Genomic DNA, 576,716 nt, shown 5'->3' with positions numbered 1-576,716 from the left:
AGAGGAGTGACCAGGAAAGATATAGGGGAGAGGACAGGCTCCTAACCCTTTCAGGAAACTTAACTATGGTACTGGGGTGTAGCTCAGTGGTTGAGCATTTGTCTCCATTACCCAAGGCCTTGGGTTCAAATCTCAACACTGGAAAAAAAAATGCACACAAGCAGGAAGTTTGACTGTGAAATAGATATAAAAGGATATGAAAATAAGACTTTTATAAAAAGAGATGGAGACAATAATATTTTCATGATTTTAAGGAACACCAGCAGCAGGGGTAAATGATTTAAGGGCAAGGGAGGGTAAATGTTAGAGAGAGGTCTCAGGAAGGTGGAAAGGCACAGGATTCCCTCCTTGATGGAGGAACTGGCTCAGTTCAGGAAAGAGACAAGCGCTCATTTCAATCAGAAAAATAAAATGCAGATGACAGTGAATTTTCAATTTGCAGGTGGGAAGTTGCGGGTGTTTCTGTCTGGTGGCTTCTAGTCCCTCTGTGAGGTCACCAGCAATGATGGGGAAAGGCTACAAAGGCAGGGGTGTTAGCACTAGAAGAAAGTTCAGAAGAGAAGGGCCCGTCTTGAGACAGGGGAGCCACTTGGGTCAGTGCCACAGAGAAGAGAACAGGAGGGCAGAGGAGGCACAAGGTCTGGTCAACTGTGGGTTATCCATGGCATCTGAAGTCTCTCGGAAAGTGATGGAGGATAGACCTTGTACTACAAAGATGCGTGGAATGAGCAGATGTGTGGGAAGTGAAGGCAGCCATTGTAAATAACTGGAGAGAATTCTGGAAGGAGAAAGCAGGGTGGAATGGTGCTAAAGGATGATTTGAACTTAATTCAAGATTAAAAAAAAAAAAAAAAAAGTGCAGCCAGGGTTGAAGACCCAGCAGGAGCCACCAGAGAGCCACATGGAGAATAATGGAACAGAGAAACCAGAGAGGCATAAAACTCAAAGTTAAGTGAAGGTAGCCCTGAAAATGTGGCAGGATCCTTCGCTTTTGTGTCAGGAAAGGATTTGGCGGGACTGGTACCCACAGACATAGGCTAAGGAGGACCGTTAATTTCTAGACAGATTATCCATGGGAAGGCAGGGGACACATGTTTTCCCTCTTTCCAAAACTTTTACTTCTCAGGCTACTAGGCATTTGATGCCCAGGCCACCCCTGGCAATCTGACCCATTGGTTGAATCAAAGCCAAGGACTAAGGATTTGGCAGTCTCCACCCTGGCTGGCCCTAACAGGCTGAGGGACTATTGTTGTTCCTGCCTCACTGTTTCTTTGTGGGAAAGAAGAATCACAGAAACTTGGGTCTGGAAGGGACCTCAGAAAACACGTGGTTCAAATCCCAGAGAATACCTGGAAGAAGTTCAGTCACCCTCACAGAGAATCTCCCACATGCTTACCTTCTCTCCCTGGCTATTTCTTTGTCACTTCCTTGTCAAACACTGTAGCATCTCTGTTGTCTATGGAAAGAAGTCCCAAGTCTGTAACTTTTGGCCTCACTGGATTCTGTAAGCTCCAGGCCCTACTTCTCCCCTAGAACTTTTCATCTGAGCTGATGTTTTCCCCTCAAATTGCAGCACCTAACCTGCTCAGTGAAAATCCTACCAACCTCAATGAAATCCCAATCAAAATCCTAGAAAAAAGTTTTTTTTTTTTCTTTTTGGTGGGAAAAGGGTAGAGGAAATAGAAATTGACAAATGGATCCTAAGATATATGTATAGGAAAGCAAAGAATCTAGAATAGGTAAAATGATATAGTAAAATAATAATAATTTCCTGATAAAAATTGAATATATATAAAGTCCAGAAATAGATTCACATTTATAGAGTCAACTAATTTTGGACAATGTTACCAATGAAGTTCAATAGGATAAGGATAAGCTTTTCAACAAATGGTGCTGAAATAACTGAATTTCCATATTTAAAAAATGAACATTGACTCTTTTATACTATAAAGATTCTAGAAGAAAAGATAAGAGAATAGCTTCATAATCATGGAGTAGGTAAAGATTTTTCCCCTAGGTTGCATAAAACAATAGCCATAAAAGAAAAAAAATCAATTAGATTTCATCAAAATGAAAATCTTCCGCACCATTAAGAAAATGAATAGGCAATCCATGATCTCGGAGAAAATATTTGCAAAACAAAGATGCTATCAATAAAATAGAAAGCAATCATACAACTAAATAATGAGAAAAGTAGCACATTAAAAGAAATGGGCAGACATTTCACCAGAGCCTGCTAAACATGAAAAGTGCTCAGTCTCACTAATCAGTAGGGGAATGCAAATTAAAACAATTATATACTCACTAGAATAGCTAAAATTTAAACAACTAATGACAACAAATGTTGATGAAGATATGGAGCAACTGGAAGGCTCACACACCATTTTGGAAGCCAGTCTGGCAGTTTCTTATAGTTGGGCATGCGCATGTTCTGTGATCCAGCAATTAAATGTCTAGAAATTCACACAAGAGAGAGAAAAACATGTCTTCAAATTCTTCTGATTTTGCCACTTAACTAGTTGAGTGTCTGTGTTACTCAGAGTTCTCCAGAGAAACAGAACCAATGGGACCTATATCTATAGGGAGGGAGGGAGGTAGATGATAGATGGACAGACATGAGGAATTGGTTCACATGATTAAGGAAACAGAGAAGCCCCAAGATCTACTGTTGGCAAGCTGAGACCCAGGAGAGCTGAGGTATAGTTCCAGTCTGGGTCTCAAAATGGGGGAAAACTGATGCGTCATCTAAAAGTTAGGCTGAGAGAGCAAATTCTCCCTGACTTAGCCCTTTGTTCAGGCCTTCAGTGGGTTGGTTGAGGTCTACCCACATTGGAGAGGGTCTGTCAGTTCAAATGCTAAATCTCATTTAGAAACACTTTCAAGGATACCCAGAACAATGTTTAACCAAGTATTTAGGTACCATAGTCCAGCCAAATTGTCACATAAATTGTCCATCACAAGTCCACCCTTTGTCAACTTAGCACAACAGGTGTTTCCCTAAACCATTCTTAATCTGCAAATAAAGATAGTAACAAGGTCATAATTCTGACTACCATGATTTACCTATCCTGCATACACCCCAAAGAAACACTAACCTCTTCCCCAGAAAAGGAACTACAGTCCTTGAGGGATATTTACTTTCTCCTTGATGTCTTGTATCTTTAATACGATGATGTAAAATTAACAATGATGTAAAATTAACAATGTATAAATACCATGATATAAAGTCAACACATCTAATGTTATGAGGAAATAAGAGATGGCAGAAAACAAATATATCTGCTTAGCACATAGATAGATTAATTTCTGTACCACCCCCTAATCTATTATTAACTGTCATCTGACTTATGGAACACCTAAAAATCTTAAATTGACTAAAAATATATATAATTTATGGTAACTTTGAAATAAATATTCATGGTTTTAGAGTTCTAGTCTTTTGAAAAAAGAATATATGAATGATTGATGATAATATTTATTAATATTATTAATGAAATCATTAATGGTATAATGATAATAAATTATGTAATAAGCTCTAGATTATGATGTCCAATTTATTTTAATGCACCTTAGTCAATTCCATTGAAATATTTGCAGAGGTGAAAACCTGGGTCAAAATGGGTTAATAACAAAGTAAGGAGGACAATTATGGCCCTCGTATCTGTAACTGGTCACATGGCTGTCCCTTCTCCCACTGCCCATTCTGTATTCCCTTTGCCTTCAGCAAGTGCCTCAGCTGTTCTTTACCTGGAGCATTGACTCAACCTTCATTTCTGAAGAGTCTGAGTCATTCATATTCTGGCTGCCTTGGGTTGTTGTAGTTTTCCATTGACCTTGATCACACGGCATTACCCAAAGCAATCTTCTGCATTCCATTCAACTCTTCCTTACCTCCTCTGTGGAGTAGTAATCCAGTTTCCCCTTGGTAGTCAGGATCAATCGCCCCAGCCAGCACCACACACACCCTCCTTTTTTGATACTGGGGATTTAACCCAGGGGCACTTACCACTGAGCTATATCTCCAGTCCTTTTATTTATTTATTTTAAAATTCTGAGACAGGGTCTCATTAAGTTGCTTAGGATTTCACTGTTGCTGAAGCTGGCCTTGAACTTGAAATCTTCCTCTCTCAGCCTCCTGACACCATTTCCCTTTTTGTATATTGATTCAGAGTATAAATAGGCCAGGTGGAAGTCTTGACTTGCAGTTCAATGGAATCATTGTTATATATAGATATAGATATATATATAGATATATGGATAGATATAAATATATTTATTTATTTGTTCTACTTAGTTATACATGACAGTAGAATGCATTTTGACACATCATACATAAATGGAGTATGACTTCTCATTCGTCTGGTTTTACATGATGTAGAGTTCCATAGGTCATGTAATCATATCTGCACATAGGGTAATAATATCCAAGTCATTCTACTTACATTCCTACCCCCATGCCCCCTCCCCTCCCTTTACTCCCCTCTGCATTGTTATGTCTTCTGATGGAAGTGGCTCCCACTGGAACTGAGACCTCTAGGCCAGTAGGGAAAAATGTGTATGAGAATAGGAAATAAAAATTAGGTCAGGGGTCACTAGGGCTATTAGTGTGTGGTACCACTCATATTTCTACTTCTTGATTTTTGGACTTATAAATCTCAGCTAGGGGAGATATAGTACTGTATACTGGAGCATGTACAGCTTTTTGGAGAGCTGTGTTTCAGATCTACAATGTATTGCCACCTGGCTGGTCCTGTAACTGACTTTTCAAAAGGCCATTCTAGTTGGGTGTGATAGGGTACACCTGTAAGCCTAGTGACTTGGGAAGCTGAAGCAGGAGAATCACAAGTTGAGGCCAGCCTTGGAAACTTAGCAAGACCCTGTCTCCAAATAAAAAATTAAAAGGGCCGGAGATGTAGCTCAGCGATAACGCTCCCCTGGATTTAATCTCTAGTACTGCACCACCACCACCACCGACAAAAGCCATTCCACTCTTCTGTAAAACCATTGGCTTCAGGATGGTGGGTATGTAAGTCAGCTATCCATTACTGCAACAAAATAGTCAAGGAAACGTATAGTTTATTAATTAATAAATTAATTAAAGAGAGAGAGAGAGAGAGGAGAGAAAGAGAGAAATTTTTTTTGCCGCAGTCTGGCTGGGCACAAATGCCGCAGTCTGGCTGGGCACACAATCACGAGCCACCACACAGCTTGTAGATTCAAACAGCAACTCTTTATTCCCGAACTCACACCAGCCGTCTACAATCACGTTCTGGGGAAATCCACGTTCTCTGCCCAAATCCACTCCCACTGGGCTTCTGTCTCCCAAAAAATACTGTCTGAATCCCGTGAGAACTCAAGGGGAACTCAGGCGGCAGGATTCGCCCTATTCCCAGCAGGAATAATCTTAAACCTGGAACGCCCTAAACCCGATTATCCTAAACCGGGAACACCCTAATCCCGGATCCGCCCTGGTCCTTGAGCAAGGTCACCTAACTGCAATGTCACTGCAAAATGTCCTATTTCCACGAGTCCTTCCACTAAGCAACATGGGGTACGCTGGCAAGGAAATTGTCATACCTACTTGGCTAATGGCTCCCAGCATTTTTTAATATTTATTTTTTTAGTTTTCGGCAGACACAACATCTTTTGTTTTTGTATGTGGTGTTGAGGATCGAACCCGGGCCGCACACATGCCAGACGAGCACGCTACCGCTTGAGCCACATCCCCAGCCCCTATAGTTTATTTTGGTTCACACTTTTGGCCCCCATTTCTTTGGGCCTGTGGCAAGGCAGCACCTCATGATGGGGAATGGATGGCAGAGCAAACTCTTCATGGTCAAGATGTGAAAAAGAAAACAGGAACCCACATTATCCTTCAAGGGCACCCCCCCCCCCAAAGTCCTAAAATATTCCACTAGGCCTACCCCTTAAAATTTCTACCACCTTCCAGTAGCACTGCTCTGGGGATCAAGCTTTTAATGCACGTGCCTTTGCGGGGCATTCTAGATCCAAAAGGTATCAATGGGGAACATGGGAAGATCCGTGAATTCCATGAGCATGGGTGCTTTGTCACATTTCTTTTGCTGTAAAATGAGGTCCTTGATTAAAAGCAATGCCATGGTGCTGGGGTTGTGGCTCAATGACAGAGCACTTGCCTAGCATGTCTGAAGCACTGGGTCTGATCCTCAGCACCACATACAAATAAATAAAATAAAGTAAAGGTATTGTGTCCATCTGCAACTAAAAAATAAAAATATTAAAAAAAAAAAAAAAGAAAAGCAATGCCATGTAGAGTACCCTGACCGTGGGCAATGCATTCTCTGAAGTCCCTGGGTGGTGTTTTGGGGAAAACTCACTGTGTTCAGGAAAGCTAAATCCATATCCCAAATAAGTGTTTATTCCAGGCAGAACTGCTCCATGATGGAAGGAGGCCAATGTAATCAACTTGCTACCAGGTAGCTGGCTGATCTCCCTTAGCAATGGTGCCAGATAGGGGGCTGTGTTGGTCTGTACCGCTGGCAGATGGAGAGCTCAGCAGTGGCCATAGCTAGGCTGGCCCTGGCGAATGGAAGCATATCCTGCTGAGCCTGTGCATCATCTCCAGCCTTGCTGCTATGGCCACTTCGTTCATCCGGTTGGTGATGGCTGGGAAAAGAGGCTGACTGGTATCCTCAGAACCAGTCAGTCATCCTAACCACTTACCTATTAAAATCCTCCTGTGGGGCTGGGGTTGTGGCTCAGTGGTAGAGTGCTTGCCTAGCATGCATGAGGCACTGGGTTCGATCCTCAGCACCACATAAAAATAAAATAAAGATACTGTGTCCCCCTAAAACTAAAAAATAAATATTAAAAAAAATCCTCCTGTGCTAAGGTCACCTGTTAGTGAGCATTCACATGGGACATATCTTTAAATCTTTGCCCACTCAGAGAGGCCTATCCACAGACCTTTTCCCCAAAGTTTCCTAGTCACCAATTTTCTAATCACATTCCTTCCGAGTTCCTGACCACCCAGCCAAGCCCTTGGCTATAGATCATAAATCGACACAAACAAGTGAACAACCAGGTACACTTCTGGAAGTTCTGTCACTGGCCCTCTATCAGTGCCCTCAGGGATGGCCCAGAAAGGGGCTGTAGTGCTGTAGCTGTCCACTTTCAGATGGTGCCTACGTAAACCAAGTCTTAATCTTCTTGTCAGCTGATCATAGGGACCTCCCCATGAGTCCATAGTTGCAAGCTGGAACACAGAAGGGAGTGTAGTAGGAGTCATGGCTATTGTCATTTGGGCCACTTCTTCATATAATTTACTTTTGCCTTTGGGACCTGTTCAGGCCAATCACACATGTGTCACTTCTATTTGATGATGACATAGTGCACACCCTACTTATAGCTCAATGGGTCAGAAAATACCTTGTTAATGATGGGCAGTTCAGGATCTGTAGTAATTTGGTGGCTCATGGTCAAGCCTGCAATTTCTACCAAGGCCCAGTTGTAGGCTACTGAGTCATTACTGCCATTTGCAGATGATGGTAGAGCCTTGCTCCAGAATCCTAAAGGTTCCCACTGTGTTCCGGCCATGGGGCCTGCCAGAGGCTCCAAACAGTATCCTGTCCGCTGCCACACTTCAAGCAGTTGTGGTTCTGCTGGGTCACAATTGGCAGAGCAGCTTGCTGCCTGCCAGCTGCTGCTCCGACCTGTTGCAGAGCCTTCTCTTGACCCGGGTTCCCCTGAAAACTAGCAACTTTTCAGGTCACTCAGGAAATGCTGCAAAGTTACACACCCAAATGAGGAACATGTTGCCTCCAAAGTTTCAAAAGGCCCACCAGGCATTGCGCCTCTTTTTCGATCACAGGAGGGGCCAGATGCAATAACTTATCGTTCATCTTAGAGGAGATATATTGACATGCCTTGTACCACAGTACCCTTAGAAATTTCACTGAATGAAACCACATCTATAATGAAACTACATCAGTAACGAAACTACATCTGGTACAGCAGCTGCAATTGGAATCGCCACCTGCTTAAGCTATGATAATCTACCGGCATTCCCCGAGATCCATCTGTCTTCTACACAAGCCAAACAGGTGCGTGGACTAGGGCTGTGATGGGAATGACCACCCTGTTTACCTTTTATTTTTTCCCCTATGTACTAGGAGTTGAACTCAGGGGCACTTTACCACTGAGCCATATCTCTAGTCTTTTTTAAAAAATTTAAAAATTTTTTACAGGGTCTCACTAAGTTGCTGAGGTTGGCTTTGAACTTGTGATCCTCCTGCCTCAGCTTCCCTAGGGTTACAGGCATGTGCCACAATAACCCTGAACTTTCTAGCTTTTGGAACCATTAGCTGAGTAAATCTCTTTTCCTTATAAATTACCCAGTCTGTGATATTCAGTTACATAACTGAAAATGAACGAAGACAATATCCCTCGCTCCACAGCTTACGGAACCAATGTGGGGATTCTGCCAGCTGCTGAGTGTCTGTCTTCCAATTCTGTGTTCCAGAACTGGGGAATGGATCACAGGATGGGTTTTAGGGTCTACTGGACCCACTGTGAGGTGGACCTGGGATAAAGATCTTGAGCTTTATTCACATTTATAGTACATAAAGTGATGATAAGTCTGGGAGTTTTTCAGGCTCTATCTAAAAGGGGGATGCTAGTGTCCATAGCATAACGAAAGAAAAAACAGCATTCAGCCCTGGGGAAAGAAGGTGGATTTAAGACAGCTGGAAAATACTTTGTGGTGAGTTTTTAGATTCCCTTCAAGTCAACTATGGTGACCCCACTTCACTTGCCAGGGAACGGCTTAAGAATGGGCCTGTACCCAATTCTGGCCAATGAGACGTGAAGGAGATTCTATAGGGGACTTCTGGGAAAAGCTTCCATGCTTCTAAGAAGCAGAAGCTGGAAGAAAATTCTTTCCTTCTTCTGGATGTTGCTGGACCTGTTGTAGACATCTTGTTACAACAGAGAAAGTGGCCCGAGGACAAAGACAACGTACTGATAGCAAAGCAGAGAAATGAGATGAAGACCTGAGATGAAGCTTCCCTCTCGCCCCCTGAAGGTTCCCTGGGATGAGCTCAGGGGCAGATTAAGAGTAGAAAAAGCATACACCTTTATTTAATGTACATGGGGGCATCACAGGACAGTGATTACCCAATAACCCAAATGAGATTCAGGTGCTTATCTGCCCATCTTTATAGGACAAGAGGAAATGGGGAAATGAATGGTTACAGAGGACAGATGGTGGTTGGTAAATGAGTTTCTAGAAGTTGAGTGGATCTAGGAGACAGACAATAGTTTGTGGACAGGCTAAGGGAAGGCGAGGAGTGCCACTACACTGTGAACAAAGGTTATCTTCTTATGCAGGTCAAGTTTCTCCCCATCCCAACCCCCTAGTCTGTCAGAGCTACTCTCAGAAGACCTGAAGAAATGTCTGCCTGGGTCTTGGTAACAACTTACAATTTCTTCTCTTCTTAAGTGGTTAATCTTTCCTGGTTATTTAATAAGATTCCTAGGAAGGGAGTTTTAAGACAACTATATTTCTTTTGAAAGTCAGAAAAGTGAAATTTGGGAGGGAAAACTTTTCCTGTACCTGCTACAGAGAAAAAAGAGGATCAAGGAATGGGGGAGGGAAGGGTCCATGAGACCTTGATTCTACAGAACTTTTTCCTGCAAACTTGGCAATACAGTGTTCTGAGCTTCAACAAAACCTGGTCTTTGAGGGCACCTTGAATCACTCACACCTACCTGGAACCTGTTGCTTCTGTACTTCCTACTTATGATAAGACATTTCCTGTATATTTGAACCTGGATTTTCTAATACTTGAGGCTAAAGCATCCTAATCAACAGAATCTAAAACTGGATTTCCTACATTAGCTGGTAGGAGCTTAGAGCTAGTAAGATTTGAGTATTAAGGAAGAGTAACTGGCGTCTTTAAGGTTGGAAAGGCAAAGACAATGGGTCATTCTCCTACACATGTTTTTCTTTCTTTCCTTCCTTTTCTTCCCTGGTACTAGGGATTGAACCCAGGAGCATTTTACCACTGAGCTATATTCCTAGACCTTTTTAATTTTGAAACAGGATCTCTGTTAAATTGCTTAGAGCCTTGCTAAATTGCTTGAACTTGCATCCTCCTGCCTCAGCCTTCCACAAGTGCCACTTCTCCCAATTATTTGTTTGTTTTTAAAAATCAGAGGAAATCTCATTCTGATCTTCCCAGTCCTGTTCAGTGGATAATTTATTAATCTCTCGCCTGGGGGCTCAACCTCTTCTCCAAAAGATTGTGCCTAACTGGGTAAAAATGTGGGTATTCTATCAATCAAGAGGTCACACTAAAATTTCCTCTGCTGCCCCACATCCTTATCAGCTTGGCAATTTTGCTGTTTCTGAGCCCAGGAACTTTGGTGTGGCTGGAAACTCAATGCCAAATATCTGAGTCTTCTGAGATCTGACTGTTACGGACAGTTCTCAAAATCACAACTGTTTTCTCTCTCTCTCTCTATGGTTCCAGTCTCTGAACACTCTACTTGTCCTTCGGGCCCTTTACTCTCTACCTCCTTTCCTTTTCTCCCTCTGACATCTGTACCATCTCTCAACAAGCCAGGGCTTTTACCAGGGACAGCCAGCACCTGCTTCCTGTCCTGAAAGAATTTCTAAGGCAAGACAAAACAAAAAGCCCATACCTGTTTGGAAAGAGAAGGCAATGGAAAAATACAGCAAACAATTTGTTATCTTAATTATCTTGTCCCAGGTATCTCAGAGGTGACAGGAGAACTCAGCCTCAGGAGAGGGCTGGTTCCATGCTGAGCCTCAGCCAACCAGCCAATAAGAGGGTGATGAAGGGAGAAGGCCACACTGAGGAAGTGTCTTGTTAACTTGGGAGACCTGCCCTACCGCCCAAGAGCCTTGAGACATGGCTGCCTCTTTCCTATCTCCTGTCTTAGGTGTCCTTAAAAATACATTTCCAATCCCATAGGCATTCTCTTGGTTCTCTCCCTTGTGCTCACACAGTGGGGAAGGGGGCTACTATATATCCTACCCTCACGAGGTAGAGAGGGATCAAATGAGGTGACATCTGTGACAGTCTGAATTCTTCAGCAGGAGGAAGGCCCTCCTAGTGTACACAGGGCTAGGGCAGACTGTTGTCCTCCCCAGCCTCTTTCTCTGGGGAGGCCACCTCCCCTTACAACACTGGGACTCACCTGCAGCCCATATCATGGCCCTCCAGGTGGCCCAGGGTCTCTGGGACTTCTGGGCTTGCCTCACAGGTAAACCAGAGCATAGATGTCCATGTAGCTTGGATTTCAATAGTGTCTTCCCACTCCAAAATGAAAAGACCTTTGAGGTTATTAGGGCCAACTTCCTAATCTGTAATCATACAGGTAAGATCCCTGAGGCTCAGAGAAGCAACGATACTTGGTACCCTGGTCCTGCCCCCTGATCCTGACTGTCTCCTCCAAGGATGCTTTTGAATGATCTACCTGCACTGCCTTCTTGCTGCCTCTGAGGCAGTATACCTGGCCCTTGCTGGCTGACTCTTGCTCTCTCCAGTCCTTTGGGCTGTGAGATGATTAACCCAAGGACAATGAAGGGCATGTTAGCCACTGGGTCTCTGATCCTGGGCTGGGCTCCTGCTCAGATTCATCATCTTTAGAGAATTTTTGAAAGGAATTTGGACTGTGAGTCACTCACAAGACAGCCCTGGGCATTTCCCACTTTACAGAGTTTCGCTTGCTTTTTTTTTAAGAGATGGGTGTCTCAGAGCTGGGACTATATAGCTCAGTGGCAGAGCACTTGCCTAGCATGTGTGAGGCACTGGGTTCAATCCGTAGCACCTCATAAAACAAACAAACAAACAAACAAAGGTATTCTGTCCATCTACAAAAAAAAAAAAAAAAGAACAAACAGGATCTTAAAAAAAAAAAAAAAAAAAAAGATGGGGTCTCTCTGTGTTGTCCAGGCTGGCTCTGAACTTCTGGGCTTGAACAACCCTCCTGTCTCAGCAGGGATCCTTCTACCTCATCCTCCCAAGCAGCTGGAACTACAAATGTATGGTACCACACTTGGCTAGCTGCAGGTATATTCTGAGCATGCTCTTTTGTGATTTTCTGACCTGAACCATTTCAGTTTAGAGTCACAAGGCAAACAGATCTGGGTTTTGTTTTCCCCCATTGTTTTGGTTGGCTCAAGAACTAATTAACCAATTATATATTCTGAGGCTACTTTAGAATCCTCAGCTATGTCCCTGGTCATAACCTGTGTGTAGCATTTTATAATTCAGAATATGTTATTTCACCGGCTCTATAAGAGTCTTTGGGTACTACAATACCCATTGCACAGGGATGGAAACTGAGTCAGTAAGGTTAGCTGACCTGCCAAGGTCCTGCCAGGGAAACAGAACAATAGGAAAAAACTGATTGGTCAACACCATAGTGCTTTTTCTCCCTACCCCTCACCTCCCCCCATGCTTTGGTGCTGGGGATTGAAACCCAGGCCTCATGGATGCTAAGCATGACCTCTACCACTGAGCTATACTCTCAGCCCCCAGCTCCCAGCCCCCACCAGTCTGATGCCTTTCTTTTTATTTTTTTATAAGGTTTAAAGTTTATCATGCTATCATATCCTGTTTGGGCAATTTGGTTACCATCTGTCTTTCCTGATTTCTGGGAGGGTCAGATACAAACTTAGTTTCAGTTTTGGGGATGGGGAACTTTACCATAAGTAACTCCATTTTGATTTTTAGTCTGGTCTTTTAGGGCTTAGTACAGGAACATAACCCAAAACAATGGCCTCCTGCAATTTTTATTTAACATTCCCCATTACCAAAGGTCCCGGAGAGGCTCTGGGGTCAAGTTTCAGGGTAATTGGGGGGACAGTAAAGCCCAGGCCAAGGACCTCTGGCAGGGGTGTGTGCCAATCCATTCCATTCCTTACCCAAGGTCAGTGACACTCAAACTTGGGTGGATGGAACTTCACCAGGGGAACTGTGAACTTTCCTATGCCTTTGCCCCCACCTAGACTTCAGGTTAGGACCAAAGACTGCATTTTTAACACACATTCTGAGGCAGCAGCCAACAGAGTGCACTGCAGGAACTGTCAATGAACTGTCTTGGATCTCTCTTGCTGTACAAATTTGGACAAAGTGCTCATCCTCTCTAAATTGGGCATAAGAGTACTTTATAGGGGAGTTGTGAGGATTAAATGAGAAGAAGGACTGTAAAGTACTTAGCATAATGTCTTACATATGGCAGCACTTGACAAATGTTAACTGTCATTGCTATTGTGATTATTTTAATCATGTCAGTATTCAGCCAGACTCCCTGGAACTGCTGCCTGCTTTAGTTTTTTAAAATTTTATTTTATTTTTTATAGTACTGGGGATTTAACCCACTGAGCTACGTCTCCAGCCCTTTTTATTTTTTATTTTGAGACAGGGTCTCGCTAAATTGCTGAGACTGGCCTCAATCTCATGATCCTCTAGCCTCTGCCTCCCCAGTTGCTGGAATTATAGGCAGGTACCACCATGCCCAGCTTGTAGCCTGCTTTAAATCTCTTCCTAGCCTGAGAGATCTTCTATTAGTCCTCTTCCTCAGCCATTGTCCTCCCAATCCCATCATATAGATTTCTTTTTGGGGGGCGGGGTTTTGTACTAAAATTTTAACCTAGGGGCACTTGCTTAACCACTGAGCCACATCCTCAGCCGTGTTTTGTTTTTATTTAGAGACAGGGTCTCACTGAGTTGCTTAGGGCCTCAATAAATTGCTGAGGCTGGCCTTGAACTCGAGATTCCCCCATCTCAGCCTCCTGAGCTACTGGGATTACAGGCATGCACCACCATGCCCGGCCATCAGATAAATTTCTTATCATTATTCCTGAGCATAGACTAAAATGCAAGGGCCACCCCCACTTTCTTGCCCAGCTGCAAACACACACACACACATACACACACACACACAGCTCACACAACCTGTGCTCTAGCTCTGCACATTGTCTCCTGCAAATCCTGGTTGTCAAGGTGTTGAGGTTGTTGACAGAAGTTGTCTTTTGATAGGCAATATTGTAGGTGGGTACTTTAAAAATTTTTCTTTCTTTGCTTGTCTGTATTTTCTGATTTGTTTGTCATGAGCATGTATTGCATTTGTACCAAGAAAAAATTATTTTTAATTTTTATAAAATCTAGTTGTTGCTATGTCTAGGAAACTTTCCCTGAAGGATTCTATCGCATTCTGAGTGATCATTTTAAACTTCACGCCCCCTCAGCATCTCTTTTCTCTGTGTTCTATGTTACATTTGCATTTGCTTATAAATTGCTCTGTAGATGCTCTTAAAGGGCTTGAGCATCCTTAAGCAGCCACCTTGAGGGTAGAAGCTGTAGTGTTTCTTTTGTAGAAATAGCTTGAATGTTTCTTAGGCACTTCTGCTTTCCACCCTCCTCTATGCACCATCAAACTGGGGTGGCTGTGGGAAGTCTAGCTTGATTAGAGCAGGACTTGGTTCTACCCAGCTGAATTTGCCATTGTTCACATTCTTAAATTCCTGACACTGGGCTGGCAGTGTAGCTCAGTGATAGAGTACTTACCTAGCATGAGCAAGGACCTAGGTTTGATCCTCACTCAGCACCATAATATATAGATAAAATCCTAACACTTAGGCTATCAGCAGAGTATAATCTTTGGAGACCGCGGCAGATACACGGGGCAGCTTTCAGTAGGAATTGGCCCTATCATGAGTCTTGGATGCCGTGTCTTAGCTTGGGCAGGAATTTAACCTAGATCTTACAAAATCTCCAGGTACTCTCTTTCTCTCTGATTTTCTTAATCCCTTTACAGCTCTGAGAGGCCTGGCAGAGGCTGAGTTAAGAATCATTCACTCTATTACAGCATTTAGGAGGCTGAGGCAGGAGGATCACTTGAGTCCAGGAGTTTGATACCAGTGTGGACAGCACAGTGAGACTCTGTCTCTGAAAAAACAAACCAAACATAAACAAACAAACAAACAAACCACAACAAAATAATTGCCAAAATCCATGTTCACTCATCTGGTGTATATTTAAACATCAAACATGATTAAAGGCAGATGTGATTGAGCACATGGCTTGAGATAAGCAGATCTGGGTTTAAACCCCAGCTCCCATCTTTAAATATGTAACAAGTTACTTAATCTAGGCTTGGTTTCCTCACCTGTAAAATGGGAATAGCAATTGTGTCTGCCTTTTAGGACCACTATGAGAATCATAGAAAATAATGCATATGAAGTGCTCTACGTTTGTATCCATCACTACTACTGGGATTTTTAAAAATAAATTTATTTATTTTAATTAGTTATATATGACAGCAGAATGCACTTTGATTCATTGTACATGATTGTAGCACAACTTTTCATTTCTCTGATTGTACACGGTGTAGCATTGTACCATATGTGCAGTTATACGTGTACCTAGGGTAATGATGTCCACCACATTCCACCATCTTTCCTGCCCCCATAGCTACTGGGATTTTTTGATGCTGTAGATTTAGAAAAAGAGAGAGAGACATTACCTCTGACTTGGGAGAGCTTTCTCAAAAGGAAGAAAGGTAGAGACTCATGTGACACAGACAAGTCTAAGGTAAGGTAGCATGCTCACAGGGGAGGATGAGGGACACACAGAACATGGACATGCTGGGAACTTCAGAACAGTCTAAGAAGTCTGCAGAAAGGAAGAACATCTTCAGTGAACCTGGAGGGATGGGTGCAGAGATGGAAAGATAGACAGGAGCTGGGTGCTGTGCAAAGGAGGGACGCAGGTGGGCTATGGGTTAGGCGCTGGCTGATGGGACTATAGAGAGAGCAGTATGGGATCGTGGTTAAGAGCTCAAATGCTTGAGTCAATGGGGTCTGCATTTGTGTCATTAACTAACTGTGTGATCTTGGGAATGCAAACCAGGCAGCTTATAAGCAACAGAATTTTACACTTCCTTTATAGTTCTGGAAGTTGGGAAGTCCACAATCAATGTGCTTGCTGGCTGCCTCAGATGTCCTGAGTCATAGATGGATCCTTCTTGCTATATCCTCACATGTTAGAGGGGGTAAGGGAACTTTCTGGGACCTCTTTTATAATCCTATGGGCTCTGTGCTCATGGACCTAGTCACCCCTGAAAATCCCCACCCCAAATTCACCTTGGGGGTTAAGGTTTCAGTGTATGAATTTTGGGAAGACAAAAACATTCAGAACACAGCAGTTACATATCCCCTCCCCCATGAACCAGAATTTTCTTATTTGTGTAATATAGCTAATGGTAGTTAATTCCTATTAGGATTTTTACGAGGTGTTAATTAAATAATGCTTACAAAGTACACTTTAAAAGTTCACTAAATACTAGCCAAAGTATCTTTTATTATTGTATCAAAATAATTATCATAGGGCCTGGGGTTGTGGCTCAGTGGTAGAACGCTCGCCTCACACGTGCAAGGCTCTGGGTTTGATCCTCAGCACCACATAAAAATAAATAAATAAAATAAAGGTATTGTGTCCAACTACAACTAAAAAATGAATATTAAAAAAATAATTATTATAGACTCATACTTTTTCCCCAAAAAGAATTCCATTGCAATATTCCCATATATTTTGATACCTGAATTCATATATATACATTATATGTAATAATAGTAGTTAACATTTAAATAGCAAATTCTATGTGCCAAGAATTGTTCTAAGTACTTAGTACATATGAAACTCATTTAATCCTCCCAATAATGCTGTGAAGTCTGCACTATTATTATCCTTATTTTATGGCAGTTGAAGTTGAGACACAGAGAAGTTAAGCAGCTTGTTCAAGGTCACACAGTTCTCTGCCCCCCCTTTTTAAGGAACTGGCTATTGAACCCTGGGGGCACTCTATCACTGGAGTACAGTTGGAGCTATATCTCCAGCTCTTTTTTATTTTTATAGATATATTATTTTTATAGATATATTATTTTTATATATTTTTATAGCTATATTATTTAAAACACACACACACACACACACACATATATATATATATATATATTAGTTGTAGTTGGACACAATACCTTTATTTTATTTATTTATTTTTATGTGGTGCTGAGGATTGAATCCTGTGCCTCACATGTGCCAGGCGAGCACTCTACTGCTGAGCCACAACCCCAGCCCTCTTTTTAATTTTTTGTTTTGAGACAGGATCTCAATAAGTTGCCCAGGCTGGCTTTGAACTTGTGATCTTCCTGTTTCAGCCACTCAAGTAGCTGGGACTACCAGTGTGCACTGCTGAGACAGAGCTATAATTGTTGATCCCAAGAAGTGTGGTTTGGAATCTATGCTCTTAACCACTTGACTGTTTGAACATGCTATGTTCAAAGACTCCGGAAAGAACAGAAGGGCAAAACTATGAAGTAAATGCTCATCTTACCCAAAGGGAGAGAGCAGCCAGGAGGAGTGATGAGAGGCAGTAAGACCATAGCTGCCTAAGGCAATGAGCTCATGGCTGTCTGGAGGTCCAGCTAGAGCCTGTGGGGCTTCTCCACATACCTGAGTTATCACTGAAGCCCAGTGTGGGCCATCAGAATCCCTGCTGCAGTCTTTGTAAAGTTATTTAATGCACTGAGTGTGTTGCTGTTCCTGCTTTGCTCCAGGTATCAGCCCAGTTAGTGTCCTTTGCCCAGTGGAAGGCTGGATGGCAATATGGTTGGCTGGGTGTAAACCCAGTGCAAAACTGACTGAAAAAATAGCACAGGGCGTACTGATGCAAGCTGGGTCATTGCCCCATTAGGTGATCACATTATTCATGGACTGAATACCTGTTTTTTGCCAAGTTCTCTTCTCTGTGCTGAATATTACACCAAAAATATGCTTATTCTTTCTGTCCTCCTGAGTACACTTTCAAAGTCCCTGGCAATTTTTCCACTTGGTCTTTCTGGCTTAAAATGGCTTATGCTTTAGTATAAACATTTAAAACATTGGTGCTATCAAGGTCCTAGGTAATGGCATCCTGAATACCAACTTGCAAATTTTCAGGAATTGTGCAAGCTGATTGTTAAACACAGCCACAATCCAAAAGTGGAATCATATAAATGAAGTATATTAAAAACAAAAGTAATAAACTCAAAATTCATTACTGTGCTGGGTATGCTAGGACACACCTGTAAATCCCAGCTACTCAGGAGGCCGAACCAGGAGGATAGCAGGTTCAAGAACAGCCTGGGCAACTTAGTGAGACCCAGTCTCAAAATTAAATTGGAAAAAAATAAAGAAGGACTGAGGATATAACTCAGTGGTAGCGTGTTTGCCCAGCGTGCCTGCCGCCCTGGTTTAATCCCCAGTACTGAAAAAACAAACAAGCAAACAACAACAACGACAAACCCGTCACTGCTTCATAACCAGTTTCCTATATGATGGGCTACTGCATGCCAATTCTGCATTTACTGACATGACTTTGGTAGCTTGAATTTAGCCAAGGTGGTAATATTTACACAACTGATATCAGCAAACACTACAAATCAGCTGTTTCCCCAAAGCCCATTGTTAAACATTTCCCAGAACATCACTGGCCCTAGAGATAATCAAATCTGGTCTTTTTTCATGCTGTGTTTCAGCAGAGGGTTTCCACTAAGAGTGCTTGGTTGCTGCCTGGAGGAGGAAGAGGAGTGAAAACAGGCTCTGGGCATATCCCAGCTGCTAAGCTAGGCAAGGCTGATGTCGTTTGTATATTTGTGTGTGTGTGTGTGGTTTGTGTATGTTTGGGAATTGAACCCAGGGTCTCATGCATGTTCAGCAAGTGCTCTATCACTGACCTGTGTCCCCAGCTCCTTCATCATGGTTTTTTTGATAAAGTCTCTCTAAGTAGCTGAGGCTGGTCTTAAACTTGGGATCCTTCTGCCTCAGCCTCCCTAGTACCTGGAAGAACAGGCATATGCCACCACATCAGCTGTTTGTATGTTTTTAATAGAAACTTACATGTAAGATTTTGAGTAAAATCTTTTCACAATTAAAAAAAATTGAAGTGAATGGTCTAATATGTTCCTTCTATTTTACTGTTTATGTAAAAGCAACTTTTAATATTCAGATCCACAGTGAAGTGACTTCCTCTGGGTCTACAGAGCCTAGTCTATGCCTCACCTAAGGCAGCCAATACGGTGGCACCCCACTATGGGGGACAGATTCCTGCAGGGGTTGTTCTGGGTCTGAGAGCCAGAGGCTCTCTTTGTTCCTAAGGGATCTGTGAGCCTCTCCAGAGCCACATGCACTGTGTCTCTTTGCCCTGTACAGAGTAGACTCCCACCAGGTCTGACAAGTATTTTCTCCCATAACAGAAACCCTTCCAGATGTGTTAGGACTGCTGGGTTTTCGGAACCCATCTTCCCTGACTGATTTGAAGTAAAGTTGGAAATCTGATTCTCATAAACAGGTTTTTAAACTTGTTCCTGATTTTCGGTTGGGGAAATCTGCTTAAAACCTTAGAGAAATAATCAAAACACAATAGCTATTTTATCATTTTTTTTTTTTTTTTAATTAAGTAGAGCCAGAAATGGATAGGAGAGCCTGCTGGAGGGCAAGAGGATGTATTGGTGATAGTATGTGGGAGGGTACATGGGAAGGGGCGGGGATAGCGGAAGGGTGGCAAAATGGAGAGAGAAGAGGATTTGGGAGTGAAAAAATAGAAACATTTAAAAGAATTATTTTTAGGGGTAAGAAAATTTAGCTCCAGGTGTCAAGGAGTATACAATTTCCTGAGACAAAATCTTGCCAATTGCTTCCCTGTAGCAGAACCTGATCTCTTACATTATTAGTCAGTTCTGCTTTGTTATGTAATCCCAATTATACAGCACTCAGCGAGGACATGAATGCATTGCTCAAACATTTTCATGGAACCTCTGATGAAGAATTCTGTATTAAATGTTGAATAAGTTTGTTAGGGCTGCACTAGCAAAACACCACAGACTGGATGACTTACACAACAGAAGTTTATTTGCTTACAGTATGGAGCCTGGAAGTGCAAGATCTTTTCTTCTGAGGCCTCTCTCTATGGTTTACAGCTTGCTGTCTTCTCCGTGAGTCCTCACATGGTCTATACACACTCATCTGGTGTTTCTATGTGTCCAAATTTCCTCTTTTGATAAGGACACCAGTCATATTAGATAGGGCCCACCCTAAAGTCTTCATATTAACTTAATCACTTCTTTAAAGATCTTGTTTCCAAATGTAGCTACATTCTGAAATGCTAGCTAGAATTTAGCACTTCAATCTATGAAATTTGAGGGGACAAAATTTGGCTCATGAAAAATGTTTAAGAACTGTTTTTCCAGCTGGGCTTGGTGGCACATGCTTATAATCCTGGCAGCTTGGGAGGCTCAAGCAGGAGGATCACAGGTTCAAAGCCAACCTCAGCAACTTGGTGAGGCTGTAAGCAACCTATTGAGATCCTGTCTCAAAATAAAAAAAATAAAAAGGGATGGGGATGTGGCTCAGTGGTTAAGTGCCCTTGGTTGGGTTCAATCCCTGGTACTAAATAAATAAATAAATTAAAAAAAACAACAACAAACAAACAAACAAAAAAAGAACCAAACTGTTTTTCCTACCCTGAATGAATATGACCCCAGTTGCATACTTGGCTATGAAAGGAACTCCCCCATTAACACTGAGAGGTTTTGTCATCTACACAAATTGACTACTATGCCTTGGGTTGAGATCTTATCAGGGAAAGCAGGGGAAATGCCTTTAAAAACATATCATGTTGGGGATGGAGCTATGGCTCAGTGGTAGAGCACTTGCCTAGCATGTGTGAGATACTGAGTTCGTTCATTCTCAGCACTGCATATAAATAAATAAATAGATAAATAAATAAAGATCCATCATCCACTAATAAATAAATTTTTTTTAAATCTCATGTTGAGTTAAATAATTTTAAAATTTCCATCTCACCTTCAAATTGCCTTTTCATCTTGTTTTTATTATTTTATTATTGTTATTTTTTGGTACCAGGGGTGGAACCCAGGAGTGTTTAACAACTGAGTCACATTTCTACCCCATTTTATATTTTATTTTGAGAAAGGGTCTCATTAAGTTGCTTCGGACCTTGCAAAGTAGCTGAGACTGGCCTCAAACTTGTGTTTCTCCTGCCTCAGCCTCCCAAGCGCACAAGTTTTCTCCACCATGCCCAGCTTTGTCTTGTTTTTACAGGAATGTATTTTAATAGGCCAGAAGTCCCCAAACAATTTTCAATATTAGCAGAAGTTACTAATGACGTGGAAACAGGTGCAAGGGTTGAGCTGAAAGTAGGAGAGATTGTTGGTCAAGGGCAAAATATTTCCATCTAAAAATGTGTCAAGTGCTTCCTGTGAGCTGTGTCACCATTCCTTCACTTGTTCCTGAATCCACTAGTATTTGTCAGTCATCTAAAGTAAACTGGGCAACTGCAGATACACAGCCGAGTGATATGATCATGGCCCTGCCTTTACAAGCTTACAGTTCAGCTGTGCTAATGTTAAAGAAAGTGACTCATAGAAACACAGTCCCTGTCCTACAAATGGAGAGGCTCCTAAAGCGGTCATGACCAGTAATTCTCTGGAAACCCAGAGTGGTGGTTTCCTTTAATCTCCAGGAAAAGACTTAAAGGAGTGCCAGATAAGACTCTGTATGAACTGCAGTCCAACTCCTTCCTGTCTCTCAACACATATGTGCAAATGAATCAGAAATACGAATTTTAGGTATTCCTTTAATGACCTGGGTGTGGAGATTAAATAAGAAAAAGCATTGTGTAGACCTTTCTTGTCCCCTGTCCCATTAATTATAAACCATCTGAGGCTAAGAACTAAAGTGTGGCATCTATAGCCCCAGGCATTCTTTGTTGGAAGTGGGCACTCAGCTCACTGATGTGATCTGAGTTTTCAAGAGGAAAGAGAAGGTTGGTTGGTTTGTTTGTTATTTTGGTACTGGGGATTGAACCCAGGAATGTTTTGCCATTTTGCCATTGAGCTACATCCCCAGCCCTTTTAATTTTTATTATTTTGAGAAAGGATCTCACTAAGTTGATTAGGGTCTTGCTAAATTGCAGAGGCTGGTCTTGAATCTGCAATCCTCCAGCCTCCGCCTTCTGAGTCAGGATTAAAGGTGTGCACCACTGCACCCGGCTCAAGAGGAAAGAGATGTTAAACAAAGTCACTACAATACAAAAGAAAAAAAAAAGTCATCACTCTCTTAAATTGTGAAAGAGGTGAGGCCTGAGTACCCCAGAAAGCAGCCTACGTGACTGGGGGCAGGTGGTACTCTTCTTTCTTTGAGGTCTGTGCTCCTCAAGTAACGAGCTGGAGACAATGGGCTGGTGGTGAGTTCCACTGGAAATTCCTATGACCCTTCCAAGGTGTGGACTCGAATAGCTTATAGCTGCAATGTAATTGCTCTCTTGTCTGCTCTCTATAAACAGTAACCCAGGGTGACCCAGACTGCCTCTCTGCCATGCTCAGAAGTTAAATGAACTCAATTCCACAGATATTTATTGCGTTGTTCAAGATAAGAGGGCTCTCAGATACCTTATATTATAAGGTGGAAGGTCCCAGAAATGTAGAGAGGGAACTTAGAAGAAGGTTGGCCTTTGAATATTGATTTATTTGTAAGATCTAAGCACAGGACTGTAAAACAAAGAATAAGTGGAGCCTAAACTGCAGGATAGGAATTTATAAGTTTAGAAAAGTGGAATGCTCATCATTCTATGCATGTGATCTTGTGGTTAATATAATCCAAACATGGGACTGTGTTCCCTCTGCCAGTGGTAGTTTTAGGTATAGGCGTTTGACTCACTGCTGGTCAATAAGTAATGAAAAGAACCAGTACAGAAAGCTGGGGGTGGAGAAAAAGAGGAAGACATCTGGAAAAGGCTAATTCTAATAAAAAGCTGCTCTGTCATTGTGATGGTTCAGATACTAGTCACCACTTGAACACTCTAAGCAAAGATGTATTCGGTTTAGGAAATTGGATGCTTAAAAGCTCATGGATGGGTGAGAGGAGCAGATCCTAGGCCATGCCTTAAGCAGAACCTGCAGAACACCACAGAAATGTCTGCCAGGCTGGCTGCTCTGTGTGTCACCATCAAGGAGCTGAGGGACTCAGGAAGCCACAGCAGCAAGAGTGGTTCCAGAACTACACCACCTTACCTACATCCAGGGGTCGGGAAGTTATCTCCAGGGCCAGACTGTGCCTCTTTGATCTCTGTGGGTGGAAATGAGAGCCCCAATTTCTGCTTCTCTGTACCCAAGAAGCTCGTGACTTTGCTAACAATGCTGCAAACGTCAGATGTCTCCATGCCCACGTGTGCCAGGAAACTGCAGACAAAATAGATTGCAGCCTTCTTTCACATCTCAAGAGAGTGCGCCGATGTGTATGACTCTATTAGTGCAGGACTCCTGCCCTTCTTCCATCCTGTCAGGCCCTTTTCCATGGGAGATGAGTGATGTATCTGATTGCCAAGTTTGGAAGAAGAAATTTGACGTGTACCAACAAATCTTCTTCTCTTCTCTTTCTTTGTGCTTTCTGCTCTGTACTTCCAGGGACAAGCTTTCCCCTGCAGGAGATAAAATATGGTTCTCCAGAGTTGCCTGTGACTAACTGGGTAAATTGACCTAGTAGTATTGGGTTCAGTATTAAGACGCTCACTCACCTACAGAAAAACCTTGTATCAAATTTATCAGAATTAAGGGCAATGTTATATATATATATATATATATATATATATATATATATATATATATATATAGTAGATGGACACAATTTATCTATTTATTTATTTTATGTGGTGCTGAGGATCAAACCCAGGGCCTCACCCATGTGAGGCAAGCACTTTTCCACCGAGCTACAACCCCAGCCCAAGGGCAATGTTTTCACTTCCATATACCAACACTCTTTTAAAAAAAATTTCTCCATGAATTAAGGCTAGAGAAATGGAATCAGGCTCCCCTGGTACTGGTTGACACCAGGCACTCCTTCTGTTTGTCACTATGGCTCATAGAACCGTCAGCAGCTTTTCACATCTACATCTGGGGAGATGCTCACAACAACCTGTTGACAAAGGCAGAACAGATATCATCAGCTCAGCAGCTAAAGCTGTAACCTTGGTGCTTCCAAACTTTTCCATATGATGATGCACATAGAAAATTGAAAAAAAAATGTATACATTGAAAATAGATAAATTGAAAAAATACAGACGCACATGGGTACATATCTCCTTATGAACAAGGTATAGAGCATCTGGCACCAGCCATGACAAGCCTAGAGGTTCTGGCAGCCCTGGGCCTTGCCTGGCTACTCTGAGCATTGAGATGGTAACTATCTCATCAGACCTGTAACCCGCTCCCTGCCCACCAGTTGGGAAGTTCTAGTAGTTCAAGGATATAAGGTCAATATATAGAAATTTGAACCCAGATCCTCTGAGTCTGAATCCAAACAATTTCAAGTCTGCAGTGGGGGAGGCATTTATTACCAGCCCACACTCAAATTTACTGAGTCAGTGGAGTTTCAAGGTGATGATTTCTTATTCCTGACTGATCTATTGAACCAGTCTCTATCTAGAAGGGCTGTCTGCCTCCGTCAAGTTTCCTCCTTTCTGAACCACAGCATATTTTTCTAGTTACATTCCTGTAAAGGGGAGATAGGAGAATCTGCTTTAAGTTCTCATGACCGGGTAGGTAGGCCTTTTTATTTTTGTCCTACAACCCACTATGGTGTGGGCAATACATATTATATAACAAATGTGCTGTCCCTGTGACCCTATCCATCCAAACCTTCCTTTCCTTTGCTACCAGAGTAGTAGATGGTCCATTGATTAATAATGTTGTTTAAAGGGGAATCATGAAAAATGATGGAAGCATACCTTAATCTTTTATTTTTTTATTATTTTTTTAATATTTATTTATTTAGTTAGTTTTTGGCGGACACAACATCTTTGTTGGTATGTGGTGCTGAGGATCGAACCCGGGCCGCACGCATGCCAGGCGAGCGCGATACTGCTTGAGCCACACCCCCAGCCCATTAACCTTTTATTTTTAACTCAAAGCATATGCAGGTATATTCAGGCACCATGAATCTTAGGATAGGATCAAGTGTTTTTCTTGGAGCAGGCATCTGTTAATTGGAGTTCTGCTTCATCTTTCTTGCCTTGCCCATACCCACAATTCATTTATTTTACAAATATTTATTGTGTTCTTTCTATGTGCTAGACATATTCTAGGTGTTAGACATATAGCAGTCTCTGCACTCATGGAGTTTACATTTTATTGTGATCTTCTACAAGTTTCAGTTTGGTTTTCTTTTTTTAAATTTAAAAAGAATTTTTTTTTTTTTTTAATATGGGTCTCACTGTATTGCCCAGGCTGGCCTTAAAACTCATGTCTTCCTGCCTTGTTCTCCCAAGGAGCTGAGATTATAGGTGTGCTCTCTTCTGCCTGGCTTTTAGTGCTGGTTTTCCTAAAGTAGAATGAGAACTTAAAGACTCAAGGCAACCCGAGTACAGAACTACTCTAAAAGGTTTATGATTTCCCCCTTAATTTTTCTGCATGTCTTTCCCACACCAATTCAACAGCAATTTTTTTTTTTTTTTTTTTTTTTTTTTTTGTGCTTGACTTTCTTTATGAAGCCTTTCCAACATTCATAGGAACAACAACTCTTGGTCTTTTTTTTTTTTTTTTCCCACTCAGATTTCATTGGTTTTCACAATAATCAAATTGCATCACCAGAATTGCAAGTACAGTGGGCAGATGTAGATTGGAAACAAATGGCACTGACCTCTGGTGAGCACTTAGCTCGATTTGTGGATCAGAAGTGCCTGAGAGTACCTCTACTTGTTAAGTATCCAGCGTGCCCTGGGCATTAGTGGGTTTTACAGGGGCGGCAGACAACATCTGCTACCCTCGTGATTGGTTAGATGGGGATTAGTGTCAGGAGCTTTTGCCTTACTGATGTGGCCATCTTCTCCAGACCAAATGCATCATGGACTTGGATGATGGCTTACTACACTCTTTATTTTTATTTGACTTCTGCCGCAGTCTGGCTGGGCACAATCAGGAGCCACTTGTCAAAAGAAACTAACTTTATTTTTAGAACAAAACACGCCAAACAAACAGCCTCTCAGGAAAAACCCCTCAGAGCCTCAACTGCCACCACCGGCTTTCCACACGCCTGTCTCTCCCCCCACAAGCTTCTCTCCACCTCCCACAATCCTCCTGCTCTTGAGGCCGATTGGCTGGGTCACGTGGGCAGAGCCAAAAAGTCCCCCAATGAGCAGCTCCGTGGTCTGAAAGGGCAGGGAAACAGTCCAATGAGCATCACCGCAGAGGAGCCAATCAGCTAGATGTTGCTGGGGCCGAGGAGCCAATCAGCTAGATGTTGCTGGGGCCGCTGTGAGCCAATCATCAGCCGGCAGCTGGATTGCTGGCAGCTGGAAGTTTGCTGGGGCCCCTTCGGCTGTGGCTCTCAACATCTCCCCCTCTCTGTTTAAACAACAAGCATGTGGCTTAGGGACCGTGCCTGTTAGGCAGTCCAATTCAACATATGGTCCTTACCCGTCATCGGATGAACTGACCTCTAGGCGTCAGCCTCCTGTCTTAGGTTGGTACCACTGCAATTGGATCATACCCGTCACTGACTACCGGTCCAGCATACAGCTATACTTGTGGATAGGCCTTTGCACCAGTGGGGGGGTGAGGTTCTTTGCCTCACCTCTGTTGGCCCCCAAATTTTAGACCATCACTAGTAGAGGAGGATGCAAAATGCCATGACATTAAGCCAATTGAGGGCTCCTTTGAAAAATTGTACCACCGGTGACATCATCAGCAAAAATACCCCAACACTACCACAAGTCGCTGCACCAACAGATAGTTCAAAATGCATACAGGTGAGCTCACAATGTGTCCAGGCAAGTTCTGCAAGCAGTTCAGTGATGGCTATTGTAGAAGCTGTAGATTGGTTTTATCTTTGACTTCACCAGCACTGGGATGAGGATAGGAATTCTGGCAATAATGGCTAAAGAAAAAATTATGTAACATTACAGAAGGCACTAAAAGAAAACAATTTTCTTAACAATTTACATTGTCTTCACCGGCACTGGGATGAAGATAGGAATTCTGGCAATAATGGCTAAAGAAAAAATTATGTAACATTACAGAAGGCACTAAAAGAAAACAATTTTCTTAACAATTTACATTATCTTTAAGAGAATTATTAAATATAATGAAAAGGAAAGGTGAAAGTAAACAAACAGATCTGTTAACCTTCTTTTTTGTTTACATATTAAAACAATCCTCAACAGTTGTTTACCCAATATAAATTAAACCATATAAATCACGTGAAAAAAAAATATTTGGATCCATTTTATCATGAGCGCTCATCATATATGATATATGGACATTCAAACATATAACACAAAACACAAGTGTGCACACATAACATAATACATACAACACATAACATTATAGTAAAGGCCTTATAACTTTTTACAGGTGAAATCTCCATTGCAATGTTTAAAAACTCTATAGTCAAAAAATAGAACTGATCAGCAAAACATTAACCTAGGTCTGTATGAGCTCAAAAAACAAAATAGAACTTCATGATATGGCAAAGGGCAATAATAAAATAGATATTGAAAAAAGCATCCTGGTTCTGTTGCAGATGTAAGAATAGCCAAACTGGAGTTTTGGATATCAGTTGTTATGGATTTGAGCCAAATCATCTTCTTTTTGGTCTGTAGAAATCGCTTTAGTTAATCTTTCTGGAATCCAAATCGGCTGCTGTTCTCCCTGTGGAAACACATAAACAGACCCCCGACTCCAGACAATCACTGGGTCAGGACTTTGGTTAATCTCTCTGGAATCCAAATCGGCTGCTGTTCTCCCTGTGGAAACACACAAACAGACCCCCGACTCCAGACAATTACTGGGTCAGGACCTTTCCATTGTCCTGTTAGAATATCCTTCCAAAGTACCTTGGGCTTATGTACATTTTTTGGACACACATGCCTTTCCGCAGCACTAAGTCCTGATGAATCCAAATTTAAAAAGTTTAGAGTAAAAAGGGTTATTTTAAGTTTATCTTTGGGGAATATATACCCCTTCCCAATTCCTTCTTTTTGCTTTAATAAGTACATTTTAATAGTTTGATGAGCTCTTTCAACTATGCCTTGTCCCTGTGGATTGTATGGGATTCCTGTTATATGAGTAATGCCAAATGTTGAGCAAAATTGTTTAAAAGAGGTAGAAGTATAACCAGGGGCATTATCTGTTTTTAACTGTTTTGGAACACCCACAGTGGCAAAATTTTGTAAGCAATGAGCTATAACATCTTTAGTTTTTTCTCCGGCATGAAGGGAGCCCATCAAAAATCCAGAAGAAGTATCAACTGTAACATGCAAATATTTTAATTTTCCAAATTCTGGCAAGTGTGTGACGTCCATCTGCCAAATATGGTTAGGTATCAATCCTCTAGGATTGACTCCAAGATTAACTTGTGGTAAAAAGGTCACACAATTTTGACATTGTTTTATTATTTGTCTAGCTTGTTCCTTAGTTATTTTAAAACGCTTTTGTAAAGTATTAGCATTGACATGGAACTTTTTATGAAAATTTATAGCTTCTTCTAGTGTAGAGAAAATATGTATGTCATGTGTAGTTTTATCTGCTAAATCATTGCCCAAACTAAGGGCTCCAGGCAATCCTGTATGTGCCCTGATATGTCCTATAAAGAATGGATCTTTTCTGTCCCAGATTAGACTTTGTATAGTGGAAAGCAAAGAGAAAACAGTAGAAGAAGGGGAAATCCTACCAGCATCTTCAAGAGATACTATAGCATTAACTACATACTGACTATCAGAAAATAAATTAAATACAGAATCTTTAAACATCACAAAAGCTTGTAAAACTGCATTAAGCTCTACCTTTTGAGCTGATTGTTTGGGTACTAAAAATGTAAAAGTTTGATCAGGGGTAACTACTGCTGCTGTACCATTATTTGACCCATCAGTGAATATATTTGGAGCATTCATGATAGGTGTTTTTCTTGTCATTTTTGGAAAAATTACAGGATGCAATGACCAAAAAGACAATAAAGGATTAGATGGTAAGTGGTTATCAAATGAAACATTAGATTTGCACATGATTATTGCCCAAGTATTTAACTCATTAGCTAACTCATCAATTTGATTCATAGTATATGGAGTAATAATTTTATTGGGAGAAATTCCAAACACTCCCTTTGCTGCTTTTATTCCTTTGAGTATTAATTGTCCTACAGCCTCAGGATACCTAGTAAGAATAGTGTTAGGAGAATAAGATAAATGTATCCATAATAATGGACCTTCTTGCCAAAATACTCCTGTAGGAATATTTTTTGTTGGTAGTACAATAAATAATAAAGGCAAACTTATATCAATTCTATCCAAATGCATATTTTCCATATATGTTTCAATGATTTTTAATGCCTTTCTTGCTTCAGGCGTTAACATTCGGGGTGAATTTGGATCTGATGGACCTTTTAGGATATCAAATAAAGGTCCCAACTCTCCTGTTGGTATACCTAAATAAGGCCTTATCCAATTTATGTCTCCTAATAACTTTTGAAAGTCATTAAGTGATTTGAGTTGATCTACTCGTATTTGAATTTTTGGTGGACGGACCATGGTTGAGGATAATAGAACTCCTAAATAATTAATTGGAAAATTTAATTGTACTTTATCTATTGCTATCTCTAGATTATAATTTTTTAATAAGTTTGTAAGTGTGGCATAACATTCTAGCAATGTGTTTTTATCTTTGTGTGCTAATAATACATCATCCATATAGTGAAATATTTGTAGTTCAGAATTTTGATTTCTAAGTGGCTGGATTGCTTTGTTAACATAAATTTGACACATAGTTGGGCTGTTAGCCATCCCTTGAGGGAGTACTTTCCATTCATATCTCTGATCAGGACCTTCATGATTCAGTGCCGGGATAGTAAATGCAAAACGTGGACTATCCTCAGGATGAATTGGAATTGAAAAAAAACAATCTTTAATATCTATAACTAAAACATACCAGGTTTTTGGCAAAGCAGACAACTGAGGAATCCCTGATTGAGCAGGTCCCATAATAACCATCTCATTATTAATGGCTCTTAAATCTTGCAATAATCTCCATTTACCAGATTTCTTTTTGATGACAAAAATGGGAGTATTATGGGGAGATACAGAAGGTTGTATATGTCCTTCTGCTAATTGTTGTTTGACCAGGTCATGGGCTGCTTGTATCTTTTCTTTAGTCAGGGGCCACTGAGGAACCCATACTGGTCTTTCTGATTTCCAAGTAATTTTTATTGTCTCAGTGGCCCTTTCTGAAAATCCAACCCATGTCTGTCTGTTCCTTGATCTATTTGTATTGGTGCTGCTATACCTTGTTCTTGTTTTTCTAATCTTTTTCCTTTCCTAAAACCTTGTCTAGTCATAATAGTGGGTGCATTTTGGTTGATGTTATTTGTTAATGTCAAACCTAATTGATCTAGGACATCTCGTCCCCATAAATTTACGGGAAGATGATCCAATACATATGGCTGTATAGTTCCTTCACATCCTTCAGGATCCTTCCAATCTAATACCATTGCACTTCTATGGGGATTAGTCGCCACTCCTAGGCCTCGAAGCGTTTGAGTGGCTTGTTGTAATGGCCAATGTTTTGGCCATTCTTGACGAGAGATGATGCTAAGGTCTGCACCTGTATCCAGTAGCCCATTAAATTCATGTCCTTGAATATTTAGTTTTAGCATGGGGCGAGAATCTAAATTTAAAGAAAGCATAGCCCAATCTACACCTGTGGAACCTAATCCCTTGGAACCTCTTTCTACAGTACGACTGGAAAATTTATCATGTAGGCTGGGTATTATTAGTAACTGTGCTATTCTATCTCCTGGTGAAATTACTGATATACCCTTTGGAGAACTGGCTATAATTTTTATTTCACCTACATAATCGGGATCAATTACCCCAGGACTTATCATAAGTCCTTTTAGAGTAGAAGAGCTGCGTCCCAATAATAAGCCTACTGTTCCTTTGGGAAGAGGTCCTTTCACCCCTGTGGGAATGATTTGAACTCCCATCTCTGGAGTTAGTACTGCTCTGGCGGAGGCGCAGATGTCCAACCCTGCGCTCCCTCTGGTTTGTCTGATGAGGGATCTGATGGACAATGTGTCCTGGGCACTACCCTGATGGGGTTGCTGGGTTCCTCCAGTGCTCCGTATATTTGTGGTTTTGGGCCCCGGAGCATCGGGCCCCCTTGTCCATTTTTTGGCAATGGAGCCTGATGCCTTTCTCCACGATATCGTGGATAAACACCTGGTCCTTGTTCATTTTTTGATAATGGAGTACCCTCTATGGTGGTTTGAGAACGGCATTCATTAGCCCAATGTCTCCCTCTACGGCATCGTGGGCAAATACCTGGTATTCTACTCCTTGGATACCTAGTTTTGTTAAACCCTCCTCCAATGGGGCAATTCCTTTTAAAATGTCCTGTTTGTTCACAATTGTAGCATGTTCTTGGCCTGGCATCTAAAGCCTGTTTTACTGCAGCTGCCACAATTTGCCCTTGTTCATTAATGTCTCTGGCATCTAAAGCCTGTTTTACTGCAGCTGCCACGACTTGCTCTTGTTCATTAATGTCTCTACATAATTTAATATATGTGTTTAAATCTTCATGTTTCCATGGTCTAATGATATCTCTGCACCAACGATTCGCTTGCTCATAAGCCAGGTGTTTTAGTAATGGCATTGCTTGTTCTGTATTCCCAAAAACTCTGGTAGCTGTTTGAATAAGCCTATCTACAAATTCAGCATAAGGTTCATTAGCTCCTTGTATTACCTTAGATAATTGACCTTGTAAACCTCCATGTCCTTGTAAAGTCTTCCATGCCTTAATTGCATCTGCAGCAATTTGTGCGTATACGCCAGGATCATATGCAATTTGATCGTATACGCCAGGATCATATGCAATTGAAGCTGCCAGACTTCTTTTTTCTTTTTTGGTACTAATGATTAAACCCAGAATTTCCCATATGCTAGGCAGCTGCTCTTCTTCTGGGCTACATCCCCAGACCTTTTTTTAAATTTTGAGGTAGGGTCTCCCAGTCCTCCTTCCTCAGCTTCTCAAATAGCCAGGATCGTAGGCAAGTGCCACCACATCTGGCTGTGCCTCTTTTTTCCTCCCAAGATTTAAAAATCTGGTGCATTATACATAAAAGTGGGATTCACTGTTGCATATTTGTGCTTGCACACTATGTAACAATATAATTTGGTATAATTTGGTCCATTTCATCCCTCAATACCTCCTGGCTGTGCCACTTTTTAATTGAAAGCTCAAGTCTTTACACTGAAGCTTTACAAACATCGAAGAGAAGGAGTTGTACCTTTGCCTAGTAAAGTTTTATTTTGCTTTTCATAAAATCCATAAAGGGGTAAATATGCCTCTGTGTTGCCTTTTAGATGATGTCACAGGAATGTCCTTTTTTCTGTAAACTTCTCTTATTTATCTCCTGCCCCAACTCCTTCCTCAAACATAACACTGCTGCCATTGGACAAAACTACCCCACAGGGCTGGGGGTATGGCTCAGAGGCAGAGTATTTGACTAGCATGTGTGAAGCCTGAGTTCCATCCCTACCACCACACAGACAAAAGTTGATGGACACAGTGGCTTATGCCTAGAATCCCATCTTCTACTCAGGAGTCTGAGGCAGGAGGATAGCAAGTTCAAGGCTAGTGTGGTCAACTTAGCAAGACCCTGTCTCCAAATAAAACTTAGGAAGGACTGGAGATATAGTTCAGAGGCAGGGCACTTGCCTGGTAGGCATGAGGCTCTGGGTTAGATCCCCAGCACTGCAGAATGAACACAAAATGCCATCTCAGCCCTTCTTATGCCTCATCAGTCCTGTCCTTCAGGCCTCAGCTGGGTACCACTGCATCTTCCTTAGCCCAGGCTTTGTGGGCTTTGCAGGGGCAAGGGGTAATTCTGGTTTATGGATGACAGTAAAAGAGGAAAAACAAGAGAACATTGTCATTTCATTGGAAGGCAAATGGAAGTCACCACCACAAAAAATGTGGATTTCTTCAGAAAACCACGCAGTCTTGTCTTCTTTACTTTTCTGGGGGGAAAATTCATATTTTTCTTATTATAATTTGGCCCTGATTTTCCCACCTTTCATTTCATAACAAAGGGCCTCCCCTACCCCCATTAGCTGAAAATGTCCCTGCCAGACTCATTCAGGACAAATGACACTGTGTTCCAACAGCATATGATGTCCAAGTTTCCCCCTGGGTGTTGAAGGTGGAGTTTAGTTCGTCCTCTATAATAAACTGCCTGCTCGGTGGGGTTGCCAGTTGTCCTTCCTTTTGTGATAAGAGGAGAACATCCGGGGCTGGGGATGTGGCTCAAGTGGTAGCGCGCTCGCCTGGCATGCGTGCGGCCCGGGTTCGAGCCTCAGCACCACATACAAAACAAAGATGTTGTATCCGCCAATAACTAAAAAATAAATATTAAAATTCTCTTTCTCTCTCCTCTCTCACTCTCTCTTAAAAAAAAAAAAAAAAAAAGAGGAGAACATCCCCACAACAGCACACTGCAAAGAGCAAGCAATGTGAGAAAGCAACAGGCGACAATAATGATCAGAAGTCAGTGTCCCATGGTGTTCCTAAGGTGATGATGAGATGACAGAGATTGTTTAATCCAACCAGGTTATGTTACAAGTAAGAAAGCTTATTTGTATTTGGATCAAATGACCTGCAGAAGACAGAGCTGCCCTGAGACACAGCTGAGGTGTCTCTGCTATTTAGTCACTTGCTGCCTCCACAACACCAGCTGTTCTCCCAAGTATGGTCCATAGGCCCTGCCATACTTTAAAGTGTTCCTGAAGTCAAAGCTGCTCTTATAATAATACTAATTTTTCTTTTTTTGTCTTTTTCACTGTGCTGACATTTGCACTGATTATGCAAAAGCAATGGTGGGTGAAACTCCTGGCACCTTAGCACATGATCAAGGTAGGAACACCCAGCTGTGCTAGTCATCACTGCTACACACTTGCAGGAGAAGCAAATGCCAGTTTCACTCAAGAATATCCTTGAGGAAGTAGTCAAAATTGTTAATCATATTAAATATTGACACATCCCAAAATAACTTACATAATAAAATGGGAAGTATGAATAAAGTACTTTTGTTGCATTCTGAAGTATGATAGTTATCATGGAAAAGCACAGAAAAACACTTAGGCTGTTATTTGAGTTGTGAGTTGAATGAACCACTTTTTATCATGGAACATCTTTTTTTTTTGCTTGAAAGAATGACAAAGAATGCTTTTTTTCAGACTGGGCATTTGGCAGACATTTTCTCAAAAATGAACAAAGGGAGCCTGTCACTTCAAGGAAAACAACTGTTGGTACTGTTGCCAATGATAAAATTTGAGCTTCTTAGTGAAAATTAGAGTTTTGGAAAACTTGTATGTACCACCATGGTGCTTGGCATTTTCCCAATACTTAAGGATTTTTCTAATGAGGTCGATGGTGATGTTAATGAATAGAATTTTTTCCAACTTGGCATAATGAAATGTGTCAACATTGGGAATACTCGCATAACTCAATAAACCGATATTTCCCATTGACCAATGCATTGTGTTACCAAATCATGCACTGGTAAAAGATCCAGTTTAAGTGCACAATGTGGCGGGTGGTACTGCTCAGTGGCAGAGTACTTGCCTAGCGTGCATGAGGTCCTGTGTTGGATCATCAGCACTGGGGGAAAAAAAAAAGTCATTGTAAATACAAAACAGAGCAATAGATCAATGATCAGATTATAAAATGTCCATTGACATGGCTTCAGATTCCATATTGCAACTAATATTTAAGACCCTTATTAAGTTTGGAACATTATGAAAAAAGAATATCCACAATTATCTCAAAAGGCTATTATTCATTCTTCCTTTTCCCAGCAACATATTTATGTAAAAGCAAGCTTTCTTCATATACTTACGCCAAAACAACATATTGCAATATATTGAGTGCAGAAACAGATATAAGAATCCATTACCTTCTACTAATGTAGACCATTTTAAAAGTTATATAAAAAATAGAAATATTTATGTTAACATGAAATGGGTTTTTATAATTGTTTTACAATTAATAAATTTCTACTAGTAGAAATAACCTCCATACATTTCAAGAGTATAAAGGGGTCCTGAGACTAAAACATTGGTGAACCACTGCAGTAACCAGTCTGCCCTCCAGAAAGTAGACTGGAAGGAAGAGACATGTCCTGCTACTTGACTCAGCTAACCCAATGCTGTTGTTTTATTTTTAAATCCAACCTGCCCTCTTCCTCCAAAACTGTTAAGAAGTAAAACTGTCAAAGAACTATAGCTTCCCCAAATCACAGGACCCCCAAATACAGAGAAGTGAATAAGGAGCTTCTCCAGGGTCTGCAAGGCTGGCCTGGGACACCTCCCCTCCAGGCAGCCCAGAAGAAGTGGCCAGTTTCCTTTTGTATCATTGTTCCCACACCCAATCACCCACTCTCCCCCACTAAGTCTCAACACCCATCTTGGAAACTATTGTTCTCTGGACCTCAAAAAGGGACTTTTAAAGCCTTGAGCTGACCCCCAACTCAGACCCCTTCTGGAATTTTGGTGCAGGGAAGGGCACTTTCATATTGTGCTGGAGACTCCCTCATCCCGCCCTGTTCTCAGGCTGAGTTAGGGCGGAGGTGAAAAGGGAAGGCCACTGTTTCTGGCCTGAAAAGGAAATGTAAATCTCTTGCAGACCACGTGCCAGAAGCTGCCAGAAGACCATTTCCCTGTTAGTAAACAGGGCCGCCTGGGCCATCTTTCTCTTCTTTAATAACCTGTGGGGCACCTATTGATTGCACATGCTGGTCCCTCATAAATTAGAACAGGGATGCCTTCCGGTTCTCTGGAGCTGCGTGGATGATGAAATTGGCTCACTAATACTTCATGCTCATGGAGCACAGTGTACTGCGCCACATAAACATGAAGAATATGTATCATCAGGCACTGAGAATAACGGGAAACAACCCTGGCGGCTGTGGAGGCTTCTGGGCATGCTGCAGACTTTAATTAGGCAGTTTCTTCCAGTCAGACCGGAGACTGACAGGAACGCACATTGCATGCCTCCTTCTGCAGCCTGCTCTGCTTTCAAACAGGAGGGAGCAGCAAGACCTGGTGGGTAAGAAATGGGCCAGCTCCTCTCTCTACCCCCTAGCCAGGAATGGGAGCCAGCAAGTAGAAGGGAATTCACGTCTCTGATGCTGTGATGGATAAAGCACTGAGTTAGGAATCAAAAGACATGCTCAAAACCCCCCACTTCAGTCATTTATAGTTGTGTGATCTTGGGCAAGTCCCTTAACCTCTCTGAATTAGCATCTCCTCTGAAAAGTGGAAAAAATAATAATATTGTTGTGATGGTGAAGGAAAATATGTCCTGCCTGATGTCCAGTATGCTCCCGGTAAACACTGAAACTGAATTCAAAATAGTTGAAAACATGGCAATAGATATAAGACAAACTGTTTTTTTTTTTCCTATCTCTGAAATCTGGCATAGGGAACTTTCCACCACTACCCCTAGCAACACCTTGCTCTTTAAGAAGTGAGGCTGTGGAGCTCACAGCTTGATAAGTTGGGAATGTGTCTCTTATCCTTTCCATCTTCCTGGGCCCCTCCTGACTTGGCCTCTGAATTTAAAATTGACTTCACAGGAGACATCCCTAAAGTGCACAGTAAACACTGAAAACCATGCCAGCATAGCTTACCATCCCACCAAAAAGAAATAAACAAAAACTTGGCACCTACACACGCAGGTTGGCAGAACCTTCAGAGTTTCTCTAACTTTAAGCAAGCCCTAGACAACTGTATGGTCCCAAAGTGTGTGGCACTGTCCTTGTAGTCAACTGTGGTTTCCTTTGTCACCATTACTAATTAAAATGGATAATGTCATGTAATAATGTTTTCCAACCTATATGCTGGACCTGAAAACGATATCTGTTGCTTTGGGATGAAGGTTGCGGTGGGTTAAATGGTAACACCCGCCTCCCCCCCCAAAAAAAAACAACAAAAAAACCAAAAACATAAGGTCACTCCTCAGAACTGTGAGTATAAACTAACTTGGAAAATGGGTGTTTACAGATGTAATTAAATGAAAGATCTTGAAAGAAGATCATTCTGGATTACTTGGGTGGGCCCCAAATCCAATGAAAAGTGTCCATGTGACAAGGAGAGAAGACAGAAAGAAGAAATCCACGTGAGGGTGGAGGCAGAGCTTGGAGTGATGCAGCCATAAGCCAAAGAACACGTGGGCTACATTTTGGAACTGTGAGAGAATAAATTTCTATTATTTTAAGCCACTCTGTGGTTTAGATATAGTTTACCCCCCAAAGGTTCATGTGCTAGAGGCTTGGTCCTCAGTGCACTGGTATTGAGGTGGTGGGGCCTTTAGAGAGGTCATTAGGTCGTGGGGACACCACCTTCAGAAAGATTAGATTGGTTACCATAATAGTGGGTTGTTGAAAAGTGAATTTGGCTTTCTTGCTTCTTCTCTCACCATGTGATCTCTGTTTCTCTTATGCACTGCTGCCATGTGATACATTCAGAAATCTATGCTGGTACAGAACCACACTCTTGGACCTCCAGAACTCTGAGGGAAAGAAACCTCTTTTCTTTATACAGTATCCAGCCTCAATATTTTGGTATAGCAACATATGATGACTAAGACAGCCACTGAGTCCATAGTCATTTGTTAGGGAGCTCTAGAAAACCACTACACTATGCTCCAGAGGATGGACCCAGGTGAGGTTCATTTTCTACAGGAGATGTTTTCTCTATTTATGGCAGGATTTGCCTGAGCAACAGCCTCAGGCAGCCCAATCTGCAACTCTCAAGAACTCCAAACATCCAGATGGGACTATGGCTGAGAATCTGCCCTGGAGAAAGTACCCTGAGATGTTTTCAGTATCCATCAGCAGACAAAGCACAAGAGAAATAGGCTGAATTTGGAAACTAAACAGAGATGGTTTTAAAACTCCACTCCACTACTGGCTCTGTGATATCAGACAAATTATTTGCACTCTCTGGCCTTCAAGTTCCTCATTTATAAAATGAGGCTAATCTTGTTTACCTTGGAGGCAAGGGCAGACCCAGCATTTTAAGATTGTGTAATCTGGGGGACCTTCTCCCCCAGCTCCCTGGGGAAAGAATGCAACTTGTAAATTCAAAATTAGGGCAGGCGTCTTGGAAGGGCCTTGTGCAAGTGAGGGGCCTCGAGGCTTAAACCCAGCTCACCTCTGTTCATCAGGTGCTCTGAGATTCTAGATAAAAACCTGGAGCCCTGGGCAGTGCCTGGGTCCTAACCTGAGATAAAATGAAAGCCTAATACTTATGTGTCCACTGAAAAGTCTGTAGATTTGAACACAACAAAATTTTTTCTACCCAAGAAAAATGTTGGGTAGAACATGACTCCTGGCAGATAGCTGTTTGATGTCCATTTCTCCTTTCTCTAGGTTAAAAGAAAACTGACATTTAGGGAATAGCCATGTGCTCAGCTAAAGTTTGTGTTCCACATTATTTCTTGCAGCTAGGTATGGCCAGGAGACTATTTTGGGTAAAGAAGTAGAAATGAAGAAGAGTAAGAGAATTCTTGGGTGCCTAACCACTGAGCTACATCCCCAACCTTTTTTATTTTGGGCAGGGTCTTGCTAAGTTGCTGAGGACCTTGCTGAGTTGCTGAGGCTGGCTTCGAACTTGCAATATTCCTACCTCAGCCTCTCGAGCTCCTGGGCTTACAGGCATGTGCTACCTACCGTGCCTGATGAGTAAAGAATTCTACAAAGTCTCCTTACCAAAAAGTGGATGGATGAAACTGTGTCTCCCTAAAGTTCATGTATTAGGTTCTAATTTCTAGTACCTCAGAATGTGGCCTTTTTGGAAATAGGGTTTTTTAAAAAAATTTTTATTTATTCTTGTTAGAAACACATGACAATAGAATATATTTTGATACATGTGGAGTATGATTTATTCTAATTAGGATCCCATTCTTGTGATTGCACATGATGTGGAGTCTCACTGGTTGTGTATTCATATATGAACATAGGAAAGTTTGTTCGATTCATTCTACTGTCTTTTCTATTCCCATCTCCACTCCCTTCTCTTCATTCTTCTTTGTCTAATCCACTGAACTTCTACCCTCCCCCCACCCCCATTATGTGTCATATTGGACAGAACATTGACCTTTGGTTTTTTGGGATTGGCCTATTTCACTTAGCATAATAGTCTCCAGATCCATCCCACAAAAGTCATAAAGTCATTCTTTTTATGGCTGAGTAATATTCTATTGTGTGTGTGTGTGTGTGTACATATATATATACACACACACACCATATTTTCTTTATCCATTCATCTGTTGAAGGGTACTTAGATTGGTTCCATAGATTAGTTACTGTGAATTGAGCTGCTACAAACATTGATGTGGCTACATCACTGTAGTATGCTGATTTTAAGTCCTTTGGGTATTTGCCAAAGAGTGGATAACTGAGTCAAACGGTGGTTCCATTCCAAGTTTTTGAGGAATCTCCATACTGCTTTCCAGAGGTGTTGTACCAATTTGTAGTCCCACCAGCAATGTGTGACTGTACCATTTCCCCTACATTTACTATTACTATCTTCTTGATAATTGCCGTTTTGACTGGAGTAAGATGGAATTAGAGAAATTTGCATTTCTCTAATTGCTATAAAGGTTGAACATTTTTTTCATATATTTGTTGATCATTCATAGGAAATCAGGTCTTTACAGATGTAAGTCGCTAAACTGAGGCCATTAGGATGGACCCTGATCCAATCTAAGCCTGAAAACAAAGGGAAATTTAGACAAGGACAAACACACTGGGAGAAGCCATGTGAAGATGAGACAGAGATCAGGGTGATGCTTCTACAAATCAGGAATCTAAAGATTGGCAGAAAATGAGAAGCTAGTAGAAGCTTGGAATAGGCATTTCCTCATGGGAACCAACCATTCCTACACACTGTGAGAACTGTGAGACAATAAATTTCTGTTATTTAAGCTTCTCAGTTTTGTGGTACTTTGTTAATATCAGCCCTGGCAAATGAATGCAGACAGTAATACTCTTCTTCATCACTTTTCCATCCAGCTGCCTCAAATGCAGGTAAGAGGGCTGATTCTCCATTAGCCATTTTCGACCTTATGGACTGTCTATTCCTTGGCTTATTTTTCTGAAAAATAAACTTGAAGCTTTTGTTGTTGTTATTGTTTTTTGAAACTGTAGCTGAGCATAATCTTAACTAATACACACATGGATTTAAATTGGTTAATCTCTGAGGAGAGGGCTGGGATTGGAGGCTCAGTGGTGGGAAATTTTAGCTTTATCTGTATTGTTTCTATTTTGATTCCAAAACTGTATCTGTGTATTCTTTTGTAATTAAAAATAAATTTATTTTATAATACATAAATTATCTGAGAAAAAAGAGGATGAGAATCCATAGATTCAAAAAGACCTAAGAAATACATCACCAACTGCAATGTATGGATCCCCATTTACCCCCCTGCCAAAAAAAAAAATCTTAAATTTATAAGACAATTGGGAAAATTCTAATAGTAATTGTATATTTGATAATATTAAGGAATTATTATAACCAAAAAAGGAATTATTGTTCATTTTATGTATGCTAACAATATTATGTAAAGTGTTTTTTATACTCTAAAGCATGTTTTTTAAGCCTCAGCACTATTGTTATTTTGAGACAAATAATTTTGCTGTGAGGAGCTATCCTATGCATTACAGGATATTGAGCAGGACTGACTTCTACCCACCAGGCGCCATAACCTCCTCCCTGCCCACCCCCAATGTTGTAACAACAACAACAACAAAAATGTCTGGAGACATTGCCAAATGCCCTCTGCAGGGCAAACTTGCCCTGAGCTGAGAACAACTCCTCTAAAGTTTAGGGATATTTACTGGAATATTTATGGGTAAAATGATTTGATATTTGGATTTTGCTCTGTAACAATCCCAGTAATGGGAATGGGAAAAACCTTCCATATTGAAAAATTTAAAATACATTTTAAAATGTCAAGGAGCTTGACATTTAGCTTTCCATCAATGTGGTGGACTCAAATATTCTGAAATATTGTCCCACTATAAAGCCTGAATATCCTGTATAAAATATAATAAATAATGGGTTGGGGTTGTAGCTCAGTGGCAGAGCACTTGCCTGAGTTCGATCCTCAGCACCACATAAAAATAAACAAATAAAGGCATTCTGTCCATTGACAACCACAAAAAATAAAAATATATATATAATAAATAATGATCTTCCTCGGTCCAAGATTTTATCTCACATCATCTTTGTGACCTGCATGACCAATCTGGGTCAGGTAAGCCCTTCCTCCCAGGTCACTAACTTGGCTCTGGGGCATCCCAGGCCAGGAGCTCCTGTTGGACCTACTTCTGTTACTTGGTAACTCCAACTCCTGCCTCCCTTCCCTGTCCCTGGGGACTCCTCCCTCTCCAGTCCCGAGGTCCCTCCAGTGCAGGGAGCTGTGCTTAGAGCCGGATTCACTGGGGCCTGTGGTTCCCCCGGCGCAGCCCATTCGCTTCCCGTTCACTGTTTACAGAAGCTCCCAGCCCTGGTAGAGCGCTCGGGCAGCCCATTTCCTTTAAAAACACACACCTGTATCCTTATTCCCCACCTGTGGCTTCTCTAGGCCATGTCAGGCTACTTCAAGCCTTCTCAGGACAGGGCTGGCTGCAGCTGGCTGCTGGGGGGGAGATGGGATCGCTGCTCTTGGGGCGCAGAGTGAGGGCTGGGGCGGGTTCTGAGGTCCTCCTCCGGGTCTGGGGCGCGGGGTGGGGGTGGGGCACAGGGCCTGGCGCATAGCGCAGCTGGACAGGCGGGAGGCCCCGCGTGGGTGGGCCAGGGCTGCAGACCTTGCACTGGGCAGGGCGCAGGCCTGAGTAAGAGCCGCCTGGTTATTTTTACACGGACACCTTTCCAACCACAACGACCTATTTCCGAAGGTGGGCGGTGGCCGCCTGGGTGGAAGGATCTTTGAGGTGAGGACGTGGTAAGAGGCCGCGCACCATCACTTCCTCTCCCTTTCTGAGTGTTCCAACACGCAGTCGCTAATCCTGGTTCTGCTCCAGTTTTCTGTCTCTTAAAGAAGAATGAGCGACCTGTTTACCCAGGAGACAGCCATGGCCACTGGTGAATTTCAAGTGATTTGAGACTCCTGGATGGACTTCTGTGAGGAGCTCCCCCCCCCCCAACCCAGAAACCAAAAACTGTAGGTTTATAACAGGGCTGAGGAGACAGAGAGCTCTGGGTTCAAATTCCAGATCCTCCATGTATTACTCGTGTGAAACAGTGGGCAAGTTAGCCTGCATGTCTGTCTGTGCTTCACTTTCCCCATATGTAAAATGGGAATAATTAAACCTTCATGAAGTTGCTGTATAAGTATTAAATCTTAGTAGGTAACATTTTAGGAGTGAATGGTACTGTTTGTGCCCATGAACATAGCACGTTTGTAATAATTGAAACTTTTTGAACTCTTGCTCTCAGAGATAAAGACCTTTTTCTTCATCAAGCAAGAGAGCTGACTGGCAAGGAGGCAGTAGTGGGGAGCCACTCCAGATTTTGGAGCAAGATCATCATTCAAATAGTCAAAGATAGGTACCACCTGACTAAAGAGTTTTGAGGGTGGGTTCACCCAATGTACTCCTAGCCTTTGATTGTGTACACTTGTTTTTGCTTACCAGAGTTCCCATCCTTATGCCAAATAGTCCTTTGGGAATGCTGTGGTGTGGATTTGGCTTGAGTGGGTCCCCCAAAGATGCATGTGTTGAAATTTAATCCCCACTGTGAGGTATAAAGAGGGTAGAAATTTAATCTGACTCTGGTGTTTAGAGGTAGGATCTTTGGGATTAGGATTCAATGAAGCCATTAGGCTGAACTCCTCATGATTGAATCCTGGTGGCTTTATAAGAAGAGAGACCAGAGGACACACACGTGAGCACATGCTCACTGTCTCTTGTGATGTGATGCTCTGCACACATGGGACTCTGCCAGCAAGAAGCCCTTCAACCTCCAGAACTGTGAGCTAAATAAAATAAATATCTTTTCCCTATAAGGTACCCATCCTCAGGTATTTCGTTATAACAAGCAAAATGGACTAATACAGGGAACCACTCATCTTCTCTCTCTTGCCATGTAGTTAAGGTAAGGTTGGCTTCTTCCCCTGCCTCCAGGCCAGGCTACCCACAGTGCTGGTGATTGGTTGAGGACAACCCCTTTGTCCAGAGTGGGTCAGTGAGAGTCAGCCTTGGATCTTTTGCTGACATAGGCATTCCTTTTCCACCGGAGTTGCAAAGCAAAGGGAATTAAAGTCAAAGCCAGTGCCAGCCATCTTTGCCACCTCGCGATAGTCTGCCTGAAAATAAAGACAACAGAGAAAAAGCAGATGCAGGAGCTGGAGACAAGTAGATTTGGGGTTGCCCTGGCTGAGCACCTGGAACCAGTCATTTCTAAAGAGGTAGAATTTTCACTTACAGGAGCTAACATATTACCTTTTTAAAGACAGTTTGATTTGGGTTTCTGTTAATGGCAACCAAAGGGGTTGTGACTAAAACCTCTATTTTTTATTTTGATGAAAAATTTGCCATTTTTACATTGTGGTATAAAAACAGAATCCTGACATGTTTGACAACACCCTTTGACAGTTCTATCTATTTCTGTCAACAGCATGCTGGGAAGCTGTGGGAACCCATCCCCTGTGACGGTCCTCCTCCTTTCTAAGGACCTTTTTTTCAGATCTATGTAAATGTATGCTAATGATCTGATGAAGGTAATGATCAGAACTGGGCTCCAAGATTATAGTAGCAATGAGTAGGATTAGAGTAGGGGGAGTGGAGTGGCAAGAAGACCACTCAGCAAGCCAAGTGAGAAGTAATAGGTGGAGCCTACAGAGATGGAGAGGGAAGACGCTGCAGGGGTGGGATGATCATGGTTTGGTGAAAGATTAGGGGGAAAAGGAGTAGAAATAAAGTGCTTTCATCTACATGGCCCTACAGGAGCTTATCTCCCCCCATCCCCCACTGTTTGGTCCCTTATCATCTTTTCCTGTGTCTAATCTGCCCAAATACATGGGTCTTTGCACTTGCTGTGCCCTCTGTTTGGGACACTCATACTCTAGAAGCTCCCTGAGAGCTCCTCACCTATTAGTACATCTCTCACCCTCAGCACTTCTTATACCTGATTGAGTTTTTTCTCTTTAGTACTTAACACCTAAACAACTATGTATAGATTTCAGTCTCTCCTGACTAGAAGGAGGGCAGTGACTTTTGTTCACTGCTGAGTCCCCAGCATCTAGGGCAGAACCTGCCACAAAATAGGTGCTCGATGAATATGAATCAATAAATCTTGAACAACAGGGACAATGAGGATACGTTGACAAGAGCAGAAATGCTGGGAGATGAGTGGTGCCCGGAGTTGTGGGGGGACTGACTGGATGGTGACTCCCTTTAGAGCCCATGAAATTTTAAGGTTAGATGTGGCAGGAACTAGAGGTGAGGGTCCAGGAGGGAATTAAGCAGCAAAGGCTGGTGGAAGCTGTGGAATTGGCAAAACTCCTGGGGAGATTGCAGAGCCTGGGGACAGAGCCCTAGAGGCCTAAGGTGACCAAAGTGTCCTGGTTTGCCCAGGACTTTTCTGGTTTTCAAATGGAAAGTGCAGCTTCTTGGGAATCCCCTGGGTCCAGGAATGCTGAGAATGTTGGCTAACCTATGAAGGTGGAAGGAGAGGAAGAGGATTGGTTGCCGAAGGCAGAGGCAAAGCAGCCTGAAGCTCCCCGGACAGAAAGTGGAAAGGGACAGCTCTAGGAAGGACAGGTCTCCCTCCTTCTTTTGCCCTAAGACCAGTTTGGTTCTGCCCGGAAAGTCTGACTCACCTCTTAGCCCCTTGCCCCACACCTCCCGGCAGGACTCAATAGCTTCCTGTTAAGCCACATGGCTGGTTCGGTTCCAGGACTTGGGCCCCAGCCCAGACTAAATAGAGAAAGTACGAATCCTTAAATTCTGGAGGAGTCTGGGGGCTTAAGTAGTGGCCCGGATAAAGGGTTCTCAGTCCATGATCATTTCCTGCTTGTCTCAATGTGGAGCTTAAGAGTACAAACAACTCTGCAGCCACTGTGGCTAAGGAAACAGGAAGCTGTCTCTCTCCTTGTAAATAACACTGGCCAAGATTAGTAGCACTTGCAAGTTGCCAGCTCTCACCCATGGACACTGAGTTGTGCTCACGACTAAATTTTAAGCAAGAGAAATTGTTACTGGGTGTGTAGAAAAAAACAAAAGAAAATGCTCAAGGGGAAATTTTCAAGCCTATTTTGAGTTTGGCAGTGGAGTGGCTCCTGAACCACGTGTTTCAAGCCTGGATTACTAGAAAGAGCAACGAAGACAATAACTTAGAATGTGTACATTTTAATTTTAATTTAAAAAACTTTTTTAAAATAATGACATGAACAAAAGTTCTTATCACTGAGTCTTGTTTCATATAAGTGAGTCGCAATATTTGATCTTTAGAAAACATGGTTACTGTCCTCAGAGAACTAACTTCATGGCTCACCTGTAGAGGCAAGACACACACCAAGTTTATGAAAAAAAAAATTTATTTATTAAGCAATACATAAGGAAGGAGAAATAAATGCTGAGTCCACTCTGGTTCTCACACTCCTTTCCAGCTCTCTAACCCACAACGTACACGTCTGCCTTCCTAATAAACATGAAGAAAAATGTCATAATTTCTCCAGGTTGGAAGGTGAGAGGGAGCATTACCAGCCACTGTACTTTACCATTAGATCTGTTCTGGTAGGAAGGGGTCAAGAATGTGGCAAGCCTGGGCTTTTATATGTTGCCTAGAAATTTGATTCAGTAGATATGTATAGACCACCTATTTAAGGCATAACCCTGCCTTAGGCCCTGCAGGGATCTAAAAGAAGGTCCTTGTCCTTAATCTCACAACAGTGATGAAACTGTGGTCCTACCACCAAACAAGGTCATGTATTGCTAAGTGCTGATGTTAATTATTAGCACAATGAGATTCTAGAAAGGGGAAACAGTACTTTAAGCAGACTTCATACTTCAGAGAGACTGAAGCCAGATTGACTGACAAGAAGGAAGGAAACGTGACAATTCCAGGAGTAGTAGAATGAATGAGTATGGCATTTGGAAAAGCAGTAGTAAGACTTTCTGCTGAGATCCCGCTTGAGAAGGTAGGGAAAATCTTTTATCTTAAAAGATATGGTTACTCCCATGGATATATATGGAAGACACAGTGAATCCCACCACCATGTGCATCCGTAAGAATGGGACTCTATCTAGAATAAGATACATTCCATGCTTGTATAATTGAATCAAAATGGATCCTGCTGTCATGTATAACTAAAAAAGAATCAATCAATTTTCTTAAAATGCAAAATATGGGTTGCTTTTAGTAGTATTAAAAGGATCCATGGTTCTTAAAAAGTTTAGGGGTTTGTTTGTTTTAGTACCAGGGATTGAATGCAGGGGCATTTAACCACTGAGCCACATCCCAAGCCCTTTTTTATTTTTTAATTTGAGACAAGGTCTCACTAAGTTGCTGACGGTGGCTTTGAATCCTCCTCCCTCAGCTTTCCAAGCCATTGTGATTACAAGCCAATGCACCTGGTGAGATCCACTCCAGGTGTGGATCAGAAAACCTGGCTCTGAAGATATTTAAGACCTGAGTCTTTCTGGAATATGAAGGCTCACTGTTGTAGGGAGAGGCATCTGCAACTAATTGATATGACTCTATGAATCCATTATGATAGGGAGCTTATGCTTTAAATCTCAGTGGCTTGATACAATAAACATTCATTTCTTGCTCAATCTACATGTTCAATGTGGATGAGGGTTGTTTGGCTCATAGGCTCTGTTTCATACAGTCTTAGAGACCCAGGCTGATCGAGGTTCCACCATCTTGAATTGTTACCATTCCATCATGTGGTTTCCAGGGGTTGCTATAGCAGGGGAAAGAAAACTATAAGATACTTATAAGAGCCAAGACTATGGGTGATTTACCTCGTTTCCATGAAGAATCAACTGACCAAAATCTAGTCATAAATGAAAGGAACTATACTATGAGATATATCACTTTCCTTTTTACCCTAAAAGAGGGAAAAATGAAATAGAATTTGGTAAACATATAACATTTCAATCATGATTTGTGAAACAAAGAATCTTACTATAATAATATCTACCACACTTGCTAATCCTTATAATAATCCTGTGAGGTATCTCCATTTTATAGATGTAGAAAGTGAAGCAAAGGAAAATTAAGTTACTGAATCGCTTTTTCAAGGTCCCACAGCTGGTAAGAGATATGACAGGGATTAAAACTCAGGTCGTTTGTCTCTGGAGTTCCTACTCTAAACCACTATGCTATACTTTCCGTGTCACAGACTTAGAATGGGAGTCACATTATGATCCCATGCATCCTACACTTCCTTCACTGAGATACAGAAAGCTTCTAGTGATGGCATTAAGTTTGACTTCACCAATCCACCTTGCCAATATTCATTCCCATAGCGTCAGTTGTATAAATATATCCACAATGCTCTTGACCTGCCTATCTTGGATTCCCATCTGTTCAAACGTACGTGGGTGAGAGGTTGATTGTGTGTAAGCTCTATGGGTAGATGCTGTTTCTAAATGCAACACATCTTGCATAGGCATCAGCACCCATCAGAAGCATTGTGCCCTCTATTTCTGTCCTTGGGTGAGGCATTCTGATTCCCCTGTCCTTAACTGCTCTCCAGTACAAGTTCTTCTCATTCTTTGGAACAGAAGTTAAGTGAACTGCATTTTTTTTCTCCTAAATCAATGTAATGGAGAAGATTATGTACAGAAAAGTGGTGGGGGAGATGTTGGCAGCTGGCCCTGAGCTTGGCTGAGTAATGGATGTACCAGGAATCCAAGTTATCTCAAGCTTCAGAATTATTCAAGTTTCTTTATGTAACCCGTGTGTCCAAGGTCAGCTTATGCTGGAACAACATAAGGGCTATGATTTCAATAATATCCAGTCTTGAAACCTAATATGAACAAGGATTTTGTATATTTTGTTCACAGTTGTATAGTTAAGTATTAAAATGGAATATAGTAGACATACCATAAATGTTTGTTGAGTGAATTTGTTGAATAAGTTCTGGTCCTCTTTGGAGACTACAGTGTCATGGCAGAGTACTGACTTTAGAATCAAATGGTTTTGGGAACCTTACAATCCATATGACTCCTTGTAAATTATTTGCCTTCTCAAATCACTTCCTTCCTCATTGGCAAAAGGAGGCTATTATTATCTGCCTCTTGGATTGTTAGCAGAACTAAACGATGTTCAAAGTCAACCACTCAGTATATTGCAGCTAGCTCTGGCTTTAGCCTCTATCAGAAAAATCCCCAGAGACTGAGTCATTCCTCAGAGTTCCCCTCAGACGTTTCTACAAGTCTTCAGGGCTGTCTCGGGTACATTCGCTGGCAGGTGTTCTTAGCTACCAAATCTAATACTTCTCTTGGATTTTTCACCATCCTCCTCCTCCTCTGCTCTCATTTCTTCTGGTCCTGTCTAATGCTGAGCTCTCTCCTACCATTTTGCAGTGCCCACTGGGTAACGTGCTAATATCTTGGCTAATGGTGCTGCTTCCTGTCTAAAGCCAGTGATGTCAATGCTGAGTCCACAGCAGTGAGGCCACTGCAGCTGCCACTCCCTGAGCTTAGATACTAGTTAGACATCCATCACTCCCCATCGAAGTGGCCTAGGATCCCTGTTCAGCTACCTCACTGAGCCTCCTCTGAGGAAAATCCACAGCATCCCTCAGCTGTTCCTTTGACATATGTCCCATGTGACTCTGTGCATTGAGGAATATTCACATACACTTTTCTCCAGAGTACTATTTGTACCTCCCCAATATTTCATAGAAATTTTGTATAGCTGTGTCTGCTTCAGCTCTCCACCACTCAAGGCCCCTTCCTGTCCCATGCAATTCAGATTTACTCACACTCACAGGGTATTGGGTGAGGAACAGTCAGAAAGGCATTCACTAGCCGGTACTCAAAACCACTCTTTCCCCCAGAAGTCAAGTTGCAACTTTTGTGTGCCAGTTTCAGGTTCTTCATATGGATGGTTCCTGACAGATTTTCCCACCAGTCCTCTACACAGACCAGACGTAGCTAAAACCAAGCAAAAGACGGCTTGCCTACAGCCCAGACCCTCATTCACTCTTAAAAGGAAAAAAATTAGCTATTCAGGAGGCTGAGGCAGGAGGATTGAAAGTTTGACGCCAGCCTGGACAACTTAGTGAGACCCTGTCTCAAAAGAAAAAATAAAAAAGGTCTGGGGATGTAGAACAGTGATGGAGCACTTGTATAGTATGCAGGAGGCCCTGGGTCCAAACCCCAGTGCTGCAAAATAAATAATGAATAAGTAAATAATAAAGAGTAGACAGTAAAAATTAAAAACATTAACTTTCTTAGGACTTTCAGAGCTGATAAGTACTGAGAATACAAAATTTAGATTTTTGATAAATGTTGGAAAAACAATGCTAATTTAAATGATTTAGTTAAAAGCAGAGGTGGAAAGTTCTAGCCTTTCAGAACAGATGGGAGAAAAGTTGCACAGAAGCCGGTACTGGAGCTATCTGCAGAGCAGACATCTGATATGCAAATGCTGATAAAGCTTGGAAAGTCAGAGGACCTGGAGGAGGCCCCTTTTGCGACCGTTTGATAAAATGACAAGCTCAGTCACAGAACTGGGCATGCGCTAGGAGTTTTATGTACCCTGTCTTTTCTTTAATCTTTACTGGAAAAAACCGCTTGCCTACACCCACTCCCTCCCCCACTCACCAGACAGCCTGGGAGGAGAAGAGCCTGTCTTTCAGAGCAAGTGTAACCCCAGGGTTCTTACAAAATACAAGGGGTCATTTTTGTAGTTGCAGTGCTGGGGACCCAACCAGGTGCCTTATGTAAGCCATTTACCACTGAGCCACCCTCTAGCCCTATAATGGGTAATTTTAAAGCTTTAGCAAAATCCTTCAATCTGTTCAGTACAATGTTTTCAATAGGGACTAGAGAGAGCTTTTAACTGCGTGCATTATCTTTTTTTTTTGGTGGTACTGTATTGAACCCAGGGCTTTGCTCCTGTTAGGCCAGCACTCTACCAATGAGCTACCTCCCTAGTCTATGATTGCATTGTCTTTTGCAACTATTAATTTATAGAAGGAATCTGTCTTTCTTCTAGACGTGGGGGCAGAGAAGGAGAAGAAAGGGAAGAAAAGAAAGACGAGGAGTTTGAGAGAGAGGTGGCAGAAGGAGCCAGAACTGGGGAAAATGCCAAGGGGCAGAAAGACTGAGAGAGATAATGTTCAAATTTAAGTATTCTTGATTGGATGCAAATCTGTCTATGCTTTATGCAAAGGCTTGGGTGAGTTTTTGTCAAAATTAAGGGCTGAGTTTTATGACTGAGTTGACGTGGCACAGGTCAGAGGCAGCTTGAGGGGGTGATGAGTCAGTATTCCAGAATTTGAATAATTCTGTGGAAGCAGGATCTCACAACCAGAGCTATCTTATGCTTTTCCAGAAAGTTTCAGACTTCCCCAGGAGGATATTATGCTGCCTGTACCGAGCGATGAGTGTTTGAGCACATTTTACCTAAAAATGAAGTACCAGAAAGACCCTCCAACTGACCCCTACTTATACATGCAACATGTACCATGGTATGTATAATTTTTGAATCAAGTCTGTCATTTTGCATCACATTCATAAACTTTTCCAATGTCATTAGGATCTCTTTGTTCCATTAAAAATTTTTGCACAATGTGGGTACATCTTAATTTTCTTAATTCTATAAAATTGAGCATTCTGGCTGTTTCCACCCTTGTCTTTGTTTGTTTTGTGATTTTTTTCCAATTATAACTTCCACTGTGATAAACATCTGTGCAATAAATTTTTACTGAGCAGCAGTTATCTATCCTCAAATAAAAGAAGGTAACTCAGACTTACTAGGAGTCACAAATGTTGTCTCTCCCAAGAGACTGAATGTACAGAGAATGGCCAGACCATATGTGAAAATTGAACTCTGACCCACAACCTCTGTAAGCAGTTAGCTCCCAAACTGTCAGGACTTGGTTAATAGTCATCAGCTTCGATAAATTTTGCCCCGCCTTCCAACTCAGGACCAACCAAAGAATGCCAAATGTGCTGTCCCAACCAATCATACAGGGTACCCTGCTTCTAGTTAGCCTGTCTCCAGCATCCCCATGGCAACAACCTCCAATCAGAATACTCCTGATGCTTTCTCCTTTTATTTTCACTATAAAGCTTTCCCACTTCTCTGTCCCTCTTTGAGCCTTTACCACAACAAGCAAGTGATGGAGGCTGACTCCCTTGCTATAGTATAGCAAGCTCTGCATGCATCCCCTCCACTTGTTCTCATTTGGGTGGTCTTCATTTATGTCCATCCTCCCAGCAAACTCATTTCAAGTTAACCTGTGGATGCTGAGTCCAAAGGAATTTCACTGACCAACTCTGTAGTAGAGCTTTTTCCACTGTGATCCCTTGGGAAAGACCTGGCTATTTCTAGCAAGACAACCAAGAGAGAAACACTGCCTTCACACACCATGCATACCCACCACACAGAAGGCCCAGGGCTTGATGTGTATTGGGCCACTTGATGCCTACATTTTAGCTGCAATCATAGAAGCAGAAAAACATAAAAAATGAATCAACTGGGGTTGAGGCTGTGGATCAGCGGTAGAGCGCTTGCCTAGCACTTGAGAGGCTCTGGGTTAGAGCCTCAGCACCATATTTAAAAAAAAAAAGAAGGTATTGTGTTCAACTACAACTATTTTTTTTTTTTTTTTTTTTTAATGAATCAACTGCTGAGTTCGAATTGCTCCAGTCCATCATCCTGCTGTGTTTCCAACCCGTGGTACTTTGCCCAACACCACCACAAGTACTGAAGTCACTTTTCAAAACATGGCCAAACTCTAGCAGGGCCAGTCAGGCATGAAAACTCACAGACACAACTGTCAAAGCAAAGAAATATGTGCCAGTAAATAGGAGTCTGGGCTCCAGCAACCACCTGGGTGACAGCCTGAAGGGTTAGCCTTTTGTGATCAGATTTAACTTCAGAGGGATTTGGCTAAAAGAGAGGACACCCCTGTAATCCCAGCTACTTAGGAGGCCAAGTCAGGGGAGTCACAAGTTCAATAACAGCCTGAGCAATTTAGCAAGACTTTGTCTCTGAGTAAACAAATAGATAAAAGGGCTGGGGATGTAGCTCAGTGGTAGAGTGCTTGCCTAGCATGTGCAAGGCCCTGGGTTCAATCCCTAGTAGAGAGAGAGGGAGAGAGGGGTGGGGGGAGAGAGGGGTGGGGGGGGAGAGAGGGGTGGGGGGGGGAGAGAGGGGTGGGGGGGGAGAGAGGGGTGGGGGGGGAGAGAGGGAGAGAGGGGTGGGGGGGGAGAGAGGGAGAGAGGGGTGGGGGGGGAGAGGGAGAGAGGGGTGGGGGGGGAGAGAGGGAGAGAGGGGTGGGGGGGGAGAGGGAAGAGAGGGAGAGAAAGAGAACAGAGAGAAAGAGAGGGGGAAGGAGAGAGAAGGGCCTGAGATAGAAGGGACCCAGGCGTGGAATTCATTCATACTGAAACCATGGTGGTTTTCTATACTGTTATTCCTGGGCAACCACAATTTGGGGACTGGGACTGTGGGTGACTGTGTCAATTCAATTCAAAAGCCTCTCAGCGAGCACTCACTCGTTATCAGTAAATGGACAAATGTTTCCTGACAACGTGCTGTGTGTCTAGCACTGAGGTTCCTTGATGGATTGAAAATGTCTCTGAAGTATTTGACTCCTTGGAGGACACATGGCAAAGAGGCCCACCTTTATCTCATTAGGGCTCCTTCTCCAGGGCTATTATCATTGTCAGTGTAGATACTTTCATACTGAACTCCCAAGGAAAATTCTGAAAAGTTGCTCTCGAGCCTAACAGTGGGAGAAGTTATGCCATCTAACATTTAAATAGGCCTTTAACATCTATTAAACACTATTTACATTATATACTTGGTTTAAAAATCTACATACCTTCTAAGTTGATATTATTATTATCCCTTTCTGAGGCTCAAAGAGTAACTAACTTAACCATTATGGGTAAGGAAGGTAGACAGGAAGAGCTCTTCCAACAAAATCTACAGTAGCTACTTAACTGGAGGGCTCAGGTTGTGGTAGAAATGATAGAATATTTGACTCTCACCAGAGCTAGAGATTTCCTGATACTATGGAGTAAGATGAGTTTGAGAACTTGCAAGGCTCACATGGAAGTAATTAATCTGAGTAATTAATCCTCAAGCCCCAGAAACGGAGTGCCTAAATTAAAAGAAATTTCTGGTGTTATTTGGTTTTTGTTTTGTTTTGTTTTGTTTGGGTGGGGGGATACTGGGGATTGAACTCTGGGGCACTTGACCACTGAGACACATCCACAGCCCTTTTTTGTGTTTTATTTAGAGACAGGGTCTCACTGAATTATTCAGCACCTTGCCATTGTTGAGGTTGGCTTTGAACTTGTGATCCTCTTGCCTCAGCCTCCTGAGCTGCTGGGATTACAGGCATGTGCCACAGGGCCCTGCTTTTTTGGTGTTTTAATGGAACAAAAAGCAAGAAATAAGCCAAACATGGTAGTGTAATACCAGCTACTCTGGAGGCTGAGGCAGTAGGATTGCAAGTTTGTCAACTTAGCAAGACCCTGTCTCTAAATTAAATAAAAAGGGCTAAGCGTGTAGTTTAGTGGTAGAGTGCCTAACCAGAGGCCCTGCTGGTGTGGGAGCAGGAAATACAAGGAATTAGCTGGTTCCTGGGACAGTCCCTCACATTCACTTGAACTGCTATGAGCTAATGAGCTGGTCATTTCCTGGATCTAAAGGAAAGGTTTAAGAAAAAAAGTGACATAGAAGGCCCCACTCCCAGTCATCAACCCAGCCAGCTGCAGAGTAGGGAAACAAATGAGCTTCTATAGATGGAATCCTTTGTTTGAATACAGTTAATTTTGGCTTTTCTTTGTTTAGAACTCAGCTTGGGCAGCTACTACTTAATGATTCCCTCAGGCAGTGAGTAGAAGCCCCTGAAAGAATGCCCATGTTGGGCAGGTGCGGTGGTGCATGCCTGTAATCCCAGCAGCTTCAGAGCTGAGGCAGGAGGATCAGGAGTTCAAAGCCAGCCTCTCAGCAATGGCAAGGCGCCCTTGAGAGTGAGACCCTGTTTTAAAACTCAGTGAGACCCTGTTTTAAAATAAAATACAAAATAGGGTTGGGGACGTGAAAATACAAGGAGTTAGCTGGTTCCTGGGACAGTCCCTCACATTTACTTGAACTGCAAGTAAGCTGATCATTTCCTGGATGTAAAGGAAAGGTTTAAGAAAAAAAGTGACAGAGAAGGTTCCCACTCCCAGTCATCAACCCAGCTGAAAAGAATGCCCATGTTGGGACAGGAGGAGACCACTTATTAGAAAGACTATGAATCTAGAGGAATCAATGATGAATCAAGTGACCAAGGGTAAGGAGCCTGTGGATCTAGGAGAGGAAGGACATTTTCCTGTAAGGAGTTTCCCTTTCTTATCCTTTTTTCCAGGCTGCATTTAAGGTAGCAAGAACGACTGATTCAAGAAGCTGAGGCAGGAGAATTGCAAGTTTGAGGCCAACTTCAGCAACTTAGTGAGACCTGTCTCACTAAGGGCTGGGGATATAGCTCAGTGGCAAAGTGTTCCTGGGTTCAATCCCTGGTACCAAAACAAACAAACAAAATAACTGATAATAAATCCTATCCACCAGCTCCAGTAAGAATGAACCAAGTAGCAGTGACATGTGCCAGAGACCTTGGGGCACTGGTCAAGTATGCAGGCACCCAGGGAGGGACAGGCTTGTTTTGCTGTCCCCAACCCCCATGCCACTTAAGTGTCACTAACTGAGTGCCTCCAAGAGGCTGGGAAGGAACTGGAAGTGTCTTCCAGTAACTACTTCTGCAACACTTCCTCCTTCCCAGCTCCTGGAACCTTCCACTGCTTCCCACAGCAGGGATCCCTATACACCTGATGGATTCTGCACATTCTCTCCTTACAAGTTGTCCAGGGCATGCTCCCCTCAGAGTGCTAAACACTCCTCCTGGCAATAAAAGACAACAAAGGGCTAGAAGTGGGGGTGCCCTTCCTCTGGTTTTCCTGTTCTCAGGTCCTATTCTTTAGCCGCTCCCCAGCTAGGTTGGGCCCCACAAGTGGCAGTTTCCTGCTGTGTGACTCTTGTGAAACCAGCCTCAGGGCCTGCAGCACGAGGGGAGGCAGCTACCAATGGCTCAGAGGGGAGTCATGGGCGGTTATTGTTTTAGAAAGTGCTTGGGAGAGGGCTGCACAGGAAGCTTGGGTTGGGACCTTTTAAATCTTTCTGAAGCGAACAGAAAACACATATGGGAAAAACAAACAAACTAACAAAAACAATAAACAGGTTTTTAAAAGAGTCCCAAAGTGAGTCTTGGGTTTGTAAAAGGCAAGACTTGGATATAGCTTCAGGGCAGACTATTGGTTGCTTAGTTCTGGGACAATCAATATAATGACCAAATTAATTATGCAAATATAGGAATATAATAATTGGGAGGAAAAATGTTTAGGTGGGAAAGTGAATTAGAGTCTAATATGGATTTTTGCTGTGTTTCCTGAGGAAAAACGGGTTTGTTGAGAAAGGATTTGGCCTGTGCCAGGCTGATACCCCATTGAACTGCCAGTATTCTTGTACAGCTCACTGTAGGTGAACGGCTTGCTTTTGCAAAGGCTTTGTGGGGACCCTGGGCACAAGCAATGCAGAGTTGGTGAGATTCTTTGTGGAGCCCAGTCCTCTGGATGATTCTGGGATCCCAGGAAAGGCTCTGTTGGCCAGGACATTGATATCCCTGTGATGGGCACCATTAGCAGTGAGGCCCCTTTTGAAAGGCGTTTTTTTTTTTTTTGGTACCAGGGATTGAATTCCAGACACTAACCCACTGAGCCACATCCCCAGCCCTATTTTGTATTTTATTTAGAGACAGGGTCTCACTGAGTTGCTTAGCACCTTGCCCTTGCTGAGGCTGGCTTTGAACTAGTGATCCTCCTGCCTCAGCCTGGGATTACAAGCATGTGCCACCATGCCCGGCTTGATTGGCTTTTTTAGTATTAGATGTCAGATCAGTCGGGGCAGGCAATGGCCAAAGGAGGCAGATTTAAAAGGGCCGCTGAACAGGCTTTATTGAGATATCACTCCCGGGCAGAACTCGATCAGACCCACAGAGGGGACAGGAGAAGGGTCTGAGGAGAAACCGCATGGAAGCTCGACCGGACTGGACTTTTATGGGGCTTACAGCAGGAAGGGAAGGGCTTGGGACAGGAAAGGGTGTTTCTAGGGTCTCTTGCCCCCTTGGAGTTGGTCAGGGGAGTTGGCTGAACTCCAGGATTGGCCAGGGGGTCCTGTTGATTGACAGGCGTTAGTCAGGAGATCTGGCTGATTGACAGGCATTTCCGCCGGCATCTGATTGATGTTCTTCTCAGGCGTGGGCTGCTTTGTTCTAAGTTGCCACTAAGTCGCCACCAAGTCACTGCCACCGACCTAACATTAAATATTCACTAAACTAGGCTCAGACTTTCTTATTCTAAATCTGTGGACCCCCTAAAAGTCAGTGAATAAAATTAGGAGACTGTATGTGCTTGGATTAAAAAAAACCTTGGGGCTGGAGTTGTGGCTCAGTGGTAGAGTCCTTGCCTGGCATATGTGAGGCCCTGGGTTCAATCCTCAGCACTGCATATAATATATAAAATAAAAGGTCCATTGACAACTAAAAAACGTGTGTGTGTGTGTGTGTATGCGTGTGTATATATATATATGTATATATTTATATATAACCTATATTCTTACTAATTTCTAAATGTAATTATCAGTTTCTTCTATAACTATATAGGCAATATTAGCAGAACTTGGGATTTTATTGCCAAAAGAAATCATAAACATTTCATATTATTTTACTGTTGCTGATGTTATTTTGAAATATTTTTTCACACAGATCATTGCTTCCAAATTATAGTACCTATTGGACTTGCTACTAGAACCTGATAGGATTGAACCAAACTTCTCCTTAGAGTCAGGTGATAGAATTATTTGCAGTTGGCTTACACTGAACCTCACAATCTGTGCCTTAGACCATCCTGAAGGGGGTGAGCTGCTGTTTGGGCACAGGTGAGAGTAACTAGGTAGTATTTCTAGCCAATTTACCTATCTTGAACACAAGTCATTTTGCAAGTGAAGATATCTAACTTTTACTATGCTAATTAACAAACCCTCTGGTGTTAATATGAAATGAAGATAATTGAAGTTCCTGGGGTAGCACTCTGATTCCATTTTTATTGCCTAGAGTTCTGCTTATGGTCTTTTAGGTTCTTTTTACTTCTGAGGAGTGCATGTAGTTTAGAGGACTCTGAGTGTCGATTAACAACTCCTAGGTTGTAGGTGACATATATATCATACTATCTATGCTGAAAAAATTTAAAGTAAATGGTTGAATACAACACAAATCAACACTGACCCAGAATTTTGGTAATAATTGTAGTTTATCTGGCACCCAGTGAATCCTTGTGCTTCTTTTGGATAGTTACATATCAAAATTCTCTCTGGATTTATAGTTAAAACCACAGGTATATTGGGCTCACATACTACTAAAACCCTTGGTCAAGGTTGAACTGTCAGAGCAGGCCTGGCAAACTCTCCAATGCCAGGTCTTTGGGTCTTTTGCAGGGATGCGGGGAACAGCTACTAGGGATTGAACACAGGGAAGCTTTAACACTGAGCTACATCTGCAGCCCTATGTATTTTTTGTTTTGAGACAGTGTCTAAGTTACTGGTGCTGGCATCAAACTTGTGATCCTCCTGCCTCAGCATCCCAAGTTGCCAGGATTACAGGCATATACCACTGCACCCAGCAATGCCAGATCATTTGAAAAAGGAGTTTTCTGAAGCAGGAGACCTCTGCTATATTCCTTGACCTCTTCCTTGAAAGAAGCCCATTATTTCAAGATCAGCAGGTAAGTTCTGAATGGCTGCCTTACTCTGCTCTTTGCTCTGTATTGCAAGTGTCCTATTCCCCAAGGTGCTAGTTCTAGCTAAATATAGCTAAGGTATTGAATCCAAGAGCAGAGGATGCCAATCTTCACAACCCTCGGTATCATTTTCAAGTGTAAAGAAGTTCAATGTCCTTTAGCAACTAGAGATACAGGATTCAAATTTTTTTCCCTTTTGAAATTGAACTACCTTTTGGCCAGAAAGGGTACAGTTATTTAAAACCTTAGCATTATTAATGCAGGAAGAGACTAGAGTGTTTGGTCCAACTTCCCCATTTATCAGATGAGGAAACAGAGGCTGAAAAAGAGAATTGTTTAATGGCCACACCACAGGGGTGCTGACTAGTCTGAAAGGATTTTCCTTAACATAAAAATGTGGTCCCTGCTAAGATGGGACAGTGGGAGATAGAGAAATTGAAACTTCAGACTAAACATGTACTCCACATACTAGCAATAACCATGTAGAAAATGCAATGAGAACATTGTCTCTTTGATAGGAGCAGCAAAAATGATAAAATTCTTTTTCCCATCATCCACAAAAATAAATTGTGGATTGATTAAAGGTCTAAAATTTTTAAAAAGCAATAAAGGACTTGAAGAAAAAAATAAGATATTATTTGTATGATTTGTGAGTAGGAATGAATGACTTTCCTAAGTAAGACATAAAACCCCAAATCATGAATGAAAAGATCCACAGATATTGCCGAATGAAAATTAAAAACCACTGTAAACAAAGGCCAGTGAAAAACAATAGATTAAGAGGACATTGACAACATTTATAATAAGGAAAGTGTTAATATTCACAATATATAAAACTATCAATAAGGAAATACAAAGAACAAAGATAAGTCAATAGAAAAATGGACAAAGGATACAAACTAGTCAATCACATAAGAAATACAATTTGCATCGACCATACGAACAAATGATTTTAGAAAAATAGATTTTGTTTTGTTTTGTTTTAGAGCTGTTGCCTAGGCTGGCCTCCAACTCCTGGGCTCAAGTAATCTATCTGCTGCTACTTATAAGTGCTGGGACTACAGGCATGTGCCACCACATCCAGCTAAAAATAGATAACCCCTGCCCCCAGTACTGGGAACTTAACCTAGGGGTGTTTAACCACTGAGATTCATCCCAGCCCTTTTTATATTTTATTTTGAGACAGGATTTCACTAATTTGCTCAGGCTGCCTGGAACTTGTGATCCTCCTGCCTCAGCCTCCAGAGTTTCTGGCATTATAGGCACCTGACCAAATGCGCGCGCACACACACACACATATATATATGATTCAGTAGGTACTCTCTGTTGTGGGGCAGGTTGCTCAGAAGACACACCAAGTCCCAGTTTTGTCCAAATTGAAGAGTCTTTATTTAGCTGGCCAGCAGGTGATTGCCTGCCCCCCCACCCCCCCACCCCCGCGCCACAGGACCTACATCCGGTTTGACTAGCTACAAGCCAGCAGGTATAGAAGCTGAATTGAGCCATTAGCAAAACAATGCAGTATGTTCTTAATCATATTTTCATTCTCATTCAGTTTTATCATGGGATTTTCCATAATCATAATCAAAAGAGAAATGGATCAAAGTGACCTTAATCAAGTATAAGTTAAAGAATGGCTACTAACATTTAATCAATTATTTCCTGATAAGGTACACTGCCCAAGAAAAATGGAGACTAAAGAGAACAATTTTACTTTGTATAAGGACTGCTATTTTGTGTTGCCAAGTATGCTATGTTAAGCAATTAGTAATGGGTACAGAGGCAGGGCTTTCCCATAGAAGAAACATTTCTTATATAATATGGAGTCTTAGGGTAAAATGGAGTCTGTATGATCATTGCCCATACAGCCTGGCCCCTAACACTCTGCCAGTGTACTACATTTCTATCCCTTTTTATTTTGGGACAGGGTCTCACTTAGTTGCTAAGGGTCTTGCTAAACTGCTTGTGCTGCCCAAACTTATAAGCCTTCTGCCTCAGCCTCCTAGGTCACTGGAGTTACACACATGTACCACCACACCTAGATAAAAACAAGACTTTTCTCAGAACTGGAGATTGAACCCAGCTACACTCTACCACTGAGCTATACCTCCAGCCCTTTTCATTTTTTATTTTGAGACAGAGTCTCACTGAGTTGCTCAGGCTGACCTCAAACTTGCAATCCTCCTGCCTCCATCTCCAGAATCTCTGAGATTATAGGCGTACAACACCACACTGGGTTTAAAAATAGATTTTAATTGTGGTTTTCAGACCACACTCAGCTTCAGAACCATCTAGACAAAGAAGATTAATTCATAGGCAAAAGGATAGTGTTCAGGGAAATACTTTCCAGAAAGTTGGAAAGGTACAAGCAGAGCTATATTGTTCATTGACACCTGGCCTTGTTAAGTTTGTTTCAAAAACAAGGGAACACTAGGCTGGTAAAACCCTCAGACAGAATATGGCTTCAATGTGTAAGACCTTATTAAAGAGCAACAAAACCCCTGAGTATAGTGAGGTTTAAGACATAGCAAGGCTTGAACTTCTCGCATCTGGTTTGATCCCTTGTGTACATGGTGTGCTCCACACCTAGGCCTGAAAACCAGGGGAAGCTGCATGGACATCTACCTTTGCTCTGTTTAGCCACCCACTGCTGGTAAGATTTTATATTGCCAGGTAATTAAATCCAGACCTTGATATTTTCTATATTGGGTGTGTCTCTGATTTCCATGTGTTCTCTTCCCGTCAATAGATAACCATCTGAAATGCTGCAGTGTTTTTCCTAATTTCACTAAGATGTGCAAATTAAAATGTGATACAACAAGCCTGTAGAGTATATACACTTTTGTCTAACTAATCAGAAAAAAAAAAATAAAATACCTGTGTATCTAGTGTTGGCAAGAGAAGGGGTTAAAGTACATTACAATAAACTATTGGTAAGGATTATTATTAAGGAAGCCATTTGGGGGAGCCAGTTTGGTAGGATCTCCTAAATACCAAATATGAGTTCCCTTTGACCTAACATTTATGATTCAGGAATATATGTGCAGGTATTTAAGCTACATGGATAAAGATTTTATGGTAGTCTTATTTCTATTGGAAATTGCAGGGCTGGGAACATAGCTCAGTGGTAGAACACCTGCTTAGTGTGCATGACACCCTGGGTTCAATTGCCAGTACCCGACTCTTCCCTCACAAAATCCATAAACTACCTAAGTGGATATTGATAAGAAAATAATGAAACAAACTAAAGCACATTCATGCTGTCTTACTTTTGTGTTCTCCTATAAGTAGCTTGTGACTAGGATTCAAGTCCATGTTTGGGAAGTATATATATAGGTAAATGGGGAAGTGACGCAAGGAATGGCAGACAGCCAGTAAAGGGTGTGCTATTAAGCTGTAAGCTAGAGTGACTAGAGTTTAACCTTTCAGGGAAACTCTGAGAACAGTTGCAAAACAGAGGCATCAGAATCATCCTAACCCAAGGGCCAGAGAGCTGGGTATTATAATCCCACACCTTTGAGTTATTGGTGAACAGCTGTCTCCCAGAGGTCCATTAATTCCCAAGTACTGCCAGCCACCCAGCCATGGGCAAATTGGCTTCAGTGGCTGGAGAGAGTCGTCGAACAAGATGAAGGGACTGGCCATCAGAAGTCAGGAAACGATGATTTCCAAGGGTATCTAAGCAGAACACTGGCAGTGTCTGCCACACATGCTAACAAATACAAAGAGACCAGTAAAAAGAATGAGGCATCTGTGATACAAGGTGAAACAAGGAACAAATGAATATTTATCAAATGTCTCCACTTTTGTAAATAAAACTATACATCAAATTGTCCATAGTGGTTACCTCTGAAGGGATCAGGATGAAAGTATATATTTTATGTATTTCCGAGTTGTGTTTTAAATCTTGTTGTAAAAGCTTTTAATTTTAAAAATTAAAAGCTGGGCTGAGGGTATAGGTCAGTGGGAGAGTGTGTGCTCTGAGTTCAATCCCTGGAATAATAAAAAAGAACAAGGAGGAGAAAAGGAGGAAGAGGAGAAAAAAGAAAACAAGAAAAAGGTAAGGAAACTGAAAATATGTTTGTTAACTCAGACATTCAAAATTTTTTTTTCTTTTTTTAAGATCAAGTTCTACTTAGAAACCTGCAAAAGTGACCAGGAAGTACTTTGCTAACTTATATGTACTAATCTCACTGATCTGGGTCACCTTCACAAATTCTTGGCACTGGTAAAAAGTTTGTTTGTTTCCCTTGAAACATCCATGCCGTTCCCAAAGCTTTTGAAGCTAAATGTTCATGCTTTTTGGAGGTTTCTAGAAATTGATCCATTTAAAAGGGGGTAAGGTTTAGAGCTTCAGAATACATGTGAAAATGCTTCAAAGAGTTAAAAGCACAGCTGGGTATGGTGGCACACATTTGTAATCCCAGAGACTTGAAAAGCTAAGGCAGAAGGATCACAAGTTGGAGGTCAGCCTGGGCAACTCAGGGAGACCCTGTCTCAAAATCAAAAGGGGTGGGTATGGGCCAGGGTTATGGCTCAGTGGTAGAGCACTTGCCTAGCATGTATGAGACCCTTTTTTCCATCCCCAGCGCCACAGAAAGAAAAAAACAAAAACAAAACAGTTAAAAGCACAGTATACATTACAGGCTGTGATTGTTTTTCATATGCATCCTGAATAGAGGTGAAGTATTCACTGACATATAGAAAGGGTTGTATATTCCCCAATTACTTTAAAGTGTTCAAATTCATCAGCAAAGTCTCCCTCTGAAGATGTGATAAAGTCTGCCATTTCAGGATCATCAGAGATTATAGATGTGACACCAGCTCTGAGTAACTGCCTAGAATTCCTGACAATATCAAGAGAGGGGAAAGTTTTCTTTTTATTACTTTTTTTTTTTTTTTTTGGTGGTGCTGGGGATTGAATCCAGTAGTGGTTTACCATTAAGCCACATCCCTGGTCCTTTTTATTTTTTGAGATAAGTCTTGCTAAGTTGCTGAAGTTTCACTTAGTTGTCCAGTCGGGCCTTGAGCTTGGTGATCTTCCTGTCTCAGCCTCCCAAGTTGCTGGAATTACAGGTGTGCACAACTGCACCTGGCAAAAGTTTGTTTTTGTTTTTTAAGTTCTTCATGTAGTTCATAAAACTGCCAAGTGCTTGATTAGCATTTTTTTTGTAGTCTACAGCCTGCTTTCTTCCAGAAAGTCCTGGTAGAACAGCAGGAATTATGAGGTTGAGAGACAGGGGTCTCGGTCCCAGCTCTACCATTTATTAGCTGGGTGATCTTGGGCAAGTCAGTTATTCAACAGACATTTATAGAAGGTTTTATCCTTGAGAATTACAAAAATGAAAGACACAGTTCCTGTCCTCAGTGAGTGCATAGAAAATTGAGTAGACAAAGATAGAAGTAAAGGACTACCTCTCCATGTGGTAAAGGCTAAGACAGTGTTCCCATGAGAGGAGAGAAGGCTCCAGGAAAGGGACTCAACTCAGAGTGCGGGGTGGTCAGGAAGTCTTCTAACCTCTCTGAGTTTCAGTTTCTCAGCTGTGAAGTTGACAGCTTTCATGTGTTTGTGAAGGAAACTAATATTTTGGAGCATACCTTGCTTCCAAATGAAACCCCTTCAATGACTTACACCTGTCTCTATTTGTAAGTGGGAAAGAAAGCCCAGCTGGCCCTGCTATCCGTCCCTCTGCTTCGGACTCTTGTGAGGTAAAGCCTGGCCCTCCCTGCTTCTGCCTCAGTCTTCCCCATCCCCTATACCCACACATGCACACTCTATGTATATACTTTCTTGGCTAACCATAAATTCCAGATGTCTGTGTGTGTGTGTGCGCGCGCGCGTGTATGTGTATGTGTGTGTTGCTGGAGATTGAACCTAGGCCCTTGCATATGATAGTCAAATTCTCTACCAACGAGATACATCCTCAGCTCTCCAGATGTACTTTCTATGTAAATGTGCTAAATTGAGAGAGATGAGATCTGCTGAATTGGCAGAGCAGGGAGCTGCTGAGCAAGGGGAGTCCAAACTCAACCAGGGCAAGACAAAGAACAAAGAGAAGAGAGAGCAGAAGGAAGTAGAGGTGTGCTGGCGGAGTGGGTAGGAAAGCAGGAGACAAATTGGACCAGTTCCTGCTACCACCCCAGGAGCCTGACTTGTGTTTGGATAGCTCTAGATGTTCTGGACTGTTGGACTCTTCACGAGGATGGAGGAAAGCCAGCAGCATTGTTTCTTTGTAGCAGCTAGTTAGTCTAACAAAAGCTCTGACTTCTTAGGGGACAGAATCAAAACAAAATTAAGAAGAGAACAGGAACTTACTGAATAACAAGGAAGAAGATACCATTGCTTACAAAGACATATGCTTTCCTTTGAGGGCATACCTACACTGCCTTTCTCACTCACCAACACTCACGGTCATTTTCCTGTTTCAGTGATCACGAGTCACTCTGTCCCCAAGGGCCTTACACAGGAACCACATTTAGTTCCCATCTCCGTGCTGGGCACTGAGAGGATTACAAAGTGGTGTACAACTCAGTTCTTGCCTTTAGTTTTATTCCACTAAACATTTATTGAGCATCCACTCTATGCCACACTCCATCCTAGGATTCAAAAAACAAGGAGACTACAATTTTTTTTTTTTTTAACCAGAGGAGCTGATAGTCTAGTCAGTTTGCTAATAAAATGTCTTCATGCTTAGAATATTCTATGCATTGATTTGAACAGACATTATTTTCGCTTGTGATTCTGTCAGTTCTCTGGCCTTGTTGGGAGAATAAATCCAGAGGATTTATTCTAGAGGCTTGGCAGTTCAGCTCTGAGCTCACAGTATTTGTGACTGAGAGGAAAAAAAATGGTCTGTTTCCCTATCTCTCCCCCACAGGTTTAACAATGCACCTGGCTGGATCAGGACGTTCACTTTGTTCTCCAAATGAGGTGTTACACACACTGAGTCATTTTTCTGGCTTTCTTAAAAGCTTGATTCAACCCTCCAATTTCTCACTTTCTCTTCCACCTGCCTTGTTTAATAATTAGGCTGTTTAATAAATGCTCTTGATGGGGAGGTGGGGGAGGAGGATGGTGATTGTCAGGACTTAACAAGTCTCTGGGGAATATAACAGCTTCCTCTGCCAGAATCTTCATCTTCTGGGTTGTTCCTTGGGCATTTTGCTGAATGAAAAGGTCAGGAATTTTCCTGTTTCAGCATCCAGCCTTGACTGACCATGGGTCATTCTGTCCCCAAGGGCCCTACCAAGGAATCCCAAGTTTAGTTCCTGTCTCTGCCTTCATGTTGTTTCTGCTCCTGATTTACCTTTCAATTTCCTTACTTGAAGCTTTTAATATTAGCAGTTGACCACTGCTTTTCAAGTATCCACTGGGTTTGTAAGTTAGAAAGCAGATTAGACTGGGTAGAAGGAAAAAAAACCCAGGCCAGCTTGTGACAGTGTAAAAAAAAATCAGAAGATCTCATTTGCCGCAGTCTGGCTGGGCACAAATCACGAGCCACTGAAGCAGGAACAAACTTTATTTCTGAACTCCACCAGCACACTCCACACACGCTCCTGGGAACTCACCCGAATGCCACGGGGCTACTCCAGGAACCAGCAACTGGAAATATCCCTCCTCCGGCACTTCCCCAACCAATGGGAACTCTCCGGGAATCCCCATGAGAGCTCAAGTGGAACTCAATGGGAACTCAGCCAGAACTCAAAAGTCATCATCTTAATGGCTCGCTAGCCTCACCTCTCAACCACTACTTCTGGCAAAAATGCCATGCGTCATCCCGACTCGGTTGTGGCCCTCAACACTCATTGGTGGGGCACATGCCCCAGAAAAGTACTGAAGGGCATGGACTTTAGGAAAAGTAATGAGTACCTACCTATGGATGAAAAGAGGGGCAACATACACAGAGACATATATACACACAGAGGAGAAAGAGACTGAACTTCAGTTTGATAGGCTACGTAGCTCTACTATTAACTAGCTGTATGGTCTGGGCACATCCTTTATCCTTTCTAGCTTAAGGTTTTTTATTTATAATATGAAAATAATGCCTATCCTGCATAGTCATTGTGAGAACAAGTGATTAAAATGTCAAGTTATTTGCATGCAATAGGGACTCAATAAGTGGTACCAAGTTTGGGTGCAGGGGCATGTATGTGTCTGTGGTACCAGCCACTTGGGAGGCTAAGGCAGGAGAATATTTGGGTCCAGGAGTTTGAGTCAAAAAGAAAAAAAAAGCAAGAAGTGATACCTGTCATCATCATCATCATCATCATTATTATTATCGTCATTATTGGTCGCAGGGATTGAACCCAGCAGTGCTTAACCACTGAGTCACATCCTCAGCCCTCTTTATGTTTTGAGATACAGTCTAAGTTGCTTAGGGCATTGCTAAATTGCCGAGGCCAGCTTTGAACTCACAATCCTCCTCCTCAAGTTTCCAGAGCCACTGGGATTATGGGTGTGTGCCATCATGCCTAGAATATCATTATTATTCGAGTGTCTTGTGTGTGTACTAGTTATTTAGCTAAGTTTGTATATGTGAAGAAGGTGTGATGTGACATATAGGGTTGTCGAATGAATGGTCCCAAGAGCTCTTTTTGCCTGGCCATAGGTTAACTTCCCCTTTCCCAAGAAGGAGGGGTGGCAGTACCCAACCTAAACTTCCTTTTTTAATCCCATATATTTTTTTTTATTGGTGCATCATAGTTGTGGGATTTGTTGTTACATATTCATACATGCAAATAATATAGCAGTATAATTTGGCTAATATCATTCCCTAATATTTTCCCTTCTAACCTCAGCTTCCTATGGGATCAGGACACCTGCAGGTGTCCTACTGTACCCCCAAATGACTCCCCTTTCTGTAGGATCCAGGGAGAACAAGGGATCTGCACATCTGCCCCTTATTCAAGTTTCACCTGCACCCGTGATGCTATTAGTTCTGAATATTTTGCCAGAGTAAAAAGGCAGCCTCTCTTTAGAAAACTATTATGATCCTGTATGATAAGTACTATGAGATATTTATTTCACAGGGTCCTACAGTGACTCAGAGGTGAGATAGGCGATTTTCTTTGGGAGAAGGTGATACTTGAACTAAACTTTGAAGGGAAACTTGCCAGGCAGATGCAGGGGTGCTCTTGGGGAGAGACAGTCCAGTTAAAGGGAATAGCATGTGTAAAGTAGGGAAGCATGAGAGGAATTGTAAGGATTCTGTTTGCTTAGAGAGTTGCCTGTGTAGTGATGTGAAAAGAGGTGAGGCTGGGAAGGTAGACAAAACTTTAAGGTCTGGGTTGAAAAGTTGGGATTTATTTTGGAGGTAATTAAAAGTCACCAAAACACCTTGAGACAGATCTGCATTTTAAGAAGATCATTTTGCAAACTCTTTGAGTATGGTTTTGGATGATTGAGGATGGAAGCACTTGCAATGATCCAGGTTAGAGGAGGTGGTTGTGTGAATTAGGGTGGTAAAATGGAAGATTTAAGAGAATTTTAGATATAATATGGTAGGACTAGAAGAAATTTTAATAATCTGTAGATCTTTCTTTTATACCTTGGAAAACAGATTACACAACTTCTGGCAAGTTGAATCTCTTTGCACCAAAAACCTCTCTCTCTCTCTCTCTCTCTTTTCCCCATAAGGAAATTCCCAGATGGTTAAGAAGACCTGGAAAGTTTTTCAGGGCTCAGTTCTCTAGGTGTGGTAGTCTTGGTCTTTGGGGAAGTATAAGGGTAAGGAGGGGAAGTGGTGGGGGATTTCTAATTAAGAGTAGAAAAAGGAAGGAAGGGGATTGTGGGAGTCTCTTTTCTCTACTTGATGGTCTCTCAAAGCACCCTACATTTTAGAGGGATGTGGGGTTTATTTGCAGAACCACAACCTCTAGTGTATTGGTTTATTTGTAAAAGAATCAACAAACAGTTTTATTTATTGGCAAATAAAACATACCCAACTTATTAATGTTAGTGAATACCTGGGAGTGAGTCTATAATGTATACCAAGGGCATAAATTCGATTTGATGAAATGAATGTGGGTTACCAGCAAAGTTTAATTGGTCACTGGGAGTGCTATCTAGCTCTAACAATTTAGCATCATTTCTCTAGACTTTCACTTGAGATGTGGGTATGAAATAATCCTGTGCTATAAGTATTTTTGGTAGCATTTAACAGAGGGAAGCTGAAGCCCAGAGAGACCTTTACATTATGCCTATTGGCACAAAGTAAGTAAGCAGTGCTGAAATTCAGAACTCAAAATGCCTGATTCACATTCCCTTCTGTTACCCCTATACCTCGTCACCTCCACAGTAGTTGGGAGAGGACTTGCCATCATTTCTACTTTATCCCTGACTCTTGCAAATCCATGGTTAGGTGGTCAGTGGGGTGGATGTAGATTATATCTAATCCTTAGTTCTTTTGGTTCTCTGACTCAAACATGGACTGGACCACCCATAGATGAGTTTGAGTTGTCTTCAGAAGTAAAAGATGCCCTGTTCAATGACACAACTGTTATGCTAGCCTCAGTATCACAGGGTTTGTACGGAACCTTTTAGCAACACACTAACTACCTGTCTTCCTTTAAGTGTGGTAAGAGAAAGAACAGCTAACACTGATGAGCATTCTTCTTACTTGTACCTTAAAATTATGTTTTAATTATAAAATATTATGTAGTATTACAAGTATATATAAAAAAACAAAAAATAATGTTTAGGTCTAGTGTTGTAGCTCAGTGGTAGAATATATATGCTTGTATGTGCTGGATTCAATTCTCAGCATCTAAAAAAAATAATAATATTCATTCTAAAATTGTATATATACGTGTGTGTTGTGTGTGTATAAATATTTGAATGTGTGTGTGTATATATATATATATATATATATATATATATATATATATATATATTGTATACAAATGATGCTAAATTTAAATAATTATAGTTACCCAGGGGCTGGAGATATAGTACAGTGGTTGAATGCTTGCCTAGTGTGCATGAGGCCCTGGGTTTAATCCCCAACACTGCAAAAACCAATCAAACAAAGCCATCTGTATACATACATAGTTGCACACATATTTCTTTTGCACAAATGGACTCACATTGTACAAACTATCCTGCAATATGCTTTTTCTTTCAGTTAGAAATAAATGAATATTTCTTTATAAGACCAAATTTTTGGCTTTCCCTGACAGATTCTGGAGAGCTTCAATACCTCTACTATTTCCTGATGGCTCATGATAATTACACATTTTGATAAGGTTTGTGTGCAACTGGATTAAATAAGATCATGTAACTAACAATACTTTACAAACTGTAGGGTGCTATACTAATGTCAGCTATCAAAATATCTTACATGAAGCCAGGAGCAATGGCTCACACCTGTAATCCCAGTTATTTAGGAGGCTGAGGAATGAGGATCACAAGTTCAAGGCCAGCTTGGGCAATTTAGCAAGACTCTGGCTCAAAATAAAATAAAAAGGGCTGAAGATGTAGCTCAGTGGAATAGCACTTGTCTAGCATGTGTAAGGCACTTGGTTCAATCACTAGTACTGCAAAATTGAAGAAATAAAATAAGCTGATAGCTAGCTGGACACGGTGGCACACACCTGTAATCCCAGCTACTTAGGAAGTTGAGGCAAGAAGGTCACTTGAGCTTTGGAGTTTAAGACCAGCATGGGCAACACAGACCTGGACACACACATGCACAAGGCACTGGGTTCAATTCCCAGCATTGTTAAAAAAACAAAACAAGGAGCTGGGGTTGTGGCTCAGCAATAGAGCACTTGTCTAGCACGTGCAAGGCCCTGGGTTTGATCCTCAGCACTACATAAAAATAAATAAATGAAATAAAGATATTGTGTCCAATTACAGCTAAAAAGTAAATATAAAAAAACAACTTTTGTAACATCAAGAGTACATTTGTACAGAAGTAGGTTGATTGCTTCTCTTAAAGGTTTTGTGAGATAGTAGGGGGATATATCTGCACTTTAGATGGGGAGATGGGAAGATAAAACACCGAGGTTGAGTTCGTCTTCTCTGTTGTCAAATGCCACAACAGAAGAAGCCTTCATAGATCAGCCCTGGTCTCTGAGTGCCTCAGGCTGCTTTTTGCAGCCTCAATTCCCCAAACTATCTGGTAACTAATCTGAGGAGCTTTTCTACCCACATCAGTCTCACCCAACTATAAGACTCTAACCACAGTGGGAGCAATATTCCTCCCAACATCACCTGGGAGTCCAGAGTATGAGAGCATCCCTCTACCAAATCAGGAGGTTTGACTTGGAGAACATGGATGCGAATGTAGCATTTTCTTAGCTCCTTAAAACACCCCTCAATTTAACATTTTACTTCTCTCTGATTTCAGCTGACAGCTGGAGAAAAACCAAATTGGTGGTTGGCTGGTTGGGCTTTTTTCTTTTTTAAAACCTAACAACAAGCCCAGCTTAGAACTATTCGACCATTCTTCACTTTCCAATACCGTGTGTCTGTAGATAAACAGGCATATATATTACCTACTTTTGTTTACTTCTTCCCAAATAGAAGTCCATTAATTTCCCAATATATTTTACAGAATGATTTGACTCTTGCCAGTGCTGGGAGGATATATTAATTCTTACTCTTGAAATGTTTAAGTTAGAAAATAATGGGAAATAGGAGAAATAGAAGGACCAAGATGACTCATTTGTCTCAGATGTTCACCCTAAAGTACTTCAGAAATGCCAGCAGTGAATTAAACCCAGAATTCTAGAAGAATGACCTAAATCTCAATTCACCAGGGAGACTCTTTAGTCTCTTAGCAAAAAATTGTGCTTTATGTCTAGAATGGGGGACCTTGAGGATGGCTTGAGTCAAGTGGCATGAACTTAACTCCAGTTTGGGGACAAAGAATCAATATTATCTCTTTATGTGCAGAAACCTTTTTAGAAAACGACAGAGAGAAGCTATAGTCTTGTATAGATACTGACATGTTGTGATACATTGGCGCTGAATAGGAGAGCTGGCTTGGAAAAAGTGGTAGACCAAACCTGCACCTCTGTTTTACCTCAGGTGATCCTTCTGCCTTAGTTTTCCCCAGGCACAAATGAAGTGGCCCACCAAGATCTATAACTGGTTTTTCTATAAGGTTATCTGAAGGTCGAGGATTTTAGCTTGCAATGGATGGTAAAGCCTAGGGTTGTGATTGAAGCAAAAATCAGGGAGAAGATAAGACTCAGAGCAAGAAACCAAAACCTTCTGTGTTGAAAGCAAGAATTCCTATTTAACTAGCTATGTCAGGGAAGCAACTAATCTTAACAGAATAATTGACATTATTGATAATGTTGATTACCACCTTGGATGACATCCAGAAGTGACTTTCTATTTTATGCATTTATTGTTCAAGTTGTAAATTTGATCTTGGAATTAACAGATGGTAAGGTCATGGGTAGCTTAAAAAGGGAGATTACTTACTTTATGTATAATGAAGCATTTAACTGAATCAAGATTGTGATGAAAGAGAGAAGGAAGAGATAGAGAGATTGAGTTGAACTGGTTAGACTCAAATGGTTCCTAAATGCTCCTAAATACCAACTCTAGGTCATGTGTTCAGTAATCTCATCTGACTCTCAAAAGCTAAGAATTTTCCTTTTTGTGGCCTTCAGGCTGTGACAACCCCACTCTTCCTGGAGCAGGGCATGTCATAGTCTGCAGGGCAGAAGGTTGCTGTGAATTGTTTGGTATTGATGGCAAAAGGGAAGACCTGGTTTATGTTTCAAAATGACCTTCTGTAGATGCAATGTTCCTGCATTTGTGCTAAGTGCCTTAGACCCATGTGATCCTCGGAACAGTCTTTGGAACTAAACACGGATGGATAATTTGTTTACCCACGAAGAACTGAAAGCTCAGAGAGTGGGTACATTGTTCAAAGATTCCAGTTATAAGTGGTACAGAAAGAATTGAACCTAGGATAAGCTAATTTGAAACTTTCATTTTAAATTCCAACTGTGATCTCACATCTTGGCCAACAACTGACTCTTTAGAGAGTTGGTTAAAAATAATTTTGATAAAAACTCACCCCAGGAGACCCAAATACAGTTGTTCTGGGTCATCTGTACTTTGAACAGTCTCTGTAGGTAATTCAAAAACACACCAAAGTTTGACAGCCAGCTCTGCCACTTATTTGTTGTGTGGTTTTGGACAAATTTCTTCCAGCACCTCAATTGCCTTATTTGTTAGATGGGGGACAATAACAATTTCAACACCATTCAAGTGCTGTGGGAATTAAATGAATTTAAAATGAAAACACTCGAAAGATTACTTGGCATGTCCTAACTGCTCAGTAATTGTTAAAGATTATTACTTTCCTGCTTCTTAGTAGCAGCTTACAAAATGTTTTATACCAGTGCTGTTTACTGGATATAATACCAAAAAGGGTAATTGCTTGCATTTACGTAGATTTTTTAAAATATAATTTGTATCTGAGAGAGCAGAAACACTTTCCTCCAAATCTAGGTTTATGTCTAATTTGGATCTCATGGTCTCCTGTGGTCCTTAGCTACTCAGAGGACATTTTCTACAGGCAATTTGAAATTAATTTGGATGTAATAATGATGGCAGATAAAAGAGAAAGAGATTAACGGGTCTTCATTTTTTATTTTTGTGGTACTGGGGATGGAACCCAGAGCTTTGTGCATACTAGGAAAGAGCTCTACCACTGAGCTATGTAGCCAGTCTTGGAGAGCTTTAAACAATGCCCAAGTCTCACACCAGATTAACTAATATCAGAAATATATGTATATACATATATGTTTGTGCATGTATGTAACAATCAGGCACAATCCCATATATATTATGCACACTATATATATAGTATACATATACATTTGTGTGTATTATATATATATATAGTGTATATGCTTCCTAAATCACTGGGATTACAGATGTGTGCCACTGTGCCCAGCTAGCTGCTATCAGTTTGTTTTATTTCTTTATTTTTGCAGTACTAGGGATTGAACTTAGGCTTTGCATATGCTAAGCAAGCACTCTACCACTGCGCTCTATCCTCAGCCCTTTTCTAAAATTTTATTTTGAGATAAGATCTCCCTATGTTGTCCAGGATGACCTCGAATTTGTGATTGTCCTGGCTCAGCTTTTCCAGTAGTTGGGATTATAGGCATGGGCCACCATGTCCAGCTAGGGTTTTTTTGTTTTGTTTTGTTAATATCCAGGTGACTCCAATGTGTAGCCATTTGGCCCCACCCCAGCCCAGCTTTACTAAGTAGAAACTCTGGAGATAATCTGTGTCTGACAAGCTTACCACAAATCTCAGGACTGTGGGTTTGAACTAGTCCACTATCCTCATAGTGCCCAGGCTGCTGTTTTTCTGTTTTTGCTTGTCTGCTCAGTGGGTGTGACTTGAAGGCAAGAGAGTGGAGTATGGTGGCTGGGGTTGTGGCTCAGTGGCAGAGCACTTGCCTAGTGTGCATGAGGCACTGGGTTTGATCCCCAGCACCACATTAAAAAACTAAATAAGCAAAATAAAGGTGTTGTGTCCATCTACAACACACACACACACACACAAACACACACACACATATATATATATATATATAATATTATGAGAGAGAGAAGTAATGCTTACTTAGATTTAGTCCTTTAAGAAGGTACAAGCAGATGGGTACTGTGTATCAAATTGCTGTTTATTCTAGCCAGACTTGCACCAGACAGGGAAAATGAAAGTCCTTCAGCCTAAATGCCTGTTTCTCAAGGGGCAGATGATCTGATTAAGAAGACCTCCATTCTCCCAGAGTGGAGAACATGTCAGTACAGTATTTATCTAAAATACCCCTTTTCTTCAGTCCTAACCCTGCCCTGGAAACTTCACAGAAGTGAATAATATGTAAACAAGTCCCAGACCAACCCATCTGCTTTTCATTTCCTACTGTGGAAGGCTAGAACATGCTAGAACGAGTCTTGTGCTTAAGGTAAATCTTGTTCTCTGTCCTGTCAGGGTGCTTGCTCTGTGTCCTCAGCCCACCTCAGCTCCCAACTCCTGCACACTTGTTTCACACAGTGCTCTCCGTTGTTCCTGTGGTTGGCCTTTAGGTCTTAGGGCACAATCAATGATGTCTTTTTAAGTACTGTCTTCAGTCTCTCACCTGTCCCTTCTCTGGCAGGTGTAATACTATCCACATTTGAAAGTGGCCTGGTTCCCTGGAGTCTGGTAAATGGCCTTGCTGCTAGGATGTGTGAGGGAGCTGCTCTCCTGTGGCACAGATGCCTCTCTTGGGACCTCTACATCGTGTTTTCCAGGTTGGGTCTGGGAGGGTTGGGACCTGAATTAAGTCTGAGTTTCCTTCCTAAATTTCAGCAATGACTTTACACCACCTTAGCTATCCTTGTCTTTGTTCTGCTTCTATTTAGCATCTGTTTAGTGACCTTTGCCACCAATTAAAGAGAGTGAGGCCAACTCAGTTGTAAAGAACTGCTGAATTGTAAACAATGTGGAAAGACCAGTTCTAGGGGAAATTGTGGGGCAGCAAAGGTGCCCCTGTGTTCTCCTTTAAGTGCCAGGGAGATACTGCCCTTTTCTTGCTCAGAGACTTAAATTGGTCCCTCTTCTGGAACAGAAACCAAACACCACACCCATCGCAAAATATACCATCCTGTCCCACACTTCAGCTTCTCAGGGGCTGCCAAGAATAGGTAGGTAAGATGACAACAGCTGTTACTGCCCTAATGCATCTTCCTTCCTTCTAAATGTCAACAAAAACTTGAACACTGTCTTCATACAGAGAACTGTGCTTCAAGACTCAGCTGTGGCCTTTAAGAAGTTTAAGTTCCTGTTGAGAGTCAGGATGTGTGTGGGCAAAGATAACAGCCCAAGACCACCCCAGATGAACCAGGCGGATGACAAAAGTTAAAGGAGTACACAACTATTTAAAACCTCCACTGAGCACCTATTACATGCTATGTTTTGCATTCAGTACTGAAGCTAACCCAGCAAGCAAGAGATAAAGCCCCTGGCTACATACGTTTTATATCCTAACGACACAAAAGAGAGTGTAAATAAATAAATATATAATACATCACTGTCACAGGTGCTTTGAAGGAAAGTAAAATAGATTAGCTTTTTTTTTTTTTTTTTTTTTTTTTTTAAGCAGAGCAATGATATGATGAGACTTTCATCTTGGGAGGATTCTTCCATATGAGGACAGACCCTCGTGGTGCAGAAGGAGAAACCCGAGGCCAGGGAGAAAGTTGCTCTGATAATCCAGTAAGAAATGAAGCTGGCCTAATCCCAAGCATGGGTGTAAAACTAGTGAAAAGAGGTTGTATTGTGAGTGTATTCTGAAGGTGGAGTAGACCAGATAAATATATGGAGTTGAGGTTTTTGATATAAAGAAGGACATTAAGAATGACTTCAAAGTTATTGGCTCGAACTCAAGGTTTTAAGTTCTTAAGAGTGGCTACTTTGGGTTAAGATAATCAAAGGCTTAATGAAAGATCTAATGAATGCACTTTGAAAACAGGTGGGATTTTGTAGTTTGTAAAAACTCTCAGTAGTTTATTCTGAAAGCATTCTGTCTTCTTGGACCCCAGTCACTCACCCTAATCCCACTTTATTGTTAAGTTTTATCAGCCTCTATCACAGGGGTCCTGGGGCTGAGGACTTACACAACCCAAGGGAGCTTGAGTCGTTTGACTAATCATGGAAAGTCTGTGTTCTGGCCAGTAATTGGTTGAAAAATGGGCTGGTTTGGGAATAGGTGTGTACTCTGGTTTTGGACAATTTGGAACATAGGTGAGAACTCTGCAGGAGAGACTTCTGGTTGAAACTTCACACAATCAGTTCTCAGTGCACACTCTCTGGTTTGTTCCTGGGAAAATCTCTAAATCTTTAAAATTAAACAAGATACTCTGGACTCCAGATGTTATGGTGCAAGGATATAGTACTTGAACTTCCTGTTCCATCTTCCAAACAAAGGGGAAACTGGGAACAACAGCAGGGGTGTGAAGGGTGGCAGGCAGGAAAGGTGGAAAAATCAAGGTTCCTTGAGGACACCAGTGGGCACTGAGTTCACCAACCCTGTAGCTTCAGTTTCTGGACTTCTTAGATGAGGTTATTTTATTTATTTATTTATTCAGTCCCCTAAACTGGGCATAATGGCATGCACCTGTAATCCTAGCTTCCTAGTAGGCTGAGGCAGGAGAATTGCTTGAACCAAGGAATCAAAAAAACCAGCCTTGGGCAACATAGAGACCCAATCTCCAAAAAAAAAAAAAAGAAAAAAAAAGAGAAGAAAGTATAAGAAAAAATACCCCTTTATCATTAAGTGCTCCTGAGTTAATGAGTAATTTGTACTTGAAGTAGGAAGTATATCATTTTAGATAAACAACAAAGACTATGTGGGAAGATAGAGCAAAAGCAAATACTTTGAAGCAAGACTTTCTTTGAGATTACAAGTAATCTCAAAGCATAGCTGGGATTGATAGATGGAATCATTTGATGGTTGTTCATAACCTCATTCAATAAATAAACTTGTTGAGTCCCTACATTGCACCAGCTACTATTATAAGAGCTGGTAAACTGCAAAGAACATTGTGGGCAGGGTCCCTTTTATGCAGTTTATTACCTTGTGCAGGATTGGTGATCTGTGCATGTGCCTCGTATTGGACAGACAGGCAGAGGAGTACGGTCCAGGAAGACCTTGTTCAGTGAGGCATGTCAGGGTGAAACTGGGCTTTTGAACTTGCTTCCTGCTTCTGCTGTGCTTCAGGTTAATTCTCTGAAAAATTTATTAGGTCAAAGGGCATGAGCATTTTTAGTACTCTTACTTTCCTCATTAGTTAAGATCAACTTATAATACAACCTACAATGAATACAGGTGACTATGTTGGTCACTCTAGATTTGGGAGTTTGCATTTTAATTTGAAGGGATTTAATTTAGTAAAAGAATTATTTAATGAACTCTATTTAGTTAATTTAGTGAAAGAAACGGCATACTTCTTTTAATCTACATTTCTTTGCTAACTAGTAAAATTGAATATTTTTTCACGTGTTTACTATAGATTGTTTTGTGAGTTTTATTTCACAGTAGTTTGTTCAATGCTCAGCTGAAGTCTTCATAAGATTCTAGTCAACTTGTCTTCTTGAGATAGCAACAATATTAATCTGTTTTCATCATGTGTGTTTGTAACTATATCTTCCAGCATGTTGTTTGTCCTTAATATTTGGTGTTTTATTACCTCTAAAATTTCTTTTAAAAAAGTTTAATGTAGTCAAGTGCTTTCAGTGTTTTCTATGTAGTAATACAATTATTCTAAGTAGATAGTTACTTTCTTATTAATGCATTAATAAATATTTAATTCTATTTACTTTTGGACTTCATAGTTTTAGGTGAATTTAATATTCAAATAAAATGGAATTAATTTTAATGTGTATTATAAGAGCCTAAATTTTTCCCTTCCTTTCCAAACTGCTGATCAGTCTCTCCATTCAGACTAATCTTTATCTTATTATATAGTGGCATCTTCAGCATATACTAAAATTCTTATGAAAATGAGATATTATATATATGCATATATAAAATATATATAATATATACGTATATATTATTACAAGAGATAAAACCCAAGGTTGCTCCACTACTGAGCTACATCCCCATCCTTTTATTTTTTTATTTTGAGAGAAAGATCTCACTAAATTGCCAAAACTGCCCTCAAATTTGTGATCCTCCTACCTCAAACTCCTGAGTAGCTGGGATTAAGGCCACCTGGCTTGGCGTATGTTATATTTCTGATCTTTCTGTTAAACTTCAAAGATCTGTCTGTTCTGACATCAAGACTTCAATATTTGGGTTTTGTTGTTTTATAGATTCTTACTGTTGATAGATCTTATTTACTTCTTTACTATTCCACCTTCCCTTCCCAACACATTTTCTTATCTGTTTAGAATTTTTCTTTCCCTCCTTCTTTTTGACTTGCTTAAAAGTTCTTTTGGGATTTTTACCAAGATTCTGTTAACAATTGAAGATGTCCTAAATTGTAGGAAATAGATATTTAGATATTCCATCCAAGCACTTCTATTTTTTCCATTCATTCACATCTTTTCAGACATGAAAGTTTTTATAGTTTCCATTATAAAAAAATGTATGCACATACGTATGCTTGTTTGCATACATACAAAATCTCTAGACTGCGTGCCACGGAAGTAGACTCTGAGATGGAGAGCTGTCTGTGGAAGGTTTTTATAGAAAACACACCTGTGTAATAAGCAGTTGCAACTGAGACCTTAGCTGATTCTAGGGTGGGAGGTGGTGGTGAGAATTAGGGGAGATGCTCCAGTATTAGAATAGGACTTTGAGGTTTGGCAATTTACAATTTAAGTACAATCTTCAAGTAGTCAAGGATGCTCAAGTCATCCTGTCTCTCAAATTTTTTCTCCTTAGATGAGCCCCAGAGTCAGGCAGATTATCAGAGAGTGCCTGGGAAGCATGGAATCAGACAAGAATGAGCTGATCTCAAGAAATGTCATTCAGCTAAGGCAGGTTACAGCCTCCCAAGGTTGGAAGTGTACATGGGAGTCTGCTTACCAATAGGTTTCTGCGATGTTTGGGTGGCACTGGCAAAATTACTTGGCCAACTGACTCTCCTGTATGTACTAGGTCTTTTTCCAACTAGAGTTCAAGTTTCAGCATGACTGTTGCATTCTTTTCTTGCTTCTCTAAAATTTCTCTGAGCATCTGCACTGCAATACTGCCTTTTCTTTATCTCTTCAGTCACAAATTTACAATCTCTAGATTTACCTCCATACACATAGTTAATCACATTTATAGTGTGGGAGTTTTACTCATTTAATTTTGAGATCAACTTTATTTTCAGTTTCTTGGGAGGCAACTTACTGTGATTTTTTAAGGATTACCAACAGCTTCTAAAAATCACCATTCAGTATGATGTTCCACATTAAGTACTCTTTATTATATAGAGAAGACTCATTCTATCTCAGTTAACATTATAAATGCATGAATGTTAAGTATTAAATATCCTTTATGAATTTATGAAAAAAATATAATGATGTTTCCATATTAATATCTTGTGATATTCTCAAGTTAAGATAGTCTTTTATTATTGGCATTAACCTCTTGTTAAAGGCTTAATCCCCAGCCCATGTCACTATTAGGAATTTGTAGAACCTTTATAGTGGGGCCCAGTGGCAGGAAGTTAGGTCATTAGGGTGGCCCTTGAAGGAGATAGTAAGGTCCTACTCTCCCTTTTTCTCTCTCTGGCCACCTGGCTACAATGAGGTGAATGGCCTCCTTTCATCACCTGATAAAAACAGATGTACTGTGCTGATTCAGGCCCAAAGCAACTGGGCCAATCAGTCATGGATGGAAACCTCCAAAACTTGTGAGCCAAAATGAACTCTTACTCTCTTTAAGTTGGTTATCTCAGGTATTTTGTTACAGTAATAGAAAGTATACTAAGGCATCCCTACTTCTATTACTGAATCATTTGAATAGCTAATATATGTACATGACATGAAATGCAGAAGGTATAAAGAGATATACAGTTAAAATCAATCTCTCTTCTTCCCCTAACTTCCATCCACTGAATTCCTCTCCTTAAGGCAAATGATGATATCAGTTTGTTGTATATAACTTCATACATGGTTTATGTATTTTCAAATATCCTTCCCACTGTGCATGCTTACTCTCTCTCTCTCACACACAACCCCCCGCCTGCCATATAGTAGCATATCATTCTGTAATATTCTGTGTATTTCTTTTTTAAATTAACTGTTTGATATATTTCTATAATAATACATATAGAAATATTTTATTCTTTTCAATGGCTGCATATAATTTCAATATGAATGTGATAATTTCTTAACCAGTCCCTTACTGATGAACAACTAGGTAGTTTTTAGGCAATTTGCTCTTATGAGCAATGTTTTAACTACATCCTTATGCATGTATTTTGTATACACAGGAATATATCTGTGGGATAAATGCCTACAGGTAGAGTTACTGGAATCAAGTGCATTTTTAGTTTTGAAAATTATTGCCAAAAAGTCTTCCGTAGATCTGTACCATTTATAATTCTGTCAGTAACAAATTAATGTTCTGTTTCTCCTTGATGATACTGTGTATTATCAAGTTTTTGATCTTTATCAATCTGGAGTTGAAAATGGCATCTCATTATAGTTTTAAAATGCATTTATCTTTAAGAGTGAGGTTGAATTTTTCATGTTTAACTGCTATTCATATCCCTTCTCGAAGCTGAAGCTTGTAGTATAGTACAAGCTTCTGGCCTTTACATCCTAATTTCTGCCCTGCAGAACCCAGGCACAGCTTTTGCATCTGTTTAGGTTATTTTTTATTACTAATTACATAAAACACTGATTTGGCTGACTTTTATAGTAAGGAAAATCTATTAGCTTACATGACATCATGTCCTGGGGTACAGTAGCTCTGGGATTGGTTCATTTAGCTACTTGACTAAGTCATTGAGGTCTCTGGTCTCCCTATCTTTCTGATTTGCCAGGGTCTGGCTAGATTACCTTATGATCACAAGATGGTTGCATCATAGCCAAGTATCTCATTGACATAATAAAACATTCAATAGAAAAAAAGTCAGTTTCTTTTTCTTTCTTTTCTTGTGGTACCTGGGATTTAACCCAGGGCCTCTCACATGCTAAGCAAGCACTCTACCACTGAACTATATCCCCAACCCTTTTTAAAATTTTATTTTGAGATAGGATCTTGATAAATTGCCCAGTCTGACCTTGAACTTGTGATTTTCCTGCCTCAGCCTCCCAAGTCTCTGGAATTACAGATGTGTGCCTCTGTACCCAGCAAACTTACATTATTTCTTATTCTGAGTCTCTGTTTAAGAACAAGGAAACTATCCCATAGGCTACTTTTAGAAGATCTCTTCTCAAACTTCATTGGCCAGACCTGGGTCTTTTTTGACAATTCTGGAACCAGGAACCAGCAAGATGCTGTAGCCATCATGATTAGTTCATGTTAATCAGAACCTCCTCCTAAATTATACAGAGCAGTAGTGAACACTCCTTCTCCATGACTCTCCTCCACCACCAAATAACTGGGGCACTGCAAGCCAGGAACATGGGATTAATTGTAGGGTAACAATCTCCTCTGGCTGCCACAGCTTGGCACATGCTGTTTCTTTTGTCTGAAATAGCTCCTCTCCATTTATTCTTCCATCCAACTACTTTTCTTTCAAGTATAGCCTCAAGGCAGCTCCAAGGGAACCTTCTTTACCTCCCTTAGGTTGAGGAAACATCTCCTCTGGACTTCCTGGTGGCCTGTGCCACGCCCATCACACTGAATAGTAAGTCTGGCTTAACTTCTCAGGCTCTTGTACACCCCAGCCCCTTGAGGGCAGGGACTAGGTCTCTGTGTCTGTGTCTCTAGCCCCTAGGACATTGCCCTTTCATTGCACAAAGCAGACATTTGACTCATACTTGTTGAATGAAATTTAATTTCTTTTATTTTAGAATTTCAAGTCTAGATTCATAAGAAAGATTAACTTATAGTTTTTTTTTTGTGTGTGTGTGTGTGTGTGTGTGAATGATTTGTTTGTTGGGATTTGGAATTAGGATGATCTTTTCTACACAAAGCAAACTGGAGATTTTCCAAAACAAATTGTTTAAATAGATTATTGGTTCCTTAAAAGTCCAGAAGTTCAACAAGTGTTTCCTGAACACATGCTATGTGTTTGGCACCATACCTGTTGGCACTTTGTAGAAAAGTGGTACGAGAACTTGTCTCCAAATGCAGAATTTCTGCTTTAAGGCAGCATTTTTTCCATCACAGGTAATAGAATCAATTTTGTGGATCAAAAACACCATTAAAAGGAAAAGAAAAAGAATGCAATGGAATAGAATAAAATGTCCATTACTCTTAGGAAAGTTCTTGGTCCAGTTACATATGTGTGTGAGTGTGTGTGTGTATATATATACATGTATATATACATATATATGAATGATATTTTTTTACTATAAATGTGTTTTTTTACTGTGGGTCACAGTAAAAAATAAAAAAAAAAGTAAAAAGCCATTGCTCTAAATAGCAGTATTTACTTTTTTTCTACTCCTAATATTTGGGCTTTTTTTCTACTCCTAATATCTGGGCTCCCTAAGAATAGGGCAAGACAGGGATTTGAGATTCTGTCTCCCACACCTCCCTGGCCACCTCCCAACCTTGGATTTGTTAGCCTAGCACAGACTTAAGAGTCCAAGGTCAGAAGTCCAGTACTCAGCTCCTGGACTCACAGACTCAGCAGCTATGGGCAAGTCACCGGACCACTCACAGCATCTGCTTTTCTCTTCTGGATTGGAGAGAACAATGGTATTTTACAAAGTGATGAAGAGCATTGGTTGAAATATGTGAAAATATTAAGTTGTTTAGTAAACTCCCTTCAGGTCCTCAAAGGAGAAAAGGCAAACTTTGTGTGTGAGTTGAACCATAAATTTTGAGGACATCATGTTAAATGAGACAAGTCAGGCACAGAAAGACAAATACCGCATAATCTCACTCATCTGTGAAATCCGAGAAAACTTGATCTCATAAAAGTTGAGAGTAGAATAGTGGTTACCTGAGCCTGGGGAAAGTAGGGTGGAGAAGGGGAGGGGGAAAGATTGATCTGTGATAAGTTGGGGTTTGACAGGGAAATAAGTTCTGGTGTTCCATTGCACAGTGGGGTGACTATACATGGTGGCAAAGCACTGTATATTTCAGATAAGCCAGGAGATAAATGTTTGAGGAGATGCATACTTTTATCTTTATGTGTCAAAGAATCACAGGGTACCCCATACAGTTGTATAATTTTTATGTGTTAAATTAAAAAATATATGTTCCCCAGAGAGGAAGGAAGGAATGACCTCAAGGAATGGTCACCCAGAGAGTTAAAAGGAGTCTCTAACACCAATGGACTGAAGACATTTAATCAAATGGTGGGGTCAACAGGGGAAGGTCAGGGCTGCTCTATTTTTCTAATGAGCAGTTAATTTTTATTTCTTGTTTTTGTTCATTTTGCAGTATCGAGGATTGAATTCATGGCCTCCCAATTGCTAGGCAAATGCTCTACCACTAAGCTACACCCCAGCCTCCTTTTAAAAAAAATTACTTATTTATTTGAATTTGTTATATATGATGGCAGAATGCAATTCAATTCATATCACACATATAGAGCACAATTTTTCATGTCTCTGGTTGTATACAAAGTATATTCACACCATTCATGTCTTCATATATGTATTTAGGATAATGCTGACCATCTCATTCCACTGTCTTTCCTACCCCCATGCTCTCTCCCTTCCTCTCCCTCCCCTTTGCCCTACCTAAAGTTCCTCCATTCCTCCCATGCTTCCCACCCCCATCCCCATTTTGAGTCAGCATCCTCATATCAGAGAAAACATTCAGCATTTGGTTTTTTGGGATTGGCTTACTTCATTTAGCATAATATTATCCAACTCCATCCATTTACCTGCAAATGCCATAATTTTATTCTCTTTTAATGCTGAGTAATATTCCACACACATACCACATTTTCCCTCTCCATTCATCTACTGAACGGCATCTGGGTTGGTTCCACAATTTAGCTATTGTAGATTGTGCTGCTATAACATTGATGTGGCTGTTTCCCTATAGTAAGCTGTTTTTTAAGTCCTTTGGATATAAACTGAGGAGTGGGATAGCTGGGTCAAATGGTGGTTCCAATAGAAATTTTCCAAGGAATCTCCACATTGCTCTCCATATTGGCTGCACCAATTTGCAGGCCCACCCCCTTTTTATTTTTAATCACTTGAGATAGGGTCTCATTAAGTTGCTTGAGGCTGGTCTCCGACTTGTGATCGTCCTGCTTCAGCCTCCTGAATACATGGGACAGGTGTGCATCACTGTACACAGCAAATTTTATTTCTTCATGACACTATTGAGAGGAGTATGGAGGTGCTGATGTGCACACTGCTGAGTCAGATGAAGGGAGAAGTTGTTGACAGAGTTGCCTTTCAGTGAACTTTGTAGGAGGCACCAGGCAGTGAACTCTGTCCTCACTTTGCCCCTTGCAGAGGGTGTGTGGAGGGATCACCTGGCTGGGAGATAACTCAGGTTGTAAGGTAGGGTTGAGGAGTAGGGTAGGGCAGGATGGGGGCTCAAAGCAGCAGAGCCCATTGGGTTGGCACGACTGGCTATCGTGAGGGTCACCCTTCACACTTCTGAGACTCTATCCTCAGTGATTGTCTCTGAGCAACTGCTACAGTGGAGAAGTTGGGCACTGGCTGGCTGGCTGCTCATTTTCCCCAGCTGGAAGCCTCCTGCCTCCCTGGAAATGCTGAAGCCTTTGTAGCCTGGGTTCTCCTGCTCTCAGCTGTATTAATATACATGAACCTCCTTAAATAAAAGGTCATTGTTAGTTGTTTGTTGTTATTCCCGACTTACTGAGACTGGGAGAAAGACTCTGTAGGATCTCCTCCTCCCCGTCCCCACCCCAACACACACACACACACACACACACACACACACCCTGTCCCCCTTAGCACAAGATGAGGAAGATGGGAAGCTTGCTTGCCTTGGTCAACAGCCAGACAGACCAGTGGAGGTTGGTACCCACCCAGGTTGGGATTTGTCCCTAACTATCCTTAGGGGATGCAGAGTAAGTAGAAAAGAGGGAAGTTCAAGAGCACTAGGTACAGACTGGGGATCCAAGAACTCAGTGGTTCTTTGGTGGGTTGGTTTTCTCCAGTGCCTCCATCCTGAAGGAGTCCCATCCAGGATCTCGGCACTTCATTCCCGATTCTCTTCAACTCTGCCTTGGCCCAAAGGCCCTGGGGTTCAGTGGCATGCTTGGTGGAAGGAGGTGGCAAAACAGGCTCAATTGCCTGGATGGGGAGGGAGAAAGCCTCAGTGGGCTGACCTGGTGTGTCCACTTGCCAACATCTGTCTCCAGTTGTGCTTTCCTGAAGGTCACCAGTGACCTTTTAGTCACCAAGGCCAGCAACTTTTCCTCAGGCCCCATCTTCCAACTAACCAGCCTTTCTGTCTTAAATGCTCACCCTAGTTAGCTAGTTCTACTGCTATATCAACAGCAGCTCATTCTCTGGTTCCTTTTCTTTTTTTCTGCTTCCTGAATTTATGTCTTTCCTAAGCCTCTGTCTTTAACCCTTTTCTTTCTTTATCTCCCTTTCTATGGGAAAAACTTTTAGACTTCCTTTGCCACCAAATAAGTAGTAGTTTGTTTAAAAAAAAAAAAAAGGCAGAAAGAATTTTATAGTCCAGCATGGTAATCCCAGTGACTCCGGAGGCTAAGGCAGGAGGATTACAAGTTCAACGCCAGCCTCAGCAATTTAGCAAGGCCCTAAGCAATGAGACCCTGTCTCAAAATTAAAAAAAAAAATAAAAAGGGATGGGGATGGAGCTGGATTCAAATTACAATACTACACATATACTAAAAAAGACATTTACAGTCTAAGGTGGAGACGTCAGAGGTCTGGGAGGGAGCTGAACCAGGACTGGAGAGGCTCCTGGGAAGGTGAGCAAAGTTGGCTGAGGCACTGGTTCTGCTTTCTATATATACCTGCTGACATCCCTCTTTCTGGACATTTCTATTTTTTCCTTCCTCTCCTTTCCTGGCCCACCACCTTTTCTGAGGCCTTCGTGATCTTTTCAGTGATATCTTTTTCTTTTCTTTCAATATTTTTTTTTTAGCTATAGATGAACACAATACCTTTATTTTATTTATCTGTTTAGTTTTATGTGGTGCTGAGAATCGAACCCAATGCCTCACACATGCTAGGCAAGCACTCTACCACTGAGCCACATCCCCAGCCCTCTTTAATGATTTCTGTACTGCCAGCTATTATTTTATTTCACCAGTTATTTCACCACCATTTGAGTTTTCACCAGTTATTCTACCATTCACTTTGACTTTACCTCTCACGATAAAAGGAATCCGAGGCCAGGAGTATGTCCCCATTCGGAGCCCATATTCTACAGCCTACTTCCTGGGCCTGGTTCTTCTCCAGGTACTCTCCTGAAGAGCAACCATATCATCATGGTACTTTTAGAACTGAAAGGTGTCCCAGGTACCAAGGGATAGTTGGTTGGTGGGGACGAATGAGGTGAGGTGGGAATTGGATTGAAGATGGAGCGTGGACATGTCCATGTGAGTGCATTCAAGGGCCCTTGTCATGTGGGACAGTGCTTATGTTGAGAATAGAAGTAAGGGTGGGCAGGGGCCAGATCTCTCTAATCCACTATTTCCAGAAAGAACTCTGAGAAGTTCAAAAATTCTAAAATTGAACCTGGTCTTCCAGGTTGTTATAAAGGTATATTTGTCAGTAAAGAGAGATGGAAATATTTTATTTAACAGTTTGATATTTCAGTTTATAACTTTTAGACACATGGTAAATGGCCCTCTATTTGTATTCATGCCTGAGGCCCCAAAGATTGTAAGGGCAAATCTGTATTTCACTAGTGGCCTAATTTTGCAGGGGTGTGGGAGGATGCTGGGGATCAAAGTCAGGATTTTTCATACTAGGCAACACTCTACCACTGAGCTATACCCTCAGTTCCTCCTCAATATATTTTTAAAAAATATTTTTTAAACCAATTTCTGATTATGTCATCAAATGACTCAAAGATTTTTTTTTCTTTCTTTTTTTTTTTGGTGTGTGTGTGTATGTGTGGTGCTGGGGATTGAACCCAGGGCCTATGTACATGCGAGGTAGGGCACTCTACTAGCTGAGCTATATCCCCAGCCATACCTCAAAGCTTTTGATGATAACTACTTTATTGGGAAGTAAGTGACTTGTTACTCTAGATGAAGCTGCAGTCAAGTGGAACCTGATTTTCATCAGAAAAAGAGTCAGACCAGGTGAGAGTAGGCAAGAGAGCATCTGGAAGCTCAGAACTCACTAGGGAAGCAGAGGGCAGAGCCAGGGCAGCCTGAGAACCAGTAATGGGAACCACAAGAAGTAAGAGATGGCAAAAGTTCATACAGCAAGTGTCAGAGAGGCAAAGGCAAGTGACTAAGAAGTGACTATACTGAAGTTGCTGAGGAGGGTAGGGCATACATTAAGACCTGATTCCTGTGGTCACTTTTGTGTCCCTGTTCCAGATTTTCCTCTTGTCCTAACCTCAAGCTATGGGGTGGGAGTGGGCCACAGGTGGTTCAGTACTTAGCAATAGCTTCTAAGGAACAACTCAGGAAAATAATGAGCATAGAGTGTGTATAATCAATGTCATTGTTTTTTTCCTATGCTGGAATCAAAACCGGTGCCTCACATATACTAGCCAAATTCTGAACCACTGAGCCATATCCCCAGCTCTGAAAAAAAAAAATTTTTTTTTTTTGACCCAGTAGCCCTGAATATTTTTAAAGGAATCAGATTTAGGGAACAAGCCATTTAGACCAAAAGAAAGGATAAGTGGGTAGGACTGGAAGTAGGGAGAGGTGGACTAGGGCAAGATGAAGTTCCACGGCCTTCTCTAAACTTTCGAGATTGAGCCAGGTGCTCATACTGGGAAAGAAGATGCAGAACTGAATCCTGCATTAGACATCTATGCAACACAGCTCCAGCCGCCAAAGCACTATAACTTGAGATGTTCTCATTCCAGATGTGGAAGGATCAAGAGCTTTACAGAGGACCTCTTGTTGAGCTTGAGAGACAAATAGGTAACTTTTAAAATAGGGAATGTGGAGTGATGTATAATGTAGGAAAAGCCTTGAATATAAAAATAAGGGCTGGGGATATAGCTCAGTTGGTAGAGTGCTTGCCTCTCATGCACAAGGCCCTGGGTTTGATTCCCCAGCACCACCCTCCCCACCCAAAAAAAAAACAAAACATATAGAATTTGTTTAGGGTTGGGGTTGTGGCTCAGTGGTAGCGTGCTCGCCTACCATGCATGAGGCACAGGGTTCAATCCTCAGTACCACATAAAAATAAAGACAATAAAGTCCATCAAGATTTTTTAGTTGTTGATAGACCTTTATTTTATTTATTTACATGTGGTGCTGAGAATTGAATCCAGTGCCTCACACATGCCAGGCAAGTGCTCTGCCACTGAGCCACAGCCCCAGCCCTAAAAAAATATTAAAAAATAAAAATAAAACAATTTTAAAAGAAAGAAAGAAAGAAAAAAAAAAAAAAAGAAATCGCATGCACAGCTTTCCTGGACTTCAAAACTAGACATTAAGAAGAAACTCCAAAATCCATACTACAGGCTATTCTTTTATGGAAAACTGCTTTATCTCACACTTAGTGAGGTGGATTGTGATGGAGGAAGGGGCACTGCTGTCTTGGATGGCTGCCTCAGTAGTTCACTAGGACCTCAGTAGTTCACTTGGGCAGTGCCTCTTTAAATCACAGCATGCATCGGAACAACTTGGTAGTAGTGCTTGTTCAAAATGCAGAATTTACAAGGAGTTTTATCTTACTTATCCAAAATAATCTCTTAAAGGCAATTATAGGAAGGATCTTACTTTTAAAAAAACAAAAATTATATATTTTAAATTCTTTAAAAAGCTACTTCAGCAGTATTACTAAGGAAAAATCAACTCCTACTTGCAGAAACTTAGGAGAGGGCAAAAGGAAGCAAATTTTCTTCACCTAAGCTTAGAAGTAATATAAGGAGCAAAATATTCTATAGTTTACATCAGTTGGGTAACCTGGCTGAAAAAAAAAAAAAACATAACCTTTAAATTGGAGTCATTTGAGAGGAGTATAATAAAGGCGGTATTTACAAAGCATGGGCTAGGCTTGAACAAAGCAAAAGCCGGAAAGTTCAGGGGCCATTGACATCACTAGGCCTGAAAGGGCATGGGAGTAGGACCAATGAAGGGGACCTAAAAAGCAAGCAGAGGGAGAGGGTTATGTGTCAAGAAGAAGCCAGAGGAAAAAAAAAAATCATTGATTTCTTGACTGACACCTTTCAAATCTTGGAGGTCAAAGGGAGCCAGTCCAGTGATGCAGACCACATGACTCAGCCTCTCTGGGCAGAGAGCAGGGTAGAGAAGGTGGAGAATGGAGAAAATCCAAGATCCATCTGAGATAGCTAAGAGACAAAGAGTGGCTCTGCATATCTTAACAAGCACGAAGAAAACAGTAAAACGACTTTCTTTTCTATCTCTCATATGTAAACTTGCAGTATGTTTCTAAGAAACATAACATCATTAACTGTTACCATCTTGTATGGTAGGGGTGAGGAGGGACAACTGCATGCCCCACCCCAGACTTACAAAATCAGGTCACATTCCAGAAGGAGCCCAGAAATCTGAATTTTAAACAAGCTTTCCAAATGAGGCACATTCAACTTTTAAAACCACTGAGATACAAAATGAAAGGCTGAACAGTAGTAGTGATGTTATTAAATGGTCAGGTTATCTATGTTGTGAAAGTAGCTTTAAAAAATATGTGTGTGTACGTGGACAAAGACAGGCAGGGAGAACAGACAAATGAAAGTGATTGATTAGTAAGGGTGTTCAGAGTTTTAAAACTTTTGTTTTTTTGCTATGATAATATTTATATAAGAGCTTATTGAACAAGAAGTCTTTTTAGGAGCACTTGAATCAAATGACACATTACAATCATCACAAAGGTCTGACCCTGAGGGGTCCTTTGAACTTGACCACAGTATCTGCTTTCTTGGTCTCTGTCAGATGGTGTAGAATCCTGAGTCTTCCAAACCAGCTTAGTCTTGAAGCAAACGGCCCAAAGGAACTTCTGTAGCCTGAAAAAGGAAAGTGAGCCCCTGACCTGGCTTCACAAGACTTCCCAAGTCTTTTAGGTGCCAGCCTTCACAAAGCTCACCTTGTGTCTGCTCCTGGTATGAATGCTGAGATGTCTGGGCTCTGGCTGAGGAGGCCCCTCCTCTTGGTTTTCTTGTTAGCATTTTCCAGAAAGTGAAAACTACCTGTCCAAGATAACCTTAAACTGAAATAGAAATAACTCTCAGGCTAGAAATGCCAAGGTTGTACTAGAAGTTTCCAAAGCAGCACAACTCTTAGCTCTATGGCTGTGTCCCCACAGAGGTCCTAGTCTTTCTTCTTGAACTGTTCTGCTGGGGACCAGGGCAGGGTTAATCTGCAGGACTCCTGACTGGTTTTTCTGGTGGAGGCCAGTGAATTGCTTGCAAAGAGAAAGTTCTGGCTAGTAGGCCTCAGGGGTAGAGAGAGAGGCCTTCTCTAACCCTAGGAGTCAGGAAGTGCTCATTATAATACATAAAGGGACCCCCAGTGTTTTCTGGGCTGACTCAGAGAAGGACTATTTATTTCTCAGCCATGGCTTTCTGAATTGGCAAGCTGTTTGGAGCCAAGCAGGGAAAAGCAGATCCAGACAATCATGTGATGGAATTACACCTGCTGAGATAAAGAACAGTGTGGCTCCCCAAGTAAACATTCTTGCAGACTCTGCATTGCAAACTCTGGCTCAAGAGGTACTGGGCTAATTTGTCTTTGTCAACTAAAGGCAAATAAATGCAGGAGGGCAGAGCCTGGCAGCTTCTCCAGCTGCCTGATGATTTGAGGATCATTCTAACTATTTCTATCTCCCCCACCCCATACCTAAATAATAGGTATGTGTTCACTCTACTTACCAAGGAGCAAGGAAACACACAACTCTTTATTTTTCCAAATCAAGTGAAATCATGCTCTGGACTCTACCTGTGCCTGACCGGTGGGATCCCTGATATTGTTACTGAAGTTTCCTCTTCCCTGCTGTTGGGCAGTTCTAGAATTCAGGCCTACTTGGTAATGGAGATATAGGGCAGGGGTCTGAGTTAGTCAATAAAATCATTATTAATATTGCTTCTTTGTTATGCGATGCAGTTATTAGACTAAAAAATTCCCCCTCATGGTACCTACTTTGCCTGCATACTCTGGGGGCCCTTGCTCTTGTCTATGTTTTCAAGGTCATAGAGTTAGAGATTGTCCCTGAGGCATTAGTCGCGTGCTGAGTGGATGATGGTGGTGGAAGAAGTTTGAGGAGACTTTGGACCTTCCCCCTATAATCTGCATCAGCATCCTCATTCTTTGCTAAATATTTTCTCATTTTCATATATACAGCCATGTAAACAGCTTAGAGCATCCTCTTCTCCTCCTAGCCTTCAACCACATTGCTGCTCAAGACCCTCCTACAGAGACATGCCAGTGGCCTGACTGCCAGGCACCAATGGCTCCCCTAGGATCCTGTGTGGAAAAGGCCCAAGTCTCCACTATTTGAGGATGTCCTTGAATGTCCTCCCAGACTTAAAAAAAAAAAAAAACTTAACTCTCTCTCACCCAAGAAACCCCAGCTTCTTTCCTCACATCCTCATTCTATCCTCTGAAGCACCTGTAGCTTATTTCCTTCTTGGGCTTGACCCCTGAATTATAGAGAAGCCATTAGCTGCCAGTAACTCCCACACCAGATAAAATGAGGGACAAATACCACTGAACACCAAGCCTTGGCTCACTGTGGTGTGAGGAGGGTAGTGAAGGGGAACTCACTCCCCCTCCCCTTTTTCTTTTTTTCTGACAGTAGAAAGGATAATAAGCCCTATTGAATTATCATTTGTCACCAGAGAGTCACTTCTTTGGGTGAAACATTGCTGCTACAAAGGATCCCATATTAGGATGTCCTTTTGGGAGAGCTACAAGTATGGTTAACATCTTACTGTGAACAGGTTCATCTGGTACTTCCTGATGTGGCAGGAGGGAGAACATGGATGGGGTTGGAGAAGCCCAGCTCTTCACCACTTTTACATAGTCAAAGCCAGCTGCTAGCATTGTGGTTGAGTCTACCAAGTGAGGCTGACCAGGAAGGCTTCCTTCCTTATGTGGAAGATGAGCACGCTAGTTTTCTGTAGTTTGTTAGGGTGGCTAGTAAGTAGCAGAGTGGGGTGATTAGATCAGATATCAAGCCACCTGGGAGTTATTGCTGTTTTATAAGAAACAAAGACTCAAAGGTCAAATTTAGAAAGAGCAGGTCATATATTTGGCAAAGGCACTGTAAGGGTGGCCTTAGCCTAAGCAACTCCATTTTAAAGAAATCTGCAGTCCCACCAGGCACCAGCCTACAGAGCCCTCCAGTATGCCATTAGGCATAGCCTGATAAAGACAACTCACTCTCCAAAATCCTGATAAAACTCAGAATGAAGTCATTGTCATTTGGTTTCGTCCTGATAAGAATCAGAGGTGTGAGATCAGGGTGGAAACCACCAAATCGCATATCCTGACCTTAGAATGAAAAACATCACTAATAAACCCAGTAACAGCTGATAGGGACTGAAATGGTGAGCAGAAGCACCAAAATTTAGTGTAAATGATGGAGCAAATGAGCAGACATTCAGCCAGCCAACACTGATGCCCACATGCCAGAGAGCCTTATGAGGACCTGGACTGACATCCCAATTTTTCTCATCATCTGCCTGATCCTCTGCATCATCCTCCCAGCTCTCAAACTCTACAGTCACATCTTGACCCTGGTGAGAACGGTGACTTCTCCTTATGACCCTCTCCTTAACCGGCCATCAGCTCAGGAGAAGACTCCATCAGTTCCTGACTTGATCACTGAGGTCTGAGTGAATGTGCATCTGCTGGACTTAAGGCCTAAGACTTGAGACTCTAGATCTGGCACTTGAGCTTAGCATGCAGAGGGAATGTCTGTCATGATTAAGTGTGTTTGCAGTGCTTAGGATTAACTTAGAATTGTTTGCTATGAATTGATTATGTCTATTGCAGTGCCCAGCATTAAAGATTGTCATTTTCTTGATTAAGAACTTATAGAGTTGGGGCTGGGGTTGTGGCTCAGTGGTAGAGCACACACCTAGAATGAGTGAGGCACTGAGTTCGATCCACAGTACCATATAAAGATAAATAAATAAAGATATTGTGTCAATCTACAACTAAAACATATTTTTAAAAAGAAAATAACCTCTGGAGTGAAATTGTATTGAGTGATTTGAGTGAATAAAGCATTGAAAAGGGCATTAGTGCGTGGAAATTCTTCATTTCTCCCCTCAACTGCAGATGTCATACTTTTGCCTATCACCACAGGCACTAAGGATGTGACAGTGACACCCTTTGGTGCCAGTGGGGTAGAAGTTGGAAGCATCATTAAATTGACATGGTTGGGGACAAGTACTGCAACAAAGTTCTCCCTAGGAGAGCTAAGAACCATTAGGCAGATTTGGGGTTTCCTCTGGATCAACATTCTCTTCCAACTCTGGTTGAAATAATGAGTATTTACTTACTACCTATGTGGCTTATGTTTGTGCCTCAATGTTCTCTTCTCTAAAATGGGGATATTAACATATCTACTCAATAGGAACGTCACGGGGATCTGTTAAAAGGGTGCTTGGCACAGAGCAAATGGTATATAAATGTTAACTACTATATTTATTGTTGTTGCTGTCAAAAGGAGCCAGGTGATGACCACAGAGACAGGAGCCTCAGGCAAGCCTCTGGAGCTGAAACTAGAAAGAATTACAGCATTTGCACGGTTTCCCAGATTGCCTAAGGCTGCACATGAGATAATAGCTACAAAACACTCTGTGCTTCCCCGGGAGGGGCAAAATATCCAGCTTCATCTCTAGAATACAAATGATAGAAACAATATATTACTCTGGGCACTGAGCCTATGTAGACCCTGCTCCTAGGTGGTTGACACACCCCTAATAGCCATGATTTGAGGGGTCTATACTCATCTCCTATGCCTCCAACTTCTGTACTTCCAGATTTGAAGTTGTGTAGTCCTGGAAAAGTTACTTCATCATCTGTAAAAGCGAAGGTAGTGACAGTCCCATCTTTATACAACATTTGAGAATCAAATGAAATAGTGTTTGTAATGGTTGGACAAAGAGTCTGGGATCCTCTGAACACTCGGGAACCAGTGATGATGGTGGTTTTTACTCAATTTTTTTTTTTTTTTTTTTTTTTTTGCAGAGCTAGGATTGAACATACCAAGCAAGCGCTCTACAACCGAACAGGCCTGAGTACTCAATATAATGTTTCATAATAAAAATAATGAAATATATAAAAACTTTCAAAAACTAATACAATGAACACCTTTATATACATAATTCAGGTTAAAAAATTGTTTTATCTATGGCTTTGTCAATTTTTCTTTTGCTGTTATTAGTGGTGTGTGTGTGTGCTGTTGTTTTACCATTGTGTAAATGCATATATTTTCTCCTTAATAATTTGAAAGTAAGCTGCAAGTATCACGACATTTCACACCTAAATACTTCAGCATGTAGCTTCTCTTAAATAATCATAATACCATTACCACATCTAAAATACCTGACAATGGTTTTTTAATATTATTTAATATTGAGTCCATATTTAAATTTCTTTAGTTGCTCCCCAAATGTCTTTTATTTCTGTTTTTTCCAATTAGGAACCAATCATAGTTCATGCATGTACTGTGTTTCTGTCTCTTTAAAGGCTTTAAATCTAGAATAATTTCCCTGTCTTTGTCTGTTTCCTATTGCTATAATAGGATATCTGTGACTGGAAGATTTATAAAGCAAAATGGTTTATTTGGCTTACAGTTTGGGAGGCTGAGAAGTCCAAGAGCATCATGCCAGCCCCTCCTTGCTTCTGGTGAGGCCTTGGTGCTGCATCCTAACAGGGTGAAAATGCAGAGGGCCAGTGAGAGTGTGTGGATAAAGCAAAACAGGAGGTATGGCCTTGCTTTATAGTGACTCATTCTTCCCACCATGAATCCAGTCCTGGGAGAACCATATTAATTCCTCTTTAACAACCTAACTGCCTCTTCAAAGTCCCTACCACCTCTCAACTCTGTTACATTGGGAATCAAATTCCAACACTAACTTCAAAGGGGACAAACCATATCCACACTGTAACACTTCCCATCCTTTTAGGGGCACTGACCTCTGAAGCAACAAGGCCTTCTGTCTTCTAGAGTTTCACTTTCTGGATTTGACTTGTGATGGTGTTTTCAGTGAAGTTTTGAAGAAGGATAAAAAAACCCTGGAACTTGAGCTGGAGCCCCTGGGCTGTCCCAAGGCACAGACCTACTGCCTAGAGGGTGTGAGGGAGGAAGGAAACTCAAAAAGAAGGTTCGCTCCTTTTTTTTGATGTTGTTGTTGTTGTTTATTGTAGTAAAAAATAAATAAATAAATAAACATATACATATATAAAACATAAGAGTTATCATTTTAACCATTCTTCTTCTTCCCCCCCCCCCCTTTGGTACTGGGGATTGAACTCAGGGGCACTCAACCACTGAGCCACACCCCCAGCCCTATTTTGTATTTTATTTAGAGACAGGGTCTCACTGAGTTGCTTAGTGCTTCACCTTTGCTGAGGCTGGCTTTGAACTTGTGGTCTTCCTGCCTCAGCCTCCCGAGCCACTGAGATTACAGGCATGTGCCACCTCGCCTGGCTTTAACCATTCTTGACTGTGTATAGTTCAATGGCTTTAGGTACATTTATAGTGTGACCATCAGCATCATCCTTCTACAGAAATTTTCATCTTTCCAAGCCGAAACACTGAACCTGTTCAACACTAACTTCCCATTTTCCCTTCCCCTTAGTGCCTGGCAACCACCATTCTACTTTCTGTCTTTATGAATTTTCCTCCTCTAAGAATATCATGTAAGGAATTATCCATTACTTTGTCCTTTTCTGATGGCTTCATTCATTAACAGAATGTTTTTGAGATTCATCCATGTGGTTGCATGGTCAGCATTTCCTGCATTTTAAGGCTGAATAATATTCCATTATATGTATAGAATATACCTTATTTATAATACGTTCATCTGTTGGTGGACACTTGGGCTGCTTCCACCTTTGGGCTATTGTGAATAATGCTACTATGAACATAGGTGTACAATTATCTGATTACATCCCTGCAAGGCACACTAATTTTTACATTTTGTTCTGGGATTAGAATTCATGCAGCCTTTAATAACAGGTAATTTTAGAAATAATGTTTTTAATCTGGTTTTCTTCCCATTATTCTCTCCCTTTTACCAAAAGTCTAATAAAACTACTCCTTTAATCTTGACATCATCTGGAGCATACAGTCATCTATACCAAAAAGAGAAACTTGGGCACTTCTCAGAGTAAGCGTTTCTGCACTGTTAATGTGGTAAGTATATTGATTATAATATCAAAATGTGAGAAGCTGAAAGATCCAAGCTTTTAAAGTCAATAAATGCCAGTGATGCCATTTTAAATCAAACTGAAGGGATTTTTTAACCTACTAGGCTCCCATACTTCAGAGGACAGATATTAAATGCATTTATTCTGATATTCTAAGTTAACATGTGTGGTTTATATCTAGCAACCCAAAAAGTATGAGACGAAGCAAGCAAAGTAGAACAAGTTCTGAAATAATATAGCTCTACTGATAACCATGTGACTTAGGGCAAAGCCCCAGATTTATTGTGTTTTAGTTTTTATTTCTGTCAAATGGGAGGAGGCTTCTTGTCCTCAAGTGCTGTGGTTCTCTGAGCTAAATGCTACTTTTTTTTGCAAGCATAAATAACAGGGTGTGGAAATGAGAAAGCCCTAAAGTTGAGCGAGCTTCTTCATAAATCAATTGGGTAAACTTGGGCAGATCCTTAATTTTATGAGACCATATTTTTTTCAAAAATTTCCCTGCAAAATGGGGATGATAAACATTGCAAAGCAGTGGTAAAGATTATAAATAAGAAATATGATGGAAGGGCTTTGAGACCTTTAAGGTGAAGTAGGGTCACATGAGAGTAATGACATGAAGGATTTTAAATTGTAAAGAGCTCCACAAATGTAAGGGATTACCCTAGACCTTACATTGACACCTACAGGACTAAATTGCTATATAGTCCGAAGTAGGGATACTAATGTTATTGACTCATACTAACTGAATTTTTTACATTAAAAATGAATTATAGTCTGGTACAGTGGTGTATGCCTATGATCCCAGCAACTCAGGAGACTAGACTGAGGCAGGAGGATTGCAAGTTTGTGGCCAGCCTCAGAAACTTAGCAAGGCCCTCAGCAACTTAGTGAGACTGTCTCAAAGCAAAAAATAAAAAGGGGTGGGGATGTAGCCCAGTAGTATAGCACCATTAGGTTCAATTATCAGCATCAAAAAAAAAAATAAATAAATTATAAATCCTGTTCCCTTCTCCCCAAGAATCCGCTCTCTATTGGCCCTTGGTATTTCCTTAAATTGTTTTGTATGTTGTGATGGGCCCTTCCCCATTCCAATTTTGTAAACTTTCAACAGCTGTTTGAAATGCTTTTCTTATTTCACTCCAGAACTTGTTGCAGCATATCTTGTTTCAACAACCCTTTAGCCTGCCAATGGAGCTTTGGTTTTGCCAGTTGCAATGACTCTAAAGCTCTTTGTCAGTTCTTTTTAGTCTTGGAACACTTGATCAGCCAGTTGGGTTACATGTTACTTTAACCACTGAAGAGCAGATTCCCAGGCTTTGCCATGTTATACAATCTAAAATTTAATTAAGATTATTTTAGCAAGTGTTCCTTGCCAGAGCTTCAAATAGTCCCTGTCAACATTTGTTCACTCTTCTATTTACAATCAATACAACACTTTCTTCTAAGGAACTCACTGTGTTTCCAGTTCAAAGAGGGACTCTGTTTGAGGAAAAGAGCACAGGAATAGATGAGTTCAGAATTGTACCAATGGCCCCATGGATTACACTGCCTTGGGGTTAAGGATGGCTTGCTCTGCTGAATCATTAGTATATGTAAGAATCACATGGAGTTCATAATAAGTGCAGGTTTCTGGGCCCTGACCTAGATATTCCCTGATTAAGAAGTTCTTGAGTGTGTCGTCCAGGTCAGGACATACTACCTTGGCATTATTAAACTATTTAAGTTTAAGGAGTTGGAGAAATGACATACACAGGAAAGACTTTTATGACTCTCCCCAGAAGCAGATCATAAGACCTTCACGTGAGATGTGCCCTCCCTATGACTGGAGGAAGGAGCATCTGACCTCTGATGATGAAGGGACAAAGAGAGGAGCCTGAATGGTGTGTCCCCTACTCCACTCCACATAGCTCAAACACTTTTGTCCTATCACATGTCTCCACCACTCTTCATTCTTCATGATAAAACACTCAAGATTAACTTCTTTAGGTCTTTATTTTTTTGCGAAAGCTGTCATATCATATAAAATTACATTAAATAAATTTGTCTGGGCTGGGGATATAGCTCAGTGGCAGAGCACTTGCCTAACATACACATAAGACTTGGGTTCAATCCCCAGTGCTGTGAAAAAAAAAATCAAAATAAATTTGTATGCTTTTGTTAATCTGTCTTTTGTTACAGAAGCCCCAGATAACAACTCAGAGGGGTAAAGAAGAAAAAGATATTTTTTCTTCCCCTGAAGTGGATATAAATTTTTTAGCATGTTCCTCCGGTGATTCTAATGCAGGGATTCCACGGTTTTAGAAACCTAGTAAACAAAGAACTGATTTTCCCATTATTTTAAGCAAGATGGCTTTGGACAAGCCACCTACCCTGTGCTTCAGTGTCTACATTTATAAATGTCTTTGAAAATAGCAACTGCCCTCCCAACCTCACAGGTTTGAAATAGAAGTAAAATGATAACAGATCCAAACTATTTTGAAAGGTAAAGAGCTCATGCCAATGCATATCCCAGCTGGCAGCCCACCTTCCCAAGACTTGCAGGTGTTTACTTGAGGAAGGGCAGGCTTACCAACCTGCTTTTGGTCTGTTTCCTCCAGACAGGTTCATCTGGGTTTATTCCTTCCCAATCGAGTGCTCCGAGACCACACACATTTCTGTCTGACATTGTGCCAAAACAAAATCAGGAATGACCTTCCTAATAGGCTACATCTCCTTGAAATCTAGGTACATCTGCATCATTAATGATCCCATTAACTTCATGTTCCACAATATCACATCATTCCTGGGCCACATCTGATTGCACTTGCATCTTCCCTGCGAACCAAGGCATACCCCTGAGGGTTTGCTGTGCAAACCACTCCTCATGCTTTGGCTTTGTTTCCTGCTATTGTGTATACCTTTTTGAAGTTTAGAGTCATCAACTTCACATTAATTGTTTCTCCCTCCCTCTATTCTAATCCCTTTGGCAAGAACCTATTCCAAGGCAGTCTACCCATTTTGGCCACTTTCACCATGAAACAAAATAATGAGAGTACTATTTCCTGGAGCAAATAGACCAAAAGCAGGTCACATTGCCTTTGTCTTTTAGATATATTGAGCAGACTTCCTGTAAGGCCCTCAACTGCTTGTGGCTTCATTAAACATTCTGCTGTTTCTGATGAGTATGTGAGTAATTGCAGTTGCATTGCTCCCCAAGAGAAAAGAGGACATGATTCCTGTCCTAAGGCCTCACAAAGTCTTCCTGCTCTCTCTCTCTCTCTCTCTCTCTCTCTCTCTCTCTCTGTGTGTGTGGTTCTCTCTCTCTCTTTCACTTTTATTCATTCAAAAATAATAATGATATTGATGATTTTTTTTATTGTGATGCTGGGGATCCAAGCCAGGGCTTTGTTTACACTAAGCAAGCACTCTACCACTGTGTTGTGCCTCCTCCCCTGCAACCCAACAAATAATTATTGATCACTTCATATGTGCCAAATACTAGAGAAAGAATTTCTACCCCCATGGAGTTCATGTTCTAATAGGAAAGACAGTAAATAAGTAAACAAGAAAATTTAAGGTTACAGTAAATTTTATGAAGAAAATGGAAAACACTATAGTGTTTTGTAGAGTGAGGCAGAGAAATTGCTATTCTATTATTATTATTTTTTTTTAGTTTTCGGTGGACACAACATCTTTGTTTGTATGTGGTGCTGAGAATCGAACCCGGGCCGCATGCATGCCAGGTGAGCGCGCTACCACTCGAGCCACATCCCCAGCCCTGTGAAATTGCTATTCTAGACTAGGTATTCAGGAAAGGAAGTGATATCTGAACTGACACCCAAGGATTCAGCCTTGGAAAGATTGGACATTGGAAAGCTGTTAACACAAGCTTTTCCTCATGGTTTCTGTGTTTTTTTGCACAGAAAAGGAAACCATACCCTTATGCTCTTATCACATGACATTATTCTATGTTATTGCCAGGATATATATACCAAAGTCCATTAGAATGAGTCTCCAGAAAGTACAAGGGGAAGGCCTGAATAATTAATATATGAGGAGGGTAGGAAAGTGGCATCTCATTAAGCAAATGACTTCTTATCTTTTCTTTTTTTTTTTAAAAAAAAGACCTTTGGGGCTGGGGTTGTAGCTCAGCGGTAGAGTGCTCACCTAGCACGTGCGAGGGCCTGGGTTTGATCCTCAGCACCACAAAAAAAAAATAAATAAAATAAAGGTATTGTGTTTAACTGCAACTAAAAATAAATAAATAAAGAGCCTCATGGGTGATAAAGCCCCAGTAGGATAAGATCTGCATTACTTCATACCCATCAATCATACAGGAATGCCTTATGAGGTCTAACCAGGCAAGAGACAGAGTGGGGCTGGGAAGGGTTTGGAATCTGGAGGGGTCCTCCCAGTGCTGAGCAAACCACCTTCCATTTGTTACTCTGGGTCCCACTTGGAAGAATTGAAACGGGAGAAATGAATGGAAAGGAAAATCCTAGAAAGCTTTGTGGACTAATTCAGTGAATTTTTAGAATAATAAAGTATCCCAAATAAATCATGAGGTCCTCAGGAGAGTCAGTTTCCTAGAATTATAATCTAAGAAGGTAATCCAGGAACTGAGAAAAAATCAGACATACATTCCAATCTTTAGCAATGTAAATCTCTAAAAGAACTCTACAGGGCATCATCAGAGTCTTCACTTGAAGGACACTTCTTAAATTCCCCATAATCTGCATCCAATGGAGTTTTACCACCAAATTTTCCAAATTGTCCCCAATACCCAGGACATATATTTATTATTTTTCTTTGTTCACTCTCTCCCTTCCTCCCACCTTCTAATCCCAGTTTTTCTTTCTCTCCCAACTCTTTCTCATCAAAGCTTGCAAACTCATTTGGAAAAGAAATTATCCTTAGAACACTGCTGTTTGGTGACAATATACTGTAAGCTGCGTATGTAATTTTAGGTTTTCTTGTAGCCACGTATTTAAAAGTAAAATGAAATTAATTTTAATAATATATTTGATCCAATAGTCTCCAAATACTATTATTTTAACTGTTGATTGATCTAAACTTACAAGCTAAAAAAGTAGAAAGGAGTTTATTTGGTGTTTTAGGAGTTGGAGTTCAGGAGGCACAAGTTCAGATAGTTTTGAATTAGTGTTCTGAAGAAGGCAAGGAAGCTTGGAGACCTGTACTAAGCAAACAATGTTGATTTATTCAAGGGAGAAAAATTTGTTTGTGGGAAACTGTTATAGTTGAGAACAGGTGCTGTATGCCATGGACTATGGGATCAATAGGAGATAAAGAAAAGAATGTATATAGTGAAAATATCCATTAAACAAGAGTCTAGTAACCTCTTGATATGCATCAAAAGTTGCTGGGCACAGTATAATTATTCTAGATGCCTGAACTTAATAACCAAAGTTCACATGTCTAGAAAGCTGTTGGAATTGGGCGGTAAGTACTGCTTCCTAATAGCTTCCTGATTTCATTTTGAAAAGTTCTTTTGATGCTTTCAGAATGATTTTTTTTTTTAATTTTTAGCTGTTGATGGATTTTTATTTTTTATTTATTTATATGTGGTGCTGAGAATTGCCTCACACATGCTAGGCAAGTGCTCTACCCTTGAGCCACAACCCTGATTTTCCTTTTATTTTCACACATTAATGAAAATTTATTGAGATATTTTATATTTTTCATACTATATCTTTGAAATCTAGCATGTATTTTACATGTATAGCACATCTTACAATAAACTAAGAACATTTCAAGTGCCTAATAGTCCCATGTAGCTAGTGGTTAACATTTGGACAGTGAAGCCTCATAGGGTAGGTAAATGGCAAGGGAGGAGGAAAGGCAGTGTGGGGACGTAGTCTGATTCATGAAGTTTTCACAAGTTAGTGTAATGGTGAAATGATAAGAATAAGGACAATGTGCTGAGTTTTTCTTCGAGGCAAATGTATTCAATTTTATATTTTGAGATTATATCTGCCAAAGTGAAATGGTCCTCGTAGAAATAATCATTTTATGAAATGATAATAATAATTGATGGTAGTCTTATTCTTCTGAATGCCTTCTTTTAATGTGGCTAAATAAAAAGATCATAACTACAGTGCTTCTCCCACTAAAAAAAAAGTTTTACTGGACCATGAAATCCAAATGACAGGAAGCCACTGCTTTATAGTACACAGAGTCTACATTAGCCTATTTAATCACCACAGCTATATGATATATTGAATTTTTTGTTATGAACTTGTAGGGGAGGGAAAAAAAATTTTTTTTTTCACTGCCATCCTAGGTTCTCCAGTTTGAGCCCTGGAAATTAAATTGACAAAAGATGAGATGGACTCACAAGAGGAAAGCAAACAGCGTTTATTAACATGTGCACTGTGTACACATGGGGCGAAACTCCAGGATGAGTAATTCAAAGGGCGTGGTTGGAACTTAAGCTTATATAGCATCTGAACAAAGAAGGATATGTAGAGGAGTGACAAGACAAAGGAAAAGGAGCTATAGTCTTTAAGGGGCAACAAACTGTGGGAAGGTTAATATGTGAGGGGAACTAATATAAGGGTTGTTTTGGTAAGATTTGTTATATAGATTCCTCTTAGTGCCAGCTCTAAACTTGAGACAGTAAGAGTCTAACCCTTTTAGGCAAATGGCAGGGTGAAGAGAGAGATCTGTGGGCTACTTCTCAGTTGTCTTCAGCTCAAAATGGTCCTTATGACCAAAGTGGTATGTGTGAGATAGCATGTTCTGATCTCCTACCAGCAATCGCACTTTCGGAAAGGTTGCGAGTACAGTATACAGAACTTTTCCCAAAAAAACTATTTAGAGTGAGTAGTTTTGATCTGATGTCCTATCACACCCAAAATTTTAGTGTGTATTTCCTGCATTAAGGATACAACCTTGGGGCTGGGGTTGTGGCTTAGCGGCAGAGCGCTTGCCTCTCACATGTGAGGCACTGGGTTCGATCATCAGCACCACATAAAAATGAATAAACAAAATAAAGATATTGTGTCCATGTGTAGCTAAAAAATATTTTTTAAAAAATTATACAACCTACAAAAAACATAAAATAACTATTAAAAATTTAGGAAATTAACCCTGATGCATACTCTCATCCAATACTTCGATCCCACTCAAGTTTTGACACTTGTTTTAATAATGTCTTTAGCCTCCTTCCTTTGGACTAGAAGAATTGCTCCGTCTTTTTGACTTACATGAAAAATTATTTTAAAAATTACAGATCAATGACTTCCCAGTTAGTATTTAGTGGAGAGTTATTGAAACTGCAAATATCCTATTCCTCATCATCATTTTAACTTATGTATTTTGATCTCCAATTGGTGGTTGGTTTTGTCAGTAGGTGTCCCTTCAAACTGCCTCCCAAGTATTTACAGGCTCATTTTATCCCTTTTCTGTCCCACTCCAGTAAACAGTCATTTCTCCAAGGAGCTCTGATGGACAATTTTAGGAGTCAAATTCTGGGTGCTAGGTGTACTCATTACTATTAATACATTTCTACTTCCATTTTCTCTTGGTTGGCAGAGTTAAGGAATATATGTGTGTATGAACAAATAAACATACACTCACATATTTATTAATTTTTCTATTTATATTTTCTATATTGGAAATTGTGAATTCACAGTGATATTTCCAATTCTAACTGAGCATCAAGGAGTACATATTAGTTTTTTCTCTTTCTGTATGTGTATCCCTTCTGGGGAATGGAAGCCTGGCCTATTGTTTGCTTTTTTTTTTTTTTGTGGTGCTGGAGATTGAACCCAGGGCCTTGTGCATGCAAGGTGGGGGGGGGGGACTTTTTTCACTGCCCTCCTAGGTTCTCCAGTTTAAGCCCTGGAAATTAAACTGACAAAAGACGGAATCACAAGAAGAAAGCAAACAGGGTTTATTAACATGTGCACTATGTACACATGGGGCCGAAACTCCAGGAGGAGTAATTCAAAGGGAGTGGTTGGAACTTAGGCTTATGAAGCATCTACCAACTGAGCTATACTTCCAGCCCCCCCGCCTATTATATATAATTTATTTATACATTTGATCATTCCCCCATATGTATCCAAACTTCTGTTTCCACTACTGCCTCCTTCCATGCACAAATTCTTTTCTTTTCCCACTTGAGTTCTGAGCCTTATACTATGTACTTCTCCACATGGGACTTTTCTGTTTTCTAATCCTTAAAATAAATTTTAATTTCTATAATCATGTTTTCTATTTCTTTTTTTAGAAGTAACTTACTTCTTCCTTTCACTTTTTTTTTTTTTTTTTTTTTTGTGGAGCCGGGGATTGAACCCAGGGCCTTGTGCATGCTAGATAAGCACTCTACCAACTGAGCTACATCCCCAGCTCTTCTTTTACTTTTTAATAGATTGCTGTTCTTGTTTCGTGAAACAATTCTTTTCTTATTTTTATAATGGTAATAATTCTAGTTTGTTCAGTTCTCTTCTGCTTCCATTATTATTTCTGGTTCTTCTAAATTCCTTTATACTGTTAGTTTTGGCCTTTGTCTTTCTTGTTGAAGGCTTTTCTTACATTCCTGGTGGTACTTAGCCTTGTGTTCCTGCATAAGAATGAGGCACTAACTAGAATATGGGGTGGAGGATAGAGATGCCAGATAAAATATAGATAACAGGTTAAATGTGAATTTCAGATAAATAATAAATAACTTTTTACTATAAGTATATCCCAAATATTGCATGGAACATTACTTATACAAAGTAATTATCCCTTGTTTATCCAAATTTAAAATTTATACAGGCATTCTTTGCTTTTCTTTGTTAAATTTGGTTACCCTAGGAGGGATGTTAATCAAATAGTGATTTCCTTAAGGGTAATTTTATGAGCCCCCAGTTTTTCTCAGACTTAATTTTCTCAGAGATAAATCCTTGAATTTTCCCCTTGGGGCTATAAACCCAGCTACTAATGTGCCACAAGCCAATGGTGGGAAGGGAGCAATGAACAGACTATCTCTAATGTCACTGTCCACCTCTCCCAGCTGTGCCAAGTTCCCCTCCTGGACATAATTCTGGAGGAGGGAAGGAGCAGCTGACTGGCAGGGAGAGCTGGAGAGGGAAACCAGAAGTGATTTAAATAGGTTTTATACAAACTTTCAACCAGTCCTTCTGTTTCAAGCCTGCCCAGCCATCGTCCCTTTAGAAGAACAAGTTGTACCCTGTATCTGAATCTGTGATTCTGAGACTGATTGATTTTTTTTCTAAGTTTAAGTTTTCCACTTTCTCTGAATATTTATTTCTCTCATTTACCATGTCTTTGTCTACTTTTCTTTTCATTTTTGTGGGTTTGTGTCATTTGAAAATTCCTTTACTAAATTTATCTTGTGAGTATAATGATAAATATGAGCATTCAATCTTCCATGTTTAACCGGACAACAAGGTTTTTTTCTGTTTATTTTATTGACTAATGTACCCAGAGGAGAAATAATCTCTAATGTATTACATATTCTAGTATGCTGGGAAGGAGTTGTTTGGATTATACCCAGAATTTTCCCCTAATTTTCTTTTCCTCTACTACCAGTGAAAGACTCTTATATGAATTCTTTGACCTTCAGACTTGGTATTTTGGCACCATCAGCTCCCCAAGGAGGACCGGTCTACAGCACCTATAAATCTTTACTGTTAACCATGTGAATTTTAAATCTAACCATTCCCTGAATGTCTGTGACTTAGAGCAATCAATTTAGATAAGGGCAGGGTTTATTGTTTTTTATGGCCTTATAATAAGTACTGTTTGCTCATGATAATTGGTTTACAAAAGCTCTTAAGTCACTAATAAATAAGTAGCTGGAGTCATTTGTTAAGTGGAGGGTGAAGAGTCCCAAGTCCAGAGAATCCTGGTCCTCACCTAGTTCCTCAGACATACCCTCTGAGAAGACCAACCCTAGGAAATTTCAAAGGTAGTCTTAAAAAATATTAGTTTTGCCAATTTATCATGTTGTAATTGAACTACACATTGGTGTGGAGATTAGCCCAGTGGTAGAGTCGTAGAGTGCTTTCCTAGCATGTGCAAGGCCCTGGGTTCAATCTCCAGTACCTGCCTCTCCCACAAAAAAAAAAAAAAAAAAAAAGAACTGCATGCTACATGTGGCAAATATTGTAGGCAGTAAAATTCAGGCTGATCATCTCCATAGTCAAGGAATGGAAATGAGTAGCAACAGGAAGTAGCACTGTCAGCTCTCCCTACACTTGGCCCCATTTTACAGATAATAAAATACTTGTAGCAAGTAAGTAGTGTCATTGGTATTCAAACTCATAGTTGTTGGACATTGTCTCTTAGAGAGTTAGACCCTCTTTGAATTAAAAGTCTTCAAGGGGTTGGGGATGTGACTCAAGCGGTAGCACGCTTGCCTGGTATGCGCAGGGCACTGGATTTGATCCTCAGCACCACATAAAATAAAATAAAGATGTTGTGTCCACTGAAAACTGAAAAATAAATATTAAATCTCTCTCTCTCTCTCTCTCTCTCTAGGAGGAAAAAAAAAAAAAAAGAATCTTCAGGGCATGGTAGTGCATGCCTGTAAACCCAGCTACTCAGGAAGCTAAGTCGGGAGAATCACTTGAGCCTAGGAGTTTAAGACCAGTTTGGACAACATTGTAAGACCCCTGTGTCAATCAATCAATCAAATAAACAACAACAATAAAAAAAATTTGAAAGGACTGTATTGGTTCTGGAAAGCATACAGTAAAACTAAAAAACTTTTTGCAGAAGGAAATTTCCAACTCTATTTTCAAAACATGATTTTCTACATTATTTCTCTAGCAGATATTATAGGATAGCAGGGCTGGGAAGACAGTTGTTTTGATGAAATGATAGACCAATCTACCATATTGTGAACTTGATGTTAGTATCAGCCATCAAAATCAAGAATATGTGGTGGTGATAGAGGCAAGAACTGGAAATCTCTCTTGGTTAGGTCACAGTTAAAGAGCACTGATTTGTATACATGTATTGCTGGGAATTGAACCCAAGGCCTCGTGCATGCTAGGCAAGAGCTACACTCTGAGCTAATTCCCATTTGCACAGGTTTTCCTTCATAACGGACAAATTCATCTTCAGGAAAATCAAGAGACCTCTTCCCCTAATAACAACAACAAACCCCCCCCCAAAAAAAACCCTCCAAGCTCAATGGAACTCAGACCTGAGCCTGGAGGTGACTCTCTATCACCTCTAGGTGGGGAGAGATTGGAGAGAGAGAGGAGTTCCTATGAAAACTTTCATGTGAAGAGAAAAAGATGGATACCTATGTATATCACTCTCAGGTAGCCAGAAGAGTCTGGAAATATAAGATTTTTATGTTCATTTTAATTGTTTTGATGTCTTAACCTAATAATAAATTGTCAGTAAATCACTTTTATGCAATAATAAAAGGTGCATAAAATGTTACTGCTTCTTCCTATTCAGGACCCCCTCCTCAGCTTGGAGTGTTATTGAGAAACATTTCATTCAGGTAAGTTGGCAGTTTATCAGAGCATAGAGGACACCCTGACAATTACCCTCCATGCTGTAGCAGACAATATAAAAATCCTCTAGGTCCAAATTCCCTCTGACTCCCAAGAGCATATCTTGAAGAAGGAGCAGCTTTGGCGTCCCAAAGAATTTTTTTTACCTGATTATTTGGTTAAAAAAGAAAGAAAGCCCATATTCCTATTCTTAGAGGTTAAGGGTCTGTGAGTGGAGAGATATAAGTGATTAATAAAAGCGATAAATGGTCATTCTGTGTTAAACCCAAGATGTATGGATTTTTACTTTGTTGTTGGTGGCAGTTAGATGGGGTCTTGCTCTTTGCTCAGCCTGGTCTCAAACTCTTGGTCTCATGTGATCTTCTTGTCTCCTGAGTAGCTATACTATAGATGTGTTCCACTAAAGCTGTGTATAGATGTGTATAGATGTGTTCCACTAAAGCTGCAAGGATTTTTAGATTGGGTTTATATAATAACATTCTTGAATTCCTTCTAGTTATCAGTGAAGTCATAGTGACCATAGAAAGCCACCATCCATGGAAAAACAGTCATTCCAGATTTCTTCCATGTGACTCCAGCATGCCTTGCTGATGTTTGATTTCTAATCCCTTGGTTTAAGAGGACAGGAGGAACTCCTTTACAAATTACCACATAGAGTACTAATTGTCGATACTGATTTTGTAAAAAGCAAGTCTTTTCTGAGTCTGTTGCAAATTCCCAAGAGATTTGAATCTATCCTAGTCTGCTCTTCCTACCAAGAAGTGCATGGCATCAAAAGGAGCAGTTGTAAAATTAAACAATGATGAGGTGATGCAACTTCAAAGTGGTTGGAAATTCTTGATATAATAGGTAGTAAAGTCGCAGAGTAAAAGCAGTGACTTGACTTCATGATGACTAATATGACAACCTCAGCACTTCACTTGGTTGCTGTTGCCGAAGGAGGAGGGAGCAGGAAGGCAGGGAGATGAGGGGCGGAGGAGAGCTGCCTCAGTTGTGACAGTTCTACTAGACCATAAATTTAGCTAATTATTAGTATCAGCTGTTACTTGTTATTTAATTCCGTAGTGCTGCTCTGTAATTCTACAACTCTTAAGTTGGCAAAGCAAAAGCATTTTGTAATGGAGATAGCGGTATGAATGATTCTATATAAATTGAAGCTTACATTTCTTGTTATAGGTTTGGAGTCACCCTATCAAGCTGGTATGACCATGAATAAAGAAGATGAGCTGCTAAGGAAGAGGTTGAGGGACAGCCGGTGTTTGTTTTAAGCCAATTTTCTATAATCCCTGTCACTAGAAACAGAGGGCCAGTGGATAAAGCATGAAATCTGTGTTTAAAGCCAAAGGTGTGGGTTCTATTGCTGATTTTGTCATCATTTTGACCTTTTAGGAAAGAGATGAAATGAAAATGTTTGCCTTGTATCTTTCTGTCCAGGATGTAATAGACCAAAACATAAGAGAAAAATGTAGGCTTCCCTAAAGTAACACATTAAGTAAACGTCAGGTGGTATCACCCCAAAGGTCTTCTAGCCATAATAATTTCACTTGAAATCTATTTATTTAGGAAACAGAAGACAGAAAGCCCTGGAGCTTCAAACTGATACTCCTTTAATGCACCTATGTTAAAATATTTCCAGGACTGTAGGCAAAATAAGTCCACTGGAAGATTAAGAAAACATCTGTGTCTACAAATTGAGCTTCCTTATAGTGTCAAGATGTATCTTCAACTATTTCATGTAAAGACGTATAAGGTGGACACGGTGGTACACTTCTATAATCTCAGTGACTTGGGAGCTGAGGTAGGAGGATCACAAGTTTGAGGCCAGCCTCAACAATTTAGTGAGGCCCCAATTTAGCGAAGCAACTTAGTGAGACCCTATCTCAAAATAAAAAAATAAAAAGGACGAAGGTTGTAGCTCAGTGGTTCAATACTCAGTCGCCCCCAAAAATTGTGAAAAAATTATAAAACTTTATAAGGAAGATTTAAAAAATAAAAATAATGTGGAAACATGAGAAAGCAACATGACATAGGCAAAATTCAGACACTTAATAGATAAGCTAGTGAACATCAGCTACTATGTGTGTCAGGTACTGTGTGGAGCTGAGTCTGTAGGGATGAGTGAGAATCTAATCTCCAAATTATTTAAAAATTACATGCTATTCTGATCACGTCAAATCTGGTGTGTGTGTGTGTGTGTGTGTGTTTTTAAAGTAGGTGTCTTAGCTTGTTTGTGCTGCTATAACAAAATACCACAGATTGGGTAATGTATAAACAATAGAAGTTTATTTCTCACAGTTCTGGAGGCTAGGGCATCCAAGTTCAAGATGTTAGCATTTGGTATCTGGTGAGGGCCTTCTTGCTGTGTTCTCATGTTCAGAAGAGGTGAATAATAGGTCCTCACATGGAGAAAGCAGGAAGGACAAAAAGGGCCTAAACTAGTTCCCTTCAGTCCTTTTATAAGGCACTAATCCATTCATGAAGGTGGAGCTCTTATGACTTAATCACTTCTCCAAAAGTTCCACCTCTTAATATGGTCACAATAGGAATTAAGTTTTAATATAAATTTTGAAAAGGACACATTCAAACCGTAGTGGTAGTCTAGACATAAATAATAAATGGGATAGAAATAAAATAGGGTAGTCAGGCATGGCTCAGCCAGCATTCCTTGGCAAGGGTCCCAATAATGCCTTTGGCAACAATTTATAGGGGTTCAGTATTGAAACTGGAGAGCAAAGCAGGGGTGCTACCCTGATTTTATCCTAGCCTTCTACAACCTTGTCAGCAAGAAGGCTTAACCCCTGGGGTCTCCTGAAGCTCATTCAGCCTCTTGGTCAGGTTTCCTATCCTTCTTTGCAGCTATTCCTGCACCCCAACTTGGTTTACTGGGATGTCAGTGAAGGAAACCCATGGCAGCTCTTTCTGAATTTATTGATCCCAATTTTGTAAAATGTTTCCTAGTGAAAAAGGACAGCTATTGTCACAAGTTTTTCATGTAGAAGTTCCCATTTGTCATCTGGAAAACTGGAAGCCATTGAGCTTACTGGCCTGCTCACCAGTATAGTATAGATGATAATGGAGGGTCTAGCAATGTGGGATGGCTTGATCCTCAGCTGACATCCACTGAGTCCACACAACTGCCCAGGCATTATAGAAAGAGGTCACACAGTTCTAGATAGATATGCAATCCAAAGTTGCATTCTTTTTTTTTCTTAATATTTTACTTTTTAGTTGTAGTTGGACACAATACCTTTGTTTATTTTTATGTGATGCAGAGGGTCGAACCCAGGGTCTCTCATGTGCTAGGCGAGCGCTCTACCACTGAGCCACAACCCCAGCCCCACAAAGTTGCATTCTTCACATCTTAAATTTTAAGGAGGAACTTTAAAATATGCAGGCTAAATCTACTTCCTAAATATTTATTGATTGCCATTAACTTGGACCATTAAGCACTATCTTTTTGAAGCCCCATCTCCCCTTGCCCTCACTAATGGAGCATTCTCAATAATAAGCTTTTTCAGTTTCTTAAATGATCTTCCACAGTTCTTCCCTTTAAACTAAACTAAGGAAATATTATCATAACTGAAATATTTTCCTATTCAGCTAGAAATGAGCATTTAACTTAAAACAAATTGCAGGCCAAACTTTAAAGGGTCATTAATTTGTAATGGTACCAGAGGAACAAGGTGACTAAATGGCTGAAATTGGGCAGAATAGGCCTGATTTTCGCTTCTTATCTTCTCTGACAACATTTGTCCTTGAAAAACACATTTAATCACTGAATGCAGAAAATTAGAAGAACTTTAGCAGGATACCCTGCACATGGAAAATTCTTTTTGAATCTACTTTTCCCTCTACCTTCTCTGCTCCAGCAGTCATTCATGCCTTCCATCTCTTTATGAGAATAATGGCTTGAACCCCTTCACCTTTTCTCAACTTAAATCCTATCTCTTTGGCATTAGAATGCATTTTGACATATTGAACACAAGTGGAGCCCAACTTCTCATTCCTCTGGTTGTATATGGTGCAGAGTCACTCCAGTATGGGGCCTGCTTTTCTAATAACCCCAGATGTGCAATTTCATCCTCTCTTTTAATGTTTCCTGATTCTTCTTAAACAACTAGTGCACTCAGCTTAAAGCCCCATGAAACTTTCTTTCAACCTTTTTCCTCATAAATTATGGTTTTCTCCTACCAATTGTACTAAATGTCTTGAATCTATGCTTCTTCCCTCTACTTCCTTCTCCTAACATTGACTTCTTGCCTATTGCAATCTGACTTCTGTAGCTGCTAAATCTGCGTTCCCAGAGATCAGTAATTACCCCCGTGCACCAAATCCAGTGGCCTCCTCACATTCCTCTTCCACTTGTCTGTAGCGTGTGATATGCTTGTCCACTCCCTTGCTAAAATTCTCCTTATTGCCTTTTTCTTTACCTGCAGGCTTTACCCCTCTGCTGTTCATCACCTCCCTTGTCCATCCTTTTAAATGCTGGTGCCCTCCATTCTTAGCTGCTTCTGATTGCTCTGAATTTTCCTCACTGGATGCATCTAAGAATCACATAGGGAGCTCTTTAAAAATACAAACCCAGGCTGAGCCAGGTGGTGCATCTCTGTAATCCCAGCAATTACAGAATCGCTGAGATTCTGAGGCTGAGACAGGAGTATTGTAAATTCAAAGCCAGCCTCAGTAGCTTAGCAAGGCCCTAAGCAACTTAGTGAGATTCTGTCTCGAAATAAAAAATAAAAATGGCTGGGGATGTAGCTCAGTGGTAACGTGCCCCTGGACCAAAACAGAACAACAACAACAACAACAAAATCCAGATTAAATTCCATTAAATCTGATTAGATACATACCAATTAAATCTGATTTCTAGCCCCACTTAGAAATCAGATGTAACCCATCTGGGTTTGGATCCTGGCATCTATTTTGTTAATTGCTCCTCAGGTGATTTTTGAGTCCCACTAGGATTGAGAACCACAACTCGGGATTATCTGCTTTTATCTTCAGTTTTTACCTCATTCTTGATATATAGATCCAAATCTTCTGTTCTTTGCTGAGCATCTCAGCTTGAGTACTTCATAATACCTCACTGTCTATGTGGGGTATAAAATCACACTCATCATGTTCCCAATTCTGAGAATCTCTCTGTTTATAAGGCCACCATTTTCCCATGTTCCCATATTGGAGACCTGGAAGTCATCCTTAAACATCCCTTGTGCTTTGTCCTCAATTCATTTACTTGCCATATCCTATAGCTTTTGTTGCTGACCTGTGTCAGATACATTCTCCTTACCACCAATCAATGTCCTATAATAGGACTTATTAAAACAACTTCTTTCCTGGCCTCCCGGCCTCTGCTCTCTTTCCTCTTCATTCCATTTTCCATGTGCTCATAGAGAGATCTTTGTGGAACACAGATCTGATGACACCCACTCAATCACTATCAAAGGCTTTCTCTTACCCAAGAATAGAGTCCAAATTACTTGGTGAGGCCATATAATTTGACTCCAGTCCTCTAAAATGATTCTCCTCTATCACAGATTCCTATCCATATAATGTTCCTCAGAATGCAACTCTCTAATTGTGCTATTCTCCAAGCAAGCATTCCTTCTTGTCTTTGCTTATGCTATTATCTCTAGGATTGATTCTGCTCAGATAGCTTAAATGGAATAATTACAGAGATATGCTCCTGGTAAAGGGAAAACACAAGAGTGGTTGGTGTATCTAGAGACTAGCAAAGTGAGAGCACTTACTTTCCCTAGGCCCAGAGGGCCAAGAGGATGACAATTTTCAAAGCTCAGTGAGAGCTGAACCACAGGAAAAGGGAGCCGTCAAGGTAGGATGAGCTGTTCATAGAGAGGATTATAGCCACTGCCAGAACCACAGGGAGGAAAACAAGATGGGTCAGTGAAAAAATAACCTCTCTCTCTTCTCCTGCCCTCTCTTCTCCAATGTCTTTATTTGGCCAAACTCAATCAGAAGCTTAACCACCAGGGATGGTCAGGTGAGGCAGTTTTTTGGTTACAAAGCAGACAGAGAGAGAATGAATGGGTGAGGGAGGGCGAAATTAAGTGAAGGATAACCACAGAATCTTCTTTTATGTATAGTAAAGGCCCTTTTATTCTTTAGGACACAGTTCAAATGTCACCTTTCATGTGAAGTCTTCTTCTGTTTTTCTGTCCCAAGACTCAGTTATTTATTTATTTATTTTTAATTATGTTATAGCTATCTGGTTTTGCTTATAGAGATTTTTTTATTTCAAGAAATTATTATCCAGAATAAGCAGCATGCTCATTTTTTAGTTGTAGATGGACACAATTTCTTCCTTCTTTCCTTCCTTCCTTCCTTCCTTCCTTCCTTCCTTTCTTTCTTTCACTGAGGATCAAACCCAGGGCTCATATGTGCAAGGCAAACATTCTACCTCTGAGCTACAGCCTCAGCCCCCTGGACTCAGTTATTATTTCATGCCTCTATACCCCTTTAGCCATTGTTATGTCTTCATTTTTGCATCTATCGTCCTGACTTATGACACAATTGTTTATGTAGCTGTATCCATCTCTTGCATCACATTTTGTGCTTCTGAAGGAAATGGATAGTGCTTCATTTAGTGCAGTGTCTTGCAGGTAACAGGCACTCATAACTTGGTGGAATTTAATTGCATTCTCATATTATCACCTTCTCCGCCTTTGTCGAGGAGATTCATACATACTTGTAAACCAGAGACCTTACTTTTTTTTTTTTTCTTATTTAATGTTCCTGCTTTTCATAGTAGTTTCTTTTTGGTCCTGCTTCTGCTTCTTGCTTTTTTATTTTCCTTCTCCTTACCTACATTTCTTAGGTTAGATTCTTTTTTCTTCAAAAATAATTTATTTGCTTTTGATCACAAAACAGAGGGAAGGAAAAGGGGCAGTGCTGTTCCCCTTGGTCACATTTTCCAGTCTTTCCACCTCTAAAACTTGGCCCACTTCAGAAGGTGCTCTCCCATTCTGTCAGCTACAGAGTATAGGATGGCCACATGGTTAAGACAGCTGGATGCCCCTGTAGTCAGGGAGATCCCCCTTTAGTGTCCCAGTTCATTTTTTTTGAATACTGCAAGTAACTGGTGGTTCTATCAGTTTTTTTTTTTTTTTTTTTTTTTATTAATGAATAAGCAGGTCATAAATTCTGACCTTACAACTCTTAGAAACCTTCCAGAAAGATCTTCTGAAACAGGAGCAGAGACCAAGGCTTAGGCCCTTTTCTGCCTCAGCTTTCCAGGTCCCAGGCTGCCTGTGGCACCCAGAGAGCTGCCCTGGGTCCCCCATATCCCAGGGTGGTGATGGAAGAAGGGCAAACCAGGCCACACATGAGGCATAAATAGTCTTTATTGGGCTCACACCAGGAGTCCATGGGTCCTGAGGACCTCTGTGAACTTGTTAGTTTTCTTCTCCACATTCTTTTATGCCTGTTTTCATAGCCTCATAAGCTGTTTTTAATTCCAGTAATGGATCTTAGCGTTCTCCTTTCTCTTCTCCTCCTCTCACTGCCTGGTACTTCCAGCCGACCTCATGAGCCAGGCACCCCAGGTAGGCAAACTTTCTTGTTGGCTTCAGTTGCACAACCTTCAGGGCAGCAGGAACCACCATCCGCTTTTTCTTGTGGTAGGGTGGTGGAATTCCATCAAACACTTTGAGGCGGTCCAGGGCAGCCTGGCCTTGCTCGGTCTTGTGGTGTTGTAGGCAAGGCACTGAAGATAGCAGGAAACAGTTTTATTTGGCTGCAGCCAGGTTCAGAGGGTACAGCCTTTGCTGTAATCAATCAATCCCCTGAACCCTGAGTTCAGGGAGTTTCAGAGTTTTATACCCAGTGTGTAAGGGGAGGGGCTCAGAAGTTCACAGTCTGCAGAAGTTCACAGAAAAGCAGCTTTTGCTTTCACTGTTCTGGGCAAGTTAACCCTTCAAGGACAACACCTGAGAAGGGGAGAGCTTCTTCTCCCCTTTCTTTCCTCCCCCTGCCCGCTGTTACCATGGGCCCATTTGTAACTTATCTTAAAAATGTAGACATCCCTGTGAAGCCTCGCTCAAGGCCAGAGGCCTTGTTTGCACATTTCTTCAAAGTACTATACTGGATACGTTTGTGAAAAACCAGTGTCCAGCACCTGGAGTGCTGGTATCTTCTCGGCCAGTGGCCAAGTAAACAGGGTGACACGAAAATAGGAAGTTTATGTACAATGGACTCTTTTGCTGACAGTCCTAAAATTAGCCATGGTGAAGAGGGCTTTTCTGTGGAGAAAGGGGGTGCCACTTCAGTGGGGCAGCATGCCTTAAGTGGTACAGGCCACAGGATGGGTTGGTATTCATCCTCTTGCAGAGGGAGGCCAGGTACTTCAGCTTGTTTCTGTAGAAATTTCCAGAAATGTTGATGTCCTCACAGCGCACAACCAATCACCTTGTGGCCCAGTTTTACCTGTTTGGCCACATGGCCAACAGGTGGCCCAGGAGATGGCCTCAACCATCCAGTACCAGGACCTGCCCCTCCGCCTTCTTCAGCAGCTGCCTGGGACGGTTAGATTCTTAACTGCAGCTCCCCAACAAATTTTGGAGGAATACTGCTCTCTCTGATCCCGGCAAAGGGCTAAAATTTTCTTGCTTTTTTCTATAATCTATAAAAATAGTTTTTCTTTAACTTATGCATGAAGAAAGCTTAAAAATGAAGCCACAGACCCAATTTTTCATTTTTCTTTGGACTTTAAACTCTTCTGAATAGAAGTTATGCTTGGCTTAATATGTTTTGCATATAGAAAAGTCTTGTCTGCTGTTCCTATTCTTTATAAACACCAATAGCAAATGCAGCTAACATTTTTGCTATGCAAACATTATTCTATATTGCTGGTTTGGATGCACATTTGAGATTTTTATATGAAAAGGACTATTTTTAAACCCAATGAAAAGTATCATTTTTTACATATGTGGTGTTGATAATAATGGAAATAATGGGAAAGATTATAATTCCATAGCAGTTCTGAGTTTTCAGCTCAAATATTGTGTTTTTCATCTTAAGAACTTGGATCTTTTAAAAAAATATATGTATCTTTTCCTAATATGCTCATGCTTTTCTCTACTTTCTTGCACATATGGAACATAATTATAATTATTCTTTTAATGTATTTGCCTGCTAATTTTATCACCTGTGGCATATCTAGGTTTGTTTCTAACACTTATGTTTTTCTTCATTATGGGATATATTTTCCTGCTTTCATGTATTCCTGATAATTTGTTATTGTATTCTTACTAAAATTTCACATTTTTTTTTACTTCCTTTAAATATTTTTGAGTTATGTTCTGGGGCACATTTCAAGCTACTTAAAAACAGTTTGATCTTTTCGAGTCTTGCATTTAAACTTTGATAGGCAGAAGCAGAGCAACCTTAGGGCCCACTTGGTCTCATGAAGCAATAGCTTTCTGAATATGAAACTCAATGCTCACTATATCAGAGAGTTTCCATTCACGCTGTTGGGAATGTAAACTTTCCATTCCTCTGTTTGCACTAGTAATTGCTCCTTTCAGGTGTCTCCTTCCTGGCTCAGGTAGTTCTCTCACAGGAGTGCTGAACTGACCAATACTCTGCTGAAGACTCAGCCGAAGGCCCTGGGACTCTCCACTACTCTCTCTCAGTGCAGGTTTTTACCTCCCTGGTAACCTAACCTATGAATTCAAGCTGCCTCAACCTTCCTGAATTCTGAACTCTGTTCTTACAACTCAGGAGACTTCCAGGCTTTGTTGGCTTCAATTTTGGGGGGCAATTATAGATTCACCTTGTTTCTCTTCTTTCAGAGATCACTGTCCCATGTAGCATGTTGTCCAACATCTGAAAACTGTTTATATATTTTGTCTTGTTTTCAATTCAGAGTAAATTGGGTCCCTGTTATTCCATCATGGCCACAGGTTAAAGATGAATTTTGATTTTCAAATGGGGAAAGGGGAGGTAGGTATGTTGAACCAATTTTGTGTCAGAAAATAAGCCAGAGGATGATCATGGCTCACTCATTTATCTTCTTAGTTTTATTTTCTTCATTTATAAAAGGAAGAGGTTGATCTAGTGCATTATAAAGTTTTTCTCTGCTTCTTTGGCTGGGGATGTAGCTCTCTAGCATTGGGCCAGGGCAAGTTCTTTGCCTCATAAATTGTTTGATTCCATAATTCAGTACATGCATCTTTCCAAAGGCAATTGATAGTCTCCAAAGTGACAGATGAGAGTCAGTGTGAAGGAACTCCAATATTACCTAGTAGAACAAATTTGGAAGAGAAGATTTTTATTCAAAGAAGGAATTTTTAGTTACAAACTTGGGAGGGATAATACAAATCCTATAGGACACACATGTAAGGTGACCAAAAAAATGAAGGTGAGAGAATGTATAGGAGTGTATTCTTAGTTTCATTATTGTTTATAGTGCCTATGCACAGTGTAGTGAACATGGCAAGTGTCCAATAGGTATCTGTTGAACATCTCAGTAGTACATGAAGCCATTTTCATAACAGGGAAAACTAACTGGAAAAGCTTCCACTATAACAGTAGTAAAAGTCCATCAATATCAGGATAGGTTAATGGTATATTTAAGTAATATAATGCAATATAGCAGTCAAAAATACTGAAACAGAGTGGTATAAAATAATGTTAATAAAGATACACTGTTAATTGAAAAGGCAAGATCATTATGTAAAATTGTATTATTTTTTATTGATATATTTTAAAGTAAAAAAGATTTTAAAAGAATTGAAAAAGCAATATGTATTATATATATTATGCACACACACACATACACACACACACACACTTACATATATGTAAAGGTAAAACATAGTACAAATTTGAATAGTCAAAGATTATATCAAGAAGGATATACAATTGGTGACACTTGTGCCTCAGGGGTGGAGAACTGGGGAGAGAGTATGAAAGGAAGACTCACTTTTCCCTTTATGCCCTTTGAAGTTTTTTGTCATGTGCCTGTCACCTAGTTTTTTTTTAATGCTACTGTATATGTTGTTATTATTATTATTATTATTAAATTAAGTAATTGAACTTTTCAAAAAGGGTAGATTTCCACAAATCTATCTGGGAAACCTGCACCTATAGATAATGTGTTTGAAGGAGCTAAACCACATCTAGTCTTTCTACTATTATCCCAGGAAAATACAGGGTACTTTCATGGCTATAATTAGTTTATTATTCTTAATGAAAAGAATTGTCAAGCTACTTACCCACGTGACTGGCATCTGGAGCATAATGTTTGCTTGCATTCCTTACTGGAATATGGGTGCCATGAGAAAAAAGAATAAGGTCATTTGTTTCTAATGACCCTATATATATTCTATGGTGTTTAATCTTTATAATCTAACCCACCATCTTTCTGGCTTTCAGAGGAAATAACAAGAAAGCACAGGGTACAGGAGCTGGAAAGTGAGATTGTGTGATTCATAAGATGTTAATATGTGGACAGTTTGCTACTTTAACTTGCTACAGGTAATGGGTAAATGTGTATGAAAAAGTGAAATAACCACAATGTGAGGACAATAATGTTTTTTTGTTTCAGGGAGAGTTACTCCTCCAGCAAGTTATCTTAAAAAAATAACTTCTAGATATAACCCGTGTTCTTACATACATACTTCGGGTAAAACCCAGCCAAGTATTCCCTGGAAGATAGGGAGAGATATTTGGAAACATGTGCAAGGCCAAAATTATAAAATCCATGGCTCATTATGCAAGTTGGAAAAAGTGCTAGGATCTGCTATTATACATGCCCAAGGCATTTTCTTCTGATGCTTTTATCTGCTTTAAAATGTCTAGTGCTGTTGTTGGTTTTGAATTCCTGAAATGTCAATGTAGCAAGTAGATAGTCAGTGCCTGAAAGATGCTTCCAAGATCTAGCCAGCCAATGAAAGGATATGAAGAATAAGATATCTGACTTCAAGAGACTTATTTTGTCATATGAGAGGTTTATTGTGTAGAAACCACTATAACACATGAATAATAGGTAGGAAAACACTGCTGTTGGGGGGAGTCATTATTCAAAATGACAGTGTTTGGGGCAGATTATGTACTTGTAGGAAGAGTCCTTATTCTCCTCCCAATCTGAACCATAGATTAATACTTTAACAAGGGGTGGGGGTACTACCAGGGTTGTCACATTTAGTACATAAAAATGCAGGATACTTGTTATATTTGAGTTTCAGAAAACAACAAATAATTTTTTAGTATACGTATATTGCATGCAATATTGGGGACGTACTAAAAAATGATTCACTGTTTTATCTGAAAGCAAAATTTAATTGGGTGGATGCTATTTTATCTGGCAATCCCAAGAACTAAACAGAGTAGAGAGTAGACGACATAAATTGTCTTTCCCTCACCTTTTAGTTCCTTCATGATGTGTTGCTGCTGACATCCTCTAGACAAGCAGGATCCCATGCTGCAGAGCCAGAATGAAGAAACAGAATGCAGAAACAGGTCACAGAGGGAACTAACTTAAGTGAGACAAACCCTCGTTTTGCCCCTAAATAAATCAAACAGAGGTATCCTTATACAGGATGGAGGTTTTAACCAGAATATTAAAGGAAAGGGTGATTACAGAAGGATGGAGGGCTTGAAGGAATTCTGGGCTGTGGAATTTCTTGTTGCAAGTGAACATAGTTTCTGGAAATTAGGTTGCTATGAGATGGAGAATGTGGTTATGAGAAGACAAGGATAATGCATCGGTGGTTTTTCTACATCGGTAGATTTGTACTGCATAGGTGGATTTGTTCAGAGAATTATGGAGGATTTTGGAGACCATGTTAAAGGTTTTGTGTTTACTTCATGAATCGATGGGGCCCATCTGAAGGCTTCTGATCAGAAAATGGCATGATCAGAGCTTTGCCTCAGGAATATTGATCTGATAGCTCTTTAAGGAGGGATTACAAAGGAGAAAAGAAGTGAGAAGGGACTACAGTCAGGACCACTGTCAGTCAGTTTGGCATCTGTGTTTGGATTAGAAAAGGCACCTCCGCAGAGGGGTATGCAGCCCAGGGTACATGGTTTAGTGACTAAACCAGGGGCTGGATTTTAGCTCTCCATTATCCCCTTGGCCAGTATAATAGTTGGTTAATGAACACTGGTGACTTAATGCAATGAAGATTTGTTTCTTGCTCATGTAATAATCCAATGTCTATAGAGTGGTTCTCCTTCAAGGAAAACTTGGGATCCAGGTTTTCCACCTCTATCTTATAGTAGGACCATCTAGAATATGTAGTTTCCAAAGTCACTAAAGTAGAGGAAGAAAGAATTGGAGGTTCTCTCAGGGCCACTTGTGACCAGGCTTGAAAGTAACTCATATCACTTCTGCTCATCTCCCATTGGCCAGAGCCTGGCCTCAATTTGACTACAAAGGAAGATGGGAATAAAGAAGTATAGTAACTTGTGTTGTTCTGTGGCAAGACAGCACTGAAAGATAATTCTAATAGTTGGAAAAGACTGTAGAGGAAATGTGGTATACTTAATTCCATTTTCATTTCAACTATAAGAAAAGCAAAATATCCTTTCTCTTGTACAAAGCACTGTATAGATTTAATAAGCACCCATGTTTAACAGTTTGGAAAATTATGAATCATAAATCCAGGAGAGACCTCTACTCACTGAATTGTCCATGCTACTCTGTCAGAGCATGACTGACTCAAGCTGAAAATCATTTACATATATATATATATGTGTGTGTGTGTGTGTGTGTGTGTGTATGTGTGCGCATGCATGTATACATATACATACATATATACATACATACATATACTTGTTAGTTTCTTCTTTTTCTCCTTCTTCCTTTTTAAAAAATACTGTGGATTTAACCCAGGGGCACTTTACCACTGAGCTACTTCCTGCCTTTTTATTTTTTATTTTGAGATAGGGTCTCACAAATTTGCCAAGGCTGGCCTTGAACTTGTGATTCTCCTGCCTCAGCCTCCTGATTGCACCACTATGCCCAGTGTCAAACAGAGTTTAAATATTTCAGGTTTATCCCTACAGTGTTCATATGTCTTACACTTTCTAGGAAAATTCAGATTGTAAATTTAGATTTAATTTTGGACCACACCCCCACCTTGCATTTGGTGAAAAAAAAAATATGGTCACCACAATTATATAGACCTGGCAAGTGTAAGTTGTGGAAGAAAACTAATCAAGCACATTTTTGTCTTAGAGGCACATAAAATATTAAAAGTGAATAGATATTTTATTAGGCCCTTATTTTAAAAATGAAGAATATTCTTGTAAAAGAAAAGACAAAGTTAATTGGATTTCTCCTGTTAGAAATATATATATATATATATGTATATGTGTGTGTGTATATATATATATATATGTATATATATATGATTTCAGGTTTATCACTACAGTGTTCATATGCTATTTTAAAAATACTATTAAAAACTATTAAAATTTTCTTGGAAACCATGTGCAGGATCTAACAACATGTAAAGACTTATTTAGCAAAATATTTTCTGTTGCAATAAAATCTTCTTTCTTCATTCATTTATTCATTCACTCATGGATTCATTCAATACTATTCAATAAAGTATCTTCCATAGGCCAAACATATTCTAAACACTGGGGATTCAATGGTGAATTCTGACCATGATTCTTTGTTAAGATATTTTATCTTTTTGTAAATGAAATATACTAAAGTGTCTGTCTGCCCACCTCCATGCCCATTGCTGAAGAGGCAGCCACCAGTGCCTTGAAGTAGTTTGAAGTAGAAATAGTACCTGTCTCAAGATCAGAGGACCTATAATATGGCTCAGTAGAAAGAGATATGCAAACCCAACAAGATTTCCTTCTCTGCAGAATGTGAACTGAGAAACTATCAGAATTTGCAAGTAAAGATTATGTCTCTTACGATGAGGAAGATGAAATTATAAGGGGAGGAAGATGAAATTATAAGGGATCCAAAATTATGATCAAGAAGAAAGCAAAAGATAGAAGGTATGGAAGTGAGTTGGTGTGGAGAAAAGAGTGGAAGAGCAGAAATGACATGGAGAATGTGAGCCAGAGGGAGATGTGGAGGGGCAGGCCTCTAAATGCCTTGGTATCCAGTGGTGTTTTGGCTCCAAGGTAAATTTCAGTTTTTGTGTATCTTAAAAATCCTCCTTTCTTTGAAGTACATTGAGTAATTATTTGTTCCTTGTACTTTAAAGGGATCAAATAAGTTGTATGGTCTTTTCAGTCATTTGAAATAAGTGTAAAGATGAAGTATATTTTGTTTTTGTTATTAATTTTTTTTTTTTTGGTGTTAGGGTTTGAACCCACTACTTGTGCATGCTAAGCTTGCACCCAACCACTGAGTTACACTCCTCAACGCAAGGTACTTTTAAACTAAAGGATCAATCTTGAAATAAACACAAGTTATTCCCATTCGACCTCTATCTATGTAGGTTTGCAAGCCTACTTGTAAATCATGCCAGCACGATTTATAGGGAGTTGTTTTTGGAACCTTTACTCCTTGTTTTAAATATCAACAATTGTGTTATAGCATTACTGCAGAACTGAAATGACATTCAGCCTTTGGTCTAGAAAATCTTGTCAATCACTCATTTATTTTGCTTTCATAGATTGTATTTTCATGTTATTTTGACTTTAGATTTAGATCAGATAATAATAGTGTCCACAAAGTCTTGATTTAGCTTAGTGTTTTTGTAGAGCTTACACTGTGTGCTTACTGTGTCAGGTTGTTCTCATTTTATAGTCATAGCAACCGTACAAGGTGTTCCCATTTTACAGATATGAAAAAATGAGAGAGATATTTAAAGTTTCCTCCAAAGTCTCATAGTTATTAAGTGGTGGAGCCAACATTCAAATATAGTTAGAATCTACATTCTGAACCATGACTTTATATGGCTTTGTTCCCATGGAAACCATACAAGATCCTGACTAACCAAAAGTTGTGTTTCTTGTTCCTACTGGCAGTTATATTGCAAAGAAAATTAACTCATTCAACAAATATGCTGTGTAGTGGTGTTCAAGCCTATACAGGGTCTCTGCCCTCAAGAGGGCTTCTGCCCTTTTAGACTCCTATCAGTTTGGTTAGTCTTTCAGAATATAATTTTTCCTTGGGTGTGCTCTTAAAATTTAAGGCTAAAACATTGGCACTTTGGTGATTTTAATAAGGTTTATTTTTGTTGGATCAGGTATTTGTAGCATATTGACAGTGGTTAATTATTTTTATGTGGCTGGAATTTTTCCCTCTGACCCTCCATCAATCCCATCTTTCCCTTGTCCATATCTTTATTTTTGTTTTTAATTTTAAAGTATAGTAGTATAATTTGCGTCTGCTTCATTCCTTTCCAGATTCTTTTTTGATTTTTAAAAAATTTTTGTAGAGCACTAATGATCTAGCTTAACTCAGTATAATTTATCAACTTAAAATGGCATCGAATCAATTTTATCAGGATTAGGTTCACTGTAATGTTGACAGAAAAAACCCAAATGATGGTGGCTTAAATAAGACTTTTAGCTTATTATTTTTTTTTCATTTTAAGGAATTTTTGGAGGTGAGTAGCATAGGACTGGCATAGAGGCTTCACAAAGTTGTCAGGGATCCAGCTCCCTTTTACTCCCTGTTATCTTCAGGGTATGGTTATCCTCCTCATGGTTCAAGATGGCAGAAAGGGCTCTAGGCATCAGAAAATGTTCAGGAAGATAGGATGAAGAGAAGGGATAAGAAGAGTCTAACTTCTTCCTTTTAAGAAATTTTTAAATGTAAGTCCCACACAACATTTCTGGTTAGATCTCAGTAGCCAGAATGTAGTTATATGGCCACATTCACTAAAAAGGAGACTTTGGAAATGTAAGATTTTAGGTAAGTTGCAATAGGCTTAGTCAGAAATGGGGGTTTGTCATTAGAGAAGAATAAGAGAAGTCTCTGCTACATGTACCTTACATAAAGTTGGCATTTGGTAAAAATTTGTTCCTTCATTTTGTTAAAGTTGATGGTCACATTCTTAAATGGTATCCAGGCCATTAATGAAGATAATGAATCTAAGGACTTTCCCTCTTATTTCTTTTTCACTTTATGGTAACATAGCATATTATTTCATTAATTTCATTCAAAATAAACCCACCTGGAAGCAGCTTAGGCAAAATAGGGAATATATTGGGAGGACACATAGAAGAGACAAGCCTATACAGAAGGAAAGGCAGAAATTAAGCCACTTCCTTGAAAGTGAGAATTCCAGTGTAAAAAGCATGATCTGTCTTCTCTGCTTCCCTTTGTCCATTGAATTTATTCTCTCGATGTAGAATGATTTTTTTTTCACATGGGAAAAAAACTGTGTCCAATGATATCTCCCAGATTCTCCCCCGCCCCCGCCCGCCACATTTTACATTTCCCAGACTTTATATCTAGGTGAGGCCTGAGATGATTTTTCTTCCTAAGTCTAAAAATCCTGGAGGAATGCTTAATTGGATCATTTAAAAAAAAATCAGGTATCTTTCTCTTGACCAACTAGCTATGGCAAATGATTGCAATCACATGGCTCTTCTTGCTGCCATAATGATAGAATTGTGGGGCCAGCTCCTATTGAAAAGGTGGTATGGTAGTCAGCTTTTCATCACTATGACCAAAATACCCGACAAGAACAACTTTAAGGAGGAAAAGTTTATTTTGATTTGTTTCAGAAGTTCTGTCCATGATTGGCTGACTCCACTGCTCTGATCATGGTGGTCAGGAAGCAGAGAGGAGGGGTGGGGGAAGGGGACACAGGGAAGATGAATCCTTCCAGTATATGACCCCAGTGACTTACCTCCTCTAGCAATACGACACCTGCCTCCAGTTACCACCAATTAGTCTATTCAAACTAGTACAGATGAATCAGGTTACAGTTTTCATAATCTAACAATTTCACATCTGAATATTCTTACATTTTAAACACAGGAGCTTTGGGGGCAATCCCTCATATCCAAATCATAACAGGTGGTTGCTGGTCACATAATTAAATACGTGTTCACTACAATTATATGTAATGGAAAAACAGAGGTCAGAGGTCTGAATTAAATGAATAGTAAAGAAGAACAGGATCTATATTAATGCATAAAATGAGTTAGCTATGAATAAACATTATTTAGTAGGGCTGCAATGTATACAACATGTACTATGTGTCAGGTATTGTTCTGAGTCCTTTTTAATATTTTGAGTCCTTTATTCCTCACAACCCTATGAACTAGGGATTATTTAAAAAATTTTTTTAGTTGTTGATGGACCTTTATTTTTATTTATTTTATGCAGTGCTGAGTTTACTCCAGGACTACATTGGTTTTCAAATATATTGATTAGAATAGTCTGAGACTCTTCTGATTGTAGCATATGCTAATCTAACACAACCGAGATTGTAGGTCATACTGCTGTGAAAAATACTCCCACATTTCAGCAGCTTAAACAACAAAAATGTGTTACTTACTCTGACTACATGAGGGGGGTGGGTGGGTTGTTCCAAGTTGTCCTTGTTTGGGAACATAGGCCAAGAGAGGCTTTACCATCTTCAGCAATACTGGTCTTAAGGCTGGGGAAGAGTAAACACTGTAAGGACTTCTACTGGCAATTAAATGCTCTACCCGGAAGTGACACATACCACTTGGACCCACAACCTGCTACAGCCTAGTCCCTACCTGCAAAGGGGGAGGGTGTCTGGGGTGGGCATGGAAAAGTGTAGTCTTTTAATGCGTGGAAGGAGAGGGTAAGCAATGTAAGTGTTTACCATTCTGGGAATTCATCTACTGATTGACTCGGGTTAATTGAGTTGCCCTTCTTGTAGCTGGATTTTTGGGTGGTTATCCAGAAAAACAAGCAAATAAAAACAACAACAAGAAACTCTATTAATAAGAAAGAAATGGAAGTGGATGGTAAATAATAGATCAATAATGTGAAGTATATGCTGCCTTGATCCAAAGAAAAAGACCAGAATTTCAGCTGTGGAGGCAAGTCATACAGAGAGAAAGTGTGGCTAGTTTCATCAGCTTTTAAATCAATCACTTCATTTACTCTTCTGATGGGAAAGATTAGCTCTGGCTTTTTAATGAGTGAGTATAGAATTTCTATTTAAGGATATGGCTCAAAAATGACTTAAAACACTTACTGGATTTGAAAAGAGAGACTATTTTTCCACATTTAATTTTTGTAGTTATTGTCAATGGTATGTCAAGTTGGCTGAATTTATAGTTTTAGAACTGGCAACAACTACAAATTATCCAGTCCAACCCCCTTATTTTCAGATGATAAAACAGAGGTCCCCAATGGATAAAATCATTATTTCAAGGTTATACTTTCTTGCCTGTGCTAATAACTCTACTACCCTTTGTATGATTTTCTACAAAATAGAATACCATAAATGAAATGTAGTTAGAGCAATGATTATAAAATAAGAATAATTAAAAGTTATTGAGAATATTTGCAGTGCTGACATTGAGTTGGTATACAGTGGTAGAGATGGAAAAATTTCTAAACTCTTTACTAAGCAGCAGCTGCTGAGTCTCCTGAATGCCTCAATCCCTCTTGGGACCCAGTGGATTTCCCCACTATCATTAATAATAGGATCCACCTCAAAGGTTTGATTTGAGAATTAAATGATGGAGGTGAAGAGCTTAGCTTGGGGCCTTGTGCTCAGCAATGTTACACCTTGGCTATTATTTTTATTACAGTAATAATAAAATGGTAGTAAATTTCAAACTAATTTCTACATGAATGTTCACAACTTAGGAAATGTGATAGCATTTTAGTTCATTAACTTTGATCTAGCTAATCTCTCAATAAAATGGCCACTCATGTACTCACTTAAACTTTCAGTTTGATCTTTTCCATTGTCTAAGAGTTGACTCCTTGCCCCACATCCAAGTCTTAGTCATCTCTGACAGAAGACTAAGAATGGACCCAGGCTGACCCATAAAAGAAAGTGACAGACTGAGAAGATCCTTTTAGTTCTTGTGGAGAATGTTTTGTACAGCCTTTTGTCGAGCAGAACTTGTCTATAATTTTTGGAATAAGCAAAGATAGGCCCAAAGCCTAATTTGGTGGGGAAGGAATGGAGGAAAAGATTGAGTACTTCTTGCCTGAGCAAATATGAGAAACTGGGAGTGATGAGAGGCAGAGGTAAGCAGCTGGAGTGAGAAGAGAAAGAGAATGAGGAGGCCCAGCAGCAGATCTGGAGGCTGGAGAGTGTGAATAAATACCTTTGACAGAGACACTTTCTGATGATCAGTGATGTTTAGAATCTTTTAGGGGTGCTTTCTCAGAAACAACCTTGTTAGAGAAAAGCAGTTTCAGGACTTTTTCCTCTTTGAAGAGAGTAGAAATGTATTTTCTGTTTTTGCAGGGCTGGGGATGGAACACAGGGCCTTTCACTTGGCAGGCAAGCATTCTACCACTGCGCTACACTACCGAGCCCCAGAAATATACTTTTTCTAAGCTGGGATCTTTATTTGCACTAAAAGAGGCAGTGTAAGCACTCCTGTTATAAGTGATTGTCAGGAAATTCATTATCTGTCTGGAATGTGTAAAGAATTCTTCTCAAATGGCAGTTATTTAACTGATACTTCCAGTTTTGGGATGGCAGCTAAATCCTGGGCATCCCCTCAAATGGGCTTTGATAATAGTGTTCTGTTACAGGCTGAGAAACACTCAACAGAGATCAGAATTGCTGAAGAACTAGTTTCTGACTGTACTCCAGAGACATCAAAGTTGTTTGGTATTTTAATGTACAATATATCGTCTTATGAAAATGTGCTAAATCTTGGACAAACTTTTTTTTTCTTCTTCGTGTTTGCATTTTGATGGAAAGAAGGTGGGAAAGAGAAATTTTTAAATTCCTAGGTTTTTGGAAGGGAAAACTGAAGACCAGATTAAAAAACCTGGATATTTTAAGGCTAAGGTAAAGCTTTGAACTTGGAGATCTGAATGAATTACAGAACTTAACCTATAATGATATTAAATGAACCAGAAATATTTCTCTCTTAAAACAAAGTATGCCAGTTAAAATATTTTTTAGAATGCTGTGTTTAAACTAAACAGTAAATAACCACTCCACATCAGGCTTATCTAGGGAGGGGATGTAGTTGAGCGGTAGAACACATCTAGTATTAGCTTGTCTTAGGCCCTGGGTTCTGGGTTCAATTTCCAGCCTGTGTGTGTGTGTGTGTGCGCTCGCGCGCGCCCATCAACATTAAAATCTAGAGTGCGACTGATACGTTTTGCTTTTGACCCATGTAACAGGTGTAAGTCTAAAATTTGTTTATTTCTAACAACCAAAGTGTGTAACTCTTACAATTTTTTAAATTTATTTAGTCCAGGTGTCTCATGGGCGGGCACCATCCATGCATTTCCATGCATTTAATAACTGGTTATTGAATGATTTTGTTAAATGATGATACCCAAACTCCCTGGGCTAAGAACATAATTCTGGCTTTGCTAGAAAATGGCGGGGAGCGGGGGGGGGGGGGGGGGGGCGTGTGTGGAAAGTCTCACCCTGGCTATGTGACTCAATTTTCCTCTCAGTTTTCTCTTACAGGGAAATAACCATAAAATGACTGCAAAGCACTTGGCCCCTTTTGAAATCTGACAATAAACCAATGTCTAGAAAAGTCTCTGAAAGAAGAGCCTGAGCTGCTTGCGGGCAGGGATTTCCTTTTTTGAATCAACAGTATCTTATTTGTATCTCTGAAACACAGTTGTTGGTCTAGAAAAAAGTCTCGATACATAGTGAATTTATGAACGCTATTAGACAGATTGCATTCTTGGCAGGCCGCTGCTACTTAAATCTGTGAGCCTTTCAATACTTAGAATCTCAAAGGCGGCCGGTCTTTGCTCTATAGTGAATACCCATTCTATTTACTAAAAATAAATAAAAAATAAAAATAAAAAGGCAGGCCGAAAAGAATAATTCTTGGCCTCAGGGAACCATTTAGTCTTTCTAGCTAGCTTTGCCGGGGGTTTGGGTTCTGGGTCCCGAGGCTACGGGGAAGAGTTCAGGACGGGAAGCTCATTTTCCGGCCCTCTGATTGGCCGGCTCGCACTCCACTCACGAGGCTGTCGGCTCTGATTGGGTCCTGCGACACCCCTCGGCCTGAGACTACTTTGTGTGCCGGGGCGGCGCGCCCAGGTCCTCCCGCTCAGCTCGCGGTCAGGACTGGCCGGAGGTAGCTTTACGGCCCACTGCTCTGCTTCGCGGGCGCCAGGAATTTCCCGAGTCCGAGCGGGTAGGAAGCATCCTAAGGAAAAGTCTCTCCCTCCCTCCCGGTGCTGTTCTCTTCCCCGTACTCAATAAACTTCCGCTTCAGAGGGCTGCTGTGGCCGCGGGTCGGGAGAGGCCCGTCCCGCTGTGGCCCTCGTGGGGGGTCTTTCTCTTTGCGCAAATGTGGACACATAGCTCCCACAAGACAGGGCTGCGCTGGGCTGCGTGGGAGCGGTGCCCTTGTGGGATCGCGCTGCGAGCTGCGGCCGAACGGCCGGACTGGGCTGCAGGGACTGAGTAGTAGCAGGGACTGAGTAGTAGCAGCAACAACAGCAGCAGCGACCACCCCTAAAAGTAGGAAGGAACATGCTTCGAATCCCCATAGCGGCTCCACCTTCGGGCCGCGGAGGTCGTCCCCCCGCCCCCCCCCCCCCCCCCTTCAGGCGCTCTGAAGAAAACGGCGTTCCCTGAAGGTGGCTCTCCCTGGCAGAGGTGCGCTCGACTCGCGCCCCCTCTGCCTCCAGCCTTAAGGCGGTAGAGGGCGGCCTGCGCCTGTGTGCGAGCCGGACTCAGCGTCCGTGCGCAGCCTCTGCCTTGCTGGAACTCTTGCCGTCCCGCTGTGGCCCGAGGCTCTTAGTGGCGGTGGATGCTGCAGCTACGCTTTCCACGGGCTCAGCGAGAAAGGGGGCGGGGAGGAGTTCTGGCACATGCCAGGGTCGCCGTAGGAGGCAGCGGCCAGCGCATGCGCGCTCTCTCCCAGAAGCGTGGAACGCTGAGGGGCGCGCGCCCCCATCCGCGCGTGCCCGCCCGCGCCCCCATCCGCGCGTGCCCGCCCGCGCCCCCATCCGCGCGTGCCCGCCCGCGCCCCCATCCGCGCGTGCCCGCCCGCGCCCCCATCCGCGCGTGCCCGCCCGCGCCCCCATCCGCGCGTGCCCGCCCGCGCCCCCATCCGCGCGTGCCCGCCCGCGCCCCCATCCGCGCGTGCCCGCCCGCGCCCCCATCCGCGTGTGCCCGCCCGCGCTGGCCGAGGCTTCCCCGCCTGCGCTTGTTGTCGGAGCCGCTCCGGCGCGTGCGCGCGTTATCTCGGGCCGACCCTAGTGGCCGGGTTCCCTCGGTTCCAGGCCCCCGCCCCCCGCCGCCTTCTCTCGGCCCCCAGCCAACCGGTCCCCTCCCTCTCCTCGCGGAATGGGGCCGGTGCTACTTGGGGTCGCGCGCCCGGGACCCGGCTCGCGCTCGGTCTCGCGCTGTCAGCTACTGCCCGGCTCGCGCCGCCTCGCGCTCTCCCTCAGTCAGTGGCGCCGGAGGCTCCGTTAAGCGGCGACCGTGGTTCCTGTTTCCGTTTCTTCCTCTCCCTTCGGTCGGGAGTAGCATCCTCCACCCAGCCACCCCTCCCACTCCCCCATCGCTGGGCAGCTGCGGCTGAGGGTTGTGGCGGCGGCGGCGACGCGAAACGGCGGAGACCCTTGCTCCCGCCTCGGGTAAGGGGGCGTTAGGAGTCGGGCCCCGCGCGCCTCGGGTATTGGGCTGGGCGAGCGCGGGATCTGTGGAGGCTGTGGGGCTGTCTCTTCTCTTCTCCGGGCGACCCCTGGGCCTGTTGCTGCAACTGCTGCTGCTTATCCAGCGGCTCCCGGAAAAGTGGGGAGGGAGACCCCGGGAGCTCTGGCGGGTGTCCTGGCGCGGCCCGGGAGGCACGGGCAAGGGTTGAGGGGTAACCACCGCCAAGCCGGGACGCTGCGCTGTGGCAGCCACCGCGTCGCGCATCCTTGCTTAGGGCAGGGGCCGAAGCGGAGGAGAGGAGAAGGGATGGGGGCGGGGGTGGGAGGTGTCCCTCAGCTTTCCATATCTCCAGACTGCACCTACCCTTTGGGCAGCGCTTGGTGCCTGTAGTCACCGACTGTGGGAAGGAGGATGCCTCTGTGTTATGGGGTTTCTGGGAGGGCTTCTCAGGCTACAAATCATGGAGAAAACCCGCACAAAGATGCGCTGGCGGCAAGGGGCCGATGCAGGGCAGTTAACGGCGTGACTGCCTTAGTGCCTCCTTTTGATGTGCAAATGTGCTGGCGGCTTTTGAGTGCCTAAACTTGTTTGGAAAGGTTAAATGCGCTTATATTTATTAGTTCAAGGAGGTTTGTCCTGCCAGTGTGAGTAGGTTGTCGGATGCAGCACCTGTTCTCTTCATGGTGGGAATTGCAATCTTCCGAGACGCAACGTATTTAAGTTAAATGGCAATGTCAGGGTTAACGGGTTTACCTCTGATGAGCATTTAGCATTTTGGTGCATATTACCCTTTAGAATGAGGATACAAGCAGGGAGAAGTGGCGTGTTTTTCCTATCTGTGTTTAAATTAAGCTAACTCAAGAAGGTGGACCCAGGAAAGCCGGACTGCAGTAGATAACCCCAAATCTCAAGTCTTCTGTAAGAGTGTAATGCAAATTTTTTATTAAGAGTTAAACTTGTCACGAGTAACTGACTTGACTTTGGCTTATCTCTATAGAAACTGTAAGTGGGTTTCATTATAGATTTTTTTCATTTCTGGGGTTAAGTGAATTAAGTGCAAATTAATTTTTTTGATTAAATTGGAACATGTTTTATGCCCAGTTCTCTAAAAAAGGTGCACCATATAGAAAGTATTTTAGGGGAGAAATTATACACTGAAATGTGTAAGTTGTCTCTCTTCTTTAAACTTAAAACAACCTAAATCCCTAAGCCAATTGTAAGTTCCTGTTTGTTGCTATCCTTGTGAAGTATATTATAAAGTGTGTATAGAAAGTCTTAATTATAAATGTTGTGTTAGTTATAAAATGCTATTTATAAATAACTACAGTAGGAAGGACAAAGTAGAAAAACAAGCATTTGAAATTGTGATTTTTATAGGCTTTAATATGTAAAAATGTAGGGAGTTAGATGAATAGACTTGGAGGCATGGATTTTTCTTTTGCTGCTCTATAAATTGAGAATTCTGTTTGAATTGAGCAGAACAGCTGGTATGAAACTTGCATAGTTTGCAGAAAATATGCAAAAATGTGTCTTTGATCAAATAGTTAACATGAAGGGTGTCTTGTAGTTTACTAGGAGAATGATTCAAAATAGTTTTAATATGGTACTGTATAGATTGTATTTATGTTTGTGAATTTATCTAAAAAGTCACTTTAAGTTGTTTTCCTGCAGAAACAATCATTCTGATTGCATTTTGGAATGTTTTATTACAAATTCTAAACAATTAATTTTTAAGGAATAGGAATATCCTTAAAAGTATGAATTTTGAAATTTGCTAATGGTTTGAAAAACTTGTGTTCGTCGTTTGTTGTTTTAAATGTAGTTACATTAGTAGGTTGGTCTGGAGGGGGAGCTAGTGCCAAAGCAAAGTATCGCTTAATAGCTGTTTGAACTTTGAAAACACTAAAACCATATTTTTTGACCAGGAGAAACATAAATTTTTGATTAAAAAAGTAGGGGAATTAATGTGGGCATATATCTGCACTTAGTTATTTGTAGGGTGCACATGTTATAATTACAAAGTAATCATCTGAAATAATGAAAGGAAGTGTTTAAGTTTCTTGAATTTCTCACGTAAAATATCTGAAAATATGTCCTAGTGTGTGATAGTCTTTTCTCAACCTTCTTGTGCAGCACATTGAAAGGGAATATGTGTTCTTGACCCTTTGTGCAATTGTGTGTTAATTTTTTTCTTTCTAATATTTGTAGTCCTAAAAAGTGTTTCAAGCAGAGTCTTGTATAGGTGGAGATATTAATTTTATAGTAAGGTTGGTATTTTTCAAAAGTGGAAATACTTTAAAAAAGAAATGGAGGGCTGGGGTCATAGCGTAGTGATAGAGTACTTGCCTAGCATGTGTGAGGCACTGGGTTTGATTCTCAGCACCACATATAAATTAAAAAAAAAAAAAAAAGGTCCATTGACAACTAAAAAAAAAAAAAAAAAAAGAAAGAAAGAAAGCAGTATCCCCGTGTTACTTCTTAACCTTTATAATTGTTGTCTTCTATAATATAATGCAGGGGGTCTAGCTGATCTATTAAATTGAACTTGTATCTTTGATTTTGTGGTCTGTGTCCCTTATTTAGATTTCTGAACTGTCATCAGTTAGATATGTTGTTTTATTTCTGATCATTCACATGTCTTAAATTCAAGCCTAGAAACTGATAATGATGTGTAGATTAAATCATTAGCATATTCACTTTTCTGAGGACAAGAGTTGATTGTTATCTGTAAATTATGTAAAGAGAATCTCAATGATGATAAATAAAAAATAATTTTTAAAATTTATTTAATGGTTATTTTTGTTTTACTATCATCTGCAATTAGTAAATATCTTGGTTTAATTAAATGATAGATGCACCTGTTTCATTTTATAACACATACATAAGTATAGAAGAAAGTGTGTCATTCCATTTTATGAACATAAAAGTAAATATTTTTTAAAAGTAAGTTTTTCTTTTCCTTTTGTGTATGTGTGTGTGTGTGTGTGTGTGTGTGTGTGTGTGTGGAGGGGGGTACTGGGGATTGAACCAAGGCCCTTAAGGATATTTGGCAAGTGCTTTACCTCTGAATTATACCCCCTGCCCTTTTAATTTTACTTTGAGATAGGGTCTTGCTAAGTTGCCCAGATTGACCTCCATCTTGTGATCCTCCTGCCTTAGTCTCCTAAATAGCTGGAATTATAGGTGAGTGCCAAAGCACTGGGCTGGACTAATTTTTAAAGAGCCTTAAAAATATCTTCGGGGCTGGGGATGTGGCTCAAGCGGTAACTCGCTCGCCTGGCATGCACAGGGCGCTGGGTTCGATCTTCAGCACCACATAAAAATAAAATAAAGATGTTGTGTCCACCGAAAATTAAAAAAAAAAAAATATTAAAAAAATTCTCTTTTTAAAAAAAATCTTCAACAAAAGTGTATTTTTGGGGTGTGTGTGTGCATTTAAAAAATGTGTTAGAATTGATTAATATCAAGTCTCAACCTTCTTCTCTTTGCATTCTCTCTTGCCTAAATTTCCCCTCCTCCAACTACCCTTCCTTATCTCACAGTTTTCTTTTTGGAATGATTTAAAATCAAACCAATAAAGTTAACCTTATCACTCAACTTGTGGAGGTTTTTCTTCCTTGACTAAATAACTTTATATGAATCTCTAAAATATTTTGAACATATAACTTATATAAACTTTATATGATACTGTACATTTGTCTTTCAGTAAAAAAAGAGCAAATTAAATGTCTATGATATTATGCCATGGATGTCAATTACTTCTTGTATAACACTTCACAGAAAGCATAACTATAGGGTTAATTTTATTTAAGGTTTCTTTTAAGAAGTCTTTATTTGATAAAACCTAGTATCCTACTCATATTACTATTTAAAAACATTTCTCTGTGATAGTTTTGGTCATAAAAAGATGAAGGGTGGAGCTGGGGTTGTAGCTCAGTGGTAGAGTGCTTGCCTAGCATGGGTGAGGCACTGGGTTTGATCCTCAGCTCCACATATAAATAAATAAAAAATAAATAAAATAAAGATAATATCTCCATTTACAACTAAAAACCAAGAATTGTACTGGTTGGTAGCCAGCCTTGTTGGAGATAAGGGAGTTGTTCCTCCTCCCCCTCCTCCTCCTCCTCCTCCTCCTCCTCCCCTCCCCTCCCCTCCCCCTCCCCCTCCCCCTCTCCCCCCCCCCCCTTCCACTTTCTTCTATTTGTCACCCTTTCCTGGCAGTGGTAGGAAATATGAGAATTGACTTTGGGTTTTCCTTTTTTTCTTCTTTCTTTCTTAAAACATTAGTTCTTAATGTTATAATAGGTTTTTTTTTATAATGAATTTGTTTACTTTTGAGATAGTAGGCAAAAGATCAGAACATCATTTTTATACTTTGGTGGTACTAGAGATTGAACCCAGGGCCTTGCAGATGGTAGGCAAGTGCTCTCTACACAGCTGTTATTTCCAGTCTTTTAAATTTTATTTTTGAGACGGGGTCTTGCTTGCTAGTTTCTTGTGCTAGTCTTTTAACTTGCGATCTTCTTCCATCAGTCTCGCCAGCATCTGGGATTACAGGTGTGTGCACCATGTACTGCAAAGTTTTAATATTTTTTATTGAAAAATAAATTTGTAATTTATGGGACTAGTGGTGTATGTAGCCTAGTGATTAGAGCACATGCTTAGAATATAGGAGACCATAGATTCAATCCCCAGCACCAAAAACAAACAAACAAACAAACAAAGGGGTTGTGGAAGATGGTTTATGATTAAGGGTCATGGATCAGTCACATACTTATTCTACCTAATGTTTAATATAATCCCCTCTTCTACTTTCCTGGAGTGCATTCTCATGTCCCTTATTTTTATCTTCATCTATAGAGTTCCTGACTTCGAGGAATTGGTTTTTATAAAAACAAATTCTTCACCTGTTTTGTATGCCTCATTGCAATAATATCAAATACTATGTTCATTGAAGAGAGCTTTAAAAAAAATATTTTTAGCTGTAGATGGACACAATACTTTTTTAGTTTGTTTATTTAGCTTTTCTATGTGGTGCTGGGGATTGAACCCAGTGCCTCATGCATGCTAGGCAAGTGCTCTACCACTGAGCCACAACCCCAGCCCAAAGAAAACTTTTTTTTTTTTTTTTTGTATTAGGGATTGAACCCAGGGGTGCTCTGCCATTGAGCTTCATCCTCAGCCCTTTTTATTGTTTATTTTGAGATGAGGTCTCCTGCCAAGTTGCCTAGGGTGGCCTTGAATTTGTGATCCTCAGCCTCCTGAGTAGCTGGGATTTTAGGAGTGTGCCCAGCTAAGAGAACTCTTAAACTCTTAAACAGTGTTCCTCTACTTAAGGGAGTACTCTAAGTGGGTTTAAGCCAGCTATTGTGAAAAGTTCGCATGGAGTAAATGTATTTGATAATTAGAGCCCTAATTGTTTGATTCAGTTTTTCCAACATGTGGAGTTGTACTTGTACCTAAAGGAGAGGTAGAGATTTAGTAGAGATTCTGTTACAGTTTTTGTGCTTTGAGTTCTTTGAATAACTATTCAGTTATCAAATGTCAAAAAATTAATAATTTTGAGAAAACCTATTCAAAGTTAGAGCTAAGTCAGGGTAAACATTTTGCTTTCTTTTTCATAAGTTTTAGATTTTTCTCTTTTAAAAAATTTAGTGAAACTCTAGGGTTTAGGAAGGAGGTAATTGAAATTCTTGGCCAAAAGGCTTTTCTTTATGCTTGGTAAATTGAGCCTCAGCAGTGTTAGGAATGGATGTTTAGTGAGTAATCCTGATTGCCTCCTCTGACGTAATTAGAGACAATTAGGCCTTCATTAACTAAAACTCTTTCCCCCCCCCCCCAAAGGTTCAAATATTAGAAGTATCAGCTTGATAAATAGTGGTGTATGTAGCCTAGGGATTAGAGTTTGTCAGTTATGCTAGGATGAGAGATAATAGTTGCCCTTAAAAGAGATTCTATTAAGTGCTTAAATTATAATAGCACAGGATGTAATGAAAATGAAATCACCAAAGAAGTTTGTTTGGAACAGTTTTGTTAGACCAGATAAGAGTAACAGAATATATCCTCTATTCTGTAACTGTCTGCAGAGACTTGGAGCAATACAGATAGTTCCTAAAATAAAAAATAATGATAAATAAGTGTTTTAATAGGAATTATGTACAAATTTCCTCTGTATGTTTGTACAGTTTTTTTTTAAAGAGAGAGAGAGAGAGAGAGAGAGAGAGAGAAGAGAGAGAGAGAGAGAGAGAGAATTTTTTAATATTTATTCTTTTTTAGTTTTTCGGTGGACACACATCTTTGTTTGTATGTGGTGCTGAGGATCAAACCCCGGCTGCACGCATGCCAGGTGAGCGCACTACCACTTGGGCCACATCCCCAGCCCTATACTGTTCTTAATACTTTGTTTCCATTGCAAATGTAAGGCTGGAAAATAAGGTACCTAACTTTTGGAAATTCTAAAGGGAAAAGGATCTGAAGTTTGGAAGAATGCTGCTTTCTTTATGTTAGAGTGATATAGTACTTTTTATAGTTTCCTGAGAGCTGTAAGATCTTGAAGCTAAAATCAGAATTCCTTATTTGTTTAAGTGAAATTTTGTTTTCTTACTACTTTTACTAAGGTATAATTGGTAAATAAAAATATATAAATTTAAGGAGTACATGAAATGGTTACTACAATTAGTAATTATTACAGTGATTACTAGTCAAGCTAATTAACAGTCAAGCTAATTAACATGTTAATTAGCTCACAGTTAACCATTATATGTGTGTACTAAGAACATTTAAGATCTCCTCTTTTAGCAAATTTCAAGATTCATGACAGTATTACTAACTGTAGTCAGCCCGATATACATTAGATCTCCAGAATTTATTTATCCTGTATAAAACATCTTGCACTGAAATTTTTGTACCCTTTAAACCAGCATCTTCCCATTTTCCCCTGTCCCTAGTATCCACCATTCTGTTTTCTGCTTCTATGAGTTTGACTTTTTAAAATTTCACATAGAAGTGAGATCATATAGTATTTGTCTTTCTGTGCCTTGCTTATTTCACTAAATATAGTGTTCTCTGGTTTCATGCCAATGACAGTGTAGGGGAGGCAAAACTTTTCCTTTATCCTTTCAGGTTTTTCCCCCTAACCTGGGCCTGAGAATTAAATTAACATAAAATAGATCAACAAGAGAAAAGAATACAAACTTATTTAATACAAATTTTATATGACCCAGAAGCCTTCATAAAGAAATGAAAACCTAAAGAGTTGAATGCTTACATTCAGTAGAACAGTGGCTTGTGTCCCAGTGACTTGGGAAGTTGAGTATCATGAGTTTGAGTCCAGCCTCAGCAACTTAGTGAGACTCTGTCTCAAAATAAAAAGGGCTGGGAATGTAGTTCAGTGGTAAAGTGCCCTTGGGTTCAGTCCGGAGTATCCTCCTGTTCTCCCCAAAAAAGTAACTTGTAAAAAAGCAACCAAATTATATGAGGAGACTTAAATGATAAGAAATATTTTAATAAGGTTTGCACAAAATTCTCTCCATTTCAGCCTCTTCTCCTCAGTAAGAATGTTGATTCCGTTTAGTATCAGGAGGGTATCTTTCATGTGGGAATTTCATCTCCTGCTTTTAAGATATGGAAGTTTAGAATAATTCTCAGGTGCCTTTAACTCAAAATTATCAATATGCCAGAATGGCCTGTTATTTACTTTTTCAACAGGATTTCTTCCTTTTTTAAGGCTGGATAAGATTGCACTTTACATATGCTTACACATACATTTGACCTCCTGCAGCCCTGTATCCCACAGATTGATAGAGCCTGGGATGTAACTCAGTGGTAGAGCACTTGCCTAGTATGCACAGAGCCCTGGGTTTGTTCCCCATTACTGCCATGAGCAAACAAAACAGAAACAAAAAATCCCCACCAAAAATATTCAAGAGACTGAAGATTGTAAATATTTGGTGGGGGGGAACAACAACAAAAAAACCGTGCATCCATCCCGAAAATGTATAGGCTCTTTCTTGTTGTTATGACACAAGAAGTATGGTATAACAGCTATTTATTTAGCATTTGCATTGTGTTAAGCATTATAAATGATCTAGAGATCATCTAAAGTATACGGTAGGAAAAAAAGTATATGGTAGGATTGCATGGGTTATATGCAAATACTATGCCCTTTTATATAAGGTAATAGGGTATCTGTGCTTTTAGTTATTTGTAGGGGTAGTTATTTGTATGTATTCTAGAACCAATCCCCCACAGGTACTGAGGGGCCATACTATATTTTCTTTACTCATTGATGGACACACCTAGGTTGATTTCATATTTTATCTATTGTAAATAATACTTCAAAGAACATGGTGGTAAAAGATCTCTGACATACTGATTTCATTTTCTTTGAAGGTATACCCAGAAGTGGGATTATTAGAGCATATGATAGGTCTGTGTTTTATTTTGGAAGAATCTGCATAGTGTTTTTTTATAATGATTGTACCAGTTACCACCAACAGTGATAAAAGGGTTTTCTTTTGTGTACTTTCTTGTCAACACTTGCTGTCCTTTGTCTTTATGTGAGTAGTCACTACCAGGTGTAAAATGATATCTCATTGTGATTTTTTTTTGTTCTAATTAGTTATACATGACAGTAGAATGCACTTTAACACATCATACATAAATGGAGTATAACTTCTCGTTCTTCTGTTTGTATATGATGTAGAATCACATTGGTTGTATAGCCATATATGCCATGGGGTAATAATGTCCAATTAATTTTACTATCCTTCCTCCTACCATACCTGCTCCCCTCCCTTCACTTCCCTCTGCCTAATCCAAAATAACTCTATCCTTCCCTAGCACTGCTCCCATTATTTTGAATTAGCATCTACATTATCAGAGAAAACATTTCACCTTTGGTTTTTTGGGGTTGGCTCATTTCACTTAGCATGATATTCTCCAGTTTCATACATTTACCTCAAATGCCATAATTTCATTCTTCTTTTTTTAAAAATATTTTTTTAGTTGTAGATGGACACAATACTTTTATTTATTTATTTATTTTTATGTGGTGCTGAGGAATGAACCCAGTGCCTCACACATGTGAGGCAAGCGCTCTGCCACTGAGCCATAACCCCAGGCCAATTTCATTCTTATTTAAGGATGAATAATATTCCATTGTGTATATATACACCACTGTTTCTTTATCCATTCATCTGTTGAAGGACACCTAGCTTGGTTCCATAGTTTAGCTGTTGTGAGTTGAGCTGCTATAAACATTAATGTGGCTGCATCAATGTAGTATGCTGATTTTAAGTCCTTTGGATATAAACTGAGGAGTAGGATAGCTGGGTCAAATGGTGGTTCCATTAGAAATTTTCTGAGGAATCTCCATACTGCTTTCCATAGTGGTTACACCAATTTGCAGTTCTACCAGCAATGTATCATTGAGGGAATTTTGGTACCAGGGATTGAACTCGGGGTACTCAACCACTGAGCCACATCCTGGGCCCTATTTTGTATTTTACTTATTTGTATTTTATTCAGGGTCTCACTGAGTTGCTTAATGCCTCACTGTTGATAAGGCTGGCCCCAGATCTTCCTGGCTTGTTGTGATTTCGATTTACATTTCTATTATTATTAGCAATGATGAGCATTTATTCATATACTAGTTGGCTGTCTGTCAGTCTCTCTGTCTGTCTATCTATCTATCTTATATTATTTGGTGGTGCTGATGATCAAACCTAAGGCCTCATGCATGTTTAGACACGCACTCTACCAATGAGCCACATCCCTAGCTCTACATGTGTTTTTTTGAAAAATGTTTATTTAGGGCCTTTGCCTGCTTTTTAATTGGGTTATTTGTATTCTTGATATTGAGTTGTTTAAGTTCTTTAATTACTGAGTTCCTTCATAGTAATTTATTTATTTGCGAACAAAGAAAATTACATTTTTTGGGGGTTAATTAGGATTACAGTCTGGGAAAACAGAGTCAAGCAATCTTGAAAATGTATTCTCCCTTCTCAGTAATTTAAAAAAAGAAGTTTGTTGAAGTATAATTTATATACCATAAAATTCATAGCTCAAGTTTTAGTAAATTTATACAGTTGTGCAACAATGGTCCCACTCTGGTTTTAGAACACTTTTATCTTCCAAAAAATCTCCCTCTTGCCCATTTTAAAAAAAAATTTTTTATTGTTGGTTGTTCAAAACATTACATAGTACTTGACATATCATATTTCACACTTTGATTCAAGTAGGTTATGAACTCCCATTTTTACCCTGTATACAGATTGCAGAATCACATCGGTTACACATCCACTGATTTACATATTGCCATACTAGTGTCTGTTGTATTCTGCTGCCTTTCCTATCCTCTACTATCCCCCCTCCCCTCCCCTCCCATCTTCTCTCTCTACCCCATCTACTGTAATTCATTTCTCCCCCTTGTTTTTTTTTCCCTTTCCCCTCACTTCCTCTTGTATGTAATTTTGTATAACCATGAGTGTCTCCTTCCAATTCCATGCAGTTTCCCTTCTCTCTCCCTTTCCCTCCCACCTCTCATCCCTGTTTAATGTTAATCTTCTTCTCATGCTCTTCCTCCCTACTCTGTTTTTAGTTACTCTCCTTATATCAAAGAAGACATTTGGCATTTGTTTTTTAGGGATTGGCTAGCTTCACTTAGCATAATCTGCTCTAATGCCATCCATTTCCCTGCAAATTCTGTGATTTTGTCATTTTTTAATGCAGAGTAATACTCCATTGTGTATAAATGCCACATTTTTTTAAATCCATTCATCTGTTGAAGGGCATCTAGGTTGGTTCCACAGTCTTGCTATTGTGAATTGTGCTGCTATGAACATCGATGTAGCAGTGTCCCTGTAGTATGCTCTTTTTAGGTCTTTAGGGAATAGACCAAGAAGGAAAATAGCTGGGTCAAATGGTGGTTCCATTCCCAGCTTTCCAAGAAATCTCCATACTGCTTTCCAAATTGGCCACACCAATTTGCAGTCCCACCAGCAATGTACAAGTGTACTCTTTTCCCCACATCCTCACCAGCACTTGTTGTTGTTTGACTTCATAATGGCTGCCAATCTTACTGGAGTGAGATGGTATCTTAGGGTGGTTTTGATTTGCATTTCTCTGACTGCTAGAGATGGTGAGCATTTTTTCATGTACTTGTTGATTGATTGTATGTCCTCCTCTGAGAAGTGTCTGTTCAGGTCCTTGGCCCATTTGTTGATTGGGTTATTTGTTTTCTTATTGTTTAATTTTTTGAGTTCTTTTTATACTCTGGATATTAGGGCTCTATCTGAAGTGTGAGGAGTAAAGATTTGTTCCCATGATGTAGGCTCCCTATTTACCTCTCTTTTTGTTTCTTTTGCTGAGAAAAAACTTTTTAGTTTGAGTAAGTCCCATTTGTTGATTCTAGTTATTAACTCTTGTGCTATGGGTGTCCTATTGAGGAATTTGGAGCCCGACCCCACAGTATGTAGACCGTAGCCAACTTTTTCTTCTATCAGACGCCGTGTCTCTGATTTGATATCAAGCTCCTTGATCCATTTTGAGTTAACTTTTGTGCATTGTGAGAGAAAGGGATTCAGTTTCATTTTGTTGCATATGAATTTCCAGTTTTCCCAGCACCATTTGTTGAAGATGCTATCCTTCCTCCATTGCATGCTTTTAGCCCCTTTATCAAATATAAGATAGTTGTAATTTTGTGGATTGGTTTCTATGTCCTCTATTCTGTACCATTGGTCTACCTGCCTGTTTTGGTACCAGTACCATGCTGTTTTTGTTACTATTGCTCTGTAGTATAGTTTGAAGTCTGGTATCGCTATACCGCCTGATTCACACTTCCTGCTTAGAGTTGTTTTTGCTATTCTGGGTCTTTTATTTTTCCATATGAATTTCATGATTGCTTTCTCTATTTCTACAAGAAATGCCGTTGGGATTTTGATTGACATTGCATTAAACCTATAGAGAACTTTTGGTAATATCGCCATTTTGATGATGTTAGTTCTGCCTATCATGAATAGGGTATATTTTTCCATCTTCTAAGATCTTCTTCTATTTCTCTCTTTAGGGTTCTGTAGTTTTCATTGTATAAGTCTTTCACCTCTTTTGTTAGGTTAATTCCCAAGTATTTTATTTTTGTTGAGGATATTGTGAATGGAGTGGTTGTCCTCATTTCCATTTCAGAGGATTTGTCGCTGATATACAGGAATGCCTTTGATTTATGCGTGTTGATTTTATAGCCTGCCACTTTGCTGAATTCATTTATTAGCTCTAATAGTTTCTTTGTAGACCCTTTTGGGTCTGCTAGGTATAGAATCATGTCATCTGCAAATAGTGATAATTTAAGTTCTTCTTTTCCTATTTTTGTGCCTTTAATTTCTTTCGTCTGTCTAATTGCTCTGGCCAGTGTTTCGAGAACTATGTTGAACAGAAGTGGTGAGAGAGGGCATCCCTGTCTTGTTCCAGATTTTAGAGGGAATGCCTTCAGTTTTTCTCCATTCAGAATGATGCTAGCCTGAGGCTTGGCATAGATTGCTTTTACAGTATTGAGGTATGTTCCTGTTATCCCTAGTTTTTCTAGAGTTTTGAACATAAAGGGATGCTGTACTTTGTCGAATGCTTTTTCTGCATCTATCGAGATGATCATATGGTTCTTATTTTTAAGTCTATTGATGTGGTGAATAACATTTATTGATTTCTGTATATTGAACCGGCCTTGCATCCCAGGGATGAATCCTACTTGATCATGGTGCACAATTTTTTTGATATGTTTTTGTATCCGATTCGCCAGAATTTTATTGAGGATTTTTGCATCTAGGTTCATTAGAGATATTGGTCTGTAGTTTTCTTTCTTTGAAGTGTCTTTGTCTGGTTTAGGAATCAGGGTGATGTTGGCCTTGTAGAATGAATTTGGAAGTTCTCCCTCTTTTTCTATTTCCTGAAATAGCTTGAAAAGTATTGGTATTAGTTCTTATTTAAAGGTTTTGTAAAACTCTGCTGTATACCCATCCGGTCCTGGGCTTTTCTTAGTTGGTAGTCTTTTGATGGCTTCTTCTATTTCCTCAATTGATATTGGTCTGTTTAGGTTGTCTGTATCCTCCTGACTCAATCTGGGCAGATCATATGACTTAAGAAATTTATCGATGCCTTCACTATCTTCTATTTTATTGGAGTATAAGGATTCAAAATAATTTCTGATTATCTTCTGTATTTCTGAAGTGTCTGTTGTGATATTGACTTTTTCATCCCGTATGCTAGTAATTTGAGTTCTCTCTCTTCTTCTCTTCGTTAACATGGCTAAGGGTCTGTCGATTTTATTTATTTTTTGAAAGAACCAACTTTAAGTTTTGTCAATTTTTTCAATTGTTTCTTTTGTTTCGATTTCATTAATTTCAGCTCTGATTTTAATTATTTCTTGCCTTCTACGTCTTTTGCTGTTGTTTTGCTCTTCTTTTTCTAGGATTTTGAGATGAAGTGTGAGATCATTTATTTGTTGGTTTTTTTCTTTTTTTAAGGAATGAACTCCAAGCAATGAATTTTCCTCTTAGAACTGCTTTCATTGTGTCCCATAGATTCTGATATGTTGTGTCTGTGTTTTCATTTATCTCTAAGAATTTTTAAATTTCCTCCTTGATGTCTTCTATAACCCATTGATCATTCAGTAACTTATTGTTCATTCTCCAAGTGATGCACGATTTTTCCTTCCTTCTTTTATCGTTGATTTCCAGTTTCATTCCATTATGATCAGATAAGATGCATGGTATTATCTCTACTCCTTTATAATGTCTAAGAGTTGCCCTGTGACATAATATATGATCTATTTTTGAGAAGGATCCATGTGCTGCTGAGAAAAAAGTGTAACTGCTTGTTGTTGGGTGGTATATTCTATATATGTCAATTAAGTCTAGGTTATTAATTGTATTATTGAGTTCTATAGTTTCTTTATTCAACTTTTGTTTGGAAGATCTGTCCAGTGGTGAGAGAGGTGTGTTGAAGTCTCCCATAATTATTGTATGGTGGTCTATTAGACTCTTGAACTTGAGAAGAGTTTGATGAACATAGCTGCACCATTGTTTGGGGCATATATATTTATGATTGTTATGTCTTGTTGGTGTATGGTTCCCTTAAGCAGTATGTAGTGTCCCTCTTTATCCCTTTTGATTAACTTTGGCTTGAAATCTATTTTATTTGATATGAGTATGGACACTCCTGCTTGTTTCCGAAGTCCATATGAGTGATATGATTTTTCCCAACCTTTCACCTTCAGTCTATGTATGTCTTTTCCTATCAAATGCATCTCCTATAGGCAGCATATTGTTGGATATTGTTTTGTGATCCATTCTACTATTCTGTGTCTCTTAATTGGTGAGTTTAAGCCGTTAACATTTAGGGTTATTATTGAGATATGGATTGTTCTTCCAGTCATATTTGTTTATTTATGTTACTTAACATGGTTTGTTTTTCCTCTTTGATTATTTTTTCCCTTTACTGTACTACCTCCCTCTGTTGGTTTTCATTGTTATTTTCCATTTCCTCTTCCTGTAATGTTTTGCCGAGGATGTTTTGAAGAGATGGTTTTCTAGCTGCAAATTCTTTTAACTTTTGTTTATCGTGGAAGGTTTTAATTTCATCTTCCATCCTGAAGCTTAATTTCGCTGGATACACAATTCTTGGTTGGAACCCCTTTTCTTTCAGCATTTGAAATATGTTGTTCCAGGATCTTCTAGCTTACAGAGTCTGTGTTGAAAGATCAGCTGTTATCCTGGTTGGTTTACCCCTAAATGTAATCTGCTTCCTTTCTCTTGTAGCTTTTAAAATTCTCTCCTTATTCTGTATGTTGGGTATCTTCATTATAATGTGTCTAGGTGTGGATCTCTTATGATTTTGCACATTCGGCATCCTGTAGGCTTCTAGGATTTGGAATTCTGTCTCATTCTTCAAGTCTGGGAAGTTTTCTCGTATTATTTCGTTGAACGGATTGCTCATTCCTTTGGTTCGGACCTCTATACCTTCCTGTATTCCAATGACTCTTAAGTTTGGTCTCTTTATGTTATCCCATATTTCTTGGATGTTCTGCTCATGGTTTCTTAACAGTCTCGCTGAGCTGTCTATGTTCTTTTCAAGTTGAAATACTTTGTCTTCATTGTCATATGTTCTATCTTCTAAGTGTTCTACTCTGCTGGTAGTATTCTCATTTGAGTTTTTAATTTGGTTTATTGCTTCCTGCATTTCTAGGATTTCTGTTTGTTTGTTTTTTATAACCTCTATCTCCCTGTATAGTTGATCTTTTGCTTCTTGGATTTGATTTATGTAATTCATTGTTGAAATGATCTTTCATTGTCTGATTTTGCTGTCTAATGTCTTCCTTGAGACTCCAGATCATCTGAAGCATGTATATCCTGAATTCTTTATCTGACATTCCATCTGCTGCAGATATTACCTCTTCTAAATCTGAGTTGACCTGCATTGCTTGTGGTCCTTTCTTTCCTTGTCTTTTCATACTGCTCGCGTTTCTTCCTGCTTGGTGAAACTGTTGTGTTATTGAATTTTCCCCCTATATATTTATATTGCTCTTGTATAGTTGCAAAGTCTCCCTTGCAGGTGCGGGCGGCGGCTGTGCTCCTCTTCCAATTGGGGTGATCTGTCTATCATGCCAGCAGGCTGCTGGGCCCCTTCTCCGGATTGCGTGGTCTGCCTACCTTGCGGGCAACGGCTGGGCCCCTCCTCCGATAGGGGTGATCTGTCTACCACGCTGGCGGGCCGCTGGGCCTGTTCTCCAGGTTGCAGGTGTGCCTACCTTGCAGGCGCAGGCGGCGGCTGTGCCCCTCCTCCAATTGGGGTGATCTTTCAACTACGCCGGCGGGCCGCTGGGCCCCTTCTCCAGGACGTGCGGTCTGCCTACCTTTCGGGCAGCAACTGGGCCCTTCCTCCAATTGGGGTGATGTGTCTACCACGCTGGCGGGCTGCTGGGCCTGTTCTGCCGGTCCGTCACAGGTCTGCCTACCTTGCAGGCGCGGGCGGCAGCCCCCTCTTGCCCATTTGTAGTCAATCCCTGCTCTTATCTCCAGCTCTAGGCATCCACTGATGTCCTTTTTTTGTCTCTGTAGTTTTGCTATTTCTAGAAATTTGACATTAATGGATTATGTAGTTTTTTTTGTTCCTGCCTCATTTCATTTAGCATATATCTGTTTAATAATCTGAATGAATGGATAAAGTAGAAAGTCTTTAAACTTAGAATCCGGAGACTTGAATACTAGTGTCAGCTCTGCCACCAAACGAATGAACTTGTGCAAGCCACTTATCCACTTTGGGCCTGTGTTATTTGTCCATAAAATGAATTATTTTCTTATATTCCATTTTTCACAGCTAAGTGCATTATGGACCTTTTCCTAGAATGTACTTTAACTCTTTCCTTTAAGTATTTGTTCTTTTTCCCTCCTTCTGAATCCCAAAATGAGGCTTATGTCTACAATGGTCTTAATGTTTGCATCCTCCCATATTGAAATCTAATGGTATTAAGAGGTGGAGACTTTGGAAGGTGATTAGGTCAGTAGGTGGGGGGTGGCAGAGCCCTCAGGGAAGGACACGTTTGAGGCAACTTGTTCCCTTCTGACATGTGAGGTACTATGGTACCATCTATGAAGCAGAGTGAACCCTCACCAGATTCTGATGGAGCCTCGATCTTGGTCTTTGTGTCATCCAGAATTGTGAGCAGTACATTTCTGTTGTTTATAAATTATTCAGTCTAAGGTATTTTGTTATATCATTCTGAACAGATTAAGATATGGTCTAATAGACATTCAGCAATGAACAAATTTGGGATTGTCTGTAAGCATCCAAATGGGTGATTAAACATTTTGTTGGGTGTTTCTTAATTTATGTGCACAACTCAGAGTTAATCAAATGCTTAGTTAATAAAGATTTTTGAAGAAAATAAAGTCATAGTTGACTAATTCTCTGAGTTGGAGCTATAGAAGTGTTTTAAACTTGTTATGAAGGTGAGAGAAAAATTATTCTTCTTAGCTATTTTTTTTGTTTTGGTGGCAGGATGAGGGGCAGAGCAACTTTAGATTAAGTTTGTGCCAAGCTGGCCTCAAGGCAGTCAGGTGGGATTAGACTGTTTTTCAGAGAGTAATAGGAAATGGATGGAAAGATTGTCTTAGAGGTAAAGCCGACAGGTAACAAGCTAGGACAGCTGGGCACAGTGGCGCATGCCTGTAACTCAGCGGCTCTAGAGGCTGAGGCAGGAGGATTGCGAGGTCAGAGTCAGCCTCAGCAATGGCGTGGTGTTAAGCAACTCAGTGAGACCCTGAATAAAATACAAATAAATAAAATACAGAATAGGGTGGGGGGTGTGGCTCACTGGTCCAGTGCCCCTGAGTTCAATCCCTGGTAACCCCCCAAAACAACAACAATAACAAAACAACCACCACCAAAACCCAAAAACAACTACAATAACAAAACCCAAGCTAGGACAAAAATACTAATATAAGGGCTTAAAAAAATAAGGTATGTGTATTTGTACATGTGTGTATAAAAGACTAAAGACCTGACTGAATAGACCGATATCAGGTATATGCCAAAGGGGTAATGTCCACTTTCAGTACAGAATTAAAAAGAAAGGCACTGATTACAGCTAGCTAAATTTAAAGATCTGAATGTTGTCACTACTCAAATATTCAAATAATCTGACTCTTAGACAGCTTCAATTTTTTTGTATTACCTATAATAGTGGGAAGTATGGCTATAAAATGATTGAAATCTATTTTTATCCCACATTTTAGAATGTGTGAGTTGTATGCCACAGAGCAGATACTATGGAGAGGGGAAATAATCTATAAATATATTTTAATGATGGTATCATTACAGCAGCATAAGGAAATTTGTTTCATGTTTTATAGTCACATTTTCTGTTCAAAAGTAGTATTTCTAATATAGGGAAACCACTTTATGATAACCAGAACTATCCCCATTTCAAACCTATATTTAATGTATAAAGATTTGTCACTTTTGACAATATTGTAAAAATTGTGTTAAGAATTTAAAGCAATTCCAAAAGTTGAATCCCAGAGCTTTTAATGTAATGGCAGCATTCTAGTAGTAAGTGTAGAGCTTTTTATGGCAAAAATATTCTTTTGAATATATGATATGCCATACTTATTTTAACACATATAAAGTACCTAAATACAAATGTGTAATTGGAAAGATTCCAATGTGAATATAAGAAACTTTTTTCTAAAACTTCTAAGCCTTCAAATATTAAAGACCACCATCAATTATATTTTCTCAGGAAATTTTTATTTTTAGTCATAATAATAAATGGGCAACTGTCAGGTGAGAGAACTATTTCTAGGATTAAAATTCCCCTTCTTTATATAGTTCTTTCAAATACTTGTTAAGAAAATTGATATTAAGGATTTCTTGATACTATCTTCATATTTATACAGAAAATCAGAGCAAATCTAGAACCACATTAAAGCAACAAGAATGATTTTATCTAAAACCTTTGTTAAAGAATAAATGGGGTAATGTACAACAGAAGACACAGACCATCATTACCTTAGATGAGATACAGAGGCTGGCTTCAAAAGAATAAGTCAAAAGAATAAGAGAATTTGTGCTGCTCTACCAATTAAGTAAAAATGAAATGAACAATTAATTAGAAAATATGTTCTAATATACTTGCTTGTGTTGGTTGGCAGTTCTTTTTCATTTCCTATAAAGGCCATTTCAGAACCCCTTTTAGTGCCTGATTCTAATATACTGCTCTTGGATTTTGTGAGTTGTTCCAGTTAATCCATATAAGGAGATTAAGACCATCCAGTAGGAACTACTTAATTTTTGCTTTTTCTCTTTCTTTAATTTGTGTTAATTTCCCTTTCCTATTTGGTACCAAGGATGTGTCCTTTTTACCTCAGGACTACCTATTTTATTTATTCCACCTGCTACACAGTGTAGCTCCATTAATTATTTCTTCAATCCTTTTTATCTCACTCATCTTTAACAATATCTTTAATGGCCTAAAGGAAACCTTTCTTATTCTTTCTTCCCCCTTTTTATCCACCTTCTCCCTTTTTAAAAAATTGATTTTAAAAAAATAAATGACAGCGGAATGCATTACAATTCTTATTACACATACACAGCACAATTTTTCAGATCTGTGGCCATATGTAAAGTATGTTGACACCAATTCATGTCTTCATACATGTATTTTGGATAATAATCTCTATCATATTCCACCATACTTGCTAATCCCCTGCCCCTTCCCACCTCCTCCCTTTTTATTTTTTCTTTTGTATTGTCCAGCAACCCATGGGGCGGGGGGGTGGTGGAGAGTATGTCTGTTCTGTCAATTTTGTTATCTTCTTTTTCACTTTTTCTCTCTGTTGTTACCAGTGACTTTCTGAATCCCCAAATGGGAACTTTTGTAGTCTTCCTGCTTCGAATTTGACACTGTGAGCCCCTTGTCTTCCTCCATTCTGCTTAAAACTTTGTAGTCCTCCTGGCTTTCCTATAGATCCTGGTTGCTTCTTTTTTTCATGTACAGGCTCAACTTGTTTCTCAGGTATTTGCCGTATACTTGTTTCTCTAGCCCTTTTGCCTTGCAATGGTAACTGTTCCTTTGGCTTTAGTAAGAGAACTTACAGATAATTCCTCTACCATAATTTCTGGAATTTAAGTTTTCTCCTGGAGATTGCCACTTGATCGTCATGCCTCTAAACGCAACATGCCCCAATTTGAGCTAGCTTTCTTTTAAAATGCACTTGTTCTTTTGAATTTTCCTTTCTCTATTATTGGCTTATCCTTCCTATTATCTAAACTTGAATTAGTCATTGAATCCTTGTCAGATCTATTTAGTTGTTAAATTATGTATTTTTTTTTACTGCAGTGTTTGTCTATTTCATCTGTTCTTTTTATTTCATTTGTTACTCTAACAGTTCAGGTTCTTATCATCCTTAACATATGAATTAATAATTATAATTTGAAAATTGTTATGAAAGAAGAAGAGGAGGTAAAGGCACTTCTATTAGGGTGTGATGAGTGGGGATGGTTGTATTGAAAGGAGGTAACATTTAAGCTTAGCATAAAGAATAAATGAGGGCATTCTGGGCAGACAAACTGAGGAAAGAAAGCCTTTTTAGAAATGTATTATATGTTGTCAGCTTTATGAGTTTTTTGCCTTAATCCTACTGCAAGTATGTATTTTTCCTTTTGGCGTATGTTATTGCCTTCTTCAGGTATTTAATATCAGTGAATGAGCATATAAAGCAGAGCAACACCTAGTAATGTGTGTCTTTCTTTTTTTGGTACTGGAGATTGAACCCAGGGATGCTTAACTACTGAGCCACATCTCCAGCACCCCCTGCTCCCCTTCCTCTTTAATTTTTTAAAAAACTTGTAGTTATTTTAAAACAGGGTCTTGCTAAGTTGCTTAGGGCCTAAGTTGCTGAGACTGGTTTTGAACTTGCTATCATCCTGCCTCAGCCTCCCAGGTGTGTGCCATCAGCCAGACTCAGTAACATATGTTTTCATTACCTAGCTTTATTACCTAGTTAATCAATGGTAACATATAGGGTAGCGAAAAGTGAGCACTCCTGCATTGAATATTTGAAACCTGACTAAAATTTGCATTGAAAGCTATCTTGAAGATTCCTGACTACTTGGAATGTAAATAAATGGGCAGCTGTTATCAGTCTGTAGATTTGTGGTTTTATTTTTTTATTTCTACCTCTTCACATGTGTGATTATAGGGTTGGGTAATATATTTATATTAATAGCCACTAATCCTGAAAATAAACTAACTGAAAGCTGCACCAAGTAAAGAGATAACTTACTATTTTTGCTTCCTTAGATAAAAAAAATAAGAAGCATTAAAATAACAATTCAGAAATAGCTTAGATATAAAGATGATTTATTGACTGTGCAAGTAGGAAGAATAGTGGTAGTCTAGGAATTTAGATTATGCCTTCAGAGTACTGTATTTCCTGTCTTCATTTCTCTCTGTTGGTCTCATGTATAGTTAGAAAAGAGAAGCAGGGAAAGGAAAAGGATTTTGCATTTTTTTGGTGCTGAGCTATATCCTCAGCCCAAGCATTTTGCGTTTTATCTACACCGAGGCAGCTATGTTATCTCTAGAAGACAGACATTTCTAAATTTAATAGTCAAAACTCTTTCTTTTCTCCCCCCCCAAATTTAATATATTTTCTTTATTTGTCCATGCTTTTTTAAAAAAAATATTTTTCATTTTAAAGCTTATGTACAGTAAAATTCAATTTTGTGATGTGTAGTTCTGCAGGTTTTGGCAAATACACCACCTTAATCAAAACAGTTTCTGCTACTGACTTTTTAGTTAGCCTTTCCCCATACCTTCAACTCCCTGTTATACTGCTCCCAGGGCCATTTTGCTTTTTCAGATTATCAGGTGAATGGCATTATAGTTATATAAACATTTGGATCGGCCTCTTTTACTTAGAAATTGCATTTGAGGTTCATTCATGTTGTGGGTATCAATCCTTTGTTCCTTTTCATGCTGAGTAGTAATCCATAGTGTACCATGGTTTATTTATTCATCTGTTGAAAGACATTTGCTATTTCTGTTTTTGGGTAGTTTTGACTAAAGCTGCTATAAGCATTCATGTAAGGTTTTTGTGTGATTATAAGTTTTCATTTTACTTGAATAAATACCTAGGAATAGGGTTGCTGGATCATATGGCAAACATGTTTAATTTTGCAAGAAACTGCCAAATTGTTTTCCAAAGTGGCTCTACTATTTTTAAATTCCCACCAACAGTGTATGATAGTTCTAGTTGCTCCATATCCTTGCTAGTACTTGGTATAACCAGTTTTTTTTTTAAAATTTTTTATCTCTTATAATAGGTATAGTTGTATATCATTCACATTTTCTGAATGATCAATGAAATTAATTGAGTGTATTTTTATGTGCTTCAGAATACCCTTCTTTAATAATTTGAGAGTGCTTATCTTCTTTTTTGAATATTTTTTAAACAATAGTAAATGACTTTGACAAGGCTTTGTTTATTTTTCAAAAATAATTAATTAAAAAAATTTTTTTTCAGCAACATGTTTGATACCAGTTGTCTCTGGATGCTATAGCTTAAGAAACAATTTACTTAGTTACTTGTATATTTATTTATATAGTACTAGGTACAGGGGTCCTGTATCACTGAGTTATATTCCTGCCCCTTTTTAGTTTTTGAAACAGGTCTTGCTAAGTTGCTGAGTCTAGCCTTGAACTTGCAGTCCTCCTGCCTCAAGACTTCCAAGTTTCTGGGAATACAGGTGTGCACTACTGCGCCCAGCAAGAAGCAACTTTTATTTTGAGCAGGAAGAACGACAAACTGTTTTACTGCTGCTATATTACACAACTCCAGGGGCCCACCATTCATATTGGGGAAAAAAAAGTTTCCAGGGGTTGTGCAATGCAGTAGTCCTGGCTGTATATATATTTGCATTCATTTTCTAGGATTATTGATAATTAAACTCCTTGGGAATGTACTGTACTATCCAATGATGCATTTAACAAGTATTTTTTCATTTAAAATGAAATTTTGTTGAGGAGCTGATTCTAAAGAAATACTCTATAGGATCAGACTTGGGAGAAAGAGAGGCCTATTCCAGATATTCCGTTTCAGGGTAAAAATTATTTTACCCTGAGTGACTTTAGGCATCTCATGTAGCTGCTTTGAGCCATTTCTTTATCAGAAAAACAGGGTTGATAATATCTCCTATTTATAGATGAGGTAGAAATAATAATGCATGTAAAATACCTGATACAGAGTAGACCTCTTTAAGTTGCAGCTGCTTTCACTTCTATTTCTTGCCACTACTAGTGCTGATTACCCAACCAGCATATTAAACAAAAGTTTAGGTTTCCAGAAAGGCAGAGAACATATAATTTGAAAGAAAATTAAAACATTTACTATTTAATATTTCAAAAGCTTATTGAAATAGTAATCATGATAGTTATAATAAATCTTAGTTGTTATTTTGAATTTAATAGGGAGGAAGCTGGGGATTTGGCTCAGTAGTAGAGCATATGTGAGGTTCTGGGTTCAAACTTTAGCACTGCAAAAAAAAAAAAGATTATAGGCAGAAAGGGTAATACTATCATATTTTCTGACATTGGAACCTCTGAAGATCTTAATCTGGTTTTAGCAGTACCACTAGGACTGTCTCCATATCATGCTTGTGTTAAAGAAAGACTATGAAATATATAACCTGATGTTTAGGGTCTTAAAAATGCAATTTACTTGCTTGAGATGAAGGTACTTGCATGAACACTAGTTTGAATCATTAGGTCTTCCCAATAAAGTGAGACTATTTTAGGTCCTAGGGTTTTATAAGATTTTATAAGATTTTTTAAAACTTTATAATTTCTTCATGATTATTCTTCTTGTTATTATCCATAGTGATTATAGTAAAATCCTTGAAATAGGAAGGAGAACTGTGGAGAGTAGATTTGCTTTATGGGTGCAGGGAGAGAGGTTTTCCAAACAATGGAGCAGGTCTTAAGAGAAATTTAGGCTGAGATTCTGAATATGTGAAATAATTTAAAAGTGTTTACTGTAGAATTAGACACACTGTGTGTATAGCCCATCTACTTGGGATTGGCTTACTTCACTTAGCATGATTCTAAGATTAGACTATTCTCTTTTTTTTTTCTTTTGACACAATACCTTTATTTATTTATTTTTATGTGATCTGAGGATTGACTTCAGGGCCTCACATGTACTAGGTGAGTGCTCTACCACTGAGCCACAACCCCAGCCCTGGACTATTCTTAATGTATTGGGGGGCTGAGGTGGGAGGATTGTTTGAGTTCATGAGTTTGAGACTGGCCTGGGCAACATAATAAGACCCCATCTCAAAAACTGAAAAGAAAAGTCTTAACTGTAGAAGTGTTTATGTAGTAATAATGGTTTTGTTTCCTTGTTTGGTTTTTAACTACCTACCATGGTGTTTTCTGTGTATTAGATCCGTTGGTTTTTATACCTTTGTATAGTCAAGGTGTTTTATAACTTCCAGCCAAATTAGTTTTTTTTTCCCCCTCTCATATGGACTTTTGTAATAATATGGACAAAAAGTAAGAAATATAATTAAAGGTTATCTTTTTCCATTTCAAGTAAGTGATACATTAAGAATAGTCCAGGGATGGAGGTGTGGCTAGGGTGCTCGCCTAGCATGTGCGGGGTTCTGGGTTCGATTCTTACCATATAAAAATAAATAAAATAAAGGCATTATGTCCCAATTAGCCTTAAAATATCATGCTAAGTGAAATAAGCCAATCTCAAAGAACCAAAGGCTGAATGTGCTCTCTGATAAGTGGATACTGATCCATAATGGGAGATGGGGGCATGGGAAAAATGGAGGAACTTTGATTGAGCAAAGGGGAGGGAGAGGGGTGGGTATGATGGAGGGAAGATGGTGGAATGAGATGGACATCATTACCCTAGGTACTTGTATGACTGCACATATGGTGGGATGCTACATTGTATACAACTAGAGAAATGAAAAATTGAGCTGCAGTTATGTACAATGAATCAAATGCATTCTGCTGTCATCTACACCTAATTAGAATAAATAAATAAATTTTTTAAAAAAGAATAGTTCAGCCTTGGTAGGCATGTGGTGTAGACTTGTAATCTCATTGACTTTGAGAGGCCAAGGCAGGAGCATTGCAGTTTGAGGCTAGCCGTGGCAATTTAGTGAGACCCAGTCTCAAAGAATAAAAAGGACTGAGATATAGCTCTGTTGTGAAGTGTCTTTGGGTTCAATCCCTAGTTAAAAACTAAACAAAAAATCCCAAAACATAACAACAACAAAAAAGCCCAACATTTTTCAGTTTGACCTACCATGGCAGAGATGACAAGTTTTTTTTCCAAATTTCTATTGTCAACTTTTTTCAGGTTAACAAGACTTAGTATTTCCTAGGCACAGTTGTACTTGCTAGAAGACCAAGTTTCTGAGGTTCTGTTGCAGCTAGGTATAATCTTATTGATTAAATTCTGATCAATGATATGGAAGTGGAAGTATGTGGTACTTCCTAACATTGTGTTTAAAGGGAGCAATATACTCTTATTTAGCTTTTTCTCCACTTGCCAACTTAGATCATGAAGATGGGGCTATACTTTAGGGATGGTAGAATAGAGAGCTGGGAAGATCATGTATATTGATGGTATGGTAGAGTAGCCCAGAACTACTATTTTCAGTTTATGTTGGAGAAAAATAAACTTCTATTTTGTTTAAACCACAGTTTTATGAGTTTTTCTGTTGTGCATAGCTGAATGTACCCATACCTCCATTGTGAGGCAACTCCTCTTCTCCTTTCTGATCTGTTGTTGAACTCTTGGCATAATTTCACTTCTATGCTTCTAAATCCCTGAAGTCTCTTGGTCACTATATTTTCCACAATATTTATTCACCGGAACAGTATTGCAGTTAGAAGCTGCTTTACATGCTAGTTAATATTGCTGCTGAAATTTTAATTACTTAAACTTTAGACAGAAATATACAGGAGTGTGTAAATATACAGGTGATGTTAGTTACAGGGTACAAAGTTACAGAGCACAAAGTAGAGATTTTATATCCCAATGAAAAAGATTAATTCCTGATGAAAAAGGTTAATAATTAATGAATTAGTTCCTAATGAAAATGATTAGATTTGGATATCTGAAATTATTAATGAAAATTACCAGAATTATTAATTATTGGAGTTTTTGGAATTTGAAAATTTTGGAATCATTAAAAATTATTGGAATTACTGAGACAGATTTGTTCTCATAAAACTTAGAATAATTAACAGTTTCTGCAAAACATTTGATTTGTATTGCCTGTCTTTGATAAAAACCTTGTTTTCTAACCTTGTCAGTCAGTCATAGAAAATGAATTTTACCTCCTATTTATCCAAAAGCTGCTTTATGATGAGTTCTAACAGACGTTTATAAAAAAATAAAAGAGTAACAAGTATTGGTGAAGATGTGGAAAATAGGGAACACTTTACACTGTTGGTGGGAATATAAATTAGTACAACCATTATTGAAAACTATGAAAATTTCTCAAAAACTTAAAAATAGACCTGGGAATTTAGCTCATTGATAAGGTGTTTGGTGAGGCTGTGAGTTCAACCCCTAGCACTGCAAAAAACAAAACAAAAGACAAACAATAAAAACAAAACAAAAACAGAACTAATGTGTTTAGCAGTTATCCTTATGGTTGTATATCCAAGGAAAATGAAAGCAGTTAAAGAGGTATATTATCATATTATTCATAGTAGGTAAGTTTGGAATCAACCTAATTGCCTCCAACAGAATTGATAAAAGAAAATATGGTTTGTATACCCAATGGAATACCATTTAGCCTTAAAAAAGGAGGAAATCCTGTTATTTCCAAGAATATGGATGAACCTGGTGAATACTATGCTAAGTGAAATTGGCAAGGCACAAGAAGAAAAAATGTATGGACTCCAAAATGTGGACTCCAAAGTAAAATTCAGCAGAGAGTAGAATGGTTACCAGGGACTAAGGGTGGGGAAGAAAGGGGGTGATATTAGTTAAAGGGTACAAAGTTACAGAGCACAAAGTAGTGGATACTTGTATGAGTAAGTTCTGGAGATCTAAGTACAGTATGGTGACTGTAGTTAACAAACACACTTGAAAATTGGAGTAGATTTTATTTTTATTTTTTAAAATATTTTTATAACTTGTTGGTGGAGCTTTATTTTATTTATTTATATGTGGTGCTGAGGATCGATCCAGTGCCTCACACATGCTGGGTAAGTGCTCTGCCACTCAGCCCCAACCCCAGCCTGCAAGATAGATCTTAAATATTCTTACCGCAAAAAAAAAAATGATGGCTGGAGCTGGGGATGTGACTCAAGCAGTAATGCGCTCGCCTGGTACGTGCGGGGTGCTGGTTCAATCCTCAGCACCACATAAAAATAAAGATGTTGTGTCCACTGAAAACTGAAAAAATAAATATTAAAAAAATTCTCTCTCTCTCTTAAGAAAATGATGGCTTTATGAGATGATAAATATATGAGATGACAGATATGTTAATTAGATTGATTTAATCATTCCATGATATATGTGTGTAAGTAGATATCACATTGTACACTATAAATAGTTTTAAGCTGGGTATGGTAGCATGTATTTGTAGTCTCAACTACTCAGGAGGTTGGACAAGAGCATCTTCTAGAGCCTAGGAGTTCAAGGCCAGCCTGGCAAAAGGGTGAGACTTATTCTCTTATGCCCAGGTGTTTCTATGTGTATGTGATACCTATATATCTATATCTACACTCACACAATTTTTATTTTTTAATTTAAAAAGTTAGTTTTTTAGGGGGCTACCAGAGATTGAACTCAGAGGCACTCAACCACTGAGCCACATCCCCAGTCTTATTTTGTATTTTATTTAGAGACAGGGTCTCACTGAATTGCTTAAGCCTTCAATTATTTGCTGAGCCTAGCTTTAAACTCTTGATCCTCCTGCCTTGGCCTCCCAAGCTTCTGGGATTATAGGTGTACACCATTGTGCCCAGCCATTCAGGAGGCTAAGGCAGGAGGACAACAACTTTGAGGCCAACCTGGGTAACTCAGTGACACCATGACTCAAAATAAAATTTTTAAAAAGATAGGGTATGTCTGGGCTGGGGTAGTGGCTCAGTGGTAGAGCATTTGCCTCAGACATGTGGGGTACTGGGTTTGATCCTCAGCACCACATAAAAATAATTAAAGATATTGTGTCCATCTATAACTAAAAAAAGATTTTTTTTTTTTAAAGAAAGGAATGTAATTCAGTGGTATTATCCATTGAAATGTTTGCACAGAATAGTTGCAATTCCAATTCTTTTAATTTAGGTTTTTGGAGCCAGGCAAGGTGCCATGCACCTCAGAAAGCTGAGGCAGGAGGATTGCTTGAGCCCAGGAATTCAAGACCAATTTATGCAGATAGCAAGACCCCATCTAAAAAAAAAAAAAAAAAACAAAAAGGAAAAAGTAGGCCCAAATATTCATTACATCGGATTAGGCCCCAACTTTCTTAACAAGATTCCTAAAGCACAAGAAATAAAATAAAAATTAATAAATGGGATGGATTCAAACTAAAAAGCTTCTTTTCAGAAAAAAAATGACAACAACAACAAAAAACAATGAGGTGAAGAGAGAGCCTACATTTTGGGAGCAAATTTTTGCCACTTGCACGTCAGATAGAGCACTAATCTCCAGGATATTTAAAAAATTTTAAAAAACTTAACACCAAAAAAACCAAACAACCCAATCAATGAATGGGCTAAGGAGCTGTACAGACTTCTCAGAAGAAGCTATACAATTGATCAACAAATATATGAAAAAATGTTCAACATCTCTAGTAAGTAAAGACATGCAAATCAAAACTACTCTAAGATTTCATCTCATGCCAGTCAGAATGGCAGTTATCAATAATACAAACAACAATAAGTGTTGGGGAGCATGTGAGGGGAAAGGCACACTCATACATTGCTGGTGGGACTGAAAATTGGTGCAACCACTCTGGAAATCAGTATGGAGATTCCTTAGAAAACTTAGAATGGAACCACCATTTAACCCAGCTATCCCACTCCTTGGTTTATACACAAAGGACTTAAAATCAGCATACTATAGTGATGCAGCCACATCAATGTTTATAACAGCTTAATTCACAATAGCTAAACTGTGGAAGTAACCTAGATGCCCTTCAATAGACGAATAAAGAAACATTGTGTGTGATATATATATATATATACACAGTGGAATATTACTCAGCATTAAAAGAGAATAAAATCATGGCATTTGCAGGAAAGTGGATGGAGCTGGAGAATATCATGCTAAGCAAAGTAAGCCAATCCCAAAAAACCAAAGGCCGAATGTTCTCTCTGATAAGTGGATGCTGGGGATGGGGGCATGGGAATAATGGAGGAACTTTGGGCAAAGGCAGTGGGGAAGGAAGGGGGTATGGAAAGATGGTGGAATGAGATGGATATTATTACCCAAGGTACATGTATGATTGCACATATGGTGTGAAGCTGCATCACTGACAGAAAAATGAAAAGTTGTATTGCATTGTACAATGAATCAAAATGCATTCTGCTGTCACATATACCTAATTAAAATAAATAAATTAAAAAATTATGATTGCCACATGTCACAACATGGTTGAACCTGGAGGACATCATTCTACATAGAATGGCAGTTATCAGGGAGTGGTATACAAAGTATACAAAGTTTCATTGATGAAGAATAAGCTCTGGAATCCTTTATAGAGCATAGTGACAATAGTTAATAATATTGTGTGAAATTTGCCAGGAGTGCAGTTTTTAAATATTCTTTACACACACAAAATGATAGATAAAATAATAAATGTTAATTAGTTTGAGTTTATATTGATTAATTTCACAATGCATACATATTTGAAAACATGACACACTATACATATGCAATTTTTTTTGTCAATTATGACGTGCAAAACTTACTTTTTTATTTTAAACTAACAGTTGTGGCATTGCTGTAATGTAATCTAAAAATGAAATATGTATAATTTGTCAGCAAATTGATGCAGATTCATAATGATCACAGTTTTGGGCTGGTGTTAGGTTTTTAATTCTCCCTTGTAAATTTTTTAGATGAACGAGGATCATGTCTACATCAGGAAGGCAATTATTAATAAGTAGAAAATGTGGGAAAAAAAACCCAAAACAAAAGATTTTCTGTTCATCAGTCATTTCTCACACAAATTCTCAAAAGTTAAAATAAATCCAATAGAGGCAACATCAGACAATACTTATATTAAGTTTATTCCTCACAATTCTGAAGGCTGGGAAATAAAAATCAAGGCAACATTGTTTGGCAAGGAACTTTTGCTGCATATTAACATGGTATGAGGCAGGGTGACAGGGGAGGAACAACTATGTCAGAAAAGCAAAACAACAACAACAACAACAAAACCCTTTCATAAGAGCATTAATCCATTCATGAGGATTCAGCCCTCATGATCTAAACACCTCCCATTAGGTTTCATCTCTCAACACTTCTGATTTGGGGATTTAGTTTCAACAAGAATTTTTGAAGAGAACAGAAACTAACTATAGTACAGGTAACCAGTGATCTGACCTCCATCATTCTTTTTTTGGGGGGGGGTAGGGTAGGTACTGGGGATTGAACCAAGGGGCATTTAATCACTAAGCCACATTCCCAGTCCTTCTCAGTCCTTTTAATTTTGTTTTTTTTAGGCAGGACCTTGCTGAGTTGCTGAGCATCTGGTTAAATTGTTGAGGCTGGCCTTGAACTTATAATCCTCCTGCTTTAGCCTCCAGAGTCACTGGGATTACAGGCCTGTGGCACCACACGTGGCATCACTATGCTTCTGTTTCTGAGAATGCCATATAAATGGAAAAATGGAGCCAACCTAGGGCACTTCTTTCACAAAACATGAAGCCTTTTAGATTCATCCATGTATCAACAATTAATTCTTTTCTTTATTGAAAAGTATTCCATTTTATGATACACCATAGCTTATCTACTCATTCATTGACATTGTTTTTTTTTTCTTTCTGTTTTTGACAATTATGAACATGAGTTTCATTTCTCTTCAGTAAATACTGAGGAGTGGGATTGCTGGTCCGCATGGAATTTAAAAGGAACTGCCAAATCCCTTAAGCAATGTCTGAGCATTCCAGTTGTTCAGCCTCCTTGCCAGCTTGGATTAGGTTTATTTTGTTTTAGTATTCTATAGGTATGTAATGATATCTCATGATTTTAATTCATATTTCCTACTGGCTAATATGTTTATATACTTAACTTCAAAAGATCTATTACATTTAATTCTACTTGTCAAAGGACTATGTTTAATATTTTAGCACTCAGCCTACTGATGGAATAAAATGCTTTCATAAACTAAACTAGGCTTGATGTCTTTTTCAGAACCATTCACAACACTAGAGATTTCAAATTGGCCTCACAAGCAATAAGTGAAAGTTTATGCAAAGTTCTTCAATTCATTCAGCATAAAATGTACTAAAATAAATTTGATCTATTAAAGTTTTGTGGTAATTTAAAATTTAATTTATTGAGAAATTAAATAGCTTTCCCCCTCCACACACTGGGGATTGAATCCAGGGCCTTGTACTCACTATGCAAACTCTCTTACCACTGAGCTACATTCCCAGCCCTGAAAGCTTCTTTTCACAAATGTGCCTGTTTCCACAAGTATTTGTTGCTCAACATTTATTGAGTGCCTATTTTCTGTTAGGTACTATCTTAAACCTTAAGCCTATAAATGTTACCAAATCAAATGACCTTAACCTCAAGGAATTTATATTACTTCAGATTTTTAAAAATTAACTTCTTTTTGGACATAACTTTCCTATGTTCATATATGAATATGCGACTAGTGTAACTCCACACCATGTACAACCACAAGAAAAGTTATACTCCATGTATGTAAAATATGTTAAAATACACTCTGCTGTCATATATAGCTATAAGGAATAGAAATAATCATTTAAAAAGTAAAAAATCAATTAACTTCTTATTTTTTAAAATAGGCTTTAATGAAGAAATACAAATTGCTAACAATATATGAAAAAATGTTCATTCAACCTCACTAGCCATCGGGGAAATCCAAATCAAAACCATAATAAGATTTCATCTCACCTTAGAGTGGCTATTATCAAAAAATGAAAAAAATAACAAATACTGGTAAGGATGCAGAGAAAAGGGAATTCTTACACCCTGGTAGGAATGTAAATTAGTACAACCATTATGGAGAACATCATGAAAATTTCTCAAAAAACTACAATGCCTACCATATGATCCAATTATCCCACTTATAAGTACATATCCAAAGGAAATGAAATGACCATATCAAAAAGACACTTGCACACCCAAGTTTATTGCAGCACTATTTACAAAAGCCAAGATGGAATCAACCTAGGTATTCACTAAAAGATAAATGGATAAATACAATGTGGTATATATACACAATGGAATGCTATTCAGTCACAAAAAAGTGAAATCCTGTCATTTGCAGCCAAATGGGAGGAACCGGAGAACTTTATGTTAGCACACAGCCCATACACCCTCATGTGTGAAAGCTAAAAAAGTTGATCTCACAGTAGAAGAGATCAAAGTAGAAAGAGCAGAGTTGTAATTATTAGAGGCTAGGAAAGGCATAGAAGAAGAATAAGAAGGAAAAGAAGGAAAGTAGATAATGGGTACTAAAATAAGAGATAAAAGTTCAATTGAGCACAGTGGTGTGTGTCTGTTATCCCAGCTATTTAGGAGGATGAAGCAGGAGGATCATTTGAGCCCAAGAGTTCAAGACCAACTTAGGCAAAAGAGCGAGACCCCCTATCAAAAAATAAAAAGGAGTAAGTTTAAGTATTCTCGAACCCAATAGGGTGACTGCAGATTATAATATAACCTGTTACATATTTTATTAAGGACTAGAGCAAGGCATGGTTGTACACATATGTAATCCCAGTGGTTCAGGAGGCTGAGGCAAGAGGATGGTAAGTTCAAAGCCAGGCTCAGCAACTTGGTGAGGCCCTAGGGCTGCCTCAAAAAAAAAAAAAAAAAAAAAAGGATATTGAAGGCTCCAAACATACACACACACACACACACAGAAAAAAATGATAAGGAAATAGAAATGCTAATTATACTGATTTGAATAGCATATAATGTGTATGTGAATTAAATTATTATGTTAAATTCAAAAATTCAATAAGACTTTATTTTTTTAGAACTGTTTTAGATGTATAAAAAATTCTGAAGATTGTATAATATAGAGTTCCCATATACTTACCCCCACCCAGTTTTTCTAATCGCTAACATCTTACACAAGTATGGTATATTTGCTACACTTTGATAAATTACTATGTAGTTCTAAATGTAGAGGAGCTGGGGGATAGAAATATCGTTTGTAGTGTTGTTTTCATATAAAGGGAAAGTACATTGTAAATTCTGGAACAATTTGTTCATTCTTAGTGGCCTGCTTCTTTTTACATAGAAAAAAATATAATACTTCCCAGGTGGCAAGCATGAAATGCTTGGTATATTTACTAGCTTTACAGTAATCCAAGGATTATATATCTGAATCTGGGGTTAAACCATGAATTGTACATAATTTACTTTTTTTTGTGTAATTGAGACAGAATAGTGTTTTAGTTTTATTTATGCTACCATAATGAACTACCACAGACTGGATAATCTATAAGGAACAGAGATTTATGGAAATTTATTTCTTACAGTTCCGGAGAGAGTGAAGCCAAGATCAAAGTGCTGGCATTTGGTGTTTCATGAGGGCCTTCCTTGTGTATCCTCATATGGTGGAAGGGACAGAAGAGCAAAGAATAGGAGATAATGCAATGTTCCTGCAATATGGAGGAGCAGAAGAGAATGAACCCACTCCCGCAAGCACTTTCATAAGGGTCCTAATCCCATTCATGGGAGCTCTACCCTCATGACTTAATCAACTCTGTTCCACTTTTTTTTTTTTTTTGGTCGTGGGGACTGAACTCAGAGACACTTGACCACTGAGCCACATCCTCAGCTCTTTTTGTATTTTATTTAGGGACAGTCTTGCTGAATTGCTTAGTGCCTTGCTAAGTCACTGAGGCTGGCTGTGAACTGATGTTCCTCCTGCCTTGGTCTCCCAAGCTTCTGGGATTATGGGTGTTCACCACAGCACCCTGCAAGGCTCCACTTCTTTTTTTTAAATTTTTTTTTTTTTTTAGTTTTTGTAGTTGAACACAACACTTTTATTTTATTTATTTATTTATTTTTATGTGGTGCTGAGGATCGAACCCAGGGCCTCGCATGTACCAGGCTCTACCGCTGAGCCACAATCCCAGCCCGGCTCCACTTCTTAAAACCTCGTTGGCTATAATTTTTAATCAGTGTAACCTGGTAGATTGGAAAAAAAACTGGTTTTGGAGTCAGGTAGGAGTTCAAATTCTAGCCCCAGTATTTTGTTTACTGAGTTTGCTTCCTCAACTTCAAAATGCTGATGATAATTACAGGGTTGTTAAGAGTTATTCATAGCTATTCATCCTTTTAGTTGGTTCTTTACTAACTTGACATGCATAAGTGATCATTTTATTGAGCTACAGCATAGAATTAAGTTTTCAAAGTCATAATAGTAAATAGGTGTGATAATGTATGTCGATATCTCTTTGACCATGTTAAATGATGGCTGACTTGTTCTAATTTTTAACTTTATAATGTTCACAAAAGCATTTAAATACTATTAATACATTAATAAATAGCAAGAAAACAATGAATGACTATTCTTCAAATTGTAGTAATCTTTGCATTGGCAGGAGTTTTATGGAAATACTGGCTATATTTTTATTTCTTGTTATGAAATAAACATTCTTTAAAAAATTATTTATTTTTTAGTTGGACACAATATCTGTATTTATTTATTTATTTTTATGTGGTGCTGATGATCAAACCCAGGGCACATGCTAGGCGAGCTGTCTATGCTGAGCCACAACCCAAGCCCATGAAATAAACATTTTAAATGCATATATACTTCCAAGATTCACATGTGGTTTATCTATGGCCAATACTGACCTAACATGCTGTTTCAATGAAAATGAAGTCGATACCCTTAGAATGTATATGAATTTGATAATTGTTTTTAAATGAACCTGGAGATATGAATATAATTGAGCTGGTTTAATATGTTTGTAGACCAGTTTCAGGTTAATAAGCCTAAGAAAAATTAAACAAAAAGACGAAAACGGTTTGTGAGGAAGTTTTTCTCAGTTAACAAATGCTTCATTTAATAAATGGTATTAGAAGATAAATGTAAAATGCCCAGAGAAAATTTGTTGACAGGTATCATGTACTTACAATGTATAGCCATTTTTGTGAAAAATCAAGTTAGATTATTTACTCTTCCCTACCTGTCCTCTCTGGCTTCTCTTCTGTTTTATTTCCACTCACTCCTTCCCTGCTCCTCACCCCCTTCTTCTCCCTTTCCTTTTTTTCTTTTCCTTTTCTCTTTCTGCCCTTATCAATCTATTCTTTTCCCTCCCTTTCTTTCTACCAGTTGTTCCGGAGGTATTTTAACCTAGGAAGCATTTCAGACATTAAAAAGTACAGTAATTCATATAGCCGACTTTATTCACCACTGAAATTAAGCAGACAGTAACTTGTTTTGCAGGACTTCTTTGGTTCTTTTATACAGATACAAGCAGAAGAGCAGAAATTCTTGACTCTTATTCATTGCCCTATCTTCTGCTCTTTGAATAATGTCTGGCTTATAGTAGGTGCCCAACAAGTATTTATTTAAAATGATCAACAAAGGAAAACAAATAGAGCCAAACAGTAACAAAAAATATTAAGCATCAAGGCAGGAGTGTTTGAAAAAGAGTGAGAAATTTTTAATAAATCTTGAAAGCAGTCCATGGTCCTTGGTAACTTAGGCAGTCACCAAAGCATTAGTTTTTACCTTAGCACATACCACAGTTGAATGTTGGTATTTAAGGCACATGTTCTGGAGACAGATTGACTGAATTCAGATCCCGTTTTTCACTTAACTTTGTGTCATTGGGCAAATTATGTTCTTTCTGTTTCCTTTTCTGTAGAAATGAAACTAAATATTGTAAAAATTAAAATGTGTTAATTTATGTGAAAAAGGTACTTACAGCAACGCCTGGCTTATAATGAATGCTTAATAATTGTTGCTTTCTAGTATTATTACCATCAGATGACCCAGGCACTGTATGTTGACCACTTCTCATTGGTGGTCTCTTAATTTGGCAAAAGGTGACTTTTCTATTTTGTGCAGTGTCTGCTAGTATGAAGTGTCTACAAACTTTGTAACTGAGGATACAATCTTATTTTTTTCATGCTAGCAAAGATAGTACTTTAAATTTTCTCTTATTGCTTTTAAATTTATTGACTTTTTAAAAAGGGTGGTATTAATATAACCTCACTGGTAGGTAATAATCATAATACCATAATATTAAATCAGTGAAAATTAAGCAGTGTTTTTTTAAAGGCCAAAATATATTCTTATTGATATTTTATTTAAATAGCTTCTTATCCTGAAATCATGACAGATTTTGTTTACTGATGATAATTTCATGTAGATCTGAAAAGATGATCCCAACAGTTGCCAAGTACATAGTTTTGAATTATGGAATTATTAACTTATGCCTTTAATGTCAGCATAAGGAGGGAAAGAGATGATAGTTTTTTTCTTTTTTGAACTTGAAATGTATTCCATCCCATCCAAAACCATTGAGCATTTCTATGTTAATGATGTATCAGGAATAGAGACATTCACAATAAGTAGATATTTAGGGGTTCTAAACTTATTTCCATTATATTGGAAAAAAACCCAAGTTTGATTATTTATTGAGGAAAGATAATTCTTTAAGATAAATAGGAGTGTTTAGTTTTAGTTTTAAAAAATGTTTGTTTTACTTGTACTGAATTGCATGGGAGCTATGTGATGACATGGCAGTCAATTTTATTTCTTGTTCCTTATTCTAACAGATTAGAAGTTTTCTGGAAGATCAGTCTATTGCTCTAATAGTCTTAGTTCTCAAACTTATGTTCTTAAGATCCATTTTACATTCTTAAATTTACTGAGGGACTAGATTATAAAGAGCTTTTGTTTTTTTGAGTTGTTTATTTTATTAACATAATTATTAATCAATCACAAGAATCAAATTGTGTCATTTGCATGAAAGTGGGTGGAATTGGAGAGCATTATGTTAAGTGAAGTAAGCTAGTATCAGAAAGTCAAGGATTTTATGTTTTCTTTCATATGTGATAGACAGAAAAAAGGGGACCAAGGGAAAGACAGGGGGAATCTCATGAAAATAAAAGGGAGACCAGTAGAACTGAGAAAGAGGACCAGGGGGATGGAGGAGGGAAGGGAAAGGGGAGGAACTGAGGAATGAAGTTGACTAAATGATGTTATGTGCATGTATGAATATGTCACAATATACTACTACAATAAAAATAAGGGAAAATTGTCATTAATAATACATGTTTATGTAAGTAACTTTTTAAAAATAAAAAAAAACGAGTGGCATTGTTTTATTCTTTTGACATCTCTTTTAAGTAGATTTATATCTATTTCTCTATTCAATACCTTGCAGTGTTTTCAATGAACTATATAAAGAGAATCTGGCCTCATGTATATAGTTAGGGAAGGGAGAAGTATTTTAATTGCCTGTTAGATGATGGTAGGTATACTTTTTGGATATTATATTAAACTATCAAGTGAAAGTTTTTGAATTCTAAAATCTGAAACTTCATCAAATGAACATTTTTTACTTTTTTTTTTTTTTTTTAATTGTGCTTAACTAAAATAGTTTGGTGTCAATACCTCGGTTTGTATAAAAAAGTTTTACTCACCTTTGTTTTTTGCACTGTCCATACAAATATTAACTTTGTGAAAAAGGCAAATAATATCTTAGTGTTGCTATGAAAATAGTTTTGGTCTTTTGGATTCCTGAAAAGATTTTGGAGATCTCAGTAGATCTATGGACCATACTTTTTGCTCTGTAGGGCAGTTGGTGAACAGTTATTTGAAGGATAATTGTTTACTGATATGTATTTTGTTTTTAGACCTGAATTGTCCTGTTCAACTTTTCATTTTAGTTAAATTTCATAGAGGAGTCTAGGTAGTAGAAGTAGGTTCTTCAGAAGAACCATTCTCAAATATTATCTAACAGTCCCAAAGCCTTCAAAATGAAAAGAAAATAATTTTAGTGAGTCTTTGAATTTAGGTTTAGAAAAAGGGTAATTTCATTTGATGGGATTTTTTTAAAAAAAATCTGTTGGTGATTGGTAGAAAAGTTCCAAATATTGTCCTTATGCATGTGCCCGCCTCCTCTCCCCCATACTGGGCTTAGAACCCAGGCTCTTTTTATTTTGAGATAAGGTCTCACACTAAGTCGCTGAGGTTGTCCTCAAACTTTGGATCCTCCTGCCTCAGCCTCCCACGTTACTGAGATTGCAATCATGCACCTGGATATACTGTCCTTATCTTTAACTTGTGTCTCTGGAACACTTACATGTTGAAATTTTAAGACTGGAGGAATATAGGTTGAGAGGTTCCAAACCTTTATCTATCTCATCCTCATTAAAATTTGAGTGATTACTTTCTTTTATCTTACTTTTTCTCTTTTTTGAGGTCTAAAAGTTTAGTCAAAATAAGGATTCAGCTACTAGGAAGAGCTACTTGGTTTGTTTTCTCATGCAGATTGTCAGTGCTGGTGGTTCTTTATATGTAGGTTCAGTTATTTCAGATATTTATTGAGTGTGCCCTGTTGTGGCTGACACTGCCTGGCTCTGGGAATGAATCAGATAAAAGGCAGATATTGACAGACATGATTTCAGTTCCTGTTAATGTGTGCTGTCAAATTTTGAACTTTAGAGTTGAGCAGAATCTTCCCTCTCCTTCAGCTTGTCTTCGGTTAGGTTTTCTCCTTTGTTCCAGTCCCAAAATTATTATCCCAGTAACCTTTAAATTTTTTTTTTAAAGTTTTAGATTTTAAAAATAACTTCAGATTTGTAAAGAAAGTTCAAGAATAGTACAAAGAATTCTTTAGCTTTTATCTGATTCCCTAAATGTTAGTATTTTACCACATTTTCTTTATAATTTTATCTTTTTATTATATATGTATTATTTTTCTGAATTATTGGAAAGTTGGCAGACATGATTCTCTAAAACTTCAATGTTATTTTATGAAATGTAGGATATTCTGAAGTAACCAAAAGATGTTATCTATAAACATTATTCATTTAGTCTATATATTTGTTAAATCTTAGTCTATCTTTAGGTCTTATTTAAATTTTAGTAATTGATCATGTATAGCAAAAGAAAACTTTTTCCTAATTCAGGAATAAATTCAGAACTTTGAGTTGTTATTGGTTCTGTTTTGTTTCTTTTATTTGGAAAACTTTCTCTGCCTTTGCTTTATGACACCTTTTTGAAACATTGACCAGTTGTTTTGTGAAATGTTCTTTAGTTTGGATGTTTCCTTTTAAGTCGAATCAGGTTATGTATTTTTGGCAGGCATACCACAGTAGTGATGTTTTGTCCTTCTCAGGGTGTTATATCCTGAAACATATTATGTCCCATTATTGGTGATATTAACTTTGATCACCTGCCAGTTTTCATCCCTATAAAGGTACTATTTTTTCCTCCTTGTAATTAAGATGTATCTTAAGGGTCTGTAATCTTGAGACTGTAAATGTCTGGTTTCTCATCAGACTTTATTCACTACTTTTATATACTTTTGAAGAATTTTGATTGATTCAGTTACTAATATGATGGTAATTTTCCCCTTTATTTAGAAGGCATTCTTTTCTCTCTCACATACCCTCACATTCTTATTTTACCTTCTGCTACCAGATGACTGCCATTTATTTTAATTCTCAGATGATTCCACATTTGGCTCCTTGAGACTGACCTCCAGTTTTGCTTTTTCTTTGGAGTGAATAATTTATTAAGTTTTACTTTGATTATTGATTTAATTGGATTTAGGCCTACTGTTTATTATTTGATAATTGTTTATTCTCTATTTTGTAGCTTGTCTTTATTCCATTACTTCCTTTATTTGGTTTATTTCAATAATTTTTTGTTTTAATATATTTCCTGGCTGTTTATACCTCTTTGTGATATCTTCATTCAGTCTTTTAGGATTACAATATATATCCTTAACTGTTCAGTTCTCTTAGAGTTATTATTGTTTCATTTCTCATTAAATTTAGAAATTGTACAACCAGATAGGTCCATTTACTCCCTGCCTTTTGCTTCATGTTAATAGTTGTTCTGTATTTTATATTGATGTGTGCATCATTATAATTCCCACAAAACACTGTTACACTATTTGTTTCATATGGTCATATGTATTTTAAAGAAACTAAGAACAATTATTTACCCATATATTTATTGTTTCTGATGATTTTTTTTGTCTTACTGAAGACTTAGGTTTTGATCTAGTATTGTTTTTCTCCAACCTGAAGAACTTCCTTAGTAGTTCTTCTAAGTGGAGTCCTGCTGATAATAAATTCTCTTAGTTCTTTCATCTGCAGGTATTTTTGTTTTGCTTTTGCTTTTGCAGGTCATTTTAACGGTTCTTTTAGCAAGATGTTGTTCTGTTATTTTTATGAGAAGTCCTTGGTTTTGATTTGTATATAACATGTGTCTCTAGTTTCTTCAAGATACCCAAAAGAAATGTTATAAGTATATAAACATATATACTTATGTTTATACTTAGAGTTAGCAGAGGTTCTTGCCACTGTAAGTTTGTGTTTATTATCAGATCTAGGGAAATTTTTAGTTATTGTTTCTTCAAATAATTTTTACTTACCATTTGCATTCTACTGTTCTTCTGGGATATTAATGTTAGTGGTTTTATTTATTTAAAATTTTCAGGGCCCCGAGACTGTTTATTTTCTTTTTTCAACTATTTTGTTCTTCTGAATGGATAGTTTCTTTTAATCTATCCCTAGGTTCACTGACTTTTTCCTGTCATCTTCAATTTGTTTTAAGTCCATCTAGTTATGGTTTTTTAAAAATTTCAGATATTTTTTCTTATTACAGAATTTCTATTTGCCTCTTTTATGTTTTTTTTCCCCTATGAGTATGTATTTTCTCTTATTCATTGGTCATAATTATTTTAGCTGTTTTAAAATGCTTGTCTGCTGACAACATCTGGTCCACTAAGTCATTATCTATGGTTTGTTTATTTAATGTCATTTTCCTGGCCTTGGTATGTTAATGTAATTGATAACATGCTTTGTGGTTTGTATCTAGTGGATTCTTTTTATTTATTCAAAAAGAGCTTCTATCTTTGTGTTAGCAGATAATTAATTTGGTTGTATTATTGTAAACTCTGTATCTTAGAGGGAATTTCAACTCTCAGTTCAGTTGTTTTATCATTAGGTAGAGTCTCCAGCTTAGGTGTAGTTCCCTGCAGTTTGTTGGTCATTCAGTAGGCTTGCTACAGATTTGAGAAGAGTTAACATAGCATTTAAGATCTCCACATTTGGCCTCTTTCCTTTCTGTAATTTCCTCCCTCATTTTTCATAATTTGTGATTGCCTTGAGTACTTCTCTGGTTCTCTGGAAAATAAAACAGCAAATAAAAAACTGTGGTTTTTCTCTTAGAAATTTTAGCCTCTTTGTGTGTGGCTGCTGATTGTGGACTGACATGCTGTCTGCAATGTGTTTGGAAATTTACCACTTGTCATTCTCTCATTCTAAACATATATACTGTCATCCAGGATCTGCCTGCTTTTGTTCATGGCCCTGTCTTCAAGTAGTAGTAATTGTATGTATTTTATTGAATTGTTGTCTGCAGAAGGATTAGAATGGTTCAAGCTTTTTCTGCCATACTGTTTGTGGAACTACCCCCCCCCCCCCCCCCGCCTCTCCCCCCCAGATGCATAGTCTCTGATTTTTTTTTTTAAAGGAGAGGCCAAATTATTATTACTACTTTAAAATTTGATTACAACCAGTTTTGTTAGTGTTGAAATTAGAGGCATTTTAAATTTGACTAATGACTATATATCAAAACTCAGAATTAAGTTTGGCAAAAATGGGAATAGTTTTCTGGAAATTATAAATCAGAAGGCAGAAATTAGTTTATGGAAACATAGACAAAACTCATTTGTGATTGTGCCACAAATTTAATGATTGTGCCACAAATTTAAACTTCAGTAGTGCATTAGTATACAACATTAATGGCTTCACTTTGAGATTTTTTTTAATTGGTTCTTTTTAGTTATACATGACAAAAAATTCATTTTGACATAATTATAAAAGCATGAAATATATCTTGTTCTAATTCAGTCCCTAATTCCTCTCCCTCCCCCTCCCCCCTCCTGTTTTCCCTTTACTTACCTTACTGCCATAGTTATTTTTATTTTTTTGAGAGAGAGAGAGAGAGAGAGAGAGAGAGAGAGAGAGAGAGAAAATCTTTTTTGTAGATGGACACAACACAATGCCTTTATTTTTATGTGGTGCTGAGAATGGAACCTGGGTCGTGCCAGTGCTAGGCGAGCGCTCTACCACTGAGCCACAATCCCAGCCCCCATAGTTATTTTTAAAAATTAATTTCTTGTGGATGTACATGGTGATAAAATTCATTGTGATATGTTTATATATATATACATAGGAATGTTAAGTCAGATTAATTCCACATTTCTTTTCTCGTTCTCTCTTCTTTCCTTTCATTCCCTTTTGTCCACTCCACTGAACTTCGGTTCTTTTTAAAAAATTTTTACCTGCCCCCTCATTGTGGTTTGGCTTCTATATGCCAGAGTAAACATTTGACCTTCATACATGATGGAGTATTACTCAGCCATAAAGAAGAATGAATTTATGATATTTTCGGGTAAATGGATGGATCTGTGCTACATGAAATAAGCCAGTCATAAAAACTTTGAGATTTGACAGCTGTTTCTTGAAAAAAATCTTAGTACCTTGTGCAAATAAATTAGTCTTCCACGTGCCTTAGCGCACACTTAAAATTTCTCCACTGTATAAAAAGAAAACACCCACCATGTTGCCAGGTCAAAATACATACTTTATAACAAAACTATAATGTAACTTTCAAGTATGGACAATAGTATGCATTATTTATAAAATGTAAAATATAATATAAGCTGTTTGTATGTGACTTTTAAATTTCCATTTTTGTACCAGTTTTCTTTTAGAGTCCAGAGATTTGGGGAAAACTATGTTTTACAAACCTATTGAAATCTGAAATTTTAAGTTTGAACTTTTAGGAGCGTTTTTTAAATGAACTGCCTTCAGCTCCCTATTTTGGTTGGAATTTTCAACAGTGCTTCCCATACTGTGACTGAAAGAACACTAGGTGAAGATGGATCACTAAACTCTGCCACAGCATAAGTTTCCTTTTGGCTTAGTCAGTTAGAAATGCTGATCTCTTCAAATGCATATTTTAAACGTTCTCAGTATTTTGAAAAGTTTTTTTCTCCTACATCTGAATTCTATCAGACAAACAAAATCCTGCCAAAAGTTATTTGCATTCCTTTTTTGCAGAGGTGATCTTGGTTAGTGGCAAATGATATTTGCTTTTTTGTCCGTTGATCTTTGGTTGTTCACACAACTATATACCATGAACGAGCTGACCATGGGAAGAGCAGTTTTCTCTCTGATTTTCCCATATTTGATTTTAAAACCTCTTCAAAGAAGGAGAAACTAACGATTTTCCTGTCAACTTGGAAACTTTAGAAGCCCAACTAAGTATGTTGGATTCACGGCAAGCTGAACCCCAATTGGATTGGGCGTCCCACACTGGGTACCTCATATCTGGTCAAAAAGCCAAAGAAATCAAGTCCACCCTTCTCTGGCTACCCACAACCCAGCCCTGCCACCTCCATGAGCTCCAGAGCCTAAGTGACTTTTATTTACAGTCGTTTATGATAACTTTAATTTCATGTTTAAATTTGGCCAGGGAGCCTCTATGTCTTTGTGTCTTTACATATGTGTTTATCTTTTGGTATATATTCTTTTCTAGTCTTCAAACTTGCTTTCAGGCACAAAATGATCTCCTGGGCTCCCATTTTACACTTTCCCTGCCAAATACAGGAACCAAAATCTGGGTGCCAAGATAATTTTTTCAGGTGTATCAGTTGCTTCTAAAGACCTCTTGTTGGACAGAGCTAAGATATACTGTTTATTTAAAATGTAAATTTACATCTACATCCCAATTTAACACAGAGTTTATTTTGTCTTAACTTTTTAAAATTTTGTATTTCATGTTTTTTCTATCATAATAAAAGTCTTAGTTTCTAATAATATATTTACTTATTTCTTTTATCCAACAAGATGTGAAATGTTTTCTTTTTCAAATCACAATACCACTGTTCTCATAAAATTGAATGGATTTCAAGATTTAACAGTTCTCTTTCCCCTTAGAATATACCCTGTAGGGGCTGGGATTGTGGCTCAGAGGTAGAGCATTCGCCTAGCACATGCGAAGCCATGGGTTCGATCTCAGCACCACATAAAAAAAAATAAATAAAATAGAGGTATTGTGACCAACTACAACTAACAAATATTAAAAAAATAATACACCCTGTAGCCAGGGTGAAAGTTATTTTAAATAATTCTTTTCTGTGTGGTTATTTTAATCCAGTATAAATTTAGGTTTGTTTTCTTTTTATTGCTCTGGATTTAATTTATGCAAAACATTCACTTAGTGCAAATAGCAAAACTACCCCATAAGATATACTTATGAGTCTGTTTTTTCATCCCCATTTTCTCCCTCCTTATTCCTTTCCTTCTCACGCCTTTTAATGTAACTTTTTATTAGCTTTTAATTTTTTTTCCCGGTGTTTCCTTTTAGAAAACTAAAATATATCTAATTTGTTTTTTGTTAAAAGCTGGAATACCATATATTTTACCTTGTTCTTACTTTCTTTGTGTTTTTATGATAGAATATCTTCAAGAGTCCTCCACATCAGTGCATGGAAATCTTCTGACTCTTGTACAGCTGTATAATATCCCTTGTATTTATGTAAAAAAGTTTATTCAGTCAGGTTGTATTGGGATATTTCTTTCTTTTCTCTCTCTCTCTCTCTCTTTTTTTTTTTTTTTTGGTACCAGGGATTTAACTCAAGGGTATTTGACCACTGAGCCACATCCCCAGCCCTATTTTGTGATTTATTTAGAGACAGGGTCCCACTGAATTGCTTAGTGCCTTGCTTTTGCTGAGACTGGCTTTGAACTCTCAATCCTCCTGCCTCAGTCTCCTCAGTCTCTGGGGTTATAGGCAGGCACCACCACTCCTGGCATGTACTGGGGTATGTCTAATCTTTCCCATTCCAAATAATGTCTCAGGGAATAATGGTCTATATTTATTTGTAAAACTTTATCTTCAGGGTGGTCACAGGGTCAGGGAATTGTTGAGTCACAGCCTAAAATTACTGCTGTCCAGTAGAAATTGTGAGCCATATTTGGCTAATACATATTTTAAATTACACACGAAAAATTACGAAGTTTTAATTAAATTATATGTCCAGACATTATCACATGTATCCAAAATATCATTCCCAGTGTTCAACATGAATATGTAATCAAAATAAAATTTATCAATGTATTTTAATTTTATTTGGTATTATCACATCTTGAAAATCTGTGGCGTACTTTACACTTTTAATCCATTTGGGTTTGGACCAGCAACAACTCAGTGCTTAGTAGTGCTTATTTAACAACCACATATTTTTCTGACAGTTTATTTTCTGCCTTTGCTCCCCCCACCCCAGTATAAACCTTAAAATCCATTTTTATTGTTGGAATTATCAATTAAAAGTTATATTGTGTTAGCTTTACATCACAGTATTATGGTCAAATATTTGACAAGAACAACTTAGAGGAAAAGTTTATTTAGATCTCAGTTTCAGAAGTTCTGTTCATAGTGTGTAACTCCTTTTTTCTGGGCCATTGGGTAAGGCAGACATCATAGTGGAAGGCTCTTGCAGAGGAAAGTTAGCTCTTGGCAGCTGGAAAAGAGGGTGAGAGCCAGAGGGGCCAAGGACAAGGTATACACACACCCCCAGTGACTTCCTTCCTCTAAGCACATTCCACCTGCCTACAGTTACCTCCTAGTAGTTCATCCAAATTATTAATCCATCAAATGGATTAATCCTCTGATGAGGTTATAGCTCTATAATAGAATAATTTCACCTCTGAACATTGCTGTTAGGGGTAATTTTCATAAAACATGAGCTTTTATGGGGATATTTCTAGATTCAAACATTAACATATTTTTTGTGTTTTGATTTTGAGTCACTGCTAGGCTTTCCTGATTCCCAGGTTATTACTGAATTCATTCATATTTTCATCTAGGATTTACTTTTTTTTTTTGGGCGGTGGGCTCTCTTTTCATTTGGAAATTTTTCTTTCTTTTGGTAGATACGTTTTACAAAATATTTTTTTCATTGGAGATGGACACAATACCTTTATTTTTTGTTTATTTTTATGTGGTTCTGGGGATTGAACTCAGTGCCCTCATGCATGCTAGGCAGGTGCTTTACCACTGAGCTACAACACCAGCCCCTGTTTTTACAGATTTTGAGATTTCCATCTCATTCATTTAATAGAGCACTTTAAAAAAAAAATAGGAGAGCTTTTTCATTGTTGCTGGTTTTCTTACGTAGTTTTATTGCACTGTGATAAGAGGAATCAAGTTTGCATTGTTTCTACTCTATTGAGCTTATTGAGATTAATGGCCTCGTGGTCAATTTTTAAAAAAATTTTATTTTTAGGTTTTAGGTGGACACAATATCTTTATTTTACCTTTATGTGGTGCTGAGGATCAAACACAGTGCCTCGTGCATGCTAGGTGAGTATTCTACCACTGAGACACAACCACAGCCCTCATATGTTTAGTTTTTGTGAATAGTCCATGTATACTTGAAATGAGGTTGTTTTCTCTATCAGAGCACAAAGTTCAGTATAATAAATTTAGTATAAGATTATTGATTACATTTCTTAGGTCTTCTATTGCTTTACCTACTATTTTATTTCTATTAATTTCTCAATGCATCTCCTATAGATTTTTTCTTTATAAAGCTTGTGATTGTGCTATTCAATGAATTGAAAATATTTATAACTGATTTATTTTCCTTACTGTTAATTTGGGTTTTAGCATACTTTTGTCTTGGTATGTACTTTTTGGCCTGGATTTTAACTTGTCAGTTATTTAGATTATAATCAGTGCTTTCTTTTTGATTGTATTTGTCTGTTATACTTTCGCTCATTTCCTTTTTTCAAACATTTTCCAATTAACTTTGTTTCAGGTGTGTTTCCTTACATGTAACAGTTTCATATACCGATCTGAACATTTTTTTTCTTTTAATAGAAGAGTTAAGCTCTTTGCATTTATTATTGATAATTGATATGCTTGATCTTAATTATTATGTTTTCTATGTAAATTTTTTACTATGTGTCTCATTAAGTTGTTTTCATTGCTCTTATAATAAAAGTCTTTCTTTGGAATTTTTTTGACATTTTGCATGTTTATGTGAGAAAACTAGAGATTAATTAATATTTCATTAATTGTGACAAATGTATCATAATAATTCAAGATATGAACAGTGAAGGAGCCTAGGTGCAGGGTATATTATAGAAATTCTGTTTCTCAAGTTTTGTTTATGTAAAACTGTTCTACAAATTAAAAAAAAAATTTAATGTAGTGGGGCTGAAGGTGTCCTGAATCGGTGTTGGAAAAAAATTCATACGAATTTATCGCTTAACTTAGTAAATATAAGCTGTTTTTTTAAATTCAGTTTACAGTAAGGAAAGTGTAATCATTGTACATTTGATGTTGAAGATTTGTAGGCAAACATCTATTACAATGAAGCAATAGGCATTTTGGGGTAAAAAGGAATTTTTTAAACAAAAGATTAAAGAGAAACTTTATTTCTGGTACTGATTACTCAAATGATATTTTGTCCCGTGAAATTATTTAGAATGTTGTTGGTATGTTTAGTTGCAAATGGTAAAGGTTGATTTAAAGATAAGTTGAAAAATTTTAATGGTAGTTCAGGCTAAATCCCAGAATTTTGCACTGGAAGTTTTTTTTTTTTTTTTTTTTTAAAGAATTTATCCTAATTCCTTTATTACAGAAGAATAACTAGAAGTCTAGGGACATGATATGTCATATCAAAGATCATGTAGTAAATTGATATTTAAGAGATGGAAACTAAACCTAGAAACTAAACCTCTTCATTGTGGTATCAGGATTCTTTCCTTAAGGCAAAATGTGTTCTTGCAACTTAAGATGTAACCTAGATATTGTACCCCTTGTGTCCGTCTTAAATTATTGTAGCTAAGGCAATGTTACACATGTATATTGACATTTTTAAAAAGGCACAGAAACACAAATGTTTTCTTCAACATTATAGACATAATCATAAGACCCTGATCTGTTAATTCTTTTTATCTTGTCTGTATGCTAGTTTGAAAATTATAGCAAAAACAGAAAAATTAAAAGGAAAAAAAAGCCAATTATTAGGAATGATAGAATGGGTGGAAACCCTAAAAACTCCAGAATGACAACTTGATGTTTGGCGGGGAGTGGTGGTGGGGTGCTGGAATAACATGGGGTAGGAGTTGATGAAAGCTTCTAGGTGAGCGCCAGAACCTGTAGAATTAAAGAGAAAAGGAGGCTTTGGAGCAGTCAAACTCCTGCATATCATAAGGTTTGTTTGTTTTGTTTCATTCTTAGAGCATGCCACCACTTGCCAACTAAGATTTAGGATAATCATAGATGATAATGAAATAAAATTCATTTGACATGTGTAAGACATTTTAATTTTGCACAGTTCTCTGAACTATTATGCTACTCGATCCTTGCAATATTCTTGTGAGATAGGTAAGAGGATATTGGTGAGCAGAAAGTATTAAATACAGTGTTAAGAAAATGTGCTAGAAACCACTAAGGGATAACACAGCTTCTGCCCTCACAGTGTACCAGTCTTGTGGAGATTAAGTGGGAAAGCAGTGCCTTTAATTTTTTTTTTAAGTTGTAGAAAGACATAATACCTTTATTTTACTTATTTATTTATTTTTATGTGATGCTAATCATTGAACCCAGTGCCTCATACATGCTAGGCAATTGCTTTACCACTGAACTACAACTGCAGCTCTAGCAGTCAGTTTTAATGTATGACATGTTGAAAAAGATTTAGAAATTCAAATTATCCCATGGGAATTTTGAAGGAGTGATTGTTACAATTGACAGAATGTTGGATATTTTGCCTTTTGATTTCAGATAAACTGAAAGGATCCTATCTATAATAGATAATTGATACAATTTTCCTTTCTAGTTTTTTTGAATTCCTATTTTTATTTTAGGTAAATGGTGAAGGTTGATTTAAATCCAGCAAATTTAATGAATTTATGAATTAAGAATGTTAGAGGTCACTTAAATTGTTTTAGTGATTTTTGGCATAGGAGGCTAGCTTGAGAAGGAGGAAGAAAAAAATTGGAATTGATTTTGTAACGTCAACAGAACTTAAAATTCAGGACAGATTTACCTGGGTCAATATGAATTAATATTTATGAATTATCAGTTTATGTTGACAATGTAGAAAACCTTAGGAAAGGAGAGATTATAATATGTAAATTAGTTCCTAACTTCTTATTTTACTTTAACGCCAGGATAATTAAAGAAAATGTTTACTTATAAATAGGAGTTTGACAGTTTTACAATGATGAATTCATTTTTATTGAAGTAGTATTTGGACAAATGGACTTTTCAGGTTTCCTTTATCCCTAAAATTTAGTCTCTTCAGTTTTGTTTATCACAAAATGTTTTCTTTTTATTTATATTATCTGCCTTACCAATTTTTCTTTTCCAGTATAAAAAGAATGCAATTTTCTTTGATTCCCCAGAGTTACTGAGTACTAATGCTCTAGGGAAAAAAGGAAAGAGAAACAGAGCATTATCAGTATGCTTTTTTTGAGGCTTGCTATTTCCTTGTGTTTCCTTTCTTAATTGGTCCATAGTTAGAAGAGATGCCAAGGTGCTGTATTACTGACCCTCCTGCCATTTAATCCAAGCCAGAAACAGTATACTCCATACTATATTTAGGTTGACACATTTCTGGTAGTAAAATGATTCATAGTAAAATTATGCATAGCTTCCTGGGCTGTGTCCACACCTACTTCAGTCTGATAGTCTCCCCTATGTAATAATATCTCCCTGTGTGAAGTCTGGCTTTTGGGATAACTTGAATGATCTTAGGAACTTTGGTGTTACAAAACTCAGTGCTGAGTCATTCTTAGTTTTTTAAAATTTTTAATGTGTTTACAACCTTTACTCTTTTATGAGTAAATAACCTTTTATTAATAAAATATTTCTTTTCTCTTTTTCTTAAAAAGGACCAATTTTTGCCTCAGTTTCTTTTTGTCATCTGTTAAATATGTAATTTTCCCATAAGTAATTTTTTTCTCCATTTTATAGATATTTTTATATATGTTTGGTTTCCTTTTTAAAAATAGGTTGTATTATATCTTTGAAGATGAGAATCAATGGGTCATTGGTTTTTCTTTTCCCACCCAGGGTATGTTCAGTTTAGTTTATGATCTCCTTCCTTCTGCCCTTCCTCCCTTTCTTTCTTTTTTCCTTCCTTTTTGTTCTTTTTAGATAAACATGATAGTAGAATGTATTTGGGCATATTATTACACACATGGAGTATAACTTCCCAGACTTGTGGTTGTACATGATGTGGAGTTACCCTGGCCGTGTATTTATACATGAGCTTAGGAAAGTTATGTCCAGTTTGTTCTACTGTCTTTCCTATTCCCATTCCTCTTCCCTTCCCTTCATTCCCCTTTGTCTAAACCAGTGAACTTCTATCCACCCCACCATTGTGTATTAGTATCTGCATATCAGAGAAAACATTTGGCCTTTTTTTCCCCACAATCTTATTCCTGACAATGTGACTGACTCTTCAGCATCACAGAATGAAATAAAAACTTATTCCTAATCTCATTTTTTATAGTTTCTGTGAAAGTATTCTAAGGATTTTTCCTTCTTTATACTTCACCTATCAATAATTTAAGATATTTAGTCCGTTACGTTTCTCCTGAAGACTTATTGGTGTGCTTCTTTTCCTTTAGCAGGTTTACTTTTGATTAGTCTACAGGCAAATCTTGTAATATTGGATCTGAATTGTAGTGCTACTAATGATAAGCAAGTACAGCCTTTTATCTTAAATAAGTTCCTCTATTTAATTTGAGCAAATATGAAATCATATGCTGTACCCTTAGTCCTGGGTACATTTCGGTTATTTTTTTTTTTTCAGAGAAATTTTTCAGTTTTTATCTTTTCTAAAATGAGTTTTTCCTGTGTTCACTATTTTTTTTTTTTTTTGAAAAGTAGTAGGGATTTAACTCAGAGATGCTTTACTACTGATCTATACCATTGATAGTATCTAAGTAGGCCTTAAAAATCATTCTTTCCAGTCACTGGGATTGAGGGGTGTGCCTCCCTATGTTCACTTTTTATTATAGCTTCTTGCTAAGTGTTATTTATTCTTTGTACCCTGATGATATTTGCCTATTTCATATTCATGATTAATCTTACTCTACTATATATTATACACTTATTATATGCTTTTAGACTCTAGTGTGATAATAGTTTCTCTTTCACATGAACACTCTTGAAAACAGGAACTAGACATGATTGGCAAATAGGGAAAAAATTCTGTACAAAGTCATGGAACAGAGCAAGCACATAAACAGCACAATACATGATCAACATCCTCATTGGACAGGGGTCACATGATCACTGAGTGTCTTACTCTGATTAAATGTAGAAATTCTCTTTCTCAAAAGTCATTAGCCAGTATCTTTAAAGGCTTCCTCCAGCAACTCCATCTAAACCCCTAGACAGCTGCAACCTAGCAGCAACCCACTTGGGGCCCCTCCTTTATGGGAACTCCACTTTCTATTTCAAATATAAATTCAGGTTTTTTTTATCCTCTGTTGCCTGTGGGTCTCATTCTTCAGATCTGCGAGACAACCCAGACCTCACTGTATCTCACTGTCTCCCTCTTGGATCTAGTATCTATGGTTCTTTGCATCAGGAGGTTTACTCATATTAAGGTGAGTGGTATTAATTTAATACATCCAATTTTTAGAAAATTTCATTATTCAGTGCTGTTATGAAGTTAATTTAGGTCATAATCTTCCTTTAAACTAAGAAGTATTTTCCGGTCAAGATAGATTAACAGGGACTGGTACCCTTCCATCTGAAATACCTAAAGAACTAAACAAAATAATGAAAAAGCAGTCCTCAAGACATTTACCATTAAGCAAAAACAAACAAACAACTGCATTGATCCCTGGGGATGAGAAACAAATGAGGTAGATCTATCATTGCACTAGCTATTGCTTGAAGAAGGCCAGTAGAATCTAGGAGGAGTCTAGAGATCTCCTTGAATTAAAGAGATAGGGGAGCCAAGGCAGCTAGAATTAACAGGGTAGAGTACCAGAAAGGAGAGAGACACAAGAGACAGAACTTTGCAGGTCTTCAAAAGTCCCTTTGGGGAATTTAACTGAATATTGATCAGTATATATCTGTGAGGAAACTACTTGAGGCTGAGGAGGAACCACCCAAAAGTAATTGAGAGAATACAAAACTCAAGAGTTCACACAGGGCCAGGAATAGAGCCTGAATTCACCAGACAGAATAGAAAATTTTATACTTTACCAAGAGGTAGAGCATTTTCAACACTCTAGTTTTAATTTCTAGGTGTTCAGTTTGGATCTTTTTTTCTGTATCATTACCTGACATACTTAATCTTTCTTCTGGCTTCTAGAGCACATGGTATATGTATTTAATAACTTTTTTACTTAATAGCTTTTTATATTCTAGTCTCATATTTCTAGCAACTGTGTCATTTTTAGGTTGGTTTTGATTGATTGATATTTCCCTCACTGTAATACTGTTGGTCTTAAATTTTTTTAAATTTCCTTGATAATCAGTTAATGCAGGCACATAAAAGGAGATGTTGTAAATTTTACTTTGTCAAATGCTAGATATTTTTGTGTTTCTATAAATATTATTAAGAGTTTTTCTGGGATGTATTTAAGTTACTTGGAAAAGAAATTTTCCCCTTTTGGGTATTGTTTTTAATCTTTACTGAATTCTCTTTAACATGGCTAGGTAAAACTCTCATGTTTCAACTCAGATTCAGCCCTGAATTATTTATTTATTCATCCATTCATCTATCTATCTATCTATCTATCTATCTATCTATTTGATATGTTACTGGGGATCGAACCCAGTGCCTCATACGTGCCAGGCAAGTGCTTTACCACTGAGCCTCAACCCCAGGCCTGTGAGTTGTTCTTTTTTGTTTTTAGCTTCTAACAATTGTTTTTTTTGCTCAACTTCATAGAATTTTACCTTAAGTGTGTGTAGATTAGTATTAGGTTGAAGACTCCAGTAGACCTATGTGTAAGTGTCTGGAGATTGTTTTCTGCATAGCTCTTTTCTTTCTGGTGTTACTCTAGTATTTTCTGCCCACTCCCTCCTTCCCCCAACAAACTTCTATCTTTGTCTCCTTAAATTACTGAAAAGGCTATGGTCTACTTAGAATTTTCCTGCTGCCATAGTATCTAGAACATGTCTCTTGGCAGAAAGCCAAGGTATTCATAGGGCTTATCTGGTATGTTTTCTTCTTTCAAGGAACATAGATTTACACCAATTTTTGTTCAGGGTCTGGAAACTGTTCTATCATATATTTTGTCTAGTTTTTTACCAATTATTCCATAATGACTAAGAGTATAAATCTCACTGTTGAATTATTGTAGGAGGTTGGCAAGACTTTTAGGTGAAGTCACAGGAAAGAGTGAATCTTGGCTGATTTTAGACTTCTCCACATATTAGGAATTGTATGTTTATTGGCTTTGGGAGTTATTTTTCCTTTTCAGATAGATCTATCAGATGAGCTAATGTACATAATAAAGCAGTATACAAAAGTGCCAATTATTTTGTGTTTAGAGTAATTTAGTAAGTGTTCTTACTGAAAAACATATTTTTGATCCTTGGAACTTAAAATGAAAATAGTTGGATTACCATTGTGATAGAGCAGTTTTAAGTTGATGCTGGTGTTTCTGTTCATTCTAATTGCCTGAAATTGGTTTCAGTAGGCTTTGGTGGCATTGGAGAGAAACTACTTCTCATAATTAATAATGATGTCATTTTGGGAACAATCTGATGTTGTAACAAAACAGCAAAGCATTGAGAAGAAAGACCTACTTCTATAGTTATATATTATTCTTGGGTTTTTGTACTTAGTGACTTGCACATATTTGGAGAATATTTGATATATGAATCTTGATTAAGACTCTTCAACTTGTTAGTAAATCATATTCTTTATTGTGTGTTAAACATGGTACTATATGATGGAAAGACAGTAACAAAAGAAGTAGAAGCTAGGGATCCTAATCAGGAGACGCACAAGATGGCAAAATGTTCTAACAAAAGTTAATGGAGTACAAAATGGTTACATCAGCTTTCAGACAGGGCGGTACAGAGGGATGGATTTTGAGAAAATTAATGGATATGCTTTAATTGATAAAGAGAATAAGGGAGGAAGAGTATCTGCTGTAAAAAGAAGAAATGGTATTTTACAGCTGAGAATTATAAAATTGTTCTGTGGAAAGCAAGGAGGTGAAGTTGGCATGAGTGATAGTTTGTGAAGAAGATAGTAAGAAACTAAGTTGTAGAATTAATTGAGGTTTGAGGGAATCTAGATTTTTGAGTTGTAGTCTGAAAAGGGACATTTCTGGTTACCCTGTATGTTGGAAGCTAGACAAAATTAAACAATTTTGTGTTCACAAAGCAGATTATTTTTTGTTGCAACCTGTACGTTTCAAATTAATTAATTAATTAATTCTAATTAGGTATATATGACAGCAGAGTGCATTTTTATTGTACAAAAACGGAGCACAATTTTTCATTTCTCCGCTATACACGATGTAGCGTTGCCCCATATGTCAAGTTGTACAAGTCGTACATGAGATGGGTAATGATGCCCATCTCATTCCACCATCTTTCCTACCCCTATGTCCCCTCACCTCCCCACCCTCCCCTTTGCCCAAAGTTCTTCCATTCCCCCCCCCCCCCGCCCCCATTATGGATCAGCATCCACTTATCAGAGAGAACATCCGGCTTTTGTTTTTTTGGGATTGGCTTATTTTGCTTAGCATGATATTCTCCATCTCCATCCATTTTCCTGTGAATGCCATGATTTTATTCCCTTTTTTTAAAAAATGTTTTTTAGATGTTGATGGACCTTTACTTTGTTCATTTACTTATATGCAGTGCTGAGAATTGAACCTGATACCTCACACATGCTAGGCAAGTGCTCTACCATTGAGCCACAAACCCTCCGATTTTATTCTCTTTTAATGCCGAATAATAGTCCATACAGTTTCTTTATCCATTCATCTATTGAAGAGCATCTAGGTTGGTTCCACAGTTTAGCTATTGTGAATTGAGCTACTATAAACATTAATGTGGCTGTGTCACTATAATATGCTGATTTTAAGTCCTTTCTGTATAGACTGAAGGGTGGGATGCTGGGTCAAATGGTGGTTCCATTCCAAGTTTTCTGTAGTATAGTTTAAGGTCTAGTATAGTGATGGCACCTGATTCACTCTTCTTGCTAAGGATTGCTTTAACTATTCTGGGTCTCTTGTTTTTCCAGATGAATTTCATGACTACTTTTTCTATTTCTATGAGGAATGTCATTGGGATTTTGATTGGAATTGCATTAAATCTGTATAGTGGTTTTGGTTGTATGGTCATTTTGACAGTATTAATTCTGCCTATCCAAAAAGAGCGTGGGAGACATTTTTATCTTATAAGGGCTTCTTCAATTTTTTTCTTTAGTTTTCTGCAATTTTCATCGGAGAGTTCTTTTACCTCTTTTGTTAGATTGATTGCCCCATTTTTTTTTTTTTGAGGCTATTTTGAATGCGGTAGTTTTCCTAATTTTTTTTTTTTAGGAGATTCATCCCTGGTATATAGGAACACATCTGATTTATGGGTGTTAATTATATATCTTACTACTTACTATAATGATTTCATTTAGGAGTTCTAGAAGTTTCCTGGTAGAATATTTTGGGTCTTCTCATCTGCAAATAGGGATGAGTTTCTTTTTTTTTTCCTATTCATATCTCTTTAATTTCTTTCTACAAATTGCTCTATGTAGATAGAGTTCCAAGGACGATGTTGAATAGAACCGGTGAAAGAGGACATCCTTGTCTTGTTCCTGTTTTAGAAGGAATGCTTTCATTTTTTCTCCATTTAGAATCATGTTGACCTTGGGTTTAGCATTTATAGCTTCTGCATTGTTGAGGTATGTTATACTATCCCTAATTTTTCTAATGTTTTGAACACGAGGGGTGCTTTATTTTGTCAAATGTTTTTTTCTGCATCTATTGAGATAATCATATGATTCTTGTCTTGAAGTCTATTGATATGATGAATTATGTTTATTGATTTCTGGATGTTGAACCAACCTTGAATCCCTGGGATGAACCCCACATTATTGTGGTACATTGTCTTTTAAATATGTTTTGCATGTGATTTGCCAGAATTTTATGAGAATTTTTGCATTTATGTTCATCAGGGATATTGGTCTAAAGTTTTCTTTTTTTGTTGTGTCTTTGTCTGGTTTTGGTATCAGTGTGATAGTAGCTTCATAGAATAAGTTTGGAAGGGTTCTTCCTTTTCTATTTCATGGAATAATTTGAGGAGGATTGGTGTTAGTTCTTCTTTGAAGGTCTTATAGAACTCCACTGAGAATCCCTCTGGTCCTGTGCTTTTCTTACTTGGTAGACTTTTGATGGCATCTCTTATTTCATTGCTGGAAATTCATCAGTTTAAATTGTATATGTCCTCCTAATTCAGTTTGGGTAGGCCATATGTCTCTAGAAATTTTTAGATGTCTCTAAAATTTTTTATTTTATTGGAATATAATTTTTCAAAATCGTTTCTGATTATTATCTGGATTTCAGTAGTGTCCTTTGTGATATTTCCTTTTTCATCACAAATTTTACTGATTTGAGTTTTCTCTTTCATTAGGTTTTATCAATTTTATTTATTTTTTCAAAGAACCAAACTGATTTTAATTATTTTCTGTCTTCTGCTTTTGGTATTAATTTGTTCTTTTCTAGGGCTTTGAGATGCAATGTTAGGTTATTTATTTGGTAATTTTCTTTCTTTTTTCTTTTAAAATGAGCTCAATGCAATAAACTTTCCTTTTGGCACTGCCTTTGTAGTGTCCTAGATATTTTAATATGTTGTGTCGCTATTCTCATTTACTTCTACGTATTTTTAAATTTTGTCCCTTATTTCTTCTGCTATCTGTAGTCATTCATTCTACTATGATCTCTCATAGAATGCAAGGTATAATCTCTATTTTTTCGTATTTGCTGAGAGTTGTTTTGTGGTATAAGATATGGTCTAATTTAGAGAAGGATCAAGTGTATTTGATCATTGATGGATGAAATAATCTTTATATGTCTGTTATGTCTAAATTATTGGTTTGATTATTTAGTTCTATAATTGTTTTTTTATTTCTCTTAATCAGTTAGACATGATAGCAGAAAACATTTTGATTCATTATATACAAGTAGAGCACAACTTTTCATTTCTTTGGTTGTATACCTTGTAGAGTTACACCATATGTGCAGTCATACCTGTATTTTGGGTAGTGAGGTTTATCTCATTCCTCCATCTTTCCTACCCCATACCCCCTCATTCCCCCCACTAAAGGTCAGCATCAACTTATGAGAGAGAACATTCAGCCTTTGTTTTTTTCCGATTGGCTTACTTCACTTAGCATGATATTCTCCAACTCCATCCATTTACCTGCAAATGCCAGAATTTTATTCTGTTTTAGTGCTGAGTAATGTTCCATTGTGTATATATACCATAGTTTATTCATTCATCTATTGAAGGGCACCTAAGTTGCTTCTACAGTTTAGCAATTGTGAATTGTGCTGCTATAAACATTGAAGTGGCTGTGTAGTATGCTGTTTTTAAGTCTTTAGTGTATAGGTCAAGGAGTGGGATAGCTGGGTCAAATGGTGGTTCCATTCCAAGTTTTCTGAGGAATTTTCATACTGCTTTCCAGAGTGGTTGCACCAATTTGCAGTCCCACCAGCAATGTACAAGTGTACCTTTCCCCCCAAATCCTTATCAACACTTATTGTTGCTTGTATTATTGATAACTGTCATTCTGACAGGTATGAGATGAAATCTTAGTTTTGATTTGTATTTCTCTGTTTACTAGAGATGTTGAACATTTTTTCATATATTTGTTGATCAATTGTATAGCTTCTTCTGAGAAGTGTCTGTGCAGGTCATTAGTCCATTTGTTGATTGGGTTGCTTGGTTTTTTTTTGGTGTTAAGTTTTTTGAGTTCTTTCTATATCCTGGAGATTAGTGCTCTATCTACTATGTGTGTGGTAAAAATTTGCTCTCCAAATGTAGGCTCTCTCTTCACCTCATTGATTATTTTTTTTTTTTGCTGTGAAGAAGCCTTTTGGTTAGAATCCATCCCATTTATTGAGTCTTGATTTTATTTCTTGTGCTTTAGGAGTCTTGTGAAGGAAGTTGTAGCCTAATCCTACATGTTGAAGATTTGGGCCTATTTCTGTAGGCCCAAATTAGTAGGCCAAATTCTGTAGGCCCAAATAGTTGTCTGTAGTTAATTTTTTTTTTTTTTTAAGTTTAGATGGACACAATACCTTTTTTTAAAAAAATTTTACGTGGTGCTGAGGATCGAACCTAGTGCCTCACACATGCTAGGCAGGTCTTCTATCACTGAGCAACAATTCCAGGCCTTTAGTTTTTTTTGTTTGTTTGTTTTTGTTTGGAGGATCTATCCTTTGGTGAGTGAGGGTATTAAAGTCACCCAGTATTATTGTGTTGTGGTCTATTTGATTCTTGAAATTGAGAATGGTTGTATGGTGTATGTAGATGCTCCATTGTTTGGGGCATAAATATTTACGATTGTTATGTCTTGTTGATGTATAATTCCTTTAAGCAGTATGAAATGTCCTTCTTTGTCCCTTCTGATTAACTTTCACTTTAAGTCTGATATGAGGATAGAAACTGCTGCTTGTTTACATGACCCAGGTGAGTGATATGTTTTTCCTCATCCTTTAATCTTCTGTTTTTGGATGTCTTTGCCTGTGAGATGAGTGAGTCTCTTGGAGATAGCATCTTGTTTTTTAACCCAATCTGCCATCTATGTCTTTTGATTGATGAGTTTAGGCCATTTATGTTATTATTTAGATATGATTTGTATTCCCCGTCATTTTTGCTTATTTCTGTTTTTTAATTTATATCAGTTTCTTCTTTTATTAAAAAAATTTTTTAGTTGTAGTTGGACACAATACCTTTATTTATTTATTTTTATGCGGTGCTGAGGATTGAACCCAGAGTCTTGCACGTGCTAGGCAAGCGCTCTACCGCTGAGCCACATCCTGAGCCCCTGTATTAGTTTCTTCTTTGATTGACTGTTACTTCAATGTACTTCCTCCCTTTACTGGTTTTCAATTTTTTTTTTTTCATTTTATCTTCATGGAATATTTTGCGACAATGTTCTGTAGCTCAGGCTTTCTAGTAGTCAATTTTTTAAAAAGTTTTGTGTATCATGAAAGGTTTTTATTTCATTTTCAAATCTAAAGCTTAATTTTGCTGGGCATAATTAATTAATTCTTGCTTGAGATCCATTTTCTTTCAGAGTTTTGAATATTTTATTTTGAGACCTCCTAGCTTTGAAGACCTGGGTTGAGAAATCATCTGAAATTTGAATTAGTTTCACCCTAAATGTAATCTGACATTTTTCTCTGGCAGTCTTTAATATTCTATCCTTATTCTGTATGGTAGACATTTTCATAATAATGTACCTTGGTGTGGGTCTGTTGTAATTTTGTATATTTGATGTCCTGTAAGCCTCCTGTATTTGATTTTCCATTTCATATTTTTGGTGGGAAATTTTCTGATATTATTTCATTGTAAAGATTATGCATTTCTTTTGTTTGTGTCTCCACAACTTCATCTGTTCCAATAAATCTTAAATTGGATTTATTTATTTTTTTGTTATCCCATATTTCTTAGAAGTTCTGTTCACGTTAACACCTTCTCTTCATGGTCAGCTTTATTTTCACTATTATATATTTTGTCTTCATTGCCTGAAGTTTCTGTCTTCAAAGTGGTCTAGGCTTTTGATGATACTTTCCATTGAATTTTTAATTTGGTTTATTAATTCCTTCATTTTTGGGAATTTTGGCTTTACTTAAATTTTTTTTTTTTTTAATCAGAATCTATCTTTTTTTTGAAGTCTTCATTCACATCCTGGATTTTATCTCTGATTTCATTCCTTATACCATCGTGAACCAGTTTAACTATAAACCTCCTAAACTCCTTCTCTTACATTTCTTCCATTGTAGTGTCTTTGGATTGTATTATTGGCACATCTTGGTTTGTTTGGGTGATTAGTTTCTTTGTTTCTTCATGTTCTTTGTGTGTCTACTCATCTTGCAGTGTAAAGCTGAGGCATGCTGTAAGTCTATAGACTTAGAGTGTCCCTGAAGATTTCCAGTACCTTGCCTTTAATGGGGAGACAAATAATAACAGCAACCAGTGCAAACAATATACAGCTTTAAACCAAATAGATCCTACTACAATGTCTACAGTTTTGTCTCAATAAACAGAAATAATGTGTTCAGTTATTGCGTACAATAAAAACACGTAAGTTTGCTAAAGGGTTTACAAAGAGAGAATAGAAGTGTAGGATGTGATGTTTATGAGGAAGAAGAGGTGAAGAAGGAAGTAATTTATAGAGATAGTGAAAGAGGGAATAATAGAAGTTGTTTGTTAGCATGAGAAAAGAGAGAAAGAGAAGGGAAATATAGGTGAGAGAAAAAATACGTGAAATAAAAATTAAAAAATTAAAAATAGAAAAGAGTGTAAGAAAAAAAGGGGGCAGGGGTTGTGGCTCAGTGGTAGAGCAGTTGCCTGGCATGTATAAGGCACTTGGTTTGATCCTCAGCACTGTATATAAATAAATAAATAAAATAAAGGTATTGTGTCTATCTACAACTAAAAAAAAAATTAAAAAAGAGTATAAATAAAAGAATATAATACAAAACTGAAATATACTACTCAGACATTCCAGTCTTCAATAAACTAGTGCATGAAAAATAATTTGTTTCATAAATGCTAAAAATGTAAGAGGAAATAATGAAAGAAAATCTTGAAGAAAAATTGACCAGTTGTTTTTGTTGGAGTTCAAAAGTTTCTCAGCTTCCCATCTCAGCAGTTAAGTGAGGTTGTCTGGAATTTGAGGTTTGCTTTACCCTCAGGATTAGTAGGATTTCTAGGATGAGAAGGTTCATCCTTGAGATGGAAACTTCCTGGAGGTTGTGTGTGTGTAGGGGGTATGCTCCAGTCTCTTTGCTAAATGCCAGCTGATCTGGATATTTTAAATTGGTAAACCTCCAGGGCACAGCAATTGCCAGTCCTGCTGGATGACTGCACCTCAGGAATCTCCTTTGGGTTCCCACGGTGTGGTGTAGGAGCCTATTCTTAGCCCACTATGTTGCCTATGGACCCCATGATTCCTGGTCTCTGGTTCAGTCTCCAAACTCAATCTCTCCACCCTCTACTATTTCAAATTCCTGGTCAGGCACTTCTGTCCCAGGCAGTCTTGAGGGCTGGGCACTGGGACAGGTGAATCAGCAATGAAACTACCCTCTGGACTGAATGGGTCTGTGTGGCTAAGTGGTGAGTGGGGCTATTTGGGGCTGGGCCATGTTGGGGTCCCAGATGTTCTGTCCTGGGTGGATCAAGGCCAGGCGTCGGGACCTGTGGGGCTGGCATCGAAGTGATTGATCGGCCAGGTGAGGGGACAGAGAGGGTTAGGAGACTGGGGAGCTGGTGGCCTCTTTTGGGTGCCAGACTGATGCCAGACCTGGTGGGACCTGACGAGTGGTGGATGCTGGTCTGCGGAGTTGGGGAACCACGCTGGTGCCAGGACCTAGCGAGTGCCAGCGCTTGTCAGCCCCAGCAACCAGATAGTGCCAGATTATCTTGCTGGGCAAGCTGAGAGCAAAATGCCCTCACACCCTCTTCCAATCTTTGGACTCTGATCCACTGTAGCCAGCTCCGTCAGTTTCCACAAGCCTCACAACTCAGAGTGCTGGAGAGAGCCTGGCTCTATCTAGCCTTTCTAACCTGTGTTCCCTTGTGCGAAATGTTCCCATTTCTGACTTTGTACAAGTATGCTCAGCTTAGACAGGCCCACACCAATCTAGCTGCAAATTTATGCATCTTGGTTTCACGTTTCCTGCAGTTATAATAAAACTTCAGGAAGTTTTACTTCTTCCAATTTGTATACCTTTTATATCCTTTTCTTACTGCATTAGGTGGAACGTACCATATGATATTGAATTTGGGTGGTAGGAAGAGAAATCTTTGCCTTGTTTCTGTTATTGCGGGATTTCATTACTTAGTTTTTTACCATTAGGTATAATGTTTACTGTTGTAATTTTTGGGGTAGATATTCTTTATCAAGTTGAGAAAGTTCTTCTCTATTACTAATTTCCTAGTTTTTAATCAAGAATGGGTATTGAATTTTGTCAAATACATACAATGCATCTGTTGTTATGATAAGATTTTTTCTGTTTCTTGGATTACCTTAACTGTTTTTTTACATGCTGACTCTGTGTTGTATACTTGGAATAAATCTGGTTTGTAGTGTATTATTTGAGTTTCTACTAATTTTTGTGAACTAGTTGCATTTATGTTCATGAGAGAAAATTATCTTTAGTTATTGTACAATACTGTTGTCTAGGCTTAGTGTTAGGCTGGCCTCAGAGAATGCCTTAGAAAGTGTTCCCTCTGCTTCTGTTTTCTGAAACAAATGACAGAGAATTGGCTGTTTTTCCCCTCCTTTCTCTTAAATATTTGGTATAATTCATCAGTGAACCATCTGGTTATAGAGCTTTTTGTTTTGGAATATTACTTTTTCAATCCTTAATTGATAAAAGCCTGTTCTTCCTATATGTTTATTCTTATGTGACTTCTTATGTGAATTGGTCCATTTTCATCTCAATTATTCAGTTTTTGGGTATAAAACCAGCTTTTAATTTTTTTGATTTTCTTTATCTTCTTTTTTTCTATTTCACTGATTTCTGTTCAGACTTTTATTATTTGTTTTTTTGGGGGGGCTTACTTTGAATTTAGTTTGTTTTTCATGTTCTAGTTTCCTAAGGTAGAAAGAGATGATTTTTGTTGTCTTCTTTAGTACTGCATTTAAAGCTGTAAATTACCGTTTAAGTACTGTTTTGTTGCATCCCACAAATTTGGTTTTATTTTCATTTTAATATAATTAAAATATTATGTAATTTCTAACAATTTCTTTAATCACTGTGTTATTTCCAAATATTTTGGAAGTTTTTAGCTATCTTTTTATCCATTTACTAATTTCTACTTTAATTCCACTGTAGTCTGAGAGCATTTTTAGCATAGTATCTTTTTTTTTGGTGAGGGGGTAGTGCTGGGCAATGAACCCAGGGCTTCATGAATGCTAGCCATGTACTCTAACACTGAGCTCTACCCCTAGCCCTGAGGTCTTTTCTGAAGATGTGTTTTATGACTCAGAATGTGGTATATTTTGGTGAAATGTTCCTCATGAACTTGAGAAGAATGTTTATTCTGTTATGTTCCTATATGTTTATTCTTATGTGACTTCTTATGTGAATTGGTCCATTTTCATCTCAATATGCAAATGTCATATCCATTTAATTGATGGTGTTATCAATTCTACAATATCTTATAAATTTTCTACCTCTATTAATTATTATATTAGTGAATATGTGTATTTCTTATAGTTTTATTGGTTTGACCTTATGTATTTTTTAAATTTTAAGTTGTTATATGTGACAGCAGAATGCATTACAATTCATATTACACATATAGAGCACAATTTTTCATATCTCTGGTTATATACAAAATATATTCACACCATTCCTGTGTTCATACATGTACTTAAGGTAATGATGTCCATCTCATTCTACCATCTTTCCTACCCCCATGTCCCCTCCCTTCACCTCCCACTCCTTTGCCCTATCTAGAGTTTGTCTAATCCTCCCATGCTCCCCCTCTCAATCCCACTATGAATTAGCCTCCTTATATGACAGAAAATATTCAGCATTTGGTTTTTGGGATTGGCTAACTTCATGTAGCATGATATTCTACAACTCCATCCATTTACCTGAAAATGCCATTATTTTATTCTCTGTTATTGCTGAGTAATATTCCACTGTATGTATGTATGTATGTATATATATATATATATATATATATATATATATATATCACATTTTCTTTATCCATTCATCTTCTGAAGGGCATCTAGGTTGGTTCCACAGTTTAGCTATTGTGAATTGTGGTATAATACACATTGATGTTGCTGTGTCTCTGTAGTGTACTGTTTTTAAGTCCTTTGAGTGTAGACTGGGGAGTGGGATAGCTGGTTCAAAAGGTGGTTCCATTACCAGTTTTCCAAGGAATCTCCATACTGCTTTCCATATTGGCTGCAACATTTTGCAGTACCACTAGCCATGTATGAGTGTGCCTTTCCCCCCACATCCTCACCAACACTTATTCTTGTTTGTATTCATAACAGCTGCCATTCTGACTGGTGTGAGATGAAATCTTAGAGTAGTTTTGATTTGCATTTCTCTAATTGCTTGAGATGTTGAACATTTTTTCATATATTTGTTGATTGATTATATATAATCTTCTGTGAAGTGTCTGTTCAGTTCCTTGGCCCATTTATTGCTTGGCTTATTTATTTTGGGGGTGTTAAGTTTTTTGAGTCTTTCTATATCCTAGAGATTAGTGCTCTATCTGTGCAAATAGTAAAAATTTGCTCCCAAGCTTAGGCTCGCTATTCACCTCACTGATTGATTGTTTTGCTGAAAAGAAGCTTTTTAGTTTGAATTCACCCCATTTATTAATTCTTGATTTTAATTTTTTGCACAATGGAAGTCTTATTAAGGAAATAGGGGCCTAATCTGATATAATGGAGACTTGGGCCTACTTTTTCTTCTAATAGACATAGGTCTCTGGTTTAATTCCTAGGTCATTGATCCATTTTGAGTTTTGTGCATGGTGAGAGGTAGGGCTTTAATTTTATTTTGTTGCATATGGATTTCCAGGTTTCTCAGCACCATTTGTTGAAGAGGCTATCTTTTCTCCAATGCATGTTCTTGGCCCCTTTGCCTAATATACTATCATTGTAGTTTTGTGGGTTAGTCTCTGTGTCCTCTATTCTGTATCATTGATCTTCCAGTCTGTTTTGGTGCCATGCTGTTTTTGTTACTATTTCTCTGTAGTATAGTTTAAGGTCTGGTATAGTGATGCCACCTGCTTCACTCTTCCTGCTAAGGATTGCTTTAGCTATTCTGGGTCTCTTATTTTTCCAGATGACTACTTTTTCTATTTCTATGAGGATTGTCATTGGGATTTTGATTGAAATTGCATTAAATCTGTATAGTGGTTTTGGTAGTATGGTCATTTTGACAATATTAATTCTGCCTATCCAAGAGCAAGGTAGATCTTTCCATCTTCTAAGGTCTTTTTTAATTTCTTTCTTTAGCCTTCTGTAGTTTTCATTGTAGGAGGTCTTTCACCTTTTTTGTTACGTTGATTCCCAAGTTTTTTTTTTTTTTTTTTGAGGCTATTTAAATGGGATAGTTTTCCTTGTTTCCTTTCAGAGGATTTGTCACTAATATACAGAAATGTCTTTGATTTATGGGTGTTGATTTTATATCCTGCTACTTTGCTGAATTCATTTAGTAGTTCTAGAAGTTTTCTGGTGGAATTTTTTGGGTCTTCTAGGTATAGAATTATATCTTGGGCAAATAGTGCTAATTTGAGTTCTTCTTTTCCTATCTGTATCCCTTTAATTTCTTTCATCTGCTAATTGCTCTGGCCAGTGTTTCAAGAACTATGTTGAATAGAAGTGGTGAAAGAGGGCATTCTTGTCTTGTTCCAGTTTTTAGCGGGAATGCTTTCTATTTTTCTCCATTTAGAATGATTTTGGCCTGGGGCTTAGCATAGATAGCTTTTACAATGTTGAGATATGTTTCTGTTATCCCTAGTTTTTCTAGTGTTTCAAACATGAAGGAGTGTTGTATTTTTTCAAATGCTTTTTCTGCATCTATTGAGATGATCATATGGTTCTTTTTTTTTTTAAGTCTATTCATGTGATGAATTACATTTATTGAATTCCGTATGTTGAACCAACCTTACATCCCTGGGATGAACCCCACTTGATTGTGGTGCACTATCTTCTTGATATTTTTTGTATTTAATTTGTCAGAATTTTATTGAGAAATTTTGTATCTATGTTCATTAGAGATATTGGTCTGAAGTCTTCTTTCTTTGATGTGTCTTTGCCTGATTTTGGAATCAGGGTGATATCGGCCTCATAGAATGTGTTTGGAAATGCTTCTTCTTTTTCTATTTCCTGAAATAAATTGAAGAGTATTGGTATTAGTTATCCTTTAATGGTCTTGTCGAACTTGGCTGTGTATCCATCTGGTTCTGGGCTTTTCTTGGTTGGTAGGCTTCTGATAGTGTCTTTTATTTCATTGCTTGAAATTGATCTTTTTAAATTGTGTATATCATCTTGATTCAATTTGGGCAAATCATATGACTCTAAAAATTTGTTGATGCCTTCAATATTTCCTATTTTATTGGAGTAAAAGTTTTCAAAATAATTTCTAATTATCTTCTGTATTTCTGTAGTGTCTGTTGTGATATTTCCTTTTTCATCAAGTATATTAGTAATTTGAGTTTTCTCTCCTCTTCATTAGCATGGCTAAAGCTTTGTTAATTTTATTTATTTATTTCAAAGAACCAATTTTTTGCTTTGAGATTAATGTTAAATCATGTATTTGTTGACACTTTTCTTCTGTTAAGGATTGCACTCCATGCAATGAACTTTCTTCTTAGAACTGCTTTCATAGTGTCCCAGGGATTTCAGTATGTTGTATTTATCTTCTTATTTACCTCTCAGAATTTTTTAATCTCCTTCTTGATATCTTTTGCAACCCATTGTTCATTCAGTAACATTATTTTGTCTCCTAATGTTGGAGTATCTTTTATTTTTTATTTTACCATTGATTTCTAGTTTCATTCTTATGATTTGATAAAATGCAGGTAGTATCTCTATTTTTTTTTTATTTGCTAAGAGGTGCTTTGTGGCATAATATCTGGTCTTTTTTAGAGAAGAGAAGAAGTGCTGCTGAGAAGAAAGTATATTTGTTCACTAAAGGATGAAATATTCTGTGGATGTCAGTTAAACCTAAGTTATTGATTGTATTATATTGAGTTCTGTAGTTTCTTTGTTCAGCTTTTGTTTGGAAGATCTATCAAGTGGTGAAAGAGGTGTGTTAAAATCACTGAGAATTATTGTGGTCTATTTGACTCTTCAACTTGAGAAGAGTTTGTGATTAATGTAGATGGCCTATATTTGGGGGCATATGAATTTATTATTGTTATGTCTTGTTGATGAATTGTTTCCTTGAGCAGTATGAATTATCCTTCTTTATCCCTTTTGATTAACTTTAGCTTGATGTCTACTTTATTTGATATGAGGATGGAAACCCCTGCTTGCTTCCGCAGTCCATATTAGTAGTATGATTTTTCCCAACCCTTCACCTTCAGTCTGTGTATGTCTTTTCCTATGAGATGAGTCTTTTGGAGGCAGCATAGTTTTGGGTCTTTTTTTTTTTTAAGTCCCATCTGCCAGTCTGTGTCTTTTGAGTGGTGAGTTTACGCCTTTAACATTTACAGTTATTATTGAGACATGATTTGTATTCCCAGCCATATTTGTTTGTTTTTGATATTTAACTTGGGTTGGTTTCTCCTTTAGTGTAATACCTCCCTTTGCTGATTTTCATTTTTGGTTTTCAGTTCCTCTTCATGGAATATTTTGCCAAGGATGTTCTATAGTGCAGGCTTTCGAGTTGAAAATTCTTTTAACTTTTGTTTATCACGGAAAGTGTTTATTTCATCATCAAATCTAAAGCTTAATTTTGTTGGATATAAGAGTCTTTGTTGGCATCCATTTTCTTTCAGAGCTTGATATATGTTGTTCCAGGATCTTCTAGCTTTCAGGGAAAATCTGCACAAAATCTAATTGGTTTTCTCCTATGTGTAATCTTATTCCTTTCTCTTGTGGCTTTTATTATTCTCTTCTTATTCTGTATGTTAGGCATTTTCATTATAATGAATGGAGTGGATCTGTTGTGATTTTGTACATTTGGTATTCTGTACGCCTCCTGAATTTGGTTTTTCAATCCATTCTTCATGTTTGTAAAATTTTCTGATATTATTTTATTGAATAAATTGCTCATTCCAACTCTATTCCTTTCTCTATCCCAATAACTCTTAAATTTGGTCTTTTTATGTTATCCCATAGTTCTTGAGTGTTCTGCTCCTGTTTTTTTTTTTTTTTACCATTTTCATTGCGTGGTCTACATTTTTTCAAGATTATGTATTTTCTCTTCATTGTCTGAGGTCTTGTCTTTCAATTGGTCTAATCTGTTGGTGATGCTTTCAATTGAACTTTTCATTTGGTTTGTCGTTTCTTTCATTTCAAGGATTACTGTGTTTTTTTTTTTTTTAAATTTTCTTAGACCCTCTATTTCCCTATTAAAGTAATATTTTGCTTCCTGTATTTGTTTATGTAGCTCTTTGTCAAAACAGTCTTTTGCTGCCTGCATTTCCTCTGTTATATCATCCTTTAATTTGCAGAACATTTTAATTATGTACATACTACACTCCTTCTCTGTAATTTCTTCTGCTGTGTTCGCCATGGATTCTAATAATGTGGTGTCTTAATTTGTTTGGGGCACTTTCTTTCCTTGTCTTTTTATATTGCTTATGTGTCTTCCCTTCTAGCACTGTGGATCTGAGGCATTAAGTTTTTTATCCTATTGGCTTATAGTGCCCCTGTAGGGATCCAATACCTCTCCTTTGAGGTGAAGGACAATGTTAACCAATCCCAGTATAAACAATATACTCCCTAAAAACGAATGTTTGCTATTAAGCCATTTATAGTTTGGTCACAATGTACAGAAATTGTGAATTCAATTATTATCTACAGTATACTCAGTAGGTTTGTAAAAGGGTTTATAGTTTCTGATCACGGACAAAGAACTGGGGGTGAGGAGTAGGATGATATGCCGAGGAGCTAGGAGGTGAGGATATAGAGTTATTATATCTTAGAAAGTGTGAAAGTGAAATCTAAAGAGGAAGATTAGTAGGAGGAGAAGGGAGCGGAAGTAATTTTTGGGTAGAAAAGTAAGTGGAAAGACGGTAGAGTACATAAAACAAACCCACATATATATTAAGAAAAATAAAAAAAATGTTAAAATAGTAGAAAATGTTAGGGAGATACAAAAAGAAGAAGAAAAAAAAAAGAATATACAACACAACAGTAATATACTATTCAACTGTTCCAGTCCTCAAAATCTTAATTCATGCAGAGTACTTGGTTTCACATGTTGGGGATGTGAGAGTGGGACAATAGAGAGGAAAAGGAAAGAAGAATCATGAAGTAAGAAACAGGGATTGTTTTGGTTGGAGATCAGTATATTTTCTGCTTCTCTTCTTATCCAATAGGTGGGGTTGTCTATTGTTAGCTGGTATCTCTGCCCTCAGGATGGTGAAGGTATCTGGGGTGTCACTGTGTGGGGGTAGCGGCTGCAGGTTAAAAACTGGGTACCTGGCCAGTTGGAGTTCCAAACTGGGAGTTGCCACCACTGAAGATGGTGGTGAATGTGACCCAATGAGGCTCTTGCTTTCAGCGATGGGGTGTCAGGTTGGGTGGGTGGAGCTGGACTATGGCATTAGAGGATGAGTTTAGAGATGAGCTCTGTGGTGTCTAGTGTGTATCTGTTGGTTGACTTCAGAGCCTGTGTGAAGTTCTCTGGTGCAAGCAGGCTACTGCGTGTAGGGAACTATCTCCACTGCTGCAGAGTCCCAAGATGGGGGCTACAGTGGGAGCCACACGTTGTTAGGTGGGCATCCACACAGGAGTGGCGGCCAGAGTTCCTGAGTGTGCAAAGCTGCCAGGTGTCGGAGTGGCGTTTGTGATTTCTGCTCCGGTGGGTGGCCAGAAGTTCTGCACAGGTACTGATGGTCCCGCTTGGGTACCCAGTAGTCTTATGTGGGCGAGTAGTTGGGAGACCTACTCTTGTCGCTGAGGCCTAGAATCCTGGACAGGCACAGTGACCATGATTCCTCCACAGGAGCAGGAATATGGCTTGCATAGAAGCAGTATTCTCATTACTTTGAGTCCCAGGTCACAGAGCGACACAGATTACTGTCTCCCTCTGGCCCACCATCTTGGATCTGACCTTTTGTATTTTGACATTGTGTTGTAAGGAAAGTCATATCTTTTTGCAGAATTAACCCTAAGCAAAAATGTTGCTCAAGTTTGAGCATTTCTAATCTTAAAAATCCCAAACCTGAAATGCTTAAAAAATCAGACATTTCAAAGTGCACACATAATGCTACAAGTGAAAAAATCTACTTATGACCTCCTTTGACAGGTCATAGTCAAAACAGAGGGTTATAAACAGTATTGAATAAAATTACCTTTGAGCATTTTCTATGTATATGAAACAGATGAATTTTGTGTTTAGTCTTGGGTTCTCTCCCCAAGATACTTCATTGTGTGTGTGTGTGTGTGTGTGTGTGTGTATGTAAATATTCTGAAACCTGAAAAAAATTCCAAATCTGAAATGCCCTGGTCCTAGCAATCTTGGATAAGGGATACTCAATCATTTTATTATTTTTTAACAAATTCTTATGTTGGATCAGTTAAGAATAAGAAAGATAAAAACTTTTAATTTTATCTTATTCCTTCTTTATACTCTTTATATAATACAATTTTTTTGCTGCACATAATTTTCCTTATCTTAAAAGACCTACTTTTTTTAAAATTAGAGCTTTATGTTTATATACAATAATTGGGTTGATCCTGACAAACTCATTACATGCATAGAAATCGATTTCAGTTCTTGATAACCCATGTTCCTTCTTTTTTCCCCTCCCATCCATTTCCCTTCTTCCTCTAGTTTGCTTGGCTTCCTATTGCTCACTTATTAATTTGTATTCAGTTGGTTCCTTCTGAAATCTAATCATTCCCTTCCCCTTTCCTCTATTTTACTCTGACTTCTGCTTATGAGAGAAAACATTCTACCTTTGAGTTTTTGAGTTTGGCTAATTTCAGTTAGCTTGATATTCTCCATTTCTATCAATTTACAGGCAAGTACCACAATTTCATTCTTTTTAATGGCTGAGTAGAACTGCTTTGTATATATAAAAATAGTTTCTTAATCCACTCATCTATTGACTGGCATTTGGGTTGATTCTATAATTTGGTTGTTGTGAGTCGTGCTGCTATAAACATTGATGTTGCTGTGTTACTGTAGTATGCTGACCTCAGATCTTTTGGGAAAATATGAGTGGGATAGCTGGGTCATATGGTGGTTCCATCTCTAGTTTTTTGAGGAATCTTCAAAATGCTTTCCAGAGTGGTTGTACACTCCCACCAACAATGTACATATTCCTTTCTACCTAAAACTGTGCCAGTATTTATTGTTTTTTGTATTCTAGATCTTTGCCATTCTGACTGGAGTGAGATGAAATCTTAGTTTGATTTGCATTTCCCTGATTGCTAGAGATACTGAACATTTTTTTCATATATTTATTGACTTGTGTTTCTTCTACTGAGAAGTATCTGTTTAGTTCTTTTGCCCATTTATTGATTGGGTTATTATTATTATTTTTTTGGTGTGTATGTGTGTCAAGTTTTTTTAGTTCTTTATATATTATGGAAATTAATCCCCTATCTGAGGAGTTGCTGGCCAAGATTTTCTCCCATTCTGTAGATTGTCTCTTCACACTCTTCTTAATCTTATTTCCTTAGTTGTGCAGAAGCTTTTTAGTTTAATGGCATGTCACTTATTAATTGTTGGTTTTATTTCTTGTGCTTTGGTGATCTTGCTAAGGAAGTCACTGTTAGCACCTAGATGATGGAATGTTGATTTTTTGTTTTCTTCTAGCAGTTGAAGGTTTCTGAGCTAATTCCTAAGTCTTTGATCCATTTAGATTTGAGTTTTGTGCAGGGTCTACTTTCATTTTTCTACACTTAGCTGTCCAGGTTTCCCAGCACCATTTGTTAAAAAATGTTTTTTCTTTATGATATATTTTTGGCACCCATGTCAAGTATCAGACATCTATAGGTTTGTGCTTTTGTTTCTGTATTTCTATTCTATTCTATTTGTCTTCATGTCTATTTTGATGCTTATACGATGCTGTTTTTGATACTATAGCTGTAATATAATTCCAGATCAGGTATTGTAATGTTCCCTGCTTCACTCCTCTTTGGTTAGTAATGCTTTGGCTATTCTGGGTCTCTTATTTTTCCAAATGAATTTAAGAATTGTTTTTTTCTGATTCTGTGAAGAACAATATTGGTGTTTTGACGGGTATCGCATTGAATCTGTATATTCCTTTTGGTAGTTTGAGTATTTTGACACTGTTAATTCTGCATATCTAAGAACATGGGATGCCATTTCTAAGGTCTACTTCTACTTCAATTTCTTTCTTCAGTGTTCTATAATTTTCATTATAGAGGTCTTTTTCTCCCTTGATTATATTACCTCCCAAGTATTTTATTTATTCAATTTTTTGAGGTTATTTTGAATGGGATGGTTTTCCTGATTTTTTTTTTTCCCTTGACTGAATCACTGTTGGAATATAGGAAAGCTATTGATTTGTGGGTGTTGATCATTTATAAGTTCTAAAAATCTTCTGGTGGAGCTTTTTCTTTTTGGATCTTGTAGATATAGGATTATATTGTCAGCAAATAAATAATTTGACTTCTTTTCCTATTTGTATCCCTTTGATTTCCTTTTCTTGCTTGATTGCTGTGGCTAATGTTTTGAGGACTATGTAGAATAGAAGTGATGAGAGTCGGCAGCCTTGTCTTGTTCCTGATTTTAATGGAAATGCTTTTTTTTTTTTTCCATTTAATATGATGTTGGCTTTGGGTTAGTCATAAATGGCATTTATTTTATTATTTATTTATTTATTTATTTTGCATTACAATTCTTAATACACACATTATACCATAATTTATCATATCTCTGATTATATATAAGGTATATTGACACCAATAAATGGCATTTATAATTTTGAGGTAAGTTCCTTTGATTCCTAGCTTCTCTAGAATTTTCAACATGAAGGGTATTGGAAAGACTGGTGTTTTAGTTCTTATGTAAAGTTCTGGTAGAATTCAGCTGAGAATCTAGTGTGTCCAGGGCTTTTCTTTTATGGAAGGCTTTTAATTGATGTTTCAATTTCATTACTTGATATTTCTATTTAGGATTTCTATGTCTTCCTGGTTCCATGTGTCTAAAAATGTGTCTAGAAATTTGTTCAGGTCTTTCAGATTTTCCAGTTTATTGGTGTATAAATTTTAAAAATAGAAATCCTCTGGATTTCAGAGGGATCTGTGGTGTATCTACTTTTTTTTTTTTTAATCTCTGATCTTGTTGATTTGCTTCTTTTTACTCTTTTTTGGCTGGTTTCGCTAAAGGTTTGCAATTTTATTTACATTTTCAAAGAACCAATTCTTTCTTACTTTGATCCTGTGTATTGTTTTCTTATTTTCAATTTTATTGATTTGGACTCTAACCTTAATTATTTCCAGTTTATTAGGGTAGTTTCTTCTTCAGAAAAACTTAATATTTCTTGAAAAACAAGTCAACTGGATTTCATTTCCTTCAAGTTTTGTCTGTCTGAGCAAGTCTTTTATTTCTCATTTACTTCTAAAGGATAATTTTGAAGGGTACTCAAGTCTAGCTTGGTGTCCCCCCCCCGCCGTGACCACTTGAAATAGTCATACATTCTTTTTTGCTTCTATGATTTCTGAAGAGAAAGTTTAAAGTAATACTTGTCCTTTTCCAGGGGTGTTTTTTTGTTTTGTTTCATTTGTTTCTTGCCTCTTGGAAGATTTTCTCTTTATCTAATTTTTGGGAATTTTATATAATATACCTTTGTGTAACTATTTTGGTATTTATCTTCCTTGGTGTTCTCTGATCATCCTGGTTCCTTTTCTGTCACTGAAGACATTCTTAACTATTTGTTATAGTGTAGCATTTTCTTTTCATTTTTTTTTTTCTTAAGAGTTTCCATCTGTTTTTCCATATTGCCTGCTTTTCCCATCAGGGCTGTTAGTATATTTAATGCAGTTGTTTTAAATTTTTGTTGGTAATTCTGAGTCCTCTGGTCATAGCTGAGTTTGTTTTTGAGGCAGGGGTTCTTTCTCTTCCTCCTCTCCTCCTCTCTCCCTCTTCCCTCCCCTTCCCCTTTCTTCCTTACCCCTCTTCAGCCCTTTCTTTTTCTATTTTCTTCTTCATTGTGTTTTTTGGTCTTAACAATGTGTTGAACTATTCTGTTGATAAACAGACATGGTAAAAGACACTGAGGTAATAGTCCTTTAATATGAGGTTTTATGTTTATGTGGCTAAGAGCCAGTCTGTGTTTACTATTTGCTGTAGGTGTGATATCAGAGGCTAAAATTTCTTCTGATGTTCTTGTTATTGTTTGCTTTGTTGTCTTTGGATTTTTGTGGAGAGAGCTTAAAGTGGGGTCTGAAGTTTGTAGTTCTTTTAATTGTAATCTCCTGTTATTCTACAGGAGTTATATTGATGCAGTGATAAGAGGAGAAGGGTGAGGGGAAAAGTTCTGTAGTCCTGTTATTAGATCTCATTCTTGTGAGCCTGGGTTGGGTCTCTTTCCCAGTAACAAAGGATCAATGGGGCTGGAGCTGCCTGTTTTCCTTCATTTAGGTTGGTGAAACACTGTAAAACCCTAGAAGGTAGGTAGTAATCTAAAGCCCCAGTTGGTTAAGTTCTTTTAAAATAGTTTTCTTTTTGGAAATTCCCTAAGAAGGACACAGAGCTTTTGGTATATTTCAAAATGGTTCCTCTTTTCCTCCCCTGCTGCATGTAGAATGATATTTTTCTCTCAAAACTTGTGACAACCTGATAGAGCTCAAAAGTATGGGGATCCTTATAGGATTGGGGCCTCTCACAGTTTTTTATATCAAGCTAGTTTTACTGAGTTATTAGCAATTTGTCAACTGTAGTTTAAAGTATTCCTCTTGAGGCTGGCTCTAGGCAAGAGCCTCTGCTCCCTGCACACTGTGATTCCCTGTCTCTGTCTACCTAGGACTCCAGGTTTCAGGGCAGTGGTTTGCCCTCTGACCTCAATTCTGTAATTGCTCTATGAAGAGTTATTGATTTTCAGCGTTTTTCTTATTGTGAGGATGAGAATGATCAATTACAAGCTCTTTGTGTTTGGACCTGATTGAGAGTTGGTTTTTTCAAACCTGTTTTTGACAATTTTTAATGATAAAGACTTGCTATATAATATTCTTTGATATGGCAGTATGGTTTATTAGGAATTTTATTTTTTTCTGACATCAGATTTGCACATTTTGGGGCAATACATTCTAATATGCAAGAAAGATTAAAGAACTTTTTCAGAAGAAAGTGATCCATAGTTCTTTGTTCTTTTGTTTATAAATATAGTTTTGGAGCAGCAGACACCTTTTCCCCCCTATGTTTGAGAACCAAAGTTCCAGTTTTTTATTCTTAGACCATACCAAAAATAAAAACAAAAACAAAAACCAAAACAAACAAACAAACAAAAATTGCTTTTATAGTATGTCTGAGTGTGTAGGCTTATGACAGGTTTTACTAATTTTACTTCAGGTAACTACGCTGACGATGCTGAGCATGGTTATTAAATCCCTGTGTGATATTTAGATTTTTGGAATCAATTAATTATATTAGTCATTTATATTGTGTTGCTTAATTAGTGAATTGTCTATTAATTGTTTTTATGAAGAGAGAATAGGGTAATGTAATCCTAACATTTTCTGTGATGTGATAAAAAGAATTCATATCATTAATTTATTCCTTTAATATCTTGGTGGAAGTTGAAATAGAAAAAAAAGAGATTGATATAAATTAAATGTAAACCTTCACATTAAAAATCACTACATTATAGATAAAGAGCTTTTTATTGAAATAATTCTTCTTCTTCCCCCCCAAATTTAACATGACTGTAGTTGCCATGTTGATGTTAAGACTTCTAGATCTTTCTTATATGCAGATTTTTCTTTATAAAGGTGTGGTCATAATTTATTTTTAAATTGAATTCTTTTCTTTACTCAATTGGTAGTTTTTCCCTTTCTGCTACCTTGTATTTTTGACCATAATACTTTTTTTATTGCATGGTTGGTCAGATTGGCAGTTGGTCTTATTGTACTAAGGTAAGTGACATATATCCTAGTGTATTTAGCTTTTCCTTGTTCTTTGATTTTGCTTTTTCGTGTTTGTACCATATTCTTGACTGAAGTTCATAGGCCTCAGTCTGTTTCCCTCTATTTTTCTTCTCTTTTTTTTCTTTTTAAGGACATTTTATCCTACAGGGAAAATTAACTTTCCCCCCTAAATTTTGAAAAATGGAATTCTTTTTTTTTCCTTAAATGATTAGAAAACAATGCATTAGGATTTATATTGACCAAGTGATTCACACAGTTCTTTTCCTAAGTACTTTGTGACAACTGTCACCCTAAACTGTAAGGAAGTTCTACTTGATGTCTCTTTTCCCGGTTTCCGTAGTGTGTGAGATGACAGAGCTTTATGGAAAAACTCATTAATGAATTTAGTGTGTTCTGAAGGTAGTTTGAAGATGTTAATCTGGAATGTATGAAATGTTCTGAGCTGTGTGAAATTTATTCTTTCAGAGTGTGCAACTGAAGTTTGTACAACTCAGGAAAGTAACACACAGGAAGGGGAGTAATGAATCACGCATAAAATAGAAGGTTAGGAATGGGCTCAAAAAGAAGGGCATATTTGAATTCTTTGGTACACTGATGGATTTGGAAAGCAGAACTCTTAATAGAGGAATTTTCTGTCTGATATACTGAGTTCTTGAACTCTTACTCAAATAAGAAAGATCTGTGGTCTAAATACCTTATTTGAAACTAAGCTCTCTCATAAATCTGGCTCCTGCTCCCCTTACTGAGGCTTGAATCCAGGGGCATTCTTCCTCTGAGCTACACGCCCAATCTTTTAATTTTGTTTTGAAGCAGGGTGTTGCTAAGTTGCCTAGGATGGCCTCCAACTCAGTGCACTCCCGCCTCATTCTCCCTAGTAGCTGGAATTACGGGAGAGTTCCATTATGCCCCTGTGCCTTAATTCTTTATGCATAACCTGCAGCTCTGAGTTACATCAATAAATTTTCATTGCAAATTGTACACCAGGTGATTGAAGATACACAAAGTTACACAAAGCTTTAGGTTGCTTTAGGTTCTAAGTTGCTGACTTGAGGGAATTGAAGAACAAAAAGAAGATAAATCTTGTTTTTTTTGGTACTCGGGATTGAACTCAACCACTGAGCCACATACCCAGCCTTTTCTTTTTATAATTTATTTAGAGACAGGTCTTGCTAAGTTGCTTAGGGCCTCACTAAGTTGCTGAGGCTGGCTTTGAACTGGCAATCCTCCTGCCTCAGCTTCCCGAGCTGCAAGGATTATAGGTGTGTGCCACTGCACCTGGCACAAGAAGATAAATCTATTTAAAAATATTTATTACTATGCCACCAGTTAGTAATGACTTACAAAAGTTGAAACATTCTTAAGAATCCTAGGAAAGTTATACTTATGAGATAGTTTATTATATACATTTTGTATTTTAGGTTTTTAAAAAAGTCCTGCTTAGGGAAGGGGGTGACTTTAAAACAGTAACTTTGATTTTTTTGTGTACTAATAAGTTACTTGACAATTGTAGTTGGACACTGAGTTTTTAATTACCGAATTCTAGATTCTAAAGGACATTTTATATATCACTCAGTAAATAGAGTAGTAGTTTTCATGTGTTTAAAAATTCATAAAAACTGAATTTCTATAGTGATAGCATTATATGATGACATGTTACCTTAGAGATTATTAGTAGACCATCTCAGAGCTTTTCCTAATCACCCAGTCTAAAATAAGCATAGTTATATTATTTGTACAACACTATTATACCTTTATTTATATGTGTATGTATATATGTTTCTGTTTCTTATTTACTGTTTTCATTTATTTTATTGATTTGATTCAGTTTTAGAGGGAAGGAGTGCCAGGGTTCAGATTTGAGTGAGATATGAGTAGATTTTAGGTAATTCAATTTTGTAAAGACTATGCCAGGAAAGTATATTTGCATTATAAAGGAATATATCTCAACACTTAAGAATCAAGTATTAATTAGTTTTAAGACTTGATGGTTTTCATAATTGTAATCTAGTTAAGGAAATATATATTATGGTAATTGAGAATTCAAGAGATTTTTGATTTGGGGAAATTATAATATATTTGTAATAAAAGTTATAATTAAAAATTTAGAAGTACTATGAAATTTTATTTCATTTTAGAAATACCATGAAATACTATGAGGGCACCAAAACCTAAGAAGGCCAAAGGAAAATGTCTAAAGTAGAACTTTAGTTCATAATCTGGAGGAAAATGGGTATAAATTAAGTAATAAATAGGGTAGGTATTGCCAACGTAGGTCAAGCATTGGGTAAATATTGTTAGCTAAGATAAATGCTCTTGACCAGATGTTCAGTGGAAGAACTCAGATGCAATAATAAATACTACTTGGAGCCTACTGTTGAGTTAGCTTTGTTTCTTAGACACCTTGACCAACTGAGATCACCTTGACCAACTTAGTCAATGATTTTCCCCTACCTAAATACATAAGATAAAAAACAAATAAGAGGACTGAACTCCGAGCCCTTGAATTCGAAAGCCACAGTTCATGCAGCCTGCAGTAATTGCTATTTACTGCAACTGTCATCAGTTACTTTTAAAACTGTGGCTCTTGACTGTGCTGCATTAACTACAATAAACCCCCAAAGATCATATGTTCTGTTATAACATCAGCTAACCCTGGATTCAAAAGATCAAGGCTCTTGGTGCAAAAAAATAGTCAGACCTGAGAGGAACTTAACAATCCTCACTCAGGAAGAGAACCTCAAAAGGGGTCAGTGGCGCCTCTCTTGGCATTCCTCAGGGCATCTCGGGGTCATCATAAATTTCTTTCAGGTCATTTTGTGTTTGCCAGAAGCTGTGAAAGACGGTCATAACAGTTTAAAGATCTAATTAGTTTTTATTTATGGTTTTAAAAATGGGACATTTATATATTGTAAGTGGTATATCTATTTATTTTAAGTTACCATATATACAATTCTAAAGAGTTTACTTTTCCCCTTAAAGAAGTCTGTATTTCTTGTTGGGTGTGGTGGCACACGTGTGTAATCCCAGCAACTCAGGAGGCTGAGACAGGAGGAATGTGAGTTCAAAGCCAGCCTCAGCAACAGTGAGGTGCTAAGCGACTCAGTGAGACCCTGTCTCTAAATAAAAAATACAAAATAGGGCGAGGATGTGGTTGAGTGCCCCTGAGTTTAATTCCCGGTACCCCCCCCCCCCCCCCAAAAAAAAGGCTGTACTTCTCCATTATATACAGTTATGGTGATTTAGTCAAGGGATTAGAAAAGAGTTATCAAAAATTTTCTCTTTGGGGTCCATGAACACAAATCTTTCTTGTATTGGTGGCAATGAAAATTCATTATTTTGAGGGGTTGGGGTGGTGGCTCAGAGGTAGAGCGCTTGCCTACCATGCATGAGGCATTGGGTTCAATCCTCAGTACCACGTTACAAAAAAAAAAAAGATATTGTGTTCACATATAACTAAAAAATAAATATTAAAAAAGAAAATTCATTATTTGACATGAAGAAACTCTTAAGATTGCCCCCCCTTTTTTGTATCTTCATGGAATGAAAGGGATAAAATTGCCGTTTTACCAATGTATTCAAGAAAATGACTTATTTTTGACTTTCTTGTAGGCCTTTTTAAGATTTTTTTTAAACTGCTCAATACATTAAAAATTTGTGCACACTTAATGCATTAGTATGCCTCCAGGCTATATTAAATTAATTGTGCTTTTAATACAGAATATGACATCATATTAATAGTTTAATATCTGTCCCATAAAATAACCTTCCTGTGTTGGGGATGCAGCTCAGTGGTGGAATACTTGCCTTACATGCTCAAGGCTAGCACCACTAAATCAATAATCAGTGATTAAAATAATCTTTCTTAGGGAGGAGAAATATTGATCAGATTTGTAAAATAATAAATCATTAAACCTATTATTATATATGGCTGTTTTAATTAAAACAGAAAATATATTCATAAGTGATACTGTAAATATCAGATGATCCCTTTAAGAAGAATAAATATAAATTAAGGCTAAATAGTTGCTCATGTGGGTAGAATTGTTTGGTAAGTGTAGACTGTGAACTTTGTAAGGGGATTTTGTATGTTCTGCATAGTGTTTGGCAGGTAGGAAGTTACTCAGTAAATAATGAATGATAAATAACTGCTATCTTATTAATTTGGTGGTTTTAAAGAAGGTGGGGGAGCGCATGAATAGGAAACAGAAGTTGCTTTAGCTATTGATACTGGTTAAGGGAGCAGAAATCATAAAGATGGTAGCCATTTGGCACATATGGCTATACAAATTAAACAAAATAAAAAATTATTTGCTGTCACTAACAATATTTCAAGTGCTCTATGGTTATATATGGCTAATGGCTACCATATTTTAATTTTTTTGAAGAGGATAGGTTTTCCAATTCTTTTTTTTTTTTTGTACTAGGGAGTGAATCCAGGGGCATTTAACCACTGAGCCACATCCTACACCCTTTTTTTTTAAAAAAAAATTATTTAGATAGAGGGTCTCATTGAGTTACTTAGGGCCTTGCTAAGTTGCTGAGGCTGGCTTTGAACTTGCGACCCTCCTGCCTCAGACTCCCAGCTGCTGGGATTACAGGCATGCACCACCACCACCCCCAGCTAAGGGTAGGGATTTTTAATATGTCAATGACAACTATGGCAGAAGAGAGAGAAAACAGGCTGGTGCCTCCCCACTTCGCTCCCCCCCCCACTCCCCACCCCTCCAGAGACATGATATAGTTCACAAGGGCACATCCCCCCTTAAGTAACTACTCCTTCACCTGGTCCTGATTCCTATAGATTCTACCAAAGTTTTTGGTTTTGTTGTATGAATATCTATAAATATATACACATGTAAACAGTTTTATTTATTTTGTAATAAGTTTTTCTTTTGATAACAAAGAGAACATGAAATCTGTTAACTTACAAATATAAAATGAAAATTACCTTTAAGACTTTTTCTATAAATGTTTTAGAATATGAGGACTTTTAAAACGTCCTATTTAGCTTTTAATGTGTTTTGGTTAAACATGGTAATGTATTTGTTGTCATAGTAATAAGTTTACAAAAGTTGCTAAAGAGATGTTAGTTCCTTTCATACATGTGTTCGTTCTTTGGGGCATGGATGATATAAGAATTCCTGGAGGAGCTCTTAAGAAATACAGATACCTATGACATATGTGTTTATACATATATATATATAAATGCACACAAAGAATTTTATCTATTTTTTTGGTATCATTAATTCATTGAGATAGTATTGTTGGCTCAAAGGATTAAATTATTTTTATTTACTTGCAATATTTGATTCATAAAACAAGTCCTTTTCAGAAAAGTTGTACCAACTGCCACACTTACTTTTCCTCATGTTTTCTGTGACACTGGGTATTCTTGAGCTTTTAATGTTTCTCTGTTGATGAGAAAGATTCTTTAGTTTCTATTTCTTTGATTATGAGTAAGAGTCATCATTTTTCATAATTTATTTGTTTTCTGCATTTCTTTTCCCCTTCCTCCCTCCCTCCTTATTGTTTCTCTTTATTTAAAATTTAAAAATCATGATAAAGATGCATAACAGCTTATAATTTTATCTATTTTTAAGTGAATGTACAGTGCAGTAGTATTAAGTACATTTACATTTCTGTGCAATTGTCACCACCATTTATCTACAGAACTTTTTCATCATGCAGAACTAAAACTCTGTATCCATTAAATAATGACTTCCCCATTCTCTTCTCCCCTACTTCTAGCAAGAACTATTCTAATTTCAGTCTCTATGAGTTTTGTCTGTTCTAAGTACTTCATTACAGTAGAATTATCTTGTATTTATGTCTTTTTATGAGTGGCATATTTCACTTAACATAACGCTGATGCAAACATAGGTATACAAGCCGGGGTGTGGTGGCACATTCCTGTAATTCCAGCAACTCAGGAGACTGAGGCAGGAGGATTGGGAGGACAAATCCAACCTCAGCAACTTAGTGTGGCCCTGTCTCTAATAAAATATAAAAAATGGCTGTGTTGGTGGTTAAGAGTCCCTGGGTTTAATCCCCAGTAGTGCCCCAAACTATCACCACCACCATCACCACAGCCACCACCACCAACAAAAAACATAGGTATTCAAATATCTTTGCTTTCAGTTCTTTTGTAAAATTCCCAGGAGTACAATTGCTGGATTATGTGGTGATTCTCTTTTTAACTTTCTGAGGAAACATTGTATTGTCTACCAAATCGAAAACACTATTTTAAATTTCCACCATCATTACATAGGATTCTAATATTTCCACATCTGCACTAATACTTATCATTTTCTGTGATTTTGATATTAGACTTCTTAATTGATGTGAAGTTGTATCTTATTATGATTTTGATTTGCATTTCCATAATGATTGGTGATACTATCTTTTTACGTACTCATTGGCGATTTGTATAACTTTTAGGAAATATCTGTTAAAGTCCTTTGCCCGTTTTCCAATCAACTTATTGTTTGGTTGTTGAGTTTTAAGCATTCTCTCTGTAGTCTGGATATTAATCCCTGGACTCTTAAGTGATTATATATCTATAACATATACTTTTAGACTTTAATATAGTATATATTTGGGGGGACAGCTAAGAGTGTGTGGCTTTTTAAAAAAAAATTATTTTTTGCTGTGATTGGCATGTAAAACACTGTACATATTTGAAGTGTACAATTTGATTAATTATCTGTCAACCCATTGTCACAATTAAGATAGTGAACATACTTATTAGTACCTTAAAAATTTTTCATCCTGATCCTTTGTAATTTCTTTCCTCACTACTTTTGTCCTTTCATCCAGCCAGGCTCTGTCAGTAAAAGGTAGTATATTTTCTAAAGTTTTTAAAAATGGGATTTGTAATTCTTGAGGCAGGAGTTAGCTTTTTTCACTCTGCATAATATTTGAGATTCACCCATGTTGTTGCATGTATCATTACTTTTTATTGTTCAGTAACATTATCTTGTTTGATATAGCAGTCTGTGTCCAATTTGGAAATAAAGAATAATATGATATAGTAATTTAAACAAAGTTTAATATCAAGAATTATTAACTATGACAAAAGAGTAAGATACAAGGAAACTTTATGTGGTATTCCAGGTAGAATATCCAAGGACGCCAAATTTGGAAGGCATTCAGACCTTATTTGAGAAGATATAGTTCAGTTTGTTGAATGGTAGAGAAGTTTGTGCTTTGGGCAGTCTCAAGATAGTGTGACATTGCTAGGCATCTATACCAAGAAAGCTTAACAAATTTGGTGCTCAGTTAAAGGATGAATACTTAAAGAGATGCAGTTCATTGTATAGTATATGTTGAAGGGTGCATTCAAAGCTTAGGGATAATAAATGGATACATAGATACACCACAGTTTCTTTTTGATCTTGTCAGTTTTGGGTTCTGAATGTCTCCTTTATCTGAATGTCTATCTCATTCTAAAGGTTTGAAAATTTTTCTTTCATGATTTACCTAAAGAGATTGTCCATGCCATTAACCTGCACCTCATAATCTTCTTCAATTCCAATAATTCTTAAATTTGGTCTCTTAATGTTGTCCCAGAGTTCCTGTATGTTCTGGTCATGGTTACTTTTCTTTTATACTGTGTGAATGTTTAAGGTTGGGCTACTCTGTCTTCTGGCTTGGAGATTCTACCCTCAGCATGGTCTATTCTATTAGACTTTCAACTGAACATTTTATTTGATTTATTATGTCATTCATTTCCAAGATTTCTGTTTGGTTATCTTTCATGATCTCTATCTCCTTTTGAATTTTCCTTTCATATCCTGTGTTGTTATAATTATTATTTTAATTCTTTGATTTTTTAATTCACTTAATATGTTCAGAGTCGGTTGTTGATGAATTATGAACTTTAGGAGGAATTGTATTACCTTGTATTTTCATATTTGTGTTGAGTTTTATATATCTGTTGGGATGTATTGCTCTTCTACTTTTATGTGTGGATCTTTGTAGGGCATGGTCTTCTTTTATCAAGTGTCCTAGAGTGATCTAGATTGAGTTCCCCATGTATGTGTGGTATCCACAGGTTTTGTGTTAACTCTGTTGTTGCTGAAGCAGTGGATGTCTGTGAGTGGGACCTGAGGACCTTATTAAAAAATAAGCAAATACGTATATGTATCTATGTCCATTCCTACTTGGGGCTTGATTGTTAGTTTGGATTTTTGCCTCTTCTATTCTTTGTATTAAAGTCTAACCGAAGTTTCAGAGTCATCAGTTTGTGTATGGGACAGGGTGTGCTGTCTATTGGCTGATTTTAGTTCAGCAGTACAGTCCCTGCCCTGTGAACTTATAGTATCATAGTAGATTCAGAAAAGGGGCAGACAAACAATAGCAATCAATGCAACCAATATACAGCCTTAAAATAAATTTCCAGTGCCTACTACCACACTAATTACAATAAAAATAGGAACAGTAGCATCAGCAGTTGCCAACAACAAAACAGTAAACAACCATAAGCTAGGTCTGTTGTTGAAGAAATGGCAAGTGTCAATTGAGTCATCCATATCAGTAATAATTACAACAACATGAGTGGTAAGGATAGTAGTTACAGAAAACAACTAGTTCTAAAAGATGGTAAACATTCATTCATTAAGAGAAAATATAATGTGTTATGAAGATAGAAGGGAGTTTAAAATGTTCAAAATGTGAACAGAGAGAATGTAGAAGAGATGTAGCAAGTGATTGTTACCAAGAAGGGGAAAAAGGGGTTGGTGCTGTAGCTCAGTGGTAGAGCACTTGCCTAGCATGTGTGAGACACTGGGTTCAATCCTTAGCACCACATAAAAATAAACAAATATAAAGGCATTCTGTCCATCCACAACTACAAAAAAATTAAAAGAAAAAAAGGGGGTGTGAAAAAATAGAAAAAAGAAAAAGGGAAAAGAGAAATAACAAGAGAATTTGATTGTAAGTGGGAGAAGAAAGATGAGAAAGAGAAATGAACATAAGCAAAACGAAAATAAACAAACCCCAAACCCAGCCTTCAAAAAGCAAAGCCAGGAAAATAACATTAAAACATGCTAAAAACGAGTTAAAAAATAAGCAAATACATATATGTATATATGTCCATGAACCAGTTAGCACAGAAAGAATGTGCGTGTGCATGTGCACAAAAGGAAAATTATTTTAATGAGAAATGGAGCATTTGTCTCCACTTAGTTGTTCAAAACAGTTGATGAGAATGGATGGTCACTGCCTATGTCCTACTGTCCTTCTTGTGCTGTGGAGAGAGAGAGAGAGAGAGAGAGAGAGAGAGAGAGAAAACACAAACACGAGTGTGCACACATACTCTGTTTGCTTATTGAACTGTCAGTCAGAGTGGCCTAAAACTCAAGCTGTTTGGAATAGTTCTCAGCTCTCCTTCTCACCAGTATGAGGTAGGATGGAACGGGAGTTTTGTTGGAACAGACTAGATTGATACATTCCCTGGATGGTGCTTCAGAGTTCTGTGAGGGGAGTTGTGTTTGCTGGGGCTTAAGTCTAATAAGGCTTTCAGGGCCTTATTTGATGGTATGTGCTCTGGAGAGATTAGATCAACACACCCCTAGGTGTGAGATGCTAATCTCTGCTAGGAGTCTAGATCTTGAGAGTTTCCCAGGAATTCAGCTTATGGGGCAGTGAGCCAATCCTGCACAGACACACACTGCTGCCCATGAACATAGCCTTTGGAGTCCTGAATGTATTCACACCTGCCTGTTCAGATTCCTGACCCTCTTCAGCTTGTCCTGTGAACTGCCATACTCAAAGGGAAAATGAGTTGGACTCCCTTTCATTTTTCTGACTTGAATTCCCCTAAGTACAATTTTCTTTGTGACCATTTAACACATGTTCTGCTAGGTACACCCTAGGCCACACTTGAGGTGCTTGGCAGTACAGTGTGGCTTTATTTGCTATGATCTCTTGGGCTTCCATAGCAGCAGGTTGCCTTGTGGTCTTGTGAAGATGCCACCTTTCTTAGTTTTTCATCTGCCGGTTGAGAAATACAGAGCACTTTTTAAACACTAGTTTGCTATGCAGCCTCTGGATTAGCTAAATTCAAGTTACTTTTCTGATCTATTAGTTTTTCTGTGCCAAATCTCCATTGTGTTTCTATTCCTCCTCTCTGTGGTGAAACAGTCTTGCTTCCACTCCCGCAACTACCACCAGCTTGCTCAATGCATCATAATTTTCTGTGTCTCTAAGGCACTCTGTCCAATATTGAATTTTAGTGTAATCCCTTTTTCACCCATGTCACTGAGAAGCAGTACTTATGCTTTCTCCGATCTGCCATCTTGAATCACCTCTTCTGTTGTTTTCTTCTGGATGTTTTATGATTGTATGTTTAGTATTACAATGTGTTTCATTTTGTTGTTTTAATTTTTGAGATAAGATCTCAGTATGTTGCTTAAGCTGGCCTTGAACTTGAAATCCTCTGCTTCCAACTTTCTGAGTAGTTGGTACCTATAATGCATATTAGATTAATTTTTTTTATATGGAATGAAGATTGAATGGTGGTTCCTTTTTGGGGGTAGGTCATAGGTAGTATATTTCGATGTTCTTACAACATTTGTTGAAATGGCTGTTCTTTTGACTTTTGTCAGAAGTCAGTTGACCATACATATGTAAGTTTATTTGACTGTCTATTTTGTTCCATTTCATCTCTGAGCCTGTCTTGATGCCACAACCATACGATTACTGTGGCTTTTATGAAATCAGTTATGTTACCCATCCAATTTGTTCTTCTTTTTGATAATTATTTTTCAGTTGTGTTGGTTATCAAATTATTGCCCCTCAGCTCTAAATTGCACTCTTTTGTCTGCTGTATGAAAATGGATCAGGCCTTTTAAATATTACTCATTTGCCAACAGGCACAATGTTAACATTTGTCAATAGAGATTACTGGAAAGACACTGCAGAGAAGTTGTTCTTTTTTTTATTCTGTGTGCTTGCTTAGTGGACTCTTAGCAGAATACAATACTCACCTTCCTCAGTGTCAGCCTATATGATTTCCATGGTGTACAGCTTTTTCAGGTTGTACATCTTCACCCTAACTAGGCTCCTTCAGTGCTCAGAGGGCAGCCATACCCAGCAGCCCGGCACCCAGTGCTAACAGCTTCTCATGTACCTTCCATTAGGTAGGTTTTTAACAGTGTCTTAGTGGCACACTTCTGTGTCAACAGCTTTTACTTCTACCCTAGAGAATGGATTTCTTTTAAGTTGCTCATGGAAGGTTTCTGGAAAATTATGCTGTGCATCTTCAGAGGAGCTTTTCTACCTTTCAGGTAGGACTGTGTCTTCTCCAGCAAGATATAGATCTCATCTCTGCGATGGTTAATGGGTTGGGGAAACGTCTTCCTTTGAAGTTCTTAATCTTAGGAAGTATTGGCTTCTCATGTATTAGAGCCCTTTATATTTTTCGTTAGTTAATTGGTTGTTTCTCTAACTACTTGTTAAAGTTATGATTTTTTACACTAAACTTGCTTTTTATACAGTATCTCTCTCCTGATTGTCTTTGCATTTTCATATGAATTTTAGAATCATTTGTAAATATGTAATAAAGCCTACTGAGAGTTTGATTAGAATTTTTTTATTAGAATTATTGAACACACTTGACATCATAACAATGTATAGTCTTGACCCATGAATAAGATATCTCCACCTGAATAAGATGTTCAATATGTTACAGCAGTGTTCAATGAGTTTCAGATACCCAATAGTATCACTCCTCCCTCCTTCATTTCCTCTGAACCCCTCATCCCTTTCTTGTACTAATCTTTTGGTTTTCATTAGATCCCTCCCCTCTCTCCCACACCTTTCTTTTTCCTTTTCCTCTCTAGCTTCCACATAAGAGAAACTGCTTATGACCCTTGACCTTCTGAGTTTGACTTATTTTGCTTAATATAATGTTCTCTAGTTCCATTCATTTTCTTGCAAATGATTTTTTATTTCTTTATGGCTGAATAAAACTCCAGTGTAAATATACCATATTTTCTTATTCATTCATCTGTTGTTGTACACTTAAACTAGTTCCATAGTTGGTTATTGTGAATTGTGCTGCTATAAATATTGGTATGTATTTATGACTATAGTATGATGGCTTTCATTCTTTAGGATAGACACCAATAAGTGATATAGTTAGGTCATATGGTGGAGTCTTTTGAATAATCTCCATACTGATTTTCACAGCACTTGTACTAATTTGCAGTCCCACCAGTAGTATAAAAGTGTTCCTTTTTCTCCACATCCTCTCCACCATTTATTATTGTTTGCATTATTGATGATTGCTGTTTTGACTGGTGGGGGAAGCATTTCCCTAATTGCTAATGATGTTGAACATTTTTTCATATATTTGATGCTCATTTGCATTTCTTCTTTAGAGAAGTGTCTGTTTAGTACATTTGATCATTTATTAATTAGGTTATTTGGGTTCTTAGTGTCAAGTTTTTTGAGTTCTTTATATATTCTAGATATTAATCCTGTCCGAATAGTAGCTAGAAAAGATTTTTTGACATTCTGTCTGTTCTCTCTTTACATTCTTTTTTTTTTTAAAAATTACTTTTTAGTTTTAGTTCTTAATTGTTTCCTTTGTTCTTAATTGTTTCCTTTGTTGTGCAGAAGGTTTTTAATTTGATGCCATCCCATTTATTAACTCTTCATATTATTTCTTGAACTTAAAAGGGGTCCTAGTGAGAAAGTCATGGCCTATTCCTAAGTGTTGAATCTATGTTTTCTTCTAGGAGCTGCATAGTTTCTGGTCTAATTTTAAGGTCTTTAATCCATTTTGAGTTGATTTTTGCGCAGGTCAGAGGAAAGAGTCTAGTTTCATTCTTCTATGTAGGATTAATCACTTTTCCCAGCATCTTTGTTAAAAAGGCTGTCTTTCCTCTAGTATATGTTTTTGGCACCTTTGTTAAGGATTCGTTGATAATAGATGTGTGGGTCTGTCTTCTATTCTGTACCATATGCCAGTACTATGCAGTTTTTGTTTATAGAGCTCTGTGGTATAATTTGAAGTCAAGTATTGTGATGCCTCTGACATGACTTTTTTGGTTTAGGATAGATTTTTTATTATTTCAAATAAATTTTAGGACTGTGTTTTTTAATTTTGCAAAGAATGTCACTGGTATTTTGATGGGGATTACATTGAATCTGCTTGTTGCTTTTGGTAGTTATTGGTGAACATGGGAGGTCTTTCCATCTCCTTGTGTCTTCCTCAGTTTCTTTCTTCAATGTTCTATAGTTTTCATTGTAGAGGTCTTTCACCTCCTTGGTGTTTTTTTTTTTTTTTTTTTTAATAAGGCTATTGTGAGTGGAATTTTTTTTTTAAATATAATTTTTTTTTTTAATGTGGTGCTGAGAATTGAACCCAGTGCCTCATGCATGCTAGGCGAGCGCGCTACCACTTGAGCCACATCCCTACCCCCTGGAATTGTTTTCTTGATACATTTTTTTTTTCCCTCAGCAGATTCATTGTTGGTATATAGGAAAGCTATTGTTTTTTGTATGTTGATTTTGTAACCTACTTTGCTGAATTTATTCATTAGCTCTAGCAGTTTTTTGGTGGTGTTTTTTGGGATCTTCTAAATATATGATTAGATCATGTGCAAACAGTGATAATTTGACTTCTCCCTTTCCTATGTCTGTCTCTTTTAATGCCTTCTCTTGCCTAATTGCTTTGGCTAGAATATCCAGCACTGTATTAAATAGGAGTGGTGAGAATGGACATCCTTGTCTTGTTACCGATTTTAAAGGAAATCCTTTCAGTTTTCCCCCATTTACCATGAGGTTGACTTTGGATTTATCATGTATAGCTTTTATGATGTTAACGTAGGTTCCTTCTATCCCTGCTCTCTTCAGTATTTTTTTTTTGTTTGTCATAAATGGGTGCTGAATTTTGTCAAAGGCTTTCTGTGTGTCTATTGAGATGACTAAGTGATTTTTGTCTTTAATTCTATTTATGTGGTAAATTACTTTTATTGATTTGCATATGTTGAACCATCTTTGCATCTCTGGGATAAAACCAACTTAGTCATGATGGAAAATTTTATTAATATGTTGTTGTGCACAATTTGCTAATATTTTATTGAGAATTTTTGCATCTAAGTTCATCAGGAATATTGACCTGTGGTGCTCTTTCCTTGAGGTGTCCTTCTCAGGTTTTGGTATGAGTGTAATTCTGGCTTCATAGAATGAATGTGGAAGTGTTCCATTCCTTTTTATTTACTTTTTGGAATAATTTGAGGAGTGTTGGTATTCATTTTGGAAGTCAGATAGAGTTCAGCTGAGAATCCACCTGGTTCTATGCTTCCTTTTTTTGTTGGTAGACTTTTTAGTACTGCTTCTGTGATATTACATGTTATTGGTCTGTTTATATTTTCTGTGACTTCTTGATTCAATTTTGGCAAATTGTGTATGTCTAGAAATGTATCCATTACTTCTAGGTTTTCCAATGTATTAGAATATATGGGGCTGGGGTTGTAACTCAGTGGTAAAGCACTTGCCTCGCATGTGTGATGTGTTGGGTTCAATCCTCAGCACCACATAAAAACAAATAAAGATATTGCGTGTTTATCTACAACTAAAAAAATATTTAAAAAGTATATGTTTTCAAAACCAATGATTTGCCAGCTTTCTGTTATGTGTGTGATGATTTCTCCTTTTTTATCTCTAATTTTATTTATTTGGGTCTTATTTTCTTTTGGTTAGTTTGGCTCAGGACTTATTAATTTTGTTTATCTTTTCAAAAAACCAACTTTTGTTGATTCTTTTGTAACATTTTTTATTCTCAAGTTTATTGATTTTTATCTCTGATCTTAATTATTTCTTTCCTTTTACTGGTTTTGATATTGATCCTCTCTCCCCCAAAGGACCTTAGATGCATCACTAGGCTGTTTATTTGGTATCTTTCTGATTTTCTTATGTAGGCACTCATAGCTATAAACATTTCTCTTAGAGAACTGCCTTGTAGCGTTCCAGAGGTTCTGGTGTATTGTACTACTATCTTCATTTGATTCTAAGAATTTTAAAATTTCTCCCCTGATGTCTTTTAAATCCCACTTATTCAAAAGTGTATTTTCAGTTTCCATGCGTTTCTTAGTTTCTGTAGGGTTTTGTTGTGTTGATTTTTAATTTCATTTCATTATGATCTGATAAAATGCTAGGATATTTATTTATTTATTTATCTATCTATCTGTTTGGGTCTATAAACAAGTCAAGATGGCGCCTGGCATTTTGCCAGAGGGAGTGGTTTGTGAAGTGACGCCAGCGAACCATTAAGTGTGGAGATTCCTTATTGGTTGACTGGGGTATCTAGTTTATGTTAATTAAGATAAGCTGTGTGTAATGTATATATACCCCTCGTGTCCTACAATAAACTGCTCCCACTCCAGCTGTATCAGTCTACACAAGTTGCTTGTCACTCCCCCCCCCCCCCCCCCCCCCCGTTATTTTGCTGCAGCCGGACTGCAGCATCTATCCATCTTCCTTCCTTCCTTCCTTCCTTCCTTCCTTCCTTCCTTCCTTCCTTCCTTCCTTCCTTTCTTTCTTTCTGCTTAGAGTTGCTTTGTGGCCTAGAACATGGTATATTTTGGACACGGTTCCAGGGGCTGCTGAGAAAAAAGAGTATTCACCCATTTTTGAATGAAATATTCTATAGAAGTCTGTTAAATGCATTTGATTGATATTACCTTGCAGGTTCAAAGAGACTTTAGTGAGTTTATGTCTGGATGACCTGTCTAATGGTGAGAGAGATTTGTTGAACTTACCCAGTATTATTGTACTAGTGTTTATCTGAGGCTTCCATTTGAGTTGTGTCTTTTATGTAGTTAATTGCATGTGCTTTGGGGGCATATATATTTATTTCTGTTATATATTCTTGTTGGATTAATCCCTTTGCCAGTATGAAGTGACCTTTTGAAATTTTTTTCTGATTAATTTTGGTTTGAATTTTCCTTTGTTAGATGTGAGAGTAGCTACTCCTGCTTGTTTATGGGCTCCATTTGCATGGTTCATCAGTTTTCATCCTTTCACTTTCAGCCTGTGACTATCTGCCTGTAAGGTGATTCTCTTGCAAACAACATATAGTTGGGTCTTGTTTTTTAATCCATTCTTCAAGCATGTCTTTTTTTTAAAAAATGTTTTTTTATTTGTTCTTATTGGTTATACTGATAGTAGAATGTATTTTGACATTTACATATGGGGTATAACTTCTCATTCTTCTGGTTGTACATGATGTAGAATTACATCATTTGTAATCATATATGTACACAGGATAGTAATGTCCAGTTCATTCTACTATCTTTACTATTCCTATTCCCTTTACCTTACCTTTATTCCCCTTTGTCTAGTCCACAGTACTTCTATTCTTCCCTAACCCCCAATCCCTTATCATATCTTTCAGTTGATGAGTTGAAACTGTTTACATTCAATGTTATTATAGAGATGTTTATTAATTCCTGCCTTTTTGCTTTATTGATAATGTTTAATTTGGCCTTATTTTTCATTTGCTTAGCTATTTTTCAAATGAGACTTATTGTTTTGTGAACCGTGGTGGTGGTATTTTTTTTCTTCTCCCATCTGTATAGAGTACTTCTTTAAGTAAATTCTATTGGTGGCTTAATAATCATGAATTCTTTGGCTTTCTGCTTATCTTGGATGATTTTTTTTCTCTTCAATTTTTAAGGATAGTTTTGCTGGATATCACAATCTTGTTTAACAAGTGTTTTCTTTAGGACTTGGAGCATATCATTCCCTTCCATCCCAACGTATAGAGTTTGTGCTAAGAAATCAGAAGTGATTCTGATTGCCTTTCCTCTAAATATGACCTGAAATTTTTCTCTTGAGGCTTTTAAAATTCTATCCTTAGTATGTATTTTAGGCATTTTAATTGTAATGTGTTGTGGGAAGGTTCTTTTTTGATTTTTTCTATTTGGGTTTCTGAATGCTTCCTGTATGTGGATGTTCAGAATTATTATTTCCCAGAGAGGTTATAAATTCCATTAGCTTGCATTCCACAACTCTCCTCATTGCTTATTGTTTGGTCTCTTCTTGTTGTCTGAGAGTTCTTGTATATTCTGATCATGGTTACTTATTGTCTTTTCCTTAATACTGTTCAAGGCTGACCTCTTTGTCTTCTAGTTCTGAGGTTCTGTCTTCAGCATGGTCTACTCTTTTAGACTTGCAAATGAACATTTTATTTTATTTATTGTGTATTTCATTTCCAAGATTTTCTTTCTTTCTTTTTTTTAGTATCTCTGTCTCATTGAATTTCTCATTCATATCCTGAACTGACTTCCTTAATCCATTCAGTTGTTTTCTGTTTTCTCTGGGAATTCATCGATCATTTTTATGCTGATTGTTTTGAATTGTTCATATGGTATTTCTTCTACTGCAGTATTTTGTGGTTCAGGTACTTGTGTATTATGAACTTTAGGAGGTTTTATGTTACCTTGTTTTTTCATATTTTTTTAATTTTTGTGTTGTGTTTTTATAAATTTGTTCAAATGGATGTCTCTTCTACTCTTATGTATGAATCTCTGTAGGGCAGAGCCTTAACTTGCCAATGTGTCCTTGAGTCATCTAGATTGAGACCCCCCTCCCTCATAGGTGTGATGTCCACAGCCTTTATGTTAATTCTCTCTGTTTTTGCTATAGCAGTGGAGGTCTGTGAATGGGGCCTGGTTGTTTGTTTGGATTTTTGTTACTTCTATTCTTTGTACTAAAGCATATCTGTAGTTTAAGTATTGTTAATTTGTGTGTGGAGCAAGGTTCTCTGGCTTTTGGTTGAGTTTAGTTCAGCAGAAAAGTATCTACCCTGTGAACTTGTAGTGTTCCTGTAGGCTTCTAGCAGCTGACAGAACAGGGGGAAACACACAAGAGAAACATCTAATGCGAACAATATATAGCATTAAAATAACTGTTTTCTTCCATGACATCCACAGTGTTAATTGCCACAAAAAAAAACAGGAGTGGTGTGGTCAGAAGTTGCCAAAAGCAAAAACAATATGTAATATGTGATCATGAACTAGATCTGGCATTAAAGCAAACGCCAGTTGTCAACTATATCATCCACATCAGTAATGTTTATGAATGCATGAATGGTGGGGGAAGGAATTATATAAACCAATTAGTCCTAAGAGATGTTAAAAATACAGTTCATTAAGAGAAAAGAAAATATGATAGGAAGGTAGAAGAAACTTTATAATTTAAAAAAGTGAACAGAAAGAATGCAGAAGACATAAAGCAGGTGCTATTTATAAGGAAGAAGAAGAACAAACAGAAATAAAGTAAAAGTGGAGAGAAACAAAGAAAAAGAAATTGGATGTTTGCAGGAGGAAAAAAGATCAAGAGAAACAAACAGAAAACAAAACCAAAATAAGCCAACCCTGAGAATAAGGCAAGGAAAAATAACTATGGTTTTAAAAATGAGGAAAAAAGAAACAAATGTGTGTTTGTTTATATGTCCATGAACAATTTAGCACCGCAAGAACACCAAAAATAAAACAAGAAAACCAAAACAAAACAACTCTGAGAGAGAGGGGGGGTGGAGAGGGGGGGAGGAGGGAGGGAGGGGAGGGAGGGGGAGGGAACACGTGCAAGTGCACAAGACTGGGGGTTGTTAATCCCTTCCTCTGTGTGTGCATGTGTGTGTGTGTGTGTGTGTGTGTGTCTGTCTGTCTGTCTGTCTGTCTGTCTCTCTCTCTCTTTTTCTCTGAACTGCCGCTTAGAGTGGACCAAGACTTGTAAGGTAGGATGAAGTGGGAAGTACTATCAGTTGGAATTTTGTCTGAACAGACCAAATTGGAGTGGTGCAGAGTTCCATTGGAGGAGTGTTCCTGCTGGGGTGTAGGTCTAATCAGGCTTTGCAGGCTTTGTTGGGTAGTATCTGCTCTAGATAAAGTAGATCAGCCTACCCCTAGGGCCTGGAAAATGCCAATAGCTGCTAGTGGTTTGGATCTTAAAGCCTCTAAAGAATTCTACTTGTGGGGCAGGGGAGCCAACCCTGCACATACTCTGCTACCCAGGAACACACCCTTCCCAGGTTTAGTCCTTGATTGTATTTACACTGGCTGTTTAGATGCCTGTTCAGATTCCTGACCCGCTTCAGTTATTCACATAAGCTGCCAGACTCAAATGAGAAGTGATTTGGACTCCCCTTTTCTGACTCGATTCTACAATATAATTATTAGCATGTGGCCACCTCTCCTTGGCCTTGGTTCTCCCTATCTAGTTGGGAAGTATGGAGCACTTTTCAAACACCAGTTCATGGATGGTATAGCCTCTGGATCAGCTAAGTTCAGGCTGCTCCCCACTCTCCTTTCCTTGCCCTCACCTCCCTTTCCTCCACTTTTCCAGGGCACTTAACCACCAAGCCACATCCCCAGCCCTTTTTATTTTTTGAGACACGGTCTTCCTGAGTTGCTGAGGTTGTCTTTGAATTTGCAGTCCTCCTGCCTTAGCCCCCTCAAGTTGCATTTCTGATCTCAGGGTTTTTTTAAAAAAATTTTTTAATTTATGTGTTCTAATCAGTTATACAAGACAGAAGAATGCTCTTTGATTCATGTATACAAATAAAGCACAGTTTTTCACTTCTGTGTATAAGAAGTAGAATCATACATGTATTTGTGCAATCATACATGTATCTAGGGTAATGATGTCTGTCTCATTCCACCATCTTTTCTCCCCCCTCCTCTTCCTCCCCTTTGCCCAATCCAAAGTTCCTCAGGGCTTTTTGCAGTTGGGTTTCTCTCTGTGTTCTCTCTCCCCTCTGTGGTGACCCAGCACCTCTGCTGCAACAGACTAGCTCAGATTCTTTTGATGTACAATTTATTGAGAACCGATGTTCTTTCTCTTAATTTCTCTGGCTTCTTATGCTAATTCAATGGATGAGAAATAAGAAACTTGATTGTCTGGTATGCATACTAGTGGAGACTGATTATTGAATTGTGCTATGAAGAGTAAAAAAACTGAGGATTGTCCAGGGAACATATCCAAAAGAAATCTGTCAGTTTTTTAAATTGTAAAATTATGTTCAGCATATTTAAGCTTCATTGGTGAAAGTACAGGAAGAGATGGAAATGAGATGAATTACATGAAGAATATTTTAAAAGTATGAAGGCTTACTAAAAGATTGAAAAATTCAAATAAATAGACCTACCAAAACCGAGGGCTCTCAGAAGAATGCAGTTATTTCTTACAGACAATAGTTTGAGGTAGGGCAGTGTAACTGATGGCGTTAGTTGACAGGAAAGAGTTGATATGGGATAACAGAATTTAAATCTTGTATTTTTCACTTGATAACTGGGTAAACTTCTTAAATCATGTTTCTTATTTCTCATCCATAGAATTAGCATAAGATTAGCATTGGATTTTATAGATATACATGTAGTCCAAAGGTTATAATGAAGATAACTAGAATCAATTAATAAAAGTGCCCAGCAGTATAGTTAGATGCTTAATAAATGTTGTCTTTTGTCTTATTATTTTTAACAAACGACAAGTAGATCCAGGTGTGCGGTAGAACACTCTTGTAATCCCAGTTACTTGGGAGACTGAGGCAAGAGTATTTCAAGTTCAGTGACAGTCTGGACAACTTAATGAGATTCACTTTAAAATAAAAAGTAAACAGGATTGGGGATGTAACTCAGTGGTAGACAACCCTAGGTTCAATCCCCAATACAAAAATCAATAAAAATGAAATGACCAATGAAAGCTTTACTTGTATGTTGCATATTTCTCTAGTGATTATATGAACATAGAAACAATGTTCATAGTTACCTTGGACCCCATGAAGGAAACAAAAATGACACAAATTCTTATGTTGATCTCCTGGAATTTTTCATAGTTTAAAAGTAAATAAACCAAAGCACTATTAGTATAAGATTATATTAGAAAATGCTAGGCAAGAGAATGGTCCTAGGGTAAAGAATGGGGATTTTTTTTTTCTTAAATAGGGCTATGGCTGTGATGGTAGTGGGGATGGACCCTAGAGGAGTGGGGGAAGATTCTCAATTTTTCCAGAATCTTCACAGTAAAATTTTCTGTCATTAACTCTCAACACCCTCCCTCCTCCAACACCTGTTCCTGACTCTTAACTCTGCAAATAGAAGGGAGGGTTAGGGTTATTTTGGTCATGATTTTAAAGGTCATGATTTTAAATTCCTTATAGCTCTTAATTTTAGATGGCAATGTTGTCTTCTAAGTTCGAATTCCTTCGACTTAAAAGAACAAGAAATTAAATATTTTATGGTGCTTAAAGTTCTTAGTCTTTGTTTTCTATCTTCTTTGTACTATTTTAGATTCTGCTACATAGGTGCTCTGTAGTAAAGGAAAGGGTAATGTGTGATAATGAAAAGCTTCTGAGGAGACCTACGGCTGGAAGGGAGATTTGAATAGGGTTTTGCAGCAGCTATTTTAGTTGATGACACATCTTTAACAAATTGTAGTCGTTCTTTTTTTTTTTTTTTTCATTTTGTCTCATCTTTCTGATGATTCTAGTCTAAGTTAAATGAGATCATTTTTGATAGGTTTTGAGTTGGATCCTTGGATCCAACTCAAAACCTATCTGTGCTTTTCAGGGAGCTCAGCTTATTTCCAGGAGGATCAACTATTGTATCTTTTTAATGCAGTACTGACTATCTTCAGCTGCTGCTTAACACTGTACATTCATGAGTTTGGTAAATTGTGCTCCTTGTGGTTTCTTTGCCTGATGAGGTACGTCTTGACAACAGGTAAGCTAGTGACCTGTAAATATAATCTATGCTTTAAATTAAATTAAACGTATCCATTTTGAACACATAAATCTTAATACCTGCTAATTTGCTTCTTGCTTTGTGGCGTCTTGAACTTCTCTTACTTAGCTTTTAATTTAACTTTGGTCCATGTTGATTAGAATCTATTGGTCCATGTTGATTAGCGTCTGTGGAAGACATTGGCCTATTCGGATAATAGAAAAATACAAATATTTGGCCACCAGGTTTAAGATTATTGGAGTATTTTTTCCTACCTTACAGAGTGTGTTTCTATTCTTTCGTTATCAAGCTCACTGTAAACCTTGCATTTTAAAAACTAATTTGAACAAGAAAAAAACAAGATAGTATGTCTGCTGTTTCTACATAGATATACTGACCGTCACTATGGAAAATATATTTGATTTACTATAAGACTTTCAGGGTAATTGTGTCAGATGTAATGAATATTTTATTATCATCATGTATTATTAAGTATTTTTCCATAAATGATGAGAAAGTTATTTATGATTTTCTTTTTGTTCAGCAAAATAGCAAAAGAATTTCAATAACATTGCTTTCTCTTTTTGGTAGCCAGACGAAGGTAGAGAACGTTTATCTAAGAATAAGCAGTAAGCCACTGTTGACTTAAACCTCATTCTCCTACATTATAACCTTTTGGTAATATGAAGCAAAAATTTATTACTCCTAGCTTTCTTTAATTTGAGGGCAAGTATCATTTTTAAAATTCCATATCTTAAATCATGAGGAATCTGCAAGCCTTCTTTATCCTTTTTTATTTCTTTCCAAGGAAGTTTCTTCACTTACTTTTTACATATATAAATAAAAATATGCATTTGAGAAAAATCTTAGTCATTAAGGGCATTTTGAAAGTTACCAGATCAGTTATTTTATGAGTTCCATAGATTTGTGACTTTTAAAAATAATTTCCCTTTTGAATAAATAATTATCCACAAATTAACTAATATCCTGATTACATCTAAAATATAATGCAAAAACATGTCTTAAAATGTGTGTAAATTCCTTTTGCTGCATGTTATAGTGTTTTCGAGTAAATACACAATTAGAAAATAATTTGGAAATGATTTAGAAAAGGGATCCTATGTGTTGTTTATTGTTATGTGTATTTGTCATTTGGTTTAGTGACTTGTTTCATACTTATATAAAATAGATGGCATGGTAAGGGAGAAGAAACATAAAATATAGGTTTTTGCATAAATACCAAAGGAAGAAATCCAGTATATTTTTTTCTTGAAAAAACATAAAAACTCCTAACTCAGGAAGCTGAAAATATTTTTTTCCATTTATACAGCAATTCACACCTATTAGTTGCAGGACAAAACCAAAATAAATTAATTATACAGTAAAAAATAGCAATGAAGAAGTCTTACTGCCAAATTCTTTAGTTCATTAAAATCTACTTTTAATTATTATTATTTTTTTAAAAAATATAATTAGGCAGTTTCAAGAAAAGCTTCAGAACATCTGTAATTACAGCTGCACATTTAGTCAAAATAGGGGTTTTAGAAGGTTCTTTACTCCTCTTTCGCATCTTTTTCCCTCACCCCAAATAATCTAAATTTAGTTGTAAAAGGTTTAAGTTCAGGATTCCTGAAACTGGATGCCATATGTGTGACTGCATGCAGATGTGATGATTACATGTGACTTTTTATTAAAGTTCTCAGAAACTTTTAGTTCTCCTACTGTTCTATGCATAGTTATTTTTGTCGGCTTGTGTCTGCATTGGATTTTCTAGATATACATGTATTCCACACAGTTTAAGACCCAGGCATTTTCTAAAACTACTTTAGAGTATAATAGTTTTTAATCTAAATTTGAACTAAAGGTTGACATTATTTCAGATCGGAAATATCTGTGAAAGCCTGTATCTGTGGTTTTGAAAATATTTCTTCATAGTTTACTTTGATAGAAATTGCTTTTAGACTCATTTTAACACAAATTTGTCATATCTTTTAATTTTTTGAAACAAATACATTATAATACCCTAAAACTAAATACATATTTGTGGTAGCCCTCCTTCTTTATAGCTTTATGATCTAGGAAATGGATGGAATTCTTTTTTAAAAAAATTTTCTTAGTTGTCAATGGACCTTTATTTTATTTATATCTGGCGCTGAGAATCGAACTGAGTGCCTTACACATGCTATGCAAGCATTCTACCACTGAGTCACAACCCCATCCAAGAAATGGATGGAATTCTAAGGTCTGAGGTTTGTTTTTCAGTTCATGAGTCAGGAACTAAATGCAAGGGTTATGGGAAGACTGTGGCTAAAAGCAGGGTTTGGTGCCAGATTCCTCTTCCCAATAATTATCATCTCTTTTGCAGGTGGTTGTTATAATGAATATTGCTCATGAGATGTAATAGAATAACTTGGATTATAACCACAGTTGAGAATAACTTGGATTATAACCACAGTTATATAGTGTTATCTATGCAGAATCTGGTTCAAAAATTGTAGTGAATACCTATTCTAAACCTTTATGAAGACACTTTTTATGAGGTCCCAGACTTGATTACTTCTCATAATAAGGAAGCTTTTTTTATGTGATGCAAACTACTTTCTTATGGGATCTGGTGTTGGAGTTGTTTCATTTCAGCTCCAAATGACCTCCTTTTTCCCATTTGTTGTTATATATTCTTTACTTTTCTTTTTTTTTTTTTTGGAGGCGGGGAATGTGCTACAGACTAGCATAGGAAGGAACCTGTTGATGGGACAGCTAGGAAGAGAAAGAGAATGATAGGCAGTCCTAGGTAGTTGTCTAAATGCTTTTCTTATGTTATTCACAACCTATGGAATTGTTGTTTTGATATTAAATGTTAGTCAAATGAAATATTAATTTAGTGTTTAATGATAATAGCACTTGGCCTTTGTATATACTAGGAAACGGTGCTATAATAATGTATACAGTAGGAGGCAGAGTTACTGCTTGGCTATTTGATTCTAGTGGCCAGACCCTTAATAGTACCATGTATTGCCTCTTTGAAATAACCTGAAGTCCCCTTTTGGAAAAATTTATTACCTCCCTTTCTTTAAGTGTGATAGTGTTTAGAGACAAAAAGATTTTTGAGGCCAGTAACTTGGGTGAGATTTGCAGGTGGGTAGAGAAGGCTAAATATTATAGAATATATTCAGCGTTTTAAGGTTGGATGAAGATACCAGAAAGGAAGGAACCTAGAAACAAATAAGTAAATGTAATCTTTGCATGTCAGGGGGAAAGGGAATTGTGATCTGCCTGTAGTAATGACTAAGATTTTAATGTTGCTGTTTAAACATGAAAGCTTGAGAGGGGAATAGTAAAAGTTTATGATCATTAGTTGATAGATTGATCAGTTCTGTTGAACAGAAATATAGTGTGAAACACACATGTAGTTTTAAATTTTCTGGTAGCCATATTAAAAAAGTAAAATGAAATTCATTTTAATTATTTAAGCTAGTATAAAATATTATTTTAACAACTGCATTTCTCACATTTGGCTACTTTCTTTTTGGAGAATGTATTTAAATATCATTAGAATATAAAACTTTGAAGTTCTTATGTTCATTAGAAATTTCTGATTGAATCCCAAGTAGATGGCTTATTCTTCCTGTCTGTATTACAGATAGAGTAGAGGGGCACCTGGGGCTGAAAGGCATCTTTATCCTGGTATGTCTAGAGAATCTGCTCAGGAGAGGAACATATTTAATATTTTTATACTTAGTAAGAAGGAAAAGTGAAGAAAGATTTACTAAATATTAGGCTTCCTGCTCATGGGAACATTCAGACAAGGAGCAGTGGTAACAAGAGGTTAAGGGAATAATTCTACAAAATGGGCCAGTGTTCATGATTTCTCCTTTAAAAACCAATTTGCCTGCACTGCCTGGCTTGAGTCAACAGGATATGTTACATCCCTCAGCAAACAACCTGTTATCTGCAGGAGAGATGCAGGCCCTAAATGCTGATAAAAAGAACACAGGTCAAGAACTTTGTAATGTTTTGAACAACAACTAAAAAAAAAAAAAAAAAAAAGAACACAGGTTACCCTGAACGGGTAGGGGTGGGGGTCTTTTGTTATCCTTACACAGACCAGATCCCAGAACTCAGGGAGTTAAGGATAATTCCCTCTAACAATAAAATCGGTAAGAACAGGTTCCAATTAGAATTAATCAGCATGGGCCAAAATGACCTAGAGTTGTCTTACTCAGTGGGGACTTGAAAGTCCGATGTCATCTTGCTATCAGTCGGAAGTCAAGAGGTGGACCTGGGTGACATTCTCTGGAGACTTCCCGGAGACCGAATAAAACTAGGTAGGAGGGGCACACCATTTCTCTTCTCTCTGAGAGGACCCACTCTCTTATTTGAGAACTTCCTCTTTTTCCCCTTTCCTGTTTCTTCTAATAAACTCATGCCTGTTATTTTGAGTGAAATGTCTAAAATCTTTCTGACATGACTGCAAGAATCAGGGTTTGAAGAGGGGTGTCTCTGTAATTAACCTCAACATCACAGAAAGCCCCAGATCTATAACATTTTTATTTGAGCTTCTGAGGGTGATGGGGTTTGAACTCAGAAACTTGTGTTTGCTAGTTAAGTATTCTGCCACTGAGCTATATCTCTAGCCCATGGTTGTTTGTTATTTAGTTTTGAAGGACTTCAAGGGACTCCAGAAAATTTTTGTTATGTCAGTTTCCAGGCTGTGGTTTTATATAAGGAGCCCAGTGCTTTCCCCCTCTAGTACTGGGGATTGAACCCAGAGCCTTGCACATGTAAGGCAAGTGATCTACCATTGAGCTATATCCCCAGACCCCCATTTTTTTTTTTTTTTTTAGATAGATAGCCCTGAATGAAAAGTGCACAGTTGTTAAGTCTTTTTTTTTTTTTTTAGTTATTACAATATCTTTATGTGGTGCTGAGGATCGAACCCAGTGCCTCATGCATAAGTCTTGAAACATGGTGCTCGTTGGTTCAGCTACTCTGTGCTTCTGTCTGGAACTTTTTACAGTCTAAATAATGGAGGTACTTCTATATAGGTAATGAACAGATCAGAGGGAAGGCATCTCGCTTCAGTTCTTCTTGTTACTACTGCGTTTCTTGGGTAGTAACACTTCAGGGAAAAATCACCTCTCCATTTTGGATGGGATAGTAATAAAGATTTTATTTCTTTTAAGGATAGGGTAAACAAATGGGAGGTATGTATGTTTTTGACTGAGGCATGTTTGTATATTGCTTTGTATTAGTGTCATAGATATTTGGCTAGGAGACTAATTTAAAGCATTTAATTTTTCAAAATCTCCTTAGACAGTGATATGGGCCAAATCAGCGTTACATTGTGTGGAAGTACCAATTTGAAACAACAAATCCCACCATTATGTACACCCATAATGCACCAATAAAAAATATGGAAAAAGAATAAAAATAGATAAGTAAAATCTCTTTAGTGGGTTATCTGTAAATATGCAGGATTTATAAAACCAAACAACTGCAATATAATCTATATTACTTACTAAAAGATAGCAGGTTAAAATAGCAGAATAAAGTATACTTTTATTATGGTTAATTTTCATTTTCTGAATTTGGAGTGGTATGCTGAGGTTATCAGTACATAAATAGAATCTTTTTGCTCCAATTATGTTTTTATTGTTGTGAATGCAGTCTTGGCTTAAGTAGGGTAAGGGAGTTTTGTGGAAATCGATGATTATCATTTGGGGAATAGGTGGTGGGGACAGACAAGCTGAAATATAATTTGAATAAAGAAAATAACCACTTAGAAGGGATTTGAGATGAGGGGAAACAAAAATGTTTTGAGAAAAATTATATAGTATTTTAAAAATTAAGAGATTTTATACACAAAACTAGTAATCAGAAACATGATTGGAAATGGAGCTCTTTAAATTTTAGATTTATTATGTTTATATTTTGTGTGTGGATGAAACGTGTGTCTTCTTAGATATGGAGAACCAAGAGACTGAGTTTGTAATGTTTTTGAGTTAAACAACTTACCCTGAGTGCTTCTAATTAGATTCCTTTAACTTTTCATATTTTCTTTCATATTCCTTATGGAGTTATTACATGGATCTAATTTGTAATGTTAAAGTACTGCGTGAAACATTAAGCACTCTTAGCAATCTATCATAGTCTTATCCATGTCCTTTTTAAACTCCTAGTCATATAGAAATATTTGTTAGAGGATGGCTAGGCCAGGATTGACCTGGAGATGATCCAGAAAAATTCTTATGAAGACAGCTATGACTGTTGAATGGTTTTGTACCTGCTGTTTTTGCCCCTCCTGCTTTATAACCTGGTTTATAATAGGTTATAATAGAGTTTAGGCTCTGCTTTCCATAAATTGTCTTGAATTCTGTCTCTACCCCATGACTATCCTTGTGACTTTGAGCAAGTTATTCTGTTTCCTCAAGTTATTCTGTTTCCTCAACTACAAATTGGAAATAATAGCAGTTACCTCCTAGTGTTGTAATAAAAGTTAGATATAATAGAAGCTATTCTTATTGAGCATTTATGTATTACAGGCAGATACTGTTACATACTTTACATGCTGTATATTATTTTATTTTTTACTAATTTTTAAATTTGTTTTAATTAGTTATACATGACAGTAGAATTATGTGTAGAATAGAGTATGTACAAGTTCATGACCATTTGTAATGTATGTCCAGTAACTGGTTGTTACTTTTTCTGTTAGTTCTATACATATACCTTTATCAGAAGTTAAGGCTAACCTAAGAGATGGGAGTGCTCAGATTGAGAACATGCTATTTGTAAAGCCAAGTAGAAGAAAGGAGGAGGTGAATTTATGGTACTATAAGGGGAAAAAAAAAGTAACTACAGATAATTTACATAACTAGTATGAATAATTAAAAGATGATGGAAATTTTCAAGGAGTGTTGACTTGAGTCATTTTATTAGTCATATTAGTTAATGAAAGAGTCATATCAGTAATGCTCCACCTCTGTGTTTTTTGACTGTTGGCTTGCCCACGAAGAATACTCTTTTTTGGGTTTTATCTATAGTGACTTCCTGGGAAGTCTTATTCCTAGGAAGTAAAGCTGTGTTCTTTTCATGTTTCACCTGAACCTTAACCTTTTTAAGATTCTTCAGGTAATCTTACTCAAAATTGCTTCAGGTCATAATTTAAACTTATGTGTTTGGAAGACTACATTTCAGTGAGTCTTTTTGTTTGTATCTTTAGCCCACAAATCTCTTTGACTCTAGCATCTACTTTAGAAATTCTTAAGGATTAGTAACTCTATTTTTGTTATCTGTTATTCTCTTCATTTTCAAAAACTAGGCCACTAAGGCTTTGTTAATGAAGAAAAGTATTGAACATTTTTTTAAAAAGGAGCGGATTGGGCTGAATGAACTAAAATATCATAGTCGTGCTTTGGTTTAAATATAATATATAGTTTTCCATATTTTAAATTAAATCTTTCTGTCAGTACAATGATGTTATTTATATCTGGAACTTTGATTCTTCTATCATTCTATTTAGAATTCACATAAATTATTAAAATTTCTAGTAGGCTTCCTTCTGATAGCCTCTATCTGACCTCTTCTTTAAAAATCTTCCTCAACATTTATGGAAGTAACTTTTGGAGCTTATTGGAACTGGAATTCTTGCTCTTTGCAATGACAAGTGTAAAGAAAGTGAACATTTTTTTAGAAGTTGGGAGCAGTGGGGTACAGAAGAAGAGGAAAATCAGACTAAATTTATGTTATGCCTCTTTTATTGTGAAAAATAATCCTAGCCTTATGTACTTTACTTTTCTAAGTGTGGCAGTGGTGGTGGTAATAGTGTGGTAGGAGAAGTAGTTGTAGAGGAAGATTTAGAAGGCACAAGGGAGACTGTTTCTCCTAATATGGAATTTCCGTAACTTCCCAAATATAGTTAACAAAGTGGTTTTTAGAAAACTTTTTAGTCTTGTAAGATAGTCTCCCGTGTAGTATTGCTCTGTTTCTCACTCACTTCAAAATACTGATAAAGTTGGAGTTTTAAGTTACCTCCTGGATTACTGTCTTCTCTTTCATGTGCTTGTTTTACTTGTGGGTTACAGACCCAAAATCGTGTTGATGTGATTATATCACTATTAAAACTTCCTTGGTTTCTTCAAATCCAAAGCCTTTTGCCTTGTTCATGCGAGGCAAATGCTCTACCACTGAACTACATCTCCAGCCCTTGAATTTGTTTTTTAATGGAGAAAAGCACACTACTTTGTCTTTTACTCTTACAGAATTTGTATTACCAATAATTATACTTTTCTCTTGAATGATTTCAGGATGTTTTGGAGTAGTATTGGAAAATGGTATTATTTTGTGTTTATTTCTGAAACTTAAAACAGACTACCTGGATTTAAAACTCAGATTTGTTCCTTATTAGCTTTTTGATCTGGAGCAAGTTATTTATTAAATACCTAATTTTGCCTGATTGACCAAATAGGTATTATAAAATATCTTCTTTATTGACTTGTGTTGAGGATTAAATCAATTTTTAAAGAAAGAATAATGCTGATATATATAGTATGTGCTGAATAATCATTACTATTCATCCTCTGTTCTTAGTAAACTAACAGTTTTAAAGTAAAAATCTTTTGTATCTAAAACTAGAAAAATTCAGTTTAAAAAGTTACTTTAGGCTGGAGTTTAACTCTTCTCTTTTCCTACCCCCCCATTCATTTCAAATTATTATTGAACTTGAATGTGCCATAAGGATTACTTAGGGGTTTGGTTAATATATGTAGATTCTTTTTTAGTAGTTTTGCAGTAGTCCTGAGATGTTGCTTTTCTAACAAGCTTCCCAAGTAATCTGAAGGTTGCTAGTCTTCAGACCATACCTTGAGTAGCAAAGCTACTGAATGTTCCATTAAGTGATTCTCATTTCCTTTGTCAGTATGTAATACACTTGAGAATTTTAAAATTTTTATGAATATGATGAGCTGTGCCTCAGCCAAGATAAATCAGATCTCTGGCATAGAGATTCTGTGCTGCATTATCATCATTATCATCAACAACAACAACATTTTTTCTTTTTTGCAAAAATTTCCTAAGTAATTAATTCTCAGGTGCAGTTAGCATTAAGAGCCACCATGTTAGTCATTTCAAGGAGAGCCAGTAAACTAAGAAGCTCTGTTAAAATGGAGACATAAATGTCTTCTTTTACTTTGTCATCTTCTATGGTAAACCCATTTCCTTTAGAGAGATGAAATACAGTTGGTCAGAACTCTTAAACTGGAAGACAGCTAATGTGTTGGCCAGAGTTTTCCTTTCACTAAACTAGACTAAATGTCTAATTTTTAGACTCTTCAGGGTTCATGTTTTCTGTTTCCTTTTATCATTTGTGTAATCTTTTTTGTACTTTCACTGATTTCTTGACAGCTTGAAGTGTAGTAACCCAAACTAGATACAAAACTGCTTTAACAAAAGTGAATAATGTCAGAGACAGAATAATAAAGTTCCTTCCGTATCTGCACTTATATGATTTTTATTATTTAAAGTGAAAAGTTTTTGTATCAGAATTTTTACTGGCTCTTTGTTTTTGAGAGTTACTGTGTGTTTTCTATTATGATACTAGAGTTTCACTATATTGCTTTCTTAGATTGTGCTTCCTCTTCTTTATCAATTGTATTTCTTACATCCATTTCCATCTTGCATCTATTTGGGGGGAGAGGCAGTAAATATTTTCTTGTGGATTATCATGTTTTGGGTAAACAGTTTTCCAAAGTGATCAAGATCATTTTGAATTTTATTCCATCTACACAAGATGGATCAGTTAAGATCAGTCCAGGAAAAATATCCATATTAGACACTGCATTCAAGAAAATTTAGTAAAGGGAATGGATTATATGGGTCTTATAGGACTGACAAAAGCAAAAGGGGACAGACACAATAATTGCAGAAAGCAGCTACCATCCATACATAGGTGTCAGGAAATAAAGAGGTTGGAGTAGGGGCATATAGAGTTGGGATTCAAAATTTCTAGAAGGGTACTGCCTTCGCTGCTGCTATTTCTGAGGGATACTTCTGGGAATACAAATAAAAGATGGTAGTTTCAAGTAACTGCTACTGGAATGGAGGGCCTCACTCAGCTGAGACAATGATGGTTGACAAAAGCTTGTATTCTTTTTCTAGTGCCCTTAATATGAGGAAGATACTTGGCAAAGAGAAAACTAGCTTCAGAGTTCTATTTTCAGTAGAGGTAAATATTAGTCAAAGGGTAGATTTGGAGCTGCAAAACAGTAGCTGAATAATCAGCCCAAATAGCCTCCTTTTCTAGTTACATGTTGGCATATTCTAGTTAGTAGGACCCCAAATGTTCATAGTGCTAAGGATTTTGAAGGAATGGAGGTGCTGTTTTTTATTTTTTGGAGGTGCTATTATTTTAACCACAGCTATATATTGCTTAAGGATGAGTGTAGTTCTGAGAAATGCATTGTTAGGCAATTTCATCATTGTGTGAATATCATAGAGTATGCTTACACAAACTAAGATGACTGAGACTTCATTAGGCATTATAATTTCATGGGACTGTCATTGTATTGTGGTCCATCATTGACCAAAATGTGATTATGTAGCACATAACTGTCATTTATCTAATTAACATGATTTGGGAACATGAGATAGGACCACTTCTAAGATTACTGTGTCAGAGCTTTCTTGGGATCTGAGATTTAATCATTAGATACTAATTTTTTTGGTACTTGAGGTGTTCCTATTTCTCAAGAGCCTTTACTTAGAGTATAAACAATTATGATAGGAGTAATGATGCTATAAACTAGAGGTTAAGAATTGGCTGCATATTGGCTGAACAGTGACCTGGTGCTTTGAACAGAAGATTATAACTTTTCTTTCATTCTACTATTCTCCTTCCCATGGGAGCTTTTCAAATTTTAATGAGTATATAAATCACTGGGGAATCTATTTAAATGCTTAAATCTGATTCAGTATGTCCTCAGCAGGACCTGAGATTCTGCATTTCTAACAACTCTCAGAGAAGGCTGAAGTTACTGATTCCTAAACCAGACTTTTCTCCTTTCTCTGGTTTGAGAACCACTAACGTTTGGTTTGGATCCACTGTTGGACCTGCAGTTGGATGGTGGCTTAATATAAAATAGCTTTGTTAATAAGTTAATTTTTTCTCCTTTTATAAGTGGTGAGTAATCATAAAGTAAAATAATTTCTTCCAAACCTACCGATCTAGATCTATTCTGAGCCATCACCAAAGAGGCAGATTCCTCTGGATAGGTTGAGTTTTCTTTCACAATTTAATCCTGCCTTGAATGTAGAGGTATGCTTATCACTTGTCCTTTTCCTGAAAGATCTGAGGTTTTTCAGTAATCTTATGCATATTTAAGGGAAACTGACTAATGGGAGATAGGATGAAACAATTAGCAAATTGTCTCAGACAATTTGTCTTCATTAAAGCCATTATTGCTGTTAATTATTGATTTCTCTTAATGATAGGGTTGTCTGTGGATTTCAAAAAGTGTGTTTGGTTTTAATCTCATACTGATTGCTTTTTCCCACTTTTTGCAGTTTCAAGTACTCAAACTTGTCATAAAAATATGGGACATTGCCTTGAGCCAAATAAATGGCAGTCTTTCTAAATAGAACTTTGAATACAAACCAAATTTATAAAGTGTGCTAATTGTTCTTTACATCTAGGGTTTTATATTACCAAGGCATAACTGATCAGATGAGTAAAAAGTTATTCTTTTTTTTTTTTTTTAGCTGCCATCCTTCTAGATCCTCAATACCCTCTCCCGCTCCTGGATCTTTCATTTTTTCTTTACAGACCTGGATTTTCAAAGGCATGGATTCTTTGCTTTTGGCTGTTGATGATTATGTGAATATTACCCTTTAATTTTTAATTCAGACTACCCATAGAGAGATTACCTTTTAATCAGAGAGTTAAAATGAAAGTTAGGGATTCAGGGGATTCCTACAAAAGGGTGAAAAAAGTGCTCAATTTTAGGATCCCAAACAAAGCATTTTGATTGGCACGTGGAGACCCTTGCATGCACACAAACGTCCATATTTGAATATTTATAGAAGATAACCTGTCAGATTACAAATATTTTAATTTGTCAAGCTTGGCTGATTTCCTCAGTTGGATGTTAGTTGAATTCTGGATGAGGGACTGTAAATATGTTCTGGAGGGGAACATTCTTTTTTTGTCCTTGAAATTATTTGAATGTTCTTGACCCCCTCCCCCTTGCCTCCTTTTTTAAAGCTGTGGTTCCTTTCTGTCTTAGGCAAAATCCATGTTCTTTCTGAGGGAAAAATATTAATATAGGATAATAACTATAAAGACTCAATATTTTAAAACTACATCTCTTCACATTTAGCCATCAAGAATTTAAAAAATAATTCAAACTATTTCTTTAGTCTTTACTTTCAAAGAAGCTACCCTGGAGAAGCAGATTTGGGGATATATGTTTTGTTTGAATGGTTTCATGTGAGATATATTTCATGTTAACAACAAAGTAAATGTGTATTTTTAAAATAATTAACATTTTTCTTTTGTCTTGTTTTGAACAGCTAATAATTTTTGTGACCCAGATTTAAGCAATAATATATTCACCTGGATTACCGTGGTTTCATGAATGTCTTCTCTTCTTGGGAAAGGAAGGTAAGCCATTTTTCACAGTTAATATAAAATAGCTTTGTTAAATTTTTCTCCTTTTATAAATAAGGAACCCTATTCCTCAATATAGTCTACTTTTAGAGATGATATAATCATATGACAATTTCTGGAGCAGGTGTACATTCTATGCTCCATCTGTTAGACCATCTTGTCTCTTACATAGGCATGGTCACCTGAACAGTTTACTTTTACACATATAACTCTGATAAAACTAGATAGGTTAAGTTTTTTTTTTTTTTTCCTTTTGATGTTTTAAATTTTTATCTCTTGTGAGCTGACATAATTGAATCTGCTTTGTCAGTTATTACTGTAGTTAGAAACTATATCAAATACTAAGTCTCAGTTTTACTTAGATATTGACTTTGTTTTGGGGTTTCAAGAATGTAGGGTCTCATGTTTTATATTTTTGTAAATTCAGGGTGGAACTTTTACAATATTCTTTTCCATCTTACTCAGGCAGCCATTTTTGTTCCATTTGACTAACTTCTTTTGTTAAAATTTTTTTTCTAGATATTTATAAAATCTTTCACTTGTTATTGCTTTTTCCTATCCTTTTTCTGATCATCCAACCCATCTAACTCACTCTAATTCTTCATTATCTTCCTAGGAAAATTTATTTGTCTGAATGTAGCTATCCCATGGTTTAAAGTTTTGCCCAAGTTTCTAATTTTGTAGTGGTTCATTATCTGTACTGTTTAAAGGCTTTAGAGATGTCTGTTATTTGTATTGTATCGCAGATATAGAAATAATACTGAAGTAAAATTTATATATATGTATGTAAAGTGAAGATACTGCTAATATCCCCTAGGTCTGGTCATTCTGATAGTCTTACTAAGTTTGAGGATTATTTTATAATAGTGCTTTTAGATTTCTTAAGGTGAATTATGTAGTACATTTATTTACCTTAACTTATTAAACCAGCATTCTTTTAGTTAAGTAGATTAAAACTCAGTTAAATAAAGTTTAAACAAGTAATATAAAATATAAGAAGGTGTTTTTCAGTTTGATTTGAGGGAAAAAGTTGGCTGTATTTCTTGCTGTAAGAGCCAGCAAATAGCACTATACAGTGGATTAAGATTTTCTAAGTAAATTGTTTTCGATAAATGTTAATTTCATGGTGATAGCAAATGTTGGGGGCTGGCATCCAAGTGCCACATTTTGCATAAAAATTTAGCTTTCTCTCTCTTTATTCTTTTTTCTTCTAGAGGAAATCTCTAAAACTTAAATTTGTGTAGAAATATGATAATGCTATTTCAGGAATAAAATAACAGGCTTTATTTTTCTGAAAATTAAGCAATAAGGATGACCAATGAATTGTAGTACTTAATGATAGCTATTTTTTTTTTTTTAGGATAGTTTTTTTCTATATTCCCTATGGAAATTTAATATTTGGGTGTTCATTCAGGAAACAATTTAATTTATAATAACAACATGAGATCTAAATGATCCCCACAATATTTGATTGTCCATGTTTCATTGCTTCTGAAAGAGAGGAAGTGTATTTAATAATTTATACCATTTTTATTTTGTTTGTTTGTTTTGTTTTTTGGTGCTGGGTATCGAACCCAGGGCCTTGTGCATGCAAGGCAAGCACTCTACCAACTGAGCTATATCCTCAGCCCCGCCCCATTTTTATTTATAAAAACTAATTAATCATATTTTAGGTAATATATGTGCCATTGAGACATTCAGATTTCCAAATTTTTTCCTTCTCCCTCATAAGTGTTATATATTACTAATCAATTAGTAAAATGTGAAGGTGAGAAATGAAAATGTGGTTTCTGGTTCAGCCTGGAATAAGCTTAGAATTCATCACTTTGTCCTAACACATAAAAAGTTGAATAAACCGAAAAGTTAGTAGTTCTTACTTAACTTAAGAGAATGAAGTCATAGAGCAAACTGCTGCCCCCAAATTGGACAAAGACAAATACACAGAATTGCAACTTATTTGAATAGAAATCCAGGGGTAGAAACCACCATAGGAATCAATAGGGTTCTTGCCAGCGTAGACAAATCTGAATTGTAAGAATTATTGAGGCCCAGTGTGAACAAATTTGAGTATTAAAAACTCCAAAAGAACCAAGTCATAGGGATAATGACAAAAGTCATTTGTGACTTTCCCTTCAGGAGTTTGACCAGTTCCTACAGTGAATATTAAAGGGGGGTGGGGAGAAATCCCCTGATGCTTCTAACAACAGGAGAGGAAAAGTAATCATTTTGAAATATACCAGAGCATTCTGTTCTTCTTAACAAGGTTTGCTCTCAAGTACTACAAGTACTTTACTAGAGCCTTTTAGGGTTTTATCAGAACCTAACAGACCTGGGGAAGGGTGAAGAAAGGAAGTATTCAACTCCTGCTGACTCTAATCATCCTGCTCCACCTAAGGAGGTGGGAGTGGGGGTAGACTGAGAAGTACTTGCTGTCAGGGGCACAGGCTCACTAAAAAGACTGAGACCTAATCATAGGACTTATAATTTGAAACGTCCTCTGCAACCTCCCTATCACTACTGTTTCACTGCTTCTACTACAAGTAATTTACAAACTGCACATATATGGCAAAAATGAGCACTGGCCCATAAAACTAGGCCAAAATGAGGAATGTGACCCTGATACTGCAACAAGGGACAAAAGTAAGAATTAATCCTATATCTCCCAGGAAATCAGGTAAACAAGAGAGTGAAGTGAAATATTTAAGTGTTGAAAGGAGGAAAATACCAAATGAAAAAACCTGCTAAATACACAAACAAAAAAATATCAAACCCACACATACACGATCACAAATTCTTTATTGAGAATTAATTGTGATCCTGCATCTGGAACCTCACTGGTAGTACTCTTTTTATTCCTGCTCCTGTGATCCATTTTCAAATGGCAAATGTTTGTCCTTAGTGAACTCTCTGGCCCTAGAGGATGAATATCAAGAATGTGAACCTGGTACTGAGACAAAGGAGACAATTCCCTAAAGCCCTCATAGCTATAGTTCCTTTTACGCAGCACATCATGTCTAACTTCCAACGAAAACTTACAAAATTAGGAGACGTATTAAAAGGCAAAAGAGCAGTATAAAGAGAGCAAGCATCAGAATCAGACTGAGACATGGCAGAGATAAAATCATCATAAAGAATTTCTCTGAGATTTAGGCTGTGTCAGAAGAAATTTCACAAAACAAAGGAAAAAAAAAAGCCTAGTAAAAGGAGCAGAATATACAGTAACTAAGGGACAACAACCAAAGGTAGAACATACATGTATTGAGATTACCAGAAGGAAAAGAAAAAGAACAGAAGACATATTTGAAGCAACGATGACTTGAGATTTTCCCTAAGTTAATGTCAGATACTAAAACTGTTTCATACAACTCTTGGTTTCAGTAGAACAAAATTTGAAAACTACTATTAATTAATAATACATTCTGGCCTAGTTAATGTTTGATAACTATTGGCCTGAGCTCACTGTGTATTTCTACCTTAATTCTTTTGAGTGATCTTGAGGAAGAACAGAAGCAGATAAGAAAGGACAGGGGAGAATTTGTAAAGGAAGATGAACTTTTAAAATGGATTTAGAAGACTAATAGAAGATAAAATATGTTGTGTGATAAATTTCAGAGCTTTCTAAAGGAGAGGTTTGATTTTTTGGAAACAAGTATTACTTCTCTTTCTAAAGGAGAGGTTTGTTTGAAATGGTGATGTTTTCTATCTAAGACCACCGTTATCCTACTGTTCTTTCTTTTAGAGCTAGGTGGTGGGGAGCAGTACCATAAGCTTAAATTATTGAAATATAAGGTCACAGGATAGGATGGAGAGAATTTTAGTTTCTTTCTCTACACTTTAATTCCTATTCTTTGTTGCTTAAACTGATGTTTAAGTTATTTGCCTCTGATTTAAAAAGGGGTCTGATTCTTTGCAAAGCAGCTATTCTGGTGATAAAAATGCTTTCAGTATTAATTCATTAATACTGGATTAATACTGGGTTGACATCCATTTGTATGCTAAATGCTGCACCATTGTTATTGTTTGGCATTTATTAGCTAACCTCTATATTTTGCATTAATTGGCATTTATAAATGTCCTATATTTTGCTCTTGAGAGAATATCCTAAAAGGGAGTAATGGTGGGAAATAGCCTTTTCTCATATAGATGGCAGCCTGGAAGCATTGGAGTAAAGATCTTTGTTTAAGCATTTCCAGGTTATTTATTGAGTAGTTAAGATAGGAAATTATAATCTTATAAAATATGGAGGTTCTTAAAACATAGTCACGTAGACTCATGATAGTGACCCTACCAGGAATCATCAGCACAGATACAATTCTCTCAAGGAATTGGAAATCATTTTTATTAAAATTAGATCACTGAAATTGTTTTCTTCTCTGTAGAGTATAAACACGATAAATAAAACAAATCAAACCAACTTCCTCAGATCATAGTAAGTAAAGTTTGAGGACAAAAATCTAGAATTTCTATCTTTTCTTGGCTGCTAACTAGGTGTATAAATCTTAGTCAACTTTTAGTCACTTCTTTCCTCAGTTTTCTATCTTCAAAATGGAAATAATGCTTGCCTTACAAAGCAGTGATGATAATTACTTGAGGAAAGGTGTGCAAAAGTGTGTTGCATGCCTGATACATATTTGTCATGCAACAAGTATTACTTCTCTTTGTCTTTTCTTGTGGCATCATTAATGTCTGGTAGTTTTGAGATCAAATTATTTTATCTTTCTCAACCTCATTTTCCTTTAACATAAGATCAATGATGCCTGCTTTATAAACTTGTAGTTCAAGTTCAGTTCCTAGTATAGTCTAGGACATTTTGAATTTGAATGTTAAATTGGCTAAAATCTTATGTGAATGTTTGAGTTTTGCTAGATAGATCTTTTGGATACAAAAAATCACAATATCTGGTAGGAGGAATATAATAAGGGAAAATGAATTTCTAAGATATTTTTGTGGGAGATACAGTAGCTTATTGCATTTACCCTTAATGTAATTCATTGTGAAAATAGGAAATTATGGAGTTAAAGGACTGTTCACTTGGCATAACCACATCTAGAAGGAATTTGCATAGAGTGCTAAGTTTAGAATTCAGCCACTTGAGCATCTTTTTTGCTTTTATTTATTTATTTTTCTTAAGTGATTTGAGTTTATTGACATAAATGGTTTTGTGGGTGGATCTTGAAATTAATCAGTACTGAAAATTTTTTGTTTGGTAATTACGAGATAAAGGACTAATTAAACCAGTATTAAAGTTTAGTTGAGGAATTAGGGTCAGTACTCATAAGTGAATCACATTAAATGAGTTTTGAATTAAATCAAATATTATCGTTGAGTTTGTGTGTCAAATCAGTATAATTTCTTTGACATAGTCATAGGATTGAAATCAATGTATATATGGTTTGTTGTATTAAAGAGCTGCATTGATGAACTAGAGAGTTTGTATTTTTTAAAATATTTATTTTTTTAGGTGTAGATGGATACAATACAATGCCTTTATTTTTATGTGGTGCTGAGGATCGAACCCAGGTCCCGCCCGTGCTAGGCGAATGCTCTACCGCTGAGCCACAATTCCAGCCCCTAGAGAGTTTGTATTTTTAAGGATGTTGTATTTCGATGAATTTTAGTTTTCGGCGGACACAACATCTTTGTTTGTATGTGGTGCTGAGGATCGAACCCGGGCGGCACGCATGCCAGGCGAGCGCGCTACCGCTTGAGCCACATCCCCAGCCCTCGATGAATTTTAATTAGATTTACTTAAATGTGAATCACTTTCATGACATTCTTTAGTCTTCTTCAAGCATCATATTCTTTTAAAATTAATTAATTAATTTTATTTTATTCTTTTACATAAAGGAAGCACTGGTTGTATGTGATGTAGAGTCACACCATTTGTGCAATAATACCCATACATAGGGGTAATAATGTCCATCTCATTCCATTATCTGCCCCCTACCACCTCCCATCTCTTCCTTCCCCTCTGCTCAATCCAAAGTTCCTCTACACCCCATCCCCCATTATGGATTAGCATCCACTTATCAGAGAAAACATTCAGCCTCTGATTTTTTGGGGATTGGCTTACTTTGCTTACCATGATATTCTCCAACTCTGTCCATTTACCTGGAAATGCCATGATTTCATTCTTTAAGGCTGCGTGGTATTCCATTGTGTATATATCCATTCATCTATTGAAGGTCATCTCTGGGCTGTTTCCACAGTTTAGCTATTGTGAATTGAGCTGCATCACTGTAGCACAAGCATCATATTTTTACATGGCTCATGTTCCCTGTGCAAACTTCTACCTTAAGTCTGAACTCATCTCTTATCCCCACCCCTACCTTGAGCTGGATAATTATTTGGGCACATTTCTTATGTATGTAAACTGACTAAGTGTAAATGAGCTAAGAAGTGAAAGGATGAACTGTGTATTTGTCTAAAGGTTCTACTTTAGAACTTGGAATTTCCAAATGAAAGAAAACAGAGTAAATACTTCTAGAGGTTTCTTAGCAGATCTGTTTCGTAGTGATTTTTAAAGACCAAAATTTTAATTGGAATGAAAAGATTTCGGCATGTTTTGTTATTTCATTGGTGCCTTCCTTCTCCCTTTATATTTCCTGGAAAGAGGTGTGGGAGGGTAAGGGAAGGGGAAGGGGATTAGCAAGGATGGTGGAATATGATGGTCATCATTATACCAAGTACATATATGAAGACTTGAATTGGGAGTCAACATACCTTATATACAAACAGAGATATGAATAATTGTGATATATATGTATATTAATAATTGTAATGCAAAAAAGTACATGTATAATGGCATAAATTGATGTGAACATACTTTATATATAGAGATATGAAAAATTGTGCTCTATATGTGTAATAAGGATTGTAATGCATTCCACTGTTGTCATGTATTAAAAAAATAATAAAATCAATAAAAAAGAGAAAACAAATAAAGAACATAATATTCATTCAAAAACTATTTCCTGGAAAAGCAAAATAAATATTTGATGAACTCAAGTATAACTTTGCAGTTTAATTGGTCTTGTTAGGGTTTTTCTACGTGTGCCAGCTGGACCTTTTGCAGCTTAGTACTGGAATAGTAGCATGACAGTACTTCTACTTTTTCTTTCTCCAGTGAATGTTAGATCAAAGGAAAACACATAACCAGCTGTTAGATTCATATTTCCTTTGAATGATGTTTTGAAGCACAGAAGGAACTTCTTAAAACAAAGCTACACAGAGTTTCTGAGAAACACCGTCATGCTGTTTTTTTACCCCCTATATATTTTATCTCCGTGGCTTCCCATACATAGACTGAACTGAATGATGAAGGCTAATTAATGTGAAGGGTGGCCTGGTCCTAAAATGAAAATTTTTTCTCATGGCCACCTGAAAGGGGGGTGGGAGGGGGATAGGGTGAGAAAAGGAGGGAGGGAGAGAGGGAGGAGGAGATGGAGGAAGAAGGAGGAAGGGAGGGAAGGCGAGGAGAGAAGAGAGACAAGTCTTCACTCTCTGAATTCTGTGATTCTGTAAGCCTCTTGGTAACAGGGACCATAGTTTTATTTTTGTAGAGTTGGTGTCTTGCATATAATATAATTTTATCTTTTGAGTTTATAAATCTGTGAAAACAAATGAAAACAAAACTAATTTCAAAGTTGCAAAAGGAGGTAACTGCAGAAGTGAAGAAGCATGAAAGAACAGTGTTGGCCATCCATTCATTCAATACTTAAACAAAGGTCTACAATGTACCAGGTACTTCTCTAAGCAATGGAAGTAAAGCAATGATTAAAATGGACTCAGTCCCTATACTTATGGAATATAGATAGTCTAGAACAGTGAGTGGCATAAATACATGAATGACTATTTTGTGGAAAATGATTGGGATATGAAGTTTTTCTGTTAGGAAGTGAAGTTTGTCATATTCATTCTATTAGAAGAATTTTGTTAATGAAAAAAAGTGTTAACTGAGAAAAAAGTTAAATAATGGTAATCCATAAAATTTAGTACTGTAGCATCCTTAAAAATAATTTTATACACACACACACACACACACACACACACATTGGCTAAACAAAGGTTCTTTGCATAATGCCAAATTAAACAAAGAAGGTAGTAGCATAGGATGTATGAAATGATTTCTTTAAAATTATTTATATCAAAATGTCTCTCTATGGTGAAAAACGATAACAGTGAATGATTCTTTTAGCAGGGAAATTTGTTTGGGTGACATTTCCTTTATCCTTTATGCATTTTTATGATTGTTTGATTTTGCTTTTACCATGACCACGTGTCACTACTTAAAAATAATAAAGTTGCTCTAAAACATTTTGTATGAATAGATCTTTTTAGCTTAGTATCTGTAACATTAAGCATAATTATTGGTTGATGATCCATTTTCCTATGAGTAGAAAATGTATCTACATTAAAGAATTCTGAGTTTTCTTTCCCAAAACCAATCAGAGGAGAATACCTTTAACATTGAACATTTATCTATAATACTCGAAGGTGCTGTATAGTTTTAAAATGTGTGTAATGGTAGTAATTTTAATTTTGTTTCTGAGATACTTTGGGATATTCCTACAAAATTAAATGAGGAAAACTCAGTTTAAAAAATTAATTTTTTTTTTAGTTGTAGATGGACACAATACCTTTACTTTTATTTATTTGTATGTGGTGCTGAGGATCGAACCCAGTGGTGAGCACTCTACCACTGAGCCTAGAACCCCAGCTCCAGAGAACTCAATTTTTTTAAAGCTTTTTTTTTTAGTATTTAGATCCTTTATTTGAATTTGTAGTTCTTAATAGACACTAGCTTGAACTATATTTTTTAATATGAAGGTTGTTTTGATTCTGCTTATTATGACTAAACTGATTTTCTTAATAAGAAGAGAGAATACCTGCTTTGGGGGAGCCATGGTTATATCTAATCAGTAGTCATAGTTTTCATAGTATAATAGGGCATATTAAATTATTATACATGACTTCTTTTTTTAACTTCTTCCAATAATTTGCTGTTTTTATCAGGATAAATTAATGAACTAATCAAAACATTCCATTGTTCACAATTGCTTATAACAAACTCATTTTATTAGAAATGTTCTAGCAACATTGTTATCATCATCATCCCTCCAAAAGATAAAGTTGAGTTTAGTCACTGGGTTTCAAACCATACATGATTCAATTTTAAAATGGTCTCTGGGTCTTGAACGTTTTTATTTATTTTTTTAATATTTTAGTTGGACACAATAGCTTTTTATTTTGTTTATTGGTACTGAGGATCGAACCTAGGGCCTTGAACATGCTAGGCAAGTGCTCTACCCCTGAGCCACGACCCCAGCCCCCTGTTGAACTTTTTAAATGATATTATTATTATCATCCATCATCATCATCATCATCATCATCATTTTTAAATATTTATTTTTTAGTTTTTGGTGAACATAATATCTTTATTTTATATATATTTGGTGCTGAGGATCGAACCTAGTGCCTCATGCATAGTAGGTGAGCACTCTACCACTGAGCTACAACCCCAGCCCCAATTATTATTATTTTAAAAAAATTTTTTTAAGTTGCAGGTGGACACAGTACCTTTAATTTATTTTTACTTGGTGCTGAGGATTGAACCCAGTGCCTCACATGTGCTAGGCAAGCGCTCTACCACTGAGCCACAACCCCAGGCCCAAATGATATTATTTTAAAAAGAATAAAGTATAAAAATAAGGAGCACAGGCAGCCCCAGGAAGTCCCACCAATATCCGCAGAGCTGCTCAGTGGGTCTGGAGGCAGCCCATAGCCACAACGCTGTGTGCCACAGAGCTGCATCTCTGAACACATCGCCTAATACACCCCCCCCCCCCCATCACCTGACCTGATATTCCATTACTGAAAGTGGCCGCCTCCATCTTGGGAAACCTTCCTTGCCATTTTTATTTGAGCAACTCCTAGCTTGGAACACTGGCTGGGCAGGTACCAATAGTCCGCAACTCCCCACTCTCCCCCAGCAGGCGCCACAGTGACTGCCCAATAAAAAACAACTTTCCAAGACAGGTGCATAGCCCCCAGAGCGCAACCCACAACACCTCTGGAGAGAAAGGTTCCTGAGTAGGAAGTAGAAAGGGAGAGAGTGAGTAAGATACAGTTTAGAGACTAAATTAGAGACCAGGAACTGTGAGATCTATAGGTGATATAAGGAGATAAGACCAAGTGCCTATATCACACGAGTGGGCCCCAAAGGAGATCCTTGGGGTGCAGTCTCCTATCAGGGACCACCAGTTGGTGCCATATCCCACTTCCAAGTGCCCTGTACCCAAGATGAACCCTCCCACCTGGTAACCTTCACCATCCTGAGGGTGGAGATACCAGAAAACAACACCTATTGAATGAGAAGGGAAGCAGGAAAGATACTGATCTCCAACCAAAACAACCATTGTTTCTTCCTTCAAGATTTTTTCCTCCTTCTCTATTCTCCTGTCCTCACATCCCCATCATTTGTGAAACCATACTTTACATGAATTAGGATACTGAAGACTGGGATGTCTGAATAGTGTATTACAGTTGTGTTGTATATTCTTTTATCTACTATTTTTACATTTTTAATTTTTCTTAATATTTATGTGTGTTTGTTTTATGTACTCTATTGCCTTCCCACTTACTTGTCTCCTGAAAATCACTTTCTCTCTCTTTTCCTGCTACTAACCATCATCTTTAGATTCCTCTTTCACACTTCCTAAGATCTAATAACTCTATATTCTCACCTCCTACCCCTCAGTTCCTCATTCTACACCTCACCCCCTATTGTTTGTCTACCATCAGAAACTGTAAATCCTTTTGCAAACCATTTCTGTAAATGTCTTATTAGCAAGTATTTGGTTTAAGGTTGTATATTATTTGTATTGGGATCTGTTAATATTGTTCTTCCCCTCAAAGGAGAGGTATTGGAACCCTACAGGGGCACTATGAGCCTATAGGGTAAAAACAGTAACACCGTGGATCTGCAGTGTTAGAAGGGAAGACACACGAACAACATGAAAAAACAAGGGAAAAAGTGCCCCAAACAAACCAAGATACTACATTATTAGAATCCATGGCTACAAAACAGAAGAAATGACAGAGAAGGAGTTCAGGATGTACATAATTAAAATGTTCTGTGAATTAAAGGATGATATAAGAGGACAAATGCAAGCAGTAAAAGATCATTTCGATAAAGAGCTACATAAGCAAATACAGGAAGCAAAAGAACTTCAATAAAGAGATAGAGGTTCTGAAAAAAAACAACAACCAGAAATCCTTAAAATGAAAGAAGCAATAAAATAAATTAAAAGCTCAGTAGAAAGCAACACCAACAGATTAGACTGCTTGGAAGATGGGACCTGAGACAATGAAGACAAATATATAATATTGAAAAGAATGTTGACCACACAGTAAAGTTGATAAAAAACCATGAGCAAAACATTCAAGAAATATGGGATAACATAAAAAGACAATTTAAGAGTTATTGGGATAGAGGAAGGCAGAGAGTTCCAAACCAAACGAATGAACAATCTATTCAGTGAAATGATATCAGAAAATTTTCCAAACATGAAGAATGAATTGGAAAACCAACTATAAGATGCTTACAGGACGCCAGAATGTACAAAATCACAACAGATCCACTCCAAGGCACATTATCATGAAAATATCTAGCATACACAATAAGGAGAGAATCTTAAAAGCCATGAGAGAAAGGAATCAGATTTATATATAGGGGGAAATCAATTAAAATCTCTGCAGATTTTTCAACCCAGACCCTGAAAGGTAGAAGACCCAAAAAATTCCACCACAAAACTTCTAGAACTAGTAAATGAATTCAGCAAAGTGGCAGGTTATAAAATCAACACCCATAAATCAAAGGCATTTCTGTATATCAATGTCAAATCCTCTGAAAGAGAAAGGAGAAAAACTACCCGATTTACAATAGCCTCAAAAAAAAAAAAAAAAAAAAAACAAAACCTTGGGAATCAGCTTAACTAAAGAGATGAAAGACCTGCACAATGAAAACTACAGAACACTAAAGAAAGAAATTAAAGAAGACCTTAGAAGATGCAAAGAGCTCCCTTTTTCTTGGATAGGCAGAATTAATATTGTCAAAATGACCATACTACCAAAATCATTATATAGATTTAATATATATCCAATTAAGATCCCAATGACATTCCTCTAGAAATAGAAAAAGCAGTCTTGAAATTCATCTGGAAAAATAAGAGACACAGAATAGCTAAAGCAATGTATTCTCTCTTCTTATTAAGAAAATCAGCTTAGTCAAAAAAATAAGCAGAATCAAAATAAATCTTCAGATTAAAAAATATATTATAAAAATATAAAAAGTACATATTCAAACTAAGGTTCTAAATACTAAAAAAAAACCTAATGGTTTCAGATGTCTGATCTATAAGTGGGACACGAAAACGTGTATATAAATAAAAATGTAGTGAACCATTGCACTCATTTATTCATTTTTAGGTTTGTTTGCTGTATTTTAGGCATTGTTCCCAATGGATACCAGTGAGCAGCCAGAAATTATTGATCTGTTGACACTCATATTCTAGTGAATACTAAACAACTGAGTAATATTAAACAACTGAGTACATGCAATGGATAGGTTTTCTAGAGAAAAGTAATTACAGTAGGAAAAGTGATAGGGAATGTTGGAGTTGGAAGAATTTCATTTTTCTATAAAATGGTTAGGGAAGGTTTCATTGAGAAGTTGATAATCAAGGGATACCCTGAATTTGATGAGGGGACAGAGTTGTGGGATATTTGGGCATCTGAGTTTCTGGAAAGTTCAAAAGCCCTGTATTGAGCGCAGAATCACCATATTTAGAAACATAGGAAATGAATTGTTCAATTGTTTTATTTTCATTTTTCTGATATATTCTAAGATTCACTAAAGGGAGGGTGGATTATTTGTCTTGCTCATTGTTATATCCTTGGTACTTGGTATGGTACCAAACACTTGGTAGGCAATAGATAAATATGGGTGGTTAGGGAGAGTTTCAAATGAATTTTTTTCTTTAAAGTTAAAAATGTTTTTACTACTAGCTGGGGATGGTGCACACACCATAATTCCAGTGACTGGGGAGATTGAGTCAGGGTGATGGCAAGTTCAAGGCCTGGGCAATTCACTGAGACTCTGTATCAAATTAAAAAGGTGGAGGGAGGGGCTGAGGATATAGCTCCACAAGAAGTACCCCCTGGATTCAGTCTCCGCTACCAAAAACAAAATAACAACAAAAATTCAAAATACCTCCTGCTACTAAAATATATCTAGTGCAAAGGTCTTTATAGATTGTCTTGATTGACTCTCTTTGATGTTATGCATGAGAAAACATACATTTAGGTAGGAGGATTCTTCCAATTAATTACTGGTAGTGTTTTTAGGACAATAAAGATTTTTATCTCTTACTCTAATTTTACTCCATTGGTGGAGATCCACTGATTTCAGATGTCTGATCTACAAGTGGGAAGATACTTGCTTTGAAAAATCTCTCTGTAGTAGAATTTGGAAATCAGGCTCTGGAGTCAGCTCGCTATGTTGAAATTCCTGCTTGACATTTGCTAACTGTTTGGTTCCACACTCCACCCACCCCAACGTCACCTTTTAATGCCTTGGTTTTTATTTTCTGTAAGACATGTTGTATTCAGGCATGGCTGCTAGGGAGGCTGAAGTAGGAAGATCACCAGTTTTAGGTTAGCCATGGCAACTTAGTGAGATCCTGACTAAAAATTAAAAAATAAAAAGGGTGGGGATGTAGCTTGGTAGTAGAGTACAACCCCTGGCTTCAGTTCCTAGCAACCTTGCTCCCATACATAGATAATGTTTTAGTCAGCTTTTTCACTGCTGTGACTAAAAGACCTGACCAAAACAATTGTAGAGAAGGAAGAGTTTATTTGGGGCTCACAGTTTCAGAGGTCTCTGTCCATAGACAGCTGGCTCCATTTCTCTGGGCTTGAGGTGAGGCAGAACATCATGGCAGAAAGGTGAGCTCTGAGAATTCTTCAGCATCTGCTACCATATAATTGTTCTTTCCTAAAAATTGTTTTTGCTCAGGCTCATGGATTTTCATGCAGGAACACATGTAGATTGGCATTCAGGTAATTCAAGGGGATCATTTATTTAAAAAAAAAAAAAAGGTCTTGTGTAGCTCTTAGTTCATCTTGTGTAGCTCTTACTTCAGGGACTTCTCCCAAAATTTCTTGTTGCTTTGGACTTTTAAAATACTATAGTACCAAAAGTGCTTTCAAAAAGCAATCCCAGGTAATTTTAGGACTCACTTGTTTTGTCTTTTTTTTTTTTTTTTTTGTCTTTAAGGAATCAGTTTGAGCTTCTTATTGTCCAATGTCTGTTGTTTTATCCAGTTTTCTAGTTGTTTACACTTGGAGAGTATTTTTTTTTTTTTTTTTTTTGTGGTGTTGGGAATTGAAACCAGGGCCTTGTGCATGCAAGGCAAACAGTCTACCAACTGAACTATATCCCCAGCCCTGGAGAGTAATTTTGACCTGTTACTTCTTGTGTGACAGTAGAGTTCTCTTAATACTTTAAGCATGGGGAATAATATTCTTAACATGACATACATCCTGCCTATTTCAAATTAGGTTCAAGTATCATTATGTGTTAAAATTAATTTTTAAATGTCGTTTAAACAGCATTTCTGTTATTTTGACTGAGTTTTATCTAATATCAGTTACCTGTCACTGATGCATTTAAAGTTGGCATAACTCTAATTATTTACAATAACTGTTTTTTTAAAATCTGATTTTTTTTTTTTATACTTCTGTACCTCACTAAATATCTCCACCTGTGTTTTGGTTCCCACCCACCTGCCCTTCCTTCTTGCCTTCTTTCCTTTTTTCCTGAATTTGATAAAACAACAAAAAACTTAACTCTTACTTAGTATAGAAACTTTTTATCAGTGAAAAATATTGGTTTTTTATTCTATCTATTGAGATATAGTGAAATGATATTAGTTTAGTACTAATTATTATTATTTTTTTTAGAGAGAAAGAGAGAGAGGAGAGAGAGAGAGAGAATTTTTAATGTTTATTTATTTATTTTTTTTTAGTTTTCGGTGGACACAACATCTTTGTTTGTATGTGGTGCTGAGGATCGAACCCGGGCCGCACGCATGCCAGGCGAGCGTGCTACCGCTTGAGCCACATCCCCAGCCCACTAATTATTTCTTTAAAATCTCCTGCCCTTTCTCCTTCTTCTGTCCCTCCTGATTGAACTCAGGGATACACTACCACTGAGCTACACCCCCAGTCCTTTTTATTTTGAGACAGGGTCTTCTTGGTAGGTTGTTCAGGTTGTTGTTGAACTTGTGATCCTTCTGCCTCAGTGTCTTGAGTAGCTGGGATTACAAGTGTGTGCCATGCCTTCTTCTTTGGACCCTTATTGCAGGCATAATAATGAGCTTTAACAATTATTTTGTACTAATCCAAAAGAATATGATCCAAAAGAATATGGAAGCCAAATTTGTAGAATGGTGAAACAGAAAGTTAGAAGCTTGGGTCCCTATGGACACTGTGCAGCATTTTCACTTGTCTCCAGGCTTCTTTCATGAAAGAAAAAAAACCAATCTCAATATTATTTAAAGTGCTTCTATATTGACACAATCTATTATGTACTTGTAACCCTGTTCAGAGAGGAGTAAGAATAAATAATAATGCATTGTTGAAATTTAATCATGTACAGAGGAGTATATATATATGAAGGGAAAGAAAATATAAGGAAAGTTGAAGGAGAATAACAAATTAATTCATTAAATAACACGAATGAAAGTTTGTAGAACTACATTGACCATGCTGTGGACATTGGGAAATTATATTAGATTAATGAGAAATAGAAACTTATTCTAAATTTATTTTATAGGAAAAAATACTGAAGTTTAGTGATATGTACAACCATTTACACATTAAATTTTGTTGAATATTGTGGGTTGGTTAGGAAAGCTGGTGATATTGATAGGCTGCATAATTCATTCTTATCTTTAGAAGATAGATCAACAGTTTTTTATAGGTTATGCTCTTTGACTTGCTATACCATTGTTAAATGAAGTATTTATAACTATATTCTATCCACCCCACCCCCATAAAGTCCTTATTATTAATGACTTAATTTTATCTGCTCTCAAAATTTTGGACTGCTAAATCTTTTGAAAAATATTATCAAATATTGTATTAGACATTTCCTGTTGAAGAGTTTGTGGATTGTATATAAGTTTGTTTTTTTGCAACAAATTTATCTCTTCACATTAACTACTAAATGCAGTGTTAAAGAACTCTGTACCCCTTCAAGAGTTGGCTTAAATGCAGCTCTTTTTTCTGTCTTTATATCTTTTTCTGTCTCCCTTCTTCTCTTCCTTCCTTCTTTTCCTTCCTTCCTTGTGCTGAGTGAGGATTGAACTCAGGGCCTTGTGCATGCTAGGCAAGCACCCTATAGCTATGTTGTATCTCCAGACTTTTGGCTTGAAATTATATTTAGACCTATTGATTTCTGATCATCTACTTTTGGATTTTTTTTTTTGCACATAAAAATAAATGAATAGATGGGGATATAGCTCAGTTGGTAGAGTGCTTGCCTTGCATGCACAAGGACCTGGGTTCAATCCCCAGCACTACAAAAATAAATAAATAAACAAACAAGTAAATAAATAAAATTAATGAATATGAAAGTAATTTTGAATTCTAGTTCTAAGGCTTGATTTTTTTTTATTTTAGAATTTTGACTGTCAGTATTAAATAAATATTTGTATCCTTGGGTGGTATTCATCATTATTTTATTCAACAAACAATAATAATAATAAAGAGTTTGCTATATTTTAGGTGCTATCCTCTAAGTTCTTGCTTTACTGATAGATCTATCTTTTGGTATAGGAAGAAAATAAACCAATAAGTTTGATGAATATTAATAGCAAAGGGCAAGTACTTTAAAAAAAAAAAAAAGGATGTTGTAGCATTCTGGAAGGTTATTGTAGTCATTCGTCCATCAGTGTTCCAATGTTGTTCTGGAACCCACCCTCAGGAGTAATTCCTGATTAGTCTAAGCTAATAATAGTAATCCCCATTTCACTTGTTGGAGGTAGACTTTGCAAGGGACAGATGATTCAATCTTGGCTAATAAGATGTGCATGTCTTCTAGGGAGACTTTTGCCAGTAGTTTCTTTTTAAAATGAGACAGACTGGAAGAGATTATCAGTTGTTCTTTTGCACATAATTGCATGTGGCTGGAATTGAGGCAGGTGTCTTGCTAGCAAGAAGAAAGCTAGCCTGATGACAAAATAAAGGGGTCATAATAAAGGGGCACAAAAGAAAGACAAAAAGAGGTATTTTACTGTTTCATCAAACCATTGAGTTAAATAACTTTTTGTCAAATGAGAAATAAAAATTTTCTGCTTTTTAAGACCAGTTTGATTTCCGTTTTTTGCACCTGTTTTCTAATATGTCATATTGATAAATGGGACTGATGGAAAAAAAAGTGGTATTTAAGTAGAGATCTGAATTATAAAAATAAGCCAGATCATGATCAAAGGAGAAAGGTTGAAGGAACAGTGAAAACAAAGGTCCTGTGATGGATAAGAACTTGGCATAATCTAGAAACCTGCAGCAGGCTAGTATATTAATTATCAAGGGAAAGATAATAGTAACTAGAATTTATAAATTGCTTTATAGCATACAAGTTACGTTTTCTTATTATCATATGATCTTCACAATAATGTGAGTTTACATAATTGTCATTCTTATTGTATAGTTTGGTAAAGCACCCATATATTATAGCCCATGATTAAAGGCTTATTCTTTCTGCTATATTGTGGTGCCAATAAAGTATGTATTATATGTGTGCAAGCATATTTGTACACACAGCCAGAGAAAATGGTCAAGTATATGTCTCTCCTGGTTTTATTAAAAAAAACGATTTGGGGCAGTATTAATTTATTCAAGGCTGAAGGTACATATGGTAAGACCAGATTTCTAAGTCTGCTTGAATATTATAAATTAATTATGTTGATAAACACAGCCGGATGTGTTATCGTGTGTAATGGTTAAGGTGAATGAGATGCTCCTGATGGAAACCTCATTAATGTGATTATGTGTTTTTACTTCATTATTAGGAATATCATCAATTTCTAAAATATTGGCTGGTTTCCAAGAATTAATAAGTATTTCATACTCATATATTCAAGATGCCTGGCATTTTAAACTTTTATGTGCATATTCTGCGACCCTACTAATAATAAATGTGAAAGTGTGATAGACGACCCCGTAAGTAATGAATGAAAATTGAGTTTCATAATTTTGATAGGGACTGTAAGAAAATTTTCTTCTCCACTTTTCATCTTGCTTTCTTGGCTTCCTATATTTCAGTGCAATTGATTTCACCAAATGCTTTTATATAAAACAAAAGTTGATTTCACCAGCATTAAAGGGCCATTTTTGTTTTTGTTACTATTTTTACCTTACATTAATAAACAACTTTACAAACTACTGTTTTTCTTTATAGGTATATTGGGTAATAAGAAAGTTTAATAAATTCTGTAGCCATACTCAATTTTAAAATGAATCACAATCAAAGGAGAATGTATTTAAAAGATTCATTAAACTTATTTCATTTCTCTGTTAAAATTTTTCAGTTCGTTACATAGAATTGTTTCAAGAAGTAGTCAGTCTATGATAATGATTTTGGTTTTTATTCTTTCCAGTTTGTCGCAACATAGAGAATAATTATTATTTGAATGTTTGTGATCATTCCATTTATTCTGAAAAAAAAAAAGAATGGTAAGCAACTAAGAAGATTCAGCCGTTTCTCTGTTTGTTTTAAAATTATATTACTAGTTATTCCACTCTTTGAAGTGTATGAAAAATATAATTTTCACAATAACATTTGAATTGAAGTCAATCTGTAGAATAATAATGAAATTTTTTCATTAAAAGTAAGAATGTACTATGGTTATGATTTTGCTAGAAAAAAAGATCTGTTGTTGAAACTCAAAATGCAATTATATAATTTAGGCATTTAATGAATTTGCCACTTTTATTTATTTATTGACATTTTCAACTACATTCACAAAATGGGGGTAGTTTAAACTTTCTCTTAATATTTTTTCAACCTTATTGAAGTATAACTTACATCAGTAAAATGTACCCATATTTATCATACATTTAAATGATTTTGTCCAAATCTATACTTTCACGTAACTGTCATTTTCCTTTTTTATTTTTTTGGTATTGGGGATTGAACCCAGTGATGCTTTGCTACTGAGCCACATCCCCAGCTCTTTTTATTTCTTATTTTGAGAGAGGTCTCATGAAGTTGTTTAGGGCCTCACTAAGTTGCTGAGGCTGGCCTTGAATTTGTGATTGTCCTGCCTCAGCCTCCGGCCTCCAAGTTCCTGGGTTTATAGGCACTACTATGCCTGGCCACGTTTCCTTTTTTAAATTACTTTTTTGCTTGCTGGCAAGCATGAATATCATGTTAATTACTATATATTAGTTTTTCTGTTGTAGAACTTCACGTAAATTGAATCATACGGTGTATATTTTTTGTTGCTAGTATCTTTTTTCAAGTGTGTCTTGGAGATTTAGCTTTGTTGTGCATATCCATAGTTTGTTTTTACTGATAATAGTATTCCATTTTATGAATGTGCCATAAATTATCCATTCATTTGTTGAAGGCTGTTATAAATAAGGTGGCCATGTACATTCTTGTACAATTCTTTTATATACATATGTTTTAATTTCCTTTGTAAATATGTAAAAATAGACTTGTTGAATTATATGGTAATTATATATTTAACTTTGCAAGAAACTTTCAAGTTATTGTTTTTCTTTTTTCTGTTTTCTGGAAGAATTTGTGTACAACTGTAGTTATAGCTTCTATAGAAGTCACACATAAAGCCATATGGGTCAGGAGTTTTCTTTGTGGGAAGGTTTAGAAATCCACATTTAAATTCAGTTAATGAGGAGATGAATGACTTCCATTTACTTTTGTCACTTGAACAGTTTTCTATTCATAATGATATTTATTGTAAGGTGGCATCGTTGTGGTGAAGTTATGAAGCACTACAGAGTCTGAAACTAAGCTCTTGTTAATCGTGTAGTTGACCCTTCCAGCAGTTTTCTCACTGACCTCACTATGTGTAATTTTTATTTCTCTGTCTTCACCTTAACTTTTCCTCTGGAGTACCTTACTCTGTTCTTAAACCTTCCCAGAGAATTTCATAAAATTTCAGATGTTTTGGGGTATTTTTGTCTAGAAGTTCTATTTTTTTGTTATATGTAGTTTTTTCTGAACACACTGTTTTCTTTAAATCTTATTATATATTTTGTTAGTTGTTTTAGTTGTTTTCTGCTGTTATCATTTTTAGTGTTTTGGGAATTGTTTCAGCTGGGTTATGGATTAATTTTCCTCTCGATTGTCACTCTAATAAGAAAATATTTTTGGCAAGCTAATTCATAATTTTTCAACCATACCTCTATTGATAGGGAATTATGTGCTCCCCCACCACCCTCTGCCAGTTTGCATTCATTGCAAACCATGCTGTACCAAATAACCTTATGAATACATTTTGTTCATATGTTAAGACGTATCTTAGTATACATTCTTGCTAGTATTCTTTCTTGTTTGAGGGCACGAATATATAACTATTTTATATATAATACCATATTGCTCTTTGCATAAGGCACACATATTTATATTAATTAAATAAATGCTGACTTATTTTTAATGAATTAGACAACACCCCTTCAATGAACATGGTTCATAGAAGAGCAGGACAAACTTTTGGTCTGCCATTTGGTTTTACAGAAGATCGTCACATTACTCATTGTCTTTAATATTGAAGTGAAGTTGCATGAATATGTGACTATTGGTCATTTTCGTATTTGTTAGATTTAAGAATAGTCAATTTGGCAGTGTTATAAATTGTACTGCATCTATTCTTTTTTTAATATAATGATTGAACTATTTTTATATTTGGGAACTGGGGGTGGAGGGGAATGGGTAGGTAACAGTCAAAGGATCTAGTTTCTTTTAATCCTAGAAATCTACCTGACAGATAATCCCTATAATTAACAATACTGTTTTGTATAGTAAAAATTTGTAAAGAGGATAGAGCTTATAGAAAGTGTTATTATCAAAGATAACAATAATATCAATGATAATAATGAAAAATACAATAAGAGGGTAAGAGAATACTTTTGGAGATTGTGGATAGGTTGATGATATAGATTTTGGTGATGGGTTCTCAGGTGTATACTATCTCCAAACTCATTAGGTTATGCATATAAACTATATACAGCTTTTTTTTTTTTTTTTTTTAAAAAGGAATGTAATCCTTTTTGCTTAAAAGGAATGTAATCCTCTGTGCCCAGCTAATAGACTGTATTTTAACAAATCATACATACATGGAGTATAACTTCCCTTTCTTGTGTTTGTACATGATATGGAGTTACACTGGTTCATGTATTCATATATGAACATAGGAAAGTTATGTCTGATTAATTCTACTTTTTTTCCCATTCCTTTCCCCCCACTTTCCTGTCCAATCTGGTCAACCTCTACCCCCCCACCCCTAATCCCCCATTTTGAGTCAGTATCTGCATATCAGAGAGAAATTTAGCCTTTGGTTTTTGGGACTGGCTTATTTCACTTAGCATAATAGTTTCCAAGTTTCATCCATTTATTGGCAAATGCCATAATTTCTCTCTTCTCTGTGGTTGAGTAATATTCCATTGTGTATATGTACCACATTATCTTTATCCATTCATCTGTTGAAATGTACCTAAGTTGGTTCCATACCTTAGCTATTGTGAATTGAGCTGCTATAAATATTGATGTTGTCACATGACTACTGTATGCTGATTTTGTGTCCTTTGGATATATACCTAGAAGTGGGATAACTGGATCACATGGCGGCAGTTTCATTCTAGGTTTTCTGAGGAATCTCTATATACTGCATTCCAGAGTGGTTACCCCAATTTGCAGCCTCACCAGTAATGTATGAGTGTACCTTTCCCCCACATTCTCACCAACATTTATTGTTGCTTGTCTTTTTTTTTTAAATATTTCATTGATTTATTTTTTTTAAATACACAACAGCAGTGGAATGCATTACAATTCTTATTACACATATAGAGCATAATTTTCATATCTCTCTATATAAAGTATGTTCACACCATTCATGCCTTTTTACATGTACTTTGTTTTTTTTTTGCATTACAATTCTTAATACACATTTATACCACAATTTTCATATCTTTGTTTGTATATAAAGTATGTTGACACCCAATTCAAGTCTTCATAAATGTACTTTGTATAATGATGTCCATTACATTCCACCATCCTTGCTAATCCCCTGCCCCCTCCCTTTCCCTCCCACCCCTCTTCTCTATCTAGAATTCATCTAATCCTCCCATGTTTTCCACTTGTCTTCTTGATAATTGGCATTCTGACTTTAGTGAGATGAAATCTCAATGTAGTTTTGCTTTGTATTTCTCTAATTGTTAGTGATATTGAACATTTTTTATATATATTTGTTGACCCTTTGTAAAAATTTCTTGTTCTGTGAAATGTCTGTACTTTTTTGTTTTTTTTGGTGTTTTTTTGAGTTTTTTATATATCCTGGAGATTAATGCTCTGAGGTGCAGGTATCAAAAATTTTCTCCCACTCTGTAGGCTATGTATGTTCTTGATTGTTTCCTTTGCAGTGAAGAAGCTTTTTAGTTTGATACAATCCAATTGTTGATTCTTGATTTTACTTCTCTTACTTTAGGAGTTGGGCTGAGAAATTTGATTCGTAAGCTGACATGATGGATATTTGAGCCTACTTTTTCCTTTAGTAGGTATAGGGTCTCTGGTCTAATGCCTTAGGTCCTTGATCCACTTGGAATTGAATTTTTTGCAGGGTGTGAGATAGAAGTCTAATTTCATTTTATTACATATGGATTTCCAGTTTTCCCAGCACCACTTATTGAAGAGGATATACCATTTATTGAAGAGGCTATCTTTTCTTCAATGCATGTTTATGGCTCCTTTGTCTAGTAGGAGATAACTGTATTTATGTGGTTTGTCTCAGTATTTTTCATTCTGTACCATTGGTCTTCATGTCTTTTTTTTTCCCTTTTTTTGCGTGAATACTATGCCATTTTTGTTGCTGTAGCTCTGTAGTCTAATATAAGGCCTGTTATTGTGATGCCTCCTTGTTTTTCTTGCTGAGGATTGCTTTGGCTATTCTGGGTCTCTTGTTTTTCCAAATGAATTTCATGACTGCTTTTTCTGTGAAGAATGTCATCAGAACCTTAATAGGAATTGTATTAAGTCTGTATAGCTGTTTTGGTAGTATGGCCATTTGACAATAATATTTCTTCCTATCCAAGAACATGGGAGATTTTTTCATCTTTTAAGGTCTTCTTCAATTTCTTTCTTTAGTGTTCTATAACTTTCATTGTAGAGGTTTTTCACCTCTTTTTTAGATTGATTCCTAAGTTTCTTTTTTTTTTTTTGAGGCTATGTGAATGGGATAGTTTTCCTAATTTCTCTTTCAGTTGATTCATCACTGATATATAGAAATGCAGTTGATTTATGGATGTTAATCTTGTGTCCTGCTACTATGCTGAATTCATTTGTGAGTTCTAGAAGTTTTCTGCTGGAGTTTTTGCGTCTTCTAAATATAGAATCATGTTGTCAGCAAACAGAGATAGTTTGAGTTCTTTTCCTGTTTGTATCCCTTTAATTTATTTCTTCTGTCTGATTGTTCTAGTTAGGACAATGTTGAATAGAAGTGATGAAAGAGGGCATCCTTGTCTTGTTCTAGTTCTTGAAAGAATGCTTTCAGTTCTTCTCCATTTAGAATGATGTTGGCTTTAAGTTTTGCATATGTAGCTTTTACAGTGTTGAGGTATGTTCCTACTATACCCAGTTTTCTAGTATTTTGAATATGAAGTGTTGTATTTTGTCAAATGCTTTTTCTATATCTATTGAGATAATTATATGATTCTTGATTTTAAGTCTACTGATGTGATGTATTATGTTTATTGACTTCTGTATGTTGAACCTATGTTGAACTGTTTGCCCCTGAGATGAAGCCACTTGATACGTTGCACTCTTTTTTTAAAAATATTTTTAAGTTGTGAATGGACCTTTATTTTATTTATTTTTATGCAGTGCTGAGAATATAACCCAATGCCTTGCATATGCTGGGCAGATGCTCTACCACTAAGCCACTACGCCAGCCCCTGCACTGTCTTTTAAATATGTTTTTAATGCAATTTGCAAGTATTTTCTTTAGAATTTTTGCATCTGTGTTCATCAGGGATATTGGTCTGAAATTTTCGTTCCTTCATTTGTCTTTGTTTGGTTTTAGAATCTAGGTGATACTAGTTTTATAGAATGAGTTTGGAAGAGTTCCTTCCATTTCAATTTGATGGAATAATTTGAGGAGGATTGGTGTTAGTTCTCATTTGAAAGTCTGAAAGAACTTGCTGAGGATCCATCTTGGGATTTTCTTTCTTGTTAGGTTTTTGATGGCATCTTTAATTTCATTGCTTGATATTGATCTATTTAAAATTTCTATGTCCTCCAATTTGGGTAGATTTTATTTGCAGCATTTATAATGGCACCCACTAGACACATGTGCTGTTGAGCAAGTGTTATTTGCTTAATGTGACTGAGGAGATAAATTATTATTATTATTATTATATTTATTTTTTAGTTTTCGGTGGACACAACATCTTTATTTTATTTTTATGTGGTGCTGAGGATCGAACCCAGTGCCCCGCGCGTGCCAGATGAGCACGCTACTGCTTGAGCCACATCCCCAGCCCCTATTATTATTATTATTATTATTATTCCTCCTCCTCCTCCTTTTTGTTTTTTGGTACTGGGAATTGAACCCAGAGGTACTTAACCACTGAGCCACATCCTCAGCCTTTTTTTGTAATTTATTTAGAGACAAGGTCTTGTGAGTTGCTTAGGTCCTTGCTAAGTTGCTGGGGCTAGCTTTGAACTAGTGATCCTCCTGCCTCAGCTTCCCAAGCTACTGGGATTACAGGCATATGCCACCATGCGCGGCGATAAGTTCTTAATTTTAATTCTAACTTAAATAGTTGCATATGGTTAGTTGCTAGTGGTTTTTTATGCAGACAGTGTAACTCTAGGACTTAAAATATATATCTTTAAGTCATTAGTCTACCTTCAAAATAACGTATCAGTTTCTGTGTAATAAAACAATTTACTGTAGTACCTATTTCCTCCCTCCTGTCCTTTTATGTTTGTACTTTTATATATGTTGTAAGCCCATGTTGTAAGCCCAATGATACATGGTTGTCATGTTTTAATTATCTCTTTTAAAGTGATTAAATTAAGAGAAAATGTCTATGCTTTTTGGATTTTATCATTTCTGGTACTTTTTTTCTTTGTTTAGATCTATTTCTTTCTGTTGTCATACTCCTCCTTTTTAAAAGGCTTCATTTACCATTATTTATAGTGTTTTTTTTTTTTTTTTTGCTGACAGAACTTTATTTTTCAGCCTTTTTGTTTTCTGGGAAAATCTTAGTATTGCCCTCATTTTTGCAGTATGTTTTCACTGAGTATAGAATTCTGAGTCAACATTTTTCCTTCTTAGATATTTTAGGATGTTGTTCCACTGTCTTCTGACTAGCATTGTTTTTGACACGAAGTTATGTTCCCATTCTTTTTCCCTGTAATATTTTTTTTTCTTGTTACTGATATAGAGTTTTCTCTCTGTATCTTGTTTTTCAGCAGTTTTATGTACATTGAAAATTTATCCTGCTAGTAATTCTCTGCATTCCTTTGATCTATGGTTATATTTCACTTACTTTGGAAAATTCTTTGCTAACATCTTTAAAAATGTGTCTTCAGGCTCATTCTGTTTCCCCTTACCTTCTTGAACTCCATTTACACATGTTTTAGGTCAGTTATATTGTCCCACAACTTTCGAATTCCATATTCTGTTTGTTGGATCTTTTTTCTCCTCCTTGGGTTTCATGCAGAATAATATCTATTGATCTTTCCTCAAATTCTTTGTTTTCACCTTTAATTTTTTGATAATATTTTGAAGTTCTTTTTGTTTTTATGTTTATTTAGCATTTCTTCTCTGCTGAATTTCTCATTCATTTGTATTGCCCAAATGTTCCAAGAGTTTCTTTTAATATATTGATCATAATTATTCTAAATGTATTATCTTAATGTTCCAGCACATTCATTTGAGTCTGGTTCTGATGTTTGCCTTTGAGAGTGGTTTGCTTTTCTTGCTTTTAAAGAGAATCTCATGATTTTTTTGGTATAGTATAGAAATTGTACATTAAGGGCTACAAAGACTGAGTTGAATTGTATTTATGATCAGCATGGGAACCCTTTTTCTTTGAGAATGTGTCTACATAGATTGGGGCATGGGGTAGGGATATGTCAGTCTCTAATTGAGTTTGGTTTCTTGTTATTGTAGTAGTTAACTGCACTAAATCACATTTAAAATCACTGCAATAGTGAGCTGTTGCTGCATCATTCTTGTTGTGGAGCTAAGTGTGCTAATGTTTCTTCTTAGTGTTTACACTCTGTCCTTAGTCTTAGCAAGTCTTTGGATTTCTGCATTACAGGATGATCTCTTGCCACGTTCTTTGTAATAGTTAATGAACAATGTGCATTTTATATGGATTTTTGTTAATATTTTGTTATCTTTTTAAAAAATATTGTAATTTTATTTTGAAAGGCAGTTAATTTACTTTTGGATCATTTTGATTCTTTTTTGCATCTTATTTGAAACCCCCTAGAGGACTTTGCTAGCATAGCATTTATTCCTGGGCTGGAGTCAATAAACTTTGGTTTATGAGACAAATCTGGTCCACAGCATGTTTTTGTATAGTTCATGAACTAAGAATGGTCTTTACATTTTTTAAGGGTTATAAAGAAGCAGAAATAAAAATTAAGAATATATGACAAAGCCTTTTAAGGGTTATAAAGAAACAGAAATAAAAATTAAGAATATATGACAAAGCCTGTATATGTGCCATGTAGCCTAAGATGTTTGTTGTCTTGCTCATGCAGAAAACATTTTTTTGATTTCTGATTGCTTAACCCTAACTTCTATGATGTTTTATTTCTTAGGATTTTACTGAATTCTCCAGGCTTCCTATGTGGTGTTTTCACTATATTTGGTTGGAATTCTATTCTCTGAGAGACTGATAGATTTTAGTTATCCATGTTTAATTTTGTTTCCTGTGATAATTTTTCTGTTAGCAGCCTCAGGAGCTCTTACTCTGCATGTACTTCTTAGTATGCATACGTATCTTAGTATATAGCCAAAGACTCAAAGGATCTCCTTTACAAATTTTTGAAGGTTTTTCTCTGGACAGCTACATCCTCTTTAGTACACTGACGTGCAAATTCTACCCACCTTAAACTTTCTGAACTTGGATCTTTGTCTTCTCTTCTGAGGAAGATGGGTGTGCTTTGTTTGAGTTATGTCTTTTTATGTTGATGTTCAGTAAATGCTCCTAGGCAGCTGAAGTGATCAATATTAACTTTATTGTTAACATTCTTTCAGGCATTGCAATTGTGTCTGTCCATTGCTCCATATCTGAAAACAATTTTCCTAAAACAAAACAAAAAAACTCCCAAATAACCACCCCCCCTTTCATGATGCTGGGGATCAAACCTAGGGGCTTGCATGTGCTAGGCAAGTGCTTTATCAATGAGCCATATCCTCAGACCCTTTAAATATGTTAAAGTTTTCTAGTTTTTATGTGTGAGGCTATCTAATGCCAATTTTCCCATCATGGTTGGAGGTGGAACCCTGTTTAATAAATATTAAAACCAAAAATTCTGGTATTTTAATCTGTTTAATCTTTTTATTTTCTAGAATTTTTTTTTTTGGTTTTATAGTTTTTATTAAGGGTATTTGCAGGATATGTAGGACATATAATTAAGAATCACTTTTGTCCTGCATCTTGAATTTCATTTTTGTGTCCTAAGCTTTGTACAACTTGCTGAGAACAGAAAATAATACATTAATTGAAGACTGGCTCCTTAGCTTAGTATGGAAGGTAGACATAATATATTAATTATCTATTGCTACATAATAAATTGCCCTAAGATACAGTCTCAGAAGTTCAGTCAATGGTTGTCCAACTCTGTAGCTCTGGGCCTGTGGGGAGGCTGAACATCATGGCATAAGGGTGTAGTTGAGGAGCATTGCTCAGTTCTTGGCAGCCAAGAAGCAGAGAGAGAAAGAGGGAGTGCCCTTAGGGAATGTCTTGCCAACCCTTTTGAGCACTCCCACAGTGATCTACCTCCTCCAGCATGTTCCAGCTGTCTTAGTTACCAACCGGTTAGTCCATTGAAACTAGAGTGGAGGTGGACTGATCAGGTTACATTTCTCATAATTTAATCACTTTATCTCTGAATATTTTCTGCATTAAAGTAGAGCTTTTGTGGGATATCTCATCCAAACCATAACAGCTGGATCATTTGGCTGTGCTATATCATCTAGTTCAGTTCTTGCAAAAGCCTTCCATCAAAATGTGTACCAAAGTTGCTGTCATCTCAAAGTTTGATGGGTGATGGTTCAATTCCAGGATCACTCATGTGGTTGTTGGCAGAATTTAACAACCTTGTGAGGTACTTGTGGCCTTAGGACTGAAGATCTCAGTTCTTTATTGGTTATTGACTAGAGGCTGCCCTTATTTCCTTTCATGGGTCTTTCATTAGGACAGTTCACAGAATGGTAGCTTGTTGTATCAGAATGACCAAGTGGAATGAGCAAGCAGAGAATATTCGAGCAAACAAAACTTCTAATCTTTTATAACCTTATCAATTTTCTGTATCCAATTTAAGAAGCAAGTCACTAGGTCTAGCCCACACTCAAGAGGAGATAACACAAGGGCATGAATACTGGATATAGGGATCATTGGTGAGCTTTTCTTTTTTTCCACCCAGTACAAAGGATTCAACCCAGGGGTGCTTTTCCTTTGAGCTCCCCTTTATTTGAGATAGAGTCTTCCCAAGTTGACCTGGCTGGCTTCAAACTTGAAATCCTCCTGCCTTAGCCTCCTGAGTTGCTGGGACTATCAGCATGTGCCATGGTGCCAGCTGTTGGAAGCTATTTTAGAAGCTGCCCACAATCAAATATGGCATATTAATTATAATAAATAATTTAATTGGATCTATAAAATAATGTAACAGCATTAACATACACTGAATAATGATTTACTTTGTGTTGTGCTAAATGTTTCCCATAGATTATTTTATTTAAGCCTTTCCCAATGTTCTCTGGAAGAAATAGTGTGCATTATTGCTGTTTTACAAGTTAAAAAAATAGAAACTCAGTGAGGTTACCTAGCCATGATACAGTAGAACTGAGACTTAAGTACAAGCACTGTTGATTCTAGGACACATAATTTTAATCTCCACATTTTATCAGCATTAAAATAAAATTATCTTTTATTAATACTTCTTCTGAGCCAAGCATTTTAATAAATACTTTATGTATATGAACCTCATTTAAGCCTCACAGCAACTCCTTTAAAACTCCTGATCTTACCGATTCTGTACACCAGCTTCCAGATTTAAGAAGTACTTTAAAAAATTACATATATTTGTTGTTCCAGAGATATTAAGCAAAAATAATTTAGTTTCTCTAAATTGCAAAAGAAGTGAGCCATTTAAAAACCTTAGTACCTTTAAAAAGGGATATTACTAATTAAATAAATTTGCAGAAGGAAGCCTGACACCTTTCAATCCTTAATATTCTGTTAAAGAAGGGTACTAGGTGACTCTTAAACAGGCATAAATTCAACCCACCCTGATAAGAAATTCGGTAAATACAGCTACATGAATTTTTGCCAGAAATTACGTCATGATAAGATAATGTCTATATATGTAATATTGAAATATTTTTTACTAATAAATTTTAAATATTTTCACTAATAATTGCAGAAAGGAGTGGCTTTCATGTCTCTCAGACAATCTAAAATCACACTGTTGTCTTTGCATGTGAATATTCTAGAGGCAGAAAATAAGAAAAGAGAAATTATTTTAACATGGTTTACAGGTGAACCATTAGGTTGCTGATATTATAGCTTTTTAGATCAGTTCATTGGTCTGAAAATATATTGTAGATATATGTTGAAAATAAATTCTTAAATTTAGAAGTGTTTTTATTTTTTTAACCATTTTCCTTAATGATAGTACTTTCTCTGCAATCATATTTCTTACATGGGGCATAAATGCAGTTGATACTGATATACTAGGTATGTCATGTATGGCATTCTTCTCTCATTCACTTATTTATTCATTCAAAAGTATTCATTTGCCTACTTAGAGCCAAGTACTGTCCTGTGTGCTTAGGGTATGTCAGTGAACTAAACAAAAGTTATGGAGTTTCTATTTTAGAAAGCATGGTTCAAACAGTTAGTAAACATCATAGGTAAGTAAGCAGGCATGCACCATGGTTAGTCTGTAGGGAGAAAAATTCTATATCCGTGTCTTAAAATCATGCTAATGAAACTACATAGAAAACTACTCATTTTTAAGCTTGACTTGGTTTCCTTGACCCCATTTTAAAATATTGGCTAAGTAAAATCCTGGGAAACATTCCCTCCAAAAACTGAGTTAAAATGATGTCATTAATAAAGAAAATGGGGTTGGGAGGGAGAGCAAAGGAGGAAGATTACCTCTAGATAGGAAATAGGGGTGGGATGGAAAGGGAGGGAGAAGGGGAATAGAATGGAAGGTGAAAGGAGACCCTCATCATTATACAAAATACATGTATGAAGATGTGAATTTGGTGTCATCATACCTTATATATAATCAGAGATATGATAAATTATTGTATAATGGTGTATTAAGACTTATAATGCAAAATAAATTAAAAAAATAGAACAAAAAGAGCACACATAAAAAAAGTAATAAAAAAAGAATACAAATAATAATAAATATTAGGATGTGGGGGAAAGGTACATTCATACATTGTTGCTGGGACTGCTAATTAGTACAACCACTCTGGAAAGCAGCAGGTGCTTCCTTAAGACTAGCCACATCAACACAATATAACCCAACTGTCCCACTCCTTGATATTTATCCAAAAGAATTAAAATCAGCATACTATCAAAATATAGGCACATAAGTATTTTTAGTATGAAATTCACAATTATAGAATTTGCTGGTAAAGAGAACTGGAAAACATCTTGCTAAGTGAAATAAGAAGAAAATCAATAAAAACAGAAAATCAAGGGTTGGACCATATGGAAGCAAAAGAAGGGGAAAAAATGGGAGGAGGGAATTGGATATTATAAAGCTATAGGGAAGACCAGTGGAGTGGAAGGAGATGGAGAGGGAGGAGGGAAAGGAAAGGGGAGGAAATACAGGGAAATTTTGAAAAAAAAAAAAAGAAAATGACCATGTTTTGCTCCTACAATAATCTCTTGCTTTTTACAACTCATAATCTCATTATTGCTATATTGTGTAGTAAATTAATATCTTATATTTTTTCCCCCAGAACTGGAAATTAAACCAAGGGACATTCTACCACTGCGCAACATGACAGCCTTTTTTTTTTTTTTTTAAATTTTGAGACAGTCTCTCATTAAGTTGCTGAGGTTGACCTTGAACTTGGGATCATCATGCCTGAGCCTCCCAAATCACTGGAATTAGAGGCATACTTCACTGTGCCTAGTTTATCTTGGGTACTTTTGTTAGTGGTTTAATAAAATCTAAAGTACTTTGCATTACAAAATTTATGTTTCTGTAAATATTTGTTACTATTTAAGTTATATCATTTGCTAGCTTTGAATATTCATGATAATTTTTTGTTATAATTCCAAGTAAAATTTTCAACACATCTTATTTTTATCATAAATTATTCATTTTTTTTAGAATACTGTCTTTGTGGTTGTTTATAATAGTTGTCTTTCTGATTTTTTTTTTTGCTATGAAGGGAAAGATAAAATTTTAATATGTATCGTAATAGCTTGGGATTAAATGGGATATAGGTTCAGCATATGGTTTGATAGCATTTTTCAGTGTTGTCACAAAATATTAACTCAAATGTTAGTTCTTAACAGTTTTTGTTGACTTAATTAAATTCATTCCTTAGGTCAGAGTGGATTCATTTTTTAATTTTTTAATCAGGAAATGGAGTGTCTACATTGTTTCTACATAAAATTACAAGTATACCTCATGTTACAAGATCTTTTACCTGAAATGTGAAATAGACATGAATTATTCTTACGTTTTGATGAATAGATTGGGATACCTAAGATTAGAGGAATAGGGTTTTAAGAAGGATTTTTGAGAAAGGGACAGGAGTTGACAAAAAAGAGTATTATTGATAGATTTGAGAATATTATTAAAGCAATAGATATCAAATTTTCATTTGGGATACTACCTTTCGGTTTTCAAACAGTTCTCATTGAGTACAGTTCTTTTAATTTTATGTTTTAGTCAGTATACAACACTGAGATCATGGTAAATAGTGTAGAAATAAAATGGGAATAAAATAGTGTTTCTACTGAGTAGAATAGGGGAATAGGGAAAAATAGGGGTGGAGAAACAACTCATGAACTCATATGCTGTGTTGCAGGAGTTGTTTTTCCACACCTGCCACAGGCATCCTGTACCTCTTGCAGAAGGTACACTGGGTTAACCCCAGGTACCCTGTCAGCATCTGATGGACAAACCAGCAGTCTACCTACCCTGGCTGCACTCTTGAGCCAACTCCAGCTGGTTTCTTGCACAGGCACACTACAAGAACCTCCTGATGGATCTTTACTTTTCTGCTCATTAAGACTGATTACCACATGTACTCACACATCCCTTAACTATATAATTAGATACAATAACGTTGAGCAGGGTTTCACAAAGGGAGTTCCCAATTCCAAAGAACTTCATCTACTTTGAATCCTTGCTTTTGAATACTAATTTTCTTAAACAATATAAACCACAACCCACCTAGGTCTGTGCCACAGCTCAGGTCTTGAGCATGCACACATTTTCTTTAGTGTGTCTTTTGCTTTTTCAATAAACCTCTTCCTTTGCTACTGAAACTTGATATATCTTGAAATTGCTTTCCCAGAGAGGTCTAGAGCCTAAAGGATTCAAGTAGAAGTCTATGCTTCAAGAGACTTCCTTGGACCTCTTACTAGTGATACAATGACACTCATTTGAAGAGATTTTCTCCACTTTGAATACTTGGTTATTTATAAACATATGAAATTTGAGGTTTGGAAGTAGAAAAATAGTGGCCCTGTCAAAATTTTGAACCTTTTCTCTAACTTTTCTATTTAATATTTAATCTTTTGTAACTGTTTAATTAGTGCTCATGTGCTACTCAAATTCAATCTTATACACAGTAACTCCCCCCCCTCCCCCTTTTCAGGGGAACAAAGATCAAACCCAGGGACTCTACCACTGACCTATATCCCCAACTCCACAGAAACTATTAATTTTTTTTCTCTTTTACAAGAAACTCTGTGGCTGGACAAATGATTTATTTTCTATACTCCGGAGTTGTCAAATGGCTTTAAATTAAATTTTTGCTTACAAATTCTTTGGGAGAAACTAATTTTTGTTTCCAAAAGAATTCTAAAAGTAATGATGGACTGATGACAAATGAAACATGTAACTAAACCTGGGAAAGCATATGTATTTGTACTTTAAATGAATAGTAAAGATTTAACTGGATTAGATTTGTTGTGATTATTGGTATTTTTAATAAATTTCAGGAAAGTGTAATCTAGCCTGATCCATTTGAACTTTTGCTTGTAATGTGTGGAGTAGTTGCCAGCTGATTAATGGCCATGATAGCCTTTGCTTCTCTAATATGCATGCCAACTTTAGAATTTTTACTAAAAATGACAATTCAAACTGTCACCTACAGAATTAAGTGGTAAAATGGCAACTGAGCAGTGAGATGGAGGGGATGGAGTTGAGAATTTTAGGAATGAATTCACTCATACAGAGAACATGTTTTTCTTTGGAATAATGAACATATTAGTATGAAATATTTAATGGAAAATGTTTTGGTTTTGATTAGTCAAAGATACAATCTTTTACTTGCTATGTAAGCACTATTTAACAGCTGAAAGAAGGAAAAGTGATGGTGGTACTAGGAGGACTTTTAGGCATAGAGCTAATTAAACTGTTAACTAATAGAGCCCTAATATATGTGGTTGATTTAGCATGCAAATTTAAGCTTTTACTTTTTACTTGTTATTAGGTGGTTAGATTATCTTCCAGCCTGTTGACCAGCCAACACCCATGTGTTTCCTTTAACACCATTAATCTCAGTATCTGCCAAATTATACTTTCAGTAATATAAATACATTTCTTACTCTTTCCGCAGCATGTAGAGTCCATGAAGCACAGGACAGTAAAGCTTCCTACTCCTATCACCACAAGGATCTCTTTCAAAGATTCACCACAGGACTACCAGAGAGACTAATTTGAAGCATCATGTGTTGAAACAACAGAAGTCTTTTCACCTGTTCACTTACTAGAAACAGTTACAATGTTTTCAATTCTTTGAGCTCCAGGAAGCCAGGGAAGTGAGTTGAAAATCTGAAAATGCGGCCATGGACTGGTTCCTGGCGTTGGATTATGCTCATTCTTTTTGCCTGGGGAACCTTGCTATTTTATATAGGTGGTCACTTGGTTCGAGATAATGACCACCCTGATCACTCTAGCCGAGAACTATCCAAGATTCTGGCAAAGCTTGAACGCTTAAAACAGCAGAATGAAGACTTGAGGCGAATGGCTGAATCTCTCCGGTAGGTTATAAAATACTGAAGGAAGAACAATGAAATGTTGTACTTTGTTTTTAGATATAAGGCCTCATTCAGCTGTTGAAAATAGGCAATAATTTCTGTAAACTGATGTCTTTACAAAAATTTAACTGTCTTAATGTAGGGTATTTAAAAAAAAAGTTTTAGTTATAAATGGAAACAATACCTTATTTATTTTTATGTGGTGCTGAGGATCGAACCCAGTGCCTCATGCGTGCCAGGCAAGCACCCTACCACTGAGCCACAATCACAGCCCCATTATAGAGTATTTTTTATACTAATGATACCTGTTTATATTCAATATAGAGAATTCTCCATAGTGGCATATCATGTCTTGCATATGAATCTTATAGAAAAATTGGGCCATTTAATTTTAAAACATTTTATTTATGGTTATCTTTTGCATTGTGAAAATTTTGATAAATTGAACCCAAACTATATATGATTTAAATGAGTATATATTAAAATTCTTATCACATGGGCTATAACAAAGACATTATAACTTTTTAGAGTCTGAGTTAGTCTAACTATAACTTCTTAAAACAAAGAAACAAAAATTCACTATTGAATGAAACAGTTGGATCTGGAATGTGGAGAATGATCAACATTGCTGCTTCTAATGTGACATATATATTTGAAGGCATCAATTGTTTGAGAAACAGTTTCCTATTTTCATGGAAAAAAATAAAGTTTATATAGATGATCTATATTTTTTCAAAATAACTGAGTTTAAAGGTTATGTAACATTTTCTAATTCCTCCACTTTAAATATGAAGATAATCATGTATTATATGCTTGCTATCTCTCAATACTGTTAAGGCTAGAAATGAAGATTTGAGAATCTTTACATTAGAGGTGGTATTTGACTCTAAAGAGAAGTGAAGTATAGAGATAAAGAGCTGAATGTTATTTTCTTTTTGAGAAACATAAATAATGAGTGAAAAGTGGAAACATTTAATATTTTTAAAATTTTTATTTCTTTTTTACTAGTTCTTTTAGGTTATACATGGCAATAGAATTCATTTTGATGTAATTATAAAAGCATGGAATATAATTTGTTCTATTTCAGTCCCCGGTATGTCTCCTTCCCTACCCTCAAGCCACCTTCTGTTCCCTTCCCTCTATTGTACTGATCATTCTGCAATTATAGGTCTTTTTTTTTTTTTTCAATTAGTGTCTTGTGGATGTACATGATGGGTAAACTCATATATGTACATAGGAATGTTAGGCCAGATTCATTCCACTGTCTTTCCCTATCCCATTTTTCTCCCTTCCCTTCATTCCCTTTTGTCCACTCCACTGATCTTTCTTCTATTCTCCAGCCCTCTTATTTTGCATTAATTTCAGAATATTAGAGAAAATATCCAACCTTTGACTTTTAGGGACTGGCTTATTTCACTTACCATGATAGTCTCCAGTTGCCGCAGTCTGACTGGGCTAAATAACCGGGGGGGGGGGGGGGGGGTGATGAGCAACTTGTGAAGGTTGATACAGCGGGAGCCGCTTTATTGTCGGACAGCAGAGGTATTTATACCTAACTCATTATACACAGCCTGTTTCAATTAACATCATCCAGATACATTAATCAGCCATCTAGGAATCCTCATCATCTTAATTACACCCAGCTTAACTCAATTAACATAAACTAGATACAGCAGTCAGTCATTAAGGAATCTCCACATTTAATGGCTCGCTGGTGTTACTTCTCTAACCACTCCCTCTGGCAAAGTGCCAGGCGCCATCTTGACTTGTTTACGGACCCTAACATCCAGTTCCAGCCATTAACTGGCAAGTGCCATGGAGTCATTCTTCTTTATGGCTGAGTAATATTCTATTGTGTATTTATACCATATTTTCTTTATCCATTCATCTGTTGAAGGACACTTGAATTGGTTCCATAGCTTAACTATTGTGAAACTGTTTTGTGTGCTGCTGTAAACATTGAGATGGCTGTGTTACTGAAGTGTGATGGTTTTTAAATCCTTTTGATATACACCGAGGAGTGGTATAGCTTAGTCAGATGTTGGTTCCATTCCTGGTTTTTTGAGGAATCTCCATGTTGCTTTCTACAGTGGTTTCAACAATTTGCAGTCCCACCAATATGTATGAATGTACCCTTTTCCCCATATCCTCACCAACATTTATCGTTACTTGTATTCTTGGCAAAGTATTCTTGATATTTGTCATTCTGACTGTAGCGAAATGAAATCTTAGTGTTGTTTTAATTTGCACTTCTCTAATTGCTAAAGGTGTTGAACATTTTTTCAAATATTTTTGACTGTAGTTTTTCTTTTGAGAAGTGTCTGTTTAGTTCCTTTGCCTATTTATTGATTGGATTATATGGATTTTTTGGTGTTAAGTTTTTGAGTTCTTTGTAGTTCCTGGATGACAACTTCTTCGAGTTCAAGTACTTAATAAGTCTTGCTGTAATTTCATGTATAAATGTTTAGAAACACAGACTAAACAAAAGAGCACAATTTTATATATAGACACATAATTTCAGTAAATAACTGGTCATTTCCCCCTGATTAGACCGTTCCATAGACTTCCTTGGTGGGGCCATTTGAATGTCATCCAAAAGAGTTTCATTTTAGAGGGAGGGAATTAATGGAAGAGCTGTAGATCGATCAGCATTGGGATATTTTTCTCACTATTGTAATTCAACTAATATTTTAGACTCAATTTGATATATCATTCTTTTTCCTGTAAGAAAAATATGTTTATTAGCCAGAATATAGAGGATTAATTCAGATGTCTTTAATATTGGGTCATTTGTTTGAGATAAAGCATTTGGACTAGAGTTGGAAAGCAACCCGAAAGCCTTAAACTATGATTTTTTTAGATTTGGGACAATAATTTTAAAAGCAGTTATCTAATATGCCAAGTTTTTTTGATAGTGTTACAAATTTAGAAAGATAATTTTAAAATCTCTAATTTGAGGTATAAAAATATCCAAGTCCAATGTATGGGAAGTGCCTGTGTGTTGGGATTGGGGTGGGGGTGGGGGGAGCGCGGTCGCGCATGCTCGAGTGTGTGCAAAGTGCGCTTGTTTGACTTATTGATGAATACTTTCCATGCAGTAAAATTTGCTCCTTTTAGCATACAATTCTGAGTTTTGGCAAATATTCTCAGTTGTAATCACTACCACAATCAAGTTAAAAGGATAATTATACCTCCCCTCAGAATTCTGTTATTGTCCTTGTAATAAAGTCCCCACTAACCCACTCCCTAACTTTGGCACCTGATGTGTTTGTTGTCCTACATTTTTTCTGTTCTAGAAAGTCATATAAATAGAACCATGCTGTATATAACTTTTGAGTCTGGCATTTCTTATTTAGCATGATGTATTTGAGATACATCAATGTTATCCTAAAAATTGGTGATTCATTCTTATTTATTGCAGAGTTGTATTTTTATTCCTTTTTAATGCTGAGAAGTATTCCATTGTATACATATATCAGTTGTATTTTTTTAAAAATCCGTCAGTCAAGCACTTGTGAGCATTGAGTTATTTTTATTTTCTTGACATTTGTGAACAAAGCCACTATTAATCTTTGCTAAGTTTTTATTTCTCTTGGTTAAAGATGTAGGAGTGGGATTGCTGGGTCCTTTGTTAAATACATATTTGACTCCATAAGGAGATACCCAATGTTTTCTTGAGCACCTGTAACTTTTTGAAATTCCCACCAGTAAGGCTTGAGAGTTCCATTTCTTTTTGACCTTGGTGTAATACTTGTTACTGTCAGTTATTTTTATGTTAGCCTTTAAAAATATATATGTAGTATCATCCCATGGAGGTTTCAGTTTGCATTTCTATTTTGATGTTGAACATTTTTTCATGTTTGCATTTACCATTTATATATCTTTTTTATAATTTTTTCATATCTTTATTTTATTATTTTATTTTTATGTTGTGCTGAGGATTGAACCCAGTGCCTCATGCATGCTAGGCAAGTGCTCTACAACTGAGCCATGGCCTTAGCCCCACCCATTTATATATCTTTGATGAAATGTTTTTTGAATCTGTTGCCTCTTTTAAAAAATTGTTGTTTTATTATTGAGTTTAAAAAGCAGGTTTTTATATGTATCATACAAACTAATGTACAGACATGTATAAAATACAATATGATATAATATAGAAACAGTGGTTCTAGCTATGTATAGGGTCATTCATGTGACTGCAGTCATCTGGTGGCTCCACTGGCAGGGCAGGCCAAAATGACCTCAGTCACATGTTTGGCAATTTGTTGGGACCATCAGCTGGTTCCCTTCCATGTGTCCTTGTCAGCAATATAACCATATTTCTTCTTACATAGTACTGTTCAAGAGGGCAAGAGCAGGAATTGCAAGGTCCCTTGAGGTTTGGCATCAGTAATAGCACAGTGTCATTTCTACCATATCCTGTTGGTCATTCCAAGTTGAAAGGCCAACCCCATATTCAAAGAAATAGACTCCAATTCTTGGTTGGGGGAACTTCAGAAGAATTTGTAGCTACATATAACCTACCATTCTCACCTCCAAAAATAAGGTTGAGTAGATTTGATTATTTCAAATAATGGTGTTCTTAAACAAGCAGAGTTGAGTTTAGACTTGACTGATAGACGATAAGGAATGATAGTTGGTTTTCAGTAGAGGAATACTCAATGAAAATTGTAAGGAAGATTTATATTTTCAGATGCATTTGGAGATTTGCCTGACTGGAGTTAAGAAACTCTTACAATATTAATCTAGACATGAGATGAAACAAACTTAAACTAAAAATAATATTGAATCTTTTCGCTTTGGTATTTAGACTTCTATGTGCTTAAATTTGCCTTTCCTCAGATACCTCTTTCTTGCTTTTATTTTATTTTTACATTTAAAAAATTTGTTCTTTTTAGATATACAAGACAGTGTATTCTTGTGGTTGTATATGATATGGAGTTTCACTGGTGGCTTTCTTGCTTTTTAATTGCTAGCACATTAGGTACGCATGTGATGTTCTTTCTCTTTAAATCTTATAATCACTTTCTTCACCCTTTGGTGCATCATGTTCATCTTATCTCAGTCCTTAGTAATGATAAATTGCTTTCAGCTCATAGAATTTCTTTTTCTTGGGATTTGAATTGGCCACATTGCCTTTCAGAGTTGAAATTTGCTAGAAAGCACCCAGAAAATTATTGAAGTTTGTGCAGAAATTTCCTAAAATAATGAATCTCAAATTGGGTAGGTGTCAGATTTTTACATCATTATAAAATGTAAAGAATGCTTAATTGAAGAGTTTCCTCAACTTAAATCCTTGCTGTTCTAGTGGCATTTATTTTTGAGAACACAGCTTTGAAAGATTCAAATGCAACTTTGGGGTACATTAATAAGGGTTTTTTTGTTTGTTTGGTTGATTCAATGAAGTGGAAGACACTTGTTCTGGAATTTAGATGTCAGCTGTAAAACTGTATATTTATAAACCTCAAAGAATTACCTTTTTTTTCTTGAGCCACATATAACTTGCCTAGATGGATTATAGCCAAAGCATGAATTTTTCAGTGGAAAATTTGAACACTGAGTTAAGTAGGAAGGAATCTGAAATGGTTCTTCACAGGTCATATCTTGAGTCTCTTTAAGGAACTTGTATTGGAAAGTGGGAATGCCTTTGTTCTAGGTTGGAAGATTTGCTTCAGACCATCTCCTCTATAACTTCTCATCTCTCATGTAAGAAGTGTGCTTAGATTTCTAGAGCAAATGGTAAATTGGAATGTATAGAACACTTGTCATCTAGCTATAACTTACTATTTTATATAGCTTTTTTTTTTCAACCTTAACATTCTTATTCGTTTCTTTTGGGAAAATGTTGGTGGAATGTTTAAGAAAAGTGTATATTCTACTGTAGTTGGATCTGATCCTCTATGTCATTTAAGTCAGGTTAGTTAATTTTCTGAATTTGTACAGATTTAAAAATTTTAAAATTTTTGTTCTGTTAATCTAATGAGAGAGGCATGGTAAAGTCGTCATCAGTGGTTGTGGATCTATTTCCTTTCAGTTCTGTTGTCCTTTTTATATCTTCAGGTTATTTTTGTTTCATGAATCCAAATTCAGAACTATTTTATTTTCTGTGACTTGACCCTTTAATCATTATATCATTATATCCTAGGAATATTTTTATGTCTATAAAGTCTTATTTGGTATCAGTATCACTACACTAGCTTTTTTTTAGTGTTTGTATTATATATATATCTTTTAAATTTTAACTGTGTCCTTAACATTTAAATACAAATTTAAATATTTAAAGTATTTTTTGTGCAGTCTGGCTATCTCTATCTCATTTGATTATCTTATCCATCTAAATGTAACTATTGGGCTTAAATCATAAATTTCTTGTTTTCCCCATCTATTTTTTGTCCTTTGCTTCTTTCCTTTCTTTTGGATTGACCAATCTTTTTTTAAAATTTCCATTTTTTTCAATATAATTGCCAGTATAATTTTAGTTATACATACTTTCATTGGTTACCTTGGGTATTATAAAATACAATTTTTATTATAGTCTATCTTAAGTTAATATTTTTTTCATTGCTCTGGAAATGGTAAAAATCTTATAGTACTTAACCTTTTATACTTCATCCACTTTGGGTGGTTTTATTGTCAGATATATTAACTTAGTAAAAGTTATAGACTGAACATTGTGGTGTTATTTAATTTTTTAAAGCATTTTTTATAATTGATCATAAAGTTTTGCCTTTTTAATGTTTGTTCCTTGCTTTAGTTCAATTCTTCCATGTTGAATCATTTCCTTCAGCCTTTACTATTTTTTTATAGTGCAGGTTTTGAGAGTAATGAATTCTTACAGATTTTCTTAATTTTTTTAACCTTTCAGTTCTGAAAGCTGAGTGTAGAATTTAGATTGGCCATATTTTTTTAAATTAGCATTTTAACTATGTCCTACCATTGTTTCCTAGGTTATCTAGAATATCTTATTTTTCCATAGGGAAAATACTCCTTCCCTATTTGACAATATTTTAGTTGGGGTTTTTCAGTCAAGATTCCTCATCTTTATAGTCTTTGTTGAGAAGTCTGCAATTTTCAAAAGTATATTGGCTACATTTACATTTTTATTTTTGTCTTTGGTATTAAATTGTTGACTATGATATATCTAGGTATGACTTGATTTGTTTTTGTCCAACTTGAAATTTGCTGAACTTCTAAAATCTAGGTTTGTTAGTCAACTCTTTGCTGTTGTGATCAAAATACCCAACCAGAACATCTTCAAGGAGGAAAAGTTAATTTTGGCTCTTTCTTAGTCCATGATCAGCCAACTCCATTGCTCTGGGCTTCAGGTGAGACAGAACCTCACAATGGAAGGGTGTGGCAGAAGAACCCTGCTCAGCTCTTGAAAGCCAGGAATCAGAGAGAATGAGGAACCAGGAACAAAAAAAAATATAATCCCCCAGGGGCATGCCCAGAGTGACCTAAGTTTTTTAGTCACACTCCACCTGCTTCCAGTTACCATTCAGTTAGGCCATTCAAATTATTAATCCATCAAACATATGATTCCACTGATTAGGTAACAGCCCTCATAATCTGATTATCCCACCTCTGGACATTACTGCATTGTCTATCATATGATCTTTTGGGTAGGGATACCTCATATCCAAACCATAACCCTGGAATTTGATATTTTTTTTCTATCAGTTTTAGGAGATCCTTAGCCATTAGCTCTGCAGGTATGGCTTCTGAGCCATTCTTTTTCTTTTCCCCTTCCTGAACTGCAGATACATGTATTACTATACTTCTTTTTATAGTGTCACATCTATCTTTTATGTTGAAGTCTTTGGTAATATAATTTCTTTTTGCAGTTTATTTTGTGCATTTTCTGTTGAACTGTCTATATAACTAATTTTTTTTTCTAATTTCAATATCTGAGTCACCATTTGGTTTACTTTGACTTTTCTTTTGATTATTAGTCAAATTTTTCTGCCTCTTGGCACATCTATAGATTTTTATTTTTATGCCACATATTGTTTTGTTTTTGAAAGTACTGTGAAGACTAGAGGTTTTCTTGTGTTGAGATATATTGTCTCTGGGCTTATTATTTCTATCCAGTCCAATTAGGGATCAAACCTTGCCATACTGTGATTTTTGGAAAACCTAGCCCACTTCTGTTTAATTCCTGTTTCTCAGGCATAATTACCCTTAGAATTTTAATTGAGAATTTGGTGGGTTTTTCCTCAGTGAAGGAACTGCCCTTTAGAGATTTTTTTTTTTTTAGCATTGCTCTTTAGTTTCTTAACCCATAGAGCATCTAAATTTGACTAATATTGAAGAGAAGACTTAGTATGAGATTAAAATCTGTCATAAGTAGTCTTTGTCTTACAAATATCACAAGATAGGAGAAATTTCAGTCCATCTCAAAATTGTGCTGTAGCCTCCCTTGGAGCCCCAGAATCAGTAAGTATATCGTGGAGAAAACTGTGTATTTAGTAGTCCTGCAGTTTACATATTTTTTTTTACCATTCTTCTGTGGATATCTAAGCTCGAACCTCATATTGTACTTAGAATTAGCAAACGTCCCTCCAGTAAAAATGTGACTGGTTCTAGATTGCTTCTCTCTGGAATTTTAGTTAATCCTGGCCTTTAAAAGGATTATTTTGTAAGTTATCTTTTTAGGGACATCATTGTCCTTATTACAATGAGAATAGAATTTGTCATTCTATTCTACAATCTGCTTGTAACTAAATCTACTAGAAAATGGTTGGAGTTCATTTTTCCCAAGGTTGCTTTCATAAAAGAATCCCATTAGTTTCTGTGCCTAGATCCTGGAATTACCCTGGTTCCTACCCTTTTAGGATTTGGTTCTCAAGTTTTCCCATAGATTCCCTTTTAATCTTTTCTATCATTGTTTCTCCAGGTGGGTGGTAAAAGAAAGTGAGAATTTAAGAGGACTGGAAGTTTATAACAGAGTAATCTTCGTCAACTGATAATGAATTTATTAGGAAAAAGAGACCAAGCTGAGATTTAGACAGTTTGAGGTTGGTATGCTTGCTGAACCTACAGATAAAAAGTTGGAAAATAAAGTCTAAAACTCAGGAAGAAAGCCAAGGTGAGAAAGATGCCTTTGGGAATCATCCAGATAGAAATGATTGCCAGACATTGTGTGTAGCACACAGTAAAAATTCCTCCATTCACTCCAAGTGATCCATAGTTTGCCTAAACACAATGGTTTTGAAGAGAACAAAGTATGAAAGTAACATTAGCTACACTATTGAGCCACAACCCCAGCCCTATAGTTTTATTTCAGAGTTCAACTGGGAAGAATACAGTTCCAAACTCACCTGATTGTTGTCAGAATTCATTTGCTTGGGTCTTGTTGAATGGTGCCTTTAAATTTTTTGCTGTTTGGTAGAGACTACCCTCATTCATTTTTTCAGTGGAACTCGTCATAGGGCAGCTCATAGTGTAGTAGTTTACTTCATCAAAGGCAGCAAGGGAGAGAATCTGCTAGCAAGATGAAATTTCATTATTTTTTAACAATCATTGAAGTTACATCCCCTCACCTTGGCAATATTCTATTGATGTGAACAAATCACAGGTCCCACTCACACCTGGGGTAAGAATTTCTGAAGGGCTTGGTTGCCAGAAAATGGACATCAATGGGGGCATCTTATAGGCACCCACCACATGGTACATGCCTTTTTATATGCTTTATTGTTCTCAGAAGTAATAATAACATTTAACTTTTCATCATGTGTTAGCATTTTACATATACAAGAGTCCCCAGTATCTGCAGAGAATTGGTTCCAGGACCTTCCATGGATATCAAAATCCACCAATGCTCCAAGTTTCATATATAAAATGGTATAGTATTTGTATCTAACCTATACATATCCTGCTTTATACTTTAAATAATCCATAGATTACGTCTAATACCTAATATAATATACATGCTATATAAATAGCTGTTGTACTATGTTGCTTAAGGAATAATTCTCCTCCTGAAAACAAATGTGTACATGTTCAGTATAGATGTAGTTCTCTTTTAGGCATACTACATTTTCAATCTGACATTGTTTGAATCTGCAGGTTCAGATACCACAAGTCCACTATACTATCTTATTCAGGAATAAAATTAATTGTTCCATATGACAAGGCTGATAGGTGCTAAAACTGGTATAAGAGCTGAAGACTTTGGGAAGTATATACAGTAATAAAATATAATATCTTTTATTAAACACGAAAAGCTTTAAATAATGCTTCCTCTCTGTTTTTAAATGCTCTAGAGTAGAGGTGGGTGGCATTTTTTTATAGCAACAAGAATGCTTATCTGGTAATTTGATTATTACCATTATTTCAGTCTAAACATTCCAATACAGTGAACCTCATTTTTTCATGCCTCAGTCTCTTACTTTTCTTGGTTCTTAGTACAAAGATTGAAGGATAAATAATGATTGGATATTCTGAAAGATCTTTAGCTGGGATTTCAAACGTACATGTCTGCTTCTGGCTCCTAAAGTGGGTGGATTACAGATATGTACCCCAGCACCAATTCTTGGTCAGTAATTTAAATACCAAAATGTTTAGTATAACAGTTTTCAGACTTTACTGTTTTATCAGATCCACATTGAGGGCTTGTTAAAATGTAGATTGTTGAGCTCAATCCACCAAATTTATGATTTACTGGTTCTGGGGTGGGATCTGAGAATCTGGATTTCTAAGAAGTTCCTAGGTAAATGTTGATGCTACAGTTGAAGGACTACACTTTGAAAACCACTGCTTTTGGAGTTTCCATGGAAGTTATAGCAATTCTAGCATTGTTCTTCTTCCTTTCTTTATCAGAGTCTTATTTTTTTCTTTTTGATAAAGAACCTAAAGTAAAGTGTAAAATTATTACAGATGTGTGCAATTGTTTAAGACAGAGCCCAAGTATGTTCTCCTGTGAGAATCTTATCTTTATCCCATTCATCTCGTTTAGGCACCATTTCTCTGTGTTCACTCAGCACCTATGCTTTACTCCTGTCATTGTACTTCCACACTGTATTAGTTTTGTATATAGTTGCTATTGTGCTGAATCTTAAATCAGTACCTTTAACCATCTTATTCAGCTTTGTACTTTAGTGTTCAAAACCTGATACTTTGAATAAAATACAGGTGAAATGAATGGATGAATTCATGAATAAGCCCAGTTGTTTTGGGGACCATTTGAATCTGACTGTAAGTCATTCCTGTATTCCCAACTGATGACTGTCATCTTAGACATGCTGATTGTACCTTTGTATCTTTGATTTCACATATTACTTTTAGCGCAGTGAATGCTATGAGAATAAATTGGGCCTGGTGTGGGCGTTCTGGCCTGGGTGTTCTGGCCTGGATCTTGGCTCATGAGGTAGTCTCCCTGTTTATTTTGTTTTTTATTTTGAGACAGGGTCTCACTAAGTTGCTTAGGGCCTTGTTAAGTTGCTGAGGCTGGGGCTGCCTTTGAACTTGTGATCCTCCTGCCTTAGCCTCCCCAGCCACTGGGATTACAGGTGTGCACCATCATGCCTAGCCTCTAGTTTTTCTATGTTGATTTTTATTGTGCTACATTGCTAAATTTGTTTCTCAGTACTAAGAGACTTTTGGTAGACTCTTCAGGGTTTTCTAGGTGTAGAATCATATCTCTGCAAAACAAGGATAATTTGACTTTCTTCTTTCCTATTTGTGTTCCTTTTATCTGTTTATATTGCTTGATTGCTCTGGCTAAAGTTTCCATTACTTGAATAAGAGTGATGGGAGTGGATACCCTTGAATCTTTCCTGATTTATGAGCAAATGCTTTCAGTTTTCCCCATTCAGTTTGATAATGGCTGTGGGTTTGTTTTATATATTTTTTTAATTATGTTGAGGTATGTTCCCTCTATTCTGGATTATTTTTAAATTTTTAAAGTTTATATCATAAAAGAAGGTTAAATATTATCAAAGGCTTTTTCTGCATCTATTGATGATCATGAGATTTTCATCCTTGATTGTTTTCATGTGAATTAGACTTATTGGTTTGTATATGTAGAACTAGCTGGAAGAACACCAACTTGATCATGGTATATATGATCTTTTTAATGTGATAGTGAATTCAGTTTGCAAGTATTTTATTAAGGATTTTTACATCGATGTTCTTCAAGGATATTGGGCTGTAGCTTTTTTTTTGTTGTTTTGCTCTATCTTTATCAGGTTTTGGTAATAGGATAATACTGACTTTGTACAATGAGTTTGGAAGAGTTTTTTCTCTTTCTATTTTATGGAATCATTTGAGGAATATTGGTAATCCTTAAAAATTCTGATAAAATTCAGCTGTGAATCCATCTGGTTCTCAACTTCTTTGTTGGGAAATTTTATTATTGCTTCAGTCTCAGTGCTTGTTATTGATTTAGTTTGGTTTCTTTATATCCTCAGGTTCAATTTCGGTAGATTCATATTTGTCTAGAAATTGGTCCATTTCATCTAGATTTTCCAAATTTTGGTATATATTTTTTCAAAATATTCCCTATGATCAGATCATTTAGATTTCAGTAATATCTGTTGTTAATATTCCTTTTTTTCACTTATAATTTTATTTGAGTCTTCTCTCTCTTTTGATTAGTTTTCAGGTTTTTTTTTTTTTTTTTGTGTGTGTGTGTGTGTGTGTGTGGTGCTGGGGATTGAACCCAGGGCCTTATGCATTTGAGGCAAGCACTCTACCAACTGAGCTATATCCCCAGCTCCCCCCCCCCCCTTTTTTTTAAAACAATCAACTCCATGTCATTGATTCTTGTGTTGTTCTTTTGGTCTCTGTTTCTATTCTGATCTTCATTATTTCTTTTCTTCTAGTGATTTTGGGTTTTGTTTATTCTTGTTTAAGGTCAATAACTTGATGTTAATGATTAATAAAAGAACATAGAAGCTGTTTGTTCTTTCTAGCCCTGCCTTATTTTTTTATTTTTTGCAATGTTAAGGATTCAACTTGGGACCTCACACATGCTACGAAAGCATTTTACAACTGAGCTACATCTCCAGCCTCAGTCCCATTTTGATAATGGGCATCTCGTTTTTGTGATACAAATATTTAGGAAGACAGTGTTTACCTTTATTTCCTTTAAGCTTTTTGAATTACATCTGGATTAGGCATCTAAGAATCTTTGTTTAATTCTTAATATCAAACTTTGAATCTCCTTATTCAGAAGTTTAGAGAAAGTGACTTACTGTTTGTCACTGTTGCTATTTGCTTATTAAGGACGTTAAAAATGGGATAAAGATTAAAAGATGATAGATCAAATGGTAAGAGAGAGGAAGTAGAGACTATAAGTCAAAAGGATAAAGACATGTAGATTCAGAAGTCAAGTTCTTCTAATATTTTAATGTATCCTTTGTGCCACATTCTAGGTACTTTCACATATATTTCCTTTTAATTAATTAACAGGAATAACTTTTTTTTAAGATATGGTCTCCCTGTACTGTCCAGGCTGACTTGAACTCATGATTCTCCTGCCTTAACCTCCATGGAGCTGGGATTTCAGGCAAATTTCATCACATCCTAGGCCCTAGTCTAATTTATTTAACATCAAGTGAATTCTGTTTATCATTATTTTTTGGCATTTATTTATTTATTTCAGTATTTATCTCTAGTTTGTATATCTGGTTTATAAAATCTCATTCATTTATACATTCCTTCATTCAGGCTTTGTAGTCAGACAAATCCAAATTTATATTCCATCTCTACAATTTACTTATCAGCTCAGTGTGGCCTTTGAGTTGGTAATCCTCCTCGAGTTTTTAATTTATAAACCATAGAAATGAAACATCTTGGTCAGTTATTTATTTATTTATTTTCAAATTAAATAAACCCACCTTGCTGTAATGTGAGTTTATTTTGTAAGGAAACATGGATATTTGGAACCCAGGGGGCAGGGCAGGGGTCAGGTAGTAAAGAACTCATGATGATCTAGAAACAGAAATTGGACAGCTGGTGTAAACCCAGACCTTTAAAATCTCAAATTTCTCTCTCTTTGTTCTCTCTTTCTGTCTTTTTCTCTCTTTTTGTCCTTTTTAACTCCCTTTTTCTTCCTTATTGCCCATCCATCTGCTTTCATTGCTTCAGTGTGCACATGACTAAATATGGGTACCCTACCCCTCCTGAATTTTTCTAAACTCAGTTTGAATGATCATCTGAAACTAGCGAAAATCAGTTCATAATCTAGTAGATTATGAACTCCAGTAGAAAGAAAGTGGTCCAACTTGTATAAGATGTTAGCATGTTCAGTCAACTATGGGAGAAGGAGAGAGGGTCACAAACATGTCTGCCAAGGCACTTCTATAGCTGGTGGCATGGGTTGATGTTAAATTGGCCAATGGTTGTCCTCTTAATGTGTATCTTATGCTACTGTTATTATCACATTACATAACACATGAATTTGTGAGTTCCTGGTAGGCGGCCAACTACTTATATACTAGAAAATACCATGTTATCAGTACAAAGTGGATGATTCTCAAATACTGATTGCTTAACTTAATTAATCTGGACAAAGAACAGTATAACTCACATTTTATAATTGGCACACAAATATTAAGCAGTTTATCAGAGTGAAATAGGTTTAGATGTACAAGTAGACTATAGGTCTATCAATTTTCTTTCTCTTCAGTAAAATGCACTTATAAATTTCTAATACCACATAAGCCTATGCCAAGAAAATTACTATGACCTTTCCCTGATTTCTAAGCTTATAATTAAGGCATATATTAGACATTGCAAGTAGCCAGTAAGAAATATCAGTCAATCTTGATAGAGTTTGTAATGTGCTTATACTTAATACAATTTTAGGATGCCTATATAGATTCAGAATGCAGTACTAATATTAGAGACAGTATTGTCTTTAATATAAATTGAAGTGTGGCCATGGGAATTATACATTTTACTTATGTATGGCTAAAAATATCAATATACTACGTTCTGTAAAACTCTCTAATGTTATTGTTAAATATATATATGTATACACATATATTATGTATACATACATGCTTATGTGTATAAGATTAAAAACTTAAGTAATTATTTAAAATTATAAGCCCTATGATAGATAAAGGGTTAAAGACTTTCTGACTTGGCTTATTGCTAGGAAGTCTTCAGATGGAAAGAAAGATCAGTGCATGCAGTGAGAGGTGTAGTAATTGCTTTGTTCATGTTGTTCTTGTTTGCTTTATCTCAAAGTAGAATAGTAAACTCATTGAGCTAATTATTGTTCATTTTTAGGCATTGTTATTGATTTGTAGTCATTAAAAAGGTGTTGTGTGTTGATAATGTTGCGTATATTAATTGTACAAGTTTATTAATTGTACTACATAAACTGGTAGAGATCTAACTTTGATCTTTTGGCATTTGTAATAGCAGAGAATAAAACATGTAATACTAAACATGTAATACTAAAATTCCTTTAAGAGCTTTTGTGCTGTCTAAATAGATGAAATACACTATTTTTAAGAAGTAAATACTGTGTTATCCTGTTTGTTCAAAAATATCAAGAAGCCAGGTATGATGGTGCACACCTGTAATCCCAGTGGCTTGGGAGGCTGAGGCAGGAGGATTACAAGTTCCAGATTAGCTCCAGCAATTAATTTAGTGAGGCTCTAAGCAACTTAGTGAGACCTTGTCTCAAAATAAAAAAATTAAAAAAGGGCTTAGGGATGTGAACCAGTGGTAAAGCGGGGGTCCCTGGGTTAAATCCTTGGTTAATAAAAAAAGAGCAAATGGTTATTTTTTTTTAATAATATGGCAAATTTAAAAGGGATGTTGATGACTGCATTTATTAAAATAGTGTGTTATGGTTAAGTATTATGAAATGGTTTTCAGATTTTGCTATAGCAGGTCTAAAAGTGACAAAATTGTAGAACAAGGTAGAAATCATTTCATTAGCTTGTATGTTGCTGCTGATTGAATGTGCAATTAATCTAAGGAAAATTCCTGGATGGACTAAAGTCTAATCTGGAGAAAAGCATTCCATGGAAGAGCTATTATTTTATACAAGACTTAAAGAGCTTATGGGTAAGAAAAGAAAAAGTTTTACTTGTTATTAAAATAGAAGATAAGCAACAGCAACTTTTAAAACCCCAGAAAAGGAGATACTGGTTAATTTTTTAAAAAAATTTTTTAGTTGTTGATGGACACAAGAACTTTATTTTTATTTGTTTATCTTTATGTGGTGTGAGGATTAATCCCAGGGCAAGGCAAGCGCTCAGCACTGAGCTACAACCCCAGCCCCGATACTGGTTAATTATACAAAGTTTAGTTTTAGAAAATTATTTCTTCCTTTTTGGGGATAGATCATTAATCATAGATCTGATTTTGTTTTTGTTTCATTTGTTTTCTTTTTTCCACTTGGAAGGTATTTGGGTACCTGTTGAATGTTACATAACTTTAAAATATTTTAGACTGATATATTTTAAGTTAACTGAATTTTTGTGCATATTTAGGAAAAAGTTATTTACTACAAAATAAAATTTTTGTACATTAAGGAAAGTTATGCCTCCTAGAAGAAAAAAGGTGAAGCCCAGAAATTATATGACCTTAGTCAAATAGTTATTTTTATAATTAACCCAGTAGTCTTAATGAAAGGAAAGCGAGGAACTGGGAGACAGAAATGAAAGAGACCAGGCAGAGATATACATGAGAGTTCGTCAGAGCTGACAAATAAAGGCACATCTCTCCATAGATAGGGAAAGAATGCAGTTGGTGAAGGGTTGGGTTGTATGACAGGAGTAGTGAGCCTTTCTTAGAAAGGCCTTTGGGTGGGAAAGCAAAACTTTTTTTTAAGATGGCCCTCCAGATGCCAAGCAAGGACTTTACACCTAAGTCTTTAGAGTTTCTGTTTACTGATCTTTTGCTGTCTTTACAAGAAATAGCAGATAGAAATTAGTATGTTTCTTAGAAAATTTTTACTAAGGGAAACTTACTTATGTAGTACTTATGCTATTAATATTTTATGAATAAAATTATGTTTTCTAGGTAATATTTTGAGAATTTTACAAAATTAGGCATGAAAGATGGCAACACAGTCTGTGATATTCAGTGTACTGAATCTTGAGGATTGGACTGATAAAATAATGTTAAATGTAAATGTTCCTGGAGTTAGATTTTGCAGATATACAAGTATGTAGGATGTGTACATGCCTTATTTTATGAAAGGAAAGGTGCACCTGTATTTTTTGTGTGGTTAAACACTACTGGTTTGGGAGGAGGCTGTTGATCTAAATTAACGACAAATGTAAATTATATACCATCTCATGGTAAGTAAAGCCTTTTTGCTTTCAAATTCATTTAAAACAAAATAAGTTACAAACTATTTCCAAGAGAACCTGATGTCACTAATAAGATAGGGTAATTATTTAATACTACCATTAATTTGTATACCAATGGTTAGTGTATTTGTGTTCTGAAGAAAAAATGGTTTTATATTAAAACACTACTATCAATCATAACCCCGTCAAATATTTACACAATTTCCTTTTAAAATAAACATGCTTCTATAGTTTAAGAAAATTGGGTCTACCAAATTTTCTGGCTTTATTTCTAGTACTCCACCTTCCACCTTAATCTCGCCTTTTAAGTTTACTTCTGTAGTCCCATGTACCATATGCTCATCATATAATATCAGTTCATATTCCTGACTACAGCATGCTCTTTCGCAGTGCTGTTCCTTTATTCCTGCTCTTCCTTCTGTTCTAAATGTCTTTCGCTTCCTTCGTCACGCAGTAAACTCTTAATTTTTAGGATGGCAGGTGTGGCTACACTTTTTAAACACTTTAGCTTCACTGACATTATTTATCTATTCTTTTTTAAAAAATTTTTAAACTTTGTTTATTTATTTTTATGTGGTGCTGAGGATTCTTGTATAGTCTTAAAAACCCTCATTCCAAATGATAAATTTTATATACTGCAACTCATAATTTGTATATATCTTTTTGGCCAGGTCATAAACTCTTTGAGAATAGTAGCTGTTTCTTTTTCATGTTAATCCTTAAGTAACTGTCATGTAATTGGTAATTTTTAAAAGATGAATTGTGATTCTTAGGACTGCATATTATCATATTATCACATTTTTTTCTTCTTTCCCTTTTTCCTCTCTCCTTTTTTTTTTTTTTAGGGGGGGTCTCTCCTTTTTATTCTCTTCCGCTAGCTCTTTCTCCTTTTCAGTTTTGCTTCTTTCTTCAGCTTTATACAGGGGACAAACATTTTCAGAAGTATTTATTGAGGAAAAATATAAAATCCACTTATGGGTACTACTTTTTTGTTCTTATATATAATCTAGATGAATTTCTTTATGATGAAACCTTTAGATAAATAATCCTGATTTTTTTCAGGAATTCCCTTCCTTAAATAACAAAGCCTATTAATAGTATTATTTACCTATTTTAAATGCAGATAAAAGAAATAAAGGATAACAGGCTTGTATAAACTCAAAAATGCACATTTGGCTCACAGACTTACAATTATACAGAACTTTCCAGACCTTTGCTTTGATATTCATTCTGCTTATCATGACTCAAGAGATTCACATTCATTCACTTAGAGGGAAGATCTCTACTCTCATTTCTTTTCCTTCCTTATACAGTAATAAATTTAATGATTTTTGGCACAGTAAGAGATAACAGTTTTTTAAAAGGTGATACATAGACATGGTAAAGCATTCAAATACTTCAAAAGGGACATACAAGTGTCAAGGTATTTCCCATTATCAACCTAATCTCTCACTTCCTCCTCCCTGGGGTGACTGCATCTTGTGCATCTTTTCAGAGATACCCTCTTTATCTGTGGAGGAAAGAAACAAATCCATGACATACCATTGGATCATCCAATCTATTATAGTTATTTCCAGGTCATCCTGTCTTTGATATTTGAGAGGACTTCTTACTTCACTTTTTCCTTATAAGTCTATATATTTTTCTTGTACAAAAATAAGAATCATTAATTGACCATAAATTTGTGGGCAGAAAATTTAGTATTTTTTATAACCATATGAGTTCTAAGTTTTTGGGATTGGAAATGACTTTGCAATGAGTAGGTTTTCACTGATCATATCCATGAATTTGTAACAAGAGATAAAAAGGAGCTTATGCTTTTGCTGAAATCCTAACATCTTGTTGTACCTGCAAAATTGTTTTTAGGTGTGCATCATGGAGCCAAAGAAAAAATACCAGTGGAAAAATTCCTTGATCTCTCTCTTCCTCTTTTAACCAAACAAAAAAGGTTTCATGCCTGGATGACATCATGCCAGAACCCAGTGTGTCATTCATCCATTTCCTAAATGTTTATTAGTATCTGGAATACATTAGGGATATGGGAGAACTACAGTCCTTTTGTGAAGTGGGAACATATCACATAAAAAAGGCTAATACTCTCTTTGTTACTTTCAGATAAAGATTCTAAAACACAATCACATAATTTTAGGGTTTAATATTTCAGTGAAAATCCCACTTAAGCCATGTTTTTTCTCATCTCCTGGCATTTGTTAGAAATAGGTTTCATACTTAAGGCTGATATCATATGCCTGAAGACAAGGACAGTAATGTTCTTTCACCTTCTGGTACTCCATCTGCCTGGATAAAATTCTCCATGGGGAAGAAAGGTGGTGTTGTTGCTGAATTTTACACATTAGCCGTATTTTGGGAATTTTACACATTTGTCATTTAATTACAAGGGAAAAACAGAAACATTTCTGTATTTATTTGGGAAAATATTATATTTTTTAGGTTCTTGTATATTTTGTTTAACAATGCTGTGTGTATGGTGTGTGTGTGTGTGTGTGTGTGTGTGTGTATGTATGTGTTTAAAAATCTATAGTTATGGAGGAAAAAGAAAGTACATTGTTGACACTTCCATTAGGGGACAGCAGGTGAGAATGCTGAGAACTCAAGTTAATAGAATAATTCTATACAGTGGGCCCATTGTGCTGACCCCCACATGCTTTCTTTTCCAAGAAGCAATTTACCTGCAGCCCTGCCTGGCATAAATGGACAGGATATGCCACATTCCAGAGCAAACTACCTTTCAAAAGCAGGAGAAATGCAGGCTCCAAATAATGTTGATAAGAGGACTCAAGTTACCCTGAAGAGGGAGACTTTTGTGGCCAGATCCTAAGACTCTGGGAAATAAGGGGAGGTCTTCCTTACCATAAAATCTGTAAGAATGTATGGTTAAGAATCCAATTGATAGCATAAAAGAAATCAATATGCAAGATGGTACTGTGCAGATTATTAAAGATCATGTGACTCATTGTGCATTCACTTTTCAGAATTCTTTGCTATATGATTTGGATTAATTCTATATTATTCGGAATTTAAATGTTGAGTAAAAAAAATTTGGACCTAGAATAATTTTTTTTTTCTGTTAAACATTAAAACAAAGGTAGTCAACAAAGAATACAATTAAAATTTGGAATTTTAATTCCAATGGGTTAAAAAAAAAAAGAATCCAATTAGAACTGGTTAGCATGGGCCAAGGTGACCTAAAGTTGCTATGACAGTGGGGACTTGAAATTCTGATGTCATCTTGCTGTCAGTTAAAAGTCAAGAGGTAGACCTGGGCTAGACTCTCTGGAAGCTTGTCTGGGATCCCCAATATAACTGGAGTGTAGGAGAGGCACATTGTCCCTCTCTTCTCTGAGAGGACCCGCTCCCTCCCTTGAGAGTGTCCCCTTTCCTTTTTCTTATCCTTTCAATAAACTCATGCCTACTACTCTGAGTTACATGTCTAAAATCTTTCTGACTTGATCACAAGAGTGGAGTTTGAAAAGGGGGGGTCCTTTGTGCTGCCTCAGTTTCTCAGAAGGCCCAGCTCTGTAACACTTCAGAAACAAACAAAATTTTATACAAAAGGTCAATTGTTCTCTCCTGAGAATGGCTGTGTGAATACATTAAAGTTACTTAAATGAATGTAGAGCTAGTTTAAAATTTTTCTATTTTAACATGAAAAGAATTTACCCTTGGACTTGATATTAATGATAGATGGCTTTTTCTGGGCCAATTGTTAGTTATTATTTTCAATGAAAGAAAAAAAACCGTTGATATTCACTTCAGGTTTAGATTGAAGGTTTTTTTTCCTTTATATATATATGCTAGGCATGAGCTCTGCCACAACCCCAGGCCTAGACTGTAGTTTTTAAGAACATGAAAGGTGCATGAGATTCTTCTTCTGAGAGCTTGTAATACATTGTATCTTTGAACTTAAACTCCCTTGTTCTAACAACTATGTTACATTGCAGCCTGTACATACCCAAAAAATCCAGAAGGATTAACTTTCAATTGTTGATAATGCTTACCTCACTGGGATTTTGTATAACTTGATTATCATTGGCAAAGCAGCTTAATACTGTTAGATGAAAGGCAGTTAAGCTATTAAAGGTTAAATTGTGTTATGATTGTGATGTTGCAAACAGGTCATTTTTTTTCATTGGTAACATTAAGGGATACTGAAGAGAGTCTTTATTTTGGTCTTAAATCTCTCAGATAAGCTACACTATAATATCTCAGCTGAAAATTAGTTGTTTTCTTTAAGACTTATTCTAGCACATAAACTGTGAGAAGTATGCACTGTTAAAGCAGGCTTTTTGTGTATCTTTGTGTGAGTTGGTTATAACTAAAAAGGTCTAAAATGTATAGCAAGATGATGTTTTAAAAAAAAAAAAAAAAAAAAAAAAAACTGGGAATGAACAAAAGGTCATTGCTTCCAGATCTCACCTAGTTCTTCAGAAAGCTTCTATTTGCTTATTAACTGAGGAAATAATTATTAAGGCCTTTCTGCAATTTTGTACTTTTGCAACTTTTTAAAAAAAATTTTTTTACACTTTTTTTTTTTTTTTTGGAACCAGCTTCATTTTTAGAATAGTCATTGAATCCCTTTGGATGGCTTTCACTTTGTATTTTGTGCTATAGTTTTTTTCTGTTGGAAAGTAGTTCAGGAAAACATTGTAAGAATATGAATTGAAATAAAGTACACATTTGTAATTTATGGATAAAAGAATGGCAGCAATATTTATGGATTGAGGAAAAGCTGACCTATGACCTATTTTTTCCCTTCATTCAAGCAATGACATTTACAGGGGAATTGTGTTCTCTGTGAAATCTTTCTTAATTATCAAGGGCTTGGGAGAGACAGCACCTTTTGGTGAAAAGCAAACAAGGACTCTAGTGGAGGATGTGATATTGGGCTTGCATTTAAGGAATGTAATTCTTTCTGTCTCATAATTTCATTTTAAAATTAAAGGACATTTCATTTTAGAACTGGACAGTTTATCCTCTAGGATACAAATAATCCCTTTGGATTTTCTATCTATTGATTTATTGAAACTAAACCAGAGTGTATCCTCAGCATTGGGATTGATGCATTTCATGTATTTCTATCTTTTGTGGGAAACACTCTTTTTACTTATTGGAAAGCTACTGTTATTGAGGCATTCTTGAAAGCATCATTCATTTGGTAGATGTTTCTTGAGCACTTACCATATATCAGCACTTAAATGGCACCAAAGTTTGTTCATGGAGTTGAATTATACATGGTAGCTGATCTCCAAGTGGAAAATTATTACTTGTGGATATGCTTTGTTACTATGTGGGGGCAAGAGGCTAGGCATTACTGCTCATCATATTCCACAAATATTATGGGTTTAAATTGGCAGGAAAATAGGTTTATTCAAAGTCAACTATAAAGACAAGCAGAGAGACTTTGTCTCAAATCACCAATTCAGAGAACCCAAGAGCAAAGACAGTTTTATAAGAGGAGACAAATTGGGACAAAAGGCAAAAATATACATATGCAGATTTAGTTAGCCAGAGAACCTGCCAGTCTCAGCTTCTTTAGTGTTGTCTGCTCTTTACTGGTTTTGTTGGCATTCATGAAATATGCTCCATGGCTGAGATTTAATGTCTCAGATTTACTATTCAGAAGATCATTTTACTGGTTTTATGACTCTCAGCTACATTCATCTAAAGAGGATAGGCATCATGAAACACCAGTGTATTATATATTTAATTTAGAAGTATTACCTTAACCTGTTCCTATTTTTTTAGTATTCTTTAACATTAGATTGAGAATCAATGATTCAGAATTTGGATGGTCATTAGAATTATCTCTCTCTCTCTCTCTCTCAATATATATATAAAGTTGTAGTTGGACACAATACTTTATTTTAGTTATTTATTTTTATGTGGTGCTGAGGATTGAACCCAGCAGCGCCTCACACATACTAGGTGAGAGCCACAACTCCAGCCCCTCTAGTTTTGTTTTGAATTAGATTTCTGGATCACTTTAAAGGATTAAATGTTGTTTTTGTCAAGAAGAAAATCTGATTGCCCTCACTTGTTGTTGTCAACTGTTATTTAAGAGTATATCATTGATACTTTAAGGAATCTGATTCTCTAAATTGATTAGGGAGGAAAGCTCCCAAAATCCCAGTTCTTTCTTTTTATTTCTTAAACATTATTTCTCTCTACCTCTGTTGTTTTTGATAACTTTGTCTGGATTTGTTATGGAAGGTGGAGAGCAGGAAAAGATTCAGATTGTCTCTATCCAGGAAGCCATCACATTCCTTAGCCTCACCGGTGATTCTAGTAAGGAGCAAGAAGGTAATAGAAGTGGGGAACAAGTCTCAGATAGAAATGAAGATTCTGTTGGAAATTGGAGAAAAGGCCATCATACTTAGGAAGTAGTAAAGAACTTGCCTAAAGACTGTGGAAGTTGGAATTTAAAAGTGATAGACTAGTGGAAGAACTTTCTAAACAAAATGTAAAAGGAGTGTGTGAGTACTTTTTGCTCCTTTCATCATGATTTGACAGCGAAGGGAAGCAGAGAGGAGAGATTTGGGAAATTCAACCTGGCTGGGGAGGATTAGCGAAAAAGCTCCTTGGTGGAACAGCTCCTTATTATTTTTTTAAAAAATTGTTATTTATTTTTTAAAATTTTTATTGTTTTTTATTTTTTTTTGGGGGGGGGGCTGACCTTCTTACTTGAATACAATTACATGACAAGCAGCTACTAAGTGACACAGGGCTATTACCTTATACAGTATACATACACTGGACAAAGATTCATGACCCAGGTGGGACATAGCAGAACTGAGTGAGATTTCATCATGCTGCTTGGAATGGTGTGCTATTTAAAACTGACATATTGTTGTTCACATCTGGAACTTTTTTTTTTTTTTTTTTTTTTGAGATTTGATAATATAGTTATTTATAACAGTAGGTAGTATTATCCTAACTTGTGATGTGGATTATCGTAAAACATGGACTACACAGACATATAAATAAGCTCATAGACTGACAGTTGATATAGTGATTAAAAATGCAATACAAAGACATATTAATAGAATTATGTCATTTTGCAAAAACAAAAATAGAATCTATATAAATAGAAGAAATAGGTAAGAATATCCATTACATTCTTAATTATAAAATGTTTGAACATTGATAATTTTCATCTTATTCTTTACACTTTCCTGGAATTTTCCCAAATGCTTTATAATTAAAGTGAATTATTTTTTATATAAGGAAAATGAAGAGTTTTTAAAAAAAGATATAGCTCCTTATTAAGAGGAGTAGCACATTTGAAAGGGAACCAGGTTGCTTTGCATTAGGACACTGAGAAACAGGCCTGCAGGACATCTCAGAACTAATACAGGTGGTGGTGTAGGTTTTCATCACTGCTAGAGAAGTTACTACATTTTGTTAGTTTTCACCTGACATCTCCAAGTAGCATAATAAAAAACCAAATACACAAATATCAAACCTAAAAAATATCAACTATATAAGATGTTGATAATGTAAGGTATTCCTTTTTAAAAAAAAATCTTTAAAAATTTATCATTGTTTTTGCTATACATTATAGTCCTTTGTGTTTTCTAGGGAGGACCTATCTAAACACTTACTGTGATATGTAGAATTTTTTTTTTTTTTTAAGATCAGTGACTGAGTTTACCTCAGCAGTATAATACCAGGAAGCTGTTGTCACATTCCTTATGTTCTTTAGAAAAATAGTGGGAGGTAGGATATATTTCACAGTGTTTTGTGCTATTCCACAAAAGCACACAATAAAAATGTTAATAGGTAACATTTATTGAGCTCTTACTATTTTGGAGAATTTATTCCTCAAAATAAAATTGTAGTACTATTGTTATTTTCATCGTCTAGATGAGGAAATAGTGGCTGGGAAATGTTTAGTAACTTGCCCAAAGTCACACAGCTAATATATGTTAAAACTCTTATCAAGATCTCTCTTCCTCTAGCTCCTATAGTTTTAGGGCCAGAGATTTATAACTCAGTGGTAGAGTGCTTGCCTAGCATGTGCAAGGCTTTGGGTTTGATCCTTATTATTACTATTAATTTTTTTAATTTCTATATGACAGCAGAATGCATTACAATTCTTATTCCACATATAGAGCACAATTTTTTTTTAAATCTCTGTTGTATACAAAGTATATTCACACCAATTCATGTCTTTAAAATGTACTTTGGATAATAATGTCCATCACATTCCACCATCATTTCTAACCCCATGCTCCCTCCCATCCCCTCCCACCCCTCTGCCCTATTTAGAGTTTGTCTATTCCTTCCACGCTTCCCTTCCCTACCCCACTTGGGTTTGATCCTTAGTACTGAAAAAAAGAAAATAATTTCTATACTGGTGTTCTAGATAATGTGCTTTTCCAGCAATTTGAATGATTTTTTTCAGTGGTGATGATGGATTCTCTGACTTATCCACACTGTTAAGGATGATACATATCTCAGAGTGGCTTGATGTGAGTGGGATAAAGTCCAGGATAGCATAACACAATTTTTCTCTGGATGCCTAGGAATTCTGAACCCCTGTCTTAAAAAGACAGAATATTTGGCTCTAGCACCTGTCACCAGTATAGAAAACTAAATTAGGCTACCATTGGGTTAATTCATTCATCTCACAATGAATATTCTTAATGTGTTTTAATTTATTCTACTAACAGGAAGCAAGAATAATAAAAGTCTGGATTCCAGCTTTGACTATACACTAAGTAGATTTGGAATCTTAAAGTTGTTTTTGAATGAAATAATACATATTAAATGATAAACATAGGCCTTGAATATAATGGTAGTACTATACATGATAATAGTTATTATTTTCATCATTGACTCAAGAACAAACCAAAATAAGTAGAAGAAAAAGCACGTGATTTATAAACTTAAGCCCTTTGAAAACCAGTGGTTTTGTGTGATAAATATTCAGCCACATTAACATGTCATACCCTTAGATTTCCATGACTCTAATATTTTTAATCTATCAACTTGTTTTAAAGTGTTCTACTGTGAATATAAATGTACATAAATGTACATGTTGCAGCTTTTAGATGTGTCTGGGTATATATCTTGTATATATCCTTGTTTTGTGGAGAAAATAATATATGAATGCATCTATTTAAATCTAGACTAATTTAGCTTTGAGTACTTGCTTGCTTTTCTTCCTTTTCTTTTTTAATTAATCATTACTTGAATAATCTCAAAGCTTTATTATACTGCACACAACTAATAGCAACAGAAACAAGTCAGAACACTATTTTTTTAGAATAGTCCATGCAGAAACTGCACTCATCTGTTAATATAGGAAATGCAATGGTGATGAACTCATTAGGGAGAAATAAATATTGTATTATATTAGCTTTTATATGTTAAGAAGTGGTTGATTCTAGAGAGCTAGGAAACTTTTTCCATAAAATAAATTGAACCATGTAATTCATTGAATACTCTGATCTCAAATATGGATTTCTAAAGCTGCATTAAAATGAAAACAGGGATGAAAATAGAGATGGTCAATTTAAGTCAACAACATGGAAAGAATTTGAAGAGGATGAGATTAATATTTTCAAAGTCAAATTTTGCCAGAATCATAGGTGTTTTTCCTTTTTGATAGGGGGTTCCCTTCATTTCTTCAATTCAACTTACTTTATTTTCATCATTGAATTGTGGAGAAAAAATATTAGATTTCCATAGTAATACATTTACTATTCCAAAGATGGAAATATTATTTGAAGATATGTTTATTTAGAAGTTAAATAAAAATTTGCAAATATTTTAGTGGTTTCTGGAACAAAATTTGTAACAAACCACTTAATTTTTTTTTTTTTGCCTAGCTCAGTTTTCTAGCCTATCAGTGAGAAATAAGCAAAATCAGACTCAGTCATCAGCATAAAAGTAAAAATAAAAATTAAAAAAAAGTGGTGTCAGAATATAGTGTCTACTCTAGGATCAGGATATAAGTAAGATAATCATTTCTGTAAAAAGAAATTAAGAAGAGAGAGAAGAAAACAACCCAAATTATTTGCTAGTATTTGTTTTCCCTCTTCTTCTCCAAGTGCAGTTTTAGTAGTGGTTCAACTTTATTTCATCTTGACCTTAAAGCATTTCTCAAAAATTGAAGGTGTGCTTGAAAGGAAACAAATATTTCTTTTGGAAATTTAGTTTCTTTTTGATGTGCTTGAATATTTTTGACAGTATTCTAAATTCTTACTCATGCTAGGAAATGACTGGTTATGGATGATAAGCCACTTGACATACTGCCTGCATCATATAAAGGCCTTGTAACTGTATTGCAGGATGCTTATACTTAGAACTTTAGGGCCGGGTCCTGGACCAGACATTCAGAAATATTCTATGGTCTTCAAGATTTGCAGTAGTTTATTTTATCATGTCCTCTTAGTAAATAAACTGGTAATCTGCTGTAATATCCAATGCCCAGATATAAAAGTCTCACCAGAGATTCTTGAAGAAAATTAGCTTTTATTGTTGAGAAATATTGTAGTGTAGAAAACCCTATAGTGTTTAAAAGAAGAGTAACTTGATAACAGGGCCAGTATTTTCACCAAGTGTGCTAGTCAGCTTTGCATCACTGTGACCAAAAGACTCAACAAAAACAACTTAGAAGAGGAAATTTTTATTTTGACTCACCTTCTCAGAGGTTTAGTCCATGATGGGCCAACTATATAGTCTGAACCCAAAATCAGGCAGAATATCATGGCAGAATGATGTGGTAGAAGAAAGCTGTTCAGTTTATGACAGCCAGGAAGTAAAGTGAGAAAGAGTAAGGTGCCAGGGACAAAATATGAACCCTAGAAGCATGTCCCCTAGTGACCTACTTTCTCCAGCCACACTCCTCCTCCAGCCTATAATCACTACCTAGTTGATCCATTCAAGTGGATTAATCCACTGATTAGGTTATAACTCTTAGAATCTAATAATTTACCTCTGAACATTCTTGCATTGGCTCACACATGAGCTTCTGGGGAACCTCATATCCTAACCATACATTCTGTCCCTGGCCTCTAAAAACTCATGCCTGTTTCACAGTGAAAAACACATTCAGTCCATTTGCAAGAGTTCCCACAGTCTTAACAATTCCAGCTTGCCCCAAAATCCAAGTCCAAAAGTCTCACCTGAGGCTCAAGGCAAACTTGTAACCTATGGGTCACCAAGGGGACATGTTTCTGGGGTTCACATTTTGTCCCTGGCCCCTTACTCTTTCTCACTTTGCTTCCTGGCTGTCATGAACTGAACAGCTTTCTTTCACCACACCATTCTGCCATGATATTCTGCCTGATTTGGGGTTCTGAGTATATAGTTGACCCATCATGTACTGAATCTCTGAGATGGCGAGTCAAAATAAAATATCGCCCCTGCTCAGCGATAATCTATTTTAAAGTTGTATAGTCCCATAAATGTACTCAAACCCACGATGTAGCTCACCATGACTACCATTATATCCTGAGTTGATTACATTCTGTGGGGTACAAAGTACAGGAAAATAATTTTTATAAGAAGACAGCTTTCATTTAATTTTCTCAGAAACAGCTCTTGTAACAGTTTTTATAGAAGGCAGCAAGGTGGAGTCTTAGGCCTGTCTGTGACAGTTCTTGCTTTATAATTGTCCTGTCTCACTTATCAAAATCTTATATCTATAATCTGTATTTTTTAACTAATCTATAACCTATAACTTATACTCTTACTGATTTTATTGAGGAATTTTGAAAGTTTAGAGATACAGACTGAAAAAGCTTTAGAATGTTCTAAGTTGTGTTTAATAGGCCAAAACATACTTACTAAAGAGATTCTAAGTACTTTTCCCAGAGACAAGAGGAAAGCTACTGCTGAACCACAACCCCAGCCCCCATTTGTGATTTTTTCCATGCCTGTTTTGCCCCTGATATTATTCCATAAATATTTGAAGAAATAAAAAGAGAATATAGACATGCTCTTTTTATTGTCTGAGTTTTCTATCACTAAATTATTCCAAAAAAGAACATCCCTGTTATATGTTCTGTTGTTACCACAATAAATCCTAAAAGGGTGGACATTTTATTTTTAGATTGTTTTTCTAAAAACTAGCTATCTTAATTCTGAAAAATAAAGAGTCAAGTTTTTTAAAAACCATTTGTTTTAAAAACTGTATATCAGTACATACCTCGTTTGTGAATGTGCATATACATGTGTGTATATATATATGTGTGTGTTTGTGTGTGTGCTTATAATTGGATAATTGTGCTCCTAATTTTATGTACAAATGAGGGTTTTCATTCACATTTTGTAACTTCAGACACTCTGATTGGAGGATGGTTATTTTTAATGCCCCTGTTCAGAGTTAATACATACAATTTCACAGGTAATTATCATTCTCTGGTTTAACTATTACAATAGCCTCTTTACTAAACATCTATTCTGAAGTATCATAGGTAATTAAAAGTTAATTTGGCTCCCATGATACTTAAATGTTAGAAAAGCTCTAAGAAAATCATCATATTCTTCACATCAAAGGACTATGTTGACATTTGCATTTAAGTTCTGCTGACTAAATTTAAAAATCAAGTTCCCTTAAACAAATTTTGATGGTAAGAATTAGATGTCCCAGATTTTTTGATATTATAACCCATCATAACAGTAGCCTTCATGAAATTTATTGCTAGACACTATGGGTACTTTTATAGACATTTACTCATTTAATTAGACGTTGAGTTAAAAATCGGCCATATTTTTTACAACAGTTTAAAGCAATAGAAATTTATTCTCTAAACAGTTTTGGAGGCTAGACATCTGAAATGAGTTTCACTGAGTGTGAAGCTGTCAAGAGGACTGCATTTCCTAGGGAAGCTATAGGAAAGAATGCATTCTTTGAATTTCTCTATGTGTCTGTGTCTCTGGGAATTCAACCTAGAGGCACTCTACTGCTGAGCTGCATCCCCAGCCCTTTTTATTTTGAGACAGTTTCTCCCTAAATTGGTGAGGTAAACTTGTGACCCTCCTGCCTCAGCCTCCCAAGTTGCTGGGATTACAGGGGTGCGTGGCACCTGCCATTCATTGTATTCTTTGCTCATGGTCCTTTCTCTATCTTCAAAGCTAGCAGTCACATGATCTTTTTCTATTTTGTAGTAAAATTTTTCTGTACTTCATTCATATATGGACACTTGCCATTACTTTGTAGCCCCCATGAGGCAGTCTTCTGACTCAGGATCCTTAGTCATGTATTCAAAGTTTCTTATTCCATATAAGGTAACATTCACAGGTTTTAGAGATTAAGCTACAGATATCTTTTGGAGACCATTGTTTTTACTTGCTTATTTATGCCAAAATGGAGTACAAAATCTTGCCAAAAGATAAAAAGCAAAACATGTTAGAAATAGGCATGGTTTGTTTAAAAAAAAAAGTGGAGATAGGTTGATAAAAGATCTTGTAGTTGTTCTACCATGTTCCAACATTTTATATTATTGACCAGTATTTTTTGTTGTAGATTGGAAGCAAATAGGACATTAAACTTTAGTTTTTCCTAATATATTTCATCTTCTATCCTTGTCTTTCACTTCCTTATAAAACCAATGTTTTGGGGCTGGAGTTGAAAGTGAAAGACAAGAATAGAACAGTGCTTGCCTCACATGCATGAGGCCCTGGGTTCAATCCTCAGTATCACATAAAATAATTAAATAAAAATAAAGATATTGTGTTCATCTACAACCAAAAACAATAAAAAATTTTTTTAAAAAACCCCAATGTTTTGTAATCTAAATCTTGAATTCATGAATTGAAATATATATGTACATGGCCTGATACACAGATTATTTAGAATTACTTTGCATTTGATAGTTGAACATGACCATAGAGACACATTCAGATATATGCTTCCTTATTCTCTTAAAGCCTTTACTTCACTCTCCTTTGTTATTAACCACTTAGCCACTGATGATGGCACTCTAAATAATAGTATGAAAGTCTTTCCAAAATATCTCTGAAGTTTCTTAACTCCTCCAAGTTCACAGATCTATGAGCTAGATTATTATTTTCTGGTTTTGCTCATTATCATGCCACTTTTGTGGTTAATTGTACACCTTTGAAGAGAAATTTTCATTTGGTACCTTTTTGTGGTATGTTTAAAGACTTGCAGAGTTACCAGTAAACATGTTTCAGCATGTATTTTGTTACATAATTTAAAAGCTAAATGTTTACATTTTCTTTCCTGAACTATAGGATACCAGAAGGCCCCATTGATCAGGGACCAGCCACAGGAAGGGTACATATTTTAGAAGAGCAGCTTGTTAAAGCCAAAGAACAGATTGAAAATTATAAGAAACAAACCAGAAATGGTAAGTAATAAGTGATTCCCTCACTCAGTACATTGGCTTTAGTACAAATAATTGAAAATACCAAAATTTTATCAAAATCTTGGAAATTCTGATATTCCTTTTATTCTTTGACTGCAGGTCTAGGAAAAGATCATGAAATACTAAGAAGGAGAATTGAAAATGGAGCTAAAGAACTCTGGTTTTTTCTACAGAGTGAATTAAAGAAATTAAAAAATTTAGAAGGAAATGAACTCCAAAGACATGCAGATGAATTTCTTTCCGATTTAGGACATCATGAAAGGTACTTTTCTTCCTATACATATGATAGGGCTACAGTGCAGAGTGTAGTCTAAGAATAAGAGACTGCAATTTTTGTTAATTTCTCTCTTATTTTTTATTTATTTATTTATTTTTTTGGTTAATTTCTCTCTTAAATGGTAGAGCAGTAGAGTATGTGAGGTCTTAACGGACAGAAAATATTATTTAAAATGTATTTCTAGAAATATTTTTTTTTTCTTTTTGGCTACCAGGGATTGGACTCAGGGGTATTCAACCACTGAGCCACATCCCCAGCCCTTTTTAGTATTTTAGAGATAGGGTCTAACTGAGTTGCTTAGTGCCTCGCTGTTGCTAAGGCTGGGTTTGAACTCACGATCCTCCTGCTTCAGCCTCCTGAACTGTTAGGATTACAGATGTGCGCCACTGCACCCAGCTCTGGAAATCTTTATACCATAAAAACTCTGAAGGTAGTGGTATCAACCAACAATACAATAAAATCTTTCTATAAATGCCCTTCATGTATGATCAATATTTGAAGCTGACTGTGTATTTTTACACTGTAGTACGTTGCAGCTCATATTAAGACTACAGTTATGCTTCTCATTCAAACACTGAACTCTTTAAAATAGTCCCTTTTGTAGGTTTAGAGGATTTGGATAAAAAGGAGTATTCTGTTAGTTGCTCTTCCATGTCGTTAGTAAAAAGAGAAACTGAGATCTGCCCACTTAACGTTTGTTTCTACTATTTATGCATTTCTAAATAATGTGCAATATATCTTTTGTTTTCCATGGGAATTTGCTCACCAGAGGAACACTTCCATGTACATATTCACGTTCAGAATACCTATAATCTTTCAAAAAAAGAAAATATTTTGATGGTAGTATTTCATGCAGAGCAAAATGTATCTGAAAATCATTATAAATACAACAAAAACTATCCTTTGGCCTCTTATATTGAAAAGCCTATGTTCTCAGTAGGATTCTGATGGCAATTACTGTCTCATTAATGAACAATAAAAGAAAAATTGGTATATTAGCACAGCGTACCACTGAGAAGAGGAAAAGGATTACCCTGTACAAACAAAGGATTCATATATATTAACATCATCAACAGTATTATGATTTTGAAAAATTGCTATTTAAGTGAAAGTACAAATAAAATCTGTCAGCTTATTGGAATCATTTTAGCATTAATGATTCTTTAGAAATACGATAACATGGATTTCAAGGGTCATTGAATTATGAGGCCCCACACTATGCAGTCCCTGTGAAATTTTTAGCCCAGCTTGTCGTCATGCCATATTTAGACCATTAGACCAAATATTGACTAATTCTTAATATATCTCTATCCTACAGCAGATACTAGACACCAAGTGCCTGATAAATTGGGGTTGGTGATTATGTGGTTTGCTGAAGTTTTGTAGGAAAATACAGAATTGACGATTTGATATGGGTAGACTATGTGTATATAACAGGAAATTTTTAATATTGGCTACTGATGGAATGTTTAAATGACTTAATTAAATTACTTGAATTTGATTTTCAGGTCTCTTTAAAATTAAAATAATTTTTAAACCCCATTTTATAAATATAATTTGTACATGTACTTCATGATTTTGTACAAATGAAAAGTGAATATAATAAATGGGCCGATGAAAAAATTGATGTAAACCAATGCTATATTTTTTTTTGTTAGGTAATTCTGCTACAAATGTATTAGAATTCCTGACACTGACATTTAGTATATGTTAAATAGCATTTCAATGAAGACAATATGGAAAGTACAGGTGCCCTAATTAGTTTCTTTTGCTATCTTAAGCAGAAATTATAATGCATCTGAGACACAACTTCACAGAGTAGTAATTTAGCTTCAGAAATGAACAACACAACCAAATATTAGAGAAATAACCTTTAAAGTTATAAATGTACAAATAGAAAGTGTTTGTAATATATACCAAATGTGAAATATGAAAATATCTTTACAGTAGCTATTTTTAAGATCCTTAAGTAGAATTAAAATTAAAATACACTTATGTTTCCCTCTGGTGATTTTCAGTAACACAAAAATCCTCATGTTTATTTATTCATGTTTTATTAGTAGACTTTTTTTTTTTTTTAAGAACAGTGTTATATTTACAGACATTTGAGAAAATAGTGCCCATGTAGCCCACATTCAGTTTCCCTGTTTACTTACATCTTACATTAGTTATAGTACATTTTTTACCCACTTCATTTTTTTATTTTAATTTTTTTAGTTGTAAATGAACATAAAACCTTTATTTAGTATTTTTTATGTGGTGCTAGGGATTGAACCCAATGCCTCACACATGCTAGGCAAGCGCTTTAACACTGAGCCACAACATCAGCCCTACCCACTTTATTTTTATACTTGCCCAAATTATAGTTTATAAGGTGTCTCTGGACAAAAATTTTTATTTTCTGAAAAGTCAGAAGTTAAGTCTATTAGTTTTCTTATTTAGATTTCTCTATGAAGCACACAGAGACTTCACTGATAGGGGAAAATATGGGTTTTGATTTTTTTTTTTTTTTTGCCTTTACACATGTACTTTTTTTTTGCATTACAATTTTTATTACACATATATACCACATTTTTTCATATCTCTGTATATAAAGTATGTTGACACCCAAATCGAGTCTTCATACATGTACTTTGGATACTGATGTCCATCACATTCCACCACCCTCCCTAATCCCCTGCCCCCTCCCTTTCCATCCCACCCCTCTTCCCTATCTAGAATTCATCTAATCCTCCCATGCTCCCCCTCCCTACCCCACTATGAGTCATCCTTCTTATATCAGAGAAAACATTCGGCATTTTTTTTGGGGGGATTGGCTAACTTCACTTAGCATTATCTTCTCCCACGCCATCCATTTACCTGCAAATGCCATGATTTTATTCTCTTTTAATGCTGAGTATTGTGTATATATGCCACATTTGTGTATATATGCCACATTTTTTTTTTATCCATTCATCCACTGAAGGGCATCTAGGTTGGCTCTACAGTTTAGCTGTTGTGAATTGTGCTGCTATAAACATTGATGTGGCTGTGTCCCTGTAGTATGCTGTTTTTCAGTCCTTAGGAGAGGGATAGCTGGGTCAAATGGTGGTTCTATTCCCAGATTTCCAAGGAATCTCCATACTACTTTCCAAATTGGCTGCAGCAATTTGCAGTCCCACCAGCAATGTATGAGTGTACCTTTTTCCCCACATCCTCAGGAACACTTATTGTTATCTTCATAATAGCTGTCACTCTGACTGGAGTGAGATGATATCTTAGAGTAGTTTTAATTTGCATTTCTCTGATTGCTAGAGATGATGAGCATTTTTTTCATATATTTGTTGATTGATTGTATATCCTCTTCTGAGAAGTGTCTGTTCAGGTCCTTAGCCCATTTGTTGATTGGGTTATTTTTTTCGGTGCTTAGCTTTTTGTGTTCTTTATATACCCTAGAGATTAGTTCTATCTGATGTGTGAGGGGTAAATATTTGCTCCCAGGATGTAGGCTCTCTGTTCACCTCACAGATTGTTTCTTAGTTTGTCCATCCCATTTATTGATTCTTGGTTCTAATTCTTGCCCTATAAGAGTTTTATTAAGGAAGTTAGAGCCTAATCTCACATGATGAAGATTAGGGCCTACTTTTTCTTCTAATAGACGCAGAGTCTCTGGTTTAATTCCTAGTTCCTTGATCCATTTTGAGTTCAGTTTTGTGCGTGGTGAGTTTAATTTCATTTTGTTGCATATGGATTTCCAGTTTTCCCAGCAACATTTGTTGAAGATGCTATCTTTTCTCCAGTGCATGTTTTTGGTACCTTTGTCTAATATAAGATAATTATAATTTTGTGGGTTAGTCTCTGTGTCCTCTGTTCTGTACCATTGGTCTACCAGTCTGTTTTGGTGCCAATACCATACTGTTTTTGTTACTATTACTCTATAGTATATTTAAGATCTGATATAGTGATGCCATCTGCTTCACTCTTCCTGCTAAGGATTGTTTTAGCTATTCTGGGTCTCTTATTTTTCCAGATGAATTTCATGATTGCTTCTTCTAATTCTATCAGGAATGCCATTGGGATTTTGATCAGAATTGCATTAAATCTGTATAGTACTTTTGGTAGTATGGTCATTCTGATAATATTAATTCTGCCTATCCAAGAGCAAGGTAGATCTTTCCATCTTCTAAGGTCTTCTTTGATTTCTCTCTTTAGGGTTCTGTAGTTTTCATTTTATAGATCTTTCACCTCTTTCATTAAGTTGATTCCCAAGTATCTTTATTTTTTTTTTTTTTAGGTTATTGTGAATGGGGTAGTTTTCCTCATTTCCTTCTCAGAGGATTTGTCCTTGATATACAGAAATGCCTTTGATTTGTGGGTGTTGATTGTATGTCCTGCTACTTTGCTGAATTCATTTACTAGTTCTAAATGTTTTCTGGTGGAGTTTTTGGGGTCTTCTAGGTATAGAATCATATTGTCAGCAAATAGTGCTAATTTAAGTTCTTCTTTTCCTATGTGTATCCCTTTTATTTCTTTCATCCGTCTAATTGCTCTGGCCAGTGTTTCAAGAACTATGTTGAATAGAAGTGTTGAAAGGAGGGCATCCCTGTCTTGTTCCAGTTTTTAGAGGAAATGCCTTCAATTTTTCTTCTTTTAAAATGATGTTGGCCTGAGGCTTAGCATAGATAGCCTTTACAATGTTGAGATACATTCCTGTTATCCCTAGTTTTTCTAGTGTTTGACCATAAAGTGGTGCTGTATTTTGTCAAATATTTTTTCTGCATCTATTGAGATGATCATATGATTCTTATCTTTAAGTCTGTTGATGTGATGAATTACATTTATTGATTTCCATATGTTGAACCAATCTTGCATCCCTGGGATGAATTCCACTTGATCATGGTGCACAATCTTTTTGATATGTTTTTGTATTTGATTTGCCAGAATTTTATTGAGAATTTTTACATCTATATTCATCAGAGATATTGGTCTGAAGTTTTCTTTCTTTGAGATGTCTTTGCCTGGTTTGGGGATCAGGATGCTATTGGGCTCGTCAGAATGAGTTTGGAATTACTCCCTCTTTTTATATTTCCTGAAATAAATTGAAGAGTATTAGTTCTTCTTTAGAGGAGTTGTAGAACTCGGCTGTTTATCCATCCGGTCCTGGGCTTTACTTGGTTGATAAGCTTCTGATGGCATCTTCTAATTCCTCACTTGATATTGGTCTATTTAAATTGTGTATATCTTCCTGACTCAATCTGGGCAAATCGTATGACTTAAAAAATTTGTCGATGCCTTCAATGTCTTCTATTTTATTGGAGAATAAGTTTTCAAAATAATTTCTGATTATCCTCTGTATTTCTGTAGTGTCTGTTGTGATATTACCTTTTTCATCATGTATGCTAGTAATTTGAGTTCTCTCTCTCCTTCTCTTAGTTAGTGTGGCTAAGGGTCTATTTACTTTTTCAAAGAACCAACTTCTTGTTTTGCCAGTTTTTTCAATTGTTTCTATCTCATTGATTTCAGCTCTAGTTTTAATTATTTCTCGCCTTCTACTACTTTTGCTGATTTGTTCTTTTTTTTTTTTCCTTGTAGGGCTTTGAGATGTAGTGTGAGGTCATTTATTTGTTGAGTTTTTCTTCTTTTAAGGAATGAATTCCATGCAGTGAATTTTCCTCTTAGTACTGCTTTCATACTGTTCCAGAGATTTCAATATGTTGTATCTATGTTCTCATTTACCTCTAAGAATTTTTTAATCTCCTCCTTGATGTCTTCTGTGACCCATTGTCACAGTAGCATATTGTTTAATCTCTAGGTAATGGAGAAGTTTTTATTTTTTGTCATTCATTTCCAATTTCATTCCATTATGATCTGATAAAATGCATGATAGTATCTCTACTTTTTTGTGTTTGCTAAATCTATCCAGTGGTGAGAGAGGTATGTTAAAGTCACCCAAGATTATTGTGTTGTTAGTTTGACTCTTGAACTTGAAAAGAGTTTGTTTGATGAATATAGCTGCTCCATTGTTTGGTGCATATATATTTATGATTGTTATGTCTTGTTGGTTATGGCTCCCTTGAGCAATATGTAATGTCCATCTTTATCCCTTTTGATTAACTTTGGCTTGAAGTCTACTTTATATGATATAAGTATGGAAAACCCCTGCTTGCTTCCGCAGTTCATGTGAGTGGTATGATTTTTCCCAACCTTTCACCTTCAGTCTGTGTATGTCTTTTCCTATAAGATGAGTCTCCTGGAGGCAGCATATTGTTGGGTCTTCTTTTTAAATCCAATCTGCTAGCCTATGTCTTTTGATTGGTGAGTTTAAGCCATTTAGGGTTACTATTGAGACATGGTTTGTATTTCCAGCCATATTTGTTTATTTTTGTTATTTAACTGGAGTTGGTTTTCCTCTTTAATTAGTTTTTCCTTTAATGTACTACCTCCCTCTGCTGATGTCCATTGTTGTTTTTCATTTCCTCTTCATGAAATATTTTGCCAAGGCTGTTTTGTAATTCCAGTTTTCTTTTAACTTTTGTTTATTGTGGAAGGTTTTTGTTTCATCTTCAAATCTAAAGCTTAATTTTGCTGGATACAAGATTCTTGGTTGGCACCCATTATGTTGTTCCAGAATCTTCACGCTTTCAGGGTCTGTGTTGAAAAATCCGCCGTTATCCTAATTGGTTTTCCCTTTTATGTAATCTGATTTCTTTCTCTTGTGACTTTTAGAATTCTCTCCTTATTCTGTATGTTGGACTTTTCATTATAAAGTGCCTGGTGTAGATCTGTTGTGATTTTGTACATTTGGCATCCTGTAGGCTTCTTGAATTTGGATTTCTAATTCATTCTTCTTGCTTGGAAAGTTTTCTGATATTATTTCATATCTGATATTATTTCATATTGGTTTGGACCTCTGTGCGTGCCTTCCTCTATCCCAGTAACTCTTAAATTTGGTCTTTTTATGCTGTCCCATATTTCTTGGATGTTCTGCTCGTGGTTTCTTATCATTTTCACTATGAAGTCAATGTTCTTTTTAAGATAAAATACTTTATCTTCATTGTCTAAGTGGTCTGCTATGTTGGTGATGCTTTCATTCGAGTTTTTAAGTTGGTTATTCTTTCTTTCATTTCAAGGATTTCTGTTTGTTTTTTTATTTTTTAGTACCTCTGCTTCCCTGTTGAGTTGATCTTTTGCTTCTTCAATTTGTTTATGTAGCTCGTTGTCGAAGTGATCTTTCACTGCCTGTATTTGTTCTCATATATCCTCTTTGAGATCACAGAACATTTTAACCATGTATATCCTGAAATCTTTCTCTGTCATTTTTTCTTAGCTGCCAATGCTTCTAATGATGTGTTCTCTTGATTTGTTTTTGGTACTTTTTTTCCCTTGTCTTTTCATGTTGCTCATGTGTCTTCCTTTCCAGCTCTGTGTGTCTGGTGTGTTATTATTTTTACCCTATAGATTTGTAGTGCTCTTGTAGGGTTCCAAGATGATCCCTCTTTTGTGGGGAAGGACAATGTTAACAGATCCCAATATCAACAATACATCACCTATGAACAAATTTTTGTTATTAAGACATTTATAGTTTAGTCTCAATGTCCAGAAATGTTGGATTCAGTTATTATTTACAATATAATCAGTAGTTTCATAAAAAGGTTTACAGTTTCTAGCGGTGGGCAATGAACTGGGGGTCGGATGTAGGATGATATGCTGCTCAAATGGAGTTCTGATTTGATAGCCACACCCACCAAAATGTCCAGAGAGGTTTTCCAAGATGGAGTCGGACTGCTTCCAGTACCAGGGTGTCTGGTGAGGTCGGGGAGCTGGGTGATGGCCTTATGCTGTGGATGGGTAGCACCTGAGTGACCTGCATTCGAGCAGAGAGCAGTCTGGAGTTATGCAGAGGTGCAGATAGGTGATTTTGCTAATCCGCTTGAGAGCCCTGCGTGAGCTAGAACTTTGGGCTTTGGTTCTGGAGTCCAGAGTTCCACTCGAACACAGAGGCTCTGATTTCTGCGTGGGTGGTTGCACTCCTGGTGATTTCTGCAACAATCCGTGTATAGGGGTCCTCTCACACTCTCTGAGATGTTGCATTTCGTCTAGGTGAGAACTTGTGGAGAAGCTGCCTGTCTGCTTTCTTGGTTTCATGTCACAGAACAGCCAGAAACAGGTCTTCCTCTATTCCGCCATCTTGGATCCCCCGTTGGGTTTTGTTTTCTATAGAAGAGATTTCTTTCTTTGGACTGTTTTTATTTTTCCACCTTATCTAAAATATAACTAGAAAGTGAAAAGTGACTGAAGATACACTTTAGTGGTAGAAAACTTGCCTAGATCTTAGATTGTGTAAGGCCTAGTTTGATGCCCAGCGCCGCAAAAAAAAAAAAGGAAAAGGTAAATTTCTGGTTTATGCAATAAGATGGTTTTGTATACATACTCATTGTGTGAGGATTATCATCATTATGTGCTTTACTACACAGTTACCATTGGTTGTGTGATGACATTTAAGGTGTGCTCTCTTAGCATATTTGAAGTAAACAATATATTTGTATTAACTACAGTCATCATGCAGTATATTATATCCCAAGAACTTTTTATCTTACCACTGAAAACTGCAATTAGACAAGAAAGAGTAATAAAATGTATCTACATTAGAAGGGAAGAAGATATTAATCCCTATAAGATATATAGTTTGCAAATATCTTCTCCCATTCTGTAGGTGTTTTCATTTTGTTGATTGTTTGCTTTGCTGTACAACAATAACTTTTTTGTTTGTTTGATGTAGGCTCACTATTTATTTCTTCCCTAATTTCTCTGGCTAGGATTTCCCCTACGATGTTGTATCCAAGTGGTGAGAGTGAGCACCTTCTTTTGTTTCTGGTCTCAGAAGAAAACTTTTAGGCTTTTATTGTTGAGTATAATGTTAGCTGTGAGCTTGTCACATATTGCCTTTACTTTGAAGTACCTAACTTATTGAGGTACTGTCATGAAAGGATGTTGAATTTTTTCAAATGCTCTTTTTGTTATTATTTCACATTTATTGATTTGCATATGTTAAACCATCTTTTTCATCCTAGGGATAAGTCCCCTTTGAACATAATGTGTGATTCTTTTAATGTTATATGGAACTTGGTTACTTGGTATTTCACTGAGGACTTTTGCATCCATATACATGAGATATTGTCCTGTTTTTCTTATTTTATCCTTTGTTGGCTTTGCTGTAAGTAGAATGCTGACCTTTTAGAAATCATTTGGAAATATTTCTACCTCTTCAAATTTATGGAAGAATTTGAGAAGGATTTGCATTAATTTTTATTTAAATGAAATGGACTGAAACCCAGACAAATTGGCACATGAGTGTAATCCCAGTGGCTTGGGAGGCTGAGGCAGGAAGATCAAGAGTTCAAAGCCAGCTTCAGCAACTTAGGGAGGCCCGAAGCAACTCAGTGAGACCTTGTTTCTAAATAAAATACAAACAAAATTTAAAAAGGCTAGGTATATGGCTCAGTGGTTAAGCATCTGTGGGTTCAATCCTCAGTCCCTTACTCCCTCCATCCCTGCAAAAAAAGAAATGAACTGAAATTAAGGGCCCCTCTGAAATTGAGGACAACTTCCTTATGCCTCCTCCTGACATAGGGGGGATATCAAGGAAACTGGGAATGAAAAGTGTCTCTTCTTTGGCCCTTCTAGAACAGGATAATGAAATCTACACATATGTATTTTTTGTGTTTGGTTCCATTTTACCACATCTCTCTTTTAAAAGTTTTCCTCACCTAGGAGGCCCCATAGACAAAAATATTGAAAAAAAAAAAAAGATAAAACTTCTGAACAGGAATAAAAACAAAGAAACAAGAGCAATATTCAGAACCCCAGTGCAGTGGAGTGATAATCAGGATGAAGACATTCTACCTTTAACCCTTTGGGAGAAAGAAGACAAAGAACTCTTAAATTTTTATTTGGGCCAGGCACAATGGCACACGCCTTTAATTCCAGTGGCTTGGAAGGCGGAGGCAGGAGGATCGTCAGTTCAAAGCCAGCTATGGCAAAAACAAAGCACTAAGCAATTCAGTGAGACTCTGTCTCTAAATAAAATACAAGATAGGGCTGGGGATGTGGCTCAGTGGTTGAATACATGTGAATTAAATCCTCTGTACCCCCCACCCAAATTTATTTGAAAATTTTTTTTTAAATAGAAGAATGCCTGGCTTTATTTCCCAGCATCACTGCCATGATTTTTTTCTTGTATTTTTATTGAATTATAATTGTACACAATGATGGGATTCATTATAAATATTTTTACTTGCTCATGATATGACAGTATAATTTGGCCAATATTATTCCCCACTCTTTCCCTTTACTTTACGGGTCTTCCTTCAATTTTTATGAGGAAATTTTAATTCTTAGGGAAAAACAAATCATATATCTGGATATCCTTAGTCTCATGAAATCTAAGAAGGTCTCTTACTCCTGATAATTTTCAAGCCTTTTGAGAAGGCCAAATAAATTTTAGTGAACAGTCTTGAAAATGTGCTTTGGGACCACAGTATTAACATTATTCTGTTCCAAAACACGGCAGAAACAGATGCTAGAGATTTGTGAGAGCTGTATGTAGAAAGAAAATCTCAGTGAAGGAAGAAACTCATCTTTCTTTTCTGTTATCACTAACAATATAGTGAACATAGCAAGAGAAGAGCACCTATTCATGTTGGTGAAATTTGTTAATGAATCTTATAACCTGAGAGAGAACTTTGTGGGCTTCCTCCCTCATGCAGCTGATGTAAATATTTTGGCTGTGAAATTCCACACTAGCATAACTGAGGAATGGGGACTGTATGGAATGTTCATTGTATATATTGAATTTTCTTCCAAAATGAAAGTTGTTGTTTCTGGACTTTAAAAAGAAATATCCCCAAGCTATCTGCATATACACTTTGATCTTCCTGTGCCTTAAATATTGACTACAAAATTAGTGTCTGTGATGGGGATTTGGTTGTACTAGGGACAGTTGAGTAAACTTGTTCTTTTTTCCACAGATCATCTCAACTGCTTTTAGCATTTGACAGTAAAATTTCTGTTCTGTTTTAGAAAGGTGAAGAAATGGGTAAAGAACTGATGGAAATTTTCTGTTCTCAGTGGAAAGGCAGGCATGATACTTTTGAAATTTTAGTATACTTCCTACAAACACTTGTTTTATGTTTAGATGGTATAAATAGTTAGATGGAATGACTAGAGCTGGCTGAGAATTTGTACCTTCTAGTGCACTGACAGATTTTGATTTCATTGTATTCTCAAAAATGCTTTATCTTTTACAAGTGTCTTTGGGAAAAACCTCCAGGGGCGATCTCTGATGTCTTCTTAGCAGCTTCACTGTAGTGCTGCATTCACTCAGTGAAGTAATGGGAAATGTTGAAGTTTATCAGGAATTTTCTTTTGAGGAGATCACAAATTTAGCAACAAAACTTGATTTCCAAATGGAAAGTCCCTAGGAGATTCCATAGGGCTCATCAAGGTAAATTGGAATCTCAACTAATCTCTTAGGACTACCATTAAAAACATTTTTTTGTGTTCCAGTAGTGGAGTACATTATTCAGAAATTTAAAGGTACATTCTCAGGTGTGTCTCAGAGGTCTTACATGCTTATCTCTGGTACCCTCTGTCAGGGAAAAACTCAAATTCTATACATCAGAGGTATTAACATGTACAGAAGTGACTTACCCAATCCAGACATGCTCTCAGCTTAGTTTTTTTGTTAGAGAATCAAATGGAAATCAGAGGGAAAGATATAAAGTTTCCACCCATCATTTATGCAGCCCCCATCTGCCTGACTTCAGATTTTTTCCTAATGTATATGTATTACTGAAGGTTCCATGCATTTTTCCAGTGATGAAGATTGAGAATAAGCACTGTGAAAATGGACAAAAGCATCTCAATGCATACTTGAGGAACATTTTGACAAACCAATGTTCAAGTAACTTGGCTTTGCTTAACATAAATTTTGATATAAAATATGATCTGTATTTAATGGTAGACATATATCAAACTCTATACAACTAAATTAGAGTTCCCTATAGATAATTCAGAAGCCCTTAAAAATACCTAACAGTCTTTTAAAGTGGACTTTCTTTTATGTTTGATATTTGAAGAAAAGCCATAAGGTATATGTAGGTCACTTAATCACCGGATATCTTTGCCTATAGACCTTCCTTTGAATACATTATTCATTGACAGTCTGCCTATTTAGGTGGTCCCTCTTTGAACTGTCATGCTTTGAACGCCTATTTGTTCACTTCTGTGTGATCTCTGCTAGTGAAACTCTCAAATTGTTTTAGTTAAGTCAGTTTAGAAATAACATTTGTTATCATGATGGGTGCAATTGTCAGGTACTGAGTTAGGAATATTTTTCAGAAATAAATTTTGAGTAAGGACTATATTTATAAAATATTATATGACACCATGGACTTTTTTGTTGTTGTTCTAATTAGTTATACATGACAGCAAAATGCATTTTAATTCATTATATGCAAATGGAGCATAACTTTTCATTTCTCTAGTTGTATACGATGTAGAGTCGCAAACATATGTGCAGTCATACATGTACCTAGGGTAAGGATATTGATCTCATTTCACCATCTTTCCTGTCCCCATGTCCCCTCCCTTCCCCTACCTCTCCTTTGCCTAATCAAAGTTCCTTCATTCCCATCCCCATCCGCATTATGGATCAGTATCCACTTACCAAAGAGAACATTCGGCCTTTGGTTTTTTCAGATTCGCTTACTTCACTTAGCATGATATTCTTCAGCTCCGTCCATTTGCCTGCAAATGTCATAATTTTATTCTCTTTTAATGTTGAGTAATATTCCAGATACCACAGTTTCTTTGTCTATTCATCTGTTGAAGGGCATCTAGGTTAAACCACAGTTTAGCAATTGTGAATTGAGCTACTGTGAACATTGATGTAGCTGTGTCACTGTAGTATGCTGATTTTAATTCGTTTGGGTATAGAACAAGGAATAGGATAGCTGGATCAAAAAAGATTTCTAAAGAATCTCCATACTGCTTTCCATAGTAGTTACACCAATTTGCAGTGCCACCAGCAATGTATGAGTATACCTTTTTCCCTGCATCCTCACCAACACTTATTGTTATTTGTATTTTTGATAATTGCCATTCTGACTGGAGTGAGATGAAATTTTAGAGTAGTTTTGATTTGCATTTCTCTAATTACTAGAGAAGTTGAACCTTTTTTTCATGTATTTGTTGATAGATTATATATGTTCTTCTGAGAAGTGTCTGTTCAGTTCCTTAGTCCATTTATTGATTTTTTTTTTTTTTTTGGTGTTACAGTTTTTGAGTTCTTAATATATCCTAGAAATTAGTGCTTCATCTGATGTGTGTATAGTAAATAAGTTCTCCCTCTATGTGGGCTCTCTCTTCACATTATTGATTGTTTCTTTTGTTGAGAAGAATCTTTTTAGTTTGAATCCATCCCATTTATTAATTCCTGATTTTATTTTTGTGCTTTCGGCGTCTTTTTAAGGAAGTCAGGACCTAATCTGACATGATGAAGATTTGGGCCTACTTTTTCTTCTCTTAGGTGCAGGGTCTCTAGTCTAATTCCTAGGTCCTTGATCCACTTTGAGTTGAGTTTTGTGTATGGTAAGAGATACTGGTTTAATTTCATTTTGCTGCATATGGATTTCCAGTTTTCCCAGCATCATTTGTTGAAGAGGTTATCTTTTTGCCAGTGTATGTTTTTGGCACCTTTGTCTAGTATGCAATAACTTTATTCATGTGGGTTTTTCTCTGTGTCTTCTATTCTGAACCATTTATCTACATATCTATTTTGGTGCCAATTCCATACCTTTTTTTGTTAACTGAAGCTCTGTAGATAGTTTAAGGTCTGGTATTGTGATGCCTCCTGCTTCACTTTTCTTGCTAAGCATTGCTTTGGCTATTCTGGGTATCTTGTTTTTCCAAATGAATTTCATGATTGTTTTTTTCTATTTCTATGAGGAATGTTGTTGAGGTTTTAAAAAATTGGAATTGCATGAAATCTGTATACTGCTTTTGGTAGTATGGTCATTTTGATAATATTAATTCTTCCTATCCAAGAACATACCATGGACCTTTGACTAATAAAAGTTTTAAGTATGTTCTTATAAATGTGTAATGGACATTGAATTACCAGAGAGAGTAGCTTGTGAGCTCCCCAATCAAGGGATTCAGTGTAGATTTTTTTCTTTATTAAATGAACTTAAAAGAACAGGTTAAAGTTTGGATGAAAGCGCTTGCCACTGTTGTTCCACATCGGTTTTTTCTGTTGCATTTCTTTGTTGATCCTGCATTTTCATAAGCTTTTTAGCAGGTAAATTTTAAACATGTCTGCTTCATGGTTAAGCAGCCCATGGATACTGTTAAATGATTTGTTCTCTTTTTTTCATGAATATTTCTGCTGTCTCATCTTGATTTATGAGCAAAACCCAGAAAATCTACAAAAAATATTTTGTGATTTATCTAGAACTAATACAGAAAATATTGCTATTATTTTTGGTGAAGAAAATCAGTTTTGTATAGTTTATTTCAATCTAAATAAAATGTGAATTAAAAAAATAATTCAGCCTTGGTAGGTATATAGGATTTATACTTAAGTTTTTATCCATTACTTATGTTATTGACATACAATTGTTCATAGTAGTCTTATAATCCTTTGTATTTCTTTGGTATCCATCATAATGTCTCCTTTTGCACTTATCATTTTATTTGAAACCTTTCCTTTTTAATTTTTCCTTCGGATAATCTAGATAAAGATTTGTCAATTTTCTTAACCTTTTCAGACAACCAACTCTTAGTTTTATTTATCTTTTTCTATTCTTTTTCTAGTCTCTATTTCATTTATTTCTACTCAGTATTGTTTCCTTCCTCCTCCTATCTTTAGCTTTAGTCTATTTTTTTTCTGGTTCCTTGAGATTATTTTAGATCAAGATCTTTTCTGTTTTGCCCTTCCTTCCTTCCTTCCTCCCTCCCTCCCTTCCTATTTATCACTACAAAATTCTTTCCTAGCGCTGCTTTTGCTGCATGAGCTTTATTAGTTTGTTACAATTCCATTTTTTTTGTCTCAAGATACATTTTTATTTTCCTTTTATTTCTTTTATCTATTAATCAAGAGTGTTTACTTTGTTTTTGTGGTTAGAAATGATAACCTAATATGGGACTGGGAGTGTAGCTCATTGGTAGTGCACTTGCCTAGGATGTGGGGAGCCCTGGATTCAACCTCCATCCCTGAAAAAAAAAAAAAAGAAAATATATCTGTTGTGATTTTAATCTTATTAAATTTGTTAAGATTTATTCTGTGGCACAACATATAATCTGTCCTGGAGAATGTTTCATGTATGGTTGGAAAGGATCTGTTTTATGCTATTATTGGCTAAAACATTCTATAAGTTTGTCAGGTGCATTTGGTCCTCAGTGTTATTCAAGTCTACTGTTCCCTCATTGATTTTTCTATCTGGGTGATGTATGCATTATTGAAAATAGAATATTGAAACCCTGCTATTTTTGTATTGCTATCTATTTTTTCCTTTAGTTCTGTTAATATTTGCTTTATTTGGCTTCATGCTACTATTTGGGATGTATATGTATTTATAATTGTTATATCCTTTTTATGAATTTAACCTTTTTATTATGCAGTGTCCTTCTTTGTCTCTTGTGACAAATTTTGGCTAAATCTTTTTTGTCTGATGTAAATATAGTCATCCTTATCCCTGTTTGGTTATCGTCCCTTCACTTCCCCCTTTTTTTCATTCCTTCTTTTTTAGCTTGTGTGTGTCTTACAAGCTAAAAAGTGAATTTCTTATTTGCAACCCAGTGTTGGATCTTATCTGTTTAACCAAACTGGGTCTTTCGTTTGGAGAATTTAATCTGTTACACTTAATTATAGTTTATGATGAATTGTTGGGTGGGTAAGACTGCTCTCAGACTCCAGTTGAAATGGACTAGTGCTGAGTTACATAGCTGTATTGTGGAACTGCTTGGTGTAGGACCAAGATCTGCCGGGCTGATCCAGGGACACAGGATAGAAGTTTCTCTGGGCAGGACCAGAAAAAATTGCTCTTAGACCACAAGTCAAGTTACAGGACTGTTTCAGGGTTCATAGTTGAGTTCACAATTGGTGGACCTCTCACCCAGGGATCAGTGGTAAACAAGATATGAGTAAAGTCTTTTCTTTATTCCCCATGATGAGAGCATTGTTTTGGTTTTTGGAATATGGCTCCCATTGTTCATTACTCTAAATACCAGGGGACCAAATATTGTATGTTTAGATCTAGGATTCAAGTTCACTTAAGATTTTTAGCAAAACACTCTTTACCTGTTTAACCTATTACTTGGATGCTAATAACTAATAGAGCCAATCTTTGCCTTCTACCACAGTTGGGCAATCAACTGATAGTAATTAGTAATACTTCTTGTCTTTTAAAAGCTTTAATAGGATTTTTAAGAATTTAAAGGAGTTGATGATATAATAAATAATGGCAGAGTAGCATATTAATTAGTATTTGCTATACTGGTCTCAAAAATTAGTATCACTAGATTTTTAATTGATTCTATTCTAGTAATTGCATATGACCGTATTTCATAGTAACAGTCAAATTTACCACTGCTTTTGATACCATTGAAATGAATTGGCCTCAGCTTCCATCTTTGAAATAGTTAGAAAAATAAGTATTACACAGCAATTATTTCAGTCAGTATTTTATTATTTATTTAGCATTGTAGATTCAGCGCTTGAATTTATGGGGGTTTAGATTTGTATCTTAACCTCTATGTGTTTTTGTCATATCATATTTTCAGGTTACCACAGAGACCTATTTAACTTAATTGTTTCTTTTGTCATCTTCATGTTGCCAGACACCAGTTCATGAAATAGTTATCAGAGTTGCTTCTTTTTGCTTTTAAGTTATAGCAATTATTAAATTTCAGGAAGGCTCACAGAGCCAATGAACTATGTCTCAACTAAGTTGACTGAAACCTTTGGCAAAACAGTGTGGTGAAACAGCAATTTTATTTCCCTTGCCTAGTCTGAATTGTCTCATTATCAGTAATTTATAAGGCAACTTTGCTAAAGCTAAGGTTAGATGTGCTCCCAAATGGTGAATGATGCTTATAACTAATCATAGTGATTAGCCATTTGCAGATGTGCAAAAAAAACTATCATGAAGGATTATATAGCAAAGAAGAGGACTTTGAATCAGATAAGGAGCAAGCATTATCTAACTGATTATAGGGAAAGATTGATAGGTTAATAGTTTATAAATTTGTTAGATTTTGTAATCATAGATGTTGTGGCCCAGTGACTTAATTTTTCAATATCTTTGGAACGCAGATACTTTGAAAGGTCCAAGAATTTACATTTCCACTCTTAAAAAGTTAAGTTTTGTGAACCTTCACATCTTGTTTGTGTTTTATTTCTCTCTCTCTCTCTCTCTCATACACACACACACACACACACACACACACACACACACACGGGGCGGGGGAGATCTTAAGTTCTTTGAGATGATTTTTATTTTGTTTTTTAATTCTTTTTAGATATACATGATAGTAGAATGTATTTTGACATATTATATATACATGGGGTATGACTTCTCATTCTTGTGGTTGTACATGATATGGAGTTACACTGGTCATGTATTCATATATGGACATAAGTAATTTATGTCCAATTCATTCTACTGTCTTTCCTACTCCAATCTCTTCTCCCTTCCCTCATTCCCCTTTGTCTAATCCAGTGAACTTCCATTCTTCTCTCTCTACCCCCTTATTGTGTATTAGCACCCTCATATCAGAGAGAACATTTAGCCTTTGGTTTTGGGGGATTGGCTTATTTTACTTAGCATAATGGTCTCCATGGATGGTCTCCAGTTCCATCCATTTACCAGCAAATGCCATCATTTCATTCTTCTTTTTGGCTGAATAATATTCCATTGAGTGTGTGTGTGTGTGTGTGTGTATCCCTTTTTTATCCATTTGTCTGTTGAAGGGCATCTAGATAGGTTCCATAGCTTAGCTTTGTGAATTGTGCTGCTATAAATATTGATGTGGCTGTGTCACTCTAGTATGATGATTTTAAGTCCTTTGCATATATATATCAAGGAGTGGGATTCCTGGGTCAAATGGTGGTTCTATTCCAAGTTATCTGAGGAATGAGATATGATTTTATTGAGACTTTTATTAAACTGTAATGTGGATCCTCTTAAATTTGGGACTTTTTTCCTTGCATAATTGTCTTTCAACTAAGGAATCTAGGTATATTTTTCAAGTGGTACTAGACATTTGCATATGAAGTTGTATTTATCCTGTTTATTGCTTAGTCTTTATCAACTAGATGATGATTCTCTATCTTAAGAGAATACTTTTCTCAATAATAAAGTTTGTTTTAAAAGAAGAATCTCTCTAGGTGTAAAGCATGCCTTGTCTAGTAGCCTTGATTCTATTTTATCTGCCCTCACCACACATCTTGTGTGGGAGTGGTTTCCAAACTCAAGAATGGTTTTGGCATTAAAAATAATCACTTACTAAGTATTTCCTTCATGCCCATCACTTGATAAAGACCCTTTTATTCATTGCTTATTTATCCAGCACAATAACTCTATGACATAGCAATATTACAGTAGTCCCTTATATCCACTATTTTGCTTTCCACAATGAGTTACCCATTGGCAACTACCTTCTGAAAACATTAAATAGAAAATTCCAAAAATAAATAGTTCATGAGTTTTAAAAAATGTACATTCATTCTAGGTACCATGATGGAATCACATGCCATTCTCCCAAGATGTGAATCATCCCTTTGTCTAGCATATCCATGCTTTATATGCCACCCTCCTATTTGTCACTTTCTCGGTTATCAGATGGATGGTTGCAGTATTGCAGTGCTTGTGTTCATGTTACCCTTGTTGTGTTTATTAATAGCCCCAAAGTGCAAGATTAGTGATTCGTGATATTTGTTTTAGTCAGCTTTTTCACTGCTGTGATAAAAGACCCGACCAGGACAATTGTAGAGGAGGAAGAGTTTATTTGGAGGCTCACAGTTTCAGAGGTCTCAGTCCATAGACCTCTAGCTCTATTCCCATGGGTTTGAGATGAGGCAGAACATCAGGGCAGAAGAGTGTGGTGGAAAGAAGTGGCTTACATGATGATCAGGAGCAAGAGAGAGACTCCACTCACCAAATACAAAATATGTACCCCAAAGACACACCCCCAATGCCCACCTTCTCTAGCCATATCCTACCTGCCTTCAGATAACACTGAATCCCCATCAAGGGATTAGTTCACTGGTTGGATTAAGACTCTCATAACGCAATCATTTCTTCTCTAAACCTTCTTGCATTGTTCTCACACATGAGCTTTTGGGGATACCTCACATCCAAACCACAACAATATTAATCTCTTACTACAACAATATTAATCTCTTACTATGCCTAACTTGTAAACTTTATCACAGATATATATGTATGGGAGGGAACAGTACTACCTATAGTTTCAGGCATCCACTGGGGGTCTTTGAATAGTCTGCTATGGGTAAAAGGGACTACTGTATTTCTTCTATTATAACTAAGGTTATTCTTAGGCCTGGAGAAATTAGATAACTTATATAAGAGCTGTTTTACTCCAAAATTCTTTCTCTTAATTGCAAAATACTCTGAGGTTTATTTTTTTTCTTCTACACAAGGGGAGATAATTCTTGTAGCACAGCAATATGACGATTAAATGAAGGAAATATATAAATATATAAAATACTTCCCACAGTGCTTAATACATTATAGATTTGTAGGCTGTGGTTAGACCTACATAAGGACAATTTGTAAGTAAATATAAATAGAAAACTTTGAGACTCTCCAGGACTGGCAGAGATAAGGGGAAACTGGCTAAGTGCTCAGTAGGAAGAATTTTAAGGTCTAGAACCTATGTCCCAGCTAGGTCAGCTGTCAAATAGAGATATCCTAAAATTTCTTCTTGGAGATAACAAGGGAAACAGTAGGAGATTAACTCATCCCTATCTCCTGCTCATGTTTTTATCCTTTGCACTGCATATTTATCCCCAAAGAGCAAACCAAAGAAAAAGTAACCTTGGACAAAATTTTTCTTGCCCATGATCCAGATTTACCCATGGATTAGACTGTGTTATGTTAATTCCTTTACCTTGGAGTTTTTCTTGCTTGAATTATACCAATATTTTTTCAGCCAAAAAGAGGGGGGGGGGAAGGTATGACCATTATGTGAAGATTTTAAGAAGTTTTGTGTCAGTATTAAAAGTCATTTATCACTAAACTATCTTTGGTGCAAAAATTAAAATGCTTGGAATGGTGTGAATTTGCGATAGCACTGATCTTATGGTGAAATGTGGTACATCTCTGTGCTGGTCCTCAAGGGAACTTGTATCATTAACATTTGAATCAGATGTAAACAAAACTCCCCCTTGTGGTTCATTCCTCTGTGCCATAGTTGAGACAGAACCCACCTCCCCTGCCCACTAAAAAACGAAAGAATTTTGTAACTATTAAAATAGAAAAATAAATTACTAGAAAATACGAAGAACATAAGCATAATCTGCTTCTGAAATGAAGATTTTGATGCCTGTCATAATTGGCTTGTTCTCAAAGTCATAAATTCTGTTCTGTTTTCTGTCTTCAGATATCTGTACTCTATCCTCAGTCGACCAGCACTATTTTCTGGTACCTTGCTTGGGTTTGCATATCCTAAACCTTGATGTGGCTTCATACCAGGGCCTCAAATTTATTGCCTGGTAAATTTGAGGTATCTCTTGGTAGCTTCAGTCAAAAGTAAGACAACAAGATTACCAGTTTGGGGAACTTCTCTAAGAGATTAGGTTTCAGGGTGAAATCACTGAAAACCCAGGGCTTCTGCAAAATATTTTGGAGTCACCTATAATGGACCACAACTGAAACTTTATAATTTGATTATCCTCATGTCTTTGGCCAAAAAAATAAAGTTTGCAGGATAGTCCAGTCCAAAAAAAGTCAAAGGTCAAATGTTTTCCTTGATATGTGGAAGGGGAGAGGATTTAAAAAAAAAAAAAACAAGAAAGAGACAGAAAGGAAAAGAAGTAGAGAGTGAATTTCATCAAAATAGATTAAAAAATAGTAGAGTAGATGAATGGGATTGAGGAAGAAGAAGAAGGGATGGAAAAAAAGAGCAGTGGATGAATCTGACTGAACTTTCACACGTACATGCGTGGATGTGGCATGGTGGGTCCCACATCAGGGGTATCCACAGGACACTGATTAAAAATAAATATAAACTGTAAATAGATTGAAGAGAGATTTGGTGGATTGGAGGGCGGAAGTGCTGGGGACTGAATCAGAGCAGGTTCCATGCTTTTGTGATTATGTCAAGGTGTATCCTGATGTTGTATCATAACCAAAAAGAATTTTGTAAAAAAAAACAGTTTGCTGGATATTACTCAGATATTACTCAGGCAATGAAGAACTGGTTTGAATTTAAGGTTGTTTCCTGGACTTGTCTTCTTTATGCGGTCCCCAGTGGGGAGGCCAAGAAAAAAAACATATTTAAAAATCAAGTTTGCTTTTAGTGAACTGTGAAAGTAGAGTGTCTTGTATGAAGACCCAACTGCATTTCATAAAAATTATTTATTTATGATTAACATGTATTAATTTCAAATATTAATGGGGTTTATGTGATATTTCAATACATGCATGTAGCATATACTGATTAAATCCAGCCTCCCTTTGTCCATCCTGTCCCCACTTTCCCCGTCTCTCTCAATTGCTCGTCTATGTGTAATGTAAGTTGACTTTCCTTTTAACTTGCATGTATGAGAGAAAAATATGTGGCATCTATCTTTCTATATTTGTCTTATTTTACTTAATATAATATCCTCTAGTTCCACCCATTTTGCTATTAATGACATAATTTTATTTTTTGTGCCTGAATAGTATTTTATTGTGTATATATGCCTTTTTTTATCCATTAATCCATTCATGAGTTCTTAGATTGATTCCACATGTGTGTGTGTACACATGTGGTGTGAGTGTGCACACATGTTTTAATTTAATGTAAAGTCAAGCAGAACATGTTGAATTTCCTTGTTTCCTTCAACAGGCATTTTCTGATAGAGTAGTTATTTATCACTGTGTGCTATATCTTCAGAAATAATACTGCCATTTAAAGTTAAGACTTGCAACAAGTTTTGTGACCACTCCTATTTGATAGGTAGGGAAAATATTAATGACCATATTTGTGTATGATGAAATCTATGAAATATAAGGAACAAAGAGTGCGATGAGGGTGATGAGAAAGAGACTTATAAAACTGACAAAATATTTTAAATAAATTTTCAGCTGAATCCTGTAGCACTCTAAAGATTTCTCTTATGTTTCCATGATCTACTCACGACTTCCTGTGGGTGGTGTATTAGTGGTGTATTCATTACTATAATGAAATACCTGAAATGGTTACGTTTATAAAAATGAGATTTATTTAACTTGCATTTTTAGGGCATTGTGTCTGTATTGGCACAATTTTAACCAAGAACCTTCCAGCTGTAATCATATCTTGGCAGAGGTGTGCATGTGTGGAAGAGTTCACGTTGCCAAACGTAGTCAAAGATTGGTGTCACAAAATCTCTTTTTTGAGGGCACTCCCTCAAAGACCTAAAGACCTCCTTCTAATAATCTCTCCCCCCCAAATTTTCACTACACAGCAATGTCTGTTACCCTGGAGACCAAGGCTTTAATCATAATAGACCCTGGAGGGCACTCAGACCATACTGAAACCAAAGCCATAGCAGGTGGTAACTTTTCTTCAGAAACTATAAAGACTACTGTAGGCTATACAGTAGTCTAGAAGAGGCTTAGTTTTATAATCCAATAAAAAATTTAAATTTGAAACTCTTACTTAGTGTGTAAGGCTAATATGTAAAGGAGGCAGTATAAAATTTCTTTTGTATAAAAAGAAAATGTTTTGAAACTTAGGTGAGAATAACAAATATAAAAATAGATAAAATATCATGTTTTAGAGTCTTGCCATGTTCCAAAATGGTGAAAATGAAAATAGCTAAGCCATAAAGTGTTCTATGCCTAGTTAATGTTGACACAAACAAATGTCTAAAATGTTTCACAAATGACCCTGTTGTTCCAAAGTATGTTCAAAGCTATTCCACTATTAATTTAGACTGAATACTCTGAACTACAGCTGAGATTTTTAATTTTCACTTTGTTATTATTAGCATTACTTTATTCAAATGGGGCAATTATCAAGTGTTCTCTGTGTAGTCATTCATAGTTCAAATTGTTTTCTGTTATAGTAAGACTGTACTGTGCACTGCCATTGTTTTGTTAGCATGTAGTTAAGAACCAGGAATAAAAGAATACTGAGACTGTCACATCCTCATAGATAAATGATAGTTGTTGAGGGTTGGTTTCCTTCTGATTGATCAAGCAATTCCTTTCTTTAGGGTCTCATACAGAACTAGATGTTGGATCATTTTTATGACTGGTCTTTAGGATTATGTATTACTCAACCAATGGATCCTTCCTCTTAGTAGTAGAATTACTAGTTGATGTTCTTCAGACATCAGGCAAAAGCTCTGAAACAACTCTCTGAGAGCCATTGTCATTAAAAAGAAAGAAAGAAGGAAGGGAGAGAGGGAGGAAGGAAGGAGACATAGAAAGAAAGAAAAAAAGAAAAAGACATAGCAATTACTCCATGCATTACTAGTTTATATGTATTATCATTAATTCCTTTTTTAAAAGGTTATATTCATACATTTTTGGTGATTTTTATTTTAGGATGAAGTAAATCTCAGATATGTAAAAATAACTTTTTCAGTAAACAAACGTTAATTAAGAGGTAGAGCCAAAATTGAGAAATCGGTCTATCTGGCTTTCCAAGCTTTTCCCCCTGACTCAGACTTTCTAATTTTGAATATTTACATTGAAGAGCATCTATATTATTGTACTCTGAACCTCTTTCATATTTGTTAGTGCTGTAGATACAAGTCTGAGCTTTAAGATCACATTTTGTGGGTTTCAGTTCCTACTCTGGCACTTGTGAGTTTTGTAATTTGAACAAATTATTTCACTCTCAGTGCTTTAGGTTACTAATTTATAAGATAGTTGTGAGAATTAAATGATGTAAAGTACTTAGAATAGGTGTCTGGCCCAAGTAAGAGGTTAATACCTGCTTCTTGGAACCTAAATTCTAGTAGGGGATGAAAGATAAAGAAGTAAATGATATTGTATATTATAAGATGATAGTTGTTTAGGAAAGAAAAAGGAGAGGGAAAGCCAAATGTGATGCTGGTAATGTGATGTTTGATTATTTGCTTTTACTCTTCTTTATGGGGCATGTAGGTCTTTACTTTTACTTAATGCAATGTAATTTAAAACTATCTATTCCAGCCCTGAAGTTTCTCTTATTAGTTTACTGGGGATTTTAGTTTATCCTTCAGGAAATCTAGCATGTTATAATAGAAATTGTTGATGCTATGGAGTGGCAAAGTATCTTAATAATTTCATTAGTTTAGACCAGGGATTCATAAATAATGGTCAAGGGCCAACTCTGACTTATTGCCTGTTTTTGTTAGTAAAGTTTTTTTTTGAACAGCCACAGCCATTCATTTATTGTCAGTACAACTTTTCTGCTGCAAAAGCAGCAGCAGATGCCCACAAAACCTAAAATACTTACTATCAAGAGTTTTAAAGAAAAAAGTTGCTAATCCTTGGCTCTTTAGACCATCGTTTAAGAGGTGTGTTGATATTTTCTTCTGATCTTTGTCTAACCATTCAGAGTACCTAAGTAGGAAGAAAAAACTTAAGAAGAGTCATGAAAAGATAGCACAGAAAACAAATTTATATTAGTCAAATACTAACACCAATCTCTTTTGTCTCCAATATGTTAACCTACCTATTTATTTTCTCTGGGAATCTGCTTCTCCCAGATACTTTAGTACTTTGACCCCGGAGGGAACCAATGCAATGGACTGTCTTAGAAAAAAATAAAAAGGCTTTTTTTCAACATTAAACATTTATTATAGAGTTGAATCTTGAATGGTAGAGACTAATATTTGAATTTCACAGCCTTGATAGAAAAAAAAAAAAGATGAGTACCAGGTTCATTGTGAGACTAAGTCTTTATGAAGAATTTGACCCTCTTCTTATGGCTTTGTATAATCCAGTGATGAAGTACAAATAAGTTAGCACTCGAATGTCATTTGCTTTCACAGGTCTATAATGACAGATCTGTACTACCTCAGTCAAACAGATGGAGCAGGTGATTGGCGGGAAAAAGAGGCCAAAGATCTGACAGAGCTGGTCCAGCGGAGAATAACCTATCTCCAGGTAAGAAGATTAGGTTAGGATATAAATTTAGGTAGTGAAAGAAAAAGAAGGAAAATCATAGTAAAGATAAGAGTAAGAATTATTGTTTTTAGTCTTCACAGTCCTTTGCTTTTTGAAATTAATTGCTCATTTATTTAGAAAGATATAGTTATACCTTGAGTAGAATACAAAGGAGGCTAAAACAAGATACTTTCCCCAAGAGGGGCTGGGCTACCTTTTATACACATACACAAAACTACAGTACAATTATGAACATGCTACATTTAATAGGAAAGAAATAGATAAAAATAATTATTGGAGTTTTAAAATGTTTACTGAAGGAGACTCAGTGATGGTTTTATAGAGATATATCATTTGAACTGAACTGTAAATTATAGGTAGAATTTGGACACAGAGAAATGAAGGAAAAGAACATACCTGCTGGAGAATACATTATGAACAGTTATCTCATGGCCAAGAGAAGGCCGGGAATCCAAATGAGAATGAAGTGCTACAATTTGGAGCTTTAGATTTTGTGAAAAGGAGGGTTGGAAGATAAGATGGAAAGATGGGCTTGGGAGCTAGATTACAGAGATTTATGGTGCATAACCAGTAAGATATTATTTATGTTTTTCAAAATAATATCTTTTTGAAAGATATTATTTATGTTTTACAAACATAATTATAACCACGGATAGGAAATAGTGGCAAATGCCTCTCTCAAATTAAATCTCAATTTTTTTGGTATCCTGTTCTAGTTCTTACTAGTATACCTATGCAGTCTTACATATTAGTAAGGAAATAATCTATTTACTTTTGATTTTTTTCTGCTTAATATACTATAAGCATTTTTTTTCTATTTTGAAGTCATTAATAGCTTTTGAAAGGTTTTTCCATGTAAGGGACATGATGAGAATGGTGTTTTATGTGATATTAATCTAAAATGTGTATTTTATATGAACTGTACTAGTATTTGAAACATTTGCAAGCACAGAGACCATTTAGAATAAGAGGACCATGGTACCATTGAGAAGTATGAAAGTATATGACAGGTTGTTTTGAAGTGAATAGACAAAATTTGAGAGAATTTGGGAAAACAGAATTGACCAGGTCTTTTCAATAGGTGAAAGCACTGAAATAGGTAGGAACAGGAGCATCATTGACTGATAAGGAATGGCAAGATAGGATAGTTTTAAGGGGGTAAAGAAGGAACTGATAGAATTCTTCAAAACTGAAAAATGCTTGAAATTGAAATGACTGTGAAACATCCTGCACCCATCATTTTCTAATGCTGTTGATGGCCTGGTTTCTGGGTATAATCACCCTGTTATTCCTCGAAGATTAAAAGCAAAATGGCTATCAGTGTATGCTTCTGTATATTTTAAGGTGCACATTTTCCTACATATAAGTAGCAAAAAAGTAAAAAATCAAGTGTTTAGAGATCATTAAAAAATGAACCTGATCTTGGCATGGCATCTTGGTCTCATAGTCCCAAGACCATTCATCAGAGGTATCTGCAGAGTAAGAAATACTTCATCTCCTGTTGGGAAGAGGTAATTATCTCCTATCAACTAGATCTTCACTCAGTGAATTCTGAGTAGCTGGTGGTACAGAAACATCATCTTTATTTAAAACAGAAATAACAGTAGTTTCTGAGCTGCTTCTATTTCCATATAAACAATAAATTTTCACCCTCAATGTTTAAACTGTGATCAGGTCATACGTAGGTCAGTTCCCTACATTTTAACAAGTGCCTGCTATTTGCTTTAGTTATTTTTTTTCTTTTTTTCTCTCTTCTTTTAAGTGACCAAATCCTTTTACCAATAGTGCTATTTAATTGTCTATATGCTGATTTCTATTGTTCTATATTAGAGGACTTCACTTATAAATCATTCTAATGATTAAAAATTACATTACCTTTTAAAATCTTTTAAACTGTAGCAAAATTTAATATTTTACCTGGACTTTAGCTTAAATTTTAAACATTGTTATTTATCATCCTTATTTTATTCTTTATTTCCATTAAAATAGAAAAAGTGATTTTAAAAAATTAAAGGAGATGGGAAACGTCTCAGAAAAAAATATACTTTGGAAATTCGTTTTTCTGAATTATTTGATGTAATGATAACTCTTTTTCTCTAGACTAAAATTTCCTTGAAGTCAGGAATTATATTTTTAACATATTATTTGTTAGAGGTTGAAAGTAGCATTCACTCACTCTTCCTCTGCTCTGTGTAGAGGCAGAAAAGCATCCTTTTTTTTTTTTTTTTGCTATTTGATCAAAATCAAATATATATATTGATAGGAATGTTTTCTTTGACTGGAATTTTTATCCCCCTGGTACATTTTTTAGATATAACATTTGTCAAATGGATTAATCAGCTTAATCAGAAGAGTTGATCACTTTCTTTACATAAAAAAATTATAGGAGGATTGTGAGTTCAAAGACAGCCTCAGCAAAAGTGAGGCACTAAGCAACTCAGTGAGACCCTGTCTGTAAATAAAATACAAAATCGGGCTGAAGGCAGAGTGTTCCTGAGTTCACTCTCCAGTACCCACCCCCGAAAAAAGAATACATCTTTTTCTCATATAGGTTATGTGTCCCTTATCCAAAATGCTTGGGACCAGAAGTGTTTATATTTTCTCAGGTTTTAGAATATTTTCATATACATAATGAATTATTTGGGGGATAAGACCCAAGTCTAAACATAAAATTAATTTATGTTTCATATATACATTTTATACACAAACTCTGAAGGTAATTTTTTACAATATTTTTAGTGTGTCTGTGTTGTGACTAAGACCCAATATAGAATCAGATGTGGCATTTTCCCCTTGTGACATCAGTTGGTGATCAAAAACTTTTGGATTTTGGAGAATTTCATATTTTAGATTTTTGGATTAGAGAAACTTACCTTGTACAGTTTTTTTTTTTTTTTCTTTTGTTTTATAGTACTGGGGATTGAACCCAGAGAATTCACACATGTTAGACAGGTGCTCTACTACTAAGCTACATCCCTGCCCCTTTTAATGTTATTTTGAGACAGGTACTTGCTATCCTTGGCCTCAAACTTGTGATCCTTCTGTCTCAGCTTCCCTGTAGACCTGGGATTACAGGTGTGTGCTACCACATGTGAACTGTACAACTTTTCTTGGCATTTGTTTTAGTCAGTTATTCTACTGCTGCAACTTAAAGACTCCACCAGAACAACTGTAGAGGAGGAAAAGTTTATTTGAAGACTCACAGTTACAGAGGTCTTAGTCCATAGAAGGGTGGCTCCATTCCTCAGGGCTCCAGGTGAGGTTGAACCTCATGGTAAGAGAGGGTGGCAGAGGAAAGCAGCTTATATCATGGTGATAAGGAAATAGAGAAACAGACCTCCACTTGCCAGATACAAATATATACCTGAAGGCCCACACCCTAATCCCACCTTCTTCAACCATACCCTACCACTTCAGTTACCACTCAGTTACTTCCTATCAGGGGATTAATTCACTGGGTTAAGACTCTTACATCTCAGTCATGTCTCCTCTGAACCTCCTTGTATTATCTCACTCATGAGCTTTTTTTTTTTTTTTTTTTTTTTTTTTTTTTTTGCGAGGGTGGTATTAGGGATTGAACTCACAGACACTCAACTACTGAGCCAAATCCCCAAACCTATATTTTTTTTTGTATTTTATTTAAAGACAGGGTCTCACTGAATTGTTTAGCGCCTCTCCATTGCTGAGGCTGGCTTTCAATTCGTGATCCTACTGGCTCAGCCTCCCCAGCTGCTGGGATTACAGGGGTGCACCACTGCGCCCAGCTCACATGTGAGCTTTTGAAGGATACTTCATATCCAAAACATAACAGTATTTAAATGTATTTATGTTCCATTGTCATTAGTTTAAGTGAAGTATTACTGTAAAAAAGTATAAGTAACAAAAACGGCATGGTATTGGCCCCCAAACAGACAGGAAAACCAGTGGTACAGAATAGAAGACATGGAGACAAACCCATATAAATACAGTTATCTGATACTAGACGAAGATGCCATAAACATACATTGGAGAAAAGATGGCCTCTTCCTCAAATTGTGCTGGGAAAACTGGAACTCCATATGTAACAAAATGAAATTAGACTACTCTTTCTCACCTTGCACAAAACTCAACTCAAAGTGGATAAAGGACCTAGGAACTAGACCAGAGATCCTGTGCCTACTAGAAGAAAATGTAGACCCAACTTTCCATCATGTCAACTGAGGAACCAAGTTCCTCAGCAAGACTCCTAAAGCAAAAGAAGTAAAATTAAGAATCAATAAATGGGATGGTATAAAACTAAAACGCTTCCCCACAGCAAAGGAAAAAATTAAGAACATCAAGAGAGAGCCTACAGAATGGGAAAAAATCTTTGCCACTTGCACTCAGAGAATTAATCTCCAGGATATATAAAGAACTCAAAAAACTTAACACCAAAAAAAACATTGTGCGGTTTATATACACAATAGGATATTACTCAGCCATCAAGAAGTATGACTTTATGATAATTGCAAGTAAATGGATGAATGTGGAGACTATCTTGGCTATCCTGGGTCCAAATGAATTTCATGATTTTTTTTTTTATTTCTATGAAGAATGTCATCAGAACCTTAATAGAAATGGCATTAAATCTATATTGTACTTTTGGTAATACGGCCATTTTGACAAGCGTTATAAGCCAGTCCCCAAGAGCCAAAGGTCAAGAGTTCTTTCTGACATGTGGATGCTAATGCACAACAAGGAGACTAGGGAGCCGGGGCAGTAATAGAAGTTCAGCAGATTAGACAAAGGGGAGTTAAGGGATGGGAGGGGGCAAAGAAATAGGAAAGATGGTGGAATGAATCTGACATAACTTTCCTATGTACATATATGAATACACCACAGTGAATCTCAACATCGTACATGCATTAAAGACTGGGATCCTAATTTTAAAAACATGCTCTATGTTTGTTATACATATGTCAAAATAGATGATACTGTCATGTATAACTAAAAAGCACAAATAAAAATTGAAAAAAAAAACAAGAATGAAATATAGAATGTTATCACTGTGAAAACTGGTGTGTGATAGTACTCTGATTCTATGCTGAACTCAGTACATTGCCTGGCATATTCACAGATGTTCCATAAATATTTGAATGAATAAGTTAAAAGCCAAGGCCCAAATTGTCTCTAGAAAGGAATTTAAAACAAGAAGAATAGATTTAGATGTTTAACAGAATAAAATTTTTACTGATAACTTTGGGGCTATTGTGAATAAACTTTTGTGAAGATTCATGTACAAGTGTTTATGTGGGCATATGCTTTCATTTCTCTTGAGTAAATACCTAGAGTGGAATGGCTGAGTCATGTAACAATGTATGTTTAACTTTTTTTTTTTTTTTAATTTTTTATTGTTGGTTGTTCAAAACATTACAAATTTCTTGACATATCATATTCCACACTTTGATTCAAGTGGGTTATGAACTCCCACCTTCACCCCATACACAGATTGCAGAATCACATCAGTTACACATCCATTGATTTACATATTGCAGTACTAGTGTCTGTTGTGCTCCGCTGCCTTTCCCATCCTCCACCCTCCCCCCTCCCCACCTCTCCCCTTCCCTCCCCTCCTCTCTCTCTACCCCCTCCACTGTATAACCCTGAGGGTCTCCTTCCATTTCCATGCAATTTCCCTTCTCTCTCCCTTTCCCTCCCACCTCTCATCCCTGTTAAATGCTAATCTTCTTCTCCTGCTCTTTGTCCCTACTCTGATCTTAGTTACTCTCCTTATATCAAAGAAGACATTTGGCATTTGTTTTTTAGGGATTGGCTAGCTTCACTTAGCATAATCTGCTCTAATGCCATCCATTTCCCTGCAAATTCTATGATTTTGTCATTTTTTAATGCAGAGTAATACTCCATTGTGTATAAATGCCACATTTTTTTTATCCATTCGTCTATTGAAGGGCATCTAGGTTGGTTCCACAGTCTTGCTATTGTGAATTGTGCTGCTATGAACATCGATGTAGCAGTGTCCCTGTAGTATGCTCTTTTTAGGTCTTTAGGGAATAGACCAAGAAGGGGAATAGCTGGGTCAAATGGTGGCTCCATTCCCAGCTTTCCAAGAAATCTCCATACTGCTTTCCAAATTGGCCGCACCAATCTGCAGTCCCACCAGAAATGTACAAGTGTACCCTTTTCCCCACATCCTCGCCAGCACTTGTTGTTGTTTGACTTCATAATGGCTGCCAATCTTACTGGAGTGAGATGGTATCTTAGGGTGGTTTTGATTTGCATTTCTCTGACAGCTAGAGATGGTGAGCATTTTTTCATGTACTTGTTGATTGATTGTATGTCCTCCTCTGAGAAGTGTCTGTTCAGGTCCTTGGCCCATTTGTTGATTGGGTTGTTTGTTCTCTTATTGTCTAATTTTTTGAGTTCTTTGTATACTCTGGATATTAGGGCTCTATCTGAAGTGTGAGGAGTAAAGATTTGTTCCCAGGGTGTAGGCTCCCTATTTACCTCTCTTATTGTTTCTTTTGCTGAGAAAAAACTTTTTAGTTTGAGTAAGTCCCATTTGTTGATTCTAGTTATTAACTTTTGTGCTATGGGTGTCCTATTGAGGAATTTGGAGCCCGACCCCACCGAATGTAGATCGTAGCCAACTTTTTCTTCTATCAGACGGCGTGTCTCTGATTTGATATCAAGCTCCTTGATCCATTTTGAATTCACTTTTGTGCATGGCGAGAGAAAGGGATTCAGTTTCATTTTGTTGGATATGGATTTCCAGTTTTCCCAGCACCATTTGTTGAAGATGCTATCCTTCCTCCATTGCATGCTTTTAGCCCCTTTATCAAATATAAGATAGTTGTAGTTTTGTGGATTGGTTTCTGTGTCCTCTATTCTGTACCATTGGTCCACCCGCCTGTTTTGGTACCAGTACCATGCTGTTTTTCTTACTATTGCTCTGTAGTATAGTTTGAAGTCTGGTATCACTATACCGCCTGATTCACACTTCCTGCTTAGCATTGTTTTTGCTATTCTGGGTCTTTTATTTTTCCATATGAATTTCATGATTGCTTTCTCTATTTCTACAAGAAATGCCGTTGGGATTTTGATTGGCATTGCATTAAACCTATAGAGAACTTTTGGCAATATCGCCATTTTGATGATGTTAATTCTGCCTATCCATGAACAGGGTATATTTTTCCATCTTCTAAGATCTTCTTCTATTTCTCTCTTTAGGGTTCTGTAGTTTTCATTGTATAAGTCTTTTACCTCTTTTGTTAGGTTGATTCCCAAGTATTTTATTTTTTTTGAAGATATTGTGAATGGAGTGGTTATCCTCATTTCCATTTCAGAGGATTTGTCGCTGATATACAGGAATGCCTTTGATTTATGCGTGTTGATTTTATATCCTGACACTTTGCTGAATTCATTTATTAGCTCTAATAGTTTCTTTGTAGAGCCTTTTGGGTCTGCTAGGTATAGAATCATATCATCTGCAAATAGTGATAATTTTAAGTTCTTCTTTTCCTATTTTTATGCCTTTAATTTCTTTCGTCTGTCTAATTGCTCTGGCCAGTGTTTTGAGAACTATGTTGAACAGAAGTGGAGAGAGAGGGCATCCCTGTCTTGTTCCAGATTTTAGAGGGAATGCCTTCAGTTTTTCTCCATTCAGAATGATGCTAGCCTGAGGCTTAGCATAGATTGCTTTTACAATATTGAGGTATGTTCCTGTTATCCCTAGTTTTTCTAGTGTTTTGAGCATAAAGGGATGCTGTACTTTGTCGAATGCTTTTTCCGCATCTATCGAGATGATCATATGGTTCTTATTTTTAAGTCTATTGATGTGGTGAATAACATTTATTGATTTCCGTATATTGAACCAGCCTTGCAAACCAGGGATGAATCCTACTTGATCATGGTGCACAATTTTTTTGATATGTTTTTGTATCCGATTCGCCAGAATTTTATTGAGGATTTTTGCATCTAGGTTCATTAGAGATATTGGTCTGTAGTTTTCTTTCTTTGAAGTGTCTTTGTCTGGTTTAGGTATCAGGGTGATGTTGGCCTCATAGAATGAATTTGGAAGTTCTCCCTCTTTTTCTATTTCCTGAAGTAGCTTGAAAAGTATTGGTATTAGTTCTTCTTTAAAGGTTTTGTAAAATTCTGCTGTATACCCATCCGGTCCTGGGCTTTTCTTAGTTGGTAGTCTTTTTATGGTTTCTTCTATTTCCTCAATTGATATTGGTCTGTTTAGGTTGTCTATATCCTCCTGACTCAATCTGGGCAGATCATATGACTTAAGAAATTTATCGATGCCTTCACTATCTTCTAATTTATTGGAGTATAAGGATTCAAAATAGTTTTTGATTATCTTCTGTATTTCTGAAGTGTCTGTTGTGATATTGCCTTTTTCATCCCGTATGCTAGTAATTTGAGTTCTCTCTCTTCTTCTCTTCGCTAGCATCGCTAAGGGTCTGTCGATTTTGTTTATTTTTTCAAAGAACCAACTTTTAGTTTTGTCAATTTTTTCAATTGTTTCTTTTGTTTCGATTTCATTCATTTCAGCTCTGATTTTAATTATTTCTTGCCTTCTACTTCTTTTGCTGTTGTTTTGCTCTTCTTTTTCAAGGATTTTGAGATGAAGTATGAGATCATTTATTTGTTGGTTTTTTCTTTTTTTAAGGAATGAACTCCAAGCAATGAATTTTCCTCTTAGAACTGCTTTCAATGTGTCCCATAGATTCCGATATGTTGTGTCTGTGTTTTCATTTATCTCTAAGAATTTTTTAATTTCCTCCTTGATGTCTTCTATAACCCATTGATCATTCAGTAACCTATTGTTCATTCTCCAAGTGATGTATACTTTTTCCTTCCTTCTTTTATCGTTGATTTTCAGTTTCATTCCATTATGATCAGATAAGATGCATGGTATTATCTCTACTCCTTTATATTGTCTAAGAGTTGCCCTGTGACATAATATATGATCTATTTTTGAGAAGGATCCATGTGCTGCTGAGAAAAAAGTATAACTGCTTGATGTTGGGTGGTATACTCTATATATGTCAATTAAGTCTAGGTTATTAATTGTGTTATTGAGTTCTATAGTTTCCTTATTCAACTTTTGTTTGGAAGATCTGTCCAGTGGCGAGAGAGGTGTGTTGAAGTCTCCCATGATTATGGTATGGTGGTCTATTAGACTCTTGAACTTGAGAAGAGTTTGTTTGATGAACATAGCTGCACCATTGTTTGGGGCATAAATATTTATGATTGTTATGTCTTGTTGGTGTATGGTTCCCTTAAGCAGTATGTAGTGTCCCTCTTTATCCCTTTTGATTAACTTTGGCTTGAAATCTATTTTATTTGATATGAGTATGGACACTCCTGCTTGTTTCCAAAGTCCATATGAGTGATATGATTTTTCCCAACCTTTCACCTTCAGCCTATGTATGTCTTTTCCTATCAAATGCGTCTCCTGTAGGCAGCATATTGTTGGGTCTTGTTTTGTGATCCATTCTACTAGCCTGTGTCTCTTAATTGGTGAGTTTAAGCCATTAACATTTAGGGTTATTATTGAGATATGGGTTGTTCTTCCAGCCATATTTGTTTATTTCTGTTACTAAACATGGTTTGTTTTCCTCTTTGATTATTTTCCCCCCCTTTACTGTCCTACCTCCCACTGTTGGTTTTCATTGTTATTTTCCATTTCCTCTTCCTGTAATGTTTTGCTGAGGATGTTTTGAAGAGATGGTTTTCTAGCTGCGAATTCTTTAAACTTTTGTTTATCGTGGAAGGTTTTAATTTCATCTTCCATCCTGAAGCTTAATTTCGCTGGATACACAATTCTTGGTTGGAACCCATTTTCTTTCAGTGTTTGAAATATGTTATTCCAGGATCTTCTAGCTTTCAGAGTCTGTGTTGAAAGATCAGCTGTTATCCTGATTGGTTTACCCCTAAATGTAATCTACTTCCTTTCTCTTGTAGCTTTTAAAATTCTCTCCTTATTCTGTATGTTGGGCATCTTCATTATAATGTGTCTAGGTGTGGATCTCTTATGATTTTGCCCATTCGGCATCCTGTAGGCTTCTAGGATTTGGGATTCTATCTCATTCTTCAAGTCTGGGAAGTTTTCTCGTATTATTTCATTGAATAGACTGCTCATTCCTTTGGTTTGGAGCTCTGTACCTTCCTGTATCCCAATGACTCTTAAGTTTGGTCTCTTAATGTTATCCCATATTTCTTGGATGTTCTGCTCATGGTTTCTTAACAGTCTTGCTGAGCTGTCTATGTTCTTTTCCAGTTGAAATACTTTGTCTTCATTGTCTGATGTTCTATCTTCTAAGTGTTCTACTCTGCTGGTAGTATTCTTCATTGAGTTTTTAAGTTGGTTTATTGCTTCCTGCATTTCTAGGATTTCTGTTTGTTTGTTTTTTATAACCTCTATCTCCCTGTATAGTTGATCCTTTGCTTCCTGGATTTGTTTGCGTAATTCATTGTCGAAGTGGTCTTTCATTGTCTGATTTTGCTGTCTAATGTCTTCCTTGATACTCCAGATCATCTGAAGCATGTATATCCTGAATTCTTTATCTGACATTCCATCTGCTGCAGCTGTTACCTCTTCTAAAGTTGCGTTGACCTGCATTGCTTGTGGTCCTTTCTTTCCTTGTCTTTTCATACTGCTTGCGTATCTTTCCTGCAGGCGCGGGCGGCGGCTCTGCTCTCTCCTTATTCCAATTGGGGTGTCGTGGCTACCACGCCGGCAGGTCACTGGGCCTGTTCTGGGCGCTGGCGGTGGCTCTGTTCTGCCCCTACTCCAATTGGGGTGACGAGTGTACCACGCCGGCAGGCCACCGGGCCTGATCCGCCGGTCGGTTGCAGGTTTGCCTACCCTGCAGGCGCGGGTGGCGGCTCTACTCTGCCCCTACTCCAAATGGGGTGACGTGTCTGTCGTACCGGCAGGCCACTGGGCCTGTCCCGCTGGTCGGTCGCAGATCTGCCCACCTTTCGGGCACGGGTGGCGGCTCTGCTCTGCCCCTACTCCAATTGGGGTGTCGTGACTACCCCGCCTGCAGGTCGCTGGGCCTGTTCCTGGCACGGGCGGCGACTCTGCTCTGCCCCTACTCCAATTAGGGTGGTGTGTGTACCACGCCGGCAGGCTCCTGGGCCTGATCCGCCGGTCTGTCGCAGGTCTGCCTACCTTGGAGGCGCGGGCGGCGGATCTGCCCTGCCCCTCCTACCACGCCTGCGGACCCCTGGGCCTGATCTGCAGGTTGGTCACAGGTCTGCTCACCCTGCGGGCACGGGTGGCGGTTCCGCTCCGCCCCCACTCCAATTGGGGTCACGTGGCCACCACACCGGCAGGGCCTGATCCGGGCGTGGGAGAAGGATCTGCTCTGCCCCTACTCCAGTTGGGGTGACGTGTGTACCACACTGGCAGGCCACTGTGCCTGACCCGCCAGTCTGTGACAGGTCTGTTTACCTTGCAAGCGCGGGGGGCGGCTCTGCCCTGCCCCTCCTACCACGCCCATGTACCACTGGGTCGCGGGTCTGCCCACCTTGCGGGTGCGGGTGGCGGCTCCGCTCCGCCCCCTCTCCAATTGGAGTCACGCGGTCACCACGCTGGCGAGCCGCTGGGCCTGCTCCGGGTGCTGGCGGCGGCCCGGTTCCTCCCCTCTGGCTCGACGACAAATTGAGGATACTCGGGTGTCTGTGCCTCACCCCCCCTACCAGGAGACCAACTGTTTCTGTCGCAGCTGGTATTGATGAAGTTCTCTCCTCCGCCGCTTTCTGATGACATCAGATCTCTGCCATGTTGGTATCCTATGCGAATGGCAGCATATCGTTCCCCTTGCCGGGCAACCAAAGCAACGGGTGAGTCCTGACCGGCCCTCAGCAGGACCCGGACCGAGAAGCAGTTTCCGTGGGCTCCTAGCCCTGGGCCAGGGCAGTTCCGGGAGCCGGAACTCGGCCGCTCCGTGCTCGGTGTAAGCTCCGATAAGAGTAGGCTCCAAGAAGCCGTCCCCACGGGCTCAGTTCCGGGAGCCGGAATTCGGCCGCTTAGTGCTTGGTGTATGCTCTGATAGGAGCAGGGTCCAAGAAGCAGCCTCCACAGGCTCCCCAGCCCTGGGCCAGGGCGGTTCCGGGAGCCGGAACTCGGCCGCCCCGCGCTCGGTGTTCGCTCAGATAAGATCAGGTTCTAAGAAGCCCCCAGGCACTGAACCCTAGCAATCTGTCTGCAAGCCGCAGGCGAATGGCAGCCTGAAATTACCTGTTCTATGGCTGAATGATCTGCGGTCCATATGTTTAACTTTTTGAGAAATTGTTAAACTGTCTTCAAAAGTGGGTATCTCAGGGCTGGGGTTGTGGTAGAGCACTCACCTAGTGTGTGTGAGGCACTGGGCTCGATCCTCAGCACCACATAAAAAATAAATAAACAAAATAAAAGGTACTGTATCCATCTATGACTAAAAAAGAAATTCTTTAAAAAAAAAAAAAAAGTGTGTATCCCATTTACATTCAACCAGCAGCGTATGAAACTTCCAGTTCCTCCACATCCTCATTAACACTTGGGATGGTTGGTCTTTTTCATTTTAACCATTTTAGTATAATAGTATGCTGTTGTGGGTTTCATCTGCATTTCCTTCTGACCGTTGTAGAATATCTTTTCTATACTTATTTACTGTCTACATATCTTCTTTGATGGTGTGTTCTTTTGTCCTATTTTTGTGCTGTTTTGTTTGTTTGTGGTACTGGAGATTGAATCCAGGGCCTCATGTGTGGTAGGAAAGTGCTCTGGTATGGGCTATATTTCTAGCCTTTTGCTTGTTTTTAATCTGGATATTTGCTTTCTTATTGTTGAGTTATTGATGTTCTTTATATATTCTAGATATGAGTCCTTTGTCTGATGTATATTTTGGAAAATGTTTCTTCCATTCTGTAACTGGCCTATTTGTTATTTTAAAGTATCTTTTGAAGAGCAGAAATTTTTAAACTGATGAAGTCCAGCTTTACTTACCACTTTTTAAAATTAGAATTTGGTCCTTTTTGTGTCATGAAATTTTTGCCAAATCTAAGGTGACTAGATTTTTTTTTCTGTTTTCTTATAGGAGTTTTATAATTTAACTCTTACATATAGGTCTGAAATCCATTTGGGGTTATGATATGAACTAAAGCTTAGGTTCATTTTCTTACTTATTGCTATACAGTTTGTCTAGAACCATTTGTTCAAAGGTTATCCTTTTCCTATTGCCTTAGTACTTTTGTCAAAAACAGTTGATTATACACATGTGTCTGTCCTTTTGCCAGTACCACCATATTGTCTTGGTTACTATAGCTTTGCATTAAGTGTTAAAATTGGGTAGTATATTTTTTCCAACTTTATTCTTCACTTACAAAATTTTATTTACTATAAATCCTTTTTATTTTCATATCAACTATCCTGTTGTGAGTACATAAAAATATAATTGATATTTATATTCTGCTCTTATATCCTACAGCTTATTAATTCTAGTAGTTTAAGATGGATTCTTTTTTTTTTTGGTACAAGGGATTGAATCTAGGGTTGTTTACCGCTGAGCCACATCCCCAGCTTCTTCTTTTTTTTATCTTTTGAGACAGGGTCTTACCGAGTTGCTTAGAGTCTTACTAATTTGCTGAGGCAGGCTTTGAACTTGCAATTCTCCTGCCTCAGCCTCCCCAGCTGCTGGAGTTACAGGTACCTGGCAGTTCTGTAAGATTTTTCTACATATATTACCATATCATCTGCAAATAGACCCTTCTTCATTTCTAACCTTGATGTCATTTTTGAGACCCAGGATAGCCAAAGCAATCCTCAGAAAAGTAAAGTAGGAGACATCACAATCCCAGACCTTAAATTAGATAACAGAGCTACAGTAACAAATAAATAAATTGTTCCAGGCATTTTTATATGAATATATAGCTAATTCATAGAAAAAATGAAGTGTAACTTTTAAATAGGTAAATGAGTACAATGAAATATGAAGTTTCTGCAAGTTCCACTTCCTAAAATGATTTCTTTTCCATTGTCATTGTAAGTGATTATCATTTCTAGAAATACAAAAATTTACAGAAATCAGTAGGGAATGTAAACTTTTTATTTTCACGAGTCAGCAAAACTGAAAGAAGGAGATTGATAATGTGGAAGTATTACAAATAGTGTGTTTTAAAAATAGTTATCTTTGTCAATCATAGCATGAGGTGATTTTCTTTGGGTTACAAAAAGTAGAGTTTATAATGTAGAATTATATGCTAAATAGATTACAATTCCAAAAATCAGAGGCACATCCATGGTCATCAGAAAGATAAGTCAAGATTTTAGAAGCTTTGATATTAGGAAAATAATGCTGCTGCAGGTTGAGTATCACTTATCCTTCATGCTTGGACCCAAAAGTGTTTTGGATTTCAGATTTTTTCAGATTCTGTAATGTTTGCATACACACACACACACACACACAAGATCCTGCTTTCTGATCATGCCCTAAGCCACTTTCCTCCACCACACTCTTCTACCATGATGTTCTGCCTCTCCTCAAGCCTCAGGGAATAGAGCCAGCCTTCTGTAGACTAAGACCTCTGAAATAGTGAGCCACAAAATAAACTTTCCTCCTCTAAAATTGTTCTGGTTTGGTCTTTTAGTCACAGCAGTGAAAATATAAGTGGATCAAGTAAAATTCTTTTATGTCTCACATACATTTAGCCCGAAATCATTTTATCAATATTTTTGTGTACCTCCATTTTGACTGCAGCCCATCACATAGGATCGTGTGTGGAAATTTTTACCTCTGGTATTATGTTGATACTCAAAAATGTTTTGGATTTTGAAGCAGTTTGGATTTTAGATTTTCAGATTAAGGATGTTTGACCTATAGTATGAATAGAAAGTAATGTAAGCATTAGAAAACAGCCTTAGATTTACTGAGGAATTAAATCTATGTGGCTTATTAAAAAGCATAAAGGTCTCAGAAATTGTGTCATAGAAACTATGAAACAGACAATATATAGATGTTTTCCTTAGGAAGCCTTTGAATTTCTTTCTTTCTTTTTTTTTTCCTTTTTCTTTGTGGTACTGGGGATTGAACCCAGGGCCTTGTGCATGCGAGGCAAGCACTCTTTTAACTGAGCTTTATCCCCAGCCCAGGAAGCCTAAATTTCTGCCTACCTTGTCTAATGTTGCTTTTCTCATTTACAGCCCTAGGGTTTATTTGTTAGTTTTTATTTTATTTTTTAATTTTTTTTGCAGCCCTGGGGATCAAACCCAGGTCCTCCCACATGCCAATCTGCTTTTATAGATTTTATTGGCCTAGACCACAGGTTAGCAAACTACTGACCTTAGGCCAAATCCAGTTCAAGTATTTTATAAATAAAGTTTTATTGGAATTCAGCCATTTATTGTTTCTATTTGTTAATATATTCTCTCTGACTACTTTCAGGTAATAGTTGACAAAGTCAAATAATTTCAACAGAGAATATATAATTTGCAAACCAAAAATATTTATCTTCAGATTTTCTCTTTCTTTCTTCCTTCCTTTTTTTTTTTTTAAGTGGGAATTGAACCCAGGGGTACTTAATCACTGAGTCACATCCCCAACCCCACCTCTTTTTTTTTCTTAGTATTTTATTTCTATAAAAGGGTTTCACTGAGTTGCTGAGGCTGGCTTTGAACTTGCAATCCTCCTGCCTTAGCATCCTGAGCCACTGGGATTACAGGCATGCACCACTGCGCCTGGCTATCTTCGAATTCTTTACAGAAAAATGTTTGCTAACCCCAGCCTATACAGTGATGGAGATACTTTCTTGTATATTTTTGCCTTCTGTTTTTTTTTCTTCTTCCTGTTACCTTCTGTTCTTTAGCTGTATATTAACTTTTATCAGTGTTTGATATGTTATCTCTCTTGGTAGGTGGCTTTGTTTGCCTGCTGCTGAGTTTCCCAACCCAAATAATTATTTTTGTCCACTTGTAAGGCTAAGGATTTTTAATGCTTAGATCAATGGGATTAGAAATGAAGAATATGTAAGGACTCGAAGTATACTCCTTGCTTTGTCACAGAGTAGTCCCCACTGGTTCTCTTTAGGTCATTACTAAAAGCACAATGATTGTAGGATATCAAAAGGAATAATGTTAATGATGGTAAAGTTTTCAAATGCAGTGATGTATACTTAAATATTTGGATCAAATCCTGATTTATTCTGAATAATGATAGGTTCTGTAAGAGGAGTTTTGGAGTTTTAAATCAGTTTTCATTATAAGTCATCTTTGTTTCTTATATGCTAAAAGCGAGGAGGGCCTAACGATTAATAACAATGTTATTTTATTCTATAGTAAAATTCTAATGGTACATCTGGGCTGTTATTGTTATGCTTTCACAATTGCCAGAAAGATTAAGATACATATAGAAAAGGAAGCACATATATCTTTTAATATGGAAAAATAGCAAGTCTCTGACTGTAACTGGATAAGGACATTATTTTTACCATTGCTCGTTACTGTTTTCTCTCAATTATTTCCGTGACTTTCCCCTCTCTTTTCATGAGCATAAGAACATTTTATTGTGAAACAAAGTACATTACCTATAAAATTTAACACTTATGCATGCACATGCATACACCATCATTTCTTCTAGAGATGAAGCATATCAATGGCTATCTAGAATTGTTGGGAGAATTCTTGTTAACATTCTGCCACTAAAAGAACTCTTGAGTTTTGGATGTTCCTCTTGTTCAAGTCTACTTGCGATTTGTGGGGTTTTATTTATTTATTTATTTATTTTTGATTTTGATTTTGGTCTGAATCCTCTTCCCCTGGAGGAGTAGAGTGGCTGGACTTTCTGAGTCTGGAAATGACAAAGGTAGCAGGGAAGATGACATCTTTAAGCTGCAAGTAATACAGAAATAAAGAGAGGGGTTACCGTGGTATTTATTCATGTTAAAGGGTTGATTGTGTTTAAAGTGCTGGGAACAGGATGATACTGTGTGTTTGGCTTTGCAACCAAAGGACCTGGTGTGCTGTCCTTTCTACTTTATCATGGATAATTGAGGAAATAATGCTGAGCACTAAAAGGGAAAGCTTTTACATACAAATAGTTTATCCTATGTTTGAATCCTATATCCCAGAGGCTTTGAGTAATTAAAGTGTTCATTACTAGAATTCATGTTGCAAAAAGTTGGTTTGTCATTTTTTTAAAATGCCACTGAAAACAGAGAGTCATTAGTTTGCTAATGAATGAGTAGCATTATAGTTGTGAATTAACTGTAAATTAAATGTGTAAGAATATATTTATTTAAATCACAGTTCTAGGCTTCTGTTTCAGGATAAAATGTATTAAATTCATTTTACCCTATTCTTTCTACTATTATAACATTCACACACACACACACACACACACACACACACACAAAACATACTCTGAATTTCCCATCTTTTCTTTATTTCCTTAATAGTTTATGAGTTTGTTTTGCCCCCTGCATATCTTAATCAAAGCCTGCTACTAGAAATACCAATGGATGGAGTTAAAAAATAAAATCTCCATTTGTATTGTATCTGCCTGATTGCAGAAAGAAAAAGAAAGATGTTGCTTCCCTGCCATCCCTAAGTGCTATAGTTGTGGAGACTGAGCACATAACCCTGTCCTCTGTACTCGCCCTACAATAATGAAGGTGCCCTTCCTCCTCCTTCTGGGCACTTAAGCTATAGAGACTGTGGATAGAGCTGCAATAACAAGGTGGCAGCCCTCCCCAAAGGACTTTACAGCCATTGAGATGGTAGACAAATTCCTGTCCACCATTACCAACCCAAAATAATGAGCCACTTCCCCTTCCATTTCCAATTAGATAGTGGGGGCGGGGGGATTATGAAGAGCAAAATGTTAAAGGGATTTTTAAAAATCAGAACTTCAAAATACATGAAACAGAATGTTTGAAATCGTAGGCAGACATCTGATCATCCTGTACATGAAGCTGATCAGAAACAATACAGAAATATGTTTGAGAATTATGTTCTCATATGGTACACCAGCCAGGTTTCAGACTGGCTTCTGGTTTGGCCCAAAGGGAAAAGGAAGAGAGGGGAATATGAAAATACAGGACAGAACTTGAGTTGTATGAGTTGTAAAAAAAACTCATATCACACATAATAATATAGGTAGATTAAAAGTAAAATAATGGAATGATATGCCATGCAAACATAATCAAAAAGGTGGAAGGGGAGCATGGGAAGATTAGACAAACTCTAGACAGGGCAAAGGGGAGGGAGGGGGCAAAGGGGTAAAAAAAAAAAAGATGGTGGAATAAGATGGACATCACTATCCTAAGTATATGTATGAAGAAGACACGAATGGTGTGAATATACTTTGTATACAAGCAGAGATATGAAAAACTGCACTATATATGTAATATGAATTGTAATACATTCTGCTATCATATATAACAAATTAGAATTTAAAAAAGAAAACTAACAGAGACAAAGAGAGATTTAATAATAATACAATTATTGACTCAACAGGAAAATGTAATTCTAACCTTATGCATTTAACAGAACTTCAAAATACATGAAACAGAATGGCACATGCCTGTAATCACAGCAACTTGGGAGGCTAAGGCAGGAGGATTGCAAATTTGAAGCCATCCTCAGCATCATACAAGACCCTGTCTCAAAATAAAAAGGACTAGAGATTTAGTTCATTGGTAAAGCTCTCCCCTGGTTTCAATCCCCAGTGCTTCCAAAATGATAATAATAAATAAAAGAAAGAAAAACTTGAATCAAAAACTATAAGAACTTAAAAATGCATTTGGAGGCTTTAATGTCCTTCTTTTGGTAATTGATAGAATGACTAGTCAGAAAAGTGAACAAGGATATAGGAGAACTGAATAATGCCATAAACTAATGGGTACTACCTGTCAATTACAGCACATTCCACCCAACAACAGCAGAGTGCATGTTCTAAACAAGTAAACATGGTACATTTACTAAGACCATATCTTGGAAGTAAAGCAAACCTGAAAAACATGAAGAAATTGAAATTATACAAAGTGTGTTCTCTTATCATAAACGAATCAAATCAGGAATGAAGAAAAACAACAGGAAAAGTTTCATATATTTACAGATTAAAAAACTATAAGCCAATGAAGCAGTATCTCAGCAAATAAAATTATAGTGAACTGAATAAAAATAAAAGTGGAACACAACAAAATATATGGGTAACAGTTTAAGTGGTGATTAGAGGAAAATTTATAGCACTTAAATGGTTACATTATAAAAGAAACGAAGTCTCAAATTAACAATTTAGGCTTCTACCACATCAAAACAAGAAAGAAAAAACTTATAAAAGGAATAAGATAAATCCAAAGTGAACGAAGGAAGGAAAGAAATTAAATAACTTAAAGATACAAAGCTAATAAAGAATATTAAACCAAACACTTAAAAAAATTTTTTAGTTATAAATGGACATAATATATTTATTATATTACTTATTTTTATGTGGTGCTGGGGATGGAACCCAGTGCCTCATTTGTTCCAGGCAAGCGCTCTACCACTGATCCACAACCCTATTCCTAAACCAAACACTTTTTTTTAAAAAAATCAATAAAATTGATAAAACACCCTAGTAAGATTGACAAAAAAGAAGATTGTAGTATATACTATATAATAATATATTAATTGAGGGAGAGATTGTCACTTTTGTCCCTATAGACATTTAAAAGATAAAAGGGAATACTATAAAAAACCTTTACCCACAGAAACTTGATACCTTAGACAAATGGAGTAGTTCTTTGAAAACCACTACCAAAACCTACTCAAAATAAACTAGATAATCTAAATAGTTTTGTAACTATTAAAGAAGTTGAATTTGTTATTCCAGTCCCAGACAGCTTTACTGGTAAATTCTGTTGTGGCAGATGCTAAGCTGGTTTCCCATGATCACTCTTCTTAGAGTCTCTTCCCCTTTAGTCTGGGTGTTACCTGTGACTTCCTTCATGGTGAAGATGGTATGTCACTTACATGCTTAGGTTACATTATGTAAAGCCTCCTTGTTAGCACACTTGCTTAAAGGACTCTCCTAGCTGACTTGATAAAGTAATTGGAGAACCCATAAGCAAGCAGCTGAGAGCAACCTCCAGTTAACAACCAGCAGGAAGTCAGGGCCTCTGATAGCTGCAAGGAAATGAATTCTACCAACAATATGAATGTAGCTAGACCCCTATCTCTTACAAGTTATAAACGTCAGCTCAAAATGGACTAAAGATTTAAATGTTTAAGAACAGAAACTATAAAACTACTAGGAGAGGGGCTGGGATTGTGGCTCAGCAGTAGAGCGCTCACCTAGCACGTGCAAGGCACTGGGTTAGATCTTCAGCACCACATTTAAAAAAAAAATATATATATATATATATATATATATATATATATATATATATCTACTAGGAGAAAATGTAGGGCTTTAGGACCACAGAATGGGCAAAGATATTGGGGATAAGACCCAAAAGCACAGGAAATAAAAAGTAGATATCAGAGGAAACACTCTATAGAGACAACCTATAGAATCAGAGAAAATATTGCAACGTATACATCTGACAAGGGATATAAATACAGAGTACATAACGAATTCCAAAACAAAATAAAAAAATAATCCTGTTATATATGGGCAATAGACATAAATAGACATTTCTCAAAAGAAGACATACAGATGGGCAACACATGCATTAAAAAATGTATCTTATCATCAGGGAAATAAATTTAAATCAAAGCAGCAATGAGATTATCACCTCACCCCACTAAGAATGGCTAGTATAAAAAAGACAAAAAGATTAAAAGCATTAGGGAGGTTATGGAGAAAAAAAAGAATCCTTGCACACTGGTGGGAATGTAAATTAGTTTATCCATTATGGAAAACAGTATGGGGTTCCTCAGAAAATTAAAAATAAAACTACCATATGATCTAGCAAACACATTACTGGATATATATCCAAAGGAAATGAAGTCCAAAAGAATAGATAAATATTTGAGAAAGTAAATACTTTTAACCTGATTTAAACATTATGCAATGTATGCATGTATTGAACATTACATGTTACTCCATTAATATGTAAAAGTTTTATGTTTTTGTATATCAGTTAAAAAAATAGACATCTGCATCCCTATGTTTATTGTCCAACTCTCCACAGTAGGCAAGAAAGTGGAAACAACCTAAGTGTACATCAGCTGATGAATAAAGAAATGTGGTATATATACACAGTAGTATGCTCTTCAGCCATTAAAAAAAATGGAATCCTTTCCAACATGGTTGGAACTGGAGATCATTGTTAATTAAAGAAGCCAGGCAGTAAAGGACAAATACTGCATGTTATGCTTTAGATACGAAGTGTCCTCCAAAGCACATATGTGAGATAATGCAAGAAGGTTCAGAGGTGAATGGATTAGATGGTGAGAGTCATAATCCAATCAGTGGATTAATACTCTGATAGGGATTAACTGGGTGGCATCTGTAGGAAGGTATGGTATGGCTATAGGAGGTAGGACACTGACCCTAATGAGTGGAGTTCTCCTTTGCTTCCTGGTGGCGGTGTCCTGAGCTGCTTTTCTCCTCCACACCCTTCCACCAGGATTTTCTGCCTCATCTCAGGCCCAGAGCAGTGGAGTTGGCCCTCTGTTGTACTAAGACTTCTGAAACTATGATCCCCAAATAAACTTTTCCTCCTCTAAAATTGATCTTGTCAGATCTGTGGGTCATAGCAACGAAAAAGCCTACTAAAGCACTGCATGATCTAATGTGGAATCTAAAAATTAATTTTTTAAAAGTTGAGGATAGTATGGTGGTTGTCAGAGGTAGGGGCCTGAGATGGAGGGTAGTTTGACCAACGAGTACTAAGTTATCGTTAGAGTAGAAGGCTCTGGAGTACTATTGCACAATGGTACAATTACATATTGTACCATCAGAAAGCTAGAATAAAGAATTTCTAAAGTTTTCTTCAAAAGAATGGATAAATGTTTGAGAAAATAAATACTTTTAACCTAATTTAAACATTATGCGATGTATGCATGTATTGAACATTACATGGTACCACATTAACATGTACAAGTTTTATATTTTTGTATATTAGTTAAAAGTTTTTTAAAAGTAACATCAAAGCAAGTGGTAAAAAGCAAATCTTTAACTCAAAATGAGTAGTAAATCTGACACACAAATAAAAACATGTAAACTAAAACATTTATAGGAAAACACTGGAATAAAATAAGTCTTTTTGACTAGGGCTCAAAGTTCTTAAGCATGATACCAAAAGAATAATCCATTTAAAAACAAACTCAGTACTTTATCAAAGTTAACAACTTTTGATCTACAAACAACCCTATTAAAGTGAGTGTAAAGACAAGCCATAAACTGGGAGAAGAATTCTTGCAAATCACATATCAAACAAAGGTCTTGTATCCAGCACACACTAAGAACTCTGTAATTTCAATAGTATGAAATAATTCAATTAGAAAATAGGAAAAAGTTTTGAACAGACAACTTTAGACAGAGAAATATGACAAATTAAGTATATAAAAATGCTTAAAATTGTTTGCTTTTAGAGTTGTGCAATTACAGGCCTGAAATACAACTACACACCTATCAGAATGGCTAAAATAAAAAGAATTAAGAATGTGGACCAACCGACACTCTCATACATTGTGAGAATTTAAATAGTATAGCCATTCTGGGAAATAGTTTGGCAGTTTCCTATACCATATGATCCAGCAATTACATTCCTGTACATTTATCCTAGGGAAATCTATACTCAGATTCACACAGAAACCTATATACTCATATGTATAGCAACCTAATTTGTAATAACCCAAATCTGAAAACAACCATAAAATAGCCTTCCAGGGATAAATAAACTGCGGTACAATCAGCACAGTAGACTATTACTCAATTAATTTGACATGTTTTGATTATTGTTCTTGATTTGATTTTAAAGTCAGTATGTAGACACAAGCTGTATGTATCAATGCCACCCAGAATATACTACTGATATACACTGCTTGAATAGATCTCAAAGCATAATGATGGGTGATAAAAAGCCAATTTCAAGAGATTAAATATGGATTCCTTTTATAACACTTTCAAAATGACTATAGCAGTAGAAAACAGATCAGTGATTTCCAGGGATTATTGAGGTTTTGGGAAGGATGTGACTCTCAAGGGGTAGCATAAGAGAGTTTGTTTTGATGGAACAGTTTGTAGTCTTGATTGTGGTGGTGATTACATGAGTCTAAACATGTTAGATATAAGTGCATGTTAAAATTGATGAAATGTAAATAAATCCTGGAATAGTTCATAGTATTCTGTAACGTCAATATCCTGCTTTTGATAATGTGCTGTGGTTAAATAATATGTTCTAGTTGAGGAAAACATTGTGGAAAGTACATTATAACTCTGCTTCCCCCAACCCCAGTAGTAGGGATTGAACCCAGGAGTGCTCAATCCCTGAGCTACATCCCCAGCCCTTTTTTGTTTTGAGACAGGATCTCTCTTAGTTATCCAGACTTGACTTTAAACTTGAGATCCTCCTACCTCAGCCTACCAAGTACCTGGTGTTACAGGCATGCCCCCTGTGCCTAGCTCTGAGTATTTTTCCAATTGATCATGTATCTTAAATTATTTGAAATGGAAAGTAAAAAAAAAAAAATGTTGAAGATTTTGAATGGTTTAGAAAATGAATTGGTTACAATGCCATTAACTCTGTTGAGGTAGTTTGAGAAAAGTGGTCTTCAGAGGATTTTAAAAAATGAATAATGGGATGCCAGAGAAATTTATGCTAACAGTGTGTTCTTAGTATATGGCTAAATGCATGGAAAAGTGAGACAAAACCTCCATCATGGAGAAGAGCAGAAAAGCAAAGCCAGTAAAAGAGTGTAACTCAGTCTTTTATTTAAAACAAAACTGCATCCTCTTTGAACAGGAAGAAAGTATCATCCAGTTTCCCTTTTGAAATGACTTCATCTTTTTATCTTGTGTAAGATGCTGCAAACCATTCATGACCTTGCTTCTGCATCCTCTCTTCTCTCCTCTCTTTTTCTTTCTCCATTACCCCTGCCCTTCTTTTATTTTTTTGAATCTTTTTTAAAAATTGTTCCTCTAGACATATGTTGACAGTAGAGTGTATTTTGACATACATACATCAAATATAAATTAATTAGGATCCCATTCTCGTGGTTGTACATGATGTGGAATTTCACTGTGGTATATTCGTATATGAACATAGGAAAGTTATGCCAATTCATTCTACTGTATATCTTCCCTTCCCTTCATTCTCCTTTGTCTAATCTGATGAACTTCTATTCTTCCCCTCCCCCACTCCCACTTCTTGTGTGTTAGCATCCACAAATCAGAGAGAACATTCAGCCTTTGATTTTTTGATTTGGCTTACTTTACTAGGAATAATGGTCTCAAGATCCATCCATTTACTGGCAAAAGTCATGAAGTCATTCTTCTCTATAGCTAAGTAATACTTCATTGTGTATGTATACCATATTTTCAATATCCATTCATCTATTGATGAGCACCTAGGTTGGTTCAATAACTTAGCTATTGTAAATTGTTCTGGTATGAACATTGATGTGGCTGCATCACTGTAGTATGCTGATTTTAAGTCCTTTGGGTATATACTGAGGAGGGGGATAACTGGGTCAAATGGTGGTTCCTTTCTTAGTTTTTTGAGGAATCTCCATACTGCTTTCCATATTGGTTGTACCAATTTACAGTCCTACCAACAATGTGTGAGTGTACCCTATTCCTCACATCCTCACCAACATTTATTTTTACTTGTTTTCTTGATTATTGCCATTCTGACTGGAGTGAGATGCAATCTCAGTGTAGTTTTAATTAAGATTTCCCTAGTTGCTGGAGATGCTGAACATTTTTTCATATATTTGTTGACCATTCAAGTTTCTTCTGTGAAGTTCCTGTTCAGTTTCTTTGCCCATTTATTGATTGAGTTATTTGTTTTGTTTTATTTTTTTTTAAGGGGGGGGGGAGAGAGGGGGGGGAGAGAGAGAGAGAGAGAAAGAGAGAGAATTTATTTATTTATTTTTTTAGTTTTTTTTCGGCGGACACAACATCTTTGTTTGTACGTGGTGCTGAGGATCGAACCCGGGCCGCACGCATGCCAGACGAGTGCGCTACCGCTTGAGCCACATCCCCAGCCCCTGTTTTGTTTTATTTTTGGTGTTAAGTTTTTTGAGCTCTTTATATATCCTAGAGATTAATGCTCTACCTGAGGTAAGGTGGTGAAGATTTTTCTCCCATTCTATAGGCTCTCTCTTCGTGCTCTTGATTGTTTCCTTTGTTGTGAAAAAATGTTTTAGTTTGATTCCATCCCATTTATTGATTCTTAATTTTATTTCTTGCATTTTAGGAGTCTTGTTGAAAAAGTCAATTCTTTTTTTTTTTTTTTTTTAGGAAGTCATTTCTTATGATGACACAATGGAAAGTTGGTATGCATTTTCTTCTAGTGGGCACAGCATCTCTGGTCTAGTTCCTAGGTCTTTGATCCACTTTGACTTGAATTTTCTGTAGGATAAAAGATACGGGTTAAATTTCATTCTGCAACATATGGATTTCCAGTTTTCCCAGCACCATTTGTTGAAGAGGCTATCCTTTCTCCAATGTATGTTTATGTCGCATTTGTCTAGTATGAGATAACTATATTTATGTGGGTTTGTCTCTCTGTCCTCTATTCCATTTGTCTTCTTACCTGTTTTGGTGACAGTACTGTGCTGTTTTTGTTACTATAGGTCTGTAAGGTCTGGGATTGTGATACCTACTGATTCACTTTTCTCACTAAGGATTGCTTTGGCTATTCTGGACCTCTTATTTTTCCAAATAAATTTCATGACTGCTGTTTCTATTTCAATGAATAACATCATTGGAATTTTAATAGGAATTACATTAAATCTGTATAGCATGTTTGGTAGTGTGGCCATTTTGATAATATTAGTTCTGTCTATTCAAGAACATGGGAGATCTCTTCATCTTCTAAGGCTTTCTTCAATTTCATTCTTTAATGTTTTGTAGTTTTCATTGTTCAGGTCTTTCACCTCTTTTGTTAGATTTATTCCTAAGTATGTTTTTTTAAGGCTATTGCAAATGGCAAATTTTTCCTGTTTCTTTCAGTTGATTCATCATGAGTGTATAGGAACACAATTAATTTTTATGGGTGCTAATTTTGTATCCTGCTACTTTGCTGAATTTGTTCTAGAAGTTTCCTCATAGAGTTTTTTTTTTGGGGGGGGGTTCTAAATATAGAATCATGTCATTGGCAAATAGGAATAGTTGGAGCTCTTTTTTCCTACTCATATCTCTTTATTTTTTTTTCCTTTTTCCGCATTGCTCTGGCTAAAGATTCAAGGAATCTGTTGAATAGAAGTGGTGAAAGAGGGCATTCTTGTCTTGTTCCAGTTTTTAGAGGGATTGCTTTCAAATTTTCTCCACTTAGAATGATGTTGGCCTTGGGCTTAATGTGTATAACTTTTACAATGTTGAGGTATGTTTCTGCTATCCCTAGTTTATCTAGTGTTTTGAACATGAATGAATGTTGTCTTTTATCAAATGCTTTTTCTGCATCTGTTGAGATAATCATGTGATTCTTGTCTTGAAGTCTATTGATGTGATGAATTATATTTATTGATTTCTGTATGTTGAACCAACCTTGCATCCCTAGGATGAAACCCACTTGATCATGGTACACTCTTTTATATATGTTTTTGAATGTGATTTGCTGGTATTTTATTAAGATTTTTTTAATCTATGTTCATCAGGGATATTGGTCTAAAGTTTTCTTTCTTTGATGTGTCTTTTTCTGGTTTTGGTATCAGGGTGATACTAGCTTCATGGAATGAGTTTGGAAGGGTTCCCTCCTTTTCTGTTTAACACTCTGAGGAGTGTTGGTGTAAATTCTTCTTTGAAGGTCTTTTAGAACTCAGATGAGGATTGGTCCTGGGCTTTTCTTTGTTGGTACGCTTTTGATGATGTCTTCAATTTCGTTGCTTGAAATTGATCTGTTTGAATTTTCTGTGTCCTCCTGATTCAATTTGGGTAGGTCATATGTCTCTAGAAATCTGTCGATGTCTTCAAGATTTTCTATTTTATTGGAATATAAATTTTCAAATTAGTTTATGATTATCATCTGTATTTCAGTAATGTCCATTGTGATATTTCCTTTTCATCGTGAATTTGAGTTTTCTCCTTCTCTTTGTTAATGTGGCTATAGGTTTATCAATTTCACTTATTTTTTCAAAGAAACATCTTTTCACTTTGTTGATTTTTAAATATTTTTGTTTTAATTTCATTGATTTCCTCTCTGATTTTTAATTATTTCCTGTGTTCTACCGTTTGATTACTTTTTCTAGAGGTTTGAGATGTAATATTAGGTTAGTTATTTGGTGTCTTAAAATTCTCTTAATGAATGAGTTCAATGCAATGAACTTTACTCTTAGAACCACCTTCCTAGTGTCCCAGAAATTTTGATGTTTTGTCACTATTCTCATTTACTTCTTAAGTATTTTTTATTTCATTTCTTATTTCTTCTGCTGATCATTGGTCATTAAACAATTTATTATTTAGTCTCCAGGTTAGCCTTTGTCTAGTATGAAATAAGTATATTTATGAGGGTTTGTCTCTGTGTCTTCTACTCCATTTGTCTTATTACCTGTTTTATTGACAGTACTGTGCTGTTTTTGTTACTCTAGCTCTGTAGTCTAATCTAATATCTGGGATTGTGATGCCTACCAGTTCACTTTTCTCACTAAAGATTGCTTTGGCTATTCTGGGCCCCTTATTTTTCCAAATGAATTTCATAACTACTTTTTCTATTTCTATGAATAACATCATTGATTTCTTAATTTCATTCTATTATGATCTAATAGAATGCAACATATTATCTCTTTTTTGTTTTTATATTTGCCAAGAGTTGCTTTGTGGCCTTAGATATGTTATTTTAGGGAAGGATCTGTGTGCCACTCAGAAGAAAGTGTATTCAATCATTGATGGAGGAAATATTTTATATATGTCTGTTAAGTCTAAATTATTAGTTTTTTTGGTTCAATATCTTCTTTATTTATTTATTTGTTTGTTTATGTATTTAATTTTGTGGATCTATTCAGTGATACACAAAGCAGGTTAAAGTCACTCAGTGTTTTTGTGTTTTTGTCTATTTGCTTCTTGAAATTGAGAAGGGTTTATTTGATGTATGTAGATGCTCCATTGATTGGTGCATAAATATTTACAATTCTTAATATCTTGTTGATGTATAATTCTCTTAAGCAGTATGAAATGACCTTCTTTGTCCCTTCTGATTAACTTTGCCTTGTAGTCTTCTTTATCTGTTATGAGGATAGAAACCCCTGCTTGTTTACGAGATCCATGTCAATGCAATGTTTTTTCCTATCCTTTCACCTTCATTCTGTGGATAACTTTACCTATGAGGTGAATCTCTTGGAGCCAGCATATTGTTAGTTCTTGTTTTTTAATCCAATCTACCAGTCTGTGTCTAGATTGATGAGTTTAGGCCATTTACATTCAATGTTATTATTGAGCAATGAGTTTTATTCCCTGATTCACTGTTCTTTTAGCATAGTTCCACCCTTTGCTGGTTTTCACTCTACTTTTTTTTTTTGAAAAAGTAAAACTTTTAATAGCAAATTGAGTATATTCAAATGAAAAAAGCAGATTCACTGCAGAATGATAAAATTATGAAATATCCTTTGCTCGATACATTCAGCATTTGCATTTTTTCTTTCCAATATACCCTGCCACCTTTCCCCTGTACATTTCTATTACTTTCCCCATATGTTCCATGGACAGATTCCTTCCTCCCCCCCCTCAGTAATACAGAAACTTCACCCCTAGGCAAACTACAATGACTACCATTAAATTTTTAAAATATGCTCTTTGACCTTCCTAACATGTAGGTAATACCACTCCTTTCCCCTCATCTCCAAATAAACAGTTAGCTTCCACTCTTCTGGACAGAAATGATGTTGTATTCCTAGATATTCTAGATATATGTTGGTGTGAGGAAAGCGATAGATGCAGCCACCTATATTGTTTTCTCCAATAATTCTTTCAAAGTGGATATACAAGAAATAAACTTCCTAAATTCTTCCATATCAAAAAATATAATTTTTTTACCCTGAAAATCAAATGCTAATTTGGTTGGATACAGGATTCTAGGGCGAAAGCCTTTCTCCTGAAGCACTTTTTTGATGTTGCTCCATTGACTTCTTGCATCCAGGGTGCCCAGTGATAAGTCACCTGTCAATCGGATTCTTGTGCCTCTGAAGGTGATTTCTTTTTTCTCTCTAGAAGCCTTTAGGATTTTCTCTTTATCACTACAATTCAAAAAGTTCACTAAGATGTGTCTCAGAGTGAGTCTGTTTTTGTTAGTCATGCTGGGGATTCGGTGAGCACACACTATCCCAAGACTAGAATCCCAAAGCTCTGGAAAATTTTCTTCAGTTATTTCCTTCAATATGTCCTCTGCTCCATTCTCTTCTGGAATTCCTATCAAATGGATGTTGGCACTTCTGAATCTATCCTCTCTCTCCCTTAGCGTTTCTTTATTAATTATCTGCTTGGCCATCTGTATGGTATCCTTAGAGAATTCTTCCATCTCATCATCTAGATTGCTCAATCTTTCTTCAAGGATGTCTATTCTACTACTCAAATCTTCTATTGAATTGTTAGTTTCCAAGATAACTGGAAGGCATTTTTAAATTTTTTCCAATCTCTTCTCCCATCTCTCTGAAGATACTGATGACAGTTGTTCTATAGTTTCTTTCTGTTTCCTGAATTAGGTCTGCATCTTTGGATGTTGGTGTTTGAAGCGTCTTCCATGTAAAAAACCCTCCTACTTCTTCTTCCTCCTCATTCTCAGAATTCCATACATTACTGAAAACCATAATCTCTTCATCAGCTCCCATCTTTCCCATTACATTTGTTTCAGGAACACAGCAGACAGGTTGAGTCCCGTTTCTCACATAATATTGAGTTATCTTCGCCCTCCTCCTCCTCCTCCCAACAGTCCTCCTCCTCTTCCCCAGAGGTCTCCTCTTCCTCCATCTCCTCTTCTCCTTCCTCTTCCATGTCACAGGCCTCTTCTTCCTCTTCTGCCCTCACATAAAAGATGTCATCCTCGTGGGTCTCTGAGTCTTCTCCTGTCACCTCAAAGGTAGGGATTCCTTTATCCTTCCCACTCCGAAAACTCTTCCTCCCAAGTCTCTATGCTCTTCACTTCTGGCCTAGTGACTTTTACCTCTTTGATGAATAAGAAATGCAAGCCATCACTTGCTGTTCCTCCTGCTTCATGTTTTGAATTTACTAGTTTTACCCCCTTTTACGGGAATCCCACATTCTCCTCCTTGATTTGGTTTTTCTTTCTGTCAGAGTACACGGTTCAGTATGTATGACAGGTTTTTGGCTGGTAAATTTTCGTAAACTTTGCAGGTCTGAAAATGTCTTCATTGCATCATCACATTTAAATGCTAATTTGACCTCACACAGAAATTCTGATTCAAAGCCATTTTCTCTCAAAATGTTGAAAATGTTGCTACTGCTTACTGACTTCCAAGGTTGCTGATGCCAGAGGATCTGCATCCAGGGTGAGCATGGCTCCTTCATCCATCAACATTTCTTCTTCTCTTGATGCTTTTACAGTCTTCTCTTTGTTACTGAAGCTCTGGAGGTTATCTTCTTCCATTTCTTTTGCTGCTCCATCTTCCCTTTTCTTTCTCCTCTCTTTGTCAGGCAGTTGTATGTGGTGACTGCCATTTCTACATGTGTCATAGTTAATATCTGAGGCTTCTTCCATCCCTTCAGTGGCTTGGGATAATTCCTTACCTTGATTGCTAGTGGACATCTTGGCTTTGTCCAATTTACAACTCAGCTCGTCTATTTCCTTGCTTCTAAAAATTTTTTTCAGTACACTCAGCGATTTTAGAATTTTTTTCTTCTTTTTCCCCCAACTCTGTTTTTTGTGAAGCTAAATCTTTTGCTTCTTGCCACTCTTCCCTGCTACCACAGTGCTTTGTATCTTTTGTTCCAGATGTCTCACTTTTTACTAACATTTCCTTTAAGTCACTTTTCAGGGTTTCCCTCATCTTGTAAAATATCAGGACCTGCATTTCCAACAAGACCTTAAATTTCTCCATAATAGCTGTTAATATATAATGTTTGTACTTGAAATCTAACATCCGAGGTATCTTCTCATCACTTCCTATTAGCTGCTTTCTTTTGACACAGGTGGTTTGTTCCTGTTCTTTTGCAAGTCCAGACATTTTTGATCGTACAGTCGACATGGTGTCTATATTGTCCAGATTGTATTGTTTTCCCTTTTGAAGAGTAACTTTAGTTCTTGCACACTGGCTAGGCTCCAGAAATTTAGAATCCTCAAAAACTCTCATCCACTTGCGTGCCTCTGCCAGGAACAGACCAGTTTCACAGAGCACCATGTGGTCTACTGTGCAGCAGTCTCCACCTGGGAGGAGATCGATGCTGCAGTGCTGCGCAGTGAACCTCACTCTCATTTTTAATTTCTCCTTTATGAAATATTTTATTGAGAATATTTTGTAGTGCAAGTTTTCTAGTTGTAGATTTTTTTAAACTTTTGTTTATCGTGGAAGGTTTTTATTTTATCATTAATTCTGAAGCTTAGTTTTGTTGGCTATAGTATTGTTGGCTGGCATCCATATTCTTTCAGAGATTGGTATATATCATTCCAGGACCTTCTAGCTTTGAGGGTGTGGGTTGAGAAATCAGCTGAGATCTGGATTGGTTTCCTTCTAAATATGACCAGTCATTTTTCTCTGGCAGCCTTTAAAATTCTATCCTTATTTTATATGTTAGATATTTTTGTAATAACATGCCTTGGTGTGGGTCTGTTGTAATTTTGTATATTTAGGGTCCCACAAGCCTCCTTGATGTGATTTTATATTTCATTCTTAATGTTTAGGAAATTTTCTGATATTATTTCTTTGAAAGATTATGCATTCCTTTGGTTTGTATCTCACTCTTCATCCTTCCCAATAAATCTTAAATTTGGTCTTTTTCTATTATCCCTTATTTCCTGTAAGTTCTGTTCATGTTCTCTTACCATGTTTTATCCGTGGTCAACTTTAATTTCAAGATTATGTATTTTGTCTTCATTGCCTGAAACTCTGTCTTCCAAGAGGTCTAGTAAGTTGGTCATGCTTTCCATTGAAGTTTGAATTTGATATATTGATTCCTTCATTTTGATGATTCCTGCTTCATTTTTTCCAGAATCTCTATCTTTAAGGAAGTGATCTTTCACTTCCTATATTTTGTCTCTGATGTCACTCCTTATATCATCCTTTGAGAGGTCAGTTTAATTATGAATATTCGAAACTTCTTCTCTGATATTTGTTCCACTGTAGTGGCGATGGTTGTTGAAGTATCTTGGTTTGTTTAATGTGATTTGTTTTCTTGCTTTTCCTCTCACATCTTCATACATGTAAGTGAAGTCAGGCAATCCCCAAAAAACAAATGTCGAATATCTTCTCTGATATAAGGGGAGTGACTCAAAATGGAGTAGGGAGGAGAAGCATAGGAAGAAGATTACCTCTAAATGGGGAAGAGAGGTGGGAAGGAAAGGGAGGGAGAAGGGGAATTGCATGGATAGTGGAAGGAGATCCTCTACAATCTTAATTGTCCCAATAAACAGAAATGATGTGATTAATTATTGCCCACAATTAAAACAATAAGTTTTAGTGTACAATTTTAGATGGTGAACAGGGAGAGAGCAGAAGTGATGATGAGAGAGGAGAAGAGAAAATAGAAGTAAACAATTAAAGAAATATTGAAAGAGAGAATAATAGAAATTGGGCGTCAGCAGAAAAAAAGAGAATCAAGGGAAACATAAGTGAGAGAAAAAAATCTAAAAAATAGCTGGGCGCAGTTGTGCACACCTATAATGCCAGCTGCTCGGGAGGCTGAGGCAGGAGGATCAGCCAGCCTCAGCAAAAGCGAGATGCTAAGCAACTCAGTGAGACCCTGTCTTTAAATAAAATACAAAATAGGGCTGGGGATGTGGCTCAGTTGTCAGGTGCCCCTGAGTTCAATCCATGGTAGTCCCTCCCGCCAAATTAAAAGTTAAAATTTTTTTTTTGCTTTTTAAAAATTTGTTCTAATTAGTTATACATGACAGTAGAAAGCATTTTTACACATCATACATAAATGGATTATAATTTCTCCTCTTCTGGCTGTACATGATGTAGAATCACACGGGTCATGTAGTCATTTGTGTACATAGGATAATAATATCATTCATTCTACTATCCTTCCTACCCCCATTTCACTCCCCTCTACCTAATTCAAAGTAACTCTCTTCTACCTCACCGCCCCCCTTCCATTGTGAAATTAGCATCTGCATATCCAAAAAAAATTCAGCCTTGGTTTGGGGGATTAGCTTACTTCACTTAGCATGATATTCTTCAGTTCCATCCATTTACTGGCAAATGCCATCATTACATTCTTATTTAAGTCTAAATTATATTCAATTGTACATATATATCACAGTTTCTTTATCCATTCATCTGTTGAAGGACATCTAGGTTGGTTCCATAGTTTAGCTATTGTGAATTGAGCTGCTATAAACATTGATGTGGCTGTGTCACTGTAGTATGCTGATTTTAAGTCCTTTGGATATAGCCTGAGGAGTGGGATAGCTGGGTCAAACAGTGGTTCCATTCCAAGTTTTCTGAGGAATCTCCATACATATCAAAACTGAAATGTACTAATTGAACATCCTAGTCCTCAAAATACTGATCAATGAAAAATAATTGCCTTCAAAATATGCTACAAATGAAAAAAATCAACAAGTATGAATATGTATAAGTGTCTAAGAACTATTCAGGTCACAATTAAACAGAAAAAAATGAAAAATAAATTAAAATGTAAAAAGGGTCTTCATGAAAAGTTAAAGAATTGTGTCCATTGGAGTTCAAAAGATTCTCAGTTTTCCTTTTCAGTAGTGTTATGTGTGGTAGGCTGGAGTGTGTATCTGTTCCACCCTCAGGGTGGAGTTCCTGAAGTTTAAGAATAAATCCTATAGGTGAAGCTTCTGGAAGCAAGGATGAGACTTAGGTAGGCTCCAGCTTCTTCATTGAAGGGAGATTCATCTGAAGATATTAAATCAGCACACTGCAAGGGCCCAACAGTTCCCGATCCATGCTTAAAGACTGAACCCCAGGAATTTCCTGGGGGTTCCACGTGCCTGGTTGAGGAGCTAATCGTTAGTCCCCTCCGTCGTCTATGGATCCCACATTTCCTGGACTTTCAGGTTCAGTCTCCAAATTCAGTTACTCCAAGTTGCCATTTGCCAGGAATTTGCTCCACTGGCTGCTGGCCCACACACCATGGCTACAAAATAATTCCTTCCTCTGTCCTCTGTGGGCAGCTGAGAGAGGTGTGGCTTCTTTCCTACACAAGGATATTGCATAGCTTGACTTTCATTCATCAGGCAACATCTTTGATCTCTGATTTCTCTGTACCCAGTCATGTCACAGGCCTACAAATGCAAGTTCTTTTAATTCCCATTTCTCTCCACTTTGCTCACAGGGGGGACCTCTATCGCTGGTGCCATGAGTGGTGGCAGCAGTGGTGGCACTGGGAATTTCTTTTTTATTTATTATATCCAATCTACTGAGTCCCCAATCTGCTTTGAATGTCCATTATTAATTCCCAGTAAAGTTCCCTGCCCTCCCACCCCATTTTTAATCCACCCTGCTGAGAAACTGCTGATCTGTTTCCTTGGTTTCATGCCACAGAGCAGCCAGTAAAATGATCTCCTGTATCCTACCATCTTGAAAACCCCCTGCCCTTGTTTTAAAAGAGTAACTGCCACATGTTCACATTTCCTTATATTTTGGCTTTGAGGAAAGATCCTAATGAAGCATGTTAATTAAAAGGATGATACAGAACCTTTCTGAAATTCAATCTTAATTTTCTAATTATACTGTTTTTTACTCGATTATCTAAGCTGATCTAAGACATAGGAATTAGGCTACACATTTTGGAAAAAATTTGAGGTGTTTAAGAAATAGATTTTCTGTGTATTTTTATTTAAGATTAGCAGAATCTTGCTCCTCATGTTTTCTTTGAATGAAATGTGTCTGTTTCATTCTCTGAATATTTTTTGTGGCCATTATGGTGGCAAAAAATATTACCAACATTATTCTGTTGTATATGACTCTTGAATCTGGGTTACACATTTTCTAGAGACCACCTGAAATACCCAGAGATGTCAGAAAACTATCTCAGAGATCCTTAGTAGAATAAATGATCCTTAATTGTTTGTTGCTTTCTGTGGATTAATAAACTTTCCATTTTTAAAAAGTAGTTTTAAAATGCTTGACACAGATGTGTAGGGAAATTATAACCAAAAGTTTCTAAGATGTAAAATTCAGCCAGTTGCTTCTTTACTCATCAAGATAACTTTCCTGTTCTTTACTATATAGTAACTATTTGCATTTGCTGTCATGTGTCAGTACAACAGTCTATAAACTATGTGTCTTGATATCTTTTCTCCATTAAGTTTCCACACTTAAATTTTACAGAACAGCCATAGAGAAATTGGGTTCTTGAAACACTTGGTAGTCTACTTGGGCCTGAGCTATTATATTGTCCTTACTACTTGCAACAGATTGTTCTTTGCTACAGGAATATAAAAAAATACCTCCATACCATCTTATTACTAGAGAAATATTCTCATTTAATATGCTAAAAATAGTATAGTAATTTCCATTCTTGGCTTTTAAAAATGAAAAGGCTTTTGACTTTCTTTTTCATGGTTATTATCTATGCCCAAAGTCTTCATTCTAATTACCACAATGCAGTGCTTCACTTCTCTTATTTACTTTCTTACTTTCTGCTTTAGTTTTGAAAATAATTTTAGAAAAATAAAATTGGATTATTTCCAAAACATCAAAATGCTTTCATCATACTATTACGAATCTTTTCTTCATTACCAATACAAAACTGGATACTGCAAATATTTTTAAACAAACAAACCAAAACTGCTTATGGTCTTACGCTTAGAGCACAATAAAGTTTAACTTATCTGGCCTGATGCATTCTTTTGTTTTACTGAGCTCTTCATTGGGACCATCTATGTCTTAACTCTTTCCGGTAGAAGGAAAGTTCTTAGAGAGGAGCTAGAATGATCCTCTGGAGCTCCGATTCTTAATCCTCAGCACAAAGTATTCGTAGGTATGTATCCAGATATTCTATAAGCCTATGCTTCCTTGCATTTTATATAGAAAACATCATGGAGGAATAGAGAAGGATACTGGACAATGGATTTGAGAAACCTCAATTCTATAGTCTGGCTTGCCAACTACTAATTTATTTTTGTGATTGTGTATATCCCCCGTCCCTTAAATAGGTTTTTGTTTTTGTTTGGTTTTGCTTGCTTGTTTGTTTTGCAGTGTTGGGGATCGAATCCAGAACCCCATGCATGCAAGGCAAGAAATCTACCACTAAGCTACACCACCAGTCCAAAATAATAATTATTGAGCATTTACATTTTGCAAGAGATGCCTAGAGATGTTGTTTATTTTGACTAAATTTTTCATTTGTCAATTTAGCCTTTTTCACAATGTTTTTGGTCGTAGTTACTCTGGACAGGTAAGTGAAGGAAATTACATTGTGGCTGGGAAATTAGTACATTGATAAGACTTTTATGTGTGTGTAGGGAAAATCTTCCTAAATACTCATAGGGGGAAAAAAGTGATGTGGAATGGAAATGTAGCTCATTGACCTTAGGTGCCATCCCCAGCACCAAAAACATTTTTAAAAAATCAAAAATTACATGTATCCAGTATGAAATAAAGTCTGGTAGATTATAAGGATAAATAAAATAGTATGTTTACGTTAAATTTGAGCATATACATCTCATTTAGCCTCATAGTGTCTCTGAGAAAGAAGGGTAGATCAACAGGGAAAGGTTATAGAGGGAGGTAATTTTTGTCTCCACTTTAAATTAGCAAATTCAAAGAAAATCACACAATTGAGTTCATAGCAGATTGTAAGTAACATAATCATATCTTAAGCCTCTCTGCAGTACTCTATCATTAGAGAATATTGTCTCAAGTAGTTTTGTCAGATTTTCCTCCTGTTTCTAAAACTTATCATTGCAAGGAGCTGGAATATTGATGAATCTAACTTTAAGAAAACTCCTTATTTAAAAAAGAAAAACAAAAACTACCTTTCCTATCCTCTACTATCCCCCCTCCCCTCCCCTCCCATCCTCTCTCTCTACCCCATCTACTGTAATTCATTTCTCTCCTTTTTTTTTTCCCATTCCCCTCACAACCCTTTATATGTAATTTTGTGTAACAATGAGGGTCTCCTTCCAGTCACTAATATGGCATCATGTAAAAATGTGGATGTGTAACCGATGTGATTCTGCAATCTGTACTTGGGGTAAAAATGGGAGTTCATAACCCACTTGAATCTAATGTATGAAATATGATATGTCAAGAGCTTTGAAATGTTTTGAACAACCAATAAAAAAAGAGAAAAAAAAAGAAATAATAATTAAAAAAACTAGCATTGTCACTGATTTTAAAACGGAAGAAAAAATTCCTCTCCTTTTACCTTAAAAATACCAATTCATTTTTTTCTAGAGTTTTATACTGGTGAGCCTAATCTTATGTGAAACACAAATACTTTTTTTGTTTCTCGCTGTCCTTGTGTTTCTCTGGATTTTTTATGAACAACATCCTTTGAATTTTTTACACATTTAAGTATTAAGTATTGGCAAAAACTAAATACTTGGGCTGTGGCTCTGAACTTTGAGGATTTCACTTAGTGTTATCATTCCAGTCATTCAGTTTCTCTTCTTCACCTTGGAGTGAAGACTTATCATTTCAGAATCAAGCATAATGGTTGTTTCCCCCTTTATTTATGTTACATAGCTATAACCTAACAGAAAATAAATTATATATTCTTCTTCAGCTTTATTTGAGGCACACTAATCTTCATGAATTAAGCCTCTTTCATAAATTGCCTTTTCCTTTCTCTTGTGTCTCGGTTATTGTGCTTAAAATCTTGGGTTCTAATTAAACTCTTCTCTTAAAAAAGACAGTAGCTGTGCTTTTCTTACAAGCAAATGAAACCCTTCTTTTAAGTAAAAAAATCCATATTTTCCAAACTAAAGATCAATGTTTTAATAATTATGTCCCTTTAATTTTTTTCCTTAATAAAAAATATGAAGGACAAATATAATAATAGACTAAGATGTGATAATAAGGGAACCTGGATGGGAGCACTTAGTATTGACTTTGTAATAATTCTAATAAGTGCTAAAAGAAAAAAGTTTATTGAAAAATATATGAACAACAAATTTTTTATCCAAATAAATTTTAGAAATGTTCAAGTACTGTATTTCTCACAAATCATGAAAAAAATCTGACAAATGTCAATGTTTATCTACTTTTGTGACAAACTGAGTCAATAATAAAGCTTTGGACTAGTTCAAGAATGGCACTTACTCCCAGGATTCCTTGTATGATACTGTGCGAGAGTAAATAATGTGGGTCTTCCATTCCCACTTGACATCACACTATTCTTCTCTAATCTTCTGTGGCTATACCAACAAGACGGGGGTTATTACCTTAGGATTCTTCTTGAATTCATAGTCTCATGTAAAGAATCCATAACTACTACTTGATTGTGAAAACAATATTAACCAAATCTTGCTGAAGTTTATCAGGGCTGTCTCGGATTCATAAGGGCTTTAACTATGAAGTTTCTTGATGATATAGGTTATGCTTTGATCCAAATAAATAAATAAATACGAGCAGCTTGCTATGATATATTTGTCTATGAAAGGTACCTTTTCTGAAAGTGACTTTATTGCATTATCCTTCAGAATCATTTTTATAGCCTCACTATGCTACCTTTTGTAAGCAAGTTTGTACTTGACAGAACAGATGATATCCCTAGAATGTAGTTGTAGATTTGATGCTTTATTCAAGGCTTAAGTAAATTGAGAACTGATTTTTCCTTGCTATGTTGAGGGAAAAAAAAGAGATTCTGCTCCTAGAAACACTCATTCTTTTTTCCCTTGTGAACCAAACAGCCTGGAATCCTTCTCAGACTAAAGAGTCCTTGTCAAAAATATGCCTGTTAAAATTGTTATTAGGAAAAGGTCATACAAATTAGAACAGAATTGAAACTTTAGAATGGAGAAAAAATAATTCTCATATTAGCTAACCATTTTATAGGAGAGCATAAAATTAGCAAAGTGGACCTCCCAATTAAAACTTGTCATAACACATAACACATTCTTAAAATAACCAGTATAAAACAAGTTCTATATTCAGTTGTGAGATTACTAATAGCTACCATTAAGGTTGATTTTTTTCCCCCTTACAGCTCTTTGACTGATATTTTGTTGTTGAATTCAGATATCCCTTTACTCAGTACCTTTTACTTCATAATGGAGCAGTAGATTTTATTAAAACTTGGAGATAGATGGACTTAATAGATAAATTGTAATTTTCATGTAAGATAATTTTATCACAGAGAGTAAGCTCAGAATGCCAAAGTGCTGCTGGAATACATAAACTGTTTTACTTCTTTCATTAAGATCTCAATGTTTACAACTTTTGGGTTCAGAGTTGCACATTCTAGAGACAGAGTGAGAGAAGGGTTGTTGTTGTTTAATATAACTGCTTAATTTCACTTTTGTTTAGTGATATTTTCAAAGTATTTTTGTCACTGCAATCTCCCTGAATATGCATGTACATATGCATGTACATTTATTGGATTTTTGATCCTATAAGAAATACACTGAATCAGGGGCGGGGCTCATAGAGTGCTCATCTAGCATGTACGAGGCCCTAGGTTTGATCCTCAGCACAATATATATAAATAAAATAAAGATATTGTGCCAACTACAACAACAACAACAACAAAATATTTTTTTAAAAAAAGAAATACACTGAATCAGTCCTGGCTTATTATTATTTTTGCTACTTATCACTTGTGAAGAAAAGTTGACCTCTCTCTACATTTATCTTCATCTTCCTTTCTTTTTCTCTTTGACAGAATCCCAAGGACTGTAGCAAAGCCAAGAAACTGGTGTGTAACATAAACAAAGGCTGTGGCTATGGTTGTCAACTCCATCATGTGGTCTACTGCTTCATGATTGCATATGGCACCCAACGGACACTCATCTTGGAATCTCAGAATTGGCGCTATGCTACTGGTGGATGGGAGACTGTGTTTAGACCTGTAAGTGAGACATGCACAGACAGATCTGGTGTCTCCACTGGACACTGGTCAGGTAAGGAGCTTGTACAGCATGTCAGGCCTCTGGCATGATCAAATTATCGATTTCTTTTGTTTTTTTAAATATTTATTTTTTAGTTGTAGTTGGACACAATATCTTTATTTTATTTATTTATTTTTATGTGGTGCTAAGGATCGAACCCAACCCCTCATACATGCTAGCAAATGTTCTACCCCTGAGCCATAACCCCAGCCCCAAATTATCAGATTTCTAAGTATAATTTTATGGATCATAGTCATCTTTTACTCTGGATCCATGAGTGCTTACATTATCCAAATAAAATCCAGAAGAACAGTATTTTATTTGGAAAGTATTTTATGATCTATTTCATTTCCTATATTCATTTCTGTTTAGATTAATAAAATTACTTGTGTTTTTTCCAAGGAGTGTAATTTAGTATTTTAATAATGATGATGATACAGGTTTTGCTTTTTAGGGTTCTTCTTTTAGGGTTCACTGTTGAACTAATTTGATCTTCATAATTATTCTACAAAACAGACCCTGATTCTCAGATGTTAGCATGACTGGAAGACTTGTTAAAACATCAGTTTCTGATTCATAAAGTCTGAAGTGGAGCCTGGGTATTTGCATTTCAATAAAATTTCCAGATCTCTGGACCACACACTTAGAACCATTGAGGTAGACTGTGCAGATAACTTAGGTATCTCCATTTTATTGTTGAGAACAGTGAAACCTAATTTGTTCATGAGATTTTAATTTTAATAGGAAACATTTGATGAAGAATATTGTGAATTAAAGTACTATGCCAGGCATTCTAAAGAGTCAAAAGATCATTTTTAAAATTTCCTTTCTCTTTAAGGAAATGGAATTAAAGGGACTAGACTATAGATAGAGTTTCTTACGGCTAGTGTAAGGCTCTTTCTCTATAATCTTGATCTAAGGTTGAGCTACCTTTGTTTTAAAATCCTTCCTCTATCATGTAATCTTGAACAAGTTACTTAACCAGGCCTTCAGTTTCCTTACCAGTAAAATGAGAAGTAATAATATTTTGTTTCATTGAACTGTTTGTAGCATTAAATGAAATAATATATGTAATGCACTTACTACAGTACCTGATACAAGAGTTCTAGTAACTGTTAGCTACTATTAATAGTCTTTATTCATTTGAGTTCCTGCAGTGTAGCAGATACTGAACTACGTCATTAGTATAAATGCTAAGCAAGGAAATACACTGTTTCTGTACTTACATCTTGTAGGAAGTCAAATATTTTTCAAAAAGATGAGACAATTTAGTTAATATCATGTATCACTGGGCTAAGCACCTTTTTTCACAAGTTACTGTAGATATGGAATAGAAAGCTATGTCATTGGCAGTGAGTATCTTTGGTATAATTCTTGTGGAATTGTGTGTGCATGTGTGTGCGCGCGCGTGCGTGCACGCTTTTTTACCTTCTTTGGAAAAAAATTAATTAATACCTGACTTTCACAGACATGTCATGAAAATTAGGTAATTTCTTTAAAATACTTAGGATTGCTATAAAATGGCCCATATGGATTAAAAGTATTATCTTGTAATGTTTGCTTTCCATAGGATGATTTAGAATTCTTATCCTCTATATCAACATATTTTTTTATTTGTAATTCACTTCATTTTTAAATTGAATCTCTTAATTTAGAACCTTGCTGAGTTTCAGTTTTGAGGTTATGTCTTCTACTCACCTGGACTATAGAGTTTATTGTTAATGCCAACTGATTCGGTGTAAAAAATTAGGAAGATAATAAATTTGTACAGCAGGAAAAGCAGCCAATCTGTCACTATAACTGTTTTAATTTCTTGGACAGTTTAAACTTCTTTATATAAGTTTATAGCCAAAGTAGGACAGGGTCCTATATTTTATTGTTTCTAGGGAGAGTCATCTTTTTGAGTGATAATCAGTTAATAGAAAAGAAAAAAGGAAAAAAAATCACACAAACAACAACAACAAAAAAAAACCTGGCCTCACTGAATTTATCAGGTTTTAGTATATAATTTGGCCCTACCTGTATGCTACAAGTGGTTAATTTGTTTATTTTATTTTTAAGGCTTTCTTGTACATTTTGTAGTTTTTTGTGACAACTATAGGATGTGAAGATTAAAAATGGCTTCAACTTCAAACATTCAGAATTTCTTAATGTTACAAGTAAACAGGATCTAGAAACCATCCTTCCTTTACTCACCTGTAATTCAAGGCCTAGTTGAGGTAAATGAATTATCCAGGGTCTTACAGACAGCTTGCACATGCAAGGACTCTGGTTAGCACATTCACTTGTACTTACCTCTAATCTGAGTCCCTCCCAATAAACTTGTGCCATATACCTTACCTAGCCAGAATAATAATTAGAGTTATAGAAACTGCCTGGAATGTGTAGGAACTAAATAAAATAATATTTATATCCTTTCCCCCTATGTTGTAACTTATTCCAAACCTTCCCTACAACTTCCTGTATTAAAGAGTTGTAAGTTGTATTTTCTTCTTGGTCATGGTATAGTTCCTAATGAAAATCATTTTATCATGATAACATAAAATTACAATTTTAAATTTAAATAGATTTTTTTTGTCAGCATAGGTATTGGGTAAAATCTTTTTTTTCATGCTAATGAAGTGAATTATGCCTTTAATTAAATAAACTAGTGATTATTTTTAATATGCTTGCAGAACTCATCACAACTAAAATAATTTACATACTAATCTTATATCCAAAAAAGAGATGTATGTTTGACCTTAGAAATTTGAGCTTAGAAATTTTTCTTATTATTTCAAAAAGTATTGTTGCCATTTATTTCTGTTTGTATATATATTCTTTCTTTCTGTCTCTCTGTTTCTCTCTCTCTTTCCATATATATATATATATATATATATATATATATATATAATCTTTTAAAGAATTAACATGTTTCCAAGATAAAGAAAGCATAAGCTTCTTGACAGTAATTCTTCAGTTAGCTGTAAATCAACTGTATCTCTTATTGTGTATCTCTTATTGTTCTGACTTGTACAAAGAATCTTAGGGTATTTCCTTTGGAAGCACTGTCATGATATTATTATTTCATGCACACTTGATGTGATATGCCTGAGGTGTAGAATTCAGTGAATCTTGTTCAAATATGTAACTAGTATAGGAATTTTTATGCATATAATCATTTTCGTAGCTACATCATACTTTGTTGTAGGTTGACTTGTTTTTTTCCTGCATCATTTTACAGTTGTAAAGCCATCTCCTGTATAGTAAGTAATTTTTAAGTGAAGGAAAATATTTAAGATTATGCTCCCAATTAAAAATAATCAGTCTTTCCCATCTCCTATAGATGTCAGATATATTGCTAATATAGATATGTTACTAATAATAAAATGATAAAATGATTGGTTTGTTTTTCTATAACACAAGATGCATTCTAAATTTGAACTAATTACATTTAGAAGTTTCCTGATTCTTCCACATAGACTCCTTATGATAATTCAGAATGGTAGTCTTGCCTCTATATTTAATGGTTTGAAGTATCTTCAAAAATTATTGATTTGTTTTTTAAAATATATTGACTATTTTAGGCTATGTGTGACTACCAGCTGTCAAAATGCTTTTTCTAGTTGATATAAATGCCCTTGAATAAATGATTTAATGATAAAGAACCCCAATTATTTAAACTCAATTCTCTACTGTTTTTCTCCCCCACCTTATAAAAACTGAAAAATTATTCATGTTAACAAGTAGACAACACTGTCTAGTTTGTCTTTTTTTTCTCTTGTTTTTCTCTTATCATCTCAGTAAATATGTAATAAATTAAACTGAATTATTCAATATAAGAAATCTAATTAGCAAACGAACTAGTTGTAAGAAATTGTTTGGTGCCCTAGAGAATAATTAGAGTTATAGAAACTGCCTGGAATGTGTAGGAACTAAATAAAATAATATTTATTATCCCTGGTAAATAATGTTATAAATATGGTAAACCTATAACCATTTTTTTTTTTTGTATTTACTTGTCTAAACTGCATTGTTCCTTTCCATGCATCATTTCAAAAAGGTTTTGGTAAAAGAGTTCTATTTGACATCCTTAATATTTATATGGAGGGCAGTTACAAAATAAGAATAATTGAATAAAAACACTTGTCATATGTCAGACACCCTGCTGGACTACATGAAGTAGATAGATACATTCCCTCCCTTGTCAGGGGCAATTGCAGATGAATGAATGAACAATGAAAAAATGCTCTGATAATATTATAGCATGGATAAGTTAAGAGTACTCTAAAACACGTGTCTACAAGTATTTGGAGTTCTTTGGGAAGAAGTCATTTCTAAGATGAGACCTTAAGTATAAGTAGTAGTCAGCCAGGTAGGGACATATGGTGCATCTCTCCACCATAGAGCTATAATCACAAGGGAGAACATTTAAGAGCCATAAAAGGTATTTAAATGACTTCCACATAAAGTTTGTTTTCATTGTATACATTTGGTCCTCAAATTTTTAAAACACAACCACAATACTGAACTATATTATTAGATTATAACATGCAACAATAGGAGAGTTATCCTTTTATTCTAAGAAGAAAATCAGGTCTTCATAAGAACTTCATGTACAGTTTTTCCTTTTTAAAATTATAATGTTAAATGGAAAAATTAAAAGAGATCCAGAGAAGAAAAAAAAAAAACAACTCCTGTGAATAACTTCTAGACACTGGACTATTTCTGTGCTGCATAAGCTCACCATTTAATCATAATAAAATTCTGGAGCCATCATAGTCTCTCAGCAGCAACATTAAGCCTCCATTAGTTCTCTGTATGTTTTCGATCCTGACATACCAGAGAGAGAATATATACTCCTACCTATAATGGTGGCTCTCTATAATTAGTGATTTTAAAATTATTTTTGTTGTGAGAATGAAGCAGCAGTGCAGATATAAGAGTTGAAAATTCTAAGAGGGTTCTCTGTCCTATACTACTCAAGAATTACTGACTTAGACAAGTATCACTGGAAGTACATAAGAACTTTTGATTTAACCTTGATAATTTTTTTTAGGTGTGTTATAGTATTTGTGTATTTTTGTTTCAGGAGTTTAAAATACTGACTACCCATATGTCTCAGAAGAAATCAAAGCTGCTTTATACCATGACATTTCCTTTTTCTTTATTTCCACTTAAGAATGTAGAAAGAAATGCATGAAAACCCAAAAATGTGTATATAGGAAGTGGAAACTATTGGTATTATAGCCTTGCTCCTAGTGAGCCTACATTCTTGCACATAATTGCTGCCACCAGCATGGCCATTAATTCAGATGGGGAATAGGGGATGAAGAAAAGACACACAAACACACATACAGAAAAAGCTGGGGCCTGATAGGCAGCCAAACCCTGTTGGAGTTTGATTACTCAGAGCTAGTTCAGCACATTTATTACATAGGTTTTGTCATCAGAAGGTTATTTGTGAGAAAGTTTTAGCAAAGCAGGCAGTCTAAAGGATGCAGGGAAAATTATGAGACATGGAGGTCATCTTTTTATGCCCAGAACTCTTTACCCCCCCCCCACCCACCTCCTGTGAGTTAGTGCCTGAGTCCACGGTTCCAACTGATAGAGCTGCATATCTTTGTAATATCCTCCTTGGGCTGGTATCACCATAGCAAATGGGCCATCTTGACCCGCACCTTTGCATGGGAAGTTCTCAGTGCAAATGCAGCCATGAGGGAATCAGTCACTGCTTTCCACATAATCATAGGTATTTGTTTCCATATTTATCCTACAAGTGTTTCTCAAATTGAATAATGAGAAAACCCGGGGAAAGTGAATCCAAGGTTTGCAAGATGCCAAGATAAACATGGTTTGTTTTCCTGAACTATCAATTTTGTTTATTGGTAGGTAAGGTAAATAATTTCAAATGGCATATATGATTATTTAAAATGAAAACTTGATAAACCATCAAATTTGAACTTATGTAGGACAGGTTTCTTACGAGTTTACTCTCCTCTGTTATTTTGGGAATATTTTGGTTTCTATACCTGAGTTTTTTAGCTGTTTATTTTGTGTTTATATGTGGCAATGGGGTTATTCATTCAGTGTCAAGCACTTGACCAGAACACATTAAATGCAGTAAAAGAAACAAAACTTACCTCTCCTGTATCTCCTTCCTTTCAAATCTCAAAATATTACCCTTCAAGCTATATGAGACACTTTTGTTAAACCATAGGTTTTGGTTTTTTAAAATTCTATTGCTAATTATGAATCTTTTAGCAATATATTCTCCTTATTAAGACAGGGGGTTCTGGCAGAATGAGTTCAGAGATAAAAAGAGGTGTGATTTAGGAAGAAGCAATACATAATTAGAATTAAAGTCACTGTGGGGTAGATATAGTTTCATTCAAGAAGTTTTTTATTTTATTCCACTGAAGTCTATTTAGAATCTATTCAAGGTTGCTAGAGCTAGAAATAAAATCCAGATATTCTTATTTCTTATAAGATGTCTGGGCCACATAGACTTGATTACTATTTCAAAATTATGAGTGTTTTTGTAAAGACTGATAGGCTTTTTATGTTATTGATCTTTTCCTTAAAAGACTTGATATAAATTGAATTATTAAAAACAAGTCACGGGTTGGGGTTGAAGCTCAATGGTAGAGCACTTGCCTTGCATGCCTGAGGCACTGGTTTCAATCCTCAGCACCTCATAAAACTAAAATAAAGATATTGTGTCCATCTACAAGTAAAAAATTTTTTTAAAAATCAAGTCACAGGCTAGGATTGTGGCTCAGTGGCAGAGCGCTTGCCTCTGGGGTTTGATCCTCAGCACCACATAAAAATAAATAAATAAAATAAAGGTATTATGTCCATCTACAACTTTAAAAAAATCAAGTCATGTTTTAAACATTCTAATTGAGCTATGTTGGAAAGGATTAGATTTATCCTCCACCTCTTTTCAAAAGTGTTCCTTTTAATTCAATTAAAGGTTATTCTACTAATAAAGTAGGCTTTAAAGTAATTGCAGGTTGTATTTCCTAGAAGAAAGAAATTGCAAGCCTGGGGATGTAGCTCAATGGTAGAACATGCCTCACTCACCTAGAGGCCCTGGGTTCTGTCTCCAGCACCACAAAAATAAGGGAAAAAAGCAGAGAGAGGGCAGGCAGGATTTTTTTCCAAAAGATTGTATAATTAGGGTTATTATAATTCCTGTTCACAATTTTTTTTGGGGGGTATGCCGGGAATTGAACCCCCCAGGGGCACTTAACCACTGAGCCAAATCCCCATCCCTCCTTGTATTTTATTTAGAGACAGCAAGGCCCTATTAGCAATCCAGAGAGACCCTAAGTTGCTGAGGCTTGCTTTGAACTTGCAGATCTCCTGCCTCAGCTACCTGAGCTGCTGGGATTACAGGCATGTGCTACCATGCCCAACTCCTGTTCACAATTTTGTTGTACAACTTTTTAAAAATACAGCTGCCAAAAGGTACAACATAAATATAGTGAACATACTTATATTTATGCTTTTTAGTGAACATACTTGTATTTATGCTTTTTAATTATAATGTTTCAAGAAAAAATAAGTAACTACCATAAACAAGGGAGTGCACTATTCATTCAATTAAAGAATTGAGTGTTTCTAGACATTGTGGGGGAGAGAAAGATAAATAAGACCCAGTCCCTGGCCTTTAGAAATTGGCCACTGAGTATATGAAGACCCATACATCTAAATATTTTTTAAACATAGGACATGTTAAGTGCCATAAAAGGAGATATAAAGTCTTATGGGTCATCAAGAGTATAAACTTTCTGGCTGAAGAAATTAGAGACTTTATGGAAGGATAAGCTAAGCATTTATTTAGAAAGGCATCATCCGTAAGGATAGATCAGTGCTGTTGATTTAGAGCCAAAGTTATTAACTGTGTGACTTTGGGTAGCATTTCTTAACTTCCCTTTTCTATGTACCTTACAGGGTTCTTATAAAGATTCAAAGTGATAATGTATTTGACAGTGCTTTATATATTCTAAAGCACCCATATGTTTTTATTACCCCTTTAGTTTTATGGGAACAAAGCAAAATAACAATAATTGCATAATTGGGTCATAGGATTTCAGCAGGGCTTCTTTTGAGAAAGGTTAACAACCAAAATTAATGAAACTCAAAAATATTGATGGATTTAAAAATACTCATTCAGAAAGAGAAAGAAAAGAGGAAACTTATGATAGAGGAGCAAAATGAAGATGAAGTTGATCATCCTCTTTACTCATCCTCCCAGGGAGAGCCAGCTGTGGCTCTCTAAACTCCCCCATCCCAAAGAGAATAACTCTCCTCTTCTCTATGGAGAATCTACATCCTTTGGAAATGTCTTTCTATTAATGCCTAGATTGAATTAAGAATATGATACCTACATTTTAAAATGACATAATGTCCCTATTTCAGAGGAAAGATTACAATTTTGTGGCTTGATTTTAGAGGTATCTGTTTTTATTACAAATGTGTTAATAAGTGGAAATTTATTTCATTCAGCTGTTGTTTTTTATTATATATCTGTGTCATGGTTTATATATTGCCTCATGAGGAACATTTAGATTATCTCACATTTGGCCATTATGAACAGTGCTATAATAACCATTTCTGTGCATGTCTCCTTGTACATGTACATTAGTTTCTCTAGGGATGTGCTTACCAAACTTTTCTCACATCATACTATATAAAAGATACTTTTACTGCCCATATTATCACCTTTTTGAGGTGGCATATAGTAAAACTAGAGATCTCTATGAGTATATTATATATAATTTTATATCATGTTATATATAAAATCAACAAACAGGGTTGACAGACTATGGTCCTCAGACCAAATTTAACCCCTGACTTGTATTTGCATTTTATCAGAGCACATCCATGCCCATTTGTTAACATTTTGCCTATGGTTGCTTTCACACTACAGCAGCACAGTTGAATAGTTGTTAACAGAGAATTTGTGGCCTGCTATATTAGTCAGGGTTCTTCAGAAAAAAAAATGAATTATTCTTTGTGTCTGTGTGCTTTTATTTAGAAAGTGATTTATTACACATTATTGGCTTATGTGATGGTGGAGGCTGAAAAGTCCCATGATCTGCCATCTGCAAGTTGGAGAACAAGGAGAGAACCAGTGGTATAGTTTGAAGGTCTGAGGGTCAGAGGGCTGATGATGTAGATTCCAGTCCAAGTGTGAAGGGCTAGGAAACAGGAAGCCTGAGTACAAAAAAAAAAATAAAATAAACAATGGTCTGAAGATTCTCTTACATTTTCTTTCAAAAGTGTTATAGTTTTAGCTCTCATATTTCAAGTCTATGAGTCCTCTAGTATTAATTTTATGTATAGCATAAGGATTGAAGTCATTTTTTTATTCAGTTATTCCAGCCTTAGCTCTTGAAAACCTTTCTTTTCCCTATTGAATTATCTTGATACTTTTGTCACAAATAAATCCACAATGTATGGATCTATTTCTGGTTTCTTCATTCTGTTAAACATATTATGTTCTATTTATATCTCTCTCTCCTTATACTTCAAATTTTTATTGGTCTTCAAATATTTTGTGTCATGGTAAGTATAAAGCTGACATATTTCTATAAAAGTGTTCCTACTAAGTCATAGTAAGTAGGCATTTCTTGAACTTGTCTACATATGCCTGTTCCCTCTATGGGAAAATTATTTTACTATCCCTTTTGCTTTCAGAATCTGTCTTCTTTTAATCCATCTTCCATAATACCATCAGAACGACATTTCCATATATGAGTTTCTCTCTTAAAATCCTCACAACTGCTTAGTATCTAGAGACACTTTACGTAGAATATAGGAAATAAACCCTTTCATATATACTGCCCACTTCTCAAAATGGATCCTGTACTCAATCTCACCAGTTCACCTACAAATGTATTCCTTAAAAGTTCTGTACACATTTATTGCTATACCAGGAACATGTAATATCTTCTTTCTAAATGATCTCACAAAATTCTGTTTATCTTTTAGTATCATTTTCTTTGAGTTAGTTCCTTCCAGTTGACCCCATATTTTTACTTATATACTATATTTCAATGGTATGTTTATGTGTCTCTTTGACCATATTATGAGTTCTTTCAGAAACTCATCCTATTTATTTTTAAATAAATAAAAAATAAATATTTTTGTCTCCTTGTGCCTAATCATACTGGCCAATAGCTTTTACTCAGTGTTCTTTTTTTTTTATTAAATTGCCTACAGCAGGATGGTCCTTGAAAATTTTTAATCTGTTTTTAAATGTATCAAATAAAGAAAATATAGGCTAATCTATATGATTCACAAATTTCTGGTGAGGAACAAATGAGATAATACGTATGAAAATATTTGAAAACTGTTTTTTAAAATATGATGGCCTATCATTGTTTCTGACAAAATTCTATTTGAATTAACTTCTGAGGTATCTTATTATGACAAGTTTTATTATGATAAAATTTCATATTCACATTTATATTGATTAAAATAATCCTAATATTAAAAACTGTTTAAGATTTTTTTTAATTTCTAATATTTTCCAATGAAACTGCAAATAGCCAAATCTAAAAATACTCATTTAAAAGTACTTTATGACACAAATGGTGTGAAAGTACTTTGTGTACAATCGGTGACTTGAAAAATTGTGCTCTATATGCATAATATGAAATGAATGGCATTCTGCCATCATGTATAACAAATTAGAATAAATAAATAATTTAATAAAAAAGAAACAATTTTAATTAAAAAAATAAATAAATAAAAGTATTTTATGGACTAAATAAGGCATTTTCTTATACAACATCTCAGATGTCTGAGTTTCTTTGAATATCTTCAATTTTAGTTAACACTTATTGAATACTACCCTATTCAGGCACTATGGAAAGAATCATACTACATATAGCAATAGCTAACATTTAGTGAACCTTACTATGTAACACCACTGAGAATTTTGCATAATTTATCTAATTTAATATTCACAACAAACCTATTTTATTCATATTTTATATAGGTAAGCAACTTGCCAGAGGTAATACAGCTTCTAAGACAGAAGACTATCTCATGAGGCAAAATGTGGTTAGTGTTGCTACAAATAGCATTTTGAACTGGTTTTGGCAGAGTTGTAAAATGACCAGAAATCTTTGCTATGCAATTCTGTACAGGTATTTGACAGATGATGATAAAAATGTTATGTGCCTATCATAGTAGGTGCCAAAATATTAGAGCTCTTGGGCATTATTTGCTGAACTGGATGGAAGAGAGAATTAAACCATTTGCTTCTCAGCCTTTAGTCAAATGTGACTAAAAAGTTGGTTTTGATAGCCAATTATATTGCATTTTTTTCAAGTGAATAAAAAATAAATCTGATACCTTTAGATAGGGCAAAGGGGAGGGAGAGGTATTGGGGTAGGAAAGATGAGATGGACATCATTACCCTAAGTACATGTATAAAGACATGAATGGTATGAAAATACTTTGTGTAAAATCAGTGACTTGAAAAATTGTGCTCTATATGTGTACTATGAATTGAAATTCTGCCATCATGTATAACAAATTAGAATAAATAAAATTTTCTAAAAAATCTGATAGAGGCTGCCTTTCAGTTGTAGAAGTGTACAAATGATAGTGTTTTCATTAAATAAACCTTGCATTTTATATTCATTCTTAACTGTCATTAAATAGGGAATACTTTATATTTGCTATAATTGCAATTTGTAATAGATTCTTATTTAAAGGAATTATTCAGCATGTAATTGTTTAACACGTTTGCAATAACTGTGGAAAACAGTGCAACCACACTTTTGAAGAATATTGGCAAAAGTAGTCAATATAGCATTGCTTGTTAAAAATTTTTCTTTTCTTTCTTTTTTTTTTTTCTTTTTTTTAGAGCCAGGAATTAAATCCAAGGCCTAGCACATGGGAAATTTTTTTAATTGAATTGAGGAAATGACAGAATTGGCATTGTTATTACTTAGTCTTTCATTGTAAAACAGTGCCAAAGATATAATGAATGTCACCTTGAAAGTTTTGTACTTTCTAAATTCAGCATACAAGAAAAAGTATTAAACTAGTTTGGGAGGGGGCTGGGGATCAATGGTGAAGTGAGGACCTGTTTAGCATGCACATGGGTTCAGTTTTCAACACAAAAAGCAAACAAACAACTAAGTTGAGAGATGCATCTTCTCCTAACACAATTTAGAAAATGACAATTAATTAATCAAGTGTTGGGATTTTGAAGGCTTTTGTTCTTGAAGAAAGAGAGAAAAGGATAAATTACTCCACATTCCTTGAAAAATACTCTAGGGTTGGGGATGTGGCTCAGTGATACAGCACTTGCCTAGCATGCAAGAGGCTTGACTCCCAGTGCTGCACGTGCTTGCCCAGACACACATACCTACACACACACACACACACACACACACACACACACACACACAATTCCAGACATCAAAAATAAAGTCAAAGAAGGCATAACCATTCCCTAATTTTGTAGTTTCTGCAGACTGGCATCTAACATGAGTGATAAATGTTATGTCTATATTCGTGGCATTTTTAAAAAATCTGATAATTTAAGCTATTTCTTTAATATCATTAATATTAATATGTAATCAGTGAACTAATTAATGTGTATATGGGCAAATCACTCTTGCCAGTTCTACTGGGGATATATAATTTAAATTAAATGTTTCTCACTTGATTAAATGAAGTATCTTCTTTGAACCTTTTTTTTTTTAAGTCTGGAAAAATATGCATTAGTGATAAGTTGCATTTTTAGTTTCTGTGCTCTATGTTGTGCAGATATTTTGTTTGGCATTCATTGTATATTCAGATGTATATTTGATGGCATTTTCAACTGACAAAATGACTATAGGTGTTTTACTATAACAACTGAATATTCCCTTAACTACTTATCAGAAGGTACTCCTCTTTTTTAATAGTAGACGTTATCTATGTAATTGCGTAAAAACTGGAGTAACCACAGACGCATTTTTTTAAAAATCTGTAAATTATTGTTATTTGTCTTATCATTTCTTAAGGACTGTCTTGCTGTTCTGTCTCATTGAAATGAATTGCCAGTAGGTCTTTAGAATATGCTACAAAAAGAAAAAGTAGAAAAGAATAGGTCTGAGAACACATGAATGTTCTTTAAGTTGTGGCAGAAAAAAAAAAACAGTCTGTACCTTCTAGCCATGTCACTCTCTAAAAATAACAAAGAAATGGTTTCACAAACCTAAATTTGGAAGGAATCTGTTGTCAAGGGCAGAGTAGCATTTCAAAGCTTTTGCTTCTTTAGTAAAACATAGTAGTATCATGGGAGGAGTTTCTGGAGAGAGGGACCTGGTCTCAGGAAAAGTGGGGTCCTTGGCATACTTGATTAAAAGCATTTCAGCAAGCGCCAGAGACAAAGATAGATTTATTTAGAAAAGCAGATATACATTCAAGGGAGAATATGAGCTATCTCAAGAGAGATGTCTTTAGGAGTAAAGTAAGAAATACACATTCAAGGGACAATTCCAGCCATGTTGAGAATGAGAAGCTTTTGATAAACATTCATGGGAGAATGCAGGCCACCTCCAGAGGAGATGCAATGACCTATTGATGTGGAGTGTTAATAGTTATAGAGGGGCAGTTGTTAGAGGCTGGACTAGACATGGAGTCTGAGCAGTGAATTGCTCTCCTGATTTTTTGCAGACAAGAGCATGGGTCAGGGGTGTGGACCAAGGGGCAGTCTAAGGACTTGGGCTGAGTTGCTTAGAAATGCTTATTTTGCATTTCAAAGGTTTACAGGCATTTCTTGACTTCCAAGGGCTCTTGGGTGCTTCTCATTTGAGATTCAGTTTATCTTTCCCTTACTATATCTCCAAGTTTTTATCTCAATAGTATGTTATTGATACTGGTGTTGAGAATCAATCAGGATCTGGGTCTGTTTCCCCAGTGTTGAAGATTGAACATTTGAGAAACACTGAGACTAGAGCATAAAGTTTTATTTAAAGGATAGAACAGAGAGAGAGAGGCAGACAGAGGCTCCTCCACAGAGGAGGGGGTCCAAATAAGTGCCCCAGGAAGTGGGAGTGTCCTGCCCTGTTTTATAGATTTTTTATTTCCTTTGCTCTCATGCCCTTTCCTCCCTTTATCTTGCCTACATGACCCCAAATGTGGAGTGACCAAAAGGAGGAGTAATCCAAGGGCCAGAACAAAGCTTCCCAGGGTACAGGAAGGAAGGGAGTGACCCAGGGGGCATTCACTAACAACTCTTTGTTGGGAGAACAGTTCCTTGGAGGCAGGTAACCTTGGCAACTGCTGAGGAGGAGGGGAAGTGTCCTGAAGGTATTAGCATTTTATTTCCTTTTGAATCATCCCCCATCTTCCTGACTCAATCATTGATTACCTTCCCCTGACTGTTCTTTGGTGCCCCCCCATTACGAAGCTTTTTATGTTTAATTAATTTTATTTAAATTAATTGAAGGGAAAGCAAGGAAGGAGAGGCAGGTAAGCAGGTAAGCATGGAGACCAGGCAGAGATACATACATTTGTTAGAGCTGACAAATAAAGGCCATCTCTCTATATGAGAGAAAGGCAAAACAGGCTTGGGTTCTGGAACTTTTATAGGGGAGGCTCGAGAATCAGAGCCAAGTGGGTCCTAATGTGGGTGGTTAAGGGTTGGGTTGGTATGAGGGAGTGGTGAGCCTTTTTCAGAAACACCCTTGGGTGGGAAAGCAAAACTTTTTTTCTTAAAATGGCAGCTATCACTTAAGATGGACATCCAGATGCTAAGCAAGGACCTTATATTCCCCCCTTTTTTGTTTTTTATTGGGCCCCTTCGGGAACAGGGATGTAGGTCAGTCTAATATAATTGCTTCCTGCTGAGAAGGGAGGGCAGCATTGTTTGAATCCCACAATAGGGGTGAGGGATATCATTGGAACAATGACAAATGACCAAATGACAGAGGTTGAGTGGTGGTGGAATGCTGTCCCTGGTGCCCCAATTTTTGGTGAGGGATTGGAATTCCTATAACAAAAGCTGGTTTATAGTTTGATTAGAGATTTTTTGGATCTGATCTTGAACCCATCTAATGACACAGGGACTAGCATTAACAGAAGGCCTATGACTGGAGAGGGGTCAGAAAAGGAAGCCCACTGGAGAAGGTGGTTACTTGGCTGCCATTCTACAGAGGAGAGCTGTTGTTTTAAGGTCCTGTTGGATTTATTTTATCGTGTTGGGGGTTCCAGCCATGGAAAAATGCAGCTTGAGAGGGCCTGTGGGTGTTGCTGCATAAAAGGGTCAAGAAAACCGTTTTAAATGGGAGTTATGAACCCAATATAGGATGCCCCAAGGGAGTAGTGATGACCATCCATTTTGTGGAGAATTGAGAGGAGGAGGGGGCCTGTTGGGGGGAGTGGTTAAAAAGTACCAGGTCACCAGGAGACAGAGTGGGAGAATGGGAAGAGGCAGAACTAGGCTTTGCCAGAACTGAATCCCTGTATTACCAAAGAAGATTCCTAATATATGCAAGAAGGGGCTAGAAAAGATGAAGAGCAAGGGGTAGTGGAAAAACAGAGGGTGGTGAGCTGAGCAGGGAAATAGGCCATTCACATAGAAGCTCAAAAGAGGAGATGTTGAGTGACTTCTTTGGGAAACCTAACCAACATAACCAACCTAAGAAGAGCCAAGGGAAGGAGATTAGTCCAATCTAAAAGTAATTCAAGGGATAGTTGACATTGAGGGAGGCTCCCTTTGCCAAACTGAAGGCTGTGATGAGGGCAACAAGTTCAGCATGCTGACTGGATGTTTTATTGGGGAGGGGAATCACTTCCACAACCGAGGTTAGAGAGACTATAGCATACCCTGCCCGATGAACTCCCTCCTGAAGGAAGGAGGAGCCATCTGTGAACCATGTGTATGTTGCCTGGAGCAAGGGGCCTTCCTTTATGTGGGAGGAATGTGGAAGAAGCTCCTCCAGAGTTTCAATGCATGAATGGGTAAGAGGAGAAGAGGTGGAAGAGTCCTGAGGAATGGGGAGGAGCAGGGTTTAAAGGTGAGCCCATGTGGAACTACGGATCTTCCACCAGGGAAACTTGTAGAGATAAAAGATGACGGGGGTAAAGAATGTAAGCCCTTCTAAGTGAGGAGTTCCTTTAGGTGATGGGGAGCCAGGATGGTGAGTGGAGCACCAAAGGTGAATTTCTTTGACTCATTAATGAGTAGAGAGGCTGCCACCAATGTTGGTAGGCAAGGGGCCCATCCCCAAACAGTAGGGTCAAGATCCTTTCAATAGATAAACCACAAGGGCAAAGGTTGGCCCCAGCATGTGTCCAAGGACCCCTAGAGCAAATCCCAGCTTTTCAGCCATGTAAAGGTGAAATGGGTGTGTGAGATCAGGGTAGATAGAAAGTTTTGAAGTCATTCTTCTGTCAAAAAAAATTGACATCCCCCCACCACCCTTAGGCCTCTTATCAAGCCTGCTGAGTCTGTCCTTTGTATTTCAGTGTTAGCTTCAGTGTGGCTTTGGCCAGGGAGATTGCTGCCTAAGGCTTTACAATGTACTATGTCAATAGAAGAAGGGAGAAGGGTCCCCTTGTTTGTCTAGAAATAGGGTCTCTGGAGGAATCCAGAGCTTTAGTGGCAAATAGAAGCTGGGCAGGGGAACAAGAGGAGCCAAGAGAAGGCCTGGAGTGGAGACAGGAGAAAGCCTTCCATTTTTCTGAGCACTTGCAAAAGTTATGAAGATTCCATAAAATCAAAGGTGCCATTAGGAGGCCATTGTCCCAAGTCATAGAAGGGAATAGAGTGGAAAGTTGAATTAGGAGCCAAATGGAGTGGGGCTAAGTGGGCAAGGAGGCAGCCAACATGTGAGTCAGATAGGATTCTGAATTGGGAGTTCCCTATGGCGAGTTGGAGTGCTGGAGTGGCTAGAGGCAGGCGTCCCCAGCTCTAGGCCAAACCAGAGAGGGCACAGAAGTGAAAAGGGGTCACCACATAATTCACTGGTCCCATGACTGAAGCCTTTCTTGGACGGAGAGAAAGTTGTTGTCACCTGCTACTTCCCTAATCCCAGGCTTTGCCCGTAGAGTCTTCTTGGTTGCCTGGCCAGGGCTTTTGTGAGCTCTGCTGAGGAGCAAGACCCAAGAGTGAACTTGCCAAAGGGAAGGGATGGGAAGGTCAAGAATCATGGTGCCAAGATCTAAGTTAACTTTTGTCTCTAGAGAGGAGACTTGTCACTGCCATTTCTAGGGAATAGACTTGTGAGGAATAGAGGAGAGGAAGAGCAAAGTCACTTAACCCAAATGAGGCTGGTGTGTGGATGAAGAAAAGTGCTAGGTGAATGGAAGAAAGTGTATGGTAATTGTCCTAGGCCCTCAGGCCAGGATCCCAAAGCAGCTCAAATCCCTGGAGGGGGAGAGCAAAGCTGATGGGAAAATGTGATCCAGGCTGCTGTGCAAAAAGAGAAGGACAGCTGCAGCAAGGAGGGAGAGCAGGTATTGTGATTGGGCCAGAAAATGGAGGGGGCTTTTGAGATGGATGTGAATGGACTTGTGGTGTGAGGCGATAGAAGGACTTGAAACATCCCAGACAGTAGGGTCCACCTCGGAAGGGGGTTATGGGAAGGTACTGGCAGAGGGAATAGGGGATGGTCCTAAGGTAAGGGTGAGGATCAGGGGAGCAGCAGGCGAGTCTGGATGGAAGCATATATGAGGGGAGAAGGAAAGTATAGCCCCCAACTTTGTGAAGATGTCCCTTCTCATAAGGGGAACAGGGCACTGTGGAATGACCAAAAAGGAGTAGGTAAAAAATTAGAGAGCCAAAAGTGCAAACAAGGCTAGGTGTCTGTAAGGGTTGGTAAGGTTCAACCTCTACTCTAACAGTAGAGGTCACAGAACAAGTAGCAAGCCCCCAGAACTCTTTGAGAACTGAATATGTAGCCCCCGTGTCTAGGAGGAAGGAGATAGGCCTAGCTGAAATACGTAGAGTTACCCTGGGTTCCTGTGGAGTGATGATAGTGGTCGAGTGATGGGTAACTGGGCCTCGTCAGTCCTCTGCAGTTAGTCCTAAGAGTTGGAAAGGGGAACCAGAAGGGCCAGATGGCTGGGGGCTGCTATGGGCTATGGGACAGTCAATGACCCAGTGTCCCTCCTGATGGTATTTAGGACAAGGGCCCAGAGTTTTGCGAGGCTTGGGACATGTATGAGCCCAGTGACCCATTTAACCACATCTAACCCTTGGGTCCGGGTGGTCCCATGGGTCCCTTCTGCAGGCCAGTGGAACCAGAGATAGATGCTGAGACAGAACAGATGGCTTGAATGAGCATCTGATATTTCTGCTTTGGGGCCTTCTCGTCTGGCCACTCCCAGAACCTCAGCATGGGGAATAGGGGCCCCTCTTGAGGTGCCTTAGTTTGGCCTTAATATCAGGAAAACTCTGGGAGACATAGTAGATCATTAGTAGTTGTCTCCTATCCTCAGAGTCCAGATTAGTATATTGTAATAAAACCTTGATCAGGCAATCTAAAAATGCTGAAGCATTTTCATTCTTACCTTGGATGATTTCTGGGAGCTTTTCATAATTGATAGCCTTATGGGTTGCCTTTCTAAGTCCTGCCATGAAGCAAGTAATGAATTGGTTTCTACTAGTTACTCCTCCAGGTGAATTATAATCCCACTTGGGGTTCCGATCAGGGACCACTTCAGTGCCAGTCGGATGGGCAGGGGAAGTCTGATGTACCTCATCAGCACAATTTCTAGCTTGCTTCCAAACTCGCCTGCACTCCTTGGGCAGGAGGGTGTTAGACAAAATCTTATGACATTGTAGAAGATCAAATCATATGATTGAGTCAGATATTGAAACTCTTTGGTATATGTGGTGGGACTTGAAGTATAGGACAAAGAGAAAGGCACATGAACCCGGATTACACTATCTACCCCAGCCACCTTGTGTAGAGGACACAGATATGTGGGTTGGGAAACAGCAGCCTGTGAGCATGTGGCAGGAGGAGAGAAAGGCAGAGGGGCCAAGGGGACAGTTGTTGTGGAGGCTTTATTAGAGAATTGTGGTATGGTAGGGGGCTAATCTGCATTGTAGGAGAAGGAGTCCTGGGTAGGATCTTATGTCCCTTTGGAACAGAAGAGGGGAGGTAAGAGCTAAGAGGACTTCAGCAGGAGAACAAGCGATGCAGAGAGAGGGCTTAGAACCTAGAAGGAGAAGGCCTGAACACAGTATGCTATCTTGTTGCATTTTCCTGAACGCTCACAATAGTTGAAAAGATCCCTGACAATAATGCGATCTAGGCATCACAAATAAGAGGAAACTTACAGAAAAGGACTGTACAATCTGAATTGTTTAAAAGTTATTGCTCTTTCTCCTTTTATTTTTTTCTCAATAGCCTAGTGACTACCAAAAAGAAAGGTTTACCTATCATTTTACAATCTCTTTTCAGTGGAATGTGAGAGAACACATTTTTGCAATCTGCCACCCAGTATCCCAATTTTTTTTTTTGGGGGGGGGGTTCCCTATCAGTACTGAATGGAAGATTCACTTTCAGTGGCCATTACTTAAAACAGTAATAACAACAGGCAGGAAATTATGGCAGAAAGGTATAGAGGGAAAAAGTAGCTCAGGATATGGAGCCAGGAAGCAGAGAGATGCAGTCAGTACTCTCCTAAATTAATTAAAGGTGGTGTAATTGTAAATTTAAAGTGGTAAATAGTCAAAAACTGACTTTTCCTCCATTTTGGATACTTGTATACTATACTTAACCCCCGTTACTAAAATGATGAACAGAGGCCACAGTCCACTCTCTGGATGAAGCACCTCAAGAAATAGAGAGCTTTTGTGTTTTTGTTTGCATGATGATAAACAGCTATAACCCCCAGCAAACTTGCCCTTTTTTGACAGCTGGCTTTATTTAACATGTTAAGCAATTGCATGCTGTTTGCCTCTGGTGCCTGGCATTCTTCAATTAAAATTTTAAATGCATTCTTATCATCCCCTAACAAAACGTTCACTTATGCAGTCTCAAATCTAACCTGTGACACCAGTTCTTTTTTTCCCCCCTTTATCTATTTCCTTTTATTTCATTTTCAATGAAAACATACATGGTAGAATCTATTTTTAAAAATAATAAATTCAGTATGAAATAAATCTCTCTGCCCTATAATTCTGGGATGAAAGAAAGCAGACATTATTATAATGGAACTATCACTCCAAGTGAGCTTAAGTCAGTGAGCTTAAGTCAGTGGTTGAGGCCTATTAATGTATTTGAGGGCTTACTACATCAAAGCCATCATTAATAAAGAATTGTTTTTAATTTTAAGAGTTGATTTTATTTTTTGCTAAGAACACTCTGAACAGTGCTTAGTTTTTGTTAAATAACTGAAAACACCATTAAATATGAGTAGGGAGAGAGGCTTGATTATTGGTTTGAATTCTGTTAAGCCTTAAAAAGTCTGTCTGCTAGCAAAGATTAATTTTGTGTTATCTGTTTGTCATAAAAGATGACTTTGAAAAAACAGTATTTCCACTTTTATCAAATTATAGACTATGTCAATATTGACTAAAAGACATTTCTTAGTTATAAACTTGAAAACGTCTACATTGACGGAGAAATGAAGTTCATTCAGATAGAACAAGTTTCTTCCCAGGTAATCTATGACACACACTTTAGTAATTTTAAGATGTCTTTCCATATAGCCTTACTATTGGACTAAAAATGCCTTTGATTTAATAGAACACTCTTTGTATTTCTAATTTGTGTTAAGTTTGGCCCTTCCATGTTACTATATTAAGTTTATACACATATTCCACACTCATTTTGATGAGACAAAATGAGTTAATAATACTTAGCAATTACTAGAACATCATTCTTTTCTTAATTTTTAATCTTCAATGAGTTTTCCTCATTTATTCTCTGTTCAGAAAAGAATCCCAAGAGAATATAGCATTGTTTTGGTTAATATTGAACACATAAAGAAAGGTTAAAGATTATGTTGACTAGACAACACTGTTAGAGATCAGACTTTCCTAGATTTAATGTCATCCAGATTATATTGTAGTTCTGGTAATGCTAAATATATATATTCATTCTTTTAGCCTGATTATTTTTTCATAAATATTTAAAATATAACTCAATGAATTCTATTGCTCAAAAAACCAGAAAGTGCTTAAAATATGAAAGATAAAAATACTACTTAAATAGGTGTGTGTGTGTGTGTGTATGTGTGTGTATAGTCTTTTGGTCATTTTAAAGGCATTTTAAAAAATTAATAGACTATTTCTTAGAGCAGTTTTAGGCACACAGAAAAGTTGAACAGAAAGTACAGTTCGCACACACACCTACAGAACTACCACTGCCACTGTTTTAGTCAACCTCTTTGTTGCTGTGACCAAAAGACCTGACAAGAACAATTTTAGAGGAGGAAAAGTTTATTTGGAGCTCACACTTTCTGAGGTCTCAGTCCATAGATGGCTGGCTCCATTGCTGTGGGCCCATGATGAGGCTGAATATTATGGCAGAAAGGTAAAGAGGAAAAAAGTATCTCAGGAGAGAGAGAGAGAGAGAAAATAGGTACCCCAAAGTACCCCCACCACCTCCCCCAGCCACACCTTACCTACCTACAGTTACCACCCAGTTAATCCCCTCAGTGGATTCACCCAATCATTTCACCTCTAAACTTTCTCACAGTGTCTCAACACATGAGCTTTTTGGACAACACTTCATATTTAAACCATAACAACCACTACCAACAACACACCCTGCGAACTTGGCATGACCCAGTTTTTCCTGTTATTAGTATTTGTATTGCTGTGGTACATTTGTTAAAATTGATGAACTATTATTGATGCATTTTTAACTAAAGTCCATTTGTGTTAAGGTCCATTGTTTCTGTTTTATAGTTCTCCGGCTTTTGCCAATGCTATCATATAATCATACAGGGGAGTTTCACTGCCCCCAACATCCCTTGTGTTCCACTTGCATCCCTCTCTGTCACCCTCTCCTTAACCCCCGGCAACTACCATCCTTTCTGTCTCCGCAGTTTTGCTTTTTCTGGAATCAAACATAATGTTCGATTACAAACTATATGACCACACTATATGTTTTTTTTTTTCTGCCTGGCAGATGCTACTGCCACTGCTTCTTCTTTCTCTTTTTTTTCCCCCTTCCTCTTCATCCTCCTCTTCCTCCTCCAATTCTGAATGTCTTTTTGTGACTTTACAGTTCATTTCCTTTTATTGCTGAATTGTATTGTATGGATGTATCATAGTTTATTGAATAGCAGTTTGGTTGCTTCAATTTTATTAATTATGAATAAATAATTGGTGCAGGTTTTTGTGTAAGCATAATTTTCAACTTATTTGGGGAAGCTCTTAGGAATGAGATTGCTGGATCATATACTAAGACTACTCTCAGCTTGGTCAGAAACTGCCAAACTTTCTTCCAAAGTAGCTGTTCAAATTACTATAACAAATTACTATAAATTGAGGCAGTTTTGGAGGCTGGAAAATCCAAGACTAAGATGTTAGCAGATTCTATTCTTGGTGACTTCCCTTTTCATGACTTGCAGTCACTTTTTAACTTTCTCACTATATACTCACATTTTTGGAGAAAGGAAACTCTGCTGACTCTTCCTTTTGTCATAAGAACAGTAATCTTATCATGGAGATCCTACCCTCATGACCTTATCTAAGCCTGATTACCTCCCAAAGGCCTTACATCCTCATACCATCACATTGGGGGTTAAGACTTCAACCTTTGAATTTAGGGGCAGAGACAGAGACTTAAATATACATTCCATAATAGTGACTGCATAACTTTGCATTCCCACCAGCAGTGAAAAAGACTTTCTGTTGTTCTACATCCTCCTCAGCATTTGGTGTTGTCATGATTTTAGAGTTTTTCCATCCTAATAGGTACATGTAGTAGTATCCTGTTTTAATTTGTAATTTATTCGTTAAATACAGTGTTGAACATCATTTCATATGCTTATTTGCCATGGTATTTTTTTTAAAGAAGTGTCTGTTCAGATATCTGCTCATATTATAATTGAGTTGTTTTTAAATTAATGAGGTTTTTTTTAGCTGTAGATGGAATTTTAATAATTCTTTTTATATTTTAGATATTAGTTCTTTAGCAGATATCAGTTTTGAAATTATTTTCTACTTGTGGATTTTTATTTCATTTTCTTAAAAAGTGTCCTTCATAGAGCAAAAAGTTTTTAATTTTAATGAAGTCTAACTTCTTAATTTTTTTATTTTGTGGATTGTATCTAAAAACTCATTGCTAAGGGGCTGAGGGTGTTGTATCTAAAAACTCATTGCCAAGGGACTGGGGGTATAGCTCCATGGTAGAATGCTTACCTAGCATGCACAAGTCACTAGATTCAATCCCAGTACCAAAAAACAAAAAGAAAACAAATTAATTGCCAAATGCAAAGTCATCTAGATTTTGACCAGTATTATCTTGTAGAAATGTTATGGTTTTTTGCTTTACATTCAGTTCTATGATCTATGTTAAAAGCTTTGTGAAAGGTATAAAATCAATGTCTTTTTTTTTTCTTTTTTTTTTTTGCATGTAGACATCCAACAGATTTTTTTTTTCTTCGTTTGTTGAAAAGACTCCTCCTCTGGATTGCCTTTGCTCCTTTGTCACAGTTGACTATATTTGTGTGGGTCTGTTTATGGAGTCTTCTTTTACATTGAATGTGTTTATTTGCCAGCACCACCCTGTCTTTATTATTGTAACTTTATAGTACAGTCATCACGTGGTATCCACAGAGTATTGGTTCCAGGACACAAATCCAAAGATGTTATAACCTCTTATACAAACTGGCATAATGTTTTCATGTAAACTGAATACAGCTTTCTGTATACTTTAAATCATTTTGAGATTATTGATAATATCTAATACAATGTAAATTTTATGTGAATAGTTGTTATACTATATTATTTAAGGAATAATGACAAGGGAAAAAAGTCTGTACATGATTAATATAGATGCTATTTTCATATTTTGGTTTTTTAAATATCCCATCCAAGGTTGGATGAATTTGCAGATAGAGGATCAACTGTTAAATATTGAAGTCAAATAGTACCACTAATCTTACTTTGTTCTTCTCCAATGGTATGTTACCTCTTCTGAGTGTTTTGCCTTTCCATGTAAATTTTAAAATCCATTTGTTGATATCTACAAAGTAACTTGCTGAAATTTCAACTGGGACAATAGTGAATGTATATATTAAGTTGGGAAGATCGTGCTTCCCATCTACCAACTTGGATTATCTCTCCATTTATTTATTTATTATTCTTTTTTCCATGTTTCCTTTTTTAATTTTAATTTGTTATATATGACAACACAGAATGCATTATAATTCATATTGCACATATAGAGCACAATTTTTCATATCTCCGGTTGTACACAAAGTACAGTCTATCCTGCGTATCTTCATACATGTACTTAGGGGTAGAAAAGATGCTGGAATATGACGGTCATCATTATCCTATGTCCCCTCCCTTTTCCTCCCTCCCCTTTTCCCCTTTGTCCTATCTAGAGTTCATTTAATCCTCCCCCCCCTCACCCACCCACTCCCACAGCATATTATGAATCAGCATCCTTATATCAGAGAAATCATCCATCATTTGATTTTTGGAGAGATTTGCTAATTTCACTTAGCATTATCTTCTCTAGCTTCATCCATTTACCTGCAAATGCCGTGATTTTATTCTCTTTTAATGTTGAATAATATTCCATTGTGTATATATACTACATTTTCTTTATTAATCTACTAAAGGGCATGTAGGTTGCTTCCACAGTTTAGCTTTTGTGAATTGTGCAGCTATAAACATTGATGTGGCTGTGTCCCTGTAGTATGCTGTTTTTAAGTCCTTTGGGTATAGACCGAGGAGTGGGATAGCTGGATCAAATGGTGGTTTCATTCCCAGTTTTCCAAGGATTCTCCATAGTGCTTTCCATATTGGCTGCAACAATTTGCAATCCCACCAGCAATGTATGAGTATACCTTTTTCCCCCACATCCTCACCAACACTTATTATTGTTTGTATTCATTATAGCTGCCATTCTGACTGGAGTGAGATGAAATCTTAGAGTAGTTTTGATTTGCACTTCTCTAATTGCTAGAGATGTTGAACATTTTTTTTATATATTTGTTGATTGATTGTATATCTTCTTCTGAGAAGTGTCTGTTCAGTTCCTTGGCCCATTTACTGATTGGGTTATTTATTTTTTGGTGTTTAGCTTTTTGAGTTCTTTATATATTCTAGAAATTAGTGCTCTATCTGATGTGCATGTGGTAAGAATTTGTTCCTCATTAGTATAGGCTCTCTATCCACCTCACTGATTGTTTCTTTTGCTCAGAAGAAGCTTTTTAATTTGAATCCATCCCATTTATTATTCTTGATATTAATTCTTGCACTATAGAAGTCTTATCATATCATAATGGAATGAAATTAGAAATTACTGAAAAAATAAGAAATAAAAGCTACTCCAACACCTGGAGACTAAATAATATGCTACTGAATGAACAATGGGTTGCAGAAGACATCAAGGAGGAGATCAAAAAATTTTTAGAGAACACAGATACAACATATTGAAATCTCTGGGACACTATGAAGGCAGTTCTAAGAGAAAAGTTCATTGCATGGAGTTCATTCCTTAAAAGAAGAAAACTTCAACAAATAAATGACTTAACATTACATTTCAAAGCCCTAGAAAAAGAAGAATAAATCTACACCAAAAGCAGTAGAAGATAGGAAATAATTAAAATCAGAGCTGAAATCAATGAAATTGAAACAAAAGAAACAATTTAAAATATTGACAAAACAAAAAGTTGGTTCTTTGAAAAAGTAAATAAAATTGACAGACCCTTAGCCATGTTAACAAAGAGAAGGCGAGAGAGAGTTCAAATTACTAACATATGTGATAAAAAGGAAATATCACACTACAGAAATACAGAAGATAATTAGAAATTATTTTGAAAACTTTTAAAATAGAAAATATTGAAGGCATCGACAAGTTTTTAGAGTCATATGATTTGCCCAAATTGAATCAGGATGATATACACAATTTAAACAGATCAATTTCAAGTGATGAAATAGAAGATACCATCAGAAGCCTACCAACCAAGAAAAGCCCAGGACCAGATGGATACACAGCCAAGTTCTACAAGACCTTTAAAGAAAAACAAATACCAGTTCTCTCCAATCATTTTGATATTTTCATTTCTTCCTTCGAAGTTTCAAGTCTAATAAAATATGTACAGATGTATTTACACGTATATCTCACTTTTCCTCCTTTCTCCACTCTTTTTCCCCTCTCTGTCTCTTTCTCCATGCTAATGTCAGTGGTGGCATGCTTATAATTCAAATTCCAATCGCACATGGGTAGTTTATAAAGCATTTTATTTTTGTATATGAATGTTGTAGCCTATGACCATAATATTATTACTTATTAGTACCAGTATTTTTATCAGTACTAGTGATTTTCTACATAGGTGGATATGTTATCGGTGAACAAAAATAGTTTTATGTCTCCCTTCCCAAACTAGAAACCTCTTATTTCCTTTTTGTGTCTTTTTGCATTGACTTTCACTTCAGTGTTACATAGGAATGTTAAAAAGGACATCCTTGCTTGTCCTCAATCCTAGAGGGAAAGTATCAAATTTCTCACCATTCTGTAGGTTGTTTGTATGTGTTCTTTATTAAATTATGGAAACACCCCTGCAGAGAGTTTTTTTAATCATCAATAGGTGTTGTGTTTTATGAAATACTTTTCCTGCATTCCTATTATAGTTTGGATATTAGGTCACTTCCTAAAAGCTCATGTTAGGCAATACAGGAATATTCAGAGGTGAAATAGTTGAATTATGAGAGCTGTAACCTAACCAATGGATTAATCCATTTGGTAGATTAATAATTTGAATGGACTACTGGGTGGTAACTGTAGGCAGGTAGGACATGCCTGGAGGAAGTAGGTCACTGTGGGTATGTCCTTAGACTATGCCCCTAGCTCCTCCCCACACTTCTTCCTGGCTGCATTGAGCAGAGTAACTTTCCTTTCCATATGATTCTCTTACCTCAGACCCAGAGCAGTGGAGTCAGATGATCATGGATTGAACCTCTGAAACTGTTAGCCCAAAATAAACTCCTTTATGTTGTTCTTGTCAGGTATTTTGGTCACAGCAATGAAAAGCTGATTGACATACTGCATTATCATATTGTTTTTCATTCTTTCTTTAAAAAAAAAAGAGAGTGAGAGAGATAGAGAGAGGGAGAGAGAATTTTAATATTTATTTTTTAGTTATCGGCGGACACAACATCTTTGTTTTGTATGTGGTGCTGAGGATCGAACCCGGGCCGCACACATGCCAGGCAAGCGCGCTACCGCTTGAGCCACATCCCCAGCCCCATTGTTTTTCATTCTTAACCTGTTGACATGATTAATTGTATTAATTCATTTTAAATGTGAACCAGCCTTGAATACCTAGAAAAAAAATCCTACTTTATTTATTTAGTCAGTGTAGGCCTATTTAGATTATTATTTTTTTCTTATGTGGAATAGAAGACCTTTGACAGGTTGATTCTGAGAACTGGTGTAATTCATATAAGTTAATTAAATGTGTGGGCATAGAATTTTCCATAATATTCCTATACATCTAATTCTTGTGATCTTTTATCTCTAAGATTAGTAATTTATGTCTTCTCCCTTCTTAGTTAGCCTAGTTAAAGGTGTATTACTTAATCATGTTGTTGTTAGGCTCATACATATTAAGGACATGTAAGTTGTTTCTTCTTGGATAACTAACCCTTTATCTCAATATATAATTCCCCTATTTCTCTGAAATCTACTTTGTCTGAAACTCATAGTGGTACTCCAAGCTTCTTTTGACTGGAATTAGCATAATATATTTTCTCCATCCCTTTATTTTTATATTTGAAGTGGCTTCTTGTAGACAACATGTAGTTGGATTTTGTTTTTTATTCCACTCTGGAAGTTTGTTTGTTTGTTTTAAGTATTTTTTTAGTTGTAGTTGACACAATACCTTTATTTTATTTATTTTTATGTGGTGCTGAACCCAGGGTCTCATATGTGCTAAGCAAGCGCTCTACCACTGAGCCACAACCCCAGCCCCTGGAAGCTTTTTAATTGGTATATTTTAACTTTTTTAATTGATGTATTGTAATTTATTATTTAGTCTGTTTGCATTTAAGGTAATTATTGATATAGCTGGTCTTCCAGAACAACCTGATCCCAGTATATGAGAACTAGTCCAAGGTTCTGTGAGATTGAAAAAAGAGGCAGAGAGATCCAGGATTATACAAAGTGCAATTTATTGGGAACTTACTGACCGAAAGCATGGTCCTAGGCATGGCAAGACTAGCTGGATCCCTGTATATGAGTCAGAAGTAGATACATTATTTTGGTCAAGATAAAAGTGACTTCATTTAGGTTGGAATGTACCTGGTTTATCTCAAGCCAATATGAAAAAGAGGCACATTCCTAGCACCAGAGTCCTGTAAAATCTCCACATACCATTCTATTGTCCATATATAGTATGCCAGGAAACTATACAGGAAAAATAGTTACTCAGGGATAGTCATGGTGGTTATGACTCAAGATGGCTATAATCATGTCAGCTGAATCCATACAGATGGGTTAATATATTCCATATTTGTGACTGTTTCTATTTTTTTACTTTGTTGCTTTTTTACTCTTCCTTTTGTTTTTCTGCACTATCCTTTCATAATGATTTCTTTCTTACCATGTCAATTGTAACTTCTTTTTCCAGTGGTTCCTCCAGAGTTTGCAGTATATATTTACAAGTTCATTATTAAGTAATACTAAATATCCCTGCATGGTTAGTGCTGGGGTTTATATCAGTATTCCCAATTCTTTCTCATCTGTTTTAATATTGTCATTCATTTCACTTTTCAGTAAGCTATGATCACCAAATATACTGTGCTGTTAATATTTGTTAAATTAATAACATGAAAAAGAAAATATATCACTTATTTATTTTTTAAACATGTTGGAATTTTTTTTCCTTTTTCCTGAAGCTGGCAACAAATTCCCTCATTTTTTTTTTCTGAGAAATTTTTTACACCTCTACTTTTGAAGGATAATTCACTGAATACAGAATTCTAGATGAGTGGTTTTATTCTTTTAAAACTTTAATCTTTTCTTCATTGCATGATTTCTGAAGAGAAAGTTGATATAATTTTATCCTTGTTCATCTATACATAAAATAAGCTGGGATGGGGTTTAGAAAACCTTAAGATATTTTTCTTTAATGATTCTGCAGTTTGAATGTGATATTCATAGGTGTAGTTTGTTTTTAATTGATCCTGCTTGGTGTTCTCTGAGCCTCATATTTATAGTTTGGTGTCTGTCATCAATTTTGGAAAATTCTCAGGCATTCTTATTTCAAATATTCCTTTCTCTTTTCTCCTCTGGTATTTGTATTACATGGATATTCACCTTTTGTAATTGTCAACTTTTTTTTTTCCTTTTTTATTCAGTTTTGTAAATTTATATTGTGACATCTTTAAGTCTATACTTGGTCATGTCTAACCTATTGATTAGGCCATTAAAGGCATTCTTCATTTCAGTTACAGGGTTTTTGTTTTCTAGCCTTTTCTTTTGATTTTTTTCTTAGAATGTTTTACCTTTTGGCTTACATTACTCATTTGCTTTTGAATGTTGCCCACTTTTTCCATTAAAGTTCTTAGCATATTAATTATACTTGTATTTTGAATTCCCACACTGATCATTCCAAAATCTCTGCCATATCTGAGTTTGGTTCTGATAGTTTCTTTGTGTCTCCAGGCTGTATTTTTTTTACCTTTTAGCATGTCTTTTAATTTTTTGTAGAAAGCCAGATATCATGTATCTGGAAAAAAAACTCTCTGAAGTGGATAAGCTTTTAGTGTGAGGTTTTATATTTATCTGGCTAGTAGTCGAGCTACGTTTACTATTCACGGTAGCTGTGGACTCAGATGCTAATATCTCCTCTAATGACCTTGTTTTTGTCTTCCTTGTTGTATATAGACTTTCTTGGAGACTCCTTTAATAGGCAGTTCTTGTAGCTGTAATTCCTTGTCATTATCCATCAGTCCTATTGGTGTGATGGTGTGATGTAGTGGGAAGGGGAGTATTTCATGTTACTGTGATTAGTTTTTAGTCTTTTAGTGAGCCTAAATTGGATATTTCCTTTCCCTCAGATTGGTTAGGCTTTGGTGAAAACTCCAATAAGTTAAGCTGTAGTTTCCCTTAAGGGCAAACATTGTTAAGAACAGAATTCTGTTGATTATAAATTGAGTTAATATATGAAAATTCTCTAGAACTAAAAGAGATGTTTTATTATAATAATAGTAATGATCACAAATAGCAATCAAAAGAAACATGAAAATAAATTAGTTTTAAATGTTTAATTCATTTCTACATTTCTGTTATGATACATAGAAATATTCAGAGAGAGTCTTAAATGATTTTCATTATCTACTTCAAGATAATATACAATGTGAAATATACAAAACTCTGAATGGGAAAAAGATATTGTTCTAGCAGTAGTATATGCCTAGCATAATTTCTTCTGGCCCTGTTCTTCAGGTAAAAATTAGCCATAACATCTAATATTGTTTAATAACTAAAATATATTTTCCCTGTGTTTATCACTCTCAAAGATAATTTTTTCTGTCCAGGAAATTGTATTCAACTCACTGGAAAGTGTACAGTGAAATAAAGACAAAACTGACAAAAGAAAGAATAATATCTCTTTTCCTGTCATGTACTATTTAGGTAGTATGTATTAATGAAATTTTTGATGGATCTAAGGCCTATGTGTTTCCAAAGTAATATGCAAGCCATGAGATGAATAGAGGTGTCCAAGTAGGTTAATAAGTGTTTATATACCCTTTTCTAGGTATTTGACCTCTCAGACTATTATCTTACAAACTGGTAAAGTTATAGATAAAGGCAGAACCTAAGTACTATTGACTGTTTTGCATATTAAAAATGGTAAAATATGATATTCACAAACCTCAACATTTACCTTAACATTGAGATTGTGACAGTGGATGGTAGCCTCACTTACTAGCTAGCTAAGTGATTATTTCCTACAGCAGTCTGTGAGTTCTCTATTAAGTACAGTACTTTATATTATTAAATTCATTCTTTCAATTAAGCATTTATTTTGTGCTTTTTATGTGCATGGGATAGTGGTAGTTGCTGAGGTAACAAAGAAGAATTCGATCATTGAGGAGTAAAGCATATGGAAAGAATAGACTCTGAATCCTCGTCCCTGCCATAATCTTAATAACTTGAGATGAAGATAGGTCCTATCAGGTAATACTTTGTGTCCTATTGATAGATAACTAAGCATATCGCATAGAATGTAAGCATATCTCATAGAATGAAAAATAGCAAAAACCTTATTGGCAATGCAGTGACAGCCTTCTAACCCAGGTTCTTAAAAAGGTTATGGTGATGGTATCCCTGTTTTCAAGCCTAAATGAGAAATTTCAAGAGCAGCATAGTATAAAGTGTCAAATCTCAATACAATGTATTGTCTTCTTAAGGCTATAACAAGCCAAAAGTTAATTCTCACCATATCAGACATCTCCTTGCCTTGTTTGTTGCATACATCTTCTTCCTTCCTCCCCTTTCCATGCTCTGTTAGTTAAGGTTTCATGCCTTTTGCTTCATAATTCTTTTTCTCCATTATGTATATCCCCTGCTCTTGCCTAGTTAAACCAGAAAGGGTAAATCAGTCATTTTTTGAGTATCACCTTTACAGTATCTGGCTCAGTTATACCACCAGAAAATTGTAAAGTATCAGCTCTCTTTCTAGAGATGTCACATAACCCAGAAGAAAGGGAGAGTGAGGCAACTTATGCCAGATCAGTAATAGCAGCTGTGACTTTGCACATAAGGCCATGTCTCACATCCCAACTTCTTTTGTTCACAGTGGAAACAGGCAGCTGGGAGAAAAACATGCATTCTGCAGTCTGAGGAGGCAGCAGGATTTAGAGAGTGATGATAGATGTTGCTAGTACTTTGTAGGTTGCTGTAAGTTACATACTAGGGAAAGTTGCTACTACAGTCCCTGTTTTATAGGCTAAGATGTTTGTCTATTTTATCAGCAATTGTATAGCACTGAAGTACCATGCTATGCTAATTGTCTTCTTTCATATGCCATGAAATCCTTACCTGTTTTCTTTTTTATTTTTTCTTCTTCAGCATAACTCTGCTTCATTTTCTTCTCTCATGGTATAGCCATATTTTCTAGTTATAATTATTATGTTAGTATTGATCTTTATCCTACAACCAGGAAACCCAAATTAGACTTTCCTGATTTAACATAATTAGGTGATAAACTTAGCAGAAAAATTACAATATCCTTAAATTAAATATTACAAATATTCAAACCCAACACGAAAATTCTCATTCCTAACTCTCCAACTATGTTAATCGTAGAGGCAGCTATAAAATTCCCCCAAAGCAAAGGGGAATCCAGCATGCTACCTGACAGCTCTAAGCTGTGAGACACTGATAGCATACCTTGCTTACTTTGTTGCCTCTTTCAGGAATTCTTAAGGAATAAAAGTCTGTTAGGTTTAAGATTCTTTCCCCCTGGCTGTTTCTTGTTAGGAAATATGACATAGTGAAGGGAATAAGAGAAACAGGAGAGTGAAACTTGCTTTTTTATAAGGGAATATGAGAAAGGGAGGTTGGAAAATGACCACAGGGAGCCCAAACAAACCTCTTTTCTTTTGATACTGTCCAGCCTGCTTTATCCTAAACTATATAACTCACTAAAATATTTTTACATATTTTCCATTACTATTCTTTTAGTCTTCAATCCAGAGTTAAGTCTGTCAGAATATCATTGAAGTCAGTGAACCATGAGTCTAGTTACCTTTGCAAGGCATTTCTGTTGGTGGTAAAACCAGCAAGCACCTCACAAGAAAGCTGCCCAGTCTCAAGAGAGTGATATGCTAATTCTTAAAGTTATAGATAAAGGCAGAACCTAAGTACTATTGACTGTTTTGCATATTAAGTATGTTGCTAACACTGCACTCTTTCATGATTGAATTTAGAACTTTTCACTCAATTGGTTGAAGGCTTCAGACTAGCAGTAATAATAGTCTTTTGAGTTGTTGATTAAATAGAGCAGTGAAAGAATTCATATGGCAGGTGAATTCTAACCCAGATTGTTCATTTAGGTTCATGAACAGATCTTTATCACCTGTAGTGGGGGGAAAACAAAAAGAAAGTAGCCCAGATGTTTGCTTTCTAATAGTGTACCTTCTATATTTTAAATGAGAAGAGATCTCTCTCATTAAATAAGGATATTAATATTTATGTGGTCATTGTTGAAATTCCAAGGAATAGACCTCATATATTTCTGGGGCTTTTTAATGACCATCTTTTATATCCAAGTAAGATCAGAAAAGCTCCCTGTCTCCCATACCACCAGAGATTTCATCATAGCTACTTATATTTTAGTTTCTATCTTCCTTTACTTTTGCCTTCTTTATCAAGACTTTGATAGTTCTCTAAGAATTAAATAAGTCAGATTTGGCAACATTCTCTTAAAATGTAAATTCCAGAAGTCTGAAAGTCTTTGTAAGTGTAAAGTAAACTTAAGAATCCTTTGCTGTCATGTGAGCAGAGAGTATTATTGATTTAGGCAACCAACAGTTAACTGTTTTAGGATAGAACAGTTTGGGTCAAGTCACGGTAGTGACAACAGCATTCAGAACTTTTCAAATACCCAGAAATCCCTACTCTTCTATTTGATCATTTGTTGAATATTTGGAAAAGATAAAAGCTGCTCATTGTTTTATTGCCTGTGATAAACACCATGAATAAAATTTGGGGGGAGTAAAATATTCACTGAAATGGGAGACTGTCATATTTTTCAGAAAATATATTTTGGCAATTAATCTATTCCTGGACCAAATTATAGCTAGCTTCTTGAGAATTGTTCAGCAGAATTGACCCAAAATAAAAGAAATAACATTTTTTGAGAATTACTTCACATCATATATTGTGCTCAGCTTTCTGTGTGCAACATCTCACTTCATCCTTAAAATAACTTGATAAGTAAGGTATAGTTAATCCCATTTTACAGATAAAGAAATTGGGCTGATGTTGAATATAACTTATTCATGGCCACACAACTGTTAAGTAATTTAAAAAAAAATTGAACATCAGTTTTTGTGATTCCAGAGTCCATGCTCTTAATCATTGCATGCCACAGTCAAGGCACTGCATAAATCAGGATTTACCTTAGTATATTTTGCCTAATGTCTCTCCCTTCTCCATTCTCCAAAAGGCTATAATTCTCAGCAATTTTCAGTCCTTAGAATAGTTATTGAATATGCTGGCATCGAGCAACTATAACCATTCCCAACAACTTATAGGCACAGAATGTAAAACCTTATTCTGCCCCTCTCTGCCCATGTGGTTAGTGAGAGAATCCTATTTAAAGAGGTTTAGAATGCAGGCAACTATTCTAGCTCAGAATTGCCAAAAAGTTGCTTAAAAATCCTTTTCTGAAGTAAAATTTATATTCCAGGTAGTGTCTTTTCAGAGATTTTTCTCAACCCTCTTCCAGACCTCTTTGCCTTGACCATTCTGAGCTTTATGAGTTCTGACTTCAGAAAAGTTCCCCTTCATAAGTTCTTCTTCTCCCTGAAGTCAGAGGGCTAACAGTTGTTAACTAAAGAAGATGGTAAATGAAGAAGAACTATATGGACTGGCACCCCAAATCTGTCCACTCTTGAAACATTTTCTTCACATCAAGCATAGGTCTTTCGCTTGGATACTTAGTCTAGGATAGACAACCCTAATTCACCAATCCCAGGGTAACTTTCTCTGTCTTCTATTAGGAGCAATGACTAAATAATCCTTTTAAATGGAGTTATGAATTGGCTAGAAGGGAAGAGAGCTTCTGTAGAGATGTTTGCTCACAACTGTACAGATCCTCCCTGTCAAAGATCTGTGCTCCTGATAGAGGACTGAGGCAAGAGAGGAAAGAGGGGAAAGGGAAGATGTTGATTAAAAAGGTACAAAATTTCAGTTAGACTGAAAGAATAAGTGAAAGAACGAAAAAGGCTCGTCATCGGAGAGAATGCCTGTTTATTGAGGAACAGCTCTGCATATTTATAGAGCCGGGGGTGGTTTGACAGTTATGACAGTTTAATAGTTGAACGGTTTGACAGTTGGCTGGGGTGCTTTCTGATTGGTGGGTAAGGATCATGTGAGCCAGCAGGGCTCATCATTGGACGGCAGGATCATGTGAGCCAGCAGGGCTCACCATTGGATTGCTCTTCTTGGGGGATGGGGAAGTTAGTCTTTGGAGCCAGGGCGACTCCCAACAATAAGTTTTAGTTATTTGTTGCCTTGCATGGTGACCACAGTTAATAATAATGTAGTTACCCCTCAGTATTCACGGGGGATTAGCCCTAGGAACCCTAAAATACTAAAATCCCCAAATCCATGGGTGTTCAAGTCCCTTATATAAAATTTCATGGTATTTGCATACAACAACCTACACACATTCTCCCATGCACTTTAAATCATTTCTTGATTACTTATAATTAACACACTATAAATGCCATGTAACATAGTACCCAGTTGTTAAAGTGTAATGTTTATGGAATAAAATAGTTTTTTAAATAAGTCTGCACATGTTCGGTATAGATGCAGTTTTTTTTCTTTCTTTCCACTTATTTATTTTTGCAGTGCTAGTAATCAGACCCAGGGCTTTGCAAACATTTAACCTTTGAACTATATGCCCAGCCCATTTTCAAATATTTTTCATTCACAATTGGTTGAATACAAGGATGTGCAACCCACAGATATGAAAAATTGATTGTATTATATATTTTAAATTGCTAAAATAATCTACTTTTTACATTCTTCCCACAAAATAAAATAAGTTGTTGAAGTTATAGATAATTTAATTTATCCTGACTAAATCTACAACATATACATTGATCAAAACATTATATTGTGCCTCACAATACACAGTTATTGTCAAAGGAAAATAATTTTTTTAAATGTAGGCTTCAGAAAGTAGAATATAGTATAAGTAATGGAATAAACACTAGCATGTGATCCTGGCCCTTTTATTAGCTATATTACGTTTGAGAAGTTTACTTAACCTCTTAGTCATTTCCTGGGCAAAATGAAAAAGTTTAAATAAGTCAGTGTTTACCAAACTCTGAAACCTACTATAGACTCCTAGAGATGATTGGAGGTGGCAGATGAGATCATTTTAGACAGTGTCTTGATAAAACATTAAACATTGAATCACATAGTGAGAAAATTATTCCTTCTTTTTAGTCTTTCTGATTGTGTCAAAGAGAGAGTCAATTTAGTATGAAAATATATTTAATAGCTCTTTAACACTGGATAATTGTTCAATGATAGGAGCAGGGGGAGTTACTGTGAATCCTTCACTCCTTCAGGAGTTTCTACAAAAATCAAATAAATTTTATTCAGAAGTGCTTTTTCACTCTGTTTATTTCTTTTCTCTGTTTATCCACTTGGAAGGCAAGTAGTATGTTATCCAACTAGTGAGTTTGGGAGGAGGAACTAAATGTGAGGCACAGCCCTTTCTAGCTTCTTTCATAACTGAGGCCCATACTTCGCCTCCACCAGGCGGCTTTGGCGACAAACGCCGCTTAGCACAGAGTGGAAACTATCATTAGCAAACCCATGATGCCGTAAATCCAAACCACAAAATCACATTCTGACATTCATTCTTATTGGCTGTCAAGATAATATTTTGATTCCTATCTCTTATTTCTCTTTGTTTCTCATTTGGTTTCAAATTCACAGGAGATGTAAAGAGAAAGCAGTTATCACCTTTAAAACCTCACTAGTTTAAAAAAAAAAAAAGCTCACTAATAATCTTCTCTTTTTAACAGAAATCTGGCTTGAGCTCAGAGCCCTCCATCAATAGTATCCATATAAAATTTAGTAACATGTTTAACTTCTATAAAATAGATTCATCTGACTTTTAAAAGGTCTGTTAAAGTTTTTGAAATATTGAATAGTACAAGTGGTACATGATATGGTAGAAACCATAAAAGTGGTACACAAATTACTACATTTTAGAAAACATTGAATAAGATTATTTCTAGGATCTCTTCCAGATTAAAAATCTTTTGAATGTATATTCAAACAGAATTTAAAAATGTTATATAGTAAAAAAAAAAAAAAAAGATCTTCTATACTTAGCATGTGCTGTTATTTTCCTTTCTTTTGAAATATATCATTATTGAGAAAACTAAACTTTCATTCTAGGCCGGTTTTATATTTATAAATGTGAATACTTTTTGATATTTTATTAGGCAGTTGAGTATTGACGTATTTTTGATAACATATTTTGATAGTGTATTTCTTGGTGATGTGCTTATTTATTTATTTTTACTAAAAGCAGTCTAGTGTGGGTAAGGGTTTTGAACTAGAAATCCTGAATACTTTTATTTAGAGGGCAAGAAGTGTGTTGTCACTGTATATTCTCACTAGTACAATACTTGGCACATAGTAGTATTCAACAAATATTTGAACAAGTAATGAAGGAATAAACAAAGAATCAACAAAAATAAACTGAATTCTGCTAATGATAAACTCTGTTTTACATGAAGTAAGCATGTTGGCAGGAGTGTCAGGTCGGTAATCTATGGTGAAGTGGGGAACTCTGTGTTCTGTAGATTTCAGATGTTAAAACATTCTTAGCTTTAGGGTTGGTGGAGACTATCTGTTACTTGAAAGAATGGTAGGTCAGATATAAAAGTTAAAGGAAATGTCTATTAAAGTCATAAGATAGTCCAAGAAAACTTTGGGCTCCACCTACAACATTCTCTCTCTCCACAATCACAATGTTGTGGTCAGTCAAGTTTAAGCAGTCTGCAATATCTTTAATATAGAGGTAGCTTCATCATTTCCCAGTTTTCTGTCTTGAAGATGTAGTTTTCATTTCTTTCTGAAAGCTATCAATTGAGCTAACTATAAGGAAGTTGAGCCTTAGGTTAGTCAGAAGATAATACTTTCATACAGATGAAATTTGGAGCCAGTCATACTAAACATTTAGTAGAATAACCTTGTTAGGAAGAAGTCACAAAGGGAAGGGAGCCTTACTTATTTTGCTCTCACTTATAGAAAGCAGAATTTATACAAGAGGCTAGGGGTTTCCTTCCTTTATTTATCAACCCATTTTCTCCATTATTTTAGATGTGGAACACCTATAAAAAATTAAAATGAGCAACATGTATCAAGTATACCACTTATGGTAACTTTGAAATAATATTTGAATGTTTCTTATATTTGCAGAATTAAAAACTTGGTACTAATGGGTTAAATAACTACTTTTGCCCCTCCTCCTTTATTCTTTCTCCTTCATATATGTACTACTTCTGTGATCATCTCCATATCAGGGAAAGTACCCAAGTTTTCCCTACTTTAGAGGACATATTACTGCGTAATTTATTTTATTTTATTTTATTTTGCTTTCTTATAGACTTTATTTTTTTAATTTTTTTATTATTAGTTGTTCAAAACATTACAAAGCTCTTGACATATCATATTTCATACATTTGATTCAAGTGGGTTATGAACTCCCATTTTTATCCCGTATACAGATTGCAGAATCACATTGGTTACACATCCACGTTTTTACATACTGCCATACTAGTGTCTGTTGTATTCTGCTGCCCTTCCTATCCTCTACTATACCCTCTCCCCTCCCCTCCCCTCCCATCTTCTCTCTCTACCCCATCTACTGTAATTCATTTCTCTTCCTTGTTTTTTTCCCTTTCCCCTCACTTCCTCTTATATGTAATTTTGTATAACAACGAGGGTCTCCTTCCATTTCCATGCAGTTTCCCTTCTCTCTCCCTTTCCCTCCCACCTCTCGTCCCAGTTTAATGTTAATCTTCTTCTCATGCTCTTCCTCCCTGCTCTGTTCTTAGTTGCTCTCCTTATATCAAAGAAGACATTTGGCATTTGTTTTTTAGGGATTGGCTAGCTTCACTTAGCATAATCTGCTCTAATGCCATCCATTTCCCTGCAAATGCCATGATTTTGTCATTTTTTTAGTGAAAAGTAATACTCTGTTGTGTATAAATGCCACATTTTTTAATTCATTCATCTATTGAAGGGCATCTAGGTTGGTTCCACAGTCTAGCTATTGTGAATTGTGCTGCTATGAACATCGATGTAGCAGTATCCCTATAGTACGCTCTTTTAAGGTCTTTAGGGAATAGTCCGAGAAGGGGAATAGCTGGGTCAAATGGTGGTTCCATTCCCAGCTTTCCCAGGAATCTCCATACTGCTTTCCAAATTGGCCGCACCAATTTGCAGTCCCACCAGCAATGTACAAGTGTACCCTTTTCCCCACATCCTCGCCAGCACTTGTTGTTGTTTGACTTCATAATGGCTGCCAATCTTACTGGAGTGAGATGGTATCTTAGGGTGGTTTTGATTTGCATTTCTCTGACTGCTAGAGATGGTGAGCATTTTTTCATGTACTTGTTGATTGATTGTATGTCCTCCTCTGAGAAGTGTTCAGGTCCTTGGCCCATTTGTTGATTGGGTTATTTGTTTTCTTATTGTTTAATTTTTTGAGTTCTTTGTATACTCTGGATATTAGGGCTCTATCTGAAGTGTGAGGAGTAAAAATTTGTTCCCAGGATGTAGGCTCTCTATTTACCTCTCTTATTGTTTCTCTTGCTGAGAAAAAACTTTTTAGTTTGAGTAAGTCCCATTTGTTGATTCTTGTTTTTACCTCTTGTGCTATGGGTGTCCTATTAAGGAATTTGGAGCCCGACCCCACAGTATGTAGATCGTAGCCAACTTTTTCTTCTATCAGACGCCATGTCTCTGATTTGATATCAAGCTCCTTGATCCATTTTGAGTTAACTTTTGTGCATGGCGAGAGAAAGGGATTCAGATTCATTTTGTTGCATATGGATTTCCAGTTTTCCCAGCACCATTTGTTGAAGATGCTATCCTTTCTCCATTGCATGCTTTTAGCCCCTTTGTCAAATATAAGATAGTTGTAATTTTGTGGATTGGTCTCTGTGTCCTCTATTCTGTACCCTTGGTCTACCCACCTGTTTTGGTACCAGTACTTTGCTGTTTTTGTTACTATTGCTCTGTAATTACTGCGTAATTTAAAATGCAGCTCAGTCTTTCTCCTTGCACTCTTAATTATACTTCTTCTTCTAATAAAGGGGCCCAGTTTTTTCTTTGCTGGCACCCTAGATGAACAACAACACTGATGGTAAATTTTTATTACCATTTATTCATACAACAAATGTTATATTTTAAGGATTCTGTTCTCAGAATCTTGAGATGAGTTTTACATATAAGAGACAGAGTATTAACCAAAAGTTTTTAATTCTTAGTTATACACAGCCGACTTTATAATAACCATGTAGTTATTGACTATATTCCCAGATCACTTAATTTATTTTATGTATATATACATGGGGGACAGGGGAGATAAATACAAACAGATTATTTCATACTGGTGAATACAATTTAAACATTTTCTAGGTTTATTCTCTACAAGTATATTTTTTCTTTAATGGTCCAGTGATCACAATCTAATTTTTTTTTACACAATGATAACATCTTAACTAGAGTTAATTTTTATATGTTCAGGGTAATATTTTCTGTTATTGAAAATTTAACTCAGTACATATTCAGTTGGTGAAATCTCTCTACCTGGTAACTCTTTGTCTTCTAGTTATCACTATGTTTTTGTAATACTAAAAATTGAACCCAGGGTCTCATACTGAGATACATCCCCAGCTCTTTTTGTTTGATTTGGTACCAGAGATTGAACCCAGAGGCCCTTAACCACTGAGCCACATCCCCAGCCCTTTTATTTTATATATTGAGACAGGTTCTAAGTTGCTCAGAGTCTCATTAAGTTACTAAAGCCATCTTTGAATTTACAGTTCTTTACCTCAGCCTCCCAAGATGCTGGGATTATGGGTGCTTGCCACCATGCCTGGCTTTTTTTTTTTTTTTTAAGTTTTGAGATAGGGTCTCACTAAGTTGCTTGAGGCTAACATAAAACTTGTGATCTTTCTGACTCAGCCTCTCAAGTACTTGGGATTATAGGTCTTTAATATGTAAACCATAGGGGTTCTGGCTATTATATTGTGGTTTATTCTTATCATTACATTATAAATTTGATAGAACAGCAATAACAGTTATGTATTAGCTTTGTATTGCTATGTCAAAATTTCTAGAAGAAATAGAAACATCGTGATAGAAGCACATGGTGGAGGAAAGCTGCTGCTCATCTCATGGCAGCCAGTAAACAGAGAGAGACAGAGACAAAGGGAAAGGAAAGAGAAGCAGAAGACAAGATACAGTCCCAAAGGGCATGCCCATAAAGACTCTTCCTCTAGATCCTACCTCCTAACTTTCTATTACCTCCAGTAATCCATTCAGCCATGACTCTATCAAGGGGTTAATTTGTTCACAAGGTTAGCACCCTCGTGATCCAATCACTTCCCCAAAAAAATCACCTCTGAACATTGCATGTATTGGGACTGAGCCTTCAACACATGAGTCTTTGGGGAACATTCCAGATTCAAACTATTGTAAGTGATGATGTATAGAAAACAGATATAAGAGTAATCATTGTATATAAAAATTTGCATCCAAACTGTTTGAACTTTAAATTAATATCCAGGTAAACAAGCAACACAGATTGTTATTGTCACAGGTCTATTGTGGCCAAGAAATAAAGACTTTAAAATCTAATTTTTTTTTCTACATTCTACATTCATCAAACAAACTCTTTTCAAGTTCAAGAGTCAAATAGACCACAACACAATAATTTTGGGTGACTTTAACACACCTCTTTCATCATTAGATAGATCTTCCAAACAAAAGCAGAACAAAGAAACTATTGAACTCAATAATATAATCAATAACTTAGACTTAACTGACATATATAATTCCAACCTTCAGCGAGAGAATGAATATATTTTCTTCTCAGCAGCATGGATCCTTCTAATTTGTTGCTAACACATCTGAACATTAAATTGAAAGCTTCTATTTGCCACTAAAGCTCTGGATTCCTCCAGACACCCTACTTATAGACAAACAAGGGGACCCTTCTCCCTTCTTCTATTGACATAGTACATTGTAAAGCCCTAGGCAGCAATCTCCCTGGCCAAGGCCACACTGAAGCTAACACTGGTTTATCATTATAATCTTTAGATATTCCCAGAGTGCTCTGTCATGAAAGTCATACAAGAGCCATTTGCTATAATGACAAGCTGGAAGTTTTGAGTAACTCTAATTAAAAAATAACTGTAACAGAAAAAAGAACTTTGACAGTTGGCTGTGTCCATTCTCTGATATCTAGAATATCAGATATCTACTTAGAGTGCTGATACCATTCTTACCTGGGGTTTGAGGTAATAATATGATAGCATGCTAGAAATTTTCAGAAAAGGTCATGTACTTAAGAAGCAGACCAACCTATGTGTGAAATTTCTCTCTGTCCCTTTTGTTCGGGGACCTTAGGTAAGTTATTTAATCTCCTCATAACTGAAAACTATAATTCTTCTTGAGCGTTGCTATGAAAATGAAAGTACCCCATGTGAGTTATTGTAGTAGGGTAGATAAATGAGGAATATAGTGTGGTGATGATATGTTTTGATATTCTGTCAGGTGAAGTGAAGGACAGAGTTGTTCAAGTGGTGGAGCTCCCCATTGTAGACAGTCTTCATCCGCGTCCTCCTTATTTACCCTTGGCTGTACCAGAAGACCTTGCAGATCGACTCGTAAGAGTCCATGGTGATCCTGCAGTGTGGTGGGTGTCTCAATTTGTCAAATATTTGATCCGCCCGCAACCTTGGTTGGAAAAGGAAATAGAAGAGGCCACCAAGAAGCTTGGCTTCAAACATCCAGTTATTGGGTAAGAATCTGATTTTTTTCCCTCAAACAGTGATATATATAATAGTGATACATAATATTTTTACCTTCTACTTTGATCTTTACAATTCAGAGTTTAGTTTTCATTGCCCCACCAAAAACAGGTTTCACAGTTCATGTTAGGGCACAGGGAGAATATTCTTCCTTTGTTCACTTAGAACATTAGTAAAAATCGCTTAGTAGTGCTTTATAATGCTTCTCTTTTTTCCACTCTTAATATTACAGATCTCTTTGTTTTTATTTTCATATTTCCCACTTCACATCTTCCTTCATGTCTTAGCTTTTATAGAGAAATTATTAACCCCTATTCAAAATGTTGGCATAAAAGAAGATACGTAGTGAAATCATAATATTATTAGATAGTGTTTCATCTCATGAAACTTTTTATTAAAAATCAGTGGAATCATTAACATCATCTCTATAGAGCACACTGAACAATTCCAGTTTCCTAAGAGAAGCATTGAGGGAAGAATGGTAAAATCAATTGGACACTATTTCCCTGTGTGCATATATAACTTTACGACCAGTGTGATTCTACATCATGTACAACCAGAACAATGAGAAGTTATACTCCATTTATGTATGATGTGTTAAAGTACATTCTATTATCATGTATAACTAATTAGAACAAATAAAAATAATAATAATAATAAATAAGAATGTGGGAAGGAAAAGATGACAGAATAGATGTTTCTGTGATCCTATCCACATCTGGACTATAACCTGGCATGCAAAGAAAAGAATGGAAAGTCATAAAGATGGCAGAGTAACATCAGTGAAACAAATCTCCATACCCCATAATAGAGTTGGCCTTTGGCTTGGCCTGAGGCATGCCCAAGACTGCAACTTCAGGGAAAGAAATCTACCATTTTCCTTCTTCTACATAGGGATAGTGATTTATCAATGGGTGGCTCTAGAGGGCAGATTTAAGGAGCCTTAATTATGAAAACAAAATATGATTATTATTCTTATTTCCACTAAAATTACTTTGTAAGCACTAAGATAGAAGACTATGGAAATCAGTGTATTATTCAGTGCAGATTGATATAAATATGTATAGCCAATTTTACTGTTTTAGGCCTTTTTATAAGTGGTATGGATGAGATCTGTATCTGCTCACATTTGATAAGTGAAAAACAGAAAAGAAACACATTAGAAACACATCAAAAGGGCTGGAATGACTTCATGAAACTAAAATAGTAAAAATCCTTAAAAAGTTTTCCTGCCACTTCCTACAGGAAAAGTCCATGTAGTCTGTGTTTTCCTTAGACAACTTTAAATTCTATAAACTGGCAGTTATAATACAAGATTAAATGAAGAAAAGAAAAAAATGGCTTCAGAATGTGACAAGCACTATTTTTAATACTCTATAATAACAACTGTGACTCTTCATCATTTTAGTCTCAAAAACCCTAAGATTTAAATTCTTTGGTTTTTTTGTTTTGTTTTTTCCTGGATAGCTGGTGAGTATGTTGCTGCCTAATATGAAGTATAACTCTGAAATCTTTCAGTTATTCCTGATATACCAACTACTTTCTCTATAATAAAGTATTCTTCCAAAGCTTTACTTATTTTCTAATTTCTCTTATATTGTTTACCATGCAAATATATTAAAACATGTGAGAGTTTTTTTAATATTTGTTTTTTCTAATTATGAAAATGAAGAAAAATCAGTTTAAATTGTTATAATGCCATTATAAATTATATAAATTGAGTACACCAAAAGCACCAAGTTAATCAATACATTATCAGCAGAATGTGAATTTCTCCCCCAGAGTCCATGTCAGACGCACAGACAAAGTGGGAACAGAAGCAGCCTTCCATCCCATTGAGGAGTACATGGTGCATGTTGAAGAACATTTTCAGCTTCTCGCACGCAGAATGCAAGTGGATAAAAAAAGAGTATATTTGGCCACGGATGATCCTTCTTTATTAAACGAGGCAAAAACAAAGTAAGTTAGACCAACTAGGAGTTCTAGAGTGACATTGTCTCTTTTTTTGAGAAGAATCTTTAATTCCCATCACTTGTGATTCTTGTTCTAATATTATTATTAATTATTGGGGTTTTAAAATTCAAATGACTGTGTACTTGCTTAACTCTTAATCTAATCAAAGCATACTTTATTAGCCATATCTGATGCCTTGAAATAAGAAATCCAGAATGAAATAGACTGCTGATTACACATTTCAAGCAGTCATCACTATCACCATTAAACACAATCACCCCCTTCTTGGTACTAAAATCTATATCAGTTTGCTCAAGCTTCCATAATAAAATACCCATAAACCAAGTGGTTTAAATGACAGAAATTTATTTCTCATAGTTCTGGAGGCCGAGAAGTCTATGATCAGTAAGGTAGATTTTCATTCTGAAGATTCTCCCTTGGTTTGTAGGCAGCCACCATCTCACTGTGTCCTCGCTTGATCTCTTTTTTTGTGTGTGCCAAAGAGAGCAGGCACTCAAGTGCCTGTCTTATAAAGATGTTGATCCTGTCATGATGGTCCCAGCCTCTTGAACTCATCTTACCCTCATTACCTCCCAAAGGCCAAGTACCAATTAGAAACTGAAACATGTGAATTTGGGTGAAAAATAAACATAATATTTATCAACTTTATAGAATTGCTAGTAATAAAACACACCTAGTACTTGCCCCTTTGATCTTGTTATTCATTGTCTACACTAACAATTACAGGCAACTGAATATGTGTGTATATATATAGAGAGAGTCTTTGTTGTTTTAAATTTCTGAAATTTGTAAATTACACTAAAGAAAGGTAAAGAACCAAAGAATGATTTTTTAAGTGGATAAATAAATTCTTCTATTATGTATTGATATTTTAGGTACTGTGCTAGGTGTAGGGATGTCATGATAATCAAGGTACTCCTTCCTCTTAAGGAATTCCTAATCGAGTGAAGGAAAAAATCACTGTTATTAATAATACTATAGGATTATCCAGGAGCAGTGGCACATACCTGTAATCTCAGTGACTTAGGAAGCTAAAGTAGGAGGATCACAGGTACAAAGCCAGCCTTAACAATTTAACGAGGCTGTAAGCAACTTAAGGAGACCCTGACTCAAAATTTAAAAATCAATAATAAAAGGGCTGGGGATGTGGCTCAATGGTTAAGTACCCTTGTGTTTATTCCCTAGTACCAATAGTAATAACAACAACAATAATAATAATATAGGATTAACATAGGGTTTTATGAAAACTAGTAGACTGATTCTGATTAGAAATTTCTTATCATAGGATCTGGGTCAACCTAGGATTGGCCATTATTTACTATCCATAAATAAATGCTGTATTAATTATATACCAAAAAATGGGAAAGACAGTAGAATGAATGGGCATAACTTTCCTATGTTCATATATGAATACATGACTAGTGTAACTCCACATCATATACAACCACAAGAATGGGAAGTTATACTCTATGCATGTATGATATGTCAAAATACATTCTGCTGTCATGCATAACTAAAAAAATAAAAAGAAAAAAGAAAAATGAATAAGAATACACACACACACACACACACAAGTAGGGAACAGGCTAAAATAAAATTGTGGTCTATCTTTTGCTATAATACCATCTCCTCCAGAAATCATCCCTGATTATTTGACTGAGTTATGTCTCTGCACATTCTTCTATTATAGTGCATAGCACTTATTTACTTCTGCCTTCCTCACTAGATTATATATACTTTATTCATAAGGCCTGTCTTAGTATGTGCCTAGTACAAACTGAACTGTGTTTATTTTGATCTCATCAGTTCAAAAATATTTTATTAGCGATGAAAGAATGAATTACTTGAACCATTTGGCTATTTAGCAATATTTCTTAGTTCCTTTTTTCTGTAACAAATGGGAGGGGAAAAGAAGCAAAGTCAGAATAAGGTAGTACTCCAAGTCCTTGTGTATACACATAAAGGACCAAGAAATTCATCAGCCAAGTATAAGAATGGATTAATATAAGATTTACAGATTAAATACATATTTGGGCACAAAACACAATACAAATTGTTTTTCAAGTTAATGTTCAGATGTGTTAGAAACAAATTAGAAGGATCCATGTGCTGCTGAGAAGAAAGTATATTCTCTCATTGAAGGTTGGAATATTCTATATGTCAGTTAAGTCTAAGTTATTGATTGCATTATTGAGTTCTATAGTTTCTATGTTCAGCTTTTGTTTGGAAGATATATCTGATGATGAAAGAGGTATATTAAAGTCACCCAAAATTATTGTGTTGTGGTCTATTTGACTCTTGAACTTGAGAAGAGTTTGTTTGATGAATGTAGATTCTCCATTGTTTGGAGCATATATACACTCCTCAGAAGATGATGTACAGTCAGTCAACAAATACCATGAAAAAATGTTCATCATCACTAGCATAAAGAGAAATGCAAATCAAAACCACTCTAAGATTTCATCTCACTCCAGTCAGAATGGCAGCTATTATGCATACAAACAACAATAAGTGTTGGCAAGGATGCGGGGGAAAGATATACACTGCTGGTGGGACTGCAAATTCGTTCAGCCAATATGGAAAGCAGTATGGAGATTGAGATTTCTTGGAAAATTGGGAATGGAACCACCATTTGACCCAGCTGTCCCTCTCCTAGGTCTATACTCAAAGAACTTAAAAACAGCATACTACAGGGATACAGCCATATCAGTGCTTATAGCAGCACAATTCACAATAGCTAAACTGTGGAACCAACCTAGGTGCCCTTCAATTGATGAATGGATTAAAAAAATGTGGCACATATACACAATGGACTATTACTCAGTAATAAATGAGAATGAAATCATGGCATTTACAGGTAAATGGATGGAGTTAGAGAAATAATGTTAAGTAAAGTTAGCCAATCCCAAAAAACCAAATGCTGACAGTTTTCTTTGATATAAGGAGGCTGATTCATAGTGAGATAGGAAGAGGGAGCATGGGAGGAATAGACGAACTCTAGATAGGGCAGAGGGGTTGGAGAGGAAGGGAGGGGGCATAGGGTAATTAATGATGGTGGAATGTGATGATCATTATTATCCAAAGTACAGGTATAAGGACATGAATTGGTGTGAATATACTATGTATACAACCAGAGATATGAAAAATCGTGCTCTATATATGAAATAAGAATTGTAATGCATTCTGTCATATATAAATAAAAAAGAAAGAAAGAACAAATTAGAAACAGTTCACCATGTTTTCTCATTTTAAAACACCATATGAAATTTGTAGCTTGGTTGAAGAAAGGGATATTAATCTTTTCTACTCTTTCACTTATTCTTGAATGTATCATGAGCCTTTTTCCTTGATTAGCAAAATAATTCATGTTCATGAGAAAAATATGGAAGTTGGTAAATACGAAGCCAAGGAAACTACCCATAGTCCCACTATTCACTGGCAACAACTATTTAAATATTGACATATTCCTTTATATAGTCGTATTTTTAAATAGTTGTTCATATCTTATGTAATTTTGGATCCCTTTTTTTGCACCTGATATTAAATTGGACCTACTTTTAAGGTCACTAAAAAGGTTACTTATTTTTTTGTTTATTTATTTTGAGTAGACAATTATAATGTTTATGGGTTATTATATAATGCTTTGGTCTGCTTACTCACTGTTGTCAAATAATTAATATCCGTAATCTCACCACTTACCAAATTTTTTATGATGAGAAAGTTAAAGGTGTTCTTTTAGCAATTTTTAAAGATTCCATACATTATTATTAACTGTGATCACCATATAGTGCCATAGAACCCTATAACTTAATCCTCCAATCTAACAGAGACTTTGTACCCTTTTGTCAATGTATCTCCTTTTTCCATTTTCCACTTCTCCCATATCCCCACCCCACCTCTCCAACTTCTGGTATCCACCTTTCTACTCTCTTGTTTATGTGAGATCAACCTTTTAGATTCCACATATAGGTAAGATCATATAGTATTTGTCTTTCTGTGCCTAGCTTATTTCACTTAGCATAACGTCCTCCAGTTTCATTCATGTTGTCACAAATGACAGAATTTCTCCTTTTTTAAGGTTACATAGTATTTCATAATACTGTGTGTGTGTGTGTGTGTGTGTGTGTGTGTGTGTGTATGTATCACATTACTGATGAACATTTAAGTTGCTTTCATATCTTGGCTACTGTAAATAATGCTGCAATGTTCTCCATATCCTTGACAGCACTTGTTATCCTTTATTTTCTTGGTTATAATCATCCTTCTAGATGTGAAGTGATATCTCATTATGATTTTAGTTTGCATTTTTCTGATGATCAGAGATGTTAAACATTTTTTCACATATCTATTGGCCATTTGCACCACTTATTTTAAGAAATGTCTGTTTAGATCCTCAGACTTTTTACTTTTTTTCTTTTTCTTTTTTTAATGTGGTCCTGAGGATTAAACCCAGGACCTTATACGTGCCAGGCAAGATCTGTTCAACTGAGCTATATCCACATATCCCTAACCTCAGCCCCCATTGCTATCTTTTAATCAGATTATTTTCCCACTATTTTATATTTTATATTTTGGAGATTGACCCCTTATCAGATGTATGGTTTACAAATATTTTTTCCAAATCTCTTGGTTGTCTCTTCATTCACTCTGTTAATTATTTCTTTTGCTATGCAAAATCATTTAAATTTGACATAATCCCATTTGTGTATTTTTGCTTTTGTGGCTTATGCTTTTAAAGTCCTATCCAAGAAACAATTGCCCCGATCAATGGCATAGAGCTGGGTTTTGTTTGTTTTATTCTAATGGTTTTTAAGTTTTTGATCTTACATTTTAAGTCTTTTATCCATTTTAGTGTTTTTTTTTTTTTTTTGCATATGATGTGAGATAAAGACCTGTTTTCATTCTATTAGATTAGAGGACTAAGTTTTAGTCCTATATGTGGACATCCAGTTTTCCCAACAACATTAATTGATAGACTGGCCTTTCCTCATTGTATATTCTTGATATCTTTGGTGAAAATCAAGAGACCATAAATACTTTGATTCATTTTGGGGTTTGTAGTCCCATTTATTGGTCATTGTGTCTGTTTTATGCTAGAAACATGCTGGGTCTTGTTTAGGGGCTTTTTATGTGTTCGGAGGGAGTTGTTTGTTTGTTAGAGGGGAAGAAGATTATTTGGTTCACATCACAGTTTCAGAGGTCTCAGTCCATGGACAGCCTACTCCATTGCTGTGTGCCCAAGGTTAGCAGAACATCATGGTAGAAGGATGTGGTGAAGAAAAGCAGCCCAGAACATGACTACCAGGAAGCAAAGCCTATTTTATTACAATAGGCTGTTTTGATTACAATAGCTTTGTAATAGTTTTGAAATCTGGGAGTGTAATTCTTCCAATTTTGTGGAGTTTTTGCTCAAGATTTCTTTGGTTATTTGGGATCTTTTATGGTCCAATACAAATTGTAGGGTTGTTTTTTTTCTCTCTCTGTGAAAAATAACATTGGAATTCTGATAGAAATTGCATTGAATCTGTAAATTACTTTGAATAGTATGAGCATTTTAACAATGTTAATTCTTCCAATTCATGGACATGGGCAGTATGTTTCATTTTTTTGTGTGTATTCTTCAGTTTCTTTCATCAATGTTTTACAGTCTTTAATATACAGGTCTTCTACCTCCTTGGTTAAATTTACTCCTAAGTATTTTATTTTATTTGTTGCTGTTATAATAGGATTATTTTCTTAATTACTTTGTTGGTTAGTTTGTTGCTGGTATATAGAAATGCTACCTTTTTTGTATTCAGATTTTGTAATCTGAAACTTCACTGAATTTATCATTTCTAAGAGATTTTTGGTGGAGTTTTAAGGATGTGTGTGTGCGCACCCATATCAACAGCAAACTGATAATTTCACTTCTTTTTTTTTTATATTGATGCCTTCTATTATCTAATTACTCTGGCTTGTACTGCTAGTACTATGTTGAATAGATGTGGTGAGCGTCAACATCTATGTGTAGATATATTTCTTCTATACCTATTTTTTATCATGAACAAATGTTGAATTTTGTCAAGAGCTTTTTCTGCATCTGTTGAGAAAATCATGTATTTTTTTTGGTATTTATTCTGTCAGTACAGTATATCACATTTATTGATTTATGTATGTTAAATTATCCTCGAGTTCCTAGGATAAATCTCATTTGATCATGATAAATGATCTTTTTAATGTGCTATGGAATTCAGTTTGTAGTTTTGTTGAGGATTTTTTTTCATCCTCAATGAAAATGAGGATTTTTCTCCTCTTCAATTTTTGGGAGGAGTTTGAGATGGGTTGGTATTAGTTCTTTAAATGTTTGGTCGAATTCAGCAGTGAAGCCGTCCAGTCACAGGCTGTTCTTTAAAGGAGAGATTTTTTTTTTAACTTATTTTATCTCTTTACTTATTATTGTTCTGTTTAGATTTTCTGTACCTTCCTGACTCAATATTGGTGGGCATGTTTCTAGAAATTCATCCATTTCTTCATGGCTATACAATTTGGTGGGGTATGCTTCTTCATAGTAACCTCTTGTATTCCTTTGTATTTCTGTGGTGTCAGTTGTAATGTCTCCTCTTTTTTGTTTTTTTGTTTTTGTGTATTTAGGCTCTCTAGTGGTATGTGCGTATATATTTACAATTGTTATAATTTCTTGAGAATTGATCCCTTTTGTTATTATATAATGATTTTTTTCTCTTTTTATAGTTTTTGACTTACAGCCTCTTTTGTCTGATATAAGTATGGATGCCGCTGCTTTCTTTTGCTTTCCATTTGCGTGCAATATCTTTTTGCATTCCTTCACTTTCAGTCATTGTGTTTCCTGAGTGTGAATTGTAAACATCCACTGTGTGGATCACTGGTACTTACTTGACCAAGCATTTCCCTAACATTAGACAGATTATTTTCAGTTTTTACTTTTATAAATAATGACACAAAATATGCCAAAAATTATTTTATTATTTCCTTAAGCTATATTTCTAGACTTTGAAGTATTTAAATAAAATGATATGATATTTTATTGCCTTAATCCAGTACCACAACATGACTTTTTTTTAAAGAGAGAGAGAGAATTTTTAATATTTATTTTTTAGTTTTTGGTGGACACAACATCTTTGTTTGTATGTGGTGCTGAGGATCGAACCTGAGCCCCACGCATGCCAGGCGAGTGCACTACCACTTGAGCCACATCCCCAGCCCACAACATGACATTTTTATACCAAACAACTCTTTTATTACAGTTAGCAGTATCTACATGGACTATAGAAATAGTAAAATTTGAATTTCCTCATTTTAGTCTGTAACTATAACTTCTCTCCCTGTGGTAGTTTAGGCAGCAGTTTTCTCCATATTCTAAGTGTAGTGGTAACATTTTATGCATAATTTTTTACTATTAGAAAATCCTTTCATTTTAATTTTTAAGTCATTTCAAAAGTATTCTCAGGAATTTAAAAGATGTTTCTTTCCTTCATTCTTTTACTTAAATGTTTTTCAACTCTGAATCAATTCTGCTTTAAACCTTTCATAGTTGGTTTGATACTTAAGCAAATCTCAGAACCTCTGCATTGTTTTAGGAAATCAAAAGCATGAATTAACCTTGCAAGAGATGTTATGTCCAAGGTAATCATTGTAATGAGACTTCTATGTTTCAAGAGTGGACAGAGATGAAGAATTAAACTTAAATGATGCATAGGCTTTGCACAATAAAAGGTGAAGCCATTTTCTGGGTAGCTTATCCTTTAAAAAAGGAGTCAAGATTAGCTTTATACACATAGCTTCTGTGTGTAGTTATTCCTTGCTGCAATAGTTTTATACCTCGTGTTTCTCTAGGTTCAGACTGATTTCATCCACAAGATCTTAGCATAGGCATCCCAGTAACTGTGTCACTCATTATTAATGTGGCAAGCAATATCTCTTAAATAATTCACTACCAGAGTGTTCAAATTATAGAATCATTGGCAGTTAAAGAAATAAGAGCTATTAAACTTGTCTATCCAATATTGTTTTCAAAGATTGTGGAAATTGGGAATGGAGATAAAACAGGAAGATAAACGGCCTTTAAAAACCTCCCAAGTAGGGTTGGGGTATAACTCATTAGTAAAGTACTGGCCCAGCATGCACAAGGCCCTGGGTTCAATCCCTAACACTGGAAAAAAACCTCAGTTATTTAGTTTGTTCTTTATCAAAAATTCTGAACAAGCTTTTTCTAAAGTTAAGTACATTGAAATTAATAGAAGCAAGAAAAATGTTTAAAAGTTTTTGCCAAGTGTTTGGTTGCCCTGTGAAATGAAGAAGCTACATGAGTAATATATTTGTTTATTATTTTATTGAATTCCATGCAAGATACATACAGTACAGGGCACTGGGAATACAAATGCAAAGACAAATAAAAGATAATACATGATTTCTTTTTCTAGAGAATATCTAACTGAAAGACAATAAATATATGTAATAAATAATTACAGCATGGTTAAAGAAGTGTCCTGAAGGAGTCCTATACCAGATATCACAAAGAATAGTATCTCCTTCAGTCTAAAGAAAGATTTCAGAAATGAAAATTTGATATTAGTTTATAACTCCAGGCTAGTCCTTTGTGGTGATATAAAAATAAGTTTCTATAATGTGGAAAAAGAAAAAAACTTATTTTTATCATTACCAATCTCTGAAACCTCAAGATAGGAAAATCCCTCTGCTGATATATTTGAAGACAAGTAGCACATTTGTGCAGAAAAGTCTTTTCCCATTATTTACTTTATTTTTTTCTACTCTTAGTATCCTTCACAATGCTATCTTTTATATATAAAGTCCTTTTGGTTTAATTCTAAAGAGTTCCCTTTAAATTAAGAAGTCCATTAATATTTGTGTCACTTTTCAGTAAATGAATTATTCCTTTCTTTGTTTCCCTGAGCCCCCAAACCATGCTGACAAAGTAGTCTTTATTCACGGATAAAACCTGAACTGGTTCTATCAGTTCACCTCCTCTTTTCTCCTTCAGCATTTTCATATGTATATTCGTTACTGTTTCTGCCCGCTGCCTGGGTGTATATATATAGCTCCATAAGGGTCATATTAAAAAGTATTTCTGGTTTTTTTCTTTCTAGAACAAATGTGACATTTTCTTCATTTCCCTGATTCTGAACTGAGGAGGGCAAAATGTCAAAAATAATAAGACAAATAGATCTGAACACAGAACCAGCCTGAAACAGTGCTCACTTTGCCTTTACAATTAATATTAGGAGGCAATGAGGAGGAGCTCCTTGGTGGCCCCAAAATGAAGAGAAGTCTGAAGCAGCTGTTAGGGAATTAAGATAAAGTCCCACACAAAGGTATCACTCAACTATTCATGTATTTATGCACACAACATTGTTCAGAATGCCAGGTACTTTGATGCAAAGAAAAATAAGTCATGGTCCTAACATTTGGGGAATATTGTTTGGAAGACAGACATATAAACTAACTCTTGATGTTTCTATTTCTAACATAAGAATTATTATTCTTTCAAGAAATACTCTTCCATCCTCCTGTTATATTCCAGATTCTCTTTTAGGTGCTGAAAATAATACAGTGACCAGAACAAGTGAAATGTCTCCTTTTATAGAACATATATTCCAATTAGAGATGATGGAGGTGGAGAATGAATGGATGCAGACAGTAAACAAATAGTAAACAGATATTATGTCAGTTGACAATAAGAGCTATGGAGAAAAACTAAGCAGAAAAAAAGGTCCAGGACTTCCAAACTCCTCATTGATGAGGTGATATTGAGCAGAGATCTAAATAAGTAAAGAACACTATTTAATAACCATCCCCAATATTTATTGAGCATTTACTACATGTCAGGTACTCTAAGTGCTTCACATCACTTAATGTATTAATTCTTAAGAAATTATGTATGAACACTTACTATCCCCTTTTTACACAACTATACAAGGTTTATAACTTAATTCTGAAGATCTATCTCATGCACTAAGACACTAATTCACTCTACACTAGAGTACAGTTAAAACTCTAATTCAGAGTGGAGTCATTTGAACATGTGGTAGACTTTTTAAACACAGCCTGTTTTAATATTTTTAAACACATACCCTATCTTAAGTAAGACCACTAATATATTACTTAGTAGACATCTACAAGGAATTTGCTTTCATAAATTCATTAGGATGGTTTCCATTACCATATTGTTTAAATAGATTTATTCAAAAAGGATGGGCATTAGAGGAGACTGTTTATTCTCACAAATTTTTAAATAGTTATTTTTTAATTCTTTTCATTATTTGCTTATAATATCAAATTTTCACTCAAATCTGAATTATCATAAATGAAATTTTATCATGATAGTTACAGTCTAAAGGAAAAATTCAGTGACCAAATATGAAAACAGCTTGAATAAACTCTTAGAAGGGCCTTCATTACAAACAATAATGAACCTTTAGTTTTCAACTCTTCCATGAATTGATAAAGGACATTTTGATGTGTATGTATGTGTGTTATATGATGTACCAATAATACTTAATATATAGAACATTCAAAATGTCTTCTGTCCTACTAATGGATCCACAGGTGCCTCACCAACTATTCCATTGAATGTTTTAATTAAAACTCTCCTCTCTATTAGAGAAGGGTTCTTAATCAAAGGACCAATCCTCCCTGTATAGGATACTGTGATTTCAGTAAACATGCATAAATTTCTTTCTTTTTTCAGGTACCCCAATTATGAATTTATTAGTGATAACTCTATTTCTTGGTCAGCTGGACTGCACAATCGATATACAGAAAATTCACTTCGGGGTGTGATCCTGGATATACATTTTCTCTCCCAGGCAGACTTCCTAGTATGTACTTTTTCATCCCAGGTAGGTGGCAGTAAGACATGTTTAAATGACCAAAAACTTTTTCATCATTATCGTGTTCAGGACAATTATTGTTTATGTGTCTGTGTTTTTAATGTTAGTTATTATGACTCAGGTACAGTTATCCTTATATTTAGTAATGATATGTTTTGTGAAAGAATGAAGAGATTCTACAAAATAGCTATTTGAGGACTTTGAATATTTAGTTGTTTGCAAGCAATGCTTGAATACATCTCCCCTGGAAGTACTTGCCTTGTTTATAGCATGTAACACAAACAGCAAGTAATTAAGCTTACTTAATACTTTCTGATTTTGTATACTTTCAGTATATAACTAGAATCTATCCATGTCAACTCATCAGTGCACTGATACTAAGAGGCTTAAGTGCTCAGCATTTTGTCTCATTATATTGTATTATATTTGTCTCATTATGTCTCTTTATAGAAAAGAAGAAAGAGTAAATGTAGTTTCTTTTCAGATCCTATTACATTTCTACTTAGCAAGAAACTATACATTAAATTTAAGAAATATAATATCATAATCATTCTTTCAGTTTTATTGTTTCATATGATTATAGGTTTTGAGTTTGGTGTGTGTGTTTTTGTGAGTGGTCCAATCAGCCTTATATACCCTGTGGAATATAAATATAACAATATTTATTGGTGTTTTTATTTTATTTTATTCTCCTTTCTCATTATACACATATTTTTGGTTAGTTCTTTTAACCAGCTGTTAAATGACTGTTTGTGCTCATAGTTATATTAGGTGCAGAGAGGATTTCAAAGGAGATGGAAGATATAGTCTCATCCTCATTCAGAATCAAAATATTCACATGAATCAACTAAGAATAATTACTTAAAAATATAAATTAGTATAAGATAAATACATGTTTAAATGCTGAAAAAGTGTGAAAAAATAAAAATGACATTTCCATGGAAATATATTTCAGAGGGAATAAAGAAATGACAAGTTTTTTTTTTTTTTATTACATAAGAGTGCACATTGTCACAGTGGGATGGTGATATGATTTTTTGGAAAAAATACTTAAACAAGCAAAGGTTAAAGGTTTCTTCAGTATGAAATAAGAATACAACTGCTATTGTTTTGTGAATAGCTATGCAAAATAGGAGTCATATAGCAACAGTCCTTATCAGAAAGAAAACTTACTTTTGTCTTCAAGTTCCTATGAAGGCACCCACTGTTGATATTTCTCCCTAATGGTGGGGGAGGGTCTGTCTTGAAGAAGCGCCCTGCCCTTTCTCATGGCAGGAGTCAGATGGGTGTATCTGTTTAGTCCCTCCCAACTGTTTTTGAGAATCCAGCTATGTATCTACCTGATACACAGGTTCCTGTAGCTAGTGAAGACCTCTACACACAATTGATGCTTATTGTTAGAGTGAGTGAATCAAGAGTCACTTTCCCAGTTGTACCACTTTTCCTGAAGGTCTAGATTTTAGGCCTGCCTGAAGTCTGTTCTTCTAGTCCTGGGTTTCTCAACCTAGGCACTACTGGCACTGGGAGCTAGTTAATTCTTTGTTCTGAGGAGCTATACTGTGCATTGTAGGATATTTAACAGCAGCCTTGGTCGGTAGCATCCCTAACCTAAGTTCAACCAAAAATGTCTCTAGACATTACCAGATGTCCCCTAGGGACCAAAATTGCCTTGATTGAGAACCACTGTTCTAGACATAAAACTCAAATATATATGTCTGATTGTTTACCATCCTTATATGTTGACAGGCTCCAAGACTTACAGCTCAATGCTTTGCTTTCTTCCTTCTATCACTTCTTAGGAATACCGTTATGCTTATTCTGGAATGGAAAGAAGATTCTTTTTCTTTTTTTCTGTCTTCCCCCCTTAAATATCTGCTTTAGAATTTCTGGTTCTCATTACTGTACCTTTGAACCAGAAATCAGGATGTTGATGTCACTTCATGATGATAGAATTTGTCTGGTCTTTAGGAGAAATTATACTGCTTTGCTCTACTTTATACATAATATCAACCTCATTGCATTCAGACTTTGAGTCCAGAAAAGCATTCATATGAAGAACTGGTGCTGAAAGAATTTTTTGTATCCAAAGGAATGAAATGTATATATATTACTCCAAAGAAACTCTTGACAGAGTTTGCCCCAAATAATTTCTGCACATTTGCTCAAAAGCAAAACTCAGACAATATTTTGTACCCCCAAATGGACTTGAATACCTCAAAATACTTTATTTTGGGTTCAGAATAAAAGTTTAACAGTGATGGTACCTTTTATTTATATGTCAAATGGCAAGTTGCCAAATGTGATCACTCCCATTATCACATAGCTTATTTGATGATTAACAGCTATAGCATTTAAAAATGTGGAATGATTGCAGATTCAATGATAAATCTCTGGACTTACTTGTACCTCAATGTTTTATATTTTTTGTTTGTTTGGTTGATTGGTTAGTTTTTGTTTGGTTGGTTTTTCCCACCCCCCTTGATTCTTTGCAACTCAATGTTTCTTGCAGATATTTTTAAATATAGAGCTATTTAATACAATTCATTATTTTTGCAGTGATAACAAAATTGGTTACTGGATTTAGAAGTTCCCTCGCCATAAACTAAAATTGGAATTATTTGAAAAATGCCCCAGAAATGGCTCATCACCACCAATAGGTCATGAGAAAAAGTTACTGACTAGATCAAAATGCCAAGTCACTGACTTCACTGGACAGAGAACAAGAATAAGACAACATAGGTTCTGCAGGCAGACTCTCTGGATTTAAGTTCAGCTTTGATCACATAGTGGCTCAGCAGCCTTAAACAAATTACTTACCCTATCTCTAACTGTTGATATTAATAACAGTAATAATAATAATAATAATAATAGATAGAGTAGTAACTAGTTAAAACTTACTGAAAAGAGGACTGAAGTGTTACTGTATATAGCTAAAGTATTACTGCCAAATGCAGTGGCATACACCGATAATCCCAGCAACTTGGGAGGCTGAGCCAGGAGGATTGCAAGTTCAAGGCCTGAGCAATTTAAAAACCTTTCTCAAAATAAAAAATAATTAAAAGGGCTGGGGATATAGCTCAATGGTAGAATGCCTGTAGTTTCAACTCCCAGTACTACCCCCCGCCAAAAAAAAATGTTAATCACCAAGAAGTGTGTGTGTGTGTTTTGTAGGAATACCTTTGCCTGTTAGACTCAATGGTATTGACTTTAGCAGATCTTTTATACATGGTTCTATTTTACACTATGTGCTCTCACATTTTAAAAGGAGCATGAAACGTGATTCATGTGGTCATGAATAATGCTTAGGCCCCACTCAGTTATCATATGGTAAGCAATTCTTTATGAAAAGAGTAACCAGTAACATTCAGCATATTAATTTCTATTTCCTATGTGCTGTCTTTTGAGAAATTTTATACTACATATCAGTGAGAAAGAATTGATCTTTTGACCATGAGCTTTTTGAAAACCTACAGGCTAAGTGTCACGGCATCTTAAGCAGGATTACTCACTCATAAGGTTTTAGATCCATCCCCCTCAGTTTCTGATCTTTCTGTTTTATCTCCTTAAGTGAGGTCTGGGAATTTTCTGTCTCCTTAAATGAAAAGTTTTAAAAATCCAACAATATGTCTCTACTCTCTAATTTTGTTACCATTTTTGCTCTTAGTTTCTGAATCATCCAAACTGTTTCTCAAAGACAAGTTTGTCCCCAAAACCTCATAAACTGAAGAGTTCTGTCCTCAGGATTTAATATGATAATTAGAGGCAATATTAGCATCTAGTGAATTTTGAAAGCAGCATTGTCACATTCTAAACTATTCTACCAAGTATGCTAATTTTGTTATGTTACTGGAAAATATCTATCCCCAAAGCATCTACTTTTCTTATTGATGAACCTATATTAAATCTGAAACAAATTATAATGGAGAAATAAGACTACTAGTTGTAGATAGGCAAAATTACTCTGGAATCTGATTCACCAAATGGTTTTGGATGTTCACTTTAAAGATTTTAACATTTTTAAAGCTAATATTGTTTAATGAGCAGTGGATGCTGCTCAGTAGTTTCGGTCTTTGAGAATCACTAGAGGACAAGATTATTATTTTTCTTTTAAAAAGATTATTATTTTTCTCCTTTGACACTACAACTTGGCAGTTTTTACAGCACACTCATAGCCCTCTTTAATTTTAAATCCACACAAAACAGGCCTCATTATACATTGCATCAGATTTTGGAAGGCCCAGATGACAAAATCAAGAACTACATTAACTTTTTTCCAGATATTTGGTTCTGGATAGAAATTTCCATCAAGGTATAACTCATGAGACAATAATAAATAACTGTTGAAAGTACCATGGAGCAACACAGGACAAAAGCCCACAATGTGAGCTCTGCACCTACCTCCCAGAGCAGGAGACAAGAAGTACACCTTGCTTCATCCTGGACTGTAGCTTGCAGTGCTGAAAATGGTGCTAGGTGGCCTTTATTGCATTGATTTTGGCCATTCCTGCAATGTAGGAAAGACCCTGGTCTTCCTCTATCTTTGCATAGCAAAACTAAGTAGTGCATAGGAAGAATATACAGATCTCCCAGCATCACCCAGTGCTTTTAACAAAAAAAAAAAAAAAAAACTTGTCCATTTTAACAAAAAATAGGGTCCCTTCTGCTCTGAGAAAGCTTTGGAGGCTCATGCAAACTTAGCTGGCTATTATTAAGGAACAAAATTCAGACTGACAGATTCCTGTCCCCTATTCTTGTTTGGTTTTTAAAATATAGTCATATCTGTATTTTATCCTTTGGCAGGATTTTTGCTGTTAGCCACTATTGTGTGCTTAGTGGTGTATTAATGCATTATACTAACATGTATAACTAATAAGAACAAATTTTTTTAAAAAAAAGAGTACACCTGAAAGAAAGGATGTCAGCAAGACTCCAAGGATTTTTATCTTGAGCAACAAGATGTTGAGAAGAGAAGAGAGGTCAGAAATGAGACTGAGAAGGGCAGCCAGTGAGGTGGGAGGAAAACCAGAGAATGTAGACCAGTGAAGTGTTTCAAGGAAGACATGATCAACTGTGAAATTAAGAATGCCCAGTTAATTTATTACAAACATCCCTCCCAGACCTAGACAACGTAGGCAGCAGCAGGCTAAGTGTTGAGTTACTCGTCTCAGCAGGGCACATAGAAGCTAACAGAGCATATTGGCTACGGACTCTTAAGGACAGACTGTTTGAAGTTGAATCGTGGTCTTACCTCTTTCTACTTTTGAGCGATATGTGATCATAACCCCTCTATGCTTTGGTTTCTTCATCAGTAAAATGGGGATAATAACACTTGATTTTTCTTATTGCTGCATTTAGATATTAATATGGAAGGATTTTGAATACACCTGGCATAAAGGAAAAAAATGATATAGCATCATGTCAACCCAGAATGAATAAAACAACATGTAGCCAGGCATTGCTTTGCAAACCATAGACTGTTCTCTCTGTCATGCAACCTGGCATGTACCAAACCTGAGTGTTGGCATCAGCTGTAAGCTTTCATTTACCTGCCACATGATTAAGTTCGTAAAGTCCAGAGAGGAAGTATAGAGGTGATTAAAGGCAAACATCAACACTATAGTAATCTTTCTATTGCTTTGCAGAAATTGCCCCATGATTGATATAGACAATCATTACTTACTCAGAATATTGTATGAGGACCTTAAGGATGAAATATCACCCATGGATTTGCATCTCCATTACTGGAAAAATATTCAGAATAGCATGGAGAAATATTCACTCAGCAGATGTTTATTGAGTGTCTATTATGTGGCAGTCGCTCTTCTAAGTGCTTATTCAAAGGCAGTGTCTTGTGTGATTGAGAGCACTTATGCCAGAACCAGAAAGAATTCTAACTGTGGCTCTGGCTTTGCTAGCTCCTTTTGTATTTTTTGGAAAATTCCTTTCTGTGGCTTAGTTTTCTGTATCTATAAAATATGAATAAATAGTAGTTCCTCACACTTGGTTGTGAGAGTTCAGTGAGTTGGTGGAGGGATATACTGTCAGAACAGTGCTTGCAATCTAATTCGTGCTCATTAAGCTCAGCTGCTAACATTATGGCCATAATTATGAAGAAGATAAAGGACCTCCTTGTGTAGCTGCATTCAACTTGTTTTTGCAGAAATCTCTGTATCTGAAATTTGACCATTAATTATTTCTTTGGTTTAAGAAAACATGTGTACCCACCAAGATTAACACACTATTGATACCAAAACACAAATTAATTATTAGGATAATTGCCAAAAGAAAGCAACAAAAAGATGTGGAACAGAGAGGAAAAAATTTTATGAAAGTAAGACGTTGATGAGTGGAGAAGAGAAACCATGTAGGGTTTATTGCTGCAGTAGAGATTGTGGTCATCCTAAGAGTAATACAAGGTCCTGCATTTCTGATTAGAAACAACAGAAGAGTAGGTGAAGATAACTTTAAAGAAAGACACTCAGGTTTTTCCAAGGCTGTTCTTGATCTTACGTTATATCTTTTGGATGCTATGGTATAAACATGAAGAAAAAGATTTCCAAGAAAAAATACATATAGCAATTATAAGCATACACAAACTGCCCTGGTTCAAACCTGAATGTTCCACTTAATGGGTAGTGTGACCCAGAACAAATGCCTCAAGTTCCCTTATCTGTAAAATGAGTAAAATGATAGAATTATATGGGGATACTGAGAGAATTACATCAGATTATACTAACAGCAAAAGCTTAGTGTTAGCCTCTATGATATTATTGTAGTTAGCAGTTATTATAACTGCTTTGTTTTAATTACAGTTGTATGTCACTTAATGATGAGGATACATTCTGAGAAATGTCGTTAAGTGATTTCGTCACTGTGCAAACTTCATAGAGTATACTTATGTAAACTAAGATAATGTCAATTGTATGGTGTTGTGGGACCACTGAAATGTTGTTATGAAGCAAAAACTATAATTTCTCTGGTTAATGTATTTGGTTTCTTCCTTTCCATAGTTCCCACATAATTTTGCTTGCTCCATGCATACCTTTGGCTGAATCTAAGTTTAAAAATTCCAAATCCAAATCCTTAATTTATTAGTCTTAGTATTCTACCATTTATCCCAATTCTATCATGACATTCCCAGTAAATAGTTTGTTAGTGAAATCAACTTGAATGCAAATTTTTAATTGTCTTGAATCTAATTGAAATTCTAAGAACTTGAACATATCACTTAAATTCCTTATATTTTAATATTTACAAAATTTAAAATATTTATAACCTTAATCTTATTTGCAGCTTACGTCTAGCATTTGAGAATTGCCCCTCTTGAAAGTTCTTAAAATTCAGATTCTTTGAAAAGTTGAAGTGATGATTAACCTAATCAGATTCCATTTGACCCTAACAGTTGTAAATAAATATCTCAGGCTAGGGTGTGGCTCAGTGGGAGAGCATTTGCCTAACATATGTGAGACCCTTTGTTCAAGCTCTAATACTATCCCAAAATACAGTATCTCCTGTCAGTTTCTTGATCTTCATGAATGCCACAGTTTTAAAGACTACTGAGTAGTCCTAAAATTGTTCACTAAGCAGATTAATTATTATTATTATTAGTGCCATTTTAAATAAATGCAAAAGTATTGGTAATAGGGACAAAATAACTTAATTAACTGAGATGGCCATAGCTACAGATTTAAGAAAATTTGATGTAAGCTGAGTTCTCAATTTAACATGTATAAAGGAAAATAGTTCTCTCTTCTGTCATCACCTATTCTTAGAAAAGTTTCTGGAATCCATTTACTTTATCTGAGTCTATTAATTCCTTAAAATGTTATCCCTCTATGAAGATAGTTTAACGTCACAGTTATAGTTTAACTCTGTCACCAAGTATTAAGCTCAAGGAAGCTCAGAGTGTGGAATTTCATCTACATTCAGTGGACAATGAATATATTCTTTGGACAGAGGAGTCTTTTAAGCAGCCTTAAAGCTACATTAGTCAGGCATCTTCCTCAAAGGCTAGCTCAGTTTATGTCATCCCAAGAATGCTATTATATAAACAACACACTTAAAACTCTATAGAACATAAATGGCAGATGTATTTTAGCTCACTTGAGAATGCTTTGAAAAGTTGAAGTAATGATTTGAAAAGTTGAAGTGATGATTAACCTATTACATGAAAATCTACTGAAAAGGGTTCCAAGACAAAGTTCTGAGCAGAGAAGTTTGTGGGATTGAAAACAGGGAATAAAGGCAAAAGAACAACAATATTCATATTAAGTATTTGTAGTCCTAATCCTAAACCTTAAATTCTAGGCACAAACTCTAGGTTACTCATTTTGTTTATTTTTTTAATCAGTGCCCAGCCTATATAACTGTGTAACTCTTAATAAATGCTTATTAAAATTAACTGGTTCATATTTTTAAATTACTTTGCATGATATGTAGATAGCTCCCCCCACCTTAATTGTAATAATCTTTTGTGTACATTCTTTAAAAAGATATAAGCCCAGAAATGAAGAATGACTTATACCATCATCTGATAGCAAATGGATTGAAACCTTTTGACTAAAAGCCACTACTTCTCAACCCTCTCAGTATTTGAGTTCATGTTTGGCCAAGGACTTTCAGTTTGTTATGAAAGAGAGATTTTATATACTGTACTAACAAACTTTTTTCCATTTCTTTCCAAGGTCTGTCGAGTTGCTTATGAAATCATGCAAACACTGCATCCTGATGCCTCTGCAAACTTCCATTCTTTAGATGACATCTACTATTTTGGGGGCCAGAATGCCCACAACCAGATTGCCATTTATCCTCACCAACCTCGAACTGAAGAAGAAATCCCCATGGAACCTGGAGATATCATTGGGGTGGCTGGAAATCATTGGGATGGCTATTCTAAAGGTGTCAACAGAAAACTGGGAAGAACAGGCCTCTATCCCTCCTACAAAGTCCGAGAGAAAATTGAAACCGTCAAATACCCCACATATCCTGAGGCTGAAAAATAAAGCTCAGGTGTAAGAGATGAACAACCAAACTCAGTTCAAACCATTTCAACCAAGCAGTAGATGAAGAAGGCCCTGACCTAACAACATTGGTTAAATGGTAGATACCATTGGCACCAAGAGCAACTAGGAACTGACAAATGCTTCATTGGTGGAATTCCTCTTTAACAAGGGCTGCAGTGCCCTCAAACCCATGCACAGTACAATAATGTACTCACATATAACATGCAAACAGATTGTTTTCTACTTTACCCCTTCTATAAATATTATGTCCCCATGAAACAAACACTGCCACATTGTGTAATTTAAGTGACACAGACATTTTATGTGAGACTTCAAACATGGTGCCTATATCTGAGAGACCTGTGTGACTTACCAAGAAGACCTGAATAGCTCCATACTGTGGAGAAGTTTATTCTTAGCCAGTGGTGGTGTTGTGACCACTGAATTCACTCCAATCAACAGATTCAGAATGAGAATGGATGTTTTTGTTTTTTTTTTCCTTTATAAGGTTGTCTGGATTTTTTTTTAAGTAATTGCATCAGTTCATCCAAGTCATCATTAATAAGTGAAGGATACATCAGAAATTAAATATTCACTCTCCATTAGGAACTTTTGTAAAACAATGCCATGAACAAATTCTTTAGTACGCAATGTCTCTGGACATTCTCTTTGATAACAAAAAATAAATTTTAAAAAAGAATTTTGTAACGTTTCTAGAATTTTGTATCACTGGGTGATGCGGTGATCAGCTTTATAATAGAAAACTATGTTTTTCAGCTTCTTTATTGTTTCTGATTCAATAATCAAATATTAACTAAAAGAGACATTGGTCCATTTTAATAATGAAAACTGATTTTAGTTGGTGCACATTACAGTGGCTAAGAACATTCTTTAGGAGCTTTCTTTTGGACATTGTTGGTTTATTTTAATTGAATGAAATACTGATAATCTATGCTCCCAGAGGAAATAGTACCTCCATTTCTATAACTAACCATTTCAGGTTTGTTTGCTAATCTTTCTTAGTGTGGCTTTTGTCAGTTTCTGTGAATTGGGTCCTGTTTTTTTATCCAGAAACCAAATTATGCCCTTTCCTATAATGTCCTGCTTGTAGAAATATAAGGAGTCTTTGGATGGGAAGATGACTTTTTCTGAAATGTGTATCTCATAGTATGCAGAGTTAATTTGGTGAACAAAGGAGAAAGGGACTAGCATTAGACCCAAAATTTTCTCTTACAAATTATCTCTATCCTTTTAGTAATATTATGTTGGAATCACTTAAGAAGAACTTTTCTACTAATAAAAACACTCCCTATTTGTATGTAGCCTGCCTTCTACAGATCCTTGCAGGAGTGTTGCATAGCATATGTCCTACCTTCTAAAAGAAAAATGTGGTCCATGTAGTAACCATTATCAGGCCTGGTGTTAAGTATCACGGATTTCAGACAGAAAAGCTCAATTAGCTCTGACTTTTACAACCTTACTAAGTGAAAACACCTTCCTACCAAGTGTCCCTAAATTCTTTTCACCTCTTGAGTCAAGTCTTCCAAAATACAAAAAATAACTACTTATAGTGTCAGTGAGCAGTTTTCCATTTAGTTTTAGTACAAATAAAAATCACTTGAAACAAAATCTCTGAGCAGAGGTAATTTCAAATATTATTCTCCAATTTCCATCTCACATGAAATCAGAACGTCAGTAACTATGGGTCTGATTTATGCCTTTGTACAAAGGTAAATTGAACTCTTTTATCTAGATCTAGTTCCTCAGGTGAAGAACAGAAATATGAAGGAAATACGTGAAGGAGTAGGTCTCACATGGAGGTAAAGACTAGTTTTAGATATCTTTCAGTAGAATTTATTTCCTCATTCCCCAACTGAAAGTCTTATTTATTTCTCAGGCTGGCCTTGAAATTGTGGTCCTCCTGCCTCAGTCTCCCACGTAGCTAGTTTTATACACATGAGCCACTATGCTTGGCTAGAAAGAATTTCCATTTAATTCTATTTCCTTGCTGAGGTTTCTTCTTTTAATTCACTGCAAGCTTGCTTTCCTTTATTGAACATAGTGATAATTACTTTAAAATCTTTTTCTGATATAGTCAACATCTGAATAATCTCAGAATTAGTTCCATTATTTATTCTCTACAGAATGGGTCTGTTTTTTACTATTGTTTTCTTTGTGTCCTTCATATGTTGAGTAATTTTAAATTGAGACCTGAATATTGTAAATGTTGGTATTATGGATTCTGTTATATTCCTCTGAAGAATGCTGATTTTCTTTTTAATGTTAGCAGGCATTAACTTTATTGGACTCAACTTGTAAACTGTGTCTTGAGCAGCAATTCAAATATCAATTCAGTTCTTTTATCTGTAACTGGAATCTGTCCTGCACATAACTCAGAAGTCCACCAGAGATTTGAGTGGAATATATGCACAGAATTTAGGGCACTCCTTTCTCTTTGGTTCCCTTTCCTCTCACATTTTGCAGCAGCTGTACTTGCTCTGTTTCAATGGAAGACACCACAGAAAGAATGCAGTTTTCTCTCAGACCCAAAAGTATAAAAATGGGACACTCACCTTGTGCCATTCTTTCTTTGCATATTTCAGCCTCTCTCCAGAATTTGCCTGATTTTTTGTTCCATCTTCAGTATCTTCAAGTAGTTTTTCATATTGTTAAAAGTTTATAGTTGTTATCCATTATAAGATTGGCTCAGTAGGCACTTACTTCACGTACAGGAAGTGAAACTCTGAGGAAGAGACTTAAAATGAAAAAAGAGAAAGGAGAGGGGAGGTTTAGTCCTGTGACAGCCTCTGTTTAGTAGCCTCCAGCAGGCAAAAAGTGTGAAGGGCTAAGTACTACTGCTGACCACTTACCTGCAAATCAAGTGTTGGTAATTTCTTCTATACACACTGCCATTTTGGAAAGGCTGACATTTCTTTCCCACCATTATATTTTCTCCATGAGGACCTGGTACTTAAGAAGCCTACATTAGGGATAGATTAGAAGGATTTGGATCTTTGTTATATAACCCATTTTTGGAAAAGACGAAGAACTACATTATTAGCCCAGGCTCATTGAATGTGGGTAACAGCATCCTATAGACTTTTCTAACTACAAAGCAGTTAGAAAAAGTCTTACTGAGGCTTTCTTGGTCCTTCCACTGGAGTCTGGTATAGTGCTGACCTGGGTACTGAACCAGCTAAGTCCAAGCCTGTTGTGAAAAGGCTCTCAGCCCCACTCCAGGATTTTATTGTGTTCCAAATGAATAAAACTAATTGCTTCCTTCTTTGAGCTTTAGTTTTTCCTGCTATTGCCAAGCTTATTTAGTATATTCCCTCTTACTAGAGTTGAGGAAATGATTAGCCCCAGCTTGTGAGGGAGTTGAAGTTTAGAGAAAAAGCATGTATAAAAAATGACCTCCCAGAATAATTATTATCATCACTTAATTCTGACAGAATATAATCACCGTATATTCGTATATTCAGTGGGGGGAGGGGGATATTGGGGTAAGTGGTGCATCTTAAGGAGTCTCTGCCTCATTGAAAGTAAATCTATCTTACATAGCCATGGCCAACTGTCTGATATTTCATTTGTGGTCCCAGAAACTACAGTAGGGTCACCAGGACTATACATAGTAGTAGATGTGTGGCTTGGACATTGAGGAAATTGGGAACTTGGCTATAACACCTTAATTTATGCCAGATACAGACCAAGGAATTTTTTAAGTGCATTGCCCTGAGGGGAACACAAAGGACAACTGACTTCTATCCTTACTGTTTCATGGTAGCAGTCTCCCTCATGGAGGCAGAAGAGTTGATCCAGGACCCTTGGCAGGGAATAGGCAGGCCTTGGAAACTTCCCTGGTTTGAGCTGTCCTTTAGCATACTAAGTTGCTTCTCAGCTCAGGATAAGCCAGCCAAGCAGATATGCCCAAAAAATTGGGGCTGTCATTGATATTACACATATTTGAGCACTAGTCCTTTGTGGGTTAATTTTTTTGTTCTTTATACAGGTCAGAGTCTCTGGCTCAAGTACCTGCTGAGTTATTCAGCCTTGTCACCTCCAGTCCAGTTCAGTTGCCACCTGCTTTCTCCCCTTTTTATCCTTATGACTACCTTGATTTTGTGTTCCTCCTACCTTTACGAGAATAATCTCATGTACATGGTTACCTTATACTATTTCATCCCCCTTGTAGTTCCTATCCTCATTCCTAACATAGATGATAGTTTTGTCACTGGCATCTCTATGATATTAAAGGGAACCAGACATTCCCTTAGAGAGTTTTAGGTAAGATATTTGTAGACCTGAGTCATAATGAACCTAGGCACTGTGTAGTCATGTCCTCTTAAAAGATTTCCAAGGTTTTTAGATATTAATGTTACTACACTTGCAGGGAGCATGGCTAGGCCATCTTTTATATTAAATTGTATCAATCTGGACAGACCCTGTGTTTTTTAAAAAGCAGTTTATTAACCATGACCATTCGGTGTTTTGGGAAGAGAGCCAGGAGAATTTGGAGCTCTGCCTGACTTCCTGCCATCAGTAACTGTTCTCTCTAACCTCTTCTCCCACATCAGTGTCCTGCAGAGGCTGTTGTTCCCTTACTGCCATTATGGGTAGAGAAAAGGCCATGAGCAAAAGAAAAACACAGAATGTTTGTCCATAGCTCAGCTGTGTGAGAGCATCTGTGGAGGCTGGGAATGTGCAGCAATTTGTGCAGAGGGCACAGAAACTTCAGACTGTGGGTGTGGTGAGGAGCCTGAGGAATGGTGGCACTTTGAGTTCCTGGCTAATGTTATGTACTCCGGAGTAGATCACAGCTGCTAAGAATTCCTGGCCCAGCAAAGCAAACAGAGAATAGTGTGTGTAACTGCAGAAGACCCAGCTCTCAGTTCTGTTTCCCTCATTGTAGTGGTGACACATAGGTTATGTCCCTGAATCTCAGATTCTCATAAGAAAAATCAGTACTACTCACTGAAGGTGATTGAACTGGGAACCAGTCTTCTGATTTTGAATGTGCCATTAAATGTGGACAGACCAAACTGTTTTTCAGAACTTCACTTTTTTTCACCTATGAAATGAATTTTTTTTAAATTGGTTGGTTTATTTCAGGGTTTGCAAGTTTGATGGTCTGATAGAGCTCTACATAACTAATAGGGGTAGCTGCTATTCATCCTCAACTGATTGTTGTCCTAAAGATAACATGTGGCCAGATCTTTATTTTTCCAAACAAGCAAAATCTGTTCTTTATGCACAGTCTTTAGAAACTATAGCAAATCATTCAAAAAATGTATAAAATATATAGAACAGTAAAGGGCCCAAATAACTGTGGCTACTTTGGGTCCATGGTGCATTAGTTTATAACCTGGACAAAATGAGAAGGTTATTTTCTAACTTTAAGATGATTGTTTCTCTAGGAAGGATTGGTGAGGTGGGTAACAGGGTAATAGTTGTACCATACTTCCAAGTTCAGTGTTGAAGTTATGTTGCTGCACATGCCCCAATTTGGGGGGCATATCTGCTTGGCTGGCTTATCTTGAGCTGAGAAGCAACTTAGTATGCTAAAGGACAGTTCAAACCATGTGCCCCTCAGACTCGGCCTCATAACAGGGTAGATAACTTCCAAGTTCTTTTTCAGCCTAATTAACAAGCTGTTTAAACCCACCTGTTTATATTTGTAAATTCTTTTGTTTGCTTTCTTTTCCACATTTTTTTCTGGTAAATCTTTCACAAAAATCACAACTTAGTTAAAACAGGAAAGAAAAAAAAAATTGAGAAATTTCCTTGGAGGCCAAGAGCAGGGATAACACCCCACCCCCACCCCGCCCTGGGACTATATCTGACCTCCCTCCCCAGTCCAAGAAATCAGAAGAATGGATATCAATAATGAGTCCCTTCTGGTCTGTTTCATTTTTTAAGTAAGAGCTACAAACAATGGAATTACTAACATAACTCACAATTGATTGGGATGTGCTGGTTGTTCACAAAGGCCAAGAAGGAGAACATCCGACTTGTGTTAAGGTTAAAGAACAAGGAGTTCAAAATCAGATTGCTCTAATTTCAAGTTTTGGCTTCATGCTATTGAGTATCAACAGGTTAAATCTAACTGAGGTTATTGTCTTTCAAGAATCTCTTGATGATTCAAATTAACCAGAGTTCCTTAAGCCAGTAATTAGCAAGCTATGCCTACTCCCTGGGTGATTTTGTTTGTTTGTTTGTTTTGTTTTTTGATACTGGGAATTTAATCCAGGAACACTTTACCACTGAGCTACATTCCAGCCCTTTTTATTTGTTATTTTGAGAAAAGGTCTCACTAAATTGCTGAAGCTGGCCTCAAATTTGTGATCCTCCTGTCTCAGCTTCCTGTGTTGCTGGGATTACTGGAATGTGCCACCTCACTCAGCTACTACCTGTTTTTTTAACAAGTTTTATTGTAACAGAGCCATGCCCATTCACTTACATATCATGTATGCCTCCCTTCTGGCTACAATAGTACAGTTAAATCCACAATGTCTAGAATGCCAGTTGTACTATCTCATGAAATCATATGCTAGAGCTCCACTATTGTGGTGTGATCTAGTGAAAAGAACATTATATTTGGAGTCAGTAAACCTGAGCCCTGCTTCCAGCTCTGAAATGGACCTTCTGATACCTTGGCAAGCCACAAAGTCTTTCTAGGCCTTTGTCTTCTCACCTTTGAAATAGAGGCAGCTTTTAGCTCTTTTGAGAAACAAGACATACGATTGCTTTATAAAGACCAGCACCTCTGCAAAATCAATTTTCACTCATGTTTTGAATAATTTTTGTAGTTCTAGAACTACAGTATGTCCTGATGAAAACGAAATCCATTTAGGAGTAACTAGAAAGATGTGCACTGACGAACTTCACTGGAAAGGCACCATCCAACCTAAGAAGGTTTGCACATTTGAACTAACCGGAGCACTAATAATAAAGGCTCACAGCTACTGATCTACTATGTGCCACACTTAACATGCACTATCTCACATGCAGGTTCTAGCCTCCAAGCAATCTTGCCCTTTTGAAGAGTCAAACCATGTGACTCACTCCCTTTATCCTTAGGGTATTTGATTATTTGAAGTTTGATCATAAAGGCTAACTCTAAGAGTGAACTTCTCCAACAATTTTGGAACTAGTATTTTATGCTTCTCTCAACTCACCTACTGCCCACATATATAACAGGAAATAGATGAGCAGGTTGACAAGTAAAGATTCTGTGGGTTGACAGGCAGCAGATGCCCCTGGGCTTGGTAGACATCTGCTTGGGCTCACTCCTCCTCTGGGCCTCTGTTTGCCTGCATTCATTGGAAGGTGAGTCCAGGCAGTGCATTCATTGAAAGTGAGTCTACTCCAAGCTCAGCCTGCTATATACTACATAAAGATGCCAAATTATAATAAGTGCTACTTAAGCTATCACCAGCCCCAAAATGCAGGAGGAACCCCGGGTGTGGTTTCATTTACCTTAAATAAGATATACCTCCCCTCCAGAAGCAACTTCCCCATGTGTACTTCAGAGAACACACTGTTTAAGCAGGTGAATATTCTGTAATTGATGTTGAAGTAGAAATTATATATGTACTTAAGGCACATTGTCCTAATATGCTTTAGTTTTACTTAATGATGACTTGTCTAATTTGCAAGCACACTTACATTTGAATTTCACACTCCAGGATTCTTCAGGATGAAAGGAGAGAAAGGAGATAGAAGATGCAGACATTATTTTATTCCTGTCTTTGTCTGGCTTGCTTTGATGTCAGTGATACATGACAGGACATCTGGGGCAAGGTTAGTGACCCATTAAGGTATCCTGAGCTCTGAAGAGAGAGCTTGGAGCCAGAAGAGCTGTCAACACTTAGTTTCTTTTTTATTAAGATTCTGCCTCTTAAGCCCTGGAGGCCACTTATCCTTCCCACTCCCAAGAAAAGACAGAGTTAAAGCCTGAGGTCATTGCTTAGTGGAAGCCCCAGGAGCTGACTGAGCCTGAAAGGGCCTCTCTTTGCCTGTCTCCTCTCAGCAGCCACTCCATTATCAGGCTTCTCTCCTGACAGGTGAGCTCCAGCTCCTGAATACCCACAGCTCCTAAGCTAGAGTGGCTCTCACAGGAGCAGCTGCTCAAGGAAGAGTGAAGATGCTAAAGGAAACCCACTGGCAAGACAGGGAGGTCAGGGAAAGGAGGTTATTGTGGTCACCTCAGCTGTTTGGAGGGTGTGTGTGTAGATCCCATACTGGAAGTCAGGATACTAGCCTCCCAAAGAGTTGTTTTCCCTTGGCAGGGAGGGTATTTTTCCATATTGTATTAGTGCATTATAATTATACATAACAGTGGAGTTCATTGTTACATATTTGTATGTGCACATGATATAACAATATAATTTGGTCAATATCATTCCCCAGTATTTTCTCTTCCCCTCTGCTCTTCCCCTGTCCTGGTCCCTTTCCTCTAATCTTACTGGTCTCTATTCAATTTTCATGAGAACCCCCCACCACCACACACACACACACACACACCTTTGTTGTCCTTTTCCTCTCTTGCTTCTACAGATGAGAGAAAAGAGTTCTATTTTCTAATTGTGATTAGTCTGTCTTAATAAGCTTACTCTATAAGCTCCTCCTCACTAGCTGCAGTTTTTAAAGACAAAAATTTTATCATATTCTATTCCTAGTGCATGCACACATAGTGACTGGCACTTCATGAGTTCTTGAAAATGCACTATGCTAAAATAATTACAGATTTAATGAGGGTCCCAAGATGAGGATGAGGTGAAGAGTCTGAGCTGGGTCCAGGGCATCTCTGGTAGGCATGGTTGTGGAGCTGTGGGAATTCAGGGCATGCAGAGGAGCAGAACATGCAGAGCATTTACATTCCTGGGACTGTGCTGGTTCTTTTACAACACCTAACTCTCCTAGAAGTTCAGTGGAGTTAATTCTTGTTAGTCCTTTCCCCACCACATAAGGAAACTGGATTTAAACAACTTCTATAAGATTATATACCTAATATGTCTGAGGAAGGATTCTATCCTGGGTCTGACACCTAAGCTTGTGCTCTTTCCACTGTCCTTGCTGCTCCTAGTGAAGCAAGTCAAATCTACACAAATACCACCTTCCTGTTCCACTCCACTTCTCCTCTCTACCTGCCCTTGTCTTTCTTCTTCCATATTAGCCTTTCTAATATTATTTTTCTTCCTGAGTTGGCTTATTTATCACTTGGCCATGTCTTCTTATTAATGTAACCAGAACTTAAACATTATGTATCCCCATTGCCTCATTCGCCAGCACGGTGCTGAGCACTTATGAGCATGGCAATTAGACTGAGCTCAAAGGGGCCATAACATCTGTGTCTTCATCTGCTTTCATAGGGAAATGGGGTGGAGAGGAAAGGATGTGAGATGGAACAGTGTAGCAGAGGTGTGGCATGTGCATGATGGAGAAGAGACCAAGGTGGGGGGTGCAGGATGAAGCTGCCACCAGGTACTTTTCTCCTGGTACTCAGCCTTGACTCAAAATGACATGCTTGAAATCAAAGGCTCTGAGCCTCCAGGAAGACACCAAGTACATTTCTGCTAAACAGACTCTTCTATCTTGTTCATGTGGCTGATCTCAATAGCAGCAGCAGCACCCACTCACTTATTGAGTGCCTACTATGTGCTTTACACATCTAATCTCACTTAATACGCATAATAATTCTATGAGCTGTGTTAATGTGTTTTATGGGAAAGGAAACTGAAACTCATAGAATGTAAATAGCTGCTCAAATTCACACAACTAGCATGTGACAGAATAAGGAGAAAGGGCAGGAAAATCTGAAAATGAAGTAAGAGGGGTTGGGGTGAGGAGAAATTGCCATCAGGATAAGCCTCTCAAAAGTATCTGTCTGTTTGGGCACCTGCCCAGGAGAGTTGGAAGAGTAAGGGAGCAACTGAATGAGACCCTGCCAAATCACCTTGTGGCCTAACTGGAAAGGAAGATCTCTAGGTCCCAAAGGTTAATGCTTGGATCCCTTCCTAGCTTCCCAAAGATGCTTCAAAACTGGCAGAGGTTGTCCTGGGACTGGGGTGTTTATCCTCAGGAAAAGGATTGACCTTGGGCATAATCTCCCTTGTGTCTCAGTTTCCCCATCTGTACAGTGGAAAAAGTTATTATACCTATTTGATTGGGTTTTTGTTTGTTTGTTTGTTTTTGAGATGGAGTTTCACTAAATTGCTGAAGATTTCCTCAAACTTGCAATCCTTCTGCTTCAGCCTCCTGAGTCACTGAGATTACAGGCATGTGCCACCATACCTGGCTGCATACATGATTACTTAAATCTATTTTTTCTGGCTTTCTTGAGGTATAATTAACAGATAAATTCATAAACATTTAAGGTATACAATGTGATGCTTTGATATACATATATGTTATAAAATGATTATGGTGATCAAGCTAATTAAGAGATCCATTACTTAACATAGGCTTTTTTTTTTTCTTTCCATTTACCTCCCTTTTTATGTGTGTGTGGCAAGAGCATTCAAGATCTCCTCTTAAAAAATTTCAAGTGTACAGTACACTATTATTAACTATGGTCACCATGCTGTATATCACATCACCCAAGCTCATCCGTCTTACGGTTCTTCCATCAAAATCCCATTTTCTTACCCCTCAGTGCCAACATCCACCTACTCTATGTTTCTAGTTTGACTTATTTATTCCACATATAAGTGAGATCATACAGTATTTGTCTTTCTTTGTCTGGCTTATTTCATTTAGCAAAATGTCCTCTAGGTTAATCTTTATTGTCACAGTGGCAGGATTCCATATCATGGCTATCCTGAATAATGCTGCAACGAGTTTCTGCACAGCAAAGGAAATATCAACAACATGAAATGGTAACCTATCAAATGGGGGGAAGGATACTTGCAAACCATGGGTCTGACAGAGGGTTAATATCCAAATATACTATAAAAAAAACTTACATAACAGCAAAAAAAAAAAAAAAAAGAATAACCCAATTTTAAAATGAGCAAAGAACATTTTTCCAAAGAAGACATATAAATGACCAAGAGAGGTATGAAAAGGGGCTCAACACCACTAATAATCAGGTAAATATAAAGCAAAGCATAATGAGACACCTGTTATGGTGGATGTCATTAAATAATCAAACAACAGCAAGTGTTGAGGAGGATGTAGAGAAAAGGGAACACTTGTATATTGTTGGTGGGATTGTAAATTGGTACAGCAATTATAGAAACTGAAGATTGCTCAAAAATTAAAAGTAGAACTGCTGTGTGACTCAGCAACCCAGCTTCTGGTATACATCCAAAGTAAATGCAATCTGTAACTCAAATATCTGCACTTCCATTTTTGCTGCAGAATTATTTACAATAGCATGCATAATTATGAAATAATTGCATCAGCAACATTTTATATTCTACAAAAGAGAAGTATGTGGCCCTTCGTGACCATAGCAAGGATTCATTGGCTAAATGTTAAGGGAATTAATGTGCTTAACACTGTTTATCCTTCAGGATATAACAGGGCTCAGAATTCCCATTTCAAGATGAAAGAATATACAGTCTTGAATTTAGCTGCTAAAAACAACTGTGGAAAGCAGTAATTTATTTCATTGATTAACTCTTCAAACTTTTATTATGTGGACCTATATATTAGCACCTAGATTAAGTAGATAGATAAATACATCACACTTTATTTCAAGGGGATCCCAGTCTTATAAGGATAGATCAGATTGTTATAATTCATTTTTATATTTAAGGGCTATACTGGAGGTATATGTGATGTGTACAACTTATTCTGGAAGCATCATGGAAAGTACAGTAAATTCACAGAGGTATAGAGACTTCCAAAGAGAGGAGGAACCTGGACAGATGAAGCTTATTTTCCACATACTTATAGATGAGACAGAGGTCAATTGGAGCTTACCAGTGACTTGTCTTGCTGATTGTTCTGGCTGACTTTTGCATATCTTTGATCCCTGGCACTGTCCAGATACTTGACTGTCATGTTCATAGCCCAGTTGTGCCAGGGCAGTGGGATAGGTTGCTGAAAGGCCAAAGAAAGTGCCTAGAGACAGCATGCAAGTCATATGATTTATCCGCATAAACTTACAGATCAGTTACTATTCCCAGAAGAATTCAGTGTCAGTGGGCTGACAGGCTCCCCATCCTTCAAGGTGCTTCACCAAGCAGCACTTTCCTTCCCTCATGGTATTTTGACCAGTGTTGGCCAGCTAGATGAATGACATGTATCCACAGTGGATACATGTCATTCATCATTCCATCAGTTCCACACCCATCCCAACTCAAAAAGGGGTTTTATATGTTAGGTTGCAGAAGCAGTGACACCATCAGTGTTAGCCTGCTTATAAGTAGCTTGTATGATCAGCATTCAAGGAGAAACTATCCTGGTGTACATGCAAGAAAGTAATTGTTTACAAAAAACACTAACTTGCCCAGGTTCCCAGCATGCATAAGAGAAAGCCTGTGTCCTTCAAGACAATATGTATCTGAACATTCTGACCTAGGCTTGCTCTCACTGTTCCCTTAAACTGGCTAGATTTTTGGAAACAAAAGGGGCATTGAGGGACATGGTGTTTCACTGTCCCCCTTTTCTTTAAGGATGATGCACTGACACATGGTAGCTGCTGTTTTAATGTTGTTTAAACAATCTCATTATTACCTAAGAAATGACCCAATGCTGTAACTCATAGAGGCACACTGGCTTTATAAGTTTTTGTTGTTGTTTGTTTGTTTGTTTTTAGTGGGGGACCAATGTTGGTCAAGCTGGGGAGTGAAGTCGGGAAAGTCACTGTTAGAGGTTCCAAAATTAAAACACTCTGGGATTTCAAAGAGGCCGCTTTCAGGCCCCACTTCTAGTTCTGCCAACACTGGTGACTTGCAAAAGCTTACCCAGAAATCAGTGCAGACCTCAGTCTGCTTTCTGCCAATCCATCTGCCCCCCAATGCCACCAGAGAAAAAACAACTTCTGCCTTAAATCTCACATAAGCAGGATATACCCAGAATTGTAGAGGAAGACAGAGCCTCAGAAATGTGGTTGAAAACTTCTCTCCTGCCAGACAGAGGAGATCTGGGGACAGGTGTGGGGATGCTTCTGCTGAACTGATGATAACACAGACCATGTGGCTGCCCCAGGTTATTTCTGAAGAGGGAGACTTGCACACTCTGGGAGCAGTGAGCTCTACTTTCCCCACCTCTAGGAAGCTGTCATCTTCAGTCCAGCATCCTCCTGTTGGAACAGTGCAATACTGATAATGTTCCACCCAACCAAATCATGAAAGCCCACTGTTTAGTTGGACACATCCAGTGTGGGGTGGAAGAAAGAACTCCAGTCCTGGAGGCAAATATACTGAGTGTTAGTCTCAGCTGTACCATTTATGAGCCATGTGAACATAAGCACTTATTTACTTCTGAAAAAAAGTGGGGATTATAAAATAAAGCTATAAATAAAAATACATATAAAATAATGTTCATGACAGTATTATAATAGAGAATTTCAACTGAAAGACTTTATACCAAAGGTGTAGTTATCTCTGTAGGTAATTAGGATTACAAGTAAGACTTTTGTTTTGTTTTGTTTTGTATGCATATATGTGAGTTTCTCAGATTTTCTGCACTGTGTGTTACTTTTTAAGTTTTAAAAAATTATTTTAAAAAGTACCTGGTAGGATTATTGAGAAAAATAACTGATACACTTTCAATAAATGATAGTTTCCTTCCACATCCACATAAAAATGATCTCATTTCATTTTATATTTTGAGTAAAACAATAATCACATTCAACATTTTTAAAATATGAAAGTGAAAATTCTTCCTCATACCTCAGACCTCCACTTTTGTTTTCCATAGACAACTAACACGATCAGTTTCTTACATATCTGTTAGAGAAAATGTGTGACTCTATAATGCTATGCATCCTTTCATTCCTTTTTAACACATGTAGTAGTATATTATACTACCTTTTATGCCGCTTTGTGTTTTTTTTTTTTAAATATTCTTTTTTGGTGATCTTTCCATATCAGTATTTTATAATTTGGATTTTAAGTGTCTTCCAAAGACCCATGTAATAAAGACTACTATGTAGGTCATCCCTAACCTGTGGTGCTACTGGGGATGTGTGTGGAATCTTTAAGAGATGAGCCTAGTAGGAAGTCCTTTGATCAATGGGAGTGTGTTTTCAAAAGAGATAGTGGGACCCCAGTCCTATCCTTTTCCTCTCTTTCACTCCCTGATCATGAAGTAAACAGCTTTATTTCACCATACTCTCCTACCATGATATGCTGCCTTCCATAGGTCTAAGAGTATCAAGTTCAACCTATCATAAACAGTAACTTCTAAAACTGTGAGCCAAAACAAACTTTTGTTTTGTTTCATAAGTTGATTCTTTCTTTTGGTGGTGGTACTGGGGATTGAACCGAAGGACTTGTGCATGCTAGGCAAGCACTCTACCAACTGAACCATGTCCTCAGCCCCTATAAGTTGATTCTTTTAGGTATTTATTATAGTGATCTGAAACTAACACAAGAATATCCCGATAAAATATTTTAATTTATAGCATAGCAATATTTACTTAGCCAATCTACTATTGGTGGACATTTAAGTGAAGTGAGAGTAAAAGTGGCTGTAGAAACAAGGATGGCCTGCCTGTCCTTGGTCTCCTGGACTTAGAATCATCACCTTCCCCATAGGCTACAGTCACATCTAGTCTTTAGCTTCTAAGACTGAGGGCCTTCAGCAGAACTGGGATCATATCTGTACTGGTTATAGTCTTTTTACCTATTTCTTTCTTTCATTTCTCTTCTTTATTTCTTCTTTTCTTTCCTTTATTTATTCTTTTTTTTTTCTTGGCAGTAACCAAGGCTGGCTTGGTTCTGAAGATACTCTTGTCTAGGCCTTAAGAGCTGATAAGCCAGGAGCCATGAGTTTGATGATCTGCTTTTCTATGAGTCTCTCTGTGTAGCTGTGTTGAGTCTCTTCTGCCACCCCTAATCTTTTGTCTGGAGAAGTCTATGCCCCATGAATCACAGAGCTCTTTCTCCTTTATATTTCCAACATCCTTTTTATCTCTTGGATAACCTGGATACATAAAGACTACGGTATTGTCACCTAACCTCACAGCTAGGTGATAAATGGCGTGTAGTGACAATGACAATGAGGAACCAGGTCAGGGGTGTGATGGTGACGTAGGTGAGGTGGTGTGCCTTGTCCTGGTGGATGAGTAGGAATGTGGATTCGAGACTTAGATGAGCAGAGAGGAGCTAACTGCAAGTTTTCTGGACAGAGAATCATTTTGGGGATAGTTAGTGGGTAGTTAGGACCTAAGCCAATAAGTAGAGCCCTATCCTTACATGAAACCTGTAAGTAGACACTCCTTTTTGTCATGGTTAATTTCTTAATAAAACAGAATCAAATTGATTACCTGTTACATGCATTCTATTGGATAGTTTGCAATCTGTATTTTGATGTATACATTGAAATTTTGCCTTTCTTGCTAGAGTCTCTACCTTACGCAGACCCTTTTATTGCTATTGCCACAAACTTTTGTGGTCTTTCAGGGCCTGTAATATTTTCTTTTCTTTCTTTCTTTTTACTTTGCAGGCTCATTCTATAAACTGGAGGGCAAGTAATTGAAAGTCACAGTTTAAATCAGAGTAGTCACAGAAATAGACAGCTGATTGAGATGGCACATAGAATGTGCTTAATCAATGCTGCCTAAGCTGAACTGATCAGGGGCAATGAAAGCTCTCTGTGGAACCACAAGGTATGCTATGTGCCATTATTCACTGGAGATAATGGCCATGGGAACAATTATCAGCCTAATTTCTTTTTATACCAATGTAGATTTGATGCCTGGTAATATATGTATTGTACCTTTAATGGCCTTTTAATGATGAAAAGGATCAAAAGCATTTTATATCTGAACCTGCACCATTAGTCTCCATTCCAGAAATTCACTGTAATTACTGCAGCTGCTTCTCTGATCCCTGCAAGAGCAACAAGTTCCTGTGAATGTATCTGCACAGTTAATCACAATCAGCACAGAGTCAAGTCTGACGCAGGTTCCGGGGAGTGGTTGCTGAAGGTAGAGAAAGGCAGAGTGGATGGTAGAGGGGGTGACAGTGGGAAGAAGTGAAAGGCTGAGTTATTCAGTGTCTGGAGTGTCAAGATCTCTATGCCCTGGTCCTCTTCTCTTTCTTCATAGAGAGTCCCAGACTTCCAGAAGGAAATATGAGATCTGTAATACTGATTGGAGAGAATATAAAGTCATAATGGGAAAGATTGAGGATTCATGATAATTCTGCTTTCTGTCCATTACATAATGAATGTTCTTCAGGGGTAGAGAGGATGAGGGACATGTGGCATGGGGTGCCCAGCAAGGGCGAGTAAGTGAATCTGGATATGCAGATTTTTATGGGAGGGAGCACACAAGGAAAGATCCAAGGGAGATTGATGCTTCCAGGGATGGGAGGTGCTCAGATGGAATGGTTAGTGTACTGTTTATTCTTTGAGTCCCTATTCCTAATGTCTTTGGTCTGCCTCCTCTGTGCCCTTGGAGGCTAACTTATGGACTGTATCACCCAGGCTGTCTTGCCCTCTGGCTTCCAGTTGGCTTATCCAAGGTGGAAAGAGAGAGGTCCGGGAGTTTCTTTTTCCACTCCCCTCCTGCTTACATGCTGCAGTTCTGGCAGAGGATGCATCCCTGTACAGTAATAGGACTTATCCAGGGGCACTTCTTCCATGGCTCTAGCTCTTATTGAGCTCTGAAAATATGGTTTCCTCTCCTTGTCACAGGACTCGGGGTGGTACAGGCTTGTCCTGTTCTTGTTAGTCCCTAGACACCTCAACATCCTTTATAGGTTCCAACCTTAATCCCATTTATGCCTTCATTAAATTAAAAATCTCAGGGCTGGGGTTGTGACTCAGCAGTAAAGTGCTCGCCTAGCACCACATATAAATAAATAAAATAAAGGTGTTGTGTTCAAATACAACTAAAACATAATATTAAAAAAAAACTCAGCTAGACTGTGCCTTCTGTTTCTTGTGGGATCCTGATTGATACAATGTGTATGTGAGAGACTGATGAATGCTTACCAATCCTATATCTGGATACACAGGAAGACCACATTTTCCCTTCTTATTTACAGTTAGGTAAAGGCTGTGTTACTCAGTTATGACAAATGGGATAATGTATGATACTTCCAAGTCTGGCCATAACACCTTCCCCCCATGTCCAACTTCATTCTCTTCTGTAGTAACAGTGGAAACTCTGTTTAAAGATGTAACATCTGGAATTGGAAGAAGCTTGGATCCCTGAGCCATTGCTTGGAGTAGATTTGTTCAACTGTGTTCAACTATGTTCTAAGGGATAAATATGCCTTCATCATATTATGCCATTGAGATTCTGAGGGTGTTTTGTTATAGAAATTAGCATTAATGAGCCTGACTAATGCAGTGGAGGTGCTCAATGAAAGGCCACTTAGAGTATTGGAGTAGCTAGGTCTAGGTAAATATGAGGCATTAAATATGAGGCCTTGGATTTGTATAATCATCTCACATGGGTCAGACAGCAATGAGAATTCACAAAGAGCCTGCAGTGCTTTGTGAACAGAGCAGAATATGGTTGTTTAAATATAGGTTTCACCACTTCTAGCTATGTGATCTTGGACAGGTTACTTTTTCTTTTTAAGTACCCTCATCTGTAAAACAGGGATAATAATACTTATCTCACAAAGTTCTTTTGTAAGCATATGATATATTTATATAAGACTGTAACTCATACTCAGTAACTAAGTTTCCTCTTTTTCAACTTAGCTGTGAATTCCAAACTCAGAGCCTATTGTGACTGGTAAATACTTTTAGTTTAGTCACATTTCCCAATATGGTAACAGAGGACAGTTCACATTATCATGAGTTTCTTGGTAAGTTAATTTGAGTACTGGCTAGGAAAGAGAATTTCCTTTAGGTCTTGTACTTGGACATTACCATTTTCACTTGTCTCCCTACTAGAGCCCCAACTCTGAAATTTGCAGGCCACCTAACACATAGGTCAGGCCAAGCAAAATCAGGGCTTTGGAGTCCCAGTCTCATCCCTTACTTCATGAATGAATGTGGGTCCTGGGGCTAGCAAGTATTTTAATAAATCAAGGATAAGGATTCCTCATGTAAACTTCATTCAGAGTCAAGAGGGCTTATCTATTCAGAGCTCAGGGCCTAGTGATGTGAGGATCACTTCTGGGTTCTGCAATAGATGCAAAGATAGATTCAACATCCTGCTTTAAGAGTTTACACTCCTGCAGAAATGAAGGTAATTTATCCTGATAAATAATCATAAGACAGAAGAGGATGTGATGAGCATGGAAGGCACAAATGGCTAAGAACTCAGAGGATGGGAGCTTGCTTCTAACTGGAAAGCTCATGAAGCATTTGAGTGAATCCTGAAAGTAGGGCAGAATTTGAACGTATGGAGATAAGGAGAGGGTAGAATGTAGGATAGTGGGAGATATCCATGGGGACATGGAAGCTAGAGCACAGCTACTAGAAGGGGGATCAAGGGAAAGGGTTTTAGAAATGTTACCTGAGTATCTTCTGATGAGAACAGCAGCAGATCACGTGCCCTGGGATATAGCAGGGAAGCTGTGCCCTACATGAATTGGAAGCTGCAGAAGATGAGGTAAGGAGGCCAGTTAGACCTGCAGGTAGCTAGGTAAACCTTAGCATGGGTCCATATTAGCCCAGAAGCTGTGAGAGTACAAAGAATGCTGGATAGTCCTTCCACGTGTGGTCATGTATCCGCTCTACGCCCCCCATGTCAGTCACTGTGGGGTGTGAACACTCAAAAGCACTTTTAGTCTCCTGGGTGCTTAGATATGACCTCAGTCAGGAATTAATTAAGGAAAGCTTGTCATTTCTAAACTCTTCTTAATGACATCACAGCATGAGCACAAGCACAAGCTGGGGTATCCTCCCTGGCCCTGTCAATAGCACCCCCCCAAAACACCAAAAGATATGAGCTTAAAGTTTTTAAGTGAAGATGTGGTCTGCTGTCCAACCTCATCTAACAAACATTACATGGTAATTCTAAATGTTGTATTTAAGAGTTTTATAAATACTACCTCATTCTATCCTCACATCAATCCTATGAAGTAGATACTATACTGATTCCTATTTTATAAACCAGAAAACAAAGCACAGAGATATTAAATAATTTCCCCAAGGTGATACAACTAATAAGTAGCCAATCTAGGATTTAGAAACCAAGAAGTCCTGGTTCCAGAATCCTTACACTTGACCATGACCTTATACTATTTCCCTGCACCACTGATTTCCCTTCTGCCCACTTGCAATGAACTACAGCCAAAGGAGAATTACTCTGGGATTTTGCTCATCCTCATGAATCAATTCTCTCAACTTGGCTCATGATGCTGCCCAAGGTCACAGTCATAGCATGAATCAGCCAATGCTGAACTTCACTGCCCCTCCCTGCCAGGTAACCCAGACAAGAAAGCAGGTAGGGCAAATGAATGAATTGAGGAGGGACAGATGGTCCTGAACTTACAGAATCTTTCATCCTGTCTTCAGAGTCACCAAGTTTATGCTGAGGTTCAGCATATCACTCAGGAAGAGGAAGATACAATAGCAATGCTTAGGTTGTAGAGAAGAGTGAACAAGACAATCATGCAAAGCACCAGGCACGAAAGCACTGACATACAACAACATACGCAGGTGCTCAGATGGCTCCTGTCATCTCACCAGGTTAAGGACAATCTCTTCACCTGATCCAGACTCAGAGGTATTCAGAAGCCTTGGGGTGGCTTTTTAGGGCCTACAATAGCCCAACAGTTTTTTGGGATGGAGTAACCTGCAACTTTGGGCTTTGCCACACAGAGATGTACTGTTATTGCAGTGTGTTGTGAACTGTGACAAAATAGAAAGGAGTCGTGGCTAGCTGTGTAGACTCTGGAACCAGGCAGCCTGAATTTGTCTTCCAGCTCTGCTGTCTACCATACAGCTGTGTGACCTTGGACAAGCTCACAACTTGAGCCTGTTTCACTGTCTGTAAAACAAGCTGGTAATGATGCCCTCCTCATAAGGTTGTTGGCGGATCAAGTGAGGTAATATAGACAGTGTTCTTAAACAGTACTTGGCACATTCCAGGTAGTCAGTGAAGGTTAACTATTATTGCATACCTCTGGGTTAAACTAGTAAATTATTTTTCTTCTAGAAAGGAAAGCTGGGCAGCTTTTTCTTCTTTAGTGAGGAGAAAGAACTCACAAAATCCAGGAAAGGAGATAATCTAGATTCTGGGGTGGAAACTTCCCATCCCATGGAGATGTGGGGAGGGCCATGAATCAGGTTTCCAAGATGACGAGCCTGGCATCAAGAGACTAACTCATGGGAACCACACTGAGATAGTGCTCCCTCAAAGGCACATGTGAGGAGGGAAGTGACCTTTACCTGAGGCTTCTGGGGACCTCACAGAGTATGGCTGCCATGCCTTAGACTTCCTTGGAAACCACTGGGAGGCTCAAGGCTTCTGGCAACCCCTCCACCTCCTCACTTCGATTGGGAGGTTCACTCAGTAAGTCTTTCAACTAGGGCCAATAGGAGATGAGGCGCATGAAAAGACACTGATAATCCATGGCAGTGTATATCATGTGGCAAAGAGGAACTGCAGTTTGGGGAACCTAGGTTCTGGTCCTGCCTCTGCCACTTATGGGCTGGTCAGCCTTAGGTGAGTCACTTTGCCTTACTGAGCATGAGTTCCTCATCTGGGAACTATCCACAGCCCAACCCCTCAGTACACTGGTTGACTCTAAGCCATATCCTCTCCAGTAAGTATGGAGACAATAATTCCACTAGGAGTTTCAAGAAGGGACAGATCCACAGGGCTAGAGCAGTCAGACATGAAGAGGTGAGCTGGGAAGATTTGTGGAGGCATAGGGACGGAAAAGTCCTCTTCTTGCTCCCATGGCCCTTTAACCCCATTCTTGACAGTAGGCAACCATTCATTGGACCAGAAGGGGAGGAGCCTCTTCTGCAGGGATCCCTTGAAGCCTTCTCACTCCAAAGCCTTGCAGCCACACTGAGGGAACCAGCAAGGCCTCTGCCGAGGTATAAACTGACAACTGTCACTTGCCTTGAGGCCCAGGCACCAGGCACCAGGGACAATCTCCTTTCTCATCAGAGAATTGCTTTCTACTTGTCTATAAGCTAAACACTGTCAAGATCAATGGGAACAAGCACCCCCCAGACTTAAAAACAAGACTGAGGCTCCTGACCAGAGCTGGGTCCCACCATTCTCTCTGAAGGACAATGATTATTATCAAGTAGGGTTGTATAATGCTCAAAGGCCTTGATATCCCTCTTCTTTATCCTCAGTCCACAAAGGGCTAGCAAGGATACTGTCCTGGTCGCTTGCTTGAAAGGAAACCTACCCCTTTATATCCTACCTCCTAAATGTTTCCAACTGTCAAGTGGGGTTGTCCTCTTTGACAAATCCAATCTAATGACACAAAAGGCCCTGCATGAGATATACAAGAAAGGCTAAAAGGAGAGAGATCAGACTCCAGGAAGTGGGCCTTGCAAGAGCATCCTGGGAAGTCCATGGGAATTAAACTTGATGTCGTGTGCCTTTGCTCTGACCTCAATTTTTTACTCCTAGTCTTTCTCATGGCCTTTCTCTGCTTCCTTGAAGAGCTGTGCCATGAGGTTATCCTTCACAGCAGAGGCCATCTTCTAGTAAGCTGACTTAGGAAGGTGATATATGTCCCTTTCCTCCTGAAGGTCAAGCCAATTTACTCCATGTGAGGGAGTCCATGAATGGCAGCCAGGTCCTGACAGATGTCAAGTGGTTGCAGTAGCTCCAAGGCAGGGACCTGCCTCTAGGTAAGTGGCTGGGGTGCTGGGTTACTTCAAATGGAGAAATTGAGTGAGAGTGAAGGTGCAGAGGTCCAAAGTAATCACTGCCCTTCCATAAGCCCTCCTGATTATCAGTGTGCTGCAATCCCATCCTTCCAGTCCCCAGTTCTCCCATTAACCTCCAGACCCACATGCTGCCTTGTTAGCAGCGATTTTCTCAGGCGTCAGACACTGGAGCTGCCCTCAGATTTTTCTGGCTAGTGACATGGTCATGATTTCAGGAGTCACAGTAAAAAGTTTAGCAGCAGCCTTCTTTCCATGCCACCAGAGTAGACTACAGCAGGGAACAGGGGTCTCCTGGGGTTGTTTTGTTTTTGTTTTTTAATTATAATCTTTATCAAAATTAAGATCTTTGTTCTTCCCATGTCACATTGTTTTCTAAAAACGTGAGGTGATCGGTGCTGAGAAACTGTGCCACAGCAAAAGTCATGATGCTCTCCTTCCATGATGAGAAGGCCTGTCCTCATGTCTTTATTTCCCAGTCCCTTTATTTAAGGAAAAAGTCACAGTCACAGAATGATACAGCTGGAAGGGACCCTAGGAATTATTTCTAGATGAGAGGATGTGGTCTAAAGGGGGAAGGTGACTTACTAGAAAATATGGTCTTAGAAACATGATTCAGTGATCCTGCTCTTTCTTCTCTGGTTGGGAAGAGTTTGGTGGTCTTCATATTTCTGCTTTTGGGGACTGAATCCCTCATCAGAACAAAGAGGTGGTATAAAAATGGGACTAATAGTTCCACTTCAGAGTCTCTTAATAAAACTCCCCCTCTCCCCACTCGGGTTCCACCAACCCTCTGCCTTATTTCCTCAGTTTTCCTCGACTTCAGCATGCACTGTCCTGGCTGACAGCCCAGCTGGTGTTGCTTCCCTACCCACACTGATGGACCCCAGGCAGAGCTGGTTGGAACACAGAGAGACACCTGGTCCTCAGGAGCCCCGTTTGTAGGCCTGACATTCATGGCCTGGTTCCAAGTATTAAACTACACAGAATTTATGGCTCATGGTTTGTAGGTGCTGGAAGGCCCCAAAGATCTGGGTATGATGGTGGTCATGTTAGGTCTCACATACAGGGATCATAAACAGAAAAGCAAGCTTTAAAAAATAATAATAAAGAAAAAGAAACAGGAAAGTTGACTCAGTGCAGAGAAACATGGGCCTCAGTGGCCATGTTGTCCAGAAAGAAGAAAAGAAGGACTCCAGCTCCTGGTGATTGGTGTTGTCCCAAGGCTCTGCTTAGCCTCCTTTCTTCCCCTTGGCTGGCATGGATTTTCAGTCTCTTCTCTCCTGTCCTTCATTTATGTTGACTTTAGTCCTGCCAACCACAACTTCCCTAATCAGAACATTATTTTATACAGCCCACATGAATGAATCTTGTTCCTCAAGCCAGGAACAAGCTTTCAAGGCCAGAGATTAATGTCTTAGTCCTTTAAACAATCTTTCCAGGTAACTTGTATATATGACAGCTGTTGAAAGGTTGGATTGAAAGGCTTTCTGGAAATCTAGTTATATAAACTCTTTAAACATTTACATCGACTGTGCTGGAGGGAGTTTTTCAACATAAAGCTACTCAGTGTTAACTGTCACTGTAATTTTAAGGGAAATCAATTCCAGGGTGTCACATGTAACCCTAATTTCCCCAGACCTCTCCAGTGGCAAGTTGACATGGGTAACAGGGACTGTAATAACACAGAAGAACCCGGCCTCAGTACCTGAACACAATAGGTAAGAAGGTATTTTGTATCCATCACTTCCTCCTGGAGCTTTGGTCTCTTTCTCTGGACATTATCTTCTCCGGTGATGAGCTGAGATTTTTCTGGAGTGTTATTTCTCATTTTCTCTAGTGGGGTCCAGCCTAGGCCTTGGGCATGGCTTCCCCCATAGCTTCCTGATGGTTATCAGGAGCTCAGTTGAGCAGGGAGAGGGTAAGGGGAACTGCCAGGTGCGTGGAGTAAACAGTTAAAGCAATAGAACAAAACTGAAAAAGTTAAGCCTTTAATCACTTTGCTGCCACAGTGTGGGCAGGAGTCGAAAACATGAGGAGCTGCAGACTCCTCTATTCCATTTTCTCCATGATACAGCTAAAGGGTCCAGGGGCAGGTGAGTTGTCACACATGAAGGGGCTCTCACTGGGGAGGGAGCCCTCAAGGAAAGCTGGGACAGTTTTATGGGCCCTGGGGTGGAGGGTGGGAGAGGGGAGAGAGCTAGCAGTGGAAAAGTACCAGATACAGAGTCCTCCTGAGCAAAGTATCCTCAAGGTTCCCTCCCCCTCCCCTGCTCCACCCCAGGAGGCCTGGGCAGAGCAAGGAACACTGCTGTAGAGGCCTCAGACAGTGACCCAGGAAGGTAAATATGTGAAAGTATGGCTGGCCAGAGAGGCCTGAGAGCTTGACCACAGCTCCCTCCAGAGACTGCCATGCACTGGCTGTGTCCCTCACCTGGTTGGGGAGGGTGACTTTTCCATGTGGTGAGTTAGGCAAAGCCATTGCCTATGGTCTACTAATTGCCTGTGGTCAAGCTCAAAAAAAAAAAAAAAAAAAAAAAAAAAAAAAAATATATATATATATATATATATATCTCACACAGAAATTTTAAAGGAAACCCAAATATGTCATACCAAATATGCCTTTTAACACAAGAATTATTTTGACCAGGGGCTAGGGTTGTGGCTCAGAGGTAGAGCGCTCACCTACCATGTGTGAGGCACTGGGTTCAATCCTCAGCACCACATAAAAATAAAATAAAGATATTGTGTCCACCTATAACCAAAAAATAAATATAAAAATAAGAATTATTTTCCTGAAGGTAATAAAGCAGCAAAGACTGGGAAAGGCCTCATTCTCCCCCATTTGCCTAAAAAAAAAGTCAAAACTTTACAAAGATGTCCCTCATCCCCTCTCTACCAGAAGGACAAAAGTTATCACTGGATACAACTTTGACCTTTATTATCCTGGAGACAGAACCAGAGGAATCCATGTAACAAACTTTACTAACTAGCCTGTCTCTACTATTAACATCCCATGTATTTGCCTTGCCACGGTTTATCACCTGTGGAGACGGAATCCATTTTCCTTTGTCCTGTCATCTCTCTACAGAGTTATCGCTCTTTGATGAAGATGCCAGATTCTAAACTCATCTTCTTTGGGTACTCCCATGTGTTAGTACACATGCTCATAAACGTTTTTGTTTTTTTGTTCTTAATCCATCTTCCATAGAGCACCAGCCAAGCACCTAAGGTAGGTGGAAGAAAGAATGCCCATCCCCTTCTCCCTCCCTCCCCTCCCTCTCAGGCCCTCCACCCCCTTTAATCCTAGGTGTCTTTCTTAGTTCCATTTGCTAATTACTGTTGCATAACAAGTGACCTCAAAACTTAGTGTCTTAAAACATTTATCTTATAGTTTCTGGGGGTCAGGAATTAAGGGGTGGTGAAGCGAGTTGCCTTTGGATCAGGGTCTTTCAAAAGGCTGAAAAGTGTCTGGCAGGACTGCAGTCTCACCTCCAGGAGCAGATCCCTTTCAAGTTCATCCACAGGCGGTTGGCATTAGGCCCTCCCCCATTGCCTCTCCTTAGGGCATCTCACAACATAACAGCTGGCTCCCCTCAGAGTGAGAGAGAGAGAGAGGAGAGAGAGGAGAGAGAGAGAGAGAGAGAGAGAGAGAGAGAGAGAGAGAGAGAGAGAGAGAGAGCGCATCCCAGAGCAAATACCCCAGGTGGAAGGCAGTCTTTCTATAAGTTGCTGAGGGGGTAATATCCCATGATACCCCTAGTATTGTTTGTTGGAACCAAGTCAAGAAGTACATCCCCATGGGAGGGTGTTCCCAAGGGTGTGAATACCAGTGGGATCCCTAGGAGCCATGGGAGAGGCTGCCTACCACGAAGGCCCAGCCACATCGTGCCCCTTTCCTTATTACCTGTTAGTACGCGCCAGAACCTGTTTCCCCTCATAACCCAGCTTTTTGTTCAGCCCTACTTTATACAGTTGTCTTATTGTGCCAAGGTTTGAGGCTTCTCTTCTTTGCAGAATCCTGACACCTAAGAGCAAAGACTGCTAAGTTTTGTCTCCCACTTTGCTTGTGGGTTTCTCTGTCATCACCCTGGGACTTGAGCTGTAACAGACACTTGTCGGTTATGATCCACCCTCATCTTCAACTCATTTAAACTGTGTCTTTTCCAAACCAGTTTTCTGGTTCTATGGGAACCTTGCTATTCAGAGCCCTTTCCTCCTGGGAAACAGACTTTGTCTGAGTGGATAATCCTTGCTGGATATGAGCAGGGTTACTATTCACACTACAGTGCTATCTTTTAAAGACTTCGACCTTGGACTTCAGCTGAGAGAATCAGGGGAGATTTGGAGCCCTTTAAGACAGAGACACCTTGAGTGTCTCATTTAATCCTGCCAACAAACACAGGGTGGAGCTTAGTTAGCACCCCTGTTTGCACATATGGAGTTTGGGGGCTCAAATTTAGCAAGGGGCAAAGCCTTCCTGAACCCAGACCCCAGGGCCTCTCCCCAAGTCCCACCTTATGCTAAGTGTGGCTCTGATTTATCCTCAAATGGCTTCTGCTGTAGTCTCTCGGCTACTGCCTGTGGTTTCTGAGCCACCCAGTGTATGTGTGATCAATGAAGGCTCCCCTATCCTGTTGGGAGAGAGGTGGCCCAAGGCTCCCGCACTTGCTCCCAAAGACCCAGGAGAGCTGTGACTATTCCCAGACAGTGCACCTGGCCACACAGTGCAGAGGAGAGGAGCGAGGCAGGGGAGCTGGGTGAGTGAGGTGTGGCAAAGAGGTCTTGTCAGAGGCTCTGCTTTCCCCAGAGAAGAACGCTGCTTATAGTGTATGTGAGACTTGGCCACACTGATTTGTTTGCCCTTACTGAGGGGTCCCAGCCCATTAGACTACATGGTGGGGAGTAGTGCTGCAGGAGACATTGAACAGACCTAGACATACAGAAAGAGCGTAATGGCCAGGGTGCTGTGCTTTGCCAGACCTGCTGACCAGGTAGGCTGCTGCCAGCCTCAGGGAACTTGGCCTTCAGGAGTGTTTCCACCACCCTGATTGATAAGCTGCTCATGGCGCCTTCACTGTGTGAGCCGTGTGGTTTATGCTGAACACCTGCTTTCCCTCTGGCCGTCTAGAATTTTGAAAGGTGCTAGTCAGAGGGTGCACAGATGAAAACCCTGGGCACTGAGTGTCTCTCTGGGCTTCCCTGGGAGCATTCAATCATGCATGATGTCACAGTTTGCTGCTGAGGGAGTTTAGTGTTCCAGAGTGACTCCAGGGAGAGGAAGGACACTTGGAAGCTCCTCCCAGGGCTCTCTTTGCACACCTGCTCCCTATCCTTGCGCTGTAATGGATCTAAGCCAGGACATGACTAGTATTGAGTCCTGTGAGTCCCACTGGCAAGTCAGTGAGCTGGAATGGTCTTACAGGAAGGAGCCATGGAGGAAAGGGTGGGGTTAGAACTTTCCTCAGTGAGCTGTCTGAAAATCCTCTTGACTTCACACTGAAGCCTTGTGAATTTCCCCTCCCTCTCAGGGTTTTATATTCTCCTTTTCCCCATCAAGTAGTTTCATTGTTCAGAAGAAATGCTTGAGTGTCCCTCTGTGATTCAACCTAGCCTGGACTGTGACACGAGAGAATGAGACCAGGGCTTACTAATGTGAAGAAATCATGAAGTCATTAATTAATAAGGAAAATAATAAAACACCTGAAGGCACCCCACCTGAAACTCTTCTCTTCTTTACAATACCTCAAGTCCTGTCCTTTTTCTCTGAGAATGTAAGTGACTGTATAGTTCAGGATTTCCAGCTTCACCTGGTGAGGTGTCACATAGCAGAGTGTCATTTGGCAGAGACCCAGAACCCAGTTCCAGGGTCTTGCGTCCCAGCTCCTCTGCAGTGTTCCCTAGACAGAGAGCTCTATTGGCATTGGGAATGTGGCAGGAATGAGTTTTTTTTTTCTCAAGAAATGGAAGGGTCAGAGATAGCAAAGGATAATGATTCTGTGGGCATTGGATGCCTTTGTAAGATCTTAGATTTTCAACTCAGGTGTAGTGAGACTGGGAGTCCCCGGAGGACTTACAACAGAGGACTGTGATTGAGAATATCTCTTCCAGTTCAAAGGCTATATAAGAAGTACAGGGTCATTGTGGAGAAATTGATGCTATAGTTTTATGTCCTTTTATTATAATTTCAAGGAACCTAGAGCTACTGTATCATCCTCAGGGATCCTGCCTGGCTTGGCACTCTTGTTTCCTCCCTTCCTCCTTTCTTTTTTTTAAGAATTAGAGATCCAGCCAGGCCTGATGGCATACACCTGTAACCCTAGCAATTTAGGAGGCTGAGGCAGGAGGATCACAATTTCAAAACCAGCCTCAGCAATTTAACAAGGCCCTAAGCAACTTAGTGAGAACCTATCTCAAAATTAAAAAAAAAAAAAAAGAGAGAGACTTATTTTCTACAATATTAACAGTAAATTATGCAAATTAATTAAATTAATTCATTAGTGAATGGGCCTGTGACTTCCATTTAGAAGAAATCAGCATGTGAATTTTTAACTGGAACAATTGGGTGGTAACTCAACAAGAACTCATGCATTGATTCTCCATTTTCTAGTGGGATGGGGACTTCCACCCAGGTGTGCAGCTTTGGGGGGACCTCTGACAGACCACAGGGGCCTCAGTGGCCCGCATGTGGACTCTCTCCTGTGATCAAGCCACATCTGCCCTCTAAGTGCCTGTCTAGAGTTGATTGATTACCTATGCCTTATGGAATACTAACCATTATGTCAAGTCAAAAATGACATAAAAATCTTTCACGAGGTTGAACTCAACATTTCCAACAAAATCTTCCTTTTCTGATACAAAATGACTTTCCTGGTCTGATTTCACTTCCTAAATATTTTGTCGAGGGCCCACAGTGTGCCTGGCCCCATTCTAAGCACTTTGTCTGTTTATTTCATTCTGAAAATAGCCCTTTATTTAGTAGGAAGAATTATTACCCCCCCCCCCATGTGATGGTAAATTTCATGTGTCAATTTGATTGGGCCACAGGACATCCAGATATTTTGTCAAGTGGTTTTCTGGGGGTGTCTATGAAGGAGTTTCTGGATGAGATTAACATTTGTGTTGATAGACTGAGCAAAGCAGATTGTCCTTCCCATTGTGCATGGACTTCATCCAATCAGTGGAAGACCTGATTAAAATAAAAGACTAAGTAAGAAAGAATCATCTCTTTCTCTGCCTGTCTTTGGGCTGGGATGTTGGTCTTCTCCTGTCTTTGGATTCAGATGTGGATGAATATATACCTGTTCTCCTGGCTCTCAGGCTTGGGACTCACACTGAAGCTACACAATCTCTAACTTGCTCACTGGACAGTCTGCAAGAGAAAAATCTGGGGACTTCTCAGCCTTTATAGTCACATGAACCGCTTCCTTATGGTGAGTCTCAATCTCTCTCTTTGGAGAACCTCAACAAATGTAGCCCATTTTATAGAGGAAGAAGCTAAGGCACAGATCCACAATTAACATGGCTATAGTAGTAGGACCCAAATTAATCTGATTTCAGAGTTCACAGTGTATGGTTCAGCTCCCCAAGTATTAAAGAAATGCACACAACAGTGGGAATTTGGTTCCTTTCTCCAACTGACAAATATGTAAGAGTGGTGGGGGGAAAAGCTACTGATGTAGAAAATCTGGAAAAATAGGTATCCTGTGCAGTGCTGGTGGGAATACGAACGAGCACAGCCTCCAAAGGACAGCCCACAATGCAGATTGTGTAGACTCTGTCAAGGCCTGACCCCCCCCACCCCCCGAATATCACCAGCACAACCTGTTGACTAAACAAAGCTGAGACTATTGCTTATGACCAAAAAGGAGACCAGAAGCTCAAAACTTTTTGACAATATCTCAAAAAGGGGGAGATAAGATCAGAATGTATTGAGAATCAGGAGTTTGGTTTAAGCCAAGTCTTTCCATGGAGGCAGAGTGGGAGAGACACTTGATTAGGATTGAGTCAGAACCATGATACAATAATCCAGGGTTGGTAGAAACATCAAGGTGAGAATCTTGAGGAGAAGAACTTAAAGAACCTGAAGTCACATACTGCTGACCTTCCCATGGAAGAGCAGATGGGTTTTTGCTAGTTGGTATTCCCACCAGCACTGCACAGGGAATCTATTTTTTAAAGGAACAATCAAAACATTTACTTGAGCCAGTCAGTACCAGAAGAATAAAAAAGTGGAATATCAAAGTGATGTCAATGTAGACCCAAACATGTCCTTGCTCAGTGTGGTGTAGACAGTTTTTGTTCTCATCCTTTTGGCGACCACATAGATTTAAGCTTCTTAATATAAATATAATGCCATGTGATCTTTCTCTTCCTTCATTTCCCATTCTGCCCCCTGCAAACATGGCTAAAAGCCCATGTCATTTTCCTCCAGTTATGAAAGTAAAATATACTCAGGAAGTAAGAAAAAAGTATAAAGGAACAGAAAAAAACCCCCAAAAATAAAACACAGAAGCAAAGCCAGGTGCAGTGGCGCATGCCTGTAATCCCAGCTGCCCCAGAGGTCGAGGCAGGAAGATTGAAAATTCAAGGCCATCCTGGGAAACATAGCGAGACCCTGTCTCCAAATAAAAAATAAAAAGAGCTGGGGACGTAGCTCAGTGGTAGAGTGCCCCTGAGTTCAATCCTCAGTACCATAAATAGATAAATAGTAATAAAAAAATAAAAAATAAAAAGAAGGAAAACCTATGGCCTTCTTCACATAAACACAAGTAAGATAAATTTCTGCCAGAGCTGAGCCAAGCTCCATCTTTCCCTTCTGAGTGAGTACAGCATGGGAGCACGCCTCTTGGGTTGGATTTGTGTTCACTAGTCTTGAGAGATCACTGAAAGAAGGTTTCACATAGAATTTGTTGTTGACCTCAGAGTGATTACATTATAGGTTTTGGGCTCAGACCTCTGGACCCTTTGGCCACTTGGCTGATTCCCTTCCCGGCAGTCTGCGGTGACTGAGAACACAGTACTGTGGTGACTGTGAATGCAGTACTATTGCTGGGATCCTTCCCCACCAGGGCCCTTTCCCCTTCCTCTCTGGGGGTTGTTTTAGAATTGGTTGCTGTGGGAGCCTTCCTAGAAGACAGAGCAGAGAGGCTCTTTGCCACCTGAAATTAGAGAAAATGCTGGATGGAGATAAAGGGAGAATGATTCTGAATAGCTGCTATAAATATGGATGCACGCCATGTAAATGCCAGGATAATAAATACGTGACTATAATATCAAGAAAAGTGGAGGACCCAGTTTGTCTATCGCTACCCAGTCTGCTCTGAACATCGGCATGACTTTTCTCTTTCCTTTTCTTCATTTTTGAAGCTATACTGCTCCAGAAGACTCATGTTCAGGAAGATAAAAATTGCAAAAAAACTTTATTGTTCATGTGATGGTTAATTTTATTTGCCAATGGGGTTAGGTTATGGTACCTAGTTGTCTGATCCAACACCAGTCTGGATATCGCCATAAAGGTATATTTTAGATGTGCAGAATATTCACTAATGTCACTGGTGAACACAAATAAAATGAAATGGTTTGGAAAATAAATATTGTAAATCTTTCATTGTCCTACTTGGGAGGCTGGACTTATTCCATCTTTGATTTCCTTCATTGGGAGAAATTTCTCAAAGCAACTGTAGATTGAGTGGTTGGGACTTGTATGAAAAAAAAAATTAGGACACCATTTCTCTCTTCATTATTGTGCTCCCATTTATGTCACTTAGAAGTTTTGTGTATTAAAAAGCCTTTCATCTCTGCCCACAGAAAATTATAGGGCTAAGTTACTTTATCATTCTTTTTTTAAAAATATATTTTAGTTGCCAATGGATTTTTTACTTTATTTATTTGTATGTGGTGCTGAGGATTGAACCCAGGGCCTCACACATTCCAGGAAAGCACTCTACCACTGAGCCACAACCCCAGCCCTACTTTATCATTCTGTTAGATATCTTTCCCATTTCTCTTCCCTTCCTCCCTTTCACAATGATTTGGTCAGAAGCAGTTGGGATCTTACTTTATTTGTCAGAGCATGTAGAAGAATTTCTGAAGCTCTAAGAAAACCCTGACCTGGCCAAATTGAAGGAATGACAGAAATGATTCATGAAAGACCTCTGAGCATTGCCAAATGATTTAAACTGGCTAACCCTGAGTGAAAAATGTCTAAGAAGCTGCCCTGGTTGACTCTGGTGTCTGTTCCTCCTTATATCTTTACATTTTGAGAGAGAGTCAGAATACGGAAATGGAAGACCCTAATTCAATGAGGAATGCTACTATAGTTTGGAACTGCTGACTCCTTTAAGATGTGGGACCTAGTGGGAGGAAGTTAGGTCATGGGGGAGCATGTTCTTGAATATTGAAACCCTGTTCCTTTCCCTCCTTCCCTCCTTCCCTCCTTCCTTCCTTCCTTCCTTCCTTCCTTCCTTCCTTCTTCCCTTCCTCCCATCCATCCTTCCTCCCCTTCCTTCTCCTCCCTCCCTCCCTTCCTTCCTTCCTTCCTTCCTTCTTGCCATGAGTTGAACAGGTCTCCTCTACCACCCTTTCCTGCCATGATATACTGTGCCACCATAGACCCAAAGTGACAGGGCCAAGTGACCATGGACTGAAAGCACTGAAGTTGGGTAGTCAAAATAAACCTTTCTTCTGATTGATTTGATTATCTCCGTACTTGTTATAGTAATGGAAATCTGATTAACAAATGTTTTGAGCTTCTAGTATAAAAGAAATGGATCACAATGGTTTAAATACACAGGGATTGTCTTTTTCTCAAACAGGAAGTCTGGAAATATGCCATTGCTGTTGTTTGTCAACAGTTCAATGATTCCTTTCACCCTTGAAAGAAGGACCAAAAAATAGTGCTTTTTTATTGGGAAGACTAAAAACCTTCATAGAATGTCTTTGACCAGAGTGGTTCCTGATGGCCATTTTTTCATGCAAAGGAGTCTGAGAAACAAGAATTTACTTTCCCAACTTTGTAGGAGAGTCCATTAGGCGAATGGGGCCGGGAGGGTGCATTGTTTGTAACAGTCTCCAGACTTCTCCTGGGGTTCACAGCCTTGGGTTCTGGACCTTCTGTGCCTGCCCTCTCTTTGTAATGCATTGTTCTTCCCAGTTCACTTGAGTTAGCACAAACTAGTTCATTTTGGACCCTGTGAATTTTCTCTAATAGACTTAGCAAACCTCTTACATGACAAGGAAAGCTCACCATTGTGTAGGGAACAGAGGGTTTGAGGAAAGCTAGGCGAGAAAAAGCTTTGGAGGAGATGCCATCAGAGTGCAACTGACTTTGAAATACATTAGCCTAAAAGACCCTATTATCACTCCTCAAACAGGTGAAAGCCAGTCCTGGAGTAAAGCAGGCTCAGAAGCATATGACTTTTGGGGACACAGTAGGAAAGGCAGTCCCCTAGGGATCTATCAGAGGAGAAATTGGGCTCCTCTTAGAATCAGCTGAACTTAGAGCCCTCAGAGCAAATTGTTCACTCCTTCAATACATCACTGTAGGGCCCCTTAGAGTATAATGGGGAAAGAGCTGCCCCAGAGCATGCTGGGGGTGTGAGAAGGGCCAGATAATACTTTTTCAAGCGTGGAGTGGCTGGTTTTCCATCAGAAAGGCTTTGCAGGAGAGCAGAGAGAGTTGAGCGGGCCAGTCATTTCCACAAGCTGGGAGGCCCTCTGGGGCTGCACCCGCCAGCATCTGCACCCTGATGGTCAGAATTGTCCATTACCATGGCAACCTCAAGAATGGCTTCAAGTGTGAGCTCTTTGATCCTCAAGGATGCAGGTGGGCTGTTTTTTCTTTCTCTTTTCTCCCCCATGAGGCAGGGCAGAGCAGTGGTGGAAGGATGAGAAAAGATTGGACTGAAATCAGCCATTGAAGTTGCCACTCCAACAAGAAATGACACATGCCCTCGGGCGGAGGGTGAGCAGATGGCACAACTCATATCACCAGCCTCTTAGAGCATCTGCCCTTGCTCAGATCCGCACATCCTCACATGAAGAGGAGTGCATTGCATGTGGCCACAGGAGATAAGAGAAATGGGATCACTCTCCTAGGTAGGCTTTACATACATAAACAAGAAAACAAGGAGGGTGTTTTTCTATTATTGCTTTCTCTCGTGCTTATTCGTTTTTCAGAAGCACTCTGGATTATGTGGAAAGATTCGACAATTCAATAAATTCAGCAAATTTTTATGGAGTGTCTTTTCTTTATTTCTATTTTATTGTTTATATCCCACCTCTTTCAACAGGAATTCCAGGCAGCTTGCAACTAAGGACATAAAAGACAAGAGTAATAACAGAAAATCAGGAGGACCAAGGAGAGAAAAAAGAAATTATTCTAGCCACAGGAGTTAACATAATGGGTTTAGAGGATTCAAATTTAAATTCAACTTTGAGAATACTGAGTCCAGGAACCAAAATTTTTTTTTTTACTTTCTCATCAATTTAAAAAAAATTTTTTTTCTCCTACTTGATTTTAAAAGACAGGTTTTTTTTTTTTTTTAATAATCTGGATTTGGTTTACATTGAATGTTATCTCCTTCTTTCTACTCCAGTTCATTATCATCATTACTGACATTTATTGAGTACCATTTATTGAGATTCATTTATCGATATTTATTGTATGTGCTAGTCACTGTTCTAAGTACTTTAAATATGCTATCTCATTTAGTCTGTAACAATCCTATGAGGTATATGCTGTTATTAACCTCACTGTATAGAAGGGAAAATTAAAACACAGGTGAAGGATTCCAGGCCTCGTACATGACAGCCTTGGTCCCCTCCAAGAAGTCAAGTTCATCTCCTGAGTCTAACACTAAGGGAGTCCATAAGTGCAAGACTAACTTAGGCTATCCATATGTCCCAAGAGACCCCACTAGCTTGCATAGTTATAAGAAGAGGAGGCTCTGCCTCAGCTGAGATGTCCTTGACCTTAGCTTGATTGCCATTTAGTCCACCAACCTCTTCACCTATGTTTTAGTCAGTTTTTCACTGCTGTGACTAAAGGACCCAATCAGAACTGAAGTAGAACAGAAGAGACTGGACACCTAAGGAATTTTCAGGAAGCAGGTGTATTGATTGCAAGGTTCAAAGGTGGTCTTACCTAAGAATTCTTCCTCTGAACAAAGATTTTGGAAATTCTTTGAACTTTATACCCAGGGTAGGGGAGTGGGGATTGAAGGTTGTCAAGTGTTCTCTGTTCCATCCCCTAGACCAGACACAGGTTTCACAAGTTTGTTTTTTTTTTTTTTTAACCAAGAAAATAGAGATAATATCTTTTTGTACAAGCTTGCAGATGCTATTCTATCACACCTTTTGTGTGTAAATCTCGCCTTTACAAGGAAGAGGAAACTACAGACCACAATGACCTCTATAGGTCTGACCTCTGTAGACCTGCTGATCTGACAAGAGGAGAAGCTTAATTATGGCAGGGGTCTTTTGGGTGAGGGTATGTGGTCTGCTTCAGAACAACTGTAGAGGAGGAAAGGTTTATTCAGGGCTCATAGTTTCAGAGGTCTTAGTCTATAGAAGGCCGGCTCCATTCCTTGGGACTTGAGGTGAGGCTGAATATCATCACAGAAGAGGGTGGCAGAGAGAAGCAGCTCACACAGTGATCAGGAAGCAGACAGAGAGTCTCCACTCACCAGAAAAAAATATATATCCCCAAGCCACACCCCAATTCCCACCTCCTCGAGCCACACCCTACCACTTCAGTTACCACTGAGTTAATTCCTAACAGGGCATTAATCACTGATGATGTTAAGACTCTTAAAACCAATCATTTCTCCTTGGAACTTTCTTGCATTGTCTCACATATGAGCTTTTGGGGGGACATCTCACATCCAAACCATAACAACCTATTTTCTTATCTTCTGGACCAGTTTTTGGTCTCTCCAAAAGCTGGACCTTGTAGACACCCAATACAGGAACCCTCTCTGGGGACTGGGAAAGAGATCAGCAAATATTGGTCTTCTACGTGTACCCTGTGAAACTGGAGGGCTTGAGGAATGGCTTGGCCATTACCAGTATCTGATAAACAGACCGTGTGTATCCTACTCATCTTTGCCTGGATAACAGTGTCTCATGTTCTGATCTTACTTCAAATGGGGTCATCAGTGGACCAACATGAAGAGCTGCAGTTCTGAAGCCAAATGGTAAGATTTGGGGTAAGAATCAGCTAACCAAGAAATCTATATGATTCCAAAGAATTTGAAGGGCCTTGGGCTGAGCAGAGATGGACAAGCAACTCACACAAGTCATTCACACCTCTCAGTTTTTCCGTTCCACTTTTGGGCACCATCTTCCTACCCAGCCTGGCAGAACCCATTTGATGGCAGCTCCAAATAAACATTATTATTTATTTATTTATTTTTGTGTGTGTGTGTATGTCTGTGGGGTTGGGGATCCAATCTAGGGCCTCATGCATGCTAGGCAAGTACTCTATCACTAAGCTATACTCTAGTCTCAAGTGTTATTAAGTCATTCAGACATTGATACATAACCTGGGCTGCTATTGCTCAGAGTCAAGGAAGAGAATAGAAATCTGGGTTTCTGTTACCAGGGGAACCTAGATAATAAACACATCATTTATCAGAATATTGATTTGTTCCCCCTTTCTGGTTTTATATCTGACTGCAAGGTTTTAGTTTTCTTTCCCTCATTTTAACTTATTCTGTATATTTCCTTCTGCTCTCTTCTCAAAGCCCTCACATCTCTGATTGTAGTCCTTCATTATGGATACACTTTGTATGTGTGTGTGTGTGTGTGTGCGTGTGTGTGTGTGTGTGTGTGTGTGTTGCTGGGGATTGAACACAGGGCCTTATGCATGTGAGGCAAGCACTCTATCAACTGAGCTATATCCCAGCCCCATAGCTATACCTTCTGGCAGCTCTACTCCTTCCGGTGCTGTAAGTATCCAAATCTGATGTCTACAATGCCTGGATTGTGGTGGGGTGACAGGGATGGTTGTGTTTGCAGCTTCAGATTCTCCTTCAAACTATCAACATAAGAGAAATTAGTTTCTACTGAGTCAAATTTTGAAATTAATACACAATGGAATAGTATAAAGATAGGCAAAAACTTGAATTAGATCTACAAGACTAGATGCCACTGTGACTCAAAATATTAATGTAGTTAAGTCAAGAGGATTGATGAGTTCCAGGAAGGTAGAGAAAGCGTTTCCAGAGGCAAATGCTGGCACAGTTGATAGGGCATCATCCTGGGGAAGGTTATCTTAGCTCATGAACTTGCAATATTCTGGTCCCATTGTTAAAGTTGTTCTTGTTTTGGAAGGGGCTACAGGAGGTTGATTTTAGCTAGGGTTAGTTATGTCTGTGTTGGAATAAAAATTGAGCATCAAGTACCTTTGAGATATGTGGTTCTACCTCATGGGGACTCACCCTCCATGACCTGCTCACACCAGTGAGGTCTGCCTTTGTCAAGCTCCTCAGTTTCTCCATAGTGCACTGCTTTAATTCACTTGTAGCCTAGTAGTGATAGATAACCGTGTCGTCCCACAAAATCCTCTGACATGAGGACTTTGCAGACACCCAGCTCAAGCTATACCTGACTGCTAATCTGGTTCAGGTAGCAAATTCCTAAGATGAGCTCCTGAGGAGTAAAGGACTTGTAGCCCCAAGTGGAGAAGTCTAGCCACAAATAATTTTGCTTTAGTAAAGATGCCAATTCAATTCACTGTAGATCATTCAAAAAAATAAAAGTGGTGTTCAGGGCTGTTCAATGTCAATGTCCCCAATGGGCACAGCATGCTCTAGAAAACAGATACAGGAGCACCACTGAAGGACGGGAGTTGTCACATTTTCTTTACCTTTCTCCCTCTCCACTTAGAGTCCTCTTCACATCTCTTATGGTTGTATCCTCCAAAGAGTTTGGCAACTTCTCACTTTACTTGAAAGGCTCTTTCTACTAAGTCAATACCCGACTTTCTCCTGCATCATCCACCTTTCCTGGGTAAAATATCCCTCCTCCGAGTATAGCTAGTGACCCTTCATTCTTTCCCTCTGCATTCTCTCGCCCCCACTCTCCACCCATTAGGATTTATATGGATATTTGAAATTTGTCACATTCCTTTCCATAACAATCACTGCTGTTTCTCAAGTGCCTATTATACAGCAAGATGGAACTTAAATTTAAGTCTTCACTTGATAGAGTAAGATTATTACCATTTTACATATTTTAAAAACCACCGTTCTGAAAGGCCACAAAGGTACCCAGGGTCCCCTAATAGGTGGCAGCATTGGGATTAGATTCCAGAAGACTGGCTTGAGCCTGGATCAAACCATCTTCTCCCTTCCATCATTCATCACACAACCGTGGTGACAAGTTTCCACAAAACAGCACAGCAGTGATTCTCCACACACCATTACCCATTGCTCATGCACACTAAAAAGGCAATTTTAAAAATCAACATTGTGCTCAATTTTAATTATAAATATTAGGTTGTATTTATATATGTTGCCTTTTAACTGTTTGTGAATGAATAGCTACTCCAGAAAATGAATCTCTTAGGACTCGACATGGGGGAAAAAAAATCCTTGTTAAATATTTTATTAAAAATCATTTTGTGTTACTGCCAAAGCAACAGAAAATAATTAAATTCCTTTCCATTTTGTGATATCATTTACATAAGCAGTCATGCTCTTCCTATCTGTAAATGTCAAGTGTCCTAGTTTGGGCTCCCTGTGGTAGCCTGTGTCAGTGTAATTAGGATTCCAGGGTTGTGAGCCAAGGAGGGGCGGTGACTTGGCAGTGCAATCCATGAGCAGGGGTCTGTGACTAATTCTTGGAAACTGACAGTATAGACCTGGACCAGGGAAAGGTCCTGCTAAGCCTGAGATTCCTGAGAAAGTATGAAGCCGAGCAGATGCCAAGCCAGCTCTCATTGACTGTCCACTGCTGCCTGCTCTGCAGTGGCAGCTGGGACCACATCCCTATAGCTAGTGTCACATATGACATGATTCTGGGGAAGACTAAAGGCCATTTCTTATCCTATTTCTGATGCCCAGATATGACCACAGGCTATTTTATGTTCTATTTGGACTTGGCCTTTCCATTTGTATAAACCATGCTCTCTCCTGTGCTAGGAAATGGTAGCCTTGTAAAAGGCTTTGCATTCATAGGGGGAGGGTAGTCTTCAGATTAGAACCACCGCATTCAGATCTCTGTTTTTCTGGTGTGAGCTGTAACTGGACATTAGCAACACTGCAGTTCATTGTCTGAATTCTAATGGAGTATTGGGGTTGGGGGCTCCATATAGCACCAGGACAGATAGAATAAAACTTTTTCTGTTTCCTCTTCTACTGGTGTTTCTTTTTTGGTACTTGGAATTGAACCCAGGAGTGCTTTCTCTCCGGGGCTTCATCTGCAGCCCTGTTTAATCAACACCTCATTAGCATGCAATGGGAACTGAATATTTCTAAATGCTCTGAAAATTTCACCCACCTGCTGATCAGAGGTCACTAGAAACACAGGATCTAACAGCAGAACGCTCAGAGGGGTTTCACTACTGTTATCTGCTGGGAGATCCAGGCGGCATCCTAGAGGTTCTTAAATCACATGGAAGAAAATTCTATGACTTGGAAAGAAAACAACACAACCACTCTGAGCCTGCTGCTTCCTATTAGGAAGGAAACGACTGGGCGCTCAGGAGCTGCAGGGAAGCTTCGTTATGGATGACTGCCAACCGCGAGGGGTCAGCAGAAGAGGAAACAATTTCACCAACCCGGGCCTCAGGAGGACTGAGAGAAAGGAAACTAAAGAAAACATGAAAACCAGAAGGAAAATTGGAAAAAATAAGTTCCCTGGGCAATTCATTAAAGAGGAGAATTAATTTCAGGTAGGTCTAAGCTGCTGCCACCTTCCCTGATAGAGCCAGGCAGTTGCTCAGGGCACCTGTTCATTTCTGACTGTGATTCAGGGATGTGACTCCACTCGGAGGAGGTCTCAGAGGTCCCGGGATCTCCAGGATGAGAGCCCATCACCACGCCTTCAGCCTGGAGAGGCGCAGGGGCTTGAGAGGAATTCTGAGCAACCGGACAACTTCCAATGACTGCAAAGGGATCCAGACAAGGGTCCTGGAGACCTCAAAGTCTCTGGTGAGGTCTCTGGTGAGTTTCCTGCAATCCACCCTCAGCCTAACCTTCTAGGCTTGCAAAGGGAGCACTCAGCACCCACAGATCACAGAGAAGACACCACAAATCATCAAACACAAGAAAACCAACTCCAAAGCCATCAGAGAGCAAGCTGGAGTCTAACCAGGGCCAGTGTCATTTCTTAGATGGTTAATCTTTTCTACATGCCATGAGGCCCAGAGGGCATTAACATTGTGTCAGATTTTGTGAAGTGCTTTGCAAGACCTTTTTTTTTTTTTTCCTGGACACATGGGGCCACCAAGTGCTTCTGAGGAGCTCTTTGGTGTTGAGGGGGCTTTGCTTTCAGTTTACTTTCTGAACAGGTGCTGGGCTAGGCCCATTGTGGGAAGAAGCCAGATGAGGGCACTCCAAAGCCAGGGCGATTCATGTTAGAATGTAGAAAAAATTCACTTGGTTTAGTTTTTCTTCCCTAGAGAGCAATCCATGGTGCTTTCTTAGCTTGTAGACAAGTTACAATGAGTTTAAATGGCTTATAATATATTAAAGTATGCACGAGGATGTTTAAACACATCAGTATATCCCAAGGCCACATGGCTTGAAACAAAACTGAGATGTCTAATAAGATACAATGAAGGCAATAGAAAAAGAATGGCTATTACAGAACAGATAAAGGAATATTTGAATAATCTGAACCCATGTAAACAAATAAATCATCTTGTATCCTTGGGTGATAATAAAATTAGACAATAAACTGTAGGATTGGAGAATTTCTGTGGTTGCACAGGCCTGAGGTGGCGGGGAAGTCTAGCTTGGCTTTGATCTTGAGGAAGCGTTATTAGTGATTGATGTATAACATTGTAACTGAAGAACTCCACTACTGGACGTTGGGTAAAACAGGGGTGATGGCGGGTAAAACCTGGTAAAGATTTCCAAAAGGTAATTCTTAAACCTGGCATACTTTGTGGGTCTGAGAAGCTGGTGGTGTCTGCAGAGCTGGGGAGGTGGCATGCTGGGGTGGTGGTACAAGGTTAGAGTGAATGACTCATGGCAACACAGAGGGGTAACTGACTCTACCGCCCATATGTTCCTAGGCTCAGCATTTACTTGAACCTTACTCATGGATTTGTTCATTCTATCTGTATGTATTAATATCTATAATATATCTGGCTGTGCTATGGGCATAGGGAACATCAGAGTAAATAAAACAAATGAGGTTATGTGTGTGTGTGTGTGGGGGGGGGTATATGGTGCTGGGGATGGAACCCAGAGCCTCACACATGCTAGGGAAGTGCTCTCCCACTGAGCTATGCCCCCAGCCCAAATAAACTCTTTACTGTCAGCAGCTTATGTTCTGTGGGGGGTAGATTGAAAATAAACAAGTGAATCCATAAACAGACAAGACAAACTCAGACAGTGATAACTGCTGTGAAGAAAGGAAAACAGAATGATGGGGTAGCATGATGCGGGTGGTGATAGGGCTGTTAGATGAGGTCAGGGGTGGCCTCTCTGGGAGTGAGCAGCATTTGAGCAGAGATCCAATTGTGGTCCTTGGAAATCTTGGGGAGAAACATTTTAGGTTGCAGGGATGGCATGTGCAAAGGTCCTGAGAAGGCTACAGTAAACTTAAGAAACAGAAGGCCGGTATGTCTGGCAAGGGGAAAGACCTGGGAAAGGGCTGAAAAGGAGGCAGGTGTTAGACCTTGAAAGGGCTTTCAAACAAGGCTGACAAGTATGGATCTTATTTCCTGAGACACCAGCTAAGGCAAAAGGGTATGTAATCTGGCTGGCATTGAAAGTCTGGGCAGCAGATTCACATCTGGTGCTGGTGGAGGCCTCTCTAGCTGGAGAAAGGAAGACAGGAGGACATGGCCTTGGTCATGGGTCAGCCTATTTTCTAGGCTTCCTCCTCCATCTGCAGGACCCCCAGGGCAGATTCCCTACCTAGGCTGGCCAGAGACCCGTACATCTCCAGCAGCTCAGACTTGCCAAAAAGAGATCCAGCCACAGGCTGGCTTGTTCCCTTGAAGGGAGGATTTGGAAACACTCTGGAGTGGGCAGCAGCTGTATTTTCCACCTGATGGACAGAATAGCAGGAAGGGCCAACCCAGAGAATAACACTGACAGCCAACACTCACATGCCAAATGTTCTTTAGTGCTGTGCTCAAGATTTCACAAACACAAGCTCATCTGACCTCCAACAACCCTATTCTCATCCCTGCTTGCAGATGAGGAACCTAGGCATGGAGAGGTTAAGCTGCCCTAAGTCCCATAGATCATGGGGATAGACACCCAGAGAGGTAGAGTGAAGTGGGTGTGCCAGGGCACGAGACGGAGCTCCAGGCCTCTGAGTTCCAACAGCCACCCAGACCCTGGTTTTCCAACTTTCTTGGAATTCTTGCCTTTGTTCCAAGAGATATCCTGCCCTCCTTGCGCTGACCATCTCAGACCATTCAGGCTGCTGGGACAGCCTACCATAGGCTGTATGAATTAGCAACGATTTGTTTCATCCTGGAGGCTGGGAAGTCCAAGGTCATGGGCCGGCACAGTGGGTTCTGCTGAGGGCTGGAGTCTGGGTCACAGGTGGCTACTTCTCACCGTGTCCTCATGTGCTGGAGGAGAAGCAAGTAAACTTAAGAAACCTGTAGATAAGGGGTACTAATCCCTTTCATAGGCTCCACTCCCATGACCTAATCACCTCCTGAGGTCCTCACCTCCAATGGCATCACAGTGGGGGTTAGGTTTAAACACACGAGTTTAGTGGGGAGGGGATTAGGTCGATGGCACTGGCTTTCCTCTTTCTGCCAATGCTGGCTTGAGTAGACTTCTGTTATATACAGCCAAGAGTTCTGTCCTACTGAATATTTAAAACATTTAGTGACTTGTTTCTATATGAAATTAGAGTCTATTCAATGTCTTACCAAAAAAATAATAATAATAATAATGGGGGACAATGCCTTTCCTTCCACAGATAATTATAATGACTTTATTAATCACAGATTAATAATTGAATTTGTGGCACTCCTGTTATATACCAGGCGCTATTGATAGCCCTCTCCATGCACTGAACTATCCAATTCTCACAAACACCCTATGAAGTATATGTTATTCTCTTTATTTAGGGGAAACAAAGGCACAGAGATTGTTATTGTTTGAATTATGACTTTCCCAAAAGTTACATTGAAGTACTTACACCCAAGTAACTCAGGATGTGGCCTCATTTGGAAAGAGGGTTGCTGATGCAGTTAGTTGAGGTGAGGTCATACTGGAAGAGGAGTACCACGGTGACTGCTGTCCTAATAGGAAGAGGAGAGGGAGACAGAACACCCTGTGCAAGTGGAGGCAGAGACCGGAGTGATGTGTCTTCAAGTCAAGGAACATCAAGGACTGCTGGTGACCGCCAGAACTGGGAGAGAAGTCTGGCATTGATTCCTGCTTAGAGTCCTCAGAAGACCCCAGTTTCTTGTATCTAGCCTCCTTAACAGTGAGATAATAAATTCCTGCTGTGTGTGTCTCTCTTAATGCAGAGACATTTAGCCCTTTGCCCACGTTGTCTGGCTCAGCTCCTTAGGGGGGGAGGGGAGGTAAGCCCCGGAGCTGCCTCAGCTGAAGTTTTCAGCTCCTCACCATATTGCATGGTGCAGTAGTGCGGGGAGTCATGGTGGAAGGACTCCTGATCAAATCCCTACCACGGAGCAGCCAGGAGAGTCAGAGCCGCCTTCCTGGCTTCTCTCTGCTCGTCTTCACTTTGGGACTAAGGCAGAGAAAATCAATAGTTAATGTGTATGCAGGAAGAATTTGGATTGAGAATGCACTGGAGCCCGCACGCCCGCCTGGAAAGGAGTGCCTGCTGCAGCATCTCGAACAGATGGTCACCCAGCGTCTGCCAAGTACCTGCTGGGAGATGGTGCTGGGCCTGGACGGGGCAAGGGGGTGTGAATGCTGGACCTGGAGTCCTGACTCTGCCTCCCATCCGCTGGGTGACCTTGGGCAAGGAGCTTAACTTCTCTGTGCCTCAGTTCCCTCGTGTGTAAAATGAGGACAAGTCCTCCTGCCAGTGTTGTTATGGTATGGGTGGCAGTGAAAATGACCACACCTGGGACAAAGCAGGACCTTAAAAATGGAAGAACAAGCAGGTGCGCTATTCTCTGTCACTGTCCTTAACGAGGGCCACAGGAGATGGCCAGGGGGCTTTCCCTCTCTCCTCTCCCTCCCCTTGGCTTTGTTCAAGCTGGGCCAACGTGGCATCTCCAGTGTGGCTGTTAGTATGCAAGCCCTTCCCTGAGCTTCCAAGTGGGAAGATCTACATGAAAAATTAATCGTGTATTTTTTTTTCTCCTTTTCTTTTTTCAAGTGGAGAAATTATTGAGGGCTTTGGGGAAGAGGAGGTGGCTGTTTGCTATGCAGCAGCTCGTCCCCTTAGCCATCACCCCTGCCATGTTCAGCAAATGATTCTTCTATTCTCTTCCTGGCAGGTGGTCTCGCAGCTACATGTGTTCCTGCATCCAACGGGGTGCCTGGGGGACGCGACGTGTGATGACTGCTGTTTCTAATTACTGCCATATCAGGAGGCCAAGGAAAGAGATCCGCCAGCCCAGTGGGCCACCGTGGAAACACTGATGTTCCTGGTGGTCGGGTTCCTGAGGCTGGCAGGGCCAGGTGGCCTGACTGGTCATTTGGGAGTGAGGACTTCCCTTTCTCAGAACAAACTGAACAGCCAAATGACTGATGGGGACACAGCAAGCCATGCGTCCTTCCTTACTGAGCTTCTAGTGTGTGTGTCTGGTTTTGTGCTCAGTGCAAGAGATGGGGTTGGGCGACAGAAGCAGTAATAACAGTTCCATTCTTTGGGAAACATTTAGCTAGGGCCGAAGTCACAAGAAACAGAAAAAAAGGAGCTCTATCCATTCAGTGGCATTTATTAAGACCTGCCCTTGTGGAGTTTATAATCTGAGAGGGACATTAATCAAACACTATTACAAATGTGTAGTTACAACCATGCTATAAATAAAGAAAAGAAAAGAAAATTTCAGGGGCTACTAGAGCATATGTGGGGAGCTGACTTTTTCTGGAGTCAAGAAGATTCCCGGATGAAGCGTGGTAAGTCGGAGTCATGGAGATAGAAAGGAAAGACAGACTCCAGGAAGTGGTCACTAAAAATGAGCAAGCTGTGTGGACAGATGGAGGGATGAAAAGGTGGATGTCACACAGGACTTCTAAGTTTCCAATTGGAATAACTGGAAATTGAAGATGCTGTTGTCAGCCAGGACAGGAGGGACGGAGTCGGTATAGCAGCGCAAGCAGCAAAGAGCCTGCCAAGTTCAGCCAATGGAGGGGGTGATCAGAGATGCTGTGCAAAGTGGGCAGGAAGAGGAGTGGAGCCTGGCAGAGGGACATTTGCAGCTGTGACTCTCTAGGAAACAATATTGTAGGGAAATGAAGATTGGAGAAACTTCTCAGCCTTCGAAACCGCTCATAGATCTGACATTGGGTGGGAGGGGACACACGACGTTCAAGGACTGTGTGCCTGGCTGTGTTACGTGCTCACTGCTGCTGTGATAAGTAGCTGAGAAACCTGCTCTTCTTCAGTGGTGTGTGTGTGTGTGGGGGGGGTGTGGGCTCCAAGGTCAGAAGGACACTGCCACCTGCTGGCAGTGTCCCCTCGGGAAATCACACTCTGAGCCCCCACATGTCTTACTGTAATGTCAGCTTATACTAATTTATGCTGTGCTAGACGACAAGCCTGCAAGTCCATTTCTCGCTCACGTTCAGCTTCATCATGGAGCTGCGGCAGCTCTGCTGCAACATGTCATCTTCATGCCGGGTCCAGCTGGCAGAGTAGCCCTTGTCCAGTCTCTTGCCATTTCAGAGGGAGAGGACAGCAGTGAGCAGAGGGGACCACTGGTGACTGGAGAGGGAGGAGCGCAGCACACCTTTCAGCAGCAGCAGCAGTAGCAGTGTGATTTCCCCAGGCCTCTGCCTCCAAGAGTTTGAAAAGCATTCAGTGCAGTATCCTAGCCCATGGTGAGAGCTCAAAAATGACAGTGGTTACTATTCCCACCTGGCCACACTGCCCCAGGGGACAATTTGCTGGTAGCCACTAGGAAGGGGTCCTGTTGTTCTCATTAACAGTGGCACCTGTTCCTTGCTCTGAACACAAGCCCTATGGTGACAGCCACACTCCGCTTCCAGCCCCCACCCCCACCCCCCACCTCCTGGCTCTGAGCAGCTGTTCTCCTCCTTTGCCTCCACATCTTTTGAATGTCCACCTCAGCACCTCTCCTCTCCTATTAAAAAAAACCAAAACAAAACAGAAATTTGAGTAGAAACCATTCATAATTATGGATTTTGGTCGAGATCTCTAGCTTACCAAGCTTCGGTGGAGTAATGATTCCTTACTTTCACAATTGCAGAATGAGGGAAATTTTATTTTCCAGCTTGATTTCTAATAGAAAAAAAGGGAAAGCAAAGAATAGAGGCAGTTTCTGTTCTCAAAAACCCAGGGGACCCACTGTGAGTGGCCTGTCATCATGCCTCCTGCTTATGTTGAGTGTGTGCTCCTAAGCCGCCGTGGTCTGAAGTTAGGTACCGTTTACAAATTTATTTTAAAACATCTGTGATGGCCAGGCACAATGGCGCAGGCCTGTAATCCCAGCAGCTTGGGAGGCTGAGGGAGGAGGATTGCAAGTTTAAAGCCAGCCTCAGCAACTTAGTGAGACCCTGTATCTAAATAAAAGAATAAAAGAAGATGGGGATGTGGCTCAGTGATTAAGCACCCTTGGGTTCAATCCCTAGTTCCAAAACAAACAACTGTGTAATTAGGGGTTCACATTTTAAAAGTATAACACTGCTGATAACCTCTGGGGGGTGCTTTTTATTCTGACCTGTAATGGTAACTGAGAAATGAGAGTCTAAATTAGGTGGCCTACAACAGCAGCCAGGCCGGAGAGAGAAGGGAAGAGTCACAGAGAAGGGGAGGTTAAGGGGAGAAAGAAGCAGCTAGAAGACACTGCTCATGACTGACTAATTTTTGCCCAGGCCACAGATTTAATGATTCTCAACATATTTTGATCTTACAATAATCTTGAGAAGTAGAAATAGCTGATATTATTGTCTACATTTTTGTACACACGATAAATGAAGTTCAGGGAGGATAAATGATTGAGTTGAAGACACACCGCCTAGAAGTGAGAGAGGCCAAATACTTAGACTCCTCTCTGTACACTATTCTTATTCCTCTGAGTAGCCTCTAGAAGGTAGACATAGATTTTAAAAAATGAGAGGCCATTGTCTTTTTCTTCCTTAGAAATTTTGGGCATGTGCAAAAGATTTGGGCAGGGAATGGGCAAAAGCAGTAGAAAGCAATTTAATGAAGGCTGACTTTTGACTGCTATTTGCAATAAACTGCATCAGCTAAGTTTAGGTTCACTGCTCCAGGGCCGTGGCCATATTCTTATGCTGAGCCAATTCATGAGCATGTGGGTTTCAGGTAGCAGGTAATGTTTGGTTGTAAACAACAAAAATCGGCTTGGATAATAAACTAAGCAGACAGATTTGCTGGAAGTCTTTCAGACGTCTCAGAATGTATCGAAGACTGAATAATCAGGCTTGGAAAATGGCAGTAGCCTGAGCAGCTAGAGAGGCTGGAGAGGTAGAAACCACCTGGCATACAAGGAGGCACTGCTGTGGGGAGTGGATGGGAGGGTTGGCCTCACCCAACCTTAGTCATGTCCCCCTTCAGCCAGGCCTAGGTGATGGTCCCACCACATGACCTAGAGCTGGAAAGGGAATCCAGGGCCATCCCACCTCCGTTCTGTCCTCTGGTGAAGGAGTTTGTAATAGTCCTGGTAGGTGGGGAGGAGAGAGGAGAAAGCTCTGCCTGTCTCACCCAGTGCTGAGCTTGAGAAAGAACATGGGGTTGAGTACCTCTCAGCCTCCCACAGGGCAGGGGCCAGGTGTGTTTGAGAGGTGTTGTGCTGGGTTGTGAATAGAATCACTTGTTATGTCTTTTATGAGTTATTAGATGAGCCGTTCCCTTTAATTACAAATAGTTCCTGTATTTGGGGATTTTTGAATGTGACTATGCACAGACTAAGCAGGTTGGGCCCTAGATTTTATTAGGATCACAAAGATGTTTAGGGATTATTATCAAAAGTCTTGGAAAGTCAGTGGCCTACAACTACAAGGGCAGTCAGATGAATGTTCTAGTCTTAGAAATGCTCATTTTAGTTTTTCCCATGAGAAGTACTGAAAATTTGCTTAAACTTTGCTCATGAAAGCAAAACCTGTGATAGCTTTATTTTCTAGGAAGTATTTCTGGTCAAGGGTTAGGATGTACTTGGATGGGCTCTAAATTTCCATTATTATTGTTCCCTTGTAAATAGCTCATCATTTTTGTTATAAAATAAGAACCTGAGTGCACCACTTTAAAGATAAGAAAATTGAATCTCATGATCTAGCTCATAAAAGCTTAATTAGGCTAGTCTATCATGTTATGTGAAATCAACATTATCATCATAGTAAATAACTTCTGTGTAAGCTTCTTACATGCATATGACCCTAGGAGCTAGCTCCACTATTATCTCCATTTTACAGATGAGAAGATTACTTACTTGTTTATAGTCACACAGATAAGTGTCCTCAACTAGCTGCTTTGACTGCCAAGCCCACACCCTGAGTGCTTACGTAAGGGTCCGGCGAAGCGTCGGAGAAAGAGACCACCAAGTGACCACTCATGCAATTGGCAGAAGGGGATTTATTGATCTAGCTTGCTAGGGCTCCATGCCCACTCAAGAAGGGAAAGCAGCCCAGAGCCCCGAGCAGGGGCTGAGCACTGCTTAAGTACACTTTTTTTGGAGGGCGGGACTTTACATACATCACAGTCTCCTTTAACAAATCATCATACACCGCAGGAAAATCAAACAACAATTTCTAAACATGATTAGTTCATTCATTGGCGGGAACAGGTCAGGCGGGAGTGATAGGTCAGTTCTAAATGGGGTACACATTCAAACTGATTGGTTTAGGCCCTGCGATGCCTACGAGCGACCACACAGAGCCCTTCAGTTATTAAACAACCAAGTAGTCAGGGGAAATATTTACTGGGCGGTTCCAAGCATTGTCTTAACAGCTACAGAAATTTCAGTTTTTGCAGGTAGCATAGAAACCTAACAATACCTAATCCTTTACATTTTAACTCAGACCTTGCAGCTTAGAAACTTTACAATACCCGGTCTTTTACCCTTTAACTTTTACGCTTTAACTTCAATTTCTTTTACCCTTACACTTAGTTTGTCCTACAGGCAACGAGCCAATTCACTTCTCACTGATCTGGACTAGACATGATCCCTGACTAGTTCTGGTTACTAGTAGCCCTTGTTCACAACTTCTCTAATATTCACAATCTAATCTATTATATTTGTATAATTTAAAGAATTAGGAAAAAGCCCATCGGTATATTACTGAATCAATGTTTGATTAATTAGATTTCACTAATTAATTAATTTAAAATCTCTTTGCCCCAGTCCCCATGCCATACACAATCTAGTTATACACTGCCTCATGGTCTTACATGAACCTATACATGTCCCCAGAGTCTGGATATGATTAACCATGTGCTAGGCTCTGGGGACTTAATAGCAAGGGGAATTAAAAAAAAAAAAAAAAAAGGATAAGATCCCTGCCTTCAAGGAAGTTAGAGCGTGGTAGAAATGTCAGATGACAATAAAATAATCGCTAAAGGTAAACATATAATTGCAGATTGTGATAGTGCTAATTCCTGGAGGGTGAGCGACAGCCCCTGTGAAAGGTAGAGGGCAGAGGGAGGAAGGGGAGGCATTAGGCATATCAGAGTCTGTCAAGTTGCTGAACATAGCAAGAGTGACCTGTTGGTATCCAGCATGGCATCAATGCCCTAGGGGATCTGAAGATGATAAGGACATCGTCTTTGCTCTAAGGGAAATCCATGGGAGAAAACACCTGCATAGGGATAACCATTACCTCATGCCATAAAACTAGTAATGGAGACAGACGCATAACAGGGATGATTGTGACAGCTTGGACTTTTTAATTTAAATTGCACAATTTAAAGTGCTCTACATGAAATAAGTTACTCATCCTCAAAACAATCCTATTAGGTAAGACTACTATAACCCACGTGGATGGGGAGGGGCTAGTGAGCAGCCGGTGTCAGGGTGAAGGAGACAAGGAAGCATAGGCAGAGAATTGAGGAAGGACTAGGAAGTGGCTCAGAGGGAAGTAGGAGGAGCCGTAGAGGCATTCGGAGGAGGGAGAGCTTCTGCCTGGAGGAGTCGGGAGGAGCTTTCTGGAGGAGTGGGGTATTTGAAGTGAGCCCTGAAGGATGGGAGGATTTATAGGCAGATCCCATGGCTATTGACAGAGAGGGTGGCATGTGCCTTGGCAGGACTGTGTGGCCAGGGTGGGGAGCAGGCATGGTTCTCTTTGGCAGCTGCCTCACACAGCTGTGTGTCAGCCACACTGATACACTTTCAGCCTTCTGTAGACTCTGTAGGAGTATCAGGAAGTCAGGCTGGGTCAGGCCTGGGAATCAGCACTTGTACAAAACCCCCAGGATACTCTGACCCTTGCAGCATGGGGTCATGTGGGACCATTAGGCAGGGAGTGGCCAGGTTGTGCATGGCCTAGGGCCTGGGGCTGTTTGCCTGAGGTGGGAGATGTCTGAGAAGAGTCTCCATCTGAGCCAGGCCCTGGGAAGGCCTGTCTGGCCCAGGATGCTGGGGCCTCAGAGAGGGAAGCCTGAAGACAAGGGGACGAGTTAGTGGCCAATTAATTGTCCATGCAAGGGTGCATGGACTGGGGCTGTGGCAGTGGTATGGCACTGAGCCTGAGCGTGTCCCTGGGGACAGAGTCAGCAGGACATGGTATCCAAATGGATGGAGGAGACAGAGCGGACCTGGGCAGCATAATCTCAGGGCCACATCTGGAGCTGGGGCCTGGCCTGACATCATGGCCTCTGGGGAAGTTACAGCTTCGGAAGGAAAATGAGGGAAGGGTCATCTGGCCAGAGGCTCGACTTCCTCATGGGAAAGGTGTCTGGCTCGAGTCTTTTGTTCCTTGAAAGAAGCTAAGTGTCTGAGAAGCTCAAACAACGTTACATAAATTTTCTTGCTAAAAGAGAAGCTTCTTTCTAGAATAAAAAGTTTATAGAATAAAAAGGGAAGGTAGACGTAGGGACAATGATGTCAAGACCAAGACTGAGACGGACCTACTAGTTGCGTGGTTTGCTTTGGTTCAGAAACAGAACCATTTTAACCAAGCAACAAGTAACTGGGTATGTCCTACAGGGAACCATGTGTCAGAGCTTCACCCACATCCTCTCATGCAGCATCCCCAAGGCCTGCTTAGCCCTCGTTAGCACGTGAAGAAATTGGGGCTTAGCGAGATGACCTCATTTGCTCAACATCCTGCAGCTCCAGAATGGCAGAGCCAAGGTCTGTTTAAGAATGGCGAGAGGCTAGGGTTGTGGCTCAGTGGTAGAGTGCTCGCCCAGCATGTGTGAGGTCCTGGGTTCCATCCTTAGCACCACATAAAAATAAATAAATAAAATAAAGGTATTGTGTTCAACTACAACTAAAAAATAAATATTAAAAAAAAAAAGAATGGCGACGTGACACTGCAGCAGGGGGACTGTCTTGAGAAGGACTTGAGGACCAGATAGTAAGGGGAGAGCTCTGAGCTTTCAGCCAGAATGCTCAGGACCCAATCCCAGCTCTGTCACCTCCAGAGTCCCCAGAAACAAAGCCTAGTTCCCACTCAGGACAATGTTGCTAGCTCTTGCCCTCCCAACCTCACCCATCACTTGAAAAGCTCAAACATGAAGCAGAAAAGGTGACAGAAATCCAGAATGTCCTTGTATACCCACTCCACAACCCCCACCACAGAGAGGACCCACGATGCTGGCATTTATCTATTTAAAGGACAAGTCTGGACAGAGGGCAGAGGGGCATGCCAAGTTTTGTATCATCGGAGGTCGGCAAAGCATCGTGAGTCTGCTTGGCCGCTGGATATTATTTGTAGTTTGTAAGTGAATCTCGTCCCTCATTCATCCATCCAACATCCACTGAGCCCTACTATATGCCCGACATGGTGCTGGAAGCTGCTGATATGAAAGTAATTAAAAGACACCCCCAGCTTTAAAATCCCAGTGCTAGGAGGGGAAGGTAAATACATAAACCTCAAGGGCCAACTTGGTGTCTAAAATTGTGTCTGGAGGACATCACAAGATTCTTGGTGATGGGGTCTCCTCTGCAGGGGCAGGGGGGATGCATAAACTGTGAGGCAAACCTTCTAAACTGCAGCACAAGAGCAGCAGGAGTGAACAACATAACAGAGATTGTGCTTTCCCATGGACTTCACACCCTGGGAGATGGCTGGGTCAATACACTGTCATTTTGAAAACAACTAAAGGACAGGAATATAATGATAATCAGCAGGGTGCATGGATTTACTATATAAAATGGAAACATTTTCTTTCCACCAGAAGGTAACTATCTTTGGCTTGGGCCAACAAAAAGTAGATTTAGGGGAATTTGAGGCTCAATGAAGAAGTAACTCTTACTTTAGTTTTTTCTGAGTCCTAACTTGGGGAACCAGCAAATGTACAGATACTTCTGAATTAGAGGCGGGTGGGGAAGAAACGGAAAAGAAAAATTGTATCTCAGCTGGAATTTGTTTATCTTGAGAGCTTGGTGGAGTTCACTTCCTCTCTACCAAAGGTGAAATTCTTCCATTGAGGAAGGCTGTCCTGGGGCTCCCAAGCTGTGGAGAAAGAATGTTTATTGATTGAGTTCATGCATTTTACAAGGGGAGAAATGCTCTGGATTGTTCTGAACTTGTTTTATGATGTACCTGTTTCTTTGAGCAATGTATTTTGTTTTGAAGCATTAGCTCCACATAACTTGGTGGTCTTGAGTTGCTTCAGGCAAGTTCAAATATTTTGTTTTTCTAAACTAGACACCAAGAAAATGTCAGGCAGATGTACAGCCTTACTCTCTGTAGGCTCCCATCCTCTAGCCCATCCCTGATCCAGGGGAGACCTTGAGGAGCATTCCAGGTCTGGGGTAGATGTTTTCTTGCCCTCTCTTAGCAGCAGGTGTAGCAGGACCTTGGGGGTCAATCTGTCATGTCTTTCTGATACATGACTAGAACAATCTGTCAGATGGGGTTTATGTTGCCTCACCAAAAAGTGCAATAAAGCCTCTGTGTGTCACTGCTTATGGCACTTGAAGTTGACAAAACGCTCACAAGTCTGCAGGGCTGCCTGCCCTTATGGGACTTAGGTGATTATTTATAGTTTATGTGTTTCTCTTATCACTAGCTCATCCATCCACTGAGCACCTACCATGGGCCAGGATTGTCTTAGAAGCTGCTGATATGAAAATCCTTAAAAGATGTCCCCAGTCTAAAAGCTCATAGTCTGGAAGGGAAGATGCACACAGACATCCAGCTGTGGGCCAGTGTGAAAAATGCTAAGAGGGTGATGAGGGGTGTCTCAAGAGAAGGGGGGGGGGGAGTAACTCCTTTCCAGGTTGTGAAGGGCTTCCCAGAGGAGGAGGGAGGGTATGGGTTTTTGGGTCCTATAGGACCCCATAAGTGCCCCTGGGGTAGTTCAGGCTGTAAAGCTCTGAGAGATGAGTCCTGACTGCAGGGCCCGAGAACGAGGGAGGAGAGACTCAAAGAAAGTCCCTGTACTATCACTAGGAGAAAGGAACCAGATGCCAGCCAGCCACAAATGACAGCAGTTTTACCTCCTGAGACTCCAATAAGATCTAAGTTCCTTGAACAGGAAGCCTTGATTATAGATTTATCTTGAGTCCCCCAGAAAAGTGGGTCTCACAATGAACCCTTGCTGCAGAATCAGCCTGTGGGATCAGTCGCAATGTATGGCCACCTGGAGTGACTGTCAACACAAACTCAGAAGCTCTGTGCCCCAAGTCCAGCCACCTTCATCCCTCTCAATGGCTCCCCCTCTGTGCCCTTGCAATCACCTTGCACCTGCACCTTGTCATCAGGGGTGCCCTCACTGTCTTTCTGATTGGAGGGTTGTCTCTGGAGGCCAAGCTGGTTCTATCTCCTCCTTAGTCCTGATCCTCTTCTGTTGCTCCAGCCAAACAGGGCTGCGTAATGACTCCCATCACCTAGAGCTAAAACATCTTCCAACAAATGGGAATTTCTGTTATAGGGGGTTTCAGACAATGCACTTTTCATTAATTAAAGTGACAGGGAGCTACAGGATCCTCAGCTCAAAACTGTCTCTCACAGATGATTAGATATTTGGGGTTGTCACACTTCATATCTCAAGGAAGACTGGGAAAGAAAGGGGGCTAGAAGAGGCCGGCAGAGATGCATTTGGAACAGGGGTGACCCCCTGGAATAGGGAGATCTTTAGAAAAAGTGCTCTAAGCTGGGGCAGGCCAAGGTCATATCAAGGTCATGGGTGACCCAATTGATATGGTATTTCTTCTTATGGTTCCTAGTCCATAGGAGAGACCCTGCAGCTCAGAGAAAGGGGATGGGGGATGAGAAGCTGGAAGTCTGGTCATAGCTCTGCTTCTGTTTGCTGAGTCACATAGGACAAGTCACTGTGTCTCAGTTTCCTGCTCTGTGAAGTGGGCTGGCCTACTTGTGTGAGGTATTATGAGGAAACAGCTCAGGAAATTAGGTGTGCTAAGCCTCATTTGTTTTCTCACCTGCAATTGAGAGATGAGTTCCATCTCTAGGTCCCTTCCAGTTCTAAAATCCAATAATTATTTTGAAAATGAGAAATTATTATACAAATACTTGATATTATTATTGTTGTTATTATTGCAATTGATAAACTAAAGATTTTACTAAGGTACTTAATAATCTGCTTCTCTCCCCTGGCAAGTGCTGAGCTAAAGGGAGCAAAACAACCCAGAACTCATTTACTGCTCAGGACACCTTCTGTAGGGAGCCATCATGACCACCTGCTTGGAAAGGAGTGTCCCGTGGCACAGTGAATCTCAAAGGAAATGACCATTTCCCTCTAACAACTTATTTAACTCATTTGACAGCAAAAATTTTTGCTAAGAAATAAGTATTGCAGTTAAGAAGTTAATTGGCTTTTGGTTAGATCATTAGAAAGTATATCTTTTAATTGTGGACCTGTGGGAAGGAATAAAGAGGACATTTTCAAGGTCCCTTGCATTTATGTTGAGACATAGGACTTCTTGTGACAGAAGTGAAGGGAACAGTGCAAACACTTGGTCTTCAGCTTGTTCTGTGGTTAGCTGAATGAATGGCAGAGTGGTCTCTGAGGGTTAAACAGAGATGCTGTTGGGCACCAAGTTCATGGAGTGCTGGGGTTTGAATGTCCCCACCAATAGTCAGTTGAAGTTTAATGCCCATTGGAGCGGGCGGGGGGGGGGGCTTAATTCAACTCTTGTGTTTGGAAGTGGGACTTTTGAGAGGTAATTAAGGTTAAATGAGGCTATCAGGTTGGAACCCTAGTCCTATGGGACCATGGCTTTAACAGAAGAGGAGGAGAGACCTGAGGTAGGACTTTGTGTCTCTCCATATGATGCCCTGTGTCACCTTGGGATTCTATAGAGTCCCCACCAGCAAGAAGGACCTCACCAGATGTGGCTGCACAATCTTGAACTTTCAGACTTCAGAACTGTGAGTTGAATAAATCCTTAAGTTATTCAGTCTGTGGTATTCAGTTATAGCAACAGAAAATAGACTAAGACACGGAACTTGAGGCTTAAGGACATAACAGCAAGAAACCAAGATAGCAGCCTTGCTGTTTCCCACAGAAGCAGAGGTCCATGGGGGCATGGAAGGGAAGTGGATGAGCTGTACTTTTCAGACATCTCCAGAATGTGAAAGTCTGGGGCTTCATTAAAAACAGGTAGGTCATTTCCATGACATTGATGTGCCCTTGTAAATTCTACTTCATAGAATTCACTCAGGAAATTGGCAGACTGAGATCTCCTAATATGTCTTTCAAGAGAGAGGTCTCTGGTTTAGGGAATTCTTTGTCATTAATGGGAAAATTACTCAGTTTGTACCTTTTAGACTTTCTCCTGGATGAATAGAAAGTGGAACTAGGATGAGAGGTGCATTGAACTCAGAGGTTAGATGACCCAAACTTCAGATCTTGGACAAGTCACTTCAACTCTCAGGGCCTCATAAAATGGGGTGAATTCTCATGGTCAATGTAAGTCTGTGGATCAAGAGGGAATAGTCCATGTGGAAGAGCTTTGTTAGTTCTGGGGTTGTCATTTAAAGCTGAAAATGTCCAATGCAGCCTCTCCACTTACTAGTTGTTTGACTCCCATGTCCTTGTCTGTAAAATGGAGACAATTTATAACAATACCTATTGCATGGCGTCACTTTGAAGATGAAACGAGGTGATGGGTGAGGAGTGTAATATAGTGCTAGGCTCATGGTGCATGGTGAATCCTTATTTGTTCCTCTTCTTTGTCCAGTGGTTCAGTTAAGCTATTAAGCTTGGTCATAAGGAAACTTTGAAGCCTCATTAGCAGATATCTCTGTGTTAGCACCCTGGTGACTGACACCTCTGGAGAGGATCTAAGAATTAAAACAGTCCCAGGTCCCCTGTTCAGTCCAGCAATTTCCAAGTGAATACTAGCAAACTTCAGTCAGACAGTAGCCTATCCCAACCTCCTCTCTTTCTTTCTGGGCCCCTGATGAAGGTAAATGAGGAGCAGGTGGTCAAGGGTGTGAGGCCAGAGAGGGCTTCAGGGAATCTGTCATCCATTAGTGGCTCTGCCCACCTGTGCAAGCTAAGGTGACCCCTCTGTGGCCAAGCAGCTGTGTCATTGAAGAATAGAAGGGACACCAAGAGGCCCTGCCCTCCCAGAGCTCCATGATGGATGGGCTAATTGAGTGCTATGAGGCCTGCCCAGGAACAGGCAGTGAATCACGTCTGTGAGATCAGCCTAAGCAATGGGCAGAGCTTTGAGCTGGTTCAGGACACCTCCACTTACCCAGCATGGAGACCTACTTTGCCTCTCTCAGGTGCTTGCTTGGAGTCTGATACTTTCTCTACTCTTCAACAGTTTTTCCTGATTCCACCTTCCTGGTCCCATTTCCCTCTCCATCACTCCTCCTCTGAGTAGCTTTGCCTTGGAACTCCGCTCTCAGTCCTATGTCTCCTCACTTTTGTGGTCCACAGGCATCCTCACCATCTGCCTTGGCTTCCAGCCACAGCATGCTGATGCTCTCTCAGTTTCTGTCACCCATCTCCACCTCTCAGAGTTATAAATGTTGCCTACTCAGACAGATTCAATTAAATGTCCCATATGGACCTCCAACCCAAAGCCTTGCAGGCAAAACTCATTATTATTTTTTTCTCCCCTTATGTTTTCTAACTTGTGTCCTAGTGGAACTGGGTTTTCTACCATTTCAATCATGGTGGGTAGGACATATTTATGTTGAAGCTCTTTCAGCTCCACAGCAGGCAATGTCTGCTAGCAACAGACTCCAGCAATTCCTTCCATGATCTTGTCTAACAAATTCACAAAATGAAATCCACAGACAAAGGAGACTGAGTGAGACAGTGTAAGATTTATTTAAGTGGAAGAAAAAAAAAATAAAGCTCTCACCAAGAAAAAGGGGTCCCAACAGAGGGTTGCTGAGGGTTTGAGGCTAGGAGTTTTTATCTACATGGCTCAGGGTGTGGTCTAACTTTTATGATAATTAGGTATCTGGAAGGTGACTAGTTCATTGGTTGGTGACATTCTGGTTTGTTGTGCCCCTTTAGCCACTGAGTTTGAAATTCTCTGTAGCTTCTACCCAGGTCTATCCTGCCTTCCCTTTTTTCATTTCTTTGGGTCAAAAGGGTTTGGATGGTTGGAATGTTTGGAATGTTTCTAGGGAACACACAGTTTGGGTCCTGTTGCCCTAAGCTCCTACCTGTATCGCACTCTCTGACTATCCTAGCATCACCCCTCAACCTGAGGTCATTTTGAAACTTCTTCCTTATTCCATCAGTCACGAGCTTGGAAAGAAAATTTTCCTAACTCATTTCCTTATTCTTCATCTTCCCTATGGCCAGACCAGAGGTATACTTTAAAAAAAGTCAGCTCTGTTTCTATCTTTCCTTAACTCAGATACCTCTTAGGGCACTCCACGGTGTACAGGAGAATGTCCAAAGCCTTTAGTACTGAAGCCAGATTTAAAGATAGGTAGTTAGGTAAATCTAGTATCCAGTCTAATAAAGAAAATGGAGTCCGATCTGGGCTGGGGAAACCAGAACAACGCCTGGGGAATTGAAATATTAATGTCCCCAAGGCCTGGGCTGTCCTAAAGAACTGTTAATGAAGCAGCTCCCAGCAAAACTGGGAGATGCTACTCAAACCACCCTGCCCAGATCTCTCCTCAACCTCCCATGGGTCCACCTGTTTCCCACCTTTTGGGCTTCCCACCTGCATTCCCCATCACATGCAAGATAGAGGGAAATAAAGGACAGAAATGTGGGAGGACAAAAGAAGACTTTAGATATAAAAGGGAGAAGACCTCCCCTTTCCACAGATTCCACCTTTCGGGTCCCCTTCTTCCTGTGGTGGGAGGGACGACTTTTCTGCTGTCCTTTAATAAAGCCTTCCACTGTCCACTCTCCACTTGCCTCGAGGTGCTTCTCTGGTGTTATACTTCAGCATTCAGGGAAGCAAGGACCCGTCATGGTAAACAGCGGTAACGGTATGTCTGTCCCATTTGACCTGAATTTCCTACCTGTGCCAGTGTCTCTCAGTCTTGTCTTTGCCAGGAACACTGACTCATTGCATTAGTTGTACTTAAGAAGGATGGTGGGGGAGCCTCCTAGGGGGCATTTCAGGCCCTGGGATGGAGGAAGGGCTGGTCAACATCCCCTGCAGGGCCTGGCTCACAAGCCCCTCTTCAGTCTCCGAGGTCTTTCCTGCTATCTTCCCTCATCATCCTGCTGGGCTATGAACCCTCACAGTTCTAGGCCTCTGGTTTGGGACTAGCTATTCTCTTGCTTTGGGACTTCCTTTCTTTCTATGCTGCTTGTTGCCAAGCCTGGGGTTGTACGGAGATATTCCACAAGGTTGGAAACTGTCTTGAGTGTAATAAGAGTGGATCACATCCTGGCCTGGGGTCCTCTAGAAAGCAGAGCCCACAGCCAGGGCCAACTGCTGTTTCATTGTGGGAGAGGAGGAAGCCAGGGAATGGAGGTGAGAGAAAAACGGCCCAAGGCAAGTGGAGGTGGGAGGTGATGTGAATCAGAGCCAACAGCCTTGGCCTTGCTTCTTTAAAGCCCTGAGACACAGCGGGTCACCAGGCAGATTAGGGAGACCTGGAGGAAACCACACGGGCAATAGCCCATGGGAAGGAACCTGAGAAGTTCATGTGCCTGAGTCTTCCTGCTGGCTTTCCCTCTGGTCACCAAGCTGACGTCTCTGAACTTCTGGGCTCATCATCTGGACTCTTAGTGGCCACCCGAGGAGCCAGATCCCAAGTTTCATTGGATGGCAGTCCCCCCGAGTCTGTAAGGGAACAGATGACTCTGGTGAATATTGTATGGGTCATGACACATGTTTCTGGAGATTTCATTTCTCCTTGCAGATAAGTAAAACCCTAAAAAATAGAATACACAATCTGTATTAATATTAAGGTGGAACCTAAGACTTTTAATTATTTTTTTTATTTATATATGACAGTGGAATGCATTATAACTCTTATTACACATATAGAGCATAATTTTTCATATCTGTGGTTGTATGCATAGTATATTCACATCAATTTGTGTCTTTAACCTGAGACTTTTTAAAGAGAATGTGTCTGCAAGGGTTGCCTCAGACCATGCTCCAGCTCTCTATGGGGGCAAATTTTGTTCTTCCCATAAAGGATCTGAGTTACCTTGGGTGAGAGCTCAGACATACAGAGGCTCTGTGGGAGGGAAAGTGAAGGGTCCAACCTGGAGGCTGTGATTTTTTTTTTATTGGTTGTTCAAAACATTACAAAGCTCTTGACATATCATATTTCATACATTTGATTCAAGTGGGAGGCTGTGATTGACAAAATGTGTTAACTGGGGCTGGTCAGCATAGAGCCCCAGCAGAGTGCATGTCCCTGCACCAACCAGGGAAGGGGGAGTCCTGGCCACTAGACTTCCAGGCTGATTGACAAAGGCATGCATAGCGTGGACACTGGGTGCAGGAGGTTTATCTGGACACTGGGTTCTCCCACTCTATTGACAAGAGCAGACAATAAGAGGTCATAGGCCATGGAGCAAAGTTTTTATTTTTTTTCTCCTATCATCTGCTCATCCTTTTTTTTTTTGGGGGGGGGGGTGCTAGGGATTGAACCTAAGACCTTAGGCATGCTAGGCAAGTACTCTACCACTGAGCTCCAGCCCCAGTCCTGCTCACCCTGTTTTTATGAATAGTCTTCATGTTCTAAAGCCACAGTTTCAGCACTGCCCCACCACAACTCAAGTGCTGGAGCACAGGATGAGCCAAAGCTAATCAATAGTCTTCATTACCCCAACTATAGTGTGTGTAGATCAGGACTTTTTTTTTTTTTTTTTTCCTAAGACAGGGTCTTGTTAAATTGCTAAGGCTGGCCATGAACTTGTGGTCCTCCTGCCATAGGCTCCTGCGCTGCTGGGATTATAGGTGTGTGCCACTGCACCTGGCGTATTTTAGGACTTTTGCATATCTACTAGAAAAGAAGCTGTTTTTTTTTTTTGTTTGTTTGTTTGTTTTTTGTTCTTTTTTTCATCTAGTTTTGGAGTTGTGAATATAAGACTGGAGCTGTTGCAGCCGCTTTGCTACCACTTAGAGAGAACTTGTTAAAAATAGAGCTAAGGAGTGGGGCACAGTAGCCTATAATCCCAGTGGCTTGGGAGGCTGAGGCAGGAGGAATTCAAGTTCAAAGTCAGCCTCAGTAAAGGACTTAATTTAGCCAGGCCCTAAGTAATTTAGCGAGACCCTGTCTTAAAATTAAAAAAAAAAAAAATACAAAGGTCTGGGGGTGTGGCTCAGTGGTTAAGTGCCCTTGGGTTCAATCCCAAGTACCAAAAAAAAAAAAAAAAAAGAATAGTACTAACAAGAGGAATCAAAAGGGACAAGGTGTGTACCAAGAAACCAGATCCCTTTGAGCTCTGTGTGAAGTTATGCCCGACTGCTAATGGCTCTCTTAGTTGTATGAACTTTGTGCTTAAGTCAGTTGAGTTGGGTTTTCTGTTACTTGTAACCATAAGAATTCTGCTGACCACTTGCCCCACAGATCACCTAATCCTGACAGCAGTTACATGTTTGCTTCTCCTCATTTTCCTAGGTTTTGTTTCATTATTACCAAGCTGCCTTCTGGTTGGTTCTCTGCGGGGAGGGGGTGGTGAACGTACTGGTCACAGGTGTTCACCGGCTTTTTTCCATCTGAATAACAGTGTTTTGTTTAATTTTTATCATGAGGAAGTAAATGAGTTTTCTGATTTTATGATTTGGCCACTGTGAGCCTGATTTCTCAGAGAAAGTACAAATTGGGTTTCTGACTTAAAGATGGAGGGCCAGATTTTGGATTGTGGAAAATTGACCAATGTGATAAGTGGCACTGGGACCTTTTCCCTGGAAGAACAACCTGGTATCAATGTGCAGCACTGAGCATAAGGAACATTTTCTTCCCTTGTCCTTCAAGCACCATCTGAAGCGTCCCCTCCCCCCATTTCACATTCATGGACTCATTCATTCAACAGGTATTTACCAAGCACTGTGTACAATAGTATGAAAAAACAAAAACAAAAATAGTAGTCCCCTCTCCTTATTGGGCCACAGTTTAGTAAAGGGACACAGACAATAAACAAGATAGACAGGTACTATAGATAGTAGTCATTATTTGGCAGGACTGTGATTTTTTTAACAGCGCGATCAAGGTTGTGACTCCTGACCAAAAACATAAAGAGAACTTAAAGAGAGTGATGGAAGTAGCTGAGCTGGCATCCAGTAGGAGTACCCTTGTAGAAGGGGTGAGAAACCAGCCTCTACCTCAGAGCAAAGCCTGTCCAAGGAAGGGGGTATGACCCTTGTCCTTGGAAAAACCCACAGAGCACTCCTAGGCACATTCCCACCCTGCTGAGTTGTTTATCTACAAATAACAGGAGAGATCTGCAGCAGTGTCCCTGACTCAGTCAGGCTAGGTGAGGACCCATAGCAAACCCCTACCAACCACCAGTCAGCATGAGACAGGGAAATACCTGGGATGCCAGATGACCCTCCCAGTAGTTTATGGTGGTTGATAACATGTTGGGAAACCATGTAGTTCAGCATGTACACCCCTCGTGGCTTAAACCAATCAGTTTAAAGGAATCACCCCTACCCAACTTGTTCCCGCCAGTGAATGTGCTAATCATGTTTTAGAGTTGTTTTAAGATTTTCCCGTGGTGTGTGATGATTTGCTAAGAGAAGCTATGATGTATGTGAAGTCCCTGCCTTCCCCAAAGAGTGCATAAAACTGCTGCAAACCCTGGGCTCGGGCCTCTCAGCGTCACCAGTTGCTGTGTGCGTGGAGGACCAAGCTAGCTCGCAATAAACACCTCTTTGCTGCTTACATCCATCTCAGTCTCTGGTGGTCTTTTGGGGGTTCTGAACTCAAGCATAACAGGGGTAGCCAGAGCAAAGGCCCCAAGATAGAGTGGGTCTGGCAGACTAAGGAAGCATCAGGGAGGCCTGTGTGGTTCAGGGAAGTGAGAGGAGGTCCAGGGCAGGTGGGCACATAGGGTCTGAGTGAGGACGCATGGAGTGGGAGCATTGGAGGGTTCTGACAGGACAGTGGGAAGACCTGACTCCAATTTGGACAGGATTTCTCTGTCACGTTCATGGGCTCCAGAGGCCACAGGCAGAGGCAGGTGACCAATGAGAGATGACGATTGCTCAGGTAAGACTAGAAGCTGACAAGACAGGAGTTGCTGACAGAGGGGATTGGAAGAGAAGATTGGAGGATGGCAATGAGATTTTGGTTTGTTTTGCTTCTGTGGACTTGGCTTATGCTACAGGAGACACTTGGTAGTACTCAGTTAGGTGAGAGTTTGCTCCTTCTGTAGGACAGCAGGCCTCTGTAGGGCAGGGTCCATTCATCTTTTCATCTTTATCTCCCCAGAATCTATGTAGGAAACACTCCTGCAGGGAGAAGATGAATGACAAAACGAAATAACGGTGCCATTGTGGAGGAAGGCTGCAGACCCAGGGCGGTGTGGAGAGACCTGAGGGTTTGGAGGGCCGAGGAGGTCAGGGCTCTGGGGACGGCAGATGGGGCATTGATGGGCTTGGACCATGGCATGCAATCTGCAGAAGCCTAGAGCCTAGCATCAGCCATTCAGAGACAATTGACAGTGGCAATTCCAAAATGAGCATCCAGGGTAGAGTCTGGGAGGATGCAGAGCCCCAGACCTACTTCTAACTAAGGCCAGCAGGATGGCAGCACCCAGGGCAGTGGAGGTGTGGACAGAGCTTGGAGCAGGACAGAGGCTCTGACTATAAATGGAAATTGCCCTCCATCCCTTTGAAGATTCTTAAGGACATGCAGAGGACTGTGATTCTGCAAGTTGTAAATAGGGGAAATCGATCTAGAGGCCATGTGCAAACTGTTTGGTGACTTTGCCAGGGTAAGGGATATTTTGGTTTATACTTCTGGTCTCTCTAGGGCTGATGTCTACCGTCCCCTTCCCATTCTCTAGGTGCCTTAGTGCTAAGGTGGTTTCCCTCTGTGTCTAAACCTCTTCTTTATTTTTCTTCTTTTTATCTGTCTTGTTTGCTGATATCTCAAGCTGACCCCTGAGTCTTGCTGGCCCCTGCTGGCCAACACTGTATTTTTGCTGCCCTGCTTTCAAGTTGTGGACAGAGTGTCATATCCCCTCAGTCTCTGTCCACAGCTATTTGCAAAGATTAGGCTTTAATGTATACAGATGTTCTGCCTCAATTGTATAGGCTTAATCAATTTGGCATTCTTTATTTCTTTTTTATGAGATCTATTGTCTTCTGATTACAAAAGAAATACATGTCTATTGTAGAAGGCAATTGATTTTCTGGCTTCTATTTTGAATTTGCATTCCTTGTGAATGCCCATCTGGGCAATCTGGAAGGCAGCAGAGGGGCAGCCCCTACTCGAATGCAAATGCTTCCTGAGCAGCCTTGCAGGGGAGGGCTTCCGGAACCAGCCCCCAGAGCCGAGTGCTGCGGGGACAGCTCTTCCTAGCTCCCCTGACATCCTGCCCCTCTAGTGGTTTTTTTGTCTCTCCCTTTGAAATGCACTTTTAACCACAACAGCTGGTATTAAGCATTCGTTCACCCAAAAACATGGCCCTCTGAGGCTTGGCTGTACTTGGATAGATCCCCTGTGACTTGAGGGGGTGGGGGTGGGGTGGAGGGGGGTCTCACATGGAGAAATCTATAGTTGGTTTATATGCTGGTTTTACTGGGTTCATCCTGAGGTTTCTGAGAACTGGAGGATATTCCACTCATATTCATGGGGTCAAAGAAGGACAGTTGGGTAGTTCACGACCCTGTTGCCTCTACTTGCCTTCTTGAGCCTTTTACCTCCTCCTGAACCACTGAGTACTGTACATCATGCATATGGAAATGACCTGTTCTCCTAAGTGCCAGAAGAAAGAACCTCTATGGACCATCCCGCCTCTGTCATCTCATCTTCCATTAGAACTCTACAAGGCAACTTTTGTTCCTGTTTTCCAGATGTGTCTGTCATATGGAGGACAAGAAACTGGGACTAAGATCAAGGACTTGCACAAGATTTTTTTTTTTTTATTAGTTGCTCAAAACATTACAATGATCTTGACATATCATACATTTGATTCAAATGGGGTATGAATTCTTATTTTTCCATGTGTACAGATTGCAGGATCACATTGCTTATACAGCCACGTTTATACATACTTCCATACTAGAGTCTGTTGTATTCTGCTGCCCTTCCTATTGCCCCCCCTCCCCTCCCCTCCCTTCACCTCTCTCTACCCCATCTACTGTAACACATTTCTCTCTTTTTTTTTCTTCCCCTTCACACCATCTTATAGATAATTTTGTATAACAATGAGGGTCTCCTTCTGTGCAATTCCCCTTCTCTCTCCCCCCTTTTTTTTGTACTAAAAAATGGACCCCCGGGGTGCTTAACCACTCTGCCCTTTATATATTTTAATTTAGAGACAGGGTCACGCTAAGTTGTTGAGGGCCTTGCCAAGTTGCTAAGGCTGGCTTTGAACTTGCGATCCTCCTGCCTCAGCCTCCCCTGAGGCTGGGATTACAGGTGTGCACCACCACACCCAGCTGCCTGAGAATTTTGAGTTTGTCTGCCAGAGTTGCTGTGGAGAAGCTGCCAGAGTTGCTGTTTAGGAGAAGTCCTAAAATATTTCAGGGCTAGGGCTAGAAAAATTGCAACTTGCACAGAACAAATTAAATTGCTAAATTGCAAAGACTAAAGGTGTTTATTCTCTGTCCAGATTGTTTCTTTCAGCTTTTTCTCAACTCCACTTTCTCCTCTTCAACAACAAGAAAAACAGTTGCCCGGGGACTGACATATTGTTGGGCACAGACTTGTGTGGGAGTAGACCCAGAAGACACAGCAAAGCCTACCAGCTTGGCTGATGAAGGGGACAGTTTGGTAATGGACCCCAGTCAAAGAATATATGTATGAATTAAGCATCTTTCATTTCTTTTGCTGTAAAACATCAATTAAGCTTGAATAATACATAGGTTTTCCCCATTTTCAGAAAGAAAAAAAAATCAGCACAAATTGGCTACAGTGTCTTTTCCTCAGGTTGTGATCATTAATCCTCTTCAGCTCTTTTCTGCCCATCCCTCCACCACCCTCCCCCCAAACCTCCAGCACCCACATACTGCCATTTCTGGCACCTGCTGCAAACATTTACTATGTAATCTATTCAGTCTTGATTGGATGAAGATATACATTTGTTGTTTCAGAGGCTGATCCTGTGAGGAAGGTGCCCGTCTGTTCTGCTTAAGGTTAGTGGAAAGCTTATTTGGAGTCTTTTTAACAGGTTGGTCAATGGATTGGCTTTGACATTACAGCCTGGTCCCTGGCTGGTGCTGCCCTGCCAAACAGATATGTCTCTGCAGGACCCTCCATCTGACATGAGCTGGAGAAGGGTTCATTTGTCTTAACGGGGCCCCCTCAACCCACACGATGTTTTTGAAATGAGGCTGAAAAAGCTGTGCTGCAGGAAGGGGTCCCAACAAGGACTGTTCCCCTCAGAGACTTGTATTCCAGTGATTTGGGTAATTCAGCGCCTACCTGATAGGATCCTGGTGGCCTGCAGGAGATCTCAAGAGGTCATCTGGCTTTCTTTTTTTTTAGTCCAGGGTGCACTCAAACCTTCCAATAAAACGTCTCTCTTTTCCATAAGGTGACTTTTTCGAGGAGCAAATGGGCAGTTCTTTCCGTGTGCTCTCGATATTGCTCTACAGGGCAAAGTGAGGGTGAACCTGTGAAGCTGCTGGGATGAGATGCAATTCCGTGTGCTTCAACCTTGCAGGTATAATTACCCCAAGTTCAAGATGTGGAAATTGAGACTCAAAGAAGTTTAAAAATTGTTTTCAAGTTAGTACAGTCAGAGTTGTGTGGTTCCAAATTCTACTCTTTAGTTTTAAAAATTCTGTGAAACATTTTCATTACACAAAGAGGCATGTAAAATGTTTCACGTGTAATCAAAGCCTTCTTTCAGTTTCTTCCCCTCCCTCCAGATGTGCAGAGATGTGCAGTGTCCCAGTTGTGTATACCCCACACCTATGCATGGCTTCCATTTGCAGGCCATATAAGGGTAGCGTGGACATGTGATTACTGTGTTTTGCATTTTTAATTGGTATCTGGTTGTGGTTTACTTTTCTTTTTCCCCTTCTGTGACTTGTTTTTGACTCAGTTTTTATCTTAGATATTTATCCACATTGCTATGTGTTGTTCTACTTCACTTATAACTGCCGAATGGTCTTTGATTACTTGGTAAGCCACAATTTCTTTATTCATTCTCTGGTTGATGTACATGCAGTCATTTCCAATTTTTCAACATTACAAACAGTATTGCAACGAACATTCATCTATGTGTTTTCTCTGTATATACATTTGAAAATTTCTCTAGGAGTGGAATTTCTGGGTCACAGAGCACAAATATCTTCAATTTCATTGGGTTATTTCTGAATTGCATGCCAAAACGGTTACATCAATCCATACTCCTATTAGCCATGTATGAGGGTTTTCTTTTCTCTGCATGCCCATCAATGCATGATATTGTTGGACTTACATTTTGTGGAATTGATGGTATAAAATGGTGTATCATTGTTGTTTCCCACAATCCTTTTCCCTCTTTATTTAATAAATTCAGAGAAGAGATGTCACAGCCTGCAAAGGTGCTCTCTCAGGGTGCTGATTTTTTTTGCTTGGGAACTAAAAGGAGGAGAACTGAGTATAGGTCATGTCGACCAGCTATCTGATTTTTTGCTCTGCACCTTGGAGGCACAGCGTACAGCGCTGTCAATCATGCTTTCTATTCTCGAAGAATTTCCCACATTGTGTGTCCTGCCTGCCAAGGTAGAAACCACAAACTCACTTTGCTAGCCTACCCAGAGAACCAGAATTTGGATAGGGCTTATGATCTGCCCATCAGAGATACCTACATACAAGGGAAGGGGCTGCTGTGTGGGTTCTAGTATGGTGAAAGGGGAGGGAGGCATCCTTCTCTAGGATGCCACAGTGGTGACTCTCCCCACAGTGCAGTCACGCTCAGTCATGAGACCTGCCATGGTTGTTCTTGCCCTGGAGCAAGCTAGAGACGCACTTGTTGTATGCTCAGAGCTATTTTTTTAGTTAATGCCTTTGCCACCTAAACTTTCTGTTGTGAATCTTGTCGTTTGCAACCAAGAAACTCTTATAGTATGAGGTCTATTCATCAGTGCTTCACGTGCTTCACTCTGACCTTCTGACAAGCACTCTGCAAAGCAAATCTTATTTGCCCTGTTTTGGAGATAGGGACATCTAGACACAGAAGAGTAACTTGCCCAAAGCCAAGAGCTAGTGGCTCCTCCCACCTCTGCCTCCTCACCTGCACATCACTGCTTTTTTTTTTTTTTTTTTTTTTTTTACTTTACAGCACTCATCACAACACAATCTGGAGTTGTTTGTTTACTGATTTCCTGTTGCTTCCAACTAGCATCTCAGTTACATGAAGTGCAAGGACCCTTCCTTGTCCACCATTGTGTCTCCAGCACTGAAACCCTACTGAGCACCCTAGACTCTCAGTGAATACTTGTTGAATGAATAAATGAACCAAACCAATCTACCATAGATTTTCTTTTTGGGGGTGGGGTGGGGTGGGTGGGTTAGGTAATCCTCCTGGCCTGTCTGCTGAACTCAAAGTGGTTTTCAATCCTCTGTCACACATGTTCTTTCGTTTGATGGTCACAGAACATGATATCTCCGCCTCTGAGAATCAGAAGCTGTATCCGGTGCCTGCTTTTCCTGTATTCTCTAGATATTTTTAGTCCTTTCAATTTCAGGTGTGCCTGTCCCCTGCGCCTATGTACCTACCCATAGCCAAGAGAGTTCCAGGGTCTCTCTGGCCATATGACATGCCTGTGGGGGAGCTGAATGGGAATAGTGCCTGGGGGTACTCGGTGGAGAGGTGTCCCCTCTTCACTCATGTGTCTCCCTAGCCCAGCTAAAGACTGAATCGCAGCCATCTCAGCCCTTGTGTTCAGAGAGAGTTTTGGAGCCAGGGTCTCGTCAGCTCTCCACCTGTGAGAGGGTTGAAGCCAATGGCCTCTGTGAACACCTGGTGGGTGTCTGTCACTTGGCAGCCATTATGTTCCTAATTCATTCATTCCAGCTCAAGCCTCTAGTCCTTATTTTCTTTTGCATAAATTTTCCATGCTATGTTATTTCCATGCTACTGTTTTGGGACCACTGGTTACAAAAAGTCAGTACCAAAGTCAATGGCTTTATCCCGATTCCTCCCCTAGACAGTTCCTTGAAGATGGTAATTCTGTCATCTCCTCTCTTTCCCTTTGTCACCTCTTGCTCACTCTTAAGGTCCAGAGTAGAAAATGAAGGTTGTTTACTGGTTTCTGGAATATCCAGGGTTGTGAGGCCTGGCTCTGGCTTTCTCCTCCTAAATCCACTCACACAACTAAATTCTGATACTGGAACAAATTTAATGGATAGAGAGAACTTTGAGGAAAAGGCGCCATGAAACATAAAGAAATCCTGACAACTCTACCAATGTGTGATCTTCCCTAAACTTTTAGATGGTACACAGCAGTCCCCCAGCTGAGCCCTCCAGGGATACCCTGAAATTGTGCATACTACCAGACCCTGTAGATTACTGTGTTTTTTTCCTATGCATGCATACCTAGGAAAACATTTAATTTATAAATTAGGCACAGTGAGAGATCCATAGCAGTGAGTCATAATAAAAAAAAATCATAACAATATACAGTAATAAAAGTATTACTTTTGCCTTTTCATTTAAAGGAAGCACTTTATGGCTTCTCTTTGAAAATCCAAATTACCAGCATCACTACTCTTGGGATTTAGAGCCATAATTAAGTAAAATCAGGCTACTTGAACTCAAGCAGTGTGGTACCACCACACTGAGCTGATAACCAAGAAGGCCACTGGCTAAAGGGCGGGCAGCATATGTGTGTGTGTGTGTGTGTGTGTGTGTGTGTGTGTGTGTGGCTCTGCCCATCCAAGGGCTGATTCACATCCTGGGCAGAGTGGAGTGTGGCAGCTGGAGAGCTCATCACAATACACATGCGTGTGTGCGATTTAACACTCAGGAATTATTTCCATTGAGTATTTTCAGTCTTCAGTTGACCACAGGCCACTGAAACTAAGGAAAGTGAAACCTCAGCTAAGGGGGTGTCACTGTAGTGCTGGTCTGGTCAAGAGCACATGTGCTTGTGGAAGTCCCCGGGGCCTGTCCAGAGTCCCAGTTTTACTCCACTTACTGGCTGTGTGACCTTGAGCAAGTTCCCTGGGTTGAATCTCTCTAAGAATCAATTTCCTCATTTGTAAACAACCCTCCTGGGGGTGTCCTGTGCTTTAGCCATAATGCATGTAAATCACTCCAGGTCAGGCCTAACTTGCAGTAGCCTCCTTGCTCAGTCGCTGGCAGTCTCAGTCTCAGTCTTTGTCTCAGTCTCAGTCTCAGTCTCAGTCTCAGTCTCAGTCTCTCTTCCTCTCCTCTGTAGGCCCCTTTCCCATCCACTCAGCTGACTTGGTGAAATAGGAAAATCTCTGCTATGATTTGAACGTTTTAAAGGCCAGTTTGATTTCACTGGGAGAAAAAAGGATGTCATTTGAGCACTTTACCTAAGAGGCTCCAGGAAGTAAATAAGGAAAAGAATTCAGGGCAGACAAAAAAGCTAAAAACAAAACAAACCAAAACAAAAACCAAAAAAACTACCAACTTTGCTATTTGGTTGTAGTTCTGGCGAAAAGGCCTTGGGGAAAATAGCAGGTCAAACTCCTGCCTAAAAGTGTAAGGGTTGGGGTGACAGTCTGGTCGCTCTTTGCACAGGTAAGTGAGAGTTGGCTCTTCGTTTTACTCAGATGGATTGCTGGAAGACATAAGAACCTCTACAGTGACATCACCCGAAATTGTAGAGTGTTCTTTTCCTCAAAATGCCTTGAATGTGTACTATGTGATCACAGAGCAGCTCTTGGTAAGACATCTGCTCTTGGTAAGCCCCATGAGCTTGGGCAAAATAGCAACTTGTTTAGATTCACACTGAATTATGCTTTTGGACCACAGTTGCTAACCAGGCACTGAGGAAAATACACACAATTTATTTACAAGTGTACTGTGTGTTACATATAATGATGGTTTGGGGATCAGGATGAACAGGAGCACCCTCTTCTAAGAGGGGAATCTAGTTTCTTGGGAACCAATGGGATTAGCAGTTTAATATCTTTCCTCACAAATCTACACAAGTTAGGTGCTGTTATTCTCCCCATTTTATAGATGACAAAACCGAGTCAAGTAACCTGCCCAAGTAACACTGCAAATAAGCAGTAGAGTCAGGATTCAAAGCCAGGGTGTCTCCCACCTCCTGAGCTGTACAAGATCTTGTCCGGTACAGAGATGCTGGGGGTGATAGTTATCAAAAGGCAAGGGCAAGGGTACGTTTCAGGAGGAATAAGCTTTATTCAGAGGAAACAGATTACATTTCTCTAAGGAAAATTAATGTTCAGTTAGTGCTCATGTTGGACAAAGCAGTGAGCACCCTGGCTGTGCCTCAGGGTGGGACCAACCTGGGCCTGGGCTTGTCTCTGCTCACACTCTCAGCCCCTGAGTGGTCCTCACTGAGACTATTTGTATCTCGGGTAATCAGGACTCTTCTGACCACTGCTGGGTGTTTGGCATCCCTGGGCCCCAGGCACTGTGCTGCCCCCAGGGACACCCCCTTCCCAAATCTTCCCACCTGCTTGAGAGCCAATGAGAGGGCATCTTGCTGAAGGCAGAGGCAATAGAGTTTGAAGGATGCAGGAGAGCAACCTTCGGTGTAGAGGGGTGGGATTTCTACTGTGAAGAGGAGGAGGGCTGCACTGAGGACTGGAAGGAGGTGGCTGTGTGGAAGGGGTGGGTGTTGAGAAAGGAGCCTTCACCTGGAAGCTCAGGTGTGGGAAGCCTCTCCTACGCAGGTCTAGGTCATGACCTTGACCTCCACACAGCCTGCTGCTCTCTGAGAGACTGTGGTCGGCCCTGGGCTTGGTCTGCGTAAGGCCGAGTCAGTGGAAGGTACCTGAAGGGACCACAGGTGCTTCCAAACCATTTTGTAGTGTCCCCAGCCAAGAAGACATTGGGCAGATCCTCTTCAGAGCTCCGCAGTCCTGCTTGGCCCAGAAGACCCCGCTGAGAGGGAGGGATGTTGTGGATACAGCTGTGACATTGACATGAGGGTTTTTAGGGGGTGCTCCATTGGGGAGGTCTTTTCAGAAAGTCACACTTAACAATGAGTAAGATGCTATATAGGGTGAATTTGTCACACTGACCCAAACACCACCTTGACTAGGACATAGGTTGGACTTACTAGGTAAACCTGTGTCTATTCTCATGGGAGTTGAAAGCCAGTCAGAGAGAAATCAGGGGTGGGGTCAACATTGGGTGGTGGATGGAGCCAATTAAACCCACTGCTCTTGGGGTCACTGGCTCAGGTGCTGGGGCAGGTTACATGCTTTCCTACAACTAGCTGCACAAGTAGTAGAAGAGCAAAATCCACTGGGAGTGATGATCTGGATATGGAACTTGGGAGCATGAGTGTGAATTGCAGCCCCACCATCTGTACTCATCAACTCTGCATCACAACAACAAAATACCTGAGATAACCAGCTTATGAAGATAAAAGGTTTAGTCTGGCTCATAGCTTTAGAGATTCCAATTCATGATCGGTTGACCCTGTTGCTTTGGGCCTACGATAATCAGGGGATCATGCTGGGAGCACAGGATAAATGAGGTCCCACAATCCCCTTAAAGGCCACGCCCCCAGTGACTCAAGACATCCTCTTAAGAGTTCCACCACCTCCCAGGAGTGCCACCTGGGGGACCAAGTCTTCAACCCTCAGACTTTTGGGGGACATTTAAATATACAGCATCATCCTGTGGAGCTGGGCAAGAAAGGAAAGTTCCAGGGCAGAGCAAAAGGGAGGAAATGTGGATCCCGGGGAGCCGCTGGGAATGGCCATGTGTAACCAAAAGCTGCAGATGCACTGGACCCAGGAACCCCAGATCCAGTGCTGGGCAGATGGACAGCAGTGACTGAGCCCTGGGTGGACACACTGCACGTACCGTCCCACAAGGTCATGAAGGGGTCGTGAGCTCTTAATTGGCAAGTGTGAGGCCCACTGAAAACAGAGACCTGGAGTTCAGGCTTTGTACATGTGGGTGTTTGCCTGAAGTGCTGGGCACGGAGAAGGCCCTCAGTGGTCCCTAGTGTCAAATGTGGATGTAGGAGGACCAAACTGTGGCTGGTGGTGAGTAAGGTGATCCCTGAGGACAAAGCATCTGCAGGGGTGGCCCCGCCATCCCTTTCCCGACACCTGTCACTGTGAGTGTGATTGCATGAGTCACTTCTTACATCCAAGCTCACTGAGATGCAGTCCCAACGAAGCCCAGACATTTAACGCGCGTGCTCCGAGCTCAACCCTTATTTCTAGTCTCTTCCTATCTAGCCTCTCCTCTGGTGGCCTTGGTGATCCCCAGCTTTTAATGACCTTCTGTGGGTTGAGGACGCCCAGGTGAGACCTGAAGGCCGGCTGGACTTCCCGACACGCCCCTGGATCTCTCAAACACGACTCAGCCAATTCGAAGCCTCTGGTCCTTCCTCTCAAAGGCGGTCCTCCCCATCTTGGTTGCTGGCCACTCTTGAACTGGCGCCAGTCACCCTGAGCGCTTCCTCCTCACACGACGTACATGCTGAACACCTTGGTGCGTCCCATTGCTGTTCTTTCCATGTTTTATTGGGGTCATTGCACTTCTCTCCCTCCACGGCCACCACTCTGACCCACGCCACCGTCAGCCATTCAGTGAACATGACCACAGCTTTCTAACTGTGTTCTCTGTTCCCCTTTGTTCCTTTCAGGCTGATCTCAACACCGTTGCCAGAATGACCCTATTAAAATATAAATCAGATCAGGTCACTTAAGCCCTCTGCTCAAAACCTCCAGTGATTCCCCATTTTAATCCAAGTAAAAACCATTGTCCTCACAATGGCATAACCCACTCCACACATGATGGTATGATTCCTTTCTAACCTCAACCTCCTTCTACTAGCCCCCTCAGTCACTCTGCTCCAGCCACGTGCTGGATCTCTGATCTCTTGATTGCTGCTACCTCAGGGCCTTTGCACTGGTGTTTTCTCTACCTGAAATGGTCCTTCACAACTTACCTCCTTGGTTCTCTCCCTCCACTTAAAAAAAGTCTTTGCTGAAATCATGTTAGTGAACGAGGCTCATCCTGACCACTCTTTAAAATTGTGAACAGCTCTTTCCCGATCCCTACTACTTCTTTTCCTCCTTACCTCCCTTTATATTTTTTTTCCACATCAGTTGCCATAGTATCTAACTCACTAGACAGCACATTTATTTAATACATTTTCCTTTTCTCCTTACAAGGACCTAAGTTCCATGAAAGCGGCGGAGATTTTTGTCTGACTTGTTCACTGATGTATTCCTGCTGCCTGGAATAGTACCAGTAAGAGCTTAATAGACATCATTGAATGAAATATTTCCCTTAAGTTGAAGTTTCCCCGGGGGAAAGGAGCTCCAGGGAGCTAACTGAAACGCTTTCTGATGCTTCTCAGGCTCCTGCTTGCTAGTCCCTTCCTTCGTTCAACACGAATGCTTTCACACAGAATCCCTGGACAGCCTCAGTGCTCTCTGCAAGGACTTGCCTGGCTCCTCAGATTGATGCAGTGAGCTGCCCTGTGCGCTCACCTCGCCAGATTATGCTGCTTCTCTGGGTAACCCTGGGATGGTCTGCCCTTGTGGCCTTCTTGGGTCTTTTGCCCACGCCCTGATCTGATTGTCCACAAAACCCAATCTTCCGTCCCCCATTGAACTCCTGGAGCCCAGTCCCCATTCTCCTGAGGTCTGTCTTTATTTGCATTTTTTTTTTCCCCTTAAGCCAGAAGTTCAAGAAGAGAGAATTGGAAACCTGGATGAGAAGCAGGGAGTGCATTTGAGGACACTTAAATGAAACCAGGCTGGAGAGTTAAAGGATTTCTTCAAGGTTGGGGATGAGAATCGCTTTTGATTAATTTAATGAACAGGATGCAGAGGAGCCAGTGGAAAGACAAAAAATAATCCACGAATTCCAGAATTTAGCGTTTGTCAATAGGTTAATAAGAATCCTTTAAAATTCTAAATCACTTTCAGCTTTTATGGTGTTTTTTCAGGCTTAAAGAAACAAAAATACAAAGAACCAGAATTGCCTCTCAGGTGGGACAATGATGTCTAATGCTTCCATTTCCCTCGCTGCTTCTGTTTCCATTTCATTCTGAGATCCTACTAAACTCAGGAGTTGCCTTTGGGTTTTCGACACTGCAGGGGATGATTTAAATCTAAATAATAATAAAAAGCCACTGCTTTTATTGGACTTTTATTTCATAAGTTGATGGAAACATTTCATATACACATTAGGTTTTTTGTAACTCGATCTTGGTGCTTGCTGATTCCCAGAGGGGCCGTTTGGCTATTTGGGAGTTCCCTGGTATTTGCATTATTCCTCCAAGGCAGAAAGGGAAAATGGCTTTCAGTGGAGCTAGAATAGTCTTTTTATTTGAAAGAATTCACATTTAAGGTGAGACACACAGTTGGCGTACACACACACACACACACACACACAGAGGCAGTCTCTTATATAGGCAATGCCATAAAATTACAGAGTTTAAGCATTAAAGGGCCTTAGAGATCATGCATTCTAACACTGTCACATTACATATGAGGAAGTTTCTGCCCAGACAGGTTAAGTACCTCATCCAAGGTCACTGGCATCTAGTGGAAGAGACCAGACTACAATTTAGGTTCCTTGACTGCGGTCTAATTTTCTTTCTGCTACACCACATTGCCTCCCAAATAAGATAATGTATATGAAATCACTTTGAAAACTGGCATGTATTATGCAAGTGTGGGGTGTGGAGAGAGAGGGAATGATAATGAGCTGGCTTTCTTCAGGGGTGAGCATGACTTGCTCAGGTCTCTTTCCAAATAAAGTATATTCATGTTACATGAATCATGAACCGGATTTCTAATTAGGTTCCTGGCGATAGCCTCCAGAAAATGAGCATCACTGGGGTCAAACGAAAATGCATTCTTCATTCAAGTACATCCTGCCTTCTGTATTTGAAGGTCTGCATCCATGGACTCAACCAACCGTGGATAGAAAATATTAAATGAAAATTGAGTCTGTACTGAATATATACAGACATTTTTCCTTGTCCCTAAGCAATACAGTATAATAGCTATTTACATTGCATTAGATATTATAAGTAATCTAGAGATGATTTAAAGTGTATGGGAGGATATGTATATGTTATATGCAAATACAGTGCCTCTTTAAATCAGGGACTTGAGCATCCATTGGTTTTGGTATCTACTGGTGGTCCTGGAACCTCCCCTTCCACAGATCCCCAGGAGTGACTGTGTATTTCATCTTTGTTTCCTTCCTTCTCACCCTCTGTCTTGCTCCCTCTAGTGTCCACTTTTAGGTACTACCTTATGCCACCAGAAAGACTGCATGCGTACTACACAAAATATTCACATTAATTATATTATTTTGTTAGAATTTTTGGACTTATTTATTGACATCAGCAGATGTAAATAAGGGTAAGTAGAATGCTTTTCATACCAACAGGAATAACTTACTAGCATAAAGACATGGATATTGTTAAGAAAAACCTTGAAAATAGTTTTGTGATTGGAATGATATCATTCGAAGTTTTATTATTTAATTGCTTTTAGTGGATTTGAATCATATAAATGTACTCATTACTAATTGAAAGCTTTAATTACAAAAGATACTTTTTTGGAGTTAGAAGGTCTACTAAATTAACTTATACATGATTCATCAAAATAATTATCCCTTTTTCTCAGAATACTGCCAATTACTGTTTCTACAAATTACTGGAGGAACTAAATTTTTATTTGGGCCCATTAATAGATTAATTTAGTAACTCATATAGTACTTATAAATAATTTCAAATGATTCCTGTGTTGTCCTCTCTGACGTGTGTGTCAGTCTTCATCCATTGTCATCTCTGTGTTCCCTTAAAAGAAACATGTTCAGCTTTTCAATATTCTAACGAGGACCTTTTGCTAAAGTATAAAATATTGGCAAGAACGCCCACCGATCACTGGTGGGAGCTTCTTTGGTAGTCTTGCCTAAATGCTCTGGATTGAGTAAAACAAATAAGATTGCTAACAGAGTCTGTAAGCTCTGGATACCATTTCTTGTCTTTAAAAAGTCCATTCAAATGTGTGAGTGATATTTATAAGTAGAAGTTTCTACCATGTTTCTGGCTCTTTTCAGTCTGTGCAAAGTGAGGAGCTGGTACTGTGTGGTTTTCTTCTGTCTACTTCCTGAATGATCCCCCTGTCCTTCCACTTTCTTCACTGTCTAGAGACACATACTGCAACACACACACACACACACACACACACACACACACGTTCTGAAGGCTGAAAGGTGCGAAGTCATCTGGGTCAACAGACCAACCAGGTCTTAGCAGAGGAGATGGGAGGGCTGGGGATGGCCAGGCTTGCTGGTTACTGTGCTGCTCAGCAGGAGAGACTTTACTATAGACAGAGTCCACTCCCCTCTTCTCCTTTTTAAAAGAAACTGTCAAAATCACAGGGATAAAAACCAAACTGCAAACAAAAAATGTTTCTTTTAAATATAGGTCCCATTTTAATAGTCCAAATGTGGTCCAAAAATTTCAAAGACATAAACTGCAGAGGACTTTTTTTTATTACCAGTAAATGGAATGACTGGGTGTGTGATTTCTGAATGGGCCTTATCAGAGATGCTTTGGGGTGAGGGGGTCATTGCCCTTCTGTGTCGGAAATCCAGGTGGTGACTCTTTCTTGCTGTCCTCACCTTTTCTTGTGCCTCTTCCTTCTTCTGGGGCAGACACCCCCAACACACACCAGGAGCAGGGATGGGTTCAGGGACAGACATAGCAGAGTTTGTTATTCTGCTTTTCAGTACTAAAATACCTGATGTGAACAATTTAAAAGAGGAAAATTTTATTTTGGGCTTATAATTTCAGAGGTTCAGCCTGTGGTCAGCATTGCCATTGTTCTGGGCCTGAGGTGAGGCAGAGGGTCATGATGAAAGGGCACGGTAGAGGAAAGCTGCTCAGGTCACGAGAGAGAGAGAGAGAGAGAGAGAGAGAGAGAGAGAGAGAGAGAGAGAGAGAGAGAGAGAATGAGGAGCCAGGGATAAGATACAATCCCCAAAGGCACAACCCAGTGACCTACTTCCTCCTGCCACACCCTACCTGCCTGCAGTTACCACCCAGCAGTCTGTTCAAATTATTAATCCATCAATGGATTAATCTACTGATGAGGTCATAACTCTCATAATCTAATACTTTCACCTCTTCACATTCTTGCATTGCCTAACAATGAGATTTTTGGGGTGCCACATCATGCAGGGCATTCAGAGTCCTCTGAGAGGGTTCTGCTCTTGTGAGAATAGAAGGGTGAAATCCACGACTCTGTCATCTGTAGAACCAGCCTGGGGGCGGGGGACAGGCGGGGTAATGCTGACCCAGGGAAGCCAGCCCACCACAGAGGGAAGCAGGGATGGCTAAGAACGTTCTGGGTGTCCCTAAGGCCCGTTCCACCTACACATTTTGTAGCAACTTAGGATTTTCTCTCCATTTTGGTATAAGTTAACTGGAATTGAGATTCTTTTACTTGAAGTTAAAAGAAACTTCCATACAGACATGACTCCAGGGTTTGGGTTGGAAGATACATTTGTGGTTACAAATGAAGAAATCCCATCCTCAGTGAGCCTGAGTACAGAAGCAAGACCTCGGCTCATGGGACAAGAAGGGCTGGAAGAGCCCTCACTTTAGACTCCCCTGCCTCCAGGCACGCAGGGGTCATCTTCAGGGTTCCATTCTTCTGTGACCCCCTGCTTCATCCCTCTAGTGCTGGCTTTATTCTCAGGGTGGCTCTCTGTGCATGTCACTCTCTGTGCATAAGGTCCTGAGTTCTCTCAATGCAGAAGGAAAATGACCCTCCCTGACACCACATTCATATCACCTCCAAAGTGAGCCAGTCCTCATGTCCAGAGGCTTGGGCCGTCCACTGGGCACTCTACTTCCTATCCATGGACAGGATTGTTATCACAGCCCCTTCTCTGTGTAGGAGAACAAAAGACAGGGCTACTCAGAAGGTGGAGGGATATGACCGTAACAGATGGAGCACAGAGACCAGGAAGAGCAAATGCAGATGAGGCAACAGATGTGGCACCCAGCTCAGCAGAGGAGAAGTCACTTGGTGCCACCTCCGAAGGCTTGGGGTGTCTGCTGTACTCTAATGAAAACCCCAAAGCAATGCCCAATGGGACTGGAGAACAATCTCCTGGGAGGGACCAAGCAAGGCTGTCTGACAAGGCTGGCAGAGAGAAGAGGCAGATGGCGCCAGGTGACAGTCTACACACCAGGGGCACGTGGAGTTCTGTTTCTCTCTTTTGTTTAGTTGACAGAGCTTCTCTCCCTCTGCTTGACCAGTGTGAGAAGGGAGGGAGAGCCTGAGGAGTCGGAGACACCCTTGCTGGGAGCCGAGGAGCTTTACTTTAAGGCACAGGTGTGTGGTCACCTGGGACTTAGTGGCTTAAGTGGGTCAGGTGCAATAAAAAAAAATGGCGGCTGATTAATGCTGATGGGCTGAGAACACGGCTTGCCTCACTGCTCAGCATGGGAGGTGTTGGTTAATTTCAGGAAATCTAATTACTGAAATTCCTAGTCTGTCGCTTTCTTCCCTGGGATGCCAGCATTGGAAGCATGTGGGAAACATCTTGGGGAACCCTGGTGTCATTTTAAATGGGCTCTTTTCTCCTCTCAGCGCATGATGTTCACAGAATTGAGTTGGAGATGCCTGGCTTCAGAAGACAGCTGTGATTTGCGGGGCGGGGGCGGGCAAAGTAGATAATCTCATCTCCTTCAAATGAAGGACCTTGCCCCTGGCAAGACCCCCAAACAGAAAAGGATTTGGAGGCTGGTCTAGTTAGCTGTGAAAGTCCTTGGCAGTGCCATAAATCCATCCCAGCTGAGAAAACTGTTTACTTATAGAACCAAACCAAGCAAGTCAGGCCTTAATAGACTAGAGCTGGTTGGCTGCTTCCATTCCTGAATTTGGTTCTGTCCTCAAAATACTGATTTAAGGCACTTTTGATTTCCCAAACTCCTCTCAAACCTGGGTGAGGAGGTAGCATAACCTTGGCTTTAAACAGGAAAGACCAAGAGAACAGGGAGTGCTGGGGCGTAGCGAGGGTCAGTCAGTGAGATTTAGCTCAGGATACAGATACCACCTTCTTGCATGGGGGGTTCCAGTGTACACAAATAAATTGTCCCTGGGACTTTAGTGATGGAGACCTGCATTTCACTGGTATCCCACTGCAGGTGTCAGTGGAGTAGAAGAAATGTTCTTGCCCTTCTGGGGCATAGAGTGAAGCACAAATAAACAGCAAACCACATCAAGGATGCCTAGAAATGTTCCTGTTCACCGGGATCAGAGCAGATAGAAATGGATGCCATCTAGCCAAAGACTCAGAATGGGGTGGAACCCTGGAACCCAGGTGCCACCCAGAAAAGGCTGATCTGGACTCATCTTCTGAAGGGTGAGGAAGGAGCCTGGCAGGTTTTAAAGATGGAAAGAAGCTGGAGATGTAGCTCAGTGGTAGAGTGCTTGCAGAGTGTGCATGAGACCCTGGGTTTGATGCCTAGCAAAGCAAAGCAAAAAGAAAAAAAAGGAAAGAGAAAAATTGGCTAGTAAACCACTCAGTACCCATTTTCAGCCTGCTCTGGGTAAAACCTTCAGGAAGGATGAGAGAGGAAGCAGTTGAAGCCAGAATGTCCCTCTCATTCTGTCTGACCAGTGCCTCTCCAGCCACCCTTCCCCCAGACCCAACTGAGGCCACCCAAGTAGGCAGGAAGGACAGAGGAGCAGGGAGGGAGGCTCAAGATGGTGGAGTCTGGATTTTTCACTGGCTGTGTGGGTCTGGATTCTAAAACATGCGATAGGGCAGGTTGGCTCTACCCAGGTCTGGGACTCAATCCCCAAGTGGGTGAGGTTAAATATTGTCTCTCCCCTCGTCACTCCACCACACTGTGCCACCACTCTGAAGAAAACTCCATCTGCCTCTGAGCTTCCACTTACCAGTGTCAAGAAGTCAAGATGGATTGGGGGCTAGACACTTTCCTTCCTTAGGAACTTATGGAAATCCCAGAGGACCCAGGCAGAGCATTATCTGATGGAGCAGGGCCCCTGGTCACCACAACCTTGGGGTTGCTGAATAGGAGAGAACCAGAGGAAGGACGGGTTCTCTGTGCACCAAGTAGGATCTTGCTGAGGGTCTGTGCTGCCAGGTGCGCTGTCCATCTCCTGGTATGCAGACATGGAATCCCTTCAGAGAGAGGTTCATCTACCTCTGCGGGCTCTGTGGGAACGGGGGACACAAGTCCATACCAGTTATGGACAATGTCATCCCTCCTGACTCTGACCTTGAGCATCTCCATGCTGGAATGAGCTGCTCCCTGTACTTGCCTCCCTCAATTTTTCTAGTCTTCCAATGGTGGGGTGTGTTTCGGGGTATGTGTGGGCACATGGGCATGTGCCCAGCTATCCCCTGAGCATTTGGAATTTCTGGCTAGAGCTCTGAGCTGCAATGCCAGGAAAACTCTCCTCCAAGACTAGGGAGCCCAGATGTTCAGTACAAAGATCTCTTGGGACAGAAGAGGGATAAATGCCCCTCACTTTTTGACTACCACTGAAACAAAACCAATGCAAATTACTCTCTTAGTAGGTTTTTCAGTGCATACCCATTTGCACTTGAGACTTGCTCAAAGTGCCTCTCTCTGCATTTCCCTAGTTATATAAGGCAGAAAAACCAGGAGAAACAGGGTCCTGTTAGTATCCTCACCCTTACCTTCATAAACACACACACACACACACACACACACAAAATGAAGTGCTAAGAGAGAAAGTGGGGATCTGAAGTTTGTGTTGATTTCAACCAGGAAATGACAACAGGGCCCCTCAGAGGAATTCCTTGGAGGAAGGGGACAGTACCTCTACTAGCCCAGCCCAGGGAATTGTGGCTTGTACTATGAGGTTAAGCAAGTAACCCACAATATCAGGTTTATTTTGGATTAAAGTGGCCCTGCTTCCATCAATGGTATGTGACTGCAAAATGGCCCCAGATGTGTGAGTGGGAGGAGCCATGCCTGCTGGGGGCTCAGGCTGAGACTTGAGTGAAATTTACACTGGAACCAGTCGCAGAGTCTAAACAGGGAAGATGGGGAGTGGATGAGCCCACTCACTGAGCGTGTCTCTGAGAGGGCAGTGACCCTGAACACCACTCCTGTGTTCTCAGGCTCTTGGTTTCATTTCTGACTGGGCAGAGACAGTGCCCAAGTAACTGGATTCCTCAGGAAGAGCTGTGGGGGCCAGCAGGTGTGCACAGCCTTGGGGTCTTGGGGTCTTGGCTCCCCTGCAGGCTGAAACCTGGGAAAGCCTGGAAGCCCTGCCAGAAAATTGGTTGGCAGTTGGAGCTGCTGAGCTTCGGGAAGCTCATGTGGATGCTGTAGCCTGTTTGCAGTGGTTGTCATGAAATATCACATAGATCTGGTGCATCTCTTTCTCAGTGGCATCGAGTTGCCAACAATCCCTTGCCACCCTGGAAAAAGACACCATGGAACTCTAGCATGTTCCAAGAGATAATGAAGATTGTGTCTCAGAGGGCTTCCTCCTAAGTTACAGGCTGTCATCTGAATTCTGTTGTACATTGGGCACTATGTTAGCAGCTTATCCAATTATGCACTAATCTAGCCCATAGAGAGGCAGAAAAAAGATCAAATAACAAGTATGAAAGAAGGGCTTCCACCACAAAACTACTGAGTCTCAGGTTAAGTCATTAAGCTGGTAGCAATAATTTATTTTTAAAATAAAATACATAAGTCTTCTCTCCAAATGTGTGTTGTCTATATTTATGACTGTTGTTGTCACCACCATTATTCCAGCTGTCAGTCATTTTAGAAAGCAGGAATATGAGTGATTTAGTTCATTTGTAAACTCTCCCTAGAGGACAATTGCTCCTTCTAGCAAGTTCTCTCAGTGTTTGCTAGGATTGGTTTTCAAAGGATCCTGACATGAAGTCCTGCCACTTCCCCTGGGAAAGACTGTTCCATGGCTAGATCTTATCATGAGGACAAGTTTCCCCTTGATATTCTTCCCCCACTTTCTCTTCTAAATGTCATCCTAGCAATCATTAATCACAGTGAATAAGAAGTTATAATTAATAGAGGCCCAAATCATTCAAGTGGAAGATTACTCTTTTGAATTCTTGTATTTTTCTTGGAAGATGTCCTCGAGTTAATTATTTAGTATTTGGGACTTTTTTTTTTCTTTTCGAACCACACTCTTGTTTCTGAAATGAACAAATTGATCACAGTTATGTGGGGGCTGGGGGGGTTATGAATAATGTATGTAGAAGACAGATATTAAAAATAAAAACAAGGTTGGGGGATTTGCTGGTTTTTTAGAAAGGAAAAAGATAAGCTGCCTAGAGGGGGAGTGGAGCAGATGGTAAGGAAGTTCTTGGGTTACCAATGAATTCGCAGCCAAGAGGTGCCCATGTCAGGTTCCTTGAGACACTGGGCTGGGCTGGACTGATCTGATGGTGAAGGACCAAGGAGGGCTGGTGGGAGAGGAAAAGAGAGAGTCTTCAAGTACACAGGAGCATTTAGTTGTTGCAGGGTCCCTGAAGCCCCCCTACACACACACAGTGCACTAAGGAATTTTATCTTTTGGGTGGAACCAAAAGGATTAAACACTTCCACGCACAATGGAAACACTGGACGTTTCATGTTCAAAAACCAAAACCTAGAGGCAACTGTTGGGTTACAAGACATGGGAGAGTGCAGATTAGAAACTATGCGGCCATAGAGTCTCTGGATGTGTGGTAGAGGGGGCAGGAGGAGAGGGTGAAAGCGTCTAGAGTCCTCTCCCTGGTCTCTGACCTGCTGGCGTTGACTGGGAAACTCAGGCCGCTTCCCTCCTGTTGGTGTTAGGATCATGTTCCCAGGTATGATTCATATTTATACCTTGTGTTCTCTTGTTGGGCTTATTGGTGCCACTTGTTTTTAAAAAGGACATCGCTGTGTATTTATTCTCCAGGCTCAGCAACTGCTGGGGCTACAAGGCCCCAGGGAGGAGTCCTGTTATTCTGCTGAGCTCTGTGCGGTTGGTGACATCTTTCTGGCATTGGGTTACAATGCCTGGACCACATTCCTGCTGATCTCAATTTACCCTGCTGGCCTTGGGAAAGCCCTGAATGAAGGGTTCTCCAATTGCGATGGGAATCGCTGAGGGAGAAACCCAGCAGCTCCAGCCTCTGGCATGAAGTCCTGAGCTATGCAGGGGAGGGGATGGAACTGCAGAGCTTAGCTTAAGTCCATGGCTGAGGAGTCCCTCACTCAGTCCCTCATCAGGCATTAACATAATTAGAAATTAGTTTCTGTAATGGTCAAGTGAGCCCATGTGACTTTTAAGATTGATATGTATATATTCTGGTGCTGGGGACTGAAGCCAGGCCTACCTTAGGCAAGCTCTCTATCATTGAGCTATACCCCTGGGCCCCATGTAACTCTTAAGAAAAACTCTTTCACAGCCCTGAATTTTTCCAAATTGTGGTTGTTGACAAAAATGGTTCCAATTTCCCCCCCTCCCTATATCCACTTTTATTTTTATCATGACTTTGCCGTTTTCCCAATAGAAGAGAAGGAATCTCCTTCTCTTGCCCTTGAGCCTAGGCTGGCCTCCTGACCAACAGCATGAGGCAGGAGTGATGGCATGCCAATTTGGAGTCTGTGCCTCCAGAGGCACTGAGAACTTCTGTCACTCTTTTAGAGCCCCAGCATCCTAAGTACAAATCTGGTGTCTGTTGGGAGAACAAAGGCCACCTGGAGGAGAGCCAACCACCCCAGCTTGAGACATTGAAGATTATTTTATAACCTGTTTATCCCCAACATGCAGCCTACTGATGGCAGATGCATGAGACAGCCCAGCTGACCCAACAATCAATGCTTACTGTTTCAAGCCACTACATTCTGAGATGGTTTGTTAGACAGCACTGGCTCTCTCTCTCCCTCAGGGTCAGGGTCATGGGAGGTAAAGAAGGTTATGGTCTTGAGGGATCACCCACATGAGATGACTGGTTCTAACTGCAGCCACCTTGCAGAAGTGGGGGAAGGGAGAGTCGCTCTGATAACCAGCACCATCATGGTACCTGAGCTCAAGATGGCGAGGACTCAATGCCTATTGGTCCACAGCAGGACTTGGCAGGCTTGAGAGGCTGGATGTATCAGGCAAGATAGGGCTGGTTTTACCTCAAGTGGTGCCCTGATGGACTGGCTAGCTGAACACTCACCTTGATTAAAGGTAATGCAAGACTCTAAGACGAGCACAAAGCATTCTTAGTAGTTCAGAATGAGGAGAGACCACTTTGGCTGGCAGTAGAGGGAGAAAGCCATATAGACGTGGGAGCATCTATCTGGGCTTGGAGAGGAGAAAATGCAATTATCCCTCATGACCTTATCATCACCTCCCTCGTGGAGAGCCTGCTGGCTGTGCAGTTGATGAGAGTGTGAGACAGAGTGTTGCTGCTGGTTCAATTTTTCTGTCCCTTTAGGCAAAGGAATTCTTACATGTTTCAGAACAGCAAGCTGCCTGTGTGTCTGTGGGTGCCAAGGAACCAAGACATCATAGCCATTTTTGCTGATCACAGTGGGTCATTTAGGGAGGCTGCTTGCATGCCGAGGCAGTAGGAGGGGGCTCTTGGGGCCATCTTTGAAGGCTAAATACAGCTGGCATGGGGCAGCCCAAAGCTAGGCTTGGACTCCAATCTGTAAAAAACAGGGTTTCCCCTGAGTGGTCCTTTGACCTCCTGTAATTAGTTTCCCATGGAGGGTTTATAAGACATAACAGATTCCTGGGGTCCCCAAACCCACTGCCTAAGAATGAGAAGACTAGGAATCCACTTGTTTAGCAATCTTTCTGGATGATGTGTCTAGCACATCACATTGGAGAATCACTACCCTGAAGAGGTATGTGTGGGGGTGGGGAAGATTGTGTGCGGGCTCCAAGACTGGTGGGCAAGTGCAGTGCCCCCTCCAGTTCTTACAGTGACCCTGATCTCCATAAATCCCCCTCTATCCCAGTGGCTTCCCAAAATGCCTACATACTACAACTGACTGCAAAGATTTTCTAAAATGTATATTTCAAGGCCCAATCCCAGAATCAACTAAATCACAATTTCACAGGAGAGAGCTGAAGAATTAACATATCATTTGGGAAAAAAGTCTCTGCAGTGCTCTTTGATACTTAGTCATTTAGGGGGCCCACTGGGCTCTACCAACTCTGGGTTGTGTACATCTATTGTGACACCAATAGATGTCCTTTTTTTTTTTTTTGTACTGGGGATTGGATCTGATGCCTCACACATACTGGGCAAACTCTCTACCACTGAGCTACAGATCCAGCCCAAGCCTTCCTACCCAGATTTAAAGCATATTTACTCAGGGTATGTGGTATTTTTTTTCTCCTTTTAATTTGGGGTTAGTTGGAGTCGACTAATTGAGTCTTGGAAAACCAGAGGAGAACGATGAATGTGAACTTGCAGGAGGCAAACTGAAACAACACACCATCTGCAACAAAATCAGCATACATTCCCCAAATGGCATTGCACTGCCAAGACGATTCTCCAAGGCTTCACTGTGTGCCTCCTCGGAGTACAGGCCCTGGAGAGGTTCAATTATCCTCCACACATGTGCTCTTAGCCAGCCCAGCAAGAGGAGAGACCAGGCTGCTCGATAATGAAGTTCCCAGGGTTTTGGAATAAAGGGAAGGGCAGGTGAGTCAGAGCACAGCTTCTAATTCTGTTTTAGCTTTGATTGTTAATAACTACCCAATATTTTGGTTGTGATTCTTGTATTATTAACCTAATTGAACAATAACTGATGGATAGTGCCCTTATTGGAGACACATATGACAATTGAATATCTATTCATTCATTCAACAAATATTTGTCTATCGTCTGCGAAACACTGGACAAGCCAGATGGCATCTGCTTATAAGTTGCTTATGGAAAGGGAGGTATGATGTGGGAGAGGGTTTAAGGTGTTTAGGGGAGATACAATGCTACTTGGGAAAAGTAAGAACCTTCTAAGGGAACAGATGGAATTGGTTGTGCAGCTAAATGGTGGTAGGAGGTACATTTGGCTGGGGGGGGGGGAGGGGAAAAACAGCACAAACCATGCACAGAAGTAGAGGGTATAGGAGAAGTTTGGAGAAGAGGACTGCAGTGTGTGTGTAGCACATAAGAGACTGAAGAGCTCTGGTAAGATAATAATGGCAGTTCATGTGATGGCAATCCTGGAAGCAGGTGGTCCACTGGAGGCATGGGTATCCCATTCCTGTCTTCTAGAGCTCAGGGGAAGACATGACCAAGAGATCCTGGCAATATTTTCCATGATCTCTGTGCAGAGTCTTAGGATTCTTTTTTCACTAAACTCCATCCACACAGCTACCCCCGATCACTTGGAGTTGGCTCATGAGGAAAGACTTATTCTGGACAACTCTCTCCACCTTTTGAGGGCTAAGGAATTAACATTTTTTTCTGGAGACAATGACTGGAGTAAATAGTATTTTTCTCCACTTGAAGGGATGATATTATTAAATATGATCTTTTGGGTGACTAATCTACAAACAGAATCTGGAAAGGTCAGGGGTGGGGACAGAGAGTAGGTGAGACTGGCAGCTCAGGAGATTATCACAATTGTTCATCTAGGAGAAATCAAGGCCACAATTAAGCAAGTGGCAATGATGGTGGGAGCAGAAAGGAGAGGACAAAAGCAAGGGACTTTTGAGGGTAGAACTGACAAAACTTGGAAGTTCATGGAATATTGGGGGCTGGGAGGTGGGGTAGATCAGGTGACTCGAATTCCACAGATGAGAGTATATGATGCTCCCGGTGGAGGAGGGGAGTTCAGAAAGAGAGGCAGGCTTCAGAGCGAGGACTTGACAGATTTAATTCTGGAATACTGAGTTGGAGAAGCTGGTGCCACATTGCAGGGGCAGGAGATGAACAGGAGAAGTTGAACATTTGGAACCAAGATAAAGGAAAAAGAGGAGTCAGAAATCTGCCCTGGGGCATCATGTGTCTCCAGATGACCGTTGAGGAATATGAGTAAATAAGATCATCAAGGGTGTAGGGGAAATGAGGAGAAGGGAGCAAAGAGGTGAGGCAAGAGCAGTGTGCATGTTGAGCCCATCATAGGTCAAGCTGGGCAGGTTTCATCTTCCCGAATCTAATTGCTTCCAGCCTGTTTGAAAACATCCACTTTCAAGCACTAAATGCCTCTGGTGATTACAGCATGCTCTATCCTCTAGTTCCCCTGTCACCCAATCAATCAGATTCAGGAGAAGACCTAAAACCAGGGCACTAGTTGATAAAAAAATCGATGTCAGTCCCTGGGGACGCTGGGATTCTGCTGGTGTCCATGAGCACCATGGAAACATGGCCTCTGCAGGCGTGCTAAGGAAACCCTTCCTGCATTTAGGACCCAAGTGCTTTTTTTCCTAAATGCCCAGAGCTAGATCTACACTCTAGATGACAGAGAAAGGAAGGGATTCTGATGGCCAGCCCAGGCCCCGACAGATGACCAGGTGGCATTACTAAATCAGAGGAGAGATTCTGGTACAGAACTTTGACACAAGGAACTTGTCAACTCCTTACCAGAGCATCCTCTTCCACTTAAAGATTGAAATGAGGGCACCCGTCAGGCCTGAACTGGGGGGCTCCCAGAGCCATGGATGCAGAACACGGCTGGCTGCTGGCATGTTCTCAGGGACCCCTCAACCTGCACTTGCTATTAAACCAGCTTAAGGCCGAGATAGGTACAATTAGTATCTTTATTTCACAGATGGCAAATGGAGTCACCAAAAGGTTAAATAACATACTCGAGGTTTTTTTATAAGCACTGAACACATGACCGTTAGCTGCTGTGTCCTTTCCATTCTTACTTGATGCCTGCTTCCACCTGGCTGTGATCATAGATACACGACTCCTCTGTATCTATATCTGTTTTCCTCATCTGCAAAAGATATGTCATCTGCAATCTCCCTTGCAATTGTAGCTTTCACACCCTTTGCTCACATCATTGTTATTATTATTATTATTTTGGACTGCTCTGGAAGCTTCAAGGAAACAACTTAAAAATGCTCAGGGACATTTTGTTGATTCCCTTTTCTATCCGAGGGCTGTGGAGTCGCAGTTGCCCCAGCTGTCTCCAGAAGCCTTCATTATACCATCATTTTGATACTAGATCAATGTTTTTCACCCTGAATTCTCTCTGGGAGAGGAGAGGAAAGGGATGTGAGAGGCTGGGTTAGTCGTCAATGACACTTCTTCTCTTGTTAGATCTTGGGTCTCTACTGCATTAAGCAGACAGGTCTCCCACAGCCCTGGGAATTGGCCAGAACAGAGGTTAGAATTCAGGGTTCCCTGTTGACCATCAAAGGATTTCCTTTGCTTGAAATAACCCACAGGGATAGAGGGTGCACTGGTTTTGCTTTCTGCTCTTGTTGCCATTTATAGGTGATTGAAGTTCTGAGCTCCCAGTCCCCTGGAGAGACAGACAGGGCCATGGGCTGGTCACAAGGGCTGAAGATCATGGCACTGGCAGGCTGTCCCAGGATCCTGTCCCACAGAGTCTACTAAAATGACCTCACCAGGGCTCTGGAGGTCTCTGGCCAGGGTGCTGAAGGACAGTGTTTAAAGAAGACTGTTTCAGTTCTGCAAAGCACAATGTAGCGACCTTGCCAAAGCAGCCTGGTGGAAGCCTGCTGGGTATTAATAGCAACAGCTAACATTTATGGAGCGTTTACAATGTGCCAGCTGCCATGCTAAGCACCATTTAATCCTCACAACGACCCTTGGAAGTAGGTATTATTATTATCACTGCCAATCCTTTGTCGTTGGGGACCCTGAGACTGAGAGTGGCTGAGCTACTTGCCTGAGTTGCAGGACTAGTGCCAGGCTCCTGACGTCAAAGCTCATGTCCTGACCCACCCGACTGCCTCCTCCCCAGCCTTTGTGCTACCAACCAGCCAGCACAGATAAGGGGGCCTGAGGATGGTGCTGAGAGGCTGCTTTGGCCCCACCCTTTAGTTGGGTTTGCACCTCAGGGGACCTTCTGTCCCAGGTTGGTGTCTTAGTTCCATGGATTCAGAAGCTCTGTTATCTGTGTATGTATGGGAGATTGGGCCTGGGGGGGGGGGGGAAGAATTCCTATTGATCTTACTCTTACGAGAGGATTCAGGACACCAGTGTGCAGATGGTAGTGTGCAAGGTGACCCACACCAGCCATCTGTGTGGTAATCTTTCCTGGAAGGTGGTCCTGAGCAGTCAGGAGATGACTAGTAGATAGGGAAGTGGCTCAAGGGACATTCCCATCAACAAACAACTTTTCTTTTCAGTATGGATCTTTCTCCCTGGTTTATTCCTCTGGAATTAGGAGGACTTTCTTTGTCTTTATTGAATAGCATCCAGTACTTTATTTTTGGAAGGGAGTCCCAGGGATTGAACCCAGGGGCATTTAGCCACTGAGTCACATCCCAGCCCTTTCTTGTATTTTATTAAGAGACAAGGTCTCACTTAGTTGCTTATGGCCTCCCTAAATTGCTGAGGCTGGCTTTAAACTTACAATCCTCCTGCCTCAGCCTCCTAAGCTGCTGGGATTACAGGTTTGTGCCACTGCATCCAGCAGCTTCTAGTATATTCTTTTTCTCCAACTTTTATTTCTTCCTTAAGGCCAATTACAACAATGCTTTGGGAAAACCATAGTAGAATTTCTGAGATTAGTTTTGTTTTATACTAGTATATTAAAATTTCTGCCATTCAAGGAAGAAATAGAAGGTGAAATGAACTAGGAGGCAAGAACATGGAATTCCAGGTTGAGCTCAGCCCCAGGGAGCCAAGTGGTTCAAGGCAAGTCAGCCCAACGGAATAGGATGGGCCAGTCCCTCTTTTCCCTTCTATCCAGCTGTCCTGGCCTGGAAGAAGCTCAGAATATACCCCTGCTTGGGCTGAAAAGAAGATACCATTAAGACTCTCAGCTGGAGGGAGGAGTCTGGCAGAGTGGGAAGTAGCACACGTTCTAGGTGCTTCTGAGTAGAGCAGCTGAGGAATTGACACTGAGTCCCTTCAACAGACACTCCCCTGGTGACTGCAGCAGGGTCTCTGCTCTGAAGCACATAGGAAATGAGAATAAGTTCCAAGATGAACATCACCGATGCTCTCTAGGCATCTTCATATCACTTCTAAATATCATGTTCAAAATTGGCCACACATTTAAAAAAAAAAAACTTTCCTGTTTTTAAGTAGATACTATCAATTCCCCTCAAGAAAAGTGATGGGCAACCTAGAGATTTGGACTTGCAGATCTCATCAGAGATATTTGAACATCTGAACTATTTTCAAGGTCTCTTGGAAATTGCACATTTACACAGATAAGAATGAATAAGCTACCCCAAATGTCAAGCTTCCTTGCTTTTTGGGTTAGAATTATACTATTTTGTGTGGTGATGCTTGTTGTCTCATGCTCATCTGAAAAGCTGCTCGGAAGTCATCTGTATTTTTTTTTTCCCTCTCTCTCCCTTTTAATGGTTCTGGGATCAAACATAGGGCCTTGCTCATACTAGGCAAGCAGTCTATCACTGGGCTACCCCCCAGCCTCTATCTATAGTTTGAGACAATAGTTAAGCAGGGAAAAAGTAATAACCTACACTTATTTATTTGTCATTTACACTTTGTCGTGTTTTGCAGTAGAGTGATTGTGTTTAAACCACTGCTTGGTATTTTGTTTGCTTCTTTTTGTTTTGTTGTAGAACATTGTCTACGACTTTGAGGCCTTGGAGGAAAAACCTAATGAAAAGAACATGAGCGAGAGCAGGTTGGAGGGCTCCTTCTGGCTCACTCTCTCTCATGTCACAGGTGGTGGGGCCAGCAGAGGACACTTGGGGGCCTCTCAGTAAGGAGGAGACTTAGGCCTAGCTCCATAGACACCCCGCCACAGTGGGAGCACAGGTGAATCCCCTTTGTCCTCTTATAAAGCCATTGCACGCTTTGTGATCACCTGGGCTCTTTGTCCAATTATTTAAGTTCTCCAGGACTGACTCAGCTCCCAATCTTTTGTTCGATGTCCACCTTGTAGCCCATAATTGTCGCTTCTCTGAGTGACTGACCGGGGCCCTCTCTTCACCCCGTGCAGCAGGTAACCAGGCACTGCTTGACATCTTCCCTGAAAGTTACCGTGTCGTGACTCTCACTTGAGGCCTCATCATGGGCATCTCTGAAATCTTTAGTAGCAGATGCTTTAATGCAATGCCGTAAATCCCTTATCTTTATATAATCTTTACTGTTTCAAAAATGCTTTAGCGATCATAACCACTTGTGAACATCAGTCAGGCCATATTACGTGGGAAGATATTAATATCCTCATTCTGTAAGTAAGGAATGGGGGCTGGGCAAGGGTAAGGGACCTGCCCAGTGTCACCCCGGGTGCGAGTGTCAGATCTGGAATATGAACCACTGATGTATCATTTTCTTTCCACCATTTGCTGTTTTTCTAGGTATTCAATTCCAGGTATGGTGGCTTTGAAATTGCAGTGTCTTACTTTGTAGGACTGCAACAAGTATTTCTGTGGATTTGAGTGAGTTCTGATTATCCCCACTGAGTGGGTGACGAGCTGATCCAGACAGCAGTGAAAGTCAAGGTGCAGTTTCCTTTGCTCAGCAGACTTTCTTTCTCCTCTTGATACTCAGACTGGCCAAGGACCAGGGAGCCCTATGACTACATTCCTGTTCTGCTAAGAGGACTGAGAAAACAAAAGTCATCTTGGATAATTAAAGCTGCCCAGTAAACAAGAAGAAATGAGAGCTATGGCAGAAAGCAGGCTCCCTTTGGCCCCACCCCCCAGCTGCATGCGTTTTGTTCTCTGCTGGTCTCTGTGCCACTTGCTTTCTGCCCCCTCCCCCCTGCCACTGTTCACCTTATGCTCTAATTCTGGGTTCACCAAGGCGATGATGAGATTTTATCCAAAGCCTCTCTTCCCTTCATGGAGAAGTCACTGGGCTGAGTTGACTTTTGTCCTCTAAAGCGCGCAAGTTCAGGTTCCTCCACCCCAGGGAGGAAGCCCATTTCACCAGCCGGTCAAGAGCACGGTGTTAGCTGCTACTTTAGTTTGGCTGGGAGTCTCAATCCCAGGCAGCAGACATGCTAACACCCTCCTGGGAGGCAGAGAAAGGAATTGCTTCATTCTGAGGCAGCCAAGTGGATAGATGGTGGAAAGCATCTGCTTCGGAAATGCATTTCTCACAGCAAGTAACATTTACATGATTGTGCCTGCAAATATCACTGTGGCATTTGCTACGTTAAATACTGTGCCTTTGCTGTCCTGACCTTCCCCTCCTTCCCCAGTGCTCCTGGGGTCTGGGAGCTCCACTTCAGGGCAGGGACCTTCCTCTAGGTCCTCTGAGGCCAAGATGTTTCCTTTATAGCCTGAGCAAATGAACCCAGGTGGTGGTCCTCTTATTCTAAAAGGAAATGACAGAATTTTCTTGATGACTCCTTATGGTCTCTATTTTCTGCTTCTCTTATGCCTACAATATGCAAGATGACGGGTCTTTTCCATGTATTTTTTACTATGTGACTACAGTACTGGGCCACTTTTATCTTTTGTCTTCTTTGTGTCTATTTTTTTGTACATGTGTATTGTCTCCCCCAAAAGACAGGTTAATGGCAAAGGACTGTATATTTTACTATACACACAGGTCTGCTAAGTTTAGGTGTAGTGTTTGTGTCTGTAAAATCAATCAGCATAAGGAAGTACCCTGGTGGCTACATATTGGGTTGTGATGTGGATTATCTGGATGAGGGGTGCCTCATATGGAAGAGGGAGGAGAGCAGGAGAGGATGGATAAGCAAAGAGAAGGACAAAATACTGCATTTTTAAAAGTCCCTCTCAAAAACCCTCCTTTCTCCCCACCCCCCCAGAAAAGTATTCCTAGCATATCAGTGTTACTTTTGGGTAAAAGAAAAAAGAAAGTAAGAAAGGCAAGATGATGAATCAGCCAGCCATATTTATGCATTTATATAAAATTTTGCATATGGAAATGTATAAAGAAATTAACATAGAGCACAATTAAGGACAAGAGAAAGAATACTGTGCATATAACAGACTTTCAGTAAATATCTCGTGAATGAACGGATGGATGCTGAAGAATATGCTGCATATGATAATTTTATAGATTTGAATTTTCAAGGAGCTGTTTATTTGCTAATACAATGCAATGCTTGCAGTGTGTTCTCATAATCAGAATCTCTGCTGTTCTTTGGTTCATGGGTAGGGTGACCTGCCTGAGTACTCTTTGGCTACCCTGCTCACTGACCAGAACTAGCTGGGGTGATTGCTAAAGAGGGAAGTGACAGGGTTCCAACCCTGGTGTAGTGAGTTAGAGGGGGAGGAAATGGGGCTGGGGAATCTGCATTTTAATAAGCATCCCAGGCGATTTTTATGCTCATTAAGGCTTCAGATCCGTTGCTGTAGGCATTGCTACCTGCCAAAGTGATGCACTGCTTTTATAATTAACTTTATTCAAACAAAGCAAAACAAAGAAGGATTTTTTATTTACTATATTAAAAAGCACCCCATTGTCTGACCTTCCTTTGTTTTATTACCAGTATTTAAAAGACTAATTCACGTGAACTTCCTAATGTGTAGCTAGAACTTTTAATGAGTCTCTCTAACTTGGTGGGAACCAAGTCTCTGAACCGAAAATGACTCCCTCTCTCCTGTGACAGCTCTATGCAATGGTCCCCTGCCCACATGAAAGAATTTTGGGTCTTCTATCATCTTAAGGCAAATTTCTAAAAACAAAGTGAATATATACATGAAACATAAACAAGCTTGGAGAATAATATAACAATTGTCCATGTCTTATCATCCAGCTTTGTCCAGCCTTAACATTTTGCTATGCATTCTTTGAATACATTTTTTTTCATAAATAAAACATTACAGGAAGAATTATATAGTCTTTCCTGACCCATTTGTCTTTCCCTCGTCCCAAAAGGAAACACTGTAGTGAATTCAGTTATCTTATTTCCATACATATTTGTAAAAAAAAAAAATTTTTGTAGAATACATTCATACACAATTGGGTTTGACATACTTTAAGCTGGATAAAAATGGTATCGCGTGGTATTCATTTCTCTGCAAATAAGGTTGTTTGCTAAATGATGAACCATATTGACATGTTACTCCAGCTTATATAATATAACATACTTATATAATATGGCATCGTGTGACAGTCTGTGCAGTATGGAATGAGCAGTATAGTGTGTGGCACCATTTTTTATCTATTCTTTTCGATGGAAATTTAAATTGCTTTAATTTTTAAATTACCGCGAGCAACACTGGAGTGAGTTCTTGGCAGATTTCTCCAGGTGTGTGAAGATTTTATACATTTCACAATGGTGTCATAGTGTATGTGCACCTTCAGCTTTAACAAATACTGCCAAAGTGTTCTCCAGGGAAATTGCACCAATTCCCACGACTACTTCTCAAATATTATAGCAAGTTTTCCCTTCTGTGGCCTCAAATTTAAGATCAAAAAGCAGAAGAACAAGCCAAAGAAAGAAAATAGCTCTGCGAATTCGTTAATTACCAGGGAACTACTCTGAGTGTTCATTTTCTAATCTGGAGGCATTTCATCCGCATGGCCACCTCCCTTCAAACACAATCAGTGCATACTGCTCAAGCCCTGGTGACTAGGCATTTGGGAGTGGGGATTCAAAGGGATACACGAAGAGAGACTTATCCTTTGAGAGTGTTAAGAGTAACTGGGAAGCTAAGACCTAAGCAATAAATAAAAGTTAATTATTTAAGTAACAATTTAACAGTAAAAGAGAAAAGATATCCCTGGGTAGTACTGACTCACCACTGAAGGAACGGTGCCTACATTAATTCTATAGGAGTTCACAAGATGGGGAAGTCGGGAGGGGATGCGATTCTCATTTGCCACAGAATGGTTTCCTAGCAACCACTGCTGGAGGAGAATCAGCCAGCTCTGCTGTTTTGAACCAGACCTTACTCTCTATCAGAGAAGTGTCGAATAAGTGCCAGCTTAAGATCGCATTTCACCACGTAAAACTGTATTTGAAATATAGGACGTTGAACAGAGGTCCAAAGTGGAACCAGACAAAGGTGGACACGTGGAAATGAAGTGGCATCAGATTTAGGGACCTGGACACCTAATCTCTCCCAGGAGTTGGGGTCAGACAGTGGGGAGTGACGAGATGAAAGGCAGTCTCAGGGAGAGTGGGAGGAGCCACAGAAGCCCGCACTGGGCGGAGCCACTCCCCAGCCCTGCCAGGCCCTCGAGGTGGAGGGTGGGGAAGTGAGTGGTGGAGCCTTATTCCTGGAGGGTCCCCTGTTGGCACCAGCTTCTGTGTTGTCCCAGGAGGTGAGCTCTGAAGAGCTCATCATCTTTCCTGACAGAAAAACAGCATGTGCCTGACTGCTCATTTTTCTCTCGTGGGTTCTCACCACTTCTGATGGTGACAGTCTGATTGGAAGATGGGCACCTCATAGATGCTCGTGGGAAGAAAGCCACCCAGGGCCTCGTGGACTGTATTTTGAATTTTTTTTTTATTTATAATTTTTTAATATTTATTTTTTTAGTTTTTGGTATACACAACATCTTGTTTGTATGTGGTGCTGAGGATCGAACCCGGGCCGCACGCATGCCAGTTGAGCGCGCTACCGCTTGAGCCACATCCCCAGCCCTGTATTTTGAAATTTAGCGGAGGGAACAGCCCTTGTTGAAGGCAAGGAAGAAACTTGTCAGCCAGCACCCCCCATCAAGAAGACATTTTGGGGCCCCTAAGGTAGAAATGTAGACTCGCAGGAGGTCTGGAGCTGGCAGAGACCTTTATACACTGTAAAAAGAACGGGATGGTTCTGCCTTGTTTAACCAAATTTGTGCCTGACTTCTCTGGGAGAGGAAATCGTCTCTTTATCTTTCTTCCTCTGTACAAAAACAAATATTCTCAGATACTCGCAGAGACATTAGTCAGAAAAGGTGTAGTATTTTTTTTTTTAAGCTTAGTCAATAAAACTGAGAAGAAAATATAAATTAAGAGATCCTAGCTGGGCAAGGGGGCACACGCCTGTAATCCCAGTGGCTTGGGAGGCTGAGGCAGGAGGATCCAAAGTTCAAAGTCAGCCTCAGCAAATTAGTGAGGCCCTAAGCAACTCAATGAGACTCTAAATACAATACAATACAAAAAAGGGCTAGGGATGTGGCTCAGTGGTTAAGCACCCCTGGGTTCAATCTGAACCCCTACCCCAAAAAAAAAATCCTGAAAAGTTCTTATTATTCTTGAAATTTCTTAAGGTTTTCCAGCACATAATTTTCAATATATCAGATATTATTGTAGATATCAGTGTTATGCAAGTTTGAGAATTTTATTGACAAAAATATTTCATTTCTAATGGTACATAAGCTACACTGGAACCCTTTAGGTGTTCCTTGATTTTTTTTTTTTTTGTGTGTGTGTATGTGGTGTTGGGGATTGAACCTAGGGCCTTGTGCATGTGAGGCAAGCACTCTACCAACTGAGCTAGATCCCCAGCCCTTGGTATCATTTTTGATATAGTTATTTTTATTTAAAGTATTTGATTTCTTTGAATGTAGTCATGGCACCAGAGATTAAAAACAAAAACAAAAAAAGCGTAAAATTTCAACTTCCATCAAAGCTGGAAAATCTTCTGGTCTTTGTCACCTGAATTCAGCCTCTGTCTGGTGGCTGCAGTGGTAGATTGAGGTGTCTCATCCAGTCCTGCAAAGGAATGTTGAATCCTCAGGAATTCTGTGGGCCAGTTGTTAAACATTGAGTCATGTTTCAAAATTAAATGGTATAAATTCTCATTTAAATATACTATATTTAAAATAAATGTAAGAAATACTCAAAACTTATTACTTTCTACCTATTTGACTTTTCTCATCATCTGTGGGTTTGGGTTTCTCCACATAGATGATGATAAAAGTTCATCTCTTGTCAACTCATGTCAGTACCTTGCCTTCTGCCACAATAGGAGTATTCACACTATTGAAAGTGACAAACATGGGCTGGGGGTGTAGCTCAGTGGTAGAGCACTTGCCTCACATGTGTGAGGCACTGGGTTCAATCCTCAGCACCACATAAAAAATAAATAAAATAAAATGCAGATATTATGTCCATCTACAACTAAAAAAGATTTTTAAAAAGGGGCAAACACTACAAATCAGGGATTTTACTGGACATCCAGTTGTTAGATATTTACCAGCACACTCCTGGGGCAGATGTTACCTCTGACTGACAACACAGCTGTAAATCCTTGGACATTCTGTTCACTACTGTTTGTCACCCAGTTTGTGTGCATCCAGGTCTAAGCTAAATACAATCAGAAAATTTTGTTTTTACTTCTTAAATTAAAAAAAGAAAAAAGACATAAAAAACTCCACGTAGAATTATCTATTCTGTAACTGTTAGGCATACTATTTTGTTTTGTGGGATAATCCACACTCCTAGAAACCTCTGTTCCCAGGGGAAACAGAAACATCTCTGTAGAGCTAATTCAACCTTCTCGAACATTCCTTATTTTATCTTTCATGGTGGTTCCAGCCTAATGGCTGTTGTGCTTGTTGGAGCTCCTTTCTGTAGCAGCTTTTATGCAACACCCTGCGCTGACCCCTGGAGGACCAGAGAGTCAGAACTGCCTTTGGCTCATGCTGCTTATTAGCGGTTTAGCTCCTTGAGTGCTAAGCATACGCCCCCCTGCTGGATAAATCCCTTGTTTTTTCCTCTTGGTTGCACTAAGATAATCACTAAGTATTCATCACACAAGAGCAGTGTTCTAGGCACTGGTCTATCTGGAAAACAGGAGGTGGGTTTTTTTTTTTTTTTTTTTTTTTTCCACTAAAGCTCAGAGCCAACCCAGGGCAATGTGAATTTAATGAGGTTGGAAAGAGCCCAGGAGACAGGTATATAATGGGAGATCTGTCCCTGGTCCATTAGAAAGCCAGAACAGCTAATATTAGGGTCTGTACAATGTAGAGTGTTCTTGGTACATTTTTGATGATGTTCCTATATTCTTAAAGAAAAAAAAAACAGTAATGAAAATGTACTGTCACTTGAATTCGGAGGTTAAGTTCTTTAGGTACACTTGGTATCTATCCATCCATCCATCCATTCCATGACAACTCATTAAACATTACAAAATCTATGATCAAGTCTGTCCAGACTCTAGGGGACACCATGCCTAATGGGTAGACTAAGCTCTGGGGGGAAGAGTATGCAGAGGTGGTAGAAAGCTTACCTACTATCGGTTCACTTCTTTTAGGGTGCTGGTTGTTGTGGGTGATACCAAAGAATAAGAGGGTTTTTTTTTCCTCTGAAGAGTTTATTCCCATAGAAGAATTTATAATCTAAATTTTAAATCAGACAACTGTTGGTCACCATGTCACCTGCAGTGACAAGATGTAGATTTCATACCTCCTGTGCATTCTACTCATTTTAGTCTCCAAACAAGATGACTTTAAAAAGGGAAAGGGAAAAATACATGAGAACGTATAAAAGGAGTCACTGACATCAATGTGTAAGTTCTTCTTGGCCTTGACCTCCTTTCCTAGGTTCCCCGCTTCTCAGAAAAGAAAAGTTAACTAGAGCCAAACCTGATCTCCTGCATAGCTCCTATAGTATTGTGAGGGACATAGCACAGCCCAGCCTCTCTATCCCCTGCTGCTGTGTCAGAGGCTCTGTAGTATGTCCACGGTGTCTTGGGAAAAGCCCCAGAAGAAGTGGTAATTTAGTGGATGATCACGTTCCACTAGTTGAGTCTCACACTGTGTTGGTCCCATAGATGCAATTAGTTACCCGACAGCAGAGAGCTTGTTCTGTTGTTGGCAGGTACCCTGGCACATTACCCATGAAACAGATGGCTGCTGGTTCCACAAATTAGATTTCCAGATGATTGTATAATAGTGTGTCAACCAGCCACTCCTGCCTTGCCCTTCTTGCCTCATTGACAAATCAAAATGAGTCTAGGTAATGCACTGACCTCCCACCAATTAACCATTCCTCTGGGAGGGATGGCGTTGAGACAGGGTCTGAGGGAGGGCAGGAGAGTCTGCTCTCTGAAGCCATTTAATTAATCTGCAATGTCTACCTCTTCTTGCCCTTTCCTTGAATCCCCATTCTGGCTTTCCCAAATGAATTATGTACTCACCTGAAGGTGCCTGATCACTCTTTGATTTGCCTTGAGCACCAGATTGGAGGGCTTCTCTGCTTCAGGTCTGGTTCATATTGATGTGATGCAAATAGGAATTTTGCCTCATCTCTGAAGGGCAAAATAGGAGGGTCTTCTGCGGTAGAACAGCCTGTCAGCCTTCTCCTGCCCCCACACCCCTTTCTTGGAGGTTTTATATTACCCCAAGCTCAGGGTAGTCCTTCTACCTACCATACAGTCCTCTGCCTACCCCAACTGCAGTTGAACCAATTCTGACTAGTCAGAAGCCAATTAGATTTCCTGTCTTGAAGAATGAAGAGAGGGTTCAGGAAGCAGAACAGTATCAATTTACAGGCACGAGGGGGAGCATCTAGGCATTATTGCAGAAGCCCTCAGAATGCTCCAGGCTTCAGAATCTACCTTGTCACCTTTTTATGAATTCCATTTCATCCAGATCTTTAGGATAAATCTCCCTTTATTTAAATTTGTATGAGTGGTTTCTGTGCAAATGATTCTTCTCGAATACCTTTCCTTAATCTATTTTCTTTCCCAAGGGAAATCACAGAAACCACATCACTACCTATCCCCAAATTCTGAAATGTCAAATGCCCACACAGGTACCTGGAGAATATTACTGAGCCAGAACCGTGGTAAAGTTCAATTACGGATGGAGTGGGGTCTTACCTGAGCACCTTCACCTGTACCCATTAGTGAAGCTCCCATTGCCCATGTCTCCAAATGTTCACATCAATGTTCTTTCCCCAGTTGACAAGGTGACCAATCTGAAGGAGTAGCCCTTCTTTGTCTTGAACTTGTCCAGCCAGTGGTGTTTGGGTCATCAAACAAACTGGGTTGGATCCTATTGTATCTGTTGATTTTCTTGCTTTTATAAGAAGATGGTTTAGAATAGAGAGAAATGGTGTCTCTCATGACAGAAGTAACTTGGGACATGGTCCCCAGCAAGGAGCCAGCTAGGGTCAGGTCAGGGCTGGGCTTTGGTGACAGACATCTCCTAGAGGCAAGTTTAGGAGCCCAGCTTCCTGAAGAAGAGGTCAGTAGTTTTGAGTTTACTTTGTCTGATTGCTTTTGCTTATTTGTCTTTCCCAGTTTTTAACACACATGTCTGCCAGGGTGTTTCAAAAAACCCTTGGTGGTTAGTTCTGTGGGTCTGAAGAGAGGACCTTCCAGATTCCTTGCATGTGATGGCATAGGAGAGATGCTTACTGCTCTCTGGGCTCCATTACACTTGGGATCTTTGAGGTCACACTTTGGTTAACTTAACCAGAAACTATGGTCAACTGTTGGAGGTGGTCCTGATATGGACCTCCCTGGAACTGCTGGACAGCTGTGAGAGGGACTTACAGTGAAGCACTTTCTCTGTTGTCAGTTTGTATTGGACCAAAAGCACACTAAGGGATAGTGACTGTGAGTGATGAGCTTCTCTCCTTCTCTAACATGCTCCTTTGGTATGTTTGAGGTCTGTTTATACACTTGGTGACCTGTCCCTGATGGTGAAGTCATTGCCTGGGGCGGGCTAGACCAGGTCAATGATCCCCTTGGGCTAGTAATGTGTGAGTCTGTGGTTTATAAGGCAAGCAGTGAGATCTGACCTCAGGAAAAGGCAGAGAAAACTGCAAAAAGATCATTTCCAGATGTTTCTAGCTTTAGAACAGAGCCACCTGCCTCCTGCCATCAGACTGGTGCTCCATGACACAAAGTTATCAGAGTCTTCAGTAGGAATTGACCCCGTTCCCATGGTCTGTGATAATTTATCTTCTGTGCCTTCATGCTGAACTGTTGTTGCTTTTCTTGAAATCCCTAGGAGGTTATAACCAGGTAACTGTAAAATGTAAATAATTCCAAACTGGAAAGATGGGGAAAAATATTAAGATCCAACCCCAACTAATGGCCACGTTATAGTCTGCCACAGATGGAAAGCTGGCTTCTCTGTGCTTCATGGGGTGGGACGTCTGTAACTGGGGCAAGTGGCTTGCCCTGCTCTTCTTCCTGGGTGAGCAACCACTCTTGGCCTTTCTTGCATAGGAGTGCCTTTTGGTCTGAAATCCGTGACTCTTTGGAACGCTGGCCATTTTAAAAGATGATCTCTTCAAGGGCTAGAAAAACTTAAACCCTCATGGCAAGATTGAAAACAAAATGCAGCCAAGGCAAAAATACATCAAAGGACAAATAAACCATAAAGTCTGCAGTAAGTGCAAGGAGAGATGGTTTTACAGGGAAGTGTCTGAGGCCTGGCCCTTCCCTTTCAACAGTCCTTTTCCTGCCGGGCTGTGCAATTCAAGACTAAAATTGTGTCACTATGTTTTGAGTCCACGTTAGGCCTTGTCAGGCAATGTCTATCTGGTGTTTGCTTTATGAAGGTCTTGGGATTAAGAGGTGAGTGAGGAGAGAAAGAAGGGATTTGAAGAACTGGCTCTTATAGTCACAGAATTTGCAATCTCATTGGGAGATATCCTGCAGGTCTCTGAAATCAGAAACTGCAAAGTACCAATGGCATCAGGGGCACGAGGTGGCGGGAGGAACTGCAGAGGGAAATTCCATCAATCTTGGCTGGAACATTTGGTAAACACATTTTGAGTTAAGATACATCCATACAAGTTCTGGATCAGGAGAGTCTTTGATTTGCTTAGCTTCTCAAATGCCAAAGGTGGTTTGGTAGATGTTCTATCAACATCACTGGGAACTTTCACCATTGGGCCTGTTAACTAGAACCAACTTCTGTTCTCTTTGAAGTCCTGTGAAGTGAGAATTTATTTCTTGCCTTTCTGTGATGGGATGGTACTGTTACACAGCAATAAATCATTGTCACCCTTTCACTAATAATATAGGTGAGGTTAGTATTCTCTGAGATGTAAGTGTAATCATGTATCTGGCCACATGTATAGGGAAAAGAATACATATGTGTATGAAAGAATACATATGCATATGGCAAGAGTGTAAGTCTGAATGCTTACGTGTATACTCAGTATCAGTGTGCACAGGCCAGTGACCCCAATAAAATGGGAGACTGCTTTGATTTTCAGGACTAGTCCTCAGGAGGTTGCTTATTCCAGGTAACTGACACCACGAGGCATTGGCCTGATGATTGGGCTCCAGGAGTCAAGCACAGGCTCCTAGAGGGTTTGGTTTATTTAACCAAGCTGAATAGCAGGCTTTGTCTCTTATTGCTTAAAGTACCCTTTCATTAAAACAGCTAATCACATTCATTTCCTAAAACATTACTGCTGACTTTTAAAAATGGCTGAATTGGAGAGCATTAATTAAACAATTGAGAACCCATGGGCCTGGGGTGGATGTGTTTAACAAATTTTGGCACCTTGGTAGGAATACCCAGTGAACTGTGAAAGACAGAAATCAGGGTTGAGTCAAAGGATGTGCTATACCCTAGAGTGGGTACAGAGTTTTTAATCCAGAAGAAGTAGAAGAAGCCAGAGATGAGAGTAACTTCAAGTTTTAGATTGATTCTTGGGATGAAGATCAATAAGATGTTGAGGCAAATGAAGATTGGATGCATATGACTGTAACACTCCTCAGTGAGAGAGGATAATCTCTGTGTACTGTCTCCTCCAGATAAAACATTCCTTGGGACCAAGTTGGAGACAGAATGATGGGTCGATTTAATTCAGCATAGGAAGCCCTCTGCAAGGCTGACAGCAGCTCTCTTCATTAAGGTGATGTGTGATATTATGTATGACCTTGTCTAAGACAATTAAGAACCTAAAATAAATGGAGTGGCTCTGGCTCCGTTGACCGCCAGCTCAATAAGGACCTGCCAAGTTTGTGTAACTTCAACTGCATTAGGAGAAGCTGCGAGACTAGAATTAGGGCGAGAATGGTCCTGCTGCATTCTCCCTGGAACAGATCACTTCTGGAAGGATCTCTTCCAGAGATGCAATGTGAGGTTTCACTGACATTTCGACTTTTTCCATGCTCTAGAATACTCAGGGGATTCCTTTGATATCTTGCTGGGCCTTGCAATGTGGCAGATGAGAAAACTGAGGCTCAGAGAGGATGAAAGGCTGAAGGCAGAAGCTCCAGATCTTAGACACAGCTCCCTGGCTTCAGGGCTGTTATTTCTACTATGCCGGGCTGCTTCTCTGAAGTGCAACAAGCCCGCAGGCAGGTGGCCAAGGCTGAGGATTCTGGAAGCCACAGCCCAGAGGGACCTTTTAAAGAAACTGGAGATGCCTGGCCTGAAAAGAGATGCTTTTAGAGGGCCCCTGATAGCTGTCCTCAAATATTTGAAACCTGTCGTATGGAGCAGGGAGGAGACTTCTTTGTGGCTCCAGAGGGCAGAATTAGGACTAATTGATTGGATTTATGCATGAAGCCAGAGGGTGAATGCAAAACCATGTCTGCAAGAGAGTGATGAGTGTTGGCGCAGCAAATTGTGTCCACACAGGTCAACAAAGCAAGGACCTGAGAGCAGGTGGTCCTGGGAAAGTAGGAGCCAGCAGGGCATCTGCATGGGAGGGAGGAAGGGTCATCAGTGCCAACATCTGCAGCTGGATTTTGGCTGCTTTTTGTGGGCATGTGGATGGAATCAGTCTACACCCCACCCATGCGTAGATTCTGTGTCCCCTCCTAGAAGTTTCCTCTCATTGGGGGGCCTTGTCCTGGAAGAAAGCCCTGGCTGGTCAAGTTCAAATTCATGGTTCAGAGCCCATGGCAGACCCTGTGCACTCACTGGTTATGGGGCAGAGTCCTCCCGGTTGCAGCTGCTGCTCTCAGGCCTGCTCTGCTTGCCATCTGTTCCTGTTTTGGGTTCTCCTGTTCTGGGTCTGAGAGGCCCTGGGCCTTTGCTTGGCCCCCTCACAGATGCTGACAGCACTCAGGGCTTATGGCTGTTGGTGATTTGTTGCTTATGGCTGCTTTGTTTCGGAAGCTCCTGGAAACAGCCAGTTTTGTGATACATGTTGTCATGTCCATGGCCAGGTTTTTTTGGTGTCGCTACTTACTAGCTCTTTCTGGTTTTAGGTGAGGATTTAGGAAGATCCAAAACCTGGGCCGCCACCACTGTCGCCATTTCTTGTCAGACACGCTTCCCTGGGCGGTAACTGTTGGTGAATTCAGCTCCTCTTTCTCTCAGCAAGCTGGCTACTGCTGGGAACCTGCAGATTTTTGTTGAAGACAATTGTCTCTTAGAAACTACTATTAACATATAACAAAACACAAACCTTCTGTGAAGGGGCTCAGAATTACAAAATAAGTTAATCTTTGCTTGAACATGATTTAGAAGAAAACTGCAGATCTGAACGCAGATAGAGGTGTTTTTTCCACAGTGAGTTATGGACCTGGGCCTAGTAAAATATGCCCTGGCTCCAGACTTTGCATTTTCCGCCCCAGTGGAGAACAGTGCTCACAGTTGGGTGTCAGGCTCAGTAATCTGTCGGTTTTGCCTGACTAAAGTCACATCATTGATTGATGCCAAATCTTGCTCAATTAAAGGTTCATTTTTCTTTTGGCCGCTGGCAAGTGCAACATTGATTATGGGTTATTAGCATCCGCCCCTCTTAGATCTCAGATGCGCTGAGAACATTTTCCTGCATACCAATTACAGCAGCAGTGACCACAGCTGGGAATCACCTTTCCATTTTGGGCCCAAGGACATTGCTAGTATGTCTGACTGCAGATGGGATTTGTTCAGTCAGGCCCTTCCTAGCAAGGTTAAAAGTGAAAAAGGAAATTTTCCCACCCTTCATCTCACTCTCTGCCCTTCCCCACCCCAAGTCAAGAGAAATGGTGATTTTAAAAAATAACGTCGGGGTTCTTTTTACTTGTCCATTTGTTTGTTTATTCTTTCTTCCATTCAACAAATATTTTTGAATGCTGACTTGTGGGAGAAATTTAAAAAGTACAGAGACTGGAGAGATGAGATGAAGTGTCCTAAACCATATATATGAAGGAGCCTCCTTATCATAGGTGTTCCCAGCAGGATATGCAAATTGTATTGTGCAAACTGTGTTCTCACCACACCCTTCCTCTGGGGTGTTCTAGAAGAGAGAAGCCAGCACCGGGTACTCTTTCAGTTTTCACTTGCTGTCTGCCACTATGGGAGATCTCTATAAATCCCCAAGCCCTTGGGGATTCATGGGGGGCCCTGCCACCGACACCTAGACTTTACAGGAATGCCAACAGCTGTTCTTCCCTGCAGGCGAAGGCCCCAGGAGCTCTGTGATGGAATAGGGTCCTCATCCCAGGGCTGCCCTGTAATTTCCTTTGGGCTCCTGCCTCTGTCCCCATATTGGCCCCCCAGATCTCCACCATGACTCAGTGTGTTTGTTTTCTAGGGCTGTTGGAGCAAGTTACCAGTGGTTTAAAATATCATAAATTTATTATCTTATAGTTCTGGATGTCAGAAGTCTCACAGGTCTAAAATCCAGGTGTTGACCAGGCAGGTCAATGCTCCTTCTAGAGGCTTGAGGTGAGAATCCAGGTCATGGCCTCTTCCAGTTTCCAGGAACACTTCCATTCCTCGACTCATGGTGCTCCTCTCTGACTTATGCTGTTGCTGCCATATTTGTTGATTGGGATCCTCTTGCCTCTGTTTTAAAATTCCCTATGATTACACCAGGCTGCCTTGTATAGTCCAGGATAGTCTCCCTATCTCAAGGTCTTTAACTCAATCACATTGGCAAAGTCCATTTGCTATGCAAGGCAACACTCACAGGTCCTGGGAAATTAGGATGTGGACATCTTCAGAGTGGGAGCATTACCCTGTCTGCCCTGCCTCACCTTCATTCTCCTGAGACCAAGGCAGGGGGAAGCCCTCAACTCCAGCTCAGCTCCAATGAGCCTGGTCTGTGTCAAAATGACAGTAATGAGAGCTAACATTTAATGAGTGCTTGCCACGAAAATCCCAGGCCACATAAGAGCTTTAGATGCATTTTCTCATTTATTTTCTCTCCAAGATCTTAGGAAGCTGAGGATATGAAGGCATGAAGGTTAAATAGCTTGCTCAATATAATCAAACTCGGAAGCCTCAGAGCTGGCAGCCTGACTCAGATGATATGGCTTTCCTGGAAAAGAAGGTGGACTAGGGAGGCAGGGTGCAGAGCGATAAAGAGCTGTTCCCAAATGCTGCTTACAGCAGCAGCACTTGAAATATCTCATATAAAAGGCGGGACATAAAACTTCTCAAACTTCTTTGTGGCCTGTGTCAATTAAACACCATCGCTTTAGGAGGCTGTTAATCAGAAATTTCTGTTTGAAAAAAAATAATGCTTCAGAAGCAAGCGCGGCTTCTCGACCAGTTGCAGAATAACTGTCAAGCTAGTTAGAGGACATGCTCCCCACTCTTTCCCTTTGTGGTTTGCTATGATTCTACTGCAAAAATGCCTCGAGTGCTTTTGCTAACCACAGTCCCCATTTGGGTCTCTCATTTTCTGGCTTATGATTAGCAGTGACGTCCCTGCAGGTCTTCAGGGGTCCGATTTTCTTGTTGGATAAGAACTAGCTAATCTTTGCTAGACTCTGCTCCTGTAATCCATCTGACTGCTATGTGAAAGATCAGTCTGGAGATCAGAGTTTAAGGGAATAAAAAGGTCTCTGAACACTTGCCCTAAAGAACACGAGTCCGTGGAGAATCCAAGAAATGAAAATAAAATGCCCAGTTTGGTTACAAGGCCAATGAGACAAGTCTTGTCTGTGGTTTGGTGTGAAATAATGTCTTTAATCCTCAGCTCACGGGAGCTGGTTGCTCTGATGAACGTTGGTCAGCTTTGGATTGGAGTCTTCATGGCCTCTGGACTGATATTCGGGGCTGTTTTCAGGCACAGTAAATACTTGTCCTGTCAGATGGCATTTGGCCATTCACATGTCTTGTTTAAGAGATAAATGTCAGGGATCTCTCTCCATCTCTCTGGTATGAACTACAGGGAGACATACACACACATCAATGTATCGCCTACTTCCCTAACAACTGTGTGTGAAGCTGCAGATAAAGACTAATATCTTCAGGGTTCTCATATCCTGATTGGGTTTGTGTCAAATCCAAGTGAAGCCAGGCAATCCTCAGCAACACATGGGCCCTCAAGAGTGCAGCCTATTCTGGACCAGAAGCAATTTCTGTTCTGACATGTCTCTGTTATTAAAAAGTTAAGGAAAGTAGAGAAGGGAATATAAAGATTAGATTTTTGTAAGATGAAATTACAAAGTTAATGGTGCTGAGCTGTCTGTTTGGAGAAGTGAGGAAATTCACAGTGACTTTATGAGATATTGGAAATCCACAGGAAAGATCAAACAGGAGAAGGAAAAGAGAGGAAAAAAAGAAAAAGGAACACTTTTGCTTGATCGGTATTGTCAAGATTACAGGGATAAAGGGTATTTATCAATTAGAAGGGATCAAGCATTGGGGTATCTTGCCAGAGCTGCAAGTTCAAAGAGTACAGCAGGTGACAATGTCATAGGGTCACAGCAGCCTACTCATAAACAGCACGTGACTCGCTGGAAACGCAGGTGTCTGCGTGCGTGTGTGCACATGCGCATGCACAGACGCGCTTATAGAAAAGCAGAGGCAATGATCTTGGCTGCCTTTCGGGAACTTGTCTCAAGCTGAGGAAGGAGATGTGGTGAGAAGCAGCCAGAGATTTATTTACAGTTGTCCTACTATCCCCATTGCCCAGGAAACAGCCTAGGAACAGCCCTGGTGAACCAGGTCCCATGAGGCTTGGGAGTACTCATGGTGTGTAGTTTTGCTTTCAGAATGAGTGTCCTCCCCAGCGAAGATTGGAGAGTGAGCTTTATTAAAACTACCTTTTGTGCCTCTGAAACCTAGAGACCAACAATTATTTGATGTTTTAAAGTTGTAAACTACCTTTCATGTAACTCATGACATTCTACTGAGAGGTAGGCATGAGCAGTGGGAAGGTGGAAAATTAGGGGTTAATTCTACAGGCTGAGCCTCTGTGCTAACTCGCAATATGTTTTTAAAGAAACAACTTACACAAAGTCATTCTGGCCCTACTCTAACTTAAGATAATACTCCATAATGATAAATTCATACAGTTGAGAATTACTTGACCAAGACTCCTCCTTTGATAAAGAGAAAGACAGATTACCCTGACCAGAGGCTGGAGAGCTCAACCTCCACAGATCTGTGCAATCAAATTCCAGATAAAATTGTCTGGCATGGCCAAGATGACTAAGGTTGCCTTTAGGTCCTTGGCATGTTATTTAATCATATTGTAATTATAAACTTTTGCCCTTGTGGGTTTCATTTAGACCCTCATTAGTAAGCCATATGTAATAGTGATTTAGAAATCTGATATAAGCCCACTGTCAATCACGAGCAAGGAGGTGGTACTTGGGCAGGACCCTCCAGAACTTTCCTCAAGCCCAGTGAAATCTGGGACACAAGGAAGGGAAACAAAGTGGGTCCTCTTAGAGGACATACTCTCCCCCTTGAACTTGGTTCCTCCTCCTTCTTTCTAATGAATTTCCTATACTTTTACTGTACTTTGTATCTTGTTTGCCGAGGACATAATACAATCATCAATAACACTGTGGGCTTCCCAGCAACCACAGTAGGAAGGTTGGTCATGACCCCTATCAAGTAGACAGGAAACCGAGACACAGGAAGCTCCATAACTAACTATTCAGAGTCAGCATCAAAACAGGGCAAGATACCTCTGGAGTCCACATTCTGATGCATTTCCTTTGTTTTTTAATTCTTATTCATTGCTCCACACAGTCCCTTGTCCAATCAGAACCTTTCACCACTCATGTCCATGGGGCAGAAGAAAACCCAGCACTTTGGTTGGGAGGCTTTATTCTGACTTTGGAGTGAACATGGAGATGAAGGTTCAAAACTTTCCTGATGCTTTCTAAGCAGAATCCTCATCTGCACTCTTAGCTTCATGCTGATCCTTGCCTTTCCAGTTTATGCCAGCTCTTTTCGGGCGGAGATGACCAACGTCTCATTGGGGGGTTCTTCTGCCCAGAGGAACCCAAGCCACCCTAAATCTTAATATCTCAAATAATTAACAAATAATAAAACAAAAACACTCAGAAATATATTTACAAAAGTGAAACCCTTGATAAATCTAGTTCACATGGGTTGTTGCAATAGACAAAGACAAAATGGCTCTGGTAGTTTATTTAAGGGGGTACACTAGAGGCAGGGGTAAGGTTTCAAGGGCAGAGTCTTGCTTTGTGAGTGTTACAGTTAGCAGGTTGATTGACATCTTGGCAGGTCACACCCATCTCAGGTGCTGTGTGGGATCTTAGGTAGAGCTTGAGGAGGAAGTTCACCTGCATCAGGCGGTCAATCCTGTGGGGGTGCCCCAGGGATTTCACAGTGCCAGGCTTATCCCCTCAGGAGGCTACTGTGTGCAACATAGTCCACACACAGCCCACAGATGGTTGAGACAAGCTCCACTCTCCTGCAGTCTTCAAACACCTGGACCAAAGCCCATAAGCATACTCAGCAGTTAATCCCTCCTTCGACAGCTGCTGTGAGCACCTACTGCACACCAGGCACTGAGAATCCAATGGTACCTACATGAATGTATGGATTAGTCACATCCATATTTGGAAATAAATAATTATGTAATCAAAAAATTAATAATTACTTGCTAAAAATTTGATGTGAAATACTCTCAGAAGGAAACATAATTCCACCCAGGGAGAAGAAGGCTGTGTTCAAGAAGCATGCATTGACGAGAACTGGATTAGTGGAGAGAGAGAGAAACTGTGCGGTATGTCCGTCACCTGCCTCCGGGCCCATGCTCTGATTCCTGTAGAGCAACATGGGCTCTCGTGGCCTCCGACCTCTGGGTGGGTTTGGCCAGTGGGAGATCCCTGCAGTAAGGCAGTGAATGGAAGGGGAGAGATGTGGAGATATTTCCACCTGGGTCCCTGCCTGCTGGGCTACAGCTTGTCACAGTTGTTCTGCTTTACGGGAGGTCACAGCTACTGTCTGGAAACTCTTCTCCTGTAGGCCCAGCTTCTTGCCCTTGCTTCTTTAGACTGAGGAATGACAATATCTTCCAGCCCAGGGTGTTTCACCAGCCCTGGTTGGCTTCCCTTAACCCTGCCTCACCCTATAACATGTCCCTTCAATCACCCTCTTAGAGTGTGCTGTTTTTCTCTGGGAAACTTACCAATACTAACGGTTCCCCTGAGGAAGTAACCTGATAGAAAATTGACCAAGAGAAGGAATTGAGGATGGGGAGGAGACACTACCAGGTAGAGAAGCACACTGTTGTCCAGAGTGAACAGGACACATTTGAGAAATGAAAATGTGGCTAAGAGAATAAGAACAAGACTGGTTCAAGATGAGACTAGAGAGAGAGACCAGGGCCCAGGATATGGTATACAGCTATGCAGGATGTGCACTGAACAATTTCAAGGGAGTCTCTCTACAGAGTATAGTATGAATGGTGGCCCCTGAAATTAAACACATGGTGGTCCTGCAGGGGTCTGGCCTTGTGGGTCTTGTTAAGGGCCTGGGTCTAGATTCTAAGAGCAATGGAAGTGTGTGTGTGTGTGTGTGTGTGTGTGTGTGTGTATGTGTGTGTGTGTGTGTGAGAGAGAGAGAGAGAGAGAGAGAGAGAGAGAGAGAGAGAGAGAGAGAAGACTGGTTAAGAGGTAGTGTTGTTGACCAGGTGGAAGAAGATGGTGTGGTTTGGACAGCGATGCCAGGGGATAGAGGGAAATGGATGAACTTAAGAAACATTCAGAAAACAAAGGCCATAGTATTTGTTGATGGATTTCATGGAGAGGGTAGAGAAGGACGTGTTGGAGATGGTTCCAGGTTAACTCTGGCCAGCACAGCTAGTTAGATGATGGTGCCACTCTTAGGCTCAAAGGTTCTGGACCAGGGCCACTTTAAGTTAACTTTAAGTTATCCAAGGGCGACTTCAGAGCAAGCAGTGCTACCCGGAGCCTCAGGGAGATGAGCACTGCAAATGACCCCTGGATTTAGCACCTTGGAGATCACAGGTGAGTTGTGTTGGTGAAGCAAAAAGCCAGATTGGAGTGGGCTGAGCACTGAGTGAGAGGTGAGCAAATGTAGCCAGTGGGGATGGACAGCTCTTCTGAGACGAGAAATAGGAAGCTAGGTGTAGGGGAGGGTGGGGTGAGGAAGAGGACTTTTTGTTTCAACCGAGAGAGCATCATTGGGGAAATTCAACGAAAACACAGAGGTTGCATGTCCAAAAGAGAGAAAGGATCATGGAAAGTAAAGACTTCCAGGAAGGAGGTGATGGCCCCCAAACCAGGTGAAGGGACTTGTCTTCGATTGCCTGAGATTGAACTTCCTTATGGGGGTAAAAGGAATGGAAGAGAAAGGAAAGGAGAGGTGGATGGTGGTGGAGTATAGTTGTGAGTGTGTGACACTGAAGGACTTTCCATTTCCCATGTGAAGTGGGAAGTGTCATACAGATGTCATCTGCTCAGAGCAAGGGGTGAGTGGGAGTGAGGTATGAACATGTGTGCACACGTGTGTGTGTACTACTGGTCAGAGCTCACGTGCTCGTCTAGTGTTTCAAGGAAGGCCTAGAAGATTTGAGATGATCTTGTATTAAATGGACAGTTCACATGATAGGGCCAGAAAAAGCCAGTCCCAGTCCAGTGCCAGGCTTATGGGGGGACATCAGCATCTGGTTGAAGGGAGCAGAGGAGGCTGGGGCCCCTCTAGCATGGCTTCCAGCTCTCCTGCTGCACCCCCCTGGTCTATAGGGACAGCAGATGAGGGGAGAAAATCAAAAGATGAACTTCAAAGGTTACTGTGATATTTATAGGGTTGCAGATGAAAATAGAAAATGTGGCTGTGGCTTAAGTGTGAGGAAGAGAAATTGATCACTCAGAAATTGATCAATCTGTCTTTCTCTTAAAAGCAGGTCTGTGGAGACGTCCTTGCTAAGATGTGAACACATGGGCGAGTGAAGTCAATGTTCAGTCCTGGGTAGCTGTGGACTATTTCTCATCATGTGTGCTGCCTATTTGAGGGTCATTTTATAAATTACTATTAGAAAGAACCTCATTCCCCTGGTCTCCGGCCTTCATCAAGAATTTCAGCTCTACTCCCACGAGGAACCAGTGCAGAGAGGTGCTTTTCTTCTTCTTGCTTATAAGGTACAACGCGAGGAAGCCACTTGGCTATGGGTCCATGGCTCTGCCACTCTTTGGTCTCTACTGGCTGCAAAGTTAGCATGTTGGTCCCCATTTTTCTTGTTGACTCAGAACATGAATGGGGAGGAGGGTAACTTACCACTCTCCCTCAAACTACCCCAGCCACTGGTTAAGGGTTTGTTAACACCAGACACCAGGCCTGGGTTTTCACTCCTCATTTCATCTCCTAACAACTTGTGAGGCCCATCTTTTAATCCCCATTTACTTATCTCATTTAATCCTTAAAACAACCTTATGGAATCAGTCTATATTATTATTTTTAAAATTTTTAATCTTTTTTTCTTTTACAAATGGTGCTTTATAATTATACACAATAGTGGGATATATTGTGACATATTTGTATATGCACATAACATAATGTGATCCATTTCATTCCCCAGTATCTCCCCTTGTACTTACAAGGCCAAGTTTCAAATGCAAGTGTGGGATTTGTGAGTCTAGAATACCTCATTGAACGTTACCATTAAAATTAAAATCCTGTTTCCTGCTTGAATGGTGTCTTCTCTCTCTCTCTCTTCCCAAACCCTTCCTGCGCGATCTCAAACGCTTATTGGAGGCAACTACTGAGTACAGGCCAGAGCTAAGACAATGTAGGTTATAATCCTGCTCACTCGTGGATCGGTTCAGACCCCTGCTTTCTGTGCCTGTTCCATTGCAGCCTGGTCTGTCTCTCAGGAAGTAAGTACTTTTTTTTTTTTTTGCAGAATATGTTAGCTGAATAAGACTATGAGGATCCTCAAAAGCAACTTGAAGACACAGTGGCTGCTTTTGCTGAGCTGGCTTTCAGAACTTTGTGCACCTTGGAGAGAGATGTATTTCCCTGTCCCACAAGCCTTTAGCAAGTTTTACTCCATTTTCAGACAAATAAATTCCCAAAGGAAAGATTTTGCAGCTGCGTGCATTGGCACACACTTGTAATCTCAGGTTCTTGGGAGGCTGAAACAGAGGATCACAAGTTTGAGGTCAGTCTGGGCCATTTGTGAGACCCTTTCTTAAAAAAAAAAAAAAATTTAAAAGGCTGGAGACATAGCTCAGTGTAAAGTGCCTCTGGGTACCATCTCCAGCACAAAAAGAAGAAGGAAAAAAAAATTAGGACCCAGATGTATGTTTTTGGCTCAGTATACATTGAGCCCTAAATGCCCCATGATCTCTTCACCTCCCCCTTCCAGTTTTGCTGAGCCCTGGAGAAATATTCAGGCACAGTCAGGGAGATTTGGAGCCTGCTTGGCTCTGGGCCACTGAGATTTGGATGCTCTAAGGCTTCACTTTGTTTCTTCTACTAACTTTCCAATTTGAATGTATTTAAATTGTCACTAGATTGTGCAGCTTTGCTTCAAACCATTTGTTCCTTTGTGAAATGAAAAGAGTTTTCTTAAGATGCAAATGATTATGCAAATTGTGGCTCCCTACCACCATTTCCTCCTTCCTAACCCAGTTTGGCCCCTCCATTCCCCTACTGTGGTTCAGAGTCTGTGGAGTAGTCACCGAGGAGCAGGAATCTGGTGGCAAACTTGACCTAGACGACCACTTATTGAGCACTTACTCTGTGCCAGGAACTGTGCCAATTTGTCTATTCATTATCTCATTTTTCTTTTTGACACTCTTAGGGCTGGATGCTATTAATATTCTTATTTTAATACCAATGTAGATATTTGAACTTGTTTACCCATTCCTCTTCTATCAAAGGATAATGATAACTTCCAACAAATCTTCTTACTTAATTTACTTCTCATACTGTATTCCTCATTTCTGGGCTACATATGAGTATTTGGTCCTTGAGAGGTGCCAACAAAATGATAGATATCATTTGCAATTCACTCATTCTTTTATTGGACAAGTGTGTGTTGAGTACTATTTGGTTATTCTATTGATTCTGCCCCATAGGCTTAGTATCTAGGGCTTAAGAGCTGTCAGGTACCTACAAGAATGTTTGAAATCTAAAATTAAGTTATTAACTTCAAGACAGGAAGCAAAATTTAATAAATGCTTCATTGAGTGTCTACTAAACTAACTTTATGTCAACCAGTCAACTGTTGACAGTTTAACTCTCCTATAATTACATATAAATAATGCATATAATAGTTTACACATCAAGAACAAAGTGAAGAATTTAACATGTGAATGGTACTTTTTAAAAAGATAAAACTGTGACTGTCATATAAATATACAAAGTAAAAATGTGTCAAGTATTTTATATATCTTATTAATTAATGGGGAAATCAGTAAGATAGTACAACTAGTTCAAAATAGAATTCAAAGAACAGAGACATATGTAGGTCAAGAAATAAATTTACAAATAAATGCCATACTGGCTTTTTCCATAATAGGGGGTAGGGATCAATTGTTTCTCTACCAGTCAGAATTAGTTTGCATGTTTATAGATAAGAATTATTGCATTGATATTATTTTATAACTTATAAAAGTTTAAACCACATTGAATCAAGTTAGCCAAAATGGTGTACTCTGGACATAGGTTTTGAAATGAAAATGTCCAGAAATCTTTTTGGTATATTTTCAGTATTTTGCAGCTTTTTTGAAATCTCCTGCCTCTTTTTGCTTATATAATTTCAAAGAAAGGTAATTCTCAATCGCAAAATAAGATTTATTTCAATTATGTGTGGCCTGGTTGCTTACAGAAAGGCCTCAAGGGTGACAGTTAATATGTTAGTGTTTCTTAAGTTTGCAAATCTTGAGTGATAAAACTCCTGTATGGGAGTTTTAATAAGGAATCTCAGATGGATTCCAATGCTGTTAGGGTCTGTAAACAAGTCAAGATGGTGCCTGGCAAAAATGCCAGAGGGAGTGGTTTGTGAAGTAACACCAGCGAGCCATTAAGTGTGGAGATTCCTTATTGGTTGACTGCTGTATCTAGTTTATGTTAATTAAGATAAGCTGTGTGGAATGTATATATACCCCTTCTGTCCTACAATAAATGGCTCCCACTCCTGCTGTATTAATGTACACAAGTTGCTCATCAACCCCGGTTAGTTTGCTGCAGCTGGATTGCGGCACAATGCCTCTTCTATTTATTATCTTAAAACTGGAAAACCAATCCCAAGAAACGCTACCAAATTTCACCTTCAGTATCTGAATTTGGGTGAATTCTTCTCCTTTTAAGGTCCCCAAGTATCCTAAATTGCCTGACCTGCTAGGAAACAGTCTTCACAACCACCTGAAAGTCGGGGACCCTGACAGCCAGGGCCCAGGCCAGCTCCCCCAGAGGGCTCTGTGTGCATCATCTCCATCTGGCCAACCTTCCATTCTCAAAGCAAAGTAGTAGTCTTAGCTGATTAAATGACCACCCTTCTCAGATATGATACTTCAGATAAGACCATGATTGGCAATCAATTTGTCTAATCATAAAGGAGGACCAATTCTTATCAAAATCAGACAAATAACTATTGCTGTGAAATATTGGAGACTCCAAATTTTGAAAACACAAAGATCAGATATCATTTCAAATGCTTCATTTCAGTTTACAAAAGCAGAGTTTACTAAATTGTTGTGGGTTATGGAAGTAAAAGAGAAATTCTCATAGATCCAGGAAATAAAATATTAAAACAAAATTAATAACATTCCAGATAATGATGATACATTTGATGAGGCTGGTTATCCAGTCTCATCAAACTGTCAAGAGTTCTGGCAATCTTGGCTTAGCCATTGGTACAGTTTGAGAGCCATTGCTATAATTTGAGGCATCCCTTAGGGCATGTCACTTCAGAAGTTTGCACCTTTGAGTCTATTATTTGAAATGTCAGTAGTTTGAAGTTTAGGTTGAATATTCCTCATCCAAAATGAATGGGACCAGAAATGTTTTAGATTTTTTCCTTTTGGAATATTTGCATATACATAATTCAATATCTTGGGGATGGGATCCAAATCTAACTATGACATTCATTTGTGTTTCATATATCTCTTAAATATATAGCCTGAAGGTAATTTTATACAATATTTCTAGTGCATCTGCATTTTGACTGAGACTTGAACCATGAACTCAGGTGTGGCGCTTTTTACTTGTAACATTATGTGAGTGCTCAAAGAGTTTTGAATTTTGGAGCATGATGGGTTTTGGATTTTTGGGTTAGGATGTTCAACCTGTACCCATGAGGATCCTTTTCCTGAGGTTTTGACTGTGCCTCTTTATTTAAGACATAAACTCTGGCCTGTATCATTTAGCATCATCTTAGAGATGCATTAAAGTAAAATAAAAACCAACTGTGGATAACAAAGTCTTCTGGCTATGGCTAATTTATTACTGATAATTTCGAAATGTGAAAGGTCTTATGACATGTAAAGCAAAATGATAAAGTCATTTGAAAAATTTAGGCAAAACATCTCTAAGGATCTCGATTAAACATTTCCAAAGAAGTCAGTGAGTGCTACATTTGTTTTCTAAGAGTATATAAATATAATTTTATAAAAGAAAAAAAAACCCTTGAGGTACAACATAATAATCCTGAGATGTAATATTCATAATACACTAGGAATATACCAGGAATATCAAGAAAATAAGTCAACAATTTCATGCATAAGTATTCCCGAATGAGAACCAATAGCCTAGAAGCCTCTAGCTTCTAATTAAAGAAGTAAGGTTTTGGCGAAGTAAGCATTTCAAATAATTGAATTTATGACTGATAATCCATACTGCTGCTGCCTAATATCATCAGGCAAAGCATCGCCAGGATGCTAATAAATACAGGAAAACTTGAAAGTATCTATAGCTTATGAGTTTTGATCAGTGCCTCCCTAATGTGAAAACATATTAGAGAAGGTAAGAACACTGAAAAGTCCCTGGGGACTTCCCACAAAGCATACAATTTCTGAAGTATTTATCTCACTTAGACAAATTTAATTCAGGGCAGGCTATGTCTCTTCTGACAGCTCTTCCCATGAAACTCTTTCCATTAGTCACATATCCAACAAACTGAATTATTTCTAATACTTCTCTTTTTGGAACATAAAAGAAAAAAAAAAACACCTTGTGATTTTTTTTTTCTCTGCAGGTACTTTCTGGGAAATCTCAAAGATGGTTTTAGGTGTAAAAAATATCTTAAATTTTTTAAAATGTTTTATATATTTTGGGTCCAATTTTGGGAAGGCAAAATTCAAAAAGAAAATAGATAACAACAAAAAAACCTCTCAGAGTAGTTTGGACACTTGTTTAAGATTGACTCATGAATGCTTGAAAGAGAATATTTGCTTACTTCTGTAATCAGAGTGACAATAAAACATTTAAAAATACACATCGATGGCAATGCAATTGTAAAGAATCTTATGTCTTTCATAAGTGAGGAAACTTTGTTCTTTTTTTTCCCTTAAATAATCAAGGACATAATAAAGTTGACGAAAAAAAAAAAAGAAAGAAAGTTAATCTAAGATATATAATCTTTTCTCTCTAAGCAGAAAGAATTGTTTAATTCTGTAAAGTAAGGATTCTAAAGAATAATCATTTACACCATTAAAAAAAAAGGCATTCATTGGTAAAGCCAGGAAGCAAACACATCAACATAAAATGAACTTTAACACATTTCATAACTCCCTAACTTCCTCACAGACAGAGATATTATTTCCAAAGGCAAGTAGAACTCACATTCCAAGATTTGTCTTCCACTATTGCTTTATCATCTTTTGAAACACAATGGCACTTTACATTAGGCCAGATCTCATGGGTCCACAAGACCAAAACAAATGTCTTATAATCCCAAGATATTTTTTTAGGTAAACATGCAATTTGCTCATGACAGATATCCTCAAATTAAATAATAAATTAATATTAAAAACCTCAGTTCTAATTTCTTACAGTTATAACCCATGTATAAGACATCCCTTTGAACCCTCAACAAGTCCAGAAGTGTCAAGTCATCTGGCTACCAAAAGGGTTAAAAACTATTGTTTCAGGAGAAAACTACTGACATTTTTTTTCCCTTGAAAATCAAAACACATGTGTGGTTATTTCTCTATCACTATTGCTCTTAAGTTTAGTTGCAACTACTCATGTTAACCATAACTTTTAACCAAGGTAACTAACTTCTCATTTTTAGAGAAAAGTGGGTGTGGGGGGTGGATAATCGAGAACTTTCTGCCATACATTAGCATTATAGTAGAATGGAAAATTTCGTGAATTCAGTTTTCTATAACCACGCACATCTTTTTTATATCTTCTTAAAATGGCAAAAGTAAGAATATTCATTAACATCACCCATAGATATGGCCCCTTTGAAGAAGCATATAATTAATTATATGTTAGATTATTCTATCTAGAAATTATCTAGATATTCAATGAATATCCACTCAACTCAATACAGTTCAAGGTTTTAAGCCACTTAAGAATTTTGTCTTTCTTTTCTCTTTTCTTGGCTTTTTTGTACTTGGGGATTGGAGCCAGGGTTCACAAATGCTAGGAAGCATTCCACATATTACCCCATCCTCTACCTAAGGAACTTGGGAATGATGTTCACAGCACACTATAAAACAAAATTATTTTGGGGCTGAGATTGTAGCTCAGTGATATGGGTGCTTGCCTAGCATGTGTGATGCCTTGTTTTCAGACCTCAGCACTGAAACAAAAATTTCATGAAATAAAGTTGTGAAAATCATGATTTAATTTTGTTGAACACAAATTTACATTATGTAAGGCTATTGTTAGTTTATTTGCCCCATAACCTGATAATTATAAGAAAAAGCAAACCAAGTAGAATAAAAAGTATGCTTATATTATACTCAACACAGATAAATCAGAGCAGACATAATTATTTCATTAAACCAAATATTAAATTTGTCTTATTTGCCAAAGATTTATCTTACTTGTGTGAATTGGACTTTTAAGGTGTTTTTGAGTTAGTTTCTGTAAGAATTTTTCTTTTGGTGTAGTACATTTAAAGTATTAGAAAGACAATCTCATTTTATACAATTTTAGGAGTATTTGGTTTATATAAGCACTAATTTAACTCTTTAAGTCAATCAGAATAGAACTTGTTTAAGATACTTTCTATTTTATTAATGCTTTCTCTAGATAGAAAAATATTTCACAGTCACACCAGAGGTAAAGGCCCGAATTACACAAAGTATTAAGAGCTTCACTTCTACAAAACTCAGGTAAATCTGAGTTTACCCTAAGGTTTACAGACATAACAGGTACAAAAACTTACTGGTCCAGATATCAAAGAGCTATTCTCCTTCCTGGTGGACTACAAAACTCTTTGAGATCAAAGTAGACAAATTGAGTTACAAATAAGACCAACACGGAGGATAAAAAAGCAAAGAATCAAAGAGTTTGTAAAGTATGCTACTCTTCATATAAAGAAGAAAGAAATTCATGCACACACATATACATGCTTGTTTCTGCAAAACAAAACAAAACAAAAAATTCAGGAAGGATCAGTGAGATTGATGACCTTAAGCGGGTGAGTGGGATTAAGTGGGAGTGGGGGTGTGGGAGGAGGGATAGAAAGGAAGGGATGTCTCTGAGTGTACTTTTTTTTCCTAAATATTTTGTTTTAGTTGTAATTGGACACAATATCTTTATTTGATTTTTATGTGGTGCTAAGGATCAAATCCAGCACCCCACTCGTGCTAGGAAAGTGCTCTACCATTGAGCCACAGCCATAGCCCCTCTGAGTGTACTTTTTGTATAGCCTTGACTCTTAGAATTTAGCATATCTTACATATACAGCCCAAAAAATATCTTAAAATTTTTATTTTATTTTTTAGATGTTTTGGATCCTATTTAGGGAAGGCATTCTCTGTCATCTCTTTACTTAACAGAAAACAGATTTCTATAACTTATTAATCCATTTACAGAGATCACTAAATGATCAAAGCATAATTCCCAATTAGTGGGGATATGCTTCCCAGCATAAATAAACAAATGAAACAAAACAAAACACAAAATTATAAGGTGTGGGGTGAGGTGGGTTCTAGAGAAAGAGTTGACAAGGTTCAATTGTTACTTCAGGTTCATCTCTGAGTGTCAAGAATTTACATAGTTGGGTTTCAGCTGTTAGGGGAGGCAATTCTCTTGCTTTGTGCAGTTTTTCTTGCTCTGTCAGATGAATTCATTGGGTATAGTACTGGAAGTTTAAAAGGTAAACATGATTCTTGTACAAGTTTGAGATTTGAATGCATGTCAATAATTTTACTTAACCTTATTAATAAGAGAATGGGCAAGACGCTACAAGTGGTTCCAAGGAGACTTCAAAGAGCAGAGACAGATTTAGGTATATAGGGGAGGAGAAATAGTGATTCTTCCACCCATCTGAGTCATTGCCTGGGTTACTGTAACACAAGGCAGATTAACAGGAAACAAACAAACAAACTTATTTAATGGAAGTTTCTCCTCCTCCTTCTTCTTCTCCACCCCCGTTTTGTGACACAGGAACACTCATAAGGAAATAAAGACCTAAAAAAAAACAGCTAGATCCAAGTGCTTTTATGCAAGGGTTCATTGCATAAAAAAGAGTTATTCCACTTTTGATGAAGAGTGAAAAGGTGTGGAAAAAATATGATAGTGCAAAGGATCTAAGTAAACCAGAGGAAACTCAGCAAGGTCTGCTTGTTCAGGTTCTCTGTGTCCCTTCATTTTCAGAGCTAAGGATGTTCTTTCCCTCTGGGTGTAGACCTCTCACAAGAGTTTAATGATCTTCTTTAAAGGAGAGGGCAGGGGAAAGAGCAGAGAGAACTTCCTGCATTTTCTGTTTCTCAAATTCCTTCAGCTTGGAATACCCAGTTTGCCAAAGTACTATATTTTGGAGTATCGTATCTTAATCTCTGTCAGGTACTTACGTGAATTTACAAATAAATGTAAAATCTATGTTTTCTATAGTGAAAGGGGGAAGGGAAATCAATTTTCTTTCTCCCTCTCGACCTGACAAAACATATTTTCCTGTTTACAGACCAGAATGGTTTACACTGCTATCAGCTATCTCTAATTTACATTTGTAAAATAGTTCAAAGATGATAAAAGATGCAAACCTGATAGGTCAGAAAACATGAAAGGGTGTGCTTCACCAAGCATGTAGATTTCCACTGAAGATAAACTGTAATCAAAAGTGTAAAAATTACAAAAAAAAAAAAAAATCTCACAAATCTTTTCAGAATTTTTACAGCAGCATGGTTTACATCAAACATGGGCAATTGGAATGCTTTGCAGTGTTTGATTTGATGTGGGAAAACAGGATCTCCCAAAGCGAAAGCATAGGATTCATGAAGGTCTCCTGGTATCACGACCACACAGAGCATTGTGCAAATTCCTCTTTGATATTACATTAGACCTTGATAAACAGCAGTTTCTTAAAGGTTCTTTGCCACATGGACTCTGACACTATACCCTTTATCTTGTTCTTTGAGTGCATCTTTTACCTATGCATGATTTATGACACCATACATTGACCAAAACTGATGTGGCTTACTGAGTTACCCAGGCCCTCTGAATGTTGATGTGTTGCACTATGTAACATCAAAAAATCACCACTGGTCTTATCCAAAGATTTTTTTTAAGTTTTGGGAAACCCACAGTGGTGGGTACAAATTTTTGAAAATTCAAATTTTTGCTTGAAAGCTCAGATTTTATCATTGTCAACAGATAATGTCACATTCCCCCACCAGGTTCACTTTGTTAATGTTTAAGAAAATCTGCCAAATCCCCATGTTGAAATAGTCATGGTTGCTGTGTAAGTTTTTAAAAATAAAAACTGATGTGTCATAAAAAGTGAAAATTTTATCTTATGAGTCAAATATTTGCACAAATGCTTTTCTTTATAGCAGTTATTGTAGTCGGCATGCAGTGAAAGTGCTTTCTGCATACTTCCCATTTTGTCTCACAGAATAGTAAAGAAACAACCCCTTTGGGGGTAAATTTGACAATACCCAACAAAACAGCATATTCACTTATGTTTGATTCAGTACTTCTACTTCTAGGAAACTTCCCTGAAAATATACCTCCAACAACACAAAATACATATGTACAAGCTGATTTATTGCAGCAATATTTATAATTGCAAAATTTTGGGAACAACCTGAGTATATGTAGAAGAGTGATTGAATAAACTTCAACAAATCTACAAAATGGAGTGCTACATAGCTATATAAAAGAATAAAGAAGTTATATACGAACTAATTTGGAATGATTTCTAGGATGAACTTTCAGGATAAAAAAACAAAGAATCAAAGAATTTTTAAAGTATGCTACTTTTCATACAAGAAAGAAAGAAATACTGGCACACATATATCTGCTTATTTCTGCAAAACAAAACTAAACAAAAACTTTAGGAAGATCAATGAGATTGATGACCTTAAGGGGGTGAGTGGGATGAAGTGGGAGTGGGGGTGTGGGAGGAGGGATAGAGGGGAGGGATGTCTCTGAGTGTACTTTTTGTACAGCCTTGACTCTTAAAATTTAGCATATCTTACATACGTACCCCAAATATACAAATAATGGAAAGTAACCAAGATGTAGGCAAAACCAAAATTGGAACCAAATCGTATCAAATGAACCTGTTTAAAAGTGAAAACACTTAAGAGAATGCAGAAGAAAAGAACTACCTTAAGTCATGTTGGAAAACAGTTACTCTGATTGGATTCTAGAAGGTCATAAGATGAAAAGAGCCACACACAGGTACTATTCTCTGGCTGTCAGTCTGTTTCTCACCGGGCATGGATGAGCTCCTCATGCAAAGACTGAATAAAAAGTAACTAATGAGAGCCCATCTCCTCACTGTTGGAGACAAAGTAATGAAAGAAATCTGAGCATAAGCCTGTGTTGTTGGATTGGAATCAGAGGTATTGGTATGAACTTTGTTTTTAAACAGATGTACAGATGGGTATATAAATCAAAATAAAAATAGATGGGCGTGGGTGTGTGTGGTTTAATTCTAGCCTTGTCCACTGAGAAGTTCCCAACAGCAAGAAACAAACCCAGTTTCTAGGTCTTGGTTTCTTCAATGAAAGCAACCAGAATTCCTTGGGGAAAGTGGTAGATTCCAGGGCCTGGGCATAGAAAAGACAAGATCAGCTTAGGTTCACATGGTACCAGAGTATAAGGAAGTACTTGAGGAAAAGACACAGGAACCCACCTGAAGGGGCACTGAAGGACCCAATCTGGAATAGTTTGAAAAACAAAGTCACTAATGACAGCATTGTGTTATAACTTATAGTCAGAAACAAATATCCACGCGTCCCTACAGATGTGAATAAATAATCGGATAAATAAATAAGAAAGAAGAGATAGCTTTTTCTTACAGAATAATTCCATACCAAGTGATTCATGGATATAGACCTTGAATTATACAGAGAAATGCTTCCCCCACCAAAATGTTGGTGCCTTAATCCCCAGAATATGTAAATATGTTAGCTTACATGAAAGGGACTTTAAGGATGTTATTAAGTTAAGGATTTTGAGATGGAGAGATGATCCTGAATTTTCTGGGTGAGCCCAAGGCAATCAGAAGGGTCCTTGGTGTTAATGTGGAACATATAGGGAACTCATTTTAAAAAATTAACAGATGACATAGCTAACAAACTAATGGTGGAGGGCAGTGGAATGGTAAAAACTAAACAAAAAATTTGATTAACCTTTGACAGGGCAGAAGAGAAGAGAAAAATGAACATAGAACATGTAGGACAAAATAGAAAGAGTAAAATGGCATATTTAAATCCAAAACATGAAATAAAATGTAAAAAAAAAAGCAAGATGTTGAAATCTATGCATCTTTTAGGGAATTTCTTTCATAGGCTTATCAATTCCGTGAAGGTTTATGGAAGAATACACTGTGTTTCAAGAGGGTTTCAGGTAAAAGCAAGGCTTCTCTTTCATTATTTACTTTTATTTGAAAATTTTTGATCAAGTAAGGTATTAAATTCACAATTTTTATTTTTATTTTATTTTATTTTATTTATTTTTTTGTAGTTGTAAATGGATAGAATGTCTTTATTTTGTTTATTTTTATATGGTGCTGAGGATCGAACTCAGTGCCTCACACCTGCTAGGCAAGCGCTCTGCCACTGAGCTACAGCCCCAGCCCATATTCACAATTTTTAAAATGTTAATTAAAATAAATATTTGTAGAACAAACAAACTGGATATAAAAATACACAGAATAGACCTATCTTTTGGGTTTAAATTGAAATTTTTCTTGTCCCTTCCCTACCACCCAATCTTCCCCCTTTTCTCCTCCTTTTTTATAGCCCTCTGCCTGGAAGGAGAACAAAGTAGTTTCTTATGTGCAATATAAAAAGCACAAAGGTACCCCAACTTTTGCCTGGGCTGGACTATAGCCCCCTGGTTCTGGAGCAAAACCTGTCCAAGAGTTTTTCCAGGACCTCTGACCTCCTGGAACTGGCTCTCAAAGCCCAGGTCAGCAACGACAAAACCAAAACTCTGGCCACCTTTACCAAGCCACAAGGAATTGTGCCCCAGCCCCTAGGGGCCTTCTCCACTGAACAGAAATCCCCGAGAATCTGCTTCACTCTAGTAAGTTAGCAGAGGCATCAATCCAGCAGCCAGTGTCCCAATTCTAGGTCAAGTGTGTTTGCATGATTTCATCTGTTTCTCCTGTTGCTGGTAGCAGCTCTGGATGGAGCCCAGTGTGTGAGGACGATGTTTCCCGGAGGATTATTCAGCAACTGTGGAAATGTGCAGTAATAGATCTGAGCTTGGGCAATGGGAAGACAGGAGAAGTGAGAGTTTCTTGAACAGATAGTAGTAAACATTTTGTACAGCCTCTGGAGTGCTCTTAGTAGCTGAACCCTGGAGGCTGCCTTGCCAAAGAGCAAGCTGTCTCCCAGCCAGCAGAAAACACCCGGCTGCATGTTTCCATAAAGAGACAGAAAAGAAATATTTGAGGTGGCGAGAGCCACATAGTTGCTGTTCAACTATTCAACTCTGCCATTGTAGGAAGAAAGTAATCACAGATGATACGTAAACATGGCTTCCTCCTTAGCATAAGTTTGAAATCCTCCAGGTTTGGTGGGGGGTTAATCTCTGGTGACTTGAAAAACCAAATTCAAGGGCTGGGGCTGTAGCTTAGTGGTAGAGTGCTTGCCTAGCATGTGTGAGGCACTGGGTTTGATCCTTAGCACCACATAAAAATAAACAAATAAAATAAAGGCATTCTGTCCATCTATGCTACAAGAAAACCAACAAACTTAAGTGATACATGTAATTATTCTTCCTTCAACAAACTTTTGAATGTGTACTATGAACCAAGCACCACCGGCCTTGATACATCAGTACTTGGAAGAAGAAAGGAAAAGAAAGTGTGTCAAGAAGGAGAGAGTTTTCTAACCTTGCTTCTCATCAGTAGGCCATCTAGTAAATCAAGATAAGTGATTTGGCAGTAAGACACCTAGAAGCCCCAGAATTATCACTTCCATTTCTCTTCCATGAGACTGTTTGCTATAAGCACAGATTGGCAAACTTTGGCCTGTAGCCAAATCTGACTCAAACAAATCCAGCTCTTGGTCAAATCTACCTTTCTGTCTCTCTATAAATAACATTTTATTCAAATGCAGCCTCACATATCTGTGATTGTTTTCATCCTATAATGGCAGAGTTGAATAGTTGAACAGCAGCTGACTCTCAGCACCTTCAATATTTCCTTTTTATCTCTTTATGGAAATATTTTCCTGACTGCTGTCAAGAATTCACAGCAGAGCAGGGAAGGTCTAATGTGTCATCTGGAGATATCCAGAACTATATTTTTCTTTTAGAGGCTGGTAGGTAGAAGACATGTAGGGCCATGTAGATTTGTGGTAATTTTCAGATTGAATCTTGGGATATTATAATGTACACTTTTTCTTGAAGAGTCCAGACTTTCTAGTTATATGCTCAGACAGAGGAAGCAATTCAGCAACAAGTAAAGACATAGCAGGTTCCCCCACATTTGCTCTGCTTGGCCATCGGAGAATGGCCAGTGTGGAAGAGGATGAATAAATGTCATGAATCCATGCCCGTGGATGCAGCAGCCAATCTCGTTGGACGTGATGATCAACTAGCTATCTAAATGGATTATAAAGCAAAAATATTGAATTAAAAATCAGGAAACAGAATGGGTTCTGTAATGTCAAACTATTTGTGTCAATTAAAAATATATGTATACAAATCAACCGTTGACACCTTGTTATATCACTTACAAACAAAAAGATGTACAGTCAGCTCTTCATATCTGTGGGTTCTGCATCTGTGTGTTCAACTAACTGTTGATTGAAAATATTCAGAAAAGAAGAATAGCCTCTGGATAGACAATGGCTTTGGGAGTGAGAATGGATTAATCCATAAAGAAAACAATGGTGAGGCCTCAGACGGACAGCTGGTGATAGTGTGCTGAGTTGACTCAGTCCTAAGCCCCTAGGTTCAAGGACTACAGAGGGAAAGTGAAAGGGGAGGAAGGAAGGAAGACTGAGGGAATCTGGAGCCATATCTTGATTCTGAAAAAGATTTGACAGCTAAATGGGTTTGTAACCTGTGACAGCCTGCAGCAGTGCAGCTTCCAAACAGTCCCCTGTCTTCATAGGGAAGCCCGTGGGGGTTGGTGCCTGGTGTGACTTAGGTAGGATAAGGGTCAGAACCGGGAGACTCTAAGCCGAAGAGACTTCTGTCCAGGACTATGGAGGATGTGAGGAGTCTCAGGAAAGTTGAGGTTGAAGTCCTAGTTGGGCTCCATGGCCCAGTCAAGGATGTGTTCCTCTGGTGATGGGGGTTGGCATGTGGTATGGGGCAGGGGAGGGTTTTGGCTCTTTGACACTTCAGGCATAATGGGTCTTAAATTAGGTCTATTCCTGGGAGTGGGGTCTTAATACAATACTGACTAGCCCAAGAACTGAGCAGAAGCCTTGGGCAACAGGGGGTTAAAGGACATCAGAAGCAAATGTTGGATTCTTGGATAAATATCCTCATATTTATGTTCTTAATTTCTACAACTTGGGATAATAAATACCAAGGATTCAGCATCCTTTTGGGGAATATTCTTCCCCCATTCCCTAATAATTCAGATCAGACCCTAGAAGCATATCCAGCACTTGGTTCTGGTTCTCTTGGGATTGTTTTGATGCTCACATGAGGTGGCATGTATGAGAGAACTCTGGAAGTATAAATTACCTTAGTTATTAATATATTAATATTTTAATCAGTTTCTTTCTCTGATCTGCCCTCTCAGCCCAATTTAAAGGATAAAAAGAGAAGAAAAATGAAGCTGCACAGCCAGTTGACTCCAAAAGTCTTGAGAGAAAACAACTTTTATTTAAAAGGAACATTAAAGGTAACTTCATCTTTAAATCTAAAAAATTTAAATAAAAAATTAAATCAGTCAAACATGGTGATGGACTCCCATAGTCCCAGCTGATCAACGATCCAAGTTTGAGGCCAGCCTGGGTAAATTAGTCAGACCCTGTCTTAAAAAACAAAACAAAATAAAAAGGGCCAGGGATGCAGCTCCCTGGGTCAATCAGTGGGAAAACACACACACATCAGTACTTTCCCCATGGTTTCCAAACATTTCCAAGGTCCATCTCAGGACCGCCTAATTTACAGCTAACTTCTACTGGGCTGTCCTAGCTGCTGACACTGAAATTTTACCCAGCTGTAATATATCAGCCTTGGAAAATAAGAAAAATGGAGACATTTTTAAAGTTCACAAGTTGGTGGACTTTACATATCAAGAAAGAAATGGAAAGGGCACTATGAGAATTGTTCTTGCTCACCCAAGAAAGACTGTATTTTAAAACATATAATAAATATACCAGAATCATTTCTCTTATCAAATATTTTAGCTACATTTCTAAAACAACTTTTTTCTTATCTAAGAGATAATTTGGAAATTATAGAAGGGTCTACCAAGAAAATAAAACTCACCTTGGTGTATACACACACACACACACACACACACACACGCACAGACACACCTGTATATGTATATATTTATATACATGTATATTGTATAAAATACTAAAGATATGTGAATATTTGTTAGAGTCTGTAAACAAGTCAGGATGCCGCCTGGCATTTTGCCAGAGGGAGTGGTTTGTGAAGTAACGCCAGCGAGCCATTAAGTGTGGAGATTCCTTATTGGTTGACTGCTGTATCGAGTTTATGTTAATTAAGATAAGCTGTGTGGAATATATAAATACCTCTGTTGTCCTACAATAAACGGCTCCCACTCCTGCTGTATCGATCTACACAAGTTGCTCGTCACCCCCCCGGTTATTTTGCTGCAGCCGGGCTGCGGCAAATATTGTTTACATTATATTCAGGAATATTGTATATGTTATATTCATTCTTTTGAACTTCAGGTTTGAATTATACACACAGTTCTATGTTCTACTAATTTAAAAGATAACATTATTGTTGGGCGTGATGGTGCATTCCCGTGGTCCCAGCTACTCCGTAGACTAAGGCAGGAGGACTATTTCAGCAACATTAATGAGATTGTTTCAATAATATAAAACATAGTTTTACTTTGGTAGCACCTTTTCATGTTAATAAATTTTCCTCAATAATGTGATTTTAAATTTTTAAACAATACTCCATCATATGAATGTGCCAAGGTTTATTTGACCTTTTCTGTATTTAGTTTACTTATAATAGTTACTATTATAAGTGTCATTTTATGAATATTCTCTTACATAAATTTTAATAGCATTGCTAATTGTTTCCCAAGATAGATTCATGAAATTGTAAGTCTCTTGATCTCTAGTTCTAAATTGTTTTTCAGAACAGTTGTAATATTATACTCTAGTCAGTAGCCCCAAAGAGTGTGCGTCTTACCACACCCTCGCCAGACTGAGTTTCATCTTTAAAATATAAAAAATCAGGCTATTTGAAAAGTGTGGCAGCCAAATTGCTTTGTTCTTTTCAGCATCCTTTTGGAGAATATTCTTCCCCCATTCCCTAATAATTCAGATCAGACCCTAGAAGCATAACCAGCATTTGATGACATGTGTTATACGCTCCCATGTGACAACACCACATTTTCTTTTTTCAGTACTGGGGATTAAACCCAAGGACCTTTCCCATTGAGCCTCATCCCCAGCCCTTTATATTATTGTTATTTTTTATTTCAAGACAGACTTACAAAATTGCCCAGTCTGACCTCAAGCTTGTAATTTGCCTGCCTCAGCCTCCTGAGTAGCTGGGATTATAGGCATGTGCGGCTGTGCCAGGCAAAGCCACATTTTATTGTTTAAATTGGCTTCACTTTACACTGAAGGAAACTCCTATAACCCACGGTATTTTAGACAATGTCCTATGCAAACAGCATCTTGCATACGTGTTACTACCCTAGAGGAATCCAGGCTGCACTGGATGGGGCTTCCCTTTGGGTGATGAAAAAGTTCCTCAAAGTTCATTTTCTTTTTGGATTTTGGCTCCACACACTCTCAGCCCTGATGTGTCCTAAGCAAATGATGGTATTTACAACCCAGTGGGCGACAGGTGTGGACGGAAAGCATGTAGAAAACATAGGTGGGGCAGCCAGTAGGAGGAAGTGAGATATGTGCTGGGCAACACCACCTGACTCCACGCAGACAGCCAGAGACCCCAGGGAGGACCAAGGATCCAGCTAGAATAAAGCTAAGCACAAGCAGCAGGGGGCTGTGCTTCCTGGGGCTGGGAACATAATTCACTTTTAAATAAAAGTGGTCCTGACATACCTTTTCACTGTCCAGGTTCGATTGAGGAGAGAAGCAGGAATAACAAAACCCAGAAATATTTTGGAGAATGAGATGAAGAATCCCTGTGCACAAAACCCTGGACTTGAGTTTCAGATTCAGAAAACCTCCAGCTAAAACAGGTCTCTCTTACCGGTGAGGTGGGCACCATCCATGAGGCACCTGAAATTTTCCTGTGTCCTGCTTTGCTCTAAGAGCCATCGGCAGTCGAGCCAAATAGTATTTTTTTTTTCTTTTTTGTTAGCGGGTACGGGAATTAAATACCCGGTATGGTTGTTTATACTAAAGAGTTACGATGTTTAAGGGGGAAAAAGCACACCTCAGTTTGGAGGCGAGTGCTTAAATCTCTCAGCCATTCTGAAAAGAGCGTATTCATAACTCAGGGCTCGATGGCCTCACTTTGGCAGCTCCTAGAAATGTTGAGTCTGGATGGAAACCGCCAGTCTCTGCAGGGTGCTCCTGGCAAACAAGACAGAACAGTTGCTTCTGAGTCACCACTGGGAATGGGTGCTAAAGGGGATAGGAAAGGGCACAAACTAATGATTATAGGCTAAGAGGGGGTACTCCAGTTAACTTCTTGCTTAAGGAAAGTAAAAAGTGTGCACTCCCTTCACCCCACCATGATGGGCTGTCCCAGTAATTTAGCTATTGTCTCCCACGCACTATCCACGCTCCCTCCATACAGCATTTTAAGATGCTGCAGCTGCGACTCTGCGAAGCCCATTTCTGCTTTGCCAGATGGCGCCCTTATTAGGCTCTCCTGTAGGGGGCGCCAGGGGAGGCCGCGATGCCGAGGCGCAGAAGGGACTAACTTGCTCCTTCCTACTTCCTGCTGATTTCACTTTTGTGAGTTCTCCCAGCCTGGGATGCATCCAGGAAGCTGTTTCTGCAACTACCACCTCTATGAAACTATAGAATTCCCTCACTGTTCTTTCAGATACTTAAATAACTTCGTAATTGGTTAACAATTCTTTATGTTAAATTTGTTCCTTACAGATAGTTGACCGAACCTTGACCGATCCATGAGTCTACGAAGGTTTGCACACACTGTCAGACAAGTGACCAGGAAAGGTACGTGTGTCTCTCTTTTTTACAGGGTGTTTTGGCTTGTCTGTTAGTCGCTAAATATTGTCTTGCTCTTACAGTGGGGACATGGAGATGAAAAGACATAATCACTGCTCTGTGGAGTACCACTTAGTAGCTGATGAAAGGAAATGGGAGGCTTGGTATAAAGAAAGAATATGTAAACTTTCTTTGATGGTGGGGTGTTGAAGAAGTGCTTCTTAGAGAAAATGGCAGAGCGGCGTGTCTTAAAAGGATGTGCATGAGTCTGCCAGGTGGACATAGAAAAGAGGCACTGCAGACAGTCAGAACTGGGTGAGCAAAGCTTGGTGTGCTGCGTGCATCTGGGAACTCACGTACTTCTCCGGTGGAAGTCCTGGGGAGCCTGGTGCTGGGAGAGGGCTCAGCACAGTCTCCTTCTCAACAGTCCTGTCTCTTTCCTCTCCAGGTACTGCTCCTCCTCTGCCCTCAGTTGCAATGTAACTTCTTTTTCAGTCTTCACTGGGCTCCAGCATCAGCCAGCCACACTTCCTCCTTTTCTTTCTAATATCTTCAACTTGTTTCTCCACCATAATTTCCATAAAACATTGTCTATTTACTATTCTTTTGCACACCTCATATTACCTTCTATTAAGTCTCTGCCACTGTTCTTACCCATTTTGCAAAGAATGAATGTTCTGGCTCATCACCTTGACTTGTTAGCCTTCTTCAACTTTGGAGTAGCTAAAAATCCAGAGTTCAGCATTATGCTAGGTTCTGCTTTCTGCACTTGAACAAGGACAAGTGCTTATTAGTATTCAAAAATGATTCATTCTTGTATTTTCTTCCTAATGTTTTACTCTGATCAAGAGGACAGAGGAAGGGGGTCCTATGATGGGGGCATCCATTAGACATGACTATCATCTTGTGGTTCCTGGAATCTCCCTTTGTCAAGCGCCTTTTGCTTGGACACCAGATTTGTCAATAGAATAATGTGGCCTTCCTGTCCAAAGCACTTTTTAGATTCTACCCACAATGACACAGATGCTTCATCATTTTAGACACAGGAAACCACAGGCCTTGGCTTTGGAATTGCAAAACAAACACATCTAGGCCAGATGTTCTCTCTGCCGAGGTGTAATCTCACAAGAATATTCTGTGGGGTTAGGGGAGAGTAGGAAGAGAAGTGGTAAAGTGGTAAAGAACAGAAGAGACAGAAGTCACGGTGATCTCAGGGGAAAATGTTTAGGGTTCTAAGGCAAACTGGCCTGCCGCTTCACTGTTTCCTAAAGCAAGTCATAAAAATCCTTGGAATAGCAAACAGGACAAAGCAGGTGTTGATTGTTGGGGACTATATTGGAGTTGGATATGGGTGCCAGTGGCTGCTGGTGTGACAGTTCAGCAGATCCCAGGACTGTCACCTTGGTTTGGCTTGTTACAGACAGGGAAAGACTCTGGTGGCAGATGCTCATGTGAGCACCGTATGTCAGTGTTCTGAAAACGTGCCACTCCCTCGGGTACTTGTGTTTCATAGCTCACCAGAATCTCATTTTTATTTTATTTCAACAAATATTCATATCACAATCATTGTCAAAACTTAGTCATAAAAATTAAGGGTTTTTTTTTTCTTCATTTGGTCCCCAAAGCACTATAATAATGAATTTTTAAAAAGTAGATTTTGAGAAGGCCGTGACAGATGGGCCCCGGTAGAGAAGTGGGGTTCTGGGAGTGGCCATGCTGTTCCCAGCCTGGGCCTGAGCGTCAGTGAGCTCAGAGGCTCAAGCCCTGCCTCCTTCTGACTCCCGCATTGCACTCTAGGGCCCACCCGGCTCTACTTTCCTTCTTCCTTTTTTTCCTTTTCTTTCTGTAAAAGGACAACTCTGATAACCTCAGATATCTCCTGATCTGCAGGTTTGTATGTTCTAAGTACAAAAACTCTGAGCCAAAATGGATATCATGTTTTTCCCTTTCTTTTCCTTCCATCTCCTCCCCATTCCTCCCTTTTCCCAGGACCACCACCAACAAAGCCCTCACTTACCCAGACGAGCACAAGGAACTCAATGGCTACCTGGGCTGGGGATTGTCCACGGGCAGGTCTGATCCTAGCGTCAGCCAGCCACAGGCCCTGCTGTATTTACCATCTCTGACTTGCCCTGGCTTCAGCCTTAGCCATGAAATCAATTACCTGGTGACAAACCGGGCGTGACCCACACACAGAATCGGCGTAGGGAACTCATTCCTTTCACAGCAAGCCTGAAGAAGGCCTTCTGGAATCTCTCAGAACTGCCTTGCTGAGGCCTGGCCTCTTTTCCCCGGGGGAGTTATTGACACAAGAATTTTTCAATTACTCTGTAAGGGCTTCAGCTCAGTGTGGTCCACCGGGAAGGTGAAACTCTTAGTTTTGAATTTCAAATTAATATTCTTTCACACCTTCTCAAGATCTCTTCTGGGAAGCTCCATCACGTTCTGGTTAGCGTGTAGCTGGCCTCGCTGTGTGAACACTGACCGGAAATGTTATGCTCCCAGAACTGACTTGGGGGAAGGCCTAGTGATGAGCTGAATAATGTAAAGTGCTGAATTATTCAGGATGCTTCCCCTCCTTACCTGTGGAAGTAACAAGGAGGCCAGTGGGAGCCATTAAAAGGAAGCAAAGGAGGGAGGCCAGGTGTGTTTTCCTTAAGCCTCCCTGCTGCTAGGGGCTCTGCCGTGTGTTCATTCAACCCCTTGCCTAGCTCATCTTCCCTGAACGAGGGACTCACTGGACAGTTGAGGTTTAATGGGTCTTTTTTGCATGAACTTCATTAAACTTCAGATTCCTCGGGCTAAATAGTGAATGGGAAGGAGCCTGCCCGGAAGGACCTGAGGTCACACTGAGCCATAGGCATTCATGGGAGACTTCTGTGTGTCCAAGGCTAGCCAACAGAGTGTGGGGATGCAGGAACCTGGGGATTCAGGGTGGGCAGTGTGTGTGTGAAGGTCGAGGGAGGGCCTGCAGGGTGGGAAAAGTTGGCATGTCCTACTTCTCTTTTATTGCAACTCCAAGTCTACTAAAGGACTTCACAAGGGGCCATTGATAGACAGAGCTGCCCCTGTTGTAGGTCCCTTAGCTTCTCTCAGAAATAGGGTCTTTTACCTTTGCCTACAGGTAACAGGTCCAAAGGGACAGACCAGCACTGTTAGGTGTGGTCTGAATGTCAGATTGATGCCTGTGAGCATCCTCAGCTTGCAGGGTGAGGGCTGGAGGATCTTATCCTGACCCTGAAGCTGCTGTCCAATGGCTAATGGTGCTTGTTAGAGGCACCACAGCTGGGAAATGTGTAGCAAGTCATTTCTTACAACATTTATAATGGAATTTGCTGGTTGTTTATTTAAAAAATAAAAATTCCATATTGTTATGGTTTAGATATTTAATGTCGCCCAAAGTCCCATATATTAAAGGCTTGGTCCCCAGACAATGGTGCTTTGGGGAGGTGGTAGAACCTTAGGAGAAGGGAGTAATGGAAGGAAGTTAGGGCATTAGGGCTGTGCTCTTGAAGGGGAGATTGGGACTCTAGCCCCTCCCCCCCCTTTTTTTCCCTCTATTTCCCAGCTACCATGCAATGTGCAGCTTTGTTTTACCACATGCTCCCTGCCACGAGGTTCTGCCTTATCACAGGCCTAAGGTGACAGGACCAATTGACCATGGACTGAGACCTCTAAAACTGGGAACTAAAATAAACATATTTTTTCCTTTTAGGTTGATTTTCTCAGGCATTTTGTCACAGTGATGGAAAGCTGACTAATATGCATATTATCCCTAGAATATTGTCTGTGACCTTTCCCTGCATTTGACTATGCTTTCCTGCATAGTAAAAAGAGTGGCTGTTGTAACTACCATTCTTGGTATATGAGGCATGTATCATTCTTGAATAGTGAGGTCTACTGATCTAAGGTAGTATTTCACTATTTACCATGTAGGATACTGAAAAGGAGAAAAACAACAATCAAAAAAGATGTAACCAGATGGGCAAAGGCTGAAAATGGTAATGGTATTCCATCTCTTAAATTAATTCTGATTGATAGAGGCTGCTGTCCAGGGCTATGTCTGGGTTTAAGGAGCAAGATGCTGTTGAGAGCCACAGCCGAAAGGGCCCCAGCAAACTTCCAGCTGCCAGCTGATGATTGGCTCACAGCGGCCCCAGCAAACTTCCAGCTGCCAGCTGATTGGCTCCTCTGCGGTGATGCCCATTGGGCTGTTTCCCCGCCCTTTCAGACCACGGAACTGTTCATTGGGGGACTTTTTTTGGCTCCACCCACGTGACCCAGCCAGTCGGCCTCAAGAGCAGGAGGAGTGGGGGGGGTTGAGAGGCTTGTGGGAAGCTGGTGGTGGCAGTTGGGCTCTGAGGGTTTTCCTGAACAGCTGTGTGGTATGGTGTGTGTGTTCTAAAAATAAAGTTTGTTTCTTTTGACAAGTGGCTCCTGAATTGTGCCCAGCCAGACTTCAGCATTTGGTGGCCCGCATTGGGAACAACTAAGGGAGGGCAGGGTGAGAGGATGGGTAGCCATTTTAAGATTCTTCTTTTGTTTTGTTTCGCTTTTGTTTTAAGTTGCCTATCCCTGGAGATGTGTAAGATGGAAGAAAAACCGCTCACATCTGAGGAACAGATAGGGAGAAAGGACGGATGGACATTTCAGGAGGATAGAAAGGCTGATATAATGATTCTTTGTTGTTCCATTTTTGTTTCATTTTGTCTGGGTTTTGTTTTGCATTATCTTAGTGAGGGGATCTTTGTCATGGAAATATGGAATTAGAAATTAGTGAAAAACAAACTGAAAAAATGTTAGGTAAATTGTTAGAGGAAGGAGGCATACCAGTAAAATCAAGAACAGTCAGGGCATACGTTGATACAATACAAAAATGTAGCCCATGGCTTTTTGAGGAGGAGTTGTTAAATATATCACAATGGAACCATCATGGTGAAGATTTAAGGGAGAGGGAAAAGAAAAAACCAGGAACTCTGCCAGTTGGCACATTGCCATTGTGGGCGTTGGTATCTTGGTTGCTTAGTCCAAAGCCTTCAGGTCAGACAATGGTAGAGGAAGGAGAAGACATATTGATTCAAGTAAAAGAGAAGGTCTCTCGAGCTAGTCAGACAGAGGAAGAAAGTTTAGAGCAGAAAATACTTTAAAAAAGCGTTTTAAAATAACTAAGGAACAAGCTAGACAAATAATAAGACAATGTCAAAATTGTGTGACCTTTTTGCCACAAGTTAATCTTGGAGTCAATCCTAGAGGACTGATACCTAACCATATTTGACAGATGGACGTCACACACTTGCCAGAATTTGGAAAATTAAAATATTTGCATGTTACAGTTGATACTTCTTCCGGATTTTTGATGGGCTCCCTTCATGCCGGAGAAAAAATTAAAGATATTATAGCTCATTGCTTACAAAATTTTGCCACT

General features: G+C 38.2%; 1 protein-coding gene, 1 long non-coding RNA gene, 1 other non-coding gene and 3 pseudogenes across 4 annotated transcripts; 3 read left to right on the top strand and 3 right to left on the bottom strand.

The window, feature by feature from the left end:
• Positions 1–7,024: 7,024 nt before the first annotated feature.
• Positions 7,025–7,949, bottom strand: LOC139704614 (uncharacterized; annotated as a pseudogene).
• Positions 7,950–94,277: 86,328 nt separating this feature from the next.
• On the top strand, positions 94,278–109,678 carry LOC114087870 (uncharacterized). Its single transcript, XR_004618725.2, has 4 exons — positions 94,278–94,867; positions 95,070–95,267; positions 96,190–96,301; positions 108,975–109,678. It is a non-coding gene; the product is annotated as an uncharacterized lncRNA (long non-coding RNA).
• Positions 109,679–115,167: 5,489 nt separating this feature from the next.
• On the bottom strand, positions 115,168–117,629 carry LOC114088100 (large ribosomal subunit protein uL13-like; annotated as a pseudogene).
• A 12,310-nt stretch (positions 117,630–129,939) lies between these two features.
• Fut8 (fucosyltransferase 8) lies at positions 129,940–439,842 on the top strand. Of its 2 annotated transcripts, none has more exons than XM_071607956.1 (10): positions 129,940–130,037; positions 241,835–241,925; positions 308,243–308,358; positions 308,476–308,638; positions 333,891–334,005; positions 374,115–374,352; positions 417,045–417,291; positions 419,084–419,260; positions 429,999–430,149; positions 438,825–439,842. In XM_071607956.1, the coding sequence occupies exons 2-10, from the start codon at positions 241,900–241,902 to the stop codon at positions 439,140–439,142; spliced, it is 1,551 nt and encodes a 516-aa protein (XP_071464057.1). In that variant the 5' UTR covers positions 129,940–130,037; positions 241,835–241,899; the 3' UTR covers positions 439,143–439,842. The 2 variants fall into 2 exon arrangements, with proteins under 2 accessions (XP_071464057.1, XP_027785297.1); XM_027929496.3 differs by lacking the exon at positions 129,940–130,037 and adding an exon at positions 276,311–276,734 and having other exon boundaries at positions 241,836–241,925.
• Positions 136,539–136,611, bottom strand: Trnaa-agc (transfer RNA alanine (anticodon AGC)). Its single transcript has one exon. It is a non-coding gene; the product is annotated as a tRNA-Ala (tRNA).
• On the top strand, positions 318,435–320,726 carry LOC139704083 (52 kDa repressor of the inhibitor of the protein kinase pseudogene; annotated as a pseudogene).
• Positions 439,843–576,716: the final 136,874 nt, after the last annotated feature.

This window comes from Marmota flaviventris, chromosome 2 (genome assembly GCF_047511675.1).
Source record: "Marmota flaviventris isolate mMarFla1 chromosome 2, mMarFla1.hap1, whole genome shotgun sequence".
Taxonomy (NCBI): domain Eukaryota; kingdom Metazoa; phylum Chordata; class Mammalia; order Rodentia; family Sciuridae; genus Marmota; species Marmota flaviventris.
This window is presented reverse-complemented; position numbering and strand designations above follow the sequence as displayed.

Coding starts and splice junctions, on each gene's coding strand:
- Fut8 (XM_027929496.3), top strand. CDS start 276,532: ATGCGGCCATGGACTGGTTCCTGGCGTTGGATTATGCTCATTCTTTTT. Junction 308,359..308,475: donor TAAGAAACAAACCAGAAATG/GTAAGTAATAAG, acceptor CTTTGACTGCAG/GTCTAGGAAAAGATCATGAA. Junction 419,261..429,998: donor TTAAACGAGGCAAAAACAAA/GTAAGTTAGACC, acceptor TTCTTTTTTCAG/GTACCCCAATTATGAATTTA.